The sequence below is a fragment of the Bos grunniens genome, chromosome 6 (genome assembly GCF_055505025.1).
Source record: "Bos grunniens cultivar Pamir isolate PY7600 chromosome 6, Bosgru_T2T1.0, whole genome shotgun sequence".
Lineage (NCBI taxonomy): Eukaryota > Metazoa > Chordata > Mammalia > Artiodactyla > Bovidae > Bos > Bos grunniens.
Window position 1 is genome coordinate 95,359,934 of NC_141170.1, and position 569,019 is coordinate 95,928,952.

General features: G+C 38.1%; 1 protein-coding gene, 1 long non-coding RNA gene, 1 other non-coding gene and 1 pseudogene across 4 annotated transcripts; all 4 read left to right on the forward strand.

The window, feature by feature from the left end:
- The first annotated feature begins 3,638 nt into the window (after nt 1-3,638).
- LOC147371035 (uncharacterized) lies at nt 3,639-49,214 on the forward strand. Its single transcript, XR_015165723.1, has 2 exons — nt 3,639-3,796; nt 46,728-49,214. It is a non-coding gene; the product is annotated as an uncharacterized LOC147371035 (long non-coding RNA).
- A 49,201-nt stretch (nt 49,215-98,415) lies between these two features.
- On the forward strand, nt 98,416-420,001 carry BANK1 (B cell scaffold protein with ankyrin repeats 1). Of its 2 annotated transcripts, none has more exons than XM_086406760.1 (17): nt 98,416-98,786; nt 139,500-139,898; nt 188,559-188,713; nt 199,476-199,614; nt 208,552-208,691; nt 224,281-224,386; nt 245,822-246,018; nt 367,434-367,512; nt 370,898-371,200; nt 375,746-376,048; nt 391,528-391,593; nt 406,422-406,600; nt 413,101-413,164; nt 416,649-416,678; nt 417,690-417,745; nt 418,959-419,023; nt 419,286-420,001. In XM_086406760.1, the coding sequence occupies exons 1-16, from the start codon at nt 98,717-98,719 to the stop codon at nt 419,016-419,018; spliced, it is 2,346 nt and encodes a 781-aa protein (XP_086262886.1). In that variant the 5' UTR covers nt 98,416-98,716; the 3' UTR covers nt 419,019-419,023; nt 419,286-420,001. The 2 variants fall into 2 exon arrangements, with proteins under 2 accessions (XP_086262886.1, XP_086262887.1); XM_086406761.1 differs by having other exon boundaries at nt 98,506-98,786; nt 375,749-376,048.
- On the forward strand, nt 412,368-412,473 carry LOC147371037 (U6 spliceosomal RNA). The gene has a single exon (XR_015166319.1). It is a non-coding gene; the product is annotated as a U6 spliceosomal RNA (small nuclear RNA).
- Nucleotides 420,002-466,164: 46,163 nt separating the features above from the next.
- Nucleotides 466,165-546,188, forward strand: LOC147371038 (ubiquitin-like-conjugating enzyme ATG10; annotated as a pseudogene).
- Nucleotides 546,189-569,019: the final 22,831 nt, after the last annotated feature.

A 569,019-nucleotide genomic window follows, 5' to 3' on the forward strand; every position in this document is an offset into this window, starting at 1 on the left:
TTTTCTAACGACTCTTCAATGAGAAACTACCAATAATACCATCAAAGGAACAGGTTAAACAACAATCCAGAAGGATGGTTGCCTCTTGGCTGAGTCAACAAATGCTATCTTCCTACATGCTAAATGTACAACAACAGTCTAATTCCAGTTTTTCAAGGCTACCTTCAAGTCAAAGATCAATAAGGAACATTCAGAAGTCTAGACCATTCTAAAAAACCAGGACCATGTACATTTTTGAATCCTGATTTCATACTGCTGCTGCTGCTAAGTCACTTCAGTCGTGTCTGACTCTGTGCAACCCCACAGATGGCAGCCCACCAGGCTCCTCTGTCCCTGGGATTCTCCAGGCAAGAACACTGGAGTGGGCTGCCACTTCCTTCTCCAATGCATGAAAGTGAAAAGTGAAAGTGAAGTCGCTCAGTCGTGTCCGACTCTTAGCGACCCCACGGACTCCAGCCTACCAGGCTCCTCCATCCATGGGAGTTTCCAGGCAAGAGTACTGGAGTGGGTTGCCAGTGCCTTCTATTAGTGTTTTAATGCTGAGCCAATATTATAAGTTTTGTGTCATTGCCTAAAAGTTACAACAAATGTAACCCACAACATAAAGCTAGAGTGATATTTACTTGGAGTCAATATTGACTCCAAGTCCATGACTTGGACTCCATGGACTTGGAGTCATATTGCCCGGACACAAATCACTTCTCCTCCAGTTACCCACCATGCTGTACTGTGCTGTGCTTAGTCACTCAGTTGTGTCTGACTCTGCAACCCCATGGACTGCAGCCCACCAGGTTCCTCTGTCACTGGGGATTCTCCAGGCAAGAACACTGGAGTGAGTTGCCATGCCCTCCTCCAGGGGATCTTCCCAACCAAGGGATCAAACCCAGGTCTCCCGCATTGCAGGTGGATTCTTTACTGTCTGAGCCACCAGGGAAGCCATATTATTGACTTACCATTATCTAAATTATTTTCTTGTTTACTTAACTTTCAGTTAAGGGGATTTTCAAGATGAGAGGGTCTTCTACCATCTGTGATCCCCTTCCATCTGCCTTCACAGAGCAACCCCCTCACTGGACCACCAGATGTCACTGTTTCTGACAGTTTCCAACTTCTTGACCATCTTAAGATGACATGCTGTTTCAAAGGAAAGGTGTGTGAAGTTTCAAGGAGAGGAAATGTTTTAATACTATGGGATTTTCAATAAAATTTCCCAAAAGCCATATACAATCATTTTAAAAAATATTTTTTCATGTATTACTCAAGGAGTTCATGTTACACTTACCACTTCTGAGATGAAGCTGATGATAATGATCTGAGAATGACTTCTAAATGGAACATTTTGGATTTTATTCAGTAGTTGCTGCTGCTGCTGAGTCACTTCAGTCGTGTCCGACTCTGCATGACCCCATAGACGGCAGCCAACCAGGCTTCCCCATCCCTGGGGTTCTCCAGGCAAGAACACTGGAGTGGGTTGCCATTTCCTTCTCCAGTGCATGAAAGTGAAAAGTGAAAGTGAAGTCGCTCAGTCATGTCTGACTCAGCGACCCCATGGACTGCAGCCCACCAGGCTCCTCCGTCCATGGGATTTTCCAGGCAAGAGTACTGGAGTGTGTTGCCCTTGCCTTCTCCGATTCATTAAACCATTCAACAAAAGCCACTTTCATCAGTGGCCATGTTTAAAATACTTAATAGAAAACTAAATTAAGTTGAAGGTGGATATCACCACTAGCTGGGCTTCCCTGGTGGCACAGATGGTAAAGAATCCACCTGCAATGGGGGAGACCTGGGTTCTATCCCTTGGTTGGGAAGATCCCCTGGAGGAGGACATGGGAACTCACTCCAGTATTCCTGCCTGGGAGAATCCTGATGGACAGAGGTGCCTAGAAGGCTACAGTCCATGGGTCACAAAGACTAATGACTGAGTAACGAACCACAGCACAGCACAGTATCACCACTAGATAGAGGCTAATGACAGACAAGAGTTACAAATGGCTCAAACCTATTTAAGAGTGGCAAATGTTATTTAAACAAGGAGAAATATTATGCTATGAAAGGGCAGCAAAGGAAAAGATATCTGTTGATAGGGGATTAGGAAGAATAATATGGAGGAGAAATATTTGCATGAAATCTTAAAGAACAATTAGTATTTGACATAAGAAAACAGGCTGGTGATGATTTTTATGTGCAAAGATATTTTTACTTAAAATAGTAAGAGGTTCATTTAGTCTCATGTAGGACATATAATAGAAAGTGATAAGAAAAAAAACAGTGAAACTGTATGTTGGGATTTGACTGAGTACCAGGGAATAAGCTTTAGAAGAGTAGCAAAAATAAAGTGAACACTAGAGATTTGTATAGAGTGTTTGAATCCTGGTTTAGGCTTTGAACTATTTAAACTTAGACCAAACACCTCCTACCCCTTTCTGAAAAAGAGAGAGACAGAGAAGTAGAGAAAGGCAGTGGTGGTGAGTTTCTTGAGCTGCAGTCAGTTTTTTGATTGAGAAACCTGGACAAATAGCACTGTTGGGAAGTTGAAAAGGTTGAGGATAATTCACTGTATGGCACTCAGAACCTGTAAGCTGTTCCTCTACTTTAATCTGTAGATGATAGTTCTTCTGTTATCAGAAATCATATTTTTTTTGAGTGGAAAGTGAGAGACAAATCAAAGGTGTGTAAGAACAGATTCTCTCTTTTTCCCTGAAAGCATGTGGAGACCTGCCTTGGGACAGACACCTTGTGTCTGTGGTTGAGCCAGGCATTTGTGTAAGTGGAGCAAGTGGCCTGTAGACTCCCGATACATTCTCAGAGGTGCTTAAGTATTTGCTGAGATGCTTAACCTGCAATGGTCAGCCTTAAGCCATAGGTATCCCTTTCATGTTTCCACAGAAGGTTCTCCAGTTCTCCCATTATAGTAATTAGGCTCTTTACCACTTTCACAAACTCAGAAAATGTTCTCTGTTTTGAGAATTTTCAGAAGCCTGCTCTTTTTGTTTTTAAGAATCAAAAGCAATTCATTATTGCTTTCTCTTTAAGGAGATCTTATGGTTACATATTTTGTCTTTTCAATTAAAAAGTAATTATAGATCATGTGAACCAAATAGTCCAAACAGAGGCTGGAAAAGAGAAAATCTTCACACTCCTTTTGGAATGGTATGGCTGCTCTCATATTGCCTTTAGTATCTTGCAATGATTCACTTTTCCTTTGTCCTGAAAGACAAAGTTTTGCCTTCTTTTCAGCGACTATTCTGGAATATTGTAACTGAACTACTAACTCATTTTTTCTCTCTCTGGGATATTTCTCGTCACAGACTAGATTTTCTTTTCTGAATTTCATATCTACCTCTATTTCCTTGAACCAAGCTAAACACTTCATTTCATCCCCATTTCAGCTTTTTATAACACATAACCTGTTATTCTACTCCCAATTTGCTCTGCTTTAACCAAACTGCCCACCTTTAGGAGTTTGAATCTTCCTTTATTTTCCTCATCATTTTACTCTTAATTTTGTTACTTGTGCCACTGTAATATCTATAGTGAAAAAGGCACAAAGAGTCTCCAAGTTTGAAAATTACTTTTATGGCTATTGTTGCTAAGGCAACCACTTCACTGTATCCTTGTTTTATTTAGCACATAGAGTCCTTTATGAGCTAGATTTTGAAGAATCACTGTTAGATTTCTTGTCTCCTTATCTTTTTCTTTTAGAAAGCTGGACATCCATCTCAAGAAGAAGTTAAGGAAAACAGTAACTTCCCTGAGCATCAACTCTGAATATGCAGAGCTTATGAAACACCCAGAGGTAAGTGGAGACACTTGCTAGAGAAATATTTGGAATAAGAGCTGGGGAACTCATATATTTCTCACTGAATTTTTACATGAGCCTAAAGGAGCTAACCTTTATGAATATTATTTAAGCTTTATTTTTCAACTTAAAAAATGGTGGTGGCCTGTCTCACCAAATTATTCTTTATAACCGTATCCATTCTTTGCCATGATAGCAGAATATTCTTCCCCATAAATATGTTTATGTTACTATACTTTAGGAAATGTTACACAATTATGAAAATGCTATACAATTATATATTTGTATATTTATATTAACATGCTACACACATTCATTTAAAATTTACCTTGCATGGTTTCCATTTACTTCAGTTAACTGCCCAGATGCTGGTTTGGTTCCTTTTCCTGTCAAATTCTTTCAGAGAAAACCACAGAAATCTAAGACCATGTATCTAACATTGAAAAAAAAAAATAGGTGTTTGTTTATTACAGTGACTTCTTATGAAACAAATCACTACTTTCAGCCTTTAGCTGCCCAGATTTTTATATATCTGCTTCAAAGAGCCAGAGGCAGACAAGATTAAAGACAAATGAAATAAGCCTTCTTCAGTTATCCCTAAGCGTGTGTGAGTGTTCCCCACGGACAGGTGGCTACTTGCGGTGTGGAAGTTCCTTCTGGCATCTTCATTGCACATCCCACCATCTTCATTGCACATCCCACCCTCTATTATTCCCCTTCATCGGTTTGTATGCTCAGCAGGCAGGGGTAGTGGGTATTTCTGCTCACTGCATCTATCTATTTTTGCACAGATGAATATTTAGATAAACTGGCAGGTCCTTGTTAAAACTGCATGCTCAGCCGCTCAGTAATGTCTGACTTTTTGTGACCCCATGGACTGTAGCCTGCCAGATTCCTCTGTCAACGGGATTTTCCCAGAACGAATACTAGAGTGGATTGCCATTTCCTTCTCCAGGGGATCTTCCTGACCCAGGGATCAAACCGAGTCTCCTGTGTCTCCTACATTGCAGGCAGATTCTTGGCTGCTGAGCCACCTGGAAAGCCCATTAAAACTGCGAAGGAGTTGATATTGGTCCATTCTAACCCTTCTTTAATTCATCTGTGACACACCTGCCCACCGTCTTTACACTGTCTACTGCCAACCTCTCTCCCACCACCCACAAAACAGGGACCCACACACTTTACTTGTCATACAGTCAACTATCCTGCAATACAATTACAATAGCGCATTTGCCTTCATTTAAATTTTTATTTTTCAATTCCAGAAAAATTTCATGTCACTTGCTACTTTGAACTTGGTCCTATATGAGCCTTTCATATACACTAACATATCAGTGAGATTGTGGAAAATGGTTTATCTACATTTTTAAAAAAATCACTGTTCTGAAATCTTTTTTAGAGGCTAGCATATGTACGCACCCACACAAACAGTTTTCCCCTTCTCTTCCCACCCCTACTCTAAAATTTGAGAATCTATTATGTTTGGGTGGTTTGTGGGAAAAGCCAGCTTCTAATTACTTTTGCTTTAGTTTTCTTTGAAGTTGCACAGGGGTGTGTAATGTTCTCTGAGTGCCTTCCCACTCCTGATCCCCAACCATTCCCAGGGAGTGATAAACCCCAGATATGGTTGTGCATTTCCCAGAGCTGATAGATACATAGGGATGTGTCTCAGCATCTAGTCTTTAAGGGCTTTACCTGACTCTGCCTTTCTGTTACCTCTTAACCTCCTTGTTCCTTAATGTACACCAGCTCCCCTTCTTTCCATCCTCTGTGGAGACATCTAGCAGCATTTACTACGGTTGTGCCTCAGGCACTGTTGAGCATTGGCATGATGACAGAAAAGAAAATTTGGTCCCAGGCTTAATGAAACTAACAGTATAATTGGAGAGAGGGACATAAATAGGTATTTGCAATGGGTTGTACAACAATAGGGCTAAGTTCAGAGGATTATAAAAGCTGCCTAATTCATGGAAAGTGAATTAGAACTAGCCAGAAAACCTGGGGACTTGGTCAGAAATGACCTGTGCAGAGGGAACAGTAGATGCAAAGGCCCAGGGGTGAGCTGATGGGAGCCAGTGGGCAATTGGTGGGAGCAAGAGGTATTTCTCTATGCCAGGCTTTTCTTTTCACCATGAGAAATGCTTATTAGTAGTTAGTTTCAGTATAATTTTAATACAGTTATAAATTCTACACAAAAAATTATTTTCAAGGTGGAGTATTCATGGGGCATAGGTACTTCTTCACCCTCAATAACTCGTTTTCTCCAACTGAAGTTGTTATAAAATAATCATCAAGTAGAGAGGCTCTTTTGTTTTGGGTTGTGCTTATTCCAGTGCTGTGGGTGTAAATTTGGATAGCTGAAATAAGGTAGTGAGATGTGGGCTATGGGTTATCAAATTGAATCTGTACAAGTAAAGTGTAGAGAGAGAATCCATAAAATGCAGTTCTGAAATTAATCAGTCCATTGTAGGGCTTTATAATGATAAGAGCCAGCATTTGCATTATTTAAGCATTATTATTGGCAGATGGACCACACTGTGCTTCAAACAGGACTCACCCTAATAGAGAATAAGATTAATCACTTATTGAAATAGTAAGGGTTGCACTAGAGCAGAGCAAATGAAAATCAATCTCAAGAGAAGCCAAATGGGTATTAAATGGGCCAATACCATAAGTGAATCCTCCCCCTTTTCAATCCCCAAATGCAAATGGCAAGTTGTTTTAAGGCACAGTCTAATCTCTTTTGCATCTGTTCTCTAAAGCCTTGTGTTAGACAGATATTTTGCTGCAGAACTGGCAGGAAAATGAAAATCTAGCAGTGAAATTGAATCAAAGAATTATGAAATTTGATAATCATTTTTCCCCATTTTTGTATTTTTTATGTCAATTTCCTGACTTTGAGGAAGAACAACAGCAGTAAAGCCACACAGTTGTCATTAATGGAAAATGTTACCTTCTTTCAAGGCCGTTTTCTCAATAAAAGTGTACTGGAAACCTGTGAAAAAGGAACACAGATCCTGAAAAACAGAGTACCTGAGTACCAGATCCCTATCCTTGACTAAGCACAGACCACTGTGTGCATTCCCAAAGGCAAAAGCTATGTACACAAGTAAGATGGGATTAACATTTAACACTCCATTGCTAGAGGGAACATTACTCCAAACCCCAATTTAGTTTCCCAGAAAGCTAGGCTGAACCATGTGGAAACATCTTGTTGCTTTGACATAGATGCCTTTTACTTAAAACCAAATTTCTTCAAAGGAACTTTGTGTCTCACTTAAGCTTCTTCTGAATCTTGACTCTTCACATTGTAACTGTGATGAAGCTGGCCTAGAAAGATGAAATCAGCAGCAAGAGGAAGCCTGAAGAAATGCAAAGGAGCTGGGACAGAGATGCTAGGACTTATCTTAAATATTACTTTCTTGTAACATACCGGCACTCTACCCTTCTGGAAGGAAGAGCATTCAAAGACCAGAAAGACACATTTATCCTCTTCCAGGTTTGCTTATATCCAGGTTTGCTTATACCTTTGTCAACAAAGTACCCTCAGTTCCTAACTGTGACCACCCTCAGGGCAAGAAGCAAAGCAAATCCTTGTCTCTGTCCCTTCAAGACTATTGGAGTATAAGATGAGGATTTAGGAATTAGTGGTTATCAAAATTTCTGTGACCTGGTTAGGTTTGCATAAGAACTAGCATTGACTCAGCATCTCATGTTGGGGCCTATGCACCAGACTTCCCCACCTCCATACTTCTGGTTCATAGCATGTCAGAACTGGAAGAGACGTGAAAAGGTAGAAAGGTAGTCTAGCTAACAAAATACTTAGATCCCTTTTACTGCATTCTTGCAAGGTGTTTACAGTTTCTCCTTAAATACTTCTTGAAGAGTGAATGAAGATGGGAAAGATGAAAGAGAAAGGACATTTCCGGGTATTATATAGCAGGCCTTGTGTGAATGATGTATGTATTCTAGCATTTAAAACTTGAATAAGTTCTGTGAGTCCCTGTTGCAGTCAGTAAAAATTAACATATAAGAAAAGTTCAGTCTGCTGAGAGGTACAAGTATAAACAGTCATGCTTGGATTAGATATCCAGTCTTTCCAGACCCCAAAGCTCATTCTTTTTACACAGCAACTTTTACATTTTAATCTAGGGAATACTCATACTTGACATATTTAAAGGTATTATTGAAAAGGGGTGATGAAGCAATTTAGGGAAACACTGGGTTGAATGGTTGTGAATACATTCTTTTTACTGCACATGAAGTTCACAGTCTTTGATGCGTTGATGTTCTCTGTTTCTTTCACATGTGATAACAACTTTCCAGATTTATTAACATTTTATGCAACCTTCACAATGGCCCTATGATCATGTACTGTTACCCCATTTTACATAGCAGGAGCAGGGTGGGTTGTTTTGCTTTTAGTCACCCAGTTGGTGATAGTAAAGCTGTGATTTTGAATCTGGAGCGTGAGACTCAGAAGTCTGAACTCTTACCCAGTACACAGCACTGGTCCTCTCTGTGGCATTTGATGCGTCCTTAGCTTACCTGTCACAAGCAACCTGAGGAACTACTGTTCCTTGAGCCAGCTCCAGTGGCCAGTGCAATTCCAGAGAAATCTTCAAGGACAGGAAATGTACCAGCGTATCCAATAAAATCCATGTAGGCTAACACCGACTGTGAGGTAGACACTCATTAATATTTCATGAAGTAACTGACCATTCTGGCCATAAATTACGTTAATAGCTATATTTTCAGAAGTTAAAACTACTATGGTAAACATTAAAGAGAGAAAATTTAATGTAATTATTATTTAAGGAAGCAAAATTTTAACTAGTAGCTTATTCTTTGTGATTAAGAACTTATTAATAAAAGTGGAGGCAAGTCCTGATTTGTTTGAAACTTTCAAAACTTTATTTTTGGTTAAAAAAGTGATAGTTCATTTGATAAAGTTAAAGCAAGCCATTCCTATTTCTACAATCTAAAGGCACCCATTTCAAATCTACTTTTATTTAAAATATAGTTAATTACATTATTAGAGCAGTAATTATATATAAGTATATATAATTACATGGCAATTATTATTGAGCTCATGCTAGGTACAAAGTACAATGGAAGCAATTTTCAGAAAATCTCTATGAAGTTGATATTTTATGTTTGTTTTGCAATTGAGGTGCCAGGCTGAAGATTTCTTTGTTTTGTTTTTAAAAACGAGAAAGAGGAAGAGCTGGAATCAAATCTACATATCTTTGAAAGAATGCTTAAATTTGTCTACCTAAAGAAAATTCATGACCTAAATGAAGTCATAATAGTGGATGAAGTGTGTATGTGTGTGTGTATATAATATGTATGTATATATACACACATATATATACATGTTTGTGTACACACATATATAAAAGAATAGACATATACATGTACATAAAATATGTGTATATACATATAAATATATAAACATGTATATGTACACATACATATATATATAAATGAATACATATATATATGTATACATAAAATAACGGCTTACAGGATCATTACAAGGACCTATTAAAAGATCTGCTGCTGGTGATGTAAAGAGAAAGGAGTTGAACTTAATTGAGGATAAGGGAGTAGGTTTACGAATGAAGAGTACTAAATTTAGTTCTAAATACAGTACATTTGTGTTTGTGGCTTCTATGAAATTTACTGATGGAGATATTTGGTGGCCAATTAAAATGTAAATCTGGATTTAGAGGTTTCTTGGGAAGTTCTCAGAATATAGACAGTGGGTAAGACCATAAATTTAATTGCATCATGAGAAATTAGGGAAGAGGAATGAATGTTGGAGTCTAGCAAGAAAGACATCATTAGATATTATACTTTCTTAAAGATTTGTTGACATATAGTTCTATAGACAGTGCACAAAGAGATGTTTGTTACAAGTATGCAGTTCATGCTACATAATTATGCTAATACTTCTTTATTCACAAAAATATGCTAAGGAAAGAAATCATATGTTGTTTTTCTCCTCATATCAAATAAAACTTCAATGAATGCATAAAAGACCAAACCTCAATATCTTTAATTTATTTACAACAAAATATATATAATCAAAGTAAAAACTTAGGTCTAGTTACAGCAACCATGAAAAGGAAATATGACTTTTAAAAAATTTTCCACCAACACTGGAGTGAGATGAACCAAAAGAAAGAGGAACCTAACATACAATATTTTTAGTGTGAAATGCAAATGATAAAACAGTTACACAACCTCTGCCTGAGTGTAGCCTAATCTCAACACGGTAGCCAGGAGTGATGCATTTAAAGCTTAAGTAAGATCTTCTCACTCATCTTAAATCCTTTAGTGGCTCTTCTGGCTTTATCCAGAGTAAAAGCCCAAGTCTTTGCATCCACCTGTAAAGCCTCACCTGAACAGACACCAATCAATCCGCTACCTTCCTTTCTATCTCTCCTTGCTAAGCGTGCTCTAGCTACAGGCTGGTGGGCTACTGTGGAAAATGCCAGGCACGTTTCTTCCTCTGGACCTCTCCCCAGCTGTTCCTTCTGGCTGCAATGCTCTTCTTTTTAGTATCTGCTTAGCTACCTCCCTCACACCTCCAAGGCATTGCTCAAATATCACTTTTTTTTTTTTTTAATAAGTTAGGACAAGGTTTACCCAGACCATCCTATTTAATATTGCCATCTGCTCCCTCCCACCTATGCCAACCTGAATCCCCCTTACCTGACTCAACTTTTTAATCCCTAAACTGTATCTTCTAATATACTAGGTAATTCATGTAATCAGCAAATCAAAGAACCAGCAACTTTAAAATATACCAGTATTTTAAGTAGGAAAAAAAGCTGCCAATCAAATCATGATATGCCATCAACTGTTATATGTACCCAGATATTACAGTCATTAAAAAATGTGAAAAAATTTCTATCTCAGACTTAACAAAATGCGTATTATTATTATGACTCACATTTTTTTCCATCTCCCTATGCTGGGATACAAGATTATAGGAGCAAAGATTTTTATATGTTCTCTTTACTGAAAGACTCCAGGTGCTTAGAACAGTGCTTGGCAAGTTATAGGTTCTCAATAAGTGTTTGTAAAATCAATTGTTAAATTTGTCATTTAGAGAGAGATCACCCTGGACTAAGTAAAGATTAATCAGAGGTATACTGGAAGTCATCCAGGGATTATAAACTGAGAACAAAGTGGCTCAAATACATGTATTACCTCTGGATGAAGAATCAGTTCATGACTTCGGATGGCCACCTTATAAGACTGGGGAGGAGCATATTTGCCGTTGTAGACAGGATAAGTAGAGCATGTTATACGCATTAGTTATTACTGTGTACCAAGTTGCTTCCAAACTTAACAACTTAAAATAACACACATTTATTGTTTCATAACTTCTGTGAGTTAGGAATGTGAGCACAGCTTAGCTGGGCCTTTGTTTTGGGATCTCTCACACGCTGCAGTCAAGGTATTGCCTGTCCAATTAAAATAAATAAATTTATACTAAAAAAAAAGATATTGTCTGACCATGTTGCTGTTGCTGCTAAGTCAGACAATGTCTCTTCAGTTGGGTCTGACTCTTTGTGACCCTATGGACTGCAGTCCCCCACCAGACTCCTTTATCCATGGGATTCTCCAGGCAAGAATACAGGAGTGTGTTGCCGTGCCCTCCTCCAGGGCATCTTCCCAATCCAGGGACTGAACCTGTGTCTCATGTCTCCTGCATTGGCAGGCAGGGTCTTTACTACTAGCACCACATAGGAAGCCCTTGCCTGACCATAGTCATCTCAAAGCTTGACTGGGGAGGAATGTGCTCTCAAGATTATATGACTGTTGGCAGGATTCACTTTCTCATGGGTCACTGGGCTGATAACCTTAATTAATACTTTGCTGGTTATTGGCCAGAGGTCCTCCCTCAAGTGGGCCTGTAAGGTATAGCACCTTGCTTTATTGAAGTGTGCAAATCAAGAAGACAATAGAAAGAATCTACTGACAATCCTGAAGTTTCAATCTTCAGTAATAGAATCATAGAAATGACATACAGTCACCTTTGCCATATTCTCTTGGTTAGAAGAGAGTCCTTACATTCAAGGGGGAGGATTATACAAGGACATGACTATTAAGAGGTGAAAATCACTGGGGACCATCTTAGAAGTCTGCCGACATTATGTGAAAGCATCTGGAATTGTATGTTGAAGAAGGGCATGTTTGTCTGTGGAGGACCTGAGGAGTACGCTTTAGTAGACACATCCCAGAGTGGATATTAAGTGATGTTCTTAAGTGGGAACTCCCATCTTTCACTTTCCTTCACAATGGTGGGTTTCTGATCATAATACCTCTCTGACCACAGCTGATGGGATAGAAGGTAGACGTCTGACTCAAGACAGTTAAATTCTACTCCATAATTTTTGACTTTGGACTAACAGACTCTAGTTCAGTATTGCTTGGAGAGATGCTATAATCTTGGGAACTGTGACTTGATCTCATCTGTCACACAAAATGCGAAGCCAGAAAAAAAAGATTTGCAGAGAAGAAAGGACAAAGATGTTTAGAGAACCACCGAAACAAAAATAGAATGTCTGATGGATACTCTGTTCACATTTCCAGGCATTCTATAATAAGCTTTCACAACCCCCTTCTATTTTGTTGTAAATTTCCACTTCCTTTTTAACTAAAACAAGCTCAAGTTGGTTTTGCAACTTGCAGCCAGAGTTCTTACTAATTATCTCTTTTTGAAGACCTTCAAAGTACCCTTGTTACTGTGACTATGAATATAACACATTATGGTGATGTTTTGTAATAAAGATGTAAGGAAACTTGAAGAGAAGCAAAGAAGGCCTTAAGCCTTCAGTCCAAATTACAGAATGATTTAAATTTTTGGCAAAGTGGCTTTTATTTCACTCCTTCAATCTTTATAAGATTTTTAAAGAAAGCATGTCATGTAGGGATACGTTTATAACACCCTCTGTGGAACCAAAGAGGCAGGAGTTTGAATGGTGAGAGTTGTCTTAAAGCACATCTAAAGCACAATGGCATCTGTCTAGTCATCTCTTATTCATGGCAATGCAATTGTTTACTCAAAAACCTGAAACAAAAGGAAAATAGCAAGCTATAACCCTAGACTCTTAAAATATGGGCTGAAACTAATAAAATAATATTATTATGGTTGAGTGCTATTTGTAACAATGCTTTTGTAGAGCTTTTTTCTGTTTTGCTGCAGTGCAAAAGAAAAAAATCACAGCATATTCTAGGAATCTGGAAATACCTAGACTATAAAAGAATGAGTAATAAATGAAGTGTTGTCTGCATTGCACTTCCTCCATATAAGTTGTTTAATCAGCCTCTAATCTTATTCCGGGATACCATTAAACACCCAGTCACCTCTTAATGCAGCACTGAGCCAAGGGCTCAGTTTGGACCCTTTTTAGTGAAATGTCAGTTCTCTTTCCCTTCTTTCTTGTCTTGGCTTGAACAGGACTTATATATGTGGCTCCTGTTTCATGCTCAGTTTCTGTAATGCACAGTGATACCTCACCCCACATGCAGTAATCCTAGTGACTTCATGCCAAGCTAAAGTTTTGGGTGGACTCCGGGAGTTGGTGATGGACAGGGAAGCCTGGCGTGCTGCAGTTCATGGGGTTGCAAAGAGTCAGACACGACTGAGAGATTGAACTGAACTGAACTGAACTGAAAGTAAAATATTAAAATAGAGGATAAACCCCATGTAGAATACCTGCAGAACTCAGGGAGTTAGTTATGTTAGAGAACTTTCCCCTTTGTTCACATTCTCAGCTAGGACAAAAGCATTGTCCTTGTTTGCTGGAGGAACTCTGCCAAGCCAAAAGTGATAATTTCAGGTAACAGATCTTTCACTAACTGTATGTTCCTGAGCAAGGACAAAGGTTTCATAAGAAAAATCTCTGGGCTTGATTCACTGATGATTGATGTAATCACACTTGTGGAAAAACTGGCCATCTGTGAGTGGCATCCGCTGGGGTGTGTAGGTGTGAGTGGGTTGTACACAGGCCTCCTGGGCAAATCCTGCCGAGCTGTCTTCAGCTCAGAGACTAAATAAAGATGAGAAACTTCCATGCGACATTGAGATAGAGCCATTGTAAGACCAGAAAATATTGTCAGCTTCATCACAAATCAGAATTGTTATGAAACATAGCAATACCTCTATAATACAGTAATGCCTTGAAGCATATGATGAAAGTCTGTAAATTCACAATTTTCTCCCAACTTCCAATGCTGCCACCTTAGTTTCAGATAATTTCATGTACCCACCACTGTAGACGTTCATGTGTCCACCACTGTAGGTGTTCATGTGTCCATTGCTGTAGACGTTCTCACAGTTGTGCCTAACTGCAGTTTCCAGTATTTCTCACTCAGATTGCAAGGTTCTGCCAGATTAGTCACCGTTTATGAGAACTGTTTCACAATTCAGGGCCACAGTTTACTTGTGAAGAATGTTGATGGCATCAGACACAAGGCTCTTCTTGTGTCAACCCCCACCATTCCTCCTCCTTTTACTTCACTGTCTTTTTCTTCACTTGTTCATTTCTCCCTTCTCCTCCCCAGTATAGATAAACACACTCTATTAACTTTATAAAATCTGGAAAAACATCTGAGTTCTAAAAGCCATCTGGCCTAGAGGGTTTTAGATGATAGATTTAGGACCTGTACACGTTTTACTATAAATTACTAGTATTTCTAAAGCTGTGACTGCTTTCTCTTCTCCATTAACATGTTACATTTTTGTCCAAAAGTCCTTTTCAAAAACTCTTTGTACTTTTTTTTCAGAAAAATTTATTTGAAAATTAATAGCCTTCCCTCCCCCCACAAACTTAAACTGTAATTCTACACTGTTCTCACAAAGTAAGAAATAAAAATGAAAACCGCTGGCCCCTCTATCCAGTGCTATTCACCAGAATAATGACTATAAAGATTTGGGGTTTGGCATTTGCTTTGTATTTGCACAAATAATATGTGCCCATGCATTACGTATGCTCTAAAATATCCATATATTTATGAAAGTGAAATCATAACTTTGAAAATACCTTTTTTTGATTTTGACATTCTATTATAATCATCTTGGGGCTTCCCAGGTGGCTCAGATGGTAAAGAATCCACATGCCAATGCAGGAGACGCAGGTTTCATCCCTGGGTCGGGAAGATCCCCTGGAGGAGGAAATGGCAAAGTATTCTTGCCTGGAAAATTCCATTGACAGAGGAGCCTGGCAGGCTACAGTCCACGGGGCCACAAAGAGTCAGCCATGACTGAACAATTAAACAGCAGCAGCAGCAGCAGCAGTGTGATCATCTTTTTAGCTTACTACCAACAGATCCACTCAGTTCTTTTTCAAGACAGCTCAGTATTCCAATACTGCATTTGTGGCATAATTTACTTCATTGTTTCCCCATGGATAAACAAAATAAACTGCCTAAACAACCTTAAACATATATTTTTTACTGATGAGGATAGATTTATAAATGTAAACCTGCTTAGTCAGAGATACTTAAATTTTAAATGTTAATTAAATGCTAATTTTAAAATGAATTTCAAAAGATTATATCTATTTATATGCTCACAAACAGTAAATTAAAGAGCCTGCCACTTTGCCAGAGCTTGATGTTATAAAACTTTTTATCTCTTGCCAATCTGATAAGTGGAATATGCCTCATCCTTATTTATATTTGCATTTTCATGATTAGTGCTCTGGTAGACCATATATAAATATAAATATATATATATTTTTTCTGCTCCTATCTTCTTCCTCTTCCTCATTTTTCTTGAATTTCTGGTTTCTTTTTCAGGGACTTCCTTTTTCACTTCTTTTTCTTATTAATTTTTAAGAACATATTGTAAAGTACAAATGTCAACTCTTATCTATCATTTATGAAATGAAATTCCTGTAGATTTTCTATGACCTCTTAACATTTTTATGTTCATCATGGATACTTTCTTGTGACTAACACAGTCAAACCTCTCTATTTTCCGCTGTTTATGGTATATAGGTATCCTGTTTTATTTAGAAATTCCATTTCTGTTCAAACATACATGTAGTTTTTCTCCAATATTTTTCAAGTACTTTTAATTTTTTTTAATTTATATTTTTAATTTCTCTTGACTTTGAATTTTTCAAATAGTATGATGATTTAGTTTTTAAAGCAGCAAATGTGCCTGCTCAGTCATTTCAGTTGTATCTGACTCTTTGTGACCCTATGGACTGTAGCCCACCTGGCTCCTCTGTCCGTGGGATTCTCCAGGGAGGAATATTGGAGTGGGTTGCCATGCCCTCCTCCAGGAGATCTTCCTAACTCAGAGACTGAACCTACATCTGCGTCTCCTGCATTGCAGGAAGATTCTTTACCACTGAGCCACTGTTAAACAATTGAACTTCCACAGGTGAACTAATCTAGACACAGACCTTACACCCTTCACAAAAATTAACTCAAAATGAGTCATAGACATAAATGTAAAACACAAAACTATAAAACTCCTAGAATATACCACTGGAGAAAATCTAGATGACTTTGAGTGTGGTAATGACTTCTTACTAACCTAGACAGCATATTAAAAAGCAGAGACATTACTTTGCCTACAAGGGTCCATATAGTCAAAGCTATGGTTTTCCAATAGTCATATATGGATGTGAGAGCTGGACCATAAAGAAAGCTGAGTGCCATAGAATTGATGCTTTTGAACTGTGGTGTTGGAGAAGACTTGAGAGTTCTGTGGACTGCAAGGAGATCCAACCAGTCCATCCTAAAGGAAATCAGTCCTGAATATTCATTGGAAGGACTGATGCTGAAGCTGAAACTCCAATACTTTGGCCACCTGAAGTGAAGAACTGACTCATTTCAAAAGACCCCAATGCTGGGAAAGATTGAAGGCGGGAGGAGAAGGAGACAACAGAGGATGAGCTGGTTGGATGGCATCACCAACTCAATAGACAGGAATTTGAGTAAACTCCGGGAGTTGGTTATGGACAGGGAGGCCTGGCGTGCTGCAGTCCATGGGATCGCAAAGAATTGGACATGACTGAGTGACTGAACTGACTGAACTGAATGACTTCTTAGATATGCCATCAGATAGAACCCATGAAATAAATATGGATAAGCTGAACTTTATTACAATTAAAAACTTTTGATCTGTGAAAGACAATGTCAAGAGCATGGGAAGATAAGTCACACACTAGGAGACCATATCTGCAAAAGGTATATCTAATAAAGAACTGCTATCAAAAATATACTAAGAGCTGTTAAAACTCAACATAAAACAGCCCAATCAAAATACAGGAAAAAATGATACGAACAGTCAGTCACTTTACCAAAGAAGATACAGGGATGGCCAATAAGCATATGAAAAAGATACTTTACATTCTATGTCATCAGGAAAGTGAAAATTAAAGCAACAATGAGATACCACTACACACATATTAGAATGGTCAAAATTGAAAACACTTAAAATACCAAATTCTGGCAAGGATGTGGAACAATAGAAACCCTCATTCCTGGTGGGAATGCAAAATGATACAGCCATTTTGGGAGACAGTTTAGCAGATTCTTTTTTTTATTTTATTTTATTTTATTTTTAAACTTTACAATATTGTATTAGTTTAGCCAAGTATCGAAATGAATCCGCCACAGGTATACCTGTGTTACCCATCCTGAACCCTCCTCCCTCCTCCCTCCCCATACCTTCCCTCTGGGTCGTCTCAGTGCACCAGCCCCAAGCATCCAGTATCGTGCATCGAACCTGGACTGGCAACTCATTTCATACATGATATTTTATGTTTATCTCATACATGATGTTTCAATGCCATTCTCCCAAATCTTCCCACCCTCTCCCTCTCCCACAGAGTCCATAAGACTGTTCTATACATCAGTGTCTCTTTTGCTGTCTTGTACACAGGGTTATTGTTACCATCTTTCTAAATTCCATATATATGCGTCACTATACTGTATTGGTGTTTTTCTTTCTGGCTTACTTCACTCTGTATAATAGGCTCCAGTTTCATCCACCTCATTAGAACTGATTCAAATGTACTTTTTAATGGCTGAGTAATACTCCATTGTGTATATGTACCACAGCTTTCTTATCCATTCATCTGCTGATGGGCATCTAGGTTGCTTCCATGTCCTGGCTATTATAAACAGTGCTGCGATGAACATTGGGGTACATGTGTCTCTTTCCCTTCTGGTTTCCTCAGTGTGTATGCCCAGTAGTGGGATTGCTGGATCATAAGGCAGTTCTATTTCCAGTTTTTTAAGTACAGTTTAGCAGATTCTTAGCTTCTGAGATCAGACGAGATCTGGCACCTTCAGGCTGATATGACCGGAGACCAGTTTAGCAGATTCTTAACAAAACTAAACATTAACCAAATGATCCAGCAATCTCATGCCTTGGTATGTGTCCGAAGGAGTCAAAAACTCTATGCCCACACAAAACCTACCATGAATGTTTATAGCAGCTTTAGTCATAATTACCAAAACTTGGAAGCAACAAAGATGTCCTTCAGTAGGTAAATGGACAAATTCCAGACAAGGGAATATTGTTCAGTGGTAACAAGAAATGAGCTATTAGGTAATGAAAAAACATGGATGAATCTTAAATGCATATTGCTAAGTGAAAGAAGCCAGTCTGAAAAGACCACATACTGTGTGATATCAACTATGTGACATTCTGGAAAATGCAAAACTATAGAGACAGGAAAAATGTCCGTGGCTGTCAGAGGTTAGAGGAGGAATAAACAGATGTATCACAAAGGATTTTTAAGGCAGTGAAAATACTCTGTATGATACCATAATGAAGACTCATGTTATTTTAGACTGTTCAAATTCATGGAATGTATTGCACCAAAAATGAACTTTCATGTAAACTGTGGCCTTTGGGTGATTATGATGTGTGAATGTAGGTTCATCAATAGTAACAAATGTATCAGCCTTGAGGGGAATGTTGATAATGCAAGAGGCTATGCTTATATGGAAACAGGAGGTATATGGGAAATTTCTGTACTTTCCTCTTAATTTTGCTGTGAATCTAATGCAACTTTTTGTGTTTTTTTTTAAAAAGTCTTAATAAAAACAAGTATGCTATGAAAGGAGAACCTGGGACATTCATTCATTTACTCAGCATGCAGGCATTAGATGAATGAGTACTATGTGTCAGACACAGAGAATAAAGTGCACAATAACAATCTTTGCTATAAAACATCTTACTGTCTAGCAAGGTTCAGAAAATTAGTGCACAAAAATAAAGTAGTATGACTCAACACATATACAGAACTGGTATAGTCCAATGACTGCTATTCCATCAAAGGTGAAGTCTGGGAAAATTACCAGTTTATTTGTGGGATGCTATTTCCTCAAACCATTTTGAGAAATTTTCTTCTGAAACTTCCTTTAGAGGTTTTGACACATTGTAAACATTTTTAGTGGGATAGATTTAGAGTTTTAGAATGAATAAATGAAATGACTTTTCAAAATAGTCAACTACTTCTCTATTATTAATTTTTTTGGACAAGATTAAATTATTATGCTATGACTATAGATTTGTTTATGTTTTCGGTTTATTTTCCCTTTATATATTCCCAGACTGTGTTATTGGTATCATGCAACTTCATATTTTCTACAAATTCTTGAAGAGTTAAGTCATTTTATGAAACTTACACAGTGTTATATGTCAATTATATCTCAATAAGGCTTTAAAAAATATGGATGGATTATCTCCTTTTTTGGTGTGAAATATCCCTCTCTCTCCCTTTAAAGGCTTAACTTGCTTTGTGCATATTAATTATCATTGTATGCCAACAACCATGGATTCAAACAAATGCCAACCAAAAATATTTGGAAAAAAATTCTCCAGAAAGTTCCAAAAAGCAAAACTTGAATTTACTGAGTGCCAGCAACTATTTATGTACCATTTATATTGTATTAGGTGTTATCAGTGGTCTAGATATAACTTAAAATATATGGAATGAACAAGGTAGAGATTGTTGTCTTAAAAATACTGCCTAGATAATAGGGGCAACTTGGGAAAGGAATATATGGGAGCTTTCTGTATTATCTTTACAAGTTTTTTGTCAATGTAAAACTATCCTAAAATTAGTGTTTGTTTAATAAAACAGAAAAAATAAAGTATATGGAAGGATGTATATAAGTTATATGCAAATACTATACCATTTTATATAAAGGACTTGACCATCCACAGATTTTGATATATGTGAGGGATCCTGCAACCAGTTCCCCAAGGATATTGAGGGATGACTCAATATAGTATAATTTATTGTTTTATATTTGTTTTAAAAATAGCCATAGCTGACCTTTACACTTTTTAGTTAGCTATAGAGTTGCCATCTTTTAATTGGAGGTTTTGGCCCATGGGGATTTTTTAATCTATATATCTATTAGATTGTTATCTGCAGTTTTATATTGTGCTTTATATTTGATGTATTTTTCTTTTGTATCTTTTCTTTATTCCCTTTGTTTCTCCTTTGTTCCCTTTGTTTCTTGCAAGCATGCTAAGTCACTTCAGTCATGTCTGACTCTTTGTGACACTATGGACTATATAGCCCTCCAGGCTTCACTGTCTATGGATTCTCCAGGCAAGAATACTGGAGTAGGTTGCCATGCCCTCCTCCAGGGGATCTTCCCAACCCAGGGATCGAACCTGCGTCTCTTATGTCTCCTGCATAGGCAGGCAGATTCTTTACTACAAGTACCACCTGGGAAACTCTTTCTCCTCTTACAGTTGGGTTAATTTTACAAAATATTTTCATTCTTTTACTGGTTACCTCTAACTTTTACAGTATAAATATTTAATTTGATATTTTCCTACCCAAATCCAAAGTTTATATCCTCTTTCTGAATGAGATACCTTAGCAATAAAGTTTGGGGACTTTAAATTGAGACATCTCTGAAGAAACATCTCAGCTTCCAGGGTTTTTTTGACATTGACTGAAATTGGGTGGCTGTTGCAACTGCACCTCAGTCCAGCTTCTCCCTCTGCCCAAATTCCACTTTCCTTGCTTCCTCGTAGCAGTCTGCAGAAAGTTTCCTGAACACAAATCATAGCAACTCAGAATGTGCTCCTGGAGAAGCTAACCCACAACACTCAGATTGTCCTCTGAGCAGTTTTATATAGTTTATAACGGTTTTAAAACAGTGGACAGAGGATGAGATGGTTAGATCATATCACTGACTCAATGGACATGAATCTGAGCAAACTCTAGGAGAGAGTGAGGGACGGGGAAGCCTGGTGTGCTGCAGTCCATGGGATCACAAAGAATTGGACACAACTTATCAACTGAACAACAAATAATGGTTTTCACCTATTTGAGCATAAGTGTAGTCTTTACATAATTGACCGTCCCTCGATTATGCCCAAAATAGTCAGCTACTTCTCTATTATTAATTTTCTTTTAGACAAGATTAAATTATTATGCTCTGACTATAGATTTGTTCATGTTTTCTGTTTATTTTCCCTTTATATATTCCCAGACTGTGTTATTGGTATCATGCAACTTCATATTTTCTACAGATTCTTGAAGAGTTAAATCATCTTATGAAACTTATGAAACTCCAAATTATGATTTGGGCTTCCCTGGTGGCTCAGATGGTAGAGTGTCTGCCTACAACATGGGAGACCCGGGTTCAGTCCCTGGGTCTGGAAGATCCCCTGGAGAAGGAAATGGCATTTTGTTTTGACATAAATTCTCCCTTCAGATTTGATGGTCTTACAGCATGAACAAAAAACAGTAAAAGTCCAATTTAAATGGCCAGATTTCTAAGAGATTGTTTAAAGATAAAGTTAATTTTTGTGTTTAACATTATTTACAGAGATTTCATGTTCTGCACAAAGTACACATAACAAGGGCAAATCAGCAATGATACAAAGTGAAATAATTTGATTTCCAACAATAACAGACGGTGGCCACCTGCTGTTTGTGTTAAATAAGGATCGTGTTCAGTAATGCCATCATTTACGAAACGAGAGATAGTTCCCCATTTTCCACAATATGCAGAATAAGCATAAATGAATAAAGACATGACAGGTTTGGTGATTAAAGGAATGGCAAAGTTCCAAATTCACTGCCTTAGGGAATTCATTATAAGTTGTCACTTTGCATCCTAGTGGTACAGGGACAGTCAGTATAGATTAAACACAGCTATTTATAGTTACTGTCCTTTTGACATAAGGACTACCTAGTGGGACAATACCTGCTTGACTTTACAGAAGAAAATGTAAAAGAATAGGCATAAAAACATACTGGAAATTAAAAAGTAGATTAAATATTATTTTACTATATTACATAGTCCAGCACCAGTTGTAACTAAGATGTCAGAATAATGAATGCTTAACAAAGGTCCATCTAGTCAAGGCTATGGTTTTTCCAGTGGTCATGTATGGATGTGAGAGTTGGATTGTGAAGAAAGCTGAGTGCCTAAGAATTGGTGCTTTTGAACTGTGGTGTTGGAGAAGACTCTTGAGAGTCCCTTGGACTGCAAGGAGATCCAACCAGTCCATTCTGAAGGAGATCAGCCCTGGGATTGCTTTGGAGGGAATGATGCTGAAGCTGAAACTCCAGTACTTTGGCCCCCTCATGCGAAGAGTTGACTCATTGGAAAAGACTCTGGTGCTGGGAGGGATTGGGGGCAGGAGGAGAAGGGGACGACAGAGGATGAGATGGCTGGATGGCATCACTGACTTGATGGACGTGAGTCTGAGTGAACTCCGGGAGTTGGTGATAGACAGGGAGGCCTGGTGTGCTGCGATTCATGGGGTCACAAAGAGTCGGACACAACTGAGCAACTGAACTGAACTCAATTCTCCATAACCTAAAAAATGTCTTCTAAATCTAAGTAAATTATTTCTGAAATAAACCTGAATTATTATGCAAATATAATGTGAATCTGAATTAATTCCAAAGGAAGCTATGAATTGAGTGACAAGAATACTGGACTTTGAGATTCTGTTTACCAAGGATACAGTACTGTTCCCCATAGGCAAGTTACTTAACATCCCTGACACTGAATTTCTTCCCTGTAAAATATGTGATACCTAAATTATGGTGTTATTTTAGTGGATCTAGTAAAATTTAGTAAAAGTCTTTCTTCCTAGAACAAACTGGGTGCCTAGCAAATACTTGGTTTAAATCGCAACATTATTTAAAATAAGGAAATATTTATTTATTACCAATTTTCTTCCAAAACAAGAGTGTACTTTACAGTGATGCATAAAATATGACAAAAGAGAATACAGTGGGTCAGAGATGATAGAAACTTTAAACAACGAGGTAGAAAAAAGAGGAGTCAAGATAAGACGACAGTGATAACTACAAGGGCCTACTGGAGACCTCAAATTTAGCTCTTTCTGGAACTCACATACAAAAGTAGATATCATTCGGTACACAGATCTTTGCTCAGTAACAGTAATGATCACCCGCTCTTGATATTAAGAGCTGGCAAAGATTACTCTTGAGGTTGTTCATAAAGAGGACAATGTTGGAAGTAATAAACAGCCTCCTCAATGGTATCCTTAAAATAGATGCAGTGACAACAACTTTATAGAACAATTTCTAGGTGGGTCCCTTTCATTACTCCAAGGAGTAACTCAGTAAACATACTTCTGTGGAGGACAAGCCGAGGGCAAGGCTATTAAGTCTTGCTTATTTTCTGAAGGGTGCTGAGAAATATAGGGGCAAACGAAGCAATTGCATTCTAGGTAACTGGCTTAACACGGGGATATGTTTTAGGATATCTGAAAGCAGGAAGGGCCTGTGCCCTTCACGTCAGTTATCTTGAACACTGTTTTTCTCACAAAGAAATTTTAAACAGGTGAAAAGAGAAGTCAGCTTAAATTGTAATCCTTGGAAAATGCAACAGAAGCTATTTTTTGTTACTCGTTCTTCTCATTTCACAAATGTTTGAGCACTGATTAAGAGCCATATTAAGGGGCTTCCCTGGTGGCTCAGAGGTTAAAGCGTCTGCCTCCAATGCGGGAGACCCAGGTTCGATCCCTGGGTCAGGAAGATCCCCTGAAGAAGGAAATGGTAACCCACTCCAGTACTCTTGCCTGGAGAATCCCATGGATGGAGAAGCCTGGTAGACTACAGTCCATGGAGTCACAAAGAGTCGGACACGACTGAGCGACTTCACTTAAGAGCCACATATTGTACTGGGGATACACGCTTTAGTATTGTAGTTCTGAAAACTATGTTAATGTGTATGTATATGTATATGTCTACATCTGACTCTACATCTGCATTTATGCCTGTGCCTATTTCTAGATCTACATATCTCCCCCAACACATAGATTTCTGGGTAGAAATATCAAGTGCTGGTATCTGTCATCATCAAATTTAATACAGATAAAGAGGCAATGGCAATTGAGTTCCATAAATGTATGAAATTATCAGTCTGTACTGTATTAACATTCTTATAAGAACCTGTAAATAGTATGACTGGCTTCCCAGGTGGCTCAGTGGTAAAGAACTGCTTGCCAGTGCAGGGGTCGCAGGAGACACAGGTTTGATCCCTGGGTAGGAAAGATCCCTTGTAGAAGGAAATGGCAACCCACTTGAGTATTCTTGCCTGGGAAATCCCATGGACAGAGGAGCCTGGAGGGCTACAGTCCATAGGATCGCAAAGAGTCGAACACAACTGAGTGATTGAGCACAAAACAGTTTAACAGAATATGTGCATCAGTGGAAAGTTGTTGTGTTTGGTACAAAGAAGAGAGATGGCTACTGTTTCTTTCTTTTGCAGTATTATCAAAATTCACCCCACCATTCTACACAGATAGTTTCTTTCAGGTCAATTAAACATGAAATATTTTAAGAAGTGGCTTTCTAGGAAGTGAAGCTTATCCCTTTAATTTATAATGAAAATGAATTCCCTTAGATGTAAACATTTATAAAATGGAATAGATGTGCTATGTGGACAACATTAAACATGTGAAAATGTCTAATGACTTGTTTCAGCAATATCTGCCAAGACCACTGAGGTGAGTTGATGTTTTCTCCTCATCTATGTTGTGCAAAAATGATGAAATTTTGTATACTTGGTCCACCTTAAGTCTGTTGTCTTATTTTTTACTCCTACTGTATGAGTCTAATTATAGCCCCTATTAGTTGGGAAGTCAGTCCAGCCTTTTAAAAACCATACAAAATGTGTTAAGAAGATCTGAGAGAGTATGGAAGAGGCTCCCTTATGAGGGCTGCATGTGTTTAGTGCATAGATTCAATTGCATCAATTTTAACTATTCAAAATAAAATTCTGTGTTTTTTCGTTAGATGGGCTTCACACAGATAGATAGTTGGATGTATTGGTTAAAGGATATTTGGATAAATTAAGCTCTATCGTAGTCATACTTCCAATTTTTTCTTATTGAACTTAGAGTCTTGCTACATATTTTGAGAAGGAATAAAACAAGTAAACTAATAGAACTTTTTAAGGAATAGAAGTTACTAAGGGAGATAAAGATTCTTAAGATAGTAATAATAATGTTAATAATAATAGTTACCATAATTACATTGAAGTCAATAATGGTAGCTTGGTGGCTAGCATGTACCAGACACAATATTGAGCACTTTATCATTAAAAGTTCATTTTCAGTTCAGTTCATTTGCTCAGTCATGTCTGACTCTTTTCAACCCCATGGAGTGCAGCACTCCAGGCTTCCCTGTCCATCATCAACTCCCAGAGCTTGCTCAAGCTCATGTCCATCGAGTCGGTGATGCCATCCAAATATCTTATCCTCTGTCATCCCCTTCTACTCCTGCTTTCAATCTTTCCCAGCATCAGGGTCTTTCAGTAAAGTTCAGTTGCTCAGTCATGTCCGACTCTTTGCGACCCCGTAAATCACAGCACGCCAGGCCTCCCTGTCCATCACCAACTCCCAGAGTTCACTGAGACTCACGTCCATTGAGTCAGTGATGCCATCTGCCATCTCATCCTCTGTCGTCCCCTTCTCCTCTTGCCCCCAATCCCTCCCAGCATCAGAATCTTTTCCAATGAGTCAATTCTTCACATGAAGTGGCCAAAGTACTGGAGTTTCAGCTTTAGCATCATTCCTTCCAAAGAAATCCCAGGGCTGATCTCCTTCAGAATGGACTGGTTGGATCTCCTTGCAGTCCAAGGGACTCTCAAGAGTCTTCTCCAACACCACAGTTCAAAAGCATCAATTCTTCAGCGCTCAGCTTTCTTCACAGTCCAACTCTCACATCCATACATGACCACTGGAAAAACCATAGCCTTGACTAGACTTTAATCCTCCACAAATACATAGGGTTGAAACCATTTGTCTAAAAATGTCTTTAGAGTTTTAAAGAATTTTAAAGAATGAGACCATTTTGTTCAGTACAAAATTCTAGGGGCAAGTTGTACAGCTTTACTGTCAGTAAATATGTAAATATCACTTTAAAGATGGTTGATGTGTCTTATTTTCCATTTAAAAGAATGTATACACCTGGCTTTTTTCATTTGGTACAATGTGAGATTCATATATCTTTCATATATCTATATATCTTGTAGCATAAGAATATGCTAAAAATTGTTTGCTTTATAATTCATTCTCTTGCTTGATAGGCATTCGAGTAGGTTTTAGCATCTAAAACTCTTGAGAAATTTGTATGCAGGTCAGGAAGCAACAGTTAGAACTGGACATGGAACAACAGACTGTCTCCAAATAGGAAAAGGAGTTTGTCAAGGCTGTATATTGTCACCCTGTTTATTTAACTTATATGCAGAGTACATCATGAGAAACGCTGGGCTGGGAGAAACGCTGGGCTGGAAGAAACACAAGCTGGAATCTAGATTGCCGGGAGAAATATCAATAACCTCAGATATGCAGATGACACTACCCTTATGGCAGAAAGTGAAGAGGAACTAAAAAGCCTCTTGATGAAAGTGAAAGAGGAGAGTGAAAAAGTTAGCTTAAAGCTCAACATTCAGAAAACGAAGATCATGGCATCTGGTCCCATCACTTCATGGGAAATAGATGGGGAAACAGTGGAAACAGTGTCAGACTTTATTTTTCTGGGCTCCAAAATCACTACAGATGGTGACTGCAGCCATGAAATTAAAAGACGCTTACTCTTTGGAAGGAAAGTTATGACCAACCTAGATAGCATATTGAAAAACAGAGACATTACTTTGCCAACAAAGGTCCGTCTAGTCAAGGCTATGGTTTTTCCAGTGGTCATGTGTGGATGTGAGAGTTGGACTGTGAAGAAGGCTGAGCGCCAAAGAATTGATGCTTTTGAACTGTGGTGTTGGAGAAGACTCTTGAGAGTCCCTTGGACTGCAAGGAGATCCAACCAGTCCATTCTGAAGGAGATCAGCCCTGGGATTTCTTTGGAAGGACTGATGCTGAAGCTGAAACTCCAGTACTTTGGCCACCTCATGCGAAGAGTTGACTCATTGGAAAAGACTCTGATGCTGGGAGGGATTGGGGGCAAGAGGAGAAGGGGACGACAGAGGATGAGATGGCTGGATGGCATCACTGACTCGATGGACGTGAGTCTCAGTGAACTCCGGGAGTTGGTGATGGACTGCGATTCATGGGGTCACAAAGAGTCGGACATGACTGAGCGACTGATCTGAATCTGAATATGAGTAAAATTTCTATGAACATTCTCATGCAATTCTGTTAATGGATATAGGTTTTCATTTCTCTATGCCAAACCTAGTAATACAGTTGATGAGTTCTAGAGGAGGTGTGGGCTTCCCTCCTGCCAATGCAGGAGACATGGGTTCAATCCTTGGATCAGAAGATCCCCTGAAGAAGGAAATGGCAACCCACTCCAATATTCTTGCCTGGGAAATCACATGGACAGAGGAGCCTGACGGGCTATAGTCCATGGGCTCACAGAAGAGTCAGACATGACTTAGTGAGTAAATAACAATAAGGGTGGGTTTATGTTTTACATTAAAAAACAAATTGTTGATACTTTTCCCAAAGAGATCATACCATTTTACACTCCTATCAATGTATAAGTTTCAACTGCCATATATCCTCACCAATATTTAGAACCATCAACTTTAATTTTAGCCACTCTACTGGATATGTATTGGTGTTTCTTTGTTTTTAATTTGCATTTATCTGATGACTTACAACGTAGATATACTTTCATGTGCTTCTGCTGTGCTGTGCTCAGTCACTTCAGTTGTATCTGACTCTTTGCAACCTGTGGACTGTAGCCTGCCAGGCTCCTCTGTCCATTGGATTCCGTGGTATTTTTAGATAAAAGTTGAGGGAATTTATTGCCAGCATATAGTCTTTATTCTTAGAATGTCAAGGAAGTTTACTGATTTTTTAATATCTCTTTTGGGATGTTTGTTTGAATGTCTTGCCCTCTTTTAGTTTTGTTGATTGTTTCTTTTTTATTATTGAATGGTGAGAATTTTTTTAATGGTTTCTATTGACTGGCTGAATTTTTAATTTGGATGAAATTATTTATCATTTTATTCCTTTAGGATTGGTGCTTTCTATGTTCCCTTTAAGAATTTGCCTATGCTCAGGTCATGAAGATATTCTCTGATTCCTGTCTTCTAGTAGGTTTACAGTTTGGCCTTTATGTTTAGTTATTTTTAGGTCTAGGTCCATAATCCATTTCGAATAATTTTTCGTATAATGTAAGGTAGACGTTGAAGTTCACTTTTTTTTCCAAACAGATACCCAGTTGTATCAGCAACATTTATTGAGACCTCTGTTTCCATTGCTTTGGTTTCTGTCAAACATCAACTGAACATATACGTGAGGGTCTATTTCTGGAGTCTCTTTTCTGTTTCATTGATCAAATTTTCTGTTCTCATGCCAATATCATTATGCAGTTTTGATTATTATAAATATATACTAAGCAGCATTTTACCTAGAGTCAGAAGCCATTTCACATAACATGTAAGGCTCTTTCAACAATAAAATTCCATTTACCTCTTTCTTTTGTCCTGTTATCATTTCTTCTAAGGGATTCTTGCCCACAGTAGTAGATATAATGCTTATCTGAGTTAGATTCACCCATTCCAGTCCATTTTAGTTCACTGATTCCTAAAATGTTGTTCACTCTTGCCATCTTCTATTTAACCACTTCCAATTTACCTTGATTCATGGACCTAAATTCCAGGTACCTATGCAATACTGTTATTTACAGCCTCAGACTTGACTTCCATCACCAGTCACATCTTGGGTGCAATTTCAAAAATGACAGAATGATCTCCATTTATTTCCAAGGCAATCCATTCAATACCACAGTAATCCAACCAGTAATGCTGAGGATACTGAAGTTGAATGGTTCTAAGAAGATCTACAAGAATTTCTAGAACTAACACTCCAAAAAAGGCATCCTTTTCATTATAGGGAACTGGAATGCAAAAGCAGGAAGTTAAGAGATACCTGGAGTAACAGGCAAATTTGGCCTTGGAGTACAAAATGAAGCAGGGCAAAGGCTAACAGAGTTTTGCCAAGAGAACACACTGGTCATAGCAAACACCCTCTTCCAACAACACAAGACAACACTACACACATGGACATCACCAGGCAGTCAATACCAAAACAAGATTGATTATTTTCTTTGCAGCCAAAGATGGAGAAGCCCTATACAGCCAGCAAAAACAAGACCGGGAGCAGACTGTAGCTCAGATCATGAACTCCTTATTGCCAAATTCAAGAAAGTAGGGAAACCACTAGACCATTCAGGTATATGACCTAAATCAAATCCCTTATGATTATACAGTGGAGGTGAGAGATAGATTCAAGGGATTAGATCTGATAGAGTGCCTGAAGAACTATGGAAAGAATCATGACATTGTACAGGAGGCATTGATCAAAACCACCCCCAAGAAAAAGAAACGCAAAAAAGGCAAAATGGTAGTTTGAGGAGGCCTTACAAATAGCTGAGAAAAGAAGAGAAGCTAAAGGCAAGGAGAAAAGAAAATATATACCCACTTGAATGCAGAGTTCCAAAGAAGAGCAAAGAGAGATAAGAAAGCCTTCCTCAGTGATCAAAGCAAACAAATAGAGGAAAACAATAGAATGGGAAAGACTAGAGAACTCCTCAAGAAAATTAGAGATACCAAGAGAAAATTTCATGCAAAGATGGGCACAATAAAGGACAGAAATGGTGTGGACCTAACAGAAGCAGAAGAGACTAAGAAGAGGTGGCAACAATATATAGAAGAACTATACAAAAAAAATCTTCATGACCCAGATAACCATGATGGTGTGATCACTCACCATCATGGTGTGATCACTCACTTAGAGCCAGACATCCTGGAGTCAGAAGTCAGGTGGGCCTTAGGAAGCATCACTACAAACAAAGCTAGTGGAGATGGAATTCCAGTTGAGCTATTTCAAATCCTAAAAGATGATGCTGTGAAAGTGCTGCACTCAACATGCCAGCAAATTTGGAAAACTCAGCAGTGGCCACAGGACAGGAAAAAGTCAGTTTTCATTCCAATCCCAAAGAAAGGCAATGTCAAAGAATGTTCAAACTACCACACAGTTGCACTCATCTCACATACTAATAAAGTAATGACAAATTCTTGTCACTTATTTGTAAAGACAAATTCTTGTCTTTATTTGTAATGACAAATTACAAATAAAGTAATGTCAAACTTCAACAGTATGTGAACCGTGAACTTCCACATGTTCAAGTTGGATTTAGAAAAGGCAGAGGAACCAGAGATCAAACTGCCAACATCTGTTGGATCATAGAAAAAGCAAGAGAGTTCCAGAAAAAAACATCTATTTCTGCTTTATTGACTACACCAAAGGCTTTGACTGTGTGGATCACAAAAAATTGTGGAAAATTCTTCAGGATATGAGAATACCAGACCACCTTACCTGCCTCCTGAGAAATCTGTACAGGTCAAGAAGCAACAGTTAGAACTGGACATGGACAACAGACTGGTTCCAAATAGGGAAAGGATTACATCAAGGCTGTATATTGTCACCTTGCTTATTTAATTATATGCAGAGTACATCATGCAAAATGCCAGGCTGTATTAAGCACAAGCTGGAATCCGGATTTCTGGGAGAAATATCAATAACCTCAGATATGCAGATGACACCACCCTTATGGCTGAAAGTGAAGAAGAACTAAAGAGCCTCTTGATGAAAGTGAAAGAGAGAGTGAAAAAGGTTGGCTTAAAGCTCAACATTCAGAAGACTAAGATCATGGTATTCGGTCCCATCACTTTGTGGCAAATAGATGGGGAAACAATGGAAATAGTGGCAGATTTTATTTTTAGGGGCTCCAAAATCACTGCAGATGGTGACTGCAGTGATGAAATTTAAAGACACTTGCCCCTTGGAAGAAAAGCACAGACATTAATTACTTTGCCAGCAAAAGTCTGTCTAGTCAAAGCTATGGTTTTTCCAGGAGTCGTGTGGATGTGAGAGTTGGACCAAAAGAAAGCTGAGCACCGAAGAATTGATGCTTTTGAACTGTGGTGTTGGAGAAGACTCTCAACAGTCCCTTGAACTGCAAGGAGATACAACCAGTCAATCCTAAAGGAATCAGTCCTGAGTATTACTTGGAAGGACTGATACAGAAGCTGAAACTCCAATAATTTTGGCCACCTGATGCAAAGAACTGACTCCTTGGAAAAGACCCCGATGCTGAGAAAGACTGAAGGCAGGAGAAGGGGATGACAGAGGATGAGATGGTTGTATGGCATCACCGACTCGATGGAAAAGAGTTTTAGCAAGCTCTGGGAGTTGGTGATGGACAGGGAAGCCTGGCATTTTGCTGTCCATGGGGTCACAAAGAGTCAGACACGACTGAATGACTGAACTGAACTGAACTGTTGTCATATATATTACATCATTATGTTTAAGCCCCACAATTCAGTGATAATTTTATTTTTAAAAAGCATGTATCCTGTAATGAATAAGGAAATTAAAAAATAGTTCAGTTCTCTATATTTCCTCAGGTACCATCTCATGTGCTCTTTATTCCTTCCTATAAATGTGACTTGTGGTCTTGCTTCATTTTCTTTCAGCCTGAAGAATTTTCCTTGTAATTTTAGAGAATATATGCTGGCAATAATTCCCTCAATTTTTATCTAAAATTACCTTTATTTTGCCAATATTTTTTTTATTTTATTTTTAAACTTTACATAATTGTATTAGTTTTGCCAAATATCAAAATGAATCCACCACAGGTATACATGTGTTCCCCATCCTGAACCCTCCTCCCTCCTCCCTCCGCATACCATCCCTCTAGGTCGTCCCAGTGCACTAGCCCCAAGCATCCAGTATCGTGCATTGAACCTGGACTATTTTTGAAATATATTTTGCTAGATATATAATCCTGGCATAACAGGTTTTTTTCTTTTAACATATAAAATTATTCCATTATTAGCCCTGTTCTCACTCATGTAATGTGTCATTATTTGCTGCTATTATCATAATTATCTTTTTGTCTGGTTTTTAGTAGTTCTGTTGTGTTCTACTCATGTATGATTAGTTTTTTTACTTATTCTTGGAGTTTACTTTGTTTCTTGGGTATTTAAGATTATATTTCTTGGACTAAATATGAATAATTTAGATCATTTTTTATTTGATATTATTTCTATCCTATTTTCTCTCTCTTCTTTTTCTCTGAGATTCTAATTATACATAAATTCGTGTGCTTGATATTACTAATATTAGGATCTGTTATTTTTGGTTTGAATATTTTTCTCTGAGTTCTTTAGGTTGAATATTTTCTTGATCAGTCCTCTGATGATTTACTATGTCATCTTTAATCTGCCAGTAAGTCATCCATTATATTTTTTTATTTCAATGTTGTACATTTTAGTTCTTTAATTTTCACTTAGTTCTTTGTAGTTTTCATTTTCTGCTAATATTTCTCACTCTTTTTTTTTAAAATTTTTTCTTGAACATATAATGCCTGCTAATTCCAACACCTGCATAATCTCTAGGTTGTTTTATAGTGACTGTTTTTAATTACATGCCTTGTTTTCCTCTTTTATTCACATTTCTCTGAAAAAAAATTTAATTTACATTCTAGAAATTGAGGATCTTCTATACAGACACTGGATTTTGTTATCTTCCTCTAAGAGGTGTTTATTTTTGTTCTATCAGGTATCTTTACTGGACTCGAATTCCAAACTGAATCTCTTCTGTAGAGGGCAACAGAAGAAATTTCTACTATTCTTTCAGCCTTCTAGATGACACTTTTCCCTGTGATCTCTGGATTCTCTCTGTCTCCCTCAAGTGCATTCCAGGTGTCAGCCAAGGATTTTGCAAAAGTGTATTTAAAGAGTTTGGGTCTTCCCCTTCTGTGGTTTATTCATTTTGAACCTTTTTATCTAACAACTCTGAATTCCATCCTCTGACTCTTTGAGACAGTAAAGCTGTGGTTCTCTGCTCTTGTATTCTAGCTACCCCATGCCACACTCTCATGAGAAAAGGATTTTTTTTAATGTATATATAGTATATAGTCCAGAGTGGATAATTGTTACTGTGAGAGGTTCCGTCTAATACAACATCTCTATCTTATTTGAAGCAGAAATTCTCACTTTGTTTGTGGCCTCTGAAAATATTTATTTATTTATTTATTCTTTGCCTATTCAGAAATACATTTTTAACTACTCATTTTTATATTGGCAGAAGTTTTATAATGACCAGAATATTCTGAAAATAAAAGTTTCTAAACTACTTTTAGCTTGATAATATGATATGGCAGTACTATAATGTACTTACCTCAGGAAAAAATAAAATTTCTATAAAGCATTCCTATAATTTGATTTGAACATTACTATGTTCTAGAGTGAGCACCAAGGTAAACTATTTGTGAAGCAGACATCCAACTAAATGTTGAAGGTGTTTCAGAGTAAGTTCTCCCTAACATTGCAGTTCCTACCTTATAGCCCCTTCATGATCTAGAGACAAAAACCTTTCCATAAATACTGACTAACAGTAATGATGGAAACCTTAAACTTGTAAAATGTAGACATTTGAGGAAATGTGTGCCTTCTACTTACTTTTAGATATAAAAACAAAATATACTGTGATTATTCACAACAAATGAGTTTAACACTGAATTTTTGAAACTTGAAACCCAGTTTTATTTTAAAGCAGATTGTAGGAACAAATCTAAGAGATATCAGTAGTCAAAAATTGAAAAGACCAAATCCTTTGAGTGCCACTTTAATCCCAGATCAAACGAGGATGGCTGGTCCAAGAACTATAATCGATTTCATTTAAACACATCAGAGCAGTGTCGTGATTATTTCCATACTTCGCTGAAGGATGAGGGAATGTGTAGAACATAAATGTTCTTCTTAGAGCTAATTGTACCATGCCCAGATTGAATCAGCATTTCCAACAATTTCTGTATTTCTTTTCCACGTTTTTAATACTCTTTATCCCCCAGGGCTAGAGTTACCCAGCATAACTCGTCTTACTTTACTGCAAGAATGCGTCTACTGTTGCACAGGAAAAGATTTCTCCTCACAACAGCACTGCTCATTTACATGCTCCCTTGTTCTGGAAAGAGTTGTGCGGTAGCTTGGTGTAAGGGGACATAGCAGCCATGTAACAGGAGCCTAGGTGTACTGACACAATCTGGGTTGCAGACCTCAGAGCACATGGGGTGGGAGGTTGTGAGCAATGGCAGATCAACACTGGAACAGGCAGGACACCTCCTCCCATTCCCCTTTTTCTGACACCCTTCGAGAGCCACAGTGGGGCTGCCAAAGTCAAGGCACTGTTCACCAGTCTGAAGAAGGAGCACCAGGGCCGTGTTGTCAGGAAAACCAAGCTGTCTCCTCTGGAGCTGACTCAGATACTGTAAGCTCCTTTACAAAATGAGAGCTCAACTCGCACCTGTCATTCAGTAAGAATGGTTTCTTCAAATTCTGTCAGTCAGGAGTGATGTCAGGAATGCAAACTCAGCCCTTTCTCTGCCTGTGTGGTTACGAGACAGACGTGCAGGGAGGTCTGTGAACAAGGCAGCTCTGTGCAGAGCTGTGAATTAGAAGCTCATCTTCAGAACAGTTTCCTCAAGCTCCTAACACTGTGTTCCAGTGTTCTCCCTGGCAAAGCCCAACTCAGGCTTATTTCCCACCCTGTCAAAACTGACCTTGATAATTTCCCAATTCCTGGAGCCCTTCTCCCTTCCCCGTTCTCTACATAAGGCTAATTAACCTGTTTGGAAAAAAATTTTTTTTCCCATGGCAGCACTATTTATAATAACAAAGACATAGAAATAATCCAAGTGCCCATCAACAGACGACTAGCTTAAGAAGAAGTGATATATATAATATACATATGTATATTATAGAATATCACTCAGCCATAGCAAAGAATGAAATATTGCCATTTGCAGCAACATGGATGAACCTAGAGAATATCATACTAAGTTTAAGTAAGTCAGACAGAGAAAGACAAATATTATATGATATCACTTACATGTAAAATCTAAAAAATAATACGAATGAATCTGTATACAAAACAGAAACAGACTTATAGAAACCTAACAGGGTTACTAAAGGGGACAAGCAATAGGGGAGGGATAAATTAGAAGTATGAGATTAACAAACTGCTACACATAAAACAAGTAAATAACATTTACTGTAGAGTTCAGTGAACTATACTCAATATCTTACAATAACCCATAATGAAAAATAATCTGAAAAAGTATATATATAACTGGATCACCCTGCTCTATATCCAAAAATGACACAGCATTGTAAATCAATCACATCTCATTTAAAAATTATGTTAGTTTAGCACCATCATTATCATTTTAATTCTCATGAGTTAAATATCACGTATATTTGCAAAAAAGTATTTTGAGCCTGTCATTTTTGGTATCTTAACCGTAAGACTTGTGTGTGTTTGGGGTCCAATGTGAATTGTTCATGGCCCTAAAGGGACTAAAACAAACATTCATGGTCCTCCCTCCCTTTCTCCTAACCCCTCTTTTTTTTTTTTATTGAATTATAGCTGATTTGCAATGTTGTGTTAACTTCTGCTATCAGCAAAGTGATTCAGTTATACATACATTTTGTTTTTCGTATTCTTTCCCACTATGGTTTTTCACAGACTCTTCAGTACAGTCGTTTAGAAAATTATTAATAAAGATTTATATTCATGGTTATGTAAGCATTGGAAGGGAACTTAGAGCCTCTTTATCTTCACAGTCTCATTTTACAGATTACAGACCTTGTCTGCATGTGATCATGTAATTACATGAGAGGGGAGGGCAATAGGTTATGTTTATTATGAAATCATATGTAATTAAACAATTAGTTGAAATTGAAAAATGGCAGGTAGTAAGAGTTATTACTAGGGAACATTGATAGAATAGCTATCCAGAGACCTCTCTCATACCTGATATATTTTTTAAATTATTATGGCAATACAGACTGTCCTTAGCTTGCAGAATCTCATTGCTGCAAGTATCAAACAGTTAACTAAACTCAGGGCTTACAGAAGACTCAAGGGGAAAGCTGAGTGTCAGTGTATTAATTAATAAAGAGAAACATAACTGTCAAGTAGACTGAGAAGAATCATCGATGTTGTAAAGAGTATGATATAGCTGAAATTAATAACATTAATAATAAAATTTAAAAATTAATAGAACATTATGTGCCAGGCACTGATTGATATACTTTAAAAAACATGTCATCTAAGCTTCTCAACAATGTTATAAAGTAGATACTATCATTGTTCCCATTCCAGAAATAAGGGAGTCAAGAAACTTGATCATGACCATATAGCTAGTAAATGGTATAGTTGGGTTGTGAACCCAGGTAATCTGGTTTTACCCACTCTTCAATAGTGCCTTAGTAATGGTTCAGTAAGCACAAAAGCAGAACATATAGTTAGATACCTGATTTACATTTTTTCGTGGTTGGGATAAGGAGCAAACCAACCCTAGTCTATCCCAGGAAGGGGGGCATTTGCCAACATCTGCAGGCATTTTCTTGAGAAACCTATATGCAGGTCAGGAAGCAATAGTTAGAGCTGGACGTGGAACAACAGACTGGTTCCAAATAGGAAAAGGAGTACGTCAAGGCTGTATATTGTCACCCTGCTTATTTAACTTATTTGCAGAGTACATCATAAGAAATGCTGGGCTGTAAGAAGCACAAGCTGGAATCAAGATTGCTGGGAGAAATATCAATAACCTCAGATATGCAGATGACACCACCCTTATGGCAGAAAGTGAAGAGGAACTAAAAAGCCTCTTGATGAAAGTGAAAGAGGAGAGTGAAAAAGTTAGCTTAAAGCTCAACATTCAGAAAACGAAGACCATGGCATCTGGTCCCATCACTTCATGGGAAATAGATGGGGAAACAGTGGAAACAGTGTCAGACTTTATTTTTCTGGGCTCCAAAATCATTGCTGATGGTGATTGCAGCCATGAAATTAAAAGACGCTTACTCCTTGGAAGGAAAGTTATGACCAACCTAGATAGCATATTGAAAAGCAGAGACATTACTTTGTCAACAAAGGTTCGTCTAGTCAAGGCTATGGTTTTTCCAGTGGTCATGTATGGATGTGAGAGTTGGACTGTGAAGAAAGCTGAGCGCTGAAGAATTGATGCTTTTGAACTGTGGTGTTGGAGAAGACTCTTGAGGGTCCCTTGGACTGCAAGGAGATCCAACCAGTCCATTCTGAAGGAGATCAGCCCTGGGATTTCTTTGGAAGGAATGATGCTAAAGCTGAAACTCCAGTGCTTTGGCCACCTCATGCAAAGAGTTGACTCATTGGAAAAGACTCTGATGCTGGGAGGGATTGGGGGCAGGAGGAGAAGGGGACAACAGAGGATGAGATGGCTGGATGGCATCACTGACTCAATGAACATGAGTCTGAGTGAACTCTGGGAGTTGGTGATGGACAGGGAGGCCTGGCGTGCTGCGATTCATGGGGTCGCAAAGAGTCGCACACGACTGAGCAACTGAACTGAACTGAACTGCAGGCATTTTGTGTTGTCATGACTGGAAGATGAGCTACTACTGGAATCTAGTAGGAAGAGTCCTGGAACGGTGTTAAACACCCTGCAAAGCACAGGATATCTGCCAACAAAAAAGAATTACCCAGTCTAAAATGTCAGTAGTTCTGGAGCGGAGAAACCCTAGTATAAAGCAGTGGGAGCTGTATCCAACTCCACAATGGAAATCGCGCCCCATTGGGTCATTCTTGAGGGGTTCCTGGGTCCACGTGCTCTGTTATTTATAGCACTGTGCTTGGATGTGCATTTCAAATTTGCCTTTCTGACTTGCATTTTTCCATATTCTAAAATGGTTAATTCCCAATATATTCAATAATTTGTCTCATTAGATATAATTTAAAAAATTGTGTGCCCTTTCCATTTGCTCCCAAAGTTATTTGCAACTCTAATACTGAAACTATCAAATTAGTTACAAATACTGAATCCATCTACATGTTTCATGTGATTTAAGCCAGAATTCTGTTTTTTCATAGGCAAAGGTCACATTTTTTTCACTGGGATTGAAAATTAAAAACAAAACTCAGAATGATCATGAGCACCTTACTAACATTTAACCTAGAATATTTCACTCATGTAATCTATTTCATGCTACTTTTTCTTATCCAGACTGCAGATAAACCTTTCTGATTAACTCAGAGCCAAATCCCAGAGTGTTTCTGAATATCATTTCTTGAAATTAGAAGAGTCTCTAGTGTGGAGCAGAGCTATCATGGTCTGGGGATTTCTGCCTCTGACCCAGAACTATGATATGAAAAAGAAATATACAGATTTGGGGTTTTTTTAAAAATCCTTTTAGGTACCAAATTATGAATTCTTCTGATGAAAGCTGCTAACTTTCACTTCTCTTGTGTGTTGAAAGAGGGTGTTTATAACCAGTGCATTTTCTTGGCAAAACTCTGCTAGCCTTTGCCCTGCTTCATTTTGTACTCAAAGGCCAAATTTGCCTGTTACTCCCGATATCTCTTGACATCCTACTTTTGCATTCCAGTCCCCTATAATGAAAAGGACATATTTTTTTGGAGTGTTAGTTCTAGAAGGTCTTGTAGGTCTTCATAGAAACATTCAACTTCAGCATCTTCAGTATTGCTGGTTGGGGCATAGACTTGGATTACTGTGATATTGAATGGATTGCCTTGGAAATGAACAGAGATTATTCTGTCATTTTTGAGATTACATCCAAGTACTGCATTTCTGACTCTTTTGTTGACTATGATGGCTACTCATTTCTTCTAAGGGATTCTTACCCACAGTAGTAGATATAATGTTCATCTGAGTTAAATTCACCCATTCCAATACATTTTCTCTTCTCTTCTCTTCAACACACAAGAGAAGACTCTACACATGGACATCACCAGATGTCAATACCAAATCAGATTGATTTTATTCTTTGCAGCCAAAGATGGAGATACTCTATACAGTCAGCAAAAACAAGACTGGGAGCTGACTTTGGGTCAGATCACGAACTCCTTATTTCCAAATTCAGATTTAATTTCAAGAAAGTAGTGGAAACCACTAGACCATTCAAGTATGACCTAAATCAAATCCTTATGATTATACAGTGGAAGTGACAAATAGATTCAAAGGATTAGGTCTGAGAGTGCCTGAAGAACTATGGATGGAGGTTCACGACATTGTACAAGAGGCAGTGATCAAGACCATTCCGAAGAAAAAGAAATGCAAAAAGGCAAAATGGTTGTCTGAGAAGGCCTTACAAATAGCTGAGAAAAGAAGAGAAGCCAAAGGCAAAGGAGAAAAGGAAAGATATGCCAATTTGAATGCAGAATACCAAAGAACAGCAAGGAGAGATAAGAAAGCCTTCCTCAGTGATCAATGCAAAGAAATAGAGGAAAATAATAGAATGGGAAAGACTAGAGAGCTCTTTGGGAAAATTGATACCAAGGGATCATTTCATGCAAGTTCAGTTCAGTCACTTAGTCATATCTGACTCTTCAATCCCATGGACTTCAGCACACCAGGCTTCCCTATCCATCACCAACTCCTGGAGCTTACTCAAACTCATGTCCATCTAGTCAGTGATGCATCCAACCATCTCTTCCTCTGTCGTGCCCTTCTCCTCCTGCCTTCAGTCTTTCCCAGCATCATGCAATGATGGGCACAATAAAGGACAGAAATGCTATGGACCTAAGAGAAGCAGAAGAGATTAAGAAGAGGTGGCAAGAATACACAGAAGAACTGTACAAAAAAGATCTTCATGACCCAAATAACCATCATGGTGTGATCACTCACCTAGAGCCAGACACCCTAGAGTCCAAAGACAAGTAGGCCTTAGGAAGCATCACTGTGAACAAAGCTAGTGGAGGTGGTGGGATTCCAGTTGAGCTAAATCCTAAAAGATGATGCTGTGAAAGTGCTGCACTCAACATGCCAGCAAATTTGGAAAACTCAGCAGTGGCCACAGGACTGGACTGGAAAAAGGTCAGTTTTCATTCCAATCCCAAAGAAAGGCAATGCCAAAGAATGCTCAAACTACTGCACAGTTGCACTCATCTTGCCTGCTAGTAAAGTAATGCTCAAAATTCTCCAAGCCAGGCTTCAACAGTATGTGAAGCATGAACTTCCAGATGTTCAAGTTGGATTTAGAAAAGGCAGAGGAGCCAGAGATCAAATTTCCAACATCCTTTGGATCATAAAGAAAGCAAGAGAGTTCCCAAAAAAACATCTATTTCTGCTTTATTGACTATGCCAAAGCCTTTGACTGTGTGGATCACAAGAAATGTGAAAAATTCTTAAAGAGATGGGAATACCAAACCACCTTACCTGCCTCCTGAGAAATCCGTATGCAGGTCAAGAAGCAACAATTAGAACTGGACATGGACAAAAAACTGGTTCCAAATAGGAAAAGGAGTACATCGAGGCTGTGTATTGTTGCCCTGCTTATTTAATTGTATGCAAAGTACATCATGTGAAATGTCAGGCTGGATGAAGCACAAGCTGGATTCAGGATTGCTGGGAGAAATATCAATAACCTCAGATATGCAGACGACACCACCCTTATAACAGAAAGTGAAGAAGAACTAAAGAGCCTCTTGATTAAAGTGAAAGAGGAGAGTAAAAAAGTTGGCTTACAACTCAACATTCAGACAACTAAGATCATGGCATTCAGTCCTATCACTTCATGGCAAATAGATGGGGAAACAATGCAAACAGTTACAGACTTTATATTTTGGGCGCTGTAAAATCACTGCAGATGGAGACTGCAGCCATGAAAGTAAAAGACACTTGCTCCTTGGAAGAAAAGCTATGACCAACCTAGACAGCATATTAAAAAGCAGGGACATTACCTTGCCAACAAAGGTCCATCTAGTCAAAGCTATGGTTTTTCCAGTAGTGTTGTATGGATATGAGAGTTGGACCATAAAGAAAGCTGAGTGCCAAAGATTTGATGCTTTTGAACTGTTGTGTCAGAGAAGACTCTTGAGAGTCCCCTGAACTACAAGGAGATCCAACCAGTCATCCTAAGGAAAATCAGTCCTGAATGTTCATTGGAAGGACTGATGCTGAAACTCCAATACTTTGGCCACCTGATGCAAAGAACTGACCGCTTGGAAAAGATCCTGATGCTGGGAAAGATTGAAGGCAGGAACAGAAGGGGATGGCAGAGGATGAGATGGTTGGATAGCATCACTGAATCAATGGACATGAGTTTTAGCAAGCCCTGGGAGTTGGTGATGGACAGGGAAGCCTGGCATGCTGCAGTGCACGGGGTCACAAAGAGTCAGACACAACTGAGAGACTGAACTGAACTTTCCTAGCAAACACAAGCTTGTTACCAAGTTTTCTATGGGTTTTATTTAGTGGAACTCGGGTATCAAGGCTGTTTGACTTATATACTGGTTTACAATATCATAGCCTTACATTTGTATAATGTGTTTATATTTCTTAAGTTCTATTTTATTTAATTTCTATCATAATCCTTGGAAATAGGTATGAATTACCATCTGTATTTTCATATGTTTTCCTTATAAGCATATTTAAAGAACTCAGAAATACAAGAGTAAAACATAACACCAGTCAGAGATATCACATTAGCTACTGGTTACATCTGCAATGTGTGTGACAGTGTGTTAGTTGCTTAGTCGTGTCTGACTCTTTGAGACACAGTGAATTGTAACTCACCAGGCTTCCCTGGGCTTTCCTGGTGGCTCAGACAGTAAAGAATCTGCCTGCAATGCGGAAGACCCAGGTTCAATCCCTGGCTCGGGATGGTCCCTTGGAGAAGGGAATGGCAACACGCTGCAGCATTCTTGCCTGGAGAATCCCATGGACAGGGGAGCCTGGTGGGCTACAGTCCATGTGGTCGCAAAGAGTCGGACATGACTGAGCAACTACCACACACATACACACAGGCTCCTTTGTCCATGGACTTCTCTAGACAGTAATACTGGAGTGTGTTTCCATTCCCCTCTCCAGAGGCTTCCTTCCATTCCCTTCTCCAGTGGCTTCCAGCAACTAAATTTTTCACTTTTTCACATATGCAATACTTTGTATTTTTAGCAAAAGTGAAGTCAAATGAATACAATTAATTGTAGCATATCTTTACTTAATAATATACAGTCTCTTTCCTATGTCAATATTAATTTTCTATTCAATTTATTGAATAGATGTTTAATATCCTATTGTAGGGACTTACTTATATTGATTTAGCCAATCCCTTAATGAAAAACAGTTGATTTTTAGTACAGCTTGTCTTTCATTTAAAGAAAGGTAATTATGAACCAATACTTTATGCATACATTTTTATATATTTGTCTTGTTTCTTCAGTTTCTTATGTTTAAAATTAAGACCATGTTACCAAATTGCACTGAGAAAAGCCTTAATCAAGAGTCTTAGCTGTTTTTGATTCATTTCTTTATTCCCTTTATAATACTAGAAATTATTAATCATGTAAATATTGGCCAATTGATATTTCCTATTACTTTTCTTTTCCTTAATAATGTTGAACAACACTTCTTTTTTTATAGGCAGTCTACACTTACACTTTTTGAAATTAACTTCCTAATCATTCCCAAATTTCTTCAGATTTTTCTTTCCCATTAATTTGATTTGTTTTCTTGACTGGTTTACAGGAGTTCTTTGTATCTTGCTGTGCTATTCTTAGTTGCTCAGTCATGTCCAACTCTTTGTGACCCCATGGACTGCAGCCCTCCAGGTTCTTCTGTCCATGGGGATTCTCCAAGCAAGAATACTAGGGTGGGTTTCCATTCCCTCCTCCAGAGGATCTTCGCAACCCAGGGATCGAACCCATGTCTCCTGCATTGCAGGCAGATTTTTATTGTCTGAGCCACCTGAGAAACCCAAGAATACTGGAGTGGATAGCCTATGCCTTCTCTAGGGGAATCTTCCTGACCCAGGAATTGAACTGAGGTCTCCGGCATTGCAGGTGGATTCTTTACCAGCTGAGCTACCAGGGAAGCCCCTTTATATCTTAGGGATAGTAAAATCTTTCTTATTATATGTTGTTAATAGCATCTTTGTCTTATAGAAAACAAGTAAGGTTCGAGAGGGTTAACTTAGGTATCCAAGGTACAAGTGTCAAAATCTTGACTAAATGCTAGATCTGATGCTGTTTTTTTTTTTTTTTAATTCACCTTTGTCATTGCCTTTCTTTTTTTTTTTAATTTTATTTTATTTTTAAACTTTACATAATTGTATTAGTTTTGCCAAATATCTAAATGAATCCGCCACAGGTATACATGTGTTCCCCATCCTGAACCCTCCTCCCTCCTCCCTCCCCATACCATCCCTCTGGGTCGTCCCAGTGCACTAGCCCCAAGCATCCAGTATCCTGTATCGAACCTGGACTGGCAACTCATTTCTTACATGATATTTTACATGTTTCAATGTCATTCTCCCAAATCTTCCCACCCTCTCCCTCTCCCACAGAGTCCATAAGACTGTTCTATACATCAGTGTCTCTTTTGCTGTCTCGTACACCGGGTTATTGTTACCATCTTTCTAAATTCCATATATATGCGTTAGTATACTGTATTTATGTTTTTCCTTCTGGCTTACTTCACTCTGTATAATAGGCTCCAGTTTCATTGCCTTTCTTAAATGAAGCAATTAGAAATACAATAGTTGCAAGAATAATTGCATTTTGAGGATGAATTCCTCCTGAGATATTTTTAGAGTGATTACTAGAATAATTATATGCTGCCCTATGGGAAACTAATATTTCTTGCATTCTCCTGAAGACCATGTGCCTGATATAATTCCTGACACATGGTAGACATCCTATAAATATTTGTGAATGGATGAATTAGTATGCTGTATCCTGTGGTTTGAGTGATAAAAGACACAGTCTCCGCATTCAAAGAACTCCCAGTCTTGCGGAGGTGACAGATGAAAGATAGACAAAATGATCCAATATGGGATGAATGTTATCATGGAAATGAGCACAGAGTCAATATGGTACCTAAGTGAAAGTTAGAAATAATTGACAATGACTCTCAAATCCCCTTCTGCAAATATATTAGCTAAGAGCACACTGTCTTACAATGTGACGTTTTTCTTTAGAGAAAAGTAATGAAGTAATAAAAAGCACAGAGTCTTTAGAGTCAGATACAGCTGAACTTAAGATCTAGCTGTACTACTTTCTATCTGAATAAGATCCCTTCTGTGAACCTGAACATTTTTACCTATTGACATCAATTTGTTGTTTAGTCGCTAAGTCGTGTCTGACTCTTTTCCCACCCATGGACTGTAGCACACTAGGCTCCTCTGTCCATGGGATTTCCCAGGCAAGAATACTGGAGAGGGTTGCCATTTCCTTCTCCAGAGAATCTTCCTGACCCAGGGATTGAATCAGTGTCTCCTGCATTGGCAGGCAGCTTCTTTACCACTGAACCACCAGGGAAGCCCTTGATATCAATAACAACGTCTATATCCTAGGTTATTAGGAGGACTAAACAACAATATATTCAAATGGCTTAGCTCTTAAAAAATGCTCTAGAGACACTGATTCTTTCACCTGTTCCTCAAATAAATTGTGTTAAAAATCACCCATTTGAAAGGTAACCTGCTGCTTTATGTCAAGGTTTATATCTTTTAAAAAACTATTAATAGTTCATTATCTTATATTGGTCTCTTCTTAGCAGAACTTTGAACAGTCTGCAACAGACTTTTACCATGAGACTTCTGTCTTGCACAGAACAATTTAGAGACATAAAGTATATACTAAGAGTTTAAATTCTTCAAAAATATAAATAGTCTGTGACTTTGATGTCCCCAAGAACGTTCAGTTCAGTTCAGTCACTCAGTTGTGTCTGACTTTTTGCGACCCCATGAATTGTAGCACGCCAGGCCTCCCTGTCCATCACCAACTCCCGGAGTTCACCCAGACTCACGTCCATCGAGTCAGTGATGCCATCCAGCCATCTCATCCTCTGTTGTCCCCTTCTCCTCCTGCCCCCAATCCCTCCCAGCATCAGAGTCTTTTCCAATGAGTCAACTCTTCGCATGAGGTGGCCAAAGTACTGGAGTTTCAGCTTTAGCATCATTCCTTCCAAAGAACACCCAGGACTGATCTCCTTCAGAATGGACTGGTTGGATCTCCTTGCAGTCCAAGGGACTCTCAAGACTCTTCTCCAACACCACAGTTCAAAAGCATCAATTCTTCGGTGCCCAGCTTTCTTCACAGTCCAACTCTCACATTCATACATGACCACTGGAAAAACCATAGCCTTGACTAGACGGACCTTTGTTGGCAAAGTAATGTCTCTGCTTTTCAATATGCTATCTAGGTTGGTCACAACTTTCCTTCCAAGGAGTAAGCGTCTTTTAATTTCATGGCTGTAGTCACCATTTGCAGTGATTTCGGAGCCCCAAAACATAAAGTCTGACACTGTTTCCACTGTTTCCCCATCTATTTCCCATGAAGTGATGGGACCAGATGCCATGATCTTCGTTTTCTGAATGTTGAGCTTTAAGCCAACTTTTTCACTCTCCACTTTCACTTTCATCAAGAGGCTTTTTAGTTCCTCTTCACTTTCTGCCATAAGGGTAGTGTCATCTGCATATCTGAGGTTATTGATATTTCTCCTGGCAATCTTGCCTTGGAATACAGAATGAAGCAGCCAAAGAGTAATAGAGTTTTCCCAAGAAAATGCACTGGTCATAGCAAACAGCCTCTTCCAACAACACAAGAAAAGACTCTACACATGGACATCACCAGATGGTCAACACTGAAATCAGATTGATTATATTCTTTGCAGCCAAAGATGGAGAAGCTCTATACAGTCAACAAAACCAAGACCAGGAGCTTACTGTGGCTCAGATCATGAACTCCTTATTGCCAAATTCAGACTGAAACTGAAGAAAGTAGGGAAAACCACTAGACCATTCAGGTATGACCTAAGTCAAATCCCTTATGATTATACAGTGGAAGTGAGAAATAGATTTAAGGGACTAGATAGAGTGCCTGATGAACTATTGTCGGAGGTTCATGATATTGTACAGGAGACAGGGATCAAGACCATCCCCATGGAAAAGAAATGCAAAAAAGCAAAATGGCTGTCTGAAGAGGACTTACAAATAGCTGTGAAAAGAAGAGAAGTGAAAAGCAAAGGAGAAAAGGAAAGATATAAGCATCTGAATGCAGAGTTCCAAAGAATAGCAAGAAGAGATAAAAAAGCCTTCCCAAGAACGTAGAAAGCATTAAATAATAACATAAAATACTGAAATGTTGTTTAATGAAAGCTATGCTAATGCTGAAGAGATGGATTTCAATAAAGATTACATGATATTGCATTGCCTGTTCTTAAAAATCATAACCTGACTTTCTAAGTGGGTGATTGAGATATATTCTTTTTTTTGAAAAATGCAACTTTAAAACTGGTACATTTATTTCTAAAACATCAGTGCATTTCTGTGGTCACCAAAACAAACATTATTAATGTATTAATTCATTTTTCTCCTTCATCTCTAGGAAAAGGAGAATTACAAAGCCTTCTGACTCTGACCCACTGCTTGCTGAACACAGCATGCAATTAAGGTACAAATGGATACAACAAATTATGCTATTTATTTGTTTATATTTCTCATTCCTGACAAGATTTTAGACAGCTTACTGTTCATTATGATAGAGAATGCCTAGGAACAATTCGATCTTAGTTTGTTCAACCTGTTTAGAATGTGAGCTCTGGGAGGAAGGCGCCATCCTCCTGAGGTGCCATGTATAAGCTAGTGGATGCTCAAGAGGAAGATTTTCATCAGCAAAGATTGGGAATGTTTGAGTGTTAGTCACTCAGTCATGTCCGACTCTTTGCAACCCCCTGGGCTGTCCATGAAATTCTCCAGACAAGAATACTGGAGTGGATTGCCATCCCAGAAATATTGAGTGAGAGAAGCAAAAAGTTAGACTAAAAACAAATATCTTTGATATTCAAGAGCTGTGTGAACTTTCAAATTTTATTCTTGTAAGAGCCATGGCACACTCCACCCTCTGCTAATTGACATTATATGTTCCTGTTTCCTTCTCTAGTAGGTATTAGGCATGTTGTATTGGGTTCAGATGTGGTTGTCCCTTTGACTCAGTGGCATAATGAGCTACCTTCTGGTGGAGGGTGAGGACCTCTGAAGAAAATTGAGGGTTTTATTATCAACCACTAAAGAAAGAGGCCAGTTTCAGAACTTGGATGACTAACCTGGACAGGAGGGAGCAGAGACACCAGACAGGTGACACCAGAACACCCTCTGTTCTGGATCACTCCCTCGGGGTCTAGACGACAGGAGAGTGGAGGGCCAGGCTGGACATAGATCGTGATGGGCTCTTAGAACCTCAGGTCCTAAACTTACAGACAGATCCTATTTACTCGTATACTAGTCTCTCAGTTTATTTCTTCCCTCTATTTTTTTCTAAGATGAATGTTCTTGATTTGCGTACACTATGCAGAATATTTAACCACTGGCAATTCACAGAAGCTTGTTTGCATTGAAATGTCATGTATATCCTGCCATGAGAGTGTGACAAGATGGCCCTTGGAGGCCTATGTTCACATTTCCCAATTATTCTAACTTCACAAGGAGCTGGTAGCCTTCCTCCTTTGGCACCTGATAGCAACTGATATCTAACTAATAAGATCTCTTCTTATTTTTATCACTTTTCCAGGAAAATTTGGACAACTCTTATCTATTTTATCAATTACGTATGCTTCATGCTGTCAATCAAAAGAGAAATTTCAATAATGCTACTTTTAGCAAGTTTACTGAGTTTCTAAAGTCACTGGTTGACTAATTTAATGGTAGAATAAAGATGATTTTAAGGGAAAAGCTATCCCTGGAAGAAAAGCTATGACCAACCTAGACAGCATATTAAAAAGCAGAGACATTACTTTGCTAGTAAAGGTCCATCTAGTCAAAGCTATGGTTTTTCCAGTAGTCATGTATGGATGTGAGAGTTGGACCATAAAGAAAGCTGAACACTGAAGAATTTATGCTTTTGAACTGTGGTGCTAGAGAAGACTCTTGAGAGTCCCTTGGACTGCAAGGAGATTAAACCAGTCAATCCTAAAGGAAATCAGTCCTGAATATTCATTGGAAGGACTGATGCAGAAGCTGAAACTCCAATACTTTGGCCACCTGATGTGAAGAGCTGACTCGTTAGAAAAGACCCTGGGATGCTAGGAAAGATTGAAGGCAGGAGGAGAAGGGGATGACAGAGGATGAGATGGTTGGATGGTATCACTGACTCGATGGACATGAATTTTAGCAAGCCCTGAGAGTTGTTGATGGACAGGGAAGCCTGGCATGCTGTAGTGCATGGGGTCACAAAGAGTCAGACATGATTGAGTGGCTGAACTAAACTGATAATCTTTCATTTAAACTGAACTAGTATAATCAAATATTCCATATTCAATGTTTTGTTAAGCTTCAGAAGCCTGATTCTTCAGATTATCTTCTTCTTTACTAGAGGAGAATTATTTTGGATTTCTTTCCCTAATACGGTGTGATTAAAGAGCGACAACAGGATCTAGAGCTAAAGATATATTTCTACAATTGTATTTTCAAATATAAAAATATGGCAGGCTATCTTTTCTTGCCTCTGAAATATTTTTCCTCAGGAAATTCCATTTTATGGTTCAGACTAATTTAATTGACAATCGCCTCAACGCCTCAAATTTGTGAAGACTGTGCTGATATTTATGAAACAAGATAATATTATGAAGCTTTCCTTCAAAAAGAAGTTAGAAATTTCTTATGATTCTTTTATTTGAAGACAACAAAATGCATTCCTCTCATGATATAAAATGAAAAAACTCAATTACTGAAGCAAATGACAAGGTTTTCTCTATAATTCTGATAAAGAGTTTCAGAAGTAGAAATAGAATATAACATGTCTTTTTCTTGAACTATTACCAACAAACAGTACAAAGAAATATAAAAAAGTAATAAATCATAATGCAATCATTCAAAACAGTGCAGAGACTGTTTATCTGTAGGTAAATTTTCCTTTCTCATTCAGAATCAAAAGCTGCAGTATTAAAATTATCTTTTCCTCATATTTTATTTGTCTTTCTTGCATCTCACCTTGAATCCCTTTTCATGAATTAAAAAGGTAGATAAGAATGGAAAGGGGTCTTCCTTTGTGTCTCAGCGGTAAAGAATCCTCCTGCAATGCAGGAGACCCAGGTTTCATCCCTGGGTGGGGAATATCCCCTGGAGAAAATATGGCAACCCACTCCAGTATTCTTGCCTGGGAAATCCCATGAACAGAGGAGCCTGGCAGGCTACAGTCCACCAGGTCACAAAAGAGTCAGACATGACTTAGAGACTAAACAAAATAAAGAATGGAAAAGAGCCAAATTTCAAAACATAGCATTTGTCTTATCCTGGGTACTAACAAGAGTTTGTTAGTAGTTAGTGTTAGTGTTAGTAGTAGTTAGTTAGTAGTGTTGCAAAAACTTCTGAAAACTTTGCAAGAGAAACTCTGGAAAGTCAAGTACAAAGAGAAATACAGCCAAAAATTAAGAGCTCAGTGACCTGGAAGACAGTATCAAGTTGTCTGCATATATGCAGTTTGAGTCCCAGGAGAAGAAGTGGGAGAAAGAAAGTCAGAAAAATGTATCTGTATAAATAATGAAAAGCTAGAACTAAATTTCTAAATTTTATGAAATCCATAAACCCACAGATCCAAGAAACTCACCAAACATCAAGAAGAGTATCTTTTAGTGATAAAAAGAAAAAATTTAAAACATCCAGAAAAAAATGGTATATTACATGTAGAAGCATAAAGGAAATAATGACCACAGACTTCACATCAGAAACCATGCAAGCCAGAAACATAATATCATTCAAGCCCTGAAGGAAACTGTCAAATCATAATTCTATTCCTACAGTTTCTTACAAAGTTTAATAGTTTTACCATATGATCCATCAATCATGATGCTAGATATAAATGTTTGACTCAACCCAATTGAGTCAAACATTTGTATCAACATAAAAACCTGCTCACCAGTACTTACAGCAGCTTTATTCATAAGCACCTAAGCCTGGAAGAAACCAAGATGCTCTTTAATAGATGAATGGATAACCAAACTGTGATACATCCAGTGGAATGCTATTTATAGCTATTTATTTAGACAAAAAGAAATAATTTATCAAGCCACGGAAGAAACTTAAATGCATATTGTTAAGTGAAAAAAGCCAATCTTAAAGGCTACGTACTGAATTATTGCAACTACATGATATTCTGAAAAAGGCAGAACTATAAAGACAGTGAAATGATCAGTGTTTGCTAGGTGTTTTATGAGTAGGGTGAGCTTCCCTTGTGGCTCAGATGGTAATGCGTCTATCTACAATGCGGGAGACCCAGGTTTGATCCCTGGGTCAGGAAGATCCTCTGGAGAAGGAAATAGCAACCCACTCCAGTATTCTTGCCTGGAAAAGCCCATGGATGGAGGAGCCTGGTAGGCTACAGTCTATGGGGGCACAAAGAGTCGGACATGACTGAGCGACTTCACTTCACTTATGAGTAGGGGAGGGTAGACTAAGGATGAATAGGTAACTAAGCATAGGATGGGGAAACTCTTCTGTGTGACACTATAATGGCAGATACAAAACATTATGCACTTGTTAAAACTCATAAAACTGTATAACACAGAAGTGGCCCTTTACTTTGGCTCTTTATGTAAATTATGGACTTTGGGAGTGATAGCATATTAATATTGCTTTATTAGTTGTAATTAATGTACCACTAATGCAAACTGTTAATATTAAGGAAAGCTGTATATTTGGGGGGGCATATATGAGAATTCTCCATACAATATGCTTTTACTTTAAATACATTTCAAAACTACATGGAAATGAAATTTATAGGTTCACTGCACTAGAATGGAAAAGATAAGGATAATGACTCCATTTAAATTTTAATAGTACTTTTCCATAAACTCACTAGAATTTGATTTCTATGTTCAATTTGATTATAGACCCAAACTCTTTGAAAATCATTTACCTGTTAGATTTTTCTATGATAAAAATTTTTGGTGATCTATACTTTTCAAAATATAATAAAAAAAAACACAAAATAAGAAACTTCTATTGACGCTTACTCCTTGGAAGGAAAGTTATGACCAACCTAGATAACATATTCAAAAGCAGAGACATTACTTTGCCAACAAAGGTGCATGTGGTCAAGGCTATGGTTTTTCCAGTGGTCATGTATGGATGTGAGAGTTGGACTGTGAAGAAAGCTGAGCACCGAAAAATTGATGCTTTTGAACTGTGGTGTTGGAGAAGACTCTGAAGAGTCCCTTGGACTGCAAGGAGATCCAATCAGTCCATTCTGAAGGAGATCAGCCCTGGGATTTCTTTGGAAGGAATGATGCAAAAGCTGAAACTCCAGTACTTTGGCCACCTCATGTGAAGAGTTGACTCATTGGAAAAGACTCTGATGCTGGGAGGGATTGGGGGCAGGAGGAGAAGGGGATGACAGAGGATGAGATGACTGGATGGCACCACTGACTCAATGGACATGAGTCTGAGTAAACTCCGGGAGTTGGTGATGGACAGGGAGGCCTGGTGTGCTGCGATTCATGGGATTGCAAAGAGTTGGACACGACTGAGCGACTGAACTGAACTGAACTGATTCTTTGAAAGATTCTATAAAGAAAATGAAAAGCAATCTGTAAAGATTTTTTAATCTGATAGGAATATAAGAAAAACTGAGGAGTAGTCTCAGACTTAAAAGTAATGGCTGGATGAAAAAACAAACCCCAGCACATGGAGCTTTAACCTTCAAGTCTGGAAAGCAAAGGCACTCTAGCTACTAGAAAGTGTGATGATTTATATAGATATAGTCAAACTTAGGAAAAAACTCTCCAGTACTCCATCACCCTTTTGATTAAACTGAGTTCTGGCTTTTTATAAATAATAGTAGCAAATGCAACAATATAAATCATAAACAGTAAATCATAAAGAGGAAAAGGAGTATGTCAAGGCTGTATATTGTCACCCTGCTTATTTAACTCATATGCAGAGTACATCATGAAAAACGCTGGGCTGGAAGAAGCACAAGCTGGAATCAAGATTGCCAGGAGAAATATCAATAACCTCAGATATGCAGATGACACCACCCTTATGGCGGAAAGTGAAAAGGAACTAAAAAGTCTCTTGATGAACATGAAAGAGGAGAGTGAAAAAGTTGGCTTAAAGCTCAACATTCAGAAAAGTAAGATCATGGCATCTGGTCCCATCACTTCATGGGAAATAGATGGGGAAACAGTGGAAACAGTGTCAGACTTTATTTTTGGGGGCTCCAAAATCACTGCAGATGGTGACTACAGCCATGAAATTAAAAGGCGCTTGCTCCTTGGAAGAAAAGTTATGACCAACCTAGATAGCATATTCAAAAGCAGAGACATTACTTTGCCAACAAAGGTCCGTCTAGTCAAGGCTATGGTTTTTCCTGTGGTCATGTATGGATGTGAGAGTTGGACTGTGAAGAAAGCTGAGTGCCAAAGAATTGATGCTTTTGAAGTTTGGTGTTGGGGAAGACTCTTAAGAGTCCCTTGGACTGCAAGGAGATCCAACCAGTCTATTCTGAAGGAGATCAGTCCTGGGTGTTCTTTGGAAGGAATGATGCTAAAGCTGAAACTCCAGTACTTTGGCCACCTCATGGCAAGAGTTGACTCATTGGAAAAGACTCTGATGCTGGGAGGGATTGGGGGCAGGAGGAGAAGGGGATGACAGAGGATGAGATGACTGGATGGCATCACCGACTCAATGGATATGAGTTTGAGTGAACTCCAGGAGTTGGTGAGGACAGGGAGGCCTGGCATGCTGCAATTCATGGGGTCACAGAGTCGGACACGACTGAGTGACTGAACTGAACTGAACTGAACCTGTATAATTACTTGAAACAGGTACTATTCTAATGATTTAAATGCATGCTTGCCTTAACCAATTTTATTCCTACAATTTTATAAAATACCCACTATATTATTGCACCTATTTTGTGGATGAGAAATGGAACTTTATTTTGAATTAGAATAGAAGGTTTGAATTAACATATACACACTAGTGTATATAAAATAGGTAACCAACAAGACCTACTGTACAGTATGGGGAACTATACTCAGTATTTTATAATAAACTATAATGGAAAAGAATCTGAATGACTGTGTTGTACACCTAAAACTACCTTGATACTGTAAATCATCTATGCTTCAATTTAAAAAAAGAAGTGGAGCTTTAAAGATGTTCTATAATGTGTCTAAGAAACACATTGATAAAAGTAGTAGAACTGTCTTTCAAGACTAGGATGGCTGAGCCTGAACCCACTGTCTCTAAATGACAGTGCATTGCTACCATTTCTTATCTTAAATGATCAGGCTTGCTCACTTGAGACACTAATTGGTTGAAATAGAGAGTTTATTTTTTAATTTCTATTTTATACTAGAATACAGTTGATGTACAATGTTGTGTTAATTTCAGGTGTACAACAAAACAATTCAGTTACACATTTCAGTTCAGTTCAGTTACTCAGTCCTGTCTGACTCTTTGCGACCCATGGACTGCAGCACGCCAGACCTCCCTGACCATCACCAACTCCTGGAGCTTGCTAAAACTCATGTCCACTGAGTCAGTGATGCCATCCAACCATCTCATCCTCTGTCGTCCCCTTCTCCTCCTGCATTCAATCTTTCCCAGCATCAGGGTCTTTTCCAAGGAGTCAGTTCTTCACATCAGGTGGCCAAAGTATTGGAGTTTCAGCTTCAGCATCAGTCCTTCCAATGAATATTCAGAACTGATTTCCATTAGGATTGACTGGTTTCATCTCCTTGCAGTCCAAGGGACTCTCAAGAGTCTTCTCCGACATCACAGTTCAAAAGCATCAGTGCTTCCGCGGTCAGCTTTCTTTACAGTCCAACTCTCACATCCATACATGACCACAGGAAAATCGTAGCTTTTACTATACGGTCCTTTGTTGGCAAAGTACTGTCTCTGCTTTTTAATATACTGTCTAGGTTGGTCATAGCTTTTCTTCCAAGGAGAAAGTGTCTTTTAATTTCATGGCTGCAGTCACCATCTGCAGTGATTTTGGAGCCCCCAAAAATAAAGTCTGACACTGTTTCCACTGTTTCCCCATCTATTTGCCATGAAGTGATGGGACCAGATGTCATGATATTCATTTTTTGAATGTTGAGTTTTACACCAGCTTTTTCACTCTCTTCTCTCATTTGCATCAAGAGGCTCTTCAGTTCCTCTTCACTTTCTGCCATATGAGTGGTGTCATCTGCATATCTGAGGTTATTGATATTTCTCCCAGCAATCTTGATTCCAGCTTGTGCTTCATCCAGCCCGGCGTTTGGCATGATGTACACTGCATAGAAGTTAAATAAGCATGGTAACAATATACAGCCTTGACGTACTCCTTTGACAATTTGGAACCAGTCTGTTGTTTCACGTGCAGTTCTAACTGTTGCTTCTTGACCTGCATACAGATTTCTCAGGAGGCAGGTCAGGTGGTCTGGTATTCTCATTTCCTGAAGAATTTTCCTCAGTTTGTTGGGATCCACACAGTCAAAGGCTTTGGTGTAGTCAGTAAAGCAGAAGTACGTTTTTCTGGATCTCTTGCTTTTTCTATGATCCAAAGGATGTTGGCAATTTGATCTGTGGTTCCTCTGCCTTTTCTAAATCCAGCTTGAACACCTGGCAGTTATACATTTGCATGAATTCAAGTGGGCCTTAGAAAGCATCACTACAAAAAAAGCTAGTGGAGGTGATAGAATTCCAGTTGAGCTATTCCAAATCCTGAAAGATGATGCTGTGAAAGTGCTGCACTCAACATGCCAGCAAATTTGGAAAACTCAGCAGTGGCCACAGGACTGGAAAAAGTCAGTTTTCATTCCAATCCCAAAGAAAGGCAATGCCAAAGAATGCTCAAACTACTGCACAATTGCACTCATCTCACAGGCTAGTAAAGTAATGCTCAAAATTCTCCAAGCCAGGCTTCAGCAATATGTGAACCGTGAACTTCCTGATGTTAAAGCTGGTTTTAGAAAAGGCAGAGGAACCAGAGATCAAATTGCCAACATCCACTGGATCATGGAAAAAGCATGAGAGTTCCAGAAAAACATCTGTTTCTGCTTTATTGACTATGCCAAAGCCTTTGACTGTGTGGATCACAATCAATTGTGGAAAATTCTGAAAGAGATGGGAATACCAGACCACCTGATCTGCCTCTTGAGAAATTTGTATGCAGGTCAGAAAGCAACGGTTAGAACTGGACATGGAACAATAGACTGGTTCCAAATAGGAAAAGGAGAATGTCAAGGCTGTATATTGTCACCCTGTTTATTTAACTTATATGCAGAGTACATCATGAGAAACGCTGGACTGGAAGAAACACAAGCTGGAATCAAGATTGCCGGGAGAAATATTAATAACCTCAGATATGCAGATGACACTACCCTTATGGCAGAAAGTGAAGAGGAACTCAAAAGCCTCTTGATGAAAGTGAAAGTGGAGAGTGAAAAAGTTGGCTTAAAGCTCAACATTCAGAAAATGAAGATCATGGCATCTGGTCCCATCATTTCATGGGAAATAGATGGGGAAACAGTGGAAACAGTGTCAGACTTTATTTTTCTGGGCTCCAAAATCACTGCAGATGCTGACTGCAGCCATGAAATTAAACAACGCTTACTCCTTGGAAGGAAAGTTATGACCAACCTAGATAGCATATTCAAAAGCAGAGACATTACTTTGCCAACAAAGATCCATCTAGTCAAGGCTATGGTTCTTCCTGTGGTCATGTATGGATGTGAGAGTTGGACTGTGAAGAAGGCTGAGCACCGAAGAATTGATGCTTTTGTATTATGGTGTTGTAGAAGACTCTTGAGAGTCCCTTGGACTGCAAGGAGATCCAACCAGTCCATTCTGAAGGAGATCAGCCCTGGGATTTCTTTGGAAGGAATGATGCTAAAAGCTGAAACTCCAGTACTTTGGCCACCTCATGCGAAGAGTTGACTCATTGGAAAAGACTCTGATGCTGGGAGGGATTGGGGGCAGGAGGAGAAGGGGATGACAGAGGATGAGATGGCTGGATGGCATCACTGACTGGATGGACGTGAGTCTGAGTGAACTCCCGGAGTTGGTGATGGACAGGGAGGCTTGGTGTGCTGTGATTCATGGGGTCACAAAGAGTCAGACATGACTGAGCGACTGATCTGATCTGATCTGATTCTTTCACTTTTCACTTTCATGTATTGGAGAAGGAAATGGCAACCTATTCCAGTGTTCTTGCCTGGAGAATCCCAGGGACGGAGGAGCCTGGTGGGCTGCTGTCTATGGGATGGCACAGAGTCGGACACGACTGAATCAACTTAGCAACAACAGCAATTCTTTTTCAAGTTCTTTTCCCGTTTAGGTTATTACAGAGTATTGAATAGAGTTCTCTGTGCTATACAGTAGTCCTTGTTGGTTATCTATTTTAAGTGTATCAGTCTGTACACGTCTAAATCCCAATGTATCCCTTCCCCTGCTCTTCCCCACTGGTAACAATAAATTTGTCCGCTAAGTTTGAGAGTCTGTTTCTGTTTGTAAATAAGTTTATCTGTATCATTTTTTAAGATTCTGCAGATAAGCAGTATCATGTGATATTTGTCGTCTCTGACCTTACTTCACTTATTAAGATAATCTCCAGGTCCATCCATGTTGCTGGAAATGGTATTACTTCATTCTTTTAATGGCTCAGTAATATTCTATTGTGTATATGTACTACATCTTCTTTACCAATTCATCTTTCATGTACATGTACATCTTTCATTCATGTACATTTAGTTTGCTTCCATGTCTTGGCTATTGTAAACAGCACTGCAATGAACATTTGGGAGCATGTATCTTTTAGAAAAGTGTTTTTCTCCAAATATATGCCCAGGAGTATTATTGTGGGATCATATGGTAGCTCTATTTTCAGTTTCTTAAGGAACCTGCATACTATTCATCATAGTGGCTATACCAGTTTACATTTCCACCAACAGTGTAGGAGGGTAACCTTTCCTGCACACCACCAGTATTTAGGTAGGTTTTTTGAGGATGGCCATTCTGACTGGTGTGAGGTTATAGCTCATTGTAATTTTGATTTGCATTTCTTTAATAATTTGTGATGTTGAGTATATTTCATGTGCCGCTTGGCCATCTGTATGTCTTCTTTGGAGAAATGCCTATTTAAATCTTCTGTCAATTTTTGATTAGGTTTTTTGTTTTTTTAAATATTGAGCCACATGAGCTGTGTGTATTTTTTGGAGACTATCCCTCATCAGTTGCTTCACTTGCAAATATTCCTACCATTGTGTGGTTTGCCTTCCCATTTTGTTTATGGTTTCCTTTGCTATGCAAAAATTTTCTAGTTTAATTAGGCCCAATTTATTTTTGTTTTTATTTACAATACACTCTAGGAGATGGATTGAAAAATATGTTACTTCAGTTTATGTCGAAGAGTATTTCTGCCTATATTTTCCTCTCAGAGTTTATAGGATCTGGTCTCGCATTTAGTGAGGTCTCTCTTTAATTCATTTTGAGTTTATTCTTGTGTTGTAAAAAAAAATGTTCTCAAGTCATTTTTTTACATGTTGCTGTCCAGTGTTTCCAGGATCATTTATTGAAGAGACTGTCTTTTCTCCATTGTATAGTCTGGCCTCTTTTGTAGTAGATTAATTGACCGTCGGTACACAGGTTTATTTCTGGGTTTTCTGTCATATTCCCTTGATCTATATTTCTGTTTTTGTGTCAGTACCATACTGTCTTGATGACAGCAGCTTCGTAGTGTGGTTGTGGCTTTTAAGTCTGGGAGCCTGATTCCTCCAGCTCTGTTTTTCTTTCTCAAGATTGCATTGACTATTCAGGGTCTTTTGTTTTGCCACGCAAATTTTAAACTTTGTTTGTTCTAATTCTGTGAAAAATGAGATTGGTAATTTAATAGGAACACAACAAACACACATTAATTGTTTTGGGAAATTGTGTTCAGGATTACTTTTGGTTTTCCTTTTTAATCCTAGTTTTTAAGCCAGGATTTCCTCTAAAGCGTCATTGGTTAAAAAGTGTTAACTGATTGATTGGGCAGCTTTCTCACATGCACACAGTGAACAATATGTAGTGAAGACCTGGGGACTTGTTACAGAATCCTGGAACTGTTTTTCTGTGCCACTCTCTCCGCTTCAGTATTCCACTCTACAAATGTGTCACACTGGCCACCATGGGCTGAAGGTCAATGTCTGAATATCAGTCTCTCCTATATTTTGTCTAGTTTTAGTTGTTCTGGGGGAAATATAAATTCATTTCCTGTCCAGAACCACTAATATTTTTATTTTGTTTTGTCTGAATGCCTTGGTATATTCCATTGACTACAAATTGGGAAGGGCATTGTTTTGTTATAAATGCTACAGTGAAGTAAGCAAAGAACATTGTGGAATCTGGATCAAAAAGAGTATGTGTGGGGCTAGGTGGAGAGAGGATAAGAGATAGACTAGATAGAAAGATAGATAGATAGGTGAAATACTTTCTCAATGGAGAATATTTCTTAAACGATTAAATTTTCTTTCCCATCTAGATTAGGTCTGATAGTGTTAGAAAACAAATAAACAAGAAAGCTTGGTAAACATAAAGCACACTAGGAGAGAAGTCAGGGAAATGAAATCGACGATGCAGAGGGCAGGTGGAGTGGTAGACATGTTATAATTTAAACAGAATGACCAAAGATATCAATGAAATAACATTTGAGTGATGTCCTCAAAAAGGTGCATGTGGTGCATTTTGCCATGCAGTAGCATTTTAATTTTTATGCAGTCAAAATTATCAATCCGGTTTCATCTTTAAAAAGGTCTTCTCTACTCTGAAATTTTTTTTAAAAGTCTTCCGTAACATTTTCTAAGAATTTGATGACATTTTCTATCCCAGTCTTTGAATGTGCAAACATTTAACTTCTCTGAAATTAATATTGAAGAAAGTTATGGAGACACAGATGCAACAGTTTTATTTCCCCAAATATTCAATTAGTTTATTCAGCACCAAAATTTCATGTATGAAACAACCCTAATTTCCTGATTGGGAAGTTATCTTTTTCATAAAATCCATGATGACTTAGATCTACTTCTGGTTTTCCTTTACTAGCTCATTTATCTGCCCATGATATAAGTGTGCATGTTTAGGCATCTCCTCAGCTTACTACCCTAATCACTTAACATTTTTCCACAGATATCTTGCTGATTTTTCCAAATATAACACAATAAATGGCATATAAATACCAAAAAAAAAGTGTTAACTGGTACTTCTAGATGACACTCTAGATCCAAAGGTATAAAACTAGTTAGCTGTATCAGATTACTAAAATAAAATTTAGTATTGACACATATACAATCAAACACATTGTGTTTAAGGTCTATTTCAATTATCTTTGATTGTTCTGGCTTTGTAAATTTCCATCACCTATAATTTTATGGTTGCTGCTGCTAAGTCGCTTCAGTCGTGTCCAACTCTGTGCGACCCCAGAGATGGAAGCCCACCAGGCTCCCCCATTCCTGGGATTCTCCAGGCAAGAACACTGGAGTGGGTTGCCATTTCCTTCTCCAATGAATGAAAGTGAAAAGTGAAAGGGAAGTCGCTCCATCGTGTCCGACTCCTAGCGACCCCATGGACTACAGCCTACCAGGCTCCTCCATCCATGGGATTTTTCCAGGCAAGAGTAATGGAGTGGGGTGCCATTGCCTTCTCCGAATTTTATGGTATATCATGATAATTTATAACACAAAGTGTCCCAAAGTTGGTAGTAACTGGTTTGCCACTAATCAAGATTGAATGTATTTACTTGGTTTTCTCCAGACTGATAATAAAAAGTAGAATAATAACTACTGTGAATAAAGTCCTAATAAATAAGAGACTTGGCAACTTTCTGTGCAAGTAGTTGAATTTTAAAATTATTTTTTTGCAGTGCTTAGCAAATAATTAGGTTTTATTAGATCCATCAAAATCTTGATTGCCAAGAAGGATTATTGGACAAACTTGCATATTATTTACTTTGTAAAGAATATTTTATCTGTTTTCTAATTAGAAAAAGTAATAATTTCAACAAAATTTTCAGTTCAGAGGTAATGAAATAACTCATTTTAAAAATCCTTTAATTTAAAAAAAATGCTATATATCTTCCAAAAAAATTACTTTTCCCTTAACTTTCATTGTTTCTAATTATGCTGAAAATGAAATTTTCCACTTCTCCTGCCTTCATTTGCTTGCTCAATCGGTCTGTTGTGTCCAGCTCTTTGAGAGCCCATGAACTGTAGCCTGCCAGGCTCCTCTGTCCATGGAATTTTCCAGCAAGGATACTGGAGCAGGTTGCCATTTCCTCCACCAGGGGATCTTCCCAACCCAGAGACTGCACCTGCATCTCTTGTGCCTCTTGCATTAGCAGGCAGATTCTTTACCACTCTGCCACCTGGAAAGCTTCACACCTTCACTAAGAGTCATCTTTTAAGGTTCAGTCAGATAACACCTTCAGGTAGCTTAGATATCAAATAATAAGCATGAAATACTGATATAATCAAGGTGTCAGAAAACCTAAGCAAATGTAACCTGTATAATTTTAAGTATTTGGAAACTGTTGTATTTCTGGATTCTTAAGAGCCCTGGCCTTAACTTCCTCTCCCTTATTTGCTGCCCTCTGTCCAGGAGCAGATATATGAGGTGAAACCCAAATCCATCCATTTTTTTCAGGATTCTCTTTTTCTTACCAGTTCATTGTCTTTTCCAGCCATGTTACCTGCTTTTATCTGTAAACCCTGGGTAGCTAATTTCTGAAAGAAAGTACATTATCTTCACTGAGTTTTCATCACCATGGATTTTTTGTCTGCCCTGATTTCATGCCTTCATTCTTATATCTGGTGGCCTCAGCCTGGATTTACTCTTCTTTTCGACTCCTGCATCCTGTACTTCTGTCTACAGCTTGACTTTCCCCCTTCTTCCCCTCTTCTGTTGGATGCTTATAGTAATTGACTGCATGCTTATGACTTTTTCTGTTCCTCTGCACATAGTCTCTGTGTTTGCCCAAATTCTGAACCTTTGCTTCTGTTTCAACCACTGAGCTTCTGACTCTTTCTTGCTGGTTTCCTTTCTTGGATGCTCCCTTTGCCATTACTCGCTGTCTCTTTACTCTTAGAAATTACATTTTTTGAGAGATCCTAGCAAAATATTTAATGGGATAAAAGGAAGGTTGAAAGTAAGAATTATCACAGATAAAAGAACTGTCTGATTTTGAAAAGTGAAACTTTGTGGCTTTGGAAGACAATGATGCCAGTTGAAATTATACTCATTTTCACCCCACCTGGAAGCCCCAGACTCCTGATCATGTCCCATGGTAGCAAAACACACAGCTGGGAAATACAAGAACTTCTGAGGAAAATCAACAGTAAGGGATCAGACATCATATATGAAAACTTTCAGAATATTAAAATATTTATATTCATTAAAAGATAACTTGCTAAACTAAATAATGTTGGTGACATTTTATGCATATAAGATGACAAAAACTGCAAAATTACTTTCCACTCATCTTCTCTTACCTTCTAGAAAATCCAAGAATTTATTCTCCTGAAGTCTACATAGGCTCCTCATAAAATTCTATTTTTATGTTGTTTTCATCTTACATTGAAAGATTCTATTATTTTTTCCTATATCTTTTATCTAGATATTCAGTGCTTGTGCCAGCCCTGATCATCATAAATTGCCATTATCAATAGTCCAATGATTCAGTCTTTAAGCCAGTTTTACTGTTTCTTACAATTAATTTATCTTCCAATTCAACAATACAATCCTTACCTTCATTTTGTGATCATACCCTCAAATAAAATTCTCAGTAGATGGATTAACTTCCTACCTTATTACCCTTCTGCATGATTCTGGACTGTAATAACCTACTTGTAGACTGTTATTTTCAAAATGTGATTTATCTTGCTTTCTCTAGACTCTCCCTGGGGCTTCTCTCTGCTGTCATGTGTCCCGTTTCCCACTGCCTCCATGACGGCTGAGACATTCACACATCTTCTCTACCAAGACTCCACGACCTTCCTTCCTCATTGTTATCTCTTACCCTGATGCAAGTTTTTTCCCAGCGAATGCTTAAGCACCGCCCAGTGTCTTCAGGTCACCCTAAATATAGCCTGTGTCTGTGAAGGAACACAGGCTCCACCCAGAGGGAAGACAGGATGAAAAATGAGTCACCCTCTCAGATTTCCAACATGTGCTGGATCCTCAGATAGGAGCTGAGGCTGGCTTTCATCATATTTCAGTGATGTGGTAATGGCGATGAGAGAAGAGGACAAATTCAACTTTTATTTAAGAGGGTCATCTGACAGAACTTAGTGACGGTTTCAGTGGGGCAGAGGGAGAAGTTGAGGATGACTCGGTTTCTGGTTTGGGGAAGTGGGTGGCTCACCATTTTTCATATGGACTGTTGCAATGACTTCCTAATTAGTTTTGGCCTCTTGTAGCTTTCTATTATCTTCCTGTATTGTTACATCTCCTCTCTGGTTTGAACCTTTCCATGACTTCATATTAACTGCAGGATAAGGTCTATCAATTTTTCAGTGACTGAGTTTCCCCACAGTCCTATCCTCAACTCAATGTCCTATCACACATGCAGTATCATGCTCTGACCAGCCCTGTGCTAACTATACACTCACATCTCTTCTGTCTTTGAAGGTGCCATTCTGTCTGTCTGGAATGTCCTTACCACTATCACTGCCTAGAAAAGTCCTGATCATCTTTCCAGATCTAGCTGATGTACCACCTTTCATACAGAAGTGGGGTCTTCACTGTGCCCTAAAATCACTATGTGTAAGCAACATGTATTTCCACCATTAAGAGGCAATGTAATTCATGCAATAAACTTCTAATCTTATTCTACAAAGGAAATTGTGGACAATTTTTAGGTCTGCTAGTGAGGTGCCATCTTTTACTAATGATTTCAAGTATATACTTTTATGACTGGTCCAAAATCCTCAAAAATTAAGCCATGTATAATTTAATGTATGAATAAAATTTAGAGACTTATTTATTGTCCTAAAATAATCGTGTTTTGGATGTTTTCTAAAGAGCACAGGAATAGAGACACTGATGTGGGGGAGGGGATATTCTCTGGATATTTTAAAGAGAAGCCTCCAGAGGAGACTGGTAGAACACTGACTTTGTTTTGTGTGGCTGGATTGAGAAGTAATTGGGTTAATTTACACTTGCACAATGTGAAGTAAAGCAAAAAATTCATGTCCAAGAAAGACATAAAGCAAAAATTTATGTCTAAGAAAAACAAGCAAAGGATTAAGAACAATGAAGGGCAGAGTTTGCAACTGAGCTGAAAATTGGAGCAAGTGGCTTTAAAAGTGAAAGTGAAAGTCGCTCAGTAGCCCCTGACTCTTTGCGACTTCCAGGCCAGAATACTGGAGTGGATAGCCTTTCCCTTCTCCAGGGGATCTTCCCAATCCAGGGATGGAACCCAGTTCTCCTGCATTGCAGGAGGATTCTTAAGCAGCTGAGCAACAAGGGAAGCCCAAGAATACTGGAGTGGCTAGCCTATTCCTTCTCCAGCGGATCTTCCCGACCCAGAAAGCAAACCAGGGGTCTCCTGCATTGCAGGTGGTTTCTTTACCAACTGAGCTATCAGGGAAGCCCTATAAAAATATAAAAGCCTGAGTTTGTGCTATGAGAGACTCCCTGGAACTTTTGGCAAAGGAGACCCATTTATGGCCAGTCTGTGGCCCTGTTCATGGGTGCAACCGATTAGGCTATTATGTGACCCTGTAGTTAGTATCAGGTCAAGGTGACACTTCTCTGGATCTTGTTGCAGGTACTAGGCTTCATTTCTAATGACAAAGTGTGCTCTGACCACTATGATTTTCAGTCAGTTTCACATATGTGTACATATAAGTACAGAGGGAGCGAGAGAGACAGACACAGGGAGAGATTGACTGATTGAAAGGAATCAGCTCACACAGTTAACAAAAGCTGGCAAGTCTGGAATCTGTAGGGCAGGCCCACAAGGTAGAAGCTCTCCAGCTTCAGTTCTGCTAGAGTCTTGAGACAGAATTTCTTCTTCTCTGGGAAACCTCAGTGTTTGCCTGTAAAGTTTGCCAACTAATTGGGTGAGATCCACCCACATCATTGAGGATAATTTCCTTTTCTTAAATTCAGTTAATGTAGATGTCAACAGCATATATGGAATACCTTCACCAGCACCTATATGAGTGTTCAATTAGATAATTGGTAGCCTACCTAAGTTAACACATTAAACCATCACAGTTCACCTTTCATCAAATTTGCACCCATACACATATCCTTAAACCAATACAATCTCCAATTAGCGTAACACAGTCATACACCTGCCTAACATGAAAAAGTTCAGTTCAGTCACTCAGTTGTGTCCAACTCTTTGTGACCCCATGGACTGCAGGATGCCACGCCTCCCTGTCCATCCCCAACTCCTGGAGTTTACTCAAACTCATGCCCATTGAGTCGGTGATGCCATTCAACCATCTCATCCTCTGTCGTCCCCTTCTCTTCCCGCCTTCAATCTTTCCCAGCATCAGGGTCTTTTCAAATGAGTCAGCTCTTCACATCAGGTGGCAAACATGAAAAAACTATCCTAAATATAGCCCAGAAAAAACCACTTTTTCTCTACAAAATGATATAAAGTCCTTGGGTGGGGTTTCTTCTTCTCAGTATCTTGTAACTTAATGCTATGATTAATACATCTTGCATTATATGATAAGGGACAAGAGAAGAAAGAAAACAACCTAATATATATGTATCAATACTGGGTAAGATCTCAGATTTATTACGTCTGATTTAGCAATCCAATGCTTTGTGTGAGCTCAAATATTAATCTTAATCTGTGGTCAGACATGGTATTTCTTTTCCTCATTAGTTAGGTAAGTAAATGGAGAAGGCAAAGGCACCCCACTCCAGTACTCTTGCCTGGAGAATCCCACGGACAGAGGAGCCTGATGGGCTGCAGTCCATGGGGTCTCTAAGAGTCAGAGACGACTGAGCGACTTCACTTTCACTTTTCACTTTCATGCACTGGAGAAGGAAATGGCAACCCACACCAGTGTTCTTGGCTGTAAAATCCCATGGACGGAGGAGTCTGGTAGGCTGCAGTCCATGGGGTCGCTAAGAATTGGACATGACTGAGCGACTTCACTTTCACTTTTCACTTTCATGCATTGGAGAAGGAAATGGCAACCCACTCCAGTGTTCTTACCTGGAGAATCCCAGGGACGGGGGAGCCTGGTGGGCTGCCGTCTATGGGGTCACACAGAGTCAGACACGACTGAAGTGACTTAGCAGTAGGTAAGTAAATAAGACATAAGACTCTATTGTCAGGTTTCTTTCAAGAATAGTTTTCGTATTACATATCAAACAGGAAACTGCAGTCAATTAAAATGTGTAGCAGTAAATAGTAAGTCTGTTTCCAGAAATTAAACAGAACTCAGCCTCATGAGATGTGAAAAAGAAACAGACAATAACAAGCAAGGATACAACAGTGGGCAAGACAGATTTGGTCTTGTGAAGTTTTGCCAATAGGATGGGAGTAGAGAGCTTTTTGGAGTTCATACAGATAAAGAAAAGGCTTGTGAGTCTTGGAGGCAAATTAAATTTTGTTAGTATCACAACCATTGTTTGTAAGTCTGACTCTTACTGACTGTATTTTCCCTTTGGTAATCCCTTGGAGTTTATAGAGCTACTCAGAATACTCCAGAATTTTTCAGAGGTGAGGAATATAAGAGTTTATTCACACTTAGACTGGAGATGTTTAGAGAACATCACTTACCTTGAGACTCAGGGTGACAGGGGGCAGTGACTGTCACAGTAAGAAACTACCCGTGTTCAGAAATAGAATTAAATTAGGTTATGCTCTTAGCATGCAGTGGACACATTCGAGTGAGACTTACTGGAGGAATGTTACCCGAAAGAATGAATTCTGAGGCCAGTTTTTAAAGAGGTATATGTATTCCTGAAAGGAAGGGAATATTCAAAGGCCCAAAGCCATCATGAATGTGATAAAAGGTCACTTCATTGCCTATAAAATGTAATCCCCACTGTTAAGACACATTATAGCCTAGATACCATGATGTATTTTTCAATGTAGATCTGATCTTTATTTTTTAATTAATAATACATGGTAGCAATGCTGGAGAGCTGATCTATTATTTATGTGTCTCTTTCAAAAAGTGATTCATGCATTATATATTCAGACAGAAAATTCCTTTTATTTTATCTGAAGTTAGTTTTCAATAGAAAATATACTAAGATCTTATTGTATAACCTGCAATGGAAAATAGGTATGCTAAAATTCGCAACTATCCCAGATATATGCATGCTCTGCATACTAATTTTTTAACCATGCATACTGATAGTTAATGGCAGTTAAGTGGCCTAGATTGAGTTTTTCTTAGTGTTAAAGATTGTATTTAAAGATAAGAGGCTGTTTCATGTGTTAATTTAGAGCTAGAAACAAAAATTAAGGAAGAAATAAAGATAGGTTTTTCAAAAAGCTTATTTCCATAAGTTACTTGTGTACTTTTCCAGCCAAAGCTAATATGATTACCCAAACTCTGTGCACTTGTAAAAAATGTTGTAACAAGATATTCTATAAAAGTTCAATTCAAATTATGTTTTCTAGCACTTAAAATGTGAACTACTTCACCCAATTTTGTCAATACACAAAGAAAGCATCTGCCAGGCTCTTCAATAACTTATAACCTTCTTTTAAACAATCATGTAGCATTATTATTAACTTCTCTTCTTATCAAGTCTCCTCAGTAACAATATAAATTAAATTAAATTGGGAACAAACGTAAAACTGAAAACTGGAGTAAAACAGTGGGGAAAGTATGCTGAGAGAGAGAGAGGAACTTAGCAAGTACTAATCTTCATGCTCCTGAAACTACATCATTCAGTCAACACTTATGTAGCCCTGCTGCTGCCGCTACTGCCAAGTCACTTCAGTCATGTCCGACTCTGTGCGACCCCATAGACAGCAGCCCACCAGGCTCCCCTGTCCCTGGGATTCTCCAGGCAAGGACACTGGAGTGGGTTGCCATTTCCTTCTCCAATGCATGAAAATGAAGAGTGAAAGTGAAGTCGTTCAGTCGTGACCGACTCTTAGCGACCCCATGGACTGCAGCCTACCAGGCTCCTCGTCCATGGGATTTTCCAGGCAAGAGTACTGGAGTGGGGTGCCATCGCCTTCTCCTATGTAGCCCTAACCATGGGCAAATTATTATTCTAGGCACTCAGAATACATCCTTTAACAAAACAACATCTACCTGTCTCAGAGCTTTCATTCTATTTCCATATAACTGAAACTTTTAATAACAATAAAAACCAAAAGAAAATTGGGAAATCTTTAGTTCTAATATAAGTAGTAGGACAATGTTGAGTGTCTTTTGTATTAATTGTAATCACTTTTCAAAAGGTTATTGAATGGAGGCTTTTCAGAAAGTGCTATATATTAAATATCTTGAATTTCCCCTACAAAATGAGGAAGGCTTATTTTGGTTGACATTTCCAGTAAGTAAGCTCTTCTTTTAACACTGTGTCTACAATACCAAATATCAAATCAAAAATTGAAGTATTCAATCAGTTGAGACATTTCTTAGACTCAAACTAGATACAAGAGAAATAGTTTCCTTCATTATTTTAAGCTAGAATGGAGCAGTTGGGCAATTACTATTTGGGTTGTTGAAGAAGCCCTGCTGCTGCTGCTGCTCTAAGTCTCTTCAGTCGTGTCTGACTCTGTGTGGCCCCATAGATGGCAGCCTACCAGGCTTCCCGTCCCTGGGATTCTCCAGGCAAGAACAATGGAGTGGGTTGCCATTTCCTTCTCCAATGCATGAAAGTGAAAAGTGAAAGTGAAGTTGCTCAGTCGTGTCCGACTCTAGCGACCCTATGGACTGCAGCCTACCAGGCTCCTCTGTCCATGGGATTTTCTAGGCAAAAGTACTGGAGTGGGGTGCCATTGCCTTCTCTGTGAAGAAGCCCTATATGACATTAAAAAAAATAAAGATTTTTTTCACAAATATATTTCTGCTTTCATTTATTTATTTTTCCGTATGATCAGAGAGTGAGTCAGCCTTCTGATGTTTCATAGGGAAAAAAAAAGTCTCTTTAAAAAAAAAACTTTATATTTAAGATTTGTGCTGTTTCATTCTTTGAGCAGGTCTTAATCTGTATCTAAATTATTCAATCAAAATAACATTTACCCTTAATTACTGAAGTAATATATGTTCAAATCAGAAAATTTAGAAAATGCTGAAAAGCAGAGAAAAGAAAACTCTGAAGGCTCAGAGTTTTGGTGTTTCTTTCCTATCGTTTTTTGTCATATAACATATATAATTTCTTATTATATCATATAGCACATATAGCTTCAAACTCTAATTTACTTTCTTCCTTTTTCCTTAGCAATAACAAATCTTCCTATGTCAATAAATATTCATCTGTTTGTGGCATTTAGATTTTTCCAGAAGTATAAAAATGCATTGAAATGTGTAAAAATGTTGTAGATACTTCTGTTTATTTTCTAAGGGTAAATGGCTAAAATTGAGAGGTTGCAGATGAGTGGTTTGCTCAGTGGTAAAGGTTTCGTGTGTGTGTGTGTCCATGTGTATGTTCCCATTTTATTCTCCAGAAAATCACCCATTGCTTCACCCGCCTCTCCATCCCCCCAGGACTACAACTCTCCAATATCTTTCTATTCCTTCAAAACTTAGGTCAAGTTTTTTTCTACTCACTTCATTTAACATTATTGTGCTTTCCCTCTCTCAGAGGAAAAAGAAGCCATTAGGAAAACTCCCTCAACTTCACTTCCTCATCTGCAAAGTTATTTATTTATTTGTCTATCAATTTTCCTGCTTGCTGAGAAGAGTTTTCACTGTGAGTGATTTTTCCATATGTTCTAAATCCCATCACCATGATATCATATCTGAGTCCATGTGTCAGCATTTATCAAGGAATTTGTTTCTTTATCTACCTGGTTGCATTTCTTGGCAAAATGTTTTTCTCATAATGTTTTTACTGTTATTAAATATTGATTCAATTTCTTATTTTCCATTTAAATTTCTGAAATTGGTAATTTATGTTCTCTAATTTTTTTATCACTTATGCTAATTATTTATCAAATAGATAAATAATCTATTATACTAGTTTTTTGAGTAAACTAATGTTTGGTTTGGAAAGCTTTCCTTTCATAATTTTGTATTTTGCTTTGATTGATTTCTGTTCTTATCATTGTTATTTTCTGTTTTAAATATTCTTTGAATTTAATTTACTGTTTTGTTTCTTGAAATAGATGTTTGAATTACTAAATTTCAGTTTTTGTTTATTTCCAATATTTAGTAATTAAAGTTTTAGCTGCATCCTATAAGTTTTGATATATCATATTATCATTTTCTTTCCATTTAAAATATTTTCTAATTACTTTTGTGGTTCTTTGCTGACCTATGTGTTACTTACATGTGTGTTGCTAAATTTCTCCCAAATTTGGGGAGTTTATTCTACTTACTGTCTCTCATTCATTTTATAGCTCAACTCCACTGTTGTCAGAGAAAAGCCTCTGAATTATGTAAATCCAGGGATAATTTTTAAAATTTGTTTTATGGCCAGCACATGCTCCATTTTGGAAAATGATCACGTGGGTTTGAAAAGACAGCGTGTTCTGAAGCTCCTTGATTTATATTGGATTTATGTAAATTAGGTCAAAATTGTGTTTCTGTTAATTGCATTTTTCAAAAATTTTATATTCTTAGTAATTTTTGATTTGCTTGTGCCATCAGTAACAAGAGATTGTGCTCAAATTTCTTGTGTTTGTGGATTTGACAATGTCTCCTGCCTATTTTGCTTTATATTTTTTTCTCTGAAGCTAGAAAACTCCACACAAACAAATTAAAGATTGTTATATCTTCCTGTTCAACTGATCCTATTATCATTATGAAATACCTTTCTTGATCTTGTATAGTGCTTCTTCCTTTAAAGGCAACTTTGCTAGATAGTGCATCCAGGCTCAGTCACTCAGTCGTGTCCAACGCTTTGTGACCCCATGATGATAGCCTGCCAGGCTCCCCTGTCTATGGGATTCTCTAGGCAAGAATACTGGACTGGGTTGCCATGCCCTCCTCCAGGGAATCTACCCAACCCAGAGATCGAACCAGCATCTCCTGCATCTCCTTCATTGCAGGAGGATTATTTACCAGTGAGCCACCAGGGAAGCCTAGTAGAAATTGGTACTATAGATTAAATACTTTCCTTTTGTTAGTGCTTGCATGGTATTTATATTTCCATCTTTTTATTGTCAATCTGCCTGTGTCCTCAAACATAAGGTGAATTTGTTGTAATTAGCAAAATGTTGTTATTTTGAGATCCTTCTGTGTTAGTCATTCAGTCGTGTCCAACTCTTTGCCACCCCATGGCTGTCGCCGGCCAGGCTCCTCTCTCCATGGGATTTCCCAGGCATGAATACTGGAATGGGTCGTCAGTCCCTTCTCCAGGGGATCTTGACAACCCAGGGATCAAACCAGGTCTTCCACAATGCAGGCAGATTCTTTAGCATCTGAGTCACCCAGGAAGCAGTCTAACAGTTCATTTATTTCATTGGGCTATTATACAATTTACATTTAGCTACAATTTAAAGCACATTCATTTGTGTTTAAATCTAAATTTTTATTACTTATTTTTTGCATCTGTTTTTAAAATTAATTTTAAAAATATTCTATTTCCTCCCCTTATTTGGTTTACAGCTAAGTATGCTACACAGTTTTTGCTATTTTATTAGTGCAATCTGGGGTAATCAAACTATGGCACGTGGCTGAAGTCTACGTGAAGTCCATATTCGTCATCAGTTCAGTTCAGTTCAGTTGCTCAGTTGTGTCCGATTATTTGCAACCCCATGAATCGCAGCACACCAGGCCTCCCTGTCCATCACCAACTCCCGGAGTTCACTGAGACGTCCATCGAGTCAGTGATGCCATCCAGCCATCTCATCCTCTGTCGTCCCCTTCTCCTCCTGCCCCCAATCCCTCCCAGCATCAGAGTCTTTTCCAATGAGTCAACTCTTCACATGAGGTGGCCAAAGTACTGGAGTTTCAGCTTTTGCATCATTCCTTCCAAAGAACACCCAAGACTGATCTCCTTTAGAATGGACTGGTTGGATCTCCTTGTAGTCCAAGGGACTCTCAAGAGTCTTCTCCAATACCACAGTTCAAAAGCATCGATTCTACGATGCTCAGCTTTCTTCACAATCCAACTCTCACATCCATACATGACCACTGGAAAAACCCTAGCCTTGGCTAGATGGACCTTTGTTGGCAAAGTAATGTCTCTGCTTTTGAATATGCTATCTAGGTTGGTCATAACTTTCCTTCCAAGGAGTAAGCGTCTTTTAATTTCATGGCTGCAGTCACCATCTGCAGTGATTTTGGAGCCCAAAAAAATAAAGTCTGACACTGTTTCCACTGTTTCCCCATCTATTTCCCATGATGTGATGGGACTGGATGCCATGATCTTCGTTTTCTGAATGTTGAGCTTTAAGCCAACTTTTTCACTCTCCACTTTCACTTTCATCAAGAAGCTTTTTAGCTGCTCTTCACTTTCTGCCATAAGGGTGGTGTCATCTGCATATCTGAGGTTATTGATATTTCTCCTGGCAATCTTGATTCCAGCTTGTGTTTCTTTCAGTCCAGTGTTTCTTCCAGTCCAGTGTTTCTCATGATGTACTCTGCCTATAGTCCATCATAAATTAGTATTATCACTCCATGGACAAGGCAAGGTTATCAGAACATTTTAATCCTACTTATCTTCTCTTGTTTCTTGTATTTATATGTTTTATTTCCATACATATTTGAAACTTCAAAAGATATTACAATTGCTATTTTACATATTCATTTAGATTTACATAAATTATTATACTCTCTGATCATCTTTATTTACCTTCTTTCATTGCTGTAGTTTTATCTAGGATAATTATATTTCTCCCTAAAGAACTCTCTTTGTACATATATTTATTGTGGATTTACTGGTGAGAAAACTAGGGTTTTTTTTTTCTTTTTTACCTGAAAATGTATTTATTTGCCTTTATTTTGAATGATATTTTTGTTGATTATATTGTTCTGGACTGACAAAAATGTTCTATTAGCATTAAAAAAATAATATTTCATTAGCATGAAGCTTCCATATTTTCTGTTATATAATCAGCTGTTGAAATACAGTTGTTGTTTTGAAAGTGTTGTGTCTTTTTTCCCCCTCAGGTGCTTTTGTATTTTGTTTCAAGCAGTTTTTCCCATGATGTGGCTCTGAGTAATTTTTTCTTTGTTTTTCATGATTGATTTATAGAAGTTCTTGAATTTGTGGTTTGATATTTTTCATTTGTTTTCGGAAATTCTCAACCATCATTATCTCCTCAAATATTGTTTCTTCTTTCCTCTCTTTTGTCATTTCCTGGGACTCCAATGACTTTTAGGAAGTATTATTGTCTCTATGTCACTTCTGTTCCTTTATTCTGCTTATATTTCAATTTCCTAATAACCTTTCTTCTTCCTTTTTGCTGAAACCTTAATCTTAATAGTTAAATCTATTTATTAATTTTAGATAATTTTGAATTTTAGGATTTAATATTTTTCAGCTTTAACTTTTTTTTAACATTTTTAGAGATTTATTTTATAGACATTTGGCTATTCTGAGGAAAAATTTTATTTATTAATTTTTAAAACATATTAATTACAGGTATTTAAGATCCAACTCTATAATTCAAAAACGAGATTAATCATGCATGCATGCATGCAATCATATTGCCTCATGTGTATTGTCTATGTATGTTTTCTCTTGGTTTTGGACATTCATTCCTATTTCTTGATGAGATTGTCAAACTTTATTAAATACATGGCATTGTTTATGAAAAATTGTAGAAATTCTGCTTGACACTATCTTCCAATGGATGGAATTTAGTATTTTTTTTAATGGTCAAACTGAGTAAAGTCAGCTTACCTTGAGATTCTTTTCTTCTTCAGAGCCTGAACTCTAATTTTTGACTCCTCAGCACTTGGAGACCATAAGAACTACTGCTTAAAGTTTTGCCACTTAGTAGCCAAACAGCCACGTTCAGACAACTAAGATCATGGCATCCAGTCCCATCACTTAATGGCAAATAGATGGGGAAACAGTGGAAACAGTGGCTGACTTATTTTGGGGGGCTCCAAAATCACTTCAAATGGTGACTGCAGCCATGAAATCAAAAGACACTCCCTGGAAGGAGAGTTATGACCAACCTAGACAGCATATTAAAAAACAGAGACATTACTTTGTCAACAAAGGTAAAGGCTATGGTTTTTCCAGTAGTCACGTATGGATGTGAGAGTTGGACTATACAGAGAGTTGAGTGCCAAAGAATTGATGCTTTTGAACTGTGGTGCTGGAGAAGACTCTTGAGAGTCCCTTGGACTGCAAGGAGATCCAACCAGCCCATCCGAAAGATCAGTCCTGGGTGTTCATTGGAAGGACTGACGTTTAAGCTGAAACTCCAATACTTTGGCCACCTGATGTGAAGCACTGACCCATTTGCAAAGACCCTGATACTGGGAAAGATTGAAGGCAGGAGAAGGGGACAACAGAGGATGAGATAGTTGGATGGCATCACCAACTCAATGGACATGAGTTTGGGTAGGCTCTGGAAGTTGGTGATGGACAGGGAGGCCTAGCATGCTGCAGTCCATGGGGTCGCAAAGAGTCAGACACGACTAAGTAACTGAACTGAGCCACTTTCTGCTTGATTTCCAAACATAAAGTTCTATGAATTCACAGTTTAGGAATTTGCAAATGTATCTAGGAAAAATTGTGATCTGTCTGTTGGATTTGTTTTTCTGTGACTTGATTTTTCTGAACTTTTAGCCAGCAATCTTAGTGACCTTGATAACCTTGAATTTTGAATTCTCTTTCCCCAAGCCCAGTGAGACTGAGCTGTAAGCCCTAACCTACTTCCTGCTGTTCTCCACCTATAGTGTAGGGTGAAAATAAGCCACTCCCCAAGAGAGTGTGCATCTTGGCACCTAATATAGAGCTTATTGCTCTCATGCTTTTCCACTCTCCTAAGGATTTGGTTTCCCCTGTCCATGTAGTGTTATTCTTTGATGTCTTGAGGAACGGGAAAAGAAAGAAAAAAAAAAAATCTCAGCTTTTAAAATACTTAATTAAATTTGCAGTTGTAATTAGTCGGGGGGTGGGGAGGGGGGAGTTAGTTTTATTTAGGTACTGTGACATGGCCAGAGGTGGTATTCCTATTTCAGTAACTTTTACTTTAAAACTTCATCACTTCTGCTTTTTGGAGGTCCGTTTTCTTGCTCTTTTTCTTACTCATTACCTTGAAAGTTCTCTTCATCAATTTGCATTCTTTCTTGTATATTTTTCAAGGCTGTGCATTTCTTCTGAGCTTCACTTTAGCTATATTCCACAGGTTGTGGTTTCCAGTTTGTATCACCCACTTCTACCTGCCCCTAAACCACCTTCCTGAGTGTTTTGGAATTTCCCTTTAGGTTTCTTATTTAAAGTAAGATTTTGTAGGAAAAGTTGTATTGTTTCAAAATTTCTAGATGCTAGAGAATTTTTATTTCTGGCTTTGTTAATAATTTTCAATCCCAGGTAATAAATATATTATTTACATTTTGGAATTTGTTGAGGTTCTTTTTTAGCCTAAGATATGAATTTTAATGAATTTTTTCATGACACTTGAAAAGAAAGTACATTCTGTTTTCAGATTACTCTTCCCCACCTCCTGGCCCATCTCTCTGTCTCTCTGTATTTCTCTGTCTGTCTCATTGACTGGTTTCTGGCCTGAGTTCAACACTGTTATGATCCTTAGTTTCATTTTGTTTGTCCTTGTACTTTGCCCAATATTTTATTTTTAATCTTTCCAAATCAGATTTTTTTCATTGCCTCTCATAAGTAGCTCACAATTTTGTTTTTCGTTGTATTATTTTACTTTAAATAAGTTAGGCCACTTACTATCATTGATATTTTAGAGAAATTTGAGTTTAATTTGGCATATTATTTTATGCTATGCCTTCTGCTTATATAACTTTGGTTTTTAAAACTCTTTCACTCTGCAGTGATTTGCATTGTTTCCTCTGAAAAGGACTTTGTATTTTATCTATAAGTTTGTATATTACTAATATACACTACATATTAAGACTGCATTACTGCTGTATTATTAACAATGGTAACATTTCCATGTCCTCTCTTCTTGATTCTCTCACAATCTAACAAATTGACTTTACTATATTATTTTTGGTTTTATCTACCTTTGTGCTACATATTTATGCTTTTAAAATCAACAGTAAATGATAGTATTGACTTCCAGGTACTGTAAATTAGGATATAGTTTCATGTACATACATGCTAAGAACAAACACATGTTACTCCTTGCCTCTGGACTTTTTCTGATTTCTTGGCAAACTCTGGCTGCCAGAAGTGAGTGCTTTTATTTTGAAAATTATTTGTTTATTGCATTTATATTCAAGGACAGTTTTTCTGTGTATAGCATTCTTGGGTCAAAATTAAATATATAACACCTTTGTATTCTTGTGTTTAATATTGCTAAGGAAAAATGTAAAGGCAGCGTAATATTTCCACCTCTTTTTTTACATGTATTAAACTTTAAAGGAGTACTTCTATCTTCAAAGTTTAGAAACTTTATTGCAATGTATCTAATGGTTTTTTTAATTGAAGTATAGTTGATTTACAGTGTTGTATACATTTCTACTGTACAGCAAAATGATTCTGTTTTATATATATATATGTATAAGGCAATGGCACCCCACTCCAGTACTCTTGCCTGGAAAATCCCATGGATGGAGGAGCCTGGTAGGCTGCAGTCCATGGGGTCGCGAAGAGTTGGACACGACTGAGTGACTTCACTTTCACTTTTCACTTTCATGCATTGGAGGAGGAAATGGCAACCCACTCCATTGTTCTTGCCTGGAGAATCCCAGGGACAGCAGGGCCTGGTGGGCTGCCGTCTATGGGGTCGCACAGAGTCGGACACGACTGAAGCGAGTTAGCAGCAGCAGCAGCACATACACATTATTTTTATACTTTTCCATCATGGTTTATCATAGGATACTGAATATAGTTATCTGCGCTATACAGTGGACCCTGGTGTTTATCCATCCCATATATAATAGCTTAGCCTCCCACTTCATCCCTCCTCCAACACTCCTCCCCCTGCTTGGCAACCACAAATCTCTTCTCTATGTCTGTGAGTCTGTTTCTGTTCTGTAGATAGGTTCATCTGTGTCATATTTTAGATTCCACATATAAGTGATATCATATGATATTTGTCCTTCTCTTTCTGACTTACTTCACACACTGTGATGATAAACAAATGGGGTGTAATGAAACTTACAAGCTTTTGCACAGCAAAAGAAAGCACAAAAAAAGAGAAAAGACAGCCTGCAGAATGGGAGAAAATACTTGCAAATGATGTGACCAACAAGGGCATAATTTACAAAATATGTGAATGGCTCACGAAACTTAACAACAAAACAAACAACCCAACTGAAAACTGGGCAGAAGAAATAGACATTTCTCCAAAGAAGAAATGTAAATGACCAACAGGGACATAAAAAGATGCTTGACATCACTAATTATTAGAGAAATGCAAATCAAAGCTATAATGAAATATCACCTCATACCAGTCAGAAAGGCTACCATTAAGAAGTTACAAACAATAAATGCTAGAGAGGGTGTGGTGAAAAGGGAACCCTCCTACACTGTTGATGGGGATGTAAATTGGTACAACCACTATGGAAACCAGCATGGAGGTTCCTTAAGAAACTAAAAGTAGAGCTACCATATGATCCAGGAGTCCTATTCCCAGGCATATATATGGAGAAAAAACATGAAAAGGATACATGTACCCCAATGCATGTATGTGTGTTGTTCATTGCAACATGATTCACATTAGTGAATCATTCACATTCACTAATGTGAATCATGTTGCAACAATATTCACATAGCAACATGATTCACATTCACTATTCATATATACCACATTTTCTTTAGCCATTCATCTGTTGATGGACATTTAGGTTGTTTCCATGTCTTGCCTCTGTGTGTGTGTGTGTGTGTGTGTGTGTGTGTGTGTGTGTGATGGAATATAACTTAACCATTAAATTAACAAATTAATGCCAGTTACAGCAACATGGATGAATACAACTACAATATATCTAGCTTTAATTATTCTTACATATGGTATGCCATTTCAACATTAGCTTCAATACTTCTTTGATATTGGAAATTTTTCTTCAGTGGAATCTATTTCTTTGTTTATTTGGAACTTTGGAACTCTGAATATTTTTCTTCTGGCTTTCCTAGCTAAATGTTTCCTTCTGTATTTTAACCTTTCATTTCCATTCTTTTCAGCTTCTTTTTTACTTATTTCTATTCTCTGTGTCTCTTACATATATTCAGCAGTTTTAATTTTTATAGTGCTTCTAATTTTACTTTTATTTCAATTATGATTTAGTTTTTTCCTTTTACTTCTTTCCTTAGCTTTGATAATCTATGTTTTATTTTTTACTTATTTGTTAGTATCTTTTCTGAGGTCTTGTGTCCATATTTTAGATTCCTAATTAATAAGAGAATCACTACATTGAGATTCTGGAATAGTAATTCCAAGATATTTTGTTTCAATTTTCATTGTTTCTTGGCAATATTTTTCTGATGCGTTTTCATTATCTGTCTTGTTTTCTGTTCCTTTCCTCCTGTTTCACTAATTATTTTTGTATGTATGCATCCTTATATGAGGTGATTTTTCTCATTCATATATCTGAGGAATTTCACCTGGGAAAGGACCTGAGGTTGATGCAGGTTAATGGTCACTTTACATAAGATATAAAATAATCTTTATTTCTCCCAATCCAATACATAGGAGATATTTTGGCAGAACTTTTTATAGTACAAAAGTCCTATTTGCTCCTTCTCATATTTACCATGTGGACAGACTGTTCCTTCTCAATGGGACTTTCTAGCTAATTCTCTGTTTGACCCTATGTTCTCTGCTTTTCAAATATATGACATATTCATGTCAGGGAAATTTTTGTTGCCAAATTTTGCTTCTATGTCCTACAGTTGCAAACAAGAGTAGTCTGCATTCACTGTACTCTTTTTACCTTAAAAATAATATCTTATGGTTTTCTGGCAACCAACTGCAGTAAATACCCCATTTCTACCTTTTTGTCCATAGCTTATTTGTGGTTTTGGGTTTTACTGACACTTAATTTATTTAAAACTGGGCTTTGCCTGTTTCTTACTTTCCTTGATGCATTGGTTTTTATGTAATTGGAGAAGGGGAAATTTAACTTTTCATCATCAATTTCAAATTGGATGGCTGAGCTGCATTTCAATCTTTGATATTAAGAACATAAAGGAAGTATAGAAAACTCCTATTTCAAGCAGAAGGTGAAATTCAGGCTACAGTAAAATGACTCCGAAGGCAATACCAAACCTATTATAAACAGTGAAATAAAAACCCATCCCATATCTCTTAATTGTCAATCTAATGCCATTTAAGCTGCACAAACTATTCAATTTCAAAACTTCTAGTGAAACATATCTCAAAGTAAGTAACTTCTTAGCAGGTTAGGAAAATATTTGCAAAAATTGGAACTATGGATGAATTTTCTCAGTAAGCAAGGAACAACTTTCTTCTAACATTTCCACTAGAATAGGAAAAAAAAAGATATTTTGATGTAGGTCCAGTATTTAAAATACTAAGGTAGTTTTAGGGATTAATGGTGTGATGCTGTAAGTTTTGTAGATGATGGTGGAGTTATATTACTATTGAATGCTGTGGTGGTCAGTGCACCTAGAATGCTTGATTCTGTACCGTCTGTGCTCTCATTCTTTTTCAGGAGTTACGTGAGGAAAGCAAAATCAAGGGCACTTAATTATTTTCTGACACTTAGCTTGATATACACATAGATTTATTCTGGACTTGTGGGCTACTGTGTGCTTTGAAATAAAACCTCATTTTTGTTTCTAAACCCAAATTTTAATTTAGTATTTCATCAGTCTACATTTGTGCTACATGCAGTTCTGTACATGGGTTAGAGAGTGACTGGGAAAAAACAAAAAAGACAAAGTCTCAGCCTTCATAGTGCTAATACTTTGATACGGGAGATAGACAATAATCATATTTATAGGTAAATAGATTGAGAGCCAGATAACTGATTTTTGCCATGAAAGATGAAGTGCTGAGTGAATGTGGCTTCTTCATGTCCCTTCTGTTACTTAGTTCTTGTTTAGTCGCTAAGTCCTTTCTGACTCTTTTGTGACCCCATGGACTGTAGCCTGCCAGCTTCTCTGTCCACAGGATTTTCCAAGCAAGAATACTGGAGTGGGTTGCCATTTCCTTCTCCAGGGGATCTTCCCGACCCAGGGATCAATGTCTCCTGCATTGGCAGGTGGATTCTTCACCACTAAGCCACCAGGGAAGCCTCATGTTACTTAGAGCTATGCCCATGTTTGAAGAACTCTAGGGGTTTTAAGGGAATAGGTCTAAGGATTATAGAACTGCAGGCTCACCTGTATACCATTGCAGGTTGGAAGTAGCTGGTATTTTAACACTTAAATGTCTACCTTATTAGCATAACATGAACTTCATCTTGTCCCATGGCTATATAATTTAAATTTTATTTCATAATGTATTTCTGTGCCATCAGATCTGATTAAGCTACCAGTTCAATTAGACTTCCATGAAGTACCACAGAGAGTGACAGGGGTGGGAACAACAGTATTATAGAAAAAAAGAACCTTCTGTAGTGACATTTGAGTTGAAATGTAATTGATGAGAAAATGAAGGCTTGCAAAGACTTCAGTGTAGAGCGTGGGAATAACAGGCTTGACATGTTTGAGGCATAGAAAGGAGGATAGCGTGCTGAAAGATTAAATTTTGGTGACGGGCAGGAATCAAATCATAGAGACCTTGAAGGCCTGGAAGGACTAGGGATTTTACTCTCACTGTTATAGGACGCAATTGGTGGTTTTTTGTTTGCTTGTTTAGTGAAAGAGTAACAGGTTGGTTTATGTTTAGCTGCTGCATCGAGGATTAATTATAAAGGACAGGATGGAAGCAGGAAGATCAGTTACGAGGCTTTTGTAGTAATCCAGGCTGGTCTTCATGGTATAGCAGTGGATGTGAACAGTGCAGATACAAACTGGAAATTTGTATTCACCAGTTTCAAAATATCTGAAATATTCACCAGTTTATTTCAAATAAAACTGAAATATTCACCAGTTTCAAAATATCTGAAAACATAGGGGAAGCATTGAATTATTTTTATTATACATTTTTCAGGTTAGTGGTTGTATTTATGACTTTAAAGTAAGTTTTTCACCTGAAAATTTCTCTAGAGGCTGAAGGAAATGGTTCTCCGATGAGGGAAATTTGGCTCTGGCTTGAACTCTTCCACAAACCCCCACCCTTAGCTCCTGCTGCAGGTGGTCCCCCATAGCCTTTTATTCTGGGGTCTACTGTTTCATGGGAATCTCTCCTGAGAATGATTGGAAAGATGGTTCAGTGTTACTCAGATTCATGTTGACTACCCAACTTCTGCGAAATTTTAGATATGCTTGTATGAAAAACAGTGTTCAGGAGGCTTCCTTGCCGCCCCTACTCCACTCTGTAATTCTGATCCCTTTTTTTCTCTACTTCAGAGCTGAGCAGTATGCATCGCTCTGTAGGTTGAATTGTTGTTGTTCAGTCGCTCAGTCGTGTCCAACTCTTTGCAATCCATGGACTGCAGCCTGCCAGAATTCCGTCCTTCACTATCTCCCGGAGTAGGTGGGATGGTGAGCCAAACTTCAGAGATGAGATAGACATTTACTTTGACCTACTAGAGGGTGAAAAGAATCAGGGTTTTCACTTAATTTCTGGTGGGAGATGCAGCCCATGGGAAAAAGTAAGGGGAGGAGACGCAGCGATGTTCCCTCTCAGCTCTCTTTTACTGACTGACGTGATAGTGAGGTGGTAGTGGGATCGCTTTTGGGTATGAGGCTAGTTCCTTGCCCAAGCACACCTTAAAAAGCTGAACAGGGCTTCTTTCTCAGTGTGCACTCATTAATTCAACAAATATTTACTGAGTATCTACTTTATTTCGGGTACTACAGCAGGCGCTAAAGTCAGAGAAATGAAAAGACAACCAGAGTCAACTGCCCTCAGTGTCTTAAAACATCAACTGCTTTATAGTATAAACCTTAATGTCTTATAATATTTCTACCTGAAATCAGATGTTTTAACTTTTTAATGATTGTATACGCTTATGTGGGTTAATTGGAATATGAAAATGAATTATTTCTTGTTCAGTGATTCCATTTTCTAGTTATCTATAATCATATTTACCCTATTTATTCAGCTTAACTTCTCCTCTTTTTTCCCGTTTCTTCGGCCAGTACAAACTTTATCATCTTTTGAATGGAATTTTAACTCGGAACATCGAATAAATGATGACTGTGATCTTCTTATACATGGAAACTTTCTCATTTTCTAGATCAGTCTCCTGGAAGCCTATGCCATATTTTAGATTAGACTGTGAATTAAGTACCAGGCTTAAATGACTCCACTTTGTCAATAACCAGTTATGTTGTTTTTTTGTGCCTGCACTATGTGAAGATCTTTCTGAAGGTGTTTGATTTATTTATTGCTATATAAACAAACCTACCCAGATCTTAGTGTCTTAAAATTTGTTATTTCTCACTATTCTGCAGTCTGAGCTGGACTTTGGTGGGTGGTTCTTCTGTTCCAAGAGGTGACTGCTCTTGCTTGACTATCCAGAATGATTTCTTTACTCATGTGTCTCACATCCACTGTGATGGATGGAATAATGAGGGATTGGCTGGATATTTCTCTTTATCCACATGTTCTGTCAATCAGGGTAGTTGGATCTCTTTAAGTAATAGTTCTGAGTTCCAAGGGAGAGCATTACAATACAAACCCCAATGCCCAATGAGCAAGTCCCTATTACGCCTCTGTTTGTATTTTGCTTGTCAGTGTTCTACTGGTCAAGGATAGTCAAGTGGTCTGTCTCTGAGTCATTGTGGAAGGAACTAGGTGAACACATGTATACCAAGCTGGCTGGTGCATTAGTGGGTCATAACGATATAATAGCTGTGGGCTTCTCTGGGGCTCAGTCAGTAAAGAATCTGCCTGCAATGCAGGAGACCCAGGTTTGATCCCTGGGTCAGAAAGATCCCCTGGAGAAGGAAATGGCAACCCACTCCAGTATTCTTGCCTGGGAAATCCCATGGACAGAGAAGCCTGGCAGGCTACAGTCCATGGGGTTGCAAGAGTCGGATGTGACTTAGTGACTAAACCACCAGTATAACAGCTACCACATGTTTCTCTCTGGCCTCTGATGATTCATTTCCCCTAACATCAAAAATATATTCAGCCCTTTCTAAGAATCACAATGTCATTCTATTATAACCTCAGACATAGGCTTGAAACTTAGGCTTAATATTCATAATTTCATCATCTAAACTGAGTCCAAGTGTGGCTGAGGCCCCTGGTGTGAAATTCCTCAGGTGCAACTTTTTAAGCAACTTGTCCTTTTTTTTAAATTTATTTTTTAATTAGAAGAAAATCGCTTTACAATGTTGTGTTGGTTTCTGCCATACAACAGTGCAAATCAGCCATACTGAATACAGAATATTATAAACTAAAAATTAAGTTATCTGCTCCTTCTACCCATCCCCAACTCCAACCCCAACATACAATGATGAGATAGGAGCAGGATAATTTAAATTAATAATTCTCTTCAAGAGCCGTGGTGGTATGTGTATAACATAGTAGTCACTGCTGCTGCTGCTGTTAAGTCGCTTCAGTCGTGTCCAACTCTGTGCGACCCCATAGACAGCAGCCCACCAGGCTCCCCTGTCCCTGGGATTCTCCAGGCAAGAACACTGGAGTGGGTTGCCATTTCCTTCTCCAATGCATGAAAGTGAAAAGTGAAAGTGAAGTCGCTCAGTCGTGTCTGACTCTTAGCGACCCCATGGACTGCAGCCCACCAGGCTCCTCCATCCATGGGATTTTCCAGGCAAGAGTACTGGAGTGGGGTGTCATTGCCTTCTCCGGTAGTAGTCACTGCTTCATAGCAATTCTGGAACCCACCTGGGTAAATATTTTCAGTTCCCTCTCCTCTGAGATTGGTATCTCAGACAGTAAAAAGTCCACCTGCAATGTAGGACAAGCAAGTTTGATCCCTTGGTTAGGAGAATCCCCTGGAAAAAGAAATGCTACCCACTCCAGTTTTCTTGCCTGGCGAATTCCATGACAGAGTAGCCTGGTGGGTTGCAGTCCATGGGGTTACAGAGTCAGACACAACTGAGCAACTAACAGAACACATTTCTTTCATATCCAAGGAACAAATACCAAGCTTCTGATGAAAACATGTAATGTTTAAATCAGTGTGTCAAGACTCTTGAGAGTCCCTTGTACTGCAAAGGGATCAAACCAGTCAATCCTAAAAGAAATCAGTCCTGAATATTCTTTGAAAGGACTGAGGCTGAAGCTGAAGCTCTAATACTTTGGCCACTTGATGCAAAGAACTGACCCATTAGAAAAGACCCCAATGCTGGGAAAGATTGAAGGCAAGAGTAGAAGGGGATGACAGAGGATGAGATGATTGGATGGCATCACTGACTCCATGGACATGAATCTGAGTAAGCTCCAGGAGTTGGTGATGGACAGGGAAGCCTGGTGTGCTGCAGTCCACAGGCTTGCAAAGAGTTGGACAAGACTGAGCAACTGAACTGAGCGGAATCATTGAGTGGGCTTCCCTGAGACTCAGACAATAAAGAATCTGCCCAAAATGCAGGAGACCTGTGTTCAATCCTTGGGTTGGGAAGATCCCCTGGAGGAGGGCATGGTAACCCACTCCTGTGTTCTTTCCTGGAGAATTCCCATGGACAAAAGAGCCTGGTGGACTACAGTCCACGGGGTCAAAAAGTGTCAGATATGACTGAATGACTAAGCACAGCCCAGGAGAATCATTACCATGAAAACTTGATATGATGCTGCAGAGATCTGGGGATCTCTTTCATTCAGTGGGTTTCAAATGTAGGAAATGGCTCAAGCCTGAAAGCTATTTTTCTTCAATATAGTTTAAACAATGTATAGATTGAACAATATCTTTGTTGTCTGCTTAGTTATTTTGTTCCATGTGCTTTGTGTTCTATTAGTCATCTCCATAGGTCCGTGAGGATCAGGCTCCCCTGTTTGTCATGACAATCTTGCTGCTAATTCCATTTATTGTGTCCATTATATTTCTGGTGATTATAATACTGAATTGACTATTTGGGGATTTTATCATCCCATTTCCTACCTGGGATCCTCCTTATGTAAAAGCCCTGGCCTTCAGAGGACAACTGCTACTGAGCTTGTCCATTTAGAATTTCAGAGTCCATTCCTTCACAATTACAGTCCTGATCTTGGCATAGCAGACTCACTGGGATTGAGAATTTAAACTTCTCTGGAGTTCTGCTACTCATAAAATTAAGTCTTGGCCCTGATCCTTAGCCTTCCCTGACCTTCAGGTACAGCAGATGAGACTCTGTTCTTTATATGCTGCCTAGGAGACTTTGTCTTTCACAGTTTGATTTATATTCGTCATTCATCACCCTCAGCCTTTGCTTTCTTCTTTCAATGCACCAAATGGCTCTTTCTATAGTTATTCAATTCCGTAGTCCTCATCATTACTAGTTTCCCCAAACCTTTCATGTGCCTGAGCACCCATCCTTCCCATTGGCCTACCTTTCCAGTTCACAACTGAAATAAACTTAGGAACTATATTGAAACCACACACTAGAAGCTCTCAGTGCCTGTGATGATGTTCTCAGACCTAGATTGAGATCAAGCTCCAAGTATCACTTTTCAGTTAGCTTCTTAGGGTCATTCGTGGTACCAACTGTCACAAGTTCTCTGGGGAATACATTCTGATATTTGCATGCAGAATCTTTGTTGAGAAATTGTTTCAGGAACAACACATGCACGAGATAAAGGAAGTAGGACTTGACAAAGGAAGATGCTGAGCAGCGAAGCAGTTGCAACAGAGACCTCAGGGCATATTATACTTCGGTGAGTTCTTATGCTGAATCTACGTAGTGTAGTGTGTTCGTTGCTCAGTTATGTCTGACTCTTTGCATCCCAGTGGAGTGTAGCCCACGAAGTTCTTCTGTCCATGGGATTCTCTAGACAAGCATACTGGAGTGGGCTGCCATTCCCTTCAGGGGATCTTCCCGACCCGGGGATCTTCCCGACCTAGGGGTCGAACCCAGGCCTCCTGCATTACAGGCAGACTCCTTACTGTCTGAGCCACCAGGGAAGCCCTTGTGCCGAACAACCCTTCAAAATGATTCAACTTGGGTAAGCAGTCCAGCCCTTGCCCTTCCACACTGAACTTCCACTGGAGCTGCTATACTCCTGGATACAGGTTGTCTTGTAGGGAAGGTGAGTAACCTTGATCAAGGCAGCTTCTTTTTGTGAAGGACAGACAAAACGAGAGAACACAGTTGTGAGCTGCCCTTAGCTAATGCCTCCAGGAATTGAGAGATGACTGTCATAGAACTAAGAAGTACATGCCACCGCACACAGTAACTAAGCCAACTGCTAGAGTCACTAGGCTCTTCAAGCTGACCTTTTATGCTTGTGTGCCTCAGTCATGTCTGACTCTTTGTGACCCCATGGACTGTAGTGGAGTGGGTTGCCATTTCCTTCCCCAGGGCTCATCCCAAACCCAGGCATGGAAACCGCACCTATGGCATCTTCTGCACTGGCAGGCGGATTCTTTACTATTGAACTACCTGGAACACCCACATCCCTTCTTAACTCTTTCTGAGAATAATATCTAACTTTTCCAGGGGAAGTGGTTTTCTCAAGTCCAACCATGTGCACCATCTTCTGAAATATCTAACTCCTCCTATAGCTGTTGTTTGTAGTCTCAAAGATGAACATCTGATGAGCGAGATGAATCAACATACTCCATGCATCCTTCCTTAACTGCAAACATTATCTCTTGAATTAATTTAGATCAAGTAAAGCACTTTATTAATTTTTAATAATAGTTTTATTGAGATGTAATTTATATACCATAAAATTCACCCTTTTGAAACACATAATTCAGTCATTGCTAGTATATTCAGCGGAGAAGGCAATGGCACCCCCCTCCAGTACTCTTGCCTGGAAAATCACATGGATGGAGGAGCCTGGAGGGCTGCAGTCCATGGGGTTGCAAAGAGTTGGACACGACTGAGCAATTTCACTTTCACTTTTCACTTTCATGCATTGGAGAAGGAAATGGCAACCCACTCCAGTGTTCTTGCCTGGAGAATCCCAGGGATGGGGGAGCCTGTTGGGCTGCCGCCTATGGGGTCGCACAGAGTTGGACATGACTGAAGTGACTTAGCATAGCATAGTATATTCAGAGTCCTACAATTACCTCCACTGTCTAGTTTTAGGTTCCCTTGTGGCTGAGCTGGTAAAGAGTCTGCCTGCAATGTGGGAGATCTGGGTTTGATCCCTAGGTTGGGAAGATCCCCTGGAAAAGGGAAAAGGTACCCACTCCAGTACTCTGGCCTGGAGAATTCCATGGACTGTATAGTCCATGTACTTGCAAAGAGTTGGACACAACTGAGTGACTTTCACTTTCATTTTCTAATTTTACGTTCTAATTTTTACTTTCTGATTTTGCTAATTTTACTCTCTAATTTTACTTTCTAATTTTAGAATATTTTAATTACCCTAAAAAAGAAATCCTGGACTGAGCATTCACTCTTCATCTGCTGCTAACCTCAACCTCTTCACAAGTCTACTTTTTGTCCCTGATTGCCTACTCTGGACGTTTCATATAAATAGAATGATACAGTATGTGGTCTTTGGTGAGTGGCTTCTTTAACTTGACCTATGTTTCCATGTTGTAGTATATAGCAGAACTCATTCTTTATATTGCATGATAATATCCCATTGTATGTTATACTGCATGTTTTTTAACCCATTCAACAGTTAATGGTCATCTGGGTTGTTTCCATGTTTTAACTCTTATAGATTACGCTGCTGTGAAGATTCATACCTCATGATTTTCTAAACTTGATACCGCAGAGAGTAACTCACTACCCTACTCATTTTGCCTCAGCTTGGCCTATTTTCAACATTTCCAGGCAGCTGTTCTAGAATAGGGGCTTCCCAGGTGGTGCCACAGGACTAGAAAAGGTCAGTTTTCATTCCAATACCAAAGAAAGGCAATGCCAAAGAATGTTCAAACTGCAGCAAAATTGCACTCATTTCACACACTAGCAAGCTAATGCTCAAAATTCTCCAAGTGAGGCTTCAACAGTACATGAGCCGAGAACTTCCAAATGTTCAAGTTGAATTTAGAAAAAGCAGAGGAACCAGAGGTCAAATTGCTAACATACATTGGATCATAGAAAAAAAACAAAAGAATTCCAGAAAAATATCTAATTCTGTTTCAATGACTAAACTAAAGCCTATGACTGAGTGGAATACAACTGTGGAAAATTCTTAAAGAAATGGGAATACTAGACCCCCTTACCTGCCTCTGAGAAACCTGTATGCAGGTCAAGAAGCAACAGTTAGAACTGGACATGGAACGATGGACTGGTTCAAAATTGGGAAAAGAGTATGTCAGGGCTGTATGTTTTCACCCTGCTTATTTAACTTATATACAGAGTACATCATGTGAAATGCTGGGCTAGATGAAGTACAAGCTGGAATCAAGATTGCCAGGAGAAATATCAATAATCTCAGACATGCAGATAACACCACCCTTATGGCAGAAAGCAAAGAAGAACTAAAGAGCCCCTGATGAAGGTGAAAGAGGACAGTGAAAAAGTTGACTTAAAACTCAACATTCAAAAAACAAAAATCATGGTATTTGGTCCCATCCCTTCATGGCAAATAGATGGGGAAACAATGGAAACAGTGAAAGACTTTATTTTCTTGGGCTCTAAAAATCACTGCAGATGGTGACTGCAGCCATGAAATTAAAAGAGACTTGCTCCATGGAACAAAAGCTATGACAAACCTAGATAGCGTACTGAAAAGCAGAAACATTACTTTGCCAACAAAGGTCCGTCTAGTCAAGGCTATGGTTTTTCCAGTAGTCATGTACAGATGTGAGAGCTGGACCATAAAGAAGGTTGAATGCCAAATAATTGATGCTTTTGAACTGTGGAGAAGACTCCTGAGAGTCCCTTGGACTGCAAAAGGATCAATCCAGTCAATCCTAAAGGAAATCAATCTTGAATATCCATTAGAAGGACTGATGCTGAAGCTGAAGCTCCAATACTTTGGGCCACCTGATGTGAAGAGCCAATTCATTAGAAAAGGCCCTGATGCTGGGAAAGATTGAAGGCAGGAAAAGGGGAAGACAGAGGATGAAATGGTTGGATGGCATCACTGACTCAATGGACATGAGTTTGAGCAAGCTCCAGGAGATGGGAAGGACAAGGGAGCACAGTGTGCTGCAGTCCATGGGGTCACAGATGGTTGTACACGACTGAGGGACTGAACAACAACAGGTGGTACTACTGGTAAAGAACCCACCTGCCAAAGCAGAGACGTAAGAGATATGGGCTGGATCCCCGGGTTGGGAAGATCCCCTGGAGGAGGGCACAGCAACCCACTTCAGTATTCTTGCCCGGAGAATTCCATGGACAGAGGAGATTGGCAGGCTACAGTCCATAGGGTCACAAAGAGTTGGACATGACTGAAGTGAGTTAGCATGCACAGCACTGCATTCTAGAATAACAGAAAGGAAGTGGAGCGGGAGAGAACAGTCCTTTATTTCAGTTTTCCACAAAGCCTAGATACACGACTCTTCTTCCCACACTTTGATCACAGGATCTGTTAAAATGTCCCACTTTACATAACTTGGTTTGGGCTGGGAATCTATCATGTACATACAAAAGAGTTCAGCCTAATGCACGACCTCTGATAACACTCTGAAGAATGCTACCAGCAGTGAAGCTGTTTAAATAATAAAAGTCCAAAGTTTAGGCATAACTCACAGCTGCTTCTTCATTGTACCTCCTTCATCTCTTTGTGGAAATAACCTCTGTGGAAATAATGCCCAATTTTAAAGATCCAAACTCCAAAACTTACTTTGCTCAGAAGGCTCCCCAGTATTTAATCACCTCTTCCATTTCCGGCTTAAACAGTTTGTTCTGCACCTTTATTTAGGGTTTGTGGCTTCTGTGCTCAGTCATGTCTGACTCTTTGCAATCCCATGGACTGAAGCCCACCAGGCTCCTCTGTCCATGGGGTTCTCTAGGCAAGAATTCTGGAGTGGGTTGCCATGCCCTCCTCCAGGGGATCTTCCCTAGCCAGGGATTGAACCTGTGTCTCTTGCATCTCCTGCACTGGAGACAGATTCTTTACCACTGAGACACCTGGGAAGCCTATCTGGGGTTATATTTATGTGAATTAAATTACAATTGGTTTACATATCTGCCTTCTTCATTAGGCATTAAGATTTTTGAGACCTGGGACTCTTTTTGTTCAACTTTGTGTTTCTAATAGTTCTCACAGTGATTAATTCAACAAACACTAATTTTTATGTATGAGTCACCTATTCTATTCTTAAAACTATGATAGTCCCGGGGATAGAAAAATGAATAAGATCCTTTGAGGGGCTTACATTTTATTACAGGAAGGCTATATTAAAATCAGTAAGAATAAACTGTATGAGTGTTGTTATGATAAAAATAAGAAAAAGCACAGGGCACAGGAAGTCACAAGAATGTGTAGTCAATTCTGCTCAGATCATAGAATCAGATTTATAGGTGAATCCCCTCTTAAGCCCAAGGAGGGAATTCCCTTTAGCTTCTGACAAACAGATGTAATGGGTAAATGAGGATTAATCTGCACTGCAGTTGAGTTCACTAATGAGCCTACGTCAGAGTCACGGTGTGGCCACAAGTGGTCAACTGATTTATATTGTGATTTCTAGTTCACTGGGACACATATCAGACAGCAGATCTTCTCCCTTTGTGTCTGAATAGGAATTAGGGAGCTAGACCTCTTCCAGGGAATAGGAAGCATCCTAAGAAAGTCCTACTAGACCATTCTTACTGGTTATGCTTGTCTGGGAAGGACCCACCGCACCCTTGTGTAACACGTACTTCTTCAAAGGGCCAAAAAAGAAAAGGCTTACTTCACATGTAGCTTCTCCCTTTCTTCTTTAAGGCAGTATTTTTGATGAAAAAGAAGTTGGTGGCAAGATAAATTGCATTCTACCCAGTTAGTCACTGAAATCAGATCCCTTTTAACCAAATATGAAAGGTATATAAGGGGAAACTATCAATACAGTTGGTAACTGTCCACTTCATTCAGAATTTCAAGAGAAAACTAAAAAATAATTACCACTTGTTAATGGTATTATAATAATGAATACGTTTCAGTAAAGATTTAGGAAAAAGTGACATATTTAGCTCTATGGTACAATAGCTTTACTGATCATTATCATTTTTTGCTTGTTTTAGTGTAGATTGGAATTCACTTGTGAAAATAGTTTCAGTGTATTAAGGAGCCCTTGCCTTTTCCTAAACTGAGATTTTACTTTAGAGATTGTATTTTAATTATTTAAAATTCGTCAGGCATATGGATAATTAATCCCTGGGAGAGTTTTCCTCACTATCACGCTAAGCTAGCCTTCCTATGCCCTGTCCTAATCTGTTTAATATCCCAAATAACCCAGGGCCTATTCTATAATAATATTATACCTTCTGTATTATAATGTTGGAATACTCTATACTTTATTACAATTTCTATTATTTGTCTTATGGAAAACACTCTAAGAATAGAAACTATGACACATAGTAGATATTTAATATACAGCTGCTGACTGACTAGATAATAATCCATTATGATTGCTTTGAATATTCACTTTATTTTCAAATTCCTCAGTGCTAGTTCATGGCAAGTATTCATTGTGCCTATAAAACAAGATTCTTTTATTTTTAAGTTGAATTTTTGTTAACTGTTCATTATTAGACTATTAAGATCATTTTATGAATTATATACTTTAACATAAAAAATGTCCATCTTTTATGTATCCTGATTAGAATATTATACACATAGAAAATGCTCAGTATGTATTTAGAGTAAAAATAGCTTTCACTTTTAATCTTAAATTTTTTAATTGATTTTCTTCTACTTCAGTTACTTTCAATATTACTTTCAGTAATTTTCAAAATAAAAGGCAGATTTTTTTTTCAGTAGGAAACAAACGTAAGAAAACTTATGCAAAATATTTGCAGTGTCACAGGACTAAATATATTTCTTAGATTCCCTCATCAAAATTTTTCAGAGTGCTCTCCCACTCACATCTCTAGCCATTAGACAAATTTCTCACACCCCTAACTTCCTCTGTTTCTGTGGCTATCTAAGAAGCCTCTAGGGAGGTAGCTATACCAGTGAGTTAAATTCATCTTTTTTACAATATAGTTTTCAACATCCCTCTCTTATGTATATTTGACCTAGATTCACAAAAGAAAATCACCCCTTCATAATAAATATTGTCTTCTCTTTCCTTCAAAAGCATACATGATGTTTTTTATTCCAGCAAAGCTTAATGAAGAAATATTTTTCATTCATCCCAATAAGAATGGCCTGAGATTTCCTCCATCTAATCTTGGAGGCTCAGGATCCATGAATTCTATATGAGGTCTAGCAAGAGAATGGAGAGCCTGTGACATTGAGGCCCCTCTGTCCTGAAATCTCAGATAACTCATGAGGGCAGAAGTCTAGGATGTTCTCTTCAAAAGATGAATTGTGACCACACAACTGGTCTCTCAGAAAGTGGAAATGCACTGGTCATAGGAAAGGAGCAAATGAACTCTCAGAAGCCCTATATGAGCTAATACTCTCTTGATATTAGTTTCACATCACCAACATTTCTGTTACTGTTAGTAGTTCATAACATATTTATTATTCTACAGTTCAGGAGGTCAGAAATTTAGTCATTCTCACTGGGCTAAAAAGTCAGGTATCAACAGGGCTGGTTTCTCCTAGAGGCTCTGGAGGGGAATGTGTTTCCTTGTCTTTGCCAGCTTCTAGAGGAGGCTTTGTTTTTGGAAAATGATAAGTCAATTTTTGGTGAGAATTCTCACCATAAGATGCCATTTTCTGTTCTGCTACCCATTTTTAGCTCTTTGTAGAGTCTGTTATACTAACTGCTTTTTCTTCTCTGAATGGGTTTTCTCAAAAAATGTCTGCATTCTCTTCTCTTCTGAACTGTTAACAGGCTATTCACTGCCCTTTGAAATTATATGGCAGATGTGGAAAATACCTTCTGTATGTTCTTCCAATTTTTGGATAGTTTCAGGGGCACAGTTCTTAGAAACTGCCCGAAGCACCCTAATAGCTAGTTACACCACTGTCTCAAACATTATCTTTGCTTCTCTTCCTGTTGAAATTTGCCTCCAACCACTTCCTGTTGTTGTCATCTTGTTCCAAACTCCCAATTTCAATGTTTCTTTACTATGGTTTATTTATCATGGAAGCTGCTCTAACAATCACATTACTTACAAGAAAGAATATCCTTGACGTATCCAATGGACCAGAGATATTTTCAATTATTACAGAACTGTTTAGTATTACTTTATCCTATATAGTTAAGTCGCTTGCTCAGTCGTGTCCGACTGACTCTTTGCGACCCCGTGGACTGTAGCCCACCAGGCTCCTCCGTCCACGGGATTCTCCAGGCAAGAATACTGGACTGGGTTGCCATTTCTTTCTCCAGGGGATCTTCCCGACCCAGGGATCGAACCCAGGTCTCCCACATTGCAGGCAGACGCTTTAACCTCTGAGCCACCAGGGCAGCCCTTAATACTCCACAAAAACTGAAGCAGAATGTCTTGAAGGCAGACTTTATGGCAGCAAGGGCTGCATCTTTTCATCACTACATGTCCAGTGCCTAGCACTGCATTTTGGGGTTAGCATTGGAGAAGGAAATGGCAACCCACTCCAGTGTTCTTACCTGGAGAATCCTAGGGACAGGGGAGCCTGGTGGGCTGCCGTCTATGGAGTCGCACAGAGTCAGACACGACTGAAGTGACTTAGCAGCAGCAGCAGCAGCAAGCACTTACTAAAATCTCTTTGAATGAACTAATAGATAAATGAATAATGAAAATGTGAAGAGCAATGTCTGCTTTTATCAATCCTGTAGATTGAAGCTAACAGGTTTAGCTATTGAGAGACCTCTGGTGAGTTAAGTGCTAAGGAAAACATTATAAGTAGGGTACAGGGTAGCACTGAAAACCTTATCTAATCAATAATTTTGGCTAAACACAGAACCAAATTATCAGAGTTTAAAAAAAAAAGTCAAAACAGCCAAAATGAGAAATAGAGAATTTTATATTTCTTGACACTTAAAATTTTTATAGTATTGTTTGTTAGAACTCAGATATAATAATCAAGCTCCATTCTAGCAAACTTACTTTCACTTGTTAACATAGGCAGGGGTGGCTGGGGAGGAGGGGATTGTCAGCTACTGTATAAGCAGAAAACTTGGTGAGTCCCATAAGTGATTCTCAACCGAATAGAAAAGTGCAGATTTAGCACATCTGCTCAGCCACTAGAGAATAGAGGCAAGTACATAATGCAAATAGCCCTGCAGGAAGGAATATCAAAGAGCTACCACAATGACCAATTAACAGTGAAATGTTACTCCATAGGGACTTAGCAAATTAATGTGAAAAGGAGTTGAGTATTCTTTAATATATGTTTATTTAGAAGAAGATAATTTTTTCCCTATTAATGAATTATTTCCAAACACTCAATTTATCACCTTAGGTTGATATTAGTTTTCTATTGCTACTCTAACAAACTACCATAAACTTAGTAGGTCAAAACACATTTATTATTCTACAGGTCAGAAATTCAAAATTAGTCCCACTGGGCTAAATGTCAGGTTTCAGTAGGGCTGGTTTCTTCTGGAGGCTTTGGAGGGGAATGTGTTTCCTTGTCTTTGCCTGTTTCTAGAGGAGGCCTACATTCTTTGGCTTGTGGGCACCACCCGCCCCCAACCTTATTCAAAGCACATTACTCCAATCTCTGCTTCCTCATCACATCTCTTCTCTGACTTTCCTGCCTCCATCTTATAAATACCCTGTTATTACACTGATTTACTTGGATAATCCACACGACTCTTCCCACCTCAGTATCTTTAACTTAATCCCACATTCCATGTAATGTTAGGTAATAAATATCTAACATCTTTAGATCTTTAGGACATCTTTAGGGGGCCCATCACACAGTTAGGTTAGTATGAAAGAATTCAGTTAAATGTGAGGAAGGAAAAGAAAATGAAGAAAGTCTCTCAGTAACAATAGCAGGGAAAGTACCATTTCTAGGAAATACCTTCAAACCTTTGTAGTATTTGGTCTAGTTTTGAGCTAGAAAATAAGACACTCTATGAAAATATTATGGGCTTCCTTTGTGGCTCAGCTGGTAAAGAATCCGCCTGAATGCAGGGGACTTGGGTTCGATCCCTGGGTTGGGAAGATCCCCTGAAGAAGGGAAAGGCTGCCCACTTCAGTATTCTGACCTGGAGAATTCCATGGACTTAGGACTGAGCAACTTTCACTTTCATTTTCTTTCATGAGAATAATATAATATAATATATGCCTAAAGATCTGGACATTTTCTTCAAGAGGAAAATTCTCTGATAATAAATAGCTATGAAGAAACAATGTAATCTTTAACTTTTATGATATCTTGCTGCTTTAGGAAAGAACGTTTGTTTTTTTTTTTAAGCGATCCAGAATCTAAAAGTAGAAATGAAACCAGCAGAATTAGCAAAAGCATCCAGTCTGCAAAGGCACAAGGAATCAGCCATGCAGCTTCAACAGGGCAACAGGGCCTCAGCCATCCAGTTATTGGAACATAGAGTCAGCATGAGGCTCATAATCTCTACTGAGTGGGGTAATCAGACTGAAGCTGTCAATATGCTGTTAAAAAGAATACAAGGGAAGAAGTCAATGGATCCAAGAGTTTGATATATTGAGAAACTAGAAACCAACTGCGGATAGCATTTTTTGTCATTCTGTAACAGGGGAAAAATCAGGAACCTGTGATTACACGCTGCTGGTCGCATTCTGCCTGAAAAAGCATCTCAGTGTGAGGATTACTAAGTGCCTCTTGTCTGAGAACAAATGTGAACCAAGAGATTAACCCAGCATTTTAGACAGTATCATTTCCTTAGGGGAGAAGGTTGAGGGAAAATAAAGTCAACTGTGACTAAAGATTATCTGGCACTGAGAAGACCAAAATGAGTGAAAACATTTCTAAAATATCTTTTGATATGCATAGGCAAAGGTAGAATACATGTAAGACTTTGTTCACGATCTCTCTGTGTGTGATCTCCACACATTTTCTTTTCTTTGGGAAAGCAATGTCTACATATTCTCAACCGAATAGTGCCAGTATATTATAATGAATTATGAGTTCAATTCAAACCTGTTTTAAAGGAGATAGATGTTCATTTCTATGAGATTTTTGCTCTGTGGAAAGAAGAGGAAGCTATATATATATATATATATATATATGTATGTATGTATCTGTATAACCTTGCCTATGACGTCCATGCAATCTTTAGCAATAACTATGCGACCTTAAAAGGGAGAGAAGGCTTATACTAAGAGGGAAGCCTATGGGGTCAGATTTGGGATTGAATTTCAGTTCTGTCTACTTAAAACTTTTAAAATCCAGATCCTTCAACTGTAAAATGTGGCTAAAGCCACATTGGTCTGAGAACCAAATCACATGAACATTGGGAATCACGTGGTGCTTGGCACACATAATACTTAAAACAGAGTAGCTGTTAATAGCAATATGAATTAAACAAGAGTGAACAAATAAGAGGCTAAACTGTTACATCAAAATCTTTGAACAAGAGTTGTGTTCTCATTCAGTACCTGAAACAAAAACAAAGCTAGAATAATTTTTGAACTTTATAGATTTTTAAGCTTTTCTAACACAAAGTCTTATTCAATAAAGTAACTTAATATAAACAGCTCTGAATTTTAGACACATTTTTGTTTTCATTTTTCCATTTACCAGGATCATACTGATAAAGTTGTGGAAGTATCTGAAAATACTTAATTATCCTATGTATTATAAATATGGTTATTAGAGGAGACAGTGTCATAAAACTGTAGAGCTGGCAGAGTCCTGAGTATAATTATTTCAATTTCCTCATTTAGCTGGGATTATGCAAGGCTCAGAAATAACAGAATTCCCCCAGCTGCCCAGATAGCGAGGAGGAAAGTCAAGCTGGCAGCCACAGCCTTCTGACTTCCAGTCCAGGTCTCTCCATACAAGAAGGCTACTCGATATGGGACAGATACAATTTGCTATCTGAAGATTATCCTTGTGAACAAGTCTTTGTGTGCAAGGAGGGAATGAGCATTGTGTATTTGCACAGAGAAAACTGGGATGCTTTTGAAGAGATGGACACTTAACTGGCGAGCAGGAGTTAGAAGGTGTTTATTACTTTCCCCTCAGAATCTTGGTCAAAGCATCTTTTGTGAAGATGCATCAGTGAGAACACTGTCTCCCCAATGGACTGGTTTAAGAACATTTATGCTTTCCTGAGAACTGAATTTCTGAAAATATTGACCAAGAGTTTATATACTCTTTAATCCAAACTCTCTGTTTTTACCTTATTGTACTGTGGTCTCTTGGTAAACAGACACTTGTAGAAGACAATAAATTTGTCAATATGATATTATTTCATAAATTAAATAAAATCTTCTGCTCCATTATTTCAAATACAGGAAATCAACTTAAAGTTAACAATGAGGCTAAGGGAACAATTGGAATATATATTGAATGTATATATATAAATATATCTATAATAGCTTTCAAATTTGCTGACATATTTCTCCCAGTTTACTTCATCATGATACAAAATGTAAAACAAGTTCAGCTATGTGAAAAACAAAGTTTTGATACTTGATTTGTATGCCATTCCTAAAACAGACTTTATGAGATCAATATCAAATAGTTGTTCTACAAATATAAATAGTTGGTATAAGCCTCCTTTCTAGGTTACTTATATAAAAAGAGAGAGGGGGACATTTAGGCATGAACAATTACCAACTCTTCAAATTGATCTTCAAAAATATTTTTAACTTCAGAATGTAAATTACTAATTTAGAAATCCTGAGAGAAGAAGGGATGTTTATTTTAAGGCTCTGGGGAAACTCTTGAGTATTCCAGTCTTTAGGGCAAACAAACAAAGAACCATTTAGATCCATGTCTATTTTGTTTTTTAACTAGGCCCAGTTTTGAGCAGGAGTAGGAAATATATAATACATAATTTATGGATCTAACCTAAAATGTTTGGGCAAAATGCAATATCAAAGCAAACAAACAAGCCCCCCAAACCCAAAACAAACCAAAAAATTCCAACTATGTATCTCTATCTACATTACTACCTATACCTTTAATGACTCATCCATATCTGTAGGTCTGCTGGATGGCATCAGCGATTCAAAGGAGATGAACTTAGGTAGACACCAGGAGATAAAGAGGGATAGGGAGTCCTGGCTTGCTGCACGCAGTCCATGGGATCGCAAAGAGTCAGATACGACTGAGCTACTGAACAACTATCTCTCTTTTCCAGTACGTGTCTGGTTCTGATAACCCTATTTCTTCCAGGAAGAAGGGGCATCGCAGAAGCCCTTGAATGGGACAAGAAAGTCGACAGGAACAGGTAATCTCGCTCTAAAAACGTCCTGAGTGAAAAGGTGAGGAGGGAACAGGCCCAAATAGTGTTGCTGCTCCTGCTAAGTCGCTTCAGTCGTGTCCGACTCTGTGCGACCCTATAGATGGCAGCCCACCAGGCTCCCCCGTCCCTGGGATTCTCCAGGCAAGAACACTGGAGTTCTCCAGTGTTCCTTCTCCATTGCATGAAAGTGAAGAGTGAAAGTGAAGTCGCTCAGTTGTGTCCGACTCCTAGCGACCCCATGGACTGCAGCCTACCAGGCTCCTCCTATGGGATTTGCCAGGCAAGAGTACTGGAGTGGGGTGCCATTGCCTTCTCCGCCGAGGAGTGTTAGAAGAAACCAAAGTGGCCTAAAAAGGAGACCAGCGCGAGCCCCTGAGCAGTTTCACTTCCGCAGGGAGCCCAGAGCGGTGAGCCCTCGCCCTGCGGCCCGCGCCCAGGGGCTGCGTTTCCGGGACCTCGGCAGCAGCAGCCGCGGTGGGAAGCGGGCTGAGGACAGCGAGGCCCGGAGACCAGGTCGAGGAGAACCTCAGATCAGGAGAGTCAGGGCTCGGCGGGCACGCGTCCAGGCGCCTGGGCTTCAGCGGCCGCGATGCTGCCAGCAGCGCCAGGCTGGGCGCGCGGGAGCTGCGAGCAGCCTGCCGGCGGCCCAGCGCCCCCAGGTGGGTGCGCGCGCGGTCGGGAGGCGGGAGGGAGACCGGCCGGCCCCGGGGTCCCGCGGAGACCGTGCTCCTCGCGGTGGGGGATCAGGCTGCCGCTCTGCCGGCGCCTCCCGCGGGCTTCTTGGCCGGGGAACCCGGACCCGAGCAGGTGGAAGCACTCTTGAAATCTGGGCAGCGCGCCACCGCCAGTGCTGCAACTTCTAAGTAGCTGGCACTTTCCAGAGCACCTGGGACACCCTCCTCTAGTATCCAAAATCACCTTGGAATGTGTTACAGTTACACATCAGCCTAAAAATTCTGTCAACATGTTACAGCAGAACTGCCCGTTTACCTGCCGGGGCTCCCGGATTCCAACCCGGTAAATGGCCTGTGACCTGCTAGTCAGAGAGATTACTTTCTGCAGAAAGTCCTCGAAACAGCTTTTCCTAACGCAAAAGGAAGAGCAGTCAATTCGTCTGAAAAATAAATGCATTTACGGGTCAAATGGAAGTGAAGGCACTTGTTTTCACTTCTTTTTGAAATATGTCAAATGCATTTGTGAATTGTATAATGAATATAAAAAGTGTTCAGTTTTGAAAATTAAAAAGAAAAAGGCTTCACTTGCATATTAAGAGTACTGAAGATGTACACACTGACATAAGCGATAAAAAATCTGAATGAAATTCTATTGATTTGCTGAATGGAGTTTCTCATAGCTTACTAGCATTTAAAAAAATTAAATTATGGTTTTAGCTATGGGAAATGTGTTTTTTCATATACGAGTTTCAAAATACTGCTTTTTAGTTAAAATGGGAAGTGTACTTGTGGCAGTGGAAATGACAAGAAAAGAACTGATATCTTAATATGTTAACTTTCTGTGTAGTGAACACTGACATTCTGAAAGCTGTGGTCTGATGGACTGCATCTTGGCTTGCTTCAGTAAATAAACCAGCCATATCTTTTGAACCTTGAGCAGGTTAGCTCTTTTGTAATTTTGGTTGAACAATTTTGTTAAATAGAATCAGCTACAGTTTGTTTCAAACTTCTAGATTGAGCAGTTTAGACAAAACATAACTATTATTTCACTTAATGCTCAAGTAATGCTTTGAAGTGTTTGGTAGTATGAATAATGCTGCAGTGATGTAAACCACCTTTTGTCTCATTCTGAGTATTCTTGTTCCTCCTGTGCATTTCCCCTCATCTCTTTTGGTCCTTCCAATACAATATTATTTCACTTGATTCATTTACCTCCTTATTTGGCTCAGCTAATGACACTTCTAACGAGCTCTCTTTTGTTATTAACCCATGCCATTCCTTGATGTGAATAGTCTTTTAAAAGAACTAGTTCTGATTAATCTCTCTCTCTCTCTTTTTTTTTTAACGAACACCTTTTTGTGTGACCTCTCTCTCTGCTTTGGGCAGGTGTCTCTGTAGCATCATAGACTTGAGCTAAATGTGACACATTAGGGGTTAGTTACTCCAACTGCCTCACTTTAGACATGAGAAAAGTAAGACTCAATGAGTGAGTTGCCCACAGTTCCATAACCAATAAATATCTGAAGATCTCATTCATCATTTCACCAACAATCTTCTACCTACCCATCCCCAAGAGTTGTGTAGTAATATGAGTGTAAAATGGGCAAACACAATCTAAAGTGGTAAATAACAGTTTCATGCCTATGAAGATATATTTCCAGCAGTTGGTGTATTTTGTATTTGTAATGACAATACTGTATAAACTTCCATCAGAGTGTTCAACTTGTCCTTTAGTGGAAGCAGGAAAAATATGGTACCCAGAACTAAGACAGTGTGAAAATGATGCACAGTGGATAAAAATTCCATTTAGACTCTTTTTTCTGGTTTATAAGTAACTAGATACTGTCTACTAATGTCCAAAAGAGAAGTTCCTTCTTTGTTTTATTCCAAAACTGATGATTGTTTAAATCTAATTTTGACTGCTACCTTCAATAAAGACTGTTTACTAAAGCATAGAATATTCCCTACTCCATAGTTTCTGTATTTCTTATTAATATTACTTGAGGCCTCTGATGAAGACAGAGATGAATTGTTAGGTTAAAAGCAGAGCATATCTGTCCTGTCTCACCATGTGCTAGATGCTTGTACATAGTTTGTGAGGAAGATAGTTTGTCTAAGTATTGTGTCTAAAGTTCTTGAGGATTTGAAACTTTCCCTCCAACTACAATCTTCCAGCATAGTCAGTGATCTAGATTTCTACTATGGGAGATTCCTTTATTTAACTCTGCTGACTGATAAAACTTTCTTCAGACAAGCTGGAAAGGTTCTCTCTGGGTTCTGTCTGATAGGCTTATTTATGCTGAGATTTTAAAGAGAGATGCTCTCTCAGGGCCTTCTTTTATGGAATAATTGTATAATATTTAATTGCTTAGGATTTCAGGCATACAGCAGCATATTGGGCATAGGAACCTTTTTTTGCCATGTCTTTCTGAACACGTGCTATAGGCGATCATGATCATGCCCTACTTATGATGGCCTCAGCTCAGACTGGAGAGGCAATGGCAACCCACTCCAGTACTCTTGCCTGGAAAATCCCATGGCCGGAGGGGCCTGGTAGGCTGCAGTCCATGGGGTCCCAAAGAGTTGGCATGACTAAGTGACTTCACTTTCCCTTTTCACTTTCATGCATTGGAAAAGAAAATGGCAACCCACTCCAGTGTTCTTGCCTGGAAAATCCCAGGGATGGGGGAGCTTGGTGGGCTGCCATCTATGGGGTCGCACAGAGTCCGACATGACTGAAGTGACTTAGCAGCAGCAGCAGCTCAGACTGCTTTAAATCCAGTCTAGCTTCATTGCTTATCTGCTTTGTGATCTTGAATAAATAAATAAATCTATCATTATATCAATTTGCCCAGTTACAAAGTAAATGTGGATTGAACAATAGCATTTATTTGAAAGAATGTTTTTGAGTATTAAAGGGGAAAATGCATGTGAAGTGCTTTTCAAGGTGCCATAGCAAATAGTAATTGCCTAATACATGTTGGCTATTGTTTTACTCCTTTGGTCATTGATTGATAGTGTCATATTTACATGTAACAAGTAGAATTCTTCTGGAGAAACTGCCTCGTGTTGACTTGGGGAAAAACTTAAAAGGATGAAGTCATCAAACTCCCACATCAAAAAAAATAAAACTGGGGAGTGTGGCTTCCTATAGAAAGATATTGTCATAATCTTGGGGAAATAGTGTAGTTAATAGTTCCAGGAGGAGGGAAAAAAGAATCCACAATGAGAAAAAAAAGAAAGATTGATTAGACTAGGGCAGTTACAAGAAAGAATAAAATGGGAATTTAATAGGACAAAATGAGAGCTATATCATTATGGAATTATTTCTCCATATCACAGAGAATCAATTATGACCCAATTAAGGAAAAAAAAATGTATGTTTAAAAAGTAAGCATCAAATGTAAAATTGTGGGACATTTCATCAAATTATAAGAAGATAGAAGATCTGTTTTACCAAAATATTTACTGCTGGGCTAAAAACAAACTAATGTAAAGAATATCGTTCCTGCCAAATATAAATCACATGTTTTAAGAAATTAAATGGCTGCTACCTGATCATCAGGGCTCTCCTGGTGGCTCAGATGGTAAAGAAGCTGCCTGCCAATACAAGAGGCCTGGCTGTGATCCTTGGGTTGGGAAGATCCCCTGGAGAAGGGAATGGCAATCCACTCCAGTATTCTTGCCTGGAGAATTCCATGGACAGAGGAGACTGGTGGGCTACAGTCCATGGGGTCACCAAGCAACTTTCACTCACTACCTGATCATCTAAGGTACAGTTGCTATTTTATTACTTTCTATGTATATATATTATAGAATATCTTACAATAATTTTGGAGATGTATATGAAATAAGAATAGGAAGGACAAATATTCTAGAAGTTATTATTTAAAAATGAGTTGTTATATGGTCTTGTAATTCTTTCCTATTTTAAATATAAAGAATGGTATCTATGTTTTACTGCAGATACTGAAATAGTTCAGGTGATGAAGATAACAGATATTGTATGGATTTATTTATTTTTCACTCTTGTATTTATTTTTCACTCAGAAATATAATGAACCTTTTAGACCTTTACCATTAGGCATAGATTTCTTTGCTGCTTCCAAATGCTTCTGATTGAGATAATCCAGAAAGATTACTTCTCTTTGTAATCATGAGAAGTAATTCATTATTGCCTTGTGGTTTTTTATAAGATTTTCTTTGTATCCAGTTCAAGTTTTGCTTTATCATATGAATTATGTGTCATATTTCCTTTTCTTTTAAGCTTCGTATTAGTAATTCTCATTGCTTCATTTTTATGTGTTCCATTTAATAAGGAAGACATACTGAAAAGCACGAGACATTCTTAACATGGAATTTCATTTGCCTAATTTTGTTTGGTCATGGTCTAGGTTGAGGTGTCAACCTCATCCTTCAGTCAAGATCAATGGTCTCATTCCCTTTTTGTTCATATTTATCTGTAGGATCATGTCTAACTTTCAGAAAAACAATATAGTTTCAGACTACTTGAAATTTTTGCCTTTTAGTAGCTACCATTTATTATGTTTCTACTTTGAATTTATGTGATTGAGATATCACATTACTTTGATAGGTGAGCATGTCAGAAGACTAGCACCTAATTTGGACAAGAAGTTATGTTGTTTCATATAATCATACGAAAACATTTAATAATTCATTGTGGCCTTTCATTTCCTAACAGTTTTCTAAACTGTTAAAGTCTTTTTTTAGGGGATGGGGTGCAGGGTGGAGAAACATCAACATGTAGAAACTTATCACATCAAAGTGGTAGGATTCTATAAAATCATGGCACTGGAATGACAAATTGTAGAGTATTTCTTGTGACTGTATGAAGAATCCTTAAGATGTACACATTTTCTACATTGGCCAATCACATTTTATTTAGATTTAGAAGACCAGTGTAATTAAGAAATCTCAGGAGACAACTACAGTTTTAATGTAATTCGTGAACTATTGGGTCCCTGTTGGAGCCAGTCCTTTGACTGCTTAATGGCCAGTGATGTGTGTTGTCTGGCATTTAAAGATTTGTTGGATTCAACAAAGCCCTTCTTTCCTTCCAAACAATAGATAATGAGACTGTTAGCAGTCAAAGGTCAATGTTCGGTGACATACAATAGAGAATGACAACTAGTTGACTCGTGTGGAAGATGGATAATTAGACAAAAGACTAGAAGAGAGAATTAAGGAGAAAGACAGAGGGAAGAGTCTTGGTTTCTGACTTTCCATTTGCAGGTCGTGTAGGACCCCGCTGCTCTTGTTGTTCTGATATTGTCTGTTCATGAAATGCCTGTGACATCCTGCAATGACTTTTTCTTTATATGAACTAGTTTGAATGAGTTTCTTTTTTTTTTGGAGGAAAAAAAGAGTTTGGGTTAGAATACCTTTATTTCTCAAACACTGCCATTCCTGTTCCTGTAAGCTTTTCCTCTTTTAGAAAATTGCTGTTATTGTTAAAGCAATCTTTAAGAATCTTCTATTGAAAGTTAAAAATCATCAGAATTAGATCTATTCCTTTTATGTGCTAAAAATAGAGTGCCTTGTGAGGTGAGTCTGGTGAGTCCTCTAGATAAAAATATTTGGAGTGTTCTAGCTTTATGGTGCATGTTTGAAAACTTGAAGTCTCTATAGTTGGTGAGGAAATAATTCATTCAAAGGTTAGTATTATGAGTTAAGCACTATGAAGTCTAGAGTTTTGAACTGTGTAGTTATAAAATTATATTAATTATAAAATTTAGCAATAGAATTTTTATGCTTTGTTAATACAATGCTTTTACTTATATGAAAAGTTTGTAGCATGCTGTTTCTGACAAACTTTTAAAATGTGTTTAAATTGAGGCACACAAAGAGGATCCTTATGACACTTATCTTAGTAAAAAAGAAAGAGGAATTATAAAATTCCTCCAGCATAATTTACAAGCTATTATCTCAATCCTCCTGGCAGATGATAAAAAATAGCATCACTGACAGGCCATTGTGAAGCCTTTATCCACACTATCAGTGGGCTAATATCAACCTGAAGCAGTGTAATCAGCATTTTACTTCAGAGATCGGTCCTTGATTGAGATCTTTTGTAGTAATCGAGTAGGAAGTTTAGTATCCTCATTAGGTGACAGATGATACGTTATTAATAGTGTTAATGATCGCCTTGGAAAACAAGGTTAGAATTCAGTGTGCTCTTACCAAATTGGAGAGATAGACACAAATTAATGAAGTTCAGGTGTGATCAATTAAGTGTAATGATGTAGGTGAAGGAAGGAGACTCTGAGTGACAGACAATTTTTCAGATTTTAACAAGGTTACAGTCAGTCTTCTAATGAGCAAGGGGAGAGATGCAGAAGAAGAAGCTGGAAAAGTAAACTGAAACTCAATTACATAAGCCTGTATGAAAAGTCCCCTAAGTATGAGTAGATACTGAAGCATTTTAAAACAGAAGCATAACATGACTAGATTTTTGTTTTTAGAAGATCATGTGAAAGGTTATTCTTCTTCTAAATCACCTTCTGAATCAATGAAGGTGAAAATAAAAAGAGCTTATGATCTGAAAAAAATAAAAGATCTTGTGAGGTGCTTTTGGTACAGTTAATTGGAAGAAGTCAACAATGGAAGTTTTTGAACAATTAGGAATTTATTCAAAAGTAAAATAAAGGGAGAAGTGGACGTGTTTATTGAGAACTATTACTTATATGCTTTTTGTGCTGTTGTAGTAGATACAGAGTCTGAGGGGGAAAGAGATGTGGAGAGTCAATGGTAGGTTTGTGGCATGGAAAACTGGGAAGGTCATAAGTTGTCATTTACTCTAATGGAAAAGACTGAAGGAGCAGGAAGAAATGGCAAGGGCATGAACACATTCAATTTCAATTTTGCATATGTTACATTTGGGCTAGATGAGAAATACTCAGGTAGCGATGTCAGATAAGCATTTGATGTTATGATATGGAGCTCAGAAAGGGAGTTCAGGCTAGAGATATAAAATTGGGAAAAGTACTTGGCTCAGCTAGTAAAGAGTCTCCCTGCCAATGCAGGAGATATATATTGATCCCTGGGTTGGGAAGATGCCCTGGAGAAGGAAATGGCAACCCACTCCAGTATTCTTGCCTGGGAAATCCCATGGACAGAGGAGCCTAGTGGGCTATACAGTCCATGGGGTCACAAAGAGTTGGACACGACTGAGAGCACAGGTATGCACAGTCTTTAAAATTTCATCAGTAAATAAGATAGCAGAAAAGAAGTGTCTAGAGTAGAAAGAAAAGATGACCCAGGATAAAGAACCACATAAAGTAAAATTTATATATTGATAGAGACAGAGGAGTTACCCTATATGATTGAGGAGAGGCTAAAAAGAAAAGGAGGAAAATAGTATAATGGCAAGAATTCAAGAATGAGATGTTTTGGGGAGGCAGGAGTGGTGAACGGATTGAAATTCTTTGAATAGTTCAGGTAAATTGAAGACTGAAATTTAGCTGATGGATTTGACATGAAACTTACTGATGACTGTAGGGAGAGAGGTTAAGTAGCTTTAGGAGAGGGGATGAGAGTTGAAGGGTGAAGGTAGATGAGGATGTGGATGCCATGTAGACAACTTTTGAAAGCTTGGCTCCAGTATGCAGAAAGAAAGTAGCCACTGCAGGAGATGTGGGTTAAAGAAAGGGTTTTGTGTATTTGTTTTTTGTTTTAAGATCTGTGCTAGTGTAATGGTTTATTTGTACTCAAAAGCTGATAGCACTACACCAAAGGAAATTTTTTCCTATGAAAAGGTTCAGAGACAAGTTCCATAAATTTCATTATGAACACATTTTAATGTAGATATTTTCTTATGTGTTTAAATATTCTGTTTCATCCTTTCCCTTCCTTCTTTCCTTCTCTTCTTCCATGATTCTGGAGTGCCTCTCTTCTTCCTCTCCTCCCCTTCTTTCTCCTCCTTCATTCCCTTTCCCCCTCCCCATCTCCTTCTCTCTCTAGGCATGAATGTTAATGGAAAATAATGAATATTTCTTTGTATTGAACCTTTATTTCCATGCTGGATTATTCCATAGTTTTGCTTTTATTGATCATCCCTTCCTTTTTATCCAAATCTGAATCAGTGCATCACTATTACAGTCATATCTTTGCATATGCTTCAACTTGTACCCCCTTTTTTTCCATCAGAGCTGCTTGATTAAACTCCAGCCCTGAATAAGTCTATCCAACTGTATTCTTCCTGTTTGAATCAAGTAACTGAATGTTGCCAAGTGAAAACACATTCGAGCAAGTTGGAATAGTTATACATTTGGGCAGTTCCTGTTACATACTACTTGTGTCATAGAAGATTTTGATAATAAATGACAGTGAGTTGAAAAAATTGTATTCTCTGAATGCAGATTTGTTCTATGATGTCAGATCAGTGAACTCTTACATACTTTCTGTCTGTTGATGGGCAAAAAACACTATACTGTGCTGCCTGACACTGTATCAACTAGACATGTGGCTCTTGGGCACTTGAAATACAGCTGGTTCAAATTGAGATGTGCTGTGAATGTAAAAACACTCACTAGTTTTCAAAGATTTAAAATAGAATGTAAAATCTTTCAGTAACTTTAATATTGATTTACATGTTTTACTGGATTGAATAAAATATACTGCTATAATTTCACTTGTTTCTTTTTATTTGTTGTTATATAGCTGTTAAAAAATTAAAATGACATATGGGATTTGCACTTGTGATTTATATTGTATTTTTTGTTGGATAGCACTGCTCTAAGTTTTCAAAAAATCCCAATGAAATCTGTTGAAGGTTTGGTTTCTTTCTTATGAAATATTGTTATAGAAATATTACCAATATCTGACATGAACAATGCTAACATAATTTACACTTCCTCCAATAGTTTAAAGAGACCCTCTCCCCATTCATGATTGCCCACAGAGGTATTTTAATAATGACATTATAGTATTATTTGAATGTTTAAATCATAGTGTAATACTAAAATAGTATAAATGCTAAAATTTACTTACCATTTTTCATATAATTTACTCATATTTCTATTATATCTTTTACCTTAATAATTTGTGAGGTCACATTACATATTGAAGATTTAAACTTTATCTTATCATCACAGATATTTTTCTTAGTCTATTGTAATCTTTCTAAATGATTTTGATTATGGTGTTTGTTGCCACTGAATATATTTTAATGCTCATTTTTTCAAATACACTTATATTTTCTTTCACAGTTCTGTTCCCTGTCTTGGCTAGGGGAGTCTTAAAAATCTCTCAGTGACCATTGTAATTTTCTGTATTTTTTTCTAAGATTTTAATTTTTATAGTTGCATGTAGTATGCTTGGGATTTATTTTTGTGTATAGCATGAGGCTAAAATCCAACTTAAGTTTTTCTTTTTTAATATGGGCAGCTAATTGAGAAAAGCATTTATTAAATGAACCCCACTCTTGTAAGTGAATCGAAATACCACCATTGGCATACAGCAAAGTTTCATGTATCTGGGAATTTGCATTCTGAATTCTCTGTTCCACTCATGTTTTTGTTTATTCCCAAGCCAATTTCTGCTAAGGAAAGTTCTCCCAAGAAATCGCCTTTTCCATAATTTTCTTTTGGCTATTAATAGATATTTATTATTGGAGAAGGAAATGGCAACCCACTCCAGTGTTCTTGCCTGGAGAATCCCAGGGACAGAGGAGCCTGGTAGGAGGCCGTCTGTGGGATCACACAGAGTCAGACATGACTGAAGCGACTTAGCAGCAGCAGCAGCAGATATTTATTATTCTCTTTTTCCACTTGCATTTAAAGATGATTTTGTCCACTTCTCCTTCCCATGAAATAATTGGGATGTTGTGTAACACATACTTTAGAAGCATTTAATAGAAAGCCATCTAGCAGTTTTAATCAGAAAGAACTTTAAGTTAGGGAATTAAGTGTAAGTATAGTTGCTCAGTCATGTCAGACTCTTGGTGACCCCATGGACTGTAACCTGCCAGGCTTCTCTGTACATGGGATTCTCCAGGCAAGAATACTGGAATGAGTTGCCATGCCCTCCTCTAGGGGATCTTCCTGACTCAGGGATTGAACTCGAGTCCCTTGTGTCTCCTGTATTGCAGACAGATTTTTTTACCATTAGCGCCAATCAACATTAAATGTTATTAACTATTCTGTTGGATTAATATGGATAGAAAATTCTGTGTCCAAAAGGTCCAAGGTTTCAGAATAAGTATATAGTAACTTGGGTTATTTAATTCAGTTGACAAAGTTGGAAACTTTCAACTCAGTCGTACTGCAGTTACATGAAGATTGAACTTTCCTGATGTGCTTCTGTGAAAAAATGTAACAAGATATTACTTTCTATATTTGAGATGTCTTTCCAGATAATATTTTATCACAAAAGTAGTTCATTAATTCAGTTGAATCATTAATTGGAAAAATGTGACTTTTGCACTGAAATTATGAGATGGAAAATATCTAATATTTTATTAGTATTAAACTGAATAAGATGTTAAAATGAAAAAAAAAGACACATAATTCCTTTTTAAAAAGAACTTGATAGATCTTTGGACATACGTATAGAGTTTCAGTTTAAAATTTATCAAAAACTTTGTTTGTATTATAGACCAAACTAATCTCCTAATCTCTTACCTGTTTCCCATACATTTTTCCAGTTTTACATTGTTAAAATTTATCATGTTATTTGACAAGATAACTTAGGCTGCAAGTTGTGTTCACCTTTGTGGGTTGATTATCTGTCAGTTCAGTCAGTTCAGTTCAGTCTCTCAGTTGTGTCCGACTCTTTGCGACCCCATGAATCGCAGCACGCCAGGCCTCCCTGTCCGTCACCAACTCCCGGAGTTCACTCAAACTCATGTCCATCGAGTTGGTGATGCCATCCAGCCATCTCATCCTCTGTTATCCCCTTCTCCTCCTGCCCCCAATCCCTCCCAGCATCAGAGTCTTTTCCAATGAGTCAACTCTTCGCATGAGGTGGCCAAAGTACTGGAGTTTCAGCTTTAGCATCATTCCTTCCAAAGAACACCCAGGACTGATCTCCTTTAGAATGGACTGGTTGGATCTCCTTGCAGTCCAAGGGACTCTCAAGAGTCTTCTCCAACACACAGTTCAAAAGCATCAATTCTTTGGCGCTCAATCTGTGTCAACTCAGATATAGGATCTGTCACTTGTGTGACTTTGAGCTGATTACGTATCTGGGATCCAATTCTTTTATATCTGGAGTGGGTAACACACCTATTTTATAGCCTCATGATGATAAATATAATTCTGTGTGTAGAGTACCTAGAGCATTCATAACAGGTGCTTAGCAAATGGCCGATATTATATTCAGCATAAGCTACATTCAACTTACACTTTTATTAGAAGGAATGTGTTTACATGGCTCATTCTCACACTTCTGGTGTCGCATACATATGAATCTCAGGATTGAGAGCCTCATATAAATGTTCTTTCAGTTCTCCTGTTTAATTTTTCTCAACACTACATTAAACAGTATAATATCTCAAACACATGTTTCTCTGGGTTTTCACTCCAAACTGAACTTGAAGAAACCTGTGATCTGTTATGAAAATAAATGCTATGGTTCTATATATGAATACTATGTAGTCTTCAGGGAAAATAGTTAATGGGTTAAGAACATTTTTCTCATTTTGAGAATTTAATTCTGTTTAAGCATCATATTTTTAAAAATAAAAATGTAGTAAACTTTCATTTCTTTATTCTTGAAGGAGACTTTGTTCATAGCTATACCATATATTATACTTCCTGCCCTCCCAGCCCTATGAAGACAGAGGAACATACAGAAAAACTGGACCATAGTGTAGTTGACTCAGCCTCTGAACTTTTGCAATGAAGGCATTTCTTATATCATCATGTAATTAAATAATAGTTGATATAGTTGTGCAGGTAATGTTTTAGCGATATATTTGAAATTGTTTAAATTATGTCTGAGCAGTGTATTCCTTATAGGGTATAAATCTATACAGTGTTTCACCTAGACATCTAAGGGTGAGCAGAATAACAGAAAGGATCCCCAAAGCAAATTTCTAGTTCTGAGTAACCCACAGTTCCTGTAATTATGGAAAGAAAGGGACAGCTTTTCTATTACTTTTATGAGGGCCAGCCTTCTGAGAAGCTAGCAGTTAAAACCCATTTCATTTCTGCTCTCCTTGTGAAAACATAGAGGAATCATTAGAAAGTATGTTCACATGTAGTATTTTATTGTATGACCTCTTAGAATAATTCTCTGGTCTGGTGCATATAAAAATCTAGACTCTGAACTCCTCAATATGAATTCAAAGCCCAGCAGAATCACCTAGTAGTTAGTCATAGGACCTTAAGTTACTCTGTTACAAGACCTCTCTGTACCTCACAATGAAATGAGGAAAGAGCGTGTAGTAGTACTTGAAGCAGGCAGGTACTCTGTGATTGATGACTGTCATGGTTGCTGCAAGGCAGGTAGGCCAGCAGCCACATGGGACATTATGAAGGGCGACTCATACCTCTCTTACCTGATGGTCAATGCCTCAAAAATCTAAAGAGTTCATACTTCCGAGCTTCGTTCCTTTAATGCTGTGTTTCCCCTGTTACTGTACCATATATATTCCTTGGGAAAAAAAGATGTTCTGTGGTGAAATAAGTTTTGATATATATATCATATATAATATATATGTATAGGTATAAATATGATATCATATTATACATATATTATATATACACACATATATATAATATATATGTATAGGTATAAATATGATATATATATTATATATATATATATATTAGGTCATTAAAATAGCCTGAGAAATTCTGCAACTAACAGTGTCTGTTCAATTTCCTTGAAGCCATTGTCTCATAAATGTTTTTAACCATGGTATGCTTTGTTATCACAACACTGGAAGAGAAGTAAGTTCTTTTGCACAAAAATTATCATCCCTGTTAAATGGCAAAGAGTTCTTGAGATTCCTGAGTTCTTTCAACCAGAGACTGATGGCACTCTTTTTAGTTTTTTTCTTCAGTTCTGTTCATCCCATTGGGTAAATAAAGTTCTCACTTTGCTGTTGACCACACTTGAAATGAGCGGAAGGGAAGGAGGCTTATCATAGAAATAAAAGTGGAGGGGGCTATAGATAGGGAAATGGTGTTGGCAGGCTAAGTAGGGCACAGACAACTTGCTGATTTTTTTAATTCTCTTATGATTATTTCTGACTTTCCTGGTGGGACTTTTATTATGGGATGTGCCAGAGAAAACAGGAGGAAATGTGGGGATGAAATGGAACTGGGAAAGAACCTAGGGAATTCTAAGATAAGAGTATTTTGGAGTGTTGTGTTTATGATGTTGATATTCAGATAGCATGTGTGTATCTTAACTGAGCAAATAACTTAAAAGATATTTTCACATGTTAAATGTATAAATCTGCCACTGTCTCAATAATCATATATGCTATGTAAATGGCCTCACATTGTTTAATTATTGGGATTTCATTCATTAGAAGATTCTAAAATTAAGAACAACTTGACATGGCCATAAACAAATGTCTTTCATGTTAGAAATGTTTGTCAATGAAGCACATTTGAGGCAAATATATGGGCTAATAAGAGTCACTCAAATAAATTATTGCTGAAATATTTTTCTACCTAAAACAACAGAAACTGATATAAATGCAAATAACTTAGAGAATGAGTTTTATGTCTTGGAGATGGACTAACTTAGTAGGTCACATAGAAAACAAAGTTAATATGAAAATGACTGCTATTACTCAAATAGATTGGATGCTATTTAAAGGAATGGGTAACCTCCGGCATCCGTTCAGCAGAGAGAAGCACATTAATAGGTGCTTCCTGATGAGCTAGTACAAAGTGTGACATTAGAGTTGCTGATTAAGTTTATGAAAGAGAATAAGTAAAAGTGAAGCCATTTCTGAATGCCCTGTTTATGAATATCCCTGGAGTTCTATATCTACCCTTAGATAACCAGCCTGGGGTTTCCAAGTTCTTTCTTAATTGTTTGGTTTGCACATGAACTGCCTTTGATTATGAAAAAAGTTTAAAACTCACAGAACCTTTTACACAAAGATAATTTTAAGGCAGTTCTCAGTATTATGTTAATGTTTAAATCTGATAACAAATACTTTAGTTATTTTTACTAAGATTTCTATAACCTTTTAATATAACTTATTTAGTTAATTAAAATATCTTTTGGGGGTAAATAGAAAAAGTATTATTATTGTCTAAGAGTTTATGAAATTTAATATCCTGCATTTATGTCTAGAAGATTAAATCATTTTCTTTATTATTCTTTTTTTCTAAAATAATACATACCCATAGTTGAAAATATGTAACAGGCTTAAAAAAGTAGAAAAAAGAGATATATGTACTTCTAATTTTTGTTTGTCTATGTTTACTTCTAATACTTTTACTTGTTTGGCATTCTTGCTTCAATATATTTACTATTTGGATATACAATTTAAAATTACATTTGTATGGCTATTTGGTGATGTAGCATTTGTAAATATTTCTGCTGTGCTCTTGCCTCATTTAAATATATTGCACAATGTTTTAAAACAAAAGGAAACAAAAAGAAGGAAATCCACAGTGATTTATTGGATAGAAGAACAGATCATCCTCCAAACAAGATTATTTTTATTAATTTAAATAATTATTTTAGTTAAGTAATTAAAATGAATTATTTTTATTAACTTAAAGAAAGACAAATTCAGTATGATTTAACTTATATAGAAGACAAAACAAATTATCCAATGTAACAAAGCCAAAACAAAGTCATAGATACAAAGAACAAACACTGGTTGCCATAGAGAAGGAGGGAGAGGGGATGAGTGAGTGGTGAGAGAGACTAAGAAGTGCAAGCTTTCAGACAAAATAAATGAGTCACGGTGCAGGGGTGGGGTGTGGGCAGGGTGAAATGTACAACAAGGGGAATATAGTCAATATTGTAATAAATTTGTATTTTAACAGATGGTAACTAGACTTATGAGGATGATTATTTGTAATTTACAAAAGTGTCACATCATTATGTTGTGCACCTGAAATTAACACAGTGTTGTAGGTCAATTATATTTCAATTAAAAATAATATATGTATACTGTCTTAGCCAGTTTTAAGTATACAATTCAGTGTTGTTCCTGTAGTCACCATGTTACCTTCAGTGACTACATGGTGACATGTGGTCACCATGCTGTACATTGCCTAAGTTTCAACTCTCATTTAAATTATAATTATAAATGAGAATTATAATTTAACTTTCATTTAAATAAAGCATGAGTCTCTTTCCCAAATATTTTTCTTAATATTTCATAAGTTATGTTGCCATTGTTTTCAACATTTTCCAATGCTTATGTCACTTCGATCCCTTGAATGTATCATGATACAGTGGGAAGAGCACAGTTTTAGTATTTGGAAAGGGTTCTATAGCCAAGCAAGTCCCCAGTGTTGTCTGCCATATTGTTTTTTAAAGATTGATGATGTAAATTAACATTTACAAGATGCTCATTGGCCCTGCAACAATAAAGAGTTAGCTTTATTAACTCTTCTAAGCCTTATTCTGGATGGTTTTCATTGTAGAAAATTTGGGAAATATAAGGAAGAAACATAAAGTTCCATTTCATTGTACTGCCCAAACTTCATCTTGTTTACATGTTGGTGTTGTGTACATTTTTTTTTTACCTATAAGTATGTATATAACATTTTTAAAGGCAAAATTGGACCTAACTGATGGGCCTAAAATAATAAAGAAAGAAAACAATAAGTTTTTAGGAACATAAGAAAACATTTTTGTACCAATTAATTTGAAGTCATCTGACAGAACAGGATCCAATCCTGGCTTTGTCATTAAGGGACCTTCATCTTTTACAAGCCATGCAACTTCTTCAATGCCCAGGAGGCATTATGTATATTGATGATAACATCAATTATTCAAGAGAATGATAAGCTCATACTAGTAATTCAATTAGTACCTCTTATCTTAAAAAAAAAAAAAAACTACAGAAATTAAAATTGCTTTCTCTAGGCACTTGGAATTGAGAATATTTGTCAAGAAAAGGGTGGACTAATGATACTCTCTACATTCCTGTGTAGGAGTAATTATCCTTCCTTCATTTATCCTGCATCTCCTGTGGTAGGCTCCAGGGATATACGTAAAGTTGGCTGTAGCTCTCAGGGACTGTATTTAAGTGAAATAGGATGGGACAAGCTGAGTAGCTCTATTTCCTTTTATTTTCACTCTAATTCAACATCAGGTGACTAAAAACCCCTCGGCCTGCCAAGATCTGAATAATTCAGTCATGAGAACTAGTTAGCAGGCCGAGCAGCAGCTAAAAATGTTTTCTCTGATGACTGGGGGTGACTACTGATGCGTAATTGCCATTCCAGAAAGTCACCACTCATTTTAGAATGCAGTCATGAGTAGTCTCTTGGGACAGAGTTTTGCAAATTTTATTCTCCTAAGACCTTCCAAAGCAAATAGAGGAAAACAATAGAATGGAAAAGACTAGAGATCTCTTCAAGAAAATTAGAGATACCAAAATTAGAAAGATTTCATGCAAAGATGGGCTCGATAAAGGACAGAAATGGTATGGACCTAATAGAAGCAGAGATATTAAGAAGAGGTGGCGAGAATACACAGAAGAACTGTACAAAAAAGATCTTCACAACCAAGATAATCATGATGGTGTGATCACTCACCTAGAGCCAGACATCCTGGAATGCGAAGTCAAGTGGGCCTTAGAAAGCATCACTACGAACAAAGCTAGTGGAGGTGATGGAATTCCAGTTGAGCTCTTTCAAATCCTGAAAGATGATGCTGTGAAAGTGCTGCACTCAATATGCCAGCCAATTTGGAAAACTCAGCAGTGGCCACAGGACTGGAAAAGGTCAGTTTTCATTTTCAATTTTCATTCATTTGAAATGAAATGAATTTCATTTCATTTTCAATCCCAAAGAAAGGTAATGCCAAAAATTGCTCAAACTACCGCACAATTGCACTCATCTCACACACTAGTAAAGTAATGCTCAAAATTCTCCAAGCCAGGCTTCAGCAGTACGTGAACTGTGAAATTCCAGATGTTCAAGCTGGTTTTAGAAAAGGTAGAGGAACCAGAGATCAAATTGCCAGCATTCGCTGGATCATTGAAAAAGCAAGAGAGTTCCAGAAAAACATCTATTTCTGCTTTCTTGACTATGCCAAAGCCTTTGACTGTGTGGATCACAATAAACTGTGGAAAATTCTTCAAGAGATGGGAATACCAGACCACCTGACATGCCTCTTGAGAAACCTATATGCAGGTCAGGAAGCAACAGTTAAAACTGGACATGGAACAACAGACTGGTTCCAAATAGGAAAAGGAGTTCGTCAAGGCTGTATATTGTCACCCTGCTTATTGAACTTATATGCAGAGTACATCATGAGAAATGCTGGGCTGGAAGAACTGCACAAGCTGTAATCAAGATTGCTGGGAGAAATGTCAATAACCTCAGATATGCAGAAGACATCACCCTTATGGCAGAAAGTGAAGAGGAACTAAAAAGCCTCTTGATGAAAGTGAAAGTGGAGAGTGAAAAAGTTGGCTTAAAGCTCAACATTCAGAAAACAAAGATCATGGCATCTGGTCCCATCACTTCATGGCAAATAGATGGGGAAACAGTGGAAACAGTGTCAGACTTTATTTTTTGGGGCTCTAAAATCACTGCAGATGGTGACTGAAGCCATGAAATTAAAAGACACTTACTCCTTGGAAGGAAAGTTATGACCAACCTAGATAGCATATTGAAAAGCAGAGACATGACTTTGCCAACACAGGTCCATCTAGTCAAGGCTATGGTTTTTCCAGTGGTCATGTATGGATGTGAGAGTTGGACTGTGAAGAAAGCTGAGCGCCAAAGAATTGATGCTTTTGAACTGTCGTGTTGGAGAAGACTCTTGAGAGTCCCTTGAACTGCAAGGAAATCCAACCAGTCCATTCTAAAGGAGACCAAACCTTGGGTGTTCTTTGGAAGGAGTGATGCTAAAGCTGAAACTCCAGTACTTTGGCCACCTCATGCGAAGAGTTGACTCATTGGAAAAGACTCTGATGCTGGGAGGGATTGGGGGCAGGAGGAGAAGGGGACAACAGAGGATGAGATGGCTAGATGGCATCACCAACTCAGTGGATGTGAGTTTGAGTGAACTCCAGGAGTTGGTGATGGACAGGGAGGCCTGGCGTGCTGTGGTTCATGGGCTCACAACGAGTCGGACTTGACTGAGTGACTAAACTAAACTGAACTGAAGACCTTCCCCAGTTTTTGACTATACTACCCATAATCTTGTTTAAGAAAATGTTTTCTTTTTGCTAAATTTTTTTAGCTTAAATATGATACATTTAAAAAGATTCTATCACTACCATAAATATAAAATCATTACCTCTTGCCATTAGTAGATGGTGACCATACAAATACACAGATTGAAAATCAAATAATTTTGAAAAAAGTAGCTAAGGACAAGCTCTGGGCACGTGGGTCACTCTGTCTTTGATAGTGGTGGAGTTCATGAAGTCGTAGGAGCTCCAAACTGGAATATAGGCCTTGAAGGAGTCAGGATTAGAGAAGTGTTCTAAAGGGAGTGACATTCTCTCTATGACTTCCAGTCACTGTGTCCCAGGAATTGGCCTCCTACCTCTGACAAATGCCCTCTTGAAAGGCAGATCACGTTCCAGAAGTTTGAAAAGAAGTTTTATTTAGAGCTGACAGGTGTCAGGCACTGTGATAAATGCTCAACATACTTTATCTTATTTAATTTTCACAACAACCAATTTCATAAGTTCTATTATCCGAATGTTACAAATAGGTAATCTAGTTTCAGAAATGTTAATTATTTGCCCAATTGGACTCCATGACAGCCTGACTCCAAAGCTTGGCCTCTTGGCCACTGTATGTGTCTCTGTAGTGAACTCACTTCTTTCTCACACAAACTCACATATACATCCAGGTCAAGCAGGTATCCCTCCCACGTGAACATTTCCTTTTTTATTCAATAAAATAGCCATATATACAGAAAGTCATTTTAATAGAATAATGTACAACATATAAGATACCATTACTTATAAGTAGATCCACTTAGAAATATTCTTAATAAGTAATAGAATAGAAAACCACAGTTTCCAACTGATAATCATAAAATTTTAGAGAGTTTTGCTACTTTCGAGGTCCTTAGAGATGAATGAAGTAATAGGAAGTGAAATATCTACAATGAAATGCTAGAAAAAATGTCTTTCATAAAGGCCATTAGGGCATTTAAAATTATCAAAGCTGTAATACAGATGTGATTAAAATATACTGTAAAATGCCTGCAATAGAGTAGTTTAAGAATGCAAGGCTAATAATTTGCATCTGCCTAATACTTTGCATTCTCAAAGGAATTTTCAAACCCCTACTACTTGACTCTTAGAAAATTCTTCTAACATATCATTTCCTTTGACTCAATGAGAAATGTAAACAATGATCATTTAAGCTATTTAATCAAGGTTATCCTGCAAATACTGAGTGAGGAGAAGCAGAAAGTGTTCTTGCTTGTGTATGTATCTGTTTTATGTCAGAAGGCTGTAGGAAAAGGAGAGAAGGAACCAGAGCTGAAAGCAGAGTTCATATGTTGTGGTGGACACAGTAATGGTTCCCTAAGATTGTTGTTTTTTAGTTGCTCAGTCATGTTCAACTCTTTTGAGACCCAGTGGACTGTAGCTCACCAGGAATCCCTCTGTCCATGGGATTTTCCAGGTGAGAGTAGCCATATCCTTCTCCGGACAGTCTTCCCAACACAGGGATTGAACCCACGTCTCCTGCATTGAAAGGCAGATTCTTTACCACTGAGCTCCCCAAAGATGTCTACATCCTAATCTCTGCACCTGAGAATATGTTCAGTTCAGTTCAGTAGGTTAGTCATGTCTGACTCTTTGCGACCCCATGAACTGCAGCATGCCAGGCTTACTGGTCCATCACCAACTCCCAGAACTTGTTAAAACTCATGTCCATCGAGTCAGTGATGCCATCTGTCTTCCCTTTCTCCTCCTCCTCCTTCTACATCAGTTTACCTTGAGATGGGGAGAGTATGATGGATTATCCAGGTAGATCCAATATATGTGAAAGAGGGAGGCAGCATTCTCATGCTGCTGGAGACATGGTTGCATGAGAAGAACTCAGCCCTATGTTGCTGGCTTGAAGATGGGGGAATGGGGCATGAGCCAAGAACTGTAGAGGGCTTCAAGAAGCTGGAAAAATGCAAGCAATGAATTCTTCCTTAAGGCTTCCAGAAGGAGCATGGTCCTGTTTATGTCTTGACTGTAGCCTAGTGGGACTCCTTTCACACTTATAACTTCCAGTACTGTAAGACAATAAATTTCTGTGGCTTTTAAGTCACTGTTTGCAGTAATTTTTTACAGCAACAATAGAAAAGCAGTACAGACTTCTAAACACGTGTGGACTCAACAGGAGCAAAGAATAGCATGAATGTGGCAAATAAGACCCCATCCTTCAAAAATTCATACACCATCAGCCTAGTTAAAACACTGGATGTAACCACAGGAAGAAAACAACCATTGTAAAGCATGATATCATGGTTATCCTTAAGTAGACATCATTGGTAATATATATACTTATTCATTATTGGAACATCTCTCTGGAATTCGTTGTTTTAATAGCAATACAAAAAAGAAAGTCCCATTATTGTTTGACCATATTTGTTGATTTTACCAGCTTAGTACTCCTTGTCATTAACGCTACCTGCTGCTGCTGCAATTATAATTTTTAATAGTACAGATGTGTGAACTTTTGCAAGCTGTTTACTTTCTTACTGCCTCATCACCACAACTGCAAAATAGGATAAGAACATTTGTTCACAGGGGTGCTATGAGGTTAAAAGGAATTAGTGCTTGTCAAACTCCAGAATAGTTGGCACGTATTAGGCACTCGCTACACCTTTGTAGCCTTAATTATAATTATTATCGTCATTGTCATCATCACTGCCATACACATCAATGAGTGCTGGAAGCCAGGCCTGAACCCAGCACACAGGCTTAGTATTTTATCCCTAGGAATTCGGGTTCAGTTTCTGCACACTTTCAGGTAAAGAAACAGAAATCACCAAGATACAACCTAACCAGGTTGAAGAACCTCAAAAAGATGGAGTGAGGACTGTTCCTGAAATATTTGTCTAAAGTTCTGCTAAGCCTGGTGCTAGGTGCCTTCTGCTTTCATTACATAAAGCTTGATTCTGTCCTAACCATTCAAGGGACAAAGATATTCTGAAAGACAACTGATTAAGATGTGCACTCCCTGGAAAAGGTCATTAATATTATTTTATGCTCCCACTTTGTTTTAATATCTGAGAACATGAACTATTTTTTAACCCTGGAAGGGAATTATTTTGAGGCCATTTTCTCCTACTGGTAAAAATTGGGTTGACATCAGGTTAGTTTGCCATGAAAAGAATGATATAGGATTGTTTTTAGGGGTGTTTTCTTATAAAATGTAGAACATTTAAAAAATATAGGATAGTGTAAGAAGAAAATCATAGTGTATCATAACCCTTCACTAAAAAGTATTGATAATATTTGTCTGGAATTGTGAGTTTGTGTGTACATTCGTAAAGCAGTTCACATTTTAATACATGGTTTTATATGTTCACTGCGGTTTGCCTATTAATTCATGATACATTTTTAGATTTTTTAATGTGAAACAGGGATTTTATAAAATTTATGTATTTTAGATGTGTAAGTTCAGTTCTGCATTTTGTTATATTTGTAGATTTATTGACATTTTATTCCCAAGATTGTATTTGTAATTAACCCTAGGATAAACTAGACTATTAAACCACAGGTCTTAATGAGATACTAAAATAAACTACCTTGTGTTAAGATAATTTGTAAAAATGCATTCCTTTTTTCTAGTATTTAAGTCCCTTTAAGGGTAATAATTGTGCTCCATGATCCTTATATTTTCTAAAGTCTGAATAATTGTTTTTTATGATAACCATTAAATGATTTTCAAGTAAACATATGAAAAATATAGATGATTAGGGAATTGATATTGAGGTATTTTTAATCGACATTATGATAATTATGGACAGTTATGATAAATTATCATGTTGAATTTCAAAACATCCAATCTGAAAATTGAAGTGATGAGTGAGAACTAGGAAATGTTAGAGTAGTGAGGATCAGGATGATACAAAGGTAAGGGCAATGGCCTCTTAAATATGACTGTCCAGAAGTATTGAGAATTTCTAGTAAATGAAGATATGGTCCATCTCTGTCTATATTTTCAAGTATCTGTTGATGATTTTCAACTTTGCTAACAATGTTAAGCTACATCAAGATGTAGGAATGCCTCAAGTTCAAGTAGTAAAAATTTTAAATACTAATAGTATGTTACTTGTACATGCTTAGAGAAAAAAATATAAGGGAAAATTCAGTATTTGGATAGCTATCCCTTTCCAACATACTTAAGTGTAAGTAATTGAGCAATTAGAATAAAAAATAAAATAGATTACTAAAATTGTTTAAGATTAAATATAAAACATTTATTTTCATACATTCTTGATAACAGCTCTGTCTTTAACACTTTTATATGATATAGAGCTTCAGTTTTTAATGGACAGTATCCTGCACACTTTAATAAGAAAGAAGAAATACAGAAACAATTGTAATAATTCTTTCTGGTTCTTCACATTCTGAAGTCATCTTCTTTGTCTAGATGTTCACATTTTTATAAGAATTTGTACATAGATTTTATAAATTTCCAGATGTCAGATATTAACGTAGCCCGGTCAGGATTCCCCATTGCTTTATTATTTTAGTTTAGAAGACAGTTTAGAATTTAGTCTTGTACAAAATATTCAGTCAGTTCAATTGCTTAGTCACGTCCGACTCTTTGTGACCCCATGGACTGCAGCATGCCAGGCTTCCCTGTCCATCACCAACTCCCAGAGCTTGCTAAAACTCATCAGTCGGTGATGCCATCCAACCATTTCATCCTCTGCTGTCCCCTTCTCCTGCCTTCAATCTTTCCCAGCATCAGGGTCTTTTCCAAGGAGTCAGTTCTTCTCATCAGATGGCCAAAGTATTGGAGCTTCAGCTTCAGCATCAGTCCTTCAAATGACTATTCAGGACTGATTTACTTTAGGATTAACTGGTTGGATCTCCTTGCAGTCCAAGGGACTCTCAAGAGTATTCTCCAACACCACAGTTCAAAAGCATCAATTCTTTGGCACTCAGCTTTATTTATGGTCCGACTCTCCCATCCATACATGACTACTGGAAAAACTATAACTTTGACTAGGTGGACCTTTGTCAGTAATGTAATGTCCCTGCTTTTTAATACACTGCTTATGTTTGTCATAGCATTTCTTCCAAGGAGCAAGCATCTTTTAATTTCATGGCTGCAGTCACCATCTACAGTGATTTTGCAGTCCAAGAAAATAAAGTCTGCCACTGTTTCCATTGTTTCCCCATCTATCCATGAAGTGATGGGACCGGATGCCATGATCTTTGTTTTTGGAATGTTGAATTTTAAGCCTGCTATTTCACTCTCCTCTTTCACCCTCATCAAGAGGCTCTTTAATTCCTCTTTGCTTTCTGCCATAAGAGTGGTGTCATCTGCATATCTGAGGTTATTGATATTTCTCCTGGCAATCTTGATCCCAGCTTGTGCCTCATCCAGCCCAGCATTTCTCATGATGTGCTCTGCATATAAGTTAAATCAGCAGGGTGACAACATACAGCCTTGACGTACTCCTTTCCCAATCTGAAACCAGTCCATTGTTCCATGTCCAATTCTAACTGTTGCTTCTTGTCCTGCATAGAGATTTCTCAGGAGGCAGGTAAGGTGGTCTGGTATTCCCATCTTTTTAAGAATTTTCTACAGTTTGTTGTGATCCACACAATCAAAGGCTTTGCCGTAGTCAATAAAACAGAATTAGATGTTTTTTTGGAACTCTCTTGCTTTTTCTATGATCCAATGGATGTTGGCAATTTGATCTCTGGTTCCTCTGCCTTTTCTAAATCCACCTTGAACATCTGGAAGTTCATGGTTCACGTACTGCTGAAGCTTGGCTTGGAGAATTTTGGGCATTACTTTGCTAGCGTGTGAGATGAGTGCAATTGTGCAGTAGTTGGAGCATTCTTTGGCATTTCCTTTCTTTGGGATTGGAATGAAAATTGACCTTTTCCAGTCCTGTGGCCACTGCTGAGTTTTCCAAATTTGCTGGCCTATTGAGTGCAGCACTTTTACAGCATCACCTTTTAGGACTTGAAATAACTCAACTGGAGTTTCATTACTTCCACTAGCTTTTCTTGTAGTGATGCTTCCTGAGACCCACTTGACTTCACATTCCAGGATGTCTGGCTCTAGGTAAGTGATCACACCATCATGGTTATCTGGGTCATGAAGATCTTTTTTGTATAGGTCTTCTTCTTTTCACCTCTTCTTAATATTTTCTCCTTCTGTTATGCCCATACCATTTCTGTCCTTTTTTGTGCCTATCTTTGCATGAAATATTCCCTTGGTGTCTCTGATTTTCTTGAAGAGATCTCATCTTTCCCATTCTATTGTTTTCCTCTATTTTTTTGCATTGATCATTAAGGATGGCTTTCTTATCTCTCCTTGCTTTTCTTTGGAACTCTGCATTCAGATGGGTATATATTTCCTTTTCTCCTTTACCTTTAGCTTCTCTTCTTTTTCAGCTATTTGTAAGGCCTCCTTAGACAACCATTTCACCTTTTTGCAATTCATTTCTTTTTCTCAAGTTTTCAAACTTGAGTGAAGTGAAGAAGTACCCCAGTGTTTAGTTACCTGATGGGTGATTCTTTCCTAGGCACTGATTCTAGGAAATCCTAATTTTTTCAAGCTCCCTAAGTGATTCTGAGGCCCGTAGGTCCTTGACTACATGATAAGAAAAGAGCAAAGTCACAGTGGGGCCATGAACCTGTCCTCAAGTGTTAATGGAATTGAGAAGTTTATAGAGGCACCTGGTGTTTTAATCATTTGCTGTTGTGTGATCTCTATACAGAACTCATGTGTACTGTGAGCACAGGCCCAAGAGGCCTCAGGTTGCTGCTACAAGTGGAAGGAGAAACACTTTGCTAGGTCTGCTATTTCCCTTCTGGTCAAGAATAGCTACAAAACATCAGGAAAGAGGGGAGGGCTACATACTTGCTGGTATTGCTTTCAACAAATGGGCAGAAATTCATTCTCTTCTTTGTTTTAGTATGTACATATATCTTCTAGTATACTGCCATTTATAAGATATTTTACAATGCCTACAGAAGAATGTGAATCTTCTAAAGGTGCCTTCTCAGTTATATTCATGTATTGTGACCTCATATGTAATTCTGCACATAACAAAACCATTGAAAGATGTTAGTGTCTAAGTGATAATCAAACTCTTGCTGATATAATTAAATTGTGTGATTCCACTAAAAACTGAGGACATGGAGTATATTTATTGTGTCTTTGGTTTACATACTTTAGTAATAGCATTCATTTTCATGAAAGGAATTTAGGAAGAAAAATATAAACTATTTGGTCATTGTTCTCAATCCATCCATGGTTAGCCATGCTCTCCTTTTTTTCTACCATTCCCACCATGTTGTTTTTTGAGAAAAGAGGGAGACAAAGAAATAAGGGAATGCCAACATGGTTTTCTCCTGCTCAGAGCTAGAACAGTTGAATTAGATTTGGCAATGAAACTGAAGTTAATTGTCTTTTTAATCTGGTCAACTGATCATGTGCTTTCTGTTCACTGGAAAGCCCAAGAAGGGGACTGCAATTTTATTCCATTTTCTCAGTAATAGAGAGCACCTGCAGGGTGCTTTGATACCCAAGCCAGAATTGGCAGTAGATGATGTGAACTTAACCCCATCTCAGGACTTAATATTGATGTGACCTTGGACTATTCTCTCAAACTTTCTAACTTGTGTCTCCTCAAGCTTAAAATTTTGTTTTTGACTAAAATTGAATTAAAATATTTTTCTTAAAACTGTAACCCTGTGGATAGGAAAAAAAAACCCTCATAATATTCATATGAATGCATTTCTTATATTATTATGATTGACTGGAATTCCAGTGTACGTTACTTTGAAATGTTCCACATTTACGATCAAGTGTTAGGTTGTTACCTAATTAGACACAAGGCTCCACTGTAACTGAATCGAAGATGCCCTGGCTTGGTCAATGAATTCTTTCCTGCTCAGATTCAAGCAAGATGAGCTTTTATTCAGTTGTTTAAATGGGAATGGAGAAGGAGGACTCATGCTGTAAAGGTACCTTCTCCCCTAAGGGAGGGGAAGAGGGGTATTTTAAGGGGTAGAAGGCAGACAGGTCATCAGGGCTTTAGGAAAAGGGTGGACATTTCCTGGGGTAGCTGGGGGCAGCTGGGCGTGCATAGGCTTCCAGGTTCCTTTGCACAGGCAGACATTGTGCTCAGGAGAGCACAAAACCTGCTTTGGGCAGAGATCATAGCATGGCAATGAAGCAAAGATAACTTTAGGGCATCTTGAGCTTTCACGTGCACAGGCATGTCCTGTGTTCATCAGAGTTGGTTTGGGGTGGTTGACTGCTGTCTATGTCTCAGAGCATAGATCTCTCAAAATGCAGCTGCAGAGCATCTCTGCCAGACACCAGGTAGTTTTGAAACAAACACAGAGGTAAATCAGGGGAAGTGTCCTTCAGCTCTCAGGAGTTGGTATGGAAACACAGAGATAAATCAAGGCTGGGAAAGCAGTGATTTGAGCCTAATTTGCCCACTATCTTGAATCTAGCCAGTTCAGTCTGGTTTTGTCACTGATCTTTGTGGCATCCATTGGTAAAACACCTCTAGCCTATATGGCTAAAGATGGTTTCTGCCTCTGGGGCCTGAGCTACATAGCATTAGTGACAAAGCCACTTTTCAGTAAAAACCTCAGGGACTTGTATTGAGGATGGAGGTGGGGATGGAACAGTAAATATCCTTCATCCATGCATAAGTTGTTAAGCAGTTGAGATATAGGAGAAAAGAATAAAGTGGAGGGAAAATCAGATATTGTCTTTAGTATTCATAAAGTTGGCATTGGCTAATGTAGTGTCTGTCTAACTTGCTTTTAGATAAGCCACAAAGAATACAAGGGCATTTGCATGGAAGAAAGTAACTTATAAGCACCTGTTCCCAAGATATATTTCCTTAATTAGTAACCTAGTCTAGGTTAGTGAAATGAGCATATTCTTTTCTTTCTCTTCTTTTACTTGAAATAGATCCATAGTTTAAGCCTTTTCTTCAAAGTAAAGTGGACAATTAGATACTGCCCAAAGTTCTACCAACTGGGAGAATTTCCTTTCCCTATTCCCTCTGGGAACAACAATGAGTGGGCTGAAATGCAGCGATCACTTACCTTGAACTAGTGCCAGTATATTTTCAGACACAAGTCATGTAGTAATTTGTTTTATCTTACTTACTATATGGGTAGTGGTGATGGGGATGGGGTTGAACAGTTCCAGAGACTTATATTTTTCACTTCCTACAATAATATCTTTTGGCCATTTGCTGCATATATGTATTGCCCACATACATCCCTGGCTTAAAATAAAAATCCCACAGGATAGCTCTGTAAGTCCACTGAAACTGTGATTAGATATATCCCCAAGCAAGATGTTATTTATTATTACATCTAACTTCCTTAAGTTCCCTTTTACCAGTGTGCTATTGTGGCATTTGGGCTCCATAAAAATATTGTAAAGTAATTAACCTCCAATTAAAATAAATAAATTTATATATATATAAAAAGAAAAAAAACTTCACAGGAAAAAAAAATGATGGTACATATGGCTGCAAGTCTCTGGGGGAATGCTTTGGAAAAGATGTCTTGTGTTGAAAGCATAGAAGAATCTTTCTCAAAGAAATCTGGGCTTCCCTAAGTCAAAAGGGTCTGAGACTGTAAACCAGATAGGAGGCTGTGAATCTCCACTATTGCAGCTTAGGTCAGTTTCTGCACCAAACCTAGAGTGGTTTTGTTTAAAAAGGTGAAACTGAAGCTTCATAGGCTGTGCATATATTTCATTCCTAAGGACCTTCAGATCAATTAGTTACCATAACAGATCCTGCAGTGGAAAACACTTTGATTACTTAAATTGCCAGTAATGATAAAGTGTTGCCGTTTATTCTCTACCAGTCCAGACTTCATCATTCCCCCACTGACATCAAAAATTTCAGGTCAGCAGTCCCGTTGTCATCATTGTCTCTGGGCTACAGAGGACAGACATCACAGAGCTTTTCGTGAGTGAATGTTTTAATGCTCACTGGAGGAGATGTCAGAATACTCTAGAGCAAGGGTCAGCACACTATAGCCAACAAGCGGAATCCAGCTGATGGGCTGTCTGTGTACAGCCTGTAAGCTAAGAATAGTTTTTACATTTTAAAGGGCTATAAGAAAGAAAAAAGTAAAGCAGGAGGAGTAAAAGAAGGAAGGGAGGGAGGGAGGAAGAAAGAAAGAGGAAGAAAAAGGTAAAAGAGGAAGAAAAGAAAAAAAAAGGAACAAAGAAAAATAATGAATATATTGTGTGTGGTCCACACAGCCTAGAGTATTATCTAGCCCTTTACAAAAAAAAAAAAAAACCTTGCATGCTGACCTCTTCTCTCCATCATAGTAGGCAAATTCTAGCACTGTAGTCACATTTATTGGAAGCCACCATGGAGTCCAAGCTTTGATTATACATCATAATTGGCTGCAAATGCCACTTAGGTACTTGAGATAACACATCACATTCTGCCTCCTATATGAGTGTAACTATTTTGATGAATTCGGTTGGATTTAATCCTCTATTTTTCCCTCCTTGGTCTAATAACTTTTTTTTTTTCTAATAACTTTTAAAATCCATTCCATAATACTTTCCAGGCTCATGCTGATATATATTGGTAAGGTCCTATAATAATTGCTATGTTTGAAATAGTTTCTCTAGAATATTCCTTTCACTTATGGGATCTAACTTTAGTTATTGGTATTAGAGGCAGTCAGTGAGGGATGTTGGCATGGATACTGAGAAAAGTTGACATCACTGATGGGGCAGTTGCCTCAAAAGCTCTTGAAAACTTTTAATTTGATTCAATTTAATTTTTATTTACTTGTTCTTACAAGGAGCACAGATTCCCTTGGTTAAAAAAGATACAGGGATATTTGGGAGCTAAAATTTTTAGCCTCATCTCTGCCCTCATCTCTGTCTTTCTAGGTCTCAAGTCTTAGGATTCCACAACTTTCTAAATAGTGCTTTTATATTAGTTTATGATTCTTGGAGGATTTTGCCTACTACTGGAATTGTAGCTCTGTCTTTGTGTGAATGCTTGCTCTCTAGAACAGAGAAGTCATAATACCAACCTGCTCCATCTCTGTAATCCCTGTTGCCACCATAGACACTTGATCTCCCAAAACTTTCTCCTCCACTGACAATCTATCCCATTATACTACTATGCCATTATGGTGCTCCCATGCGCCCTACATTGCCAGTGTACTGTTTTCCCTTGATGAGATGTTGCTTATGTTCTCCACAATTATTGAGATCAACCCAATTCTAAAATCCATTTTATAGAGTCTATTTCTTGGACCACCCCTGATATCTATATTTATTAGGATCCCAGCAAGAAACAGATGCCACTGTCAAATAATTCAACTGAAAAAATTTATTATGATGTGCAGGGAAGAACCCAAAGAGGGTTAGTGAACCATTTGAAGACTAAGAACAAATCTTTTACTCAGCCAGTGAGGGAAGTGGAGAAAAGATGGTTGCCAGAGATGCATGAAAATTGAAACCACAGAAGAATCATAGACGAAAAAACAGCTCTGCCAAAATTAGAATGGGGGAGTGAGTGACAGGACCAATAAATAACCCTACTGTTCCTTTCTTTCCCCTTCTGGTGTTCTGATGGTGCTTTCCATTGGAGTGGGCTTGGGAGCCTGGGTGATGAAATCTATAGGGAAGGACTCATTTTTAAGTGTGAGTTGGAGAAATGAGAAACACCGAAGATATTGTATGAGCTGATACTACTACCATATTTAATTGATTCTGATAATGTGTTTTGTTTTAGGTAGTCAAATTCTCTGGAATCAGAATTCATCTTAAAATTTGCAGTATATCATATTTTATTTGATCACAGTATCCTTTTCTTAAAGGAATATCAAATAATGGGCTGTCTCGTGGTCAATGTTGTCCAATTCAGTAATCTATAGAGTAATGGCAATAAAAGGAGGGAAGGGATATGGACATTGCAGAAATAGAATTCCATCAATTTTTACTAAGTAAGTTTGAAACATTTTAAAACCTTACAGATCAAAAAAAAAAAAAAAACCCTCACAGATCTAGTACCTTTTATGTTTATAATTTTAAATGAACTATTATAAATTTGCATTAGCAATAAAGAGTGATAGAGATGGGAGTTGAATGAGATTTGCAGTTTATATATGAGGGGATAGGAGGTCTTTGCAAAATAATCCTGTAACAATTAACACCATGCTTTCTTTACAGAAAAATTTCTCTTTCAAGGTTGTTCTGTGAAGCATAAAAGCATTTATTTGCATCTTAAAAGGAAAAAGAAAGGGGACGGTTCTGCATTTTTTGCTGGTAGCTGTTCCTCCCCATGCTGAAAAGTATTATCTTAAAGTGATATGTTGGTACCTTGCTGTATTTGAAAAGAAGAACTAAATTAACAACTATGTTTATAGAGATTTCTCCTGAAGAAGACGCTAAGAAATGGGCATGAGAGCAAGTAGTTTAAAGATTAGCCCATGAAGCACTAGTAAGAGAATTGGGAATGTGAGACAAGAAAGGGAGAAAAGCGAATACTGTGTATATTAATAAGCAGAATAATGTGATGGGCAAGCCTAATTCAGTACCACTGGGAACCTTCTCATTACTGTGTAGAACAAACCTAAGAACTGTTGCACTGAAGGATGGGGAAGCTGACCTATTTACAAACTGACTTACATCCCTCATTGACTGAGGGTTGCCCCCAGCCCTTCATGGTCTAACTCCCCAGCACTTCCAAGCTGCTGGGTAGGCACACAGAAGCTCTCTCAGATGCAGAGGAAGTCTTCAGAGGCACAGTAGAGGTTGGAAGTGGTCAGTGTGGTTAACAACTGAACATGAAGCTGAACCTCCTGGGCCAGGAAGGTGTGGGATGCTACACAGAAATACACAGAAGATGCCTGGTACTTTTGAAAGTAAAAGTGAAGTCGCTCAGTCGTGTCTGACTCTTTGCGACCCCATGGACAGTAACCTACCAGACTCTGCGGTCCATGGGATTTTCCAGGCAAGAATACTAGAGTGGGCTGCCATTTCCTTCTCCAGGGGATCTTCCCAACCCAGGGATCAAACCCAGGTCTCCTGCATTGCAGACAGACGCTTTACTGTCTGAGCCACTAGGGAAGCTTTGGGCCACTATTAATAAGTGAAATTAACCAACTTTTGTGGAGGAGAAATATGAGTGATGGTGTATTTTGCTACCTTATTGCCTTTGGAAAATCCTTAGTTTTGTTCCCCTGTTCTACTAGAGTACAAATTAGAGTATAAGACCAATTCAGTTACCTATATAATTTGAATAATGATATACATTTGTGTATGATTAGATCATTCAAAAGCAGAGACATTACTTTGCCAACAAAGGTTCATCTGGTCAAGGCTATGGTTTTTCCCGTGGTCATGTATGGATGTGAGAGTTGGACTGTGAAGAAGGCTGAGAGCCGAAGAATTGATGCTTTTGAACTGTGGTGTTGGAGAAGACTCTTGAGAGTCCCTTGGGCTGCAATGAGATCCAACCAGTCCATTCTGAAGGAGATCAGCCCTGGGATTTCTTTGGAAGGAATGATGCTAAAGCTGAAACTCCAGTACTTTGGCCACCTCATGCGAAGAGTTGACTCATTGGAAAAGACTCTGATGCTGGGAGGGATTGGGGGCAGGAGGAGAAGGGGATGACGGAGGATGAGATGGCTGGATGGCATCACTGACTCGATGGACGTGAGTCTGAGTGAACTCCGGGAGTTGGTGATGGACAGGAAGGCCTGGCGTGCTGAGATTCATGGGGTCGCAAAGAGTCAGATATGACTGAGCGACTGATCTGATCTGATGATTAGATCAAGATTAATGTTCATGTCATTTCTAATAAGTGTGTGATGGCTCTAAGTTATTTCTTTGTGTATTTTTGTTTTCTTCTGCACTTTGGTTACCAGTTAGAAAACTGTAATATTGAAAAGATGCATCATTCAGTCTTTCTCCATTATACACAAACATGGGTAAGAGATGAGATCTTACTCAAAAAGAGGAAAATCTTCCATTTGAAGCTGTGCATATATAATAGGAAATATTTAGATTCATGATCAGTCTCTTTCTTTTGGCAATATGTAGTCTAATTTAATCTCATAGCAAAAGCAATTATTAATATCAGTTATTAGTACAAATTTTCTTCAGACTTGAAGATATGTTCAATATTTTGTAAGAGAAATTAAAAAGGCATCATTATGGAATCTTAAGGGACACTTTATAATAAATTTAAGTCTATTTTGTTCCTACTGTTGTAGTATAAGCTGGCATTTACTTTATGTTGCTAGACCTGAGATTTACATTTTAAATAATTTATTTGCAGACCATAATTGCTTCTTAATTAGCAATTTCCCTTTATCTTGATGACACTTTACAGGAATGAACATTCTGTGTTTCTATATTTCAGGTTCATCCTTTATGATTTCATTTCACAGCCTATAAAATTTGGCCAACATTAATAACAATAACCCTCTTTAAATGGGCAGAATAATGATTTAGGTTTGATATAATTCAAGTGCATAAAACGAAGTTCATTTCAAGGCTAGTAGGCTCCTCTTAAGAAATCATAGAGAACTGTTGTTGAGTCTGCAATTCAGTTGTTACTCAAGGATAGGCTTTTTTCTAGAATAAGGAAAAAGAAAGTCATGGCTGTGAAAGGCCTTTTAATTAACTTTTGTATTTTGGGTCAACACAATTTTATACAAAAAGATTGGAAGGTAACTCAAAGACCATTTACTATCTTCCAGCCATGACAAGTTAATCAATGTGATCATCAGTAAAACAAAAATAACAAGGCCAACTCCATACAGTTTTATGGATAGTAAATGAAGTAATGCATGTTAAATGCTTAGAAACATAACTGGTTCATGAAACATCTCAATAAATAATATTTGATAAAATTAAAAAGCCTGAAATAATGAAATCCATAGGAAAGAGAGGGATTTAATGCTATTCTTAGTTTCTGAAAATTGGCAAACAGAGGTTACTAAGTACAAGTCAAATATAAATTTTAAAGGAAGGCACAATTTTAGTTTAAGAAAAAAATGGGCTCTAAGTGTTGAGAGAAACTTCCTGTCTAATTTCCTTGGGAAATTTTGAAAGATAGGTTATGATTGTCTCTAGAATTGATTTTCTATGGTTATCTCCCTATGGTACTGTGATATCCAACCATATAATGGGGCAGTATTCATTCTGTGCTTTAATACATCCTTATAACTTTATCTATAATTTCAGTGATTTAAGTTCTAGTCAAGAAGGAAGTAATGTACATTCTTCACAGACATCCATACTCCTATAGAGTTGGTTTATTTCCTCTTTTTTCCTTGATAGGAAACCAGGCTCCCAGTGAATTTCACATACTTTCCATATTTGATTTTAACTCATAATCTGCTTAATAGAGACTAATCTAGCTCATAGCACTACAGAGAATCTATTTTAACCTTTTAAATAATGTTATTGTGTCCTCTGCTATTGGAGGTTAAAAGTGCAGACTGTAGAGTCAGACCACCTGTGCTGGAATCTTAATTCCAAAATTGAATTTAGTTTTCTCATCTGTAAAATAAGATAAGAATAATATTAGAGTAAATAGGGTAAGTTAATAGGGTAAATTTAGAAGATTAAGTGAAATAACATATATAAAACAGCAAGAGTCCTAGTATATATTAAGTGCTTGATAATTTGTTATTAGTTTTATTTTTACTCTAATTATTCCAGAACTAAATGGCAACTTACTCTGGCTATGTGTAAGATGGGAAAATTCTTCCCCTACTGTTCCTCAAATATAGAAATGCTGAATTATAACACTGTTTGTGTTTGTTTAATAAATATTTATTTAGCATTGAGGCTGGGTGAAACACTACATGGAGAAAAGCAGAATTATGCTGATGATTCATATAGAACTTGTGTATGATTCCCATATGTTTTCTGCCAGATGTTTTTTCTCATTCTGTGATACAAATGTATTTTAAAATATATTTATATACATTTGTTGAATATCCATTCAAGAAATTATGCTATGCATCGTGTAGGAATCTGTGAATTGAAAGAGGCAGCATCTTCCTTGGAGATGCTATGTATATCATGAGGAAAGACATAGATAAATCAATAAAGATACAAAAATTCTCAAAGTCATTGTGTTAGTAATTGCAACTTCAATGGTGTAGAAAAATGCATATTATATCCAGAGGGAGAAAGATGTTTATGGAATACAGCAGTTTTGGTGTTTTGTTCTTTGTGCTTAATACCTTAACAAATTAATTTTTAAGAATCATTGCATTGTTTTATAAAGTAATACAATTTTACTACAAAAATATTAGTGATATGGAAGAGTAACATAAAAGAAGTCATACATCTCTTAAAATTTACCTCTCATGTACAACTGTTGGTTGCTCACAGCCAATAGAATTATGCTGTAGTTTGAGTTAGATGGGCAGGATTATTTAAAAGTGAGAACATAATCTATACGCTATTTTTAAATAAAATAATAGGTCATTTACTATTAAGAAAACTAAAGTTACAAAAAATAGTGAAAGAATTGAGTCACTTTATATTCAAATTCAGTATTAAATGACTGAATTCTATGAAAGATGATGTTAATACTTTATACTTTCTTCTCCTCAAATGCTCAGTTTTTCCATTCTATGGTCACTTCTATTTCATCAAGATTTTTAACATTTACATTTTGCAGTGCTATCCTAATCCTTATGATACTTAGTCTTTGACCTATATGTACATGTATTCAAGTTACCATGTGTTCTTTTTCTAAAGTTTTTACATTTCCATTTTGCCTACTTTTGTTCTTCTATTTGCTGGCTGGGTTTTCTTCTTTATTTAAATTTTGATTATAGTTATACTTGAATATTGAACAATGATAAAACATCTCTAATAAAAATCAGTAATTCTTTGTTCTTCCCCTTGCCAGAAACAATTTCATCCCTTCCTCATTCAGTACAGTTCAGTCACTCAGTCATGTCCGACTCTTTGCAACCCCATGGACTGCAGCATGCCAGGCTTCCCTGTCCATTACCAACTCCCAGAGCTTGCTCAAACTCATGTCCATCGAGTTGGTGATGCCATCCAACCATCTCTTCCTCTGTCATCCCCTTCTCCTCCTGCCTTCAATCTTCCCAGCATCAGGGTCTTTTCCAGTGAGTCAAGTCTTCACATCAGGCTGCCAAAGTATTGGAGTTTCAGCTCTAGCATCAGTTCTTCCCATGAATATTCAGGACTGATTTCCTTTAGGATTGACTGATTGGATCTTCTTGCAGTCCAGGGGACTTTCAAGAGTCTTCTCCAGCACCACAGTTCAAAAGCATCAATTCTTCAGTGCTCAGCTTTCTTTATGGTCCAACACTCACATCTATACATAACTACTGGAAAAACCATAGCTTTGATTAGATGAACCTTTGTCAGTAATGTCTCTGCTTTTTAATATGCTGCCTAGGTTGCTCATGGCTACAGTCAGCATCTGCAGTGATTTTGGAGCCCCCCAAAATAAAGTCTGTCAGTGTTTCCACTGTTTCCCCATCTTTTTGCCATGAAGCGATGGGGCCGGATGCCATAATCTTCATTTTTTGAATGTTGAGTTTTAGGCCAACTTCTTCTCTTTCCTCATTCACTTTCATCAAGAGGCTCTTTTGTTCCTCTTTGCTTTCTGCCATAAGGGTGGTGTCATCTGCATATCTGAAGTTATTGATTTTTCACCCGGCAATTTTGATTCCAGCTTGTGCTTCATCCAGCCCAGTATTTCCCATGATGTACTTTGCGTATAAGTTAAATAGGAAGGGTGACAACATATATCCTTGACATACTCCTTTGCCTATTTGGAACCAGTCTGTTGTTCCACGTCCAGTTTTTCCAGTTGCTTCTTGTCATGCATAGAGATTTCTCAGGAGGCAGGTAAGGTGGTCTGGTATTCCCATCTTTTTAAGAATTTTCCACAGTTCATTGTGAGCCACACAGTCAGAGGATTTGGCGTAGTCAATAAAGCAGAAGTCCCTGTTTTTCGGAAACTCTCTTGCTTTTTCTATGATCCAATGGATGTTGGCAATTTGATCTCTGGTTCCTCTGCCTTTTCTAAATCCAGCTTGAGTATCTGCAAGTTCATGGTTCTCGTACTGTTGAAGCCTGGTTTGGAAAATTTTGAGCATTACTTTGCTAGCATGTGAGATAAGTGCAATTGTGCAATAATTTGAACATTCTTGGCATTGCCTTTCTTTGGGATTGGAATGAAAACTGACCTTTTCCAGTCCTGTGGCCACTGCTGAATTTTTCGGATTTTCTGGCATATTGAGTACAGTACTTTCACAGCATCATCATTTAGGGTTTGAAATAGCTCAACTGGAATTCCATTACCTCCACTAGCTTTGTTTGTAGTGATGCTTCCTAAGGCCCACTTGACTTCACATTCCAGGATGTCTGGCTCTAGGTGAGTGATCACACCACCATCTTTATCTGGATTATGAAGATCTTTTTTGTACAGTTCTTCTGTGTATTCTTGCCACCTCTTCTTAATATCTGTGTTTCTGTCAGGTCCATACTATTTCTGTCCTTTATCGATCCCATCTTTGCATGAAATGTTCCCTTGGTATCTCTAATTTTCTTGAGGAGTTCTCTAGTCTTTCCCATTCTATTGTTTTCCTCTATTTCTTTGCATTGATCACTGAGGAAGGCTTTCTTGCCTCTCCTTGCTATTCTTTGGGACTCTGCATTCAAATGGGTATATCTTTCCTTTTCTCCTTTGCCTTTAGCTTCTCTTCTTTTCTCAGCTATTTGTAAGGCCTCCTCAGACTACCATTTTGCCTTTTTGCATTTTTTTTTCTTGGGGATGGTCTTGCTCACTGCTTCCTGTACAATGTCACAAACCTCCATACATAGTTCTTCAGGCACTCTGTATATCAGATATAATCCTTGGGATCTCATACCCTCCTAGGAACCTCAAGAACTGTTAGTTTTCCAAATTCTACTGTTACTCTATTTTGTGTTTCCTCTATTATTTCTTAGTTTACTAATTCTATTACCTATTTTTTCCTATTATATGCTAGATAAGGATTTCAATCTATTAGCCTTTGAGAGTCTTTCCTTATTCCCCAGTGTATTTAAATCACAACTTGAAGCTAAACCATTAGACATATTTTACATTATTATGATTGTTTAGTCCATTTGAGGCTGCTTTAATACAATACCATAGATATGGTGGCCTGAACAACGAACATTTATTTCTCATAGTTCTGGAAGCTAGAAGTCCAAAGTCAGGGCACCAGCAGGTCAAATCCTGGTGAGGTCCCTCTGCTGAGTTACAGATTGCTGATGTCTTTCTGTGATCTCACATGGCACAAGGGACAAGGCTCCCTGGAGCCTCCTTTATAAGTGCTCTAATTTCATTCATGAGGGCTGCATTCTCATGACCTCATCACCTCCTATTGGTCCACCTTCTAATTCCATCACACTGAGGGCTATCGTTTTAATATATGACTGTAGGGGAGGACATAAATATTCAGTTCATAACAATGATTATATGTACATTTATACTATTAATCCAAATAGTACATAATGACCCTGGTTTCTTTTTTGTTTTGTTTTGCTGTGTTTTTCTGCTATTTATTTTACTTCTTTTGTAGTTTGCATGTAAAAGATTGTAATATATCTATCTTTAATTTTTTTCAAAATGTCCAATCAGAATTTTCAAACCATCAGCATTTTTCCTCAAATTTTCAAATATATGATACAATCTTACAATTGTTTTATTTTCTTTGGATCTCCCTCCTGAAATGCTCCATTCTTCTATTATAAGTCCCTATGCCTCTCAAACAGCTGCCATCCTGAAACTATTTCTTTTTCTCTTGGTATTTTAATTTACATTTTTATTGTAATATAACTTACATTTCCAGTCTAAGATATATAGATGAATAGATTTTTATGTAAGTGTACTTTGTGTAACAACCACTCAGATCAAGATATAGAACATTTTCAGAACCCCAGCATGTTCCTTCTTATCCGCTTCCATTCATTAATCCTATCTCAAATGTTTTGATCTGTATCACGGTGGGTTTGTTTTTTTTTTCTGTTTTTTAACTTCAGATAAACACTGTCATTCAGTATATACTTGTTTTTTCTTTCACTCAACATTACGTCTTTGGATTCATCCATTTGCATTAGCAGTGATTCATTTTTATTGCTGTACAATATTCTATAGTATGAAGATACTATAAAATATTTTTGTAAGAGCTGTCTTATAATTTATCATAATGTGGCCTTGAAACTACTCTGTAAAAAATATATCAACCCAATATTTTTCTCCTCCTGGATGACTTGCTTTTCTTTCCTGGATATATGAAGAGGTTTTATAATAATAGTTAAACCAAGAGAAATTTAATCAAGATATGTTTTCTCTAACAATTTTTCCATGAAATTTCTTTTTCTTCTATATTTTAAAGATTTTTAAACTATATTTAAATTTTTTAATATGTCCTTTGTTCTCTTCTATTTCAGGTTTTTGGAGTATCTTTATGTTCATTCAATGTTTTCCTTTTTTGGCTCTTATCCATATATATCGGATTTTTCATCAATTCTTTAATTTTGTTCTCTATTTTTGTGTTTACTATGAAAATATAAAGCTTTACTTTGAGGCCAGAGATAAAATATTATCTATGTCTAATCTAGTCAGCGCTTTTTCTGATTTATTTTCTGAGCAATGGTACTGCTTTGGCTTTTGATCTTTTTATCTATTTATTATACCCTTTCAAATGATTCTTTTAAAAATATCAAATCAACTTGTTTTTGACCTTAGGTTTTATTTAATTAATTTTTAATACTCTGAAGAACTTTTCTTGTGTTTTTCTTCCCTGCTTATCATTTCTCCTAGTTTTTTCATGTGCTGCTTTCATTATTATGATGACCATATTATTATTGTTCATATGGTTGCCATCATCTCTTTCAATAACTACGAGTTTGTATTGCTAATCCTTTTATCTTGCTCATGATTCTCTTAGCTCAGTTTAGACTTTCTATTTGCTTAATACTGTCTGGGTAAATTATCCTTAAGCTCTCTTCCCTACTGGCTACTTTTTATTTTTCCATGCAAGCTATAGTTTGAGAGAGAATATCTATATTCCAGTCAGTTGTTACGGCGTGAGAGAAAAGAGGAGAAGGAAGATCTGTCCAATGTGAGAGTCACATTGGAGGTAGTGGATTATAGTCTCTAATGAGACCTTTTCTGCAAGACCCCTCCCAGTGCTCAGGGATGCTCTTGATTTCCTGTGCACTTTGACTGGCTTCACTGCCTCACCTTGAGTCCCGACTTCTTCAGGATTCAGCCTTTCTTGCTTCTGCGGATGTCCCTGACCAGTTTCCAATTAGGGGAGAGATTCATGACCACCCTGACAGTTTGGTGGTTTATAAGTTTTTCCATCAGTTCTGGTTTTAGGGTAGGAGATAGATAGGACTAGCATTGCCTCACTAGAACCTCCTATTTATTTCATCAACATTAATGTTTTAGTTTCTGACATAATATTCCCTTTGTTTTTTATTATTGAATTTTTTTCTTTAATTTTTTTATTTTATTAGTTTTCTGGGCATGCAAATTCTATACTCTGCCTTGATGTACCCATCTTTACCTGGAAGAAGTATTTTCAAGTCCTCCAACATATATTCTCTTATTTCTTTTCAGAATAATCTGATTCATGAGGTAGGGCTTATTAAAAAAAAAAAAAAAACAACCTTCATTTAGTTGATGAAGAAACAATGACTGAAAGGAATTAAGTAGGTAAATCTAGTTAAAATTACATGGTTACCGGTAGAGCCATGCTTGGTAGCCCAGCGTCCCTAATCCCCCAGAACAGTCTTTTCATTCTATCTCAAGGCCTCTCATTTACTTCAGTTGAGCTTCCTAGGTTCACGCTTGTGCAGTGAGGACAGTGTACACTTGCACAAAGCATGAACTCTGTGTTGCATCTGAAGAATTATTTTAATCCCATAGGGTTACTTTGGGGATACTACAAATCATATTATTGCTCTCTAGTATAAACAAATTAAGGGGTTCCCAGGTGGCACTAGTGGTAAAGAACCTGCCTGACAATGCAGGAAATTAAGAGATGCAGGTTGAAACCCAGGGTTGGGAAGAGCCCCTGGAGGAGGGCATGGCAACTCACTCTAGTGTTCTTGCCTGGAGAATCCCATGGACAGAGAAGCCTGGTGGGCTGTGGTCCATAGGGTCGCAAAGAGTTGGATGCGACTGAAGCGACTTTGCATGCACACACATGAGCAAATTAACATATTCCATAAGAAGTACGTTTAATTCTTCAAGAACTGATAATATCATCTGCTTTTAGCCTGTCGATATAAGAAAAGTAATACATTATTTTCTCTTTTCCAGAAAATGCAAAAGACATCATCATGATATATGAAGGAGATGCTGAGGAATGGGCTCTGTACTTGAGCGAAGTTTTCTCACATGTTGTGAAAACGGAAGCAACCCTTTTATATTGCTTGGAGAATTGCTCTCTTCGGGATTTGGAATTGCTGGATTTAAGCTCCTACAAGTGTAAACTTTTGATATTATCAAATAGCCTGCTTGAAAACCTATCTCCAAAGAAAGGTCAATTTCTGAAAAACATACTTCATTCACCAGAAAGTGTGGTCACTCTGCTGTGTGGGATGAAGAGTTCAGATCAACTCTACAAATTATTGAATATCTCTAGAAGCAGATGGGAGATCTCAACTGAGCAGGAGCCTGAAGAATACATCTCTGTAATTGAGAGTATCATATTCGGAGGTAGCATTGCCAAATCTTATTTGTTTGTTTTTGTTTGTTTATTTTTTTAATTAAAACTTTGAAAGTTTTTTTTGAACCAGTGAATATTTGACAGTGGAACTGAAGAAAAGAAAAAGGAAATCCAACTTTATTTAACAGTATATTATACTTTCCTCAAAATTCATGAAGATTCTTAATTTTAGCTTTATTTCAGACAATGTTTATCAGTGGTTCAAAAAATGGTTTATAAACATATTCCTTAGGGCAGCTTGCCGGAGATCATACTTTGTAGAACAATATGCTAGGTTATATGTTAGTTTTTGTTTTAGTTTTCCTTTTTCTTATTTTTGGGAGGGGGGCTTTTTTCCGCAAGACATAGATTCAATATTATTCTTATTTCAGGCATAATGTCTTGGCTTCTGTCTTTAAATGTTTGCTCTATCTTATTAATATGATTTTCTTTTTCAGAAATTCCTTTTATATGTGTTTGATTTATTTTATCTTAATATACAGTTTCTAATTCCTTTTGATTCTTTATTAATATCAGTTTATTAATACTTAGCTTGTATTCATCATTTCAGTCCTTGCTACATTCTTATATTTTCTGTACTCTCTCTTCCCCTATATTATTTCAAATTTTGTCTTCATTTTTATATTGCTTTACTTCTTTCATTTTAACCTTTGGTTGAACACAGGAAGTTTGCAATGAATTTCTTGTTCTTCTTCTGAACAGCTTGATTTCTCCATTGTATAATAGGGTGATCATAATTTATTACATTTTAAAAATTCATGGAAAAATGCTTGGTCACAATTTTATACTTTTATGGCAATGAGATTTTAGTATGTGATTCTTTATGTGCAGTTGGTTTGCTCTTTCTCTCCTGGTTACCTTCATGTGGATCCTGTGCTGGACCAGTTTTTCTTTTGTGTCACTGAATACAGTGAGTTTTTCCTTGGTCTAGCCAAGGGAGACAGAGAATGTGGGTTTTGTTGTTTGTTCTTCCCCACCCCCACAATGAAAGACTTTACTTTGTTTTCACAAGGCAGAGACTGCTTTCCACAGATTTGTCTTTTCTGTATGAGTTCTTCATTTAGCCTCACCTTTTCTGCTTTTTGGAACCAAAGCACTTCCACCTGAAACTGTTGCATCGTGCCTACAATATAGAAAGGCATGACCTCTAGACTTAGAGAAAGCTATGCTTGTTAGCTCTTTTTGAAATCTGATTTTGGAACCATTCTATTGACCTGGAGGTCTAAGAGGTCACTGTTTGCTCTTTTCAGAGAATAGGACATTTGCATAATTGTTTCTCATTCTCTATGTTTCGGGATGATTTGCAGTAATAAAAAAGGGAAAATGTTGACCCTATGCTATGATTTTCAAACTGGCAGTCCTCTAATATCTAATAATCTGTTACTTTTAATTTTTGTTTAGTATTCCCCAAGTACCTTTTGTATTTTTAGTTGAAAAGGAAAAATGTTGCAATTGGAAATGATAAAACATTTATTACAGTAAAATACACATAAGAACATAAGATGCAAGTAAGTTTATGCTCATTGTCTCCTCTGATACAGAGGAACACTAAAAATTTGTGGCAAAATTTTGAGTGGTTTTCCACATCCATTATTTTTACTTCCTTGAAGAATTCAAATTGTATTGGCCACTTAACTATGATATCACTATTGTGTAAAAATATCTGGGCATATCTTATTGTTGTTTTGATTGTTTTGTTTTATGATGAGTACCGTTGAGTGGCTATGTCAACTATATTTTCAAATTGTATTCCCATTGATATTTGATAGGAAAAAATTCTTATAGCTATGGACAACATAGGACTATTTTTGAAGACATTGTTAGCTCTCATCTTCCCATATTCAGTTTTTACACTGATTTCTTATAATAGCTTCAGTTGAGTTCAGTTGCTCAGTTGTGTCCGACTCTTTGCAACCCCATGAACTGCAGAATGCCAGGCCTCCCTGTCCATCACCAACTCCCGGAGTTCACTCAAACTCATGTCCATTGAGTTGGTGATGCCATCCAACCATCTCATCCTCTGTCGTCCCCTTCTCCTCCTGCCCTCAATCTTTCCCAGCATCAGGGTCTTTTCAAATGAGTCAGCTCTTTGCATCAGGTGGCCAAAGTATTGGAGTTTCAGCTTCAACATCAGTCCTTCCAATGAACACCTAGGACTGATCTCCAGGATGGACTGGTTGGCTCTCCTTGCAGTCCAAGGGACTCTCAAGAGTCTTCTCAACACCACAGTTCAAAAGCATCAATTCTTTGGTGCTCAGCTTTCTTTATGGTCCAACTCTCACATCCATACATGACTACTGGAAAAACCATAGCCTTGACTAGATGGACCTTTGTTAACAAAGTAATGTCTCTGCTTTTTAATATGCTGTCTAGGTTGGTCATAACTTTCCTTCCAAGGAGTAAGTGTCTTTTAATTTCATGGCTGCAATAACCATCTGCAGTGATTTTGGAGCCCAAAAGAAATAAAGTCAGCCACTGTTTCCACTGTTTCCCCATCTATTTCCCATGAAGTGATGGGGCCAGATGCCATGATCTTCATTGTCTGAATGTTGAGCTTTAAGCCAACTTTTTCACTCTCCTCTTTCACTTTCATCAAGAGCCTTTTTAGTTCCTCTTCACTTTCTGCCATAAGGGTGGTGTCATCTGCATATCTGAGGTTACTGATATTTCTCCCAGCAATCTTGATTCCAGCTTGTGCTTCTTCCAGCCCAGCATTTCTCATGATGTACTCTGCATAGAAGTTAAATAAGCAGGGTGACAATATACAGCCTTGACGTACTCCTTTTCCTATTTGAAACCAGTCTGTTGTTCCATGTCACATTCTATAATAGCTTAGATGTACCTAAAAAATAGTAAATATAATAATATTGTGTGAAAAAAAAATTCAAAGATAAATTTGTCTGAAACTGTAAGCATGCAATCAAAATACAGATCGATAAGCAATTGGCTAACCATGCCTAAAATAACTTTATGTGTTGGTTGAGTCACTTGAAAAAATTGGTATTCATTGCTATGGTCTATGCAATAATAATTTGTTTTAGTAAACCACTTGAATGTTGTGCTAAATTATTTTTGTTATCTGTTGCCATTTGTGTTGAATACATAAAGTCTGTTTTTTTTTAAAATGGGTAATTAGTATGAAAGATGTGGAATTCAATTTTAGTGTCCTTTTTCTATTTCCCTTCTATGCCACAGAGAATTATACAGGAAGAGAGGAAACTTATTATTCAGGGACATTATATGATAAAGAGAATAATAAAAAAGCCAGAAAAGTCTTGGAAATAATTACATGTTCTAATATATTCACAAAAGAAAGACAAATCAGAGGAAATTTTATAAAACTTAATGAATGAGAAAGATATTTTATAGTTAATCAAGACTCTGGAAAACTTTTCTTGTTAAAATTATGAAAAAATATACAGTAATTCATGTTCAATATGAGTGTTTTATTTCTATTTAACAAATGAAGAAATATCATTAATATTTCTTCATTTGTTAAATTGAAGAGACAATATAATTAAAGAGACAATTACCTGTCTCTTTAATTCACCAACTGGGAATAATACAAACCTGTGTATGTTTTCCACCTTTCTGTATGTGGTATAACCAATTTGACCATATGTTTTCCCTTTTCTGTCTTCTTAGTGAGTGAAGTCACTCAGTCGTGTCTGACTCTTTGCGACCCCATGGACTGTAGCCTACCAGGCTCCTCTGTCCATGGGATTTTCCAAGCAATAATCCTGGAGTGGATTGCCATTTCCTTCTCCAGGGGATCTTCCCAAACCAGGGATCGAACCCGGGTCTCCCACATTGTAGACAGACACTTTACCGTCTGAGTTTGTTTATTTTTGGATCTTTACCTTGTTTTCTCCTTCTAATCTTTTCACATGTATAGGTTTCATACAGCATAGTTTATATGTAATATGAATTATCTGATCTCAAATCTGTATAAAATCAACTAACATTTCTGAGTATTATTATTATGTATTTTGCTGCTTATGAATCCTTCCCTTAAAAGAGTGTGTACCAGTTCCTGTGATCCCAGCTCATCCACTGGGTCACCTTCCTCTCTTTCTCTTTCTTCTTATATCTTTTAAGCATTCTGGCCTGTTATCAACAGTTGAGTCAGCTCTCTCTAACCTTTATCATATTTTATATTTATATGAAAATATGATGTTCATATTTATTTCATATTTATCGTACTTTCTTCATTGTTGAATTGTAGATGTAATAGTACTGGGAGAGCTGCTAATACTTTCATGAACAACTTTAACATTTTGATTTGTCTTCATATTACCAAACCAAGGATTTCAAATATTTAACTTTGATGATGTAAAATAGGAATCATTAAATTATGAACAGCAGTGTAACAGTAGAGTTGTTGGAGAAACAAAATAGGAAAAATAACAATGCCACAGTGCATTGAAATAAATCATACAGAAGCATGTTTTCTTTCCTGTCATCTGAGCTGTGTATTGCTGTAAAAGCTCTAATTTGTTGGTCAGTGAGGTCTCATGGCCTTCAGATGAAGTCCATCCATTTTACATGGCCTTCCAGCTCCTCAAAAGCATGGCACCAACACAGATTTTCCAGAGAAGGCAATGGCACACCACTCCAGTACTCTTGTCTGGAAAATCCCATGGAGGAGCCTGGTGGGCTGCAGTTCATGGGGTCGCTAACAGTCGGACACGACTGAGCAACTTCACTTTCACTTTTCACTTTCATGCATTGGAGAAGGAAATGGCAACCCACTCCAGTGTTCTTGCCTGGAGAATCCCAGGGACGGAGGAGCCTGCTGGGCTGCCATCTTATGGGGTCACACAGAGTCGGACACGACTGAAGCGACTTAGCAGCAGCAGCAGCAGCAACATAGATGTTCAGGCCATTTCTGTCATTACCATTAGTATAAGTATGTGCTGTACACTAGGATAATTGCATCACCTTCCATTGAACACAGTCTCCCATTTCTGTCTTAAAACCATTGCTCCTATGCTGCCTTCTTTATGTGGAGTAACTTTCCCTGTATTTTTGATTGAAATCCTAGCCATCCTTCAAGATTCATTGAAAAGCTGCTTTATTAATGAATTCATCTCAGATCTTTTCTACTTGAAAATATACTCGTTTCTAATTCTATTAAATTTTTATTATTGCTTATTTATAACTCTCTCATTATATTCTTTGTAATTGTTTTGACAATTTCTTCTCATTATTTTCTGTTTCAAAAATGTAATGCTGCTTTCTTTCTAAAATATTTCAGCATTTTGAATATCGAAAAAAATAGTAGAAGAATACAAATTGTGTTTCTAAGTTTATAAATGTTTACTGGTACAGTCGAGTTTCACTTTGTTAATGATGAAAGGGTTTATTGTGGTATTTCTGTCAAGATTACAAAATTGAAATTTGAAAGAGTAAAGATGGCAGTGTAGGAGAATCCCACATTTACCTTTTCCCATGGATTAAGCACATCTATTAATACAACTATATTTGGAATAGTTCCCTAAGAAAGGGACCTGAAAACTGGATGAACAACAAACGGTAAAAGAACCGTACGGTTGGCTCAACAGGGAATATGTCCAAGAAAACTATAGAACTGTAGGAAATAGAAACCTGCTCATAAAGGGCTCCCACACAACACACTTGATATGAAAACCGGTGCAGAAATACCAGATTGAAAAGCATATGGTCCACAGGAGAGGGGACCCACTTACTAATCTTAAAGCATCTGAAGCATCTGCCAGGGAGGCAGGAACCAGTTGAGATGCTCCCCAGAGACTAAGACACTGGCGGGAGATGTTTTTGTGTGGGGGTGGTCTCAGGCTACTTTCCTAATGCTGTCACTGGTACTTGTCATGTTTTAATCCTCCCTCCAATCTGTCACCACAGCGGGCATACCCTACTGAGAGCCACACCTACTCCTGTGCCTCAGCTGAACCTTGAAGCCAGGCCAGAGCTATCTCTGCCCACCAGTGTGCTATGGCAGTTGGGCTGTGCCACAGCAAGACTTAGTAGATATATATATATATTGAACATTCCGTTCAAAAGCATCAGAATTGACATTTTTTTCAAGAGCACATAAACAGTCTCAAGAATAGATTACATGTTAGGTCATAAAGTTTCTATGTTAAAGTAGAATGGAATCATATTAAGCATCTTCTCCAATCATAATGGTAGGAAACTAGAAATCAATCATAAGAAAAAATTAAAAAAAAAACACAAAAACGTAGACCATAAACAACATGCTATTGAACAATTAATAGGTCATCAAAGATATCAGAGGAGATTATGGCATGTCTCCTAGAGATAAATAAAAACATAAATAGAATATATCAAAATCCATGGGGTGCAGCAAAAATGCTTCTAAGAAGGAAGTCCACAGCAATATAGGCCTACATCAGGAAGCAAGAAGTATCCCCAATAAACAATCTAACTTTACAAAAGGAATAAGAAAAAATAGCAAATAAAACCCAAAATTAGTAGAAGGAAGAAAATAATATCAGAGAAATGTATTAGAGACAAAAAACAATAGAAAATATCAATGAAACTAAGAATTAGTTCTTTGAAATAATAAGCAAAATCAACAAATATTAGATAGACTAACCAGGAAAGAGAGAAAGAACTCATATAAATAAAGTCAGAAATGAAAGAGAAGTTAGAAGATCCACAAAGGATCCACAAAGATCATGAGGCTACCACAGTTATATGCCAACAAATTGAACAACACAAAAGAAATGGATAAAGTACTAGAAACATGCAATCTTTCAAGACTAAATCAGAAGGAAATAGAAAATCTAAGTAGACTGATTATTAGTAAGGAAGTTGAAACTATATAAAAAAACCCAGGACCAATATGTTTCACCAAAGTCACCAATACTGATGAATTGTGTAAAACCTTCAAAGAAGATTTAGCACCTATCCATTTTGAACTCTTCTAAAAATTTTTAGGGACAGGAAACATTCAAAAGACAATTAACAAAGCCAGCATTACCCTGACACCAAAACCAGACAATGACACCACAAAAAAAGAGAAAATTACAGGCCAACATCCGTAATGAATATGGATGCAAAAATCATCAACAAAACATTAGCAAAATTAATCCAGCAATACACTAAAAGGATGATACATCATGATCGAGAGGGATTTATTCCAGAAATGCAAAGATGGTCCAATATCTGTCTGGTCCAACATCTAAATTATCCAACATGACACATAATATTAACAAAATGAAGGATAAAATTTATATGATCATTTCAATAGGTGCATAAAAACCATTTGACAAAGTTCAAAATATATTTATGATAAAAATTCTAAACCAAGTGGGTTGAGAGAAAGCATACCTCAATATAATAAAGGTCATACATGATAAACGTTCAGTAGCATCACACTCAACAGTGAAGAGCAAGCTAAATATGCCTCTCTTGCCACTTTTATTCAACACAGTTTTGGAAATTCTAGCCTCAGATTTAGGAGAAGGCAATGGCACCCCACTCCAGTACTCTTGCCTGGAAAATCCCATGGATGGAGGAGCCTGGTGGGCTGCAGTCCATGGGGTCACTAAGAGTCGGACACGACTGAGCGACTTCACTTTCACTTTTCACTTTCATGCATTGGAGAAGGAAATGGCAACCCACTCCAGTGTTCTTGCCTGGAGAATCCCAGGGACGGGGGAGCCTGGTGGGCTGCCGTCTATGGGGTTGCACAGAGTCGAACATGACTAAAGTGACTTAGCATAGCCTCAGATTTAGGCAAGAAAAAGAAAAGTTGTTCAAATAAGAAAGGGAGAAGTAAAACTGTCACCATTTGCTGATCACATAATGCTGTATGTAGAAAACCCTAATAAGTCCACCAAAAAACTGCTAGAACTAATTAATTAATTTGGTAAATTTTCAAGATATGAAATCAACATACATATATCTGTGGTGTTTCTATACACTAATAAAGAAATATCAGAAAGAAAAATTAATAAAACCATCCCATTTACAATTTCATCATAAGAATAAAATACTCAATATTTTAAATTTAACCAAGGAGGTGAAAGACCTGTACACTGAAAACTGTAAGACACTAATGAAGGAAATTAAGGAGACACAAATATATGAAACTATGTTCTTTACTTACGGATTGAAATAATTAATTTTGTAAAAATGTCTGTACTACCCAAAGCAATCTACAGATGCATTACCATCCCTATCAAAATACCAAATGATATATTTCACATAATTCTAAAATTTGAATGGCACTGCTAAACATTGCAGAGAGTTCAAACAATATTGAGAAAGAAAAACAAAGCTAGACATATTACACTGGCTGACATCAAACTATATTACAAAGCTCTAATAATAAAGTCAGTGTGGTTCTGGCTCAAAATAGGCACAGATCAATTAAACAGAACTGAGACCTCAGAAATAAACCTACATGTATATGGACAGTTAATTTTTGATAAGGAGCAAAGAGCATACAATGGAGAAAGGATAGGTGGTTCTGTGGTGAAGAATACACCTGCCAATGTAGGAGACACGGGTTTGATCCCTGAGTTGGGAAGATCCTCTGGAGTAGGAACTGGCAACCCACTCCAGTATTTTTGCCTGGTAAAATCCAATGGACAGAGAAGCCTAGATACAGTCCGTGGTGTCACATGGTGTCACAAAGAGTCAGACACAGCCTAGTGACGGAGCACACAGGTAGTAGATAGCAGCATTGCACAATGTTCAGTTCTCAGAACTTTAAATTGTGAGATGATAAGCAAGAGAACATCCCTGTTAGGAAATATTTAGGAGTAATGGGGTGTGATGTCAACTGGCATGCATATGCACAACACAGACATACACATAGAGAGATACATCTATTTACAAAGATCTGTGTGTGTGTGTGTGTGTATGATTATTGGCTAAATATCCTTAGTTATCTCCTATACATATCTGTGGTTCTAAGAGATGAACAAAAGCAAAGTAAGCACATTCTAAGAGATGAACAAAAGTAAGCACAGTCTAAGAGATGAATAGAAAGCAAAGTAAACTGATAGTTGTGCATCTTTGAGAGGTGGTGGCTTTTGAAGGACATAGTTCAGTGCATGCACTGTGAAGCTAGACCTAATTACCCTGTAGGCAGCATTCTTGGAGCTTCCACATGTCTATTTTGTATGTAACAATATAGCATTTTACTGCCACTCTTACTGTGGGATGGGGTTGGGGAAGTCATCGGGCATGAAGAGTTGTGTTTCCTCTGTATTGTTTACTGACTTTTTTCTTCTACATAATGTTTTAGCCCTTTATGTCAAATACCATGTCATATGTCTTATACTCTGGTTTGTTGTATGCTGTGTCTCTTAGAAAAATTGAGTACTTCAAAACCATAAAATGATGTTTAGGTATAATAAACTCATGTTGAGTTTCTCCCCCAGATTTTCTGTGTAAGGTAAATGTTTAAAGGGGAAACTTACTGTTGTCAATTAAGCTGATATTGCTGCTGCTGCTGCTGCTGCTGCTAAGTCACTTCAGTCATGTCTGACTCTGTGCGACCCCATAGACGGCAGCCCACTAGGCTCCCCCGTCTCTAGGATTCTCCAGGCAAGAACACTGGAGTGGGTTGCCATTTCCTTCTCCCATGCATGAAAGTGAAAAGTGAAAGTGAAAGTGAAGTTGCTCAGTCGTGTCCGACTCTTAGCGACCCCATGGACTACAGCCTACCAGGCTCCTCCGTCCATGGGATTTTCCAGGCAAGAGTACTGGAGCTGATATTAAATAAATGTATTTCCCACAGAAACCCTATTACCTGTCTCTGAGCCCAGGATAGTAGGCATAGGGAAGAGCTGACTTAATACTGTCCACCTGATATTATTGTGATGATTCAATTATTTAATACATTTACAGTGCTTACAAGAGCTCCTGGCAAAGAATCTATGCTCAGTAAACATAAGCTAGTTTTATTACTTTTCTGTGTATTGATTAAATGAGAGGAAGAAAGAAAGGAAGGGAGGGAAGGAGAAACAGAGAGAGGGAAAAAGACAAAAGTAGAGAGGGGAAATAAGGGAGGAGGAGAGGGGAGCCCACATCTGAGAGTTGGGGAGAGAGGCAGGGGCTCTGCTGCCTTCAAATAGAGGCCATGGTGTTATGATTGGGCTAGAAAGAGAGATCAGAGATGTGAATGAAAAGTTCAAGGCTGAAAGAGTGTCAAGGAAAGAAGGGAGTCAAATATCAGGTAAACAGTAAAACATCTATGAGAGGTCAGAGTTCAGGAAACAAGAAAACAGGTGGGAATTGAAGTAGGAAAAAACAGGAAAAGAAGAATTGATTTATGTCACTAAGGCTGATAACAAAAAATAGCTTCATTTATTTTGGAATTTACGCCTACTCCTTGGGTGGCCCCAAGCCAATCAGCAGGTGAGGGCCTGAAGGCTTTGGACTAACTCAGAAAAAAATACCTTCAGGGAATAGAAAGGAGGAGCTCCGAGAGTTTCTGTTTCTGTAGCTTGTCAAACAACAGCGTGATTTTCTCCCTGGATACATGTGGTTATTTGCACAAAGGATAAGTACTCTAAAAGCAAGCAGGAATTCTGTTTTCTCGTGGTTCTAGTTGTTCGTTTTCACAATTTATTGTGTTTCGGCTTTCTCTAATATGATGAATGAATTAGAAGCACAATCCTGATTTCTTAAGTGTTTGTAGTTTTCAAAGTTTATTTATTTATATTTGTTAAGAAGTTCAGTTCAGTTCAGTCGCTCAGTCGTGTCTGACTCTTTGCGACCCCATGAAGCACAGTACGCCAGGCCTCCCTGTCCATCACCAACTCCCGGAGTTCACTCAGACTCATGTCCATCGAGTCGGTGATGCCATCCAGCCATCTCATGCTCTGTCATCCCCTTCTCCTCCTGCCCCCAATCCCTCTCAGCATCAGAGTCTTTTCTAATCAGTCAACTCTTCCCATGAGGTGGCCAACGTACTGGAGTTTCAGCTTTAGCATCAGTCCTTCCAAAGAAATCCCAGGGCTCCTTGCAGTCCAAGGGACTCTCAAGAGTCTTCTCCAACACCACAGTTCAAAAGCATCAATTCTTCAGCTCTCAGCTTTCTTCACAGTCCAACTCTCACATCCATACTTGACCACTGGAAAAACCATAGCCTTGACTAGATGGACCTTTGTTGGTAAAGTAATGTCTCTGCTTTTAAATATGCTATCTAGGTTGGTCATAAATTTTCTTCCAAGGTGTAAGCATCTTTTTATTTCATGGCTGCAGTCACCATCTGCAGTGATTTTGGAGCCCAAAAAAATAAAGTCTGACACTGTTTCCACTGTTTCCCCATCTATTTCCCATGAAGTGATGGGACCAGATGCCGTGATCTTCGTTTTCTGAATGTTGAGCTTTAAGCCAACTTTTTCATTCTCCACTTTCACTTTCATCAAGAGGCTTTTTAGTTCCTCTTCACTTTCTGGCATAAGGGTGGTGTCATCTGCATATCTGAGGTTATTGATATTTGTCCCGGCAATCTTGATTCCAGCTTGTGCTTCTTCCAGCCCAACGTTTCTCATGATGTACTCTGTATAGAAGTTAAATAAGCAGGGTGACAATATACAGCCTTGACGTACTCCTTTTCCTATTTGGAACCAGTCTGTTGTTCCATGTCCAGTTCTAACTGTTGCTTCCTGACTTGCCTATAGGTTTCTCAAGAGGCAGGTCAGGTGGTCTGGTATTCCCATGTCTTTCAGAATTTTCCACAGTTTATTGTGATCCACACAGTCAAAGGCTTTGGACTAGTCAATAAAGCAGAAATAGATGTTTTTCTGGAACTCTCTTGCTTTTTCGAGGATCCAGTGGATGTTGGCAATTTGATCTCTGGTTCCTCTGCCTTTTCTAAAACCAGCTTGAACATCTGGAAGTTCACGGTTCACATATTGCTGAAGCCTGGCTTAGAGAATTTTGAGCATTACTTTACTAGCGTGTGAGATAAGTGCAATTGTGCGGTAGTTGGGGCATTCTTTGGCATTGCCTTTCTTTGGGATTGGAATGAAAACTAACCTTTTCCAGTCCTGTGGCCACTGCTGAGTTTTCCAAATTTGCTGGCCTATTGAGTGTAGCACTTTCACACAGCATCATCTTTCAGGATTTGAAATAGCTCAACTGGAATTCCATTACCTCCACTAGCTTAGTTCGTAGTGATGCTTCCTAAGGCCCACTTGACTTCACATTCCAGGATGTCTGGCTCTAGGTCAATGATCACACCGTCGTGATTATCTTGGTTGTGAAGATCTTTTTTGTAAGAAGTTACAAATGCTAAATTAAATATACTGATTTTATGAAGTTAAAGGGAATCTTTTCAAATTCTTTCATTAAGTGAAGGGAGCCTTCCTACATTGATCCAACTTTGTGTATTAGCAAGAGGAATAAATGCACATCATTATTCTCTGTGGTGCTCTCTCCATCTCTATCAGACTGTTCAGAGTAGTGCAGAGGGGGCAAGCCAGAATGAGAGATACCTGGCTCCTTCTAGTTCCAATGAGTAAAATCTCTGAAAGTAAGTCATGAAAGAACAAGTGGCAGTGGCCATGGAAATAAACATTAAATGAGTTCCCCTGTGGCTAGTCCACTCTTAAGCTTAAGAACCACTGATCGGAACTAATTGTCTACTGAATATAATCTTTATTAATGGATAATTAAGCATCACTCAAAGAATTAGAAATAGTGGCTTTGTGAAATTTAAATCAGTATCTCGCCTATGTTGTTTGAAATAGTTGGAATGCACCTCAATTTATCTATCAATTGTATTGTCCACATATTAATAAATAGTGACTGCAGAGGTTTGGGGTTTTGGTTTTGTTTAATTAATGCAGTTGCAAATGTTGTTCTATGAATATTATTTTGTACAAGTCTGCTGGTCCACAACTTTTAGTTTGGGGCCATATGTCCTGGAAGAAAGTTGTGCTCATAGGATTTATGCATATAAAAGGTAATGCAAATTGTCTCCCCAGGGCAGTTGTACCAACTTACCTGATAGAAATGTAAGTTCTCAGTGGTTCCCCATCCTCTTCAATACTTGGTATACTCAGAGTTTTTAATTTTCAATTTAATGAATGTGAAACTGTATTTCATCATAGATTTAACTTGGATATCCTGGTTACTAATTAGCATTTTCTCATATATTTGCACATGCATATATTCATAGATTTCAATCTCTAATTTTGTTCTATGAAATGCTTCTTCATGTCTTTTACTCATTTTGTCTTTTGGTTTATTGGATACTTTAGGAATATTTGGTTATATAGTTTACAAATATCTCCTTGGAGTTTGAGTTCGGGATTTTTAAGTTTTTAACTTTCTTTTTGATAGTTTTGATAAACAAATTTTTACTGTAGTTAAGTGTATTAGTATTTTTCTTTTAGCTTACTTTTTATTCAGTTCAGTTCATTCGCTCAGTCATGTCCGACTCTTTGCGACCCCATGAATTGCAGCACGCCAGGCCTCCCTGTCCATCACCAACTCCTGGAATTTACTCAAACTCATGTCCATCAAGTCGGTGATGCCATCCAGCCATCTCATCCTCTGTCATCCCCTTCTCCTGCCCTCAATCCCTCCCAGCATCAGAGTCTTTTCCAGTGAGTCAACTCTTCCCATGAGGTGGCCAAAGTATTGGAGTTTCAGCTTTAGCATCATTCCTTCCAAAGAAATCCCAGGACTGATCTCCTTTAGAATGGACTGGCTGGATCTCCTTGCAGTCCAAGGGACTCTCAAGAGTCTTCTCCAACACCACAGTTCAAAAGCATCAATTCTTCGGTGCTCAGCTTTCTTCACAGTCCAACTCTCACATCCATACTTGACCACTGGAAAAACCATAGCCTTGACTAGACGGAACTTTATTGGCAAAGTAATGTCTCTGCTTTTGAATATGTTATCTAGGTTGGTCATAACTTTCCTTCCAAGGAGTAAGCATCTTTTAATTTCATGGCTGCAATCAACATCTGCAGTGATTTTGGAGCCCCCAAAAAAATAAAGTCTGACACTGTTTCCACTGTTTCCCCATCTATTTCCCATGAAGTGATGGGACCAGATGACATGATCTTTGTTTTCTGAATGTTGAGCTTTAAGCCAACTTTTTTACTCTCCTCTTTCACTTTCATCAAGAGGCTTTTTAGTTCCTCTTCACTTTCTGCCATAAGAGTGGTGTCATCTGCATATCTGAGGTTATTGATATTTCTCCCGACAATCTTGATTCCAGCTTGTGCTTCTTCCAGCCCGGCGTTTCTCATGATGTACTCTGCATAGAAGTTAAATAAGCAGGGTGACAATATACAGCCTTGACGTACTCCTTTTCCTATTTGGAACCAGTCTGTTGTTCCATGTCCAGTTCTAACTGTTGCTTCCTGACCTGCATACAGGTTTCTCAAGAGGCAGGTTAGGTGGTCTGTTATTCCCGTCTCTTTCAGAATTTTCCACAGTTTATTGTGATCCACACAGTCAAAGGATTTGGCATGGTCAATAAAGCAGAAATAGATATTTTTCTGGAACTCTCTTGCTTTTTCGATGATCCAGCGGATGTTGGCAATTTGATCTCTGGTTCCTCTGCCTTTTCTAAAACGAGCTGGAACATCTGGAAGTTCATGGTTCACGCATTGCTAAAGCCTGGCTTGGAGAAAAAAAATTTTTTTTTTTTTTTGAGAATTTTGAGCATTACTTTACTAGCGTGTGAGATGAGTACAACTGTGCAGTAATTTGAGCATTCTTTGGCATTACCTTTCTTTATTATATCCTAAGAAATCTTTACCTCTTAGGTCATACAGATATCTTCTGAAAACTGGAAACTTTTGACTTTCTCATTAAATCTGACATCCATCTCCATCTGGAATTAATTCTGTGTGCAATGTGAGGTTGGACGCCAGATTATTTTTTCCATTATGAATTAATTATCTGTTCTCTGAATGTTTCAGTTGAATATATTTAAGGGTTCTGCAGTCATTCAGGTTTTCTATTTGAGTCATTTTTGTTGTTTTATTTTTCTGAGAATTTGCTGATTTCACTGTTTTCAAAGTTTACCATTACAAAATTGTTCATAAAAATCCTTTATTTTTTAGTGTCTGCTCTATATAAAATTGTGTGATCTCTTTATTGCTAAGATCATTTTTTCGATGTTTGTCTCCTTTTGTTTTATATGAATTAATCTTCCCAAAATTTGTCAATTTCATTTTCCTTTCAAAGGAAAGGAAAAATCTTTTAAGTTTAAAAATTATTTTCTATTCTGTATTTTTCTATTTTAATTTTTATATTATACATAATATTTCTTTTTTCTGTTTCATTCTGTTTTAAAAATACTTAGCTCATGAATATGTAATCTTTATATTTTTCCTTTCAACGAAGACATTTAAGGCTATAATTTCTCTTCAAGTACTTATTTATTTATACCCAACAGGTTCTCATAATGCTTTTCATTTTTATGAAAAGTCCCATATGTTTTCTAATCTTATTTTGATTTATTTAAAAGTATTATTAACAGAAGTGAAAGTGAAGTTGCTCAGTTGTGTGTGACTCTTTGTGACCCCATGGACTGTAGCCTACCAGGCTCCTCTGTCCATGGCATTTTCCAGGCAAGGGTACTGGAGTACATTACCATTTCCTTCTCCAGATTATCTTCCCAACCCAGAGACTGAACCGAGGTCTCCCACATTGCAGGTAGGCACTTTACCATCTGAGCCACCAGGGAAGCCAAAAACAGAAATATGAGCTTTAATTTATTAGTACTTTCTGTTAGAGGATAGTTGCATTACAACGTGTTGGTTTCTGCCGTTCAACGTCAACCAGTCATAAGCACACATATGTCCTGTCCTGCTGGAACCTCCCTCCCACTCCCCCTACTCCATCCCACCCCTCTAGGTTGTTCACAGAGCACAGAGTTGAGCTCCCTGTGTTATACAGCAACTTTCTACTAGCTCTTTATTTTACATATGGTAATGTATATATTTCGGTGCTATTCTCTCAATTCATGTCCCCCCTTATCCTTCCCCTTCTGCGTCCACAAGTTTAATTTATCTTCTGTCATTCACTTCTAAATTGAGTCATCAGAGAATGTGGTCTCTATTATTCAGGTAGTTTTAAATTTATTGAGTTCTATTTAGGGTCTTGTATTTGACTAATTTTTTAGAAAAATCCATGTGTGCTCGAAAGGAAAGCTTATCTCTACATTTGGTATGCCATGTAATTTATGGCCATTAGACCAAACTTGTTATCTGTATGGTATAACTTTTTACATTCTTTTATTTTGAGCTATCTTTATATATGTGCTCTATATATACTCAGTGTATATTTCATAAATGGTGCCTGCTGCTAAGTCACTTCAATCGTGTCCGATTCTGTGCGACCCCATAGACGGCAGCCCATCAGGCTCCCCCGTCCCTGGGATTCTCCAGGCAAGAACACTGGAGTGGGTTGCCATTTCCTTCTCCGATGCGTGAAAGTGAAAAGTGAAAGTGAAGTCACTCAGTTGTGTCTGACCCTCAGTGACCCCATGGACTGCAGCCTTCCAGGGTCCTCTGTCCATGGGATTTTCCAGGCAAGAGTACTGGAGTGGGGTGCCATTGTTAGCTGGATTTTAAAAGCTCAGTGTTAGAATCATAGTCTTTTAATATATAATAATAAATTTATATTGATTTTGATATCTGATGCATTTGGATTCAACTTTACCATCTTATTTATTGCTTTCATTTTGTTCCATTTTTTTCATGTTTCTCTTTTCTTTCATCTTTTTTTGCCTGTTTTTGGCTTGAGTCCCTCTCACTTTATTTGCATGCTACTTTATTCTTTCATAATATTCTAGAAATTTATAGATATATACTTAACAAGTAAATTATTAATAATTACTTTTAGCTACTAACAATTATATTTATTATCTTTGCACTGAAAAATAAAAGCACCATTTTCTAATGTTTTAACTGTAATCATCTCCTTTCCAACTTTTCAGGATGATTATTCTTTCTTAGTTTTTCCACATTTTTGATGTTTATAGAATCAATGTTTGTTTAACTTAAACCATTGATTTATAATTTTCTTTGTATGCCATTCTTTGTTGCATCTTAAACTCTCTCCCTATCATTTTTTCCTCCCATGAAGTATATATATCTTTAAAGATTCTCTTTAGTGAGCTCTGTTGGTAATAAACCATCTCAGTTTCAATTTGTGCAAAAATGTCAGATTTGCATCATTGTTGAAGATAGTCACTGGATAGAGAAGTTCAGTTATTTCTTGTCAGTCCTTGAAAATATTATTCTACTGTCATTTCACACCCATTTTGCTGTTGAGAAGTTGGCTACTTAACAGCCATTTGTCTGTTTTCAGTCTATTTTTCTCAATAACCAACTGTTAAGATCTTCTTGTATGAATTTCTTCAGTTTTATACTGATGTGTCTAGATGTTACCTTTTTTATTTCTCCTGTGTGTAATTATTCGAGCTTCTTAGATCTGCGATTTCCTGTCTTTTCATAATCTGATAAAGCATTGATACCTTGAGGGTCTTCTCTCTTCTCTGTTCCTCCAGTTGTCTCCTGCAGCCTGATTAAGCACATGCATGACCTTCTCATTCTCTGTGTGTCTCTTTCAAACCTGCCCTCACTTTGTTCCTCTTGCTTCTTTCTACTTAATTTCTTCAGATTTATCTTTTGGATAACAGATTCTTCAGCTTTTCTCAGCTGCCTTTGAATCTTCATTGAGTTTTTAATTTCAGTTATCAGATGCAATTATATTTTTCATTTCTTAGAGTTCCGTTTGGGTGTTTGACCACAGCCAGGCCCATCTTAATAGTCTTTGATTTCTTTACAATTTCATTTTCTTTTTAAAATGTCTTTAATTATATTGACACTTATTTATATTTTTTCTGAAAATAGTAATATGTGGATTTCTGGCCTTATTCCTTAAGACTTTTGTCCTTTCAATATTTTTTTCACTGTAACTGATGTAACATGGAACTCTATATAACTCCACTGAGGCTTGATTTTAATGTACTTTGCTTAAAAAAAAAGAAAAAAGATTTAAGTCTGCTTCTGCCAGGAAGTTGAATTTGCACCTGGGATTACTTTAAACTAAATTTTTGGCTTGAGGTTTTTTGGCCATTTTTAAGGTCGGCCCTGTGTAGGTCCAACAACCAAGAGAATACTCTTAGTTTAGGAAATCTCAAGAAATAATATTTCTACTTCTCTGTTTCACCCAGAACAAGGCTGAAAAAGAAGATTGAGCATCTCAACTTATGAGAAGATTCCCTTTCTTTGCTCATGCCTTGATTTTATCACCTTTGCAATGAGTATGGTGTTCCTTAGAACCTAGGACCACCAAGGATGGGCAGAAAAACTCAGAGGAAATATGGGTTCCAATGTATTCCCTTAACACTATAAATCTGTGCTTATATATTGCTCTGGCTTCTGAGAAATTTTCTATGTTACATTCAGCCATTCATGTATGAAATATTATTATTATTTGTAGTATTTTAGATTTACTATACAGAGATTGATAGAGATTGAATCTTTAATCTGTTATAGCTCTCTAAATAGATTACTTGAAACACTATTTAAAATTGAAAAAAAAATTAGTTACAAGTATAACAAGGAGTATGAACAATTACAAATTTCAACTAATTAAGATCTCTAGCATGCATCTTGAGACGTGTCCTCCAGGAACCTTTGAATCAAATACCTAAAATTACTTTTTCCTTTGGTTTATGCTTACATGTTTCATTTTCATTGTCCAAATCCACCCATTAAATAAAAAATCTGTAAAGTTTCAGTGAATTGATAGTGAGAAAATTTTAGACATTAAATTTAAGAGGAAAAAATGTTTTTAGTGATTCTAAAATGCTGCAAATAAAAATTCTTTCAAACAATTCCAGTAAAACAGGAAAGTTGTACTTAAATATGTGAGATAGGGATGACTTAGAAACAGTTGAGATTTAATCAGTTTTCAAAATAAACCATACAGGTTTCTTTAACTGAAAAGAAAAAAAAATGACTGTGTTCTACCTTTCCCATCATATGTCAGTTAACAAAGATAATAAGTAGGCACATGTTATTATAGAAAAGATGTCATTTAATTAATTTTCATGTTTTGCTGGCATGTATGATCTATATTAGGTAGTTGAATTCAGAGTCATATCAAAGAAAAAACTAATTTTTATCATGGACTTAAAGATGTAAGAAAACTTGCTGGTTTTTGTTAATAACAATAGCACATTAGAAATAAATTTGTTGTGGCAATTAATTAAATTGAAACATTTGAATTATGGTTCCTTTGCAAATTCCTACCCTGGGGAAACCTTTTGTGGGCACTTCTTTTGTTAGAAGCTATGGTGTTCTGTATTCCCAGTAATAACCCCCCTGGAAAGCATGTCCATATAAACTATGCTTCTATATGCTGGCCTTTGGTCAGATGTGGTTAAGGGAAATGTGGCTCAAAATCTACTTTTGGCTTTACTGGTTTTCTTTCTTCTAATGCCTTCTCCTTCAGTGTAGTGAGTCATAAAGTGGTTCAGACAGAAGAAGCCATATTATGGAATAAATGTACAGCTATAAAAGAATGTTGTAGACAAATCCATAAACTCTTATTTTACAAATAGGTTACATAATTAGTAACAGTGCAGTTCATTACCTCAGTCTACTACAACTTTTCAGTGGTTAATTGCAGTGGTTAGCAAATGTAAACATTTTATAGGGTTTTTGTAGGGTGATTGTTGTTCAGCCATTTAAACATTCCATCCAGATCATTTCTGAACAGCTGTATTATTGCATAGTTGCTTACTAGCTTAGAAAGAAAGACTTTGAGTAACTCTTGTCTAGCCACATATTTTTAACAATGTCTGTTATTCATAAATGTAGTGTCACAAAGATGACTTGAGAAAGGCTCAATTATTTGTTTTCATTTATTTACACTCTCCCATTTAGGGAGTATGGACTCTGAGGCTAGGGCATATCTGTTTCCCTGAGAACACACCATGTAGCTTTGAATGACAATAATTCACTCATCGTTGTTTTTGTGTAAGGAGGCTAGAAACACAGACTGAACTAGATGCACTCTGAATGGCTTTCTCTCGTGGAGTTCGAATCTTACTGCTTGGGACTATTTTCAAATTCCTTTCAATTGTGGTTAACATATAATCAGGCTAGGGTGTTAGAAGGGTTATTCTGGCAGTGTGGTGTACAAGTAACGGCTGCATGACTGGTCAAGAGGATACTGCAGTGGTACAGGAGAGAAATGATAAAGGGCTGAATTAAGGAATTAATGGAGAGATGGATCCAAGAGGACAAATTAGCAAGCTACTTAAAGGATGAAATAATACATCTTAAGGACAAATTGGATGTATGGACATTTCAGCGACAGTAGGAAGGTGAGGGTGTCGCTCAGATTTCTGTCTTTGGAACTTGTGACTCTTCCCAAATGTGGCTTAAAACATTTTCTCTTATGTATAATATGATTATTAAACATTTTGTTCTCAAGAAACTTTATATTCTTAAAAACATTTGATAATCCCAAAGAGCTTTTATGTTAGTTAAATTTATTGACTTTTATTATGTCAGAAATTAAAATGTAGAATTAAGAATCTGATTCATTTTAAAATAGTAAATTCATTCCTGGTAAACATAAATAACATTTCTATGTAAAAGAGATGTATTTTTAAAAACAAAAAATCAGTGAGAGAAGTGGTATTGCTTGACATTCTTGCAAAACTCTAATGTCTAATGTAATAGAAGTCAGTTGGATTATCATGTTGGCTTTGGCAACATACTGTATGTGAAAAAAGTTCTGTCTCTGATTTGTAGTTAGAAAAGAGAGGAGTTACTGTTAATACTACCCTCAAACTTGACAAGTGATAGTTTCTTAAAGCTTAGCTGCAATGTGGCATCTAAAAATATATCAGTAGACTTTTTGTACTCTGCTAAATATACTCAGTTCTTTGGCCTGTCTTGCACTTTTAATGTCTCTTCTATCCATGCATGATTTTATAACATCATACATTGGTCATGTAGAAAATATTGATTTACTTAGATACAGATCTTCTAAGTATTGATGTATTTCATTATAGAGCATCCCCCAATCACATTCATTAATATCACCATTGATCTAATTAGAAAAGTATTATGTATTGGGAAGGTCTCAAGCTCATGGTTTGGATATAAGTTTTTCAATGTTCTATTTTTTGCTCGAAGTACAATTTTTTTTTGCTCAATGTACAAATTTCTAATTGTCAACAAACACTGTCAACGAGTTTTCCTTGAAATGACAAGTTCATTCACTTTCAAGAAAATGTCTGCAGGTGACCAAGTCTGAATAACCATAGTTTATCTGTTAGTTTTTCTTTCAAGTACAACTGTTGTTTCATTGGGAAGTAGGGGGAGCCTATTGCCTATTTTCAGCAGCAAATCAAAGAATTACATGGACACTTGTCCCTGAGATGATTACTAAACTTGAGTATGTAGCAGAAGTGCAGTATACGCATTTTGCCATGTAGAATTTTAAAAAGACAGGTGTTGGGCTTTCTCTTTCTGGCCAAGTGGAGTAATTATGATCCAGTACAGCTAAACAAAATAGACAGTATATATGAAGCAACCATTTTCAGATACTGGACATGAGGCCATTCAGGAATATCAGCACTGAGAGGGGAGACAGTAAAGTTAGTCCTATAATTTTCCCAGTTTAATACCTGGAGAGAGTTTCCATGACACCAGAGGGGAAAGGGTGACCCAGGTGGAGTCATTGGTTACTCAGAGTTCAGGAGATGGAGATGGGAGTACCAGAGGCTGAGGCATCATGAGTTCGCCAGGCACAGTGCTGAAGCAGAGAGAGCTGCTCAGAGAGGAGCCATGGAGAACTGCAAAGTATTGTTCATCTTCAGCTGAATACCAAACAAAACATGCCAGCAAGGAAACTACTCAAAACCAAAGAACCATCCTGAGGGACCAGAGGAACCTCTCAGGAGTTCACTCAGACATGGGAATAGTTTGTGTATCCATCCACTTCCAAGAGTGGAAAAAACCTTATAGGTCAAGAAACGTCTGGGAGGATACTTAGCCAAGTATCGCCTGGCCAGTGAGGGCAAAATCAGCCCTAAATGAAAAACAGTTTTGGTCATGCATAACAAAATTTAAAAGCAGACCTTGAAATATTATATTGTTATCAAGTAATGTAATTGCATCCTAGAACAAAGTTCAAGTATATTTGTAGGGATATAGCACCCATGATAAAGACTGTAATGTCCAACAGCAAACAAAAATTCTCTAGCTTTCCAGAAAGCAGGGAACTTTACATGTAATCAGTAGAGAAATCAATCATAAAAGACTTGTATCTGGAATATATGGAGAACTCGCAAAACACAATAATAAGAAAACAATCCAATGAAAAAAACTGGGCAAAAGATTTAAGTAGATACTTGACCAAAAGAGATATCTGGATTGCAAGCAAACACATAAAAAGATGCTCAAAGTCATTAATCATTGTGGCACAAACCACACTACTATTTTCCAAAGTGGTTATACCATTTTACATTCTCACAAGCAGTGCTGAGGGTTCCAATTGCTCATCACCCTTACCAACACTTGGTCAGTCTTTCAATTTCAGCCATTCCGATGGTTGTGTAGTGGTATCTTATTGTGTGTTTTTTCCTTATATGAAATTAACGTTTATTTTAAGCACAAGTGCATGATGGTTAATCACACAGTTTGGTGCCACTGCCTTCATTATTCATGCTTAGACAGCATTTGTCTTACTATCCATTACTTTTGCCCCAACTTAGACAAACTACATTTTAGTATTATTATGAAAATTGTTTTGACCTCATGGACCCTTTGAATCACTGTTCTAGTCTGCACTTTCCCCCTAGACTTCACATTGTTTATATATGTTACACCTTCAGATCTTATTTAAAAGCATAACTACTACCCATAGCACCTCAGGGCTATCAAAAGCCCTCTCTTTCTCCCACATTCAGTGAACTTCTCTGCCTTAGAAGTCTCTCTGCTTTCTCACTGCCCATTCCCATCAGCCTGGATCATCATCTTCTCTTTTACATCTGCTGCTGGCAGCCTGTCTCCTCAATCTCTCTAGAATTCGCACTTGATTATGGGGCTCTACGTTACCTACAGAATAAAGTCAGAATGCCTTAGAGTAGCTGACAAGGCTGCTCAAAATCATATACTAGGTAACTTTTTAAAAATTAGTAGCATGGTTTGAAACACCTACAGTGCTTGTCCTCTAACTTAGACAATAATTAATTCTAACAGTAAATGTATCATGATAGCAGTACATTTAGGACAAAGGCCAATAGAACTGTTTTCGTAGTTCTAGAATGTATTAAAGTTTGAAAACTTATTAGCTGCCAACCTTTAGATTCAGAGATTGGATATCTGCTTTTATGCTTTCTCCAAGAAGCTAATAGTTCATTATAACTTCAGAATTCCAATTAAAATGATGGATTGTTTAAAAAGAACAGTACTCAAAAAGTCTGAATTATAAATGTGAGTTCAGGTATGTGATGCTCTACATACACAAGGGTTTTATTTTGTCCCAAAGAGCTTCTGTGACTTGCATGATTTAATAAAGTTGCTGAAACTATTTTTTGAGGCTGCAAAGACTAAGGTTTCAAGGTGTTTTCCTCAACTTATGGTCCATATTGGACTTCTCTTTGAAGAAATTAATCTCTTTTATTTTAATCAATTTATCTTTTGAATTCTATTTTTCATTTTTTATTATATTTTACGTTGTTTTCTAAATATCATTTTTTGTCATTCTTATATATATCAAAGAATGAAACTCGAACACCAAACTGTTCAGTTCAGTTCAGTTCAGTCGCTCAGTCAGGTCCGACTCTTTGGGAACCCATGAACCACAGCACGCCAGGCCTCCCTGTCCATCACCAACTCCCAGAGTCCACACAAACCCATGTGGTTGTTGATGATGCCATCCAACCATCTCATCCTCTGTCATCCCCTTCTCCTCCTGCCCTCAATATTTCCCAGCATAAGGGTCTTTTCCAATGAGTCAGCTCTTTGCATGACACGGCCAAAGTATTGGAGTTTCAGCCTCAACATCAGTCCTTCCAAAGAACACTCAGGACTGATCTCCTTCAGAATGAACTGGTTGGATCTCCTTGCAGTCCAAGGGACTCTCAAGAGTCTTCTCCAGTATCACAGTTCAAAACCATCAATTCTTCCGTGCTCAGCTTTCTTTATAGTCCAACTCTCACATCTATACATGACTACTGGAAAAACCATAGCCTTGACTAGACGAACCTTTGTTGGCAAAGTAATGTCTCTGCTTTTGAATATGCTATCTAGGTTGGTCATAACTTTCCTTCCAAGGAGTAAGCGTCTTTTTATTTCATTGCTGCAATCGCCATCTGCATTGATTTTGGAACCCCCAGAAATAAAGTCAGCCGCTGTTTCCACTGTTTCCCCACCTATTTCCCATGAAATGATGGACCAGATGTCATGGTCTTTGATTTCTGAATGTTGAGCTTTAAGCCAACTTTTTCACTCTCCTCTTTCACTTTCACAAGAGCCTTTTTAGTTCCTCTTCACTTTCTGCCATAAAGGTGGTGTCATCTGCATATCTGAGGTTATTAATATTTCTCCCGGCAATCTTGATTCCAGCTTGTGCTTCTTCCAGTCCAGCATATCTCATGATGTGCTCTGCATATAAGTTAAATAAGCAGGGTGACAATATACAGTCTTGACGTACTCCTTTTCCTATTTGGAACCAGTCTGTTGTTCCATGTCCAGTTCTAACTGTTGCTTTCTGACCTGCATACAGGTTTCTCAAGAGGCAGGTCAGGTGGTCTGGTATGCCTATCTCAGAATTTTCACACAGTTTATTGTGTGAATAAATTTTCAGAATTTTCCACAGTTTATTGTGATCCACACAGTCAAAGGCTTTGGCATAGTCAATAAAGCAGTAATAGATGTTTTTCTGGAACTCTCTTGCTTTTTCGATGATCCAGTGGGTGTTGGCAATTTGATCTCTGGTTCCTCTCCCTTTTCTAAAACCAGCTTGAATATGCGTTAGTATACTGTATTGGTGTTTTTCCTTCTGGCTTACTTCACTCTCTATAATAGGCTCCAGTTTCATCCACCTTATTAGGACTGATTCAAATGTATTCTTTTTAATGGCTGAGTAATACTCCATTGTGTATATGTAACATAGCTTTCTTATCCATTCATCTGCTGATGGACATCTAGGTTGCTTCCATGTCCTGGCTATTATAAACAGTGCTGCGATGAACATTGGGGTACACGTGTCTCTTTCCCTTCTGGTTTGCTCAGTGTGTATGCCCAGCAGTGGGATTGCTGGGTCATAAGGTAGTTCTATTTCCAGTTTTTTAAGGAATCTCCACACTGTTCTCCATAGTGGCTGTACCTGTGGTGGATTCATTTTGATATTTGGCAAAACTAATACAATTATGTAAAGTTTAAAAATAAAATAAAATTTAAAAAAATAAAATAAAATAAAACCAGCTTGAACATCTGGAAGTTCACGGTTCATGTATTGCTGAAGCCTGGCTTGGAGAATTTTGAGCATTACTTTACTAGTGTGTGAGATGAGTGCAAATGTGCGGTAGTTTGAGCATTCTTTGGGATTGCCTTTCTTTCGGATTGGAATGAAAACAGACTTTTTCCCGTCCTGTGGCCACTGCTGAGTTTTCCAAATTTGCTGGCCTATTGAGTGTAGCACTTTCATAGCATCATCTTTCAGGATTTGAAATAGCTCAACTGGAATTCCATAACCTCTACTAGCTTTGTTAAGATCCATAGAACTCCATTCTCAAGTGATGATGGAGACACCCTCATCAAATTTGAAAGGAAATATTACATATGAGTTGTGTTTGACTTAAACACCCCTTCCTCTAGCTGGTAACCAACCATTTACTTGTTGCAATAATTATTTTTCTAGACAGAGATTTTAAACTTTATTTTCTTAAAATCAGTGACATTTTCTCATTCACACTGAGGTTTATTCTGGAAGATAATAAAACATAAGATCATATCAAATCAACAAACAGCTTGATACAAAGGTGTGCCTTTAACACTGATTTACCATATGTTTATATTTCACATAGGAAATAGGATAAGAGGCCCTTATATTTTAATTTTTAATTCTTCACTGAGAAACACAGTAGACAGTTTATATTATATTGAGAAATAAGTAAAGATTTTAAAAGTCAGACATTTTATGTTACCACCGAATAGGAGTTCACTTACACTCATATATTTAAGGACTTATAATTTTCTTTTTAACTTTGCATGAGACATTTCAAATTACTTTTTACTAATGTCTTAATATTCCTGTATATTGGAACAGTTTATTTTTTTTCAATTCCCATTTACAAATTGCATAATAGCAGAGTTGGAATTACATTTGTTCCCAAGAACTATATTTATCTATTAAATTTTTATGGTTGTACTACTTACTAGGCAATTATGAGTTTCTTTTGAATTGTAATAGGAATATTGGGGACAAGTGGAAATCGACACAGTTCTTACTCTTAAGTTCATCCTGTATCTGCATTTTGTTTTTAATCTTAATAGTATTATAGTGCTAGAAAATGGATATAAATAATGCTCATTAATCTCTCTAATAGTTTCTCATATGAAGAAGCTTAGCTTTTATTCAACTTTTCCTTTTATTCAAGTACCTCAACAGGAATTCTCTTTGACTAACATTATGGTAATTTGGTAATTGAGAACATGAATTTTCAACTCTACTAAAATGCCTCCCAACACTCTAATAAATGCTGTATCATTCCTGTCTCTAGTCTGAAGCTTCTTAAGCATGGGGGATTTTCTCAATCATTATTCCATTAGTCACAATGATTAGAACCATACACAAATAATTTTCTTATTCAACTGGCCAAGTTCTTTACAACTCATTGAAATTTGTTTAAAATATGAGAAAATATGATTTATATCTAATCATTAATTGTCAGTCTTTCAAAGATGTTTAGAATTTAGAAAGAGCTTAGAATTGGTGTTTTTTTCCTACTTTCTTTATTAGGAAAGATACTATATAATTTCAGATATTTAATTTTATAGTTTATGTGTTCTTAAATATATGAAACCAGCTTTGAAGTATGGATATGAATTTTAAAATCCAAAGAAATATATTTTAAAAAATCTAAATTTTTCTCTAATTATGAAAATAAGATATGCTTATTGTTAAAATTCTGAACTGTACAGAAAATATTAAAGAAGCCAGAAATAAAGATCACTCAGAATGACAATACCTTGAGGTAATGACTGTGAACATTTTGACAGTTTCATTCCAAAGATAAATTCTTATAATGTAGAATACAAGCTGTTTAATTGTTGAGAGAGTACTTCCAAACATGTATGTAGAATCACTTTAAAACAAAATCATAGTTTTTGTTAGAGAAAAAGACCACAATGTCAAATTTTTGCCTTTAGGTCTGGAATGAAGGAAAAATGAAAATCTCACCAAAATCGATGTCTTACTGTGATGAAAGATTCTAGTATGGAACAAATACCTCAAAACAAACAAAATATTAATGTATGGAAGCATAGATTTAAACGGTAATGATAATCTCACTTACAGTTGCATAAATATTGATGTAGGGGGAAGCAAAAATAAGCCATAAACAGATGAGCTATTAGAAAATGAAAGAAGATATAAATATATGACAGAGATATAAATATATGATGGGGATATAAATATATGATGAGGATTGTATTTCCTATAAAGGATTATTTTTAAAACCCTCTTTTTCTAAAGAAATCATAGACTCGTTCTAGAGTTCTAGAGTTAAAAGTGGTCTCAAATAATATCTTGTCCAACATTGTCATTTGACAGATGAGACCTTGAGACATTAACTTGTTTATGCAGGACCCATAGTATCCATGTGGGCAGGAGTCCGGGAAAAATCCACATGGAGTCCAGATGCTGGCTCCTCCCCTTTGAATTCCAGTTCTCCCTTGGTGCTTGTGCGTGCATGAGGAAGCATATAGCTTCACTTCCATTATGTGTTCTTGACTGATCCATTCTTTCATGCCTTACATTTTAAAAATGCTTATTGTCTAATATTTAATGAATTTCTGTGAGTCACAAATTTCTATGTGTCAAACGCTGTTATAAGAACGTTACGCACATTTTTATTTAATTCACACAAAAAGTCTGGACACTAGTGACATTGTGGTTTTTAAGTAAAAATACAAGCATGGGAGGGTGGGCAACTAGGAAATGACAGGGCTGGAATGTGGATCAGATACATCTAGCACCCAATTTAAAGTAAACAACTACCAAACAGATTTTTGTTAGATGTGTAAAAATGATTTTTAGGGTTCTTTGGGAGTACCAGCTCATTTTCACCTTCTTAGATGTACAGATACTCTTAAGTCTAATCAGAGTGTTGTTAAAACCTGAGGTGGCAATAATTGGCGTGAGCTTTGCTGAGGAAATACTGTCTCAGGTAAAATCCTCTTCTCTATCACCTGTAGTTTCAATTGTGGGAAGATTTTCAGCTTTCATAAAACAATTCCACATTCTATATTTGACAGAAGGGTCACATTTGAACGTATTTTACATCTTAGGCCCTGTGACTTAATTTACATGAACAAACTTGCAATATATTTTATTTGAAGACAATATTATATAGTCTTATGAATTCAGTAACTTTCTTATGCTAAATGAACTTCAGAAAGTTTTCCCATCTGGAATAGTATAGCAGTACTTAAAAACTTTTAAAGTAGATAAGTTTCTGAATATTCCACTTGAAACATTTTCATTTTAGGCATCATATTTCAAAATTGCAACCAAGAAAATTATCTACTTTTCCTGTGTATCATCTTTCCAATGCGTATCATTTTTATTGGCCTCATTTCATTATTATGAGTTTTGTTTTCATGTTTCCTTGTCAATATTACTTCCCTATTTTGTAATTTTCATGATAAATACTCTATGATATTAATTTTGATTAACATAAAATGATACCCCAGAGTGTTCTTCTTCAACAGTATTTTAGTCATAAACAGATTATGCTGATCTTCATCAATGTAGACACATTTTTCATATTAGCCTTTTGATCTCAAGGATATATTTTCATGCTGTTAATTAAAACATTAGAATCAAGCGTTTTACCATTTTCCCCTTTATTGTTAACATTTAGATACTAATAATGTTTTTTTTCTCTACAATCCTGAAACATTTAGATATTAGGAGTGCTTTTTCCATAGCCCCCTAAATTAATATACTCTTTGTCTGTTTCCCCAGTTCCCAGGCAAGTCAGTGCCCTATCTGTGTAATTTATTTTTCCTCATTATTCAACTTTGGAGAATCTTCTTTGAATTATGTGTATTGGCTATAAGGCACAATTGCCTTATTTGGAATGCATTTTTTTTTTCCTTTGGCTTGGCTCAGTTTCCACTAAATAATGGTTTTAGCCAACTGACATTTATTGAACTTCTACTGTGTGGCAGGCTTTTAGTGGATACTTAGAGTTGACGTAGAAACAAAGACCACCCATCTTCTGCTATCAAGAGCTCACTAATGAAAGAGAAAGGAAAACAAATAATATGTAAATAATGTGATCCATGTGACACTTTTCTCTTTTCTTTTTTTCTGACCACACCACACAGCTTGTGGGTCCTTAGTTGCCTGACCAGGGATTGAACTTGAACTCTCAACAGTGAAAACATATGAGTCCTAATCACTGGACTCCCAGGGAATTCCTGTATTTGACACTTTCTAATCTAGTATATAGTACAGAGCCATGATCATGGATAATTTGGAAAAAGTCTTCTACCAGGAGCAACCAATGATAGGAGTGTTGAAAATTAATTAGGAGGATAAATGAGATTAGGCACAGCAGGCAAAGGAAAAGAGCATACATGAATGCATTAGAAAGATGATGGTTATGTTCAGGGACTGGGAGACTGGAATGGCTACAATGGGAGTACAGCATCCTCACAAATGAATCAAACGAAGTACTCATTAGGTTCTTCTTCACTCTTAACAGAAGCAGGCCTACCAATGAGGCCAAATGCTAGAGCATTTTGTGTGTGAAACTGGGGACCGGCATGATGTATGTGGACAAGCCAGACTATACCTCTGCGGCCATAGGCAAAAGGTTTGGAGTTGGATACTCCTGGATTGAAGTTCGGCTCTGTGAACTAGGGCAGTTCAACTTTTTTAAAACTCCATTTCTTTATCAGTGAAGTGAGAAAATAATACTATGTATTTTAGGACAATTGTGAGTATTAAATGCGATTATGTGTAAAAATCTCTACCTAGGGTTAAAAAAAAAGTGAAAAGTGTTAGTTGCTCAGTCGTGTCCAACTCTTTGTGATCCTATGGACTCTAGCCCACCAGGATGTCCATGGAGTTCTCCAGGCAAAAATACTGGAGTGGGTTGCCATTTCCTCCTTCAGGGGATCTTTGTGACCCAGGGATCAAATCAATGTCTCCCACAATGCAGAAATTTCTACCTAGGGTATTTGAGACGTAATCAGAACTCAATACACGTTACCTCTTGTTTTATCCCAATCTGAAAAGCTTCTTTTAGGATCTTGTCTTTCAATAAAGTGAGCTCCAGGAGAAACTTTCCTAGGCTTAAATGCAGTCATCTTTCTTATTAGTATATCTCACTGAATAAAAGGGAAAAAAGAAAACCAAAACTTATTGCTTCCCTAAAAGTGTACAGAGGTGTATAGACTCAGATTCTACTATTTTTATTCAAGTTAAAAAAGATGATGCTTATATACACTATTTCTGAGAGAATGAAAGTATCTTTTAAAGGTTGCTTTTATGTGAAAGCAAGCAATTTCAAAGTCATTTTGTCTAGTCACATGAAAATAGAAAACCAAAACCTATAACAAATGCTAAAATTATTTACACTTTATTTAATTTGGAAATTAAAATAAAATCCTCAGGTACAGAGTTCCTGGTATTTTGTGGAAATAGTCTTGGGTATCAGTTTCAAATGTTGATTACTATTTAAAATGCATAAAATACTGGTGGACATTAAAAAAAATACCAAGGACAGTCTGCTGTCCAAGTTCATGTTCTACTCTAGATGATTATAAAGAATTTGCAGATACTTGAAGGAAAAATGTCAGACTGTATCTGCTCCTTCAAATCTAATTTGGACTGAGAGAACCATCATTACCTACTGATAATGATTCCACATGTTTGGCACTATAAAAAGAGTCATTTTCTCTGGCAGTGAGAGTCAGTCCAACAACATACAAACCACCCCGGGGAATTCTTTCTAATATAAAACATTCTTGTGAGATAATTCAGTGAGCAGCAAGACTGGTAAACATATACCCTCACACGTAAATTGCCCTTTCTTTGTAAATTAAGGATTCTAACTAGAACATCAATTTAATGTCAAATGGAGTGTAATCTTATGCTGTCATAGGAATTAATGCCTTAGACATTTTCACTGGAGTTTTGGGCCATATGTTTTTAACAACTTTGAAAATTTTGTGTCTTTGATTCTGTAAGATTATTCTCATGATTAATGGACTATCATATGCAGGGATTTAACTTTGGGTGGGATACTGCATAGAGATTATGGATCCCTGAAGTCTGACTAGCTACTCCTCTTTGCTCTCTGTGTGTTCATCCATGTCCAGCTCATTTTGAGCCCTTGAACTGTAACCCACCAGACTCCTTCCTCTGTCCATGGGATTTCCCGGGCAAGAATATTGGAGTGGGTTGCCATTTCTTCCTCCAGGGGATCTTCTGGACCCAGGGATTGAACCTGCATTTCCTGTATCTCCTGCATTGGCAGGCAGAGTCTTTACCTCTGAGCCACCTGGGAAGCCCTGTCTTCAGCAGTAACTAGCTCTGTGGCCTTGGAAGTGTTCTCTCTGAAAGAGATAGCAAGCCAGACTCCACCGCTTACATTACTGTGATCCCTCAGTGCATAAAGGAGGAGGATGCCCCCTCAGATAATGATAGTGGTGTCTGTATGAGCCCTGATTCCTCTCTGGGCTCTCCCCAGCATAGCCCCTCCACCTCCAAGGGCTCTCCAAATAAGAGCCTGCTATCTCCAGGTACCCTCAGTGTCTCTTCCTGCCCCAAACCCTACGACACTCCTGGAGAGAAGATGGTAGCAGCAAAAGTAAAGGGTGAGAAGCTAGACAAGAAGCTGAAGAAAATGGAGCAGAACAAGCCAGCAGCCCGTAGGTACCTCCAGAAGAAGAGGGCAGAACAGGAGGCCCTCACTGGTGGATGTAAAGAGCTAGGAAAGAAGAATGAGGCTCTGAAAGAGAAGGCAGATTCCTTGGCCAAGGAGATCCAGTATCTTAAAGATCTGATAGAAGAGGTTCGCAAGGCAAGGGAGAAGAAAAGGGTCCCCTAGTTAGGGTAGTCAGGAATATGTGTGCTTGTATATAGGAAGCTGAAGCTGTGTTTTAATAAATTATTTTGTAGTGGGAAAAAAAAAAAAGGCTATTTCTTGCTCATAGCCTATTTTCCTCATTTGAAACATCACCTCCCTCCCTGTCTCCCAGAACTCCCCATCAGCCCTCCTGGCTTTAATTTTCTTCCTAGCATCTGCTACACTCCATATTTTGCACCTGTTTTTTTTTTTTTTTTTTGCCTCCACCTCTTTAGCTTGCAAGTCCTGGGAAGAAAGATTCACCTCAGCTCTTTGTAGATCACCTGATACATAACTGGTGCTTACTGAATAGTTATTCAAAGAATCAGTGGATTAATCTATAAAATGAGGTTAATATTAATACCTACTTCATCGAGTTGTAGACATTTCAATACATTGTATGTTAATGTATGCAAAACACTAACAGTACTTAGTACATAGTAAATGTTCAGTAGATTTTAGCTGTTATTAATACTCTTGAAGAAGTTTGTTAATAAAATCATAGGTAGTCATTCTAGAACAGATCTCTATTTGAAATTCTTTTCCTTTAGTCAATGAACTCGTAGCATTGTAGCATCCCTTTTCATTTGCTAAACTACAAGACATCATCACTAAAAACTTCCCAGCTTCCTGAGGGTAACTTGTGGTTGACTTTGCTACACTGGGAGGGGAAAGATGAGGACTCTATCCACTTGCTAGAATAATGTAGTCACTCACTGAAGATTGAACAGAAACTCAAGTCCAGGGCCAAGGGCATGGGATTTGAAGTGAAAGATAATATTAATAATCTTATATTAATTTCTAATGCTTTTATTATTTACTTAAATTATTCATTCATGAGAGCTCAAAAAAGCTATTCTATTGTTATTTAGATTTAGGTAATTCATATGTGCAGTCTCTTTTTCTTATTCTTTCCAAGGGCAGTGATCTTGCATTAGGCATTCCAGAAGGATCCTGTCCTTGGCCTACCAGTATCTTCCCTTCTTTCCTTTTAGCCATTGAGTCATTTACCAAGTCTAGTGACTCTGTTGGCTGCTGAGCCATTGAGAAGATCAGATTAGCCATATGTGCCTTGTTCTTGCTTCTCTATATCTATCACTCTGTATTCTCCTGAAACACTAGGATTTTTGCTATGTGTAAATAACCTGTAATAAGTGAAAAAAAGTGAAAGTGTTAGTTGCTCAGTCGTGTCTGACTCTTTGCAACCCTGTGGACTGTAGCCTGCCAGACTCCTTAGTCTGTGGGATTCTCCAGGCAAGAGTACTGGAGTGGGCAGCCATTCCCTTCTCCAAGGGTTCTTCTCAACCCAGGGATCGAACCTAAGTCTCCCACACTGCAGGTAGATTCTTTACTGTCTGAGCCACCAGGGAAGCCCACCTGTACAACACCAAAAATAGAAACATTAAGATTAACATTAATATGGATCGTTCCCTTAGTCTCAAAGGGAAGACCATAATAGATTCCTCACAAAGAGAGGTTGTCACTTTTCCACTCTTGGTCCACTTCCTCTAATCTCATTTCCTTCAAGAATTTCCAATTAAAATATATTAATTCATTCATTGTAAAAATAATTTTTGAGCACCTATCATGTGTTCAACAACAAACAAGATAATCAATTCTTCAATCTCATAGAGATTGAAGAAAGACTGATTGAGCATTGTTTCCAGTGACTAGAATATTCTCTCTTTCTCCTCTTCATCATTTTACATTTAAAGCCTTCTTCTGAGAAGGCCAACCTGAGTGCCTGGTCCTCAGTGGTCTTTATCTAACAACTAGCATGTGGTGTTGGCGTCAGTGTTCCTAGCTAGGTAAAGAAGCTATAGAAACAAAGTAATATCCCCCTGATTAAATTATTAAAGCTTCTTAGGAGGAAAACGAATTCTAATAATTTTCTAAACAATATTGAAATTTCAAGGACCAGAAGAGTCTTAACATTTATTTTGCAAAATTTAAGATTTTGCTATTAAATTTACTGCTGCTGCTGCTGCTGCTAAGTCCCTTCAGTCATATCCGACTCCGTGCAGCCCCATAGACGGCAGCCCACCAGGCTCCTCGTCCCTGGGATTCTCCAGGCAAGAACACTGGAGTGTGTTGCCATTTCCTTCTCCAGTGCAGGAAAGTGAAAAGTGAAAGTGAAGTCTCTCAGTCATGTCCGACTCTCAGCGACCCCATGGACTGCAGCCCACCAGGCTCTTCCATCCATGGGATTCTCCAGGCAAGAGTACTGGAGTGGGGTGCCATCGCCCTCTCCGATTAAATTTACTACTTAGGGCTTTATTACATTATTCCTGGGTTAACTGTATCTACATTTAATTTTTTTAACCCTGTTCGATAAGAAGTAATACGGCTCAGTGGTAAAGAACCTGCCTGCCAATGCAGGAGTCATTGGTTCTATCCCTGGGTCGAGAAGATACCCTGGAGAAGGAAATGGCAATATCCACTTCAATATTTTTGCTTGGGAAATCCCAAGGACAGAGGAGCCTGGCAGGCTATGGTCCGTACTGTGGTAATGTCAAACACAATTTAGCAACTAAACAATTTTCTTCACAGCTTTGAAACATTAGAAGAGGAATAAAATATTCTGTTTGGCTGAACAACTTACGGTAGAAAAATAGTTTCTGGCTCACAGAATTTTAAAAATATATACAAATAGTTTTAAATGGTTGACAGAAATTCAGTAATCCAGCATTGAAAAGGGATTATAATTTTAAGCGTGTATTCAAAATAAAATGCAGTGTATGTGAAAATTTTGATCGCAAAGAGCTGTTAGCATTTAAAGGGTTATTATTTCACCTAATAGTATACATACATATAAAACAGTCCCATTTTAGTTTTTCAAAAATATGCATTTATATTCTTAAAAAAACAAAAGACTGTAAGGTATATATCTCAAAAGTTAGGGAGGGTTATCTCTAGGAAATAATATTATAGGTGATTTTATTTTCTTCTTTGTGTGTTCTAAATTATTCATTGTTGTTGTTCAGTCACCCAGTGGTGTCTGACTCTGCAACCTGATGGACTGCAGCATGCCAAGCCTCCCTGTCCCTCACCATCTCCCAGAGTTTGCCCAAGTTCATGTTCTGTTGCATTGGTGATGCTTTCTAGCCATCTTGTCCTCTGATGCCTTCTTCTCCTTCTGCCCTCAGTCTTTCCCAGCATCAGGGACTTTTCCAATGAGTCAGCTGTTTGCATCAGGTGACCAAAACACTGGAGCTTCAGCTTTAGCATCAGTCTTTTCAGTGAATATTCAGGGTTGATCTCCCTTAAGATTGACTAGTTTAATCTCTTTGCTGTCCAAGGGACTTTCAGGACTCTTCTCCAGCACCACAGTTTGAAGGCATCAATTCTTTGGCATTCTGCCTTCTTTACAGTCCAGCTCTCACAACCGTACGTGACCACTAGGAAGACCATAGCCTTGACTATACGGACTTGTGTCTGCAGAGTAATGTCTCTGGTTTTCAGCACACTGTCTAGGTTTGTCATTGCTTTCCTGCCAATAAGCAGTCTGATTTCGTGGCTGCAGTCACTGTCCACAGTGATTTTGGAGCCCAAGAAGAGGAAATCTGTCACTATTTCTACCTCTTCCACTTCTATTTGCCATGCAGTACTGGTGCTGGATGCCATGATCTTAGACTTTTTGGATTGGGGGCAGGAGGAGAAGGGACAACAGAGGATGAGATGGCTGGATGGCATCACCGACTCAATGGACATGAGTTTGAGTGAACTCCAGGAGTTGGTGATGGACAGGGAGGCCTGGTGTGCTGTGATTCATGGGGTTGCAAAGTTGGACACGACTGAGCGACTGAACTGAAGTGAACTGAACTGGTGCTGGATGCCATGATCTTAGATTTTTTAATATTTTTTAATATTTATTTATGATTAAAGTCATAAGCTGGCTTTTTCACTCTCCTTCACCCTCATCAAGTTCCTCTTCATTTTCGGCCATTAGAGTGGTATCATCCACATATCTGAGGTTGTTGATGTTTCTCCCGCCTATCTTGATTCCAGCTTGTAACTCATGCAGCCTGACATTTCTCATGATGTGCCGAGTATATAGGTTAAACAAACAGGGTGACAGCAGACAGCCCTGTCCTACTCCTTTCTCTGTCTTGAACCAATCAGTTGTTCCATACAGGGTTCTAACTGTTGCTTCTTGACCTGCATATAAGTTTCTCAGGAGACAGGTAAGATGGTCTGGTGTTTCCACCTGTGTAAGAGCTTTCTACAGCTTGTCATGATCCACACAGTCAAAGGCTTTAGGACCACTCCCTTGTCATGGCGAAGGGGCTTGCAAAACTCAATGAAGCTATGAGCCATGCTATGCAGGGCCACCCAAGACTGCCAGGTCAAAGCAGAGAGTTCTGACAAAAGCCCGATCCACTGAAGGGGGGAATGGCAAACCACTCCAGTATACCTGCCATGAGAACCTCATGAACTGTATAAAAGGCCCAAAATTATACACAATGAATATTTATTACTTATGTAAAAATACATAAATGTGATTATGAAAAATAGAATTGCTGCTGTCCTCTCACCTAGTGAAAATGATGAATAATTTTTGTTGATATTCCTTTTTGTCTGATTTTTGGAAAAGTAATATTTGTGTTGTTCAGAATGTGTTCTCAGTCATGCAGTCGTGTCTGACCCTGCTGTCCCATGGACTGTAGCCCACCAAGCTTCTCTGTCCATGGAATTTTCCAGACAAGAATATTGGATTGGACTGCTATTTCCTACTCCAGGGAATCTTCCTGACCCGGGAATCAAACACGCATCTCTTATGTCTCCTGCATTGGCAGGCGGATTCTTTACCACTGAGCCACCTGGGAAGCCCATATTATAAAGGATGAAGAAGAAAATTTTGAAAATAACTTTTACTCCTATCTCTCAAAAATAATCGCTGTTAAAATAACAGTAATTTTTTTCTTGCTCTAATATATATATGTACATACACATATATGGCAGTATACTTATAGATCTGTATCATTTATGTATATGTAAAGGTGTATGTCAAGGCTGTATATTGTCACCCTGTTTATTTAACTTATATGCAGAGTACATCATGAGAAACCTGGGCTGGAGGAAGCACAAGCTGGAATCAAGATTGCTGGGAGAAATATCAATAACCTCAGATATGCAAATGACACCACCCTTATGGCAGAAAGTGAAGAAGAACTAAAGAGCCTCTTGATGAAAGTGAAAGAGGAGAGTGAAAAAGTTGGCTTAAAGCTCAACATTCAGAAAACTAAGATCATGGCACCTGGTCCCATCACTTCATGGCAAATAGATGGGGAAACAGTGGCTGACTTTTTTCTGGGCTCCAAAATCACTGCAGATGGTTATTGCAGCCATGAAATTAAAAGACGCTTACTCCTTGGAAGGAAAGTTATGACCAACCTAGACAGCATATTAAAAAGCAGAGACATTACTTTGCCAACAAAGGTCCGTCTAGTCAAGGCTATAGTTTTTCCAGTGGTCATGTACGGATGTGAGAGTTGGATTATAAAGACAGCTGAGCGCCAAAGAACTGCTGCCTTTGAACTGTGGTGTTGGAGAAGACTCTTGAGAGTCCCTTGGACTGCAAGGAAATCCAACCAGTCCATCCTAAAGGAGATCAGTCCTGGGTGTTCATTGGAAGGACTGATGTTGAAGCTGAAACTCCAATACTTTGGCCACCTCATGCGAAGAGCTGGCTCATTTGAAAAGACCCTGATGCTGGGAAAGATTGTGGACAGGAGGAGAAGGGGACGACAGAGGATGAGATGGTTGGATGGCATCATCGACTCAATGAACATGGGTTTGGGTGGACTCCAGGAGTTGGTGATGGACAGGAAGGCCTGGCGTGCTGCAGTTCATGGGGTCACAAAGAGTCAGACACGACTGAGCGACTGAACTGAACTGAACTGATTATATATAAATATGTGCATACATCTACACACATGTACATATATATGCTTTTATATTCAGTGAACATCGTAACAAAAATTACCTCATTCATTTGGAATGCTTCTCAAACCATACTTTTCATGAATTGCTATTCAGATTAATCTGGTTTTTTTTTTTTTACATAATTCTAAGAAAAGACTAACAGAAAGAAACTGGTAAATTGCTGCATTTATCTGAGTTAAGTGTGCATTATCATGTACTAGGTATTTCAGTGTAATATTTTCTAAGACCACAAAAAGTCATTTCCCTACTCATGAATTGTAAATCCTTTGTATTATTTAGCATCTAGACCTGCAATGATCAATTTATACACAAAGTTTTCTTGTAACCTAGACTTTAAAAATACAGCAACCAGAATAGAGTTAATATTTTACAGTGTCATTCATTAAAGGCAATAATCCAAAGTCTGATGGTCAGTTTTTGTTTGCAATCTTATTCAATAAATATGGATTTTATTTCATTCTGGATATTCTGCTGAAAGGGATTATCACTGATATGTGTTAAACTTCTTCAGAGAGAATGTAATTAGGGTTTATTTCATTAACTGGCATTCCAATTCTTTCATCCAAGTGTTTCATTTATCCAGTTGCAGGGCATAACAGTTGATAGCATTGTCGTTGTTGTTTAGTCACAAAGTTATGTCCAACTCTTTTGTGACCCGATGGACTGTGTAGCCCCCTAGGCTTCTCTGTCCTTTGGATGTCCCAGGCAAGACAACAGCAGTGGGTTGTCATTTCCTTCTCCCGGGGATCTTCCTGACCCGGGAATTGAACCTTGGTCTCCTATTTGGCAGGCAGATTCTTTACCACTGAGCCACCTGGGGAGCCCGTCGATAGAATAGGTAATGCTAATATTACCTTAGCAACTCTCAGAAAAATTATAAACAATGAAAATGTGTAGGAGAGCAGAGGCAAGCTTAGTGCTTTCTAAGCTTTGATGATTTTCTCTAACTTTGTTCAGTTCCCACCTTTAGGGTTATACTGATTGAAATACAGATGTATTTCCTTAAAACAGCCAGGCAAAGAGTGTGGTAGATAGAACAAAATACTGTCCTTCAGATACAAGCTACAACTTCACTCACCCTCCAGATAAAAAACCAGGCATGGATTTATTTAATCATAAGTCAAGCAACAAATATTTACATCTGCTATGTATATGAATACGCAACATCTTATCACTATGGTTACTCATATAAATATTGAGCATCTGCTGTGTTAAAGGGGGCTTCCAGTGTGGCTCAGCTGGTAAAGAATCCACCTGCAATGTGGGAGACCTGGACTTGATCCCTGGGTTGGGAAGATCCCCTGGAGAAGGGAAAGGCTACCCACTCCAGTATTCTGGCCTGGAGAATTCCATGGACTGTATAGTCCATGGGATCACAAAGAGCCGGATACGACTGAGGGGGCCCTATTATATGTACCAGAGATAGAAAGTGGTAAAAAGGACTAATTACTTGACCTCAAACAGTTGCATTCTAGATGGATGGACAAGAAACAAGGAAAAAAAAATACATGATATGATTTCAGTTCGTGGCTCATGCTTTGTTAATGTTATGGAACAGTATCACACCAAGGTACAAATTGTTAATCTACATCATTTCTCAAACTTCAGTGTGCATTCAAATCATTTGGGATCCTTTTAAAATGCAGTTTATGATTCAGTAGCTCTAGGGTGGTGGCTAGAAGTATGCATGTCTAATAAACTGCTGGTCTGAAGACAACAGTCTTGAGTTGCAAGATATAGTATCATTTTTGTGTAGTTAGTTTGACTAAGAGGTGGGTAATAAAATGTATCTTAAAGGAAGAGTGGGTAATGGGTGATGGACTATGAGAAGGGGAAAGGATAGGAAAAAGGAGAAAATATAATAAACAGAATAGAACAGAAATGCAGATAAAAATGGAACACACAGGATACCAAAAACAGCATCTCCTTACATATTCTCTGTCTTAGAACTATTCCTGCTTGTTATGGAATAAAATAAAAAAAACTAAAGTACTAAGAGTAAAATTAAATATATACTGATGTCTCCGTTTGCAAGAACTGGTAGAGTTTGTGCAGTTTCAGTGCCAAGATAAATGTGCATATTTAAATAATGTAGATTTATCTTTTTATTATTGGAAACCCACATTTACTTGGTTATATTGAGTATGTCTGTTTGTATATATATTTATTAGGTAAGAAATTTTACTATGATCATTATTATTTTTCTTTGGACATAGCCTTGAATGAAGTATTCCTTATTTTGTGTCTTTTATAATGCCCCACAGACAAAAAGATTAAGATACCTGAGGACTAGACTGAAAGGTTGGTAAAATTACATCTTTTTGTGCAGTTTATTTGTTTCCTTTACCTCTTGGAAAAATACCTGTTTACTTCCCTGAGTGATAGGGAATGTTATAGTCTTTGGTATGACATTAAAACTCCAGAAGAGCATGTAGAATCTGTAATGCCTTAAGCATACTTAATGTTATTAGCTACATTATGATTAAAGAATCTTTTACTAAGTTATAAATCTGTCCAAAAAATGACGTTGTGTTGAAATTCCAGGAATATGTTGCAGTGCTTTCTGAATCATAGTTAGCCGTACAAACTTAGAAAGATAGATTTATGATCTTTTGAAAATAAAAAATTGCTTTTATTCAATTTGATATCAGAAATTAGAAAAAGAATGAGACTAATATTGAGTGCTTATCCTAGGCCTGACACACATTTTATTAAATGTAATCCAAACAATCCAACAAGGAAGTCATTTACTCCATTAAACAATTGAGGAAATTGAAGCTTGTCTTCCAAGGTTGCATGAGAAGACAGGAAGTTTTTTTTTAGCAGCAGACATATGTCTTCTATATTATTGCTTGCCTCTCTCTCTCTCTGTTCCCAAATTATAAACTGAAACCTTGCTTTGTTTTTGACATATTGATAGATTTGAAGGGTCATTGGGTATTGAGGAATAACTTCTTTTTTCATCAGATCACTATAATGAAAGCAGTTCAAGTATGATAGCAATAAAGGATTCTATCTTTTTTCAGTCTCCACTGAGTTTTGCTAATTATCAGAAAACCTATCCTTATTCCAAATGAGGATTTAATCAATTGGCAAATAAAAACAAAAGATAAAAATACTACACTAAAAGTTAGTTTTTTGAAAAAATAGTATTAAAAAGTTTCTATTTTGAAAAGCATTTGGTATGTTTTAAAAATTAAATATATAATAATTTTTTCCAACTTAATTCATAAGGAAGTTTATTTTCTGATGCTTAACTATTTTATTGTTTTGCTAAGTTTACAGTGTAATATTGGGCGCTAAAAATTATACAGAATTATCTTGCCTTAGGATATCTGTAATTTTCCTCTAGGATTATATTTATTTTAAAAGAGTAAAGACAAGTTAATTTCAGTTAATAGTTTCGGCGATTGCTTAGATCACCTGAGCATGAGGTGATTTGTGGTAAGCTGGTTTATTTCATATATTATCTGAATAGCAGCGTTTCCTCCCCATTTTTCCATCATCATACATAAAGATAATAATCTTTTCTGTAATTTCATTTGCATGTTGTAGAAGAGGGGTAAAGACATTTGCTCAATCTGTAATCTTGATCATTTTATTTCTGTATTTGAGAAATGTATATAGTTCAATCTATAAAACAAATATATTTTCAGTATAGAAAATCAGAATAGTTATTAGTATATTAGATATTAAAAATAACTGATATTATTAGTTATGTATGAAATAAAATTGCTCATGACTCCGTCAATCAGAAATAACCTCTAGGTATCTTGGATTTATATAGCTAGTCTATTTGTATGCTTTCAAAAATTTGTCTTGAGTTTCTACCACATAGTTCTGAATATGTATACATATTAAAAGGCTTTATTTTTTAGAGCAGTTTTAGGTTTACAGCAACTGAGAGGGAGATACAGAGATTTCCCATATAGTCTCCACCCTGTCACCCCCAATGACATATATGCTATCCTATGCTAAGTAACTTCAGTTGTGTCCGACTCTGTGTGACCTCATAGATGGCAGCCTACCAGGCTCCCCCGTCCCTGGGATTCCCCAGGCAAGAACACTGGAGTAGGTAGCCACCCCAATTATCATCACTCACCACAATGGTACATCTTTTTTACCATTTAAGAATGAGCCTACATTAACATACCATAATCCCTCAAAGTCCATAGTTTACCTTAGGGTATACTCTTGGTATTGTACAATCTAAGGGTTTGGACAAATGTATAATGATATGCATCCATCATTAATGGTATCATAAAGAGCATTTTTACTGCACCCCAAATCTGAGCTCTGCCTATTCACTCCTCTCCCTTCTATTCCAGACCCCTGGCAATCCCAGATCTTTTTACTGTCTCTAGAGTTTTGCCTTTTCCAGAATGTCATATAGTGGGAATCATGCTATATATGGCCTTTTCAGAGTGGCTTCTTTCACTTAGCACTAAGCATTTAAGGTTTTTTCCCCGTGTTTTTTCATTGTATAATAGCTTACTTCACTTATTAGTGCTGAATAATATTTTCTTGTGTGGATGAACCAGAGCTTCTTCATTTACCTGCTAAAGAATATCTTGATTGCTCCCAAGTTTGGGCAATTATGAACAAAGCTGCTATAAATATCTATATGTAGATTCTTGTGTGGACATAGGTTTTCCAGTTCATTTGAATACATACCAGGGAATGCATTTGTTAGACTGAATGATAAGAATATGTTTAGTTTTGTCAGAAACCACCAAAATGTCTTCTAAAATAGTTGTATCATTTGCATTTCCACCAGCGATTGATGACAGTTCTTGTTCCAAATTCTTGGTAGCATTTGCTATTGTCAGTGTTCCAAATTTTGGCCATTCTAACAGGTGTATAGAGCTATTTCATTGTTATTTTAATTTGCATTTCCCTGATGACATACAAGTGGAGCATCTTTTCATATGCCTATTTTCTACCTATATATCTTCTTTGGTGAGGTATTTAAAAACTTTGATTTAAAAAAAATTGATTTGGTTGTTTTCTTAAGTGTTGAATTTGAGTTCTTTATAAATTTTGGAAAACAGTCCTTTTCTAAATGTGTCTTTTGCAAATATCTTCTCTGAATCTATGGCTTATCTTCTAATTCTCTAGACATTGTCTTTTGCGGACATGTTTTTCATTTTAATGAAGTCCAGCTTATGAATTATTTCTTTCATGGATCACAACTTCAGTGTTGTATCTAAAAATGCATCATCATACCCAAAGTCATCTAGGTTTTCTCTTCTGTTATTAATGACATCCAGTTTTATAATTTCATATATATTTATGTCTAGGATCCATCTTTAGTTAATTTTTGTGATTGTTGTAAGGTTTGTATCTTGATGGTTTTTTTTTTTTGGATGTGATTATTTAGTCATTCCATCTCCATTTGTTGAAGTGACTTTTTTTGCCTCATTGTATTATTTTTTCTCCTTGCTTAAAGATCAGTTAACTATGTGATTCTACTTCTTGGCTCTTTATTGTGTTCCATTGAACTGTTTGATTATTCTTTTACCAAGACCACACTGTCTTGATCACTGTAGCTTTATCGTAAGTATTGAAGTAGTGTAGTGTCAGTCTTCCAACATCGTTCTTCACCTTCAATAATAAGCTGCCTACTCTGGATCTCTTGCCTCTCCATATAAACTTTAGAATCAGTTTGTCCATATCTGTAATTTTCTGATATTGTGATTGAATTGAATCTATAGAGCAAATTGGGATGAACAGACATCTTGACACTATTGAGTTTTTCTATCCATGAACACAGAATATCTTTCCATTTCAGTTCAGTTCAGTTCAGTTCAGTTACTCAGTCACGTCCAACTCTTTGTGACCCCATGAATCGCAGCACGCCAGGCCTCCCTGTCCATCACCAACTCCCAGAGTTCACTCAGACTCACATCCATCAAGTCGGTGATGCCATCCAGCCATCTCATCCTCTATTTTCCCCTTCTTCTCCTTCCCCCAATCCCTCCCAGCATCAGAGTCTTTTCCAATGAGTCAACTCTTCGCATGAGGTGGCCAAAGTTCTGGAGTTTCAGCTTTAGCATCATTCCTTCCAAAGAAATCCCAGGGCTGATCTCCTTCAGAATGGACTGGTTGGATCTCCTTGCAGTCCAAGGGACTCTCAAGAGTCTTCTCCAACACCACAGTTCAAAATCTTTCCATTTACTTAGTTCTTATTTGATTTTGGTTATCAGAGTTTTGTGGTTTTCATCATATTGATATTGTACATATTTTTTTAGATTTATACCTAAGTATTTAACTTTGAGGAGGGACAAAGAAAAAGCTAGAAGGACTATTGTAAGTGGTGTTCCATTTTTAACTTCCAATTACACTTGCTTATTGTTAATAAGACATTTTCCTCAGGAAAAAATATTGAAAAATTTATTATCAATGGACCTGCCTGAAAGAAAAGTTAAAAGACGTTTTTTAGTGAGAAGAAAAGTAATATAGATCAGAAATTCAGATCTGTAGCATCAAAGAAGGAATAACTGAAGATAAAATTTAAAAATATGTATATATATTTCCTATTTGTGATTGATCTAGAAGATAATAGTTTATTCAAAATAATACCAACAATGTATTTAATAATGTATGCTTATATAATATATGATGTAAATTTTACATATATATGCTTGTGTATGTTTATATATAATGACATAAATGAAAGCAGTAATATAAAGTATAGGAGGGAGGAGGAATCATTTTATTATTATAAGGTACTAAAACTATCTATAAAGTGGTACAATGTTATTTGAAAGTGGACTTGGATTAGTTGTAAATGCATATTGCAAACTCTAGGATAACACCACTAAAAATGTTTTTGAGTATGATTGATATGCTAAATAAAAAAGAAGAAAAATGGAATCATATAAAATGTTCAATAAAACACAATGGCAGAAAAACAGAAGAGAAAACAGGAACAAAGAACAGGGTAACAAAAACAGAAAACAAATGCTTTTTCCCTGGCCTCTTCAAATTGCACTCCCTTCCTTTTGGTATGTATGCCTTGTAATTTTTCTTGATAAGTAGACATAATGTGGGGTTCCCGGTGGCACTAGTGGTAAAGAACCCATCTGCTGGTGCAGGAGACATAAGAGACACGGGTTCAACCCCTGAGTTGAGAAGATACCCTGTAGGAGGGCATGGCAGCCCACTCCAGTATTCTTGCCTGGAGAATCCCGTGGGCAGAGGGCAGGCTACAGCCATAGAGTTGGGAAGAGTCGGATACAACTGAAGGGACATAGCACACAGAGCACAACATAATATACTCTGTAAAAAGAACTGTTGCAGATAGACCTTTGGTAATGCAGTGGTGAAGTGTGGGGAGGAGGCTTTCTAGAGACCTGTGATTTAGGTCTCAGTCCTTTAGTAAGCCTACGCCTTTCAACTGTGAACCTCACAAGAGTTTATTCCCTTTAGGTGAGAGAGGATTGTTATAGTGGGCTACAGTTAGTTATTTCCCTTCCTGTGGTCAGTTCGTCTCTGAAAATACCTTAATAGATTAGGCTCTGATTAACTAATTTTTCCTGAGGGCAGGCCTTGTTAAGAAGACTAGAGTGCTCTGGAGTATCTAAGGTTGTTTCCATTTCCTTAGAAATACTGTTCCCCAATATTTGCTGTGGGAATCTGGTCAAGCTCCTAGAGGTAAATCTCAAAATAATGTGTCCCCTCCAACCTTTTAGCTGAACCCTCCTGGAGATTTTAACTCTCATACTTGTCCTCTGTTGAGTGTCCAGCAATTTGTCAATTGCACTTCAAAAGCCACGACCACGAGGAGCCCGTGCACCACAGCTAGAGAGTAGCCCCCACTTGCACAACTGGAGAAAAGCCGGCGCTGCAGTGAATACCCAGCACAGCCAAACAAACAAACAAAAAATTAATCAAAGAAGAGTTTTCAAATTTTTAGTCTGTTCAGCTTTTTGTTTGTTAGGATGGAGTGGTGATGTCCAAAGCTCCTTAAATATGGAACCCGAAACAGGAAGTCCTATACTTCTTATTTTACTAAAATGGGAACCTACAAAATTGACAATTTTGTAACTTGAATTTTTTCACTTACATCATAAACTTGTTCTTTACTGCTAAATGTTCTTTGATAGAATTTTAATTAGTGACAATACCTTTTATCACATTAGATATTTTTGTCTGGTCTGTTATTGCTTAGACTGCTCCTAATTTTCTGCATTATAAACAGATCTTCTGTGAGAATTCATAGAGATAAATATTTTGAACATCTATGATTATGTCCTCAAAGTAAAGAAAATAGCTCTTCCTAACCTAATTCCACAGATGAATTAGCAGAAAACATCCTAGATACTGCTACGGTGGAACAGCATATACCTCTTAAGATACATTAAATAAAATCAGTTCTCTTGTTCTTTTATCAATTCACAAAATGATCGAACCAGTTCTATACAACCTTTCACTGTTTTGGGGTCTGTATGAAAGAGCGTGACAGAGAAAGAGAGAATGAGACTGCTTGTGGAAGTGCCTTAAATTGTTAGAAAAATAAAGGCTGTTTTTCATGCCATTTCAAGCAAGACTGGTACTGGGAGAATCTGGAAATCCCAGGTGCTTTTGTACTTTTATTCTGTAAATTTCAAAAGACAGAAAAAAAAAAAAAACCAAACCAACACTCCTTCTTAAGTGTAGCATGGGGACAGCTCCTTTCCAGAGGACATCACTTTTTTTTACTCTGCTTCTCTGATAGGAATAGTGACTTCACTTTTGAGATGCAATGACACCAAAATCTTCATCTATATTGCCTTTGACTCTTCTTCCTTGTCATCCTGTCAATTTCCTTTTGCCAGAGGAACTTGGAACACACCTGTACTTGAACTATTATTTACTTTTTTTTTGTCTAGTAGCAATGAACTGAAGGCTACCATGGCGAACCATGGGGCATCTCAGTAACATTGTATTAAGAAAAAACTTACTGTCGGATTTAGGGTTGTATTGTGATTTGAGGAAGGGTTCATGGAAGCAGGGCTTTGCTATTGTTTGCTTGCTGTCAAAAAGCGGGTGTAATTTTATGGTTTGCGTAATTAATGACTCTTACTGAGAAGCTGGGTAACCAGCTCTCCCAGCAACTGAGGGGTTTCTGGGGCACAGCATTTCCAGCACTCAACCTCACCCAAATCCCAAGCAAACTGGGAGGAGTTGGTTACCCTACCTGGAAGGTAAAATGAAAGGAGGCTGAGGCTAGACTTGGTAAAGAAGCAAAGTCACTCACAGGAGCCAGGATCCAGGATATTTGGTTCCTTTTGTGGTTTGGATAATGTTCATGTTTTTGCCTGGATTCAGACATGAACGCAAAGTAGCCTGATCTCTGACTGGATCCATCATGGTGGCAGCGTGGTCTAGTGGTGGTGATTTTCTGTGAGATTGTTGGTGTTCAACAGGACAGGAGGCCACTGCCTAGCAACACCAAGGCCTTCAGAAGGTATCAGAACAATTTCTAGCTGTCAGGAGCTGTTTTCCTTTTCTCCAGTACCCTTCTTCAGGGATTTGAGGGGTGCTTTTGTGGTTGCCCAAAGACAGACGACAGTTGTGAGTGTCCGTTGTGAGAGCCTTGGTTTCAGTCATATTGGTTCTGTGCCCTAAGGAAATGCTTTGGACTTTGGACAATATAAATATTGTCCATCTCTCTTCGCACAACTCTTCTTCAATAAAGTTTTTTTAATGATTGGGACCAAATACTGAATTACTGTTACATTTTTAAACAATCGAATACTTTTCTCCTTCTTATATTCAAAATTCACATTAGCATATTTTAGTGTTCTTAATAATACTACCATAAAGAAACCCATATCATTTAATTGAAGACACTTTTTTCACAGGACACATTAGGATTTTGATGAACACTAATATTTCACTATTAAACTAACGTTTCATAGAAAAATTAGTTTGTTTAGTGATTGTCTCCTAGTTATGCCTATCATTTTTAAAAATTAGAAATATACATAAAGGGTAAATAATTGTTCTGAGTTAAATTGTTCTGATTTTAAATGAATAAATTTTCTTATTTACAGTCATTGAAAGGAGATAGTTTCATGTTTTTCAGATTTACTGTTTTAATATAAAGTGGTATTTGGATTTTTTGGGGGGAAAATATTTACCTAGTAGATGAAAATATGTATTTGATTTAGTTTAATAGCTAAGGTTATAATACTAGTTAAATTATGAGGCATCATTTTAATTATTAACATTGGTTCAATTATTTTGACTATCTTAAGCTCAGTTTGGTTGTCCCATATATTAATTAAATCAACTGTTCCGCAATTAGTTTTCATAACAATGGAGGAAGTTAATGTGGCCTTAGCTGTATTATAATCCATATTAATGAACTTTCCTTTAGGTTCTGCGGACTACCTGGAGATCATTATTCCACCAGACCTAAGAAAGGAACATTCTGGGCAAATCAGTGAGGGAAAGGAAGTTGAAGAATTATCAGAAGCTTCAGGAAGCGCCATATCACAGGCAGTGGTGCTTCCTGCTGAGATTCCATGTGAGGTCAGTAAAAACACCTCGTTATTGTTGTAATGGATACTGCATTTCACTAGAATGTGGCTAACACGAGAAGCTCCAGTATAGAGGTGTTTTTGTTTACTCTGTTCTTGGCTGTGTCCTCAGAATGGCAGAACAATGTCTGGCAGTTAGTAGGCATTTGATATGTATTTGTTGAGTAATAGAATATTGAAACATACATGAAAGCACCATGTGATTAGATGTTGCTTGATATGTTGCAAAGAGATTTACAATTGCTATATATATATGTATGTGTGTGTGTGCCTGTGTGTATCAAACTGTTCAAAGCAAAGTTGGATTCATATTAACCAGATCAAGGATTTTATTTTCATGAAAGGAAATATGTTCTTGAATAGAATTTGAAAATACTTTAGGACCACCTATCTTCAATTATAAAACATGTGTCAAAGGCCTACATTATGAAGTGGAAATATCATAAGAGGTAGAAGAACTGGTTTGAGAATAAAAATATAATGTTAGAGCAAGTAGATTTCTCAGGAGGTGTTATATGGATACATGTTGCTGACATTTCTTCTTCCTAAGTCGTCACTGGACTGAACCACTAAAATAAGCCATGCTAGAGCGTGACCAAAATTTGCGCTATGTAATCTCCAGAAACTAAAAAGATGCTGGCCCTCAACATCTGCAGTGTACTTGAGCAGAAAGAGCCAGAGATACAGGAGAAGCTTGCGAGTTGCATGAGAGGTCCTTCAGGTAGAAGCCAGTATTTAGGTGGCAGGAGCTGCACTTGTCTGCTTGCTGTACCGTGCTTAGTCACTCAGTCATGTCCAATTCTTTGTAACTCCATGGACTATAGCCCACCAGGCTCCTTTGCCCATGGGGATTCTCCAGGCAAGAATACTGGAGTGGGTTGCCATGCCCTTCTGCAGGGGATCTTCCCAACCCAGGGATCAAACCCAGGTCTTCTGCATTGCAGGAGGCAGATTCTTTACCATCTGAGCCACCAGAGAAGCCCAAGAATACTGGAGTGGGTAGCCTATCCCTTCTTCAAGGGACCTTCCCAACCCAGGAATCAAACCAGGGTCTCCTGCACTGCAGACAGATTCTTTTCCAGCTGAGCTACCAGGGAAGCTCACTTGTCTGCTTACTGGAAGGCATATTTGGGGAGAGAATCCTCTGATCCTGATGGTTCCAGCAGCCCTGGCAGAAGCAGAATGTTCTGTACAATTTTGAAAAGCTTATTTCCCTCATCTCCAGACCCCATGCACAAGCAGGAGAATTGCCAATTTAAATTACTATGTTATCAGTGCCAGAGGAACAAAAACTTCTTTGGCACTCCCTTAGAGACCCCAGGAACTGGAACTGTACAGGTTGGAGGGAACCAAGACAGAGGAATCAGGCAAAGAAATATTACAGCCTACTTGAGGAAGGAAGACCAGGCCAAACAATCAGAACCAGAGGCTCCTATTGAGTGAGAAATAATGGAAGAGACAGAAATTAGTAGAAGAGACTATAAAAGGGAAATGAGGACTATTCTCAAGTAGGTAAAGTCAAAGTAAAAAAAAAAAAAAAAAACTCTCTGGAACTAAAAATTGCTCACCAAGAATTATGCAATGAGTCTAACTAGCTGCTTTTAAAAATATCTGCAACAGTAAAATTTGAACAATATAAAGCCTTTCCATGATTAAATTGCAGAGACATCAAAATCCAAAAATTAAATCCCACTGTCCTCCAGGCAGAAATCACACACTCAGGTGGCTGGGGAAAACCAGAGTTCTTTCCATAGCAGAATTGTGGACTTTGATTTATTGACATGGATATAATTCTATCAGAATCTTTGAAGAGTCTGAATTAAATTATTTCAATTCCAAATCTTTCTTGGGAGCCCCACTTTTTAAACAATCCTAAAAGTTGAAAGCTCATATAAGACTATTTTAGCACCAGCCAGCTTCCCAAGTGGCAATTCAGGAAATATAAGAGACACGGGTTCAACCCCTGGGTCAGAAAGATCCCCTGGAGGAGTGTATGACAAGCCAGTCCAGTATTTTTGCCTGGAGAATCCTGTGGATAGAGAAGCCTGGAGTGCTACAGTCCATAGGGTTGCAAAAAGTTGGACATAACTGAAACGACTTAGCATGAACACACTAAAAATTTGAAACAGACTTATCCATGGACCAAAAATAGTCATCCAAGTCAAAATCTTGTATTCTTAGAACCTAGATCTTAGTATAGTCTAAATTCATGTCCCAGTTTTCATGCACCACAAGAAAGATAAGTGAAAATCACGTTTCAGATTTACCAGGAACCTGCATCTCTTATGTCTTCTGCACTGGGAGGTGGGTGCTTTTACCACCAGCAGCACCTGGGAAGCCCAGGATAGCATTCAGTCTATACCAGTTGTCTGAAAGCTCCACCTTTGTGCTTACTCGTTTCTGAGAAGTCTTCAAGTTACTGGGTAAATGGAATCCACTTAAATGTATAGCTTTCTCTCTCCAGAAATGATATTTGAGACTTCTCTGCCATTGTACAAAATCTAGAAATTTACGAGACTGTCATTGCCAGTCACCAGGTCATATTTGCGATGTGCCCCTTCTGCTCCCAGTATCTTCAAATTCTATGAATTTCCCCTTTACACTTTAAAGTTTCTGGCATGCCCTTGTTGAGTTGACTGATTCAGTCTATTGGTGTCATCTTCATTCTGTCTCATGAACAGGGAATTAGTTTAATTCTCTCCTGCTGTCTCCTGCTGCAGAATGGCTTGAGTCTGTAGATCCGCCGCTAGCCAAGTGCTCTCCCTGAGCCCTCCTCTGCTCTGGAGAAGTGGCGTTTATTGGCGTAACTGAGGCTGCAGGTGAGCCTGCTGCGGCTTTTACCCCAGGAGCCTGGCCCTTTTGATTCCTTCTGCCTAGTCATCTTTCCCAGCATTGTTCCTTCCCTGGACCTTGAAATTTGTGCCACTTTAAAAACAGCAGAAAAACATTTTTTTTCTTTTGACAGGTGTTTTTTTTTTTTTTTTTTTTTTGTGCAATAGTGAAGATGTGCCTCCAGTGTTCTATTTATGTAAGTTATTCTCTGTCTTTTTAAGAAACACCTAAATGGGTCTTAACAGTTTAAATCTGCTTAATGTGGCCTCTTCTTTTCCCTTTTCTAGGATTAGCAATCTTTGTTCTGTTTTAGTGTTTGTTAAGCTTTTTGTTGTTTTTTATGGGCCAAGATACTTTGCTTTTCTAGCATATTCCTCTTGATTTTGTCTTGTATGGGGTAATATATCATGAGAGATATGAAATCAGTGAGTTCTAAGTCTTCCAAACAAGTCCATTGTTCAAAGTAATCTTACCCAGTTTTGTTCCTGATGAATTATCCACTTGGGAGGCATTCTCCCATTGAAATAATATCTAAACCAGAACTGAACCTGGTCTGTTATTTGCTAGCTTCTTTTCCCTTTGCTGTGTATTTACCCCAAAGTCCTAATTTCATTAATTTCTCAGGAAAATTCCCTCAGAACAATGGTTCTCATCTGGGAGTGATTTGGCTGTCTCTCCCAAGGAGATATCTGGCAAAGTCTGCAGACAAGTTTGTCATAACTGGGGTTGCTCCTGGCAACTGCTGAGTAGAAGCCAGGGATGCTACTAAAAACCCCATAGTGCACAGGGTGTTCCCCACAGCAGTGACTTCTCTGGTCCCAAAATGTCAGTAGTGTCAAGGTTAAATCCTGCGCCAGAGGACAGAAAATACATTCATGCCTCTCAGTAATAGGTCACCTTCAAATCCCCCTAGGAATGGCATTCAAGGAGGCAGTGCTCTTCTTCAGAGCCTTGTCTGCAGTCTGGGCAGTTCTGTGATCACTTGTTAGAGCTGTGCTATGCTGTGCTAAGTTGCTTCAGTTGTGTCCGACTCTTTGCCACCCCATGGACTGTAGCCCGCCAGGCCCCTCTGTCCATGGAATTCTCCAGGCAAGAATATTGGAGTGGGTTGCCACAAGAACACTGGAGTGGGAAGGGGATCTTCCCAGCCCACGGATTAAACCCACTTCTCTTACATCTCCTGCATTGGCAGGAGGGTTCTTTACCACTCATGCTACCTGGGAAGCCCTACTTGTTAGAGAAACATCATCTCTAAGCAGTAATCCAGTCACTGGATAATTTTTTAATGGATTTGACCTGAAGCTTTAAGAGGGATCCTTTGAGTGTTTTCCTCAATGGCCCGTTCAGAAATACTGTGGTTTGCTCTAAATGCCTCCTGCCTCTCCTGGAGCCCCAATCATGGGTCAGTAATGGCCTCTCTATTGCTTCTTCCATCTTAAAGAGCAGCTAAGAGGAGCTTATTTTTATCTTATCTTATCTGTGTAGGCAGGACTTCAATATGGCATTCCCTTCCTTTTGGTAGAATCTGCTACAATCTCAGCTTTCCTCCACCCCTAACCTCTTACTTCCTTTCATATAGTTATATATATTTCTTTATGTTTATGTTATTCTTCCATAGCTATTGTTCAGATGAGACTGGTTACTTGTTGATTTTTGAGCAAATTTAGTTCTTAAACTTATAGTATCATGACAAAAAAACCTTTTAATGGGCTTTATCAGCAATTATAGCTATATTAATTTCATTGACTTGTTTTTCTGAGTCCTAGAACATGGCACATCCGCTGGTAAAGACCTTCATTTTATTTGACCTTCACTGATGTATATGTCTGTGTCTGTAACCATAATATGAGTCTCCAAACTCAAATCTGTTCAGATCACAGATTATATAACCAGTGAATCTAGAGAAACTCAGAGAATATATGAAGGAGTGTGACTCTTAGCAGGGCCCATGGGGAAGCTACAAAAACCTCTGAGATTAGCAGCTTCCTGTTCACTCCTTGGCACTGAACACAGTTTAAAACAATTCACAGAAACTTAACAGCACTGCACACTTATTTCTGACATCAAGTCACACATTAGATCTTGATAACCAACCTTAACTTAAAGTCAGGTCCTATGATTTAATTGAAACATAATAGTAAAAGCAGCAAAAGATTATTGTGTGTGTCACTGCCTAAAATGTCTATGTTGTGAACATTACCCCTTCAGTGCTAAGGTTTTACAATGACAAAAATGTGTTTTTTTCCCTTTAACCAAGTGTTTCTCAAATTAGGCAGCATATAGGGATGATTAGGGGAGGTTTTACAAAGTAAAAACGCCTGAATCCTACTGTTAGAGATTCAGATGTAAATAGTCTGAGTTTTGGCCTGGATATTGGGAGTTTTAAAAGCTTCCCAGGTGATTCTCCAAGGTGAGAATTAGCAGCCAAATTTGGAACCATTGCCATGACCTAATCCTTGCTCTGTCGTCACAGGTCAGGTCAGGGTCAGCTTTAGGGACTTGCACAGTGCTGGCTTAATAAGGCCCATGCCTGTGCAACTGTGCTTGCAGAGCTAGTTCCTATTATGAATATATGAAAAGAACCATTAATCTGGTTGCACAAGTCAAAGTAAGCTGATATGATCCATGAGGATCAAAATCCTTTGTTACCTGTGCTTAATGATTCATTAAAGTCTAGAAGGGCACCCACCCTGACAATCTAGAAACTCCACTACCAATATGTTGTACTGCAGACAAAGTTCCAGCCCTTTTGGTGAGGTCTCACGGTTTGTTTACAATGCAGCAAATCTAGAGAGTTTGGTAGTGATTATTATTATAACTCTTTCTCAATTTGAATGCTGAGCCAGATAAGAGGTAAACAAAGAAGTTAGATTGAGAGCAAAATAGCATCTTCTGATAAAACTGAATTTATGACCATTTGAGTGTCCTAATATTTCCTCCATTGAATTAAATATGTCCATGTAATTGTAGCTTTAATTAAGATGCCCATAATAATTAAGGCTTCCCCAATGACTCAGACAATTAAGAATCTGCCTGCAATGCAGAAGCCTCAGGTTCAGTCCCTGGGTCTGAAAGATCCCCTGGAGAAGGGAATGGCAACCTGCTCTAGTATTCTTGCCTGGAGAATTCCATGGACAGAGGAGCCTGGTGAGCTACAGTCCCTGGGGCTGCAAAAAGTTAGACACGACTGAGGCAACTAACACTTCCACTCTTTTCACTTTCATAATAATTAAGAACAGGGCTGGACGGGTGCAGGCCTTCCCTCCTCAGCAGCCCTCTTTGAGCATGGAGATGCAAGAAGCAGATGAAGCTGTGAGTCCTGAGGGGAATAAGGAATAATGCTTGCTCAATGTAAAAAAAAAAAAAAAAAAAGTCATATTTTTATAGGCTTATTCCATCTCAATGTAAAAATACATATAGATTGCCTCTTTTCAATTTTTTTTAAAGATTCTTTTTGATTTGGACCATTTTTAAAGTCTTTATTAAATTTGTTACAGTATTGCTTGTATTTTTATTTTTTGGCTGCGAGTCACGTGGGATCCTAAGTCCCCAACTCACACCCCCTGCATTGGAAGGTGAAGTCTTAACCTGGAACCACCAGGGAGTTCCTCAGAGCACCTCTTATGTACTTAATTCTTATAAGATGACAAAATGATATAAAAAATAAAAATACCTTCAGGGTGTTTAAAATCTGTCTGGGAAGCCTCAACACAGACATTAAAAACTTATTAAAAGGGCATGACTGAGAAAGGTTCAAATGAGGAGTACACGTGTGAAATGTTTTATGATCCCTTTGGAAGTTGTACGTGAAACCTGAGTTGGACCTTGGTGAAGAGGATAAGTATGAGATGGAGGGAGGGTAGGAACTCAAGAGCAGGCCAACATTATGTGCAAATAGGAGTGGCTTCCTAATTAGCAGGGCCCAGTGTAAAATGAAAAGGTAGAGACCCCAGTTCTAATTATTAAGCATTTCAAGGTGTGATAGCAGAATATTAAAACAAGTGCAGGTTCTGTGCACCTTCAGAGATTACATGCCCTTGGAGCTTGTCCCGGTTACAAATGAGATGTCAGTCCCTCCTTGGGGGTGGTCAGTGTGCTTATCTTTTGTTTAGGCCTCTTCTCTGGAGATGGTTGAAAGGTGGGAGAGAATCTGGTGCATAAGAAGCAGCCCATGGAAGCACCCGGCTTCCCAGGTGGCGCCAGTGGTAAAGAACCCGCCTGCCAACGCAGGAGACTTAAGACATATGGGTTCGATCCCTGGGTCGGAAGATCCCATGGAGGAGGAAATGGCAGCCCACTGCAGTATTCTTGCTGGAGAACCCCATGGACAGAGGAGCCTGGCAGGCTACAGTCCATAGGATCGCAAAGAGTCGGATATGACAACAGCAACTTAGCGCATCACGGCATGTGAGCACCAATGAATGAGGATGAGTTGCTGGCTGAATATACACCAGGAGAGGATGCTCGGGTTTACTAAATTTGGAAGGCGAGAGGTCAGAGTTTTACATGAAGGGATGAACAAATAGAAGAAAACACCAAAGAACTTTGAAGCTGGATTTGAGCTAGAGTGAAAATGGGAAGTCATTAAAGCTGCAAAATAAGGAGACAGACATGAGCAAGTGAGGGACTAAGGAACTGCCTTGGAAGTGTGGTCTCTGAAGAGGAAGTGGCAGGCGTGAGGACTGGAAGGAGCTCCAGTTACTGACCTCAGACTCAGATGAAGTAGTGCATGAGGAGGCATAGGCAGAGAAACAGAAGCATTTCCCTGAGGCCGGATGTGTGAAGCCAGAGCAGTAGGTGGACTCATGGGATCTTTTCTCAAAGTGCAATTTAACTGATATAGAGAAATTTAGTTCAGAATATCCTGTAGACAAATACTTGGGAGCACTAGACTCTGCTGGAAAAATGCCAGAGGTGGATGTGTGTCAGCTGAAATGATTTTTTTTAACATCAACATATTTGTAAAAAACCCCGTAGTACAGAGCCTTAAAAATGTAAATTTTATTGGTGGGTGATTTATGCTTAGGGAAATAATATTTAAATAAGAGAACTTTGAAATTAATGACTTTTGGGTAAACACAGTTTTATAAGAGCATATAAATTGGATTCCTGTTTATTTTGTGAAAGACTGAAATTCAGTTTGACTTTGAAGAAAGCCTTTGAAAGGTGATATCTGAGATAATCATAAAATATATTTAATTTTAGTTATTTTGAAGGTTAAAACAGCATCATGTAAACAGTAGTATAGAGTTTAATTTAAATAATTCTGATTGATTTTCAGAATGTAAATCTTTGTATTCATTACTCTAGTCTTAAAATAGAAATATAATAGCCTTCCATATTGGTTTTTGAGGTATGTGTGTGTGTGTGTTTTGGTTAGGATTAAAGGAAATGGCTTTATATAAAAAGTGATTAGCCCTCAGTCAGTCCTGTCTAACTCTTTGTGATTTCATGGACTGTAGCCCACTAGGCTCCTCTGTCCCTGGAATTTGCCAGGCAAGAATACTGGAGTGGGGTGTCGTTTTCTCCTCCAGGGAATCTTCCTGATCCAGGGATTGAACCCATATCTCTTACATCTCCTGAATTGGCAGGTGGATTCTTTACCACTGTTCCACCTGGAAAACCCAGTATAAAACAGATGCTCAAAAGATGTTTATCCCTTCCTTTTCTCTGTATTAAATCCAATCTTCTTATCCTTAGTTTTCTCTCAGGGTTTTTTTTTCAAATAGGGTTTTCAATAACCCCTTATATCTTTGTAGTTGTTGTTCAGTCGCTAAGTCACATCCAACTCTTTGCAACCCCCTGGACTGCATCACACCAGGCTTCTCTGTCCTTCACTGTCTCATGAAGTTTGTTCAAACTCATATCCATTGAGTCTGTGATGCCATCCAACAATCTCATCCTCTGTCATCCCCTTCTCTTCCTGTCCTAAATCTTTCCCTCATCAGGGTCTTTTCCAATGAGTCAGCTCTTCCCATCAGGTGGCCAAAGTATTGGCACTTCAACTTCAGCATCAATCCTTCCAATGAATATTCAGGGTTGGTTTCCTTTAGGATTGACTGGTTTGATCTCCTTGCTATCCAAGGGAGTCTCAAGAGTCTTATCCAGCACCACAGTTCATAAACATCAATTCTTCAGCACTCAGCTTTCTTTATGGTCCAACTCTCACATCCATTCATGACTATTGGAAAAATCATAGCTTTGACAATATATGGACCTTTGTCAGCAAAGTGATGGCTCTGCTTTTTAATACGCTGGCTAGGTTTGTCATAGCTTTTCTCCCAAGTAGCAAGCGTCTTTTAATTTCATGGCTGCGGTCACTCTCTGCAGTGATTTTGGAGCCCGAGAAAATAAAATCTGTCAGTTTCCATTTCTTCCCCATCTATCTGCCATGAAGTGATGGGACTGGATGCTATGATCTTAGTTTTCTGAATGTTGAATTTTAAGCCAGATATTTCACTCTCTTCTTTTATTTTCAGCTTTCTGCCATTAGGGTGGTAGCATCTGCATATCTGAGATTGTTGATATTTCTCATGGAAATCTTCATTCCAGCTTCTGTTTCATCCAGTCCAGCATTGCATATGATGTATTCTGCTAAGAAGTTATCTCAGCAGGGTAACGATATACAGCCTTGACATACTCCTTTCCCAATTTTGAACCAGTCATTCCATGTCTGGTTCTAACTGTTTCTTCTTGACCTGCATACAGGTTTCTCTGGAAGCGGGCAAGGTAGTCTGATATTCCCATCACTTTAAGAATTCCCCATAGTTTGTTGTGATCCACACAGTCAATGTTTTTAATACAGACAATGAAGCAGAAATATATATATTTTTTCTAGAATTCTATTGCTTTTTCTATTATCCAACAGATGTTGGCAATTTGAATCTTATATACATAGATTTGGGCTTCCCTAGCTTTTCCACCTTAATAAAATCTTGAAACTTTTAGATTTATAACCTCTAGTCAACCGAACAGCCTTCACTGGTATTCATCATAAAGAGTAACAAAAGAATCTCTTATTGGTAAGATTAACAATACACTTGACACTTGAACAATAGGGGTTTCGAATTGCATGGGTCCACTTATACATGAATTTTTCTCAGTAGTAAATACCCCAGTACAACATGATCTGCAGTTGGTTGAATCAGGATACTGCTGTTGCAGAGGGTGTACTATCAATCTTATATGGATTGTCCACAGTGCAGAGGGCCAGTAGATGCTCCTAAAAGTTATGTTGTTCAAGGGTCAACTGTATTAGACATCTAAACCAATTAATCATATTTAAAGTATAAGAGATCTTAAAGCTAAACATGTTCGATCCTCTTATTTATAGATAAATACACCAAGTCCTAGAAAGGTGAAGGAAAGGGATTTGGGGAAAAAAAAGAATTTTTTTAGCAATTGAATTACATTCCCTGCAGGTCTGTGAAGTGATGCTCATCACCTTCACAAAGAACCTCTCACACAGGGATGAGGTGAAAGGAAAAGGGAGCAGCTATGAACTCAGTCGATTCATTTGCAAAATATGGTGCTGGGGGAAAATAAATATTCAATAGACATAAGTTGATAAACTTAAAATCTTGTGAGACTCACCTTTACATATTTCATTTATGAATATGGCTGAAACTGTGGACACGATGGTGGTGGTGGCTTTAAGTTGTCTCCTACATTTGCAACCCCATGGACAGTAGCCCATCATGCTCCTCTGTCTATGGGATTTCCCAGGCAAGAATACTGAGGTGGATTGCCATTTCCTCCTTCAAGGGATCTGTCCCACCAAGAGATGGAACCCAGGTATCCTGCTTGGCAGACGAGTTCTTTACACTAATTACCATGTTGGACCTTTATCACTAATAAGTGTATTTGGTTGGTTAATGAAAACTTTTCAAATGTCTAATTGAGTTATATTTTTCATTGTATAGAATCCTGGTGAAATATTTATTATTTTGAGAGATGAAGTAACCAGTGATGCTGTGGAGGTTGAATTTACATCAAATAGTAAATGCATTAGAACACAGCCAGCCCTCTGGAATAAAAGTGTCTGGAGTATGAAAGCTTTAGGTAAGAAATTTTTTTATGCTTTAATAAATATAAAACATCATTCTGAGTTTCTTTCAATAAATTTCTGGTAAATGGTTTCACTTCTCTACAGAAACTAATACTGTTCTGCAGGTGTTTCCTGTGTTTAGCTTTCACACATCCAAGGCTGTTATTATTAATCTGAGTTTGCCAAAGCACGAATGTGTAAATTATGAGATATTAGCCTATGTACCATGTGGTGAAATGACAGGCAGTAATATCATGTTCTTTCAACTGTGTCAGCAAAGAGCACTTTAAATGTTAGCTATTAAATTAGGGAACTAAAATCATTCGCTTTATTGTAACAGAATGAGCAAACATTTGGATTTTCATTTGTAATTTTCTTCTTTTTTTGTTTTTTGTTTCTGCCATGCCCCTGAGTATGTTTTTGCTTGTTTGTAAAGCATAGTCCTTTTTCCCTATTTTATCATCTTGGTACCATATCTATATACAATCTTCCCTCTTTTCCTTTTAAAAATTATGAACCTAACCATTTATTATCCAAGTTTGCTTCAACATGATAAATCGTATCAGATTTAAAATTGCAGGTGAAATATACAGACTTGTCTTGATAATTGTACTAAAATCAAAATCTAATATATTAATTTCTGAATGTTTTGATATAAATGTAGGACTTGCTGGTTTTTTAATTTATGGTGTCCTTTTACAATCAGAGAATAAAACTTTATAAATGTTAATTTAAGTATTTTAAAGTACAAAGATATTCAATCTTATTATGAATTCAGAAATGTAGTAAAAAATTAAAGAGTACGTCAAACGCATCCAGAGCTTTTTTGTTTTCTTTTTAGAATATAATTCTAGTGAAATCCATTTACAGAGCATTTACAAATCTTTTCTGTTGTGTTGTGTAAGGTATGTGTCCCTTCTGTGGATATCCTCACACAGCTTAGATCAGAGTTGGATTATAGAAAGGAAAGACTCTATGCGAAGCATTTATAAACATCTTAGACACTGCTTCCTGTCATGGACAAGGACATGCAGAAGTGAAATGAGAAAGAATTCTGTTTCTTTTGCTTTTCTTCCAAAGCCTCTTACTTCCTTATGTCACATTTTTTAAATGATTTAATGAACAGTAATTTAGAATTAGTTTAGAAGTTAAACTAAATCTAGTTAGACTAAAATCACTACAGAAATATCAGTATTGCAAATTAAGAAGTACTGAGGTAATACTTCCCAAATACCAAATCAAAATGTCAAATAAAATTATTCACATTAAGATTTTATGTTCAGTTTACCTAGTAGCTAAGAGCAGTGAAAAGAATAAAATGTCAAATTTCAGATGTTTTTCAGAAAAATAGAAAACTGTTATTCCATAATTTCCAAGATATATGAGACTATAATATTATCTATGTGATTGAACAACTAATTTATAGTAAAAATAAATAAACTATTATTTACCAGGTATGCTAATTAAACCTCTCCAACTCTTTTTTTTCAACGAGTGTATTCTGTACATTAATGATAGATTTTCTTACAAAATGTTGCCTGTTATGTAACAATATATAGGATAGTTCCATGAATAAGTATGGGACTATGGATGGGACATGGTTCAGCAGAAATGGCCTCAGAGTCTTACTTTCTCTGCCTCGTGGTACTGTTTCTTAAAAAATTTGAACCCTAGCAAGAACTACATTTTACGTTATGATGCAATATGTATGCATGAATACATAATGAAAACAAAGGTTTTAAAAGCAATACTTAGACTAATGGTTTCAGCCATTACACCTAAAGACCTTGAAAGTTGCCACTCCCATTCTTACAACAAGAAAAAACTGAACAAACTGAAAATCAGTGACTTTTCTTGAACTCCGAGAACTGAAGTTGGAGGGCAAACAACCATTACATGTGGAGAGAAAGGTAAATCGAGAGTGACATCTAAGATCTGCTTCCCTGGAACGGAAGTCTCTGGAGCCATAAACTGGTAAGAACACCTAAACGGTAATTCTCGTGAATTGCTGAAGACTAAGTGTGAACTAGCTTGAAAGTAAGAAACCCCTGGAGGCTGCCATCTTATGTGTGCTGTGTGCTCAGTCGTGTCCGACTCTTTGTGACCCCGGGGACCGTAGCCCACCAGGCTTCTCTGTCCATGGGATTTTCAAGGCAAAAATACTGGAGTGGGCTTCCATTCCCATCTCCAGGGGATCTTCCCAACCCAGGGATCAAACCTGAGTCTCCTGCATTGACAGGTGAATGGATTCTTTACCACTGAGTTGTCTTATGAGGCACCTATAATTTTGTGGAATTTATCTCCAGGAATCCCATCAGATTCACACAGTGAAGATCTGAGAAAGTTCTGGAAGATTCTGCTGGGTCAGAGGAAGCATAATCAAGGGGAAATACTCTCCATGTGTTCTCCGTAACGAAGGTCTACTTTTCAGGGGGAAACACTTTACCAGAGTCTCATCCTACCTGAGGAAGGGAGCCCCCTCTAGCCTGTCTCCTCATTTAAGTGGGGGAGAAAGAAAGCTATGGCATGGCAAAAATGCTAGTGGAGGTCACAGCAAAAGACACAGGCCCACTAAAGACTGAGAATCATAAGATTAAAGTGCTCCCCTCCGCCCAACCTGACGATTACCATAGCGGTGTAATGACCGTGAGTTACATCTTGAAAGAATGCAAGATGCAGTGTCTTTCTGAGGAACAGTACTTAGGGAAGCACCAGATCAAGAGAGAAGACAAGGACAAGAGAGGAAGTCGAAAATTTTGGTACTGACAGCTACAGTGAACAGTAGATACAGTCTAACTCCTAGATAGATTACTCTCACTACACCCTTACCTATTTTACTTCTTATACCCCAAACAAATAACCCTGGTGGCTCAGTCAGTAAAAAATCTGCCTGCAGTATGGTAGACCCAGATTCAATCCCTGGGTTGGGAAGATCCCCTAGAGAAGGAAATGTCAACCCACTGCAGTATTCTTGCCTGAGGAATCCCATGGTCAGAGAAGCCTGGTAGGCTACAGTCCATAGGGTCACAAGGAGTTGGACACGACTGAGAGACTTCACTTTCACTTTTCACCCCAAACAACATACTGCTTTTAGACAAGAAATTACAAGACATGCCAGAAAGCAAGGACAAAATAGTCCAGAGTGATAAAATGCACATCAGACCAGACAAGTGTGACACAAATGTTGGAATTATCAGACAGGAAATTTTATACAACTATGATTAATATGTTATGGGTTGTAATGGAAAAGTAGACAACATGCAAGAACATATGGGTACTGTAAGTAGAGAGAAACATATTTTTTCTTTTCATTTTTTTCACTGTTATTCAGAACCTCCTAAATTCATGTCATGACGAACTGCTGCTGCTGCTGCTAAGTCACTTCAGTCGTGTCTGACTCTGTGCGACCCCATAGACAGCAGCCCACCAGGCTCCTCCGTCCCTGGGATTCTCCAGGCAAGAACACTGGAGTGGGTTGCCATTTCCTTCTCCAATGCATGAAAGTGAAAAAATAAAGTGAAGTCGCTCAGTCGTGTCCGACTCCTAGCGACCCAATGGACTGTAGCCCACCAGGCCACTCCATCCATGATGAACTAGTGGGTCACAAACCATAGTTGGAGAAACTGTTTTGCAGCTGCACCAGCCAATATGGTAGCCATCGGCCACATCTGGTTATTTAAACTTTATTATAATTAAATAAAGTTTAGAATTCAGTTGCACTAAGCATATTTCAGGTGCTTCATTGGAACATATCCATCATCTCAGGAAGTTTGATTGGACAGCACTGACTATACACTAGAGTTCCCTTTTCTCTACACCAGCTGCAGAGTAAGAGGGGGTACCCAGTGTGCTCTTGCAGGCTAGCTATCTGTGCAGAATCTGCAGTGAAGTTAAGGAAATACTTAACTGGTGGCCAAAAGAGCTGTTTTTATTCTGTATTGAGCCATTTACTGGGCAACTTTAGATAAGTCTCTTGATCTTTCTGCGCTTAGTTTTCTTACGGATAAAATAACTTCTGTACTTGTATTTTAAGTACTCATGTACAGAATGTTTGGAGATAAGGGAGATAATATATGAGACACCACTGAGACATCCAGCTGAGGAACAACGTATCAGTCTCTCCCTCTAGCAAATCTCATAAACTTGAGTGGCTTTAAAACTTCCTTCTCTTCCTTTTGGGAGAGAATTGAAGCATCTTTCTCTACAAATACTGTACTCCTCATATTGCCCACTCCCTCCTCCTGTGTTCACATCCCTTGATATAAAATTTGTCCCTGTTCACTCTTGGGCAACCATGCTCAGGAGCACTCCCGGTTCTGAATATCTCACGTATAATTCCTGTACCTACTGATGACTTCCAGGGCAGGAAACGATCTCATTGGTACCTCATACCATCTAATACTAGTCTAAACATATTTAAAGTTTAAAATTTTTTTTGTTCTGCTTCTTTGAATACCAAATTAAAATGGAGGCTCTAACCTTGAAGTGGAAACATACCAGGGATGCTTCTCTACTCTCAGGGTTCTTTTGAAGAATACTGATGTTTCAAATTCAGGAGATGGCCTCTCTCTGTTGGTCTCTTTCCACCTAGAAAAAGTGCTCATGTGACTTCACTTTCTAAAACGCACACCTTCCTAATGATGTCCACAGATTCATCTCTGACAGGTACTGTTTTGTGTTATAGGAATTCGAAGCTTCTATAGTCCTCTTTTGCCAAAACTTATAAAAATACATGTGAAGGCTTTAATGAAAAATAAAATAATTTTAACTCAGAAAGAAGAAAGTATTCCTCTGGTACCTGCATCTCAGGCAGAAAATTATTTTACACAGCAGGGGGACAATCAATTAAAAGTTGAAAGGAATGTAAAATGTATCCACAAAGAGACAGAATTTCTTGATTAATTAAGAAGCTGTGTTCTGGATAATGTAAATGATAATTTCATATTTCATTTAAAAAACAAGGAAATACTTTAGGATGTGCTAAGTATGCTGAACATACTTAGAAAAGTAACAACTGTTAAGAAATTATTCTAAATATCATAATTCAGGTTTTAAACATGTATTAAATTGGTAGTAATTTTTAGGTGTGACTAAGATTTTGAAGCCACCAATATTTATTTAATAATAATTTCCAGTCAACAGTGTTATGTTTATTTCTGTTCCTATAGAAGCTTTATGTGGGTTGATTCAAAGTTTACTATGTTGTAAAGTGCTAAATTTGGTTAATAAAGGAACACAACTTCTCAGACAAAGGAAAACAGAAAGCAAAAAGCAATTAAGTTAATGGATTTGTGAAATATATATATTTTATGGAAATAGTGAATATAGTTCTGATATTCAGAAATACCTTTGGATTATATTTCCCATAAATTAGTTCGTTCCTCCCCTGGAAAGATATGTGTGTGTGTGTGTGTGTGTGTGTGTGAGTTAGTAGTGTCTGACTTCTTGTGACTCCTTGGACAGTAGCCCACCAGGCTCCTCCATCCATGGAATTCTCCAGGCCAGAATACTGGAGTGGGTAGCCTTTCCCTTCTCCAGGGGATCTTCCTGACCCAGGGATCAAACTTGGGTCTCCCGCATTGCAGGCAGAATCTTTACCATCTGAGCCACTAGGGAAGCCCCATCTGGAAGGGTAGACCACTTAAATAGTGGAGACAGAGATGGTTGTCAGAGATTCTTGAATGGCCTAGAACTTGATATTTAAAATTTAAATACAGTTCGTTTTTAACCATTGCTCCTCTGTAAGTATATTTTATTATGTATCTATGTCTGATGGAGGTAGGGAGTTCCATCTTTTCCTTCCATGATACATCCTTTTTCATCTGCATAACTGACCCTCATATGCTTCCTTAGTTTGGTGATCTTGACCTGCATTTGTGTGTAATTCTGGTGTTAAATGTCACTTGCCTACTTTGTCTAGATAGTAAACAACAGAACTCACTTTCCCTCTCTTCTGTTGAGTCTTTAAATTAATTGGTTTTTATTTTTACTGAATAGTTATACAATGTAGACATCATAGTGACCACAGAGTACTGGTCAGGAAAAAGCCAATTCAATTAATATGTTACTAAGGAGGGTCTTTGTACCAGAGGAAGCCATAAAAGTTCTTTCTGATTTATCAGTGGAAACAGTAATTAGGTCTTGATTTAATAAATTCAATAAAATTTATTGAAAATTCAATATTGATTGACATTCAATAGATATGAAAGTCTATACAGCAAAAGCAGCACTTCAAATGGCATCACTTTGGAGGATTTCTCTAAAATCAACATCATGATCAATTGATCTAATGGTAAAATTTTGAGTCAACTAATGACTCAAGACATCAGGAATATATCAGTTTATTCTCATGTTAAATTCTAAAGAAATTAGAGTATTTTAAATATCCTATACTAAGCAATATTCTTACCATGTATCCTTCATGATTTATCATCTGACTTTTCAGAAGGTTAACATCCCATTGTAAAACTCCTGATTTGTTTACTGATAAACAAAACCAATATTTGCTTTCAAAATCGTCTTTGTGAAATCTACTGAAATTGATTTCATTTCACTCCAATAACTCTAGAACCACTTAACTATATACACACACAACTGTATCTGATAAGGTATACTTTACTGCTTCCAGTTTTTGAGATTTCTGTTAGATTCTCTTTTGGATGAATACTTATTTTTGTAAGGGAGAACTTTTCTACATTTTTTTTTAATAATGTAGTTTAAATGTCTGGTCAAGCAATATGAGAAGAGGAACTTCAGCTTCTTGATCTAGTTAAATCTAAGATTGCTATTTTGGCTTCAAATTTCCCTAAGCAATATTGTGAGAGGTCCTGTAGCCTCTTCAGGAGATAAAGTCAAACTCATGCTTAAATATCTGCTGGATCATTGAAAAAGCAAGACAATTCCAGAAAAACATCTATTTCTGCTTTATTGACTATGCCAGCCAAAGCCTTTGACTGTGTGGATCACAATAAATTGTGGAAAATACTAAAAGAGATGGGAATACCTGACCACCTGACCTGCCTCTTGAGAAATTTGTATGCAGGTCAGGAAGCAACAGTTAGAACTGGACATAGAACAACAGACTGGTTCCAAATAGGAAAAGGAGTACGTCAAGGCTGTATATTGTCACCCTGCTTATTTAACTTATATGCAGAGTACATCATGAGAAACGCTGGGCTGGAAGAAACACAAGCTGGAATCAAGATTGCCGGGAGAAATATCAATCACCTCAGGTATGCAGATGACACCACCCTTATGGCAGAAAGTGGGGAGGAACTAAAAAGGCTCTTGATGAAAGTGAAAGAGGAGAGTGAAAAAGTTGGCTTAAAGCTCAACATTCAGAAAACAAAGATCATGGCATCTGGTCCCATCACTTCACGGCAAATAGATAGGGAAACAGTGGAAACAGTGTCAGACTTTATCTTTTTTGGGCTCCAAAATCACTTCAGATGGTGATTACAGCCATGAAATTAAAAGACACTTACTCCTTGGAAGAAAAGTTAAGACCAACCTAGATAGCGTATTCAAAAGCAGAGACATTACTTTGCCAACAAAGGTCTGTCTAGTCAAGGCTATGGTTTTTCCAGTGGTCATGTATGGATGTGAGAGTTGGACTGTGAAGAAAGCTGAGTGCCAAAGAATTGATGCTTTTGAACGGTGGTGTTGGAGAAGACTCTTGAGAGTCCCTTGGACTGCAAGGAGATCCAACCAGTCCATTCTAAAGGAGATCAGTCCTGGGTGTTCATTGGAAGGACTGATGCTGAAGCTGAAACTCCAGTACTTTGACCACCTCATCCAAAGAGTTGATTAATTGGAAAAGACCCTGATGCTCAGAGGGATTGGGGGGCAGGAGGAGAAGAGGATGAGGTGGATGGATGGCATCACCGACTTGATGGACATGAGTTTGAGTGAACTCCGGGGGTTGGTGATGGACAGGGAGGCCTGGCGTGCTGCGATTCATGGGGTCGCAAAGAGTCAGACACGACTGAGCAACTGAACTGAACTGAACTGAATGCTTAAACCTTTAGAACTTTAAAATATAACGTTTCATCAGTGGTTTCATCAGATGGCTTGTACTTAATGGCTTATTCCAAACCACAGAAATTTGGGTGACAATTTTTCAGGAGAATCTAGGAAATATCTCTGTGACAAAGAGTGAGAGTTTTTGAAGCGTGCTCTGTGAATGAGTTTAAAGAGCTGAATTTTGTTTACTTTTGTTACAATAAAACACAACTTTCCATTGAAGTGATTATTTGGTGTTATCCTTTCATGGAGGGCACAGCAGTCTTAGGTAACTGTATATTTGTTGATGTGTTACAGCAGAATTTACAATGCAGTGTATCTGTCAGTCACTTTGAACAGCTTGTTCACAAAAAGGCTGAATGGTTGGTATAATGGTTGGTATACCATTGGTTGGTATAAATGGCACTCAAGTAACAGGGTACTAAAACTTCCTTTCCTGAGGGTTTTTCATTGTAATCAGTTGAATAAAAGTTTTTATAATTTCAATCAACTCTTCTCTTTCTTTTACCAGACAATTTTTTAAAACTTTCCAAAAATTATTGGGAACTTTCTTTCTCAGATTAGTAACAAATCCCTAACTTTAATGAATAACGCTACTGTTCTAAATTCTGAAATATTACATAGTAATGATTATAGATTACCAAAAAAAATGGAGGTTAGAGGGTAAGGAGAAAAGATTTATTGCTTTGCTTTTATTATAATTTTAATGTATGTCTTTATCTGTTAAGTTTTTTTAAACAATTACATGCAAAAGTATGCATTTTGTTTTGTGATTTCTAACTGCTGAAGATAAAAAAGAAAACAATTACATGTTAAAAGTTAGTAAAATTGTTATGAATTCTTAAAACCTCACTTCATATAGTCTAAGAGATGTAATAATATGGTACATGCATTTATATACTCAGCTCCTCTTATTTGTGTTTTATCAGATTTTCCTGCTGGCTCTGTCAATGTTGATGTCTACTGTGATGGAATCATTAAAGCCACAGCAGAGATTAAATACTATACAACCCCGAAGGCTATGAAATGCCTGTTGGGAGCTGCAGGTCCCCGAGATGATGTGTACCAGGTAAGTTGATCTTTCCATGAAGTCTGTAATAAGCCTAAGAGCTAACGTAGAATAAATGAATGCATACTTTAGTGTAAAGTCTGAATTCTGGTTGAATAAAATGAATTAGTGATCAATAGGAAAGGAAGAAATTGACCTCTGTGATGCAAAAATGTAGATAAATTAGTTAGTATACGTCAAGTCATTTCAGATGATGTCACAACAGGTTATCCATTACAAAGTATTAAGGCTACTCTGATGGGCTCATTTTAAAGCTGTTACAGACCAAATAAAGACAAAAGGATTAAAGAGAACTCTTAAACAATGAATTTTCTCTTTAGCCAAATGTAGGTAATACAAAATAAACTTTTAAAGTTGAGGATTCAGACAAGTCAAGAATACCACCAAAACAGAAGTGTGTGGTGTTAACCTGGAAATTATTATTTTCATGAGGACATTTCCAAGCTTGGTGTATTTTTTTCCTTAGTTTCATTTATCACTCTCTTCTGACAGTGAAAGTTATTTCTTTAAATTAATAACATTTGTTTGAAATTCCAGAAAAGCTAAACTTTTCTTGGAAACTCTACAAAGAGGAGTTTTCAGGGTTTTTTCACTGGTGTGACGTAGCGGTATTTGGCAGTGAGGACTTGCTGTGGAGTTTACAGTCCTGTCCAGGGCCCTCAGTCTGGACATTTTCCAGTGAATGGTAGATACTGTGAGTGCCCTGCCCTGATGGACTGAGAAGGTAAAATGCGCATTTTGTTTGTTTGTTTGTTTTTTTCATTGATGGTTTATTTTTTTCTTTGATTACATAAAATGGGCTTGAGATCATAGTACTGTATTGGGATCATAGCACATTTTCTTTTTTTTTTTTTTTTAATTTTATTTTATTTTTAAACTTTACATAATTGTATTAGTTTTGATTCATTGTAAGCCATTCGTTTAATTTCTGCATTTTTGTTGTTGTTGTTGTTACATGATCCACTTTTAGTAGAAAGCTTGTTTAATGTGGAACTTCTTTATATGCTTATTACATCAAATCTTCACTGAAAAAACTGTCATTTCATTTAACAGCTATTTGATAATTAGAATTACAACCTTGCTTAATTACCTTGGTTTTTCTGGGGGAAGGAGGAGGTAGACCAGAGGAAAGGTGAAGAAAGAGGTAGTTGAACTGCGCATGTCATCTTTAGATTTACCACAAAACACTGCCTTAGGTTTGTAACAAAACCATCAACGATAATGATGTTGACAGGTTGTCAGGAAGCCTTACTGTTTAAACTAGTTTGGAATTGGTGGCTTTGTTATTTGTTTTGTGTGACACGTTTTTTTTCTATTAGAATTCTCCTTTATGAATGATATATTTTAGAACAATGGAAAAGATAAAAATATCCTAGAGAATAGAGAGTAAAATACCATTTGTCAAACTGAGGAGCCTGAGGACATTTGATGAAATGTCTATATTGTAATTGCAAAGCAAAAATAAAAGTAACAGCTTGAAATACAGATTTTGTTCATTTTCCTGTGATGTCTACCTTATTCTACTTTAAAAACTTTATTCATTACAAAAGGACTAATGAAGCGTTATATTGCATTATAAGGTATTCAGTCAGCATAGAAGTAAAGTAGTCCCCCAAACACATTTTTCTGTTGATTTTGCCTTTGGGGAGCAAAAAAAAAAATATTTTATGTATAGTGAAAATGAAATGTAATTTATGACCCAAACAGTTTTTCAGAATGTTTCAAATATCCAAGTCATGATTTCGTCTGTAGCTTTGAATGAACACAAACTTTTTTTGAGTAGTTTTTTGATAACTAGAAAAATTATCTGTTTCATTGTTACCCTCAGTGTCAGAAATGAGAGGTGAGGAAGGGTTCTGTCCACTGAGCCCTGGTGCCTAGTGAAAGGGGGATTGCAGGCAGTCACAGCTTGATTCAGGTTTTCACTCCTGGGAGACACTTTAAACCTGAGGTCTGAGTCCTGAGAGGTAGAATTATTCTAAGTTGGTGACAGTAGACTGCAGCTTGGCAAGAAACATTAAGAGATTTGGATTAATATGTACAACTTAAGATATTTTAGAGTTTGCGCTGCTGTCATAAGAAGACCTATACATGTTGTGGATTTAAAGTAAACAAATTCTGAGACTCAGATTTCAGACCAGACCAAGCGACACCATCACAATCCTGATGGAAGGGAAAGCTGCGTGTCATTCAGTTTCCTTTACATCTTGGACCAATGGGTTTCATCTCATCCATTGGCATCCAGACCATGTGAGGTGTCCCTACCATGAATTTGCTGAGATGGTAAAAATCAGACTCCACTCTTGATTAAAAGGAAGGAACTGCAGGGTCACAAAGGAACCTTGGTGTGTTTTAGGGTTACTTGGCCTCAGAGGACGTGTCCCAACCCACACTGTGCTTCTCCTTATGGGCTTTTGTTGGCTCCTTTTGACATTTTGCTTTGCTCTTATGTAGGTTATATTCTGAAAGTTGCAAAAAGTTGTGCTTTTTCTCTCCAGCATACAACACTACTATTTCCTTCATGTGCTTCTCAACTACTTAAACTGGGAAATTTGTGTATGTCGCGGACAGTCCACTGACCATCTCTACTCAAAGAACAACATACATTGGAATTTTATTCACCATACTTATTGTATATCTGTGAGGACATATACCAGTAGATTTAAGGGTTGTTCGTGTTTTTTAATATTCTACTCACTTAGCTGATCAGATCAGATGAGTCGCTTAGTCGTGTCCGACTCTTTGCAACCCCATGAATCGCAGCACACCAGGCCTCCTGTCCATCACCAACTCCCAGAGTTCACTCAGACTCACGTCCATCGAGTCAGTGATGCCATCCAGCCATCTCATCCTCTGTCATCCCCTTCTCCTCTTGCCCCCAATCCCTCCCAGCATCAGAGTCTTTTCCAATGAGTCAACTCTTCACATGAGGTGGCCAAAGTACTGGAGTTTCAGCTTTAGCATCATTCCTTCCAAAGAAATCCCAGGCCTGATCTTTAGAATGGACTGGCTGGATCTCCTTGCAGTCCAAGGGACTCTCAAGAGTCTTCTCCAACACCACAGTTCAAAAGCATCAATTCTTCAGTGCTCAGCCTTCTTCACAGTCCAACGCTCACATCCATACATGACCACAGGAAAAACCATAGCCTTGACTAGACGAACCTTTGTTGACAAAGTAATGTCTCTGCTTTTGAATATGGTATCTAGGTTGGTCATAACTTTCCTTCCAAGGAGTAAGTGTCTTTTAATTTCATGGCTGCAATCACCATCTGCAGTGATTTTAGAGCCCCAGAAAATAAAGTCTGACACTGTTTCCACTGTTTCCCCATCTATTTCCCCTGAAGTGATGGGACCGGATGCCATGATCTTCGTTTTCTAAATGTTGAGCTCTAAGCCAACTTTTTCACTCTCCACTTTCACTTTCATCAAGAGGCTTTTTAGTTCCTCCTCACCTTCTGCCATAAGGGTGGTGTTATCTGCATATCTGAGGTTATTGATATTTCTCCCAGCAGTCTTGATTCCAGCTTGTGTTTCTTCCAGTCCAGCGTTTCTCATGATGTACTCTGCATATAAGTTAAATAAACAGGGTGACAGTATACAGCCTTGACATACTCCTTTTCCTATTTGGAACCAGTCTGTTGTTCCATGTCCAGTTCTAACTGTTGCTTCCTGACCTGCATACAAATTTCTCAAGAGGCAGGTCAGGTGGTCTGGTATTCCCATCTCTTGAAGAATTTTCCACAGTTTATTGTGATCCACACAGTCAAAGGCTTTGGCATAGTCAATAAAGCAGAAATAGATGTTTTTCTGGAACTCTCCTGCTTTTTCGATGATCCTGTGGATGTTGGCAATTTGATCTCTGGTTCCTCTGCCTTTTCTAAAACCAGCTTGAACATCTGGAAGTTCACAGTTCACATATTGCTGAAGCCTGGCTTGGAGAATTTTGAGCATTACTTTACTAGAGTGTGAGATGAGTGCAATTGTGCGGTAGTTGGAACATTCTTTGGCATTTCCTTTCTTTGGGATTGGAATGAAAACGGAGCTTTTCCAGTCCTGTGGCCCCTGCTGAGTTTTCCAAATTTGCTGGCATATTGAGTGCAGCACTTTCACAGCATCATCTTTCAGGATTTGAAATAGCTCAAGTGGAATTCCATCACCTCCACTAGCTTTGTTCGTAGTGATGCTTTCTAAGGCCCACTTGACTTCACATTCCAGGATGTCTGGCTCTAGGTCAATGATCACACCATCGTGATTATCTGGGTCATGAAGATCTTTTTTGTACAGTTCCTCTGTGTATTCCTGCCACCTCTTCTTAATATCTTCTGCTTCTGTTAGGTCCATACCATTTTTGTCCTTTATCGAGTCATCTTTGCATGAAATGTTCCTTTAGTATCTCTGATTTTCTTGAAGAGATCCCTAGTCTTTCCCATTCTGTTGTTTTCCTCTATTTCTTTGCACTGATCGCTGAGGAAGGCTTTCTTATCTCTTCTTGCTATTCTTTGGAACTCTGCATTCAGATGTTTATATCTTTCCTTAGCTGAAATGGTATACTGAAAGAGCTATCCTGAGTTTTCTTGTAAATGTTAATGGCAGATGTGATTTAAGTAATCCTTAAAATCAGTAATTAGATACTTCCTATAATCATTTCAAAGCTTAACAGTCTGGAAATTTGAGTAAAGGAACAGTAATGAGAAATCTATGGATTTTAGTTTTCAGTAATCCTCAAATTTGTGGTAAGAGACTTTCTATTATCATTTAAAAACTGTAGGGCACAAAGCAAAATGATCGTTCTGTGAATTTGAGGAAAGAAATGATAATGAGAAATTTTATTTTCTTAGTTTATTGTGAAGATGTCTATTAGGTTTCGGAAGACTTTAGCTAAACCAGCTTACCTAATTGCTTCCTAAATCATTTTGTATTGTTTTGCGTAAATACTAAACCCCAGCACATAGCCTCATAAAGGGAAATTTCCAGACCATCACCTAGAACAGTGAATTCAGATGAAAAAATCCAAAGCCCTATTTGGGAAGATAATTAGAATTCAAGTTTTAGTGTTAGAAAAACTAGTAACTCCTGTTTAACTGAGATAATTAAAACCTTTGAGGCTTCCATCTTATTTACAAAATTATCTAGGGGCAACAATAAATTTAACTTTATATAGGAACAACTAGATATAATATAAAAACCAAACTAGGTCAGAATGCTGAACTATAATAGCAATTATTGATCAAAGCGTTAGGCTCTTGTTTATCAAGAGAGGTTTTGGAATAGTACCAAATAATTTTTATTAGTTGTAGTTCTTATTGATTAAAAGGTATATTGCGATGAATATGTTTATCATCTTGCATGTTTTACTTTTACCTATTGAAATCTTATTTTCATCTTCGTGTTAGGTGTGCTTCATTGCCACTTTTTATTAAATTGTATGTATTATCCAATCTTTGGTTTACTGCCTACAAATATTTAATACACTGTGAAACCAGATAGGGTTGAAGTGGAGGATATGGACTAAGAGAACTCTCAGGTCATGAGGAATTTCCCAGTTTTTTTTTTTTTTTTTTTAGTTCCTTTATAGATTGGTTTCTTCATTAGGTTAAAGCTTAAGCATTAGTGGCTATCTCCCTTAAAGAGGTCTTCAGAAGATTCTTCCTACTGAAAGAAACTGGGAACTTCCAGGCCTCTTAACTTTTCTTTTTTTTTTTTTGAAAGTCCTTGCCTCTCTCAAAAGGTTGATAAACACACAGGGCTTCAGGGTCCTACATATTTTCCAACACTGACTCCTCCACAGCATGCCTCCTTGTCTCCTTAATTTCCTCCATTATTCCTGTGTTCCAGCCACCCAGGATGGTGCCTTCTTTAAACACACAGTAAGCCATCTACCCGGAGAAGGCTCTGGCACCCCACTCCAGTACTCTCGCCTGGAAAATCCCATGGACAGAGGAGCCTGGTAGGCTGCAGTCCGTGGGGTCGCTAGGAGTCGGACACGACTGAGCGACTTCCTTTTCACTTTTCACTTTCATGCATTGGAGAAGGAAATGGCAACCCACTCCAGTGTTCTTGCCTGGAGAATCCCAGGGACGGGGGAGCCTGATGGGCTGCCGTCTATGGGGTCGCACAGAGTCGGACACGACCAAAGTGACTTAGCAGCAGCAGCAGCAGCAAGCCATCTACCCTCCACTGCCTCATCATTAAGGGATGGCTTTGTGTTTTTCATCTTTGCATACTCACTTTCTTCACATAGTTATAGTTCCTGATGCATGTGACACAACTGATACTTAGGGTTTAAAAAAATGAGAAAAGAGTGATACCTTTTTTCCTAGTGCTATTTAAAAAAATAAGTAAAAACCTATAGTATAAGTATACAAATAAGAGAGAAATGAAATCTTCCCTTTTAAAAATTATACTGCTATTTATTTATAAAACTGAATAAATGAATCTGGTGTTTATGAAAGTAAGGAACTCTCAGAGGTTCACAATGCTAGGCACATTTGTACTACAAACCTTCCTTCACATCCTACCTCAGTCATGAACTCCATGTACATATACTTCATTGTTGTTCAGTCACTAAGCCGTGTCCGACACTTTGCAACCCCGTGAGCTGCAGTACATCAAGCTTCCCAAATATACTTCATTACTGACTTTTAATGGCTGTAAATTTTTTGATTCCAATCTTGCCTTTCTTATGAACGTTAAGGAGAGGTTCATTACTCAAAAATGCCTAAGGTCTTACCTCTCTCAAAAGGCTGCTTATTATCTTTCCTTTTTCCTACTGGACTGTGGCAGTGTGGTATAAGAGAAATAGTTCTAGATAGGGCAGGAGCAGGAGTTGGATTCTTTTATTAAGTAATCACTTCATGAGAGCTCATTTTCCCTAGTGCTAAAGGAATTCCCTCCTGTGAACAGTGAAGAAATTTAAGTATATGATCTCCAAGGTCATTTCCAGCTCAAATACTCCATAATTGTAAGTCAAGAAAAAAAATGCTTATTTAGATTGAGAGCTATGACCATTCTCTGTTAAAGAAGATTGACTTGCAAATATATGGGCTTTCCATATAGCCTTTATTTCCATTTTATTTGTACTGATTCTTAATTCTACCCCCAGAGAAGGAAGTGATTCAAGTTTCATGTACCTTTGATCGGTTTTATTACTTGTCTTGTATTTCTGAGCAGAGATTTGGACTGTAGCCCACCAGGCTCCACTGTCCATGGGATTCTCCAGGCAAAAATCCTGGAGTGGGTTGCCATCTCCTTCTTCAGGGGTTCTTCCCAACCCAGGGATAGAACCTGTGCCTCCTGTGTCTCCTGCTTTGCAGGCTTTTGAAAGATTCTTTACCCACTGAGCTATCAGGAAGAAAACCATTAGAGATTTTTAATCAGACAAAGAATAGCCAAAATGCAATTTGAAGATGTATTTCTGGATTCATTTTTCATATTGTTTGTTCCCCTAATTGGAATGAACCAATAAGAGTAAAACAATTCCTTTGAAGTTTAGATGCGACATTTCCTGTGTGCTATGTCTCTACTTGCGGAAATGGTCAAGCAACGGTTAATGATGCCTGATTAGGATAGTTCAGACTTGATGATTATACTCACCTCAGTTACAAATCATTGACTCAAACAAGAACACACAGCTAGTGCACTCATCCATTTCTTTAGAGAAAAACAAGTAAATCAGTTGGCTTTAATGGTAGATACAGCAGCTGTTATAAGAAAAAAAGCATTTCTGAGCACAGAAATAGCCAGTGACATAACTATACTGTTGTTTTTCTACAATTCTTGACCTTATATGTCATCTTAGTCCATTTTCATAGTTATTGGTCCCATATGTTTTAGTTTATGTTTAGCTACTATTTAGAATATATTTTGTTAATGACTTCTTAATTTATAGTCTCTGCTCACTTGATGAAAATAAATGCTTCCTCAGTGTTTTATGTCTCCCAAACTAAAGTGTCTCTCTTGCAGCTTACATCCCCTTTCTTCTTGTCAAGCTGGGGCTGGCTGTGACTGCCCTCTGCAGAGGATGTCTGTGTGCTGGTGTGAATGGTGTCTGTAACAACCCCATCCAAGTACAGCCTTCTGCTTTTACTGTCTAGTTCTTTAGAGCATTCAGATCTTCAATCATAACGAGCATTTGTAAACAACCCTAAAAAACAAAGCACAAGTCAAACACCGTTAACAAGGTTCCTTCGTAGCTTTATTCATATAAACAACAAAGTAGGAACAAACCCCAAATATTCCATACCTCTTCAGAAATTAGAAGACTAAAAAACCTTGTGGAAAAAATGTGTTTGTTTACATTTACTAAAAGTCGTTATACATTCTTATGGTTCTCTTTATTAAGTAGTATTGATAATAAGATAAAGAAATAAAGTAGAATATAATTTGGGAAATTTAAATTGTGTTTAGCATTCATGAAATATGCTTCTACATTAAACCATATCAAGACATAGGAAATTAAGTAACATAAATCTTTAATAAGGAAAATTAAACTTCTAAGAACTTATTTTTCAGAGATCAGCCATTTAGTTTCATCAACCTTATTAAGTATCAACACACAAACAAATATACATCAGTTATGCACAAGTCCCTCTCAATAAATCTGATGAACATTTTTAAATTTAATGTAACTTGAATTTTCAGCAGCAATTAACACCATGGAACAAACTTACTGTCTTGATTTAATTTTTTCCCTTAACTTCCAGGAAGACATGTGTTCCTGGTTTTCTTCCTACATCCTTTGCCTTTCATTCTCAATATCCTTTGCAATCTCTTCATTGTAGATCTATAAAATAAAATCTTAAACCTATCCAGTTTTGATTCTTAGACACCTATATTTTTGATGGATATTTCCTCTGCAGTTAATCGCATTGGCTTGTGAGTTATACACCAACTGTGGATTTCCTTTAAGCCTATCTCTCACTGTTCTCTAACTCATGAAATTACATCATGGTCAATCTAGTTTAAAAGCCAGAAACACTCAGCCTACAAATTCAATCCATTATTAAACCATAGCAGTTTTACTTACTAAATATTGCTCACTTCTCTACACATCTCTCTAGTTCTGACACTTTAGTGAACCTTTTCTTCTTGCCTACACTGCTAGACTAATCTCCTAACTGGTTCCCAACTGTAGGTTTTGCACACACCCTACTTATCAAGTCCCTGGTCTGTGAGGTTATTTTAAAAAGAATGATGTCAGCATATAATTCTCTTGCTCAAATAATTCAATAGATTCCAGTTGTTAAATGGATTAAAAAAAATCATTAGCATGAAAAATATGGCCTTGATGTCACTGTCCCCTCTCACCTTCCAAGTTAATCTTTTTAATAAAGTAATTTATTTTTAGTTGGAGGATAATTGATTTACAATATTGTGCTGGTTTCTGCCATATATCAACATTAATCAGCCATAGGCATATGTATGTCCCCTCCCCCTTGAACCCCCTACTCCTCTAAGTTGTCACAGAGCACCAGATTTGAGCTCCCTGCGTCATATAGTAAATTTCTACTAGCTGTCTAGTTTTACATATGGTAATATATATGCTGCAGTGTCTCAATTTCTCCCACCCTCTCCTTCCCTCTCTGTGTCCACAAGTCTGTTGTCTATGTCTGCGTCTCCACTGATGCCCTGCAGATAGGTTTATCAGGACCATCTTTCTAAATTCCCTGCTGCTGCTGCTAAGTTGCTTCAGTCGTGTCCGACTCTGTGCGACTCCATAGACGGCAGCCCACCAGGCTCCCCTGTCCCTGGGATTCTCCAGGCAAGAACACTGGAGTGGGTTGCCATTTCCTTCTCCAATGCATGAAAGTGAAAAGTGAAAGTGAAGTCGCTCAGTCATGTCCGACTCTTAGCGACCCCATGGACTGCAGCCCACCAGGCTCCTCCATCCATGGAATTTTCCAGGCAAGAGTACTGGAGTGGGTTGCCATTGCCTTCCCTATATATGTGTTAATATGAGATATTTGTCTTTCTCTTTCTGACTTACTTCACTCTGTATAATAGGCTCTAGGTTCATCCACCTCATTAGAACTGAATCAAATGTGTTTCTTTTTATGTCTGAATAATATTCCATTGTGTATATATGTACCACAACTTTTTTATCCATTCATCTGTCGATGAAATCTAGGTTGCTTCATGTCCTGGCTATTGTAAATAGTGCTGCAATGAACATCAGAGTATATGTGTCTTTTTCAATTATGGTTTACTCAGGGTATATGCCCAGTAGTGAGGTGGCTGGGGCATATATAGTTTTATCCTAGTTTTTAAAGTAATCTCCATATTGTCTTCCACATTGGCTGTATAAATACATTCCCCACCAACAGTGCAGGAGGATTTCACTTTCTCCACACCCTCTCCAGCATGTATTGTTGTAGAATTTTTGATGATGGCCATTCTGACTGGTGTGAGGTGATACCTCATTATAGTTTTGATTTACGTTTCTCTAATAGTGATGTTGACCATCTTTTCATGTTTGTTCAGTTCAGTTCAGTTCAGTTGCTCAGTGGTGTCTGACTTTGTGACCCCATGAATCGCAGCATGCCAGGCCTCCCTGTCCATCACCAACTCCCGGAGTTCACTCAGACTCACGTCCATAGAGTCAGTAATGCCATCCAGCCATCTCATCCTCTGTCGTCCCCTTCTCCTCCTGCCCCCAATCCCTCCCAGCATCAGAGTGTTTTCCAATGAGTCAACTCTTCGCATGAGGTGGCCAAAGTATTGGAGTTTCAGCTTTAGCATCATTCCTTGCAAAGAACACCCAGGACTGATCTCCTTTAGAATGGACTGGTTGGATCTCCTTGCAGTCCAAGGGACTCTCAAGAGTCTTCTCCAACACCACAGTTCAAAAGCATCAATTCTTTGGTGCTCAGCTTTCTTCACAGTCCAACTCTCACATCCATACATGACCACTGGAAAAACCATAGCCTTGACTAAATGGACCTTTGTTGGCAAAGTATGTCTCTGCTTTTGAACATGCTATCTAGGTTGGTCATAACTTTTCTCCCAAGGAGTAAGTATCTTTTAATTTCATGGCTGCAGTCACCGTCTGCAGTGATTTTAGAGCCCCAAAAAATAAAGTCTGACACTGTTTCCACTGTTTCCCCATCTATTTCCCATGAAGTGATGGGACCAGATGCCATGTTCTTAGTTTTCTGAATGTTGCGCTTTAAGCCAACTTTTTCACTCTCCACTTTCACTTTCATCAAGAGGCTTTTTAGTTCCTCTTCACTTTCTGCCATAAGGGTAGTGTCATCTGCATATCTGAGGTTATTGATATTTCTCCCGACAATCTTGATTCCAGCTTGTGCTTCTTCCAGCTCAGCGTTTCTCATGATGTACTCTACATATAAGTTAAATAAGCAGGGTGACAAAATAAGCATGGTCAACAAAAGAGTCCGAAATGCAGTCTTGGATGCAATCTCAAAAACAACAGAATGGTCTCTGTTCGTTTCCAAGGCAAACCATTCAATATCACAGTAATCCAAGTCTATGCCCCAACCAGTGATGCTGAAGAAGCTGAAGTTGAACGGTTCTATGAAGACCTACAAGACCTTTTAGAACTAACACCCAAAAAAGATGTCCTTTTCATTATAGGGGACTGGAATGCAAAAGTAGGAAGTCAAGAAACACCTGGAGTAACAGGCAAATTTGGCCTTGGAATATGGAATGAAGCAGGGCAAAGACTAATAGAGTTTTGCCAAGAAAATGCACTGGTCATAGCAAACACCCTCTTCCAACAACACAAGAGAAGACTCTACACATGGACATCACCAGATGGTCAACACCAAAATCAGATTGATTATATTCTTTGCAGCCAAAGATGGAGAAGCTCTATGCAGTCAACAAAAACAAGACCAGGAGCTGACTATGGCTCAGATCATGAACTCCTTATTGCCAAATTCAGACTTAAATTGAAAAAAGTGGGGAAAATCACTAGACCATTCAGGTATGACCTAAATCAAATCCCTTATGATTATACAGTGGAAGTGAGAAATAGATTTAAGGGCCTAGATCTCATAGATAGAGTGCCTGATGAACTATGGACGGAGGTTCATGATATTGTACAGGAGACAGGGATCAAGACCATCCCCATGGAAAAGAAATGCAAAAAAGCAAAATGGCTGTCTGAGGAAGCCTTACAAATAGCTGTGAAAATAAGAGAAGTGAAAAGCAAAGGAGAAAAGGAAAGATATAAGCATCTGAAGGCAGAGTTCCAAAGAATAGCAAGAAGAGATAAGAAAGCCTTCCTCAGTGATCAATGCAAAGAAATAGAGGAAAACAACAGAGTGAGAAAGACTAGAGAACTCTTCAAGAAAATTAGAGATACCAAGGGAACATTTCATGCAAAGACGACTCGATAAAGGACAGAAATGATATGGACCTAACAGAAGCAGAAGATATTAAGAAGAGGTGGCAGGAATACACAGAATTGTTCGAAAAAGATCTTCACGACCCAGATAATCACGATGGTGTGATCACTGACCTAGAGCCAGACATCCTGGAATGTGAAGTCAAGTGGGCCTTAGAAAGCATCACTATGAACAAAACTAGTGGAGGTGATGGAATTCCACTTGAGCTATTTCAAATCCTGAAAGATGATGCTGTGAAAGTGCTACACTCAGTATGCCAGCAAATTTGGAAAACTCAGCAGGGGCCACAGGACTGGAAAAGCTCCATTTTCATTCCAATCCCAAAGAAAGGCAATGCCAAAGAATGCTCCAACTACCACACAATTGCACTCATCTCACACGCTAGTAAAGTAATGCTCAAAATTCTCCAAGCCAGGCTTCAGCAATACATGAACCATGAACTTCCAGATGTTCAAGCTGGTTTTAGAAAAAGCAGAGGAACCAGAGATCAAATTGCCAACATCTGCTGGATCATGGAAAAAGCAAGAGAGTTCCAGAAAAACAATTTCTGCTTTATTAACTATGCCAAAGCCTTTGACTGTGTGGATCACAATAAACTGTGGAAAATTCTGAAAGCGATGGGAATACCAGACCATCTGACCTGCCTATTGAGAAACCAATATGCAGGTCAGGAAGCAACAGATAGAACTGGACATGGAACAACAGACTTGTTCCAAATAGGAAAAGGATCATGTCAATTTTAAAGATAAGTGTTACTCAATTTAAAAAGAGAAACTAAATTATTTGTTCAGACTTCTTTCCCCAAACTAGCCTTTGCACTTAATTTCTTCAGTCAGTGCAAATGCTAGTTTGGGGAGTGAACTCTCCTCATGAATAGATATGCACTTTTCTCAATCACAGTGATTGTATTTCATGTGTTATATCTGAGGGCTCACATCAAAGTATTTATTTAAACTCTTAAGTAATTCTGTTGGGTAAGTATTATTAAGGTCCACAACTAATGAGTCCTGAAGCAGGCATTTCAACAGAGGTTTCTCAGATCTCAAAATATATTTTCTTCCTGGTATCATTGTTTTCAAGTTATTTAAAGATATTCTACAGTACATGAATACCTAATCAATATAAATACAAAATATTTGAAGGAGGTGTTAAATTGCATTGTTTTATACTCTTAACATTTATTTTTGCATATGTGGTCATGACATGTTTGAAATGACTCAGAACTGACTCACTTAAAACTTAAAAAAATTAATTTGACAAAGGAAAATATCTCTTTCATCTTAGCCCAATTTACTTGTTTATTCTTTTACATTAAGTGCTTAAAATTGAATACTTATAAAGTGAAAAGCAAAAGGCTTTTTGTAACCAGAAAATGTTTGTTCTGTTCTCTGTCATTCTCTTTACAAGCTGTAGGAGGAAATTTTGTCTAAGATATGTAAACTATGTATCAAATTTTCCTTTAAATGTCTACTGTGGCTGGCTTTCATAGCACACATTATGAACAATGGAATAAACGAAGTGAATCTTATTTTCTTTTACTAGGGAAACTTAAGGAAACATAGAAATTTGTTATAAGAAAAACAAGATGTTTTTAGTTCAACCATTGCTTTTCTTTTTAGATGCCTGAAAGTAAAATGCTGCAAATGATATATTTTGTTTCCTATTTTGAACATTTCACAGCCTTCCTATGATTATTTCACTGAAATCATTTCTCTTGTTAAGATTCTTTACTACTACTACATTTCTCTACCAGATTTAAAAAAATAACTTAGTATTCTGTAGTCAACCTTAGAGGTTTATTCATTCAACATCATTATTTTAAAACCTTTTTCCTTGCCTCTTGTCAGCTATTAAAGGTGGGAAGACTAGATTTTTATATTTTTAACCATCTTTCTAGTTAGATATGGGCTTGCAAGTGGCTAAATGGTAAAAAAAAAAAAAAAAAAAAAAAACTGCCTACCAATGCAGGAGATGCAGGTTTGATCCCTGGGACAGGAAGATACCCTGGAGGAAGAAATGGCAATCCACTCCAGTATTCTTGCCTGGGAAATCTCACAGACAGAGGAGCCTGGCGGGCTACAATCCATGGGGTTGCAAAGAGTCGGACAATACTGAGCCACTAACACTTTCATTCTGCTTTGTGTTACATGGCTATAGCTTTCATCCTTTCTCTTCACTTCTAAACAGGACTTTTAGAAAATCCAGAAAGGCTTGAACCACTTTATTATTTGAGGTATGCAGATTATTGAAAAACGAAGAAATAGAGTAACATCATTTTTTTCAACCCAATCATTTAATTTCTGTGACTTCATATTGGCAGTCTATCTAATTTACTTGGAAATCATTTCAAAAGTCTTTAGTAGATATTTTTGTTCCATAATCCTCTCTCCACCCCATGGCTTTTGTTCATTGGCCTACTTTCTCAGCTTTAGTCATCTAGGTCACAAGTCAGTTTAATCCCAGCCATTGCTTCACAAAACACAATTTAAAAGAAATGGTAGCTTTTGCAGTCCGTTATGTCTTTGGTAGTACAAGACCAGTAGCTCCTCCCAAAATGTTCAGATTAGGGAAATAAAGTTGATATATAATTATTTTATATCTACAGGGGAAAAAATAGGTCAAGATGAATATTCACCCTCACTTTGACACAGAAGTAAAATAATCTCATTTCTGACCCTTAAATTGAAGAATCAGATTCATCATTTTATCTCATTTATTAAAATGAGGCATATATTTTAACAGAATTTATTATTGAAACAAATTACAGTGTTATCATTGACTTCATATAAAACTCTTCTAAAATTAGTCAATTTTCAAGTCAATTAGCTCATCCAAAGAGAGTAAGTGAAAATTGCTCAGCCCATGGAATTGTCCAGGCCAGAATACTGGAATGGGTAGCTTTTCCCTTCTTCAGGGGATCTTCCCATCCCAGGAGTCAAACCCAGGTCTCCCACATTGCAGGCAGATTCTTTACCAGCTGAGTCACAAGGGAAGCCCAACCAAAAGCAAAGACTTATTTCTTGCATTCATTTTTCTATTATTCTAATAACTGGCTTTTTTCCAAGTCCCTAATATTTTATATTATTATTTTTAAAAAGTTGTAAGGATTATTAAAGGTTACCCAGGATTTATCCCAGTCAATAATTTTTATTATATTACACTAAGATGTTTCTTTGTAAATAATTAAACTAACAAAACATTTCCTTTTCATTTGAAAACAGAGTGACATTGATGAACTTGATGATATTCTCACATCAACATTCAAACATGAGATACCATACTATGAATTCCAATCACTCCAAACTGAAATCTGCCCTCAAAAAGAATGTGAGTATTTTCCAACTGCATCAATTATTCTTTTTGTCACATTTCACTCTATATAACTGCTTAATAAATATTATAGCAAAGAATATAGAATTGCTGATGAAATGTTTTCAAAAACTCCCATCCCCTGGTGAAAGAGCTGGTTTTTATTCTAAGGAAATATTTGGATAATGAATGAGGAAAATTGTTCATCATAGCATTATTTATAATTACCAAAAATGGAAATAACTCAGTCCTTTAAAGATAGGTAATTGATCAAATAAATTTTGGTACGTATGTTAATGCAACCATCATAAATTTTATTATAAACTGATTTGCTGACTGGAGTGATGCTTTGATTTATACTTAATTGCATAAAAGTAGGATATATAGCAGGAGATAGAGTGTGAGCCTGTTTTAAGAGGTACAAATGTTTAATAGCATATGTTTGAGTGTATATATATAAATGCACACACACATATATATGTGTACATATACATATATAAATCAATAGTCTGAACAGATATGCATCTGCTAACAGTTATGCATGGGTTCTGCTCTTTCAGGGATTACATTTTTTCATTTTGCTAAATCTTTGTTTTCTACAGTGACTGCATATTATTTTTATCAAAGATATATACATATACATATATATAAAGGAAAATATGTATAGGAGCTACTATAATAAAAAACCATACTTCTAAATGGCATCACAAGCTCAGTAGCATGCATTGTTTATTGCTTATTCCTGTGTTTTTTGTTGACACACTGTTTCTAATACAGTTTTATGCTTAGTATGCAAACACAATGATGGAGATGTAATGGTGAGTAAGACAGGCATGGCTACAGGACATGAGAGGTCTCCTATAGGTATACTGTAGGGCTGATGAGCAGAGGTTTTCTTCTATAGAGTTTCTGTGCTATTTGAAATAGTTTTATCATCAGGCTGTCAGGCCTGAGGGAAGCAGGAAGAAAAGAATAGGAGCCTTAAGGCACAACTGATTATGATTCACCCAGATGTGCTAGAACGTGCATTATGTGTGGTAAGGCCACATTGTGGGGACAGGGCAATGGTAGGCTGCTTTTGAATAAGTAATCTTGTGAGAATAATCCACATTTATTTTATTTCCCACATATATTTTAACAATACACAGTTCACTTACAAAAGTTAGACATTAAGTTGGGATAGAAAAGGAACATGACATGATCCCTTACTTAAGATACTCATCGTTTAACTGGAGAAACAAGATATTATGTATGTAATCATACTGCTGCTGCTAAGTCGCTTCAGTCGTGTCCAACTCTGTGTGACCCCATAGACGGCCACCCACCAGGCTCCCCCGTCCCTGGGATTCTCCAGGCAAGAACACTGGAGTGGGTTGCCATTTCCTTCTCCAATGCATGAAAGTGAAAAGTGAAAGTGAAGTCGCTCAGTCATGTCCGACTTCTAGGGACCCCATGGACTGCAGCCCACCAGGCTCCTCCATCCATGGGATTTTCCAGGCAAGAGTACTGGAGTGGGGTGCCATCGCCTAAAAAATGTACCACACTCCATGAAACTGATTACACTGACAATAGAATTTTAGGGAAAAGCTATATTAGTTTTCAAGATGTGTTTCCTAAAGGAAATAGGATTTTACCTAGAATTTAAATGATGTGTCTCAATGAGAAAAGAGAAAGGAAACAGGAATTCTAAGGAATAGAAAGTGTATGTAAACGTATGAAGATGAAATGATGACACAATTTTTACAAATTCCCTCAGCATTATATTTAAGTTTGTGCAATGAGAATTGTGGAGTTGGAGAGGATAGGATGTCTTTGGTCTCTCATTTAGAGATAAAGAATTCTGGGTAAGTTTGAAAGTGCTTCTTATTGTCTCATTCATGTTGAAGGATCTGAATTTTAGAGTTGGAAAGGATGGAATAGACTTGGTCCTTTTTTTTTTTTTTTTTTTTAGGAAAAAGATTCTTTATAGTTTAAATTGAAGGCCTGATAATGTGGATCTGATTCAATGGGTACGGGGAATAGTTAAGCTTCTGCTTTTTAATCAAACTTCCAGGTAAAACTGATGTTGCTGGTTCTCAGACCTTGAGTATCAAGGGTTTAGAGCAGTGGTTCTGCAACTTGGTGCATATTGTAGTTAGCTACAAAGCCTTCAGAACATCCTATGCCCAAGCCACACCCCCAAATTAATAAAGAATCTTTGAGTGGACTCCAGCTATCAGCACTTTTTCAAGTTTTCCAGGTAATTCCAGTGGGCAGCCAAGTTCATCAGTCTCAATTGTTTCACTGTATCAGTATTGCAGACCTGCCAAATAATTCATCTTCATATTGATCTTTGACACCGAGAAAATATTACTCTTTATTAAACTTTCTACTTTATTAATTAGAAAGTTAATAACATATATGAAAACTTTGAGCCATTATTAGACTGTAATGATTATTTTGTATTTGGAAAAATATTTTTATGAAACAATTGCACTTTTGAAAAGAAGTTAAATATAGTCTAGGATAGTTCAATATAATCTAGGTAATTGATTCAAAAACCATATCATTGGTTATGGCTAGGTGGCAGAAGCAAACATAACATTAGGCCCTAATCCCTAGTGGAAGTACAAAATAACATAATACAAATTGCATAATAAAATATGCAACATAGACACGAATATGGCTGAATTAATGTTTTGCTTGCCTCATTGACCCTATAATCTTGACTCAGTATCAGCTTCAAAATATCTGATCATTAAGACCTTGAACCTACATTTTCATAATGTTCAGGATGAAAGGATGATAAGATTTGAGAAGGCTTTTATACATGGAATAGAATTAATGATATTTTGTTGAAGAACTTCTATAGAAACACTACTAGAGATATATGTAGCCTAGTTCTACATAGAAAGAAAAATGTTTTCACAAATTAGAAATTACTAATCTTAGTACATCATAAGAAATGCTGGGCTGGAAGAAGCACAAGCTGGAATCAAGATTGCTGGGAGAAATATCAATAACCTCAGATATGCAGATGACACCACCCTTATGGCAGAAAGTGAGGAGGAACTAAAAAGCCTCTTGATGAAAATGAAAGAGGAGAGTGAAAAAGTTGGCTTAAAGCTCAACATTCAGAAAACGAAGATCATGGCATCTGGTCCCATCACTTCATGGGAAATAGATGGGAAAACAGTGGAAACAGTGTCAGACTTTATTTTTCTGGGCTCCAAAATCACTACAGATGGTGACTGCAGCCATGAAATTAAAAGACACTTACTCCTTGGAAGGAAAGCTATGACCAACCTGAATAGCATATTGAAAAGCAGAGACATTACTTTGCCAACAAAGGTCCATCTAGTCAAGGCTATGGTTTTTCCAGTGGTCATGTATGGATGTGAGTTGGACTGTGAAGAAAGCTGAGTGCCGAGGAATTGATGCTTTTGAACTGTGGTGTTGGAGAAGACTCTTGAGTGTCCCCTGGACTGCAAGGAGATCCAATCAGTCCATTCTGAAGGAGATCAGCCCTGGGATTTCTTTGGAAGGAATGATGCTAAAGCTGAAACTCCAATACTTTGGCCACCTCATGCGAAGAGTTGACTCATTGGAAAAGACCCTGATTCTGGGAAGGATTGGGGGCAGGAGGAGAAGGGGACGACAGAGGATGAGATAGCTGGATGGCATCAGTGACTCAATGGACGTGAGTCTGAGTGAACTCCAGGAGTTGGTGATGGACAGGGAGGCCTGGCATGCTGCGATTCATGGGGTCGCAAAGAGTCGGACAAGACTGAGCGACTGAACTGAACTGAACTGAATCTTACTCCCTGAAAAGAAAATTAGGAACAGAAAGAAGCAATATCAAAGGTATTTTGCAAAAAATATTTTTAAATGTTTTCCCCAAATATGAATTTCACAATGCCTGAAGTTCTGTGTACCTCTTTCAGTTCAGTTCAGTCGCTCAGTCGTGTCCGACTCTTTGTGACCCCACTAACCGCAGCACGGCAGGCCTCCCTATTCATCACCAACTGCCAGAGTTCACCCAAACCCATGTCCATTGACTCGGTGATGCCATCCAACCATCTCATCCTCTGTCGTCCCCTTCTCCTCCTGCCCTCAATCTTTCCCAGCATCAGGATCTTCTCAAATGAGTCGTCTCTTCACATCAGGTGGCCAAAGTATTGGAGTTTCAGCTTCAACATCAGTCCTTCCAATGAACACCCAGGACTGATCTCCTTTAGAATGGACTGGTTGGATCTCCTTGCAGTCCAAGGGACTCTCAAGAGTCTTCTCCAACACCATCGTTCAAAAGCATCAATTCTTTGGCACTCAGCTTTCTTCACAGTCCAACTCTCACATCCACACATGACCACTGGAAAAACCATAGCCTTGACTGTACGGACCTTTGTTGACAAGGTACTGTCTCTGTTTTTTAATATGCTATCTAGGTTGGTCATAACTTCCCTTCCAAGGAGTAAGCATCTTTTAATTTCTACCTATTTAGTTTTCATTTTAAATCACCTGAATAGAATATAGGGGCAATGAAGAAATCAATGCAAAAGGAAAGAAATTGGGGAGGTTATTCCTCATTCTGACATGAGAAGTAAAGGTGATAAAAAAAATAATTGTAGTCATGTAAACTCTTCAAAGTAGTTACAAATGCATCACTGCTAAAATAAAAACAGGAAATTAGGAACAAATTTACACATAACACATTATCAAAACTTGTAGTGATTGAGTAAACTGGAGTTTTGGCATATAAATTGCCTGTAATGTTATAGATTCTTCCAGTTCATTTTTTTGATAACACAGCCTCCAAGTATAGGTTTTTTCTTATATCCTCCCAAGAATATCTTTTGCATATTCTCAAGTAAATTTCATGAGCTGATAGTTTTTTTGTTGTTGTTCACTCAGTCATGTCCAACCTCTTTGCAACGCCGTGGACTGCAGGACACGAGGTTTCCCTGTTGTTCACTATTTCCCAGAGTTTGCTCAGACTCATGTCTATTGAGTTGATGACACCATCCAACTATCTCATCCTCTGTTGCCCACTTCTCCTCCTTCCCTCAGTCTTTCCCAGCATCAGGGTGTTTTCCAGTGAGTGGACAGTTGGCATGAGGTGGTCCAAGTATTGGAACTTCAGCTTCAGCATCAGTCCTTCCAATGAGGGTTCAGGGTTGATTTATTTCCTTTAGGATTGACTGCTTTGATCTCCTTGCTGTCCAAGGGACTCTCAAGAGTCTTCTCCAGCACCACAGTTCAAAAGCATCAATTGTTAGGCACTCAGCCTTCTTTATAGTCCAGCTCTCACATCCATGCATGACTATTTTTTGTGTATCATTACTAAAAACAAAAATAAACCCTCATGAATTCTTAGCAGTTTAACATACTCTGCGTTATACTAGGTACTCTTCTAGATGCTGAGGGAGGTAGAGGAATGTGAGATAAATAAATAAAACCCATACACTCAGAGTGCACCCAAGAAGAGAAAATAAAATCACAAAAATTAGTATCACTAATATAGTGTGTTTTTCTCTACTAATAAGAGCTAATGCTTACATGTTATGTACTCTGCGTTAAGAATAATTCTAAGAACCTCTCTTATTTTATATCATTTAATTCCTCTCAAAAAACCCATGGTAGGTACTATTTTCAAACCTGATATACAGATGAGGCATTGAGAGTTTCTATCATTTGCTCAAATGGTGGCAAGGCTGGAGTGAATCCAGTCAGCCAGCAGAGGTTATTAACCACTCCTCGGCCACTGCCTCCCTATCCGCTGTGATGAGCTGTGGCTCTCTGAGGCTCAGGAGCCCCAGAGAAAGAGGGACAGTTGGAGTTAGCTTCTCGGGTAGGTGACCTTACTGAAGAGGAAAGGTTATGAATTATTTGTGCTGAATTATTTAAATTTATGGCTTTAATTAATAATTTATAAAGGCAAGTTTGAAATTATCTCAGACACTCTTTATGGTATTTTTTGCAATCCCCAAAACATAGTGATTTTTGTTTCATAGCACATTGTTTCTTCAAATCACCACTTTTGCCTCTAAGGGCAAATGCTGTCCTTTAGGAAGGAGCCCTGTCCATTTTGTTCATGAATTTATTCCTAATGCCTAAGAGAGTCTCTAGTACTCGGTAAATATTTACTGTATTAATTTGTTGATGGCAATGAAGCTAACCATAGATTAAAATCAATAAAAACCTGGTAAGCATTAGGTACTCTTGCCTGGAAAATCCCATGGACGGAGGAGCCTAGTAGGCTACAGTCCATAGGGTCGTAAAGAGTCGGACACCACTGAGCAACTTCACTTTCACTTTTCACTTTCATGCATTGGAGAAAGAAATGGCAACCCACTCCAGTGTTCTTGCCTGGAGAATCCCAGGGATGGGGAGCCTGGTGGGCTTCCGTCTATGAGGTCGCACAGAGTCAGACACGACTGAAGCGACTTAGCAGCAGCAGCAACCATTAGGTATCAGACTAGTATTATTCTTGTTTATAGGAATATAGGGCAGCTTATCTGGCTTCCCAGGTGGTGTTAGTGGTAAAGAAACCGCCTGCCAGTGTAGGGAGACATAAGAGATGTGGGTTCAGTCCCTGGGTTTGGGAGATCCCCTGGAGGAGGGCATAGCAACCCACTCCAGTATTCTTACCTGGAGAATCCCATGGACAGAGGAGCTTGGCAAGCTGCAGTCCATAGGGTCACACAGAGTTGGACACGACTAAAGCAACTTAGCCTGCAAACAAGGCAGCTATTTAGAATATCACTTTCTTTTCTTTTCCTTTGTTTTCTATCATCTTCTACCTCTTATCTATGGCATCTGCCATTACCAGAATGAAAAACTGGCAAATGAGCCTTCTGAATGTGCTGCACGGAACTATACGGTGGCTCATGCTCAGTCATGCCCGACTCTTTGCGACCCCGTGGACTGTAGCCCTCCAGGCTCCTCTGCCGAGGGGATTTACAAGGCAAGAATACTGGAGTGGATTGCCATTCTCATCTCCTGAACTATCTGTGCTCAAATGATTGAGACACATATGTTCATCTTCTCTGAGCTGACACACAAAAAATGTAGGTTTTTCAGGGTCAAACATAATACATTTAAATCTGTAAGTTTATCACAGGGTTAGGGAAAAGCATAGATACTCTCCATTAGGAACTGGTAACAAGAAATCGTCTCTGTAACATTCACTATTTTTATTAAGAAAAATGAACTCATGGGTTAGCCTTGATTACACACACACACACACACACACACACACACACACACACACACACACAGCAGAAAGGGGATTTTTTTTCTTTTTTTAATTATAGATTGAATAAGTTAATCCTTAAGGAACCCCCTGTTACTTTTGTAGCTGTTGTACAATTATAATTTTCAAACCTAGAGTTTCTATCCTCTGAAACGCTTGACAGGTCCAGAAATCCCCCAGACCGCTCAACTACTAACCTATCTGGAAACAATATTCATGAAGGGACTCCTTTGCTCTCTGGGTTTTGCCTTTACCAAATGATTACAGAATATCTTTTTAGTGTTACTGCAGGTTTGAATATTCACTGCATTTAGAACTTGTGTTTTTTATGTCTTGTTATAGTTTATTAGAACCACTGCAGCCATTTCCCTCATTGAGTTAGGATTCTCCAGAGAAATGGGATCAAGGGTATGTACCAAGAGAGACACAGTAAAAGGTTTACTTTAGGGAACTGACTCATGTGATTGTGAGACTAGCAATTCTGAAATCGGCAGGGCAGGCCAACAAGTTGAAACTTCCAGCAGAAGTTGATGTTACAGCCTTGAGTCTGAAGGCAGTCTATAAACTGAATTCCTTCCTCTTTGGTAAACCTCAGTCTTTTCTCCTAGGGCCTTCAACTGATTGGATGAGATTTCCCCACAATATAGAGGGTAATCTGCTTTAAAGTCCCTTATGTAAATATTAATCACACCTAAAAAATACTTTCACAGTAACCTCAAGACTGGTGTTTGACCAACCAACTGCCCACAATAACCAAGACAGTTGACTCATAAAATTAACCATCACACTCACCATCCTTCTACTGTTCAGAGGTCAGCAGCTCTAAAAGACTGTAGTTTACCCACACACATTTAGGGATCCCCCAATAATCTGTTTGAAAAATCTTGGTCAATAGATTTGCAAAGCAGCAGTATCCAGTTGATAGAAAAATTTCTCATAATATCTTATCCTAGTTTAGACAATAAGGATATGCTGGTAGTTTGGTAACAGCTATCATTTGGGTCATATACATAATATTAACTCTTGGTCAAGGAAAAATAGATGTTGCTAAGAGTGTTAAGACATGCTGAATTGTGGAGTTATTACCACTTTCTTGTTTCATGAGAGTGCCTTTTGGTTTAACAACATTTGTTTACTATAGTAAGTGAAATAATTGCCTCCTAATGGTATTCACTGGAGAAGGAAATAGCAACCCACTCTTTTATTCTTCCCTGGGAAATCCCATGGACAGAGGAGCCTGGTGGGCTACAGTTCATGGGGTCACCAAAGAGTTGGACATGACTTAGCAACTAAACAGCAACAGCAATAACAAAGATATTCACATCCTAGTCCCTAGATCTGTGAATGTGTTACCTTAAATGATAAAAGAAACTCTGGGACCCTATTTCAGAATACTTCCTCTTCCACACACACAAAAAAACTGTTCTGTGGTGATTATTAATGTTTAGTGATACAGGAGCTAAGTTTATAACCAATATGCTCCATTCAAAGACACATTTATCTTATATACTTTGCTGCTGCTGCTAAGTCGCTTCAGTCGTGTCCGACTCTGTGTGACCCCAGAGATGGCAGCCCACCAGGCCCCCCGGTCCCTGGGATTCTCCAGGCAAGAACACTGGAGTGGGTTGCCATTTCCTTCTCCAATGCATGAAAGTGAAAAGTGAAAGTGAAGTCGCTCAGTTGTGTCCGACTCCTAGCAACCCCATGGACTGCAGTCTACCAGGCTCCTCCATCCATGGGATTTTCTAGGCAAGAGTACTGGAGTGGGGTGCCATTGCCCTCTCTTCTTATATACTTTAATGCCATATAATTGTATTGCCAGCAGCTACCCCATCAACACTCCTGCTTGGACTTCTCCATGACAATGAAATGTTACCTTCTTTAATGAATACCCCTTCTCTTCTACCTCATGAGTTTGTAGCCATAAAGCTGAATATTATCTTAAATCCAACTCTTTCCTTAGGAGCCTGAACAGCCTTTTCTTTTGAGTGTCTAATATCTCAGTCCTTGTGTATTTTTACTGCCACCTCTCTAATTCATTCAGGCCATCAGTTATTCCTCCTTCCTTCTGAAAAAGCTTCCTAGCAGGTTTCTCTAAAATATTTTACCTTTCTTTCCAGCCATCCTACATGTAGATGCTTCCCTAATCATTCTCATATTTAATTTATATTCTGCCCATCCACTACATATGACGATACTCCCAAAGCTCTAACCAGCCCTTTTATTGCCGAAATTTCCAAGATTACTTTCCTGCCTTAATTCACTTTTATTATCAAAATTATTTAATATTTTTTCAACAATAAATCAAGTTCTCAATACTATAAGAAGTCCTCAAAAAATACCAAATGCTCCTAACAAAATCTCACACATTTGTCAGATATGTTGATTTACTACTTGGTAGCACACATTCTAGTAAAGTAATGCTCAAAATTCTCCAAGCCAGGCTTCAGCGGTACATGAACCGTGAACTTCCAGATGTTCAAGCTGGTTTTAGAAAAGGCAGAGGAACCAGAGATCAAATTGTCGACATCTGCTGGATCATGGAAAAAGCAAGAGAGTTCCAGAAAAATGTCTATTTCTGCTTTATCGACTATGCCAAAGCCTTTGACTGTGTGGATCACAATAAACTGTGGAAAATTCTGAAAGAGATGGGAATACCAGACCACCTGATCTGCTTCTTGAGAAATTTGTATGCAGGTCAGGAAGCAACAGTTAGAACTGGACATGGAACAACAGACTGGTTCCAAATAGGAAAAAGAGTACATCAAGGCTGTATATTGTCACCCTGCTTATTTAACTTATATGCAGAGTGTATCATGAGAAACGCTGGACTGGAAGAAACGTAAGCTGGAATCAGATTTCCAGGAAAAATATCAATAACCTCAGATATGCAGATGACAGCACCCTTATGGCAGAAAGTGAAGAGGAACTAAAAAGCCTCTTGATGAAAGTGGACGAGGAGAGTGAAAAAGTTGGCTTAAAGCTCAACATTCAGAAAACGAAGATCATGGCATCCGGTCCCATCACTTCATGGGAAATAGATGGGGAAACAGTGGAAACAGTGTCAGACTTTATTTTTTGGGGCTCCAAAATCACTGCAGATGGTGATTGCAGCCATGAAATTAAAAGACACTTACTCCTTGGAAGGAAAGTTATGACCAACCTAGATACCATATTCAAAAGCAGAGATATTACTTTGCCAACAAAGGTCCATCTAGTCAAGGCTATAGTTTCTCGAATAGTCACGTATGGATGTGAGAGTTGGACTGTCAAGAAAGCTGAGCGCCGAAGAATTGATGCTTTTGAACTGTGGTGTTGGAGAAGACTCTTGAGAGTCCCTTGGACTGCAAGGAGATCCAACCAGTCCATTCTAAAGGAGATCAGTCCTGGGTGTTCTTTGGAAGGAACGATGCTAAAGCTGAAACTCCAATACTTTGGCCACCTCATGCGAAGAGTTGACTCATTGGAAAAGACTCTGATGCTGGGAGGGATTGGGGGCAGGAGGAGAAGGGGACGACAGAGGATGAGATGGCTGGATGGCATCACTGACTTGATGGACATGAGTTTGAGTGAACTCTGGGAGTTGGTGATGGACAGGGAGGCCTGACGTGCTGCAATTCATGGGGTCGCAAAGAGTCGGACACGACTGAGCGACTGAACTGAACTGAACTGAGCACACATTCTTTGGCTTTCTGTGTGAAACCCATACAAAGGACAGTGGGTAACTTTCTACCTGGAAGCCATGTCCTGGAGGTAGAGTAACTAGACATTTGATCCCAACCCAGCCCATCTTGTTTCCATACTCTTAGTGTTCCAAGTTTCCTGGATCTTTCTAGACTCTCTTGGCTTATTTCTAGGTTCTTGGTCCCTTTGCTGTTCAGAATCAGAAGCAAACATACTTGTAATTTTCAAAAGGTATTTTTTAAATGAACATAGGAACAAAATACAATTGCACATGCATATACATAAAGTTTCTAGAGAAATAACAAACTGCACCAAAGAAGTTTAATATTCCATTATTACCCTTGTTCACTTAATTTACGGTATCAAGATTCTAGAAATACAGTAATCTCGGTGGTATTATTTTTTGTCTGCAATTCTAAATAGGTTATGTCTACTCTTTCAACAGGATAGGAAGAGTGATGCCTCATATGTTGCATATGTGCTCCTCCAAAGCGATCAGATTCTTAAACCCAGTCATGTGCTGTCTTATAGATCCACAGAAATAGTAACATTTCATCTGACTCCAAACCCTATGATGAAAGGAATAAGAATGGAAATCATTACCTTTATTCAACTTTGCAAATATCATCCTTACCACCTTAGTTGGTATCTGATTAGCATCCAGGGAAAATTACCCTAAAACTATCTGTGGCATGGCCTCCAGCCCAGAAGAGTATCCTAAGTCCTGCAATTCTGACCCCAAACTTATAATTTTATAAATGAGAAATAGAGGTCCAGGGAAGTGACAGAACTTTCATAAGTACCACAGATTTAGTGGCTGAGCTGAAATTAGAAGGCAGATCCCCTGACTTTTTATCTTCTCTGGTGTGTGCTTCATTGTTTTGTCCATCACACATTGAGGGAATAAAGATTTACTATTCCAGATAATGATTTAAGAGAACAGAGGATTGCATGCATGCACTTCCAGTTTGCATATGCATCTTACTTAAAAATTTTAAAGCAAACCCTGGGCATATTCCCATTTTATTATTCTGGGAAGCTAGGTTAATCTTTTGAAAGCTTTGGTTTGAGAACTTCAATCTAATTATTGGCCATCTTTTATAGGGATTATCTTGAACTGCTAGAAATGGCTCAGCCTAAATAAATATGTGACTTGATTTCTTTACTAGGTTCCAGGTCATCTCTTTATTTTTATTTCCAAAGCTAATGAAATTGAATTTTTGTTGGAAAATTCCTCTACCAGACATTTAATTCTGTTCCTCTAAAATTACCATTTGAAAGACATTGGTTGAAACAACTGAAAACTGAAAATTTGTCAGGAAAAAAGTTAAAAGCAATTTGGCCACACCCTAGTGTGAGTTATGGCTTTTTTAACTTATACCTTGAAGGAAAAAAAGTGGAAGCAGTAACAGATTTTATTTTCTTGGTCTCCAAAATCACTATTGACAGTGCCTGTGGCCATGAAATTAAAAGACTCTTGCTCCATGGAAGGAAGGCTATGGCAAACCTAGATTGCTTATTAGAAAGCAAAGTCATCACTTTGCCAAAAAAGGTCCATTTAGTCAAAGCTATGGTTTTTCTGGTAGTCATGTATGGATGTGAAGTGAAAGTTGCTCAGTCGTGTCCAATTCTTTGCGACCCCATGGACTATACAGTCCATGGAATTCTCCAGGCCAGAATACTGGAGTGGGTAGCCATTCCCTTCTCCAGGGGATCTTTCCAACCCAGGTATCAAACCCAGGTCTCTCCCATTGCAGGTGGATTCTTTACCAGCTGAGCCACCAGAGAAGCCCAAGAATACTAGAGTGGGTAGCCTATCATTCTCCAGCGGATCTTCCCAACCCAGGAATTGAACCAGGGTCTCTTGCATTGTACGTGGATTCTTTACCAACTGAGCTCCCAGGGAAGCCCATATGTATGTGAGATGGACTATAAAGAAGACTGAGCACTGAAGAATTGATGCTTTTGAGCTGTGATGCTGGAGAAGACTCTTGAGAGTCCCTTAGACTGCAAGGAGATTAAACCAGTCATGCCTAAAGGAAATCAACCCTGATTATTCATTGGAAGGACTGATGCTGAAGCTCAAGCTCCAATACTCTGGCCTCCTGATGTGAAGAGCCGACTTACTGGAAAAGACACTAATGCTGGGAAAGATTGAAGGCAAAAAGGAGAAAGGAGTGGCAGAGGATGAAATGGTTACACAGTATCACCTGAATGGACATGAATTTGAGTGAACTCTGGAAGATAGTGAAGGACAGAGAAGCCTGGCCTGCTGCTGTCTGTGGGGTCACAGAGTTGGACACGACTTAGCAAATGAACGACAACAAGAGAACAAACAAAGAATCTCGATTAAATGAAAATTGCCACGAAATGAAATAGATGTATATTACAGATTAAGTACACTCTAAAAGTTTTTTAAAAATATCTTATTAAGGAATCTGTTATTTTAATCTAATAGGTGAGATAAACAAACTATTTATAAAACAAATGCTGTGAATTTAAGAAATGATAAGCTTAAGGTCTTTAGGTCTCATAGGACTTTGGCTTCTGATTAAGATGTACAACAACATAAGAGTCTACTATTCTTACTGTGATAGGAAGAATAAGCAAGATGATCTTCAAAATCATAGTAGCCCTTTTAAATACAGCAGAAAATGAATGACAAAAGAAATCTGAACGAACTAAGTTCCAGGAAAGAACAAGTCCTTCACGATAGAGAAGCAACTCGTAACTTCCTTCATCCCTTACAGAGCAAAAAGATAATAACTCACTATAGATGACGAGTAAAGAAAAACCAGCTGAATATTTAGCAAATATATAATGGCTGTACTTAAGCTAGTGTGATGAATGAAAATCCCAAAGAGCCCCAGTTACAGAGTGGGTCTGCATCACCCACTAACTCTTTTGTAGGTTGTCTTACGTGCACAAAGCTAGTATATCAATTCTGGAGGCGGGCAGTAGGTCAAGAAAGACCCTTAAAATACCCAAGGACCACTTGTTCGGTCTCTCAGTTGTGTCTGACTCTTTGAGAGCCCATGGACTGCAGCACTCCAGGGTCCCCTGTCCTTCCCTATTTCCCACAGTTCACTCAAATTCATGTCCATTAAGTCAGAGAAGCTGTCTAACCATCTCATTCTCTGCCACACCCTTCTTTTTTTGCTTGCACTTTTTCCCAGCATCTTTTCTAATGGATCTTTCCAATTGGATCTTTTCCAATGAATTGGCTCTTTGCATCTGGTGGCCAGAGTATCAGAGCTTGAGCTTCAGCATCAGTCCTTCCAATGAGTATTCAGGGTTGATTTCCTTTAGGATTCATTGATTGGTTTGATCTCCTTGCAGACTCCTTGCAGGACTCTCAAGAGTATTCTCTAGCACTGCAGTTCAAAAGCATCAATTCTTTGGTGCTCAGCCTTCTTTATGGTCCAACTCTCACATCTCTACATGACTACTAGAAAAACCATAACTTTGACTAGATGGGCCTTTGTCAGTAAAGTGATGTCCCTGTTTTTTAATATGCTGTCTAGGTTTGTCATAACTTTCCTTCCAAGGTGCAAGTGCCTTTTAATTTCATGGCTGCAGTTGCCATCCGTGCTGATTTTGGAATCCAAGAATATAAAGTCTGTCACTGTTTCCACTTTTTCCCCTTCTATTTGCCATGAAGTGATGGGACTGGATGCTATGACCTTAGTTTTCTGAATGTTGCATGTTAAGCCAGCTTTTTCACTCCCTTCTTTCACCCTCATCAAGAGACTCTTCAGTTCTTCTTTACTTTCTGTCATTACAGTGTTATCATCTGGATATCTGAGGTTGTTGATATTTCTCCTGGCAATCTTGATTTTAACTTGTGATTCATCCAGTCTGGCATTTCACATGATATACTCTACGTATATGCTAAATAAACGGGGTGACAATATACAGCACTGACATACTTCTTTTCCAATTTGGAACCAGTCAGCTTTTCCATGTCTGACTCTAACTGTTGCTTTTTTACTTGCATACAGGTTTCTCGGGAGACAGGTAAGGTGGTGGTCTGGTATTCCCATCTCTAAGAATTTTCTACAGTTTGTTGTGATTCACACAATCAAAGGCTTTAGCGTAGTCAATGAAGCAGAAGTCAGTGTTTTTCTGGAATTCCCTTGTTTTCTCTGTGATCCAGCGAATGTTGGCAGTTTGATCTCTGGTTTCTCTGCCTTTTCTAAGTCCTTCTTGTACATCTGGAAGTTCTCAGTTCTTGGACCACTGCTGCTGCTGCTAAGTCTCTTCAGTCGTGTCCAACTCTGTGCGACCCGACCCCATAGACGGCAGCCCCCCAGGCTCTCCCGTCCCTGGGATTCTCGAGGCAAGAACACTGGAGTGGGTTGCCATTTCCTTCTCCAATGCATGAAAGTGAAAAGTGAAAGGGAAGTCGCTCAGTCGTATCCGACTCTCCGCGACCCCATGGACCTCAGCCCACCAGGCTCCTCCTTCCATGGGGTTTTCTAGGCAAGAGGACTGGAGTGGGGTGCCATTGGGCCACTAGTGGCTGCTAAAGAGCAGGAGTGGGACAGAGTTGCTGAAACAAATTCCATCAAAGCTTTTATTGTATGGAAAGCAGCAGCAAACAGATTCTAAATATGGAGAGTTGTAAAAGTGAAATAATATCCCCTATTTGGGATAGTAAGGAATCTACCTTAACTGGGTGTATACAGAGGCTGCACAAAATCTGAGTGAGATATTCTGATGTGAAAACTTCTGGAGGCAGAACTTGAGAGGAAAAAGAACCATCCAGTTACCCAAGGGCTGACAGCCAGTCTGTAAAGCAACAGAGATTTCTTGAGTCTCACTGAAGCTTAGATCCCAAGCTGTGCAAGAAAGTTAGGGTTCTGCCCTCAAAGTATTTGAAGCCAGTGATTAACTAAATCTAAGTGAAGTCACCAAAAAAAATGCCCAAGTTCAGCTCATCTACAGATTAGTTTGAGTCTGCTTTCAAGTCCAGTTGTCTGACTGAAGAAAGGGTGTGCCTTTTCTTGGGGTAGATATTATTTACTTTGATCCTTTAGGTATATTGTTCAGCACCAGATATTAAATTACAAGAAATACAAAGAAGGAATTAAAGATGACCTGTGGTCAAGAGAAGATAGTCATTAGAGGCAAACGTAGAAATGCTCCAGATGTTGAAATGATCAAATAGGAACGTTAACATAATTACGATATGTATGTTACAGAATCTATTGTAAAATGGTACAAATGCATGAAGAGATGGAAATTTAATCAAAGCAATGGAAATTATAATTTAAAAAAAGGAAATTCTAGAAACATATAATATCAGAAAATTTTTGGATATTAGATGGGCATAATTGTAGGAAAAAAGAAAAGAATCAGTTTACTTGAAGACAGTCATAATAAATTATTCAAACTGAAAAAGGTGAAAAATCCAGAGTCTAAGTAAAGCCTTAAAAGAAGAACAAACTCAGTTCATCTACTCAGTTTTGACTCGAGGTCTATGGGATAATACTACATATCAAGCATATGTGTAATTGAATTCTCAGAGTAAAGAGAGAGAATGAACAGGAAAATATTTGAAGAACTAAAGGCTGGGGAATGATCCAAAATTGATGAATGGCATTAAACCATAGATTCAATAATACCTGTAACCCCCTAGCAGAATATATACAAAAATTTTATACCTACTCACCCCAGAGTTAAACTGATAAAAATCAAAGATAAAGAGAAAATCTTAAAAGTAGCTGGGGTAGGAGTTGAGGTGGGGATGTGTGTATTGAGGAAAGCACATGCCATACTGGAAAACAATAAGAATTACACCTGACTTCTGGCTCAGAGGTTAAAGCATCTGCCTCCAATGCGGGAGACCCGGGTTCAATCCCTGGGTTCGATCCCTGGGTCCGGAAGATCCCCTGGAGAAGGAAATGGCAACCCACTCCAGTATTCTTGCCTGGAGAATCCCATGGTTGGAGGAGCCTGGTGGGCTACAGTCCATGGGGTCCCAAAGAGTCAGACACGACTGAGCGATTTCACTCTCATCAGAACTAGAGAAGAGAATGGAATGCAAGAGTATATACTGTATGATTCCAGTTGTGTAAAATATCAAATGAAATAAGACTCATCTGTTTTGATAAAAATTAGACAGTAGTTGCCTCAGAAGTGGAGAATTGACCTGAATGAAAAAGAAGGGAACTTGCGATGGTGATTAGTTTCTTCAGCTTGTTTTGGATGATGGTTATATAGATATGTATAACTGTCAAAACTCCTGAAACTCGTGATCAGTGAAATTACACTTCTATAATTTTTCAAAAGCAATCAAAACATAAATATCTGTAAGCAAAAACATTAGTAATCATGTGGTCTAGAATAAAGTTAAGCACTGAAGAAGAGCAAGGGATAGATTGCAATCATCTCCTGAGTCACTGATACATTCTTTGATCAGCACTCATTCTCTGACGGCATCTCAGGTGGCTCAGTAATAAAGAATCCACCTACCAATGCAGGTGACTTAAGAGACACAGGTTCGATCCCTGGGTTGGGAAAATCCCCTGGAGTAGGAAATGGCAACCCACTCCAGTAGTCTTGCCTGGAGAACCCCATGGACAGAGGAGCCTGGTGGGCTACAGTCTATGGGGCCACAAAGAGTCAGACATAACTTAGCGACTGACCATGCATGTGTGCATTCTCTACACTGAGTGAATGCCCAGGAGAGAAGATAGGCTCGCCCAACAAGATTTGTTTGCTTTTTTAAGATAAAGAACTTTCTTATCTTACACTGTTACAAATGTGCTTGTATGGTACACAGAGCAATTCATTCTTATCTCAAATTCTTCTAGTAATCAAATCAAGGTAAAATATAAAAAGTATGATTTTATAAAAAGCATGATACCAGAAAACCCAAACTATTTCTTAGCATAATCATGCCTTTATTGACATGAATACCTTTATTCATATATAAATATAATATGTATACTGATATAATAATATATACACATACATTAAGTATATTTAACTTAATGTCCTGAAAAATAATGCTAGAGGTCATGATCTAATTAGTATTAAAACAACTAATATTACTCCTACAAAACATTTTAATCCTTTGAAATGTTAACTCTACCATATATTAATTAAAAAAAAAACTTAAATTAGAAAATTTCTAATTATTGGTCATGTACCTTAGCAAGCTGAGCATTTCTTACGTAATGAAACTAAGCAGCAGAAATAACCTCATCCAGGACCATGAAAGGGATGGCTGTAATGATCACATTGGGGCAGGTTTCAAAAAGATCCACCATTTAAAAAGTGGAGTCAGTCTCTTAGGATGATAACTAGTTGGAATAGTGAAAAGAATTTGTGATCATAAGATTGGGACAAAGGTGAGTTAGGACAAGGCAGCTTTAAACCATTTGATGCAAAAGAGAGAAAGAAAAGGAAACTAAGACTGTTGTGGGCACTTTTTAGAATATGTTGTCATTTAATTATGTCAATAGCCCTACAAACTTGGATGCTAAAATACTGAGATGCTGAAATACAGCTAGGCTCGAATACTGACTGGCTTGCTGAAACTTCACACAGTGAACATATGGCAAAGCCAGCTGATTCTAAGCCCGCACTTTCATAAGGATCATATTCTGTATAGCCCAAGGGATATGAAGAGCAGGTAATTTAGAGGAAATACATTTCACCTCAACAGAAGTAAAAATGTCTAATGATCAGTGTTGTCTAATCAAGAAACAGGTGCCTTAGAAAGTAGAAAACACTCGATCATTAGGGCTATGCAGGCAGTACGTGGAAGATCATCTCTTATAGACTGCAGGAAGGCAATTCTCTTACTGGGTAGGAAACTGGAAAGATGACTTCCAAAGCTTTTTCATGTTTATAAGCTCGCAAAGCCTTCTAGTAGGTTAGTGGGTTTTCAGCTACAACTAAAAATGAAATAAAGAAATGGAAAATAAAGGAACCAGCCTACAAGCCTGTAGTCCCATTTAGTATACGCAGCATAATCTTAAATCAGCAGAACTTCTTCCTTTTATGTGCCAGAAAACATAGAATATCAAAACTGTCAAGAAATGAGCCCTGAAAAACCATGTACACTTGGTCACTGTCTTTTTTATTCTTCCTGGTATATAAAAAGAGAGATTCTTAATAAAGTTTATCATAGTTGTTTCTAATATTATATCACCTTAAACTTGAGAAATTTACAAACAGGTTAAAAGGTGAATGTATTTGTACACTGATTAAACACTTATTTAATGAAAATAATATTTTGTGCTGCAATAACTGTGATTTAAAAGTATACCAGAATAGCAATGTGCAGGAACAATGCATAAGGCATTGACTGGCAAGTAATGATGGTATAACAGAAAAACATGACCAAGGGCATGTAAAAATCTGACATAATGCAAATATTTTTCTTTACTAACTTTAGTTTGGTTTAATTATAGCAGAAAATTATTTTATAGTTTATTTAAATGAAAATAAATAGAAAATTGCATCTTAACTCCTTTTTAAGAAAATACATTATTTTTAGTTTGAAAATTGCTACCTACCTTGAAGAGTTTCAGCTATTATAAGCTCATCTTTATAAAATACTTGATAATTTTTTGCTCACTGCACACCATACAAGAAGGGACCAGTGCTTTTGTCATTGAAATTCAATCATAGATCTACCTATAGCCATTTAGTTCTAACACATTTTGAAGGATAAAATATTTCCTTACCAGAAGTCTTTAACATGTCCTAAAGGTTTTTGTTTTGTTGTGTTTCCTGGTTAAACATACAAACCAAAAAACGAAATGATTTATTTAGCCCTCAAACACCCACACACTCAAGTGAACTGAAAGCACCAAGTTTAAATCCCCTGTCTTTTCCTTTTTTTTTTTTTTTTTTGGTCTACAAAATGGCAAAGAGATAAATGAGGCCAGATTCACAATTTTCCAAAACATTATGAGGTGGCTGTTTTCACTGCTTCAGAATTTTGCTGAAAGATAATTGACTTCTGCTTTGATGGTTTTGTTTCTGTTACTATAAATCTTCACATTGCTTGCTTCTAATAATGCCACAGCTATTAAAGTAAGGTGATGTGTAATTTCTATAACACAGTTTTTCTAGCAAGGTGTGAAAGTATAGAATAACAATACACCACTCAGCAGTTTGTGTATGTGTGTGTGTCATCATTGGGATAGCAGTTTGCATTCATCATCTTATAGTTATGCATAATTAATACATGTCTTCTAACTAATATGTAATTAGGAAATTCAAACTCCAAAACATTGACATGAAACCTACAAAATCCTAATGGAAAATTCCATACTGAAGATTTTTATAAAAGTGCCTACCTGTATTTGCTATTGCAGTTACTTTTTTTTTTTTTTTTGTACACAAATGTTTATTTCTCAATTAAACATTCTCTTTAAACACAAGGAATGAATTCTAAATCTTCATAAACATGAATTAAAAATGAAAGCCCTCCAGTATAGTGTGTGTAATCACTGTGTTCTTGGTCACTACTGGCGTTTACTGCTTAACATCAAAAACAAAGGTTATTTAAAAATCATGCTACTGGATTTCTAGCTCTTTACCTATGACCAGTTCTACGCTGATCTGCAATGTTTAAAAGTTTACATCACCAAATCAAAGCAAGTTTAAGGTGTGAAACAGCTGTGCATTAAACACAAAATAAACAATAAAGTTACAAGATATAGTCAAGTTCATAATGAATATAGGTGTTCTTAACTATGTATGGCCCAATGTGTTCGAGACATCTCCCCATGTAATTCAGGCAGTTATGGGGGCCCTGGAGGGTCTGAGAGTTGCGATTGGACCATGTAGAATGCTACAGTATTGTTTACAGGGTTTGTTTCACCCAGCCCAGAAAGTCAGAGATGTGTATTGGAAAATTTACAACTCCGTCTACATCGGTTCACAGGATGCTCTCATAGCACATTACCCAAGAATCTGCAGTTGCTTTTTGAAAGAAAAAAACTCATACAGTAATCTAACATAACCCTTCCTGGAATTTCATGTTCATTTCAACTTCAAAAGGAAACAAAGTAGACATGGAAGTAGAAAACACAAAAAAGATCTTATAGAGGAATTCATTTGTTATTTAAGTATTTGGTTAATACTGAAATACATTGAAAAGGAGTTTTTACAATGTAATGTTTTTGTTTTGTTTTACATTTGAGACTGATATGGCTTTCTATATTAAACTTACCCTACAAGTAAGGGAGAGGCACTAATGCTAATGAGAATATTGATGTATGCTTGATTTGAGATCAGGAATAGAAAGGGGAGAGTCTACACTGCTAAACCATTGATGGTTTCTTATTTGCTGACTCTACAAGTCAGCAAAGCTTTGTGGGTATTATTTTTTTTTGGGGGGGGGGGTGTGATCTTTTTTTTTTTTTTTTTACTTTACAATATTGTATTGGTTTTGCCATACATCAACATGAATCTGCCACAGGTGTACACATGTTCCCAATAGATTGTGTTTGACTTTTTCTTATATGGTTCCAAATGTGATAAAAAAAATTATTCTGTTTTGCTTATTTCAGATTCTTATTTCAAAGAACTTCCAACTCTTCTCCACTGTGCGGCAAAATTTGGGTTAAAGAACTTGGCTGTTCATTTGCTTCAATGTTCAGGAGCAACCAGGGCATCTAAGATAAAAAATTTGGAAGGTTCAGATCCAGCACATATTGCTGAAAGGCATGGTCACAAAGAACTCAAGAAAATCTTTGAAGACTTTTCAGTAAGTTGTTTTTTTCCATTTTATCTTGAAAACTGTTAAAATTAGTGTGTTTGTACATGGGCATTGCTCTTTTGACAGTGATGCTACTATACGGCTAGTCTGTAGTGTCTGCTGGTTCTGAGTCATTGGTTGTCTTAAGCGTTTTGCAAGATTAGTCCACTTGTTTTAATATTGCCATGAACCAGCTCTGATTACATACTCCCACCCCTAAATAACCCTTTTTGAAACTTATCTGGCCTTTCTGGCTTCCAAATAACCTGTTAGCTGTTGTTAACCTGTTAACAATACCTGTTCAGTATTGGAAAGTAGTTGATACAAAGGAAATGAAGACCCGTTACCTTTAGTCTTTTGTTCAAAAGTCTTAAGTAAGACATTATTAGGCCCATGAAATGAGATAAATATTCATTATGTTAAAGTAATACATTTTGATAACCATTCAAAAAGTCTATCCAATAAAAACTAACTCATGTTGCTTAAGTTTCTTTCTGGGATGTGACTCCTTTTCTCTCTCTGTTAAGTCCCAGTTGCTTTTTGTATAACTTGAGCTTGAAGCCCCAAATTTTAGAACACCCTTTGAAGGATATTAGCTTTGTAAGAATGACACCAAGGGACAATTCTTTTTGCAGTTTTTATTTTTATTTTTTAATGGGAGGAAAATTGCTTTACAAGGTGTTGTGTTGCCTTATGCCATGCAGCAATGCGAATCACCACAGTTTTACATATATCACCTCCCTCTTGAGCCTCCCTCCCCAACCCCAGCCTACCCCTCTGGATCATCACAGAGCTCCAGGCTGGGCTCCCTGTGTTATACAGCAGCTTCCCACCAGCTATCTGTTTTATACTTGATGGTGTATACATGTCTATGCTACTTTTTCGTTTACAAGGGACAATTTTGAAGGAGAGGATAATACCTTAGTACATAAAACACACTTTGTGTTTCCATAGTCAAATTTAGAAAAGCAATTATTTTCTGTTTGTAACAAAGGTGTACACATTTTGCTTGAGAAAGTGAATTATAATACTTCTGATGGCTCTTAGGAAAATATAGTAGTCAATTACCGTGTTGGTGAATATGTCAAAATTTGTCTTTGGTTTCTCAAAAGATAAATAATGTTATTGCCAGTAAACAGTTAATAGAGAACATTGAAATGCTTCTGGTCATTTTAGCATATATTCTGATTATTAGATTAAGTCACTATAATGGTGGACTAATGAAAATCATTAGTATTTCTTATTTCCAGAGGACAAAATGATAACCAATCCAACTTTTTCCCCACTTTTAAGAATAGCAAATGGTCATTGGAGAGTATTGGTATCATCCACTATCTGGAATTATAATAGGATATCTTTTGCTTGTAAAAGAATACAGAAATTAATACAAAAATATATACAGAAACTAATAAACTACTTTTTAATCTTATATGTCCTTCAAATGAGGAATAAGCATAATTTTCCCTCCTGGAAAGGTTTTATATAGTGATTGTCATATATGTGGGGAGTATTGTCATTTTAGTCATTATCCATCATGTATAGTCATTGATGAATGCAACATGCCAGGTAAGTCAATGAGTCAATTCAATTCAACCTTGTACATTGACACACAGTACTATTGTTCATTACATCCTGGGGACTCAATTCTACACAACTTTATTCTCAAAATTTTAACCACTGTTGGACTTAAAATTCCTCTTGAAAGTTTTCAACATCCAGGGTTACTTTCTAAGATAAATTGACTTTCAAAGGGTTATGCATGCACTTCTGGTTCTCCAGTGAGGACTCAACTTTAACAGATGCAGCCCCATGCACACTACACATACTTCATAAATAATATGGTACTAAATAATAATAACAGTAGGTTTGCAAGCTAGTATGAGGGTAGGATTCAGTGGATGTGGAAAATAAATTTTTCTCTCTCACATCCTCTGGGTATTTATACCTTTGCTTCTGCAATAATAGCTTTGATATTTGATTGATATCATTGTCTTTAGGTGACTTAGTATTTCCTCTTTCACTGTGGCTACATTCTAATTTTGCAAGGTTATACTTGATAATTACTCTATTAAATTTGACAAACTCTTTTTTGTATTCTGTCTTTTTGTTAGTAGTTTGCATTTTGCCAGTATGTCTATAGTAGACATTGCCATTATAGCTAGGATGGAGCAATTATTTTGCAAATGTATGTTTTGCTGTCACTATAGCTGAAGGAAGTGCCTGTAGTTATTGTAAGGGACAGCATTTTTATAAGCACATTTTATGGCTATGAATAGTTTTAGGTACAGTAATTTTGCAAGCTACCAAAGGTTCTTTTGTAAATGTGTGTTAAGGAAATAGGAATGTATGAATTAGCTTGCGACATGCATGGTAAAGGGTGTTTCCTATTGATTTATTCTTCTAATATTCTTCTGATGACCAGTTTTATTTAAAATAAATCCAATAATCTTATCTGCTTGTTGAAAGTATGTCAGATAAACACATGATGAAATTTTATACTATGTTATAATAGTTATGTCTTTTTAAGAGTATATCTAAACTTAATAGAGAAAATGTGCAATCTATTTGCATTGCTAAAATGCTTTATTGTTTCTTTCATAATATTTATACAGCTTCAATATTATAATCACATTCTGATAGATCTCAGAGTTGTCACATATGCATTCAAATGTTCCATGAGCTATTTTCGGAATTGTTTAAAGAAATAGCTATTCTTTCAGTTTGAGGTTTATAATCCACCAATTGACCATACTTCTGCCCTGCAGAAATGTATATTTTTAAATTCAAACATACCCCCAACTGATTTACTGATTTCTTCAATTGTTCCTAGTCCTCCATCAGTGAAACACTGTTCATTTTAGAATCTCAGAGGGTATTACAACACAGTGATTTTGGTCATGACTGAATAAAATTGGTAGAAGAAAAAGCCAATCATGATTTTTTTAAATCAAGAAAAAAAAAAAGAGACTCGTTAGCAAACATTCATAAACAAAGAAGTGCCATCCGTATCTTAGTGTTAACTAGATGAAGAAGAAGGAAAGAGGAAGCAGAGAAGAAGGGGCCTCAAATCACTTTCCTGACATTTCTTCATGTCACTTTTTACTTTGAAAGGTTAATAATTTATACACAATCTATGAGCAGAGCCTTTCATTATTAATAGGTAGCTTAAAGAATCCTCCTGCCAATGCAGGAGATGCAGGTTTGATCCCTGGGTTGGGAAGATCCCCTGGAGACAGCAAGAGCAACCCTCTCCAGTATTTTTGCCTAGGAAACCCCATGGACAGAGGAGCCTGGCAGGCGACGGTGCATGGGGATCACAAAAAGAGTCAGACACGACTTAGCAACTAAAGAACAGCTATGTGAGACTTGGAACATGCTTTGCTGGTTATCTAATTAACACCTACACTTGTTTTATGCTTTCAGTACTATTATAGATAAAAATACCATATGTGTCTATAATCCATAAAGTCTTTTAAATAAACTACTCAATTTTCAGTTTCTAACAATGCCTTCTGAGAAAATTAATGTGAAAAGTGGATGGACAGAGGTAAAGGATTGGTATTTAAATCCACAATTGAGTGTGAACCACAGTTTGTTTCAAAGGACTCTTGAGAGAATCTAACTATTTCAGATATCAAGTAGCAATCTTGACAACTAATTTCATCCTCTAAAAACTTATCTTTTAAGTCAAAAATAACTGAAAATTTGAAACTAAACTGAAACTTGGCTACAGACTGTGAGATACGTTGTGATTTCAGAGAAAGCCCACAGCAAAAATTAGAATGTGTTTTAAGCAAAATAAGTGATATTTCTTTGTGTTATCCTCAGTATGTTACCCTATTTATCCCCATCAGTTTAAACATTTCACAAAATGATTACATCGTGTATAAATAGAGAAATACATCCTCCTCTGTGGGTTTGCTGTGGAATTGGAGAGCCAACAGATATTTGTTGTTCAGTTGCTAAGTCATGTCCAACTCTTTGTGACCCCGTGGACTGCAGCACCCCAGGCTTACCTGTCCTTCACTATCTCCCAGAGTTTGCTCAAACTCATGTCCATTGAGTCGATGATGCCATCCAACCATCTCATCTCTGTCACCCTCTTCTCCCCCTGCCCTCAATCTTTCCCAGCACCAAGTTCTTTTCTAATGGCTCTTCGCATCAGGTAGCCAAAGTTTTGGAACTTCAACTTCAGCATCAGTCCTTCCAATGAATATTCAGGGTTGATTTCTTTTAGGATTGGCTGGTTTGATCTCCTTGCTGTCCAAAGAACTCTCAAGAGTCTTCTCCAGCACCACAATCTGAAAGCATCAATTCTTCAGCGCTCAGCCTTCTTTATGGTTCAACTCTCACATCCGTACAGTGTTCAGATAGCATCTTTTTTTCTCCACCACAGTGTTCAATCACGTAGTTTGGTGCATATATAAATAAGATCTTAGTGATACCTCATGTTCATGAAAATTTCAGAAATAGAAAATCAGTTTTTCTTGTAGTTTCTCCAGTAGACTTTTCAAGAAGACTCCTAACTGAATGTTTATCTTGCTTACATCCATGATGGGATTCTTGTGACATCCTGCTCTCACTGACATAGCCTGACACTGCTATTTACACCTGTGGACAGTGGACTAGTGTGGGCTAGTGTGTCTGTGTGTGTGTGCACGTGCGCCAGAATGAGAGAGATGAAGATTGATTCTGTTGCCCTCTAGTGTCTGCCTGGTAGACAGTGACTCTGATCCTTTTCAAATGGTCAAGGGTTTGGAATGAAAGTACAGAAGAGGCAGATTTTGAAGTACCTGAAGTATCCATCCCTCGTACAGCACAATGATTGACTGACTGCTGTAGGAAGGTAGGCTTTATGCTTAGCCCAGGGAACATTCATTCCTTTTGGCCCATTATTTCTCTCAATATTGGCTTTGCTTATTTGATATCTTATATTCTGTTTTGTTCCCTAGTGGATTATTACATATAATTTAGAACACACTAGTATATACTAGGAGAAGGCAATGGCATCCCACTCCAGTACTCTTGCCTGGAGAATCCCATGGACGGAGGAGCCTGGTAGGCTGCAGTCCACGGGGTCGCTAAGAGTCGGACACGATTGAGCGACTTCACTTTCACTTTTCACTTTCATGCATTGGAGAAGGAAATGGCAACCCACTCCAGTGTTCTTGCCTGGAGAATCCCAGGGACGGGGGAGCCTGGTGGGCTGCCGTCTCTGGGGTCGCACAGAGTGGGACATGACTAAAGCGACTTAGCAGCAGCAGTGTATACTAATTCCCTCTAAATGGCAGCATACCCTGCTCTACTTATATAATTTTTCTTCCTTATAAGTCTAGAAGTTGATGAGGGGAATGGACTCCTCTCTCCTCCCAACATCAGCTGCAGGGGAAATGCTCAGCACATATTTATTCATTGATGGGAAAAAAAGGCAAGTATCAAATTTAAGGACTTGCTTGATCTCACTGAACCAGTAATATCCTTAACTGGATCCCATGCTTTTAAAAATATGTTGCTCATGTTGTTTCTACATTCAGAATTTTTTCAAGTTTAGGTTTAGAGTATTCATTGACAAATAACATAGCTGCTATCTTCAGCATTTATTTTTAATAGGCCAGCCTACAGTGAATTTTAGAATTCTGGCCTTTGTTCAATATTGATGTTTTGTTAGAACTGAAGAAAGTGGAACAAGTCACATAACTGCACTTGACTGCATGCATTACAAATTCATGTCTCAGTTATGCTTTTGGAGCTACTTAGCAATCTCCTTCTAAAATCGCATTAAATGCACCACAGTGGTGTATTACAGATTTTTATTTTTCCCTAAGTCCTCAAACTCAGTTTTGATGCCCTAACTGTGCAGTTCTAAACATCCTATTAAACTCCCTCAACTCTGTCTTCTTTGTCAAATTCTTATCTTTCTTCTAGTCATTTGGTCTTGGGATTCAGCCAAGTTCAATTTGAATCCTAACTTCATCAAATACCACATTTCCATCCTTGAACAACCTCTTTGTTTTCTCTCAGCTTCAGTTTCTTTATCTGCAAATAGGAAAAATAATTCCTTACAGGGTGTTTTAGGACTTGATGACATTAATGTGAACACATAAAAGGTGTAATAGATCCACAATAAATGATATTGCATTCACTTTATTTTCTTTTGATTTATTGTTATTCATATCAACTTGAGACCTCAGCATCAATCATAGCCTCTCTCTTCTTCATCGTTAATCTCTCCCATTATGTTGACTCTTTCTTAAACAAACATGTTTGAATACACACACATTCCCATCAGCCCTGCTTTCTCTTTGATCCCTTTTTTTAGGTCCAGAACTAACTGAAAGAATGACTTTTCATTTCACTTATTTCTTTCCTCCTAACAACCCAAGCTTTGCATTCAGCCCAGTACTAAAGCTGCTCTGTCAAAGGCCATGAGTAATTTAGATCAGATCCACTGGATTGCTCTCAAACCTTGGCACTGGATTCCCCGACCCTGTCTTTTTTCTAAATGTCCACTGATCCTTTCTAACTTCCTTCTCTTACCCCATCAGCTGTGGTTCTTTCTACACAGTCTTCTCTCATGATTGATAGTCATTGTCTTTAGCCTGGACCTTCCTCCTGAATTAAGGTTCCAATTTTAGTTAGCAAACTGAATGTGTACACATAGATATGTTACAGGCCTCTAGATCTCAACACACCCAAATGTTCCTTTTCTTTCATCCTTTCTAATGGCATAATTATCTGCAATATTGACTTGGTGAAAATTTGAAAGTCATTTTCAACTCCTAATTAGATAGTCACAAATGCGTATACTATTTTCCATTTTTCAGATGAGGAAATAGATTTGTAGAGATGAAGTACATTGTCCCAAAGTCACCCTGCTAAAAAATATGTCTGATGTAACCGTGAACCCATTCATAGCCTCCGTCTTCCTCACACTACCCTGATTCAACTATCAATTTGGTTATCTTAACAGTTGCACTTACATGTCATCTATCACATCTGTTCCCTCCTTTTCATTCTCTCTGTGGCTCTCTTGGTTTATACCTTATCTCCCTTTTGATCAACTGTGCTGAAAAGGCCCCCAGGGAGGTCTTCCTTCTCAGTTTTGGTGGCCTCCAATCATCCCATGTCAGGCTGCACACTGAGGACCCACCATGGCTTAGCCCAGCTAACTATTGTAGACGTATCTTTTGTGCATACACCTCAGCCACCAAAGTCCATTTGTCCTTCCTTCATGTAATTATTAAAAGTTATTCCCTTTACCTAAACATTCCTCCTCCTACATAAAATATCCTGATCTCCTAACCATGCCAAAATCTCAATTCAAACCACCTATTCCCGGAAACTTTCATAGAAAATGGCTGTAGGTATATACCTCCACTATTATACATTCAATTTCCATCATAAACTTTAGCCTAATTTAGGAACATTATGTGCTAGAGGCTGAGCACCTATACTCAAGAGCCACCTAAATACTGGCTCTGCTGCTTTCCAGCCATGTGCCCTGACTAAGGGTTTCCCAGGTGTTCAATGATAAAGAATCCACCTGCCAAGGGAGGAGACACGGGTTGGATCCCTGGGTCTGGAAGATCCCTTGGAGTAGGAAATGCAGCCCAATCCAGTATTGTTGCCTGGGAAATCTCCTGGACCGAGGAGCCTGGTGGGCGACAGTCCATGGGTTTGCAGCGGGTCAGACACAAGTCGCATGAGTCATACACACACGGCACATGCCCTAAGTAAATCACTTCATCTCTCCTTGCTTAGGTTTCCTCATTTCTAAAATGGAGATAAACACCTGTTTTGGTACCATTGTTATGATAAACATAAGTACATATGAAACATGCACTAGAATACCTGATACGTAATAAGCACTCAATAAAAGTTATCTGTAATTATGTATTTGTCCTTCCTTCATGTAATTATTAAAAGTTATTCCCTTTACCTAAACATTCATTCCTCCTAAATAAAATATTTGTCCACTATTCAGTTTCTGATAACCCACTCCTCCATGGGACTTTTTATAGTTTGAAGTAAGTGCTGGTGAATAGCTATTTATTTGTATTTTCTTGTTGGTTTTTTATGTCTGTCTCTCCAATACATTATGAATTCCATGAGTGCAAGATAGTTTTACCTCTTCACCACAGTTCTTTAATATCTAACTAACACAGTTTTTGGCAAACACTATGTGTTCACTGTATAAGCATTGAATGAATTAATCAGTTAGTGTTGATTACATTAACTTTTCAGTTCCTGGAGGCAAGTGTCATGCTCTGTTTATTCCATATTCCCCATAGCATCTAACCTAATGTCTTCCATGTTGTAGATAATAAATGTTTATTGATTAATAACAATAGTAATGACTCTCATCCTAAAGAAAAAAATTGTAAGTGTTATTTGGATGTTTGTCCAAGATGAGAAATAAATATTTTCTTATAGTTCTTTAAGAGAAGAGACTATGGGGAAGTAAAATTTGGATACAAAAAACATTAAACCAGAAAAAAATTCTTGTAGCCTCCAGAAACTTACCATTAGTAAAAGATACATTTAAAGCTGTTCATTATTTCAGTGGAGAAGGAAATGGCAACCCACTCCAGTAGTCTTGCCTGGAGAATCCCAGGGATGGGGGAGCCTGGTGGGCTGCCGTCTATGGGGTCGCACAGAGTCGGACACGATTGACGAAACTTAGCAGCAGCAGCAGCAGCAGCATTATTACAGTGCCAAGTGGTTTTAACCTTGGCAAATATTCCAGTGTTTTAGTGTCAGTACCCACACTTAATCTTCTTGAGTCTCTCTTCAAATCCTCCACAAACAATTTTTATCCTTTAAGAACTAGATTCAGGCCAACACAATACATTAAAACTTTATCCACCATATTTATCATTATTTATCTAAACATCTAGAGATATTTTGTGATTTTATTTTTATACTGTTCATACTAAAATGTATTTTCTTAGAAAGAGATATGCCAGTTTTCTAATTTGTAAAATATCTGTCCTAGAAATAGTAGGCATTTACATGGCAAGGACTATGATAAATTATGCAGTAAATTTATCATGATAAATTATATGCCTCTTATTTTTTTGCAAATGACAAGACAAGGAGAGAGATAATGTACTTCTCTTGTGAGTATCAGAGAACTAAACAGTTCCATTTTATGTTTATTATTATGTATTCAATAAGTATGTAGTTAATGAACAATTACTAAGCATGAGGATACCATTAACAATAGATAACAGAATAATATTATTTTCAGAAAAAATTGCAATTTTTGACCAGTAGCATAATTGTTAATGTGCAAGATCAGAATGGAGGTAATTTTTACTTTTCTTGATTGGGAATACTTGCCATGAAATTGTAAATTGGCTGTTCATATGAAGTGTACTGATTTAAGTAAGTTGCTTGAGATTAGTGGCCTTGTTCCTATAATGTATCCTGAAACGTGACTCAGCTCAAGCTCATTCTTTTTGTTCCATATAGATCTGACTCAAGAAAGGAAAGGAAAGAAAATAAAACAAGCTCTCCTTTATTGAATGCTTCTGTATCAAGCATTATGCTTGGTGATAACATATTAGATCAGTGTACTAATCTGTATGAGTTTGACATTTTTACTCTCATTTTACAGATCAGGAAATTAGATTGTCATTTGTTGGAGATAGTGCACTAATCTGATAGAGCTGTATTTCTCACCTAAGCCCAACGAAGCTCCATTTAATGATTTTAAGTACTGCATATCTCCTTCTTCCTTAAAATCGAATACTACCAATGCGTTATCTTTTAATTTTCATCCTTTGTATTTATATTCTGATAGTACAAAAGTATATTGATAACTCTGCTGAGCTTTGTATTTTAAAAAATGATAGTGAGCATTGGAGCCTAGGAACCAAAGAGGAGAGAAAGCTGTCCCTATCTGAACAGAGTTAAACTCAAGTGATTTTAAATGTTTTTGTTTAACTATTTTAACTTTTGAAAGTAGTCTTTGGTAACATATATGAAGCCTTTTTTCTCAAAGCAATTATGTAAGAAGTAAATACATCAGTCAGTCAGTTCAGTTCAGTCGCTCAGTCATGTCCGACTCTTTGCGACCCCATGAATCGCAGCACGCCAGGCCTCCCTGTCCATCACCAACACCCGGAGTTCACTGAGACTCACGTCCATCAAGTCAGTGATGCCATCCAGCCATCTCATCCTCTGTCGTCCCCTTTTCTTCCTTATATTTATCCTGAATTATAGCATATTGTATTTAAGTGAAACAATGGTCTCATGGAGCAGCATGTAGTCATTTCTGGTTGGAGTTAGAAGACTTGTCTAGAAGAAAACAGTTATGGGATTTGTAAGGAAATACACGAATTCAACTCCTGGTTAAAATTACATTTTTATATAACAGAGAAGGGGTATTTGCTTTGTAAAGGGAAAAGTTGTGCAAGGATCTCACTCCCTAAATCATGAATGCTTAACACTGAAGCCCTATGGCGGCAGTATACTCAATGAGCAAAGTACCTCCGGCAAAACAAAGTTTCACTGGTGCTGAAACTGCTCATGACAAATAAAGTGATAGCTAGTGTCCCAGAACATGATGAAATAGATGAACATAAAAATGTCCAAAACATCTTCATAAATATTGAAAGACCCTGAAATGGAAGGCAAGATCATAATTGGAAAAGTTGAAATCACAGGAAATTTTTCCAAAGAAGATAAATCATGAACAGAATTTTAAATACTAAATATTTAATGGAGAAACATGAAGGATGCACCTGGGTGAAAGGAATGGAATGTACATTTGTGGGGAGAAGGCAGAGCACATGTAACCTCTGAGTTCTTGGACCAGAAAACAGAGTCATTTTATGCGTTTTTTTCATGGAATACATATTATCCTTTGACTTGTGTGCAGAAATGACTGAGGTAAGACCATAGACTTTTTTTTTTTAATTTAATATTTAGTATGAAACTTTAATAAAATATATAGTAAGAAATGCTGTTTTTAGAGCTTATACACACATTCACAGTAGATATTTAAAAATCCAAGCAATAGGATATGTTTTACTAAAAATAAGAGTGAAAAATGTAATGAAATAAATCAAAATATTTTTCATTCTTTTATCTGCTCTTTTTGTGGAATGACTTTCTTTTCTGAATGTTTGTCATTATTTATCACTTCAAGGGAGAGAAAGAATAACAGAGTAGGAAGGAAAAATGATTGCAATTTAGTAGTATCTTTGATTTTATGCAGATTATCACAAAGCACCTTGTGAGACATATAGACACACACCCCTACTGAGAGAGAGAAACATCAGTTGCCATTTAAAAGAATTATTAAAGGAATTCCCTGGTGGTCCAGTGGGTAGGACTTGGAGCTTTCATTTCTCAGGGCCTAGGTTCAGTCCCTTGTCAGGGGAACCAAGAGCCTGCAAGCCATGTGATGCAGCCAGGAAAAAACAAACAAACAAACAAGGAATTATTATTATAGTCTAAATTTGTATTGGTAATAATAAAAGTAAAATTTTTGAAAATATATTTGTTGAATTTTATAACTAGTATCTAGTAGTAACCATGGTAACTGAAAATATGCTAAAGATCTATTTTGTTTCTCCTCCCATATGATATAGGTATGTTTCTAGGAATTTATTCAGTTCTTAGTCTTTATTCTTTATTTTTATGTTCAGCTTCAACATATTATACAAACAAGTTGTTATTCTAGGAAAAAATATGTAACTATGTGTCCATTTTAATTTCTGAGAAATAGCAGACTGTTTTTCTTTTGTAAAATGATTAGGATATGAATATCACTTAAAATCAACATCCACATTTTTAAGCTCTCACTAGATCAGGAATTTCTTTTTAGTGGATTGCTTATCTACGCCAAGCTGAGATTTTTCCCTTTATAAACTTCAGTTTCATTATACTTAGATCCTGTTCACCTTTTTATAAATCTGTGTCTAGGCATGCAATTTGAATAAAGAATACATAAGGCAAAATTCCATGCGAATTTAAAACTGAATACCTTTCTTTTACATAATATTCATAAACCAACAGTAATACAGAAGTAAATAAATTTTATGTTTCGTAGCTTCCAAGGAGAAAATGCATCTGTTTATTTTCATTTTCATTTAAAAATAATGCATAGTTATTTTAGAATATTTGGAAAACACAGAGAAATATAGAGGTTATTTATAACTCTGCTGCTTCTGCTGCTGCTAAGTCACTTTAGTCATGTCCAACTCTGTGCAACCTCATAGATGGCAGCCCACCAGGCTTCCCCGTCCCTGGGATTCTCCAGGCAAGAACACTGGAGTGGGTTGCCATTTCCTTCTCCAATGCATGAAAGTGAAAAGAGAAAGTGAAGTCGCTCAGTCATGTCCAATTCTTAGCGACCTCATGGACTACAGACTACCAGGCTCCTCCGTCCATGGGATTTTCCAGGCAAGAGTGCTGGAGTGGAGTGCTGTTGCCTTCTCCGATTTATAACTCTACTTTCTAGAAATAACCACTTTACACATGTGTTTCCTTAAGTAATTCAAAACCCATTATTTAGCTAAACAGCGCTCATATTCTAATTATTCCTAGAACTTTTAAAGTAAGAGATTTCTTACATCTTTCCTAATGGTGCATACATAACTCCATGCTCTGGCTTCTTTTTTAATGCTTCCAGGATGTAGCATCCTCCTCCAGCTTTCCTAGTTCCCAGATAGTGTTGACTTTTCCCCTAGATTCTCACGCAAACATCATTCACAGAGACCTCTGTGTCAATACCAATTCTCACGACAGGTTTAGGGGCAGAGAAGGAGTTTCACTATAGCAATGACCCTGGTGCTAATCTTCATCCATAATAATCAGCATTTTTTCCTCCAAATACTGCCCCACACAGACCTTACTTCTCTGCTCTTGCATACTCTCAGGAGTTTGGTCATCTTCTTTCATTCTTTTCTATTTATGTCTTTAAACAATCAATTTTTTTCTTAAACAATTTATCAGAAAGCCTTCTTTATCCTCAAGAAGAAATTTGGTGTCAGCTATTGAGCTCAATAAAGGACAGAAATGGTATGGACCTAACAGAAGCAGAAGATATTAAGAAGCGGTGGCAGGAATACACAGAGGAACTGTACAAAAAAGATCTTCATGACTCAGATAATCACGATGGTGTGATCACTGACCTAGAGCCAGACATCCTGGAATGTGAAGTCAAGTGGGCCTTAGAAAGCATCACTACAAACAAAGCTAGTGGAGGTGATGGAATTCCAGTTGAGCAATTCCAAATCCTGAAAGATGATGCTGCGAAAGTGCTGCACTCAATATGCCAGCAAATTTGGAAAACTCAGCAGTGGCCATAGGACTGGAAAAGGTCAGTTTTCATTCCAATCCCAAAGAAAGGCAATGCCAAAGAATGCTCCAACTACCACACAATTGCACTCATCTCACATGCTAGTAAAGTAATGCTCAAAATTCTCCAAGCCAGGCTTCAGCAATATGTGAACCGTGAACTTCCTAATGTTCAAGCAGAGGAACCAGAGATCAAATTGCCAACACCCACTGGATCATCGAAAAAGCAAGAGAGTTCCAGAAAAACATCTATTTCTGCTTTATTGACTATGCCAAAGCCTTTAACTGTGTGGATCATAATAAACTGTGGAAAATTCTGAAAGAGATGGGAATACCACACCACCTGATCTGCCTCTTGAGAAATTTGTATGCAGGTCAGGAAGCAACAGTTAGAACTGGACATGGAACAACAGACTGGTTCCAAATAGGAAAAGGAGTTTGTCAAGGCTGTATATTGTCACCCTGTTTATTTAACTTATATGCAGAGTACATCATGAGAAATGCTGGACTGGAAGAAACATAAGCTGGAATCAAGATTGCCAGGAGAAATATCAATAACCTCAGATATGCAGATGACACCACCCTTATGGCAGAAAGTGAAGAGGAACTCAAAAGCCTCTTGATGAAAGTGAAAGTGGAGAGTGAAAAAGTTGGCTTAAAGCTCAACATTCAGAAAACAAAGATCATGGCATCTGGTCCCATCACTTCATGGGAAATAGATGGGGAAACAGTGGAAACAGTGTCAGACTTTATTTTTCTGGGCTCCAAAATCACTACAGATGGTGACTGCAGCCATGAAATTAAAAGACGCTTACTCCTTGGAAGGAAAGTTATGACCAACCTAGATAGCATGTTCAAAAGCAGAGACATTACTTTTCCAACAAAGGTTCATCTAGTAAAGGCTATAGTTTTTCCTGTGGTCATGTATGGATGTGAGAGTTGGACTGTGAAGAAGGCTGAGCACTGAAGAATTGCTGCTTTTGAACTGTGGTGTTGGAGAAGACTCTTGAGAGTCCCTTGGACTGCAAGGAGATCCAACCAGTCCATTCTAAAGGAGATCAACCCTGGGATTTCTTTGCAAGGAATGATGCTAAAGCTGAAACTCCAGTACTTTGGCCACCTCATGCAAAGAGTTGACTCATTGGAAAAGACTCTGATGCTGGTAGGGATTGGGGGCAGGAGGAGAAGGGGTCGACAGAGGATGAAATGGCTGGACGGCTCACTGACTCGATGGACGTGAGTCTCAGTGAACTCCGGGAGTTGATGATGGACAGGGAGGCCTGGCATGCTGCGATTCATGGGGTCGCAAAGAGTCAGACATGACTGAGCGACTGATCTGATCTGATTCAGATATATATTTTTCTATATTTTATTCTTTCATATTTGTTGTATTGCAGAAACATTTTATGTTCTGCTGTTTTAATTTCAGATTTTATTCAATGCTTCTTATTATTGCATACTCCTTGAAAACCCGGTAGCCTGTTTTTTTAGTAGAAATATAATATGAGATGAATCCTTTGGAGATAAACTCAAGAAGTTGCTACTTGAATTGTTTGCCTTCACTTGCTTAAAATGTTTGTCAGAGAGGAATCAATGTAAACTGCAACAACTGTGCCAAAAAGTAGACATGGCCTTACCCGAAAACTGTAAGAGGTTTTGAACAAGTTAGAAACCCCAAATATTTGCTCATCAGGTGTAAGAGAACAGATTTTAGTATATCAGGCCTACAGCGCCAAGAGCAGCCCCAAGATTAGCTATAAGACCTGGAAGTGGCTTATGGAGCAGGAAGTGGCTGAATGCCCCTCCTTGAGAACAGAATAATCACCACATCTGAATCCAGCAGCTCTGCTTTGGACCTTCTAGACTTCTGACTTTAGGAGAGTAGGAGTTTTCCTTCATGAAAATTTCTGCCCTACTTTGGATTTAATATCCTTCTTAAAAGGCTGATGCTTTACTTCAAAGGAGTTCTCCCTGACTGATGGGCAAAAAGGAAAGAGTTGTGCAATTTAAGAGCACTTAGCAGTCCTATTTATTTAATCACGCAGTGTACTGCTTTGAGCCTAGACAAGCATCCCATGGACAGAGGAGCCTGGTGGGCTGCAGTCCATAGGATCACAAAGTCAGACATGACTGAAGTGACTTAGCATGCACCCACCACAAGGAGAGATTTCACCTTATATCAATACTTACTTGATGCCGATTCAATGTGAAAATTGATTCAAAAGTGAAAAATTGTCAATCAATGAGTTGCTTGATACACACAATACCAAATTTTACTAGTTTTTCATTAAAATTGTGTGTAAATGCCTTGGGTTTCAGAGATTGAAAATACACAAGAACAAAAATTTTCACTGTTTTGATTTTAGCAGTTACCACAAACATTCCCATTAAGCTCCAAAATCAGAAGAAAAAAGTAAAGAGGAAGAATAGAGAGGCAGGTGAGAGAAAGAAACAGACGTTTGTAGAATAGAAGAAATGGGTAAGGCAACTGTCTGTGTTTTTACCTACTCTGTTACTCTGAAAAAATACTTGATTTTTAATTAAGTGTTTCCTTACACGTTTTTCAGGAAAGACATTTCTCCTGGTTAGTAAGCCCAATGTATGTCACTGCTTAAAATAGTCTTTCCCTGAAATGGTGTTAGTTTGGCTTAACAGAGTCAAGCAAAAACCCCATTTGTAATTCTCAGTAAGAACTATTCACAGATGTCACAGCTGCTGTATTTTTTTTCACTGTGTTGCTACATAATGAATGATGAATGATTCATATTTTCATAAAGTTCCTAGAAGAGCTAACAGGATCTGTATACTTTTTCTTCATATACACATAGGCTATAACCCTAAAAAAAAAGATTCCCCGAGTTTTTATCCCTTATTCTGGTTCCATACAGAAGGAGACAGAGGTCACAAGGATCAGGGCTGTACCCAGATGTTCTCCATGGCCATATGCTTTGGGGAGGGGGGAGTGGGAGGGAGAAGGGAGAGGCAGAAATTGGAGCAAACACTCTGGGAAAAGCAAGGTGAGTAAAGTATGTGAATAGACTTTGAGTGTTGTTTTTTTTTCCAACTCAAAAAACAGGTAATTACATTATCAGTAGTATTACCCCAAATGAAATGAGCTCTTATTAAAACTCCAAGAAAGCAAAGATTTTATAATACAAATACAGTGCATGTTTTATGTTTCCAACTTTTTGAAAAGATACAACATAGTATTTCCATGAGTCAGGTTTTCCACATCAAATATGCTATATTTTCATAAGGAAGTGATACATAAGTTTCTCATAATATAAAAATATTCATCCTCCTTATTCCAAGGTCTGTTTTGTCTTCTCTGTTTCATAATTATGAAGTAATCTTTTACACTGGTTGTATAATCAGTATTTTTTAAATGCTTTGTTGTTTAAACATTACTTTAAGAATTAATGATTCTTTGGATAAACCTTGAAGGGCACTTTGTCCTAGCAATAGCTGAACCCTGAGAAGTCATGCCGTATCACCCCAGGCAGAGGAAAGTCTTACCCTTTTGAGATGCCATAATATCATTCCTGAATGATACTGATTTTGCAATATTTGTTTGAACATTTGCTACTGCTGCTGCTGCTAAGTCGCTTCAGTCGTGTCCGACTCTGTGCGACCCCATAGACGGCGGCCCACCAGGCTCCCTCGTCCCTGGGATTCTCCAGGCAAGAACACTGGAGTGGGTTGCCATTTCCTTCTCATGAAAGTGAAAAGTGAAAGTGAAGTCGCTCAGTCGTGTCCAACTATTAGCGACCCCATGGATTGCAGCCTACCAGGCTCCTCTGTCCATGGGATTTTCCAGGCAAGAGTACTGGAGTGGGGTGCCATTGCCTTCTCCCGTTTGAATATTTATGTAGCCTCAATTTTTGGAAAGTATTCTTTATATCCACTAGATTAGGAAAGTGGGAAAAGGGCTTATATTGTAGACTGAGGGGCTTCTAGTGGATATAAAGAATACTTTCCAAAAATTGAGGCTACATAAATATTCAAACGCCATTGCCTTCTCCTGTTTGAATATTTATGTAGCCTCAATTTTTGGAAAGTATTCTTTACATCCACTACAAGCCCCTCAGTCTACAGTATAAGCCCTTTTCCCACTTTCCTAATTTCATACTTTATGGAAAACAGCTGGGATGGCAAATTCAGCCACAACAAATGAATATTTTGAAATACTTCTTTAGAATAATATCTCTGCTCTCATCTTCATTGTTACAAATACCACAGCTGCTTAGAATGCAGTCATGGTCTGTGAGAGCAAACATATTATTTTGATTACCTGTTGGTTCCGTACAGAGTGATTTTAATGCTTATTAAGTTAAAATTAATTGAGTACCCACAGGTATTTTCAATTCAGTACCCAAGGCAATTCATGAACTAGAGGGGAATGGTATATATGTGTTACAGTTCTTCTTGAATAGAGACAATTAATGTCATTAAAATTTTTTCAAGGTTGAAACAATACCTCATTCTAAACAGATAATTCATCATATTTAACATACTTGCTTTAGACACTGGTAGTCTTCAAGATCCTGACAAAGTTCATACTGCTGCATGTGGTGGCTCAGTGGTCTTTACAGTCCCATAGAGCCCTAGCTTTTTATAATCCTCAGACTTCTGATTTCTCAGAAACCTTCTGAACTTAAGTTCTTTGTTTTCCTCTGGCTTCTTTCAAACCAATTAGCTTGTGTAGAACAGAATAGTCTAGAGCTGTCACTTGCATGCCTGCTGGTCAAAAGGAAATGCAATTTCAGTGAGTACAAAATTAATCACAAATGTTAATTAGAGCAATCAGTACTGACATCGTAGCTTTAGAGAGTGGACCTCATGAAATAAACACAATGGCATTATGCTTTCAGAATAAAAGCATTCAAAGGCAAATTGATTAAAATTTCATTGGAAAAATATACTCTTGGAAATTCTTTTCTATTAATTGGTTTGAATTTCAGTCATTCTTGATGCTTGAGGATAGAAAAGGGTGTTTAATATAACTCAGTGTAAACTGAGTATTTACAGGGTATAACCATGGTGGCATGGTTTCTACTTTAAATTTATATGAAGGTCTGTCCAAGGTCAGATTACATATCAGAAAAATGCAGAACTAAATATATAAATATTTTTAAGGAATATTCATCAAGTATCAAAGCTCTGAGCCAAGCAATATGATTTCTTCTTCTTCTCTCCTTATATAGCAACCTCTTCCTTGTGATATATATGGATGTGAGAAATTAAAGATTATGTCTGACTTATTTTGTTTCCAAAAATATAATACACGGTACCAGTTGAAAGCTAAATTTTTGGACTTGTTTTTTTAAGTAAGTTAATCACCTCTTACTTGAGCCAGAAAAGCAGTTATTGTTATTCGGCTCTAAGTCATGTCCGACTCTTTGTGACCCCATGGACTGCAACACAACAGGCTTCCCGGTCCTTCAACAACTCCCAGAGTTTTTTCAAACTCATGTCCATTGAGTTGGTATGCCCATTCAACCATCTCATCTGTCATCCCCTTCTCCTCCTGCCTTCAGCTTTCCCAGCATCAAGGTCCTTTCCAAAGAGTCACTCTTCACATCAGGTGACCAAAATATTGGAGTTTCAGCTTCAGCATCAGTCCTTCCAATGAATATTCAGGACTGATTTCCTTTAGGATTGACTGGCTGGATCTCCTTGCAGTCCAAGGGACTTTCAAGAGTTTTCTCTAACACCACATTTCAAAAACATTAGTTCTTTGGCACTCAGCTTTCTTTATGGTCCAAGCCTCACATGCATTCATGACTACTGGAAAAACCATAGCTTTGACTAGACTGACCTTTGTTGACAAAGTAATGTCTCTGCTTTTGAATATGCTGTCTAGATTTGTCATAGCTTGTCTTCCAAGAGGCAAGCATCTGTAATTTCATGGCTGCAGTCACCATCTGCAGTGATTTTGGAGCCCCCCAAAAATAAAGTCTGTCACTGTTTCCATTGTTTCCCATCTATTTGCCATGAAATGATGGGACTGAATGTCATGATCTTCCTTTTTTGAATGTTGAACTTTAAACCAGCTTTTTCATTGTCCTCTTTCATTTTCATCAATAGGCTCTTTAGTTCCTCTTTGCTTCCTGCCATAAGAGAGATGTCATCTGCATATCTGAGGTTATTGATAATTCTCCTGGAAATCTTGGTTCCAGCTTGTGCTTCATCCAGCCTGGCATTTCACATGATATACTCTGCATGTAAGTTAATAAGCAGAGCGACAATATACAGCCTTGACATACTTTGTTCCCAATTTGGAACCAGTCCATTGTTCCATGTCCAATTCTAACTGTTGCTTCTTGACATGCATACAGATTTCCCAGGAGGCAGGTCAGGTTGTCAGGTATTCCCATCTGTTTAAGAATTTTTCAGTTTGTTGTGATCCACAACAAAGGCTTTTGGCGTCGTCAATATAATAGATGTTTTTCTGGAACTCTCTTGCTTTTTCAGTGTTCCAACAGATGTTGGCAATTTGATATCTGGTTCCTCTGCCTTTTCTAAATCTAGCTTGAACAACTGGAAGTTCATGGTTCAGGTACTATTGAAGCCTGGCTGGGAGAATTTTGAGCATTACTTTGCTAGCGTGTGAGATAAGTGCAATTTTGTGGTAGTTTAAGCATTCTTTGGCATTGCCTTTCTTTGGGATTGGAATGAATACTGACCATTTCCAGTCCTGTGGCCACTGCTGAGTTTTCCAAATTTGCTGGCATATTGAATGCAGCACTTTCACAGCATCATCTTTTAGGATTTGAAATAGTGCAACTGGAATTCCATCCAGTAACTTTGTTCATAGTGATGCTTCCTAAGGCCCACTTGACTTCAATCTCCAAGATGTCTGGCTCTAGGTGAGTGATCACATCATCGTGGTTATCTGGGTCATGAAGATCTTTTTTGTATAATTCTTCTGTGTATTCTTGCCACTTCTTCTTAATATCTTCTGCTTCTGTTAGGTCCATACCATTTCTGTCCTTTATTGTGCCCATCTCTGCATGAAATGTTCCTTTGGTATCTCTAATTTTCTTGAAGAGATCTCTAGTCTTTCCCATTCTATTTTTGTCCTCTATTTCTTTGCATTGATCCCACTGAGGAAGGCTTTTTTATCTCTCCTTGCTATTCTTTGGAACTCTACATTCAGATAGGTATATCTTTCCTTTTCTCCTTGCCTTTAGCTTCTCTTCTTTTCTCAGCTATTTTTAAGGCCCCCTCAGAATATCATGTTGCCTTTTTGCATTTCTTTTTCTTGGTAATAGTCTTGATCGCCACCTCCTGTACAGTGTCACAAACCTCTGTCCATAGTTCTTCAAGCACTCTGTCTATCAGATCTAGTCCCTTGAATCTATTTGTCACTTCCACAGTATAATCATAAGGGATTTGATTTAGGTCATACCTGAAGGGTCCAGTGGTTTTCCCTACTTTCTTCAATTTAAGTCTGAATTTGCCAATAAGAAGTTCATGATCTGAGCCAGAGTCAGCTCCTAGTCTTGCTTTTGCTTACTGTATAGAGCTTCTCCATCTTCGGCTACAAAGAATATAATCAATCTGATTTTGGTATTGACGATCTGGTGATGTCCATGTATAGAGTCCTTTCTTGTGTTATTGGAAGAGGTTGTTTGCTATGACAAGTGCATTCTCTTGCAAAACTCTGTTAGCCCTTGCCCTACTTCATTTTGTACTCCAAGACCAGATTTGCCTGTTACTCCAGGTATCTCTTAATTTTTTACTTTTGCATTCCACTCCCCTATGATGAAAAGGACATCTTTTTTTGATGTTAGTTCTAGAAGGTCTTGTAGGTCTTCATAGAATCGTTCAACTTCAGCTTCTTCAGCATTACTGGTCAGGGCATAGACTTGGATTACTGTGATATTGAATGGTTTGTCTTGGAAATGAACAGAGATCATTCTGTCATTTTGGAGATTGCATCCAAGTACTGCATTTTGGACTCCCTTGTTGACTATGAGGGCTACTCCATTTCTTCTAAGAGATGAAATAAGTATGCCACTTATGCTTATATCTTACCATAGCATAGTATTTTATAGAAGAGGCAACAGATCTGCTGTTTCTTTGGTTGTAGGATGTAAAATAAATTGAGTAACTACTGATATCTCCAAGGATTGTGATAGAAATAAAGGAAGGAATGAATTGTTGTTGTATTGAGATGAAGAAGACTTTGTGATGAACTGGTTTGCTGGAGAAGATTAGGAGTTTGTTTTAGAGCACAATAAATTTAAAATGCCTATTAGTTATTCCAAAGTTTAAAAGTTAAGGTGATAGCTGATACAAGCAGAAAAGGCCAAGAATGAACAGCCTTTGAGGTACGAAAAGACATCAGAAATCTATTGTCCTGAAAGTCAAATGAAAGAATAATTTGACAGTGATTAGTTGTCAAAATCGTGTCTAGCACTCCAGCCCTCTCTTGCTTTGTGAAGGACTCAGTACCTGGTTACAGCCTAACAGCAAATGATAAAATGACATGATTAACCCAGCACTACTACAAGGGCTACTTACAAGTCAACTAAGATAAGGACAGAGAATCAGCCTTTGGATTTAGAGGTGTACCTGTCATTTGTGTGAAGTGCATTGAGGGAAAGGGCATCAGAGGTGTGGGAGAGGTGAGAAAGCCTTGGCATGAATCTTAGAGGAAAGGAGAAGTGCAGTTGGGGAGTGAGTATGCAGCAATCCTTAGGGCCATAAAGACCAAGAGAGAAAAGGTACTGTAGCTAGTATAGAACATGGGGTCAATAGAGGTCTTTGTTGTTCATTATTTTAAAGATGGTAAAAATTTACATGTTTATAAGTCCAGGTTCAATGCACGATGCTGGATGCTTGGGGCTGGTGTACTGGGACGACCCAGAGGGATGGTGTGGGGAGGGAGGAGGGAGGAGGGTTCAGGATGGGGAACACATGTATACTAATTAAATAATTTTCTATTAAAGTAAAAAAAAAAAAAAAACTGCATGTTTGTAAAAAAAAAAAAAAAAAGGAAAGAGAAAAATTAACGGTACTGAAAAAGAGAAAGCACAGGCCAAACACCCTTGTATGTGTTAAACAGGACAAGAGAGATGCAATATGAATAGGTGTGAATATATATTTGTATATGTATATTTATATAGTTCTTCTTCAAAATTAATCATAATAAAACATCCGTTAAATACTAAAAAGATTGAACAGTGATTTCTTGGGAGGAGAGAGAGAGATTAAGATAAAAAATTTCTAGTAAAGCAAATCCCTGTGATACTTTGGGAAAAACTCTGATGAATGTTTCACTCTCATTTAGTTTGTTCCAAATATGTCTTATTAACTGTTTGTGGAAACAAGAGTGAAGCCTGCTTCTATATCAGACACAGATTTCCTGACAAGTGGTTAGGAATCCTTGATGAAAATCTTTTGGGGGAGGGGAGACAATGTAGCTCTGAGGGGTATGAGTGTCTTGAACGGCAAGTAAATGGTCATGGGAAAAACTCAGAGCATTTTCATGTGTCAGACATTAATATTCACTCACATTGACAAATCCTATAATCAGATCCTTGATTTGAGCCCATGACTGAGACTTCAGCCTAAGCAAGTGCGTTTCTCCCTTTATTAGTGTTTAATTTGCTTTTCTCAGGACTGCCGAGTCCACTTATTCAAATCTGGCTCTCACTAAAACATCAGTAAGCCAATTAATCCATTCCCTTAATGAGAACTCTCTATTACAAGAATGAGTAACGGCATAAATTTATATTGAATCTATCAATCTTGCATTTGGTGGGGAGAATGCCAATTATCCAAGCAATCTGGTTCATTACTGCAGCATTGGACTGCTTTGCTGAACAAGCCTACTGCTCAATTACAACAGCAGTGGGGATGGAGGGCTTGGGGTTGATTATTTGTTGAGGACCTATTATATAATAGGATGGCCTGGAAGCTCTGTGCACATTCCCATTTTCCCTACCTGTCTCTGAGGACCTGCTACATTATTTTACATTTTGGGAAACTGAGACTCACAAGTTGGAAAGTTAGTGAACTGAGAGGCCAAAATTTTCATCCAGTGGCCTCCGAAAAAGATGTCTAGCCATAAAATCACTAAGAAACCTACTAAAGGATCCCACTAAATGAATTCTGTTATGATTAAAATGATTCTTTTCAATTTCTTCATAGATTTAAGTGTGGATCAGCACGAAGGGAGCCAGGATGACCCAAATTTAATAATACTCAGAGAGTAAGCCAGGTTCTCACCTCCCACCTTCTTAGACATTCTTTCCTTGACATTACAACCTCATGTCCAGATCATGCTCCTAAACAGAATGTCAACCTCATCACTACATTATTATTATATACTTTGTACTTTTGTTTCTATATGAAATCTACTTTATCAACTATCATAATGTTGTAAGGTTCAAAAAATATGTATGCAAGGTCTTTGGAACTTGTAAAGCTTTAGCAATGTTTTCTGTATTACTATGTTATTATCATTTTAAAATTTCTGCATGAACACATTTTAATAGTTTAATGACTTTGTGAGGAAATTATTTTAACAGTCTTTTCTAACTAAAAAAAATATGTATGTGGCACATGAATATTCTGTATGATGATTTTTTTCCTTCCCAGTTAAGATATAGCTTCTGAAGTACATACAGGAAATAATAGTCATCAAATTCATTCTTGCTTTACTTTCTACCACTATCCTTTGATCTTTTCTTGACCTATTTTATCACTATGGTATTATCAACTCTCACAAGTTGTGTGATGGTTAACTAGATCAGACATTGGGTTGCCTAGATATTTGATCAAACAGCAAATTGGTGTTTCTGAGAGGGTGTTTTTGGGTGAGATTAACATTTGAATCAATAGACTGAGTAGGTTGCTCTTCCTGCTGTGAGGGGCCTTGTCCAATCAGTTGAAGGCCTGAGTAGAGCAGAAAGACTGATTTGCCTTTTAACTGAGACACCAGCTTTTTCCTGCCTGTGGACTCAGATTGAAACATCAGTTCTATTTGGGCCACAAGCCTGCTGGCCTTCAAACTGGAACCACACCATTGGCTCTCCTGGTTTTCAGGTCTTTGGAATCCAACTGTGTTAATTTTAACTCTTTATATATATATATATATATATTTTTTTTTTTTATGAATCCCTCAGTGGTACAAATCAAGATGAAGAAATAATCTAAGTGCTAGGTTAATCATGTCATTTTATCATTTGCTGTTGGGCTATAACCAGGTACTGAGCCCTTCACAAAGCAAGAGAGGGCTACAGTACTAGACACGAAGTGATAGATGTACAGAACCCAGAAGGCAGAAAGAGAGAAGCAGACAGGTGGGCCACAGGCAAAGCAATAAAGATCCGTAACAATTCTAAAGTAGCTAACTAAAATTGTTCTAGGAAAATATCATGGAAAATGGTCAGAACTTTCTCTTAAAAGAAAATGCAGTTTGTTTAAGATCTTTGGAGGTTTTCAGGTACCTCCTAGGAGATGTTTGGGAAAGTAGGGGATCCTATTTTAATGCCCAGAGAGTTTTACTGACTGTGAGTTGATGGATGAAGAACGAGCCTGTCCACAGTACCAGTGGAAGTTTTAAGAAGTACTAGCAAAAGATTTTTGGCTAATCACACTCTAACCTCAGTAGACATCGAATTCAGCTGTTTTCCATATTCTCTCTGATTTCCTTAACCCTTTGATGTATTCACTCACTTATAAAAACATCATGTGATATGGCCATCATTTTAAATTGAATTGATAAGGAGCTATATTAAATTGAATTGAAATGATGGTCATATCACATGATGTTTTTACAAGTGAGTGTATATGTCTGTGTATGTCTCTTGGTAAAGGATACATGGGAGAATCTTAAAAAATTTTATGAGTTTATTTGGTCAAAAGTAGATTTCAGTCAGGTAACACCAAAGCGGGGGTGCTTAGGAACACTCCTCTGACAGGAGCTGGAGGAAACACTTTTACATAGAAAAGGCAAGGAAATTACTAACTGATTATAGCTTAACAACCAGTTGGCTGGTTGTGATTGGTTGTCCTTGGGCTTTGATTGGGTATCCTTGAGGCATCTACAGGCTTAGGGTTTGGTTTACCAGAAGTAGGCCACCATGGTATTGGAGCCACCTCTGTGTAATGGCCTCTTTGTCTAATTAAGTAAACTGTATATATATCTGTGTTCATAAAATTTCTCTCAGGTCGTCTGACAATGAAGTCAGAATTTGGACTTTTATATAGGAACTTTTTTTACAGTTTCAGATTAGTTGTACTTTTGTAATTCCATTTCCTTAAATATTTATATAGGAAATGTTTAATAAATTGCAGTATGTCAGAAAGTGGAGGGCTGTCATTTTGAAAGATACACCCACCACCACCATCATTGCTATAAAAGCACAGCTTCAGTAGCCTCTGAATGTAAAACTGAAAGTGAAATTACAGCTGATGTTGTAATACTGTCATCCACTAAATGGCCATTTCCTACTTTAATGAGCTGTCTCCCAGAAAGAAGAAATATGGTGAGACCACCCATTCTTCCAGGAAATATATGCATGTACTAGAGGAGATAGAATATAAAAGTGTTTCTTTTCAAGAGTTAAGCCCACTCCTTAAATGTAGATAATAGACTTAGTGGATGGGCAAAATTTACAGATTAAGACTCTGAAGCTGTGTGATAAGGATAATCATTGAAATAGATCTGATAAAGGTATTTCTATAGAGCTGTCTGATATTATTGTCTTTTTCCTGTGATTTTGAAATAACTTATAATATATAATGACTTAAATGATATAATCTGGAGAATATACATTGAAAAATATTCTTGCCTCTACAATTTATGCTGTGAATTAATTATACTGTAAACCCTGCTCCCTTCAAATGCAAGTGTGAGTTCTAGACACGCTGGTACCATGAATAATTGGCAAGTGGAGTGCTGTGAAATGTATCAAAAACAATGGCTCATAGTGGACTCAGGGCTATAGAAAGGGAGATCATTTGGAGAAACTAATGGAAACAAGATTTAAAGTTTTTTTTATGTTGAAGTAACAGATAGCATATTCAATGATCAGAGGAGAGTCAGATAAGAAAAAAAAAAAAGAGTTAAGCATGAGGGTACCCACCAGGAGTATTATTTTTTCAGAGAAAACAAGTCAGTGGAAGAAAAACATATTTAAAAAGTGCAAGGTGATATGTGGCTTTAGAATCATGTAGCATCTTTGGCCTAATACAAAATGTTGTTAAATCTATACTTTAATAAGAAAGGTACTTATTTCCCAAGGCAGCAGTTCTCACTGCTGTGTTGCAATCTCTTCACAAGTATATCATCAAATTTTGAGCCACGTGTATTTTTAAAAAATAGCTTAGCATATGTGATGTTATAGTGAAGTTGCTCAGTCGTGCTCTTTGCGATCCCATGGACTGTAACCTACCAGGCTCCTCTGTCCATGGGATTTTTCAGGCGAGAGTACTGGAGTGGGTTGCCATTTCCTTCTCCAGGAGATCTTCCCTACCCAGGAATCAAACTCAGGTGCCCCTCATTGTAGGCAGATTCTTTACCATCTGAGCCACCAGAGATATAAATGTTATAGTGATGACTGTCATAGAGAATACTGATCCACGTAGTGCAATGTAATATAGAGACAAAAATAGCTGACTGCGAAAGCAAGAGTAAAGAAGTAGCATCCAGCGTGTACCAATAGAAGTTCAGACATTTATTGACAGAGTGACAATTCTTTCCTATCAGCTCAGCGGGGAGTTGGTTAGGGAAGGAAACAGTTTTACTTATGACAGTGCTGAAAGGTCCCCAGATGAATAGTACCATGACTGTGAACACTTTTATAAACTCCATGAGATACCGTCATTCTGCAGTCAGGATTCTCCTATAATTATTGCTGGCTTGTTTAGAGTGATTTGGGCCTTTTTATCCATTCCAGTTTGCTGCCAAAAAAGCTGGTGTCTGAAAATGTGTTTCAGTGAAACCACATAAATATTGTGAATTATGCCTTAGGGCCTGGATGCTACAGCAAGCTGCCCAGTGTAAATATGAAACCAAAGGCAAAGGCAAAGTCATGGGCACAGAGACGGGATCTCTTTTTGCTAGAAAGAAGGCCAAGCATACGTTAATATTAACTATGGTGGAGCTTCCAGAATGAATTATAAAAACCTTCAAAAATCTGCTGAAATGGCTTTAGAGTCAACAAAGGAGACTATTGCCTGCAACTTACTTGTTTAAAATGGGTCTCTGAATATGTCTCTGCTGCTGCTGCTTCTGCTAAGTCACTTCAGTCATGTCCGACTCTGTGCAATCCCATAAACGGTAGCCCACCAGGCTCCCCCGTCCCTGGGATTCTCCAGGCAAGAACACTGGAGTGGGTTGCCATTTCCTTCTCCAGTGCATGAAAGTGAAAAGTGAAAGTGAAGTCACTCAGTCATGTCCGACTCTTAGCAACCCCATGGATTGTAGCCTACCAGGCTCCTCCGTAGTAACTAGATGAGTAAACTGAGCTGTGTATTTATTTGATATGCTTATAATAGGAAACCGACAGCTGGGCGGAGTAAAGGGGAGATAACGTGTTGGCTATACTCTTTGAAGGAGAAACTCTTGATCTCTTTGATGGAAATGAAAGACAGTTCTGAGCAGTGAGAGCCTCCATTTAGGCTAATCCTAATCCTAATCCTCCAATTAGGCTGCATTCTAAATGAAGCCTAGAAACCAGAGCTACCCCTTTGTTTTAGGTTTATGAAGAGATTTTTAAATGTCATTTCTGTCAAAACAAGACAATCAAAGATTAAGAAGGCTTCCTGATTGATGTGATCAGTGGCCTTACGGCCATAGTTTCAAGTGACCAAACAAAACAAAACCACTAACTCACCTACAAACTTTAGAATGATTCACTGATACGTTGAAGATTCTTTATGCAGCATTGTAAAAGGGACTACTGTCATTGCACTGATGTTATAAGATCATTTTAAAACAACTTTTCTGGGGGAACCTCTTCCAAATTTCATACATATTTATCAATACCACAATTCTTCATTGACCACTTATTTTATGGGCATGTTCACCTACCCTTTTCATAATCAGGACCATGGCTAACTCCCTCACCTTCTTTGGGAACTTGGAATTAATAAAATGTCATCTCAATGAAGGCTGCTCGGATTACTCTACTTAAAATTGCCAACCACACTCTTCCTTCACCTGGTACTCCAATTCCCCTTTATTCTGCTCAGTTTGCCCCTCTTCTATAGCACTTATCATTTTCTGAAGTTCTGCATAGCAGTATTTATTTCCTGCCTCCATTATTCTCCTTCCCCCACTAAGAATATAAGTACTATGAGGACAGGGATCTTTGTTTTCTTTTATTGCATTTTTAAAAAAGGGAAAAAAAAAACTTCCTAAAGTTGAAAAAAAGCATATTATCTAAATTAGCATATTAAAATTGGACACCCACGCTGAAATTCTAAAAGCAAAGCAATGAAAACCTTATAAGAAAAGTTTTTAAGGACTCAGTCAGGAAAATAGCTGTGTCAGAAAATTGCCTTGTGGATGTAAATTGAAATGTAAATCTTCTGTGAGCTCTTAATTTTCTGCAAAATACATTTGGCTCATTAGTGGGGCAGTGGGACTACCCATTAGCTGAGTGGAAAGAAATATACCATCAGTGCCCTAACCCAAGGCCCACAGTCTAATTTTTGAGAAGGTATCTATTTGAATTTTTAATCACTTCATGGCAAATAGATGAAGAAAAACTGGAAACAGTGACAGACTTAATTTTCTTGGGCTCCAAAATCACTGTGGACGGTGACTGCAGCCATGAAATTGAAAGACTCTTGCTCCTTGGAGGAAAAGCTATGACAAACCCTACTCAGCATATTTGAAAACAGAGACATCACTTTGCTGACAAAGATCTGTGTAGTCAAAGCTATGTTTTTTCTAGTACTCATGTACAGATGTGAGAGTTGGACCATAAAGAAAGCTGAGCACCAAAGAACTGATGCTTTCAAACTGTGGTGCTGGAGAAGACTCTTGAGTGTCCCTTGGGCACCAAGGAAATCAAACCGGTCAATCCTAAAGGAAATTAACCCCGAATTTTAGTTGGAAGGACTGAGGCTGAAGCTCCAATAGTTTGGCCACCTGATGTGAAGAGATGCCTCATTGGAAAAGACTTTGATGCTGGGAAAGATTGAGGGCAGGAGGAGAAGGGAAGACGGAGGATGAGATGGTTGGGTGACATCATTGACTCAGTGGACATGAGTTTAAGCAAACTCCGGGAGATGATGAGGGACAGGGAAGCATGTTGTGCTGCAGTCTATGGTGTCACAAAGAGTCAAACGTGACTTAGCAACTGAACAACAAAATCAAAATAAAAGAGGGAGAGTTGAGAGAAAAAGGTTCTTTCTTGAATTCGACACATTTATCATTCAACTTATCATCAAATATTGTTGAAAATTTCATATATATGTAACAATTGATAGAACCTGTCATAATTCCCTCAAGTAATTTGTTTATGCATGGCCTTAGGGCATAAATGAAATGTGCAACAAACCCTCTCACTTCAATCATACTAAGTTTAATTACCAGAAAAAAAAAAATGACAACACATTTATCAGTCATGATTAGTGAATGGTAGGTAACTCTTGGGGAACCTATGTCCATGAGACCCATTCCCTGTGTTGACTAATGACACTATATTCCAAAGCTAGTCTGTGAAATTTTTGCATACAGAGTCTGAATATGCTCTTTCTTCATACTGCCATGGTTTATGAAAATTACATACAGCATTTTATAGTCCCCAAAATACAACACCCATCTCTCCTACTTCCAGCAGTAACATGGCTAAGTTTCCTTTATCCTCTGTTCCTGAAAATGAGTTCAAACAGTAGGTGCCACTTACCTTCCCCTCCACCTGAGATATATTCTTCCCTGAAATACTATGGAATGAAACCTTAATCTTTTGCTGAAATCTCCCTTCTTTCAATATTTTGAATGGTTGTATTTTTTTGTGCCTTGACAGGAGCAACTTTCCTTCCCGAATGGGTTCTACAAAATTCTCTGTCCCTACTCAAAATCTCTATTCCTGCTATCTTTTCTGTTTTGAAATATTGCTTTTTGTCATAAGGCATTGTGATTTGAGATTGTGTCAAGTAAATCTTATATTAATCTCAAAACTAGCTTCTGACTACCTATAAACAAAATAGCCGAAAATGTAATAATGATTTCTTAAAATGCATGCAGTTTTCCTTACTAGCTGTACTAGGGTAATTAGTAACAACTATAGCAGCAGACAGACTCCAATGTCTTATGGCCTAATACAGCATGTGAAATATATCACTTGTTCAACATAGGCTGGCAGGATTTGAAGAGGAGGATCTGCTCTACACAATAACTCAGAACCTAGGCTAATGGAAGCTGTGCTTCTGTCGTATCTGACTCTGTGCAACCCATGGACTGTAGCCTGCCAGGCCCGCCTGTCTATGGGGATTCTCCAGGCAAGAATACTGGAGTGGGTTGCCATGCAGGTAATGGATGCTATACCATCTTATACCAACAGCCCTGGAAACATGGCTTCTGATGTTACAACGGCAGGGGAATAGAGAGATGGAGGGTTAGAGACCTGGACTCTTAACTCTCTGCCCAGAAGTGCCTGACATCACTTCATCTTAACAATCATTGACTAAAACCTGTCTCGTGGCCCCAGCCCAATTGCAAGGGATTCTGAGAAATGAAGTTGAACGCATGGAATATTTGGTGAGACCTGTCTCTGCCACAGATGTTTTGCCCATCAACTATTGGCACTTAGGATAAAGCAAGCTTCAAACTTAACATAATTTTAATAAAAATGCATTTTTAATCTGTGTAGGAATTGTGACAGCATAATCAAAGACAAAATAAATTGCATAAATATAAAAGAAACTTTCAAAAATAACACTAAAACTACTGAAACTGATCTCCTCAGACAAGTTTCTCTGGTGCTACTCAGATATTCTCTAAATGACACAATTAAGTGAGCAGGAACAAATTCAGCTCCTAGCTTCCCTATTGACCATCAGATGGGCCCATAAACCAAACTGTTAATACACAGAGCTCATTTATCTGTTGTCAACTCACTCTAATTTATTTTTTCGATTATTGCCCCTAAGAGATAAATTCTTTCAATTTTTCCTCCCCTGCACATTATTATGAGGCATTTACTTATTTCTCTAGATAAATGAATGTAATTACAATGATTAATGTTTTGTACATTAAACATTACAATGGAAGGGACTTTTCCCTTCACTTTTGCAAATAGAAAAAAACATTATTTGTAATGTCATTGTATTAATTAAAAAATAACCTTTATATTTTAGAGTACCTTCAGATTTTTAAAAAAAGTTATGAAGATGGCACAGAGTTTCCATATACTCCCCAGCCAGTCTTCCCTGTTATTAGCATTCTACATTGTATGGTACATTTGTCCCAATTAGTAAATCAATATGGATATGTTACCATCCACAAAAAGATATCCTTCATTGAGACTTTCAGATTCCCTTCGTTTCTACCTAATGTCCTTTTTCTGTTCCAAGATCTCATCCAGGGTATTACATCGTGCGTAGTTGTCATGTCTCCTTGGGCTCCTCTTGGCCGTGGCAGTTTCTGTTTGCTTGTTTTTGATGACTTCTCAGTGTTATGGATTCCTGGTCAGGTGTTCTGTAGACTCTCCCTCAGGAGGGACTTGTCCAATGTTTCTCTCAGGATTAGGCAGAGGATATGGGTTTAGGCAAGAAAGACTACAGAGATGCAGTGCCAGTCTCCTCACAGCAGATCACACTGAAAGGTTGTTGCTGAGCCATGAAAGACTCCAGGATTCTTGGCCTCCAGACAAGAGGAATTCAATCTGGGGCCAGTGATGAGGCTTGATCGCTCAGAGCTTTTGTGTAATAAAGTTTTATTAAAGTATAAAAGAGATAGAGAAGGCTTCTGACCTAGACATCAGAAGGGGACAGAAAGAGTGCCCCCCTGCTAGTCTTTAGCAGGAAGTTATATATCTACTAGCAGGCTGCTAATTAGAGAGAGGAAATGTCTCAAAACTCAGAGACTGGCACTAGGACCCTCACCCACAACATGCATTTTGAAATAACACTGGCACAAAGTGAGTCATACCGGACCATGAAAGGATTGACATGAATCTTGAAGAAAGGCAGGTTTCCAAGCAAATACATAGTCTCATGAACATAGATTAGGAGAACAATTGTAAAAGTAAAACATACTGGTTTGTTGAGTCGTTATCAGTTCTGAGTCTTAGGCGGAACCAGATTTGAAGGAGTCTAGGGTAAATACACAGTTCATTAACAAAGCTTAAGAAAAACATTTCCATAAGAAAAACGCATTGGTTAGCTCAAAGTTGGAGAAAAGTGAAGTTCAGGTGGAACCAGGTATTGCCCAGGCAACACAGAATTTTAAAAGAAACCTCCTTTTAATCTTGTATAGAGAAAGGAAAAAAATCTGACACTTGGAGTTTGTTTCCTCCTGCTTCTTAAGAGGGAAAAAATGTCTGACACGTGCAGCCTATTTCTTCCATTTGGGGGCGCCTAGCCTTCCTGCCTGTTACCCTCTCAACATCAGTGGTACAGACTGCCAACAGGACTTTGCCAGAGCTGTTACCCTTGATCACCTGGCTGGGGCAGTGTTTGCCAAGACTCTCTGCTGTCAAGGACCCCCACACACACACCCCAACTCCCACATCATACAGTCCTCTGTGGAAAGAAGTCACCATGCACAACCCCCACTTAAGGGGTAGAGACTGATGCTCCAGTCCTCACCGAGGCCTCCCACCCCAGTTAGGGTCCTGGTGCTGTGGTAGATCACCCAGGGGAATGCCAGTTGTCTACACTTTACCTCCTTGAGGGTTAAGTATTCACGTGAAGCATCAGAATCCTTCTGCACAGGAGGACTTCTGTTCTCCCCCATTTCATTACTTGATACAGTCATTTGTATCAGTATGGACTCATGGCTGTTTATTTTATACTTTGGGCTATAATCCAATGTTGTTTTTTTTTTTTTTTCCAAATTGTTCTAACTGGTTGTCGGGAGCTATTTCAGTTGGTTTCTTTGTCCTTTTGATACACACATCAGGTTTTGTTTTGTTTTTTTAACACTGCTTTCTGGCATTATGTTTTATATTATCTGTGTGTTTTCTGCTCTTGGCCTAATGTCAGTTGTTTCTCAACGCACTCTGGCTTCTTTTATTGGAGAATGGTCCTAGAAATTGGTATCTGGGCAACCCGTCCTACTGGATTAGCATTCCTTCTAGCCCTCTCAGCTGACAAAGCCAAGAAAGATATGTTCATCTAGTTTTGACTCAGGTCATTCTCAGGTTTACAGGCATTCACAACAGTTTGTGTCTAGAATAAAAGACTTTTCCTTCTTATCTGAATTACTTTGATATTTGTAGAAACAAGAGGATAAAGAAGAACTGCCAGTTCTGAAAAATAAATGTGAAAGTCTTGTCCTAGAAGACTGTATCTGCCATTCATCAAAAATATAAAGTGGGACTTTGGAACTATATATATAAAGCCAGCATTCAAAGGGTGAAAAGTATGATAACTATATATATATATATATATATATTTATACACACACACATATATATGTAGTAATATATATGCATAGATTACTATGTATGTATGCTATATATACATATCAGTATACACATTTGACCTGGGATGCTGTGATTCATGGGGTCATGAAGAGTCGGACACAACTAAGCGACTGATCTGATCTGATACACATTTGATAAAGGTGATAAAGATATATATCTCAAGAATATATTTGATTTACATATATTTGATAAAGATGATAGTAGAAAGTTTGCTTTCTAATAAAAATAAGCTTCAAATTTTATTTCAAATTTTTCATTTTGACAGTTGAGTTAATACTGCTATTAGTTCCCCAGTATTTCTTTAAATTGTTTTTCTTCCTTATTTTTTTGTTTTTATATGGACCCTCCTGATGATTCACTTGTTGGGTGGCTGAGACTCTGCGCCATGAAAATGGAACAATGGATATGGTTCTTACTGTACTATTTTGAGCCTCTCCAGTAATTGGACTTCATGTGAGAGTAAGAGCAGGACTTATTTTTATCATGAGGCATGCCCGAGAACCAAAGACAGAACAGAAAGAATGAACACTGATGTGCCAGTCAGCAGGGCTGAAACATCTGGGTGACTACCAGCTTCAGCATTTTCATTTTTCTGGTATTACTAAAATTGGCAACCAAGGGCTCTATTCAGTCTAATTGATTCTGCAGCTGCATCACCCAAAGTCATTCCATAAAATTTCTCTCCCTACATAGCCTCAGAGCCTGTATAAATGCACACAGGAAGTTCTCTGCCACCAGGCAAACCTATCATCATAGTGGGAAATACCTCTAATAAATCATGCAAGAGGATGCATTAGTAGCCTGTGGTGAGCATCTTGAGCCTGTCCTTCCTCAGAGAACTCAAGAGTCCCAGCATTCTCTGTAGGCTAGTATACGCTAAGGATTGAGTTGGAAAGCTGGAATTTAGAAAATAACATAAAGAAATGAAACAACCATGCACACATCTCAACATTGCTCTCTTATGGAAAATAAATGTGCCAGCTGAAAGGAATTCTGAAATTGTTTTACATTCCAAAGCTAAGTCACTGCATGCAAAAAAGTTGAGCTCTTTCTTTAAAAATATGGGTCCTAAACAATTTATAATTCTCATTCTTATAATTCCATAATTTAGGGTAAGTGTTCATATAAAGTCAGGCTTTATAGCTAATTATGTACACAGACCTGGGAGATAAAATGCAGAGAGGTAAAAAAGGGAAAAGGCAGACAAAATGGAAATGTGTCATTTTTAAGCACTTGAGATTGTATTAAAAAGAAATTGCTTCTTTCAACAAACATTTTACCCATTGTGGTACTAGATACAGTGGCATACCTTAAAGATGCAAATATAAATGAAATGTACTCTGTCTTGAGTGATGTGACCATCTCACATGTTTATAGTATGTGGGGTCAGGATTGGTAGTTGGGATGTCATCCAGACACTCTCAAGTATCATCCAGCCTATGAGTTGTTTTCCCATGAACCAGTAGGAGTTAGCCAAGAGAAGTAAAGAATGGACATTCTAGGCATAAAGAGCAGGATGAGCAGAGGCTACAAGTGAGAGATTTCTTTGAAAAACTGAAAGTATTTTTAAAAACAAAGTAAGTATGTGGCATGTGATAGAATTTGCAAGCAAAAAAGGCTAGAGAAGGAACTTCAAGTCAGTCTTCCTAATAGATTAATACCTAGTCCTTGTGACAGTGAAGGCTGTTAAAGCTACTTGGGCAGGAGAGTGATAGTCATCAGGATTTAGAAAGAAAATTCTGGCCACACTGTGAGAATGTGCTGTAAGGGAAATCAGATGCAAAGGGACCAATTAGATGAATGAGGAGGAGCCTGAATAGAGATAATAACAGAGGGAAAGATGGGAAGTGGTCCAATTAGCAAAACCTTAAGGTGGGAGGGTGAGGGGTCATGGTTCCTACATTGATATGGAGATGGAGGGGGCAAAAAGTTCCTGTCCTAAGTACCTAGATAAATAGTGGGGTGTGTTTAATAAAGGAAAAAGAGACGTTCTGAGAGGGAAGTATGGGTTCAGTTTGAGACATGGACAGAATGAGTTTAAGTGCCTGTTTTATATTCAAATTTAGATCCTCTTAGTGGGAAATTTGATGCTGAGATCTAGATCTAGATTCAGGTGAAAGGTCTGGACTGCAAGTCTTTGTATAGTGGAGGAAGTGAAGAATTTAGTGGGAATAGAAAGGTGACCTTTACAAAGTACATTTTAAAACAATTAATAGAAAAAACATAAAATATTTTCTAGCATAGTGATTAAATGCTCAAGCCCCGAAGCTTTACTACCTGGTTTTCTAGGTATTAAATACTATTTGGTAGATTTTATATTTGAGAAAGTTAATTAATTTCTTTGAGCTTTAGTGTCCTCTGTAAAATAAGGATAATAGTAAAGAGGATTAAGTAAATTAATATTTGCCTTAAATTGTGCCTGGTATTTGTTGATAACCAATAAATGTGTATGTGAGCATGTGTGTGCATAGACCCTAACTTGTCTGAAACTTCTCAATATGCTGGATTCCCTTATATGGTCAATGTGTCAATTAACACATTTTAGTGTGTGGAATATTGATTAAAAACCACATAAGAAGCATAAGAGATGATACTTGCCAGGAAATTCACTATTTACAAGGGTTGCAAAAGAATAAAAGAATAGTGGATAATGATACCTTTACCCCAGTCTTCCTTCTCACCCTCAGCTTTAGCCGCATCAGACTGTCCTCGCTTCACTAGTGCCGTGGTCTCCCTTTCCCTAGGTAGGGGCTTAGAACCTTGGCAACTGGTTCCTAAGATATTTGACAACCCCATATACTTGACCAACTTCCACCATCCATATCTCAGTTTAAACATCACTTTCTCTGACTCTAGACTTAAATTCCCTGTTGTGTTTCCCAGAGTCTTGTATTCGCCTCAGACCTCTTTAGTTATTCATGGAGATTCAAGAACTCTAGAGAAAGCAAAGAATTCAGTGTGAATGAGAGGGACCAGGAAGAAGCTAGTGTGGACAAAAAAATTTGAAATTTCAAATCAGTTCCCAGATATTTTCTTAAAAGATACTCAGTTTTCCAAATGATATGGCAAACTTGTAGATGGAAAGAATTTTATAAGAGTTCTAAGAAGGCTGATTTATTACACCTCTCCTCTAAGGGCTATGCTGTTGATACATGTACTAAGAGCCTTTCACATTTTGATTAAATCAAAAATAGTTTTGGAAAATTTAATAAATATAATACTATGATGGATCATGACTAAACTTGCTTCATCCATAATTTAAAATTATTTTTTTATGGCCACATAGGTTTAACTTGAATTGAATTTGGAAGTTCACATCTGTCACTGGTAATAATTTTTTTCTATCATTGTGGGAGGGACACATATTTATTGCATCCCTACTATGTCACAGGTGCTGTGTCATCCACAAAGTATTGATATGCCATTATATTCACCATTCAAAACAACCTGAAGAGGTATTATTATCTCAATTTTACAGACAAAACTCACATCGTTACTTAAATGATGATAGCATTTATACTAAAAAGATGAATTCTTTCAAGTCAAAATGATTTAGTGAACCATGAATCAAAAGAATTCGTGGATCTACAACAACAAAAAGACAGCTAGAAATAACTATATTTCTATAGTTAGAAATTATATTTCTATAATTAGAGTGAGTTATATGGGCTAGGAGAAGGCAATGGCACCCCACTCCAGTACTCTTGCCTGGAAAATCCCATGGATGGCAGAGCCTGGTAGGCTGCAGTCCATGGGGTCGCTAAGAGTTGGACACGAGTGAGCGACTTCCCTTTCACTTTTCACTTTCATTTATTGGAGAAGGAAATGGCAACCCACTCCAGTACTCTTGCCTGGAGAATCCAAGGGTCGGGGGAGCCTGGTGGGCTTCCATCTATGGGGTTGCATAGAGTCGGACACGACTGAAATGACTTAGCAGTATATGGGCTAAATATCCTTACTAAAAGAACACTTTGTGTCAACACTTTTGCAGTTTTTGAGGACCCCTTGTACTTTCTATGTCTGGCCTTGTTCTAGGTCTTGTGAGGAATATCAAGTAGCAGCAATAAGAGGACAGACGTAAAGCACCTCATACTTTTGTAAACTTATTTGATAGGTCATCATTCAGACATGAGCAGGACAGCATTTTATTATATGCATCTCATTCTTTATTCTAACTAGGAAACAGGCGCATTTGGGAGCTTGTGTGTTATTTCTGTCTCCCCCACCTAGCTGAAGTTTGTGACTTTGGAAAAGAAATAAGGCATGTATGAAAAGAGCACAGGAAAATATACTAAAGCCTTTAAAGAACAGACTTTAGTTTTCTTGGCCTGCTGCATGATAACATAATGCCCATCTGCTGAGGAGAGAGGAATTATCTCATGAAGACTAAGAAAAAAACATTTAAAGCAGGTACATCTAGCGTCAACTCAAAACTCCTGTAATCTGATATTTGTGGGGGAAGGAAAAAAAAGGAACATAAAACACAAAACTGAACATCTGATATGTTAAAGGCCAGTGCATTTTGGATATTTCAGTATAAGAATATTCTGAGCAAGAATACAGCAGTCTAGTCAAGTAAGTGACCACGTCCCCGTATTTTGTCTCCTTCATCTTTCCTGTACTCGTGGCATCCTCCCATTAGTTGATACCTTTGTATTTGGCTACCTCCCATTACCTGTCAAGCTCTGCCATTCAGGAGTGACACTGAGGACCTTAGTTTTTAGGTTTAGTTTAGTCGCTCAGTCGTGTCCAACTCTTTGCGACCCCATGGACTATAGTCTACCAGGCTCCTCTGTCCATGGGATTTTCCAGGCAAGAGTACTGGAGTGGGTTGCCGTTTCCATCTCCAGAAGATCTTCCCAACCCAGGGATTGAACCCAGGTCTCCCACATTGTAGGCAGATGCTTTATCGTCTGAGCCACTGGGGAAGTCCTGAGGACCTTAGATGTGGTGTTTATTTCTCATGGTAAACATCAGTGGTAGAAGAGATGTCCAGTGATTTTCAAGAGAGAGTCTGATGGACTCTTTATAGAGTTAATAGGATGTTAGCTCTATAGAGACTTAGAATGCATTAATAGAATGCATAAAACAGATGCTTTAATAATGTAAAGTCAAAGATATGTGTAAACTTCTACCACATCAGGTGAAAACAATGAAAAAGATTTTCATCTTACTAGATCGTATGCACAAATGGAGGGTTTCCTTGATGGCTCAGTGGTAAAGAATCTACCTGCCAATGAAGGGGACGTGGGTTCAATCCCTGGGTCAGGAATATGCCCTGGAGAAGGAAATGGCAACCCACTCCAGTATTAATGCCTGGGAAATTTCATGGACAGAGGAGCCTGGTGGGCTACAGTCCATAGGATTGCAAAGAGTTGGACACAGTTGAGCGAGTGAGCATGCATGCAGATGCTCTGAAAGATTTGTTGCTGCCTGCTGCCAAGTCACTTCAGTCGTGTCTGACTCTGTGCGACCCCATGGACTGCAGCCTACCAGGCTTCTCTGTCCATGGGATTCTCCAGGCAAGAACACTGGAGTGTGTTGCCATTTCCTTCTCCAGAAAGATTTGTTAAGTTGCATTAATTAAGCCTATGTTTGAGGAAAACATTCAAATCAAGCAGAGGAGTTTCTTTATCTGTGTTTCAACATAGACAAAGAAAGAAGGGTTAGGCACTCTGCTTGGAATTGTTGCTCTGATATTAATAGACAACAAAATACAGAGACTTTTGTTTCCATCTCCTCTGACATGAAGCTTATTCAAACTAGGAAATTCAAAGCAACATAAATGATTTGAAGACATAGAAGGGATTAAAAACTACCTCACTCTTTTAAATGAATCCAAGTCTGCAGGTTCAGGCATATGTATGACATGCTAGATCATTAAGACAAAGAGATCGCTCTTGGTAATGTTTGAGAAAACAGAAATTGGAGCAATCCCAAGTTTGGCAATTATCTTGATTTTCCAAAAGTAACCTCACATCTTTGGAATAACAAATACAGTATGAATCCCCAGTGATATTTTAGAGGGCCATGTGATTTATGAATATTTAAGAGAGAAAAGACATTTACTACTAAAGTCATTATTCTCTGTAATATCAGGGATGCAAAGTAATGAACATTCTTTTATTGATAAACTTAATAGTTTCACAAAATTCTTTACATTGGGCATTTCATTCCATGGCTACATCTTGTACAAGACAGAGAAGCAAGCTCTGAAAAGTGAAAATAGGTAGATTCTTCACTAGTCAAATAGCATTCTCAAGTGTGGGTGAATGGATTGATAATGGCTTGGAGATCTTCTGGTGGGTTGTTAGACATCTTGTTACTTAGCTCTGTCCTAGCCAACCTTCCTTTCTTCACTGACTTCAGTAGATACCCAAATTCCTGAATGCTGGTTTCTCAACTGGCATACACCTAAGGAAAAAAAAGATTAATATTTAATAGAAATGCTGTTTTGGAGGCAATTTGCCCAAAGAAGTTGACTTCTTAATGTATTATAGGTTTAATGTCACATATGTTCTATGTGGGGGAATTTATTTTCTTATGCTCAAAAATTTTTTTAAAAGAAGGGCAGGGGCTTTTAAACCTTCTCCACTCCAAATGGTTTTCCAGGGAAGAGAAGGAAAAGCTCTTTACAGATGTGAAAAATACCATCCTCCGGCCAAGGATCAAATTCATCCAATTTGTTGTCAATTTGACAGGCATTTGTTTTTGCTGAAATGTATCCTAACCTCAGGATCTCAGTAACCTCTGAATGTTAGTTATGGTTTTACTATTCATTCAAAGTAGAGGTATTCTGATGCAAAAAAAGCAAAAAGCAATAGGAGCAGTGAAAGGGAGGTTCATGGTTGAAGATGAGGTATATATGTACCACGTATTCTTCAAACGAATCAAGAGTGATAACCCTCCATCTCGTAAGAGATTAATTAGTGTGTGAACCCTTGGGTGCCCATGAGAGTCTGGAAGTAGGAAACTTAACTGAAGAGTACATTTAATTGAATTTTTTAAAGATGTCTGTCAGGTTCAAAAAGAAACACAGATGCTTGAAGTCTGATTCATGAAAGCTCCGGTGTTATTAGTTTGCACTGTCTGTCCATGTACATTTTATATAGATTTAGTGTTTGCAAATTTGTTCCTTATGATTCACTTATTCAACTCTAAAATCCTGAAAATGTAAATTATAAATTAAATCCATGCAGACACAAGAAAAGACATATGATTTTGCTTAACATCTATTCTTCTGAATAATTCCACTGAACTTTGGTCTCACAAAGCTTTCTCTTTTACCCTTGCCAAATAACATGATATTACTATCAGAATTTCAAGTTTTCTCATGTTTCCTTGTCATTTTCCTTCATGACAACAGAAGAATCAATGATATGAACTATTTTTTAGAATATTATTCCTTCCTTTCTGATAGCCATTGAAAATACCCTGGGACTGATAAAAATTCAGTCAGTAATATTGATCCTGTTTTTATTTAAAATTTTGATATTTTGTCTATCATAGATTTTTAAAATTATTTTTCATTCTTGAACTATGGAATTAAAATATTATTTATTTTTATTTCTGGGTTTTTTGGTGCCTCCTTATATTTTGCACTCAAGGCAAGTGCCTCACTCTCCTCCCCCTGGTCCTGGCCCTGATTGTGCTTATGATTGGTCAGCTGACAGGTCAGTGGGGAGCTGCCTTGTTCAGGATGTGGATGGCTTGGCCATCCTCATTTCATCTCATATGTTTCTTTTATCTCTCCAGTAGACTAGATGGATCATATTCTTAGGCTAACCTGGGCTTAATCTCTTGATGAACACAGAGAAGTGATGTATAACACGGAAACACACAAGCTCTTTTTTAAGTCTCTGTTTGCATCAAGTCGGCCGCTGACCCCTGGCCAAACCAAGTCACAAGGGCAGAAGTAGTGTGGGAGGGAACTACTGGGTTATAAGTTACAAGGCAAAAGACATGCATACAGAGAGGCCATTCATTAAAACCATAATGTAATCAATCTAACACACTCTCTAAACTTTGATTTCCTCAAATATATTCTTTACCAGTGGAGCGTACTACATAAAATTGTTGGGGGCACTGAATGAGACATTTCATGTAAAGCTCTTAGTATATTTCTTGGCACATAGTAAGCTTTAAAGAATAGCTATTATTTTATTATGCCTTTGACAATGTGTTACACTCTGAATTAACATTTTGAACAACAGAGAATAGAATTATCCCAGGGCTTCCCAGTTGGCGCTAGTGATAAAACACCCACATGCCAATGCAGGAGACAGAAGAGACTCGGGTTCTATCCCTGGGTGGGGAAGATCCCCCAGAGGAGGGCATGGCAACCCACTCCAATATTCTTGCCTGGAGAATCCCATGGACAAAGGAGCCCTGCAGGCACGCACACGAACCAATGGGGGCAAAGAACACATTTTCCGTTTTCTTGTCTAATTAACAGAAGCAATAAATACACAAGACCAGTATGTAGAATTTAAAATATAGCATATATGAATATGTTTAACATTGTGTTCCACACCCAAGCACTCATTGCTATTTGAAATTGAGCCTGAATTTCTTTATCAAGAAGTACACATGGCTTACTACAGTGATGTGGGTGAAAATAAGGAGCGGTAATATGCCACATGAGTTACGTGGAATTGAATTGTCTCTAGAGAATCTTGTTAATTTAACCATGGACTTCCCAGGTGGCACTAGTGATAAAGAACCTGCCTGACAATGCAGGAGACACTAGAGACATGGGTTCAGTCCCTGGATTAGGAAGATCCCCTAGAGGAGGAAATGGCAATCCATTCCAGTATTCTTGTCTGGAGAATTACATGGACAGGAGAGCCTGGCAGGCTGCAGTCGTTGGGGTCGCAGAGTCGGACACAACTGAAGTGACTAAGCACGCAGCACACATGGGCAGGAACACCTAATAAACTTAATTTAGTTTAAGGAAGCAAAGTGTGTGTGTGCCTGCATGGGTGTGACCCTAAGGAATATTTTCCCCAGTGTTACTGGGATTGCTGGGTGTCTTGCCTCTGGATAAGCTTACTGACAGAGGAAGGTGATGAAAGATGTCACTGGTTGGACCCACTGGTAAACATTTTTCATTATTCTGTTTCTAGTTTCTTTTACTAATAACTCTAAAATATGTAAACCACACAAAAGAGGCAATGAGTATTAAATTTAAGGAAGATGATGTTTATAATGTGCACTGTGGGTAAATAAAGTTTGAAGAGCAGAGTAAGAGGTAATGGATGCATATTAAAAACTATGTTTTTTAATTTAATTCTCGAGTCTCTGCAAATTTAAAGAGAAACTGAAACCTAAACAAACAGATAAAATCATTGAGACTGGAAATTGTCCAGTGAATCCTCTTATCATCTGGAAGGTCACCCCTAGCCGTGCTTCAGTTAAGGAGGACACCTCTGTCCTATTCATAAGCCTGTCTTTGAAAACCAGGTATTTCAAATGTATTTAGTTACAGCATCATATTGGGAAAAACTCAAGTCAAATTTAAAGTTAAAAAATACTATATCTACACCCCCAATGTGGGCTGCACAGATTTTAGTGACTTCCTTCTAAAAACTTCAACGTGAAGTAGGGGTTTAGAGTCGCTTTACAGTGGAGAAATCTGACCAACATCCAGCTAGGTGATTAAGGATAACATTAACTTTGGTGAGTCCTGCTGAAGGCCTGTACCATTGATGTGATGTGATGTGTTGAGATTGACCCCACACCTCTGTGCTCTTCTTCCCTCCAACCTATAACCTCTGTCTAATCATATAATAAGCATCAGACAAGTCCCTCTTGCCGTCATTGAGAAAACCACCTGACCAGTAATTCTTATCACTGAGGAGTCATCAAAAACTGGGAAAGTTTGAGAAATGGTTACAGCTGGAAAGAGCTTTAGGAGCCATGACAACTAAATGCAATGTAGTATCCTGGATAGGGTCTTGGAACAGAAAAAGGACGTTAGGCAATACCTAAGGAAATCTGGATACAATGTAGACTTTAGTTAATAGTAACATATCAGTATTGGTTCACTGAGTGAGTGAGTGAGTGAGAGTCGCTCATTCATGTCTGATTCTTTGGGACCCCATGGGCTGTAGCCTGCAGGCTTCTCTGTCCATGGAATTCTCCAGACAAGAATACTGGAGTGGGTTGCCATTTTCTTCTCCCTGGGATCTTCCCAACCTAGGGATCAAACACAAGTCTCCTCCATTGCAGGCAGAGTCCTTACCATCTGAGTCACCAAGTAAGCCTATTAATAAGAGACATTTCTAAGTATAAAGACAGGTCAACTTAAAAAGTATCAGCACATACATGCTTGACTTTATCTTATAATCCATAGAAAACACATTAGAATATGTAATGAATCCATACACCTTTTCCAAAGGAATATCCAAGACAGAAGTAGCCAAGACAAATGTACCATACTAAGTCAGATCTTAATCATGAGAAACTGTGTGTTGAGTACATACTAACTGTACCGTTTTCCCACTTTTTCTTTAAATCTAAAACTGCTTAAAAATAAAAAGATTATTTTAAAAGACTGATTCTAACTCACAGTTTGCTTAAGAACTCAGAGGGTTTTTTAACAAAATATAAAAGAATGACTTTTTAGAAAAATGCAAGTAATTTTTAGTATTTTTATTGTACTTACCAAGGACTGTTTTCCTAAACTTCAACCCAAACACCAATTTACAAGGAGAAGTTAGAGATAATTAGAAGCAGTTGCTTTAACAGTTAACACCTCAAGTTAGAGTATTTTATAACTTTTTTCTTAATATTTGCATTATTATTCTACAGTTCGTTGACCAAAATCTGAAGGACTTTTATTTTACTGTTTGAGATTTAAAAGACCTTAACTTTGAATATCCCTTTGTAAGAAACACAAATCCTTAGATTTACTCACTTATTTAAATGGGACATAGACTATGGGGAGAAATGAAACAAAAATGATGGCTTAACACTTCCCATATTGTTTTTGCTGTGATAATCTCAAGTACAAGAAGATACCTGGAGTTCTTCCACTCTTTCGATTTGGAGACTAAGGATAATTATTAAATTGCATACAAAGCAGTAGAAAAGAAAACTTAAAATATTTGCTGGGATTTTCCTTTGGCAATCTAGCCAAAATGAAATAACTATTAAAGCAAATGATTTTTTGTTTGTTTTTAGTTTTTATTCTGAGAACTTTAACACTTATAAGACAAAAGAATCATAAATGTATGCTCATCAACAGAAGAACATGAAACTTGTGTTAGCGCTTCTGAGCTCAGTCACAGCAAGTGGATGGCCCTGTGATCTTTTAGTATATTTCCCTCTAGAACAAAGTGAGTACCTGATGGATGCTTTTTAATAACTGTATAGTTTCTTAGCCATCGATTCATGACTTTAATCTATTACAGAAAAAATAAATGGTCCAAAGTTCTACTGTACACTTCATCTGGGTATGCATGCCGTTGTATGCGTGCTGGTAGGGTAACAGTAATGCTACTCACTGTGATTATCGGTATTTATCTTCAGAGTGCAGTTTCCTGAGAATAAGAGCCATCTCATGTATATAGTATATTTCAACTGCTCTTAGTGAAAAATAAGACTTGAGCAAAAAGGACACTTATATTTAGTAATTCTACAGTAATTATAATGAAAACAGTAATGATAATACAAATAACTATCATTTACTGAGTGCTTAGTATATGCCTATAATTTGGTAAAACATCCATAATGAGGTTTTCCCAGGTGGTTCAGTGATAAAGAATCCTCCTGCCAATACAGGAGACGCTGGTTCAGTTCCTGAGTCAGGAAGATACCATGAAGGAGGAAATGGCAACACACTCCAGTATTCTTGCCTGGCAAATTTCATGGACAGAGAAGCCTAGCAGGCTATAGTCCATAGGGTACAAAGAGGCAGACATGGGTTAAAGACTAAACCACCATCATCACCATAATATTATAGGTCTGAAGACAGAAATTTGTCTGTTTGGGTTACAGTTCTGTCTCCAGCATCTAAAACATTAGCACATAAATATTTGTCAGTAAATATTTGCCAGATAAATTAATCTCAGGCCTTGGTTACAACAAATTAATGAGGCAGGTATTTTGTGCTGGACGTGTTAGCATAAGCGGAATGCATGTGTGTATGCTCAGTTGCTAAGTCATGTCTGACTCTTTGTGACCCCATGGACTGTAGCCCACCAGGCTCCTCTGTCCATGGGATTTTCCAGGCAAGAATTACTGGAGTTGGTTGTCATTCCCTCCTCCGGGATCTTCCCCACCCAGGGATCAAACCCAAGTTTCCTATATCTCCTGCCTTGGCAGGCAGATTCTTTATTGCTGAGTCACTTGGGAAGTTTGTAAGTGGCATAAGATCTGTTTATAAACCTTATCACAGTTAAGGCAGATTTCCAAATCCATAGCTTGATGATGTCAGTCCTGTATCCCTCTCACATTCTTGCATTGCCATGTCTCATTCATGCCAGGTGATATTTTTAAATACTTTAAATAAATAAACCATTTTTCTAGCTTTTTATCTTATTTCTTAATGAACTGACAACAGAGGAAAAAACAAAAATCCTTACACTAATGGTTAATGATCAGTGAGTGGCTAGGGAAGACCTTTTGCCTATATGCACACCAACAGAGGACACATAACATTTATTTAATCAGGTGAGATGGAGAGGTTGGAAGTGAGTTAGGGTTGGTCAAGGTTAGTTACTACACCACAGCTTAGATGACAGAAATAAAATGAAACAAATTTTGTTACCTGAAGTTTTACTATGTGTAAGAACCCTGGGGGTAATACAATAGTGTTCTTTCATCCATAAAGTTGATGTTATTAAGATGAGAACAAAGGCAGCATAAAATAATAGGTGAATAGGGATTGAAATGTTCCCATCTGTTTTTTGCCATCTCTTGTCATATTTATAGAAAATGCCTTGTGCAGAACACTTAATCTTGAAAGAGTGAACAATGAGAAACCTGCCCACAATTACAGCATCTCTGTTCTTGCTCAGTGAATATCAAGATCACAATATGGCAGGATTGCATGGAGAGAATAGACTGATTAGAAGAGATTTATAGAACAAATGATCATAGCACTTTGAGGTTTTGCTGCAGACTTACTAGCCTGCATTATTCCTTGCTTTGTGAACCCTTTTACAAAAAAAAAAAGCCTAGTGTTCTGAGCTAGAGCAGATTAAGTATGCCAGCAGCTACCCTTCTCCTAACACACCTTCCTCCCTCCCATCTTGATGCAGACACTCAATATCTGATAGTTCACTTTCATATGAATCTGTAAGTTGTGACTTTTTAAAAAATAGAGAGATTGCCTTGTGTTATTTTGAATAACACGATTGTACGTTTGTTGAGCCTCATATCTCTCTGCTTTCTTGTACCTCTTGCCTCCTTATTTATGTCCTACAGCTGTTATAACAAATTATCATAAACTGCGTAGCTTAAAACAACATAAATTTATTCTCTCACAGTCCCAGAAGCTAGATGTATGAATCAGAGTGCCAGCAAGGTTGATTCCTTCTCCAGGCTATAAGGGATAATCTCTTCCATGCCTCTCTCTGAGCTTCTGGTGGGTATGGGCATTCTTGGTGTTCCTCAGGGTCCCATGAAGTTCTCCTTGTGTGTATCTCTATGCTCTTTGTCATCACATGGCCCTTTTAAAAGAATGTCAGTCATTGAATCTAGGGTGCATCCTTCCTAATCCAGCATGAACTCATCTTAACTCGATTACCTCTGCAAATACCCCATTTCCAAACATGGTCATGTTCACAGGTACCAGCAGTTAGGACTGAAACATCTTTTGGTGGGGAAACAATTCAACTGACAGACCCTCCCCATGAAACCTTACTTTAAGGAAATAATGAAGATGATTTTTACCTTCTGACAAAGTTAGGGCTCATTTATGTGGTCTTGCTCTTCTCCATACTTCTACCCACAGTGAGACTGTCAAGTTCAAATGAAGCCCTTGGTAAACATCACTATGCCTGGAAAAGGTGGTGGTAAACTCCAAGGTTGGGCTACCCAGGTGGCTCAGTGGTAAAGAATCTGCCTGCCAGTGCAGGAGACCCAAGAGACGAGGATTTGATCCCTGGGTTAGGAAGATCCCCTGGAGAAAATGGCAAGCCAGTCCAATATTCTTGCCTGGAAAATTCTGTGGACAGAGGAGCCTGATGAGCTACAGTCCATGGGGTCACAAAGAGTTGGACATGACTGAGCAACTGAGCATGAGCGTGCAAACTCCAAGGTTACAGAACTTGTTTATCAAGGGATCAAACTAAGAAGGATTGAGAGTGGGAAGAAACTGAGTAAGGGTTTGGAGGGCTGATGTGTTGACAAAAGAAATACCAAGATAGTAGAGGGGAGAAACAGATACTGGTGAGTGTAAATCCACTGAGTTTTGTGAATATTTCTGAGTTGATTGTCACCACAATCCACCAAACATGCCATCAGTTTTCTGAGAAGAATGTTTAAAAACCACAGGCAATTATTTGAAATGTACTAGAAGCATTTTATTTAAGGCCACGCACATTAAAATCACAAAGGGAGGCCACACACATTAAAATCACAATCTTGTGTTTCATCAAAAAGGAATCTCCCACTGCTAGATGCTACAGCAGTTTTGAGCACCCCTTTCCCCCAAATTCTAAATTTGTGTTTGTTTTCCACGTGGAGAGCCACGTGGGGTTTTGAGAGTCAAACATTCTAACTGTAAAGCTCTGTGATGGGTATGAGTTGAATTAATTAGTGAAAAAAAAAAATAAGCCTTTCTTAACAAGTGCTCACGTTAATACATTGGCTCCATGGGTACTCCATGAGTAAAAGCAGTGGGGTCGGTCCTCATTTGTAGCTCATAAGTGCTACAGTGACGATGCTCCAGGAAGATGACAGGCGAGCTCCTGCACATACGGGTGCCTTAGACAGAAAGGGCAGCTGGAAACGGCAACAACGTCAGCACTGACAGAGACTCCATGGTTAACACAGGAGGAACACATATCTTTCTGACACAACCATTGAATTTACTGATAGACCGTACTTTCAAACAGATTGTTGAAAGGATTGATTCTAGATGTAGATAAGAAAAAATTTCTATCAGGTCTAGGACTAGGTCTCTTCCTGTTCCTCGGTGTTACTGACATAAACTGGATTTTCATTTCCTAGTGCAGTACAGATGCCCTCCTCTCTATCAGTAATTCCAGCATGTAACTAGAGCCATGGTTTCTTTTCCTTTCATAGCATGTTTTAGTTGTTGTTGTTGTTTTGTTTTGCCACTTCAGTTGTTATTCTATTATACAAAACAAGAAAAATGGTGCCCAGTATGTTGTTCTACCATCAACCTCCTGAAGGGTGATGCAGCATGGTTATGTAACAGGAATTTGATACTGGGTTTTTTATTGAGAGAAAATTGTCTCTTTCCAGGTCCTTTCCTTAGTTAAAGTTATGTAAGATCATTGACATTTTTGAGTTCTAAAACTTCTCCTCTTAGAAATGACATATAAGAAGCTATATTTAAGGCAAAATGAGCTAGAAAATGATTGAATAATAGCTTTATGATTAATAGTCGGTGTTTATGTCCCAGTTCCATAAATTAACAGAAGAGGTTTCCTGAGACAAAGTGCAAAGTAACTTTATCTGTCAAATGGACATAATAGTGCCTATTTCATATCTCATTGTATGAATTAAATGAGATCATTGATGTAAATTGTTGATCACAGAGTCTGAAGAGTGAGTGTTCTATAACTGTTAATCTCAGAAGAAAACTAGAATATTTCCAAAATAATTTCTGTGGGGCTTTTAAAATACTCTCCATTTCATTGAAAATAACATTGAGTATTTTAAGATATAATTTTCTATGTGATAATTTGGGAATGCAAAGTCCAACAAATATAACCTGGGGACTCAAAATAAGTAACACTTTTCTAATATGCAAACTGATACAACTGGAAATTATTTTCTTTGCAAGGAACATGTTCCTTGTGTCTGGAATGTTTATGCAAAAGTGGAAGGGCCTGCTCAGGACGCCCTTGTAGATGGAAGGCAGAACTGAGTGACCTCTGCTTCCCCTCCTGCCGCTGCCTGGATTCCAAGGAAACCAGACCTATTATCTTGATTCTTAATCATCTTTGCCTTCAGAACATCCTAAGTATTCAGGCAAGTTTTATACCACCTTATTTTCACTTTGTTTTTGTCTTTCTTTTTAAGTACAATTTGAAAACCCAGAGCAGAGGATTGAACCAAATGGTCCTCACTCACAGCTAGGACATCCTAGACATCATCTCACTTGGGCAGTTTGGACAAACCCCTTAGTAACACTCCCACCACTAAAAGTGCATCAGACTCTGCTCAGTATCATATAACAACCTAAATGGGAAAAGAATTTGAAAAAGAATAGATACATTTATATGTATAACTGAACCACTTTGCTGTACATCTGAAACTATCACATTGTTAATAAACTATACCCCAATAGAAAATTAAAAATTAAGAAAAAAAAGCACATCATTTATCACTCCAAAATCACTGCTGATGGTGACTGCCACCATGAAATTAAAAGATACTTGCTCCTTGAAAGGAGAGCTATGACAAACCTAGACAGTGTATTAAAAAGCAGAGACATCACTTTGCCAACAAAAGTCTTTATAGTTAAAGCTGTGGTTTTTCCAATAGTCATATACGGATGTGAGAAAGAAAGAAAGTGAAATTACTCAGTCATGTCCAACTCTTTGCGACCCTCCTCCATCCATGGGATTTTCCGGGCAAGAGTACTGGAGTGGCTTGCCATTTCCTTCTCCAATGGATGTGAGAATTGGACCATAAAGAAGGCTGAGCACCGAAGAATTGATGCTTTCAAACTATGGTACCGGAGAAGACTCTTGAGAGTCCCTTGGACAGCAGGGAGATCAAACCAGTCAGTCCTAAAGGAAATTAACCCTGACTATTCTTTGGAAGGACTGAGGCTGAAGCTCCAGTACTTTGGCCACCTGATGCAAAGAGCTGACTCATTGGAAAAGACCATGATGCTGAGAAAGACTGAGGGCAGGAGGAGAAGGAGCCAGTAGAGGATAAGATGGTTGGATGGCATCACCAACTCAATGGAAATGAGTTTGCGCAAATTCCAGGAGATGGTGAAGAACAGGGAAGCCTGTTGTGATGCAGTCAATGGGATCACAAAAGGTTGGACATCACTAAGCTACTGAACCATAAGTTGGTCACAGCCTGGAATGTAGTGCTTTTTAAAGACCAAGGCCAGCCTTGGAGAAGTGCCAGGCCAACATAGAAGCTGAAGTACTCAGCTTATTCAGAGAGGAAACCAAAAACCATTCCAGCATTCATCACTCCTGCTCAATCTCTGCCTTGCTCTGTCTTACTCCAAATGTAGAGCAAAGAGAGTGATGAAATCTGCCCACTTGAAATTTATCGGGAAATTGGCCAATATTGTTTTCGTCTTGCGAGAAGAGTTTTGTGGAAAAGAGAAACCTCAGTCCTCACAGTACAATTGTAAATTTGACAGTTATAGGGGATGCCTGTGAGTTGCTGCATTTAACAGCAGATGCTTTGCAAAACCCAGTTCTCCTGATATCTCTATCTTTCCAGACCCTATTGCTGCTCAGTAAGAAAGAACATTTCCCATCATCTCCTTCAGATGTCCCATGGCCACTTTTTTCCCTATGATGACATGGCTAGTAAGTTTGTTCCCGCCCATCAGTTATGAGCTTAATTTCACCAAAAACCATATCTACTAATGAGAAGATAAATACAGACTCTTCTTTAACTCTTTATTGTTATATTCAGAGTAAGAAATGTCTTTGATGAACTGAACTATTTAAGCTGTATCTCTGCATTTTACCTTTTTTTATTAAGCAGCATAACTACCTTGGTCTATCATGTTCATCCTCTTCCTCCTTCAGTGTCATAACCACTCTTTCAGAGTTCTATTGATTGGAAGGATTACCACGTTGAAATTAGCTGTATTCCTACAGTCCCAGAGTCCTGCTACCTACCATTAAAGCAGATTTATTCTTCTAATACATAATAAGAAGTGATTATATTATAAGTGGTTATAATAATAATAAATAACATGTGTGATTATTCAGAGACTAATGGACACCAACTGGATGTCTCTTCTCCAAGGATGCAACCAATTGGGCAATGCACAGCCCTTTCTCCCTTAAGTTGTGGTTTGTGAGTTTCACATGACTCACTGACTGAGGGGCAGCTTACACATCAAAAAGAATGTTGCAGAACTCACCCTTGGAACTTAGAAGGGAGGTTCTTGGAATGTTGTCCTTTGATTTTCTCAACCTTTTGAGATTACGTGGAAATTCTGAAAGTATTCCAACTTTCCACTTAAAGTGAGAATCTTTTTTTTCTCTTCTCATTTTACTTAATGTATTAATCTTTGTGTTTGAAGATCTTGGTGCTATAAGCTTAATTGGAAACACAGATTTTGAAACCAAAACTTCTTTCTCCACTTTGTGCACATGGAAGCTATCCTTAGATTTTGCTATATAGGCATCAATGTTTGTTGATACTTACCATTTACCTTTTATCTGATAGGTGCTGCACACTAGGCTATTTGACTTACTGAATCCTCACAATAAAACCCACTACAAAAAACCCCACTACCATCCTCATTTTTTATAGATTTTTTAAAATTAAAACTCAGAGTTGCTAAGTAGTTTCCTAAAATGGGCTTGCAAGTTAAATAACTTAGATTTAAAAACAAGATTAAAACTAAGACCCTTTTTACTAAGTGATGCTTAAAACACTGTCTTCTTCTTTTTGCTTTACAGACTGTCCCCAATACATTTTTGCTTAAAATATTTCTCACTGTTTCTGATAGTTGTATGCCAGCTTGGCCCATCTGGTGCTGTTTTCCCAGAATTTCACAGCACTGCCTTTCTATTCAAAGACATACTTTAACATTCCCTTAAAACAGTTCTTATGCTCCCCTTGCAATGGTCCCTCTACCATGGTCATCTTGCTGCAAAGCACATTCTTATGAGCTGAGCATGTGGGCATGAGGATGTCAGCAGGAACCCAAGAAATTGTGTGGGTAATGGCCATCGATATCCATCCTCTACATCCGCTCAGCTCAGCAGAGTTCTGAGGCGGCAAGCACTGCCTCACCGCTAGCACAGTGGCTGCATTCCAGAACTCTGGTGGTAGACTGAGTGGCAATGCAGGTATTTTGAGAAATTCTTAAACCTTAGCTAGCTGAGGATATATACGATCAAAGAGTCTGTGAGAGGACTATGCACTGTGTTGATAATTTTGATGTATAAAAACTCATGGGTTGTCTTGTAAAATCATCATTCCCCTCTAGATTCATGATTAGGGCACAGAAAATTGAAGGCACATGCTGTACGGAAGATAAACCTTATGTCCAGCTACAGATATTTACTTTCAATACTAAGAGCTATTACTATGCTGCTTCCTAGAGAGAAGACTTCTGATGTTCTGATTTATACAGACAAGCAAAATAGAGATAGGGCATCTTTTGAGAATTTGAAAAATCAACTATAGCATGAAAATGGCCACAATGCCAAGGCAAGGCTAAAAGTTTAAGGAGTAATGGCAATACCCATCAAAAGGTCATCTCAAGGCATTTCTCCAGTATATTTGCCCATATTATCTGCAAGCACCCCCTTAAGGTTAAAAGGAATGGCTCTGCTCCTTACATACATAAAAAGTTCGACAAAGACTTGAAGTAAAGAGACAGAAGTTGAGTTCTGCCTCTTGTGTTAACAAGCCCTTTGACCCCAGGCAAGTCACCTCTCAGAGACTTAGTTTCATCACCTGCGAGATGGAGCGATTTAACTGGATGATCACTAAAGATGTTTTTACTCTCTTATCTCAGTCTTTCTGACTAGACAGGGAAGAGAAGAGGAGGTATGTTGATCAAATGCTGAAAGATGTGAAGGGTAAATCATGATGCTCCTTCCTATATCCTTTCCCTAGTTTTTGATCACCTGTTTAGGATCATATGGAAAAAGCTATTTGCCAGTAAATGTAAAAATGTAAATAGAAGTATTGAGTGGAGGATATCCATAATGGAGTTAATATCTTTCATTATTAACAGCAGTATCTTGAGCATTCTGTATTCAGGATACAATACTTAATGAACTTTGGTTAGGTGGATGTGCCTGTTTAATAAAATGGTGACAATGACATGGCTTTTGTGAGAACACAAAGTTAACATAGCCGCGTCCAGACTCTTACATTGTCAGGTCACCTTGTTATGATGAGGGTCTTCTTTCCTACTTGTTACTGCTCAGGGGAAGTCTCCCACACATCAGGCATGAAGTCCCAACTCTGAGAGGACAGACAGACTCATTTTCCTGGTGACTTAAATCATATGTGTCTTAGTCACTCCTTTTATTCATCTAAGAAAATTTCTCCTCCTCTCAGATCTCCTTAATCCCTTTCATAGTCACCGTTTCCCTGCTTTTTTTATGACCACATTAATTTCACTGTCTGAACTCTTTTTCTAAAATAGGTTATTTTGAAGAAAATCTAAAGCAAATAAATGACTTTTTAAGTCAGTTTGCTTTAGGAGAAAACAGAAACCAAAGGCTTCAGATGGATTAGAAAAATGCATCTCGTTTCATTTATAATCTTCACTAGAGAGAGAAAGTAAATACAGCCCCTGCGGTGCAATTTATAATATTGTCATCCCCTGCCTTCTCCTCCATCTCTCAGCTCCATCCAACTGGGTCCCTTAAGAATGTGAAGCCATTTACCCTGCTAAGTGGTAGGCTGAAGTGTCTGTTGAACAAATTGGAAAATTGTATAGGCAGGCCTACAGGTGCCTGTTTATGTAAGTTCAGTCACCAGGAATCATTTTACTGTCCTTGCTGTTTCATTTACTTTTAATTCAATTCACTGCTGATGCCTCACTGATGAAATAATTAGATGGTTATGGAACAAGTGGAGAAATAAGTCAAATATATAAGTGGGGGCTATCACCCACTCTCTTGTAGTCTTTCTCCTCTTATTACTCAGTCCCCTAGACTGTCCCCTCAAAGGTTATCAGTAATTCCAGTGTCTGTCACCTTTCAGGTCCGTGTCAAGCAGCTTCCTAGTATATGCGTTGTCCACCCTCCCTAGACTTGCTTGTCAACCAGTGGCAAGTTTTCCTCCTTTGTCTCTGGTTCTCTTACTCTGTGTTCTTTCCTGCCCCCTCTTCTTACCTAAGTACACACATATTGCCACTGTTTTGTCTTTGGACAATATTTCTTTTCTGCTTTCTCCACCACCACAGGAATACTGTCCACTATGATTCAATGCTCATCTTTAGGTAGCTGACCCCAAATACTTGTCTCTTTCAAACTCTCCAGTGACCTTCTCTTTCAATTGCCTGTGTAATGAATTCATCAATATGAGCTGTTTACATTTAAAAAATTAGTTCACCATCTTTACCAAACCAATTTCCCACTCTTATTTCCCTCTTTCTTTTAACAACTCCACCATTTTCTCAGTTTTCTGAAGTTAAGTGGATACCTTTGGACTGTCTTTGATTCTTTTCTTTACACCAGCTTTGACCAATTAAAACTGTGGTGTAAACAACATTCTGTGATGTTCCTTTTTCAGCTTGAATATCTGGTCAATATTTTCTTGTTTGATGAATATGTAGTATACCAGAGCACCAGTATATGTTAATTTCTTTAACCTCCTGTTGGTTATATCATTTTCCATCTTTTTTTATAAGTAATGCTACAATTAAGTGATAATGATATATTTATGTGGAACTGCTGCCATATCTAAAAGTATGAACATTTAAATTATGAAAAAATTGTAAAATTTACCCTCAAAACATACAAATGTGCCCTGTTCCAACAATGGCTTTGTTATCCAAACTGTCTCTAGTGATCTGAAATATAATTTTACTTTCCAGTGTACATGTTAGTCTTTTATACACCCATTGATCTTTATTGAGACTTTTGATAGTGCCAAACAATCCTACTAATTATAGCTTTATAGAATTTTCTTATCTGCTTAGGCATGTAATCCCATGTTGCTCTTTCTTTTCAAAATCCCCATAGCTGTTTTCTAAGAATTATAAGGCCTCCTGTACTTACAGCTATCAATTAATATTTTGACTTACCTACATTAAATTTACACATTTTTGGATATCCACATTTTTTAATCTTTCCACTCAGAAGTAGGACATTTATTTTTCCAGTTATTTGATTTTTCTTATCACCTTTCATTAAAATTTTATAATTTACTCCATTTAGGCCATGGATTCTTATTATTAGACTCACATCTAGCAATACTGTTGTTTACATAGTACAGGTTTTATTATATTTTCTAACTAAAGGGTGGTTTCTGATGCCATTAGTTTAATCAAGGTTTTGCCATAAAACCTACCTTGTTTATTCATTAATTCTCTTGGGCTTCTGTATTTTTCATCAAAAGATTCTGTGTATTTTAATTCATTTTACTATGAGATCTATTACTTCTCAAACCATAAACACAATGGTGACACTGATGATTTTCATCTTGGAAGAAGCAAATCTTCAATGAAACCAGTTATCTGGAGCCTGTTCTCATATCCTTTACTGAATTGACTCCCCCACATTCTTCCATCCACCTGTATTGTTCTTGTCCCCACTTCTCCATTTCAGTCTGCCAAAAGTGTGTCCATCTTTCAAGTTCCTTCTCTCCCATAATTCTTTCCTCATGTTCTTAACATCACACCAGTTTTTCCTCCTCGGAAACCTCATCCTACATTGACAGCCTCTGTAGCTGTGTAGGAGTTAGAGGTGGGGCTATCTTTTGTCATCTCCGCATCTTCTGCAGCATCTAGTGCTGCTTTCTCATATGTTGTTAGCTCAATAGACATGTTTTTATTCAGTCTTAATACAGCAAGTGTGTGGAACCTAGAATCTTAGCCTGGAGGGCTCCATTATCTATTCATCCCATTGCTGTACCATAAATCATGGATGGACCAAAGTTTGGTGGGCCATCCATCACTGATGGGGTAATTAGATGATGAGGTCAACAGAACACAGGCTTCTTATATGCTCATAAAAAATGCTATTTGATTTATTCCTGATGAATAGTCTTTCCACCTTACCTTAAAAATACACCATTACAGCCTCATAGAAACAAAACATTCTCAAAAAATCTTAACTGATCTATAGAACTAGGGTTGTAATTGCTTTCTTTTCTGGCTGTTAAAATGTTCTGCTTTGGGGAAAAATGTTCATTTTATTTTTACAATTTAATTTTATATTTTATAGGTACATAATGTTATTTTATATTGCAATTTTAACTAGTATGTACCTTGGAGTTCAATTATGAAACTTACAAAATCCATTTATATTAAAAGCTATAACAGGGTATCATTTTTCACAAAGACTCTGCATTAAATGACTTCCTTACTGAAACAGTTTTTGGGTTTTTTTTTTCCCTTCTTCCTTAGGGATGAAGAAGCTCAACTATTTTTCCTATTAGAGATGATATTAAGTTAAAATAAATATAAGAGAAGCATTCTAATGAAGAAATAGATAGACAAAATACTGACCTATTTCTGTTTATAGTGTTTGAACACCCATCTGCCTTTTAATCTGCTTTTTTTACTCAAGACACAACAAAGCATTTTCGATCTAAAACAGCAGGCTCTTTGAAATCCAGAAGGCACTAATAGCCTTTGCCGCTATGCATTGCAGTGTTTCTGCAATGCATAACCATCTAAACAAAAAGCAGAACCACAAAGTATACAACCAGCCACAAATTATACAAACAGCTAGGTCTGGATTCAGGCAAATGTGACAGGTAGTGCTATATCCCCAGATGATGACCAAGCTGTTTCCTCTCAGTGAAATGGCACAATACCACAAGAATAAGATTTTCTTAAGATTTTCAAGAGTTTCAGGCTAGTTTTATATGCCAGCCTATTCCTCATTCAAAACCTTCCCCTAGCTAAGACACTGGAACACCAGGTACATTTCCCTGTGAAGTCAAATATTACGCCCATAAAGCAACAATCTTTATGGTTATGAACCTTGATTCCTAGCAAGTGATTCCTATCACATCATGGTGTTGTGGATCTTCTCTGCAAAACCACAGCTCCTCATTTTGGTTGGACACTCATGGAGATAGACCTAGATAGTTGGGCACCCCCTAGGCTTTCTGATTATCTCCCAGTGTTGTCATATAAGTTCCAATGATTTCCAGCTATTATATGGAACTGATATACCCTTTCTTCAAGATTTTTCATTTTATCTTAAAGCAATAGTGTAAGACATGCTGGAATAATGCACTTGGAACTAATTCGTAGCCTAATGATATTCAGGAAGGTTTGGTGGACTTCTTGCTGCAAAGGTTAGTGTCTGTTCGTTTTGTGGTGTGCTGTTTAATCAAACCCAAATGAAATGGTAAACGCAAGAGTTTTTCTCTTCCTAACATGAGTTTATTTTTCTTTTTCCTTCTTCTATTAAAATGGCAATGATTAAAATTCATACTTCCTGAAAATTATGAGATGCCAATCAAGAAGCAATTTTATTTTTAGTCAAACCACTTCAAGGAGGCTGTTCAACATAGTACCTGTAACCATTCACTGAATAATTTACTCTACTTTCCTTTTTTCTAACAATCTTTTTGTGTTACTTTTCTTTTTAACGGAACAGTGGTCATGATATAGGGAAATTTTTTTAAAGATGTGCTTGAGTTTGATTTTAGGAAATGTTTATTAGTTTTCCTTTTAACTTGGGGAATCAAGGCAATAGCTTGTTACTTAGGAGAGTAATAATTGGACCACAAGTATGTAATTCAAATAATAACAATAGTAATGATAGATTATTCCAGACGGCTCTGATAAGACGTCATGGAAAGTGGCTAATATAGTGGTTAATGCAATTCTTCGGCTTTTTAAAGCTTCTATAAGGTGGATAGGAGGAAAAACAAGCAGTTTTTCACTTGAATATCAAGGGTTTAGTTATTTTTATTCAATGATATTTCATTAGGTCTTTGATTTGAAAATAGATTGGAACCTCAGGTGACCTCAGACATACTTAACATTGTCAACCACACCTCACCATGTGCCTTGGCTCCCAAAGCCAGAATATTACATGAAAACATCTTTAAAGATAAGAAGTACTCACTATTAGCCAAGATGCGGGACTTGAAAGATGGGGGCCAAAGGCCCAAGTTCACCTCCCGAAACAGTATAGCTTAGCTTGACGTTGAGAACACCTGGGCTTCAGTACACTTGTGTGCTAAGTGGCTTCAGTCGTGTCTGACTCTTTGTGACCCTATGGACTATAGCCCACCAGGCTCCTCTGTCCATAGAATTGTCCAGGCAAGAATACTGGGGTGGGTTGCCATGCCCTCCTTCAGGGGATATTCCAGACCCGAGGATTGAACCCACATCTCTTATGTCTACCGCATTGGCAGGGGTTTCTTTACCACTAGCACCATCTGGGAAGCCCATTATATTCCAATTAATGTGCTACCGAATACACACAACTTTTCTAGGACAAACTTCCTCCAAATCAGAATCACAGAACTTGTGACAAGGAAAACAAAACATTTGCCAAGTCCCAGACATGAACCAAAGAACAATCTAGATGCTGTTACTCAATTTAGTCCAATTCATTAAACATTAATTGAGCACATACAGTATTCTAGACAATATGCTTGCTGCTAGGAAGAACTAAGTGGGTGGGATTGAAATGTTGCCATCAAAGAGATTACAGTTGAAATGAGATTCGTAATTTTAATGAAGCAGTTACTGTAGGGCACATACTATGTTAAGTACTTTACATACATTAAAACATAATTTATTCTTACAAGTCATATGAAGTAGATGCTATTACATTTCTCATTTTATAAACAAGAAAACCAAGACACAGAGAGTCTAAGGAAGTTGCGAAGGGTATTCAGAAATTTAGAACCAGGATTCATGTCCAAGATTATGGCTTGAGAATTCACATTCACAATCACTTCACTGTCTCTAGAAAAGTAGTTACAGCTCAATGGTGTCTGTTAATATGGTCTAGAAAACTTAAGAGGCACAGATCTGCATGGGGCTTCCCTGATAGCTCAGTTGGTAAAGAATCCGCCTGCAATGCAGAAGACCCTGGTTCGATTCCTGGGTTGGAAAGATCCCCTGGAGAAGGGAATGGCTACTCACTCCAGTATTCTGGCCTGCAGAATTCCATGAACTGTATGGTCCATGGGGTCGCAAAGAGTTGGACACAACTGAGCGACTTTTACACTCACACTCACACAGAGCTGCATAGAAGGGGGAATGATAGATTTACTCAAACTGAGGCTGGAGTATAGAGTGAGAATTCAGAGAAAATAACATTAAAAACAGTAAATCCACAAGGTCTTTATAGTTACCCTTATTTTGTGTTTTTACTGAACAAGTTGTTATTACTCTGAAAACTTTACAGTCACATAGCTCACATATAAAAGAACTAAGCTTCAGATCTCAGGTTGTCTGAATTCCAGTCTCATGTCTTCTGGTTTAAACCTTAACTTAATTATTACTCATGAGGAAAGAACCAAGCTGAGGTAGTAAGCATGAAAAGTCACTGGGGAGATAAAGGGGAGAGCATGTTGGGAGAAGTGAACTTAAAATTAAGCAGTCATTTGTTTCTTTTCTTTTAGAAACAAAGAGCTTTTAGGATGATTCAGAATAAAATACAAAAGCATAAAACTTAGCTGTTTTCAAGCAACCGATTGCAGACACATAGCATTTGAGAAATCAGGAGATGGGAGGAAGTTGGTGGTGGCCTGGCCTGGAAGGAAGAAGGGCACTGGAAAGCCAGGAAAGCATGTTAGTCTCTGAAGGAGAAAAGAAACTCATACAACCTTTGAAACAACAACTTCATGTCAATGTAAGATATACAGATATTAAGGAGAAATCCCCACACAAGACTCTGTAGGGGAGCAGGTGGTGACATCAGTAATTCATTGGGAATTATGTGAAAAGATATGTTGCAGGAAGGGGGACCCCTTCCAGGGCCTGAAACTGGGCTCTTTGTTGAGGAAGAGGGACCCCTTCCAGGGCTCGAAACTGGGCTCTTGTCTAACATCGGAAATGAATTGTCCGAGGAGACACATCTGCTGACAAAGCAAGAGATTTTCTTGGGAAAGGGCACCCGGGTGGAAAGCAGTAGGGTAAGGGAACCCAGGAGAACAGCTCTGTCACGTGGCTTGCGGTCTCGGGTTTTATGGGGACGGGATTAGTCTCCGGGTTGTCTTTAGCCAGTCATTCTGACTCAGAGTCCTTCCTGATGGTGCACGCCTTGTTCGGCCAAGATGGATGCCAGAGAGAAGGATTCTGGAGGTGGTCGGACATGTAGTGTTTCCTTTTGACCTTTCCTGAACTCTTCTGGTTGGTGGAGGCTTATTAGTTCAGTGTTCCTTACCAGGACCTCCTGTTGTAAAGCAACTCATGCAGATGGTTACTATGGTGCCTGGCCAGGGTGGGCAGTTTCAATCAGTCTGCTTCCCCTAACAGATATTTACTGCAATTCAAATTACTGGCATGAAGCAATTTGCTTTAACCTTTGGGGATGAAATGGTACATGACAAATGTTAAAATAAGCATACTGGGAAGCTAAAAAATTTCTGGGAGTCATTTGCAGAGAAACATGTACCGGATGATTCAATTTAGGCATGAGACATAAAGAACATTGCTCTGTGTCTGCAGAAATGGCAATGTAATATTACAGACTCTCCCAAAGAAGGTTTGAATGGATTTGGATTTGTGTAGAAAAATTCAGGTGTGAGTGGAATTGTACAGAAAAGTTGCTTTTTTTTTTTTCCTAAGTGGACAAAATGTATCATCAAAAGTAGACTGCAGAGTGTACCAGCATGTAGAAAGTATTCAGTCCAGTGCTCTGCAACTTTGCAGAGACCAGTGTGACGGGATGCCCCAGTGAAAAGTAAACAGAAAAGTAGCAGGTTGAGGAGGAGGTGGGGGTGAGGGGTATTTATGCTTCTGAAGAACAAAATGTACAGGACATTGCTGAAGAAGAAAATTAGGCCAATTTGAATATGAATTGGAAAGTTTTTAAATTGCAGAAGATTACAGAGGAAAGAAAGAAAAATCCATAAGGATTCTTCCCTCACATAGCTTGAAAATGCTAGAAAATTTCGTATGTAGGAGATAGAAGGAGGAAGATCTAAACAGATAAAACTCTTACCTATGAGAAAGAAAGAGAAAAAACTGACTGCAAAATAACGAAAGAATCTTTTGAAAAGGATGTGATGCTAAAATGTGATTGAGAACGGAAACACCCAAAGGTGATGGCAGCAATAAACATGCCCCCTTGCCCAGATGCGTGTGACTGGTGATGGTTTCTGAAAACAAAAAACTTGTTCTGAGATAATGTCTGAGATTAGAGTTCATCAGGAGAGTCACTGCTCCCACAGACTGTTCTCAGTGTGCTTAGGATTGACTTCAGTTTTATCTTTATCTTGTATTTGATAAAGATTAGTTACCCACCTGCTCTGGAAATGGAGTCCAAATACAAAGAACAGGGTCAGACCAGGGTCCTAAACTATACCCTTCTCTCTACTTGACCTTGAGAAATGGAAAGCCAAAAATCTGGAAAAAAAATCAAACTAGAAAGTTAAGTCATCTGAAATATATATGGAGTTTGTATTTTATATTTGCTATTATAAATGAAATTGGAAGGAAATTGTATCGTTGGCTAATGAAAGTACTTAGACAACTAGTTATGAATTAATTTAAAAGTTGACAGAATGAAAAGCATATTGATGAAAATGAAGTTTCACATGTTACTTGATTAATATAAGTAGCTAAATGTATCACGATAAATGTTCTGTGAGCTAAGAAAATTCTAGTTAGGTTATTGAAAGTTAGCAATTTCGTAGCAACACACTGCTTTCCATGCCAGATACTGTAAAATACGTCCAAATTCCTGAAAGTTTTTCTCTTACTAACATTTCACTAAGGCAGATAGCCAGTTGAATAGGAAAAAAATTCCTCTCGCTAAATTTGGTGCTCAAATTTCTTTGAGCTAAGAGTGGATAGAGTCTAGAGAATTATATTTTGAATGAAATAGACTAACCACTGATACCATGGATGGACTGGAAAAAAATCTTCCTTAGTGGGTAGATTAAGCAGGGAGAGAGTGGTGATATATCCCCTTTCCACATCAGCAGACTCTAGGTAGAGACCATTTCAAATTTCCTCTATCATGCCAATCTTCAGATAAATATAATCAGAGGTCAGCAAAATGCATCATTTCTCTTGACTAAGCCATCATGAAAAGAGTGTATATTTAGGGCCAGTTATTTGTATAGAAGAGTTTTTAGATGCTAAAATAGTTTCAATAAGATGAGTTCTTTGCCTTAGTAGTACTCTAGGTCTGGAATAGAAATAGAGAAGGGTGGTTTTAAGAAAGATTGTACAGGAATATATTGAGCCCTGTCTTTGAAGTCAGAGAATCTTGAGTTTTAAAGGATTTACTAGTTATGTGACCTTGGGTAAATGAATCCATCCTTCTCAGTCTCCATTTCTCTACTTAGTTCCTGCCCTTCCCCTCACTGGCTGTCCTCGGGATTCATGCTGCAGTCAGGCACTTTTGTGAGGACTGGAGGAACTGGCATGTACTAGGAAGTCAATAGACAGCTGCTGTTACTCTTGACACTGTCCTAGTAGAGGAATAGAGAAGTTAAGTAAAGTAATAAATTAACAGAGTTTTAAGATTATGGATTTTTAGATTATGGAGTTTTAGAGTTATGGAGACAGTTTTAGAAGAGTTGAGGAAAGAAAATTTGGCAACCTTATAGTGAAATACGGCTAGACTATTTAGGAATTACCATAAGAATCAGAAGTGGGGAAATAAAAAGGGAGTGTGGAAAACTTTCAGAAACGAGCTGTCCCCAGCCTTATATTTTCTCATACCTTGGTCCCATTGCTACGACAAACTCTGAGGCAAGGGACAGCAGCGACAACCAGACAAACAAACCTGGAAATGAAAGCTTGTTCACCTCATATTAGATGAATATTGACTTTGCTAAAGTCATCTTGGCCTGTGCAGCTTGACATTTTAATTAATTAGACAATGGAAAAGGAAGGGAAGAGGTCAGCACATTCATTGTATTGAATTTCCACCTCACATGTTTGCACAGCCTTCAGCCAGTCTCCACAGCCCTCACTTGGGAAATCTCTCATGACCCCACCTTAATCCCCAGACAGATAAGGTTGGCTTAGAAGCAAACTGCTCCTAAGGGAAAATCAGTCAAATCTGGTTGTCCCTTCCTCCGGTTCAACCTAGAGTGATTGATAGGAAGGAAATAGGATTTTCTTAAGCCTTTGTTTTGTCTATGATTAGTTAAAAATTTTCTGCATCATATTATTCTGCACATCAGCCCCCAGTAACTGGCTCATAGCCGCCCCCCCAACGTGTGCCCCAGCTCACAAGTGTGCAGTGAAGCTGCCAGATGATGGGTGATCAGGTGGAAAGTTGAGGTGAACCGTTCAGGCCATGTGGTATAGACTGTGCTGTACAGTATAAGAAGGAAGTGGCAAGAAATATAACTTAACAGTGTCACTCAGAAACCTCGAACTTAGTATTCAGAGGGCTACTCTCTCTGTACAATAAATAACGGTGAAAGACAATAAAGTAAATTAAATGGAATGGGTCACTGAGAGATATATTGTATCTTTCACACACACACACACACACACACACACACAATGCAAGTGTTCCTCCAAATATTCTATTAAGCAAAATGTGTCAAAAACAGAAAAAAAAGTTAAAATAACTTATCTATTTTGTAAAAATTCTAATGTGGCATCAAAGACATGTAAAACTAAGAAGCCAAAACTCAGGTTTATAAACAGTAAGAGCAACTTGGCTGGTGTCTTCTTATCTAAAACTCTCTAAGATTTTTATTTATAGAAATACTTAGTCTTCAAAAATTTTACAGAGAAAATTTCATTATGATCTTCATTTCACAGAATTGGAAACCAGTTTATATTGACTTGCTCAAAGCTTTATGGTTAATAATTTACATAGTTGAAATTTAAACATGACTAAGTCCAGAGCTTGCTTAATCACTAAAATCTACTGCCTTAGCTGTTAAACTCTTCTGCCTGAGATATTTATCAAGGGAGTAGATGATCAGTACACAGACTATTTCATGCTTTGGAAATTCTAAGGAGTGCTAAATTCTCCTGTAATGATGGAATGTACTCATTATGCATTATTTTCATTAAAAGTTGGGTTCATTCACTTTTTTTTGTATTACGCAAAAATCCCCAGGGTTACATTATAATCTTGTTCACTTTCAGTTCAGTTCAGTTCAGTTCAGTCGCTCGGTCATGTCCGACTCTTTGCGACCCCATGAATCACAGCATGCCAGGCCTCCCTGTCCATCACCAACTCCCAGAGTTCACTCAAACTCATGTCCATCGAGTCAGTGATGCCATCCAGCCATCTCACCCTCTGTCGTCCCCTTCTCCTACTGCCCCCAACCCCTCCCAGCATCAGAGTCTTTTCCAATGAGTCAACTCTTCACATGAGGTGGCCAAAGTACTGGAGTTTCAGCTTTAGCATCAGTCCTTCCAATGAACACCCAGGACTGATCTCCTTTAGAATGGCTTTGCTAATTGAACTCAATTCCTGGTGGAGGGTAGGTTCTCTTTTGTCTTAATGAGAGTAAGAATGCATATGTTAAATGAATTTTTAATAAATATTCCTATTTATAAATGTTTAAATACTTTGCTTCCTTTCCATGTAATAACCATGGTTTATGCTGAAAGATCTGACTAGGGAGAATTTAATTGAAACAAACTAAACAAGCTATTTGTTTCCTCTTCTATTTCTCTAAGGGCTTTCCTGGTGGCTCAGTTGGTAAAGAACCTACCTGCAAAGCGGGGAGACCTGGGTTCGATCCCTGGGTTGGGAAGATCCCTTGGAGAAGGGAAGGGCTACTCATGCCAGTATTCTGGCCTGGAGAATTCCATGAACTATATAGTCCATGAGGTCACAAAGAGTTAGATATGACTGGGCAACTTTCACTTTCTATTGCTCTATCTTGGGGCAGAATTAGCTGTTAGCTCCTTTCATTCTTCTCTACTTTAAATATTCCCCTGTGAAAGTATAAATATATTTCTAAGCATCCTGCTCAGTCCAAAACAAATTTCTAACATACTGGGTAAGAAGCAGGGGGATGAGTTATAGTGTTCATAATACCTCCAGCTTTTTCATCAGCTTAGTCACTATAGACAATGAAGGTTTATCTCATTTCACCACTGAATTTTGAGCATGAAAAAGAGGTTTGTCAACAATGGACAGATAATAGCAAACTTCCACTGCAACAAATGATTGTGTGATCTCAAATAGTTTGTGTACAATAATGGGTTTTGCTAGGAATGTTATGTGACACTCCATTTATATACTTTAACTCCATTTATGCACTTTAACCTGTGTATCTAATGTTACATCTTATAAGATTCTAGACCACCCGTGGTAGTGCCGACTTTTTCATTTATGAGAGCTTTACCTTGAGAACATAGCTTTCTAAAAACTGAAACGTTCAGAAAGACAACTGGGGTGGAGTTGGGGGGTGGGGAAATCTGTTTTATTCTAAACCCACTTTCATGGATATTAATGAAAAATTCTTTGAAATACATATAAGGAAATGCTAACCTCACAGTTTCTTTTGTAATAATGGCAGTGTCCATCAAAGATTATTTAAATATAGTATACAGATGGGTTTTGAGATAACATTGAGATTGTCATTAAACAAGTTTAGCTATTTTCCCTTTCATTCAAATTGGGAAAAAGTGGTAACAAAATATTCATCTGACTAAGTCCATCAGATCCCAGATTAAAGATAAGTTCTTCTTGAAAGTCTAGACTAAGTCCTGTTTGCCTTAAGGGCCTACTGACCCTTACATTTGCTCTGGTATTGCAGTCACTAGTTGATTAGAGAGCATTAGAGCATGAGACATGCAGGCAGACTGCTGTTCTTCAGAACTTGACTTTGCCTCTTACTGCTTATTGTCCAGAGGCAGTTCTGTGTCTCATTTTGTCATCTATAAAATGGCAATGTTAATAATAGAGCCTCCCTCTTAAAATTATTGTGAGGACTAAGTAAGTTAAATGGGCTTCCCTAGTGGCTCAGATGGTGAAGAATCCGCCTACAATGCGAGAAACCTGGGTTCGATCTGTAGGTTGGGAAGATCCCCTGGAGGAGGGCATGGCAGCCCACTCCAGGATTCTCGCCTGGAGAATCCCCATGGACAGAGGAGCCTGGCAGGCTACAGTCTATGGAGTCACAAAGAGTCAGACATGACTGAGTGACTAAGCACAAACACACACAAGTAAGTTCATACATTAAAAGTACTTTTACTAGTGGCTGGCAATAACACTCAATGTTACATATAATTGTTATCATTTCTTTTATTTGCTGACTTTTCTGATAGGCTCTAAGCTCCATGAAGACCATTTTTCTTTTTGCCTCTATCTTCAAAATCAGCAGAGGTCTAGATGTGGCAAATGATTAATCACTATTTTTATTAAATTTATAAAGGAATGTGCAGGCCTTGCTATAATGAGAGTGGAACCGATGACTGATTATAACCACTAATGGTGTTTGATAACTTCTATTCTTTCTCTTTGCCAATTTCATTGTTAAGAGATGCTATTCTTTTTTGTAGGCCTTTCTCCAGAAAGTCTTTTCTTAAAGACATTTTTACATGAAATGTCTTCCCCAAACAAGGTAAAGAATCAGGGTAGACATTAATTTATTCAGTAAATAATTTTTCAGCACCTGGTATGTATATAAGCTAGCACTGGAGGGCGTTTAAAGAAACTCAGGTACTCAGAGTGTCCAAAGGTCTCAAGTATCTGTGGTCATAAATGGTGAATTAGAGATATTGCTCTTCACTGTCTCTTTTCAGTATTCTAAGTACAGCATGGCTGTCTCTGGATCTATACTTCAGTGCCATGGGGAAAATCAATAGTAATAACACAAGATGCTGAGAATGGGGGTTAGGTTTCTCCATTTTCTAAACTAATCTTCTAAGTCTGATTCCTTCCTGCAAACTGGGAAAATACTGAATTATCTAGGGTTTAGATTAAGGCTGGCAAAGAATATACAAAAATAATATATAAAAAGATGGTTGAAGGTATTTTATTTTAGTCATGTTAATGAAATATATAATTTAGTGAGTACATGTAGATTTGGCATCCTGATATTTTCTTTAATTTTCCAGCCAAAGTAAAGTGTTGATTTGGCAGTTTTCTCCTTTAAGTGTTAATATTTCTAAAATGGAAAATTCGGGTAAGAAATAATCCAGTTTTATTCCCTTCATGTGCCAATAAACATCACATATTAATTGTCAACTACAAATTTCATTTGATCCTCACTAGACTGCCAGACATTTTGTATGAATATAAAAATTTTGTCTCTGAGGTTTATTCAGTTTTATAACTAATGCTTTTGAGAAGCTTATTCTTCAACAGTAATGTTAATAAAATACACTGTCTATAAGCTTGGTAAAAACAGGCTTTTTTCATGGGTGCAGCTTTTTTAAAGATCTAGTAGTATCAGAATTTTTATATGCAACTTGAATCTTACATACTGGAATATTCAGGGTAGGATTATTTTATAGGATGCAATATTTAACTTGTTTCTATTGTAATAATAAAACTATTAGTCAGGAAATATTATGAATCAGAAAGTCAGATTATTTTAATGTTGTGAAAATCATTAGGACTTTGTGTACTTAATCAGGATTGGTCCATCTAGTCAAAGATGGAGAGAGTGTGAATTCTAAGTGCTCTAAAACCTTGTCTCTAATATGAGACAATGCCAAACTCTCTATAGCTTAAAACCAGACTAATTTACACTGTAAGTTGAGTGCAGTTTAGGCTGCCAGGGGCCTCTGCTCAGCAAAGTCACTAAGGAATGCAGGCTGGCAGACTCCATCACAACTCATATCTCCATATTTGCTGCCCCTGGAGGAAAGGAATGTGGTGAATCACTCACTGGCTCTTAACACTTCCTGACAAAGCAACCACATAGCCAAGCCTAATTGGAGGAGGAAAAAGAAGCATAGTCCTGCTTTATGATGTGCCCAAAAGAAGAAGCATCAACATATTTTGAACAGCCCTTATGATAAAAATTAGCCCTAGAATTGTTCTTGTCACTGGTTTCTTAAGTGCTATCATTTGCATCTTTTGATATATACTTTATTCTTACTTATAAAATGGATATATTTCTGTGCTATGGCTCATTCTTCTACATTCAGTTCAGTTCAGTTCAGTCACTCAGTCGTGTCCGACTCTTTGCGACCCCATGAATCACAGCACACCAGGCCTCCCTATCACCAACTCCTGGAGTTCATCCAAACTCATGTGCATAGAGTCCGTGATGCCATCCAGCCATCTCATCCTCTGTCGTCCTCTTCTCCTCCTGCCCCCAATCCCTCCCAGCATCAGGGTCCTTTCCAATGAGTCAACTCTTTGCATCAGGTAGCTAAAGTATTGGAGTTTCAGCCTCAGCATCAGTCCTTCCAATGAACGCCCAGGACTGGTCTCCTTTAGCATGGACTGGTTGGATCTCCTTGCAGTCCAAGGGACTCTCAAGAGTCTTCTCCAACACCACAGTTCAAAAGCATCCATTCTTCGGCGCTCAGCTTTCTTCACAGTCCAACTCTCACATCCATACATGACCACTGGAAAAACCATAGCATTGACTAGACAGACCTTTTTTGGCAAAGTAATACCTCTGCTTTTGAATATGCTATCTAGGTTGGTCATAACTTTTCTTCCAAGGAGTAAGCGTCTTTTAATTTCATGGCTGGAATCACCATCTGCAGTGATTTTGGAGCCCAAAAAATAAAGTCTGACACTGTTTCCACTGTAAATTAATTTGAAGAGTAGGATCACAATTCTTTTTTGTTTGTTTGTTTGTTTTTAATTTTATTTTATTTTTAAACTTTACAATATTGTATTAGTTTTGCCAAATATCGAAATGAATCTGCCACAGGTATACCTGTGTTCCCCATCCTGAACCCTCCTCCCTCCTCCCTCCCCATACCCTCCCTCTGGGTCCCAGTGCACCAGCCCCAAGCATCCAGTATCGTGCATCGAACCTGGACTGGCGACTCGTTTCTTAAGAACATAATGGAGTAGTTCCTCTCATTTCTTTTTTCCATGTATTTTCTGACCTCATATCAATAAGATCACATGAATTGCCATACTGAGTCAGATCCTTGGTCATTTCAGCCAAAAATCTTATCCTTGGTAAAAATTAGTCACTTCTATTATTTCTCTATTGTTCTTAAAGAAAAGTGATAGAACTATTATAAGATTTGCTCTTTTAAAAATTAATGACTCTGTTTAAAGTGCGTAAAGATGAATAGGCACTTCCCATAAAACCAAATATTTCTTTCTTGAATTCTAATGAATCCCAATGAAAAATACAAAGTATTAAAATTTAGTTTTACAGAAATATTTCTAGTACAGTTTTGAAAGTTAGAAAAAATTAAAATAGGTACTTTTGAATGAAAATAAAACAACAAAACTCTAGTGACTCCATTTATCCAGTTTTGTAATTCAATGTCAAAAAAAAAAAAAAAAATGGTAGACTTAGTTTTCTGGATCACGTTTTAAAACAGAGAATCTCTCTAAGGCCATAACTCAGCCCAGTCATTTTACAAATGAGAAAACTAAGACCCAAGAAATAGTCTGCTGAACAAGATAGACCAATCCTGCCTTCCTGACAACTAAGTTCTAAGGGATAAAGACATCAAACTAAGAACCCTACAACTGTTAATACATACAAAAACATATATGACGTGCCTGGAATGTAATAAGTACTCAATATTATTGTTAGTCCTTTTAGACAGTCCTCTTTTCTGACTTTTCTCCCATTATTTTTGTTCCCAAGTATACCTGACATATGGGATTCCCAGGTGGCTCACTGATAAAAAATCCACTTGCCAAAGTAAGAGACATAGGACTGATCCTTTGGTTGGGAAGATCCCCTGGAGAAGGAAATGACAACCCACTCAGGCATTCTTGCCTGGGAAGTCCCATGGACAGAGGAGCCTTGCCAGCTACAGTCCATGGTCCATGGGGTCTCAAAACAGTCTACTATGACTTAGCGACTAAACAACGAAAGCAACACACTTGACATATAAACATTTAGCCTGTGATAAGGTACTTCCAGATCTGTAGAACTTTCAGGGCAGTTAGAATATTCTTTTGGTTATATTTGTAAAATATACTGAAAGAACTTAGATATTAGTGAGCATTATTTGTCACAGTTTAAGCCATTATACTTTTTTAAAAAAATTGGAAATAGAATCAGATCAGATCAGATCAGTCACTCAGTCGTGTCTGACTCTTTGCGACCCCATGAATCGCAGCATGCCAGGCCTCCCTATCCATCACCAACTCCCGGAGTTCACCCAGACTCACGTCCATTGAGTCAGTGATGCCATCCAGCCATCTCATCCTCTGTCATCCCCTTCTCCTCCTGCCCCCAATCCCTCCCAGTATCAGAGTCTTTTCCAGTGAGTCAACTCTTTGCATGAGGTGGCCAAAGTACTGGAGTTTCAGCTTTAGCATCATTCCTTCCAAAGAAATCCTAGGGCTGATCTCCTTCAGAATGGACTGGTTGGATCTCCTTGCAGTCCAAGGGACCCTCAAGAGTCTTCTCCAACATCACAGTTCAAAAGCATCAGTTCTTCAGCGCTCAGCCTTCTTCACAGTCCAACTCTCACATCCATTATGTTTCATTAATTTTCTTGTTTAATGGCCCAGAACATTTCTCCTCAAAATATCTTTTCTATTGAAATAGAGACTTCAATGGAATATATTCCTTGGAAACACTAAAATTTATGTTACATCTAACTGACATCACCAGATCTCAAAAGTTGAGATACTATGGTATTTGTTTTTAATCAGTGTGATGAATCATTGTTCCTTTAAGGTTTAGCTTTCTTCCTTAATGCAAACTTGGTAGATATCCTTTGGGAAAAAGGCTGTTGGATAATTACGTTTGGAATAACACGTCTTTTGCATCTAGTTATCTTTCTGGTGAGTTGTCAAAGCGTATAGGACATAAAGAAATAATCAGTAATGAAATTGTTGAGCACAATCAGTTTTGTAAAATGGAAACTCAACATACCTGTGAAATATAAGACAGGAAGAAATCCATTGTTTGCAAAATAACAACCAGCGTAAAATCTTATTCTTTGAAAATAATGGCAGCGTTGTTATATTACTGCAGCAAAGCCTTTTTTAAGGGAAAAAAATGACTGCCTCTGGAAGCATTCAAAATTGTATAGCATTGGTTTTGGGCCATATATAATTAATTTGTATAAATGATTTCAAAAGAAACCAATAAAACTATGGATATAATCCAGAAAGAGAAAGAACAGTAAACAACCCTTTATTGTTCTGTGTAGGAAAACTACCTGGCCTTATATTGAAATGCTCCAAATGACTCACACTGCTATTAAATGTTCACTTTTCATAGAGTCAATTATCAGCATTTTTAAAGAATAAATTGCTTTCAGAAAGAGCTATAAACCGAGAGAATATCATAAAGTCTTAATAAATAATATGAAATTTATTTCAGTTAGGTCATTAAAACAAAATATCAACTGTCTATGATTTTGCCACCTTCTTAGGGGCTTCTAGTTTATATATTTACATGTAGATGTAAATATAAATTATATAAATATGTAAAGAAATAGATGAATTTTGATAGAGATTACCAGACTGCTCTCTATGCTTAGTGAAGTAGTTTACTCCATTATAGATCAGTATAGAAATGTAGCTAGGACTTATCAAACTTTTAGAATTTTGCCATTTTCATAGAAGTAGAGGAATATTTCACTTCTTTTGTTATAAATGCGATTAAACATTTTCATATGTTATAGAATAATTTGCATGACTTTTTCTGTAAACACTGTCAATACTATTTGCCCTTTTGGCTGTTGTGATTCCTGGCTTGTTAGTCTTTCTCTTCTCCATTTTGAGTAGTCATCTAGATTTGGGGAAATTAGTACTTTGTCTCTAATATAAATTGTAAAAGTTTTTCCCAGGTTCTCCTTTGTCATTTAATTCTTTTTTTGTGTTTATTGGGATCGTCAGTTTCTAGTCTTCATTTGTTGTTGTAGTATATCATCTTTATTGATTTGTGGGTATTGACCATCCTCATATCCCAGGAATAAATTCCACTTGAAAACCCATAAAGAAACATTGGATTTAGACTACATATTATATCAGTTGCACTTAACAGAACATTGTAAAAAACAAGAGCAAACTACATTTTCTTCTCAACTTCACATGAAACAACCTCCAAGATAAATTAGATCACAAAACAAGCCTTAGCAAATTTAGGAATATTGAAATCATACTGAGCATCTTCTCTGACCACAGTGGTGTGAAATAAGTAATCAATGACAAGAGAAGAAGTGGAAAACTTACAAATGTCTGGAGGTTATATGGAGAAGGCAATGGCACCCCACTCCAGTACTCTTGCCTGGAAAATCCCATGGACGGAGGAGGAGCCTGGTAGGCTGCAGTCCATGGGGTCGCTAAGAATCGGACATGACTGAGCGACTTCACTTTCACTTTTCACTTTCATGCATTGGAGAAGGAAATGGCAACCCACTCCAGTGTTCTTGCCTGGAGAATCCCAGGAACAGAGGAGCCTGGTGGGCTGCTGTCTATGGGGTCGCACAGAGTCCAACATGACTGAAGCGACTTAGCAGCAGCAGCAGGAGGTTATATACCACACTCCCAAACAACCAAGGGATCAAAGAAGAAATCAAAAGGGAAATCAAAAAATATATTCAGACAAGTGAAAATGGAAACAGAACATGCCAAAACTTATGGCATACACCTAAAGCAATTCTAAGAGGGAAATTTATAGTGATAAGTACCTACATTAATAAAAAAGAAAGATCTCAAGTAAACAATGTAACTTTACATCTCAAAGAACTAGAAAAAAACAACAAATTAAGCTTAAAGTTAATGGAAAGAAAGAATTAATATAGATCAGGTAGAAATAATTGAAATAGAAAGTAGAAAGATAATAGAAAAGATCAACAAAATTAAGCTTTTTTAAAGATAAATTGACAATTTTTTACTAGATTAATAAAAAAAGACTCAAGTAAATGAAATCAGAAATAAAAGAGGAGATATTACAACTGACATCATAGAAATACTAGAGACAGTAAGGAAACTACTTTGAATAATTATACACCAAAAATTTAGATAACCTAGAAGAAATGGATACATTTCTAAAAATATACAGCCTACCAATAGTGAATCATGAAGAAACAGAAAATCCAACAGAACAATTACTAGTAAGGAGGTTGAATCAGTAAACAAAAAACAAGTGAAAATTGTACCAAACATTTTTTAAAAATTAGTGTCAATTCTTCCAAAACACAGACAAGGAAAAATCACTTCCAAACTCATTTTATGAGACCCACATTACCGTGACACCAAAGGAAGACAAGGATACTATAAGAAAAGAAAATTATAGTTAATGTCCCTGATGAGCACTGATACAAATACTCTCAACAAAATATTAGAAAACTAAATTCAATAATACATTAAAAGGACTTTCCTAAATTATTTTTGTTTGTGTTATATTGTACTTGATTCTCATGAATTTTTCAGATGTAAAATATATCATTCTTAAATGGTAATAGTTTCCACCCTTCTTTCCAATTTCTGTATATTCAATTTTATTCTCATTAATTGTAATTATTAACTCAATGCAATGTTAACAGTCATGATCCTGGATATCCCTGCCTTATTTCCAACTTTAGTGAAAATACCTTTATTATTTTCCCCATTGAATTTTATACTGTCTTTGGGCTGAAATAATTATGTTTATCAGGTTATATCTTGTGGTGTTTTATCAAGAATGCATATTCAATTTTATCAAATACCTTTTTAGTATCAATGGACAGAAGCATGTTATTTTTCTCTTTAGTTAGTCTAATAAACGAATGGATTTAATATCATTGAACTTCTTTTGTGTTCCTGGATTAAATCTCTCTTGGTCGTGATATAGTCTTATAAAGTGCTACTGGAGTCTAGTTGAGAAATTGTATTATTTTAATATCAACTGCAGATGGTGACTGCAGCCATGAAATTAAAAGACGCTTACTCCTTGGAAGGAGAGTTATGACCAACCTAGATAGCATATTAAAAAGCAGAGACATTACTTTACCAACAAAGGTCCGTCTAGTCAAGGCTGTGGTTTTTCCAGTAGTCATATATGGATGTGAGAGTTGGACTATAAAGAAAATTGAACGCAGAAGAATTGATGCTTTTGAACTGTGGTGTTGGAGAAGACTCTTGAGAGTCCCTTGGACTGAAAGGAGATCCAACCAGTCCATCCTAAAGGAAATCAGTCCTGCGTGTTCATTGGAAGGACTGATGCTGAAGCTGAAACTCCAAGATTTTGGCCACCTGATGCTAAGAGCTGACTCATTTGAAAATACCCTGATGTTGGGAAAGATTGGAGGTGGTAGGAGAGGGGACAGCAGAGGATGAGATGATTGGATGGCATCACTGACTCAATGGACATGAGTTTGGGTGAACTCCAGGAGTTGGTGATGGACAGGGTGGCCTGGTGTGCTGTGGTTCATAGGATTGCAAAGAGTCGGACATGACTGAGTGACTGAACTGAACTGAATATTGAAATTCATGAGTATAAATGTTGCACAGTATATATTTGTGTAGTCATTTTTTAATTTGGGTATTCATCATTTAAATAGAATTTGGAAATATTTCCCTTTTTCATATGCTCTGGCATATTTTATCAACACTAGATTTGTATTTTTAAATATTTATTCTGATATATGGCAGAGAGTTTTTGGTGAAAGCATCTTCATATGTTAAAAGGCTCTGTTTTCCTTATGATCATTTCTTTTGATGTACTTTCTTAACTATCATATTACTTCTTTTGTTAAAACTTGACATGAGTCCAGTTTTCCAATAAAATCTTCATCTAATTGCAAAGAGATCACAGTTGTTCTACAGACTAAGCAAGTTTCAGCTGTCACCAACTAAGACTGAAAGCATGGCTAGTCTGTACATGTCTGAGTGTACTCCAGTCCACCCCCGTTCTGCTTTTTTAGACTAGGTATTGTCAGGGATGATGAGGAGTGTGGTTCTGCTACTTCTCAGTTCTTCAGTGTACCTCCTATTACAGAAAAGGCATTTGACCTTCAGGATGGGCCTCCCCCCTTGAGGAAGCATATTTGTATGGTTATTCCCTGAGATCTGCTGCAGCTGGAGTCTCTCCAAATGGTCCTCCAACTCCTTCACCTGCTTTTTGGTGGCATCTATATGAACTCAGTACCTTTAGCTACCTTTTATATTTATGGTGTCTTTCTTCTAGTTTAATTAACAATAGAGTTATTTAATCTTTTTTCTTGTTATTTTTGGACAATTTCCAGGAAAACAGGGAAACTGATGAGCTACACAGCCATGAAGCAGAAAACCAAAGTATATTTTTTAAAGATAAGATTTTATCAACTCATGTGACATTGATGGTCTATGACATTGGCAGTTTTCTTTTAGAAGTAAAAATTGTTAGACCACTTAGGCACTTGAAATTGCTACAATTTGTGAAGTCTAATAAGAATTGCTTTTCTATCGATTGTGCTATATATCACACCTAAGGAATACTTCAGCCAAATTGGTACACCTTTATTTGTCCTTAACAAATATGATATATTTAGATGCTCAATTCCCTTTAACAGAAGTTGTGAGTGATCAATAACTTTATAAAGCAATTCTTTACTCAACAAAGTACTTACTACATATTCATAAAATACGGAGTTTGTATCCCACATTTGGATTATGTTTTATTGTACCTGATTTATTTCTAATGTTTCAAGAATATATCATTACTATGTAAAGAGAGAAGCAGTTTTATTATATTGTATTATGTTGACAAATATATTCAGTGGATATAATCAAGAAGTATAATTTAAGAATACCTCCCAAGCAATGCAACAAATTAAATAGATTTTATACAGTCAGTAAATTTATTCTAGCATTATTTGTATTTGTAAGCATGGAACTTCATCAGAATTATGTAGAGGCTTTCCCCCCAAATTAATCTTCTTAAATAATGAAAACTTGTAACTGGATATTTCTCTGAGTGATTTCTAAAGATTTTATTTTACTTTGACTGTTTTCTCTTCCAAGACACACTGTAAATATTCTGCAACAAATTGTGATTTGGCTCCACACTTTAGGATGTATTTTTCTTCTTGTTCCTAACTAGTAACAGTAACGTCACTGAACTATCTTAAAAATTTCTGCACATCAAGTGCAAAACCAAGTTATAGGTAATCTGAAGTTAGAACTTTTTTTTTTTGTAAATACACATTTACCACCTATTTTCAAATATGGTATTTACATTTAACCATTTTATATGTTAGGATAAACTACATAAAATGTGTGAAAATCTTTTACAGGTCATTAGTAATTTAGTATAATGTTCAAAAAGCCTGGATTTAAATATTGTCTCTATCACTTAGTAACTGTTGTGATTTTGTAAATTATTAAATCTAATTTCCTTATACATAAAATGGTACTTTCCACAATTTATTAAAAACAAATTCAAAGAATTGTAAAATGAGTTAAAATACTTGCAACAGTGCCTGACACAGAGTAGTGGCTACTACAATTTCAGGACACTGCCTCTAGATAATTGGAGGCTTCCTGTTATAACAAGTCCAAATTATGAATACCTGATTTATCTGAAGCATAGCCTAATCTTCACAAATATTTAAAAGCTATCCATGAGATTAAAGGAAATAGATAGATCCAATTAAATACTTCCAACAAAAGGAATTTTTAGAAGAAGGAGAGAAAAAAGCTCTAAATATGTAACACAAAAGGAAATTATTTAGCTTGAAGCATTAGATTTGTCAGTGCTTCAGAGCTTCCCCACATTATCTTATTCACTTCCAATATTATTTTAATTCATTTGCCAACAAGTAATCCAAATATCATATTGGACATAATTATTGTTTTGGCATAGGCATAAGAGAGAAAAGAAGTACTCAAAGGATAGTATAAAAGCTCAAAGTACTTGAGAATTAAAATTACACAGCTAGTCATGTGTATGTTTCCAGTGTATTAAATCATGGTTACATTTACAAAAGGTAGGAAAGGGGAATGTATAGTGATAGCAAGCCATCCTGACATCAGATATGAAGCACATCCAGTCTCACTAAGCAGAGAATTTCATTTATGTTACAAAAACCCTAGATATTCATGTCATAATTTTACTGAAATGTTGTGTCTCACTTAGAGAGTCAAATCCCAAAAGAACAGAAAAGATCTGAGAATAGTTGAAAAAATAAGAATTTAAAAAATTGAAAAACTTTAGAAAAGAGGTCCTAAAGATGAAAGTTAAGGATTATGATAGCTAGCCTACAAAGTTGAAGTCAAGAGCCATGTCTTTTAAAAATATGGTGGAATTTTATGAAAATGACAATAAGCAATTAATTGTTCTCTCGTATATAAGATAGCTAATCCCAGCTTGAGGGCCACTAGCTTATCAGGAAAGATTCTGTGATGGAATTTCCTTATCCAAAAAGCAGGGAACATTTTTAGTTTATCACTGACCTCTCAGAATTATTGTACACAAGGATAAAAACCCGCCTGCAATGCTGGAGATGTGGGTTTGATCCCTGGGTTGGAAGATCCCTTGGAGGAGGGAATGGCTACCCACTTCAGTATTCTTGCCTGGAGAATCCCATGGGCAGAGAAGCTTGCAGGCTACAATCCATAGGGTTGCAAAGAGTTGGACATGACTGAAGCAACTGAGAACACATGCCTTGGATAACTATGGGATATTATTATTACTTTGATTGGTAGTTCTATAGAATAACAATAATTCTTAAGAAACCAATCTTTAAAGACAATTTCAAACAGATCTAAGAACAAACTTGCTAATTATCACTGTGCTAAATGTGAAAAGGAGACTCTAGAGTAAGGACTAACTGCCATTTCATTCTCAGAGACCTTTAAAAACACAAAGAAACTATCCTCCTGAGTTATTTTAAATTTCTCTCTACATAATAAATGGGAGAGTGGAAGTGTGAACAAGATACTTTGAACATCTTAATAGTTATGAAATCATATGATCATGAATGTGGCTTGAAAATGATAGCTACTAGGGCAGATGACAATCTATAACATCATTGATCTTTTGAGGAAGATTTGCCCACATGCACAAACCAACATTTTCTTTGTTTTTTGTTTTTTGAAATTTGTTAACAATTATTATTACTGAATTGGCACAGCAGAAATGCATGGTGTTGGAGAAAAGGAGTTAAATTTTAACTTGTGAGCTTGAAACTCATTTTAACAGTGAGTGTTGCTCACTGGTGTTACTGTTGTCATAACTGCTTTATTAGCTGACTTAGCCATGTACTGCAAAAGTGTTTTTAAACTGTTGCATGTCAGAATATTGGCATGTGAAATCATGTGTTCCCATTAATGTTTATTATCAGTACAAAATATCTTCCAATATAAAAATTAGATGAAGTAAATTGTTAAATAATTGTGTTCAACAAACAGTAGATTCCATGGTCTAACATTAATTATAATAACATTTACTTGCACAGTAAATATTGGTATATTTTATTCATTTCTTAAAGGCATATATCTTCTCAGATTATGAAACATTTAAGACAGCTTGCTAAAAGTCAAGAAAATGTTCAAGCATCAAAGAGTATATCTAAAAGAATGAATTCATTTACCTCTTCATTTACTCACTCATTCAATGAAAATTTGTTTAATATCTACCAATCACTATGATTGGAAGTTAGGGGTACAAAGGTGAATAAAGTATTCTCCTTCCCTTCAAGAAACTTGAAACTCTTTGTACTACAGACCCATAAACAATTTAAGATGCTCCAATAAATGAATGCATAAGAGGTGAGGTATATGAGAAGGTCTCAAATAAATGTATGTATAAAGGGCTACGGGACCCCTGAAGCAGATGTTTAAGACATTCAAGATGCACGTGTTCTCTGAATAGCTAAAACAATCCTGAGAAAGAAAAACAGAGTTGGAAGAATCAGGCTCCCTGACTTCATACTATACTACAAAGCTATAGTAATCAAAACAGTATGATACTGGCACAGAAACAAAAACAGAGATCAATGCAAAAGGATAGAAAGCCCGGAAATAAACCCACACACCAATAGTCAACTAATCTATGATAAAGGAGGTAAAAAATATACAATGGAGGAAAGATAGTCTCTTTAATAAATGATGCTGGGAAAATTGGACAACTACATGTAAAAAAAAATGAAATTAGAACACTCCCTAACAGTATACACAAAAATAAGATCAAAATGGATTAAAGACCTAAATATAAAACTGGACACTAAAAACTCTTAAGAGGAAAAGGTAGTCAGAACACTCTTTGACATAAATTACAGTAGTATCTTTTTTGGTCCGCCTCCTAAAGTAATGAAAATAAAAACTAAAATAATCAGACTACCTTGGTGGCTCAGTGGTAAAGAATCCGCCTGCAATGCAGGAGACATGAGAAACACAGGTTCAATCACTGGGTCAGGAAAATCCCCGGAGAAAGAGATGGCAACCCACTCCAGTATTCTTGCCTAGAGAATCCCATGGACAGAGGAGCCTGGCAGGCTACAGTCCATAGGATCACAAAGAGTCGGACATGTCTGAGTGATTAACACAAACAAATGGGACCTAATTAAACTTAAAAGCTTTTGCACAGCAAAGGTAATCATAAAGACAATTAAAAGACAACCCACAGAATGGAAGAAAATATTTGCAAATAAAGCGACCAATAAAGGATTAATCTCCAAAATGTACAAACAGCTAATGTAGCTCTATGTCAAAAAGCAAACAACCCAATCAAAAAATTGGCAGAGGATCTAAATAGATATTTCTCCAAAGAAGACATACAAATGGCCCCAAAACACATGAAAAGATGCTGAACATCACTAATTATCAGACAAATGCATCAAAACTACAATGAGGTTTCACTTCACACCAGTCAGAATGTCCATCATCAAAAAATCTACAATCAATACTGGAGAGGGTGTGGAGAAAAAGGAATCTTACTGTACTGTTGGTAGGAATGGAAATTGGTTCAACGATTATGGACAACAGTATGGAGGTTCCTTAAAAAATTAAAGATAGAACTACCATATGATCCAGCAATCTCATTCTTGGGCATGTATCTGGAGAAAACCATAATTCAAAAAGATGCATACACCCTAATATTCATTGCAGTACTATTTACAAAAGCCAAGACATGGAAGCAACCTGTGTCCATTGACAGAAGAGTGGATAAAGAAGATGCTGTTATTATATACAATGGAATACCACTCAGATTTAAAAAAGAATAAGATAGTTCCATTTGCACCAATATGAATGTACCTGGAGATAATAATACTAAATGAACTAAGTCAGGCAGAGAAAAACAAATATAATATGTTTTATATTATAATATAATATCACTTATGTGTGGAATCTAGTTTTTAAATGATATAAATGAACTTATTTATAAGACAAAAACAGACTCACAGATTTTGAAAACAAACTTTTAGTTACCAAAGGGGAAATGTGGGGGTGGGGGATAAAATTAGGATCTTGAGATTAATATAAACACACTAGTATATATAGAATTGATTATCAATAAGGACCTACTGTAATATAGGGAACGCTTATTGGTATTCTGTAATAACCTATATGGGAAGAGAAGCTGAGAAAGGATTAATATATGTATATGTATAACTGAATCACTATGCTATACACTTTAATACAACGCTGTAAGTCAACCATATTCCAATATCTTAAATGCACATATTCTTGCAATTAGATTTAAGAATTAGACAATAGAAACAAATGATTTTAATACATGGAATAGACCTTTCTAATTGAATTCCTTCTAATTCCCTAAATAAAGCAAATGGACCTACGCAATCCTAATTGTTCCCTATTTCCTAATCTTACCCCTTACTTTCTCTCTTATTCATGGAGTGACATAAATGAAAGAAATAAATGGAGATTCAAGTTACATGGATCTTGCTAAGCACTGGTTTCCTTATTTTTAAATGTGGATAATAAATTCACCTTTCTGAATATTTTTGAGGACAAGAAATAATGAAAGTAAGTGTACTTGTCATTTTTTCAGCATTCAATAAAATGGTAGATGCTGATATAATTGGATGGTGTCATGCTGCATTCTGCCCTGGAATACCTTGTCACCCTCCCCCTGATGGCATTCTTTCTGATTCTGAAGGTCTACATTTCATGTCAAATTTCCTTCTCATTTACTCATTCTTCTCATGTGATTACTCCGCTGCAGCATAGTAAGGCTTTCACATTTTATACACTGTAAGATCCCTAATAAATATGTTTTCAGTTGAACTGAGCTCTTCTAGCCTAGAGATAATGAAGTTAAGAGAGAGGAAAACGATACCAAGAAAATGTCCAGTGATCTAGTAAAGGTCGCACAACCTATTAGGGGCAGAAGTGGGGCTAGAGTCAGGCTTCCTGATGCTTGGTCTAAATAACACTGCCTCTTTGGAAGTATGGCTATGTATCTTCAGAGACCAAATTTATCTTCAGCTCTCACTTATCCAGCCCTTATAAGGAATTAGTTAAATGGGTAATCAGTTCAACAATTAACTGTAGCAAACACAGCATTTACTAATATTTACAAAGTGATGTACGTATTATATTTATATATATATATATATACACATACGTATACATAATCCTCATAAAACTATGAAGAGGGTACTAAAATTATGTCCCCACTTATAAATGAGGAAACTGAGTCAGAGAGAGGATAAATTACTCCCTTAAGGTCATGCTGCTAGTGAGCGGCAGAGCCAGGGTTCAAACCCAGGCTTCATGGTCTCTACACTGAGTCTACTGACTATTGGTTTTCCCATGAACTTACATACTGACTTAAAAGTGTACAAATGCTAAAATATTTCATATCAATAAAGCTTATGTCTTGTGAATTATTCTCTGTCAGTGACCTTGGGGTCTTTGTACAGTCAGTCCCTGTTATTTTTCCAAGTAATTCTTAGCACTTCCTAAGCCTTTCTGATCACTGCGCATATTAAAACTAGAACAGAAACCATATTCTACCCCTGTTGCTCTTACTTTAATTTGAATCTGATATAGGTTTATGGGAGTCGTTAGACCTCTTTTCCAAAATTTTATAGTCTTTCTTCTGGACAGATAGTAGTAGTATTTTTACCCAATTCTTTGAAGTCAGGTATAGATGCCTGAAGAAGACTCTTGAGAGTCCCTTGGACTGCAAGGAGATCCAACCAGTCCATTCTAAAGGAGATCAGTCCTGGGTGTTCATTGGAAGGACTGATGCTAAAGCTGAAACTCCAGTACTTTGGCCACCTCGTTCAAAGAGTTGACTCATTGGGAAAGACTCAGATGCTGGGAGGGATTGGGGGCAGGAGGAGAAGGGGACGACAGAGGATGAGATGGCTGGATGGCATCACTGACTAGATGGACGTGAGTCTGAGTGAACTCTGGGAGTTGGTGATGGACAGGGAGGCCTGGCGTGCTGCGATTCATGGGGTCACAAAGAGTCAGACACGACTGAGTGACTGAACTGAACTGAACTGAGCTGATAGATGCCAAGTTTGGTTGATCAATGAAGTGTGAGTAGCAGTGATGTGTGTTGTCTCTGGGAGAAAGCCTGAAGAGCCAGTGCAAGATTCGCCATAATCCCTCCCCACTGTGGAGTTGATCATGGAAGCAGACACTGAGATAAGCCTGAGTCCCAAAATGATTGTGTAGAGCAGAGATCACCTGGCAACTCATAGTGAACCCATAGGGTGACCAAAAAATAAACATTTCTTGAGTTAAGCTCCTGAGATCTTTGTGATTACTACAAGTTTATCCTGACTATTCCAAGGTTTAGTTACCATTAGAAATACTTTATATAGTTTATGTATTTATCTAAAACAGTTTTAGAATAGTTAGCAAATTACATGACATCGTTTGACTCAACTTTTATGCTTGGTAAGTTTTCCCAACATATGTTTTCTATAAATGTGAAGCGTGAAAACACTTCCTAGGAGTTAAGACAGCTTTCAAAGGCCTAATTAGGACTGAAATAGCCTATACTTTCACTTCCAGAGATGTTCCCTGAGATACAAAGTTATGCATAATTGCATATATGATAGTGCCATTAATGTTGGATTTCTGTTATTGTTCTTTTTGAGTTGCTCTGAATGTTTTGTTCACCCCTCTCACTTATTTTCAGATGGCTAAACATAGGGTGCTCCAGTGAAGCACTTTTCAGAGTGTTTTAATACAACTTGCTGATATTTTCAACTTACATTTGTTTCCCACTATTATACTAGCTTCCCTGGAGAAGGAAATGGCAACCCACTCCAGTACTCTTGCCTAGAAAATCCCATGGACAGAGGAGCCTGGTGTCCATGGGGTCGCAAAGAGTCAGACACAACTGAGCGACTTCAGTTTCACTTCACTTTATTATACTAGCTGTTGACTATAGATATGGTACAAAAAATATTTTCAGCACATCCTCCAAGAACCATATTTTGACAAGTCTTTGGAGGACTCTTTCAGGGACTGCATCAGTTGCTGACTCATCCCAGCTTGGATCCTTCTGGAACTTCATTTTTATAAATGGTCAAACCCTTTATTATTCAAACTCATGGAAGGAAACAGCACTATCCATAAATTCAAAATCAGAACTGATCCAAAAGGCATTAATATTTGGCTCTGGAGATCATTATATAACATTTTGTGAAAGCAGCCTCTTTATCTGCCCAGTTCTGTAGCTCCTGACCTTCCCTGGACATATATTAAATGAGCATTGAGTGGGATTTCTCCATCTGTGCTCTGTATGCATCTATCCAGAAGATGCAGCTTCTGGAAAGACCAGCCTTTCCGGATGTCATAAGCATCCTATCTGTTAGAAAGAAGCCATTCTAAATTCAGATTTTATTATGTTTCTGTCAAATATATCCTGTCAGGTAATTTCTTTTTTTTTTGTTTTGATTGCTTATTATTTGCATTTGTTTTCTTTTGAAATTTGTAAATGCAGTAAACCCACAGTAAACTTGATGTAGGCCAAATAAAAGTATTGAAAGGCCAAAGAACTAAATAGACATTTCTCCAAAGAAGACATACAGATGGCTAACAAACACATGAAAAGATGCTCAACATCACTCATTATCAGAGAAATGCAAATCAAAACCACTATGAGGTACCATTTCACACCAGTCAGAATGGCTGCGATCCAAAAGTCTACAAATAATAAATGCTGGAGAGGGTGTGGAGAAAAGGGAACCCTCTTACACTGTTGGTGGGAATGCAACCTAGTACAGCCACTATGGAGAACAGTGTGGAGATTCCTTAAAAAACTGGAAATAGAACTGCCCTATGATCCAGCAATCCCACTGCTGGGCATACACACTGAGGAAACCAGAAGGGAAAGAGACACATGTACCCCAATGTTCATCGCAGCACTGTTTATAATAGCCAGGACATGGAAGCAACCTAGATGTCCATCAGCAGATGAATGGATAAGAAAGCTGTGGTACATATACACAATGGAGTATTACTCAGCCATTAAAAAGAATACATTTGAATCAGTTCTAATGAGGTGGATGAAACTGGAGCCTATTATACAGAGTGAAGTAAGCCACAAGGAAAAACATAAATACAGTATACTAACGCATATATATGGAATTTAGAAAGATGGTAACAATAACTCTGTATACGAGACAGCAAAAGAGACACTGATGTATAGAACAGTCTTATGGACTCTGTGGGAGAGGGAGAGGGTGGGAAGATTTGGGAGAGTGGCATTGAAACATGTAAAATATCATGTAGGAAACGAGTTGCCAGTCCAGGTTTGATGCACGATGCTGGATGCTTGGGGCTGGTGCACTGGGACGACCCAGAGGGTTGGTATGAGGAGGGAGGAGGGAGGAGGGTTCGGGATGGGGAACACATGTATACCTGTGGCGGATTCATTTTGATATTTGGCAAAACTAATACAATTATGTAAAGATTAAAAATAAAATAAAATTAGAAAAAAAAACAAAAGTATTGAAAGGAGAACCTTCCAAATCTTAAATGATAACTCTCTTTCTCTCTTTTAAACTATGGTGCTTTCTACCGCATCACACAGTGTTTTTAAGCTAATGGGTAGTTGAAAGCATTAGCATTTAATGAACATAATAAAAAGTATTAGAGTAGAATATTACATGAACACCCTAAAGTGGTGTTTCTTTAGAATCACTGTAGGATTCTAAAGTGATTCTGCACAGCTTAATCATGTAAGATGCTTTAAAAATATAGATTCCTGGCCTCATTTACACAGGTTCTAGTTAAACTGGTCCAAAATGGTCCCTGGGAAATCAGTATTTTAAAAATTCCCTTAAATAATTCTCACGTGCAGCTAAGGTTGAGAGCTATTGCTCAGAGCCATCTCTAGGACAGAATTGCATTCCATTTCTCACATTCATAGTGTGTTTTGGATGTGTTTTTGCATCCTCACTGTTTCCAACAAGGGAGATTTTATTATTTCTTGTGTAATATAGGGACTCATTTCCTCTTGCCTTCATGCTTAATTGTTTTCTAAGGCATTGAACAGTTTGGGAAAAAATCACTGTTTAATGATCCTAAAGTTACAAAATAAAATTCTGATGATTTAAAGGACTTTCTAAAACAACATTTACCAATGCCGCTGGATGGCATCACTGACTCAATGGACGTGAGTCTCAGTGAACTCCGGGAGTTGGTGATGGACAGGGAGGCCTGGCGTGCTGCGATTCATGGGTCACAAAGAGTCGGACACGACTGAGCGACTGATCTGATCTGATCTGATCAGGTAAAGAATTCAAGAAACACATCTACAGACCACACAGTTAGGTTTATTACTTGCCGCCGCAAGAGAGAGACTGCCCCTCGTGGGTAACAGTGAAGAAGGCATCTTGAAAGAGATAATATAGGAAAATGATAATTCCAGGGTTCAGTCTTGGCAGAATTCTGACAATGTTGGTCAGAATTTGCAAACTGGGGAGTTGCTGGAAGCGTCAGTGGTCTTATCTTTGGAACTCATCTTTGGAGTGAGTTTCTTTAGATCAGTTTGTCGATAGTCTCATTTTGTGATATAAACATTTGGATGAACTGGTGTTAAGAGTTTGAAATTCTGTAGTTTATGATGGACATCACAGTTCTGATTTGGTCCAATTTATCTCTTTTGAAATTTGTGAACTTTAAGGCCCAGTTCAGCTGAATTATTTTTCACATGATAAGATTCATGGAAACAATAGTTTATCATCATAAATTGAGTAATTAATGCTTAGCTATCTATAACAACAAATCAATGATATCTTCTAAATAAAAATAAGAGTTTTTATAATCTATTTAATAGTTTTTAGTCTTATTGATTTTCATACCAAGCAAAATATTGTTTGCTCAATAACAAAATCCAGCAAGATAAGTTACCTTATCTTGTTATTTCTAACATGTGTATTGATACAGTTCTGGGTGACATCAAGGGTTGGGGTTTGCAATCTTTAAGACATTCACAGAAAAATATCCAAGGGATTGTGCCTCACTGGGAGTGTGTTTCCTACTAACTAACTCTATAATGCAGAGAAATGATATAGATTTAGAAGGAAAAAAATGTAATAAGTATTTTTTTGTTTGTTTTTGGAAATTTAGTATGGAAATTCAGGCCATATCCCTACACATAAAATGACAGGGCCAAATTTAGGGCTCATTTCAAATCAATGGTTTGTATCCATCTCCTACTGACTAATGATGTCCTTTCTATAAAATGATAAACATGAACTTCAAATGCAGCACTATAATATAAAAACTTAAGGGCGAAACACACTGCAGGCACTTTTCCTGTGTTCTCAGCAGCGTGACTTTGGACTTCAGGATGGAACTCTGAATGGGCCACAACTTACCACTGTATAATGTTAGGACAGTGACCTGTGGTTTCAAATTTACATTTTTTATTTTAAAAATTCCCATATACATTCTCCTAACTTTCCAACGTGTTAATGTCATTAAAATAACAACATAACGTTAAAATATTCAAAATCAGGAAAGTAATATTGATACAGTATTAGTAATTAACCTAAAGAATGTATTCCATTTTTGTCAATTGCTACTAATATATTCCTTTTTTTGAGCCAGGATCCAACCTGGAATCACAGAATACATTTAGTTGTTATGTGACTCTCCTTAATCTGGGACAATTTTCCTTTTCCTTTCATGACTGACACTTTTGAAGAGTACAGTTGTTTTGTATAAAATCTCTTTGTTTGGGGCGGTCTGATTTTCCTCCTTGTGATTAAATTTAGATTATTTATTTTTGGTAAGAATGCAGGGCAGTGACTTTATGCCTCCTTCAGTGCCTTGTACAAGAGACCGGATGTTGTTTATTCTCATTACTGTTGATGCTAACTTTGCTCAGTTGAACAAGGTGGGATCTGCTGCAGTTCTCCACTCTAAAAGTGTTACTTTTTCCAACAAAGTAAATTTTAAATGATGAAAAAGTCTTTCTCTCCCTCCTTTCGGTTTTCTCCTCTTCCCAAATCTGATGTGAAATGGTGATAGTGGAAAAATTTGAGAGCTGCTAATAAGCGGGGAATTCCCTTCATTATTTTTCCTGCCTATTCTTTATCTTTTAGAATAGTGAATTTTTCTGAATAAAAGACTCATCTTTATAGGAAAGTCTTTATGAGTATGGTCTTTTACAAATTGTCCTGGGTAGTTTAGCCTAAGCGCACATTCAGTTCAGTTCAGTTCAGTCATCAGCCATGTCTGACTCTTAGCGACCTGGTGGACTGCAACATGCCAGGCCTCCCTGTCCATCAGCAAGTCCCAGAGTTTACTCTAACTCATGCCCATTGAGTTAGTGATGACATCCAACCATCTCATCCTCTGCTGTCGTCTCCTTATCCTCCCACCTTCAATCTTTCCCAGCATCAAGGTCTTTTCAAATGAGTCAGCTCCTCGCATCAGGTGGCCAAGGTATTGAAGTTTCACCTTCATCATCAGTCCTTCCAATGAATATTCAGGACTGATCTCCTTTAGGATGGACTGGTTGGCTCTCCTTGCAGTCCAAGGGACTCTCAAGAGTCTTCTCCAACACCATAGTTCAAAAGCATCAAGTTTTTAGGACTCAGCTTTCTTTATAGTCCAACTCTCACATCCATACATGGCTACTGGAAAAACCATAGCCTTAACTAGATGGACCTTTGTTGGCAAAGTAATGTCTCTGCTTTTTAATATGCTCTCTAGATGGTCATGGGAGAAGGTAATGGCACCCCACTCCAGTACTGTTGCCCGGAAAATCCCATGGATGGAGGAGCCTGGTAGGCTGCAGTCCATGGGGTCGCTAAGAGTCAGACATGACTGAGTGACTTCACTTTCACTTTCCACTTTCATGCATTGGAGAAGGAAATGGCAACCCACTCCAGTGTTCTTGCCTGGAGAATCCCATGGACGGAGAAGCCTGGTAGGCTGCAGTCCATGGGGTCACACAGAGTCGGACACGACTGAAATGACTTGGCAGCAGGCAGCTAGATGGTCATAACTAGACATGTCTAGTTGGTCATAACTTTCCTTCCAAGAAGTGAGCGTCTTTTAATTTCATGGCTGCAATCACCATCTGCAGTGATTTTGGAGCCCAAAAAATAAAGTCTGCCACTTTTTCCACTGTTTCCCCATCTATTTCCCATGAAGTGATGGAACCAGATGCCATGATCTTCGTTTTCTGAATGTTGAGCTTTAAGCCAACTTTTCACTCCCTCTTTCACTTTCATCAAAAGGCTCTTTAGTTCTTCTTCACTTTCTGCCATAAGGGTGGTGTCATCTGCATATCTGAGGTTATTGATATTTCTCCCAGCAATCTTGATTCCAGCTTGTGCTTTATCCAGCCCAGCGTTTCTCATGATGTACTCTGAATATAGGTTAAATAAACACGGTGACAATATACAGCCTTGACATACTCCTTTTCCTATTTGAAACTAGTCTTTTGTTCCATGTCCAGTCTAACTGTTGCTTCCTGACCTTCTTACAGATTTCTCAAGAGGCTGGTCAGGTGGTCTGATATTCTCATCTCTTTCAGAATTTTCCAGAGTTTATTGTAATCCACACAATCAAAGGCTTTGGCATAGTCAATAAAGCAGAAATAGATCTTTTTCTGGAACTCTCTTGTTTTTTCAATGATCCAGCAGATGTTGGCAATTTGATCTCTGGTTCCTCTGCCTTTTCTAAAACCAGCTTGAACCTCTGGAAGTTCATAGTTCACGTATTGCTGAAGCCTGGCTTGGACAATTCTGAGCACATTTGAAGGCACATTAGCACCTTCTTAAAATTTTGGTCCTAAATGAAACCCATACCCAGCAGCAGCCAGTGTGAAAGAAAAAGAAAAAAAAAAAAATTAAAAGAAAATTTTGTTCTGCTCCATTCTGAAACTTAAAGCTTTCAGAATAAAATTGAAATTATATTTCTTTCTGGCTATTTTATTACAAAAAAAAAGTCTAAAAGAAAATTGCATATATGGCCTAGAAATTTATTATAAATTCCTTGTATTTACTTAAATAACCCTTTTCCGTGGTTTTCTTGAGCAGCAGACTGAGCAGCACATGCTTAGTCTCCACCCATTCTACATTTCTTGAATAATTTAAAGACAGTACCTGGAAAGCAGAATCACTTAGAATCTAATATACATTTGGCAGTACAGATGAAGGATTCAGGCTTTTTACTTGGACAACTTGAGTATGACTGAGCCTGATCCAAGGTTCACAGAGGCCAGAGCAGTGATTTCACACTGTCAGAAAATGAGCAGTTAATGGCGCTTAGGCTGGCTGCAACCAGAATACAGCCTGACAAGAGGAAAAGCCACATGCTTTGCAGCTATGAAGCATGTTGTGGAAGAATGCCTATGGGGAACAGAATGGGCTGGACCTCTGTCTTGTAGTCAGCATCACAGGCAAGGAGCAGGAGAGGAATAAGGGAGCCACAGATGTGTCAGCCAGTCAGCATATGAGATGCTGAGCCTGGAGCTCGCTCTGCTTAATTAACAAGGGGAAAAAATGGTCAACAGATTTTTAGACCAAAGACTAAAGGTTGCCTGCCATCTTCCTAAAAATCATTCCATTTATGTCTTAGTACCTTATTTGGGAGTAAAAATGTTGTAAAATTTAAGAGTTTTGATTTAAATATTTCAAAACAATAATGAATTATGTTCTCTCCATGCATATATTTTAGCAGTGCTTTCATGCTTAATGTTTTGCTTAATCCTCCCAGCACCTATGTGAGTTAAGTATACTTGCCCCCTCCTTCCTTTTAAAGATGAGGAGCGTCTTGGAGAAAATATAAATGGCTTCCATCAGATGACATAAAAATATTGGTACCAGGAAAAATAAAACTTACCATGATTTTGCTCACATATTTTAGCTATGAAGGTATTTTTATTTAACTAAAGGAGGTTAGAAATGCTGAGTTCTAGTAAATTTTGATGACATACATTTGGGGTTTATTTTAAAAGCTTAAATACTGATTCAAGATATCTCATCCCATAAAAAGAAAAGAAAATTAGCAATTTCATTCACATGAGAAACTATAAGCCTGTGGATACCAAAATTTGGCTAACTTCTTTGTCAAGAAATTGAATTGTCTGTACAATTCAAAAGTGAACTTTTTTTTAATCTTTAAGCATCTATAATTTTAATAATATTGTCATTGACAGAAAATATTTGAAATTCATAACAATTGATCATATATATATATATCGTATATACATATATATATACAAAATTTACTTCAACAATAGATAATGAAGTGAAAGTCATTCTTTCGTGTCTGATTCTTTGTGATCCCATTCATTATCTAGTCCATGGAATTCTCCAGGCCAGAATACTGAGGTGGGTAGCCTTTCCCCTCTCCAGTGGCTCTTTCCAACCCACGAATTGAACCAGGGTCTCCTGCATTGCAGGCAGATTCTTTACCAACTGAGCTATCAGGGAAGTCCCAATAGATAATGAGACGGTAACCAATTCCCCATATCCTCAAAGGGCAAAATACTACTGATATTATCTACCAGTTAAAGTTTATCTTTTCTATTTGTTGGAGAAGGCAATGGCACCCCACTCCAGTACTTTTGCCTGGAAAATCCCGTGGACAGAGGAGCCTGGTGGGCTGCAGCCCATGGGGTCTCTAGAGTCGGACACGACTGAGTGACTTCACTTTCACTTTTCACTTTCATGCACTAGAGAAGGAAATGGCAACCCACTCCAGTGTTCTTGCCTGGAGAATCCCAGGGATGGCGGAGCCTGGTGGGCTGCCGTCTCTGGGGTCGCACAGAGTCGGACATGACTGAAGTGACTTAGCAGCAGCAGCATGGGATTTAAATTACCTCTTGCCCAGTTCTGAATGCATTCCTGCCTAAGAACTTGATACAGTAAAACAACCCATAACATTTCTGTGTTCTTATCATGAGACTGGATATACCAAAGGTCAGCTTCCTCAGTATGACTATCATTTAGCCAACTCATATTTCAGGTCTGTCTGAAGTCATTTCACATATGTAGATACACAATTATGCCTTTTTTTCCCTTTAATGCCAACCAATCTGTGCAAGACAATCCCATTTTAATTTAATGGGGCAAGATGACTTTAAGCTGTAAACCAAGATAAGAGAGAAGTCAAAACTATAAGTAGATTAATAGTATCTTCTGTGAGTCCATGGGTAGGATGTAAAATTTAACCTAAAAATCTATTTTAAAAAGGTTGAGTATGTGTGATGTGGTTGTAAGACACTAGAATAAGCCAGAAAAAGTGAAAGTGAAAGTCGCTCAGTCGTGTCTGATTCTTTGTGACCCCATGGACTACACAGTCTGTGGAATTCTCCAGACCAGAATACTGGAGTAGGTAGCCTTTCCCCTCCCCAGGGGAAGCCAGAATGAGTGTCAAATCTAATATGTACAAACATTAGAAGCAGAGCAAGACAAACCAACAAGTTTGGTGTTGACAGGCCAACTTTGGAAAATGAGGCAGCCCATCCAGATGACATCACCAGAGCATAACTTGTTTGGAAAGAGCTCATCTCTAGACTCACACCTGAAGGTCCATCTCTGAGAATAATAAAGGCACAGCAGTCTAAAGCTGGCAAAGAAAAGCAGTGATCAGATGGGCATTAAATTGCTTAGTGGTTGAGTAGGCATGAGAAAAGACAAGGGTATCTGGATTTGAGGGTTCTGAGAAAGGCAAATAAATAGAAGTGGTTGACCATGGGGTCTGGATTGTTTGACAATTGCAATTGAAGTCATCATAGGACCAACAAAAAGGCTTCCCTGGTGGCTCAGTGGTAAAGAATCTGCTTGTCAACGCAGGAGATGTGGGTTCAATCCCTGGATCGGGAAGAGCCTCTGGAGGAGGAAATGTCAATCCACTCCAGTGTTCTTGCCTGGGAAATCCCATGGACAGCGGAGAGTGGCGGGCTATAGTTCATGGGGTTCCAAAGAGTCAGACACAAGTTAGCATACAAGCAAGACCAGCAAAATGGAGAAAAAAGAGAAATTGAAGAATTCAATTTTTAAGTGAGATTAAAGTACAGGCAAGACAGAAACAAAGTGTTCAAAATTATGGAGATAGTAAAAGAATAGGATGCCAGGAGTTAGGAAGGAGGGAGGGAGGAATAAGTGGATTTTCAGGGTGGCAAAATTACTCTGAAGGATACTATAATGATGGATACATGTCATCACACATTTGTTCAGATCTGTAGAAGGTACAATGTAAGAGTGAGCCTTAATGTAAACTACAGACTTGGGTTGATAATAATGTGTCAATATAGGTTCATCAGCTCTAATGAATGTGCCACTCTGGTGAAGGGTGTTGATAATGGGGCAAGATAAGTGTATGTGAAGGGAGGGGATATATGGGCAGTCTTGTGCCTTTTGCTCAGTATTTCTGGGAACCTAAAACTGCCCTAAAAAATGAAGTTTTTTTTTTTTAATTTTTTTCTTTTTTTTTTTAATTTTATTTTATTTTTAAACTTTACAATATTGTATTAGTTTTGCCAAATATCGAAATGAATCCACCACAGGTATACCCACGTTCCCCATTCTGAACCCTCCTCCCTCCTCCCTCCCCTACCCTCCCTCTGGGTCCTCCCAGTGTTTATTTTTAAAAAGAGAGAGAGAGAGAGAGTTAAAAGACAATGAGAGAACATGGCTTGAAAATGGGATTTCAGAGTTTGAGATGAAGGATAAGGATGAAGAAGATAGGCAGAGATGGCCAGAGGAGACATGGTTAACCAAATTATCATAATCTTAGTATAATGTGGTGATGGATTGAATGGCCCACCCCCATCCTGCCACTTCTAACCTTTTGCAGTGCACAGAGTGATTGCTTTAAAAGGCAAAAGCAGCAGAGCATCCAAAAGCATGGCACCTCTACATTTCACTTTATGTCGGTTCTAACGGTATGATTTTCCCATTACATATCCTTGGGAAAGCTTCCAGAATCAGATCCATACACTTTTCAGCCGCAGACTATAATAATTAATAACTGCATTAGTGAAAAAGCAAATGTTTGACTATGACTTTAGAGAATATCAGCATATAATCAGAAAGTGGCCTAGGCACTGCTGTGATTTACAGGAGAAATTCAATTGCTTTTCTTGTTCAACTCATAAAAAACAAAAGCAAAGGAACACACAAAAGTGGTATTCTTTGGTTCTGGCAGCAAATGAACATGAAAGACTATGTTTATAAATTTTCCTCACATTTGTTGTTTAGTCACTAAGTTATGTCCGACTCTTTGCAACCCCGTGGACTCCAGCATGCCCGGCTTCCCTATCCTTCACTATTTCCCTGAGTTTGCTGCAACTCATGTCCACTGAGTCATTGATGCCATCTAATGATTTCATCTTCTGCCACCCACTTCTCTTCTTACTCTCAATCTTTCAAAGCATCAGTGTTTTTTCCAATGAATGAATCGTCAGCTCTTCACATCAGGTGGCCAAAGTGTTGGAGCTTCAGTTTCAGCATCAGTCCTTCCAATGAATCTTCAGTGTTGATTTCCTTTAGGAATGACTGGTTTGATCTTCTTACCATCCAGAGGACTCTCTTCTCCAGCACCACAGTTCGAAAGCTTTTGTATACTGAACATTTGATACAAGGTGTCATGCCAGGAGTTTTCCTATATTAGGCTGTTAATCTTTATTGCAACCATTATGTAAATAATATCCTCATTTTGTATATGAGAACATAAAGGGTTAGGATGGTCTTGTAACTTGCCAAAGCCTTCCAGCCAGTGGGATGTGAATCTGCTTGCTAGGCTCCAAAACCCATCTTCTGAGTCCCTTTGTTCTCCCACCTTCCCTAAGCTTGTGCCTGTGAGAACCTCCTCATTTGAAAGAAAATAAATCTAGAGTGAGTGATTACAACACTTTTTGCAACTGTGATTGCTTACAGTTTAAACTGTGAATGACTTTAAAAATTGCCAGCAGGCATGCTCACGCACAGTGTCCCAAACAAGCTCTTTATTTTTCCTAGTCGGGTAAATTGTTTCTTGGTTTTGTTTTGCTTTGATTGTCTTTTACCTTGTACATTTTTAGATCTCATGTCTAAGGTTTAAAGAGAGACAGAGAGAAAAGATGAAAATGTCTTCTGCTATATCCCACAGGAGTATCATGTCCTTGACACTGTTATTAAAAATGAGCCATGGGAAATGGTTTTATTGGCCTATGGACAAGTGACCATGTGGAATTCTTAACTCATGCAGGCTTCTACCAGGCTCTTAGGCCTCTTGAGACTTTCCAAACATTCCACAAGTGCTTTATACAAACCAGTTCCATGTATAGCTAGAAAAGGGGAAAGAAAAAATACCTGCCGAGTAGGACTTTTCAGAGATCAGTGAAGATGCATTTGTTATGTACATGTGCATGTATGTGTCTGGTTGGGTCATCTTTCTATTCAATAAAACAAGTTTTGAAGGCTATACAGAGAATAGTTTGCCACAAAATCCTCACCAACACTTAAGAGTGTGCAAAATTTTGTCTAAAGTCTGAGAGCAACTGAACAAGACCCTTTTCCAGTGCCTCTTGGCTCATATAGATACAAGGCAACAGGAAAGGTTTGGGAATCATATATGGGTGACCAACTGCAATGGACTCTCAAACAAATTATAACTGAAGAAGGAGGGTTACAATATAATGAAGCTATTTGTCAATAAATAGCTCCCTTCCACCAAAATTTAAAATGACATGGGAAATGAAGACACATGTATTTCTTTTGTTCAACCAAGAATATCTTAGATTTCATGATTTTAAATTCAAATTTGTTACCATTATCTTATTAGTCTTTTTGTAGAACTTAAAAGACTTTAAAGTCATATGCATGATGGCCATAGCAATTCATAGAAACTGTATTAGGACAGAGCGTAGCAGCATTATTCAGGATTTGTTTTTCTTTTTGCATATCTCTTTTGAAGATGACTCATTCTGCACATTACTCTTCCCCACCTGGCTTCTAGTGAAACATTTAAATTGCAAATAAAGAGCAAGATGGTACACTTTAAAAAGTCCATAACATATGCAGAATGACCTGCTAGACATCAAAAGGTTATGGAAATAAATCTATAATTTAAGATTCAAGCATGTTTCTTATTGAATGAGAAAGTATGATCCTATGATTTTCCCCAAGTACTTGAATCCCCAATAAATGGTATTTAGGGAAATAACAACACTTCATACAGTTGAGAAGCAGGTGCCCCCCGTTTGCCTAGAAATGAGGTGTGCCCTGGGGTTCAGGACTTTCTGTGCTGAAAACTGGACAGGCTCAGGTTTCTCAGCCTATAGTCAGCCCAAACCTGTATGGTGGTGTAAATCCACCCTCAGAAAGCGCCATTCATTCCTCCAAGTGGCTAATATGAGCCACTTGCAAAGGCCTAGTTTTTATGGAGTCTTGTAGATTATTTTCTATCCTTCTAGATTGCAATGTTTATGGAATCTGTTATCTGAGAATCTAGTCATTGATTCTGCAAAGGACCTGCCCCTTTATGTAGTATGCCCTTCTGAATACTCTGGGCATGAAAAATATAGAAGTAACTGAAACAGAACGGACCCTAAAACAATTGGGGAAAGTTTTGCATGTCTTCTAATACTTTTTTATTTGTCTTTCACCAGCAGTAGCAATCATGTTTTCTTTCAAGCAATTTACTTTATTCTCTCTTAAATTACTAACCTACTGAATCCTATAAACCCTTCCAGTTTTCTGATTCTAGAATTCTCTATAACAGAAAGCAATAGGAAGAGAGAACTACAGCTGAGAGAGTAAATGTGGCAGACTGGGACATGGGGCTGTAGAGCTTTCAAGGCCTGAGGTTTTTAAATGCATTGCCAAAGCTGATCCAGCATATTTCGTTCCCAGCATTAATAATTACTTGGCACTACAGAAACACTTGCTGATAGAGCATTTTATGGTATGGTGTTTTATTATCTCTGTCTTGGAAAATGGTGGCCAGTGATAATCTAATAGAGAGGAGAAACTCACTTCATTAATTTATTATAGACCAGAATCCTAGGCAGGGTGTTTGATTACAAGCAATATTCTTTATTTCTGCCAAATTAAAAAGCTGGCACAACCCAGGAGATGATGTAAAGCTTTTGGTTAAATGCCTTCTGGATTCTAACAGATCCACCAAGAACTTGCAGCTTAAGCTTGAGTTTTTTCCAACCATTTTTATATGTACTTGGTTTTCTCTCAATTTATTGTACTTAAATAACAAACTCATACTGGTTTGTTAGATAGCTAGGTATTAGATAGTTTTGTCTTTACCAACATGGTACTATGGAGTCAGATGCTGCTAATCATTGTCCGTGACCTTGGTCACAGCACATAATCATCCCAGACACCCAATTTCTTTATCTGTGAGATGGAAAGGTTGGACTAAGGTTTCTTCCAGCTTTAATATTTTATGGCTCATGTTTCAATGAAAAGTTGTGGATAAATATGTATGAAAGAAAATGTCTTTCAAAAATATTAAAGAGATATTTTTTAATTTTGTTAAATTCCAATTAAAGATTGAGTTATTTTATTTGAGTTTGCTGTAAAGCCTAGGGAGTGTTGTGAGAGATGATGCAGAAATGCTTACTGCTGTTCATGTACTATTCCTGATGGACTCTCTGGGGGATTTCTGTAAAAGCTGGGATTCACTCACAACAGGACCTTTGACTTTTGGATCGGGTTGTCCATTATGCCACTTGCTGTGCTTTGTCCTTTGTGACAATTTTACCCTCTGCCTGCTTGCAGTTATTTGTTTTCTTAACGAATTGGTAGAATCTATGATGTTTTTAAAAATGGATTTTTAAAAAGTGGATTTTGTATCCATTTTTTTTTTAAAAAGCAAGAGGATGTGTGCTACATACTGTTGCACACTGTTCATGACAATAGAATCAAAGAAATGGCACATTACCGCTGAGAGAAGCCTTAGACAGCAGTTCGCCCCACTCCTTCATTTTGTAGATCAGGAAAATGCCCAGCTCGTCATTGGCAAAACACAGAGCCTGTACCTCCCTTTGTGTTTTCATATGTCACCCGTGAATTCTGTCTCATTCTCAGGTGTCTGTGTCTTCTGATATTTTTAATTCTTTTGATTTCATAATGATAGTTAAACTAGAAGAAACAAAGTTCTCAAAGTATTTTGTTATATGAAAGTTTTATGTGGACACAGTTAAAAAGCCAGAATAGTTCTTTTGTTGTGCATTCTGCTCTTTCCACTGGCAACTGTGATGCCCTAGAAGCACCATATTCATTTCTTTGAGCTAGTTTTTTTGTGTGTTTGCATTTTCGTTTCTAAATAAATATTTACACTATTAGCCCTTGATTATTACACATCCTCTCTGGACTTGTACTATAGAATATGAGAATTTAACTCAATTTCATGCAGGTCTCCATCCAAACTTACCTTTCTTCCCTCTCAACCCCTCCCAATATTCTCAGTATAGTTATAGTACTCATTGTGGTTAGGCTATAGTCTGCTCACTCCAGTGTACTTGCCTGGAGAATTCCATGGGCAGAGGAGCCTGGCAGGCTACAGTCCACGTGGTTGCAGAGTTGGATACTTATGACCAACCTAGATAGCATATTGAAAAGCAGAGACATTACTTTGCCAACAAAGGTCCATCTATTCAAGGCTATGGTTTTTCTAGTGGTCATGTATGGATGTGAGAGTTGGACTGTGAAGAAAGCTGAGCGCCGAAGAATTGATGCTTTTGAACTGTGGTGTTGGAGAAGACTCTTGAGAGTCCCTTGGACTGCAAGGAGATCCAACCAGTCCATTCTGAAGGAGATCATCCCTGGGATTTCTTTGGAAGGAGTAATGCTAAAGCTGAAACTCCAGTACTTTGGCCACCTCATGTGAAGAGTTGACTCATTGGAAAAGACTCTGATGCTAGGAGGGATTGGGGGCAAGAGGAGAAGGGGACGACAGAGGATGAGATGGCTGGATGGCATCACCGACTCGATGGACGTGAGTCTGAGTGAACTCCGGGAGTTGGTGATGGACAGGGAGGCCTGGCGTGCTGCGTTTCATGGGGTCGCAAAGAGTCAGACACAACTGAGTGACTGAACTGAACTAAACTGAACTGAACTGAAGCTTCTAACACGTTAGCTCTTACATTTTGTAATTATTTAAATAATATTTGCAGCTGAACCATCCAGAGAGCAATTACTACATTTCATATCTATTCAAAATTTCCTCCCTGGAGTTAGTATGACCTAGTTTTCATTGCTGTTGTTTGCTCACTTACTAGCCTGCATCCCTATCACTGATTCATGTCCAAACCCTCTGACACAAATGTAAGTCTCAACTCAGTATATTCAAAATCATCAGATAATCTATCAATTTGATCTGTTACTGAGCCGTTCTGTTTTAATATGCTCTGAGAACCCTCCAAATCCATTCACATTCTCCCAGCCTTGCTATCCTTGGGTTCTCATTAGCTCTCATGTTCGAATTCTCTTTTTCCTTGATCTCATATATTCTTGTTTCCATATTTTAAAAAGCACGTTCTTTGAGAAAAGGTGCATGGAATGTACAGTATTTTGACAATCACAGAGCTGGAAGTATCTATTGATATATTTCAAGCTCACCCTTAATAAGATAGCTAGATATAAAAAACTAGTTTGCAAATTATTTTCTCCTAGAAATTTTAAAAAGCTGCAACATTATCTTCTAGTTTCCACTGTTGTCCCAAATTTCGTTGTGAAATGCCACAGTTTATCCATCACTTTTACTGGACTCTCCATGGAACACTGTCAGTACCCAAACTCTTGACTTTCAGCTATTTTGCTGAATTCGTTTTTGTAAAGTTCTCTAACTGACTAACCAGAACTGTATCTCGTAACAATGGCAGACATGTACTTTTTCAAGCCTCTGCGTGTGTCAGTCTGCTTACTCACTAAATTTATTTCCTGTGTATGCTATAACGAATTAGTGCAAACTTGGTGGTTTCAAACAACACAGATTTATCTGCTTATTGTTCTGGAGGTCAGAAGTCTGAAATAAGTTTCACTGGGCTAAAGTCAAGATTTTGGCAGGGCTGTTTTTTGTTTTTTCCTTTGGGATCCAGCGGATAAGCTGTTTCCTTGTCTTTTGCACTTTCTAGAGGTCGCCTCCACCCTTGCTTTTCTTGGCTCATGCTCCCTTTCTCCATCTTAAAGCCAGCAGTGTAGCCTCTTTAAACCTTTCTATAATTCCACTTTCATATCACCTTCCCCCTTTATTTTATCATGCCTACCCAGATAATCCAGGAAAACCTCCCAAGTTCCAGATATTTAATTTAATCAAATCTGTAAAGTCCTTTTGCCATAAAAGGTGACAATAGTCATAGGTTCTAGGGATTAGGACATGGAGGGCACTGGAAAATCAATGATCAACCTACTATGCACAGCATTGGCCACAACTGATTCCATTTCTGAACTTAGTATCAACAGTGAAATAGACATTACCTCTGTATTGAGAGGAACTGCAGAATAAAATGGCAAAGGCATCGATATAAAGAGTTGGGCCCACTTGTGTAATTAATCAATGGCATATAATCATGTCTACATTTATTTAGATCTTTTATGACATATTTAATTAAAGACATAATTTTTACCATGAAGTCCTTGCACATGTTTTTTTAGATGTATTCCTAAATGCTCAATATTTTGATGGTATTTAAATGGTATCTAATGGTATCTAATCCCATTTAAATAGTACCTAATGGTATCTAGTCCCATTATATAAAGGGCTTTTCCTGCTTCTTGTCTGGCTCACTATTCCTCATTGTTTAGGTACTCTGAGAAAATGAAAAAAATTTTTCTTCTTCCCCAAGACTAAGATATTGAATCTCTTTTGCATTCCCATAGTTTCCCATATCCAGTTCTATAGTAGCACTGGTTCTATATTATAGTTGTTTATGTATTTGTTTCATTTTTTCTTTATCAGTGGCATATATAAATGCAATTGATCATTTTATCAATTTTGCATGCAATAATTTTATAAGCATTTTTATTAATCTCAATGTTTTAATTTTTCTTTGCTTTGTTTTGCTGAGATCAACAGTCAGTCTTGAATGAAGTAGTGATAGCAAGAAGACATGTTTTGTGCCATTGTATTTCAAACTTTTGTGATGTTTTCTATAGGGTTTTTATTAGTATTGATATATTTTGTCAGTTTATGACCATTATGTTTATTCCTAATTTGCTAAGCAAAAGTATTTCTTTTAAGATTAGATTCATTTGAGATATAGAATCCAGTTGTTTATATTTTGATGAGTAAATTCATCCAATAGCAAGAAGTTCTTACTACAGTCTATCTCAACTTTTGTTATCTTACTTACACATATATCTTGAGGTTTATATAATTTTGTTTTAAATCACAGTCTTCCAAGAATCTATGAATCACTCACTAAATGTTCTCTTTAGTTAAAGTGAGGCTCAAAATGGATTGTTAACTATGTCTACCACTGACAAATAGAAAATAACAACTTCTAATAATACCTTTACTCCATTTACCAACTTAAAAAAGTGTATTGTGAAAGAATCTTGGAGTGTTTTGGTTCCCATTTAAAATATTCACAGCCTTGGCCTGCCAAGGCTGAAGTTTCCTAACAAAGTTACACAAAAGACTGTGAATATAGTGTATTCCACGTTTAGAAAGGAACAGAAGCTTATCTAATTCAAAAGAGTTCCCCCTCCTTCAGAGAAGCTGGAAATCAATAAAGCATTGATGCTTTAGCAAACAGTTTTTAAATTGCCTGGATATATAGCTACTCTTCCAAGATAACTCTAGTAGAGTTTAGATTTGTTCTTTTATTTACTGTTCATTCATTTAGGAAATATCTTTCTAGAATCTACTTGCATCTTGGGTGGTGTACACTCTGGGATGCAACAGCAAGCATGACAATGCAGTTTCTGGATGTTAAGCTGTTTACGATTTAGTGGGTAAAACAAACAGATACATAAACAACTATAATGTAGAACCAGTGCTACTATAGAACTGGATATGGGAAGCTATGGGAATGCAAAAGAGATTCAATATCTTAGTCTTGGGGAAGAAGAAAAAATTTTTTCATTTTCTCAGGGTACCTAAACAATGAGGAATAGTGAGCCAGACAAGAAGCAGGAAAAGCCCTTTATATAGTGGGACTAGAATGTGCAAAGACTCAGAAATGAAAGAAATAGTATTTCTAGAAAAATTACTCAGATAATCGGAGGCTTAAACAAGTGGAAATAATCCTGAACAGGCAAATCAACAAAGGACTTTATAAACTGGGTAAATCATAGAATGTATTATCTAAACTACTATGCTTTCAAAAGTGAAAAAGATGATACTAATAATTATGCTATAAATAAATAAATTGAAAATTGCAACAAATTAGGACTATTCCAGTCAAGCCAAGACATGTGGCTTTCCTTGTAATTGATGTATAATCCTCTTATCCTGAGGCTATTGAAGAATCATTGAAGGGTCTTAAGTAAGAGGGTAGGGAGGTGACATAGATTTTCATTTGACAAAAATTATTCTTCTGTGTGTGTTAGTTACTTAGTCGTGTCCGTCTCTTTGCAACCCCATGGCAGCCCACCAGGCTCCTCTGTCCATGGAATGCTCTAGGCAAGAATACTGGAGTGGGTAACCATTCCCTTCTCCAGGGGATCCTCCCGACCCAGAGACTGACTCCAGGTCTCCCACATTGAAGGCAGATTCTTTACCACCTGAGCCACCAGAAAAGCCCTGTAGTATGGATCACCTGTGGGTGAAGAAAGTAGAAGTGTGCAAAAGGAAGAGAAATAGAGAAGAAACAGATACGTGTGGCTTTGCTTCAGGTAAGCGAGGAGATTTCCTCTGCATGCAATCATGAAGGTGGTAAACAGTTGGTAAATTTTTTAAATATTTAGGAAGTAAAATTAACAAAAGTTTTGGATTGAGCATTTGAAGGACTTAGTAGTGAAAAAGGAAGTTGCAAACACAAGCACCATGTTCATGTTTCTGCCTGTGCAAACTGATTGGACTATAGGTTCTAACACACAGGGAGCAGCCGTGGAAAATGTTTATAAGAACCTGCACTGTATTTTGTGTACAAATTATTGTGGATTGGGGTAGTTGGGGAGGAGGTGTTGTTCCAAAGTGTGTGTGTGTGTGTGTCTGTGTGTGTTCATTTGCTCAGACACGTCCGATTCTTTGCAACTCCGTGGACTATAGTCCACCAGGGTCTTCTGTCCATGGAATTCTCCAGGCAAGAATACTGGAGTGGGTTGCTATGCCCTCCTCCAGGGGATCTTCCTGACCCAGGGATCGAACTCTCATTTCTTGCATCTCCTGCACTGGCAGGTGGATTACTTATGACTAGCACCATCTACAAAGCCCTCCAAAGTTAGACCAAGCCCTAAATGATCTTCTGAGCCGTCCCAGTGAATGGCTACATTTGATGCTGGGACAGAAATACCGGAGTCAGTAGGTAGAAAGCCCAACTCCTGTAGAATACCCAACAAAGGCACACATGAGCCACGGAATGGCTGATTTCTAAAATATCGAAGGAGCAACCCTGAAGTCTGTGTGAATAAAGCAACATGTCCATTCCCGAGACTCAGACAATGGAGAGGTCACATAATCTGAGTGAGAGCTTGAACAATGTGTAGTGAAGTCCCTTTAAAAAACTCAAGGTTTTTCTTTTGTTGCCTCTTCCTTCCTTAAAGGCACCAGATAATACAGAGGTGAAAGATAAGAGAAGTGTTAAGAAACCATAACAACAAGAAAGAATTAAAAGTCAGAATGAGGATGGCAGTCAACCACAGATGATCACTGTCAGTCTCCAGGGAGGAGGGTACAGGCTATAAAGAGTATAAAAATCATAAACAGAAGATCTATGACCAGAGTGGTTTGAACCAAGACCTGGGAGGATAAAATAGGAACCAACAGGGATGAACACTGGGCTGCATTCTTCATGAAATCCAACTGGATGATAGGGTATCACTAGCTAAGTCTGTCACAAAGCCCTGGAAACAAAATGTGGAAGCTCAATGATTTTATCTAAGTAATGGCATCAGAACACCAAAACCAAGAGAGACGCCCCTTGCTTCATTCCTTTATGTTTGCTTTCCAATCCATCTCTCAGAAGCCCTACTCTTCAGAGCAAAAATATGGCATTTGGGCTGCCTATCTCACAAGTCTTCTGTTTGTTTTTTTCTTTCTTTCTTCTTTAGTTTCACACGTTAGGAAGGTATGAGCAGTGCTAGCAGCATCAAATCTTTCCAAAATTCTTCCTCAATTAATTTCCTGTAGTACTTCTGCTTTTTCTGTGTGTATAATCCTATCCTCATCTATTTTCACTTATTCATTTTCAGAACTTTACACCTTTCATGAATATATCACTTAATATGCCTCAAGCCTGGTGCGCTGCAGTCCATGGGGTCACAAAAAGTCGGACACGATTGAGCGACTGAACTCAACTGAACTGAACTGATATGCCTCATAGTAGTTAAAGACATCCCTGATTCTGCTAGCTGAAAGACTTATTGTTTTGCTGTTTTGTTTTTTTGGTTTTGTTTTTTAACAACAGCACGTAGACAAAATCAGTGTGCATGAATGACAAAGTTTTTAAATCCCACTCTAATAATATTTGATCTTGGGCTAGTAACTTAATCTCTCAGTAACTTGGTTTATTCCTCAATGAAAAAGGAGATAATACTAGTACCGTACATAATAAATTGAACAGTTTTAAGAACACACGATGACATATGAAAAGCACATAATACAGTGCCTACCACATAATATAGACCCCAAAATGTTAGCATTTGTTATTACTGCTGTTACCTTTGCAATCTTGTGTGAATGACAATATTAATACAAATACGTGTTTTATTATGTATATGTTTATATGCATACACATAAAGCGACTTTTAAAGGTTAAGTGACTGGTTCAAGGTTATACATCACTAACTTGTAGAGCTTCAGTACATGATTTTGACCTCAGGTTCAGTGCCTTTCTGGGCAAACCTGAATACAGCATTCAAAGACATTTCAGGGAAAATATTCAGACCTTCTCTCAGATTGAACCTGAGGGTGTAACACTGCTGACAAGGGCCGTGCTCTTGCTTTTACTCTCTATGGTGGACAGATCACTGGACCCTTTCTAGTTACTCCTCGTATTTGCTATCTAATCCTTAAAGTTGAAAAGAGCACACTCAGTTGACCACTTATGCACATGTGTATGTGTTGTCCTGGCTATACATTATTGTGTAACAATCTACCCCAAAACCTAGTGGATTAGGATCATAATAAAGATTGATTTTGCTCATAAATCTGAAATTTGGGCAAGGCTCAGTAGGAAAACTTTGCTCCAAAAAGTTCGCTCATCTTTGCTCCAATAATTTCCGTTGGAATAGCTCAAAAGAGGACTGGAGAATACATGTTGAAAAATGGCTCAGTCCCATGCCTGGCAATTGGTGTTCTGAACTGAGAGCTCCACTGGGCTGGGCACTGAGCTCTGTTCCTCTCCATATGGGTAAGGATGCCCATGTTTCACAGACTGCTTCACTGAGTTCAAGAGTGCACATCCTGAGAGAAAGTCAGGCAAGAGCTGTGTCATTCTCATGGCTGACTTCAGAAGTCATACAGAGGCTCTTCTGGCTACTCCTTACTCAAGGAGATCACAGAGGTCCACCCCCTTTTAAGAATAGAGAACACGTGTACTTATGGTGATGGAGTGACAGGTCCAGCAAGGGCATGCATGTGAAGTGGGAAATATATACGCACATTAATGTCTATGCTTCATACTCAAATAAGTATATATTTCATAGCTATATGTGTACAAATATGTGTGACCTATTTGAGCTATGTAAAATAAACAATCTCACTCTGACAGTATGTCCTTTTTTAAAAATAGTTGCTCAGTCGTGTCTGACTCTTTGTGACCCCATGGACTATAGCCTGCCAGGCTCCTCTGTCCATGGGATTTTCCAGGCAAGAATACTGGAGTGGCTTGCCATTTTCTTCTCCAGGGGATCTTCCTGACCCAGGGATTGAACCCAGATCTCCTGCATTGCAAGCAGATTCTTTACTGTTTGAGCTACAGGAAGACCTTTTTAAAAATAATTATATGTTTACTAATTTATAGAGCTTCCCAAATTGCTCTAGTAATAAAGAATCTGTCTGCCAGTGCATGAGATGCAAGACATGTGGATTCGATCCCTGGGTTGGAAAGATCCCCTGGAGTAAGAAATGGCAACCCACTCCCATATTCTTGCCTGGAAAATCCCATGGACAGAGGAGCCTGGTGGGCTGTAGTCCATGGGGCACAAAGAGTTAGACACAACTGAGAGACTGAACAAACACACACAAGCAAACTAACACCTCGGAACAAACCCTCCTCCCCAACTACCCCAGTCTACACTAATTTATACGTAAAACACGGTGCAGGTTCTTATAAACAACATTTGTCTGTCCTCCACTAGAATGAAGTTCCACAGAGGCAGGAACTTCATAATATTTTATCTACTGCTATATCCTTACTATTCTCAACACTGCCTGGCCTGGCACATAGCAGGCACTCAGTTTGTTGAATGGATGAACACATGAATGGATCCTGCCTCCAGTGTGCAGGGCCATAAGTTCGCCAGCACAGATAGTGATTCTCAGGCTGGCCACTGAGGCACATCTGTTTAAAGAAAGGTTGGTGTTGGTCTCTTCCAGAGATAACACACTTGGCAAAGGACAAAGAAAGAACATTACTGAAGCTCCTGACACCTGCATTTGCAACCCCATGGAAAATATAACTCTGTAATCACTTTTTCTCTGCATTTCGTTTCTCTTTCATAGACCAGCCATTGCCAGAAGCTTCAGCAGAGGGATTTTTTGGATGGCAGCTGTGAAGTATTAAGAAAAAGGCAGTGACAGATATAAGGGTTTTATTTGCCTTCCACAAGATGCAATGTGTGAAGTCTCATAAAGTCATGGTTAATAAGTTGCCTGTGTTTGCCTGGAGGTGTTTTCAGTAGCTCATAATAGTATTTATTTCCGAAAGTATATCTTTTGGCACATTAAGGGTCAAGTAAAAATAACGTGAAAAGACCTTCTTTGACTTTTGAAAAATTAAAGCCCTCAAAGCATAGAAAGCAATAAAAGATTATTAATGTGCCTTTTGTCAGGTATGAGATACGTTATGATGAATTCCTTGTGACAAGTATCTCCCAGCTTTGGTTGTAAACACTTACATCGGCTGCTAATTGTGATCTCCAGCTGGACCCTTGACACTCTGAGGTGCTTCCTCAATAGGCATTGTGGTTGTGATGAAACACTAATAGTTAGAGTTAGGGAACAGAGATTAAATTCATGAATTACATTATGTTTCTCTGGTACAGCATTTTTCTAAATCTTAAATTTTGATTTAAAGTGCCAAAAAACACAAAATGCTAAAAATAGGATAGTCAACACTATCAGAGAATGTCAAATGCCTCTTTACTCAAGATCTCTACAGATGTCATTAAGATTGTTTTTTTTTGTTTAGCACTGTAGCAGAGCAGTAATTTATGAATTCTCTTATTCTTTTCTGTTAGTATCAACATCAGTGTTATATAACCATATGATATACAACCTAGACATTAATAAAATAAATGCATATGGAAAGAAGATACTACTTGTTAACCAGTATTAGAACATGATCTTTCAGACCATTTTCAAGAAGTGGTTATGGATTTGAATTATCACTTCCAAAAAAATCTGTGAACTGGTAAAGAAATCAGAGAATATCCTTTCAAATTATCTTTGTAAACATTATTCTCCAATGTAGTTCTAGTGGACATGGTGTGGGAGAACCGCTAAGAATGATGGAAAGATCCAGTGGGCAGTGTTAGATTTGGAAAATTAACACCTTTGGTTGAAACATCAGTAAAGGATTTCACTACTAACATCAGCAACATTATCATCAGCATGATGTGCATGTTTGTTAGGTGCTCAGTCGTGTCCAGCTCTTTGCAGCCCTATGGACTGTAGCCAACCATGTCTCCTATATTACAGGCAGATTCTTTACAGTCTGAGCCACTGGGGAAGCCCCATCTATCTTGTGTATATTAATACATTTACTCACCAACAATAATCCTCTGAGGCAGATAATGTTAGTAACCCATTTTACAAATGAGCAGATTGAGGGAGAGAAAAATTAAGTGTTTGACCAGTGTCACAGGGCTACAAGAAGATGTAGTCAAGATTTCAACCTAGCTGTTGTTTCCTGTGTCCATGCTCTTAATCACGTTGCTCTGCTGCTTCAAGAAATCACAGCACTGCCTCTAAAGAAAATATAAAGTTCTAATTCAGCAGGTGATCTTATAATGAAAGTTTGGAATGCCATCAGGGATTGGGGTACAGGAACTGAACTGCAATTTGAGACTTGGCATGTGCATAGTAGAAATAGTATTTAATCTATGACAGGAAATAGCTCATCTAACCCTTGAAACAACCCAAAGTAGTAGGTACTTGATTTATAGATAAAAACTAGTTCTGAGAAAGATTCAATAACTTGTTCATAGTCAATAGTCAGGAGCCACTATGAATTTAGGCTATCTCATTCTAAATCTGTGCTTGTATTCACTGTCCTCATGGGTCTCCATGCTAGAAGCAGAGTAGAATCCTCAGCAGAGCCTTTCATGAATACTTCAGCCTAGGTCCCATTTCTGATTATTCTAATTAGTTGGTCTTGGATGGGGCCAAGAAATAGGGAGTTTATGAAAGCTCCCGCTGGGAATTTAATGTGCATCGAGAGCCAAGATCACTACTCTATTTGATACTGTTCCTCTTCTTAGTTATCTTTCGTCTCAGCCTCCTAAAATGCAATAATCTAGGTTATCCTTTCCAGGATGGGGTAAGGTATGAAAAGAACACTTCCGTGGTTGAAAATATCCAGTGCTTTCTTATATAGGTTTTACTGTATAAGACATGGACATTAGATGTGAAGTGGAGTTCTTTACCCAGCCACATATAACAAGGTATCTGAGTAGGATGTCATAATTTTAAATTCATTTTTTTCCTGATTTTCCTGACAAGTAATCTTCCCAGAACATATGAGCTATTTAAATTGCCTTCTGAACTGTATTTTTATCTTTAGTACACCTGGCCCACACATCCTCTGATTCACAAAAGGATAATATAGGGGTCACCTGAAATCATGCTGCTTTACATTTGGTTAAAGAAAGTGTCTCACCAAACTAGAGTTTAGATAACAGTAGAGATTTGTTAACTCATTATATGAAAAAGCCTGTCATTCTGTGGTTTCATTTATTTCTTTTTAAAAGTCAAAGGAAAAGAAAGAAAACATTGAGCTAATAGGCAAGTCTGAAAAGAATAAGAATGAAGAAATACAACCCCTAAAATATAAAGCCTGACATCTGTTTATCATGTGTTAACTATTTGATGAGGTGGAAATGCATATCTGGGCTGTTTATGTGACCGGATAAAAGTGATTAAAAGAAACAAGCACAAATCCAACATCTCTGTTTTAGCAAATGACCTGTCTGTATAGGCTTTGCACTGGAAGGGTTAATAATAACGCTTACAGAGGCAGTCAAACAGAAGTTGGTACTGTGTTGCAGAGATAAACCAGTGTCCAGTGGCTAAGTGCTTTGGCTTATCTGTGAAATGTGGCTAAAGACTCAGGAAGTAAGAAAGAAAGTATGGATATAAAATCTGCTGTGGTAATGGAGGCCAGGGAAGCAAGGTAATATGAAACCACAATTTTAAGTAAATTATAGTCTTCCTATCACAAAATGTACTATCATAAAACAAATATAACTATAATGTGTGGAATTTTACTTTCATTTATCTTTTTATTACATCTATCAAAAAGCAGGTTAAGTCTACCTGATAAAAATGTTTCTCCACTGGAAAGAGTTACACTTTCTTGAAAATTCAATTGCTGGTAAATAAACAGTAAAATACAGACTTTTCTATCTTTAGAAATAGAGTTATGTTTTAATAATTTTGAAGTCATAGAGGTCATCTTTCATCCTAAACTGTATAATAGAATTTAATTGATTACTAGGTTTTTTTGGATTAACTCCATAATTTTCTCCTATTCACATTCTCTAGAAAATAGTCTATTAGTCAAAGATAGAGCCTCTGAATTTTAGCTTCATTTTTACCACCAACATAAATTTTTAAACTCCACTATCATTTATAGAACTTTGATCTGCAGTCAGACATGATTTCTTCATTGAGTAAAGAGTTTCGTTTCCAAAAATATATTATTTTCACTCCATCTCTTTTAATGTCATATTTACCTGGTACAAATAGTTTTAATAAAAAGCAACATATTCATAATATAAAGAACACTTGACAAGGATCCACAGGATATAAACCCCCCAGTTCCTGGGTTATCCTGGATTTGAATCTCTGCTTTATACACTGTAAGCTGTGGACAAGCCACCATCTCTTCATCTGTCTTCACTTAAGTCTCCTTGTGCCTGACTTGCAGTGTTGATATGAAGATGGTGATATATGTGAAACTGCTTTGAAAATCATTAATTACTTTATAAATGTAGACACTGTAATCAAAACCTTCCTAAATCATGACATCTGCATCTCATTCTTTGGCAGCAAGATAGAGAGAAGCGCTTCTAGTCATGTATCTTGTGTATCTCAAGAGTTGTGGATAAAACCCTGATTAGAAGAAACTGGCTTCATTTAGTGCCCTTGAACAACCATTTAAAAACTTCTCTGCCTCTCTTATCCCATTTGTGATAATTGTATACATTCCCTGAGGTGGATTTAGAAGGAATAAGAGCCACACACACTTTTGTTCTGTGCTACCAAGGAGACATACACCATTAAGTTATCAAACGATATCACTGTGCAACCCATATGTTCTTACTTCTAACATTTTCATCTTACAACAGTTTTTTTTTTCTTCTGAAAGATTGGGCCTAAAACAAGATTCTCTGATTAGAACATATCTCCATTCATCTCATTTTTCATTTCTCAGAACACAAGAAATGTTTATTAGATATTTTCACTGCATTTGTATCCAAGCCAAATGTGAAAACATAGCTGTCTCCTGCTTCTCAACGGCAGGAGAGGAAATGAAAAGGGAAGCCTGGAGTATCTTTGCTGGGTTGCATGTGTTTTCTCCCCACCTCTATCCCTGACCTCACTGTCCCCATTAGCACTTTCCTAGCAGCATCTATGGGCTTCCCGGGCGGTGCAGTGGTAAAAGAATCCGCCTGCCAATGCAGGAGACGCAAGAGATGCAAATTGATTCTGGGGTTAGAAAGATCTTTTGGAGTAGGAAATGGCAACCTGTTCCAATATTCTTGCCTGGAAAATTCCATGGACAGAGGAGCCTGGCAGGCTACAGTCAGCGGGGTCTCATAGAGTTGGACACAACTCAGCATACACACACGTATTGGCATCTATACAGCCGTGATATGGTTTAATGATATTTGTGTGTGCTTTCAAAGGCCATTATTGCTGTTTTGACCATCTCTTCCGTGGGGACTGAGAGCGGGCCTTCTGTTTTCTTGTAATTCAGACAATAGCCAAGACAGTACTCAGCATATGCTTTACAGGCCAACTGGACAGACAGCCTGGCTCCCCACTACCTGGCCTGAGGGCCAGAAATACTGAGGAGACAGAACTGGGCAACTAGGGATTCTGTGCACCCGGTAAACAGACATCTGTTGCTCTTACCTGCTAGTCAAGCAGGATGATCCAGTGTTTCCCAAACACAACCTGTGCTTTCCCAAGCCCACGTTTAATTATGTTACTTTGCTCATGACGCCCAGCCCCCAGTTTTAAATATTTTAATCATCTTTCAAAGGTGTCTCCAGTGCCAGCCACAGCCCTGAAATTTGTGCATTTCTTCCAAAATTTTGTCAGCTATCTGTCCTATGATGGGGCTTCCCTATTGGCTCAATGGTAAAGAATCCATCTGCAATGCAGAGGACACAAGTCCAACCGCTGGATCAGGAAGAGCGCCCGGAGTAGGAAATGGCAACTCCAGTATTCTTGCCTGGAAAATCCCATGGACAGAGGAGCCTGATTTACAGTCCATGAGATCACAAAAGAGTTGGACACGACTTAACAACTGAGCATGCATGCATCTGTTCTGTGAATCTCTATGATTCTTGATTCATTGCCATCTTAGGTGACGACATATTCTTTCTTGTAGACACTTTTTATTTATTTTCCTATTGTTTGAGCCCTCTAACAAGAGACATTAGCTGTTACTTAACCCCACTGTAAGTTTTTTTTGAGTCATTAAGTGAGGATTACAACAGTAAACCTATCTCATAAAATTGTTTTGAGGCTAAAATAAATTAACATAATACAGAACTTAGACGAGTGTCTGTGTGTGTGTATGTATGTGCTCAGTCACTCAGTCATGTCTGACTCTTTGTGATCCTTTTGGACTGTAGCCCACCAGACCAGTGCTAATACATTGTAAATATTATATAAGTTATTATTTTTAATAATAATGCCATTGTACCTATCATATGTATTATGAATATGTATGTGGATATTTTCTGTGTTTTTTTTTAAACTTAACTTATCCTTCATTATGCTCCCAGACTAGCCTAGTTTCTAATATTTAGTAAGTTCTGAATAAATGTTTTTAAATAAGTAAATAAAAAAATACAGCCCCATTGCCATTGCTGCAATTCTGTAGGGATAGCATTTTGCCTAAACTAAATTGACATTACTTTAGTTTGATGAATTTCTAAGCTATTCAGTGGTTTAGTGAGGAATATATCTTTATAAAACTTCCAAATGTCCTCAAATACAGGGTATAATATGTAATTTTTTATTCATTCACTTAGCTCAGCTGTTAATTTTTTATTCATTCGCTTAGTTCAGCTGTTCATAAATGCAAATCTCAGTTAAAGTACCTCAATCCTTATCTTACTATTTTAATTACATGATCCATAACAATGTAAAGTGATTCAAATATCTAAACATAATATTTATAGTTAGAAAGCTAGTTGACCTAGGGATTCAACCATTATGTTAATATTTGTATGTGCTAACCCATTATTGGTTTCTATAGAGTTTTATCCTGAACAGTTTCAGGAGCTCTTGCAGACAAAATTAATAACATTAAATCCACTATCTATTTGCATATGAATTTCTTTTAAATTTTTAACAGACTTGATTTTGTAGACAAGTTTTAGATTTACAGCAAAACTGAGAGCAAGATACAGAAATTTCTCGTATATCCCTGCTCCTACACAGACATACTCACCCCCATTATCAACATCACTCACCAGATTTGTCTTTTTTTTTTTTCAACCAAGGATGAATCTAATTTCATAACATTGTAACCACCCAGAGTCCATAGTTCACCTTATTATTCACTCTTGGGGTCATACATTCTGTGCGTTTAGGCAAAAGTATAATAACCTATATCCAAGATTTTCATTGCCAAGTATTATTCACTGCCCTAAAAATCTGTGTTCTGAGCGTCCAGTTCAAAATGGTGAAGTAGAAGGATGTATACTTATCTCCTCCTGCAAGAGCACCAAAATCACAGCTAGTTGTTAAGCAACCATCAACTGGAGAACAGTGGAACCCACTTTAAAAAGATTCCCTATGTCCAAAGACAAAGAAGCCACAATGAGATGGTAGGAGGGACGCAAACATGATAAAATCAAATCCCATACCTGCCGGATGAGCAACCAGCAACCTGGAGAGCAATAATGTCAAAGTTTTCCCACTGCTGTGAAGGTTCTGGGCCCCATGTCAGGCTTATCAGTCTGGGGATCCAGCAAAGGGATTGGGAATCCTCAGGGAATCTAACTATCTCATTGTTGTTTTAATTTGCATTTCCATAATACCATATGGGAAAGATGGGGATCATTTTTTCATATGCCTGTTTGCCACATGTGTATCTTCTTTGCTCTGGTGTCTGATAAGATCTTTGGCCCATTTCTTAATCAGTTTATTTTCTTGTTGAATTTTAAAGGTTCTTCATATACTTTGTTAACAGACCTTTATCAGAAGTATCTTTTGCAGATATTCTGTCTTAGGCTGTGGCTTGTCTCCTGTTTGTCTTGAGTTTGTCTTTTACAAAGCAGTTTTTATTTTTGATAATGTTCAGGTTATCAACTATTTCTTTCATGGAACTTGCTTTGGTGTTGTATCTAAAAAGACATCACCATAACCAAAATCGTCTGTTTTTCCCATTACTATCTGTGAGTTTTGTAATTTTGCTTTTAGGTCTATGATCTATTTTGGGTTAACTTTGTGAAGGATATAAAGTCTGTGTCTAGACTGATGTTTCACATGTGGATGTCCACTTGTTTCAACACCATTGGTTGAAGAGACTCTCTTGGTTCCATTGTATTGCCTCTGTTGTTCTGTCAAAGATAAATTGACCATATGTATAGAGGAATTTCTTTTTAATTTAAGGAGCTATTTTAAACTTTATATGTTCTATTGTGAAACCCCTCTTCAGGCAAATGCCATGGCCTGCTATTTGGAAATGAATAACTGTCTAAATTAAGAACCAGAAAAATCTTTCTCAGAAGATATGTAAAGCTGAAGATAAATTTCATTAAACTAATTTATCTAAACTTCATGTAAGATTACACACTCATGAAGGTACTTCTAGATGAAAATGGATATCAGACACACCCTGATTTCCATTAGACTAGCCCTGGTTTCCTTTAGGCTATGAATACGAAGATTAGGAATTATTTTCACAAGCAACTGAAATCTGCCAAACAAATCACTTGAAGCGTGAAAATGCTAAGCTACTGCCTCACAAGATGTTTGCACTTCTCAGTGGCAGAATGAAGTGGGATGAAGCTCTTTTTACAGTAATTTTAGAATAGAAACAGTAGCAGCTTTAGTGTTTTGGTTGGGGCCCCCACAAAATAAAATTTATTTCACTATTACAAGTTAAAAGCTTTCAGATTTCTGGACTAAAGAATATGATGTTTTTTTCCCAAAGTGAACTTACTAGTTTTATTGATTCTCTTCTATTTTGATTTTACATGCCAGAGTAGGGGAAATATGTTTCTTTAACATATACCAATGTTGTTTTTCCTACCACAAAAGTTTTCCATTTTGTTTTTACCTTAAATGCACTGCATATTACTTTCAATAGGTTTGTTCTATTATTAAATTGTCAAATCTAGTAAAACTTTTGGTTGTTTTTGGTACATAAAAATATATATTCTTCTGTTTCTTAAATAGATCTATATTTAGGTAAGATCTAAGTATCTATCCTGTCAATGTACTTACTCATCAAAACTAAGTGGGAATGGTAAAGGTCTGGTAACTTATTTGAATGGAAGCTAGTAAATTGAGATGGGGTGAAAATGACTTTTAATAAGCAAAATTATTTATTGAGGATACATATGTGTCTCACAGGTTTCTGTGATTAAGAGATACTGCTCTGCTACTAAATGATATTGATGGGGTTGCTAGTTGCATTCCACAATTTAAACGTAAAACTTAAAATGGGAATACTTAAGAGTATTATGGTGTGTTGCCACATCAAAAAAATATAAATCTATATATTTATAATTAGTAAAAACAGCTTTGTCTCTAGTGACTTTTCCCCAAAAGAAGAGCCTCTTCTGAATTTTACCTGCCTTCAAACTGAAGGTTTGAGGCTAGAAATTTTATTTGCTCTTCTACCGTGTCTTCATTAATTTATGATTCATCTTTTCTGACTGTTGATCCTTCATATTTTAAATTCTCTGATCAATAGAATTGACTCTTCTAATTCTATATGTCAAAGCTAGAAATTATTCCAGCCTTATAAACACCTCCTGGGGACAGATTAGCAACAGTATAAGTTTTAAGAACCTTTCTATTTAATTTGTTCAAAGAACACTTATTTTCTGATAATATAAACTTAGAGGTCTTTTGTCTTGTTTGTCAAATAATGCTTATTATCTAACAACTGAAGAGTATAATCTTTGGGGGAAATTGCTGGGTCTCTAAGTGGTGTTTTATGTTTGCTTCTGGCTTCGATTTCAGAAACCACTTGGTTTTCTGTTTTTAGATAAATGACATGTGCAACACTGTGATGATGACAATGCTAACCTTTTATTACTCAGCTTGGATTTTTCCATTTGGTTCTCTTTGACCCTCACTCAAATTATCAAAAGCTCAGAAAAAAAAAGAAAAAAAAAAAAAAAGACGGCTGTTAGCAATAGTCAACATAAATGTAAACCTGGCTACCTCTTCACTGACTCCAATCTGTCAACTTGGAAACATGTAAATGTATCCATTATTTAGCTTCTATTTAGTTTTACTCCAAATTAAAGCATGTTTTTAAAACATTTGATATAATTGGAGTACTCAAAACACCATAATGATTTATATTTCTGACATACTGGTATTTTGTGTTTCCTTTACAGAAGTTTACATTTTTTAAACTTAGGATTTTGAAACTAAAACTGATTTCAAGGGTTTATAATTGTCAGTAGCAAAGCTTTACATTTATGTCTGGTATATGCTTTTGTTCTTATTATAGGAATAGAAAAAAGACCTGCAGTAATGCACTCTTTCAGTAACATCTTTAACTCATTGTTTTAAAAACAAGTCTTAAGGCGTGTTGTCCTGTAACCCTTACTCACATCATAGATCCTAAAGGGAAACTCTGTATATATAATGCCCTCCATTCTTCACTCCCATATTACTCCCCAAGATTCAATCCAGGATGAAATCACACAGTTCCATTGTAGTTCCTCTACTCAGGGTCACCAATGATCTTGATTTAAAATGTTTAGAAACTGTTTTCAGAACTTTCCTTTGTTACCCTTGGTGAAGCAAGGATTACTTGAAATTCTCTGTCTTTGGCCATTCAAGCTGCTCTAACAAAAATATCATAAGCTGGGTGGCTTATAAACAACAAACACATATTTCTCACAGTTCAAGAGGCTGGGAAGTCCAAAATCATGGTGCCATCAGATCTTGTATCTGGCGAGGGCCCTCCTCCTGGTTCATGGATAGCTATCTTCTCACTGTGTCCTCATATGATGGAAGGGATAAGGAATCTTTGTGAGGTCTCTTTTATCAGGGCACTAATCCCATTCATCAGAGCCCCACCCTCATGATCTTATTACTTTCCAAAAACCTCCACCCCCAATACAATCACTTTGAGGGTTAGGATTTTGACATATGAATTTTGAAGGGACATAAATATTTAACCTAAAGTATAGTCTCTCCTGATTTTTGTTCCTCCCTTCAGGTTTTTCCCTTTGCTTCTGTGAATAGTTATTCTAGTATCCTTTGCTGAATGCTAGAATATAGACCCCAGAAAAATTTGGAGCAAATTACATGTCTAGGAATCATCATGATAGAGATATAAATTAAAGACATTGCAGTGGATAAGATCTCCCAGACAGGATACATTCTGTAAGAATAAAAGAGGGACAAGTGTGGAAACCAGGAAAAGCCAGTTTATAAAGAGGGCTGGACAGTGCAGACCATAGATTATATTTAATATTTTTTATTGAAGTATAGCTGATTTACAATGCTGTGCCAATCTCTGCTGTAAAGTGACTCAGTTATGCATAAATATACATTTTTTAATATTCTTTCCCATTATGGTTTATCACAGGATATTGAATATGGTTCCCTGTGCTATACAGTAGGACCTTGTTTATCCATCTATATATAGTAGCTTGAATCTGCTAACCCCATACTCCCAGTCCTTTTCTCAGCCACCCTCCTCCCCCTTAGCAACCACAAGTCTGTTCTCTATGCATAGACCACATTTAAAAACAAACTTGTTGGATAAATATCCAAATTATTACAGTTTTATTATGACACATAGTTTCAGCATTATATCAGTGTATGAACAAGAGAATAAACTAGTTGTTCAGGTTCCTTTCAGACTTTGGATTCCATAATTGTAAATGACAATAACATTTTTACTTTTACAGCTACAACCTTAAGCAAGGAATGGATTTTAGTTATATCATTCACATTTTAGTGAAAGATGGCTGAATTCAAACCATGCGTGAAGCGAAAGTCAAAGTGTTAGTAGCTCAGTTGTGTCTGACTCTGTGACCCCATGGACTGTAGCTCCCCAGGCTCCTCTGTCCATAGAGTTCTCCAGGCAAGAATACTGGAGTGGGTAGCCATTCCCTTCTCTAGGAGATCTTTGCAACCCAGGGATCAAATCCAGGTTTCCTGCATGGAAGGTGGATTCCTTACCTTCTAGAAACCAAGGAAGCCCTGGTTCAGTAAGGGTGCTGGTACCTCACAAATGCAATCACAACTGTGATGGATTAGAAACAAGTATTATCATATAGGGCTGGAATGTAGTTAAAAGGGTCAGGTGCGCAAGCTTGAAATTTACAACTGTAGTTAGAACTGATGGATCTGAGACCAGAAGCTGCCAGCCCTGTGTGTCACCCCTTAGGGAGACTGGCTGGAGGTGGCCTTAAGGTTTGAGGAAAGACTTCAAAATCCACTCTGTCCTCTGCACCACATAACAGAGTATCAAAGTGCTTAGACATCAGAATGCCATCATACTTTTGAGCCATCCTTGATTTTACCAGTTATTAATATGTCATTAGATATAACACATTTTTCCATAGTAAATATGATTGTAAGTGTAAAGAATTCTAGAAAGACACAATTTTTTTCAGTGTAAATAAGTCTAGAGATCCTTTCATTCCTGAGAAAACAATTGCTTTCTATATAGCCTGATTATACAAAATACCAGTTTTACATAATAATTATGAAAGTGCTCAATCAATTTGGCTATTTTTTGTATTTGGAAGCCATTTCCTTCAAGACATTTTTAGGCTTTTGTGTTTGTTTATATAAATGCCATAAAGCTTAAGTTATAATGTAAAAATTATTCCATTAGGTTTCAACCTCAGTACACACACACACACACACACATAAACCCCTGCACAGTTGCCCACAGTCTCTTTATTAAGAGACTGATTTTGAGCTTGTGGTGTCTAGGTTTGTGAATAGGATAAAGGAAATTTTCACATAATTCCTGAAATCTTTGAAAAGCATTCCTGTTACTCAACTAGTAAAAACTCCGTTGGTGTGATTTTAATATTATAGATTTTTAAAAATATATTCTTGATCTACTTTGTGAAATATAGAGGTCAGGCTAACTGAAAACAAAAAATGGCCATATCAACAATGCTTTTAATACTGAGTATACAGACATCAACCAACTTGTCGATCTCTGTAGTAAAGTTACATGACTTTTCACATTAGCATTTAATTGAGTCCATAAAGGAGAAAATATGATTTAAATAGAAAAGAATGTGAAACACATGTTATATGTATATGAAAAACAGAGTCACTTTTTTATACACCAGGAACTAACTCAACATTGCAAATCAACTAATACTTCAATAAAAAAAAGAAAATGAGCTTCTGCATCAAGCTCACTATAAAAACATTAAAGAGATTTTTTAGTTTCAAGATTTCAATGGAAGTCAAAGACTGTGCTGCTTCTGGCTTCCCCAGTGGCTCAGTGGTAAAGAATCTGCCTGCAATACAGGAGACTTGCAGAGCTGCTGGTTCCATCCCTGAGTTGGGAAGATCCCTGGAGTAGGAAATGGCAGCCCACTCTAGTATTTTTGCCTGGGAAATCCCATGTACAGAGGAACCTGGCAGGCTACAGTCCATGGGGTTGGCAAGAGTTGGACGCGACTGACTAAACAACAACAACAACAGATAAAATAAATTCCATTGAGCTCTCATTGGCCAAAGTGGGTAACAAATCAAATTGATGAAGTCATGATGCAAGTCAAATACCCTTGCACACCAAGTCTGTTATAAATTTAATAATGCTTTAATGTGAACACTTCTAAATTTTAAAGGGACATACCAAGTGTAGAGCAATGGCCTAATCATTTCCATCAGTTTTATTAAGTAAAAAAGCATAAATTGTTTGAATAATCACTTGGAGTTCTTGGTAACAAAATGTGATCTATGCTAATGCAACCAAGCTCCATCTCTTTCTCAACATGCTTTTGTCCAAATAAAACTGTCACTGGAATTACTTAGTTTTCTCTACAACCACCAATGTGTTCCAGTAATTTAGATTTCGTGCCTCCTTCAGAGATTATAAGCAAAGGCTAGCAATTCCAGCTTCCCAGGTGGCTCAGTGGTAAAAGAATCTGCCTGCTAACGCAGGAGATGCAGGAGACATGGGTTCGATCTCTGGGGCAGGAGGATCCCCTGGAGAAAGATATGGCAACTCACTGCAGTATTCTTGCCTAGAAAATCCCACGGATAGAGGACCCTGGTGGGCTACAGTCCATAGGGCTACAAAGATTTGGACACAACTGAACAACTGAGCACAGCAATTCCAGAGAAAATAAAGCAGGTTCCTATGCTTTCTCAGCAATTCCCACTTCTAATTGTAGTGGAACTGATTTACGAAAGAGGAGCATAAATTCCTTTACTCAGTTTCCTTTTTCTTTTTAAAGAAACTTCTTTAAAATTTCACTGCCTTTCACTGTGTTTTAATCCTTGATGTAATTAATTGTTTTTTGAACTGGTAAAAGATACAGAAATGTTCAAAGGAAGCAATGTTTATGGTTTCTAAGTGAAATAGTTCGATTCAGTTTTATTCAGGAGTTATCTATTGTAAAAATTTCATAGTTATTGTTGTGGATCTTAAAAGTATTGCAAGAAGTTCCATTTAAAATATATTTATTGTTTATTATGAATGTTATATTGTTCTAGTTACACTTTTTTAATACTATGTTTCATTGAAAAAATTATAGATGGCCCAAATATAATAGCTAAGATATATAATCAAAGTATTTAAATTAGAATTTAAAAACTAATTCTTATTTTTGCATGTATCAGTTCTCCATTTGGTATATTAAAAAATACAGGTTTATTAATATTAATGCATGTTATTGAAAGTTACACTCCTTTATTTCAGATCCAAGAAGTTAGCAGAGATAATGAGCAAGAAAATCGCTATGAAGAGGGTATTACCTCATTTTCTACATGTTCTCCTAGTAAGTGCTCCTCTATGTTACATATATACATAACACTTAAATTAAGGTATTTGTAACTGGTAAAGTCAAACTGAAGAGAGTGTGGAAAAACACAAAGAGCGTTGGACGACATCTAATTAATGGTATGACTTTGAGCATATCATCTGGTAGAAATATTACTACATTATCTCGCTAATTTAAATAGTTCTAACAAGTTCAGTGTTTAATAATCAAACCAGCAGTTTTTCCTACCCAAAGAAAGTACACTAGTCAGTCTGATATAAATGTTCTGTGATAACTATATTTTTTTGATTTTTTTAAACAAAGTCACATTATTTTCAGACCTTAGTTTTCTCAGATAAGAAATGAGTTTGCACTAGTTCTCTCTAAGGTCCCCGCTAGCTGTAATAGAATGTAATTCTATATATAACGACTGAAGACAACCAGAATCTTCCTCCATGTACATAATTCTACCCATCATGCCTGACTCCATAGGTTCACAACAGCTTGCTCACTGGGCTAGTCTGATGGGCATCTCCCACTCAACATTTCTAAATCTGAAAGCCCCCAATCATGCCCAAATCCACTCTACCTGCTGATATTGCCATGTCAGAAAATGAAGATTTCTTCCTTGTTCAATTCAGTCCCAAAACTTGGAGTCACCCTTTTTTACTTTCTCTCCTATCCCACTTCCAATGTGTCAGATAGTACCGTGAACTCTTCCTTCACAATACAGCCAGTATTTCCTTACCCTATCACACCGTCCACTCTGGCATCAGCTCTCCCCTGGATTGTCGCAATAACACAGTGGCTCTTAATGGAGCACTATTTTCTGTTCTCAACAGAGAATGCATGTCAGTGAATGGAGATTTTTGTTGTGGTCATGAGTTGAGAAGGGAGTTTTGCTAAAAATTCTGCTAAATATCCTGCAATACACAGGACATGCCCCAGGAAACACAGGATTATCTTCTCAAAAATGCCAGTAGTACTCTGTTAAGAAACCTTGAAACAGCTGCCTTCCCATTTGCCCCTAATATTCTGTACTTCATGAAGGAACTATTCACACTTCTGCTCCAAATTCTCCTGTTCTTACCTCAAGTCATTTGCACTTTGAACAGGTCACAGCTGATGCTCCACAAAACTGCCTACCAGTTTTTCAACTGATGGGATGACTTGCAAATCAAATAATATTAAATGCAATTCCTTAACTAGCATACTTTGGCAAAATCAGTAAACTCTTCAAACACTAGGGCAGAACACAAAATCATGCTAAATGATAATGTAATCAATTGATGCACTAAATTTTAAAGTTATACATTTAATATCATTTTAATGATTTATTATCATTTTAGTGGTAATGAAAGTGATGTAAAGGCCATCATTGATAATGACCATATATTTATTATGACATTTATTCTCAGAAGTACTACCTATAATAAGAAGACATTATTTCAGCTATTGGTACAGAACAACCTCAATTCTACAGACTGTTGGGACCTGAAACTGTCACCGATATGAAATTCTGTGCGATTGGACTCAGGCCTCTGACTCTTTCCTTAGAGAAGAGGTGAAACATAGAACACCCTAAGTCAGCAAATTTCCATTGGTATCATTTCTGTGAAGTTTCCTAAAACCCACTGACCCACCATGTATGACTCTAGGGCTGTATTCCAGGTTTGGGCATATTTGACAAGGACTAAGGAGACACTGTTGCTTAGACAGTGTTACATAAAATAGACTACATAAACTGAGCGTGTTGACATAAAGGTAGCTGTAAGGAATTGCCTATAGCATGAATGTAATTCTAAGTTGATGATCAATTTGCCCAGACAGGAACAGTGAAGTCCTTTTGCTAGCCTGAGCAATGATTTCTTTCCAGCCACTCCATCATTTACTCCATCAGCATATCTAGAAACTCCTTTATTTCAGGCTGTGTTTGGGGTTAGAGGCAGAAAGATGAATGAGGTCTGTGCAGAGATCTGTGCAAGAACGAAACACCGTCTGCTCTGCCCCAGCTGATAGTTAAAGAATCTTGGTTGCAGTTCTAATACTGGCAGCTAGACCTTTCTTCTTTCCCACAAGAAAAATGAGAGAAATTAAAAATAAAATTCATGTAGAAATATGTAGTACCATCATGGACATGATTTTCCCACATGATTGATTTTTTTCTCCTGTTGCTAAAAAATCTCTACAGTGTAACTCTTCATATAAAAAAAATTCCTCTTTGTCTGTACTCTGCCATTTGTCTTCTTTAGCTGTGTTTTAGTTTAACAAAACTTTGAAACAACAGTTATTTGCTTTTCTATTGCACTCATGACAGCAATTCGCCTTTTCCCTCCAGTATAGATTCCAAAGTTCATTTCAAACTTTTGTGAATACTTTATTTAGAGCAGAATTTCTATAAAGAAAATATAAACCACAAGTTTTAAGATTTAAAGTTATTGCATTATATATTATTCTATTTTCTTCCTAAGTGGCTAGAGGGCATTTATCGTGTACAGTGTAAACACAAATAATGGAATCATGATTCTTAGAGTAGAGGAAATTTGCCTGAATCATTTGGTTAAATTTCAAGATAGAATAGATTTTTTTGGTGAGAGAACTGAGCCTGAGCAATATTTACCTACTCAGCTCAGTGCTCTGTGATGACCTAGAAGGATGGGATAAGCGGGTGGGAGGGAGGCTCAAGAGTGAGGGGATATGTGTATATTTATAGCTTATTCAGAAACCAGCAGAATGTACAGCAGAAACCAGCACAACATTGTAAAGCATTATCCTCTAATTAAAATTTTTGAAAAAAATTTTAAAAGTAGAAATTTTTTTAAAAGTAGAAAAAATATTTACCTATTGTTGGTAATTTAGATGCATTCCCAATGGAAAAATATCAACACTTTATCAAATAGTATTTTTAAGAATTAAGATGTCATCTGGTGATAAATGTTAAATAATTAAGAATCACAGACTCATTTGATCACAGTATTTATAAGCAAGATAAGATTTTTGTTCCTTGTCTTTACCTTTTCCATCACTTACTTATTACTTGTTAGGTTGGTTATATTGTTGTCTACTAAAAATATGGTAATGCAGTCATATACTGAATCTGCTCAAACAATAACTTTAGAGAATTGCAATATTATTATATATGTAATATCAGAATATTACATATTATTATTGTGTATGAGAGTGTCATAAACTGAAGTAGCAGGATGTAATGGAGCTCTCTCGGTAAATATTTTAAAAGCTCAACAATGGCTATTCACCAAAACTACGCGTTTGTTAGCTTTCTCCTGTATCAGTTGATAAAAGTTTAATTAACATTACCACCACTTCTGTACCAAGTTACAAAACATTAACTGCCTCCAGATGGAGTGTTTAAATGAAATCCTACAATCTTTATCATAAACAGCCGTACAGAGCCCAGATCTCCACCATAAAAGCTGGTCTTACAGGCAGAGGTCAGAAGAAGCCAAAGTGAATGAAACGGCAGAGGAAGAAGAAGAGCATGAATCAGGCATGGAGGCAGAGCACGGCCCTCCAGAGGTGGACAGTGAGAGTGAGAACCAGTACGATGACTTGTATGTGTTCATTCCCGGAGACAACCCTGAAAATAATTCCCAAGAGCCCCTTGTGTGCCCCAGACCACCTCTCCCCCCACCACGACCTGTAACCACTGCCTTCCAACTGGAAAAACCTCACTTCCCAGTACAAGGTAAGTTTAAGTTTAAAACAACTTTGAAACTTTGACACGCTTACACAGCATACAGTATAGCAGTGGTGAAGCTATACAAAGATCACCATTTAAAACCAAAAGAAACTTTCCTCCTGGTCTTTAATATCTAAAACCTGCTGCTGCTGCTAAGTCGCTTCAGTTGTGCCCGACTCTGTGCAACCCCATAGACGGCAGCCCACCAGGCTCCTCCAAGCCTGGGATTCTCCAGGCAAGAATACTGGAGTGGGTTGCCATTTCCTTCTCCAATGCATGAAAGTCAGAAGTGAAAGTGAAGTCTCTCAGTCGTGTCCGACTCCTAGCAACCCCATGGACTGCAGCCTACCAGGCTCCTCCGTCCATGGGATTTTCCAGGCAAGAGTACTGGAGTGGGGTGCCATTGCCTTCTCCGGATCTAAAACCTGAGAAATCAGCTAAGAGGTACCTGACACTAACTCCCTTCCTCCCTCCCTCCCTTCCTTCTTTCCTCCTTTAGTCCTTCTCTCTCTACCTTTCCTTACCCCTCACTCCTCTTCTCTCTCCCTCTCTCTTTTTCTTGCTTTTTCCTTCCAGGAAAGAAGTCTCATTACAAAGCTTTCTGTAAGTAAAGAAAGAAAATGTGGAAGGAGTCTGTCACTCTTCACATAAAACGAACCTCAAGCACCATGTGGAAAAGTAAATGACAACTTTGGGTTTTAAAAACACTCTTAGTTTTCTGGCAAAAGAGAAAGGCTAATATGTTACAGATTTGAAAATGAGCTTGGGCACAGTCCCTCAGTCAGGAGCTGCAGGGGAAGCAAGTGGTAAAGGGTTTATCACACTGTGCATCGAGACCAAAGTCTAAAAGCACTCTGTCTCGCTAAAGTGGAAGAAGTTAAATGACTGTGATAGCAGTGTTCCCAGATGCAGGAACGAAGCTGTGTAGCAGCAGAGGTGGGAGTGGGAGTGGGGCTGAGGGGCAGGAAGCATCCCCGGGAGCTTCCACGGTAGGCTTATCTTCCTGGAACGTTCCACAGCCTGGCAGACTTTTCCGCTCACTCCTACAGTCACTAATTACCACCCACTTTACTGATCATTCTTTCATGTTTATTTTCCAAATTCATAAAATATTCTTACAGAGAAAATTGAATAAGGATGAAAGAAGCATCTATTATTAAAGCCCCATTTGTCACTGTACTTGAGTTGTCAAGTCCTAGAAGGCTGTAAAGTCTTTAAAGACTATTTTTAAAAAGTGAATTTTGAAACCATGAAATTCAGCCTTTGTGTTCTTGAAGGCATTATCCCTATAAAGGTTCAAGTTAATCAACATAAACCCTTACTAAGATTATGCACTTTATAAGAGATGGAAAGTACTTCTTAATGAAAAGTGCGGGAAACCTAGTGGGTACTTTCTCGATTCATTCATTCATTCAACAAACACGTATTGATTACCTACTATGTGCTGAGCTCTTATAGACTGCTGAGATAGATCAAGGATGTAGGTATATCAATATTGGGAGTGGGGGAGAGATGTAAATTAGTATCTGCTTGCTTTCGTGCATGCTCAGTCACTCAGTCATGTCTGACTCTTTGCAAGCCCACTGAATATAGCCCTGACAACAAAGTTTTGGTGTATTTTTCCCACTTTTATAGATGTGAATAGTTTTATGTAGTTATTAAAATCAGTTATTAAGAAAACAAGGATGTCTTATATCAGGTTAAAGCTATTAAAGGAGTTAATTTTTAGCTACTTTTTAAAGGGAGCTAAATAGTTTAAATAAAATTTTAAATCCTGTTTTTTCTAATGTGAATTTCCATATATGGTATGTTGGTTAGGAGGTTAAAAATTATTCCACAGAGAGGAATTTTCACCAGATATCTAGGACCACAAGTATAATGTTGGCCTATATATCTTCTGAAGAGTACTAAATATAAAAAGCAACATCATACAAAACCTCACTCCTGTTATTTAAAAACCATATTATTACATTTTCAATGCAGTGTTACTTTTAATTACAGTAGGAAATGGGTACCCTTTCCAGTATTCATGCCTGGGAAATCCCATGGAAAGAGGAGCCTGGCAGGCTACATACAGTCCATGGGTTTGCAGAGTCGGACACAACAGAGTGACTGAGCACAATTTTAATATCATATTTTTTCATGGGGCTAATACTGGAAGTGAATTAAAAGTAAAATGCCAGTATTTTTTCTTAAAATTTTTTGATTGAGGTCTTTGAAAGTAAGACTAGAAGCTCCCACTTATTTTTCGCTGGAGACTTCAGCTAGTGATAGCTTCAGGAATTGTTCTGTACAAGTTTTTTCCTGCCTTCAAGTCACTGATAAAAGAGATGCCACCTCATGAATGCTCTAAGCATCAAATTTCTTATGATCGATTCATGAACATATTCATTGGAGAAAACAGTCTCATAGAACACTTTTCTGTTTATAACTGACATCCTGTCTCTTTGGATCTTCACAACAAACTTTCAAGGCAACCGTCATTATGATCCCCCTTTGATTTGGGCTTCCCTGGTAGCTCAGCTGGTAAAGAATCCACCTGCAATGCAGGAGACCCTGGTTTGATTCCTGGGTCGGGAAGATCTGCTAGAGGAGGGATAGTCTATCCACTCCAGTATTCTTGGGCTTCCCTGCTGGCTCAGCTGGTAAAGAATCTAACTGCAATGCAGGAGACCTGGTTTCAATCCCTGGGTTAGGAAGATCCCCCAAAGAAGGAAATATCTACCCGCTCCAGTATTCTATCCTGGAGATTTCCATGCACTGTATAGTCCATAGGGTTGCAAAGAGTTGGACACAACTGAGTGATCACTTTGATTTAGATCCAAGACCCTAGAGCTTGTAGTTAGAATGTGTCAAATTCTTCCATGGACAGGTTTCCTGGGCTTTTAGGATTCTTATCTTTGTTTTACATTCTTTCCCAATTATTTCAAAAATTGGATTATAGGAGTGATATATTTTAATCATTATTTACTAGTGTACAATCTGAGTTGAGAAAACTCAGATCCAACTCCAACATGAAAAGTATAATCTAATACGCTGGGAAATGCAAAGTGAAATGTTTTCTTTCCAGTGCAAGCCCAACTTTAGAAAGAGTTGAGAAAGGAGGTAGGAGGAGAAACGAAGAGAATTAACAGCTCCGGAAATCAGTTCATAAAAGTAAGATAGTTGACACATTCCACTAAAAATGAAACACTGTACAGGTGTTTCCCACACACTTAATCTGGTTTCACCTAGGATGCTGTCAGTGAAACAGAAACCATGAAGTCAGAATCTCAAACCATATTATTCACAAGGGAAAAGGAGAGTCTTGGACATTTTAAAGTTAATGCCAGGCATGTTGGCATCCATACTTCTTGGGTTAAACTAACTGAAATAAGCTAAGATTCGGCAGGGAGGTGGTCTTGGGCTCTCCTTTGGTCTCTCCTCATGAGTCTACCTGAAACAGTTGCTGAATCTTCTTATAATAATACCTTTTTATTCTGCTTTTAACTGTTTGTCTTTCTCCCTACCTCCTAAGTTTTCCCACTAAAATATCCATTAAGTAAACTAAAAATTTTTGATCAGATTCTTACTAAACAGAAAGGAGACTAATTCTTCCTTAGTTCATGAGCGTGAATCTCAGAACAACACAGAGAATTAACAATTTTTCAGTCAATAACTGAAATAATTTCCATTTTTATTGTGTTTGTTAATACTTTAACACTTGTCAAAAGGACACATTTAAAAGATTTTTCTCATCGTCTGGCAGAGAGAGCCATCGAGATTCTCTTCAACTTATTAATTGATCACAGTATATAGTATCTTTGTCTTCCAAATTAACTGCTGCTAGAATATTTTAATATGATCTTATAAAAATATGTAAATATTTTGCTGAATATGAAAACCATAAAAGATTACTGAATAAAGACTATTTATTAACCATAAAAGATTAATTCTTGGAAAATTAATCTTCAAGCCATTGATTTTCTATGCCATCTTTTATTTCATGAACCCTACTTTCAATATCCTTTATCAATGAATGAAGTTCATGTTGGGCTATAGAAATCAAGAGAGCCAGATTGAGACTTAGTATAAGAAGCTAAACAATGGTACTTTTGGCTATTCTCCTCTGTCATTTTCAGAGAAATCAATTTTAGACAAAATACTTGATTCAATCCCTATAAAAGGTAAAATGACTTCAAATGTAAAAAAAAAAAATTGAGAACACTAGGCTTGAAAAACACAAGCTTTCAAAGTATTTGATACTTGAGGCTTAGTTTTATGATTTGATTTCCTGATGTTAAATCATTCATATTCTATGTGGAAAGTAGTTATATGCCTATTTGTATGTTTTCAAAGAATGCCATGTCTTTAACGAACTTATTCTAAGAAGTTAACAATTACAGCCTGAAGGAGAGTATGTTAGTAAATTACATGATTCACTTTTCTCTTTTTGGAATTTATAGAGTAATATGCAAATTATTTGGGGGGGTGGAAATTCAAGCAACTGACAAATGGACACCAATAATATTGTATAAAATATAAATAATTACCATTCAAATATTTTATAAGCAGGGAAATTGTTGGAAGGCCAAATGGAGAGAAGTCAAAGTTGGTGTGATTTCAGTGCAAGATATGAAACAGGAAGTGATTCCGAAGAAGAAAAGAAAGAAGATGAAAAGGATCAGGAAGAGGAGGAAGACCCATACACTTTTGCTGAGATTGATGACAGTGAATATGACACAATACTGGCCAATAGGAGTATAAAGAAAAAAATTGGAAGTCGTTCATTCATTATGAACAGACCTCCTGCCCCCACACCACGACCCACAAATATCCCTCCAAAAGAGGAAACTACACCTTACATAGAGCAAGGTAATTTGTTTTGTTATTGATGTTACTGTTTGTGTGTGTGTGTGTGTTTTTGGAGGATGTCCTGTCTTTTGGTAGGATCTAAAGCCTCAAAGATTAAAAGTATGTTTTAGAGTCATAGTTAAGTTGTGTTGGCCCATTTTTTAATTTAAACACACAATGGATAAAGAAAATAAGGACAATGTGTGGGGTTCTGGTTTGTAATTGTTCACTAAGAAGGATAGTTTTGACTATGAAACCACAGTATGTGCAAAGAAATACTCTTTGGTGCTTCTTCCATAATTCTATAAGAGCAAGCTCAATTCCCATGAATAACATGCAACACAAGAAAAACATAGGTACCTTAATTTTTGCCCGTCTTCCATTCACAATAACTTAAACAATCTAAACAGTTTTGAATACTAGAATCTTAGATATGCAACGCCAGTTTCTTTGATAATTGTACTTCACCCCCAATGATTAAGATTCACTTCATCCATGATAGAATTTTTGCTTCATTTTAGATTTCAATTCTTTGTCATTCTCAGTTAAATATAAATATAAAAAACATAAAAAAATCCTTAAAGCTTTCTTATATCTATAACCCCAGTAGGATGTGTTGACTTTGCTATTATTTCTAACATTCTTGTGTACTCTGCTTTGGTGCATTCCATGAGTCACTGGTGTCTAAGACATGACTTTTATTCATCAGTGTATCACAGACACACGCACTTAACCCCACTTTTGGGGTTAGATACCACCCTGCTGCTGCTGCTGCTGCTGCTAAGTTGCTTCAATCATGTCCGACTCTGTGCGACCCCAGAGATGGCAACCCACCAGGGCCCGCCATCCCTGGGATTCTCCAGGCAAGAACACTGGAGTGGGTTGCCATTTCCTTCTCCAATGCATGAAAGTGAAAAGTGAAAGTGAAGTCACTCAGTCTTGTCTGACTCTTTGTGACCCCATGGACTATAGCCTACCAGACTCCTCCACCCATGGGATTTTCCAGGCAAGAGTACTGGAGTGGATTGCCATTGCCTTCTCCAATGCATGAAAGTGAAAAGTGAAAGTGAAGTCGCTCAGTCGTGTCCAACTCTTTGCGACCCCATGGACTGCAGCCTACCAGGCTCCTCCGTCCATGGGATTTTCCAGGCAAGAGTACTGGAGTGGGTTGCCATTGCCTTCTCCGAGATACCACCCTAGGGACTGAAAATGTGAAGTAAACCATTGTTTCCATCTTTGAGGTGTTCTAAGCAACAGCTATCCAAATAAATATATAGTACAATTTGACCTTTTAGTAGAGATTTTTGAATAAAATATTTGGGATTAATCAAAATGTTTGGGTGACAACTAAAGATGAGAGGCAATCTATTATACATTCAAATAATCTAAACGAAGTACACAAGCAGAACATTTAAATATATACCACAGATTCACTCAAAAAGAACACAGTTATTCATCTGTGATCAGTATGTGCAAAAAAAGCCATTCTATTGTGTAAACAGTATGTATTGAGAGATTTGTATAAGAAAATTGAGCAAGTTTGTCCACTATAGTTTTACACCTACTTAACAGTGATATGCTGATAATGTTCAAGACACTATTAAAAAAATAGAAACCAATAACAAATTAATAAAGATTTCACCTAAAATAAAATGTCAGCTGGAACAGTTATTAGATTATTAAGGCAAGGGATAAGTTGTAATTAGAATTTTTCACATTGTCTAACATAGTGGCTCTAGGATATTACATACAGGCCTTCATATCAGCAGATTCCACATCTAAGGATTCAACCAACTGCACCTCAAAAATATTCAGTAAGAGAAAATTCCAGAAAGTACCACAAAGCAAAACTTGAGTTTGCCTCCAGGGCAACTGCTTACATAGCATTTAGATTGTATGTTCAGTTAATTATATAGCATTTACATTGTATTAGGTATTATAAGTAATCTAGAGTTGATTTGCAGTAGACAAGAGAATGTACATAGGTTATAGACAAATATTGTACCACTTTATAAAAAAGACTTAAAAAGTGAAAGTGTTAGTCTCTCAATCATGTCCAACTCTTTGCAACCCCATGGACTGTTGCAACAGGCTCCTCTGTCCCTGGAATTCTCCAAGCAAGGATACTAGAGAGGGTAGCCATTCCCTTTTCCAGGGGACCTTCCCAAGCCAGGGATCAAACCCCAGTCTTCTGCATTGTAGGAAGACTCTTTACCATCTGAGCCACTAGGGAAGCCCAAAAGAGACTTGAGCATCTGCAGATTTTGGTATGGAGAAAGGAGGTCATGGAACTAATTCCCTGCAGAACCCGAGGGACAACTGTACTAGCTCTTTGACAAAGTTGTTAAATCCCAATAAATATTTTTTTAAAGAGAGAAGATAGACATATAATTTAATGAAAGAATTTGGTTATATTCTAGAAATTTTTCAACAGGTACATCATCTTCGGCATCTCAATCTTTAGGGAGTTCTCAGGACCACAAAGACCATAGGGTTTCTCTACTTTTTGCTCTTTATCTTCTCACCCTTCTGTCAACTGTCATATTCTTGTTTTCCATGAATTCATTCTTGTGTTCTATTTTTTCTGTATCATTCATTTCTCTTTGTTTACTGGTAGCGGGGGCAATGGAGTTTAATTTCTTTGTCATGGCTTTTGTCTCATTTTGCTTTGATTCTAATTTATAAATTTCTGTGATATTTATTTCTCTTTAGTTCTCATATCATCTGTATTATCTTTCCTCGTTGCCTGTCTGTTTGGTCTGGAACTCTTGATACCCCCATCAGATAGGTGGCTCTTCTTCACTATGCTTTCATGTTGAAGAATGAAGCACCAAAACCTAAATGGAAACTTGCCCTGCTCACTTGGGGACTGCACTGTAGGGCAGTGACGTAATCAGCCGTTTCATTGAATTATCCCAAAGTGTTAGTTTTGATAGATCTATTCTTCCATTTTTCAATATATCTAGAATAAATTCCAACTAATTGTAACCTAATTTATATACCCAGTTGCCAGCACTCTGAGATCAGAGTCTGGGAAGAAGACTGGGAAGTTTCACCACTCGGAATGCACTATTTACCTTGTTCTCGCCGTGTTCAGTCCAGTGCCTGAAACTCCTTTCGCCCACTGTGCCTTGTGTGCCATGGTCCTTCTATTCACTTTCTCCAAGAACAAACTGTACATCATAGATGATTGCCTTATTTCACTGAAGAATGAATTAGAAGCAATGCCTGCTTTAGACTGCCAACCAAGCTCCATGTTCTGTAAGAGCGTTGGGATGGTTCTCCTTCTCCTTCATAGGTTTATTAATTACATAAAGTTTTATTAAGAACCACATGATAAATTCTTTCTGTGTATTAATAATTCAAATCCCCTACATAACCATGGTACAATTTGTCTTTTATACAGACACACAGGAACTTTAAAGAATCTTAGAAATCTTGAGTTTCTAAGAAATTTAAAGGCTATTTATCTCACCTACTCATCCCAAGTCCAACTCCTGTCAATATTTACAGGAAATCTTTCATTCAATTACACAATGAAATTTGTTCTCACAGCATTTGTGTTATATGCAGACAGGGATCACTGTTAGGTGATTTATTTTGTTTTTGTTTTGTGCTTAAGTAATGGCACCCCACTCCAGTACTCTTGCCTGGGAAATCCCATGGATGGAGGAGCCTGGTAGGCTGCAGTCCATGGGGTCGCTAAGAGTCGGACACAACTGAGCAACTTCACTTTCACTTTTCACTTTCCTGCACTGGAGAAGGAAATGGCAACCCACTCCAGTATGCTTGCCTGGAGAATCCCAGGGACGGGAGCCTGGTGGGCCGCTGTCTATGGGGTCGCACAGAGTCGGACACGACTGACGTGACTTAGCAGCAGCATGATTATTTTCCCTATATTTCAAACCAATAGCAAAAACTGAACTATAAATGAGGTCATCAAAGTCTCTTTCCATTATTTCTTCCTTTTCTCTTTTACTGGGATATCCTTGCTGGCCTCTTCCTTTTATGCTATTGATTGTTGATCATATTGTTCTCACATTAGGAAAACATTACCTCATCAGCCAGTTCTTTTTTGATGTTCTTTGCATTTCATGGGATAAATGTCTTTCCTCATGGCTTCCTTTTTTCTTTCCTAGCTCAGGCAACTCTATTAAATAGAATATCCACCATTTCCCAGAAAGCCATCCATTCAATTTGAAGAATATTAGTTTGCTCTAGTTCTTGCCAGAGCACAGAAGCAATAGCAGAATGTTGGCACATCCGGGGTATGTTAACGTAGCCAAAAGAGAAGGGTGTGGAGTGGGGGATGGAAGAAGAATGCAGATGCCCAACTTACTGTTTCAAAAACCCAAGAAAGTAATAGCAAAGTGACTAGGCAAATAAACCAGAGAGATACAGGAAAATCATGTTGGCTTTTGTGGGATAATAGAATGTGTGTGTGTGTGTGTGTGTGTGTGTGTTTAGTTGCCTAGTCATGTCTGACTCTTTGCCAAGGAATTGAACTCACATCCCCTGCATCTCCTGCATTGCAGGCAGATTCTTTACCACCAAGCCACTGGGGAAGCCCCATCCAAGTGATTAGAAGCTTGAAATTTTTACTCTCTAGAGAAGGGAGAAGGACTGAAAGTGGATTAAAGATCAATCATGACTGTGTGGGGAAGCCTCCATAAAGTGCTTATATTATGGGTTTTCAGGAGCTTCCAGGTTGACAAACACATAGAAAGGGAGGCGTGCCCCCAGATGCTATGGGGACAGATTCTTTTGTGCCAGAGACTCCCAGACTTTGCCCTATATATCTCTTTATCTGGCTGTTCATCTTTATCCTTTATCATATTCTTCAATAAACTGGGAAATAAGTGTTTCCTTGAGTTCTGTGAGCTACTCCGGCATTTTAATAGAACCCAAGGGAGGTTGTAAGAACCTCCAATCTGTAATCAAATCAGACAGAAGTTGTAGGAAACCTTGGGACTGGCACCTGCAGTAGAATGGAAGCAGGTTTATGGGACTGAGCTCTTAATCCGTTGATCTGACACAATGTCCAGATAGATACTCTCAGAATTGAATTAGAATGATGGAAATTGTGGTATATTCATACAGTGCTGTAGGACTTGGTGGGGGGAAAAGCCCACACATTTGGTGACCCGAAGTGTCTGAAATGAAGGGTGAGAGTGGTGTGAGATGGAGGAGACACACAGAAAAGAAAAGCCCAGGAGGAAAGTTGGGTTTTCCCAATACTGCTTTGAAGGTAGGATTCAGATTCAGCTGATATTACCTAAGCAAAAAACTTCATATACTTGAGATTAAAATTCCTCATTGTAAGTTGGGAACAGAAACACTATGTACCTTAAGGATTGTTTGGACTTCCCAGCTGTCTCAAGTGGTAAAGAAGCCACCTGCCAATGCAGAGATGTAAGAGACATGGGCTCGATCTGTGGATCAGGAAGATCCCCTGGAGGAGGGCTTGGAAACCTACTCTAGTAATTTTGCCTGGAGAATCCCATGGACAGAGGAGCCTGACAGACCTGGGTCACAAAGAGTCAGAAATAACTTAAGTGACGGAGCACACAAGCAAGTACAAATAAATGACAAAAGGGACAAGAACCACATCAATGTGGGTAGAACAGGAGACTTCACTAGCACTACAGAGGATGATCAGAAGAATATGTCAATTTACTAATTTCTAAATTTCCCATTTTAAACTAAGTATTCTAAGTACTCCTAGTTTCAAGAGGGGAGCCCATACATAATTGGACAAACTTCTAGAATATTCACTTACAGCTAAGCATTCTAATTTCTTTCATGCAGCATGACATATCAGACAGAAAATCTATTTCTACCATCACCACTGTCCCCTGTCCACAGAAATGTAGCTTATTAATACAAAATTGAATCCATGGTTTGTTTTATCAAGAGATATGTTCCTGGGTTTTTAAAATTCTATTCTTATTATACTAAACCTAATTTTATGTTAACAACCAAAAAAGAATAACTCATTTTTCTTAATGAAAAGTTTTTGAAGTCTGCCTGCTTCTAAATACCATATTCTCTCCATCTTTTGCTCCCTATAACATTGAAAAGAATCAGATTCATCAAGCTTAAAGAATAGAGAGGAATTGACAAGGATTTACAATCCTGAGTGAAAGAATTCTTGATTTAAGGCTAATCAAGGAAACAAAGTGAGAACTTTTCATAGTATAGATAGATTGATAATAAAACTATATCCATAAATCATGCATAGAGATAGCTGCCTATTGTGGAAAATTTTTCAACGTCAATGAAAAATTTCCCATTTTCCCCTCACACAATTAATAAAACCAAGATCATTCTTCAGAGTCTATGTTGCTGATTTGGGGTAGAATATAATTTCCCTTTCAATTCTCAATTGCTACTGAGTTACCCTTGGCATTTTACAGTGCAACAAAGTTGTATATGACCTTTTTGAGAGCTACTCAGCTACTGGGACCCTAAAATGTCAAGTACAACTCAGTTGCTCAGAAATTTTCCACTTGCAATTCACTTGTACTTGAAATTGATCACGTCCAATGCAATTGAAATGCAAGCAGAGAAGAAGAAGAAGAAAAAAAAAGCCTTGTAGAATCACTTAGGAAAATTAATCTGTATCATTGTAAATGTGACAGAATGGAATGGCTTCTATCTCATTGTTGTTATTCAGTCACTAAGTTATGTCCTGCTGTTTGAACCCCATGGACTGCAGCACACCAGGCTTTCCTATCCTTCACCAACTCGGAGCTTGCTCAAACTCCTGTCCATTGAGTCCATGATGCCATCCAACCATCTCATCCCCTGCCACCCTCCTCTCCTCCTGCCCTCAATTTTTCCTGGCATAAGAGTCTTTTCCAGTGAGTTGGTTCTTTGAATCAGGTGGCCAAAGTATCAGGAGCTTTGATACTTTGATACAAATCAGGAGCTTCAGCTTTAGCATTATTATCTATCCTCATTAGTGAAGACATATGGGCACATCTATTAAAGTAAGCCTTAGATCAAGTGCCTTGCATTCTATTCTCTAGCCCAGTGACTTTGTCCAAAGCATTATCTTCAGGACTTAGTATATCACAGGTGTTCTCAAGATAGAAGGACATATGTATCATCTGTTTGTAAGATATGGATTAGGGTACTGGTGCAGCTCTGCAAAGGAACAGTTCAAGTTGTGCTTACACTGGGAATTCTGGTCTTTACCCCTTAAAGTACAATACTCTGTGTGCCTGATGAATCACTTTAGTCATGTCCGACTCTTTGCGCCCCTATGGACTATAGCCTGACAGGCTCCTCTGTCCATGGGATTCTCCAGGCAAGAATACTGGAGTGGGTTGCCATGCCCTCCCCCAGGGCATCTTCCCAACCCAGGGATCAAATCTGTGTCTCTTTACACTAGAATCTCTGCTAAATTTGTATTTTAATAAGAAGCCTGATTGACCTAGAGTAGTAGTTCTTAACTGGTGGTGATTTGACTTCCAGGAGACATTTGGAGACATTTGGCAATATTTAGAGACATTTTTGATTGTCATGGCTAAGACATAGATGTTACTATCATATATGCCAGGCCACAAAATGTGTCTCAACAAATTTAAGAGGATAGAAATTATATCAAGCATTTTTTCCAACCACAATGGTATGAAAATAGAAGTCAATTACAGGGGAGAAATGGGAAAAACACAAACATATGGAGACTGAGCAACATGCTACTAAAAAAACAACGGGTTAATGAAGAAATCAAAGAGGAAGTCAGAAAATAAAATGCAATGAAAATAAATACACAACTTTCCAAAATCTATGGGACGCAGCAAATGCAGTTCTAAGAGGGAAGTTTATAGCAATACAGATCCACCATAAGAAACAAGAAAATCTCAAATAACCCTGTCCTTTTGAAATTTTCAATCTACATTTTTGTGGTTTGAATCTTATTGGCAGAACTAGTATTTAATGTTTATTCAGAGTGAGAGTGACCCAGTCTTACTGGTTACTTATTAGTGTAGTGAAGTCGCTCAGGCGTGTCCGACTCTTTGAGACCCCATGGACTGTAGCCCACCAGGCTCCTTGGCCCATGGGATTTTCCAGGCATGAATACTGGAGTGGATTGCCATTTCCTTCTCCAGGGGATCTTCTCGACCCAGGGATCGAATCCAGGTCTCTCGCTTTGTAGGCAGACGCTTTACCATCTGAGCTACCAGGGAAGCCCCAGTTACTTATTAGGACAGCAATATTTCCTGATAGAAAGTAAAAAAAAAAAAAAAAACAAAAACAAAAAAGAAGCCAGAGAACTGAAAGGTAAACTCATCACAGCTTCTAGAGGATAGCAGTGACTTCCTAACAACCCAAACCACTTCTCTTTGCTTTTCATTTTTTTCTTTTGGCCTTGCAACTTGTGGGATCTTAGTTCCTCAACCAGGGATAGAATCAATGTCCCTAACCGCTGGACCATGAGAGAAGTCCCCAAACCACTTCCCTTTGAAACAAAGGAAAAATTACTAGGGACATCACTAATGTCTACACTAATATCCTTTTTTATTGACTACAGATGTTCAAAAAGTAAAGTCAAACAGTGAGTCCACATGAAATCCTATGGGAAGAAATTAGCCCCTAGTTCAGTGCTCTGTAAGCAGTAGGTATTCAATAAATGTTGTCTGCCTGGTTCAAAAGGAAGACAGACCTGCCTGCCCAGTAGTGGAGTGAGACTTCGCTAAACACTCATTATAATGGACTCAAGCTCTAATGACACAGAATTCCATAAACCAACTGCTGTCATTCTCTGAATGTCCCAACTTCCTTAATAAGAAACATTTCAAGAACAGAAATATTCTTATTTGCATCAAAAAGGATAAATATGCAAATCAAAGCAGTTTGTATTCTACTTAAATAAAAATTAAGTTCCTTAGAAGTAGAAAAGGTAATTTATAGTGAGATTTCCTGGTTTGGGAGAAGATTTTTGTGGGAACACATCTATCAGACTTAAAAGTTTCCATTACAAACTGGAAAGAAAATTAATGTTTTCTCCTTAAGAAACCAAAGCATTCATTGATATTTCCACTGAATTAGAATTTCTGTACTATTTTCCTTTATGCAGATATGTACTTTCCAACTTCCCATCACCACCAGTCTCCCAAGTATGCTGTAACCACCTCTGTGACTTCACATGTGCTGGCTGACCATTTGTAGATCCTCACCATCCTCCTCTCCCCCCAGAATCCCACAACTCCTGGCTCTATGTCTGCCAGTCAGTAAACTGCTTTCAGATGAAAGGCCTTCATATCACGTGGCTGATGTGACTATTTCTGTTTGTGACCATGCCACCCCTCACAACCTATTCAAATGTGGTGACCTGCGTTCGATAAATTTGTTGAAATTGGCAACCCACGACTATTGCTAACAGAATGAAATGGTGCTTTTAAGCTGACTGGAGTGCTCAGTCTATCTTGATCCATTTGCAAAGAGGCTGCATCTCTTCCCTGAGCTTCAATTTGATTAGTGAGCATGACTACTTACAGGGTTAGAACGTTCTGTTCCCTGCCTTTGCTGGCTAGACAGGAGCTGTTTACATTGCTTGACTTTACCTCACTCTGCCTTTTTGTCATTAGCATGCTGAGGGTACAGACTGGGGAACAAGGCAGGCAGAGTAGGGCTGTGGAGGTTGCACTATGGCCCCTGCCCTTCCTGCCTGTTTCTCATCTCTGTCCTCTCGTCAGTAGGCACTAATGACACATTTGACTCTTGCTTAAAATAAGACACCAAAAATGGAGGACAGAATGAAAGCTGACCATGTCTTGTTTACCTTTGCATCCTTAGGACCTAGCACAGCACTTAGCTACATGGTTACCAATCTAATGAAGTTGGCTGAGCGATTAATAAATGCTACTATACTATGGACCTGAAGCAAAATACCGATCTGTATATTTCATTTTATATCAAATCCCTGGTTTCAGGAACTATCAACAGTGATAGGTATACAGCTCCAAACAACATTTCATGTCACACTTCTAATGGGCATGAAACATCAAGGGATTTGTGGTTTATAATTCATTTCTTTATGAATGCACTTGGCTATTGCACAGACTTTCCATTACCTTAGCCACTTATAAAATAATTCCAAATAAGCTTTATCAGATTTTCAAAGAAGGGCAGCCCTGGAAGAATCTGTTTGCTTGAAATAGGCCACTAATGAGGTTGACATGAAGAATGTTCCTGCAGAAGCAACCTGCAAAGACAAACAGTGCAAGTGAATTCGTTATATTTCACTTTCTCCTCCTCCTCTGCTCTTCTGATAGTTCTGCTTTGCTTAACATTTTGAATATTTAATACTATGCAAATTTTTCCCATTCAGTATCATTTCTATTCTAGAGAAAATTTTATAGAAGTCATTCTACCAACATTTAAAATAAATGGGTTGGTATTTGGGGCATTTGCATTGTTTGAGATTATTTTGAGCCTCAAAAATTGTTTTTCTTCCTTTATGGACTTTTTTAATGTTTAAAGGTAGTGAAAGGTACTAATAATGCATTCATTATTCTTTCTTCTTAAATTCCAATTTTAGGTAGGAAGAGAAAAACAAGGTTTCACTCGGTCAGAGAATCATCAAAATTGACGTTATGTCATAATTGCCTTGACAGCATCATTTGAACGTTGATGCAATAAAATACTGTCAAGAATAATATTCTCCAAGATCTCAAACACATGGGAACAGGACCACCCCCATATATTACAAAAAACTAACATTAGTCTGTGACTTAACTTTCTATTGTTTCTGTTCGTCTAAACCTCCACTAAAAAAGAATTGCTTCCTCAAAACCATGCATTTTATTTAAATTCATGTGCACTTAAGAATTTATCCAGGAGCTGTTTGGCCTGGGCGGGCTTGGGAAAAAAGAATTGGTAGCATTTTAGCATGTCAGAACTAAGTAAGACCCTAGAGATCATCTCATCTTAGCCTTAACTTCATTGGCAAAGGAAATAAAGGCCTGAGGGAAAAAGTCATTTTCCCATGTCATGCATGTTGTTAATATTAAGATAAAACTACACTCTTTCCACTGTCCCAAGTTGATTACCATTCTGGTATTTAGATTTTTTTCAGTTACTATATGTTTAGAACAGACTCTCATCTTACCACAAATCCTATTGTACAAAAATAATACTTTCAAATCTAAACCTGAGTGATCCATACTCAATGTTTGGTTCTCCCTATAGCATGGGTTTTCTAGTTGTCTCCTATAAACGTTATGCATTTTATGATTAAATGCATAAAGCTTTCTAGGACCAAGATTTTGCTGGCAGACACAATTTAAATGTTTCAGCTAATGTTTACTGTAAAAAGAAACATTAACAAATTCGGAATTTATATCTTTTCTTAAGGCTAATAGATGGGCTTCCCTGGTGGCTCAGATGGTAAAGCGTCTGCCTGCAGTGCGGGAGACCTGGGTTCGATCCCTGGGTTGGGAAGATCTCCTGGAGAAGGAAACGGCAACCCACTCCAGTACTCTTGCCTGGAAAATTCCATGGACTGAGGAGCCTGGTAGGCTATAGTCCATGGGGTCGCAAAGAGTCGGACACGACTGAGCCACTTCACTTTCTTTCAAGGCTAATAGAGCATGTGTCCTTGGTATGCATGTTTGTACTGGGCATCCTTTGGGTGGGTTGGCTCTTTCTTCAGGAAACAAGTTAATATAAGTATCTTCCCAAGATAAACTCATATTCAAAAACACCTCCTAACTTTCATAGCAATGAGAAATGGTGTGTTTGGAAATATGTTAATTGCTAATTGAGCTTTGTAAGGAAATGAGGTTTGTCTCTAGGTGGAAGGAGGGAAACAGTTGTAGTGGATGGAGCCAGAAATGAGTTAGGAGGGAATTTTAAGGCAGATTAGACAGATAGAGGGGCTTCGCAGCGGCTCAGTGGTAAAGAATCCGCCTGCCAACATAGATGTGGATTCATTCGATCCCTGAATCGGGAAGATCTCCTGGAGAAGGGAACGGCTACACGTTCCAGTAGTCTTGCCTGGAAAATCCCATGGACAGAGGAGCCTAGCAGGCTACAGTCCATTGGGTCACAGACAGTCAAACACAACTTAGCAACTAATCAACAACAATACTATGGAGCATGATTTAGTGCCTATCCTTCTCTTAAAGAGTTCTGTGATCAGCACTTTCATCATCATCCTACTCAGAACATCCTATCCCCCACCCCAATCCTACATCCCATTTCACGATGTTATGGCTACAATAGCTGCTTAAATATCAACATTAAATACACTGCTGTAACTTCTCAATCTAGAAACTGAGACTGTTTACCTGTTTAACATTTCCTATATTTCACAAAGTCTGGATATTTATTGTCAGCAAAATGTATTTCAACAAAATATAAGGTGATTTTTAACAAATTAATGCCAAAAGCTGGAAAAAGTAATTCTATTTACCAGTACTCTATCATAGCTTCACAATTTATCAGAGTTCTTAAAGCTTATCAGTAAATGTGCATTTTATTGGACAAATTTGTTTTCTGACTTTATCTTTGGATTCAGATGTTTATTCATTTTAATGATTCCATATTACACCGTTTTTTTGTCTGAGACAGTCTCAGTTTCTGTCTTAACAATATTGGTGAAAAAACCCAGAGTGTCTGCATGTTATTAAAATTTCAAAAGTGTTTTATGTTTTCAAGACTTTTAGAACTGGCCAATGAAAAAAATCAAGTACCGCTCATAAAAATACTTTTATTATCCTAAAATATATTCATATACCATATATCCACCAGTATATTTTATTTGAGAAAAAAATGTAAGCCACAATCCCAGAACTTGCCAGTATGTTATATTTAGCATGTTTTCCAAATACTGACTTGAAGCAGAAAATTGATTTTCAACCAAAAATGTTATTTCATGTGTGTAATTTCTCTTAAACACATCATACACTTAAAGTATATTTGCTTCTCCTATTTGAAGGAAGACAGTACAGCAGGGTCGGAGAAGGCAATAGCACCCCACTCCAGTACTCTTGCCTGGAAAATACCATGGACGGAGGAGCCTGGTGGGCTGCAGTCCATGGGGTTGCTAGGAGTTGGACACAACTGAGTGACTTCATTTTCACTTTTCACTTTCATGCATTAGAGAAGGAAATGGCAACCCACTCCAGTGTTCTTGCCTGGAGAATCCCAGGGACAGGGGAGCCTGGTGGGCTGTCGTCTATGGGGTTGCACAGAGTTGGACAGGACTGAAGCGACTTAGCAGCAGCAGCAGTAGAGCAGGGTACCCTTTCTATTGACAACAGCTTGCAAAGTATAAATGCATAATAAATAACAGTTGATTTGATATGGTTTAGGGAATGTTCTTGGGGCTTCCCAGGTGGCACTAGTGGTAAAGAACCCACCTGCCAATGTATGAGACATAGGAAATGTGGGTTCAGTCCCCGGGTCAGGAAGATCCCCTGGAGGACTCAGGCATTCTTGCCTGGAGAATCCTCATGGACAGAGCAGTCTGGTGGGCTACGGTCCATAGGGTCGCAAAGAATCAGACACGACTGAAGTGACTTAGCATGCACACACAAAGGGAACTTCCTTAAATTTCATAAAGTGCTATCTGAATTCATCACAGATATGACCTTGATATTAGATCAGTTTAAAGAATAAAATCAAAGAAGCCAAAATACTGCTGGGATGCATCTCCCAGGCAGAGTGGTCAAGCACCATCCATCCAGTTGGAACACTCCCACTCCTGTGTGCCTCCGTCGGGTTACCCCAGGGACTCCCATGCAGCTGTTCAGGGGAGCAGAGACAAGCATGTGGGAAATGCCCTAAGGTTCTTTCTTTTTTTGGCCACACCACATGGCATGTGGGATCTTAGTTCCCAGACTAGGGACTGAAGTGGTTAAGTGAAGTCTTAACCACTGGACCGCAGGAAAGTCCAACCCTGCCGCTGCTGCTGCTAAGTCGCTTCAGTCGTGCCCGACTCTGTGTGACCCCATAGACGGCACCCCACCAGGCTCCCCCGTCCCTGGGATTCTCCAGGCAATAACGCTGGAGTGGGTTGCCATTTCCTTCTCCAATGCATGAAAGTGAAAAGTGAAAGTGAAGTTGCTCAGTCGTGTCCTACTCTTAGCGACCCCATGGGCTGCAGCCCACCAGGCTCCTCTGTCCGTGGGACTTTCCAGGCAAGAGTACTGGAGTGGGGTGCCATTGCCTTCTCCGAGTCCAACCCTAAGGTTCTTTTTAATCCTCTCTCTAGGGCTCCTTCTTTGCTGTTTTTCTTTTGACAGAACATACTTATTTTACAGTTTCTTTCAGAGTGTTTCATTACATTTAGTTCTTGATATGCTGTTTTGCTGACTTTGTCTCACTGTGGTTTGTTTCCTTGTGTGATTTCTAATTCTTTTTCTTTATTGGAGAATAATTGACCTGCAGTGTTCTGTAAGTTACAGATGTACGATATAGTGATTCACAGTTTTTAAAGATTAGACCCCATTGATAGGTAATAAAATATCAGTTATATTCCCTGAACAGTATGTCCTCAGTTATGGATTATGGAAGATGAGAGGCAGCAGTGCTGTGAAGAACCACGCAATAGACTGAAGTGCAAGCCTTGAGAGTCCAACTCACATCTCCACCAGCAACAGTTCTGGGATCATTTCGATATTATGTAGCCCTTTTAAATGTTAGTTATTTCCATCTTCCTCATCTGTAAACATATGACATTGGATCAGTCCTCCAAGGCCTCTTGCAGTTCCCAAACTCTGTAGTTTAGCCTACGCATTAAAAATAAATGGAACTCTGGGATGTTCAGTTTCTAGAATCAAGCTCTAAAGGCTATAGACTTTTCCATTAACAAATGCCAGAAGGTATACAGAACTTTGTGGGTACTCAATAAATATTAAACAATCAATCTTATCTTTCATCTGCAAAATGGGGTGAGTAATGCTGACTTGTCTCACAGAATTCTGTGTGAGAAATAATAAATGAGAACAAAGCACTTTTCAGATAATGAAGTAATTCGAATAAGCTGCTTTAATAGGTCTGAGGTCTAGCTAGATGATGCAAGAATAAAGTGTCTTTTTTATTATTACATCTGTGAAATACAGCAGTCTTTTCATCTGTTTAAGAAGAAACAGTCTATTATCCTTGCTTATCACCAAAAAGTCAGCATGAGTAATTTCTATACAAATGGAATTTTTCATGTGATTTTACCATTAATCACTTTTAACAAAATGCAGCTTTTATCTTTACCTGATATCAAAATGGAATCATATCTTGATTTAAACAGTTTAATGAGGCGTTCCATCAGTATTATACTACTCTGAGCAAAGAAGAGGCTTTTTGAAATGACTGATAAGCTGCACAAATGAGAAGATTGTAAATCTAATAATCCTCCTACTAAAAAAATAATACAATTCAGGAATTGTTACTAAGGAAAATGAAGTATTGCATTCTAGTTTCCTAGAGTCTTCTACAGGATGTTCTTTTTAATGTTTCTGTTCAATAAATATGTGTTCTGTTTTTTACAGTGTTTCAACAAAAAGCTGCCAGAAGACAATCTGATGGTGACAAGTTGCACGGTCCTAAGAAACAAGGTATTGATATGAACTTCAGCTTTTAAAATAATCTTTAAGAGTTAAAGAAGTTTTATGAATACTGACTAAAGTCTCCTGAGATAGAAGTAAATAGCTGTGTACTTGATTAATTTTACTCTTAAGTCACTGTCTTACCCAAAGTAACTTTTCCATAAAAAGATGATTGCAAGATAATTCTTTTAGTTAATAAAAGCAAATTATTTTAATTAACAAAAGGAAAGAAATTAACAAAGGCCTTATGAGGATATTTGTGGTGATGTTGATGATGTTGTTTGTTATCACAGCTCTAGGAGGGTCAAGTAAGACAAATTCTCACAGACCTTGAGAGAGAAGTCTCTAGAACTTAACTTGGTAGGAGGGGCAGATGACTGATTCCCCAGAGGAGACCAGCATGGGTTTTCTGTGCTCTGCGTTGAACTCCAGGCAAAGATTGTACCCTTTTCTCACAGTTCTCTTGCCTTAGGCACTGAATCCCACGTTTTTTGTTCTTTATGTTCTTCTTTTTTGTTGTTTTGTTTTGTTTTGTTTAATTTTATTTTATTTTTAAACTTTACATAATTGTATTAGTTTTGCCAAATATCAAAATGAATCCGCCACAGGTATACATGTGTTCCCCATCCTGAACCCTCCTCCCTCCTAAATACTTATTTCTAATGCAGAGAAGAAATAAACATTGTAGCTACTGAGGCATCTCACACAGGAGTAATGTTTTTCTCTGGTTCCATAGGAGATGGCTGCTTCCAGTCTTTTCTGATACACTTGGTTCCTATTGAAAAGAGAGACTCTAGCAGGTGATTTATAATAATATTTTTCTGATAATAAGGCATTGGTTAAGATTCAGAAATGCAGAATATAAAAGGTGGCAGAAATGGAGGTAGTGCTGGATGGCTTGATAATCAAAGAACACGTACTGATGCTTTTAACCTCAACCCACTTCTGAAATAACGTCCCTCCAAAGTCATTCAGTTCAGTCACTCAGTCATGTCTCTTTGTGACCCCATGGAACACAGCACACCAGGCTTCCCTGTCCATCACCAACTCCCAGAGCTTATTCAAACTTGTCCATTGAGTAGGTGACGCCATCCAACCATCTCATCCTCCCTCATCCCCTTCTCCTCTTGCCCTCAGTCTTTCCCAGCATCAGGTTCTTTTCCAGTGAGTCAGTTCTTGGCGTCAGGTGGCCTAAGTATTGGAGCTTCAGCTTCAGCAACAGTCCTTCCAATGAATTTCTGATTTCCTTTAGGATTCCTTTAGGATTGAATGGTTGGATTTCTTTGCAGTCCAAGGGACTCTCAAGAGTCTTCTCCAACACCACAGCTCAAAAGCATCAGCTTTCTTTATAGTCCAACTCTCACATCCATACATGACTACTGGAAAAACCATAGCTTTCACTAGATGGACCTTTGTTAGTAAAATAATGTCTCTCCTTTTTAATATGCTGTCTAGGTTGGTCATAGCTTTTCTTCCAAGGAGCAAACATCTTTTAATTTCATGGCTGCAGTCACTATCTGCAGTGATTCTGGAGCCCAAGAAAATAAAGTCTGTCACTGTTTCCATGGTTTCCCCATCTATTTGCCATGAAGTGATGGGACCAGATGCCATGATCTTACTTTTCTGAATGTTGAGCTTTAAGCCAACTTTTTCACTCTCCTCTTTCACTTTCATCAAGAGGCTCTTCAGTTCCTCTTTGCTTTCTGCCATAAGGGTGGTGTCATCTGCATATCTGAGGTTATTGATATTTCTCCTGGCAATCTTGATTCCGGCTTGTCCTTCTTCCACCCTCGCATTTCTCATGATGTACTCTGCATATATGTTAAATAAGCAGGGTGACAATATACAGACTTGATGCACTCCTTTCCCAATTTGGAACCAGTCTGTTGTTCCATGTCCAGTTCTTACTGTTGCTTCTTGACCTGAGTACAGATTTCTCAGGAGGCAGGTCAGGTGGTCTGGTATTCCCATCTCTTTCAGAATTTCCCACAGTCTGTTGGGATCCACACAGTCAAAGGCTTTGGCATAGTTAATAAAGCAGAAATAGGTGTTTTTCTGGAACTCTCTTGCTTTTTTGATGATCCAACGTATGTTGGCAATTTGATCTCTGGTTCCTCTGCCTTGTCTAAATCCAGCTTGAACATCTGGAAGTTCACAGTTCACATATTGCTGAAGCCTGGCTTGGTGGATTTTGAGCATTACTTTACTAGCGTGTGAGATGAGTGCAATTGTGTAATAGTTTGAACATTCTTTGGTATTGCCGTTCTTTGGGATTGGAATGCAAACTGACCTTTTCCATTCCTGTGGCCACTGCTGAGTTTTCCAAATTTGTTGGCATATTGAGTGCAGCACTTTCACAGCATCATCTTTCAGGATTTGAAATAGCTCAAATGGAATTCCATCACCTCCACTAGCTTTGTTTGTAGTGATGCTTCCTAAGGCCCACTTGACTTCACATTCCAGGATGTCTGGCTCTAGGTGAGTGATCACACAGTTGTGGTTATCTGGGTCATGAAGATCTTTTCTGTTCAGTTCTTCTATGTATCCTTGCCATCTCTTCTTAATATCTTCTGCTTCTGTTAGGTCCATACCATTTCTGTCCCTTACTGAGCCCATCTTTGCACGAAATGTTCCCTTGGTATCTCTGATTTTCTTGAAGAGATCTCTCGTCTTTCCCTTTCTATTGTTTTCCTCTATTTCTTTGCATTGATCACTGAGGAAGGCTTTCTTATCTCTCCTTGCTATTCTTTGGAACTCTGCATTCAAATGGGTATATCTTTCCTTTTCTCTTTTGCCTTTAGCTTCTCTTTTCTCAGCTATTTGTAAGGCCTCCAAGTAATGTTACCTTAAAATTGTTACCTGTAAATCACTGAAAGAGACCTTAAAGCTGGAAGTTATTTTACCAGCAGCCACTAACCACTTCCATAGTCTCTTTTTGTTCCATTATGTAAATGGCGAGGTACTGGTTGCACCAACTTGTCGACCTGTTGAATACATAACCTCAATGGACTTGGTCCTGGGATGCCCTGGATCATCCTCCAAAGAAAGGTGTGTCCTTAAATGAATAATCTTCACCCATCACGTCAAGTGGCTTTTCTCATGACAGCAACATTGTGCTTATATCGTTCTTGCAACAAATACATGGTATTTGAATGCAGCACATGATGAGCCTGAACTTCCAGTCTCCCACAAATCACTTGGATATACTGCTTATAAATTCATATGCAAAAAACTCCTTACTGGGCAGTTTTTTATATCTAATGATTTCTTATTTTGAAGGGAAAGAAATATCTTTTTAAGTCTACTGTTATCCTCCCACTGTGCCTTTAGCTCTCTTAAGAAATAGTTGCAGAACTCCATGTGAGACCATTGTACAGCTTGGATCAAACAGTTATTGAAGAATTAAAATAGAGAAGATTATTCCTATCTGGACTCCTCCACACATCTCATAGAACTCTGGAAAGAATAAAGAGAGGGGATGCTTTGAGCTCTTTGGGAGAAAGTTCCCATGAAGCATTTTTAGCAAATTATTCAATTATCATACTTTAATTAAATCATGTTAGAATTAAGGGGATGATGTGAAGAAGGCCACAGGAGATGGAAGAAGGTAACAAGTGGCAAGTGTAAGGAAGGGATCTCAGAATGCCTGATGTATTATCCTCTGGCTGTCCCACAGAGAGCAATATAAGGAAAGGCTGCTGATGTTTTGGAAGCCTGTATGAAATCTATTATTATTCTACCATAAGTATAGAAGAGTAATCCCTTGTTTACTCAGAAGAAAGGGGGCAGAGGGAATGATGAAAGTAAACAAGAACCTAAATTATAATATATTTTATTGGGTTAACATCTGTCCATGTCTTGTTACTTAATTTGCTTCCTCAAGATCAATGAAAACTTGATTTATTTTTTAATTCTTGGGGATTAGGATACTGAAAATTTTAATTGAATTTTTGTGTGAACTTTTCTGTCTAGATATTTCAATCCAATTATTGATGATATTTTTGATTAGTCAACTTAAAGGAGTTCATTTCTTGGTTCCTTTAACTGTGGACATCCGTAATTCAGCAGAATGGAAAAGAATATTGTTCTGTTTTCAAGGATAGAGGAACATTAAATCTTACAAAATGTAAAGAAAAAAGCAAAGCCTTCCTGATGACTGCAATCTGAAATCAGAATCTAGAGAAAAAAACAAGAATAATTGGGAAGGGGGATTTCCCTGGCCGTCCAGTGGTTGAGACTTCACCTTTCAATGTAGGGGGTGCAAGTTTGATCCCTGGTGGGGAAGCTAGGATTGCACATGCCTCTCCACCAAGAAACAAAAACATAAAACAGGCACACTATCGTAACACATTAAATAAAGATTTTTTTAAAAAAGAACAATTGGAAAGAAAATTTTTTAAAAATCAAATACCTAATGGGCTTACTCTGTCCAACCATTCTTCTCTAAACCTTTTCAGATATTTATGACCATCCAGACCATAGGTCATACTTAGCAATCAAAACAGCTTATGCCTAAATTAATGAATACTCTTCAAATATCCTGGGATTTCATGGTATAATAGGAAAAGTAATACATACTTCACCAATGATAAACTATTCGGTAGAGAACAACAAAAACAAAAAGACCCTTGTGTGAAGTGTTTGTCAGAGTCAAGATTTTTTAAAGGGACTAGACAGGTTCTCTAAAGGTTAAGGAAATTATTCAATTATTTCAGTATATATTATTTTTTTACTGAAAGGAAAGGAATTATGAGAGCCAACTATTTTTCCATTGTAAGTACAGACATTTCAGATGCCCCTGTGTTGAAGACTGCCAAGGGATTGCCAGGAAGTTTCATTGTTGCTAAGTCAAGGAATTTTCCTGAGGAAAAGGAAAAAAATTAATTGGCACCATTTCCATGGAAACTAAACAGATTTCTTCAACTCAGTTTTCACATTTTGAAAAAAAAAAAATAAGAAAAATGCTGAGGACTTTGGATCACAGGTTAGAAGTTTCCATCAAAATTCAGTTTTAAAGTCAGTTTTTCCAAATTACTTTTAAAATTAGAAAAATTTTAAATCAATACCAGAGCGTTGTCCCCAGAATATGCTGCTACCACCCACTTCCCAAAATTGAGCACCATAGAGTGGTCAAGAGTTTGTTCCTCAACGTGGCTAACCAGAGAACTGAATTTTGGCAGTGAGTTTGGAATCAATCACAGTTTTGATGTCTGAGTCTTATTAACTAAGCTCATGGAGGACTGACTTCTAACCCTCAACTCCAATCTATTAAATCTATAATATGGGATGACTCCTTCCAAGTGACAAGAATGCTTGCATTCATTAGACACTTGCCAAATAATGAAGTTTCTATAAAACGTAATTAGTGATTAGAAGACTAGCAGGTGAACTTGATCAAGTCAGAGGGTGCTGGAGGAACATAAGAGCTTCAGGGACATGGAAATATCTGGTTTATTTTTCCTGCCTCACAAAATAATATAATAGTCTGGGGTAAAGATTGTTCATGTCTCCCAGACCTATTACAACTTTTTTCCCCATTATATCTTTTTTCATGGGCTGTACCAAGGGGCCTTTTTCTATCTTCACCAGAATCATCCCATTTTATTAGCATAGTCGGACCTCAAAGATGATGCCTGGCAATTGAGGAGGTTTAGCGTTCTTAGCATCCTTAACTGCCCCTCTGGTCATGGCCACAGATATGTCCAGTCACACAGTGAAATAATAATAATCCCTCAAGCGTGTGTTGTTGCTGTCATGCTTGGAAGGCAAACCGTATTTTTGAGGGATTGGGGTAGTAGGGAGGAGGGAGGAGGATCACATCCACCCTAACCAGCTGCCTATCCAAGTAACTCTCAGTCCTAGGTGAGCATACGAATTATTTGTAGGGCTTCTAGAATTTGATTGCCTATGTCCTACTTTAGACATGGACAGCAAGTGGAACACATGAGAACAGCCATGTGCTATAATAATAATCACCTCACACCAACACACAAAAAAACCAAAATCTAACCAAAAGGAACTATTTCTCAGGCCATATTGTGGTCAAACCTGGCCTCTAAATGTATTATATTTAAAAAATAATGTGCACAATGTAATTTCAACATTTTTTAATGTTTAAACCTTTCAATTTTTGCCATGTTTAAACCATGTTTTAATCTGTCTCATGTAAAAATTCAAATCTCCAACCACTCCCTATTGTATTACTATATCGTTTGCCACAAATGACTTTTGATATTCTCATTTATCATCATGCTTTCCATATTGTTTTCTTATACTTGAGACACATTTCTCTAAACTCATAATTCTGACAGAACTGGGAAAATAAAGATATATCATGAGAATCATGCTATCAACAAAAACCTAAAAGAAAAAATATTGATAATGAAGACTATTCTGATGTGTTTAACAAGCAGGCACTAAATCTTCTCTGCTCAATAATTCTATCTGGCACCTGTAAGCTTTGGAGTTTGCAACTTGTAATATAATCTCTACCCACTAATTCTTCAACGCAGACTGAAAAATCGTTATTGGCTGGTCTTTTCAAGGAGTGTGCATGCTCTTGGGAAAGATATAGTCGGGGAATGCACCTTATATGAGCTCTCTAAGTTCCCAGTGCCATACCAGTTTGATGAATCTTAAATAATAGAATTTTCTGTAAGTAGGAGACCTAGGGAAATGCAGATGGTATTACCCGTATGTGGGAAAAAGAGAATACTGGTCCCTGAGGTATTTTCATCAGGTTGCTTTTGCCAATACTTGATATATTAAAAAGAAAAGGGGAAAAATTATCAAAATGTGGTCATGTGTACTCTACAGAAGAATAATGGCTTCAATTCTCTTTTTCAGTATAATGTACATTTCTATTTGTCGTGTTGTTTATGGAAGATTTGTTTTGGTTAAAGTCATACCTGGAAAAACTTGTGTAATAGCTGGGGTCTTATCTAAATGGTGATGTGTCAACAGCCCACAGTGGCCTTTCAGAAATGCTTCTGAAGGAAAGGCATCAAAATGATGGAATTCTTAATAACAATAGAAACAAAGACTTAAAAAAAGCTAATAGTGACAAAAAAAATGCTAATAGTAAAAAAAAAAAAAAGATACTAATTCCAGTTAATTTTAAGGTTGAACAAAGGAGATTGAAACAAATAAAATGAGTAGTTCACCTGCTGACCCCCAGTTATCACCCGATTTGTTGTTGTTGTTCATTCACTAAGTCGTGTCTCTCTGTGAGTCCATATGCAGCCCATGGACTGCAGCATGTCAGGCTCACCTGTCCTTCACAATCTGAAATTTGCTCAAATTCATGTCCACTGAGTCAGTGATACTATCTAACCATCTCATCCTCTGTCACCCCCTTTCCCTTTTGCCTTCAATCTTTCCCGGTATCACAAGTGCTAGTTTTTGAAAGTTCTCCCCTCTCCAGCTCTGGTCTTTCCATACACATACGGAAAAAGTAGTTCTCTTAAGTAGAAAGCAGGCTGAGATCCTGCAATAAAGAAAGCTGTGTGATGGAAGGATGGGATGGGCAAGAACCACTGTTTGTTCAGGAAGTCAGTTGCTTGTAGACCTATGAGAACATAGTGCCAAAGAATCACGCTCCCCGGTACGTAACAAAGTTACACTAGACAAAACCACTAAGCCCTGGGATTTTGAGTTGTGAATTGCACCTGCCAAAGTCCTGTGTAGTCCTGAAGCAGAAAACAAAATTTGATCTGAACACAAGGAATGGAAACAAAGGATAAACAACCACCAAGTCTCTTGTTGAACAAGATTTTATGAAGAAGAGGATATGTAAATAACAACTTCAAAACCCATGTCAAAGGAAAGAAAGAATTCATCATGAAGACTCAGTTTAATTATACTTTGATAAATGATTTATTTAATGAATGAGGTTGTATCTTCCCAAGAACCATCAAGCTATCAGAAGAAAAACAATGTGAAATATTCATGCATGCCCCCCACACACAAAATGAGATCACCTCAACTAATGACTGGTAACTGTCTAAGTCTGAAACATTTTACAAATATTTTAATTTTTTAGAAGATAACTGAAAAGAAGTATGAGTTATTTTGAATTTTCATTTATTAAATTAAGCTAAACTATTCAGCTTTCAGGATCAGTGCTAGATTGTTGTTGTTCAGTCACTAAGACGTGTCCGACTTGTTACAATCCCATGAACTGCAGCACACCAGGCTTTCCTGTCCTTCACTATGTCACAGAATTTGCTCAAACTCATGTCCATTGAATCAGTGATGCCATCCACCCATCTTATCATCTGCCGCTCTCTTCTCCTCCTGTCCAGAATCAGGGTCTTTTCCAATGAGTTGGCTCTTCCCATCAGGCGGCCAAAGAATTTTAGCTTCATCATCAGTCCTTCCAGTGAATACTCAGGGTTGATTTCCTTTAGAATTGACTGGTTTGATCTCCTTGAAGTCCAAGGGACTCTCTAGAGTCTTCTCCAATACCACAATTAAAAAGCATAAATTCTTCAGCGGTCAGGTACTCAGCCTTCTTTGTGGTCCAACTGTCGCTGGGAAAACCATAGCTCTGACTGTACAGATGAAGAAACAATCCCAAAATAATGGTGAAATATCTTAACTTAGATTTTCTGTTTTAAAAATAAAAGTCAGTTTTAAAACTTAGAGAATGGTGTAACAAGAATTTGACATAATGGACTACATGATTTATTGGGAAAAGATCACAACCTAAGAAGTTTATATTTAGTTTGCTAATTAGTTTGTTAGCTTGCTGATTAGATTTTTAGTTTGCTAATTAGATTGTTAGTTGTTTAGTTTGTTCATATAAGAAGAAAATAAATATATTTTTTGGATATCCAAGATTTTTAAAAAAGATAGCGTTTCTATGTCATCATCAAAGTATTCCCCAAAATATCTTCTAAGTAAAGGAATGACAGTAAAATTAAAAGCTTGAATAAAAGTTATAGTGTTAAAGAATTTGTGGTGAATAATGAATTCAGTAAAACATGGAATTAAGTGTAAATAATTATTAACCTTTGCAACAACCCTGTAAGTAACGGTATTAGACAAACTGAAGTTTACAGGGGTGGGGTAAGACAGAGCTGAGATTTGTACCTGTGCTTGCTTGGTTCTAAATGCCATGCTATGTATTTTCTTTTATAACAGATGTTGGTTCAAATTTGGATAAAAGACAAAATCAAACTACATCTTGTTTTTAAAATATATACTGCATAAATATACTAAAGAAAACAAAAGTTGAAAATTTATGGTCAGTAATGACTGCTTACAGAAACAGAAACAAAGGTATTATTTTCAGTCTTAACTTTAGAAAAAATATAATTCAAGGCAAAAGTATTAGACAAAGAAAATGACTTCATTTATTTAAATTCTGAAATCCAAATAAAAGCATGTCATCCAAATAAAAGCAATCTTTCATGAGGCAAATATTAAAACATTATAGTATTTAAATAAAATGTGGTAAAATAAAAGAACCTGACAAAACCCTCAATAGTAGTGACATGTTAGAAATACTTTGAATCTTTGATAAAATAGTAAAAATGCAAAAAAAAAAAAAAAAGAAAAAATTAAGATAATGTCAGTTGGTGCTTAATAAAATATATGCTTTTCAGGGTCCTTAATTGATAATATGCTGTATGAGTTTTTTAAAATTCATTAAAAATATGACCTATTCAACCCACTCTCTGATCTCAATATGTTAAGCAGAGGCAACGTCATACCCTAAATCTTTAGTGAGTAACAATTAAAGGAAAGCAAAGGAAGCAGACACTAAGAAAAAGAAAAACTGGAATAAAACCAATGAAATAAATCTAGTAAAAGTTGAAAATTAATAGAGCTTGAGGAATTCACAGATATGAAATGTTGACTAAATCTAAAAGTTTATTTTTAAAAGGAGTAAATTAGCAAATCCTCTGGCAAATCTAGCCAAGAGAAAACACCAATAAGAAAACCAGTCATGAGAAAATGTCAGTATATAGAATCAGAGGAAATGTTTATTTTATTTTCTTGTATCTAAAAATATATGACTTTTCAAAGAGAAATGCTAATTAACAGAATTATGTCAGATGATAATGATGTGTCAGTATAGGTTTATCAGTGGCAACAAATATCCCACTCTGGTGGGTGATGTTGATAATGGCAGAGGCTACACATACGTGAGACTGGAGGTAGGTGTCGATCTCTGATCCTTCTACTCAATTTGACTGTGAACCTAAAATTACTCTAAATAATAGAGTATATTACTAGAACAAAGTCAACTTAATAAAAAAAATTATGTAAAGTGATGAATGGAATTTTTTAAATACTACACAACTAATAGCTAAGGAATGTTTGTATGAATTTTAACTCAAAAGATTACCCAGGACAAGTTTTGTCACTGCATTATTTCAAACTCAAGTAAAACAGAATTTTCATATTTTAAGAATCATCCCATCATCACTGACTTGGTGGACATGAGTTTGCGCAAACTCTATGAGATAGTGAAGGACAGGGAGCCTGGCCTGCTGCAGTCCATGGGGTCACGAAGAGTTAGACACAACTTAGCAACTGAACGATAGCAACAATATTACTTTGCAGACATCATAAAAGAAAAAAAAATATTCACTATAAAACAAAAAGTTCCCGCTAAATAGGGCCAGGATACCATTTTCTCACATGTGTAGATTAAATAGACTAAATTGTTCCTAAAATAATTTATAAATTTAAGGAAATCCCAGTCATTTTGAAAGGACTTTTTTTCCTTTGCGGAGAGACACAACAGTTTGGAATAATGCATTTTTTTTTAAACTTTACAAAATTGTATTAGTTTTGCCAAATATCAAAATGAATCCACCACAGGTATACATGTGTTCCCCATCCTGAACCCTCCTCCCTCCTCCCTCCCCCTACCATCCCTCTGGGCCATCCCAGTGCACTAGCCCCAAGCATCCAGTATCATGCATTGAACAATGCATTTAAATTTATAAAGCTGATAAATAAATAAGAGCTGAAATGAGGTAACCATTTAGAAAAAAAAGAGATTTGGGCATCACCATTTCCCATGTGTGTTGTCTACTACTTATGCAATGCAAAGCTATAGTATCTAGTGTTACATTGGCGTGAATCCCCTAACTGTGAAAGAATGGTTTAGATTAATTGCTAGAAGTTTTTGTTCTTTTTTTTTACTGACATATGTACAACATTGATATACATTTACCATATATACAATTTTGCATCCTGCTTTTGTACTTGTCCTTATATAATAAGCACACTCTTTGTTGCACGTGATCTTTTAAAGTATTGATATTATTTTAATGACTACGTAATACTTATTAAGTAAATACTTCACATTTTAAATTCTTTGGCATTGACCAGTCAAGTTGTTTGCTTTCAATTTTTCAGGAAAAAATGTTCTTCTAGCCAGTCCCTTGGTAATAGAAAGAATTTTTATGAAAAGTTTAATTTGTTTTCTTACCTAATCTCTAGGTTTATATGTCCATCAGATGAATTCCTTGATGTTTATTTGACCAAAACTTGATCAGATGGAAAATCTTGTAAAGAAAAATTGATCTGAAAGGAACAAAACTTTAGAAACTGTAGTTTGTCTTGAAGCTTTAACAATAAGAGAATAGGAGTCTGTCTATATGTACAAATAGTCTGACAAATGCTTTTCAATGAAAATTATGTTACACTCATACTATTATGTTATTATCTCATACTAACTCTTATGAAAATAAACTAATAATAAATATAAACTTGAGGAGGAAGGAAAAACCTTTACATCCCCATAAAACAATAAACTAAATGCAGTAAAGCAGTCTATCAAAAATTATAGGTTGCATGTTTTGGTTTGATTAGTTTGCCCTTAGGAAGAAAGGTGGTAAAATGCCTAATCATTTTTCTTTGCAACTTCGTCATACCTAATAGTAATTTATCATGACAGTTGTTTTTAATATTTTTAGTGTGGAAAAAAAAGAGGAAGAAGCAGATGTATGTAAAATTAGTCTAGTTGTACAGCTCACTTTCAGGACTCGATCTGTCTAGAATTTTGTCACTCCAAAATTGTGTTCTTTTGTTCTGTCTGCACAACCATGCAAAACTGAACCCTGCCTCCTCAAAAAAAAGTCATCTTGCTTATATTTTAGCAGCTAACATTTGAAATATGAAAGGATAATTGAAATGAATGTTAATAAAAGAATTCAATATTTTGGATTCAGTTAAACCCGCACGTGTAGCGAAACTGAAGCTGGGACCATTTTCTGGGAAGACTTGGCTTGAGATAACTTCTATAAAAGCAGAAAATCCAGCTGCACGGGTTTTTGAGATAAAAATGGATTCACACTTAGGCAAAGGGATGACAGAAGTGAGGTGCTAGTTAAATGGTATAACTGTTAAATGACGAAGCTAAACCTCCGCACTCTGGCAGGAACGGCACATAGAATTCTGCTGCAGAGGGCATCTCACGAATTGAATTGGAGCGTGGAGGCCTATAAAAAGCAAGTGGTATAAGAAGCAAGAGCTCAATTCTTATGTGTGCTTTTGGCTGCTAGCTGACTTTTGCTTCTCCAGTTCCCCTGAGATTGCAGGCTCCACCATCCCTGAAGGAAAAACTTTACAGTATGGAATCTGTTGGTACCTCGTTAGTCCTGGGGAAATAGGACTTCTGAAGACAGAAGATAAGCCAAGAAAGCTCCCATGGGAATCAGAATGATTGGCCATGGAGCAGTTTTATGTGCTTGTGAATCTTTACAGAAAGGAACCCTCTCTGTGGCCCCCTTTCCGAGAGTCACTGATGCGATCTCAAAACTGACAGAGACAAGAGAGGCCATTCCAAGACTGCCTCGCGGCTCAAGTTCCCATCAAATACTTAAAACTGCTATCAAGTACTTGAACTTCTCATTTCTAGACTAACCCACCCTATCAATGAATCTTTAATACTATAGAATTTGAAATAATGCCCTCCCTGTTTCCCAAATATTCATCAATCTGGTCTGGATACAATCTAAATGAACTACTTATTTTTTTTTTTTTTAATTTGCCACTCTCTTTTATGTAAGACCAAGGTACATTAGCAGGGGAGAGCTGTGTACACAGAGAGAGCACCAAGTTACAGGTTCCAGTCCTTAATCAGCAGCAGGAAGTTATTCTCACCAGCCCTAATCAGTTTCAGCAGAATTACTGTTACTTCCTTAGAGTGATAATCTCAAAGAATATCTATTTTACTGTAAATAGTTCATAATTTTTTTAATTTATTTTATTTATAGTATAGTGATCTACTTCTTTCTTGAAAACGAGTTCCCAGTAATGAGCAGTTTCTCCAGGGACATACCCACCGTACTCACCACCAACCTGCCTGTAGCTTGGTGGGACTACCTCTTCTCTCCTTCTAGACTCTGGGCATATTTGGATTTGATAGCACATAAGATGTGTGCTGCCGTGTCTTATGCAGTAAGTATGGACACAATAGAAATATGTAAATGAGAAAGTACAAAACTCAAATGAGTTCTGCAGCCAGGCAGGGAATACAAGGGTGATGTCATCCAAAGACTTAGAGGGAGTAACAGAGATGAGGAGAGTAGAGAGTCCCTATAAGCATGCACTTCACTTATGGCTTGAAGCACTGTGTGGAATAAATAGAATGCTGACTTCACGTGTGGTCTGCAGCTTGCTCTCAGTGTGCCTCAGGCCAGTGTCCTCTGTGGTATTTGTAGCCACATGTGAAACATCAGGCCACCTACTGTTCTCATTGTGCCAGACAACTAATACATTTGTTATTGTCATTGGGTTCAGTCGCTTAGCCTTGTCTAACTATTTACAACTTGTTGGACAGCTCCCCTGTCCTCCACTATTTCCTGGAGTTTGCTCATGTCCATCGAGTCAGTGATGCCATCCAACCATCTCATCCTTTGTCGTCCCCTTCTGCCCTCAATCTTTCCCAGCATCAGGAGCTTTTCCAATGAGTTGGCTCTTCGAAGTATTAGAACTTCAGCCTCAGCACCAGTCCTTACAATGAATATTCAGGTTTGATTTCCTTTAACTGGTAGATGGCATGCTTCAAAATAAACACTTTTGAAAAGGAAGCAGTTCACTACTACAAAACAACCAGAAATTAATTATTTAAAATCTTTCAGGAATAAATTTTCAAATGATCCTAAACCTCTTGTGACATTTGGATGTTGGTTGAGATCTCTTTTCTCAAAGCTGGAGAGATTATGTTTATTCCATAAATATTTATTAGTAATAATAATATTACCTTTTATTTAGCTTTCTATGTGGCAAGGCCAATGCTAAGTATTTTGTGCACATGTGTGCTGTGTGCTGTGCTGTGCTGTGCTTAGTCACCCAGTCGTGTCCAGCTCTTTGCGACTCCATGGACTGTAGCCCACCAGGACCCTCTGCTCATGGAATTCTCTAGGCAAGAATACTGGAGTAGGTTGCCATTCCCTTCTCCAGGGGATCTTCCTGGTCCAGGAATCAAACCAGGGTCTCCTGCACTGACGGCAGACTCTGTACCAGCTGAGCTACCATGGAAGCATAATTAAAAGTAATTCCCCCAAAGGAACATGAAATTGGCACTGCCCACAACCAGTGCAGTGCAAAACTTTTGTTGTTGCTCTTTCTCTCTTCATCCTTTTATGTTTTCAGTGATGAGACATGTTCTTTTCACCTGTAACTCTAGGTCTGAGGCATGACAATTTTTAGAAATGCATTAAAAAATTTGTTCTGATTTGTTCTGTAACTGCCTGTAGACTAGCTGGAACGCGAAACTCAAACTGCTTATTTTTTTAAAGTGTTTTTTTTTTTTCTTTTTCTAGTTGTCATTAAAACACTTCTCATGAAAACACCCTTCTCTCATATTGTAGACAGAGGTCGGATGGAGAGTCAGACCTTCTCCTCCATAAGGGACTCCCTCGCTGCAGGGCAGGAGGAACTCATCCTGCTGCAGGAGAAAGTCAAGAATGGGAAACTCTCTATGGACGAAGCCCTGGAGAAGTTTAAACACTGGCAGATGGGAAAGACTGGCCTGGAGATAATTCAGCAGGTAATACAGACCCCATTCTACTGTGGATCGTTCCCTCCTGTGCAGAGTCCTAGCCTCTTTGTAAATATTTAGTCTTAACAAAAAATACAGGCAATTGTTCTTTCTTTCATTTTTAACTAACCACAAAAAGAGGCTTTAAATTACCGATTAAAAGTTTAGCAATATCCAGGTTTCATGTTTACAAACAACTAATGAGATTAGTGCTAAGACTGAGTGTATCATAGCTAATATCTAATCAACGTATAAGGCTGTCCTTAGTAGAGTGAATGTTTTATGAATCTCATTGCTGAAATTAAGGTGAAGCGTCTTTACACTAACGTGCTTAGAATTCTGAAGAATGTATTATTTAGACCAGACTTAAAGGGAACACGAAAATGATTACAATCATATCAGACAATAATCCTGAATAAATTTAATGTTTTATATTCCCCTTTACCTTTGGAAAAATAAATAGATATGTATCAGAATTTGCATATGTATAAATATATACATATATAAATATATATCATGATTTGCATATAGATCAGTCAAGATTTACAGGGAAATTATGCCAAGAGTATTAAATTCAGATAAGCCTGTCTTCTATAAAAATAATTTACATCCTGAAAGGGGATTGGAGTAGGTGGTTCCAAGAGGAGAATGAAAAAAATATATACTATACATGTAATATAATATACAGCCTGTGACAGTCCTCAGTGAGGGGATTCAAGACTGTATTCTATCTATCCAACAGGCTGTACCACTCACAAAGTATTTCACCACTTTTTTTCTTCTCCTCATATAAAGCCCCAGTACCTCAGCAGCCAGTTCTCAGGCAGCCATTTCATTAGCTACGTTAGGCCCAAATATCAATAATTATTAATAGCCTAATATGCTACCTGGAGAAGGCAATGGCACCCCACTCCAGTACTCTTGCCTGGAAAATCCCATGGATGAAGGAGCCTAGTAGGCTGCAGTCCATGGGGTCGCTAAGAGTCGGCCACAACTGAGCGACTTCACTTTCACTTTCACTTTTCACTTTCATGCACTGGAGAAGGAAATGGCAACCCACTCCAGTGTTCTTGCCTGGAGAATCCCAGGCTTGGAGGAGCCTGGTGGGCTGCCGTCTATGGGGTCGCACAGAGTCGGACACGACTGAAGTGACTTAGCAGCAATATGCTACCTTTCCCAAGGGATCATTTTTCCTTTAAAACAGTGCTTAAGAAGACATTTTTTAAACAACAGAGAAATGAATCAGAATAGTGATTCAAGTGATATGGCATATAGATAGGAGATTGTTTAGGTAAGGGGACTTCCCCAATACATGTGTGGTCACACACCTTGTTAGAAGTCACCCATCTTGCAGGATGAGCTCTTGTTGCAGTTTGGTGGCTGGACCTGGTCAAGCTTTTGCAGTGTGAAGCAAGGGCAGTTGTTTTGCCAAACAAATGTTAAGAATGCTAATTGTGGAGTTCTGTAATGATGGTCGTTCATGGTCAGAACTACAGCATTGCTTCCCAGTCCACACTGTTGCCATCACCATCAAGCATCCCTCATCCTGAAGTGGGTAAAGTGTGCCCAAGCACCGAACTGCAGATCACTCTCCTGGCAATGCTAGAAAATAAGTTTATATAAGTTTGGTTGAGATAAGTCAATTGTACTTTATCCTCCTTAGACCTTTCTGTAATAAAGTTTACAATTTAAAATGATCCAATCTAAATACCTTCTTGTTAGTGATTTCACTAGTTGCCTAATGAAACCCTCAGTTGTTTCTATTTTATTTGTGTATTTATATTCAGTTATTGTTGCTCTGTCACTCAGTCATGTCCAACTCTTTGCGACCTCATGGACTGCAGCATGCCCGGCTTCCTTGTCCTTCACCATCTCCAAGAGCTTGCTCAAACTCATGTCCATTGAGTTGGTGATGCCATCCAACCATCTCATCCTCTGTCGTCCCCTTCTCCTCCTTCTTTCCCAGCATCAGGGTCTTTTCCAATGAGTGGACTCTTTACATCAGGTGGCCAAAGATTTAGAGCTTAAGCTTCAGCATCTGTCCTTCCAATTAATATTTAGGGTTGATTTCCTTTAGGATTGACTGGTTTGACTTCCTTGCAGTCCAAGGGACTCTCAAGAGTCTTCTCCAATACCACAGTCCAAAAGCATCAATTCTTTGGTGCTCAGCCTTTTTTAAGGCCCAGCTCTCACATCCATACAAGACTACTGGAAAAATCATGGCTTTGACTATTTGGGCCTTTGTCTGCAAAGTAATGTTCTACTTATTAACACACTATCTAGGTTTGTCACAGCTTTTCGTCCAAGGATCAAGTGTTTTTTAATTTCATGGCAGCCATCACCATCCTCAGTGATTTTGGAGCCAAAGAAAATAAAGCTTTCACTGTTTCCATCGTTTCCCTATCTATATGCCATGAAGTGATGGGACCAGATGCCATGATCTTAGTTTTTTGAGTGTTCAGTCTTAAACCAGCTTTTTCACTCCCCTCTTTCACCTTCATCAAGAGGCTTTTTAGTTCCTCTTCGCTTTCTGCCATAAGGGTGGTGTCATCTGCATATCTGAGGTTACTGATATTTCTCCCGGCAGTCTTGATTCCAGCTTGGGCTTCATCCAGCCTGGTATTTCACATGATGTACTCTGCATATAAGTTAAATAAACAGGGTGACAGTATACAGCCTTGATGTACTCCTTTCCCAATTTTGAACCAATCTGTTGTTTCATGTTTGGTTTTAACTGTCACTTCTTGACCTGCATACAGATTTCTCAGGAGGTAGGTAAGGTGGTCTGATATTCCCATCTCTTTAAGAATTTTCCACAGTTTTTTGTGATTCACACAGTTAAAGGCTTTAGCCTAGTCTGTAAAACAGAAGTAGATGTTTTCCTGGAACTCTCTTAATTTTTCTATGATCCAGTGGATGTTGGCAATTTGATCTCTGGTTCCTCTGCCCTTTCTAAATCCAGCCTGTACATCTGGAAGTTCCTGGTTCATGTACTGTTGAAGCATAGCTTGGAGGATTTTGAGCATGACCTTACTAGCATGTGAAATGAGTGTAATTGTGCAGTAGGCTGAACATTCTTTGGCATTGCCCTTCTTTGGGATTGGAATGAACACTGACCTTTTCCAGTCCTGTGGCCACTGCTGAGTTTTCCAGATTTGCTGGCATATTGAGTGTAGCACTTTAACAGTGTCATCTTTTAGGATTTGAAATAGCTCAGCTGGAATACTATCACCTCCACTAGCTTTGTTCATAGTGATGTTTTCTAAGGCCCATTTGACTTCACATTCCAGGATGTCTGGCTCTAGGTAAGTGATCACACCATCATGGTTATCTGAATCATTAAGATATTTTTTGTATATTTATTTTCAGTATAGTTTTAGAAAGAATTAACGGTGGTCTAAGGGGCTTTCCATGTGACTCAGTGGTAAAGAATCCTCCTGCCAATGCAAGAGAACTGAGTTCAATCCCTGGGTCAGAAGGATCCCCTGGAGAAGGAAATGGCAACCCACTCCTTGCCTGGGAAAGTATTCTTGCCTGGGAAATCGCATGGATAGAAGAGCGTAATGTGCTACAGTCCAGGGAGTTGCAAAGAGTTAGACATGACTTAGGGACTAAACACAACAATACTCAATTACTTCAAGACTGATGTGGCTTATCTAATACATAGGAACAATGGAATCATGAATACAGTAAGCACTTATGCAAAACAAAACCAAAAAGTAACCTGTAGATGAAAGGACAAACCCTAAAACTACTTTCCATAAAAGCCCAAAGTTTGTGACTCTGACTGAGTATGAGGATTTATTCTTTTCCCTTTCCTTCCCAACCTTCCTGATATAATTGACTTAGAACATTGTCTAAATGTAAAGTTTACAGTGGATTGATTTTACATACCGTAAAATGATGACCACCATAGCATTAGCTAACACCTCCATCATGTCACAAAATTAACATTTTTGTGTGACAAGGACATACAATATTAACTCTTTTAGCAACTTTCACATTGCTATATATAATATATATGTAATACAGTACTGTTAAATAGTCATCTTGCTGTACATTGGATTCCCAGAACTTTTTCATCTTGCCCTTTGACCAACATCAGCATCTCTGAATTTCTTCCACTCCTCAGTCCCCGATAACCACCATTCAATTCTGTTTCTATAAATTGGCTTTTTTAAGAGTTCACATATAAGTATGATCACACAGTATTTGTCTTTGCCTATCTGACTTATTTCACTTGGCATAATGCCCTCAGAGTCTATCCATTTTGCCAAAAATGGTAGGATTTCCTTCTTTCTCATGGGTGAATAGTATTACATCATGTGTATATATGTATACAGACATATATATAATATGATCTTTATCCACTCCTAGACACTTAGGTGGTTTCCATATCTCAGCTAATGCAACGAACGTGGAAGTGCAGCTGTTTCGTTGAGATCATGATTTTATTTCCTTTGGATAAATACCCAGAAGTAGGAATGCTGAATCATGTGCTGGTACTATTTTTAATGTTTTGAGGAAGCTCCATACTGATTTCCATAATGGCTGCACCGATTCACATTTCCACCAACTCTGCTCAAGGCTTCTTTTTTCTCCATAACCTCATCTCTTACCTGTTGTCCTTTGATGATAATCATTCTAACAGTTCTGAGGTAAGATCCTATTGTGGGTTTGATTTGCATTTCCCTGAAGATTAGTGATGTTGAGAACTTTTTCATTTATCTGTTGGCCATTTTTATGTCTTCTTTGAGAAATGTCTGTTCAGTTCTTCTGACCATTTTTTAATCAGATTATTTGGGACATTTTTGCCATTAAGTTCTGTGAATTCTTTATCTATTTCAAATATCAACTCCTTATCATATATATGATTTGCAAATATTTTCCCTCAGTCCACAGGGTGACTTTTCATTTTGTTGGTTGTCCCTTTTGTTATGCAAAAGCTTTTTAGTCTGATGCAGTCCCAATTGTTTATTTTTGCTTTTGTTGCTTGTGCTTTTTCAGTCATATCCAAGTATCATTGCCAAGATGAATGTGAGAGAGATTTCTCCCTGTGTTTTTTCAATCAGTCCTTAACTTAAGGACCTGAACAAAAGTCGTGTCTGCTTAGTCACTCAGTCATGTCTGACTCTTTGCAACCCTATGGACTGTAGTCCACCAGGCTCCTCTGTCTGTGGAATTCTCCAGGCAAGAATACTGGAGTGGGTTGCCATTTCTTCCTCCAGGGGATCTTCCAGATCCAGGATCGAACCTCCATCTCCTGAATTGCAGGCAGAGTCTTTGCCCACTGAGCCATTGGGGACAAAAGTCAAAACATCAAAAAATGAATGTTCTCCCTATTTTCCCAATACACACTGCCCGTACACTTTTCAATCTTACTCTTGTAGTTTACAAAAAATATTAATTTTAATCCCGAAGATGAATCTGTGAGGCGGCTGTGAAATTATATTCTTATTGACAGAGAGGTATTATCCCAGGAAAATAAGAAGGAAAATGGCACAAACATAGAGTTGGTAGTAGAAGAGTTTCTAGAATAATGAAGACCCCAATAGAATCCCTGGAGTTGAAGGTGAGATGATTGAAAAAAACCTTGCCTTTAGCTCCCCGCTCACAATCACTGAGTCCCTAAAGAAGAATGTTTGCTCCACTCATAGGAGAGGATATTTAAGGCAATGAACACAACTCTATTTTAGGAAAAGTTGTTTCTAGGTTTGCAGGGCAGCCCTTAAGAAAAGTGCTACTCTTAAATTCTCTTCTAAAAGTACATTTATTGGTGCTCCCTTTGGCAGGACATACACTAAAATTAGAACAATACAGAGAAGATTAGCACGGCCCCTGTGCAAGATGACATGCAAATTCATGAAGCATTCCATATTTTTAAAAAATAAATAAAAGCAGATGTATTGAGCGTTAGCTTGTTTTACCTTCCAGTTAAAAAGGTAATAGATGTTCAGTATAGAACATTTGGAAAGCAAAGAAAGATCACAAATGAGTTAAAAATGGAAATCCAGTTATGTATCATTTGTTCCTGAGTCCCTGGTTCTTAGAAGGAACTGTTAGGAAAGCATGTACCCTGCAGAGGCTGGAGATGGGCTCAGGCAGCAGCTAACCATTGTTATGCTGGCCTCCTGCTTTGAGGCACCGATAGCCAGTGTAGATGCCCCAGGTGTTTGTTTGGGAAAGAAGCTCCCAGAAGAATTGGGCTCTGGGTTCCCACCCTGACTCTACAACCTCTGTGTGATTTAGGAAAGTTACTTAATCTTCTGTAACTCAGTTTCCATATCGGTAAAAGGAGATGATGATGTTTTTTATCCACCTCGTGAAGTTGTGAGGATTAAGTAAAACAGTACGTGCAAAGTAGCAAGAATGGTGGCTGGAATACTGCACGCGCCACGTTAGCACTAAGTTGTAGTGGTCTTACTGGCCGTAGAAGTTAAAGTTTCCATCTCAATTCATGACAAATTCGTGAACCTTGACTTCTCCTTCCTGGTTGTCTCCTCATTAAGGAAAAACTACGCCAACTACGAGATTGCATTGTTGGGAAAAGGCCAGAAGAAGAAAATGTCTACAGTAAGTAAAATTTGCCTGCTCTTCAAAAATAATAATGAAGTGGAAACAACAAGAATGGTGAAATAAAACAGGCCTGAGTTCAAATTTATATCCAGTCACTTCCCAGCTGCTTAAATTGGAGAATGTCTTACTCCTTGGTACTCAGGGTCCTTGTCTGCAAAACAAGAATAATCAGACATATACCTGGGAGTGGTTGTACAAGTTAACACATAAAATACTTTTCACCTTATCTGGCCCATAATGTAAATGGTAGTTACTTCCTTTCCTTTGATTTCCATATAAGTTGCAAATAAGATAATTCTGCTTTAGTTTTGTGTGTGTGTGTATAAGTCTCAATACAGGGTATTAAATTGTTAAAGAGTCACACTTTTTTTTAATAAGGTAGAATATTCTCAATATAGTCAATTCTCACAGTTGTCCACATGTGGATCATTTTAAATTGTAAATCTCATGTTGCCTTCCCCTGAAGCTAGCATGCTTCTTCTCAACACAGATTCCCCTTGCTAATAATTAGCAGTTGCTCCCAGGGGGAAAAAGCACTCATTTTAATGTTAACACAAACCAAACATTATTAAGATGGTAAATCTTCTCCAAAGATAAACAACACATTCCAAAATTAAAAATAAATTATGTTGTCATTCTCTGACCACCCTATCCCCGAGTCCCTTCCCCTGCACAGATAATTAAAAACTGACAACTACCAGTAAGGTTTGAAAGCCTCTCTTCTATTCTCAATAATACTGCATAACTTTTAGATAGAACTTCATGCTGAAATGCACTATGCTAAAATTCATTTTCTTTTTATATTATTGGATTGTTATCCATCTCTTCATAGAGAATTCTTTAAGCTCTCTTAGAAATGTTTTCTAAAACATAAATATGCTTTCTAAAATATTTAAGGTCCCAAACACAAAACTAATTTACAAATAACTGAGTTCTACAAACCTACATTCTAATGTGGAATAAGAGTAAAATTTTTTAAATGTATACAATTATAAAATATATAAATAATTTCACTAAGGAACATTAAATAGTAGTAGTAGCTAATATTTATTGTCTTATCTACTATACACAAAATCATCCCATTAATAACCCTTTGAGATAGGCATTAGTCCCAATTTATAATAAGGAAACTGAGAATCTGAGAAACTAAGAAGCCTCTAAACACATATTGGAATCCAAAGTTAACACTCTTAATCGTTGGTGTCTTAATTAGGAATCAATTAGTTCTTCTTTCAGCTAAAATGGAATAAGCAGTACCAGACAAACCCTCCCACTGTAAGGATACAAATAATAGGCAAAAAAATATGAAGCAACTGATTTCAGGGAGTAAATGATAGGCAGACTAAGACTGTAATCCCAGAGAAAAACAAAATATATGAGATGTCTCTCACCATTACCCATAAGATGGTTTTCTGACTACAGTCTGCGCAAAGCAGTCAAACTGAGGTGGCAAAGATAAGAGTTCAGGGCAGCCAGAGCTGCTGGAATGTGTGTGGTGAGTCACTGAAGAGGAGGTAGCCACCAAGAGAGGTAGCCTCAGAGGGAGGGAGGGATTCCACAAGTCTGGCTGAAAGATGAGCTGGACATGTGCAGACAAGACCAGTCAAAGCATGTAAGATAGCAGCTTTTAGTGCTGTGAAGGCAGAACAGAGACACTGAAGGTTGGGCAAAGCCAGGGAAAAGCCAAACTGGGGATGTTTCTTTGAGTTCTGCCCTGCCAGAGGAGAAAGGTCTCCTAACACTTTGTTAAAATGCCTGGCATCCTGCTGTGACACCCAAGAGATGTAAAGAGTAAGGACCATGACTCAGAGTAAGACCTACTCTAGACTTGCCCCAGCAAAGCCTAGAACCAAACCCCTACAAGAGCCTGGTGGAAAATGGAATTCATAGGCTTAGTCCTGCTGTTGTTGGCAAGAATACTGGAGTGAGTTGCCATTTCCTTCCCTAGGCGATCTTCCCAACCTAGGAATTGAATCCACATCTCCTGCATTGCAGGCAGATTTTTTTACTGCTGAGTCATCAGGGAAGTTCTACTAAGAGTCTTAGCAAACATCTTGAGCTTTGTATAGGTTGACACTGAAAAAAAGCAGGAAACCAAGCCTACCACAGGTTCATGACAGTAATCAAACTGCCTGGTAAAACAAGAACCTATATTCATCAAAGGAATATAGAATATGAATATGAATATAGAATCCAGAATATGCTACAGATTATCTTTAAAATCCAGTATTCAGGGATTTTTTTTTTTTAAATGAGGTACAAATAAAAAGAAAGTGCAATTCTCAGAAAAGAAAAAAGAAAGCATCAATAAAAACTGAACCTGAGATAATCCTATTGTTGACCTTAACAAAATTAATGAAAAATATGGTTTTAAAGAGTGAATAAATATGAAATTTCAACAGGATAATTGAAACTATATAGAAGAACCAGATGGAAATTTATAAAAATTAAAATTACAATAAAAGAAATGAAAAATTTATCAGAAGAACTTATCAGCAGATTGAATATAGCAAAAGTTAGAGTTAATCAACTTAAAGACAGATCAATAGAAATTATCCAATATGATGAAAAAGGAGATAAAAAAACTTAGAAATGAATGGAGCCTCAGAGACACGTAGGACATAACACAGTCCAGCATGCACATAGTCAGAGTCCCAGAGGAAAAACTAGTGAGTTTAGGCAAAACATTTTAAAGTAAATAATGGTCAGATATTTTCCAAATTCAATATAAACTACCTCCATACTGTTTCAAGAACTTAAAAAAAAAAACCAGTTAGCCTGTTAAGCCGAACTATATTTGAGCACTAGTAGTCAAGCTACTTCAAGTCAAGGTAAATTCTTGATAGCAGCCAGAGAAAAAGACATACATCAAGAGAAAAGCATAAATGTATTCCATATTCACTAATTTCTTGTCAGAAACATGGAGGACTAAAGACGGTGCAATAATATCTTTGAAAGTGCTAAAGTAAAAACAAATGACCACTTAGAATTGTATATCCAGGAAAAATAACCTTCAAAAATTTGTTGAAATTGAGACATTTTCAGATAATTGAAATCAGAGAATTCATAGACAGGAAAATTGCAATGTAAGAAATGCTAAAGAATGCCATACAAGGTGTATGAACTGTACTGTATGTAATTATTTCTGAATAAGGTTATTTTTTAAAAATACTTGAATAGCTCAGGCTAAAAGAATATCAAGTCTGAGCAGGAAGCTATTATTAAGCATCAAATATATCTAAAATCGTGATAATGTGGGACAAACATCAGAAGGAAAAAAAGAAATAGTTTCACACTTAGTGATAAAAGTAATAAAAGACATAGTTACACACTTAGTGGCCAGGGGTATTTTTTTAAATCTGACTGTGAAACTTCATAGTCATCTCAAGACAAGAAGTAGTCAAATGATAAGAAGATATGACCCTAAGATAAATATGGAGCAAAACTCAGTAGAATGTGCTTTTTTTTTTTTGTCTTGTAGATAAGCTCACCATTGTGCACCATCCAAATGGTAAGTGGTGTTTATTGAAGAATTTAAAACTAAACAAAGCCCAGAACAAACCAGCTTTTATATTAATGTAAACCTAATGTGATTAGGCTGATCAGTGTAAAAATTCACAGAGATTTTATATTTATATGTAAAACAATTTGATATCCAAAATAAATGTGAGTTGATTCTAGAATAGCAGTGCCAGAGGCATTGTGATATGGTAAAAGAAGCATGCACTTTGAACTCTGACTTGGCTCTTCAAACTTAACTAGCTGTGACCTTTGACAAGTCACTTAAACTCTTTACACCTCAGTTCCCTCATACATAAAATATAGATAAGAATTCTATCATGGGGAATTGCTATAATGACTGATGATGACTGATGTAAATGGCGCTAACTTGGTAAGTGGGAAACGTTGATAAAGCAAATGAACTTCGAATAAAACTTAACAGTTGGAAGGGTTCACGTTAGTGGAATGAGAGAGAAATGTGTGCAGAAAGTGGGGAGGGCAGAGAGGAGCTGCAGGCCAGCTGGGGGGTTGTCTAAAGGCTGTGAGCTCTGCCTCCAGCCTGAAGCACGGCACTGACTGTGGGAATTGCAGAAACAGGAGAACAGAAGTGTGTGGCTGGACGGAAAGTCAGAAACTCGTGATAGAAGCAGGAAGTGGCATGGGCCACGGTGCAGTGTTAGGAGCAAACTTATAAAAAAGTGTGCTTTGCAGTTACCTGATCCTGGTAAATGGGCAAGAGAAGAAGGCAAAATCAAGTGGAGGTTGTTATTCATGGTGTTAGATAGTTTCTGAGCTCATCAACTCCTCAGTATGTAGGTATGATAAATTAATGCATACATATTAATACAAATTAATACATAATTGCCAAGGATGCCTTTTCAACATGCACATTTTATCTCTTTAGTGTTTTTTATCTTTACCTATCTCCTACTCTTTGCATATATATTTTTTAAATGCTGAATAAAGGAATTATTAAATTTGTGAATGAGTAAAGAGTTAGTAACAGAGTTTGTATTTCTAGGTAACGAAAGTGCTCACAGTGAAAGTATGTTACATAACGTACCCTTTGGCAGTAAGGTGGGTTGTGTTTATCTTAATTTTTATAAAATAGAAACAAAGAACTTATTTGTTGAGAAAGAACATGAAAGCCTTCTATTCTGACTATGCTTTGAAACATTCCAACAGATATGAACTAAAAAGGTTACATAAGCATTTGTGTGCAAAATACACAAGCAGTAATTTTAAAAACATAACTATTTGGAAAAAAGCAAAGAAAGAACTTAAAGAGAAAGGCACTGAAGCTAACATGTGCACAAACATGTACAGACCAAATAAATTGTAGAGGAGTTATAAACACATCTTCTTTAGCAAAAGGAATATGATGAGTCTATTTGAACCACAGTTTATACAATCCTTGAAATCTAGTTTTAGGAAAAAATATAATGTGAAAATATTGTTCATATAAATATGTATTGCTTCACATTGTAGTGTTAACTGAAAGTAAATTGCTGATGAGAAGCTAAAAATAACTGTAAAGAAAGAGGGTGCAAATGGAAAAGCCAAGACCAATTCAAGACAATATCCTTGATGTCCTGACCACACGCTTTTCTTCATAAAAAATTGTACTATTCCAACTGTCTACATATGTGATGTAGGAAATTTGCACTATTACCCAAGAACGTGTGGCAGCTGGATTTCTTGCTAAAATCCTGAATTAGGGCCCATAACAAACTAGTTTTTGTTTACCAAATTTTGATAACCCTTAAGTTCTCCCATCCTTCAGTACATCATAACATAAAAGTTATGTTATGTTAAATACATAAACATAAAAGTCATTCACTCTTAAGAACTGTTTGAAGTATTTGCATTTCTGGATCATTCTGTGGTGAGCTGTAGACCTAATGGGTCTGTAGCGCATAGACTCATGAGACCCATTTGACTGTCACAGAATTGTGAGGTACCATCTAGCTTTAGGAAAATGTCTTTGTCAAGCAAGGTTCCTTCTACACAATCTGAAGGACTATTTTAAGAGCAAGCTTTTGGGTAAGAGGAAAATAATATACATTCCCAACACTTATTCTCCCTCAAAAAGGAAATAAAATTTGAACTCGAGGACATTGACGTGGTTGAACTTGACCGTGATTCTTTCCTTTTAAGATGGGGGACTGTCTTGCCAGTTGCCTCTACAAAGCTGTTCTCCTGTGACTGCGAAAGGCGGCTATGACTTTGTCGTGTTTCTTTGTTCAGCCTTAAAATGGAGAAATGCTAACTCTGTGTATTTTTTCCTTAGCTTCCTGCTCGACCCCAGGTGGAAAAAGATTTTGGTTTCTGTTGCAGGAAAGATCACTAAAGATGGTAAAATATCAGCTATATATCAACCATATTTTTTAGAAAACCTAAAGCAGGCTTAATAGGAACTTGAAAGATCATTTGTCTAACAAATGGAATACCTTAAATATTTCATTGTCTTCTCCTGAAAGGATAAACATGTATTTTTCAAGCTAAAGGTGATTGTTCCTTAGAAAGATTTATGTGTAGGGGTGATTTTATGCTAGCTAATCAATTTCAGTTGATGATCCATTATTCACTAATACATTTCCTGCGATCTTATTTTCAGGTTATTATAATGAAACTCAAGAATCTGCAGACACTTTCTGGGTGAAGCAAGCTTGCATTTGGATTGCCTGCTGTCTTAGGACAAATCTATGCTATGAAAACAGAAGCAAGTTTTGAATTTCAGAATGTTATTGCCACAGTTTATTGGCATTGTGCCTGCTTCAAATGAGTATATCAAGATTAAGTTTGAATGCTATAGAGCAGTTGCATTCTTTGAAAATTCTTGCATTTTACCAGGAACTTTGCCTGTGAAGCAGGTATTTCCCATTTTTTAAATTAAAAACAAGAGCACAGAAGTTAAATGCTCTGTAGCAAAGTTATTGGGCCTATTTAAGGGGCTAACCTTATAGTTTACTCCTCCTACACTGGGAATAAACATAAAAAAATACAAATTTGTTTTATACATATTGGCTTTTCCAGTGGATAATCTATTTTCTGAATTTCTCATGTTTAAAACTCTAATTGTTATTATCAGATCATGCTTACAGCAACCTTCCATTTTTCAGAGCCTGTTTGCATATAACCTTGAGAATATTATTTTTTTAACTTTCTATATCTCAGATTAATATACATTTTCACAACCTATATTCTCTATTAAAAGGCCTACAATTTCATCAACCAAATTCTTAGAAGCAATTTATAAGCTTAAAATAGAATGCAGTTTTACCATTCTATGATTTCTGCCCACGGTTGCTACAAATAAAATGAATGTTTAAAGCTGTTGTCTGACTTTTCAAAACAAATGTATGAAATTAACCTCTGAAGTCTTTTGCTTACTAGTTTACAGAGAGAAGTCCACCAAGTTTTTTTTAATAATTTCACTGTGTAGGGTTCATAAAAAACACACAAATTATTTTTCCTAGCTTCTAAACAGTGAGTGATAGGAATATCCAATATTGTAAAGTAATTAGCCTCCAATTGAAATAAATAAATTTTAAAAATACACACATACTATATATACTTAATACATACAATAATGGAAATTTTAAATACATGTAACCACCATTCCTAATGTGATTTATAAGGGGAAAAAATGCAATTCAATAAACAATTTAGGATTTAAAAAAAATAGTAATAAAGCGATTCTGCAAAACACTACCCGTAAGTTTCTCGTGACCATTAACACTCAAACTCAAGTTTTAAAAAATAATATAGTTGTTTGATCAGTCCCTAATAGAAAGTGATTTCTGATTATGACATTTGGAAATTCGGTCCATGGTTTCACATTTAAGTTTTCAAGAAATGGAATGCTCCCATTTGGTGCCTCAGGTGGTAAAGAATCTGCCTGCAATGCAGGAGACCTGGGTTCTATCCGTAGGTTGGGAAGATCCCCTGGAGAAGGGAACGGCTATCCACTCCAGTATTCTGGCCTGGAGAATTCCATGGACAGAGGAGCCTGGCAGGCTGCAGTCCATGGGTTCACAGTGAGTTGGACACAACTGAGCGACTTTCATTTTCATTTCTGTGGACTGTCCCACCCAAAGACTCAGGAAAAGCAATAGGAAAATTGACTACTTTTCTGTAATTTTCTAAATCTGTAAAATTTAAGTGTGTCTATTATCTCTATTGGGCTTCTCCAATAGCTCAGCAGGTGAAAAATCCTCCTGCAATGCTGGAGACACGGGCTCAATCCCTGGATTGGAGAGATCCCCTGGAGGAGGAAATGGCAACCCACTCCAATATTCTTGCCTGGGAAATTCCATGGACAGAGGAGCCTGGTGGGGTACAGTCCATGGGGTCACAACAAGTTGGACACAACTGAGTTCTAACATGCTATGTAACTCTAAAGTGAGAATTTCCATACAGGCCTGTGACTACTGTGTACAGTTCTACTGTCGACTTTATTCTTATTGAAGATGTGAAATCCAGTAACAGGTAAAATGGCAGCTCTTCTAATTACAGACGGATTAGATCATTTCTTACCTGAGACTCTGTTAAGGGTGGAAGTGGGAGTTAAAGCATGAATGTTATTCAGTCCTTTAACATAGAAAGAAATCTAAAGTCAGGACCTGTAAGTCTACCTTCTGAACTGGGCTAATTTAGAATAAAACAATAGGAAAAATACCTTTAATCATCTCTTCCCTAGAGTTCTGGCCCTTGACGTTTTTTGACTTTGTCATCACAAAGAAAGGGAGAAAAAGAAACCTAAAAATAACTGAGGTCCCCACTATGCCTCCTAAGCCATGGCTCCTCCCCTGCTTGACCTACTGGGGCTTCCCGAGTGGCATTCGTGGTAAAGAATCCACCTACCAATGCAGAAGACACAAGAGACTCGGCTTTGATCCCTAGGTTGGGAAGATCCCCTGGAGGAGGAAGTGGCAACAACTCCAGTATTCCTGCCTGGAAAATTCTATGGACAGAGGAGCCTGGTGGGCTGCAGTCCATGGGATCGCAAAAGTTGCACACAGCTGAGCAACTGAGCACAGAGGGCAGAAGAGAGTTTAGAATCAGGGGATCAGAAAGGAGTTCACAACATGCCTGTTGTATGGAAGGAAGAGATGAAAAGTGGAAAAATGCCAAAGCAGAGGAAGGGTAATCCAAATTTAGGAATGATCCCAACTGAATGTGTCCAGAAGGAGGCTCTTTTTTTCTCTTTGGCTGCACAGGCTCTTCATTGGCACACGGTTTTCCTAGTTGTGACCTGCGGCCTTAGTAGCCCTGAAGCATATGTGATCTTAGTTCCTTACCCAGGAATCCAGCCCACATCCCCTGCTTTGGAAGGTGGATTCTTAACCACTGAATCACCAGGGAAGTTCCAGGGGCTATATTTTTAATTTCTGGGCTTTATCCCTAACATACAGAATACTCTCCATCAAATCTGAGCCACATTACAGAAGCTTTTTTTAGTGGTAGAAGAGATCTGGACTAGTAGACTAGGAAGGTATGAACTTTCCTTGGCGATTTCAGGCATTTGTTTAAGAGCCCCAGTCACTACCAGGAAGGGAAGACCTGCATGGGAAATCATGATTTTGTGCCGTTTCTGGGACCCTGAGCAACCAGTAGGTAATATACCCTAGCTTTCCCATCATCCCTTCCTCAGTGTGGATTCGTTCCTAAGCCGTTGCTCTTAACATACACAAGAACTAGCCCCTTCCTCAAGTTTTTAAATTTATTCGACTCCAACTTCTAGAGAAATTTGGATTGGAATTGAATGTTATCATAAGAATTTTACATTTAATATTCACTTTTTTCTACTTAGTTTTCTAGTTTAAAAAAGCATCATCTAGACAAGGTCTTCTCACCTGGGGCATTTGGCAATATCTGGAGACATTTTCATTGCTGTGACTGTGGAGAAGGTGCTCTTGGCATCTAGGGTGTTGAGACAATGAACCCTAATAAATATGCTATAATCCACAAGACAAAGAATTATCTCATCCAGAATATCAACAGTGCGAGATTGGGAAACTCTGATCTACACTATAAAGTAAAATGGGATCAACACTTAAAAAGAATGTTGTTAAAAGTAAAAACAGTTGATTTTATATGGAACTTTCTGGAAGTGTAACCCCCATGATAGTATAAATCAATGTTTCTATTTTTAAGTACATATGGCATAATTTAAATGGACCATTAAAAACAAAAAAATGGATGACCCTAATACATTTTCATAAATCTGATTATTCTACCAGTGGAGACTCCAGTTTTTAGAAAATAAGACTGTTCTCAGTACTGTTCTAATGAAAATGACCTTGTAACTGGAGTCACGATTATATCCTATTCATGCTCTTAAGTATTTGCTTACCTGAGTTCCTTCTTATAATGCGCAGGAGGTCTGATTTTAATAACTTGGACTTCCCTGAATTTTTATGCATAGAAAAACATATTGCTTTTCTAAATTGGTAAATATTTAGGAAAGTGGTCTGTTCCTGAACGTGACCTAGTACTTCTCAGCCAGTTAACACAGGGCTGGTATGAGACCCCGCTTGCCGTCTTTCTGTAACCGCACCTGCCAACCATACTTGGCCTGCCTTGTTTTGTGGGGCTGACGTTTAAGGCAAGGACCGCCACACAAAAGACAGCACAAGCAAGATTCTAAATACAATAGACTTGGAACTTCAGTGGTCCAATTGTTAGGACTCCCCACTTCGACTGCTCAGAGCACGGGTTCAATCCCTGGTCAGGGAGATCCTGGAGATCTCACAAGCTGAGCAGTAGGGCCAATAAATAAACAGGCCTCGAATTTATAAATTACAGCATATGATTTCCTCAATATTCTCATCTTCAAAATGTAGATTCTTACATAATTTCACAGGTATTAAATGACTTCCTGTACTACATGCATTCAAAAGTGTGAGCTTTAGGACTGATCTAGTTTGAATATAGCCTCAGCTATATCCCAGCTATCTAAACGATGCCAGTTTTTCAGTTTCCCAGGGCCCTATTTAATCATTAGTAAAGTGGGGTTATCGATACCAACCTCAGCACAGGTGGTTTGAGAATTAAAAGTAAAAAAATAAAAATTTATCATCCAAAGAAGATACTTTTAATGGTAAAATGAAGTATTGCTAATGATTATGATTTTTAAAAAAGCAGACATAAATTTGGACTACCTTCAGCATAAGCTGAGATATATCATCACTCTTCTTAAATGAGATGTAGATGCTTAGTACATTTTTGGTTCCAAATGAATGCTCAGTGAAGACAGTTGGCAAAAGATAATCCTCTTTGAAATGTGAATACAGTGTGATACACTAGGCTAACTTGTCTGACTGGCTCTTGGACACAGGGATATAGCATATGATTCAAATCCATATCATTATTTAGAAAACCAATGATTAAAGAAATGTTGACTGACCATCTGGATCACCCATAACCATCAGCAGCCTCAGGTAGAAAATCTACCAGTGGTACAGTACCATATTTTCCAAACTGTGTTATAAGGAACTCATGAATATTCAATTAAAAAGGGTTTCTGGGATCCAGTGAGGTGGGAAAGGGCTCTGTATTTTAGTCTCTTTTAGAAGAGCATATTAGACATCCAAGTATTGAAGACTAATCCTGCAATAAAGAAATGATACAGTTTGAAAAACACTGGCTTACATTTTATGTATACATAAGCCAGTCTCATTTTCCACTTAATGGAAGAAGGAAAACTGGCTGAAAGACGCTTGCTGTAATATGTTGAGATGGAGTCTGAAACCAGGGTTCAATGGGAAACTGAAGATCAGTGATTATCAAGATCAATCAGCGATGTTTGTCATGGAGAATGGTGGGGGATGGTAAGGGTTGTGATATATGCATGAGACTTATTTGGCACACACTATTTGCACTTGGTTAGCAAAAAGCTACTTCCTTGGTGGCTCAGGTGGTAAAGAATCTGCCTGCAATGCAGGAGACCTGGGTTAGGAAGATCCCCTGGAGAAGGAGTGGCTGCCCACTCCTGGAGTATTCTTGCTTGGAGAATTCCATGGAAAGGAGCCTGGCGGGCTACAGTCCATGGGGTTGCAAAGAGTCAGACGCAACTGAGTGCCTAAAGCTTTCACAGCACTAGCATACAGCGAAAGATTAAGTCCTGAATTTTGCAAAAGATAAAAGTTGGTTTCAGTCAGAATAAAGATCACTTGTCTTCAAACAAATGAATTAGTGAACAGATTTTTGAATACAGCACAGTAGTTCCTGTTGTATGATTCTTGGTATATCTTCAAATCAACATTAAATTTTGTTCTAGTCAGAACTAAGGTAAGACCACTCAGAGATGTTATGCAGTGAAGTGTATCAAACAGTAAAGCAATTTCTGAGTCCATGGAAAGGAGTGGGATAATTTTGCTCAATTTGCTTTCTGTTGCAATAGGTAATCCTTGGAGAGAGAAATTATCCTTAGCAAATTAACCAACAATGTCCAATGGATTATTTCTGTATTTCTCAAGGTAGGAATGGAGTTATGTCAACTATGATTAAAAATGCTTCAGTTTTGCCTCTAGTACTTTCTCTTTTCTTCACTTGAGAAAAAGTAAAACAAGGGATGTGGGAAAGTGTAAGCTGAGGCTGTGTTCATGCCTGGTACTTAGTGAAAACATCTGCAGTCATGAAGGAGCCTTAAGCATCCTTGCAGGACACTGACATTTGTTGTAATGTTGCAAAATGAGATGTTTTGTAACTCAGACATGGCAAGTCCTGCCAAGTACCTCCCAGATATTCTGCATTAGCAGACATGCAGAATCCCAGCAGAAGACTTGTTACTAAGATTGACACTGAAGGGCATAAGAACCTTACTTATGATCACCATATGTTTTCTTCACCTTGACTTCCATATGTTATAGTACTGTGACTATATTTTATTTTGTAAGAACACTTATATAAGATCTACCCTTTTAACAAATTCTTAAGTGTATAATATATCATTATTAACTAGGTACAATGTTGTACAGAAGATCTCTAGAGCTCATTTTTAGTGAAATGTTTATACCCCTTTGCAGCTGGATTTTGGTCTCAGGTTATCTTTCAGGGTTTAACAAAACAACTCATCTATATCCATAAGAACTATTTGCTTCATCACCCTCTTGAAAAGCATAATAGAGAAGCAAGCATTATGCTTTCCTGTAGAATAAGCTAGTTCTTCAGCAAGAAAATGTTCATTAAGGTTGTGCTTATGTTTCAGCCTCTGAAATGGAAATGAAACAGCAGAATTCTTTGGAATGTGGCAGAAAAATATTTCCTGAAAACATCTTTTAAAACCGCAATAGAGAAGCAATAGTTTAAGACCAGAGAGAAGAGAAAGTCTAAAAGCCCTGTGGCATGAGGGAACAAAGAGCATCTGAGAAGCTAAAACCCTCAGGATGCCCAGAGCACAGACAGCAAAGGGAACACAGACTATGGTAAGAATAGACCGTGCAGGGCAATAGGAAGGATTCTGTTTTTTCCAGAAAACAATGGAAATCATTAGTGAGTGTTCAGCAAAGAAGATGAGACATTTGCATTTTGAAATGAACACTTCAGCCACACTAGGGACAACAAACTGGAGAGAATATAACAAACCAGATAGAAGTGAATTGTTCAAGAACAAAGCCTCCTATTTGTTGCTAGTGTTGAAGCTACACGTGTTCTATGCTATACAATGAATTGCCAAAAACTTAGTAGCTTAAAAGAAAACATTTGTGATGTTACAGTTTTGATGGGTCGTGAACCTGGCCATAGCTTAGTGGGGCCCTCTGTTTAGGACCTCACAGGGATACAAAGGTAAATCAGGCTGAATTTTCATCTGGAGGCTCAGATGGGAAATAATCTGCTGTCAGGTTGTTAACAGAGCACATTTCCTTGTGGCTGATTGACCGATGGCACCTGATTATTCTGGCTGGAGGCCACCCTCATGTCCTAGAGACCTCATGCAAGTGCTTGCCACATGCTGTTGTTTTTCAGTCGCTCAGTCCTGTCCAGCTCTTTGTGACCCTGGACTGCAGCACGCCAGGCTTCCCTGTCCTTCACTATCTCCTGGAGTTTGCTCAAACTTATGTCCATTCAGTCAGCGATGCCATCCGACTAACACATCCTCTGTCACCGGCTTCTTCTCCTGTGTCCAATCTTTCCCAGAATCAGGAAGTTTTCCAGTGAGTCAGTAGTTTGCATCAGGAGGCCAAAGTACTGGAGCTTCAGCTTCAGCATCAGTCCTTCCAATGAATATTCAGGGTTGATTTCCTTTAGGATTGACTGGTTTGATTTTCTTGCAGTCCAAGGGACTCTCAAGAGTCTTCTTGCTGCATGGATGTCATCAATGTGACTGCTTACTCCATCAAGCCCACAAGAGCCTCTCATTTCAGGAGGGCACAGCCCCTCATTTACAGCTTTTACCTGAGAGAGACAGACTCACCCCAGATATGTATTTTTATTATCTGAAGTTGAACTGAGTTGGGACCTTTAATTACATCTGAAGAACCTTTCACATTCCCGTATTCTGCCATGTCAAAATTCCTACCTACACACATTGGGGAAAATAGTTAACACCAAGTGTGGCCACCAGGGGGCAGGAATCACAGTGCTGCCTTAGAATTAACGTTCACCACCAAATGCTTATATTTAATATAACAAACTATTGAAAGCTAGTTCCAGGTACCAGTGGGACCTTCCCACACAGACCTGATCTTTGCATGTTAATAGGAACAATACTGAGAGAAGACTCCTTTCCTTGAGATATCCATAATGCTTCTCCATAAATGTGTGTTAGTTGCTCATTTGTGTCCAACTCTTTGTAACCCTGTGGACTGCAGCCTGCCAGGCTCCCTGGCCATGGAATTCTCCAGGGAAGAATACTTGAGTGGATATTCATTCCCTTCTACAGCGGATCTGCCCAACCCGGGGATCAAACCCAGGTCTCCTGCATTGCAGGCAGATTACCATCTGAGCCACCAGGGAAGCCCGATGCTTCTCCATACTACAGATTTATTCCATTTTTTATATCATCCACCAAGAAATGACTGCCCTGTGTTCCTTTGATATGTTTCAGGAAATTGTAATATCTCCCTTAGTATTTTCTGGTTCTTTTGCCAACTGCATCTGCTTTTACATTTGTGTTAGCTAAGTGTTTTTCCCCAACATCACAGTCCCTTAGTATAGCTATACGTTCGGCATCGAAAACCAAGACAGCGGACCCAAAAGAGTGGTGTGAATAATATTCTATCAGTATGACTTTCTTGAACTCTGTAAGTTTCCAATATATTTGCCTATGTGGGATTCCTCTGAATTATACAGACCCAACATGGTATCCAACACTGTTCACAATGATACTCAAAACAACCAAAAATTTCAGAAAACTAAAATTTCATCTTCTAATTTTTAAATCACTCATTACTTTCCTGATAATCAAAGTAGCACTTTAAACCCTATTTAAAGTGCTCAGTACAATTTTTTAGAGTAGCAGTGGAAAGCCATTGGAATATTTTAAGCAGAAAAGTTCATTGTGACTGCAGAACAAAGAACGGATTATAGAGAGGCAAGAGCAGAGAGTCATGGGGCTAGTATGGTATTCACAAAGTAATGGTGGCTTGGATTAGGGTGATAATTCAGGAGATAAAAAGGTTTATTTTTATACATATTTTGGTAGTAGTTTCAACAGTGTTTGCTATTGGGTTTGATATGGAAGTAAGAAAAAGAGAATATGAGTAAGCGTAGAAATTTTTTACTTGAAGTTTGGGGATGTTGGAGAAGGCAGATGAGGGGAAGGTTTGGTGGATTATATGACATTGGTTAAGTCAATTCATCTAATTCTGGAGACTTCCTTGGCAGTCCAGTAGTTAAGACTGCATGCTTCCCATGCAGAGGGCAAGGGTTTGCTCCCTAGTCGGGGACATTTGATCCCACAGGCCACAAGGCATGGTCAAAAAAGAAAAATCCAATTCTCAGTTTCCTTGTGAAATGGAACCAACAGAAGTAGCATCTCATTGGGTAGTTTTGAAGATTAAATAAGTAATACTTGTGAAACACTGAAACTTGGTAAATGCTCAACAAGCCTTGAATTATCATCATCTTTAGTCAGTACTTATCTTGAAATACAGTAAATAAGTAAAGCTGAATTCAGTATCATTAGGGACATTACAGTTGAGGTGATAATAGTTCTCTTTGTGACAAATATGGAAGTTAAAATTTTATTTTAAAATAATTTTTGGATTATGTGTCTAAAGTCCTTTAATCCATAGGGATCTGTATCACATTTTGACAGTTAAGCTTTTGACACTTATTAAGTTACCTGTGAATTTAGAATAGTTTGAGGAAAGGTTCCTGATCTTTTCGTTCATCTCGTTAAAAAAAAAAAAAAAAGAAAAAAAACCTACTGAATGCTATTCCGAGTCTTCAAAATAGACTAAGGGTGTAGAATAGGGATTCAGCGTCCATTTTCATCCCTTTCTAAGAAGACGCTGTATTTAAGGTCCCGGGAGGCTGTCGCATACATTTGTAAGGCTCTCCAACAGGAAGAAGCTCCATGTGATGTATGTTCCACCAGTGAGACAATCTCAAGGGAGATATGGAAGATGCAGAAGAGACAGCCTCTCCCTCTCCAGCTGTGGAGGCTGGCCAAGAAGTCGGACCCCTGGTGTCGGTGTTGGTGGCCAATGGGATCTGTTTTCGAGGGTCTGGTCACCAGCTCCGAGACTGAGGCTAGTATGGCGTCAGTGATGGTAACAAGCACAGCTGCTTCCTGACTTCCGGATCCTAGTGACAGTAGTGTGAACCTAAGCCAACTTTAGCTCTTTGAAAGACGTTATAATATATTCATTCCTTGTCTTAAATTCCTTTTTGATTTAAATATCTAGAATGGTTTCTGTTCCCTAAATGGAACTCTGACTGGAACATTGAGTCACATTGAGTCAAATTTAACTCTGTTTTTCACTAGTTTTTATCTGATAACATTTTTCATGACTACAGTTTCCAATTTATTGACCCTGTTGCCTAATTTTCATTTCAGTCACTCAATCCACATTTTAGGCTCTTATTTGGTGTTCATTAAATAAATGTTATGAGGTCATCATCTGGGTTATCTGATTCATAAAATAATAACTTATTCCTCCTCCAACTGTCAAATCAATCTAATATAATATTATCAAATTACTCAGAAATTTATAATCAATATAAAATCCTTTGAACTTTATATAATCTAAGCATATCTATAATACCTTACAGCATAATTTTAGTAAATTTAATTGCCAGTATTACTACCGGTGCAACCAAATCTTTATTCATTGACTACCTAGTCATGGAATTTATATTTCTCTTTATTTCTTAAGAATATTTAGTTAAATCAAATGACCTTTATTAAACTCATTTTTCATCAAAATCTAAAAATACCAAGTTACAAATTCAGGAAGAATTTCACTTACATCTATAATCAAGGCATCAGCATTAAATGATTCACTGGTTAGTTCTTGTTTTGTTAGTTCTCTTTACATAAAAATTTTAGATTGTGTTGAATATGATTATTTCCTCTTTAAATATGTTCAACCCCTCATTATTCATAACCTTATAATCTGACTTTAACCATACTTTGAAGGTCCAGATTGCAGAAAAACAAACTTTAGAAAGCCTGGCACCAAATGAAACATTTATTAGATCTGTGGCTGGATCTGATTTAAAAAATAGTGGATATACAAAGGTAAAAATAAAAGTTTTTTAAAAGTCAATGATTTAAATACTAATGGGTGACCCAGATTAGTGCGAGTCTCAATATCATCTGCTCAGATCTATTTCCTTCCCAGGCTGTGAGACTGAGCAGAGTAAAGTGATCCTGACACCAGCACTTAAAGGAGAGCCCTGTCCATCAAATGCAGTGGTCCACAGAGGAAACTCAGGATAGCCTTTTGATCCATTTTATTTACCTTGGAACTAAATACCAGGATTTTCTTGAGATCAAGGGCCATTATAGATTTGATAAAGAAACAATAGAAAGCTGGGAATAAGCTCTTCTTGAAACGCTGACAGTCGCCCAACAGTCCCTGAGCACCATGGTTTGATGACCTTGGAGGAAAGGGCATGACCTTATCAGTGTTACCAGAAAAATACAACTCTGATCTTTTGGCACAACATTTTACATCTCTGTTCTCCACAGAGAGGGGATAGTGCCAGACTGGGCACTGTGTTCATCGTCTCTTACTGAAAATGCACTTAACTTTTGTCTTTAAGCTGTCTGTATTCTTCTTTAACCAGTAAATCCCCTCTCTCACACAGATTTACTACATGCAGAATCCTTTGATCTTCACTAAATCTGTCCATTATGGAAGGGTTTTTTTGTATTGTTCCAACTGTACCCATACAAATTTACCCACCCCGTGCATGCTAGGCATGCTGGTACAATGGAATATTAATATTTGACCAATATTAGCATTAGATTTTTAACATATTTTTGAAAACAGTTTCCTTCCACTAGTATCAGCCACCAACACAAGGCACAGATAACACACTCATAGTTGGTACTTTTTAAATGGCACTTTATCAATTGCCTATTCTCCATTAAAAAAAAGACTGCATAGAAAACAATCATCAAGCCCCCTTATCATGCACTGTGAACCTTACTTAACTCAAAAGTATGTAGGTGGCTCTGCTGATCTCTACAGGGTTTGCTCACGTATCTGGGGGTCAGCTGCCTGCTCTAATCTGGGATGGCCTGGGCTAGCACTTCACAACGTGGCTCCTCCCTGAGTGCTGTCTACCTGCAGCATAGCCCCAGCACAGTCTTAGAGCAACTGCCGGCGGCAGGAGAGAGATGACAATTGCATGAGTACTTTTCCTGTTGTTTCAAGCTTCTGTTGTTGCCACTTTTACAGCATGCGACTACCCAGAGTAAGTCACATGGCGGACCCAAAGTCAATACAGGAGAGAATAAAAAATTGTATGGTAAAGGACAAAGAAAGAAGATGAAAACACTAATTTAAAAGGATACACGCACCCCAATGTTCAATGCAGCATTATTTACAATAGCCAAGATGCAGAAGCAAACCAAATGTCCATTGACAGAGAAATGGATGAAGAAGATGTGGTACATATATACAATGGAATATTAGCCATCAAAAATGAAATTTTGCCATTTGCAATAATGTGGATGGACCTAGATGATGATATGCTTAGTGAAGTGAGTCACACAGAGATAGACAAATACTATAGTCTATCACTTACACATGGAATCTAAAAAATAAAACAAATGAATAAAATAAAACAGAAACATAGTCATAGATAAGGAGAACAAACTAATGGTTCCCGGTGAGCAGAGGGAATGGGAGAGGGACAAGATAGGTGTAGGACATTAAGAGGTACAAACTATTATGTTTAAAAACAAATTAACTACCAGAATACATTGTATAGCTCAGCAAATATAGCTAATATTTTATAATAACCTTAAATGGAGAATAATCTATAAAACTATCAAGTCACTATGTTACATACTTGAAACTAATATTGTAAATCAAATATAATTTTTGAAAAGAGGTGGATATATGGAGGGGTGAAAAAAATCAGGCTTCTTAATACATTAAGTCTACCAGAGATACTTCTTAACATCAGTTTATCTCATGAAAATCTACACAAAACCAAAAAGAAAAGTTATATTATTAAAGCAGCAAAACCCAAACTAAAATGATAAGGACACATTGGGAGAAACACTGATACTTGTATCTCTAATGTTAAACACATTCAAATCTATAGGAAAGCACCAAAATTCCAATGGTAAGTTCCCAAAGGACAGCAAACACAGAGGTTGTATAAGTAATGCAAGTAGGGAAGAAATACACAGAACTAATGTTTATCTTCATTTGTGATCAAAGACATCAATTAAAGCAAACCTAAGGTAGAATTTACAATTAGTATATTGCCCCCCCCCCCATAAAAAGCCTAATCTTTCTTATTTATGAACTTCAGGATCTTTCGAATCCCTAAGAAATGGAGCATTTTAATTTAGTGCCATAGATCTTTCCTCCTGTGAGCAAACATTTGTTCTGTTGGGCTCTCCAATATCTGAATTTCCCACCCCTCTTCCTATTAGGACTGCCATCATTCTTTTTAGAAAATTTCCCAATTGACTATATTTTTCACAAGAAAATTCCAGTTTTCTCACTCCCACTGCAGCCTCCCACTTCATAAGCTAACTGTGGTAGACTCTTCCTCAATTTTCCCTTGGCACAGTTCCTACATTCTCTCCATCACTCATTCCTGGGCTGCAGATTCAACAGCTGAGGTCAAAGTAATCCTCATACACGATAGAGGTCAAACTGTTCTTATGGCATGACCTTGGCTGCAATTCTGCCTGCTCATCCCTCAGAGGACCCCTACTTCCTGTCCTTTCTCCTAGTTCAGTCCTCTAGGGTCCCATTTATTATGTCATTTCCCAACCTCTGAGACGGAGATAAATACCCACAATAAATATCCATTTGCTCAGATGGCCGGGGTTGTTTTTGTGCTCATAACCAACACTCTAGTCTGGAGAAATTGAAATACAGAGATTTCAGTTGGATATATCCCCCTAAAAGATACAGTGTTCTATCTCCAGGGCCTGTGAGTGGGACCTGATGTGGAAAGAGTCTTTGCAGAAGCTATAAAGATAAGATGAGGTCCTACTGACATAGGGTAGGCCCTTAATCCAATAAGATTGATGTCCTTTTAGAAAGAGGAGAGACACTCCTCTGCCACAGGGAGAGAACACTCTGTGAAGACACATGCAATCAAGGGAAGAGCATATCATGCTGCAGCTCCAAGCCCAGAGCTTCTGAGGATCACTGCCAAACCACAAAGACAGGAGGAGCCAAGGAAGCATCTCTGAGAGGTTTCCAAGGGAACATGGCCCCAGCAACATCTTCGTCTCAAGCTTCTGACCTTCAGAATTCTGAGACAATGCTTTTGTTAAGTCCCCAGTCTGTAGTACTGTGTTACAGCATCGCTGGGAAATATGTGATTTAACTTATTACCAATGATAATTATGAACCACTTATCATGGAAACATACATTACCATATGGAAAACAGACAGCCAATGGGAATTTTCTGTATGACTCAGGAAACGCAAACCAGGGTTGGGGAACAACCTAGAGGGGTGGGGTGGGGAGAGAGGTGGGAGAGAAGTTCAAGTGGGAGAGGACATGGGTCAACCTATGACAGATTCATGATGATGTTTGGTAGAAACCAATGCAATACTGTAAAGCAATTATCCTTCAATTAAAAATGAACAAATTAAAAAAAATTGTGAACCACTTATCATGTAAGAAGCTCATTATATATCTGTAACATAAATCTTTTCCTAGATAACTGCTTGTATGATGTTTTTCATCCACCAAACCCAAACTTTTGCATATACTAAACATATAAATGAGAACCCAATTAGTAGATAGGACCACACAAATGAACAGGAACCACGAGACAGAGTGAGATGACCCTAAGAAACTAAGGATTTTCTACATTATCCTCTTCTCCCCAATATTTTACTTACCTTGTTATCACTAATGAGTAAAATGTCCCTCCGATCATCAGTCAGGTGACTTTCTGAATATGTTCACTCACTAAGTTGTGTCTAGCTCTTTGCAACCCCATGGACTGCAGCACTCCAGGCTTCCCTGTCCTTCACTGTCTTCTGAAGTTTGCTCAAATTCATGTCCATTGAGTTGGTGATGCTATCAAACTTGTTGAATACCATATAAATATTTACCAAAATAAATTGAGTGTTTGACAGACCAAGAATCAGGTACCATGTAGTAGCACAAGAGTTCTAGGAGATCTGGGTTTTCACCAAACCAAAGCATCATATCATTTCATCATAACCAAAGCATCACCAACCCTGAAATATATATGAATAGGAAAACTAGGTATGACATGTCTTCAGTTATATTCATGGTCAATATCCTATAAAATGATTAAGATAAGTAAGATGGAAGGACATTAAAACAGAATGGACATGGAGATATTCACTGAGTATGTCCAGAAGGTCTTAAACACTGACTGTGTTACCAGTTGGATAGACAACAGTCAGGGTAATTAAAGTGAGCAATGGTAAGATTTTTAAATTTTCTTAAAGTTTTATTATATTTGACAAAGTTCAATTTGCCTGCAGTTTACTGGGCAAACACAAATATGTGTTATAGGTATTACACTGGCTTTTTTATTTTCTGCTGAGATTTTCATTATACATTAGCTTCTCAGTCATTTCAAAATTCCTCGAATTTCTTTCTGATTCTGTCATTTCATTTAGCAACTGCATAGAAGCAGCTGAAAGTATTTCTTGGTCTTAAATTAGAGTTGGCCATGACAAATGTTCCTGCAAAAATATAGGATGAATCCCACACATTTATCACGGCATCTGGGCCATGTTTGTTTCTGTAGGACAGAGGAGAGGGTAGAAAGGATTCTTATGTTGGTAAACTGAAAGTCTAAGAATTACACTTGCCATATGGGATTGCTTTGACAAAGATACTGGCCTGTTCTTCCCACTTAATTACCAGAATGAAGTATCATCCTGCAAAGACAATGATCTTCATGATCAAGACTTAAGGAAAGCCAAAAAGAAAATAATACTTTGATTTAAAGGTGGTTGGATTTTTTACTGTGACATTCAACAAGCTTCTCAAGTTTTGAGCAAAAATTTCATGCACACATTTAGCCTATACAAACAAGAAGAAGTTACATAAACCCCACATAATTAAAGCAATTTATATAGGGCATAAACTTCATGATGTTTTACAGTCAACTTGTAAGTAAAGAAGTCAACTAACAGAAATAACTTCTCTCAGCAAAAACACTTATGTGGTTTGCAGAGTTCCAAAATACCAGTCTTTAAATATGTACTATTCCACCAAGTGCCGAAAGAACAGCAAACTAAATAGAGTAAAAGATGGCCTCAATTTAGAGATTTTGGTAAGGAAGGAAAATGAAGACCTATTTTTATATGTGCTATCATAAAGAATCAACTTAATTTCTCTAGCACTGTAATTTCATTAACTCCATTAGGGAATACAATTTCAAATGAAAAGCTTAGGTTCACCTAAAACTACTAAACAATTAACACAATGCTAATACTTCTGGTAATAAATCTATTGCATTCCAGATATACTCAAACTTTTCCACTGCAGGATCTTCCTTGTTTTATAATAGAAATTGTATACTTTTCAGGCCAGATGGGCAACTAAGAAGCATGCTAAGTGGCTGCCTGAGGTCATAATTGGAACAACGACTCGGAAATGCTGTCCCTTATGGAAATAACACTAATTTGGGTTCCTTCCTATTAGCTGCGTATCTGAGTAAACCTTAGCAGTAGACCCGCATTAGAGCCCTTTATTGAGCTGATGTCCACCAGCAATATTTCAGGGAACATGCTGTCAATCCCCAAGATTGCTTTGACAGAATTATTACAACAGTGAACATTCGCCCTGAGCACCAACTTGACACAATCCTTTGACAAGCAGTTTCACTCATGCAGTGAAGAGAACAGATATATATGCTTCTCGCCTAATTGACTTAGTGGTAGCTTAATTTAGAAATGATATGGATAAAAGCTAGTAGTAGTATCAATAAATTTTCTGATTCTGTATCTCATAACAGAACAACCAATTGCTTTTCAAAATCAAGTCTCAAAAACATTTTAAAAAATTAACTGTACTTTTTTGATACCAATTGTGAGGACACTGAGCATCTTATGGCTCACAATACTTTATTTTAAACCAAGAATTTTCATCTTTAGAAAGTATCTTTAACTCTTCATAGGAGAGTGGCCAAGTTATTTGGAAGAAATCCTGGGTCTACACAATTGAGGCTTCCCCATGGCTCTGCGGGTAAAAAATCCATCTGCAATGCAGGAGCCACAGAAGACGCACGTTCGATCCCTGCGTCAGGACGATCCTCTGGAGGAGGAAATGGCAACCCACTCCAGTATTCTTGCCTGGAGAATTCCATGGAAAGAAGGGCCTGGCAGGCTATAGTCCATAAGATTGAAGAGAGTTGGACACAACTCAGCATGTCAACAACAACGACAATGTGACTGTGTGCTAGCAAAAAAATATATCAGAAACAGCATATATTTTACACCACTTCAGTTAAGGCATGCAGAGTAGTTACGACTCTCTGGCAAATTTTCTTTAAGTCATACACTTCATGGAAGCAAAACAGCCCAAATGAGCAGAGCCATTTGGGTACATAAGCCAATTGCAGAATAATAAATGGAGGAGGCTTACTGAAACATTTGCTAAAACTCTCAGGCCTCAACATAGGAATGGAAAGTCTGAAACTAGCAAAAATGCATGAGAAAAGATATAAAATTGCTAGGTTTTAATAAGGAGTCAAGCCTATAATTACAATGTGTTAGCCATGGGTTGGGGGGAGGGGCTAATGCTGAGGTCCTCCTTCAAGAGAGAACCTGCTGCAAAGAGTATGGGGTGCTGAGAGCTCAGACTCCCAGCTAGGGCATTCACACCGAGGCCATGCTGCCTGGACCGCTCCCACCCTCTGCCCCCACCACCATTCCAGGCTGCTCTGAGCTGACAGGTGGGGAACTGCAAGCCACCATGTGTAACCAGCGCAGGAATACTTTAACAAACAACTTTGGCTTTGGACGGCCCAGCATCCTCACCGAGACTTTCTGGGAGTGGCACAGCAGCCTTCCTCTCTCTCAGCCTAATGATCCTCCTTGTTTTTTCACAGGCTTTGGACATGCAGTGCAGTCTCCATCCTCTCCTCACCTCACTTCTCCCCTTTATTTTTCACAGGCAATCCCTTCCCCTCCCCACCCACCGCCCCCACCCCCCACACCCCACTGTAAATCGCTTGCATTTCTGATTCCATCACTGTGTCCACTTACTGGAGGATCTGAACTGATGCCAATAAATACATAAATTAATGTTTGTTCTGGCTTATCTTGCTGAGAGACAGAACAATAGCTGAAAATTTTTATTGAATTGTAACCATGGAGAACAAATACCAACAGCTCTCCCCTTTACTCAAGCATATACCATTTCCAAAGTCTTGTTTCTTTTTTAAGCGGTTGCTTCCCCTTAACCATTTCAAATAGAACCTTCCCTTTTCTTTTCCTTCCTACTGTACCCATTACTGCATCTCTCTGTCTAGTTCAGAGTAAAATACATTCTGTTGATATTGATGTAGAAGTTATATGGATGAGGAGCAAATAGACTTTTTCTAATAGACTTAAGCAATTAATACTTAAGAATAACTTCACACTAGATACACATTAGATTCTAAACTGCCATGCTTTCGTGTTTTGTGCTTTTCAGTACCAGGAGAAAGAGGTAAGTATATATGTAGAAGTGAATTTAACCTCAATATAGGAGCATAAAGTCTGAAATTAGCAAATAACCTTGGCTTCAGTGGTGGTTAATGCCCCAAAGCTAAGTCATCTGATCACAACCATCGAATAAAGTCTGCATTAAGATTCATTCAGGACTGTAAATTTGCTTTTGGAAAGGACATTTGGAGGCAGTTCAATATTTCTTTAGCAATTATTTTTCAAGCTTCCATTCATTCCAGGTTTGTCTACACCATCAACCTCCCTTTCCCACATGGTTCATGACTCTAGATTATCCATTTGCATCACTTCCGTATAAACTCTTGTTTTCTTTGTAAACAGAATGGAACCCATGGGCTAATCAGACCCCCCATGATGCTGTAAACATGGAGGATGAATATTTATTAGACATTTGAGTGGGAGAATAGCGAACAAGCGCCTGCTCCATCCCCTGAGTGCCATCTGCATTCAGGGGCACAAAAAGTGCCCACCCAGGGAGCTCTCCTGCCCACAAAGAAGCCCACACACTGCACCACTGACAGCTATGTGAGGAAGAGACGCTAAAGCTGAGCAAAACATGGGAACTGCACATATTGGTCATCAGAAGATGCTGAGTAAGCCCCCAAGGAGCCAAAATATGAGGCTCATTTTAAGTTTTAAAATCAGCTAACTCCTCTGGCAAAAATGAGTTTTTCTTTTTTAAAGCCTACAGAATCTCTAATTCCCAATCTGTTCAGAGACTTACCTCCCTTTACAAACTAACAAAAATAGATATGCAACCAACCTCTGAAACTCAGAAGAAATAGAAATTGCTGCTTTAGAGTTTCTTTGCAGCTCAACATCTTGAATTATATATGAGGAAGCAAGTCACCTTTTCTATCCTTTGAGAAACGCAGAGAAACAAGGTGGTCTCTGGAGTTGATCTGAGTGAGAAATCCCACCTTTCCTGACTCTAAAACAGGAAGGATGTCCGTGACAGACAAGTGAAAAGCCTGAAGGAAATTGATTGGAGAACTGTGTGAGCATCAGGAATGGGGCCGGGGTGGAGGTGGGTGGAGGTGGGTGGTGGTGGATGGACAAAAACGAAAGAAAAAAAAAAAATAGGAATGGGAAATGAGTGAATGTAAGTTAAATCCATGCTTGCTTTCTCCTACTCCTAAAGTGACATAAAAACACAATTTTTTGTTTGTTGTTGAGTCCCTCAGTCGTGTCCAATTCTTTTCGACCCCATGGACTATAGCAATCAGGCTCTTCTGTCCATTGGATTTCCTAGGCAAGAATGATGAAGTGGGTTGCCATTTCCTACTCCAGAGTATCTTCCTTACCCAGGGATCAAAACTGCATCTCCTGCAAGTCCTCTGCATTGCAGGATTCTTTACCACTGAACCACCAAGGAAGCGTAAAAACATGTTTCAGTTCAGTCGCTTCGTCATGATCAACTCTTTGTGACCTCATAGAGTGCAGCGCACCAGGCTTGTCCATCATCAACTCCCCAAGCCTACTCAAACTCATGTACATCGAATTGGTGATGCCTTCCAACCATCTCATCCTCTGTCATCCTCTTCTCCTCCTGCTTTCAATCTTTCCCAGCATCAGGAAAAAATACATTTAGACCATGCTTAAAAAAAAAACAAAACACTTTTACTTATAACCATCTTACTTATAAAATGATTCCAACATTCTAATGAATGTTAGTAGATTTATCTGTGACTTCAAAGTTTAGGCTATTCTTGTTTTAATCATTATATTGTCTAGTGTTTATTTCTTCAGAAGATTGCTAAAATACATACCAGAAAAATATTATCTTACGTTTTTTGGGGGTGGAGGGGAATGGTCCAGAAATAAAGTCTGTGTTCAACTCCTTATTCAGTATCAACAGCAGATCTGCAATTAGAGCTCAGAACCTCTTTTTGGATTCAGATATAGTCATACGATAACTGAATAGAAAACCAAACATTAGTGACAATCATGAGCTACTTGGTTAATAGAGCAATTTCGCCCTGTGTGTGGCCTCAGTCTCTCATGCAAATTGACTGCTGGTGGCTGCTCCTCCTATTTACTGCCTCTGTCTGGCCATCAGCAGTGAAGACAGTTGGTCCCCAGCTAAGATCTCTGGAACCTAAGGCAGTACAGAGATGAATACTGATGCAAAGCTGAAAGCTTTATAGAAATTATCATTGCCAGTATTCAGTTGTTCTTTTCTTTTCTAAATTGTTAACATATCAGAACTGAAAACTACCCTCTTCACTAAATTTGAATCTATGCTAGATGATAGTGAATTGCTTTCTGAAAAATCATACTTGGTAAGATGGTGAACAATCATTTTCTATTTGGGGGAATCAGAGCGATAGTTCAGTCTCTCATACGGTTTCTTCCTACCTGCTTCATAAGTCCAAACTCTTCTTATCACCTACAGCCTGGCCAATTCTCCATATAAGTTTATGATTACATCCTTAATAAGATCTGCATTGCTAGTACCACAAGGGTCACTATAAAGCATTCCATAAATAATTTTGAGTAAAAATAGATAATCAGAAGCCTGGGAGAACCCTGTCCCTCACCAACTCCCGGAGTTCACTGAGACTCACGTCCATCGAGTCAGTGATGCCATCCAGCCATCTCATCCTCTGTCATCCCCTTCTCCTCCTGCCCCCAATCCTTCCCAGCATTAGAGTCTTTTCCAATGAGTCAACTCTTCGCATGAGGTGGCCAAAGTACTGGAGTTTCAGCTTTAGCATCATTCCTTCCAAAGAAATGCCAGGGCTGATCTCCTTCAGAATGGACTGGTTGGATCTCCTTGCAGTCCAAGGGACTCTCAAGAGTCTTCTCCAATACCACAGTTAAAAAGCATCAATTCTTCAGTGCTCAGCCTTCTTCACAGTCCAACTCTCACATCCATACATGACCACAGGAAAAACCATAGCCTTGACTAGACGGACCTTTGTTGGCAAAGTAATGTCTCTGCTTTTGAATATGCTATCTAGGTTGGTCATAACTTTCCTTCCAAGGAGTAAGCATCTTTTAATTTCATGGCTGCAGTCACCATCTGTAGTGATTTTGGAGCCCCAAAAAATAAAGTCTGTCACTGTTTCCACTGTTTCCCCGTCTATTTCCCATGAAGTGGTGGGACCGGATGCCATGATCTTCGTTTTCTGAATGTTGAGCTTTAAGCCAACTTTTTCACTCTCCACTTTCACTTTCATCAAGAGGCTTTTGAGTTCCTCTTCACTTTCTGCCATAAGGGTGGTGTCATCTGCATATCTGAGGTTATTGATATTTCTCCCAGCAATCTTGATTCCAGCTTGTGTTTCTTCCAGTCCAGCATTTCTCATTATGTACTCTGCATATAAGTTAAATAAACAGGGTGACAATATACAGCCTTGACGAACTCCTTTTCCTATTTGGAACCAGTCTGTTGTTCCATGTCCAGTTCTAATTGTTGCTTCCTGACCTGCATACAAATTTCTCAAGAGGCAGATCAGGTGGTGTGGTATTCCCATCTCTTTCAGAATTTTCCACAGTTAACATCAACATAGGGAGGATTTTAAAGACAAGTCACATCCATTTCACATGTCCACCTAAGTCTCGTTATTGCTAATCTTCTGTGCTCATCGCCAGTTTTAAGGTCAAGTGCTTCAAGTATATTTTCCTGAGATGGGCTGATATAGAACCACTTTGCATTCTTTGTCTTTTGTTTTAAAGAGACTCTAGGTTGAAAAGTAAAAAGTCTTTATCCTTGACTTTAAATGGATTGAATTGCATGTGAGAACAGAGTGTACTGTTTCCTCCTCCTATGTTTTCATAATTGGTGACCCAAAATCAAAATAGAAATGGTAACACGTTCATAGGACAAGTTGATATATTATGTTCAGATCTTGCTATAACACAAAGTGACAGATGACCAAAAAAAATAATATTGACAAATTCGTTAAATAGAAACCTAACATTAGAAAGTCATTAAATTATTCTACTCAACTCATCAAGTAATGCAACTGAAATTCACTCCTAGTCTAATATTCTACATCTGTGAATAAAATGTGTTACTCAGGTGATATCTTATACTACCTAGTACAAATTTAATGCATCTCCTGATGTAATTGTAAAATCTGTTTATAATTTTATTTGGCCTGTTTATTTACTCAACATGCATTTATTGAGAACTTACTTTGTTCCAGGACTGGGTATACAGTAAAGGACCAAACCAACAAATTCTTCACCCTTAGAGATGCTTACATTCTCTTCCTGGGAGACAGACAATTTTAAAAAATAATATATAATAACTTTAAGCTAAGTGGAGATAAGAACTATGAAGAAGCACAAATCAGAGGAAGGAAACTGAAATGACAAATTGCCATTTTCTATATTGTGGTCAAGGGAGGAAAGATGATTAAAGACAGAATAGCATGAAGGGCCAAGCCCTCTACTGATACAGATAAAGAACCTTCCAGACCCAGGAAATTGCATGTCCAAAGCTGTAAATTTGGGAATATGCTTAAATGTTTAATGAAAATCAGGTGTGCTTAAAGTAGAATGTGTGAGGGGGAGATTATAGAAATGTCAAAGAAATATTTGAAGGGCAAATCACCGAGAGCCTGAAAAGTCATGACAGGGACTTCCCCTGGCAGTCCAATGATGAAAAATTTGCACTTGTACTGCAGGGTGCGTGGGTTTGATCCCTGGTCAGGGGACTAAGATTCCATATGCTGTGGAGTATGGCGAAAGAAAAGGAAAAAAAAAGTCATGATATACGGAATGCTGCTGCTGCTGCTGCTAAGTCGCTTCAGTCGTGTCCGACTCTGTGCGACCCCAGAGATGACAGCCTACCAAGCTCCCCCGTGCCTGGGATTCTCCAGGCAAGAACACTGGAGTGGGTTGCCATTTGCTTCTCTGATATAAGGAATACAATAGTAATTAAGGTGTATATGTTTTAGAAGACATATAGAGCAAATTTCGATGAGGACTTTTAGCTGCTGCAGTGATCAATGGTCTTTGCACTTTAAAAGTTGACATTTGGCTCTTAACATTGCAATGAGCTATAGCAGAAAGAGAGGGGAGTAGAATGGAAAAGTTAGGAAGGGGGAAAATGTTTGGATTCGTGGTAGAATATAGGCTTCCCTGGTGGCTCAGATGGTAAAGAATCCGCCTGCAATGTGGGAGACCTGGGTTTGATCCCTGGATTGGGAAGATCCCATGGAGAAGGGAACGGCTACCTACTCCAGTATTCTTGCCTAGAGAATCCACGGACAGAGGAGCCTGGCGGGCTAGAGTCCATGGATTCGCAAAGAGTCAGACGGGACTGGGCAACTAGCACACACATGGTAGAATACACTTTCCTTACCGTTGTGCAGAGTAACCCACCTCATTATTAGGAAAGGTGTCCGTATGACAGATTTTCTCCACATGCTAGAATCTGGTCTTACTGAGTTCAGGTTCTAGGGACTTTTTCTACTAAGAAATAGAGTTTTACAATCTAGTCAGTATAGATTAAGAACATCAGTTGTGTCCGGTTGTACACATAACATCTATACATTATAGGCAATCTTGTCTTAATGATGCCAGGATTATAACATTGGTTAAAGCAGAAAGTGAATTGAAACCTCATTCTTAGATGATGAATTAAGATGATGAACAAAAAAGAAGAAAATGTGTTTTCCTATTCTACAATATTTTTCAGGTTCTGGTCACTTCTGTAAGTGACCCCTGCTTCTTAATCCAATTTGGATGGTCCAATAATTTTTCCTCATGAATCTATTGTGGAGAGCTTCAGTAACAATATTAAATGTACATGCACCAAACTCTTTACCAGTACTGAGAAATCTTGCTTACAGACTACTTAAGATATAGGCTTTTGCTTATGGAAAATAAGAATCTGTCTCATATATGATCCAATTTATACATTGATCACTTCATGGGAATAGATGGGGAAACAGTGGAAACAGTGTCAGACTTTATTTTTTTGGGCTCCAAAATCACTGCAGATGGTGACTGCAGCCATGAAATTAAAAGACGCTTACTCCTTGGAAGGAAAGTTATGACCAATCTAGATAGCATATTCAAGAGCAGAGACATTACTTTGCCAACAAAGGTCCGTCTAGTCAAGGCTATGGTTTTTCCAGTGGTCATGTATAGATGTGAGAGTTGGACTGTGAAGAAAGCTGAGCGCTGAAGAATTGATGCTTTTTAACTGTGGTGTTGGAGAAGACTCTTGAGAGTCCCTTGGACTGCAAGGAGATCCAACCAGTCCATTCTAAAGGAGATCGGTCCTGGGTGTTCTTTGGAAGGAACGATGCTAAAACTGAAACTCCAATACTTTGGCCACTCATGCGAAGAGTTGACTCATTGGAAAAGACTCTGATGCTGGGAGGGATTGGGGGCAGGAGGAGAAGGGGACGACAGAGGATGAGATGGCTGGATGGCATCACCAACTTGATGGACGTGAGTTTGAGTGAACTCCGGGAGTTGGTGATGGACAGGGAGACCTGGTGTGCTGCAATTCACGGGGTCGCAAAGAGTGAATTGGGTCACACGACTGAGTGACTAAACTGAATTGAACTGATACATTTAAATTGAGAGAGAAGCCTGAAACCAATAGTTTGAGCATCTGATTTGGAAAGAGAGCACATCAGTTGAAACCAAACTTCATCTGCCAGTAATAAGGTGTTTGCCAGTTATCAAGTATAACTATCTAATCAACGTAACAATGTGCTTTCTTTGGACAATGCTCTCTCTCAACCAAATTCCAAATGGACAGTCAGTTGCGAGATCTAATGAAGCTACAGTCCTGAGGACAAGCTAAGTTTGGAGATATTAATTTCAGACTGAATGAGCCCGAGGCACCCTCTCCGAGCAACAAAGTCAGCTTTCCACACATCTCAGGGGGTGCCACGCATTTCCACTCTGGCCATACCTTTCCACATTTCCTCTAAATGTTGTTCTCCCACAGATGGAGTTTGCACTGCATAACCCTGCCCCATCCCTGGCTACAATTTATTGGACCAAATTACCACCTTGTCATAATAAGAGAGACAACTTATTGACTCAACAGAAGGCCATTAGGATGTCTTCAGACTTTTGAACAGAGACACAAAGTTGGAATGTGATTCCAGCACTAGAATGAAAGTCCAAGAGCCTCCTAGAACTACCCTGAATTCTTCCTGTGGCCTTATGCTTCAATATTTCCTTGAATTTCACAAGCTACTATAGGATTCTGGCTTTAATTTGTTTAATTCTGAGATGAATTGCCGTGGTTTGAAGCCACAAAGATTTGATGGACAATGTCACCCTGTGAAAACTATGGACATGTTTGGTAATATCACTCATTGATTCAATGGTGTAAACCTAGCACCTCCTGTGTGCCAGGCACTGTTCCATGTGTTCATGATACAGAGGAAAACCAGACAGAACAATCAACCACTTTCACAGAGCTTATGTTCTGGAATTCTTGCACAGTGGTTCTCTTCTTGACATTTTGTCCAGATGACTACATAAAAGCCTGATTCTTATTTCCATGGTGTTTATGCCTAAATATCAACAATTCAAGGATGACAGAATATCATTAAGCAGATGTGTTTGTCTTCCTTAATATTCTCCATAATACCTAGCAGGGGACTCACTAATTTGGGAGTCTGCTTATAAGCATGTGTTTTGATGTCAAACTAGACTCAACTTCATGTCGTAGCTCAATATTTACAAACAATGTGACCTGTGTTTGAAACCAACTTTCAAACATATACGCAAATGGAGCTCATGACAACATCAATTCATTCTGTAAGAGTGAAATAAATTAACCTCTGCAAAGCACTTACCACACGTTTGACACAAATTAAAGAAGCAGTGATTTGTAGCTAATACAAGTAGAAAGAACAGCATAAATGAGTCTTGAAGTGAAAGGAGGCATACTGGATGGCCCCTCACTATTGCCCATCAGTCCTGCTGAGAGAGTATGGTTCTTTTTGAGCACATCCCCCAGAGTTGAAACGTTCCAGACAAGGAGGCAAGGCTCAGGGAGAAAGTCTTCCCGGGGAGCTGGTTTTCTGAGTGCTCACTTCTGCCAGCTGAATCTCTGCAGCCCCCTGGTGCCTTTACACTCTTGTTTTCACGTAAATGTGTCATCTGGGAAGGGGAACTGACCACATGGTCTGCCATCATCTCACAGTGGAACACAGGTTTCTCCTCTTCAGTACTATTGACATTTTAAGCCAGGTGACGTGATGAGGGCTGTCCTGTGCATGTCAGGATATTCAGCAGGATCTGACTGGCCTCTACTGGCTAGATGCCCATAGCACCCCAATTCTAATAACCAAAAATTGCTTCTCAACATTACCCAATGTCCCCTTGGAGGATAAAATCACCCCCAGATGAGAATAACTGGGTAGCCAGATCATCAGGGTGAAGGGTCATCTCAGCAGCCAATCACTTGGAGTCTGAACATAATGTAGATGCTTCAGAGTTGAGAAATGCAGCTTCTTTCAAGGCTGGATTAGGGAAAGTGGTTCACTTATATGGCTGGTTCTAGAACCAATTGGAAATGAGACCCAAAGGTACCACAAATTTTAACATTCTTCTGCATATATAGACAATTGTCAAGACCAAAGAGACGGGTTCAGAGTGCATGGATGCCCAGACACACATACCGCTCATAACTGCACTGAGGGAGGAAACCTTTCAGCTGTTGACACAGCTCTGCAAGTATTCCTTCAAAGGGATGCACCACTTTTGGTTTTGTCTATTTGCTTTTTTTTTTTTCAAAACAGTTTTACCACCCTATGGAGAACACCAAATTAAGCAAGATGCCTGGATAACATTTTAGTGATTGAAGAAGTGATTTGCTTTCACCCCCAGAGGCTTACAGCAGCTCTCAAGGTTGACTATAGGATAAATCTTAGAGGTTTAGAGGCCTGTGCTCTCTGCCACAGCTGATTTGATACCTCAAGGCTGCTGTCATTGACCTGTCATACTCAGGCTTCTTTTCACATACACCTTGAACACTCCTGCTGTCAGAACATATAGGTTTAGATATTAGAGGAAACTCATCACAAAACTAAATTAAAAGTGGTCCATCAGTGGCCCTCTGGTTTAAAATGGGGTTATTAGTGCTTTTTGGAGAGTGCCAAGTATCCCTTCACACCTGTCAGGACAAGCGAATTACCTGCTCTAAAAAGGCACTTATCTGAGTGTGACTATAAAGTCTTATACAATCCCTCTCCCCAGGTCTCCGTGGCTGTGATGGAGTCTGATGTATTCCAACCATGTCACAAACACATTACTGTCCCTTCTGAATCAGAACTTCCTGGCTAAGTTTTCTGGAGCTGCCTGCCAGAGTCCATCTCAGCTAACACCCTCAGGACACACTTGGATCTCTTAATGATGTAGTCTCCATAAGGACAGAGTGTATCATATGCTGCCAGGAAGTGAAGGAGAGAAACTGTTCTCTTGCCCATCTCTGACATACCTAGTCAGGAAAGCAGCCAGCGCTTGCTTAAAGTGAGTCCAATAACCTAGTGTTATTCTTCAGATTTTTTTATAGCTCAGAAGCTTGATGTATTTTCCCCAACTCCTAGCTTAATATCTGTTTTCTATTAAAACAAAGGGAAACATATCTTTTGATTTTACAAGTTCCCAACAGTGCTAACTTTGAATATTTCCTACTATGTGTGGGATGGCAGGACAAGCTGTGTTCCAGTTCTTTATTATTCCTGACTTCCAAGAAGCTGAAATTGGTTTGCAGTCTCTTTTTTTAATATGACTGGCAAGTGAGGTAAGGTTGCAAGGAGAAACCTTATTTGTTATAGAAAAGAAACAGAAAACGTATGTAAAGGAATAAGTGCAAAATTGTACAATAAGCACTTTATCATTATTCTAATGTATCTAATCATGTGGGTAGTCAAGTATACATGAAGTGCCTACATATGAATGAGTTCTGTCCCATGAGCAGGTTCATAAATCCAATTTGTTCCTAACTCCAATAAAGTTAGCTCAGGTACTCAATGGGCTTCCCTCATAGCTCTGTCGGTAAAGAATCTGCCTGCAATGCAGGAGATCTGGGTTGGATCCCTGGGTCAGGAAGAGCCCCTGGAGAAGGAATGGCACCCCATTCCAGTATTCTTTCCTGGAGAACCCCATGGACAGAGGAGCCTGGCGGGCTGCAGTCTATGGGGCTGCAAGAGTTGGACACGACTGAGTGGCTCAACCACCACCAGGGCCTCGACTAACACAGCGGGCTATGTACTACTGTAATAGGCTTATAATACTTTTCACACAAATTATAAATAAAAAACAAACACAGAAAATGAAGAAAAAAATTTCAGTCTTACAGTAAGAGCCTTGAAAAGTGCAGTACAACATTTGGCACACAGGGGCTGGCATTGAGTGAACAGGCAAGAAGAGTTACTTACTGAAAGAGGGAGAGAAATTGAGAGATGGCAGAGCTGAAGTTGTGTCCGACTCTTTGCAACCCCATGGACTGTAGCCCACCAGGCTCCTCTGTCCATGGGATTCTCTAGACAAGAATACTGGGGTGGGTGCCATTTCCTACTCCAGGGGGATCTTCCTGACCCAGGGATCGAACCCATGTCTCTTTTTTCCTCCTGCACTGGCAGGCAGATTCTTCACCACTAGTGCCAACTGGCAAGCCCAGGGCTGAAGGATCTTCAGCAACAGAAGTTGGAGGACAAGCTGCAATTTCACTCATGCCTGATGTTGATAGAACACACCTTTGCATCTTTCAGAGTTGAAGGTTCTTATGTAGGAGACTCACTGTACTTCCTTCCAATCAGTTTGACAGTAAACAGTGCCAATGGTATGAAAAGATTTACTTTTCCCTGAAATTTCTCAAAACTATAGAGTATTTGACTTCCCTGGTGGCTCAGACGGTAAAGCATCTGCCTACAATGCGGGAGACCCAGGTTCAACTCCTGGGTAGGGAAGATCTCCTGGAGAAGGGAATGGTAACCCACTCCAGTATTCTTGCCCTCCCCCAAAAAGGGCTCAAAGAAATATTTGGACTTCCCTGGTGGCTCAGACAGTAAAGCGTCTTGCTTACAATGTGGGAGACCTGGATTCTATCCCTGGGTTGGGAAGATCCTCTAGAGAAGGAAATGGCAACCCACTCCAGTACTCTTGCCTGGAAAATCCCAAAGGAGCGTGGTGGGCTACAGTCCACGGGGTCACAAAGAGTCGGACACGACTGAGTGATTTCACTTTATAGAGTATTTAGAGGAAAAGATGAGGTACTTAGATATTTAGATTTAAAAAAAAAAAAAAAAAACTATAACCAGAAACTATTTCTAAAAGAAGAATTGGCAGATTAATTTCCTTGAGTTTTCCATCTCTCTTTCTTCTTTAGCACTACTTTTGAGGGAACAGAATTTCAGGCAACCTGGAGCCAATGCAGTCTCAGTCTCTACATCTAACTTCAGGACCATAGCAAAATAATATTGCTTTGTTCTCATCTCAGGATACCCACCTTGACCACACTCACAGGAAAAGTTATAAAATCAAAGCCTAAAGAACATGACTTTGATTACCTATTCTTCTCAGTTGTTGACAGCATCCAGTTAAGGAAATCAAAATAAGGAGTCAAATCTAACCCATATTGAGATCAGATGTCCCCATTCTGTACTATAGCTGTACTATAGCTATAGGTCACTAAATCAAAAATACTTGTCCAGGTAAAATGAGGATCAGGTGAAAAGATGTGAGTGGTTGCATTAAATCCTCCATTGTCAGCGGAAAAACAACCCCAGGGCATGTCCACAGACAGAGATCAGCAGGTCCAGCCCCTGGCAAAGAGAAAAGTATGCTGAGACACCTTGAAATGACTTAGCCACTGAGAATAATACAATCCATAGAACACAAGTATCACTTACAGTGTGAAGTGATTGTTTTTCTAAGTGATTATATGAAACATTGCCTGCCATAGGACACTTGGTGAATCAGAGGCAAGAGAAATGTCAGCTGAATCCCAGGTTCAACTCTCTTCTATGGCACCAAATGGAATCTTCTGACTCCATACCCCAGACCTCACTAGTTGAACCAACAACAACAAGAAACTCATTTGTTCTGCTATTGCAACCACAATTATAACTCATTCTCTTTATTTACATGTAACACACTTACTAAATATGCAATATATGAAAATAAAGACACAACAGCACCATACTTTGCTGTAGTCTAAAACACTGCTCTATTTTTTAAAGGCTTAAAGATTCCTTATCATGGCTTTCACATAACCTAAATGACAAAAGCTTCTGTAAATGACATTCCAATCGCTTCTCCAAACTTATTCCTGACTTAGTTCTAGAAGAGGAAATAAATTAAAATACTTTGAATAAAACAAGTTGTTTTCCTTTTTGAGTCTCCTTCAACTGGAGGAAGCAAAATGTTCTTCCATCACTTTACAGCCACCATCCATATCAGTCAACTGGGCTTGATGATATATTAAACTCTGGCCTTTTTCTTTTCTGATGACATGTGGCATTAGGCTTTGAAATCTGGACAATTGTTATCTCTTCTACATTGAAACACTCCTTGATCAACTATTCCATTTTGAAGGCTGACATATTTCAGGTAGAAAAAATAACTATTTTATTTATACTCCCCAAATAGTCACTCTATTCTATGATCTCCAAGAATTCTCCTGTATTCAAGTTATTTTCATGAGATCTCATTCACAGAGCATTGAACATATATTTACTGAACCCCTGGGAGTCAGTTGCTCTTACCTAACAGGGATACCATACACACAAGACCAAATTCCTTCTTCCCAACAGCTATCTAGGAAGACAAATAAAGCAGAGGGAATTGCAATGCATCATGACCCATTATATTCTATAACTCAGTGATGCTGATCAGCACGCTCTGTGAAGTAATTATACTTGGCTTCATTTCTGTCTTCTTTTAAATTTAGCACTGTCCAATAGAGATGTCTGCAATGATGGAATTGTTCTATAGCTTCATTGTCCAGTACAGTAGCCACTAGCCACATGGGACTATAAAGCACTTGAAATGTAATTAGTGTGACAGAGAAATTGGTTTTTAATTTTATTTCATTTTAACTGATTTAAAACAGCCTGCTATGGCAAGTGACTACCATGTTCGACAGTGTATGAATAGACAGAGATCCATGGTGCTAAATACAAACCATATTATCTGATTTAGCTATAAATTAGTCTTTGAGCTATAGAGATCCCAGGGAACTATTCATTACAAGCACTGTGTAGTAATGGGGGAAATGCATCAAATGGTTCAGTCAGATCGAAGGTAGCTTCCTCGCGGGATCAAATCTATAGATGTGGTGGTTGTATAGGGTCAAAGACATAATTATTTTATTCGATTAGAAATGTTAAAGAAAGAGAATCTAGAAAATACAAAAAGTAAATGAATAGTCTTGCGTTATGTTTGCACATGATTCCTGCCCTTCCACCTCCAGCCCAATGGTCAACTGATGCAAGTCTGAATTCACTCAAAAATATTGAGCAAGGAAATGTTTGATTTAGAGAACTGTTAAATGTGCTCTGCAAATAAAAACACAGATTTTGGCACTGGATTTCAGTGTTTAAACTCCTCATAGCCAAGGTGCTGACCGACAGGGTACCAAGGAATAAAGACTATAAAGGCAATGAATCAGCACAGGAAAGACAGGTGATGTTGCATTAGACTGTGGGGGAGGTAAGGAGAGGCGTTTAAGGTAGGTCTCAATATGAATCCTAGCTCTGATGTTTATAGCTGGGTGCCCTTGGGATATTTCCTTCAGTGTGCTCATCTGTAAAGTGAGGGTAATAATATCTGCCTCACAGATTGTTGAAAGAACCATAAATAATGTGCTCCAAATTCCTGATGCATCTCAAGAACCGGCAGTTATTATTATGACAGGTACATAACTGTAAGAGTTACAGTCACAACAGCAAGTACCAATTGAATGCCATCAAGCCAGTATTAAGTTTAGGACACAAGAGCCTCTTTTTTTATAAGTGAACAACTATAAATAAAATGGAGTTCTGTCCCAAACCAACGGGAGATTCACACATGTACAGTTAAAAGGATACCAAAGAAACAGATCTCTCATCCATAAGTTTTACCTGTTATGGTCAAAATTCCTTTTCCCTGCAGTAATACTCTCTCAGGTTCAATGCAGAATGTGTAAGATATTCAAGAGAGAAATGGCAAAAAGTGAATGGCTAATCAAAGAACTGAAACAGTACTTTTTTACTTGAAACTCAAATCATATGTATTATTAATATTTGGAGAGTATAATTTAACCTCAGAAAAAATTATCTAGGAAGCGAGTTGTTCTAGAATCAGCATTTGAACTCTTCCCACTTCTGCCCCAGCATCTTACCCATTTGATTCTGCTACTATAGGCTGCCTTTCTAGCCTGTTATCAGACATTGAGGAGCGATATTACAAAAGCAGCTAACAGGACAAATGGATGATAAGTGCAAACTTCTATTGACAAAGACAGAGAGGCTTAGAACCCTGCCCACAGCTCTGTTAGCAATCTTTCTTCTTTCAAATGTGGCTCTTACACTTATTGTACTAATAGTGAGATTATTTCAGTAGTAACTACGAGATGGCAATTTGCAGGGGGGAAATAATGAGCAAATATTGCCTCTAAACCATGTCCTTTGTACAGCCATTCTGACTCTAACACACAGCAATTAACATCACTGTTGTGCCAAATTATTAAATTAATCTCAAAGCAATTTGTATTTAAGCTCTTCCTCTCTCTCCCCTTGCCTTCTCTCTACTTACACACATATAAATACAAGTAATTAGGCAAGTTTTTGAAAGTCGCAGGTAAATAAAATTCTTTATTAAAAAAAAAAAAATTTGAAACTAAAGGCTATATTTGTAAGGCCTCCTCAGACAGCCATTTTGCTTTTTTGCATTTCTTTTCCATGGGGATGGTCTTGATCCCTGACTCCTGTACAATGTCATGAACCTCCGTCCATAGTTCATCAGGCATTCTGTCTATCAGATCTAGTCCCTTTATCTATTTCTCACTTCCACTGTATAATCATAAGGGATTTGATTTAGGTTATACCTTAATGGTCTAGTGGTTTTCCCTACTTTCTTCAATTTAAGTCTGAATTTGGCAAAAGGAGTTCATGATCTGAGCCACAGTCAGCTCCCGGTCTTGTTTTTGCTGACTGTATAGAGCTTCTCCATCTTTGGCTGCAAAGAATATAATCAATCTGATTTCGGTGTTGACCATCTGGTGATGTCCATGTGTAGAGTCTTCTCTTGTGTTGTTGGAAGAAGGTGTTTACAATGACCAGTATGTTCTCTTGGTAAAACTCTATTAGTCTTTGCCCTGCTTCATTCCATATTCCAAGGCCAAATTTGCCTGTTACTCCAGCTGTTTCTTGACTTCCTACTTTTACATTCCAGTCCCCTATAATGAAAAGGACGTCTTTTTTGGGTGTTAGTTCTAAAATGTCTTGTAGGTCTTCATATAACCGTTCAACTTCAGCTTCTTCAGCGTTACTGGTTGGGGCATAGGCTTGGATTACCATGATACTGAATGGTTTGCCTTGGAAACAAACAGAGATCATTCTGTCATTTTTGAGATTCCATCCAAGTACTGCATTTTGGACTCTTTTGTTGACCATGATGGCTACTCCGTTTCTTCTAAGGGATTCCTATCCACAATAATAGAAATAAAGGTCATCTGAGTTAAATTCACCCATTCCAGTCCATTTTAGTTCGCTGATTCCTAGAATGTCGACGTTCACTCTTGCCATCTCCTGTTTGACCACGTCCAATTTGCCTTGATTCATGGCCCTGACATTCCAGGTTCCTATGGAACTCTTCACATGAGGGGGCCAAAGTATTGGAGTTTCAGCTTCAGCATCAGTCCTTCCAATGAACACCTAGGACTGATCTCCTTTAGGATGGAGTGGTTGGATCTCCTTGCAGTCCAAGGGACTCTCAAGAGTTTTCTCGAACACCACAGTTCAAAAGCATCAATTCTTCGGCGCTCAGCTTTCTTCACAGTCCAACTCTCACATCCATACCTGACCACTGGAAAAACCATAGCCTTGACTAGACGGACCTTTGTTGGCAAAGTAATATCTCTGGTTTTCAATATGCTATCTAGGTTGGTCATAACTTTCCTTCCAAGGAGTAAGTGTCTTTTAATTTCATGGCTGCAGTCACCATCTGCAGTGATTTTGGAGCCCCCCAAAAATAAAGTCTGACACTGTTTCCACTGTTTCCCCATCTATTTCCCATGAAGTGATGGGACCAGATGCCATGATCTTCGTTTTCTGAATGTTGAGCTTTAAGCCAACTTTCTCACTCTTCTCTTTCACTTTCATCAAGAGACTCTTTAGTTCCTCTTCACTTTCTGGCATAAGGGTGGTGTCATCTGCATATCTGAGGTTATTGATATTTCTCCTGGCAATCTTGATTGCAGCTTGTGCTTCTTCCAGCCCAGCATTTCTCATGATGTACTGTGCATAGAAGTTAAATAAGCAGGGTGACAATATACAGCCTTGACATACTCCTTTTCCTATTTGAAATCGGTCTGTTGTTCCATGTCCAGCTCTAACTGTTGCTTCCTGACCTGCATATAGGTTTCTCAAGAGGCAGGTCAGGTGGTCTGGTATTTCCATGTCTTTCAGAATTTTCCACAGTTTATTGTGATCCACACAGTCAAAGGCTTTGGCATAGTCAATAAAGCAGAAATAGATGTTTTTCTGGAACTCTCTTGCTTTTTCCATGATCCAGCGGATGTTGGCAATTTGATCTCTGGTTCCTCTCCCTTTTCTAAAACCAGCTTGAACATCTGGAAGTTCACGGTTCATGTATTGCTGAAGCCTGGCTTGGAGAATGTTGAGTATTACTTTACTAGCATGTGAGATGAGTGCAATTGTGCGGTAGTTTGAGCATTCTTTGGCATTGCCTTTGTTTGGGATTGGAATGAAAACTGACCTTTTCCAGTCCTGTGGCCACTGCTGAGTTTTCCAGATTTGCTGGCATATTGAGTGAAGCACTTTCACAGCATTATCTTTCAGGATTTGAAATAGCTCAACTGGAATTCCATCACCTCCACTAGCTTTGTTCATAGTGATGCTTTCTAAGGCCCACTTGACTGTCTAGTCAAGAGTATGGTTTTTCCAGTGGTCAGGTATGGATGTGAGAGTTGGACTGTGAAGAAAACTGAGTGCCAAAGAATTGATGCTTTTGAAACTGGTGTTGGAGAAGATTATTGAGAGTCCCTCAGACTGCAAGGAGATCCTACCAGTCCATCCTAAAGGAGATCAGTCCTGGGTGTTCATTGGAAGGACTGATGCTAAAGCTGAAACTCCAGTACTTTGGCCATCTCATGCGAAGAGTTGACTCATTGGAAAAGACCCTGATGCTGGGAGGGATTGGGGGCAGGAGGAGAAGGGGACGACAGAGGATGAGATGGCTGGATGGCACCACTGACTCGATGGACATGAGTTTGAGTGAACTCCAGGAGTTGGTGAAGGACAGGGAGGCCTGGCATGCTGTGATTCATGGGGTCACAAGGAGTCAGACACGACTGAACGACTGAACTGAACTGAATTGAACTGAAAGGAAGGCTATATATTGAGAGTACTAATCAGTTAAGTAGGAAATTTTCTCATAATGTCTGTATAGATAAAAGTACAGAGTAACACAGTGTTTTAAGAAAGCTCTTGAGTTAAACAACCTGGAACTAAATCCTGCCTTAGATTCACTATTTCTTAGCTAAGTTATCTTGGACAAGTTATACAAGTGTTCTAAACTTCAAATTCCTCATTTTATAAAGAAGGAAATTACATTAGCAGCTATTTCATGAAGTTGTTGTCATGGTTATAAAACCATGTATGTAACTATTATGTATAGAATATGTTAACAAGATCCTCCCATATAGTACAGGGAACTTTATTCAATACCCTGTGATAAACCATGATAGAACAGAATATGAAAAAGAATATGCAACTGAATACTTTGCTGTACTGCAGAAATTGACACCACATTGTAAATGAACTATACTTCAAAATAAAAAATTAAGAAAAAAAAAACCATAAAACTCTTTGTACAGAGTCTAACATAATAAGGATCAACAAATGGATAGGTATCATTGTTCAATATATATAATCATTGTTTCTCAGGTGGTTTTAAGCAAATAATGAAAAATCATTCATGCAGGTTAATATGTTTGGCATTATGTTTATGCAGCCAGTCACATCTTCTATTATTGTTCAACATATAAAATAGTGTCAAAACAGAATCAATGATTTTTAAAAATCCACATCTAAATACATTATCATAATTTATAAGAACATCAGAAACAAAGGGAAAATTATATAAACTATACCCTAGAGAGAAAGAACAGATAACCATAAAGAGAACAATAAAAATTGCTGTCACATGTCCAGGACATTGGAAGAAAGGAGACAATGAAGTAACATTTTTACACTGTAAAAAACTTAATATTTGAACTTAGGATATATTCTGCTAAAATATTAATTTCAAAATGAGAGTGAAGTAAAGATATGTTCAGACATAGAATTCAGAAGATTTACTACACACAAAAAAAACACACTTTTAAAATGTTCTCGAAGAAAGTACTCATGTAAAAAAGAGAAAGCAATGTAAAAATACTTTCATAAGAAATGAGAAACAAGTGTGAATAAGGAAATTAAGACCTTTTTGAGGTATAATATAAATAAGCAATTACCAAACAAGAGGCAGAAGACCAATTACACATAAGTTGAAAGAAATACCAAACCACAGCCAAAAAGAAGAAATATTTATAAGAACCAGAAAATCAATGTCTAAATGGAGAACTCCGTGGTGGTACAATGGTTAAGCCTTGGTGCCTTCACTGCTAGGGGCCTGAGTTAGATCCCTGGTCAGGGAGATAAGATCCCACAAGCAGCGCAGCATAGCCAAAAAAAAAACGTCTAAATGATACCAACATAAAAAAAAAACTAAGAAAAAGCTGAGCATGGAAACAGAACAAGGGAAAAAATGAATAGTGCATTGACCTTTAATCTTAGGAAAACCCACTCAAAGAATAAACAGAATATGTAACTTTCAACTTCAACCAAGAAAAATTCACCTGTTCAATGAAGTGTAGGGATAAAAAATGATAAATACACAAGTTAAACTTGCAAATTAAATTAGAAACACAGATTATAAAATAAGAAACAGTAACATGTTATCTGTAATACAAAATGTTAAAGGAAAAGAATATTAAAAGGTTTAAAGTAAAGAAGTGATATTTCAGACAAATCTGAACCATGGAAGCAATACAGAAGACAGACAGCACCAGAAGGACCATTATACACCTGAGGAAGGAAGAGTAAATCCAAATATAATCCTATGTTCTATATATTAGATACTTATATATATTAATAATACCTTGTAAACTATATAGTATAATATATAACATATATTGTGGCTTCCCAGGTGGCACTAGTGATAAAGAAGTCACTTGCCGATACAGGAGACAGAGATGCAGGTTTGATCCCTGGGTCGGGTCAGGAAAATCCCCTGGAGGAGGTCGTGGCACCCCACTCCAGTATTCTTTCCTGAAAAATCCCTTGGACAGAGGAGTCTGGTGGGCTACAGTCCATGGAGTTGCAGAGTTGGACATGACTGAAGTGACTGACCATGCACACATAATTTATAATATTACTGTATATTACATATAAGTATATTTATCCATATCTATGCCTGGAAAATCCCATGGATGGAGGAGCCTGGTAGGCTGCAGTCCATGGGGTCGCTGAGAGTCGGACACGACTGAGCGACTTCTCTTTCACTTTTCACTTCTATGCATTGGAGAAGGAAATGGCAACCCGCTCCAGTGTTCTTGCCTGGAGAATCCCAGGGATGGGGGAGCCTGGTGGGCTGCCGTCTATGGGGTCGCACAGAGTCGGACATGACTGAAGCAACTTAGCAGCAGCAGCAGCATACACTCAGTGGAGTCATTACATCTCCAAAAGGAGAAAAATCACATATAACTTAATTGGTCAGAATTTTTCTATGATCTAAAAAGAAAACAAAAACATAAAGCTAAGATTTCATCCTTGATTATTCCTGTCCCCAAACATTATGCAAATATCTCCTTGAGATTTATTTCCTCTCAGAGGAGGAAAAAAGAATGCTCACTGTCCCCTCCACTGTTCAACACTGGTCTGGAGAATAAGTAAAAAGAAGTATTAGAATTGGAAAAGAAGAGATAAAGCTGGAATTAGTTGCCAATGATATGATCATTTGTAAAGACAAGCAAACAAAAGTCCAGAAACTACTAGACATAGTTAAGGCTGACAAAAAAGGTTTTGGTACAAGATCAGCTTAGAAAATAATTCTCTTTACACCAGAAATAACAAAACATTTAAATAGAGACAGAGATTATAAAATAAGAAGAAATTAACCTAATAAAGGTAGACAGCTTTGATGAAGAAAAAGCAAATATCTTTATGAAGCAATATAAAAGAGCATCTGAGTAAATGGAGAAACATTCCATTGGTCTTGGTTGAAACAAGTTGTTATTAAGATATCTTATTTCCCTCAATTAATCTTTAAAGATGTTGCATTCAAAATAAAATTCCAGCAGGCTATTTGTAAAATTTGACAAATTGAGTCTAAAAGTTACTGGGAAGAACAAAGGCCCATGAACAGGTAAACAATTTTGTAAAGGAAGCACAGAGAAGAAGGACTCATTAGTGACAGACCATAGAATTTTGAGACCTGGTGTCTCTTTTTGGTTATGTCTCCAAGCAAATTGCTCAGCTTCCTAAGCCTTGGTTTTCTCATATATATGATGAGTGTAATCATACAGCCTTTCTCAGTGGACTAATGTAAGGATTAAATGAAATAATGTAGATAAAGTTCCTGAAATGTAGTAAGCATTCAATAAATTTAAGCCACTGTTAATATTATATTGATACATAGTTATTTTTGTTTCTTACCTTCCTTGCAACACCAGAATTGTTTAGCTATGAGCATTGGGAGCTATGTATTTTTTTCTTCTGGAGTAAATAGCCCTTACATATGGAGCCTCTTTTTTTAATTTACAAAAGGAGAAAAAGAAGACTGCTTCTTCTTTACTTAAGGTAAGAAAATGAAAGTCAGGGACATTCTCTTCTTTTCTAGCCTTTAGAATATAATCTCAAAAAGACAAAAACCTAAGAAAACAAAGCATGCAAGTAGAGACTTTACTGGGACTGCGTGATGTATGGCAGAAATATTGAACCCAAACTCTAACTAGACTGCCCCTCTTAGAATCTGGTATACTGATTTAGAAAGAGACAGCACAACTCAGTCAATAGGAAAACTCAATAAGCTTAATAACAAATTGGAAATTTTAAGGCCTAATAACTTACTAAAATATTCATAACAAGTCGTTTCCCTTTTGTCTCTCACTTTCTTTATCTGTAAAATGGGAATAACAAAAAGTTCTTGCTTCCCAGCACAAACTCCTAAAGAGATTAATGAAGATGACCGTGCTGTACAAATGCTTACTTTAAAACAGAGATAAGTGGTGGTGGAACAAAAGTCTGGCAGAATTCCCAGGGCGCTCTGGGGTCAAATGGATTGCATATTGAAAAATTATCATCAGTGTTTCAAAGAAGGAGCACCACCAGCAATTAACATCAAAATAGCACAGATTTTTATTCTCCCCTCATTGGTCAACTGACTCATTCCTACCCATTGGCAAAAACTGCTTATGTCTTGAATGATAATTTTTTCCTACGTACAGATCGATCCAGGAGAAAACAGTATGCCCTTGAAAAATAGAAATCATATTGAAACAAGTGGATCCCATCTGCTAAAAAATAAATATCACGGAAAAAAGAAAAAAGAAACTGTACTCATTTGAATAACCACCAGGCATCCTGAAAATTAAGCAACATAATCCAGCTTGATCTTTTCAGTGATTTCTTTGACAGCCTGCATTTCATGCTGTTTTCAGAGTTTATAAAATGTATATTTGGAGTGATGACCTAGGGTGTAGGATCAGGCACTGAACATGTGCAGGGCAGTGCCAAGATTTCACAACCTGAACACTGGCAGTGGCACTGAAGAACCGCTACTGATGGCATTCAGGGTTCTCAGGGCCAGGTGTTCCCATTTGTACTCCTGTGATTAAGGTGATAACCAAGGGAAGCACAGGTCCAGAGTGGAGCAAGCAAAGGCGGTAGAGCATTTAACTGTAGAGTAGAGCAAGCGAGAAGCAGAATTAAAGGCTTTTGGTGGAGGATGGTGCATTAGCCTGGACAATTCTAATCTTGAGGAGGGTGAGGAAATCCAGGGATGTAAATGAGTTTATGAATTGCAGCCACAAGGACTGTCTAATAGCAAGAGAAGCCTTCTTAGAGATCAAGGTGGTCTTGGCTCCTTCAGTTCAGTTCAGTTCAGTTCGTTCACTCAGTCATGTGCAAATCTTCGCAACCCCATGGACTGTAGCACACCAGGCTTCCCTGTCCATTACCAACTCCTGGAGCTTGCTCAAACTCATGTCCATGGAGTCAGTGATGCCATCCAACCATCTCATCCTCTGTCGTCCCCTCCTCCTCCTGCCTTCAATCTTTCCCAACATCAGGGTCTTTTCCAAGAGGTCAGTTCTTTCCACTAGGTGGCCAAAGTATTGGAACTTCAGCTTCAGCATGCGTCCTTCCAATGAATATTCAGAACTGATTTCCTTTAGAATTGACTGATTGTATCTCCTTGCAGTCCAAAGGACTCTTAAAAGTCTTCTCCAACACCACAGTTCAAAAGCAGCAATTCTTCAGCGCTCAGCTTCCTTTATGGTCCAACTCTCACATCCATACATGACCACTGGAAAAACCATAGCTCTGACTAGACGAATCTTTGTTGGCAAAGTCATGTCTCTGCTTTTTAATATGCTGTCTAGGTTGGTCATAACTTTTCTTCCAAGGAGCAAGCATCTTTTGATTTCATGGCTGCAGTCACCATCTGCAGTGATTTTGGAGCCCCAAAAATAAAGTCTGACACTGTTTCCATCGTTTCCCATCTACTTGCCGTGAAGTGATGGGACCAGATACCATGATCTTAGCTTTTTGAAAGCTGAGTTTTACACCAGCTTTTTCACTCTCTTCTTTCACTTTAATCAAGAGGCTTTTCAGTTCCTCTTCACTTTCTGCCATAAGGGTGGTGTCATCTGCATATCTGAGGTTACTGATGTTTCTCCCAGCAATCTTGATTCCAGCTTGTGCTTCTTCCAGCCCAGCATTTCTCATGATGTACTCTCCATACAAGTTAAATAAGCAGAGTGACAATATAGAGCCTTGACGTACTCCTTTTCCTATTTGGAACCAGTCTGTTTTTCCATCTGGTTCTAACTATTGCTTTTTGACCTGCATATGGATTTCTCAGGAGGCAGGTAAGGTGGTCTGGTATTCCCATATCTATAAGAATTCTCCACAGTTTATTGTGATCCACATAGTCAAAGGCTTTGGCATAGTCAGTAGAGCAGAAGTAGATGGTTTTCTGGAACTCTCTTGCTTTTTCCATGATCCAATGGATGTTGGCAATTTGATCTCTGGTTCCTCTGCCTTTTCTTTTTTTTTTTTTTTTGTTGTTGTTTTGTTTTTTTGTTTTGTGTGTGTGTGTGTGACTTTATCTTTATTTTTTTTTAATTTTATTTTATTTTAAACTTTACAAATTGTATTAGTTTTGCCAAATATCAAAATGAATCCGCCACAGGTATACATGTGTTCCCCATCCTGAACCCTCCTCCCTCCTCCCTCCCCATACCATCCCTCTGGGTCGTCCCAGTGGACTAGTCCCAAGCATCCAGTATCGTGCATCGAACCTGGACTCGCAACTCGTTTCATACATGATATTATACATGTTTCAATGCCATTCTCCCAAATCTTCCCACCCTCTCCCTCTGCAACAGAGTCCAAAAGACTGTTCTATACATCAGTGTCTCTTTTGCTGTCTCGTATACAGGGTTATTGTTAGCATCTTTCTAAATTCCATATATATGTGTTAGTATACTGTATTGGTGCTTTTCTTTCTGGCTTACTTCACTCTGTATAATAGGCTCCAGTTTCATCCACCTCATTAGAACTGATTCAAATGTATTCTTTTTAATGGCTGAGTAATACTCCATTGTGTATATGTACCACTGCTTTCTTATCCATTCATCTGCTGATGGACATCTAGGTTGCTTCCATGTCCTGGCTATTATAAACAGTGCTGCGATGAACATTGGGGTACATGTGTCTCTTTCCCTTCTGGTTTCCTCAGTGTGTATGCCCAGCAGTGGGATTGCTGGATCATAAGGCAGTTCTATTTTCAGTTTTTTGAGGAATCTCCACACTGTTCTCCATAGTGGCTGTACTAGTTTGCATTCCCACCAACAGTGTAAGAGGGTTCCCTTTTCTCCACACCCTCTCCAGCATTTATTGCTTGTAGACTTTTGGATCGCAGCCCTTCTGACTGGTGTGAAATGGTACCTCATAGTGGTCTTGATTTGCATTTCTCTGATAATGAGTGATGTTGAGCATCTTTTCATGTGTTTGTTAGCCCTCTGTATGTCTTCTTTGGAGAAATGTCTATTTAGTTCTTTGGCCCATTTTTTGATTGGGTCATTTATTTTTCTGGAGTTGAGCTGTAGGAGTTGCTTGTATATTTTTGAGATTAGTTGTTTGTCAGTTGCTTCATTTGCTATTATTTTCTCCCATTCTGAAGGCTGCCTTTTCACCTTTCTAATAGTTTCCTTTGATGTGCAGAAGCTTTTAAGTTTAATTAGGTCCCATTTGTTTATTTTTGCTTTTATTTCCAATATTCTGGGAGGTGGTCATAGAGGATCCTGCTGTGATGTATGTCAGAGAGTGTTTTGCCTATATTCTTCTCTAGGAGTTTTATAGTTTCTGGTCTTACATTTAGATCTTTAATCCATTTTGAGTTTCCTCTGCCTTTTCTAAATCCAGCTTGAACATCTGGAAGTTCTGGGTTCACATACTGTTGAAGCCTTGCTTGGAGAATTTTGAGCGTTACTTTGCTAGCGTGTGAAATGAGTACAATTGTGCAGTAGTTTGAACATCCTTTGCCATTGCCTTTCTTTGAGGTTGGAATGAAAACTGACTTTTCCATTCCTGTGGCCACTGCTGAGTTTTCCAAATTTGCTGGCATATTAGGTGCAGCACTTTCACAGCGTCATCTTTTAGAACTTAAAAGAGCTCTGCTGGAATTCTATCACCTCCACTAGCTTTGTTTGTAGTGATGCTTCCTAAGGCCCACCTGACTTCAGACTCCAGGATGTCTAGCTCTCGGTAAGTGATCACACCATCATGGTTATCTGGGTCATGAAGATCTTTATCGTATAGTTCTTCTGTGTATTCTTGCCACTTCTTCTTAGTATCTTCTGTTTCTATTAGGTTCATACCATTTCTGTCCTTTATTGAGCCCATCTTTGCCTGAAATATTCCCTTGGTATCTCTAATTTTCTTGAAGAGATCTCTAGTCTTTCCCATTTTATTGTTTTCCTCTATTTCTTTGCATTGATCACTGAAACTGAGATCTTTGGAACTCTGCATTCAGATCTGTATATCTTTCTTTTTCTTCTTGCCTTTAGCTTCTCTTCTTTTCTCAGCTATTTGTAAGGCCTCCCCAGACAACCATTTTGCCTTTTTGCATTTCTTTTTCTTAGAAATGGTCTTGATTACTGCCTCCCGTACAATGTCATGAGCCTCTGTCCATAGTTCTTGGCTCCTTAGCAGAACTTGTACAATTTCTCTGATCTTCTCCAGCTCCAGCCTGAACACTAGGCCTGGCCCTAAGGTGGTGGTTGTTGTTTTTTAGTCACTAAATCCAGTGAGACTCTCTGTGACCAATGTACTGTAGCCTACCACGTTCCTCTGTCCATGGAATTCTTCAGGCAAGAATACTGGAGTGGGTTGCTATTTCCTTCTCAGGGGGATCTTCCCAACTTTGTATAGTTTTTCTAAACCTTTCCAGCTCCAGCGCAAACCACAGCCTAAATGACAGCCCAGGCCCTAAGGAGCAACCTCTTTTTCTATGAACAGGCTCTTTCTAGGGTCTGGGTCTCTGTGCCTGCTCTTACTTAGAATTGCCCCAACCCTTCCATCTCTGGCCAGCCTCTACTTGCTTTCTCTCTACTAAACACTAGCTTCCAGGCTGCTGCCATGCCCGCTGCTCATCCCTCATGAACAGAGCCTTTCTATCTACTTCCATAACGCCACGTGTTACTTACACACCACGTATTCCTCACTCTTTATTACCTGTGCATGTGGTTTCCCCCAGATGATCTGCATGATCTAAGAGCTTAAATGGTCAAGCTGCTCTTCCCAAAGTATTAATTGTATCTCACACATATAAATGCTCAATAAATAACTGCTGAGCTTGTTTGGGGGTACCAGCAGAAGCTCAAGAAAAAAAAAAAGAGGGAGATAGAGAGTAGGGCTGCATGCCTGAGAGAGACAGAGAGAAGATAATTTGAATCAGAAGAAAATCTAGAAAGAAGTTAGCTATTCAGGATATGTATACATTTTGTTGTTGTTATTTCAAAAAGGTAAATGTTTCCCACTTAAAATTAAGTAAACAAATAAACTGATGAATATTCAATGTCAGTAAGACAAGAGGGCATGTTCAAATTCTGGAACTGGATCAATGGTCTTTGAATGCTCCCTAGGACATGCAAAAGCTGTGTGTCCCCAATCAAGATAGTCTTCTTTCCTGTAAAAAGAAACGCAGAGTTGTTGCACAGTTTATGGTGAGCATTAGTAGAAGGTAATCCATGGAAAAAATTTAGTTGACACATAGTTTGCTGATACATGGCATAGTGCATGCGTGAGAGCTCAGTTGTGTCTGACTCTTTGTGACCCCATGGTCTGTAGCCCACCAGGAACCTCTGCCCATGAAATTTTCCAGGCATGAATACTGGAACAGGTTGCCATTTCTACTCTAGGGTATGTTCCTGACCCAAGGATTGACCCTGAATCTCCTGCATTGGCAGGTGTATTCTTTACCTTTGAGCCACCTGGGAAACTCTGCATGGCATAGTACATGGGAGCTTTTTTGATAGTAATATTATTAGAGATGGCTAAAGTTGAATTTAAGCATATTTCTCTACAGGCAGTGTTCATTGAAGTCATAAAATATAATGGTTACCAAAAATGCATGGACCTGCTTTAAGTTTTCCTTAAGGGTGTTTATTCAGCAGGTTTAGGCTTTTTAATTTCATAACAATAATCTCTTCTCTGGTTTCAATCAACAACAAGCTACAATGAGTCTTGTTTAAAGCAAAAACATACAAAATAGGGCCAAAGGGTAAGGGTAGACAGAGGAACTGGATCCTCCATGGGGAGAGAAACCCAAAGAAATCTAGACTTTGAAGTGCATGTCCATGTTCACAGTACTCAGTGTCTTCAAACTCCTTTTTTAAGATTTAAAGACAAATTTTTTATCATGTGATAAAAGTGGCAGTTTCTTAGCACAGAATTTAAGCTTAAATTTAGAAATGGGAAGAGGTGTGTAACAAAGACAGCAATTTAAAATGACAGCCTCAAGGAAGGTCAAAGTGGAATTCTCATGGCATATTCTACCCAAGTTAGAACAACTACCACCTAACTTAAGAGCTCTTTTTTCTACCAGTATTCAAGGAGGGGAAATACACTTTCCAAGGACAAGTTTCCTGGCCAGTTTGTTTCAAAGTTTTATGTTGGGATTTGCAGTTGAAGACAATTGAGGAGATTTTTGCTTAAATTCACCCGGGCTTTTGTTATTGCCATTTTTATAATAACTATTGGTGCTTTGTTTTAGGAAAAGCTGCCCCTAACCTGTCTTGACAACTTATGTTCTATCAGAAAGTCTGGGAGACTTCCTGTTGGTCCAGTAGCTAAGACTCCCTGTTTCCACTGTAAGGGCCCTGGGTTCAACCCCTGGTCAGGGAACTAGATCCCATATTCCACAGCTGAAGGACCCAGCACGCTGTCACTAAGGCCTGGCATGCCAAGTAAATAAACAAATATTCTTTAAAAGAACCAAGAAAGTCTGCAATTATATCGAGAATACTATGTGGACCTCAGTGGCTGTTATATGAACAAATTATTACTTAACAGGTATGATTTTTCCATTACAACAATTATAAATGATAGGCCAAAGAACAGAAATATAGTCTATAAGCATTTATAAGATTTGCCATCAACTGAGCTGGGTGGCAGGTTCTCATTTAGTATGGAAGAAGATGAGTTCTTTGGAGAAAAAACATTTCAGCATTATGGTGCAGAATTCATTAAACCTTCACAAAAGATAGGTGATGATTGGGAATGGAGAGCTTCAAAGGACTGTTCTAATGGCTACATATGCAAAACACATTTTCAAGTTAAAAATGGAACTGCAATGTCACATCAAGGAACATCTGTCCATGTACAGACATTTCTTCCTGTGGAGGAGGCTTTAGATTCCCACCCCGCCACCCCCCCACCACCCCGCTCTGCCCCCGGATGATTTTGATGTAACCGAGACCACCACAGCAGCCAAAGTGATTAAATATGAATATCATGTCATATATTCCTGCAGCTGCCAAGTGCCTGTGCTTTGCTTTAGGGCAAGCTTTTTAGATGGAAGACCTTTAGCTCTGAAGGACATCTGGGAAGGAGTTCATGAGTGCTATAAGATGCGGCTGCTGCAGGGACCATGGGACACTATTACCCAATAGGAGTATCTGATACTTGGACCAGATGCAATCTACAGATTCAGTATGATCCCTATCAAATTACCAATGACATTTTTCACAGAACTAGAACAAAAAATTTCACAATTCATCAGTTCAGTTCAGCCTTTCAGTTGTGTCCGACTCTTTGTGACCCCATGAATCGCAGCACGCCAGGCCTCCCTGTTCATCACCAACTCCCGGAGTTCACTCAAACTCATGTCCATCGAGTCAGTGATGCCATCCAGCCATCTCATCCTCTGTCATCCCCTTCTCCTCCTGCCCCCAACCCCTCCCAGCATCAGAGTTTTTTCCAATGAATCAACTCTTCACAAGAGGTGGCCAAAGTATTGGAGTTTCAGCTTTAGCATCAGTCCTTCCAGTGAACACCGAGGACTGATTTCCTTTAGAATGGGCTGGTTGGATCGTATGGAAACCCAAAAGACCCCGCAGCCAAAGCAGTCTTGAGAAAGAAGAATGGAGCTGGAGGAATCAACCTTCCTGACTTCAGATTATACTGCAAAGCTACAGTCATCAAGACAGTATGGTACTGGCACAAAAACAGACATATAAACCAATGGAAAAAGATAGAAAGCTCAGAAATAAACTCATGCACCTATGGGCACCTTATTTTTGACAAAGGAGGCAAGAATATACAATGGGGCAAAGACAGCCTCTTCAACAAATGGTGCTGGGAAAACTGGACAGCTACATGTAAAAGAATGAAATTAGAACACTTCCTAACACCATACACAAAGGTAAACTCAAAATGGATTAAAGACCTAAATGTAAGACCAGAAACTATAAAACAGAGGAAAACATAGGCAGAACACTCAATGACATAAATCAAAGCAAAATCCTCTATGACCCACCTCCTAGAGTAATGGAAATAAAAACAAAAGTAAACAAGTGGGACCTGATTAAACTTAAAATCTTTGCACAGCAAAGGAAACTATAGGCAAAAGGGAAAGACAACCCTCAAAATGGAGAAAACAATAGCAAATGAAACAACTGACAAAGTATTAAATTCCAGAATATACAAGCTGCTGCTCATACAACTCAATACCAGAAAAACAAACAACCCAATCAAAAAGTGGGGAAACGACCTAAACAGACATTTCTCCAAAGAAGACATATGGATAGCTAACAAACATATTAAAAGATGCCCAACATCGCTCATTATTAGAGAAATGCAAATCAAAACTACAACGAGATATCACCTCACGCAGGTCAGAATGGCCATCATCAAAAAGTCTACAAACAATAAATGCTGGAGAGGGTATGGAGAAAAGGAAACACTCTTGCACTGTTGCTGGGAATGTAAATTGATACAGCCACTATGAAAGACAGTATGGTGATTCCTTAAAAAACTAGGAAAAAAACCACCATATGACCCAGCAATCCTACTCCTAGGATACATCTTAAGGAAACCAAAATTGAAAAAGCACACGTATCCCATTGTTCATTGCAGCACTATTTACAATAGCTAGAACATGGAAGCAACCTAGATGTCCATCAACAGATAAATGGCTAAAGAAGTTGTGGTACATATACACAATGGAATATACCTATTACTCAGCCATAAAAGGGAATGCCTCTGAGTCAGTTCTAATGAGGTGGATGAACCTAGAACCTATTATACAGAGTGAAGTAAGTCAGAAAGAGAAAAATAAACATCATATTCTAATGCATATATACAGAATATAAAAAAATGATCCTGAAGAATTTACTTACAGGGCAGCAGTGGAGAAATAGACTTAGAGAATAGACTTATGGACACGGGGAGTGGGTGAGAAGTATAGGAAGAGTAACATGGAAACTTACATTACCATATGTAAAAAAGACAGCAAATGGGAATTTGCTGCATGGTTAAGAAATTCAAACGGGGGCTCTGTATCAACCTGGAGGGGTGGGATGGGAAGGCAGATGGGAGGGAAGTTCAAAAGGGAGGGTATATATGTATACCTATGGCTGACTAAGACTGAGGTTTGACAGAAAACAAAAAATTCTGTAAAGCAATTATCCTTCAATTAAAAAAAAAAAAAAGATTTGTCATCATGATTAGAGGCACTCAGCACTCAGGGGAACCAAACCATCCTGGCTCATTAGATCTGCAAGACCAAGTGTGTCTTCTGCCCTGTGGAATCCCCACTCACTACTCTGTGCCTAGCACAGTGTTTATGCTCAATGAACATTAATGGAATTGATCAAATGGGTTCTGTTGAGTTGGCTCTAAATCTTGCTAAAAGTTCTTGTCCAAGTTATTCAACTCCTCTGACCTTCGGTTTCTTTATGGGCAAAGTTAAAATAAGACCATCTATTCTATATCATCTTAGTGAAAATTAAGGTGGCACATAAAGCCGTTAGTGCAATGTCTGGTATCACAGGGATTCAATAATTGATGCTATTTTCATTTTCACTCTTCCAGTTATCGAGAATTGATCAGGGAACATTTTGGAGCTTATTTTCAAGTCATCACAATAGGCAAATGAAATGTATTGACAGTTAGAGACATGCAATTATAACCACCTCAATAAGCTGAAATGGATAATCCTGGAATAAAATAAGAAGTGCAATAGTCAACCTCTGTTGTATTTGATGGCTGGAGGAGCTTTCTGAGGCTTGAATAGAAATGGACTCTAACCACAGTCCTAAGTCCTCCTTAACACATTTTCAGCAGTCATCTCACAGTTTTGATAAAGCTGCCTAATACCATTGATAAAGTCTGCTTTTTGTGGTAATACCTGTTAGGAAAAAGAAAAACTACAATAAAAAACACCTCATGCATAATATTAATAGAATGAGATTATGAATCTTTATGAACACAGACCACTGCTCCACTCCTAGCTCCATTATGGGGTACTATTAGACAAGTGAGGGCTTCCCAAGTGCTGCGAGCAGCAAAGAACCCACCCACCAACACAGGAGATGTAAGACACACGGGTTCTATCACTGGGTTGGGAAGATCCCCTGGAGGAGGGCATGGCAACCCACTCCAGTATTCTTGCCTGGAGAATCCCATTGACAGAGAACCCTGGAAGGTTACAGTCCATAGGGTAGCAAAAAGTCAGACACGACCAAAGTGATTTAGCACGCACACACACATTAGGCAAGTTAATCTTTCTAAACCGCAAGTTTCCCACCTTTAAATTGAGAGTGATTGTTACCCCAGATTGTTGTGAGCAGTGGATGAAATAATATATGTAATACATGTACATAATAAGTGTCTCTGTGCCTGTCAGATAGTAAGTGCAAAATGTTCTCCATCATCATCATCAAGATTGGGGAAATGTGAGTAGCTTTTGGTTGGCAAGACACTTTGATGTTACTTGTTTTTAGCTGAATCTAGACTGTTTAAAAATACTCACATTCATTGATCTTGTAGAAAAAGGAGGCAAGAAGAAAGTGTGAGTGTCTAGAACTAGGTTTATGCTACTTAGTTTTGTTTGGAAACTTAACCTTTATAAGCCAAAAGTGGAAGAGAGTTTACCAGTTTGCCTGTCCTAGAAGCCTTCTCCAGGATTGTCCAGAAATGTCCACGCAGCAAGAACAAAGCTCACTCTTAGACATACTAGTTGACATGTACACGAGAGCTAATCCCAGCACATTACGCATTTTTTCATACACAAAGTGTTTTTCCATTATAAAATACTCACAAAATCAAAACATTACCACCTCAAAACTGAAATGGTAAAGCAAATGGAAAAGGAAACCACCAGCAACAATAAACTAACCCCTTCGTACCCCACCATCTATTTCCACAGAATGAATCTCTTGACCCCACAGCTCTTCTCTGCCAATTCTCCAGGACCCACCCCACCACCCCCAAATCCTGCTTCTCCCAAGTCTGTTCAATCAACCTTTCCTCCTGCCTCCATCCCTACCCACTCCTTTTCACTGTCAGCCTGCCTACCCATATGAGTGAGGAATTACATGGTAACTATCTTTTGAGATTTATCTTGATATTCAAGAAAGAAAAAAGGGAAAAAAAAAAAAAAAAACCAGAAGCACAGAGAAAAGATAATGGTGGAAATGGCAGCCAAGTTGCTGACAATATCACTGAGATTCAGGACCTGATTGGACAAGAATGAAGGAAACTCAAGGTCCTTAGAGGAGCGAACTTTCAATTCTAGAAAGAATTTTGGTTTAATCAACTCTGGAGAAGGAAGGCCATATAGTATATACGGGGCGAAAGTTCGTAGTCATATGTTATCATCTGAAAAGGGATATCACAGGGGAAATTCTTGGCAGTTCACTTTATGTTTGGCTGGAAAAGTTCAAAGCCATTTGTTGCTTTCATAGCTGTATTTTTCCAAAGTCATTTCCTATTGATTCAACACACCAGGAAACCATGGCTGGGTTCGCCTTGCCAAATATGAGTTTCTACTTTGCTGACTGGACAGCATCCAAGAGCCACATTATATTGGAGACAATAAGCACCTTACCTTTGAAAGGAACCATTTGTGTAGGCCAGTGGGGAATGTCTCACAAATTTCTTATCAATTCTGGGATTGAATTATCACCTTCCATCCTACTCTGCAATTTAGGCTGTTGGTTGCCCTGGCATGGAAACAAGTTCTCTGTTCTGGGATGAGATGACCCAGTCCTGGTTACTTTGGGGGTCTTCCCAACAGATTCCCCTAAGGGATCCAGTATATTGGAAAACAAGTGTGTCAAAAACTATATACTTTAGAAACAGACTTTGGATGAGAGAATAACACAGAAGCCACTGATGCAATATTCAGACATACCTTTTGTAGTTTAGGATGCTTGATAGCATGGTATGGCAGGAGATTAATATAATAGAGGAACTGAATATGACCTTTAAAAGATTTCTGAGTTTTGGGATATTTATTTGTTACATGAGGATAATAATGCTTGTCCTTTTTAGTGTTGTTGTGAAGAAAAAAGAAAAATGTGTACAAAATCACTATGCAAAATAGACAAATGGAGATTATTTTGTTAGCCTGGAAAAAAATTGCACAGTTTGATTTAGCCAACAGGAAATTTGTCCTTTAGAGACTGAGTATTAGAGAATAAATGGCTTGTTCAAATGCATTTCCCAAGCTTACTGCTTTTACAGGTAGGAAAGGAATGGCATGACTGTTTTTATTTTGCTTTTATAAAACCAGGTAGATGGAGCTGAATGGACACTTAAATCTCCCATTGGGAAGTACAGCAGAGCCCAATCAATCATTTGGAGGCTGTTAAATGACAAGGCCAGACTAATGACTCAACTTATTTGACAACTGGCAAATGACAGACTGGCCAAAACCAAGACTTGGAAACATCGGAGAGGATCCAAAATAAATCTTTGAGATAGCTCCAAATCCAATCCCATCCATTACCAACCACACCTGCCTGCAGCTAGGGTATCTGCCTTATGCCAATGGTGTTGCCAGGAGTTCTATGCTAGGAAAATAAGAATAGATTATAGAGAAAACATGACTGGAATGATGCAGAATGGCTGATGTTTTCCAAGGCAAGTTGATGAGCAATTACAGAATCCAGCTCTAAAATAACCCTCACAATGCCACTTCACTCGTGTCTCTAGACAAGCACTTGCATTTTCACGCAGAGTTGAGAATGAAGTACATAATTTCCATCCATGAACTTTACTAAGAACTATGTACAGAACATCACTTAGTGCCAGGGTTACAAGGATGACTTTGCATCCTAGTGATGGACATAGACTCTTCTTCTTTGACCACAAGATTGCAGCATTATGGGCAGGGTGCTATAGGAACCAAAACTGTAGAATTTTATTTCTCCCAGGATGTGAAAGGAAGGACAGGAGAGGCTTTGTAAAGAAAGTGCCATGAGCTGAGTCTTGAAAGATGAGCAGAAGTTAGCTAACAAACTAAGGGAAAAGAATTGTAGAGATATGGACCATGCAAAGGCAGGAGAGAGCAGCTACACCCGAGAACAGAAGGTGGTGAGTGTCGTGTGCAAAGGCTAGTGTAGCCCTATATTTTCTGTCATGCCTCCCATGTTTCTCACGAAGAAAAAATATTTCCTGAAATTCTGGGAGTGGTTGTGGTGGGAGTTGGGGTGAGGCAGTGAATGATTGATAGGAGTAGGTCAGACCTGAAGAATAATCAAACTAGGTTTTTCTGAAAGTCAAGTTTCTAAATACTAGTGTGTCTGTGGTGGCTGTTAGCAAGTGCAGGGCTATCAGAAATGCCCCTGAGTTCTGGAGGACAAGACAGGTCTTGTGCTGGGAATAAGATGCTTAATCCTTTGAAACTTGCATAAAATATGTCTCTCCTGTGACATTCCTTGTATCTCGGCTTCTACCTGTGTCTGCTCCTGCATTTGGATTGGGCCTCCCGTTATATTTGTGTTCATCCTCTGGTTAACACCACCTAAATCGTTGTCGAAAATGAAAGCAAGTGATCCATCCAAGCATCAAGGCCATCCAAGTCGAGGGACTTCCAGGAGTATGAATGATCTCTGTTTGTTTGATGGTAGGAACAATCTGTCCTTTTTATTCAAGTTGTCTATGGGCCATTGACACAGCAGTGATATTAGACTTAGAACTATATCCTAGAAAAGTGGTAAGAATAAAATTTTTAAAATTTAAATACAGTTTAGTTGTTGTATATGACCTTTGTTTCACCAAGATTGGGTAAAAATAGTGAAATGCATTATAAAGCAGAAATGAATTACTTCACAGAGGCCTCTAGAGCTATTTGATCTAGATTTCAAAAACATAAAATTATTAACATGATAGCAAAATAACTTATTTCTAAATGATTTGTACCAGATTCTATGGGCTCCACCATATGTGATATTTGTTAAGACCACACTGAATAAAAAGATACAGATCAACCTAATATAACTAGTTAAAAACTAGCATCAGCATAAATGAGGGATTTTTTATTTTATTTCTCAGAAAAATAGGATAGTTTTAGTTTTTTACATCAGAGAACATAAAGGTATAATGAGTTAAATTGCCTAACTCATTCTTTGTACATGTACAAAACCTTTAAAATTTTCCCAAGGAAAATAAATTTGAAGTTCAAAAAGACAATCTTTGGAATTTGAAAGAAAATAAGGCTGCTTCCATGTTCAGAAAGAACTGAGCTAATTATTGCTCCTAAAGGTGACATCATCCAATCTTGACAAGAAAATCTGACCACACGGTTTTATATCCAACTAAACCTGCCTGACAACTTGGAATGCCAAAATGATCATTGTAGATTAGTGGAGAATTATATTGAAAAGAATTATAAAGCTGTATGTGGGCCCAGCAATGATTGTCATGGGCTGGGCGAAGGGCCACAGGCATATATTTGTCATCCCTAAGCTGGCCCTAAGCTAGGCCATCCTGAGCTGACATTTCCCTGTGCCCACCTGTCTGTCAGTTAACTCATTCTTCGGTTTTCTTTCTGAATTTGTCTGCTCATCAAATGCTAAGTCAGCACTGTTCAATTTCGGGTAAGTCCCCAAATGAAGCAAAATCTCTGGAGGATACAGAAGCTGAAGACATTTCAGAGCTTGATACAGTGCAGGCCGTTTTGTTGTTGTTTATTCACTACGTTGTGTCCAAGTCTTTTGCAATCGCATAGACTGTAACCTGCTAGGCTCCTCTGTCATGGGATTTCCCACGCAAGAATACTGAAGTAGGTTGCCATTTGCTTCTCCAGGGGATTTTCTTGACCCAGGGAGTGGCCATTAAAAGAAAATTTTGCCTTCTACCAAAGGTCAACCTTCCAACTCCAGAGTATCATGGTAAGTGTATTACTCGCTGTAACCTATTGCAAGTACGGTACAGACTGCAATGTACATGACAATAGCTTATGATATGGAAATGATGTTAACAAGAACCTGCACTAAAAAGACAATTAAATAATTTGGAAGTAATTTGGTAAAGATAAAAGAAATTGATAGTTGCTAAATACCCTCAGCATTTTCAAGTGCTCTGTCTTATTTAGCCCTTGCATCAGACCTCTGAGTAATAATAACAATCATTGCTGAAAACTTACTATATACCATGTAGCTGTTTCAAGCCCTTTATTGTTATTAAGTCATTTAACTGTCACTTGGTTTTCACAACTCTACACTATAGTTCTATTACTATCCCATTTTATAGCTGACAAAACTGAGTCACAAAAAATCTAAATGATTTGCCCAAGATTGTTCAACTAAGTGGTGAAGCTGGGATATGAATGCAGGCAATCCTTTGAACTGTGGTGCTGGAGAAGACTCCTGAGAGTCCCTTGGACAGCAAGGAGATCGAATCGGTCAGTCTTGAGGGAAATCAACCCCAAATACTCATTGGAAGGACCGATGCTGAAGCTGAAACTCCAGTATTTTGGTCATCCGATGCAAATAGCTGACTCATTGGAAAAAGCCCTGATGCTGGGAGAGATTGAGGGCAGAAGGAGAAGAGTGTGTCAGAGGATGAGATGGCTGAATGGCATCACCGATGCAATGGAAATGAACTTGGGCAAACTTTGGGAGATGGTGACTGACAGGGAGGCCTAGCGTGATGCAGTCCATAGGGTCACAAAGAGCCAGACATGACGGGGCAACTCAACAGCAACAATAATCCGAGGCCAGAGCCCACACTCTTAAGCAGCTACAGAATTTGTTTTTCCAGTGAAGATACTGAGGCTTAGAACAGTGAAGGAACTTGGAGAGCTAGTGAGAAGGCTAAGAATTAAAACTCAGATCTGCCTAACTCCAGCCTCCACATTCAATGGACCACTCCACGCTGCTAAGCACAGAAATACAATTTGTTTGAGTATTTAAATTACAAGATGCTTAAAGAAGGTGCAAACATCAATCTCTTCTGTTAATTTTTTTTCTTATTAAGCTTAATTCTGCAACTAATCAGATATAAAACAAGTGAGGAAATTCCCTTCTAGTTCACTAGACAATAGGCTTTTACCGGCTAGAAGCCAAGCCCTGAGTGGATTTCTCTATTACCTGAGTCAATTAAGTGTGCTTCAGACAATAAAATGTCTAAGAAGGAAAAAAAAAAAACAGTTTCAAGAAAAATAAATACAATTGTTTTCCTAAACAGAAGGGGATGCCCAGTAGAGGATGAAGGAACAGTGAAAGAGGCGCAGTGAAGCCCTTGGTGGCTCTACTCATTCACCTTCCATAGAGGGGATGGAAATGACTGAGAACATTTCCCACTCAGTCTTTCAAACACAAAGAAATACCAACTAGAATCTGAAAATACACGGAGGCAACAAAACAAACTAGAAATAAGCAAGCAAAATGGGCAGAATTGGACAAAGGATTATTTAGGTAAACTGAATATGTTCCGATTCACATAATAGCATCCTGATGTATAATTTTCTTATTCAGAAGTGTTTTTACAGTAGCCAAAATATAAACGAAAGCATATTATTCTCTTACTGAGTGAGGCCAAGTTTCTATCAAGTTAAATCCTTTCTCATTGTGTCTAGATTCTCAAGAATCCCAACGCAATGACATCTTCACATTCCTAAGCTATCATTTCTTTACTGTGTAATCAATCTGTAATTCTTCCAAATTTTTATCTTCATAAACAATCAATAAACAAACAACAACATAACTACCAGTAGTCGACTCTGAATTGCTGGCTATTGCAATGCTAGATTTTGTTAATCATATGTTGCGAGTGTAGAAATCAAGATTGAGTATTTCAGTAGTCCAGCTTTCTAAGTGGAGCCTGTCATGTTTCAAGACTCAAGAACTATTCACGAAAGCAGAAACGCCAGCACTGTCCAGGAAAGAAATGTGTGTAATGTCTCCCAGCGTTTTCACTGTCTATCAGGATTCAGAAGTGACCGTGACCAAACAATTATTTTAAAAATAAGAATACCTCTCAATCAAAATCACTGAATGTAACTAATCATTCTCCCCATGCATTTTAAAATGAACATGTCATGAGGTCTGAGACATTGACTCTCATCTAAATAAGCTGTTGGGGAAAAATTCTCAGCTTTCCCTTCTGCCCTGGTCTCCTGTTGGCAGTCAGCTTTCTCAGCTCACTTACCTGTTGACTCCTGGATCATTTCAACATGCGGGCTTTATCATGGGCACACTGTGCTTTCAACTAAAGCAAACCCCCATGATCTTGGAGCCTCTGTCCATATCTCTTAGCTCAGATTCCTGAGTGATAGAAAATAATGGATTCAATACCTCCATCTCCAACCCTATAGGGGCTGGGTCTATGTCCTGCCTCTGGAGAAGCCAAAGATATAGCCTCTTTTTTCTAGGATAGTTTCATCCTTTCTTTCTTTACCACTGACATCATTAAGAACTGAAAAACAAGACTTTCTATTCCTGCCTTAGCTTCCATGAAACTCAGGGAGAAGTTAAAGACCTAGATTATGATCATAGGGAAACCATAGAAAATTCCTACATTAGAAGGTTTTTTCTCATACCAAGATATCCCATATTAAAGGTAATCCAGTGCAGACTGTGATAATATGGTTAAAATGTTATTGCATGCTTCTTGGACTTAATAGTAAGTATATGTTTTCTAGATATTCAGACATGTGAGTTATTAAAAATGTGTTACTCATTTATTCATTCAGTGTTTTCATTCATTGATATTTATTAATACTTTCTAAGGTGTACGGTTACACAATGGACAAAGCATATTCCTTGGCCTCATGAAACACGTTCTAATGGGAACAGAGGGTAGCAAGATAAATAAGCAAATGATATAGTATGATAGACTAATTTCCAAGAAAAAAAATATAAGAGGGAAAGGGATATGAGTACTGGGGGAGGGGGAGTGATTTTAAATAGGAGTGTGCTTTCTTCTAAGCATTCCTTAATTATAGAAATTTATAGCATAATATTTACAAAAATAAATCCTCTAACAAACTGGCCATTTATTCTTTCTTTCTTCATGGCATATGCTGTGGGAAATTTTGAAATACCACAGAGATCAAAGGTGGAAAATAGTTCAAGTTGATAAAGTTTATAAGCAGAAAGTTGCATGTTCCATATTGCTAAAGAATTATGAAACCAAAAACTTTTTTTTTTACCCAGTTAATCCCTGGATTCTACTAGAAGACAGTCTGTTGAAGCAACATAAAATGTCAGTTTGCAAGGGATGAACAACTAAGCCTAACCTTTTAAAGAGCTTTCAAGCTTTTGGCTAAGTTTATCTGCTCAAAGAATTTCACCGTTAAGTTCTAAACTCTCCTCTCCTTTGATAGCTAAAATTGCGATCTGAATCTCTCTCTATACGGACTGCAAAAAACTGAAGAAATTCCCTCTAAATGTAGCCAGATTCCTTAAATACAAGACTTGTAGTAAATTGATGGCTAGAACTTTCCCTTTTGTCCTTGAATTGCAGCTAAGTCCTAGAACTGAAAATAAGGTGCTGCGTACCACATTTTCTAAAGAGAACTGCCAAAAACAGGGGCCATGGAGCCCCCCTCAGGATTTTCCAAGCCATCACAGAAGTGCTGAGTATAGTCACCCAAGGCTTCAACCATCTTCTCCCAAGTCTGTAAAATCAAAGAGCTGGGAAAGGAAATGAAATCAGGTATGATCTAACTCTCCACTCATTACTTGATAATTCTAAATTCTGAGATGGGCTTCCCAGGTGGCTCACTATCTGATAAAGAATCTGCCTGCTAATGAAGAAGATGCAAGTTCCATCCTTGGGTGGGGAAGATCCCCTGGAGAGGAAAAGGCAACCCACTCCAGTATTTTTGCCTGGGAGATCCCATGGATAGAGAAACCTGGCGGGCTACAGCCCATGGAGTCAGTCATAACTCAGAGACCAAACAACAAATTCTGAGATGCGAAGATTGGATTGATTTGCCCAAGATTGCACAGCTGGACAGTGATAAAATTGGGACTAGATTGCAACTAGTCACTTCCTCATCTCACTGCTGCTGCTGCTGCTAAGTCGCTTCAGTCGTGTCTGACTCTGTGTGACCCCACAGACGGCAGCCCACCAGGCTCCCCCGTCCCTGGGATTCTCCAGGCAAGAACACTGGAGTGGGTTGCCATTTCCTTCTCCAATGCATGAAAGTGAAAAGTGAAAGTGAAGTCGCTTAGTCCTATTTTCGCGACCCCATGGGCTGCAGCCTACCAGGCTCCTCTATCCATGGGATTTTCCAGGCAAGAGTACTGGAGCAGGTTGCCATTGCCTTCTTCCCATCTCTCTACTGCCTCCAAATCAGACCAGTCCTTTATGCTACACTTAAGCAAATTAGGGCTTCCCATGTGGTTCTTTGGTAAAGAATCTGCCTGCTAATGCAGGAGACCCGGGTTCAAACCCTGGTTCAGGAAGATCCCCTGGAGAAGGGAATGGCTACCTACTCCAGTATTCTTGCCTGGATAATCCCATGGACAGAGGAGCCTGATAGACTACAGTCCATGGAGTCACACAGAGTCAAACTGAGCGACTAACACTTTCAACCAAAGTAGGCTAAGTCAAACAGCTTATGCTAAAGTTAATAGATAAATTCCCATCCTTGAAACTCATTTACATTAGAAATCTTTACAGCTGTCCTCAAGAGATATTAATCACAGATGTTCATATAGATTAAATGGCATAAAAAAATTGCCATTTTTTCCAGTTTTTTCCAAAATAAATTATAAGTGCCTTGTAGACAACTATTTTGAAAACACAACTCATTTGAAAAGACCCTGATGCTGGGAAAGATTGAAGGTGGGAGGAGAAGGGAACGACAGAGGATGAGATGGTTGGATCGCAACACCAACTCAATGGGCATGAGTCTGAGTAAACTCCAGGAGTTGGTGATGGACAGGCAGGCCTGGCATGCTGCAGTCCATGCTGTCGCAAAGAGTCTGACACAACTGAGCAACTGAACTGAACTGAACTGAGACAACTATACTCATGCCTCTCTTTGGTTTTCACTCACTCCATAATCTAATATTCCAGGACGGAAAGTGCTCCCTAAAAGATTTAAATTGTTACCATTACTTTTCTTGACTGCAACAAAAACAAGTAATTGAGGCAACTGTGCCCTTTCTTAAGTGTGCAAAGAGGGGTCAGGAAGTGAAGAGTTTTGAAAGCTACTTGTCATGCTCCCATTACTACACTGATTACTGGAACAAAAAAGGCCAGCATGGAGCCACCCTCTGGATTCTCATACACAAAATCATCAGGTTCCTTTCACCTTGTTTTTTTAAGGCTTTGAAACCAGATTTGGCAAGCTGTATGTAGTCTCAAATCCTTTACAGCGGGTACCAAAATAAATATATAAACTCCTGTAGATCCCCACAGCTAAAGAAGAGAAAGGTTTGAATTAGGGCTTTGCCTTAAATCAAAGGCTGCCTTGCTGTAATTACTGCCACAATCGAGAGAAGAAAGTGCATCCACAGTTCTGTTAACATAAGCTTTGTGCTTCCTCCGATTGCCAGCACCCCTGCCTAATTTCTCCCGAATTAAGGCTGTTTCAGATTTCTCTGCAACAGATTTGGAGTTACTATAGTTGCCATATACATAATAGTGCAGACTTCGTTGACAGAAAGCCCAAATCAAATAGGAACAGTCAAGGAAATTTTAGGCAGGAATATACAATTATAATTAATAAGTCAGAAATACACATAAGAATCCTTCAGAAGCAGCTTTGGCCAGAGACAATGGCTTTGTAAAAGAAAGAACAGCTTAAGAAGCTCTAGTTGCTATAACATCAACTTAACAAGACTTATTTTTCTAATAAAGGGCCTCATAGTTTAATAAGCTCGAAAATTACTGTTACACCCTAAAGGTAAAAGTTAAGATCAGAAGAGTTTAAAAGTTAATAATAGTGAAGGCCTTAATAACAATTTACTCAGAAATGTTTTTGAGACTAAATTCAATACTGAAAATAACAGCCAGTTAAGTGAGAAAAAAATGTTATCAAACAAGAATATGGGTTCACTTAGGAAAGCATAAACAAGCAGTCTGGAAGAAGTATTTCAATGCTCTGTAATCCATCCCAAGAAGGGCTTGTACAAACTGTAGAGGAAAGAGCAGATCATAGAAAATATAAGGTTGAAGCAAAATTCTAGAGCTGCAATGCTGCTGCTAAGTCGCTTCAGTCGTGTCTGACTCTGGGCGACCCCACAGACGGCAGCCCACCAGGCTCCCCCCTCCCTGGGATTCTCCAGGCAAGAACACTGGAGTGGGTTGCCATTTCCTTCTCCAATGCATGAAAGTGAAAAGTGAAAGGGAAGTCGCTCAGTCATGTCTGACTCTTAGCGACCCCATGGACTGCAGCCCACCAGGCTCCTCCGTCCATGCAATACCTGCACTCTAATGTAAAGGTAAGGGTATAAAGACCATTATCATAGGATTCATGAATCAATTTAGAATTCAGTAAGCAGACAGCATTCCTGGAGGAGGGCACAGCAACCCACTCCAGTATTCTTGCCTGGAGAATCCCATGGACAGGAGCCTGGTTGCAAAGAGTCAGACACAGCTTATGCAACTCGGCACACACGCAAGCAGAAAACATTAACAGCCTGTGATACAACACCATGGGATTCATTATGGAAAGACTATAGAATAATTTTTTAAAAGTTACTTGCCTAAGAGAAATTTCAGTTTATGAGGTGGGAAATAAGGGAAGAATAAATATAAAAATGAATGTAGGAATATAAGTACTGGAAACATGGAAACATATGTTCAATTACTCTCTAGGTTGATGACTACTAGAGAAATCACACAGGAGAAATTCTTTCCTTCTTACTCTTTCTGTCTTTCTTATTCTTTGTTCTATATGGCAAGATTTGCATAATTGAAGAGAAAGTGAGTGTCAGAGTGATGTGCTTGTATAACTTATTCTCCTTATGTATGACAAACTAAACTTATTAGCTTATCTTCAAAAACTGGAGCTCTCAAAGGACATATGGTTAAAGGGCACTCTCTTATTCCTACATCTCTTTAAAAATATCAACAAAAACCTAAGAACCTATGGAAACATGTTCCAAGACTCTCAGCTTTTTGACCCAGCAATAGGAGCTGAAAATGATGTCATTTTTTACTACATTTGGCCCACTGATAAGATTCTGATTTGGTAGAATTTGTTTCCAATTTTTGGAAAGACTTTTTTTTTTTTTTTTTTTAGTTTTTTTAAAATGTTAAAGCCCTTAGGTGGAAAATGCTCTCTCCAGCTTGCTATAGACACTACCGCTCCCAATTATTTACAACTGGTCTAATTATCTCATTTATTTTTCACCTGCCAGTCCCATGTCCATATATGAAATTATGATTCCTATCTTAGGGTTACCTCCTATGCTCCAATTTTTTAACTCTATATACATATAAAAAGAACCTATTACACAGATCGTACAAAAATTTAATCAGCTATCTTTCCTAGATCTTTTGTATGTACATACACACACATATGCACATACATACGAAAGATTTAGGAAAGGTAGCTGATTAAATTTTTGTATGATCTGTTCAATAGGTTCTTTTTTAAAAAAGCCAATACAATCTCAAGTTGCACTGAGAAATGTCCAATAGCCACATTTCTAAACTTGAATGGACAATGAATTTAGATTTTGAATTCTGGATATTAAAAAAAGAGAACTTGGACAAATTAGAATATGACATGGATGTAAAAGATCTGTAAATCACATTTTAAGAGAACATTTGACCAAATTATGGATAGGTAACCTTCAGAAAAAAATGTAGGAAAAACTGCCAAAAATTGCCATGAGGAAGAATATATGGATTTGTTATGGATTTGTTTTGCCTTACTATATAGAAAGCAGAACTAGAACCAAATTTGGTTATAAGCATAGCAGGTTAAAGAATATTAAAATTGTATTTAATGTAACTATGATTTTTTGAGTATTATAGCCATTCAATAATAAAGTTGGTAATCCTAGAGATGATGCATTTTTCCCTATACAGATATTTTGATGAGTGGAGACACTGGGTGAGTGGTTACACTAATTCAGTACTTTACAGTTCTGTCCATCAGAATCACCTGAGAATCCTTTTTTTTTTTTTAATTTGATACTACTGGCCCCATTCCAAACATACTAAGTTAGAATAACTGGGACTAAAACCTGGAGGTCTCTATTTAAAATATCTCACCAAGACATATCTGACTGTGCAGCAAATTAGTGTTTGGGTCTCCAACTGCAGGATAATATATCTGTACGACATGATTTCTGTCATCTTGTTCAAATATAAAAATCTAGAATCATATGAAAGTTATTTGTTTCAGGATCTATAGTTCAAGAAAAAAACAGCTTCTTCTGTACATTTATTTGGATGACCTAGAAAGTCATGCCATCCCTTTGAAACCTCAACTGTAGAATTAAACTGTTGCTATAAATATTTATAAAACACTATCTTTCAGCAAGTCTTTCCCCTACCAAGAGAGTAAATTCAATATCCTTAGGAGCATACTTTGAAAGAATGAATTGAACATGATCATACTTCTCTCTGCACATATAAATGCTGAAAAATTATTTGTATCTCTGTTATACAGTTCTAATCTTTTGATTATATTCCTTACATTTTATAAAGAGTAAGAACCTGCCTGAATCAAGAAGGTAGGCATTCATATTTAAGGTAGCAGTCATGGGCTGTTGGGATAGAGTTTCTTTCTCTGCATTTTTAAGAGGCTTAAATATTTTTTTTGATGGAGATTAATGTTCCCTCTATAATTAAGTACAAACCAAGAATTCAATCACCTCCCCAATTATCGGTCTGTACTTAACTCGTCACCAACTTTAGATGAACATGTTGATAAAGTGTCTACTGAATGAAGATTTCACTTTCAAAGAGCTCTTTTTCTGCTTGCTGTTTACTACGTATGAATTATAATTGACAACTTGAAGGTTTTTTTCATGTAATTCACTTGTGCCAAACTGGCCGGTTATCACAGAGATGGAAGAGTCTTTGGTTGTGACAGACAGTAAAAGAAGGAAAACAATTAAAAGTTCAATAAATCTTTGAACCAGGTGATAGCTAACATGCTTTTCAGCTCTAAAAGTCTAAGGCTCTCTGATGTCTAAACAAACATATTGATTCTAACAATACAGCCTTTGGTAACTGACATAAAGAGCAAATAGGAAAAATAGCTTATGTTTGAGAGACAATAACTGTGGCCACAAAACCAAATGTCTGGTCAGCTGAAAGAGAAAAGAGAAAATATGCAAATAAAAGGAGATAGGCTTTGGGAGTCCTTTTGTGAAAGACCCTGACTATTCAATCCTCATCTCTTCATTAAATGATTTATCTGACTGTTGCTCCAAACCATGGAAACTAGAAGTATTTGGAGTCTACATACATATTAATTCAGCCAAGTGGGTCCCACAAACATAAATAAATTGCCACAGACTGGCAAATAAATTACCTGAAAAACAGATATACGATAAAGAACAGATAGATACAGATAGATAGATAGATAGTCAGTTGATCTCTGAAATGGCCCCCAAAAATGGTGGTCAAGTGTAACAGAGGTGTGGGTGGTATGAGTTTACAGCTTTCTACTCACAACACAATATTCCCATTTGTCTTACAAAAAGTGAAGAATGAGTAGAATACCCTCTATTTCACTAGCCCTTGTGTGTGTTTCCATGGCCTTCCAAATGAGCTAGATTTCTTGTTTGGATCCCTTCCAGAAACCTCAGAAGACCTTCTATCTAATAATAGCATGGTTCTTCTAGGTTCCTCTTGCTTCCACCTCACCTGATCACATGGTTATATTCTTCATTTTTTTTTCTTTCCCCACCTATTTATTTGATCATCTCAGTTCTGTTCAGTTGCTTAGCCATGTCCAGCTCTTTGCAACCCCTTGGACTGCAGCACACCAGGCTTCCCAAATGAGAGCTCTTTGCAGGGATTTTTATAGATTTTGAGATGCCATGAAAATCAGCTTCTGTAAGATGACACTGGAAAAGTTTTACAGGCTAAATTGAGGAGGGAAAGGTTGTAGGAAGCAAAATCAATTAGGAAGACTTCACAGTGGCCCAAGTGAGAGCAACTGAGGGCCTGGACAAAGTGAGGCAGTGGGCGCAGACAGGCAGAGTGCAGTGAGAGGAGGGAGAGCATGGAGAAGGGTGTAAAGAGATGCTCCTCCCTCCACCTACCGGCCTCTGGACCAGTCCAAGAAGTGCAACAGGGAGGAAAAACCACGCAGTCTGACAAATAAAGGTGTGGGTGGCCCGGGAACAACCTATTGAGAGACTGAAATTGTGGTTCTTTCCCTATAATTTACATTTTTTTCCATCCTACTCACAGTATTTAGATATTTGTTTTTGTTTTCTACAGCCATGTACATTTCTGTCACAGTAAGGTAGCATTGAAATTAAATGCCTTGCAAATTTTTCTTTGTCAAAGAAGGTTTTACTATAGCTGGCTACTATCAGGAAGGTTATTATTACCCTGCTGTCCTCTTTCTGTAATTCCAACTTCTCCCTTTAATTTTTCTGATTATTTTATGTGTGCTCTTTCCATTGCCTACACAGTTGACAATGTATTTTTTTTTCTCTTTCTTTTTTTTATTAGCTGAATTTTGTAGCAGGTTTATGAAACTTAACCCCCTGTATAACTGAGATATGAAGAGAAAATGAAAGTTCTTTAGGGTTCTCTGAATCTGGTCCTCTGTTTTTGGTTCCCTCCCCACTCCATAACCAGAAACAAATTAACTAAATTCGGTTAAAACTTAATCTCATCTAATAGTGTTGGCTTCCCCTTTAAAATATGCAGTGTTTCAAAAAATATCATTTAGTCTCTAAGCTAGCCCAGCTCCCTGGACTTCCTTCTGTGATGACATGTGGAGTGTGATGGTGGGTGTTGGGGGTGGGAATAAAGCTTTTGAGTCCTCCTGGAAAAATAATCAGAGTCTTCAGTACAATGTTCTCTGCTTCCCCAGGTCTCCATGGCAACACCCCTGGCTCCTGGGTGCTGTTTGCCCTGCTGCTATGCTGCATAGCTTCACTCTGTGTCAGCAGGACTCTGATTCAGTCTCCCCCAGCTTTGACAATGCCCAGCACTCTATCCTGGTTAATTAACCCTGTATCAACATCATTCCCATTGGCCACAGTTTTCTGCAAGACGCCTTAAAGCCTCCTTTCAGTCCATGGTCCAGGTGGTCCCAGCCTCACACCACCTGAAGAATCACTTGGTGGGCCTCTGGCTGGCTCTTGGGTTAGTTTCTCACTGCAGGTCCCTGGAGGCAGTTCAGGACTGTCATACTGAAAGATCTCCCTCTTCTGACAATCAGGCTATGTAGCTTCAGCCAGGCCCAAGTTTGGTGCAATACAAAGCTCAGAGGTAATTTCCTATCCCTGGATAGGGAGCAGGGAGAAAAACTGCTGCCAGCCCTCTTTGCCTTCAGCATTACCCTCAATAACCCGACTCCTTAGGAGCTGATGGGGTAGACAAGCCAATGCCACTGTGACGTTCATTAGATGCATGATCTAATGAACATGGTAAGTTACCGACTGGCTCTGTGTACCAGTTTCCTCTACAATAAAATGGGAATAAAATAGTAACTGACTTCACTACGTCACAGAGTCATTGTGAGGATTAAACAAAATGATATATTCATATACACAGAAGTCGTGTGTGCTCAGTCACTCAGTCATGTCTGACTCTTCGAAACCTCATGGACTGTAGCCCACCAGGCTCCTCTGTCCGTGGAATTCTCCAAGAAAGAATACTGAAGTGGGTTTCCATTTTCTCCTCCAAGGGATCTTCCCGACCCAGGGATGGAACCCCCAACTCTTGTGTCTCCTGCATTGGCGGCAGATTCTTTATCCCTAGAACCACCTGGGAAGCTCATACATAGAGGGACATAGACCCAAAACATAAATGCTATTTAGTAAGTTAACACTTTCCTTCTTACAAATCTTTGGGGATAAAAAAAAGAGGAAGGTTTTTATTTCCTTCTTCATTAATATCCTCTTCCAGACTCCAGTCAATCCTAATGGCAAATGTTACATTTTCTCTGCGCCACAGGAGAGCTCGAGAGACTGAATCCTCCAAGCTTGGTTGTGGCAATGCTGAAGAGGAGATCGAGGAAACTGGGAGAGTTCTCTCTCAAGGCAGAAGGCTAGAACTACAATCCTGCTGGATGATCTTACGATGGCATAATGGAGGCTCAACATTCTCTTGGTCTCTCCTCAGTGTTCCTTCCTAACAAGTTATAATCTCTGCCCACCTACCCACTCCCATCTTCCAGGTAATTCGATGCTAAAGCAAGTTAGGTCAGAGGTCTCAAGAAGGAAAAGGAGAACAGTGCATTCAAAATTTTTAATGTTAGTCTCTTTCATTTATAGTCCAGCCTTACTGTCTGTATCTTAAAAGCTGAACAAGTAATGAGAATTATGTTCAAAGTTCTCTGATCTACCAAGTTTAGCATTGGTACAGCATGCCCTTCAGTTTTAAATTCAATAAATGCAACCTCATCTGTTGCCAATAGTACGTGCCAAAATATACATATGTTATAAACTATCTCTTACTTTTTTCCCCTCAGGGTATTCTCTGTATGATTAAATAAGTTTCATTAAAGGTAACCTATTATGGACAAATTATCAAAGAACAGCAAAAGAGCTCAACAGATACCACATAATATGACTATTTAACTCTTGCTAAAAGTAATATAGCTAACTATGATATTAAGTAGAAAGGAAACATAAAAAAAAAACTTCATATCCTTAATAAAACTCATGAGTAAATTATAATGTGCAGTGAATAAAACCATGCACCGACCACCACTATTAATTTACAGTGGTATGGCTTGACCATAGGCAGCAACAACCCTCTAAACTGAATTATGTTTGTCTAGAATACTGATGATTGAACAGCAGTATGTGAGGGCTAAGTGTTAAATTATTACAGAACGTACATTACTGAAATACAGTACGTTCAGCATCTCTTTTAGGAAAGACAGCCCATGAAGTGTAGCTGGCCTACTGAGGTGTAGCTTATCCATCCATGAACCCCCAGGGTGCATTAAACTGCATCATAATAGGCTATGCCAACCCCTGCCAACAGTCCTAGGTTCCATTTACTCAGAGTCAATAGGTTCAACCAGAATAGCTTGACATAACGGTGACAGTAATTGTCACCAAGAAGTAAATTTGGATTTATTCATTCAGCACTATAGTGTTGAAACAAGGAGCGACATATAGAATTTGGGGGGGGTGGGGTGTGGGGAATGATTCAACAAAACCTTGAATTTGATGAAAATTTTGGAAAATAAGGATTTAAAAAGAGGTGTTGTGAAGTCTAGAGAAAAGGACCCTGAGAGGATATATATCAGCTATAAATTTCAGAGTAAATTCAAGCATTAGCTTTGGAACCACAAAAACCCAAACTTAAATTCTGGCATTTCTGCTTACCAGCTTTATAGGTTTGGGAAAATTACATAAAGTTGATGACCCTCAACTTCCTCATCTGTAAAATAGAAATACCTGTGTTATTGGAAGATAAATAAAATAATGTCTGTGTAACGTCCCTGCTCCTATTACCCCAGGTTAGGGAGCATCTCTCATATGCTAGATATATGAGGTCCTATTTGATCATCCTGGGGGTGCCCTGTGCCATGGGACAGCTGGGTGGTGAAGCAACAAAGAGTGGTAGCACTGGCTGAGTGCTGATCCCTCTTCCAAGGAATTAGCTGGACAGGGCTCTTAGTCACTAGAGAAATGGAAATTAAAACCACAATAAGACACCATCTTACACCTACTTGATGGGTAAATTTTTTTCCAAAACTGACAATACCAAGAGAATGCAAAGCAACCGAAATGCTGATAAACTGGTGCTGGAAATAAAATGCTATGTTTTTGAATTTTGTTAATAATTTGGAATTTTGGAATTTTCATAATAAATTAAACTTACTCTTATTGTATGATACACAAATTCCTCTTATACAGATTCATCTGTTTACTTAAACTATATAGATCAACAAAAATGACCTGTCTGCTAATGTATATAACAGTTTTATTCATAATGGCCTAGAACTGAAAAGTACTCAAATGCCCATGAATTGGAAAAAGGATAAAAACATTGCGATGTGTCCATACGGTGCAATACTATCCCTCAAGAAAGAACTAACTAGTGATATATGCAACAACATCGACGAATCTTGAAAGCAAGGTAAGCAAAGGAAGCCAGAGACAAAAAGTCACGTGCTATATGATTCCAGGTATATGACATTCAAAAAAATGCAAAACACAAAGTCTTAGGGACAGAAATCAGATAATTAGTTATCACATTCTGGGAGACTGAAGAAGGGATGTATAGCAGTGGGGCAATAGGCATCTTCTAGGTATGATGGAAATGTGCTATATCTTAATTGTGGTAAGATTAATATACTGAATTATATGGTGGTATAATTAATATTCACTTGTCAAAATGCACCAAACTCAAATTTTAAATTGTACAGTTTGGCCATATATATGTCTCTATAAGCCTGATTTTTTTTAAATCTCATACCAAAATAAAACAAGTATAAATATGAGAGCTAGAAATAAATTAGATTTAGTTGTAGATTTAAACCTAAATTTTTGCAAAAATCTCAGTTATGTGATGCTTTTTGGAGACTTAAGGAAACTTGAAAAGGAAAAGGGTAAAAATATAGATAGATGACTTTTAAACACTGGAAAGAGCACAAATTAAACAATAAAATAAAAAGAGAAAATAAAGATAAGCATAGCCAATAAATGATTCTTGGAAAAGAACATAAAAATTCATAAATGTCTTGGGAAAGCAGATTTCAGGGAGACGCAGCTGAGTGCTGTCAATCTCTAACACCCCCAGCAGCCAAGGAACAAGTGCTCTAGTCCCAGAGGGAAAAGCTGAGTGGTATGCCATGGTACCAACTGCAGATGATACGTGTATGAATATCATAAACCTAATAAAACACATGGAAACTCTCAACCCAGAAAATTATAAAATATTACTGAAAGAAGGGTCTCAACTAATGAGAAAATATACCATGGATATGAATCAAAGACTCAAATGTCAGAAAGATATTAAATCACTCCAATTTGATATATAGATTTAATATAATCCTGTAAAATTTTTAATACTGTGTATGTGGAATGTTACAAACCAGTAGTAAAACTTACACAGAAATGTAAAAAGGTGAAGGGCTAAGCTCTTTGCAACCCCAAGGACTGTAGCCCACCAGGCTCCTCTGTCCATGGAATTTTCCAGGCAGAGTACTGGCATGGGTAGCCATTCCCTTCTCCAAGAGATCTTCCTGAGCCAAGGATCAAACCCAAGTCTCCTGAATTGCAGGCAGATTCTTTACTACCTGAGCCACCAGGGAAGCCCAAATTTAGCCAAGACATTTTTTTTTTTTTTTGGCATCATCACATTTATTTTTTTTCCAACTACAATTTTATTTTATTTTTAAACTTTACAAAATTGTATTAGTTTTGCCAAATATCAAAATGAATCCACCACAGGTATACGTGTGTTCCCCATCCTGAACCCTCCTCCCTCCTCCCTCCCCATACCATCCCTCTGGGTCGTCCCAGTGCACTAGCCCCAAGCATCCAGTATCGTGCATCGAACCTGGACTGGCATCTCGCTTCATACATGATATTTTACATGTTTCAATGCCATTCTCCCAAATCTTCCCACCCTCTCCCTCTCCCACAGAGTCCATAAGACTGTTCTAAAGAAGAAGAAATGGATGGGAGGATTTGCTCCATTGAATATTAGATACAGTAATTAAAACAGTAAGGTATTGGCATAAGAATAAAAGCAATAGCTCAAAAGAATAGAAACCCTAGAAAGTAATTCTTCACAAATGGCCTCGTGATTTCTGCAAATCTAGCACTTCACAAGTCTTCCCTGGTGGCTCAGTGGTAAAGAATTCATTTGCCAAGGCAGAAGACACAAGTTCAATCCCTGGGTTGGGAAGATCCTCTAGAGAAGGAAATGGCAAGCCACTCCAGTATGCTTGCCTGGGAAATTTCATGGATAGAGGATCCTGGCATGCTACAGTCAGTGGGATCACAAAGAGTCAGACATGACTTAGCAACTAAACAACAAAGCACTTCACAATAGTGGAGAAAGAACACGTTTTCCCAGAAAATGGTTCTGAAACAATTAGAAAGCCATGTAAGTGGCTATGGAACTAAAATGTAACTAGACTTTTACCTCACGCCAGACACAAAAATCAATTACAGTTGGATTATGTAGTTAAGTGTGAAAGACAAAGACTAATTTCTAAAAATTAATAAGAATATCTTTACACTCTTAACTTTGGGAAAGACTTCTTAAAGAGGACACACAAATCCCGAACCACAGAAAGTACTGATCAATCTGACTGTATCAAAGTTCTTTGTCAAATGTCACCACTAACGGAGCAAAATGCAAACCATAGACCCCTGTATTTGCAACACAGAGTCAAAAGAGGACTCATATCTTGAATTGATATCTTTTAAAAATCTTCTGAAAACCAAAAGAGAAACTCAAACTATTCACTAGGAAAAAACACTCTTGAGATTGAACAAGCAATTTGTCAGAGCTTGTTCAAATAGCTAGTATACAACCCACTGATAAGAATATCAATACAAATTAAAACCACAAAGTGATATCCTTATGCTCCCATTATTAGATACTAGGGGAAAAAAATCTAATGACAATACCAAGTGTTGGAAAGCCTATGAAGCTACAGAGACTCTACTACTTGGAGTAAAACAGTTTATCATCAACTTTTAAACTACAGAAATCCTATTACTCAGCAATTCTACTAGTAGAAACGTATGCAACAGAAATGCATGCACGAGATACCAAGAACTATGTACAAGAATGTTCATAACAGTAACATTTGTTTCAATCCACAATTAGATATAAACCATATGTCCGTTAATAGTAAATGGACAAATGAGTTTTATGTATATATAGAGACTTCCCAGGTGGGTCAGACAGTAAAGCGTCTGCCTACAATGCGGGAGACCTGGGTTCGATCCCTGGGTGGGGAAGATCCTTTGGAGAAGGAAATGGCAACCCACTCCAGTACTCTTGCCTGGAAAATCCCATGGATGGAAGAGCCTGGTAGGCTACAGTCATAGAATACTATATAAAAACAGCTATCTTTAGGTTATAAGATAAATAAGATCTTGACTCTAAGCAGGACCCTGCAAGCCTTCCCAGGGATAGACCTACCCCTACCTCTTCCCATATCCCCCACCTCTTATTTGTAGAAAAACTTTAGCCTCCTAGGCCTTCTGCAGGTTTCAAAGAGCAAATTTAACCAGAGAAGTGAAAAAATATAGAAGCAAAGGAAAGCAGTCAAGCAAGAAAAAATAGTAATAGTTTAATCATAAAACAAAGTCAAAGAATTCTAGTTCCTCCTGAAGGGCTATAGATAATATCCTGAGCTCTATTCTTGAGTTGTTTTGCAGATATACTAAAACCCTCACCATGTTGCAGGAGTTAACTGCATGCTGACCACAAGCACAGAGACCTCAGACCAGTTGAAGCCAGAGTTGATGATGTTGATTCCCCAAATGCCATCCAGTAACCTCTCCACCAACCAAACAGAAGAATGTCCACAAGCTGATCAGACACCCTGTGCCCCTCTCCCTCATTTTGCCTTTAAAAACCGCTCCCTGAAAACCATGAGGGAATTCAGGTCTTTACAACATGAGCTTCCCATTCTCCTCGCTTTGCCCTGTGCCAACACTGTACTTTCCTTCACACAACCCAGTGCAGTGGATTGGCTTTGCTGCTCATCAGGTGAGCGGACTCAAGTCTGGTTCAATAACAGTCTGAGAATCTAGCATATAGTTACTGTAGTTGATAATACTGTATTATACAATTGAAATTTGCTAAGAGAATAGAACTTAAATGTTCTCACCAAAAAAAAAAAAAAAGGCAAATTTAAAAAAATTTCCGTATCCTGCAATACGGATGAATTTTACATTGAAGAAAAGAAGTCAGCACAAGAGAATTCATATTGGATTATTCTATTTGTATGAAGTTTACAAACAGGCAGGACAAGACTACAATGCATGAAAATGCATGTGTAGGTAGTACAGTGTAAAGAAAAGCACAGATGTGATGGCCATAAAGTCATGATAGTTTCTAACTTTGGAACAGAGAGGAGGAGCAGTAAGGAATAGGGAGCACAGAGGGGATTACGGAGATTGGCAATCTTGTATGTTCTGATCCAAGTAGTTGTGTCATGAATGTTGATTTGAGAGTAAATCCACCTCTACTTCAAGGTTTTGTTCACCTTTATTTATCTACGTTATGTTTTATAAGAAACCGTTAGTTGAAGTATAGTCGGCTTACAATATCGTATTAGTTTCAGATGTATGACATAGTGATTCAGTATTTTCCTAGATTACGCATCATACAAAATAATTATTGTATTGACTATATACCCTGTACGGTATACTACACTCTTGTGATTTATTTATTTTCTAGTACAAGTAGTTTGCACAAGAAAACATTTAAAGAAAATTATATGTCTTGGAAAAGAAAATTTCTCCTTACCTAAAGAAGTGAAAGTTTCTCCTTCCATAACAGTCTTGCCAGTTTCAACTCCTGGGAACATCTTTTGGGTAGTTCTTTCCTAAAGCATATGCCATATGCATATCTCTGGGTATAATCACACCTTTTTAACTTTTAAAATTTTCTAAATTTTGCTTTTTTGCATTTTGCTTTTCATATTAATATGTGAACATTGTCTCTTCACTTCATATGTTGTTTACATATTCCCTTGTCAGTATATGTTTATTCACCTCAGTTTTAAAGGCTGCATATCATTCCGTTGTATGGATATGCCCATAGTTTATTCAATCTTTCACTTATCCTGGTGGCTCAGATGGTAAAGCATCTGCCTGCAATGTGGGATACCCGGGTTCAATCCCTGGGTTGGGAAGATCCCCTGGAAAAGGGAAACAGCACCCCACTCCAGTACTCTTGCTTGGAAAATTCCGTGGACAGAGGAGCCTGGTAGGCTACAGTTCATGGAATCTCAAAGAGTTGGACACAACTGAACGACTTCACTTTCACTTTATTGAAGGGTATTTAGATTCCTGGGTCAGGAAGATCTGCTGGAGAAGGTATAGACTACCCACTCCAGTATTCTTGGGCTTCCCTGGTGGCTCAGCTGGTAAAAAAATCTGCCTGCAATGCAGGAGACTTGGGTTCGATCCCTGGGGTGGGAAGATTCCCTGGAGAAGGGAAAGGCTACCCACTCCAGTATTCTGGCCTAGAGAATTCCATGGACTGTATAGTCCATGGGGTCACAAAGAGCTGGACACAACTGAATGACTTTCACTTCACTTCACTTAAATTCATTCAAATTTTTTTCACTCCTCCAGACAAAATTTCACAGAATGTTCTTGGATATATATTCATATCATTTTTTTAGTGAATCATTCTATTACTCTTACTGAGTCCATGAGATTTTTAGCTTTCACTTACTGTTCTCTCCAGCACAACTTGGCATAATTTTTGGAGATTCCAGTATCAGTGCATACGCCCCTACCAACACCGTACCTTGCCCCTTGGTTCTTCCAACCCCCTCTCCTCCAAAGACTACATCTTCCTAGTCCAGCCATTCTTTCCCACTTGGAGTCTAGACCTTGCCTGAGTCAGGATAATCATCACACTCTCGGACCATCACACCAACCTCCGACACTTCCTGGCTTCACCAAGTTCTCAGTTATGAATCAAGATCCTCTCCATGTGTCTCACTTCCATGCTTGCCTTTCTTAAATTCTATAATTCATCATCAGAGCCCTCCTTTGCTTATGTCTACTTCTCTCTCACTCCTTTCTCACTGTATTATACTCATCTGGCAAAACCCAAACATGAAAACAGCCGTATTTCCACCCAGACGATGCCTGTCCCCATGAACTTCAAGTAAATTGATGAATTATATAAAACAAGGCTGACTTGCTTTGTTTTAAATTGTCTAACAGAAAACAGGTCTTCCATAAGACAGGTTAGGCAACAGCAAGCCCTTAGTGTGGACCAGTTATCCTCCTTTATTTCTACACCTAATTCATGCTTCCAGCCTCCTAAGAAAACTACATCCCACATTCTCTTCTCTCTCAAAACTCCACTCCCCAGGGCCTCCTCCATCCTCACTCTCAGCTGAAGAATGTGCTTCCTATTTCACTGAAAAAATTAATCAGAAAAGAATTTCCAGAGGTGCCCACTCCACAATTATTCCTCTACCATCATTTGTACCCACGTAGTCTGCCTTCCCACCCACTGCCTCAGATAGATTGCCCTGCTCCAGTCTAAAGGCAATCCCTCTTGTGCACTAGACCCATTGCCTTTCGCCTACACAGTCTCATCAGTTTGGCAATTTCTCCTCTCTTTCTTCCATCATCAATTTTCTACTTGCCACCGTGACACTCCCACCAGTGTACAAACAAAAACTGCTATAACTTCTACCATCTAAAAGTCATGGAAAAATATCTCTCCTTGACCTCACATCCCCTTCCAGTTATCTCTCATTTAACTGCTCCTATAGCAGCCCCATGGACTGTCGCCCACCAAGCTCCTTTGCCCATGGAATTTTCCAGGCAAGAATATTGGAGCAGGTTGCCATTTCCTACTCCAGGGCATCTTCCCAACTCAGGGATCAAACCCGCATCTCTTGGGTCACCTGCATTGGCAGACAGATTCTTTACCACTAGTGCCACCTGGGAAGCCCATCTTATTACAAAGCTTCTTTAAAGTTTTCCTGTATCTGCAATCTCCAATTTATTCCCATTTTTGTCTTGAACCTACTGTAATATAACAAGCCTTTAACCTTCTATCACTTTTCCACTCAAAACTGCTCTCATCAAAGATACAATGAACTCCTCTTTGACAAAATCACTGGCCAGATCCTTAACCAGTCAACCATGCTCCCTTGGAAAACATCCATCCTTTGCTTTCTAGAATAACCTACTTATGATTTTCCTTCAGCTTCACTACCTTTTTTGTTTCATGCATACTCCCCAAATCTATACTTTGGAGTCCTTTAGGACTTAATCTTTATCCATGTTCAGTTCCTAGATTGTATATCTATCTATATCTATTTATTTATCCATATTCATTGATATTTCTATTTCCCAAACCTATATAAATAGCCCAGATCTCTCTCTGGATTCCATATTCATATATCAACTTCTTACTAGATAGATCCATGGAAATGTCTAACATCTAATAAAAGTCTGAGGCCCAATTTCCTTTTAACCTGCCCCTCCCACTGACTGCTGCATTTCAGTAAAGAGCACTTTTCATCCTTCCAGTTCCTCAGACAAAAAACCTTGGAGTCATCCTTCGTCGGCAAAGTGATGCCTCCACTTTTTAATATGCTGTCTGGGTTTGTCATAGCTTTCCTTCCAAGGAGCAAGAGTCTTTTAACTTCGCAGCTGCAGTCACTGTCCTCAGTGATTATGGAGACCAAGAAGATAAAAAGTGTCACTTCTTCCACTTTTTCCCCTTCTATTTGCCATGAAGTGAAGGTATCTGGTCCCAGCAAGATTATGCAACTACTCAAAACCTTCCCATGGCCTTCTTTCCCCTCAGAGTAAAAACTTCATTCCTTACAATGTCCTATGTGATCTACTTCATCTACCTCCCTGCTTCCTCTCTGTCATCTATAATCTTTCTCTCCTCTAATCATACTATCTTCTTTAGTGTCTACTAAGCAAAACATGCACTTGCTTCTCCCCCTGCCTAGAAACTTCTACCATTTACTGCTATGTTTAGCCTTCACTTCCTTCAGGTATTTACTCAGTTACCTAACTGAAGAGGAATTTTGGAACTACCCTATTTAAAATAACTTTCTTTATCCTTCCCTCCACTTCCTTAATTATATGTACTCCCCAGAACATGTCACTATAAGCTCATGTGTGTATGTGTACTTGTGAATATATAATACATACACATAAAATTTATTATATATATTCCCCATCTTTGTACTCTGGAATGTAAACCATGTGAATACCGAAGTTTTTGTATATCTTGTTCATATTTCTATAATCTACAACAGTGCTTAGCAATAGTTGAGGCCCCAAAGGCATTAGTTGAATGAAATAAAGTGCACATTCATATTTTTAACAGATACACAGCCCTCATTTAAAAGACCAACTCTGTTTTACTTTGGCATTTCAATAAAGTCTCCTGCATTTTGATTCTTTTCATTTAAATTTAAGAAGAAAAAAAATGTTTTATTATTTTCTAGAGTTGGCAGTTTAATGAATGTCCTCTGTGTAACTGATTCATTTTAAAGCCATATTATTTCCTTTGTCTAATCATTGACAGGGACAGGAAGTGAAATTAATGGCTAATCTTTCAGGATTCCCCTGAAGCATTATTGCATAAGGTAGTAGAGGGTTTTTCTTACTAGGACACATTTTCATGTTCTAGTGTATATTTAGATGCTGAATCCCTTTTAAACTAATGGGAGGTCTGTGGGCCAAACATTTATAGGGAACGAAAGGAAATGGCACGCTAAAAGCAAGCTGTGAAGAAAGGTCTTCCAGCTTGCTGTTACCTAATCTGTCACATGAAAGACTTATTTTAACGTTTCTATTAGATTAAATGAACAGAAAAATACCACACTGGGTATTCTTTCCATATTTTTGCTCTTCTTTCTATGAATGCTGCCTCTTCATTTGAGTCACGTATTGGGTAAGAAAAAAAAAAGTGTGGGGTATAATTTTTTCACCTAAATCAGAAATATCATCCTACACTTAATGACTAATTGCAAATGAATCAAAATTTTTTTAAATTGCTAACACAATTTCAGTAAAGCTTGGAGCTGTAAATTGTCAGTAAATAACTGTTTTATTTTCAATGAAAAATGGTATTTGGTCACAATAGTTGTAATTTGGTTTGGTTTCTTGCTTCCCTTTGTTTTTCGGGAGACCTAGAGATTTATTCTAATGGGCATTTTCTTAACTTTTTTTTTTTTTTGACTGAGCAGAATATGGTGTTTTAGTTCCCCAACCAGGGATCAAACCCACACCCCTTGCAGTGGAAGCGCAAATTGGACTGCCAGGAAAGTCCTTCTCTTAACTTTAAAACATACTTAGTAGTGGATGTACTAATACATGTCCATGACATAGCCACACTTTTATTCTCCTCTGTTCTTTTTTTTTTTTTTAACTTCCAATAAAACTTTTATTTTTGGACACTGAAATTTGAATTTCATATAGTTCTCACATGTCATGAGTATCACTCTTTTTTAACAAATATTTCTCAGCAATTAAAAAATATAAAAAATATTCTTGGGCAATACAAAAACATGCAACGAGCCATATTTGGCTGCTTGCTCTAAAGTTTGCCACATTCTTACTTGTAGAGTAGACTATCGAAAGGAGTAAATTTCTTTTTTCTTTTCTCCAGCCATTGCTAACCAGTACTCTCTGCTGCAAGCTCCCTTCACTGCTCCAAGATAATAACTGAGGCATATCCCATACCTATCTGACCTCTTTCAGCTTCAAAAGCATTTTCACTTGAGTAATAGTGATTCACTTTCAAGGAATAAAAAATTCCATCCAGTCTAAATTAGAACTTCAAGCTGACTTTCATTCCAAAACTTCATCCTTTCCCATAGTAAAAATCTGATCGTTGGATAAGATAACTGCAATCACAAAGTCATCTTTATCTGTTTCTCCCCTTCCTTCCTCCCTCCATCTATACTGTCTCTCACTGAAGGTTCTCTCTAGCAGAGATTATGAAGCTTTTAGTATGTCTTATGTAACAGGTGTAAATAATTTGCCACAATAAATGCCCTCATGAGGCACATTTGTGACCAAAGGACCCCCAGCACATAAATTTTCACCATATGAGTGACACATGTCCAGTTAACTTGTTGCAACTGCCCTCAGTTCACGCCCTCTCAGCTGGACCTCTTGGCTTCTTAGCCTGGGATTCTGTCTCCCTGGAACACTTCTTTCTTGGCTAAGGGTTCAGTGAGACAGCAGGAGTCCTTCCACGTCAGGTGCATGGACCATGGGAAATCTGCATTTTTAACCCATCAAATCATAGGATACCATTTGTTTGGCCTTCCTTTTCTTTTCTCTGTTTGTTCTGTTATTACAAGTTGTTCCAGGCTGGAAACTGGCAGAAAGAAAACACCATTTTCTTTGTTTACGTATGTCTCTGCTCTAGAAGACTTGTTAAGGTCTCTAAAGAATCTTCCTGCCAGATTTCAGGCTGGTGGAAACGTTAAGAAAGCTTAAAGGTTTGTACAGTTACGCAAGCATTCACCTAGGAAGTAAGATTCTAGTCTCTCCTACTTCTGGGATCTCTAGTCTCTAAGACTTACTCATCTGGCTTGAGATAAGTGCCAGAATCCCCACTTCCCACTTCCTTGGGAGGGGAGAGAAAATGCCATCATTCTCTTAACCCAGTGACACATCTGTTTTAACTATTTTCTCTCCAATCACTCTTCAAAGTTCCCATTCTTAGTCCCTGGAGAGGTTCTGCTATCTCTCAGTAATTTAGTTACAGATGTGGTAAAGCATCTCTCCTTAACATGTGAATGTACCTACCTTTCTCCGGTTTATGACCTCAGTTGAAATTCTAAGACACCAAAAAAATCCTAGTCAACATCCTATGTCACCTGTCTAGCTATTGCAGAATCTGTCGTTCTGTCTTAAAGTCAAAAGCATTGTGCCATAGTCTGACTAATGGCTCCCATAGTGTCCAAATTCTAACCCTAGAACCTTAAAAGGCAAAGGAAACTTTGCAGATGTGATTAAATTGAGAATCTTGAATGGTATTTCCTGCATTATCCAAGTAAGCCTTAGACATCATCACAAATGTGTTTATAACAGGGAGGAAGGAGATTTGACTTCAGAAGTAGGAGATGTGATGGTAGATGCCAGAGGTTGGAGTCATTCAAAAAACTGTCAGGAATCAGGAAATGCAAAGCGAGCATGTATGAGTACATGTATGGATGTATAAAATCAGGCCCATATTTTTATTTTGCAGTATCATGTTGATATTTTACAATAAAATACATCCTTTGAACAGATGAATAAAGGCACACCGGAGTCTTGAATAAACATAATAACTGGTGGTTCCATTACAATCACGTAAACACTAGGATGCATTTCTGCCAGTATGAATCAATTAAATTAGAATGGAGGTCAAAAGAGCCCACATTAAACTCCTTTACTTTTCTCTCTCTTTCTCACTATAGTTTAATTATATAAAGTAGAATTCCAAGAAGATGATTGCCAGTAAAATTTTATTATCAACCTTACTTGATGTCCCCTTGTTGAATAGCTTCTAACGTGAAATATGTATTCATTATCTAGATTCTAGTTTACTAAAGATTGATCTCGAAAAAGGTTTCCTGTGCTTATAACTCTCCATCTTTGGTAATTTCACATGCATTTGATATTTTATTAAAAAGTAGCCAATTTAATTTCTTGATGATTCACTGAGCCCTCAGATCAAACATTCCTTTGTAGGGATTTGTTTATTATATTAACTTATGGCCCCATACATATCACCATACACACCCAAACACATGCAAACAATTAATGAATAAAAATAGTCTCCTTGGCCATCCACTCTCAGTACACTCCCTCTGGGCCTATGGGCAAGTCTGGCAAAAGGCAAAACTCTAACGTAGAGCTCACACCACTCCTGTTCTGTGCTCCTTGATTTTCCCCCATCTTCACCCACCTCTCCCACCCATTCTGACTTCCTACCAGAAAGATGCTCTGTCTTCTTTCTGTACCTCTCTGTGCTTAGCTAAATGAAATACCTAGCCCTCCAAAATCATATGATGTAGATTCCTACTGCTATTGACATTTGAAGTGCGAACTCTTTAAAGAGTAATAAAATCCAACACTCAATATTATTAGGCCTCCAAATGTAGCACTCCGGCAATGTGACAAAAACATTGCAGAGCTCTTAAAATACTGGCATAGAGCTCTGCCTTTCTCATCTACTCATAAAGCTGACTCTTCCAATTGTACCTAGAGGAATAGTAGAACAAAACACCATGTCCAATGCCCAATTTCCACAAAGAGAGATGGGAAAAGAGGACAATTACCTTCTCATCTAGTCTCTCAAATGTAATAATCTCTGCCAGCTACAATTTTACCTTTACAAATCAAAAAGTCTAGTCCCATGACCTTTTTTAAGGATGCAGAATTTAGATCAACATCCTTAAAAATGTACACACCATCAAAACAGTGGAGATAGATTTATACTCTACCTTTTCAACATAGACTGGAAGACCAAGCCTGGGAAAAGTACCCATGATGAAAATTTGTGAAAAAGCCTGGCAGCTACATTAGCTTTTGCTGAGAATTACAAAACTGAATCAAGAGAGATGGCAAGGGCAAAAGAAAATTTAGATTTCAAGTCAGGAAGGACTGATCTGACATCTTTTAACACAAAACTTGTGGGAGAATTTTCCTCAGCCGACTATAGCAACCAGCAAAGCTTCCTGAATAATTAAAGTGGGGTGTTAAGGTGAACATTGCCTACTAGACTTGCATTTTAACATGAATGAATCTAGTTTGTTTTGGAAGCAGGAACCTTCCAGAACTTTTATATCCTGCATTAGAAGTATGTACTTAATTCATTTTTCACTGCTCTTTCTTTCATTATGTATTTTATAGAAAATTTTTATGTTAAAAGCCAGTTTTACTCTATTTACCACTGATGCAGAATTAAATACCACTACAGTTGATACAACTTAATTAAATACAACTACAGTTGATACAATTAAATACAACTCTTCCCTGGTGGCTCAGAGGTTAAAGTGTCTGCCTGCAATGCGGGAAACCTGGGTTCAATCCCTGGGTCGGGAAGATTCCCCTGGAGAAGGAAATGGCAACCCACTCTTCTTGCCTGGAAAATCCCATGGACGGAGAAGCCTGGTGGGCTACAGTCCACGGGGTTGCAAAGAGTCGGACACGACTGAACTACTTCACTTTCACTTTCACAGTTGAGAGACCCTTTGGACTGCAAGGAGATCAAATCAGTTAATCCTAAAGGAAATCAATCCTGAATATTCATTGGAAGGACTGATGATGAAGCTGAAGTTCCAATACTTTGGCAACCTGATGCAAAGAGCCAACTCATTACAAAAGTTGTATGTAAAATCTTTACATACAAAGAATGTATGTACAAAAAAGATTTTTTACATACAAAAAAATCTTTCCCTCGATGCTGGGAAAGATTGAAGGCAGGAGGAGAAGGGGACGACAGTGGACAAGATGGTTGGATGACATCACCAACTCAAGGGACATGAGTTTGAGCAAGCTCCAGCAGAAGGTAAAGGACAGGGAAGCCCGGCATGCTGCAGTCCATGGAGTTGCAAAGAGTCGGACACAGCTGAGCGACAGAACAACAACACAGCTGCTAAAGAAGTACCAAAGTACCAGAAAGATCCTCTAAAACAGAACCAAGAGAATGGGGTTATTTCTTCATCTCAAAAACTGGGCTTTTCTCAAGGGGTATGGGAATCCAAACTCCTTAAGGATTTTGTTGACTGAATATAGTTTTTTTACATCTATGTACTACCACTATTTCATAAATGTTTGTAGTTTTATCAACGGACATCCTGGTTAAAAAAAAAAAAAAAAACTCCCATACCCCAGTTTTGAAAGTTTTTACCTCTTGGCTCATTTTCTCTTTGTTATTATTTTCTACACATATCTCTCAGTGGTTCTCAACTTGACTGTGAACTAGATTTCATGAGGAACATTTTAAAAACACTAGTACTTAAGTCCCACTTTCAGAAATTCTGGATTAATTTGTCTGAGATATAGCCTAGATGCTCATATTTTCTGAAGCTCTCCAGGTGATTTTAATATGCACTCAGAGTTGAGAATTGCTAAGGTAGACAGTCCCCTCTATCCTGGACTTTCCATTCCTAATTTTCCCTCCCCCTGATATGACCTCCTCCACCTCACTTTAGCCACTGGACTCTAATGGCTACACAGATCTTATCAGTATCTTCAGTCCTCCATAATGTCAATTTTAAGCATACTACTGTTTCTACTATTTTCTTTTTCAAATGTTCTCCGAGCCCATTTTCGCCTTCACTCCACTAAACCTCACTTCCTCATATCCTCACTCCCCTTCTTTCCCATCTTGAGTTTCATGGTTCATTATTATAATCATTCTTCTGCATAAGCCATGACTCTTTAGTCCTTTGTTTGTTCATACCCTGAAAAAGCCCTAGTACTGGATAAATCCAGTCTCCCATATTACCCTGTATCTGGTGTGCTAGACAAAACAAAACTCTGATGACTGGTCTCACTTCAAATCCTTGACTATCAACCACAAATGAGTCCTTAGACCTTCCTAGTAATCTAATTATATTTCCCTTTCCAACTCACTTTTCTGTATTCCAGATCACTTTTATGATGACTTTCCAGATGACTTCTACTCTCTTCAAATTTCTAATACCATTTCCATTTTCTTCACTCTTAAGTAATGACTTTGCCTCTCCTTTTATTAATAAATTAGAAGTCATCAGAAAAAGAACTTCCACAAACTTTTATCACAAAGTCCTCTTACACCCTGTTTTGCCTACATATATTACATTGATAATACAGCATCAAAACCATAATAATCCTCAAGATAAGTCTAGACAGAATGTTGAGGGAGTTTAAGAAGAAAACAGGGCAGTCAAGTACAGGAAAACTCAGCCTCTATAGTAGAAATAAACAAGGATGTATATACCACATTCATTGACTTAAATATTTATTGATTAGCTCTCATGTTCCAGTCAGTATTCTTAACAAGTCCTTAGGTATCTAATCCTCCTGTTCATGTGTCTGTTAACACTAACCATAAGCAGATTTCCTGTGTATAATTTAGATTGTGAGGGGCTCTATCGGAGACAAGCTTGCGCAACCTAAGTTTAGGGTGGACCCATTCAAAAGAGTTTGCATTTGCTTCTGCCAACCACTCTTGGACTAGCTGAGCATCTTATTTATGTTATACTTTTCAGCTTGGTGACTCTTATACTATGCAGTTAGTGTAAATTCAAGCTTCACACACATGTGGCCGAAACTTGATTACAAATTATAAAGAGATTTTTTTCCACAAAAGAACTAAATAGAAATATATAAGCTTTCTTATTATCTCCCATCATCACAGGTAGATTTTTTTTTTTCTTATACGTACTTCTACCAGGGATGCAGCTTTGGAAGAGCTCTCAGTTCCTACTTTGTGTTGTTAAAATCCAAGTTCTAATTTCCCACCTCATATGGCCATTAAATTCAAGTCTTCTAGTCACTTTGGCACCACAATATTAGTTTTATGATAGTTCAATCTTTGTTTTGGCCATGTGGTTGTCACTAAATTTCCTATATAGTCAGCTATGCGTTCAAAAAAATGTTTGCTATAATCTGAATCACAATTTGTAATTGTTTGTTGGAGGCAGGTTTTCAAGTCACACATGAAAATAAAATTGAAAATAAAATAAATGATCATATGTGTATGATTGCATGTTATTAGAATCTTCCTTGTAATCTCCTCCAATATCCTTTCATTTCCAGTTTTTCAATATTGTATTGCTTGTACTATTCGATAATGTGTTTTATTGTAAGTTCATGTGAGTTAAATGTGTGATTATTTTTAGTTTTTGCTAATTCAAAAAAGATAATAAAATCACTTTTGAAAGCACTTTCCTAAGTATATTTACAAGTTATTAGAACCTTCAGTTCTCAGAACTCTGTGAGATGAGTGCTGTTACTACCTTCTATTTTAAATACAAGGAAACTGGCACACAAAATGATGAGATTATTTGCTCAAGGCTTCACAGTACGTGTTTTAGCTGAGAATTTTACCTAATTCTGACTTCAGTCACTGACCTAAGAACAACTATTTCTATCTTGTAAATTAAATAACTATAAAAATTAGAGGTCTTAATGAGTGTAAGTGAGAAAAAAATTTCTTCGGGATTTCAGAGGAGGAAACAGTCAGTTTAAGTTTGAGGAAAGAATCAGGGACAGAAAATTAGTCTCCATATGGTAGCACTTAAAAAGCAACTTGAGACATACAGAGAAATGAACATATTGATTTCAAGGGAGGGGAATGAATTGGGAGATGGGGACTGATGTATGTATACTATTGATACAATGTAAAAAATAGATAACCAATAAGAACCTACAGTATAGAACAGGGGACTCAGTACTCTGTGGTGACCTAAATGTGAAGGAAATCCAAAAAAGAGGGGATATATGTAATCAATGGCTGATTCACTTTGCTGTATAGCAGAAACTAACACAACTTTGTAAAGTAATTGTACTCCAATAAATAGTAATTTTAAAATAATTAAAATTTAAAAGTTTTTTTAAATATAAAATAAATAAATTAAAACTTAATAGAATATCTCAGATTCATTCTAAGTTTCTTGAGTATAGCCAGCTCTAAATGAGTATTTGTTAATGAATGTATTTGCCTCTATATTTCTGTTTCTCAGTATTTATACTTGGTCTTTGGCACTAACTTTTCACATGGTAGATGTTTAATAATCTTTTGGATAAACTGAACTACAGTTTCTTTTCCTTGCGAATGTACCTCTTGGGCAGTGAGGTGAGAGCAATCTAGAAACAGTTTCTAGGGACACTCATGGGAATCCAACCAAAGGCTTAGAGTTTTTAACTGTCATGAACTATCAAAAAAATAGGTAATTGTGTGTTTGTTGATTTTGTGGCCGTCAATATTATATATTGGAACAAACACACAAGCCTATCCCATTCACCTGTTACTAACAGGAACGCAAGTTCAAGACATTATCTTATTTTTTTTGTTACTGGCAATTAAAATTTTCAAGCTCTTAAACATCATTACACAATAGATTTATGCAAAACTAACTTTGATGTTAGTTTGGAGCTTCAGAACTTACTCTTCCAGGTAAAAATACTGTGATTTCCCTACAAAAGTCTCAGCATCTATTTCTGATCATCAGTATCCCTTCTGACTATTTGATTTATTTCAATATTGGTAAAATTATTCAAGCTAATATTCTCTAGAATTTTGGAAGTTAAAATAGGCTACTTCCCTCAAAATGCCTCATTCTTATTTTAAAGACAATAATCTGACTTTAACCTTTATTTAAAATTTTCATTGCTAAAATATGAACTACTTATCCCAATGATATTATCCAACATTTATTTGAGAATGTTAAATTCATCCTCTCAACAATCGTATAAAGTAGATACTATTACTATAATTCTCCCCATATTATATGTAAGGAAATTTAAAAAGAGAAGTTATCTCAATGTGTCCAAGTTTAAACAACCAGTAAATAGTGAACCTGCAGATGAACCCAGATAGCTCCAAAGATACATTTAATGTATCTTTGTATCTATAATGTGTATCTATAATCTGCAGTGTATCTATGTCCAGTCCAGAATCAACTGTAAGAATACAACTGTGTCATCCCTTGTCCATTTTTTACTTTTTGCAGTTTCAGTTATCTGCTATCAACCCCAGTCCAAAAATGTTAAATGGAAAATTCCAGAAATAAACCATTCATAAGCTTTAAATTGCATGCCAGGCTAAGTAGTGTGATAAAATCTTGCATCATCTGGCTCTGTCTTGGTCAGATCATGGAACACCCCTCTGACCAATATCCCGCAGGTTAGTCACGTAGCAGCCATCTTGGTTATCAGATTATCTGTTGTGGTATCACAGTGCTTTTGGTCAAACCACCTTTGTTTTACCTAATAATGGCCCCAAAGACCCAAGGTAGTGATATGGGCAATTTGGATTTGCTGAAGAAACCACAAGTGTTGCTGTTTTTTTACCTAAAAAGGCTTAAGTTTTCAACTTAATAAGGAAAGGGGGGGAAATGTATGCTGAGATTGCTAAGCTCTACAGTAAGAATAAATCTTTAGTCCATGCAATTGTGACAAAGCAAAAAGAAATTCATGCTAGTCTTGCTGTCACACCTCAAACTGCAAACGTTAAAGCCGCAGTGTGATGAGTGCTTAGTTAAGATGGAAAAGACACTACATTTGTGCCGTGAGATATGTGAGAGAAAGATCCCATTCACATAACTTTTATTACAGCATATTGTTATCATTGTTCTATTTTATTATTGACTATAGTTGTCAATTTCTTAAATTGTTAGTATGAATGTTTAGGAAAAAACATAATTTACATGGGGTTCAGTACTACCCGTGATGTCAGGCATCCACTGCAGGTCTTGGAATATATCCTCTATGAATAAGGGGGCACCACTGTAACATGTGAAGTGATAATGAGGTGTTAGTTGCTCAGTCGTGTCCGACTCTTTGCAAACCCATGGACTGTAGCCCACCAGGCTTCTCTGTCCATGGAATTTTCCAGGCAAGAATACTGGAGAGGGTTGCCATTCCCTTTTCCAGGGGATCTTTCCGACCCAGGGATCAATCCCAGGTCCCCCACATTGCAAGCAGATTCTTTACCGTCTGAGCCACTGTGGATGTGTACCAGAGGCCAGTTGGTACCTGCACCTTTGATATTTAAAAATATAGGATGACAGTAGCTGTGGAAAGCCTCTTTTAGAAATGCTACCTGCTATTTTACTCGAGTATCTATAAAATATAGTCATCTCTATTATGGAGATGCTAAATCTGGCTGAGCAGTTGCTTTCTCCGATTCAAGTATGACTCCAAAGATGACTTTGGTTGGAGAGTCAGAACCAAATGAAAAGGAAAGATATTGCAGCCTGTGCTGAATAAACAGGAAAGCCACAGGAATGCATAAACACAAGAGCCAAGATCATAATGCCCGCCTTTGCTGTGGGTTCATCACACATATCTTGCTTAAAAATGCAGAGAAAATCCGAAACTGAAGGAAGAGCAATGAGATGAGATCAGAGCAGTCGTTCAGTCGTGTCCGACTCTTTGCGACCCCATGAATGCCAGCACGCCTGGCCTCCCTGTCCATCACCAACTCCTGGAGTTCACTGAGACTCACGTCCATCGAGTCAGTGATGCAATGCAGCGATCTCATCCTCTGTCGTCCCCTTCTCCTCCTGCCCCCAATCCCTCCCAGCATCAGAGTCTTTTCCAATGAGTCAACTCTTCGCATGAGGTGGCCAAAGTACCGGAGTTTCAGCTTCAGCATCATTCCTTCCAAAGAAATCCCAGGGCTGACCTCCTTCAGAATGGACTGGTTGGATCTCCTTGCAGGCCAAGGGACTCTCAAGAGTCTTCTCCAACACCACAGTTCAAAAGCATCAATTCTTCGGCGCTCAGCCTTCTTCACAGTCCAACTCTCACATCCATACATGACCACTGGAAAAACCATAGCCTTGACTAGACAGACCTTTGCTGGCAAAATAATGTCTCTGCTCTTGAATATGCTATCTAGGTTGGTCATAACTTTCCTTCCAAGGAGTAAGTGTCTTTTAATTTCATGGCTGCAATCACCATCTGCAGTGATTTTGGAGCCCAGAAAAATAAAGTCTGACACTGTTTCCACTGTTTCCCCATCTATTTCCCATGAAGTGATGGGACCAGATGCCATGATCTTCGTTTTCCAAATGTTGTGCTTTAAGCCAACTTTTTCACTCTCCACTTTCACTTTCATCAAGAGGCTTTTTAGTTCCTCTTCACTTTCTGCCATAAGGGTGGTGTCATCTGCATATCTGAGGTTATTGATATTTCTCCCAGCAATCTTGATTCCAGCTTGTGTTTCTTCCCGTCCAGCATTTCTCATGATGTCCTCTGCATATAGGTTAAATAAACAGGGTGACAGTATACAGCCTTGACGAACTCCTTTTCCTATTTGGAACCAGTCTGTTGTTCCACGTCCAGTTCTAACTGTTGCTTCCTGACCTGCATACAGGTTTCTCAAGAGGCAGGTCAGGTGGTCTGGTATTCCCATCTCTTTCAGAATTTTCCACAGTTTATTATGATCCACACAGTCAAAGGCTTTGGCATGGTCAATAAAGCAGAAATAGATGTTTTTCTGGAACTCTCTTGCTTTTTTGATGATCCAGCAGATGTTGGCAATTTCATCTCTGGTTCCTCTGCCTCTTCTAAAACCAGCTTGAACATCTGGAAGTTCACGGTTCACATATTGCTGAAGCCTGGCTTGGAGAATTTTGAGCATTACTTTACTAGCGTGTGAGATGAGTGCAATTGTGTGGTGGTTTGAGCATTCTCGGCATTGCCTTTCTTTGGGATTGGAATGAAAACTGATTTTTTCCAGTCCTGTGGCCACTGCTGAGTTTTCCAAATTTGCTGGCAGATTGAGTGTAGTACTTTCACAGCATCATCTTTCAGAATTTGGAATAGCTCAACTGGAATTCTATCACCTCCACTAGCTTTGTTCGTAGTGATGCTTTCTAAGGCCCACTTGACTTCACATTCCATGATGTCTGGCTCTAGGTCAGTGATCACACCATCGTGATTATCTTGATCATGAAGATCTTTTTTGTATAGTTCTTCTGTGTATTCTTGCCATCTCTTCTTAATATCTTCTGCTTCTGTTAGGTCCATACGATTTCTGTCCTTTATCGAGCCCATCTTTGCATGAAATGTTCCTTTGGTATCTCTGATTTTCTTGAAGAGATCTTTAGTCTTTCCCGTTCTGTTGTTTTCCTCTATTTCTTTGCATTGATCGCTGAAGAAGGCTTTCTTATCTCTTCTTGCTATTCTCTTCTTGCTATAGATGTGCCTTAAAAGAATAATTTTTCTCTCTCCCTTCTAACTGCTCTTTCAAACGTATCATTCTGAATAGTAAGACCTTCTGTACTTCAGTTTTATTTACTTTTTATTTGTTGCTGTTTCTATTCATAAAAGAAATTTTTAGTGGTGTTTTGTTTCAGAAAGCTCAAGGGATTTTCCTCGTCTCTTTTGATGGATCTTTCTGGAAAAGAGCCATAAAACAGTTAGCACCATCACTGAGGACAAGCTGTGCCTTCTCATCAATATTCTGAGAACATTAGGGTTGGTGTGGGAAGTCCAGTGTGCAAGCCATAGTGATTAATTTTAAATACTTCTGTTAAAAAAAAAAAAAAAAACACCCTGAAGAAAGCTTTGTGAAAGATGGCTAAAGAATAGTAAAGAAATTTTTTCCTAGACTATCTTAAATAGAAATCCCCAGGAGGATGCCATAGGAAGGAAAAACTTAATCAGAACCAGCAACTAGAAATACAAAAGTTTGTAGCAGAAAAGAAACCCTGGAGATACAGTTCATCATATCAATGGAAGCAGGAACTTTGCCACAATCTCTACCTGGGCTGCACATTTCACTTTCTCCATATTCATGGGAAATCAAGTTGATAACGGAATCAAAAGCAGTCTTCTCTGTGATTAAAAATTATTTCAGAGTATCAAATTTAACCTAATGATATTACTGTGGTCTGGAATTATCTAGATATTTGGGAGGTATATAAAGGACTGAATAAGTATTGTAGATTGGCATTTAACTGCTTATAGAATCAGAATCTAGCACTTAAGCTTCTTATTCAAACCACTAGAGATAAGTATTGATATAGTCTGATAAAGGCTGAAGTAAATGCAACCTAAATCGACACAGATCAGCATCCACCTTGACCAGAAACACATCTAAGACTTTTTTCTGGATTTAGCCAGCCATGGAAAGCAATAAAATTCTGCTATAAATTTCAAAGTCAGGTGACTTTCTTTTCTTCTTAAGAAATGAAACACCTTAGAAAATGTAACTGAAGAAAGCTTTTTACATTCAAGTGCATTTATCCAGGAATCTGTAAGGTGTATAAAGGCTATGATAAATGTATTGAGATTTGCCTACATGAAGATCAGCAAGCTTTTCAGACTTGTGGTTGCCAAGAAGGAGGAGGAGGGGTGCAGAAGGGATGGAGTAGGAGTTTGGGGTTAGCAGATGCAAATGATTATATATAGGATGGGTAAACAACAAGATCCTACTGTATAGCACAGGAACAATATTCAATATCCTGTAATAAATCATAATGGATTACTGAATCAGTTTATAGCAGAAATTAACACAACACCATAAATCAACTATACTTCAATAAAAATTAAAAACAAAGAATAGCAAGTTCCTCAATTTTTGTACATCATGCTTCTGAGTATGATGTTACTTGTTGCAAAACAACTTTAACCATTACCATCTACATCATGAGGTCCTGAAAACAGTTTCTAAAACAAGGTGATAGCCGTTAAGGTATTGAGACATGATGAATACTGGATATATTTTAAAGCAGAGTCACAGGAGTTCCTGTGACAGAGGGACTGTGAGATGTAAAGATGAAAAAAGAATTCAAGGGCAACTCCAAGACTTTTTGTCATAACAACCTGAAATTGTGGAGTTGACATCAGCCAAGATAAGAAACATGGAACAACAGACTGGTTCCAAATAGGAAAGGGAGTACATCAAGACTGTATATTGTCACCCTGCTTATTGAACTTATATGCAGAGTACATCATGAGAAATGCTGGACTGGAAGAAGCACAAGCTGGAATCAAGATTGCCGGGAGAAATATCAATAACCTCAGATATGCAGATGACACCATCCTTATGGCAGAAAGTGAAGAGGAACTAAAAAGCCTCTTGATGAAAGTGAAGGAGGAGAGTGAAAAACTTGGCTTAAAGCTCAACGTTCAGAAAACGAAGATCATGGCATCTGGTCCCATCACTTCATGGGAAATAGATGGGGAAACAGTGGAAACAGTGTCAGACTTTATTTTGGGGGGCTCCAGAATCACTGCAGATGGTGAGTGCAGCCATGAAATTAAAAGACGCTTACTCCTTGGAAGGAAATCTATGACCAATCTAGATAGCATATTCAAAAGCAGAGACATTACTTTGCCAACAAAGGTCCGTCTAGTCAAGGCTATGGTTTTTCCAGTGGTCATGTATGGATGTGAGAGTTGAACTGTGAAGAAAGCTGAGTGCTGAAGAATTGATGTTTTTGAACTGTGGTATTGGAGAAGACTCTTGAGAGTCCCTTGGACTGCAAGGAGATCCAACCAGTCCATTCTAAAGGAGATCAGTCCTGGGTGTTCTTTGGAAGCACTGATGCTGAAGCTGAAACTCCAGTACTTTGGCCACCTCATGCGAAGAGTTGACTCATTGGAAAAGACCCTAATTCTGGGAAGGATTGGGGGCAGGAGGAGAAGGGGACGACAGAGGATGAGATGGCTGGATGGCATCACGGACTCAATGAACATGGGTTTGGGTAGACTCCAGCAGTTGATGATGGACAGGGAGGCCTGGCGTGCTGCGATTCATGGAGTCACAAAGAGTTGGACACGAGTGAGCGACTGAACTGAACTTAATGAAGATAAGAAAAACCACAAATAGAACAGGTTTCAGTGGGAAGAGCAGGAGTTTCGTTTTTAATATGTTGATGTTGAAATGCTTGTTAAACTTTCACGTAAAGATGTAGTGGAGGCAGCTGAATATACAAGTCTGAAATATGAGGGGTCTAGGCCTGGAGATGAGAAACGCTGGCCTAGAAGAAGCACAAGCTGGAATCAAGATTGCCGGGAGAAATGTCAATAACCTCAGATATGCAGATGACACCACCCTTATGGCAGAAAGTGAAGAGGAACTAAAAAGCCTCTTGATGAAAGTGAAAGAGGAGAGTGAAAAAGTTGGCTTAAAGCTCAACATTCAGAAAACTAAGATCATGGCATCTAGTCCCATCACTTCATGGCAAATAGATGGGGAAACAGTGTAAACAGTGGCTGACTTTGTTTTGGGGGGCTCCAAAATCACTGTAGACAGTGACTGCAGCCATGAAATTAAAAGACACTTACTCCTTGGAAGGAAAGTTATGACCAACCTAGATAGTATATATAGGGAATGGCAAACCACTTCAGTATTCTTGCCTTGAGAACCCCATGAACACTATGAAAAGACAAAATGATAGGATACTGAAAGAGGAACTCCCCAGGTCAGTAGGGGCCCAATATGCTACTGGAGATCAGTGGAGAAATAACTCCAGAAAGAATGAAGTGATGGGGCCAAAGCAAAAACAATACCCAGTTGGGGATGTGACTGATGATAGAAGCAAGGCCCGATGCTGTAAAGAGCAATATTGAATAGGAACCTGGAATGTCAGGTCCATGAATCAAGACAAATTGGAAGTGGTCAAACAGGAGATGGCAAGAGTGAACGTCAACATTCTAGGAATCAGCGAAGTAAAATGGACTGGAATGGATGAATTTAACTCAGATGACCATGATATCTACTACTGTGGGCAGGAATCCCTTAGAAGAAATGGAATAGCCATAGTGGTCAACAAAAGAGTTGGAAATGCAGTACTTGGATGCAATCTCAAAAACGACAGAATGATCTCTGTTTGTTTCCAAGGCAAACCACTCAATATCACAGTAATCCAAGCTATGCCCCAACCAGTAATGCTGAAGAAGCTGAAGTTGAACGTTTCTATGAAGACCTACAAGACCTTTAGAACTAATACCCAAAAAAGATGTCCTTTTCATTATAGGGGACTGGAATGTAAAAGTAGGAAGTCAAGAAACACCTGGAGTAACAGGCAAATTTGGCCTTGGAATACAGAATGAATCAGGGCAAAGACTAATAGAGTTTTGCCAAGAAAATGCACTGGTCATAGCAAACACCCTCCTCCAACCATACAGGAGAAGACTCTACACATGGACACCGAAATCAGGTTGATTATATTCTTTGCAGCCAAAAATGGAAAAGCTCTATGCAGTCAGCAAAAACAAGACCGGGAACTGACTGTGCCTCAGATCATGAACTCCTTATTGCCAAATTCAGACTTAAATTGAAGAAAGTAGGGAAAACCATTAAACCATTCAGGTATGATCTAAAGCAAATCCCTTATGATTATACAGTGGAAGTGAGAAATAGATTTTTTAAAATTTTATTTTATTTTTAAACTTTACAATATTGTATTGGTTTTGCCAAATATCAAAATGAATTCGCCACAGGTATACATGTGTTCCCCATCCTGAACCCTCCTTCCTCCTCCCTCCCCATACCATCCCTCTGGGTCGTCCCAGTGCACCAGCCCCAAGCATCCAGTATCGTGCATCGAACCTGGATGGCGACTCGTTCCATATATTATACGTATTTCAATGCCATTCTCCCAAATCATCCCACCCTCTCCCTCCCCACAGACTCCAAAAGACTGTTCTATACATCAGTGTCTCTTTTGCTGTCTCGTATACAGGGTTATTGTTACCATCTTTCTAAATTCCATATATATGTGTTAGTATACTGTATTGGTGTTTTTCTTTCTGGCTTACTTCACTCTGTAAAATAGGCTCCAGTTTCATTCACCTCATTAGAACTGATTCAAATGTATTCTTTTTAATGGCTGGGTAATACTCCATTGTGTATATGTACCACTGCTTTCTTATCCATTCATCTGTTGATGGACATCTAGGTTGCTTCCATGTCCTGGCTATTATAAACAGTGCTGCAATGAACATTGGGGTACACGTGTCTCTTTCAATTCTGGTTTCCTCAGTATGTATGCCCAGCAGTGGGGTTGCTGGATCATAAGGCAGTTCTATTTCCAGTTTTTTAAGGAATCGCCACACTGTTCTCCATACTGGCTGTACTAGTTTGCATTCCCACTAACAGTTTAATAAGAGGGTTCCCTTTTCTCCACACCGTCTCCAGCATTTATTGCTTGTAGATTTTGGATCACAGCCATTCTGACTGGTGTGAAATGGTACCTCATAGTGGTTTTGATTTGCATTTCTCTGATAATGAGTGATGTTGAGCATCTTTTCATGTGTTTGTTAGCCATCTGTATGTCTTCTTTGGAGAAATGTCTATTTAGTTCTTTGGCCCATTTTTTGATTGGGTCATTTATTTTTCTGGAATTGAGCTGTAGGAGTTGCTTGTATATTTTTGAGATTAGTTGTTTGTCAGTTGCTTCATTTGCTATTATTTTTTCCCATTCTGAAGGCTGTCTTTTCACCTTGCTTATAGTTTCCTTTGTTGTGCAGAAGCTTTTAAGTTTAATTAGGGCCCATTTGTTTATTTTTGCTTTTATTTCCAATATTCTGGGAGGTGGATCATAGAGGAACCTGCTGTGATGTATGTCGGAGACTGTTTTGCTTATGTTCTCCTCTAGGAGTTTTATAGTTTCTAGTCTTACGTTTATATCTTTAATCCATTTTGAGTTTATTTTTGTGTATGGCGTTAGAAAGTGCTCTAGTTTCATTCTTTTACAAGTGGTTGACCAGTTTTCCCAGAACCACTTGTTAAAGAGATTGTCTTTAATCCATTGTATATTCTTGCCTCCTTTGTCAAAGATAAGGTGTCCATATGTGCGTGGATTTATCTTTGGGCTTTCTATTTTGTTCCATTGATCTATATATCTGTCTTTGTGCCAGTACCATACTGTCTTGATGACTGTGGCTTTGTAGTAGAGCCTGAAGTCAGGCAGGTTGATTCCTCCAGTTCCATTCTTCTTTCTCAAGATCGCTTTGGCTATTCGAGGTTTTTTGTATTTCCATACAAATTGTGAAATTATTTGTTCTAGCTCTGTGAAGAATACCGTTGGTAGCTTGATAGGGATTGCATTGAATCTATAAATTGCTTTGGGTAGTATACTCATTTTCACTATATTGATTCTTCCAATCCATGAACATGGTATATTTCTCCATCTATTATTGTCCTCTTTGATTTCTTTCACCAGTGTTTTATAGTTTTCTATATATAGGTCTTTAGTTTCTTTTGGTAGATATATTCCTAAGTATTTTATTCTTTCCATTGCAATGGTGAATGGAATTGTTTCCTTAATTTCTCTTTCTGTTTTCTCATTATTAGTGTATAGGAATGCAAGGAATTTCTGTGTGTTGATTTTATATCCTGCAACTTTACTATAATCATTGATTAGTTCTAGTAATTTTCTGGTGGAGTCTTTAGGGTTTTCTATGTAGAGGATCATGTCATCTGCAAACAGTGAGAGTTTTAATTCTTCTTTTCCAATTTGGATTCCTTTTATTTCTTTTTCTGCTCTGATTGCTGTGGCCAAAACTTCCAAAACTATGTTGAATAGTAATGGTGAAAGTGGGCACCCTTGTCTTGTTCCTGACTTTAGAGGAAATGCTTTCAGTTTTTCACCATTGAGGATAATGTTTGCTGTGGGTTTGTCATATATAGCTTTTATTATGTTGAGGTATGTTCCTTCTATTCCTGCTTTCTGGAGAGTTCTTATCATAAATGGATGTTGAATTTTGTCAAAGGCTTTCTCTGCATCTATTGAGATAATCATATGGTTTTTGTTTTTCAATTTGTTAATGTGGTGTATTACATTGATTGATTTGCGGATATTGAAGAATCCTTGCATCCCTGGGATAAAGCCCACTTGGTCATGGTGTATGATCTTTTTAATGTGTTGTTGGATTCTGATTGCTAAAACTTTGTTAAGGATTTTTGCATCTATGTTCTTCAGTGATATTGGCCTGTAGTTTTCTTTTTTTGTGGGATCTTTGTCAGGTTTTGGTATTAGGGTGATGGTGGCCTCATAGAATAAGTTTGGAAGTTTCCCTTCCTCTGCAATTTTCTGGAAGAGTTTGAGTAGGATAGGTGTTAGCTCTTCTCTAAATTTTTGGTAGAATTCAGCTGTGAAGCCGTCTGGACCTGGGCTTTTGTTTGCTGGAAGATTTCTGATTACAGTTTCAATTTCCGTGCTTGTGATGGGTCTGTTAAGATTTTCTATTTCTTCCTGGTCCAGTTTTGGAAAGTTGTACTTTTCTAAGAATTTGTCCATTTCTTCCACGTTGTCCATTTTATTGGCATATAATTGTTGATAGTAGTCTCTAATGATCCTTTGTATTTCTGTGTTGTCTGTTGTGATCTCTCCATTTTCATTTCTAATTTTATTGATTTGATTTTTCTCCCTTTGTTTCTTGATGAGTCTGGCTAATGGTTTGTCAATTTTATTTATCCTTTCAAAGAACCAGCTTTTGGCTTTGTTAATTTTTGCTATGGTCTCTTTTGTTTCTTTTGCATTTATTCCTGCCCTTATTTTTAAGATTTCTCTCCTTCTACTAACCCTGGGGTTCTTCATTTCTTCCTTTTCTAGTTGCTTTAGGTGTAGAGTTAGGTTATTTATTTGCCTTTTTTCTTGTTTCTTGATGTATGCCTGTATTGCTATGAACTTTCCCCTTAGGACTGCTTTTACTGTGTCCCACAGGTTTTGGGTTGTTGTGTTTTCATTTTCATTCATTTCTATGCAAATTTTGATTTCTTTTTTGATTTCTCCTGTGATTTGTTGGTTATTTAGTAGTGTGTTGTTCAGCCTCCATATGTTGGAATTTTTAATAGTTTTTCTCCTGTAATTGAGATCTAATCTTACTGCATTGTGGTCAGAAAAGATGCTTGGAATGATTTCAATTTTTTTGAATTTACCAAGGCTAGATTTATGGCCCAGGATGTGATCTATCCTGGAGAAGGTTCCATGTGCGCTTGAGAAAAAGGTGAAATTCATTGTTTTGGGATCAAATGTCCTATAGATATCGATTAGGTCTAACTGGTCTATTGTATCGTTTAAAGTTTGTGTTTCCTTGTTAACTTTCTGTTTAGTTGATCTATCCATAGGTGTGAGTGGGGGTATTAAAGTCTCCCACTATTATTGTGTTATTGTTAATTTCTCCTTTCATACTTGTTAGCATTTGTCTTACATATTGCGGTGCTCCCGTGTTGGGTGCATATATATTTATAATTGTTATATCTTCTTCTTGGATTGATCCTTTGATCATTATGTAGTGACCGTCTTTGTCTCTTTCCACAGCCTTTGTTTTAAATTCTATTTTATCTGATATGAGTATTGCTACTCCTGCTTTCTTTTGGTCCCTATTTGCATGGAAAATCTTTTTCCAGCCCTTCACTTTCAGTCTGTATGTGTCCCCTGTTTTGAGGTGGGTCTCCTGTAGACAGCATATGTAGGGGTCTTGTTTTTGTATCCATTCAGCCAGTCTTTGTCTTTTAGTTGGGGCATTCAACCCATTTACGTTTAAGGTAATTATTGATAAGTATGATCCCTTTGCCATTTACTTTATTGTTTTGGGTTCGAATTTATACACCGTTTTTGTGTTTCCTGTCTAGAGAATATCCTTTAGCATTTGTTGGAGAGCTGAATTCTCTCAGCTTTTGCTTGTCTGTAAAGCTTTTGATTTCTCCTTCATATTTGAATGAGATCCTTGCTGGGTACAATAATCTGGGGTGTAGGTTATTTTCTTTCATCACTTTAAGTATGTCTTGCCATTCCCTCCTGGCTTGAAGAGTTATTATTGAAAGATCAGCTGTTATCCTTATGGGAATTCCCTTGTGTGTTATTTGTTGTTTTTCCCTTGCTGCTTTTAATATTTGTTCTTTGTGTTTGATCTTTGTTAATTTGATTAATATGTGTCTTGGGGTGTTTCGCCTTGGGTTTATCCTGTTTGGGACTCTCTGGGTTTCTTGGACTTGAGTGATTATTTCCTTCCCCATTTTAGGGAAGTTTTCAACTATTATCTCCTCAAGTATTGTCTCATGGTCTTTCTTTTTGTCTTCTTCTTCTGGGACCCCTATGATTCGAATGTTGGAGTGTTTAATATTGTCCTGGAGGTCTCTGAGATTGTCCTCATTTCTTTTAATTCGTTTTTCTTTTTTCCTCTCTGATTCATTTATTTCTACCATTCTATCTTCTAATTCACTAATCCTATCTTCTGCCTCTGTTATTCTACTATTTGTTGCCTCCAGAGTGTTTTTTATTTCATTTATTGCATTATTCATTATATATTGACTCCTTTTTATTTCTTCTAGGTCCTTGTTAAACCTTTCTTGCATCTTCTCAATCCTTGTCTCCAGGCTATTTATCTGTGATTCCATTTTGATTTCAAGATTTTGGATCAATTTCACTATCGTTATTCAGAATTCTTTATCAGGTAGATTCCCTATTTCTTCCTTTTTTGTTTGGTTTGGTGGGCATTTATCCTGTTCCTTTATCTTCTGGGTATTCCTCTGTCTCTTCATCTTGTTTAAATTGCTGAGTTTGGGGTGTCCTTTCTGTATTCTGGAAGTTTGTGGAGTTCTCTTTATTGTGGCATTTCCTCACTGTGTGTGGGTTTGTACAGGTGGCTTGTCAAGGTTTCTTGGTTAGGGAAGCTTGTGTTGGTGTTCTGGTGGGTGGAAGTGGATTTCTTCTCTCTGGAGTGCAATGAAGTGTCCAGTAATGAGTTATGAGATGTCTGTGGTTTTGGGGTGACTTGGGGCAGCCTGTATCTTGGAGCTCAGGGCTGTGTTCCTGTGTTGCCGGAGAATTTGCTTGGTATGTCTTGCCCTGGAACTTGTTGGCCCTTGTGTGGTGCTTGGTTTCAGTGTATGTATGGAGGCATTTGATGAGCTCCTGTCAATTAATGATCCCTGGATTCAGGAGTTCCCTGGAGTCAGGGTTTGGACTTAAGCCTCCTGCTTCCAGTTATCAGTCATATTTTTACAGTAGTTTCAAAACTTCTCCTTCTATACAGCACCATTGATAAAACATCTACGTTAAAGATGAAAAGTTTCTCCACTGTGAGGGTCACCCAGAGAGGTTCACAGCGTTACATGGAGAAGAGAAGAGGGAGGAGGGAGTTAGAGGTGACCCGAATGAGATGGGGTGGAATCAATAGAGGAGAGAGCAGGCTAGCCAGTAATCACTTCCTTATGTGTACTCCACAACTGGAATGCTCAGAGATGTTCATGGAGTTATACAGAGAAGAGAAGAAGGAGGAAGGAGACAGAGGTGGCCAGGAGGATAAAAGGGGGAAATGAAAAGGAGGGAGACAGATCCAGCCAGTAATCAGTTCCCTAAGTGTTCTCCACCATCTGGAACACACAGAAATTCACAGAGTTGGGTAGAGTAGAGAGGGGTTAGGGAGGAGACACAGGCGACCTGGTGGAGAAAAAGGAGAGTCCAAAGAGAGAGAGAGCAGTCAAGCCAGTAATCTCACTCCCTAGTGAAAAATGGGTACTGAAGATTGGGTTCTTAAAGGTACAAGATTGGTAACAAATACATAAAAGCAAAAATTAAAAATCTAGAGTAGAGTTTGGAATTTCAAAAATACAATGTTAAAGAAAAGAAGAAGGAAAATAAACAGAGAAAAAAAAAACAAACAAAGTCACAAAAATTATAAAGAAAATATAGGTACAAAATTGATAACAAATACCGAAAAGCAAAAGTTAAACATCTAGAGTAGAGTTTGGAATTTCAAAAATACAATGTTAAAAAAAAGCAGAAGAAAAAGAAAGAGAGAGAGAGAAAAAAAAAAAAACAAAGTTGCAAAAATTATAAAGAAAATATAGGTACAAAATTGATAACAAATACCAAAAAGCATAAATGAAAAATCTAGAGTAGAGTTTGGAATTCCAGGTATACAGTGTTATATAAAAGAAGAAGAGAAAAAAAGAGAGTGGACAAAAAAAAAAGTCACAAAAATTATAAAAAAGAAATACAGGTACAAAATTGATAGCAAATACCAAAAAGCTAAAATTAAAAATCTAGAGTAGAGATTGGAATTTCAAAAATACAATGTTAAAAGAATAAAAAAAAAAACAAGGTCACAAAAATTATAAAATATATATATATGAAGTTTGCTTTAAAAAAAATAAAAAAATAGGGTCTTTTTTTTTGCAAAGTAATAGGTTATAAAAGTGAAAATTAAAGGAATAATAGAGGACTTAAATTTTTTTTTAATTAAAAAAAAAAAGAAAGAAAGAATGATTGTAAAGATAGTAAAAATATATCTAGGACTTTCTCTGGTTTTGTTGTGAGTATTGTGGGGTCAGTTCATTTTCAGCTAGTTCCCCTTGGTCCGACTTATATTTCTCAAGATCTATAGGCCCCTTCCTATGTAGTCGGTACTAACCACAGGGTTTAATCTATTGCCTATAGCTTCCAAGGTGGTTCCCTCTGTTATAGCTTCTTCTGTTTGCTGGTCTCTTCAGTGTCTGGTTTCCGCCCTGACACAAAGGGGACGGTGGTGGACACTTTTTTTTGTTTTTTTTTAGGCGCACTTGTTCAGTCACACTGTGGGGAGGGAGGGACGCTGCAAACAAATAACACTGGCGTGTGCTCGCAGTGCCTCAGCCACACTGGGCCTGCCCCCGCTCACGGCGCATGTAGCCTCCCTGCCCACACTGCTCAGGCTCTAGGTTGCTCCGCTGGGAATCATCCGTGGCCGACCCTGGGCTGCTTGCACCTCCCGGGTCCAAGCCGCTCAGGTTCAGGCACTCAGGTAGTCCTCAGAGGCGCGGACTAGGTTGGACCTGCGTTTTGTGCCCTTCCGAGGTCTGAGCAGCTCAGGTGATGAAGTGTTTGGCAAGCGCGATTGCTGCGTCTTATCACCTCCCCGCCGCTCGGTTATCTGGGTGTACAACCGGCGCACCTTCTCAGGCGGATGTTGACTGTCCAGACCCCCAAGAAGTTTTAGTTAGCAAAAAAGCCTGCTTACAGTTTTATAGATAATGTCTCTCTGGGGCTGCAATTGCCCCCTTCCGGCTCTGGCTGCCTGTCACCACAGGGGGATGGTCTGCAGCCGGCTATCTCTGTTCAGTCCTTTGTTCCGTGCATGGGCCTGGCGGTGTCTTAGGTTAGGGCTGGCTTTTAGCGTGGTAGATATCCCACAGTCTGGTTTGCTAGCCCAAATTATTTCACTCAGATAGCGCTGGGGGTATTCAGGCCAGATCCTTACTCTAAGCGATGCAGCCCACGCCGCTCCTCCCTGCCCAGCCCCCACTTGCTAGTGGCCTGTGCAGGCGTCTGCGCTGCTTCTCCGCTGGCGGAGTTACCGGAGAGTTACCGTAGGGCTTGCAATCTGCAGGTTTTAATTGTTTATTTATTTTTCCTCCCTGTTATGTTGCCCTCTGTGCTTCCAAGGCTCGGCACAGATTCGGCAGTGAGAAGGTTTCCTGGTATTTGGAAACCTCTCTTTTTAAGACTCCCTTCCCGGGACGGAACTCCATCCCTCCCTCTTTTGTCTCTTTTTTTGTCTTTTATATATTTTCCTACCTCCTTTCAAAGATTTGGGTTTCTTTTCTGGGTGCCTGATGTCCTCTGCCAGCATTCAGAAGTTGTTTTGTGGAATTTACTCGGGGTTTAAATGTTCTTTTGATGAATTTGTGGGGGAGAAAGTGTTCTCCCCGTCCTACTCCTCTGCCATCTTAGCTCCTCCCGAGAAATAGATTTAAGAGACTAGATCTGATAGATAGAGTGCCTGATGAACTATGGACAGAGGTTTGTGACATTGTACAGGAGACAGGGATCAAGACCATCCCCATGGAAAAGAAATGCAAAAAAGCAAAATGGCTGTCTGAGGAGGCCTTACAAATAGCTGTGAAAAGAATAGAAGTGAAAAGCAAAGGAGAAAAGGAAAGATAAGCATCTGAATGCAGAGTTCAAAAGAATAGCAAAAGAGATAAGAAAGCCTTCCTCAGTGATCAATGCCAAGAAATAGAGGAAAACAACAGAATGGGAAAGACTAGAGATCTCTTCAAGAATATTAGAGATAACAAGGGGACATTTCATGCAAAGATGGGCTCGATAAAGGACAGAAATTGTATGGACGTAACAGAAGCAGAAGATATTAAGAAGAGGTGGCAGGTATACACAGAAGAACTGTACAAAAAAGATCTTCACGACCCAGATAATCACGATGGTGTGATCACTGACCTAGAGCCAGACATTCTGGAATGTGAAGTCAAGTGGGCCTTAGAAAGCATCACTACGAACAAAGCTAGTGGAGGTGATAGAATTCCAATTAGCTATTTCAAATCCTGAAAGATGATGCTGTGAAAGTACTGCACTCAATATGCCAGCAAATTTGGAAAACTCAGCAGTGGCCACAGGACTGGAAAAGATCAGTTTTCATTCCAGTCCCAAAGAAAGGCAATGCCAAAGAATGCTCAAACTACACAATTGCACTCATCTCACATGCTAGTAAAATAATGCTCAAAATTCTCCAAGCCAGGCTTTAGCAATACGTGAACCATGAACTTCCAGATGTTCAAGCTGATTTTAGAAATGGCAGAGGAACCAGAGATCAAATTGCCAACATCTGCTGGATCATCAAAAAGCAAGAAAGTTCCAGAAAAACATCTATTTCTGCTTTATTGACTATGCCAAAGCCTATGACTGTGTGGATCACAATAAACTGTGGAAAATTCTGAAAGAGAGGGGAATACCACACCACCTGACCTGCCTCTTGAGAAACCTGTATGCAGGTCAGGAAGAAATAGTTAGAACTGGACATGGAACAACAGACTGGTTCTGGTTCCAAATTGGGAAAGGAGTGTGTCAAGGCTGTATATTGTCACCCTGCTTATTTAACTTCTATGCAGAGTACATCATGAGAAACGCTGGACTGGAAGAAGCACAAGCTGGAATCAAGATTGCCGGGAGAAATATCAATAACCTCAGATATGCAGATGACACCACCCTTATGGCAGAAAGTGAAGAGGAACTAAAAAGCCTCTTGGTTAAAGTGAAAGAGGAGAGTGAAAAAGTTGGCATAAAGCTCAACATTCAGAAAACGAAGATCATGGCATCTGGTCCCATCACTTCATGGGAAATAGATGGGGAAACACTGGAAACAGTGTCAGACTTTATTTTTGGGGGCTCCAGAATCACTGCAGTTGGTGAGTGCAGCCATGAAATTAAAAGATGCTTACTCCTTGGAAGGAAAGTTATGACCAACCTAGATAGCATATTGAAAAGCAGAGATATTACTTTGCCAACAAAGGTCCATCTAGTCAAGGCTATGGTTTTTCCAGTAGTCATGTATGGATGTGAGAGTTGGACTGTAAAGAAAGCTGAGCACCGAAGAATTGATGCTTTTGAACTGTGGTGTTGGAGATAACTCTTGAGAGTCCCTTGGCCTGCAAGGAGATCCAACCAGTCCATTCTGAAGGAGATCAGCCCTGGGATTTCTTTGGAAGGAATGATGCTAAAACTGAAACTCCAGTACTTTGGTTACCTCATGTGAAGAGTTGACTCATTGGAAAAGACTCTGATGCTGGGAGGGATTGAGGGCAGGAGGAGAAGGGGACAACAGAGGATGAGATGGCTGGATGGCATCACCGACTCAATGGACGTGAGTCTCAGTGAACTCCGGGAGTTGGTGATGGACAGGGAGGCCTGGCGTGGTGTGATTCATGGGTTTGCAAAGAGTCGGACACAACTGAGCGACTGAACTGATCTGAACTGAGGCCTGGAGATAAAAGTATGAAAATTGTCAGCGCATGAGTGATACTTAAAACCTTAAGAGTCAATGACGTTGTCAAGAAGTGAGTATAGATGCCAAAGAGAAAAGGTCAAAGAACTTTCAGGGACATTCTAATATTGCTTGTTCAGGATAAATGGGAATATTGAGAAGAAGGGAAATCGAGAAGAAGTAGCCCATGAAACAGAGGGTAATCATGAGAATGTAAAGTCCTAGAAGCCAGGTGAAAACTTGGTCATAAAGGAGAAGTAAACCATCCATGAATCAAAGTTGCTCTTAGGTCAAGTTAAGAACTGGGAATTGAGAAGAAGTAGCCCATGAAACAGAGGGAAATCATGAGAATGTAAAGTCCTAGAAGCCAGGTGAAAACTTGGTCATAAAGGAGAAGTAAACCGTCCATGAATCAAAGTTGCTCTTAGGTCAAGTTAAGAACTGGGAATTCTCCATCGTACTTTGCAATGTGGAAATTACCAATGACCTTGATGAAATCAATTTGAAAAACAGAAGAAAAACCTTAACAATTAAACTCTGTTGGATTTCATAAAAGCAATAGGCAGAATAGTGATCCCCCCGCCCCCAAAGATGTCCTGTCCTAATGAGAGAGTCAATTCCTAGGTAGGTTGATAAGAAGTCCAGGGTCCCTAAGGAGGAGAAAGGGGTCTGGGGCCCTTGAGGTGGAGACAGGGGTCCAGAATTCTCAAGGAGAAGGAAAGGACAATTGTCTTTTTTTTTTTTCCTCTACATTCCTTAGTCTCAGTCACATAAAATGTCTTTTTTCTTTATGCCAGGAACTGATGATTACACAACAAAACAATTCAGTTTAAACTCTGTACTAATGATTATAATGGAGAAGGCAATGGCACCCCACTCCAGCACTCTTGCTTGGAAACTCCCATGGACGGAGGAGCCTGGTAGGCTGCAGTCCATGGGGTCGCTAAGAGTCAGACACAACTGAGCGACTTAACTTTCACTTTTCATTTTCATGCGTTGGAGAAGGAAATGGCAACCCACTCCAGTGTTCTTGCCTGGAGAATCCCAGGGATGGGGGAGCCTGGTAGGCTGCCGTCTATGGGGTCGCACAGAGTTGGACACGACTGAAGCGACTTAGCAGCAGCAGCAGCAGCAATGATTATAAAACAACAATGTATCCTGCTTAAGCACAGTTTCTCCTTCCTGAAAACCTTCTGACTAATCTTGTTATCTTAAAATGTAACTTATGGGGGTGGGTTTGGTAAGATCTTTCTATTGTAAAGTTATCTTAAAATGTAAATTGTGGGAGTGGGTCTGGTAAGACCTTTACAATCTTGAGACACTCTTTTAATTTATTGTAGTAACTAATTTAAAAAGTATATAGCTCCCTTGCTAAGACCAGCAAGTGGGTCCCTCTCCGACCCCTTCTGATGTCTATATCAGAAGCTTTCTCTGCCCCTTTTCACTGTAACAAAACTTCTGCCACATAAGAACCCTGAATGGTCAAGCCTGTCTCTGATGCCAAAGCTAAATCTTCTTCTGAGATCAGGAATCCAACATGTAAGGCAATCACTAATCCCTGGAATCTATCAATATGTTTAATTCCCATGGCAAATGGGAATTAAAGTTGCAAACAGAATTAAATGTACAAATTAGCTTACTTAAAGAATAAGGTGGCTATCATGGACTATTCAATGGGCCCAATGGAAACACAAGGGTTCTCAAAAGTGGGGCAGGGAGGCAGAAGAGGAGGTCAGAGTGATGCAATGGACTCTACCCACCATTGATAGCTTTGAGGAAGAGGGCCATGAGTCAAGAAATGTCAATGACTTCCAGAAGCTGGAAAAGGCAAAAACAAATGGATTCTCTCTTAGAGCCCTTAAAAAAAGATGACAGCCCTGCCAACAGCTTGATTTTAGCCCAATCAAGGCTCTTGTCAGACTTCTGAGCTGCAGAACTGTAAAATAATAAACTTGGGCTGTGTTAAGCCACTGAGACTCAGGCTTTAAAGTCTCATGGCTGTCACAGCGATATATCTCACTGGAGTAAAAGCAAAACACGTTGCAATGCAAGAAAGGGAAAATGTGCAAATAATGGCAGAAGCCTTGAAATAGCCAAACTGTACAAGGTGAAGGAGCAACAGAGAATCCTTGAAACAGAAGGCAATGCAGGCATAAGGCAAGCATCAAATTCTATGTAAGTCTTCTCAGGAGAGTTCAGTCTCCTTTTTCTGTATCAGAGAATATAGAAAATACAGAGAATACAGTTTCCCCTGTATCAGAGAATCAGATTATCACCCGCCAGTCACCCAAATCATCAACTCTGGCATCAGCTTCACCTTCTCCTCTTAGAGTATCTGATCAAACATCACCTCCTGTCACCCTAAGTCCCTCATCTCTCCCCAATGTCTCAGGTATTCATCCGGATTAGACCATCTCCATCTCTTACCTGGTTTACTACAAAGCTTCCTGGCTTCTGTCCTGGCCCCTAGTCTTCTCCTTTCCAGGTCACTCTTCAAACTTCTTCCAAAATGACCTTCTTAAAACACAGATAGAACCACATATTCCCTGGTTAAATCCTCCAGGGGCTTCCAGGCCTTTATCATGCAATTCAAACTCCATTAGTTCAGCTCAGTTCAGTTCAGTTCACTTCAATTACTCAGTCATGTCTGAATCTTTGAGACCCCATGAACCGCAGCACGCCAGGCCTCCCTGTCCATCACCAACTCCCGGAGTTTATTCAAACTCATGTCCATTGAATCAGTGATGCCATCCAACCATCTCATCCTATGGTGTCCCCTTCTCCTCCTGCCCTCAATTTTTCCCAGCATCGGGGCTTTTCAGATGAGTCAGCTCTTTGCATCAAGTGTCCAAAATATTGGAGTTTCAGCTTCAACATCAGTCCTTCCAATGAACTGATCTCCTTTAGGGTGGACTGGTTGGATCTCCTTGCAGTCCAAGGGACTCTCAAGAGTCTTCTCCAACACCACAGTTCAAAAGCATCAATTCTTCAGCATTCAGCTTTCTTCACAGTCCAACTCTCACATCCATACATGACCACAGGAAAAACCATACCCTTGACAAGACAGATCTTTGTTGGCAAAGTAATGTCTCTGCTTTTCAATACGCTATCTAGGTTGGTCATAACTTTCCTTCCAAGGAGTAAGCGTCTTTTAGTTTCATGGCTGCAATCACCATCTGTAGTGATTCTGGAGCCCCAAAAAATAAAGTCAGCCACTGTTTCCAGTGTTTCCCCATCTATTTCCCATGAAGTGATGGGACCGGATACCATAATTTTAGTTTTCTGAATGTTGAGCTCTAACCCAACCTTTTCACTCTCCTCTTTCATTTTCATCAAGAGGCTTTTTAGTTCTTCTTTGCTTTCTGCCATAAGGATGATGTCATCTGCATATCTGAGGTTATTGATAGTTCTCCTGGGAATCTTGAAGAAGCTTGTGCTTCTTCCAGCCCAGCGTTTCTCATGATGTACTGTGCATAGAAGTTAAATAAGCAGGGTGACAATATACAGCCTTGATGTACTCCTTTTTCTATTTAGAACCAGTCTGTTGTTCCATGTCCAGTTCTATCCGTTGCTTCCTGACCTGCATACAGGTTTCTCAAGAGACAGGTCAGGTGGTCTGGTATTCCCATCTGTTTTAGAATTTTTCGCAGTTTTTTTTTTTGATCCACACAATTAAAGGCGTTGGCATAGTCAATAAAGCAGAAATAGATGTTTTTCTGGAACTCTCTTGCTTTTTGATGATCCAGCGGATGTTGGCAATTTGAGCTCTGGTTCCTCTCCCTTTTCTAAAACCAGCTTGAACATTTGGAAGTTCACGGTTCATATATTGCTGAAGCCTGGCTTGGAGAATTTTGAGCATTACTTTACTAGCGTGTGAGATGAGTGCAATTGTGTGGTAGTTTGAGCATTCTTTGGCATTGCCTTTCTTTGGGATTGGAATGAAAACTGACCTTTTCCAGTCCTGTGGTCACTGCTGAGTTTTGCAAATTTGCTGGCATATTGAGTACAGCACTTTCACAGCATCATCTTCCAGGATTTGAAATAGCTCAACTCGAATTCCATCACCTCCACTAGCTTTGTTTGTAGTGATGCTTCCTAAGGCCCCCTCGACTTCACATTCCAGGATGTCTGGCTCTAGGTGAGTGATCATACCATCGTGGGTATCTGGGTCATGAAGATCTTTTTTATATATTTGTTCTGTGTATTCTTGCCACATCTTCTTAATATCTTCTGCTTCTATAGGTCCATACTATTTCTGTCCTTTATTGTGCCCATCTTTGCATGAAATTTTCCCTTGGTATCTCTTATTTTCTTGAAGAGAACTCTAGTCTTGCCATTCTATTGTTTTCCTCTATTTCTTTGCCCTCATCACTGAGGAAGGCTTTCTTATCTCTCCTTGCTATTCTTTGGAACTCTGCATTCAAATGTGTATATCTTTCCTTTTCTCCTTTGCTTTTTGCTTCTCTTACTTTCACACCTATTTGTAAGGCCTCCTCAGACAGCCATTTTGCTTTTTTGCATTTTTTTCTTGGGGATGGTTTTGATCCCTGTTTCCTGTATCATGTCATGAATCTCCATCCATAGTTCATCAGGCACTCTGTCTATCAGATCTAATCCCTTGGATCTATTTCTCACTTCTACTGTATAATCATAAGGGATTTGATTTAGGTCATACCTGAATGGTCCAGTGGTTTTCCCTACTTTATTCAATTTAAGTCTGATTTGGCAATAAGGAGTTCATGATCTGAGCCACAGTCAGCTCCTGGTCTTGTTTTTGCTGACTGTATAGAGCTTCTCCATCTCTGGCTGCAAAGAATACAATCAATCTGATTTCAGTATTGGCCATCTGGTGATGTCCATGTGTAGAGTCTTCTCTTGTGTTGTTGGAAGAGGCTGTTTGCTATGACCAGTGCATTCTCTTGGCAAAACTCTGTTATCCTTTGACCTACTTCATTCCGTACTCCAAGGCCAAATTTGCCTTTTACTCCACGTGTTTCTTGAATCCTACTTTTGCAGTCCCCTGTAATGAAAAGGACATCTTTGGGGGGTGTTGATTCTAAAAGGTCTTGTAGGTCTTCATAGAACCATTCAACTTCAGCTTCTTCAGCATTACTGGTTGGGGCATAGACTTGGATTACTGTGATATTGAATGATTTGCCTTGCAAATGAACAGAGATCATTCTGTCGTTTTTGAGATTGCATCCAAGTACTGCATTTTGGACTCTTTTGTTGATTATGATGGCTACTCGATTTCTTCCAAGGGATTTGTGCCCACAGTAGTAGATATGATGGTCATCTGAGTTAAATTCACCCGTTTCAGTCCATTTTAGTTCTCTGATTCCTAAAATGTCTATGTTCACTCTTGCCATCTCCTGTTTGACCACTTTCAGTTTGCCTTGATTCATGGACCTAACATTCCAGGTTCCTATGCAATATTGCTCTTTATAGCATCAGACCTTTGCTTCCATCACCAGTCACATCCACAGCTGGGTATTGTTTTTGCTTTGGCTCTGTCTCTTCATTCTTTCTGGAGTTATTTCTCCACTGATCTCACGTAGCATATTGGGCACCTAACAACCTGGGGAGTTCATCTTTCAGTGTCCTATCTTTTGCTTTTTCATACTGTTCATGGGGTTCTCAAGGCAAGAATACTGAAGTGGTTTGCTATTCCCTTCTCCAGTGGACCACATTCTGTCAGACCTCTCCACCATGACCCATCCGTCTTGTGTGGCCGTATACAGCATGGCTTAGTTTCATTGAGTTAGACAAGGCTGTGGTCCGTATGATTATATTGGTTAGTTTTCTGTGATTGTGGCTTCAGTCTGTCCTCCTCTGATGCCCTCTCTCAGCGCCTACCATCTTAGTGGGGTTTCTCTTACCTTGGACATGTGGTATCTCTTCATGGCTGCTGCAGCAAAGCACAGCCACTGCTCCTTACCTTGGACGTGGGGTATCTCTTCTCGGCCACTCGCCAGTCCATCACCATGCAGCCATCACTCGCCGCTCCAGTAGCTTTACCCTCTCCAACATACAAAATCTGAGCCCGTCAGCTGTAGAAGTTTGTCAGTTCCTTGTCTCAACTGCCAAGCGCTGGGGGCAGTTGGGGCTGGGGAATCTTGAAGGAAAGAACCTCAGGACAACAAATGTTCCTGGCAGCTGCTAGGGTCTTGCCCCAATATTCCCTGACAGGGGCCGGCTAGCCACGAGTAGCAAGGCTCCTGGCCGGCTCAGCCAAACTGTTACCAAGTCCAAGCTCTCTCTGCTCACTGCATGATAAGCCAATGAATCCAAGAGACGAGGTGTCGAGGCAAGGAAGAGAGTTTAATTGGGGAGCTGTCAGGCCAAAAGATGGAAGGTTAGCACCTCAAAACAACCGTCAAACTCTTACCGTAGATTATCAAGTAGTTCTATTAACGTCCTCTTTTTTCTCTTCTTCCTCCAACCTACTGCCCTTTTCCTGAATTATAATGAATTCCATATGGTTGCTGGGATCCACCATAATTTTTCTAGCCACTAATCCTTGCATAGTTTTCTCTGCTTGGAATACACTTCTTTACATTCTAACTTCCCTCAATGGCCTTCACCCGGCTAATCACATCCATGCTTCAGATCTCAGTGAACAATAGCGTTTTTTCCAGGCAGCCTTCCCAGATCTTAGATATCAAGTTGAATGACCCTCCTATGGACTCACCAAACATCCAAAACTATATATCATATTGTAATTGCTTTTTCATTTTCCTATCTCCACACTAAAATGTCAATTCCTTGAATAGACGGACTTCATTCTAATTAAAGTTAATTATTGCACCAAGAAAAATTCCTGACATATAGTTCATTTTTGATAAATATTTTTCAAATGAGAAGTAAAAAATATATAACATACATTTGGAAAGAAAAAAAGTACAGAATTCACTCTGTTTCCATCTCTGATTAAATGTTGATATTGTTTGCTAGAATGAAGCAACCAAAATTTAGCCTAACAAGCCAACACTGTTAGAAATTTTGTAGTTAATTATCTCCAGAAGAATGTCAAGTGCACAGAACTTACATTTTTCAAATGGGCCTCAGCAATATTAAACAATAATCATGAGATTTCTTGCTGTCTCCCCAGTAAATAGGGCTAAAATGCTAGTCATATCACTAAGAGAACTTCAGAATTTCTCCCATCTTCCCAATTCTGCTGAGGGTTTAACTCACGAGATGCTCTGTCCTCACCAGCCAGTCTTTCAATAGTTCCTCTTTCAGCTTCCACCATGTTTCTAGGCTTAATCTAACTCATGTTTGGACACAAGATGCTGAGTGTACCTCTGAGTCTAACAGATTTGGCTTCCAAACTCTTCTGTTGTCACAGATAAAATGTCTTGTCTTTTACCATCTTCATTGTGTTAACCAATAGGAATAGCTTGATCTGGCTTCTCATTAAGTATCCTTTGTAAAGTAAAAAGCTAGGTGGTTTTTCGTTTTGTTTTGTTTTTTCCATTTCTCTAGCCATAAATGTTCATGGCATTGAGATACTTGGAAGTTTAATCATTTTATTGTAGACAACATTTTCAGATGAACAGGATACTGAAATAATGACTAGTCCCTGAAGGTCATCTTTCTCTCCCATGACCAGTACAGATGCAGCAAAGCAGAGGAAATTTTGCAATTATGCAGTGTAAACATTCTTAGATATTAGACAACATTGTGAAGGACCAAAGTGGTGATCAATCTCAGTAAGTACTGTTTAGAATAGCTTTGGTTCCGCCAGCTCCAAAAAACAGAATGTGCCATCTATGACTTCACATTTTAGCACTAAGATATACTTTTGAAATAAGTGCTCATTGCTGCTGGAAATTCATAATTATTCTCCAAACATATATTGCCCATTGTGTGTTCTCATTCCTTTTTATGTGGTTTTTAATCATAAAACAGGGGAAGTTTTCTGTCCCTGCTGTCTGGAACAAAGGTACATTATATTCAGTAGTTTGCAACCTAAAAACAAAAAGCTAAGCAGAACAAAATCGAATTTATAGGAAAAATCTACCACTATTTTGAACAAGCAGTCATGTAATAAAGGACTCATTGAATTATAGTTTCTCTGTCCTTCGTAAGGAATGAGTCAACTTTTCAGCAAAACAGGTGAGACAATTTCTCTGTGATTCACACACAGTTTCATCATCCTGTGTCACAGCTGACAGCTCTTTTCTGACAGATCTGGTTCTGAGCAAGTTAATAAAAATTCCACTTCCAGAATTATGATATTTTGTATTGTTTCATTAAGTTTTGCAGAAATTTTTCCATGTGAAACATTCTCTTGAAAATTATCTTGTGAGTTTTCTTTTCTATCAGCAAGTCATATTAAGACTGCTAAGCAGAGTCACTGCTGAAACAAATCATTAATTGGAAGGTAAAACCTTGAGATGTCTACCTCTGGTTCCAGGATATTTGAAATTGCTTTGATTCTGAATAATTAATTCAATACCAAAAAAAAAGCACAGTTATAACTATCACTTGACAACTACCATGTTGAGTCTATGTTTCCATGGAGATACAGTTATTTGATTCTCTTGCCTAGCAATCATCATTTTAAAATCTAATCTGAGCATCTATGTCTTTGGATCAATCGATTTTATGCATTTACATTTATTTTAATTACTGTTACATTTGGATTTATTACTGACAGACTATTTTACACCCTTAGTTACCATGTTTCCTTCCTTCCCACCCTCTCCTTGCCTATTTGCTGTTGGATGAACAAACTATTCTTTTGCTGATTTATTTCTGTACTTCTGGTAGTTGCCACTAATTTATTGATGACACATATCTGTTTACTTTTTCCTATAGTTTTTAAGCCTATCCATAGCTAGATTGTTCCCTCTTATAATGTCAGGAAGTAGCTCACAGTGCAAATTTGTGTGAATTAGAGAAAGGCAACCCGCCCTGAGAAAAAGAAATTAAATTAGCCTGGGGGTGTTTCCAGAGCCCTGGCAGGCAGCAGCCCTACCTCCCTGGATACACACTAGTGCTCCTCTCCTCCTCTGGGCAGCTCAGGGGGCCCACTCAGCTTAGATCTCACTTCCATCCCAGCCATTAGCTAGTCAAACAGTTATGTGAGGACCAGAATTCAGGCTCTAATTATCTCTCTGAGATGTTTCTGTAATGTAAACGATGCCTCTCCTGTGTGATGCCATTAAGCTGCACAGACTCCTGACTCTCCTTGCCATGGTATTGCCAGAACAAGACAGGTGGCGCTAGTGGTAAAGAACCAACCTGCCAATGCAGGAGACACAAGAGACACAGGTTCTATCCCTGGGTCAGAAAGGTCCCCTGAAGGAGGGCATGGCAACCCACTCGAGTATTCTTGCCTAGAGAATCCTATGGACAGAGGAACCTGGCTGGCTACAGTCCATAGAGTTGCAAAGAGCTGGACATGTCTGAAGCGACTCTGCACTCACATAGCACGAAAAATGTGAAAGCTTTGGCATACACTTACCACCTCTGGCCCCTCCACAGCAATGCAGTCATCATATAAGATGCTCTAGATCTGGATTGTTTGGGATATATTTCAGCTTGTTTTCATCTTTCATTGTTTAAACAGTGAAGTTTACCAAGATAGTTATTCTGTTAGCTTCCCTTACCTCAAACTATTCTAGATTTATTCTCTTCTTGCTTGAATTCTCTGTCCTACAGCAAGAGTTAGCAAACTTCTCTATAAAGGATCAGATAGCAAATGTCTTAGGCTTGTTTGTAGTCCATGCCATCTATTGTAATTGCTCAGCTCTGCCATCACAGCAGGAAAAAAGCCATAGATGATGCATAGTGAATGTATGGCATTGAATCCAGTGAAATGTTATTTACAAAAACATGTGGTATACAGTTTACAATCAGTTTTGACCCAAGGCCCAGAGTTTTCTGATTCTTTTCCTAGAGTATTTTCAAAAAGGCTCATTGTGTGTTAAATCTGCTGAAGCATTATACATGTCATGATTTTTTTTTCTGTGCATTTAAATAATCTGGCTGGAAAAATTCTATATTCAAATATCTTTTTATTCAATACTCTAAAAATAGTTTTCTATTTTTCAACATTGACATTGCACAACTCGATAACAACAAAATCCTTGTGAGATGGAGAGGATCTTCTTTTAATCTCTGCTGTTGCTGCTGCTGCTGCTGCTAAGTCGCTTCAGTCCTGTCCGACTCTGTGCGACCCCATAGACGGCAGCCCAACAGGCTCCCCGGTCCCTGGGATTCTCCAGGCAAGAACGCTGGAGTGGGTTGCCATTTCCTTCTCCAATGCTTGAAAGTGAAAAGTGAAAGTGAAGTCACTCAGTCGTGTCCGACTCTTAGCAACCCCATGGACTGCAGCCTACCAGGCTCCTCCATCCATGGGATTTTCCAGGCAAGAGTAATGGAGTGGGCTGCTATTGCCTTCTCCACTTTTAATCTCTAGAAGCTACTAGAATATTTTCCTAGATTTAGTTTTTCTTACATTTTGCCATCATATGCATGGGTATAAATTTCATTTTTCTATTCTGTTTCAAACTGCATGAAATCTGTCAATTCAAGGCATGAATATCTTTCCTTAGTTTAAGGAAATCGTAATCATTATTTTTGAATCATTTCCTTCTCTCTACTGATTGCCTTGCCATCTGAACACCTCTTATTCAAATTTTGATGTCACTTCTATTTTCCTTAATTCTTAATTTTTTGTTATAAGGTCCTTCTCTTTATTTCTATCTGATGCCTTTTTAAAAATGTTATTTATTTTTTAGTGGAAAGATAATTGCTTTACAGAATTTTACTGGTTTCTGCCAAATATCAACATGAATCAGCCATAGGTATACATACATCTTTCCTTTTCTCTTTTGCCATTAGCTTCTCTTCTTTTCTCAGCTGTTTGTAAGCCCTCGTCAGACAACCATTTTGCCTTTTTGCATTTCTTTTCCTTGGAGATGATCTTGATCACTGCCTCCTATACAATGTCACGAACCTCTATCCATAGTTTTTCAGGCACTCTGTCTATCAGATCTAATCCCTTGGATCTATTTCTCACTTCCACTGTATAATCATAAGGGATTTGATTTAGGTCATACATGAATGGTCTAGTGGTTTTCCCTATTTTCTTCAACTTAAGCCTGAATTTGGCAATAAGGAGTTCACGATCTGAGCCACAGTCAGTTCCCGGTCTTGTTTTTGTTGACTGTATAGAGCTTCTCCATCTTTGGCTGCAAAGAATATAATCAATCTGATTTCGGTGTTGACCATCTGGTGATGTCCATGTGTAGAGTCTTCTCTTGTGTTATTGGATGAGGGTGTTTGCTATGACCAGTGCATTCACTTGGCAAAACTCTGTTAGCCTTTGACCTGCTTCATTTTATACTCCAAGGCCAAATTTGCCTGTTACTGTATGTAGTTCTTGATTACCTACTTTTGCATTCCAGTCCCCTATAATGAAAAGGACATCTTTTTGGGTGATTTTTCTAGAAGGTCTTGTAGGTCTTCATAGAACCATTCAACTTCAGCTTCTTCAGCATTACTGGTCGGGGCATAGACTTGGATTACTGTGATATTGAATGATTTGCCTTGGAAATGAACAGAGATCATTCTGTCATTTTGGAGATTGCATCCAAGTACTGCATTTCAGACTCTTTTGTTGACTATTATGGCTAGTCCATTTCTTCTAAGGGATCTGTGCCCACAGTAGTAGATATAATGGTCATCTGAGTTAAATTTACCCATTCCAGTCACTATTTCCTAAAATGTCGATATTCACTCTTGCCATCTCTTGTTTGACTACTTCCAATTTGCCTTGATTCATGGACCTAACATTCCAGGTTCCTAGGCAATATTGCTCTTTACAGCATTGGACTTTACTTCCATCACCTGCCACATCTACAACTGGGTGTTGTTTTTGCTTTGGGTCCATCTCTTCATTCTTTCTGGAGTTATTTCTCCATTCTTACCCAGTAGCATATTGGGCACCTATCAACCTAGGGCATTCATCTTTCAGTGTCATATCTTTTTGTCTTTTCATGGGGTTCTCAAGGCAAGAATAATGAAGTGGTTTGCCATTCCCTTCTCCAGTGGACCACATTTTGTCAGAACTCTCCACCAAAGGAGAAAAGGAAAGATATAGCCATTTGAATGCAGAGTTCCAAAGAATAGCAAAAGATATAAGAAAGCCTTCCTCAGCGATCAATGCAAAGAAATAGAGACAAAAGTAAAATGAGAAAGAGTAGAGATCTCTTCAAGAAAATTAGACATACCAAGGAAACATTTCATGCAAAGATGAACACAATAAAGGACATAAATGGCATGGACCTAACAGAAGCAGAAGATTTTAAGAAGAGGAGGCAAGAATGCACAGGACAAATAGACAAAAAAGATCTTCATGACCCAGATATCCATGATGGTATGATCACTAACCTAGAGCCACACATCCTGGAATGTGAAGTCGAGGGGGCCTTAGGAATCATCACTACAAAGCTAGTGGTGGTGATAAAATTCCAGTTGAGCTCTTTCAAATCCTGAAAGATGATGTTGTAAAAGTGCTGTACTCAATATTTCAGCAAATTTGGAAAACTCAGCAGTGGCCACAGGACTGGAAAAGGTCAGTTTTCATTTTAATCCTAAAGAAAGGCAGCTCAAAGAATGCTCAAACTACCACACAATTGCACTCATCTCACAGGCTAGTAAAGTAATGCTCAAAATTCTCCAAGCCAGGCTTCAGCAATACGTGAACTGTGAACTTCCAGATGTTCAAGCTGGTTTTAGAAAAGGCAGAGGAACCAGAGATCAAAATGCCAACATCTGTTGGATCATGGAAAAAGCAAGAGAGTTCCAGAAAAACATCTAATTCTGCTTTATAGATTACACCAAAGCCTTTGACTGTGTAGATCACAACAAACTGTGGAAAATAGCAGACCACCTGACCTGCCTCTTGTGGGAATACCAGACCACTTGACTTGCAACTTGAGAAATCTGTATGCAGGTTAGGAAGCAACAGTTAGAACTGGACATGGTATAACACACTGGTTCCAAATAGGGAAAGGAGTATGTCAAGGATGTATATTGTCACCCTGCTTATTTAACTTCTATACAGAGTACATCATGAAAAACATTGAGCTGGATGAAGCACAAGCTGGAATCAAGATTGCCAGGAGAAATATCGATAACCTCAGATATGCAGATGACGCCACCTTTATCTGATAGACAGTGTGCCGGATGAACTGTGGACAGAGGTTCATGACATTGTACAGGAAACAAAGATCAAGACCATCCCCAAGAAAAAGAAATACAAAAGGGCAAAATGGCTGTCTGAGGAGACCTTACAAATAGCTGTGAAAACAAGAGAAGTGAAAAGCAAAGGAGAAAAGGAAATGCAGAGTTTGAATGCAGAGTTCCAAAGAATAGTAAAAGAGATAAGAAAGCCTTCCTCGGTGATCAATGCAAAGAAATAGAGGAAAACAACAGAATGGGAAACACTAGAGATCTCTTCAAGAAAATTAGAGATACCAAGGGAATATTTCAGGCAAAGATGGGCTCAATAAAGGACAGAAATGGTATGGACCTAACAGAAGCAGAAGATATTAAGAAGAGATGGCAAGAATACACAGAAGAACTGTACAAAAAAGATCTTCATGACCCAGATAATCACCATGATGTGATCACTTACCTAGAGCCAGACATTCTGGAATGTGAAGTCAAGTGGGCCTTAGGAAGCATCACTACGAACAAAGCTAGTGGAGGTGATGGAATTCCAGTTGAGCTATTTCAAATCCTGGAAGATGATGCTGTGAAAGTACTGCACTCAATATGCCAGCAAATTTGGAAAACTCAGCAGTGGCCACAGGAATAAAAAGGGTCAGTTTTCACTCCAATCCCAAAGAAAGGCAATGCCAAAGAATGCTCAAACTACTGCATAATTGCACTCATCTCACACGCTAGTAAAGTAATGCTCAAAATTCTCCAAGCCAGGCTTCAACAATACGTGAACTGTGAACTTCCTGATGTTCAAGCTGGTTTTAGAAAAGGCAGAGGAACCAGAGATCAAATTGCCAACATCCGCTGGATCATGAAAAAGCAAGAGAGTTCCAGAAAAACATCTATTTCTGCTTTATTGGCTATGCCAAAGCCCTTGACTGTGTGGATCACAATAAACTGTGGAAAATTCTGAAAGAGATGGGCATACCAGACCACCTGATCTGCCTCTTGAGAAATTTGTATGCAAGTCAGGAAGCAACAGGTAGAACTGGACATGGAACAAAGGACTGGTTCCCAATTGGTAAAGGAATGTGTCAAGGCTGTATATTGTCACCCTGCTTATTTAACTTATATGCAGAGTTTATCATGAGAAATGCTGGGCTGGATGAAGCACAAGCTGGAATCAAGATTGCATGGAGAAATATCAATATCCTCAGATATGCAGATGACACCACCCTTGTAGCAGAAAGTGGAGAACTAAAGAGCCTCTTGATGAAAGTGAAAGAGAAGAGTGAAAAGGTTGGCTTAAAACTCAACATTCAGAAAACTAAGATCATGGCATCCCGTCCTATCACTTCATGGGAAATAGATGGGGCAACCGTGGAAACAATGACAGACTTTATTTTGGGGGGCTCCAAAATCACTGCAGATGGTGACTGCAGCCATGAAATTAAAAGATGCTTGCTCCTTGGAAGAAAAGTTATGACCAACCTAGATAGCATATTAAAAAGCAGAGATATTACTTTACCAACAAAGATCCATCTCATCAAAGCTATGGTTTTTCCAGTGGTCACGTATGGATGTGAGAGTTGGACTATAAAGAAAGCCGAGTGCCAGAGAATTGATGCTTTTTAACTGTGGTGTTGGAGAAGACTCTTGAGAGTCCCTCAGACTGCAAGGAGATCCAACCAGTCCATCCTAAAGGAAATCAGTCCTGAAGATTCATTGGAAGGACTGATGCGGAAACTGAAACTCCAATACTTTGGCCACCTGATGCAAAGAACCAACTCATTGGAAAGACTCTAATGCTGGCAAAGATTGAAGGCGGGAGGAGAAAGGGATGACAGAGGATGAGATAGTTGGATGGCATCACCGATGCAATGGACATAAGTTTGAATAGGCTCCAAGAGCTGGTAACGGACAGGGAAGCCTGGCATGCTGCAGTCCATGGGATCTCAAATGTCAGACATGACTGAGCAACTAAACTGACTGACTGATCCATACGTCCCCTCCCTCTTGAACCTCCCTCCCATCTCCCACCCCTCTATATTGTTACAGACTCCTTCTTTGAGTTCCCTGAGTCACACAGCAAATTCCCATTTTTCCTGATGCCTTTTGAGTAAGATCCTGGACCTCCTCTTCCAGCTCTCTCATTTATTTTCCTTTGTATCCATTTAGCTACTCAATCCTTCTGTTGAATGCTTTATTTAAACTGTCGTACTCTTCATACTAGGTATTTCCAGTTGAATTGTATACATGAATGTTTTCTGCTTCATATGTCCAATTTCCTAGTGAGCTCTTATTTAGTGAAAAATATGGAGAGGCAGTGAAGAGATTTATGCCCCAGGCATAGAATAACAAAAGAACAACAAAAAAAGAATGTGATTTGTATGTAAGGTGATCATGTATCCTGGTTTACTAGGAATGGTTTAAAATTGTAGTCTTGACTTAATCATTAATAGCTCCTCTTATCACTCTTATATATGTCCCAGTTTGGACAATAAATTCTATGGGCCATTTATGCAGTCATTCTGCTTACATGTGACAATTCAAGCTGTCATCTAGGAAGGGAGCTTTTTGGCCCTCTGGCTTCTCTCACTGACTCATCAGAATCAGTGTGGCTGATAAGTACATCAGTCCCCATCCTCAACATAACATCGGGTCTAATCCAGTTTCCTTGGAAGGAACTCCAAGATGCTCAGGAAGCCCAGCATCAGACTGAACAGGGAACAATCTCGAAGCTCACTGCTGGACTTGCTCTCTCTTCCCAGCCTTCCCATCACTCTGAGCAAAGGGAAGGGAAGGGAGGGGAGCGACAGGAAGTCGATCAGTGAATTCTCTACAAATGCAATTATTCATGTTTTCAAACTTCTAGATGGTAAATGTGGACACATTTTGTTTTAAAAAGAATGCTGTTCTCAGGTTTCAACATTTGCATGGATTAAATGATAATTAACTGATTTCTTCTTTCTGTCTATTTAGTGGTCTCAGGAACCCCCCAAATTTTTTCTTTCTCCCTTTGACCTACTGTTAGAAACCAGTCTACAAATTCTCTCATAAGAACTTAGGTATAGTATTTAATTTTCAATGAACCACTGAAGTCGTGCATACTTACCTACAAATTGTTTTACTCTCTCATCTCCATTGGCCCCGCTAGAGGTTTCTCTCAAATTTACTTAGCTCTACTTTATCTTCCTCCTTCCTTGGAGCTTACTAGAAAACACCACACAATGCATGGTTTTTCACAGAGCAGAATGCCTGTGGCTCTACAGCACACCCAGTGATAAGGATCGTCAATTGATGGGTCAACAAAATCGAGCCTTGTATTTGAGATTCAAGAAGCACCTGGAGGATTTCCCTGGTGACTCAGTGGTAAAAAGTCTGCCTGCCAATACAGGAGACAGGAGTTGGATCCCTGATTCGGGAAGATCCCACGTGCTGTGGAGCAACTAAGCCCCAGCACCACAGCTATTGAGCCTGTGCTCTAGAGCCTATGCTCAGCTTCCGGAGAAGCTGCCACAGTGAGAAGCCTGTGCACTGCTGCTAGAGAGTAGTATCTGCTTGCTGCAACTAGAGAAAATCCCACACAACAACAAAGACCTAGCACTGCCATAAGTAAATAAATAAAATTGAAAAAAAAAAAAAAAAGGAGCACCAAGAGAGGTGGAAACATAGAGGACTCAGGTATCCTAAAAGATGTGCACAAGCCTTTAAGAAAACATACCACAATACTATCAATTTTAACTACAAAATAAAACAGTATTATATTATTATAATAATTGTCCAAATTTACAGTCATTCAACTTATGAAATTATTGCAGTTACTCACCAGAGTAACTGCACACCAGTGAGTATTTCTCTGAGCAGAAGGAATGCCATTTTAACTCCCTCTTCAAAGGAAAGACTTCAGGGAAATGACCAACCAAAAGATCTGAGGCCAACTGGCTTTTAAAGCATTGAGTTGATCATATTGGTTAGACTGATTCTAACCAATATGAAAGAGAAGCAACCGAAGAAATTCAAAGCTCCCTTGAAGAGAAAGGGCAGGGAATAAATAAAGAAAAAAATTTAATGAATAAGTAAACAAAGAAATATTCATTCTAATTTTAGTGAAAGGGAAAGAAATTTTTTATTAATTCTTAGCACACTAGTATTATGTAAATTGGTATTTTTGTCATTATTTACAATATGTAAAATCTGTCATTCTCAAGCACTTTGGGTTAGATTATCTTCTCTCCAAAATGGTTTTAAAGATGCAAATAAATGAACCCAGTAAGTTAACACAAGCTATTTTGGGCCTGATATTCTATCCATTTTTCATAAAATACAATTCAACTTTCACAAGGTGATAACAAACAGCCTTTAGTAACACTGGGTGTGGTGCCAGCCCAGCAGGGTGCATCTCCTACAGGAGTAAAACCTAGGCACCAGAAGTTAAAACTTTAATAAGTATCTGGCCCAAATTACTATTAAAGCCACAAAAGAGATGATTACACAAACTCTGGAAAAGTGTGGGAGGCTTAAATCATCTAATCAATCTAGGTTTGTTTTTTTTCCCCTACATCTCTCTTTTAGAGTGTTTCTTTTCTGCAATTCCTTAGAGAAAGGCCAAAGCAAAACTTAAATTCAGAATAGAATTTTCTCCGTTTAAGGCAAAGCTAAAAAAGGGTTTTAAACTAAGAGAAAGTATTTGCTCTCATTTCAATAATTGTCTGTTGTACACTTATCATGCCTAAGACTCCAGGCAAGGCATCATAAAGGGTAAAAATATGTACTGAATATGACACTGTCTTCTATAAACCCTTGTCTGAGGGGAATAGAGTCATGTATAAAAATTCCACTTCATACATAAAAAGTTGACAAAATATTATGAGTATACAAAGGGAGAAATAAAAGTTTCTTAAAAGTGGTAGTAGTCAAAGTGAAACTTAAAAGATAAGCCATATTTCATCAACCAAATGTGAAGCTGACATTCAATTAAAACACAAATCTAGCATACGTGGGTCACAGAAAATATTAAGATTAGAACATGTTGGTGTTTTCCAGCAGAAGATTCTAGAGGAGGTAATTTTTTCCTAACAGGTAGGCCAATACAATAGACAGATAAGAACTGAAAAAATTACTTAGATAATGATCATTTTGTTCATTTTGATCAAAGAACCCCACTTCATACTTTATACTTTAAAGCAGTAGATAAGAGCAAACGGAAAGTATTTTATATTATAACTCCTAAGGATGAAGTAATTTGGTGCATTGTTTAAGCCAATAGGATTTGGAATTAAAACTGAGTTCAAATCCTTTCTATAACACCAGCTATTTGATTTTGGAAAGATGACTAAAGACATTTTATGTCCCAATTTTCCAGTCTATTAAAAAAAGTAGGATAATACCTGCTTCATAGTCTTGTTGTAAATATAAAAGCAACAATACATGCAATCTTCTCATGCCTACTTTATAATTAAAATTTGTTCCACTCCCCAAACACATGTTTTATTACAATGTTTACTGAGTTATCTGTTTGTGTTCATATACTGATTGTATCTGCTATTTACTTTCCAGTTTATTGCTTCCTAATGCCATGGCCAAATATATATCATAAATACATGTTGGTCACCTCAATGACCAACTACATTATTTCTTAGAAATCACATCATGGTACCTTATTCATTAACTCTGAGAATCAGTAATGTGGGCATTGAAGAGAGATATATATTAATATGGGCTTCCTAGGTGGAGCTAGTGATAAAGAACCCACCTGCCAATGCAGATTTAAGAGGCACAGGTTCAATCGCTGGGTCAGGAAGATCTCCTGGAGGAGAGCACAGCAAACCACTCCAGTATTCTTGCCTGGAGAATCTCATGGAGAGGAGCCTGGCGGGCTACCGTCCAGAGTCACAAAGAGTTGGACATGACTAAAGCGATATAGTACACACACACATATGTTAATATGTGAGTATAAATTAACTTCAGAATGGTTTAATGGAGAAAAATCTGTGCTGCAAAAAAAGAATTTGGTTTTGATAAAGGCATAAATGGAAGTAAGGATGGAGAAGAGTGGGACCCACAAATAGCACTTCAACCTGACCTCCTAAAGGACCAGCAGGACTTCTTCCAAGTTCCAGAGCAACTGACAGTGAGGTCGGTGAGGTCTTTTATCCTCTTCGAGTCTATCTCTGGGCCAGGCCTCAGCAGATAGGAAAAAGTTACATAGAAGACTCACGAATCTAGTTTCATTTTAAGTATTTGTCATTTGTATGACCTTGAACAAATCCTCCTGTGCCTCAGTGTTCTCCTTTGTGATACGGATGTAGTAAAGCCAAGGCTGCCTGTCATACAGGATCAAATGGGTCAGTGAACATAAAACTCCTTAGAAATCTGGGAAGAGTAATACGCATGTCAGTCATGATTGCCATCCCCACTGTCTCTCTTGCTTTTTGCAAAAGCAGAGGAGGGAGCTGCTTTTGATAGATAATACATACCTGCTACTAGCTTTGAAGCTGTAAAGATTGTGGGTGTGATACAAGCTTTCTTTGACCAAGGTAGATTTGAGGTTGCAGAGTGGACACAGAGCGCCACCTTACCAGCTACGCTTATGCAGTTCACTTACACAGTCCCAGGGACAATTTGAAGACTTCCTGGATGAACACAACTCTCTTCACTGATTGGCTGGACCACCTGTTTCCGTGACAACTCTAGAGCCATTCCACACTCATCCACCTCCTGTTCCCATTCACTGTAACATCTCATTAACAGCAAGAGACAGAAAGTTTAATGAAGTAGAAGCATTTTAATTAATGAAGGCATAATTTAAATAGAAGTTTTTGGCTTTTTTGTGTGTGTCTCCAGAGTTTTTTATATGTTACAGTAAACTCACAGTTCTTTCCTCTAAAGGTGAATGGAGGAAAGCAGACACTTTTGGTAAAATTCCTTTTAAGAATTCTGAGAAAACATTGCCCCCATACATCCTTTGCCATATTTTATGAACAGACATCTCTAGTCCACATTTAGTTCACCTTGTTCTCTCAGAAGAGAAATGGATGTTCTAAGTTCTCATTTGCCACACACGCATCTTCACGACCATGTCACACTCTTCCCTCTACACAATTTAGCATCAACCAACACCTGGTCTCAAGGGGTGGGGAACCTAAAGGTGGGGGAAGAATCAGAGCCACACCGAGACTGGTAGGTCGGGGTTCTGGGCAAGCTCACAGCAGTCCAATGAGGTAGCACTGTTTTTCCCATTTTTGCATTTGACATTACTGAGGCTCAGAATATTCAGTTAACTGACAGTGTTGTAAGGTATGTAAGTGACAGAGCCTGGATCCAAACACACACAAGTGTGTCTTGACCACACAGATTCGATCACATCCTTGGTGCCTCTGCTCTCAGTATTGCATCATCACAATTTTGAAGGCTAATAAACATTTCTTAGTTTGAGTTCCCCCAGAAATCAGAACCTGAAAACAAAGACTTGGGAGAAGGTAGTTTATTTAGGAGCTGAGCCCAGGAAACAGGAGCAGAAGTGGAAAGAGTTAGACATGGATTCCTCCAAGAAGGATTCTTGATTCTACCAGGGCCTCTTAGAAGAATACAGAATGCCTTCTAGAATCATCCAACTGACAATGCGAGGCTGGAGCATTTATGCTCTACTCTCCCTCCCCCACTCTCATTGGCTGAGAGTTGCCTCTGGCCATTTAACTCTCCTACGATTTCTGAGTGCTTTTGCACACAACGTAAGAAGCTCCTAGAGTGTCAGAGAAGACCCTGGAGGTAAACGACAGAAAGATCCAAAACTGGCCTCCAGGTGGAGGTTGGCTGCATTGAGTCGAGACTGAACTTCCAGAGACCTGCCCACCACAGCTGCCGCTGAAATCAGAGCACCTAGAGACAGCGGTGCCGCACCAGAGGTGTCAGCTGCTCCCTTAATCTAGGAGATTTTACAACTTGCTGAAATAACTATTGGGTTACCTTGTGACTTACACCCTCACGTCTAACATGAACAGACCTTAATTATAGTTACAGAGCAGCACTGTCACAACACACACACAGTTGATTCAGCAGTAGCTTCTCTGGAGCAGCGATCATGGTCCAAGTATGGGCTCTGTGAGCCAGGATCCAGTCCTAGTTTCGTCACTAGAAAGTCTGCATGCATAAGTCACTTAAGCTCAGTGTGCTTCAATTTTCTCACCTGTAAAATGGACATAACAAAATCCATCTCATTGTTTAATATAATGTTACATAAAATAATATATGTAAAGCACTTGGAAGAGTGCCTGGATAAAGCAGGTACTCAAAAGGGTGGATAGAATTTTATAAACAATTTGCAATTGCCAACATTTCCATCTCCTCTCATAGGAGGAGGTGAGTACATTAAAAGCATTCCATGTCTTCCCATTCATAATTATAATATGCTAACCAAAAGCTCAACACAAAATAACTACAAATCCAAAAACCAAACATCATGGTGAAAGGAATTTTCACCACTCCAAACCCAACGTTTTCTTAGCACTTTGTCTCAAACTAATGAAAAACATTTGGTGGCATTCCTCTCACACACAAACTAAAGCTAAAGGGAAAGATTTCAAAGGTTCATATTTCCACTTGGTAAAAATTCTTTGGTGCAATAACAGCTGGTTAGAGAGGGGGGAAAAGCAGCCTGAACAGGAGCTAAGTAGCTTCTGGTCTCCATGGTAACAGCATTTCATACTCTGACCCTTGTAATCACCTGATTCCCTTGGGATAAAGAAAAGAGCAAGGAGACAAAAGTGCTAAGACAAAAAAAAAAGAAAAAAAAGTCACCATCTGTGGAGTGGATGATAAGTCAGCAAACATGGCCAGGAAGTGATTCTAACCACCTGTAGTTATGTGACATTTCCTTAGAATTATTTTTTTAATGACGTGATAGGTTAATATTGATCAAGCACAGGTTAATTTAAATTACTCATTCCCCCCACCTAGGACGCCACAGCCCTTATGGCACCCTGGGGATAAGGGACAGTTGACAGACAAGCCACAGTTCATAGCAGGATAATTAATTGGTCTCCTTAGGAGTGAAATTCATGATACTTTTTTTTTTACCATAAGGCTTTGCTTGATTTCTAGGAAAGATACTGAACATCTTTTGAGTGACCAGAGCAGCATCTCAAAGCCAAGCACTTGGAACCCTGCCTCGGAATCCCTGGGGGCAATGTCACAGCACAGATTCCCTCTAGCAGAGCCAGACTGGACTGGAGCCAAGGAAGCTGTCTTGAATGAGCAGCCTCAGGGCACCCTTCTGCACCCTACACTTGGAAACCACTCAGATCTTCGGATTTACTAAAAAATCTAACGAGCTAACTTTCCTTCACTCAGCTGTTTATGTTGGCATTCAAAAGATCATTTATAAATGTGACAGATTCTACTTTTCTACAGATGACCTACAGAGATAATCCAGTTTTGAAACCAAAAAAAAAAAAGAAAAAGAAACATAGGGAATTGAAAGGGAACAGTTATCTATTTTGGAAAAAAATGGCTATAAATTCACAAAAAGTGTAACCTTTGGTTTCACTAATTTTATTTCATTCCCTATATCACCTCACCGCTTATAGTAATGCCCATCTAATTAGCATAAAGAATATTGTTCACGTTTTATAAGATAGAATTCTTATGTTAAAAGACAGAAACCTAATGCCTTAAATCACTGATTTATTTCAGACTTTCTGAAAAGCTATACAAATTACATTTGGATGTCCATCCAGTTGTATCATACATTCAGAAATTCAAATGTTTACCAAGCACCTTTTAAGTACAAGGTGGTGCTCAATGTGCTGGAGTCAAGGAAGTCAAAAATCCCTGCCATCGTAGAGTTTACATTCTAGAAAGAAAGACAGACAATAAAAGTTAAGTCAAATAGCTGCCATGTCAGATAGTGACAAGAGTGTTACCAAAAAATATAAAGCCAGGAATGACGTGGTTGCAGGTTTTAATAACTGATTTATAAGAAGACCTTTAAAAAGATGTTGACAATTGAGTAAAAATCTGAACACGATGAGGGAGCAAATCTTACACATATTGATGGGAAATAGTCAAGGCAGAAGAAATTTCAAGAGCAAGTGCCCTGAGGCAGAAGCATACTTGACCTGTCAGAAGAATGTCCCCAAGACCCTTGTGTCTGGAACGGAGTGGAAGATGGAGAGAGTAGCAGAAGATGAGATGAGACATAATCATTCGAGCAGAGGGGGGACATATCATGATCTTTGACTTTTATTCCAAATAAGATGGGAAGATCCTACCAGAATATTTTGCACAGAAAAGTTACATGAGCTGATTTAGATTTAAAAGGATCATTCTGGCATCTGACTGAGAACAGACTGTACAAAAGACAATCAGAAAAAGAGGAAACCAGGTAGAAGGCATTCCATATTTAAGGAGTGAAATGATACTGAATACGACTAGAATGACAGTTGTGATGGCAAAAGAAAGAGTAAGATTCTGGAAAAATTTTCAAGGCAGAACCAAAAAGATTTGTGGAAGAATCAGATGTGGACTCAAGAAAGAGAAGAATCATGGTTCTTTATCTGGGAAATTGAAAAGATAGAGCTGTCTCTTACTAGATGTGGAAGACTGAGAGTAGCAGGAGTTGAGACATCCAGGTGGCAATGCCAAGTAGACAGTTGTATCAAACAATCTGAAATGCAAAAGAGATACCTGAGCTGGAGGTATAAATGTGTGAATCACCAAGCTAGATGATATTCCCCAAGGAATGAATGTAAATAGAAAAAGGAAATTCGGTGTCTAAATATGGGCGCGCTTTAACATTTAAATATCAGAACTGAATAGGAGCCATCAAAGGGATTGAGAAGGAGTGACTGATGAGGTAGTAGGACTATCCTTGAAGCCAAGTGATGAAGACATTTCAAAGAGGTGGGAATAATCAGCAATGTCAAATGCTCAGAGATCAGTACCATGAGGATTGGGAGTTGATATGAATGATGATATGCCCTAGAGCAGTTAGATGTACTTGTGATATTAAAACCCTGATTTTATTGAATTCAGGAGAGAACAGGAAAAGAGGAATTGGAGAGGATCAATATAAAAGATTCAAGTCTTTACCTAATGGAAGATCTTGAAAAGTGACTTTTTCCTACTCATTCTTCCTTTCTTTTTTAAAATATGAAACTTTAAAGACATATTTGCAGTCTAAGAAAAGATTTGCGTAGAAAGGGTCAATTTGATGGCAAAGGACAGGAGGGAAGAGTTGCTGAGCAGTGTCCTTGAATAGAGGACATGGGGTGAGATCTTGTAGGAAAGTAATGGAGGTATTAGAAGTTTTTTTTTCTTTCGTAGCAAATTATTCATATATAACATTAGGAGAGAAAGCAGATGCACATAGCTGTGTGGAAGTGGTGGTGACAGCTTATGGAAGTCCTTGCTGTCTGCTTTTTTTCTCAATGAAACAGGAAATAAGCTCTTCTATAAGAAGTGGGGGAGGTGAACAGGTTTGGAAGTTTGAGGAGGAGAAGGATGAGAACTTGCTGAGGTCCTGGAACCTAGAAAGAAATGGACTTGGGAAATATGATGACTGCCAGTGGCATAAGGGTCACCTTGATGAAAGCAAGGGGGCTAGTCAGCCACTGTGGCCTAAATACTGAGAGAAAGTATAAGAGTCCAGTAAAAAAAAAATCTGAACTAGCCATCATAAAAAGATTTCCAATTCACTTTAGAAATTTCTCTTACAATCTTGACAAAAGTCAGTTTGAGTATTTCTCATTTTTTCTTGGCAAAGCTGAGTCATGACTATTACCCCTGCCTGCTAGATGTGAATTTTGAAGGGTTTGTTGCTGAATCTATCGGTCTTTCACTTTATAAGACAGTGAGGTATATTTTTAAAATACCTCACTCATTCCAGCCTCCATATTTTATTCTATGATATAAAAATATTTATGGTGTGATTTAGGCTATCATCTTGGTGGCACAGATGGTAAAGCATCTGCCTGCAATGTGAGAGACCCGGGTTCGATCGCTGGGTTGGGAAGATCCTTTGGAGAAGGAAATGGCAACCCACTCCAGTACCCTTGCCTGGAAAATCCCATGGACGGAGGAGCCTGGTATGCCACAGTCCATGAGGTTGCAAAGAGTCAGACACAACTGGGCAACTTCACTTTCCTTTCCTTTCCTTTCTTTCTAAGTTTATTCCTACCAAAACTATGCTAAATGCAAATCAAAATAAATCATTCTCTATCTCAAGCTTTTGAAGTCTTTGATATTTATACCAAAGGATGATAACAAAATTTCTCAAAGCTGAATTAATTTTAGTTCAAAACCATATGGCATATTTCATATAATTTACTAATGGCAAAAGAAAGCAAACCCAAATTAACCAAGAAAGAATTTAACAGCTCAGTCAGGATATTTTATATGAATCATATAATTATATAAATTATAGGAATGCCTATAGTCAGTCCTGCTTCTTCATAAATCATGCGTTTTCATTCATGGCTTCTGTTAACACTCTGCTTCATATCTTGCTGTATTTCCCATTCATCCATTGGTTTCTGGGCAGTGACTCAAGGAAGCTGAGAGAGGTATAGGCCGGCATTTAGAAAAAATCAAGACTCGTAGCCACACTGATTTCGTATACACCACCTGCCATCACAGACGCAACCAATTCTTCATCTTATCCATAATGATACATCAGGTATCTCTTACATCTTTTTTGAAATATAAAATTGGTAAGAAAAGTTAATATCAATGCCCATTTTATAAGACTTAAGAATATTGTTTTTACATTTTAAGATATCTTACAAGTTTATATTCAAGAGAATAGGCTTGTTTATGACCTATTTTAGTCACATGTGTAAGTCATTTGATAATAGGTATTTATAGTTCCCCTAATTATAGCATGTCTCCATGGAAACACTTTGCCACTCCATTAATATGATGCCATTTCAGGGACTGTCTGTGTCTCTTTTGTTGATTCTTTGATCAACTGACTAATTGATTAAAAGACTTGGTATATGAGCTATCAGATCAGATCAGATCAGATCAGTCGCTCAGTCATGTCTGACTCTTTGTGACCCCGTGAATCGCAGCATGCCAGGCCTCCCTGTCCATCACCAACTCCCAGAGTTCACTCAGACTCACGTCCATCGAGTCAGTGATGCCATCCAGCCATCTCATCCTCTGTCATCCCCTTCTCCTCCTGCCCCCAATCTCTCCCAGCATCAGTCTTTTCCAATGAGTCAACTCTTCGCATGAGGTGGCCAAAGTACTGGAGTTTCAGCTTTAGCATCATTCCTTCCAAAGAAATCCCAGGGCTGATCTCCTTCAGAATTGACTGGTTGGATGTCCTTGCAGTCCAAGGGACTCTCAAGGATCTTCTCCAACACCACAGTTCAAAAGCATCAATTCTTCAGTGCTCAGCCTTCTTCACAGTCCAACTCTCACATCCATACATGACCACTGGAAAAACCATAGCCTTGACTAGATGGGCCTTTGTTGGCAAAGTAATGTCTCTGCTTTTCAATATGCTATCTAGGTTGGTCATAACTTTCCTTCCAAGGAGTAAGTGTCTTTTAATTTCATGGCTGCACTCACCGTCTGTAGTGATTTTGGAGCCCAGAAAAATAAAGTCTGACACTGTTTCCACTGTTTCCCCATCTATTTGCCATGAAGTGGTGGGACCGGATGCCATGATCTTCGTTTTCTGAATGTTGAGCTTTAAGCCAACTTTTTCACTCTCCACTTTCACTTTCATCAAGAGGCTTTTGAGTTCCTCTTCACTTTCTGCCACAAGGGTGGTGTCATCTGCATATCTGAGGTTATTGATATTTCTCCCGGCAATCTTGATTCCAGCTTGTGCTTCTTCCAGCCCAGCATTTCTCATGATGTACTCTGCATAGAAGTTAAATAAGCAGGGTGACAATATACAGCCTTGACGTACTCCTTTTCCTATTTGGAACCAGTCTGTTGTTCCATGTCCAGTTCTAACTGTTGCTTCCTGACCTGCATACAAATTTCTCAAGAGGCAGGTCAGGTGGTGTGGTATTCCCCTGTCTTTCAGAATTTTCCACAGTTTATTGTGATCCACACAGTCATAGGCTTTTTGGCATAGTCAATAAAGCAGAAATAGATGTTTTTCTGGAACTCTCTTGCTTTTTCCATGATCCAGTGGACGTTGGCAATTTGATCTCTGGTTCCTCTGCCTTTTCTAAAACCAGTTTGAACATCAGGAAGTTCATGGTTCACATATTGCTGAAGCCTGGCTTGGAGAATTTTGAGCATTACTTTACTAGCGTGTGAGATGAGTGCAATTGTGCGGTAGTTTGAGCATTCTTCGGCATTGCCTTTCTTTGGGTTTGGAATGAAAACTGACCTTTTCCAGTCCTGTGGCCACTGCTGAGTTTTCCAAATTTGCTGGCATATTGAGTGCAGCACTTTCACAGCATCATCTTCCAGGATTTGAAATAGCTCAACTGGAATTCCATCACCTCCACTAGCTTTGTTCGTAGTGACGCTTTCTAAGGCCCACTTGACTTCACATTCCAGGATGTCTGGCTCTATGTCAGTGATCACACCATCATGATTATCTGGGTCGTGAAGATCTCTTTTGTACAGTTCTTCTGTGTATTCTTGCCATCTCTTCTTAATATCTTCTGCTTCTGTTAGGTCCATACCATTTCTGTCCTTTATCAAGCCCGTCTTTGCATGAAATGTTCCTTTGGTATCTCTGATTTTCTTGAAGAGATCCCTAGTCTTTCCCATTCTGTTGTTTTCCTCTATTTCTTTGCATTGATCTATATGATCTATATGAGCTATAATGGTAACTAAATATTTCCAAGCATATACTAGTTTCATAATTAATATTATTCCATATTTGCCTTTTAAAAATCTCTTCAGGATCCATCCACCAATTAACCAAAGAATCAGAATACCATGAAGTGAGAAGAATTTTCAACAGATGTAAGAGGAAAAAAATTTTTTACCAGAATTGATAACTTCAACTTGCCAAAACCAACTTTGGCATGTACCATAGCTTGCCTGCTCAACAGTCATTCACTCTCCTGTGCTCCGATAAAAACTAAACTGGATCTATCCTTCTTCAAGAAGCCATGGCCACAGAGGAATCTGAACTCTCCAGACCCAGAATAAGTTCCTTATTTTTTGTCCTCTGAGACTGTGCATAAAACAAGAGGACAAAGCTTCTGAAATCAGAGGTTAATTGTTCTTCATGCAGAAATTAATTGAATAGAACAATAAAAGACAACCTGGATCACTTTGACACTCAGCTGCAAGAGGGTCAAGATCAAATCACTTGGGAAAATGTTATAATTCCAGGCCAGGATTCTTGACGAATTGATAAAGGAAATGTTCATGTTAGTGAGAAAGGTAAGAAATTTTTCTTCATTCCTTTTAAAAGCATTATCTTTGAAAATTATCCTTCTATTGAATGTTATTTTTATAATAAGATAAACATACTGAACTGAAAAAATTACATGCTTAACTCAAACAATAAGTCACTATGCTGTCTTGCAAAACCAGCAGAGACAGGATGACCTTACTGTTGACAACCATGCCTTGCCATCATTTTGAGCCATTTCGCTTGAGAATTAGAACTCCAGTTTAAAAATATTGTGAAAATATAGACTAGAAATTCCCCTTTAGTCTTAATCAGTCACATTGGAGTCTTTTTTAAAATAGGATAATCTAAATTTTATACAGCTGGAAAAGTCAACTCTTTCTACTGTCCTCTATCTTTTATTTTCAAATTCACCATGATTATGTCTATGTAAGTGAGGGGTGGGACAGTTATACATCCTCATGACATGTGGAAGATCCCAAGTCACATGCACTACAAGATGCTTTGCATCCATTTGGGAAATCCTAGGCTCCATGGGAATAGGATTGGGCCTGTCCTGCTTAGCTCTGTGTCCTCATTGCCTGGAGCGCTCAATAAATATTCTGCTGAATTAATGGATGAATGAATGTGAACTAAAAAGATATCAGAGCTACCATTAAATATGAGTTCCCTCTATGCCTCACATCATACCCAATTACTGTACTTAACTATTTATTAACATTCACTGTACTTGATTTTTTGCCCGCTCCAAAATGATTCTGTCAATAATGACCATTAAATTCTCAATTCAGTACCTAGATTTATAACCACTTTAAATTTACCAGTGTTTCAAGAACTTTCTTGGGTCTCGTGTAACAACTTTATATGACCCTACCTGTCTATATGTGATCTGGCATCATTTCACCATAGGCCATTTTAACTACATTCAATAAATAAAATGATGGTTCTTTACAACTCCTAAGAAAGATGAATTTACCCATCATTCTGTTTTCAAGGAGCTGGGAACAAAAGATGTGACAAAACAGGTCAGAAAAAGAATTGATCATATTGACTGTGCTCTGTAACCCAGTAATCACACAAACCAAAGTGGTAAGATGATCACAGACCTTTGGTGACAAGACTGATTATCTTAAAGAGCAATTTAGCAAGAAAGAACAGTTCATCTTGTTCAGTGAATGGAAAATGTTGGAGTTTAATAGCCATCATTTTTATAGCATCTGTAGCCTAGCATACAGAGAAAAAAAATATGAAGCTTAAATCCAGGTGATAATTTATTTCTGGTGGACACATTATTAAATAAGCTCTTAATTTCAATTTGAATAAATTAACACTTCCCTCCTGGACCAATACTATCCCTGTTCACTTTTAAAGGAATGTGGTACGGAGTTGTGGCAGGGAATAGTGGGGAAGGGAGGGGAAGGCTCTCGGTCACCAACTGATAACTACTCCCACTTTTTGAACTGATTATAAAAAGGCTTTAGAGCCCGATTGTCTCTTGGAGTAAAGGAATTTACCATTAAAGTATGGAAGATTATTCTTCATCTTTTCATACTGTTCTTGTCTTGTCCAGGAAAGAATACTGGAGTGGGTTGTCATTTCCGCCTTGAGCAAACTCCAGGTGACGGTGGAGGACAGAGGAGCCCTGCGTGCTGCAGTTCATGGGGTTGCAGAGTTAGGCATGACTTAGCAACTGAACAACAACAACTCTTCATCTTAGGGAGAAATATATATTTCTTGGCTTGGTTATAGACTTAGAGGCAACTGGAATGTCCATTCTTTGAAATAGTGTAATGACTGCTGCCCTTCTAAATCTTCATGGATATATGTGTAATCTAGAAAATAGTACAGATGAACTTATTTGTAAAGCAGAAAGAGAGACACAGACATAGAGAAAAAAAAAACTATATGGACACCAAGGGTGGAGAGTAAGGGTATGGTAAATTGGGAGATTTGGATTAACATATCTATACTACCAAGTAAAAATAGATAACTAATGAGAACCTACTGTATAGCATGGGGGGGTGGGGAGGAAGAAGGCACAATCTCTTTGTAGGTCATATATTAACCTTAAGATTGCATTCCAATATATAATAGATGCAGGCAAATACTGTTTGGTTCCATTTATATAAAGTGTCTAGAATAGTCAAATTCATAGAATCGGAGAGTACATTGGTAGATGTCAAGGGCTGGGCGGCGGTGGGGGGAGGGGGCTGGTGAGGGGGAAGAGGAGTTGGTGTTTAATGGGGACAGGGATTTAGTTTAGGAAGGTGAAAAATTCAGGAGATGAATGATGGTGAGAGCTGCACAATGTGAATGTTCTTAGTGCTACTGAACTGTGCAGTTAAATATGATTAAAATAATATGTTATACATTAAATGACTTTCAATACAATAAAAACACATGTAAAAATAAATAAACAAAATTTAAAAAAATAAAAAATATAAATCTTCCTGGAAGCCCATTGGACCAGAAGAAAAGCCAGGCAAAGGGGGTGTCCCCAGAATCAGCAGTAATGGAACAAGAAATGGTTAAGTCTTCTACATGGCAATTCAGTGTTTTTAATGTAATTTACCTAATAATCTCATTTTCAACTTTCTTAAAGATACCTGCTAATACTTTAGAGCAAGGTTAGCAATATAAATTAGCAGGAAGAAAATAAGAGAACTGGTATTGCAAGTGAGACAGCAGGGCAAATTCAGGAATGAAACCCATCTGAGCATAAAACCCAGGTTCCCCATTTTTGTTGTGTCTACAGGAATCAGTACTGGGTGTTCTTTGGAAGGAATGATGCTAAAGCTGAAACTCCAATACTTTGGCCACCTCATGCAAAGAGTTGACTCATTGGAAAAGACTCTGATGCTGGGAGGGATTGGGGGCAGGAGGAGGGGACGACAGATGATGAGATGGCTGGATGGCATCACCGACTCAATGGATGTGAGTCTGAGTGAACTCCGGGAGTTGGTGATGGACAGGGAGGCCTGGCGTGCTGCGATTCATGGGGTCACAAAGAGTCGGACACGACTGAGCAACTGAACTGAACTGAACAGGGAAGCTACTTAGCTTCTCCAACTCTCAGTGCTCCCTAAGATAAGCATCAGAGGAGATAAGCATTCCCATTTCACAGTATTAATTTAAAGATTACATGAGATTATATATATTAAACATTCTTAGTGCCCGAAGTTGCTAAGTACTCAAGAACTAGTACTTATTATTAAGCTGCTACTAATAATCATCTATATTCCCATCTCACAAATAAGTACTATCAATGCTTTAGCATGTGATCTTTAGCTTAATTTTCTATGTGTGTACTTCCCATATTTTTATTCAATAATGAGATCATATTATGCATAATGCCTGCAGCTTACTTTCTTAAGACAATCTTTCCACGTCAACAAAGTTTCGCAACACAATTTCCAGTACTTCCCAATATTCTCTTCTGTATCTCTACAATCATTTATTTCTCTGATCCCTTTATTGCTAAGCATTTAGGATGGGCACAAATTTTTACCATGATAAACAATGCCGTTATTGTTACACATAAATACTTCAATATAATCCTCCTTGGGTTAAATTCCTAGAAGCGAAATCACTGGGTGAAAATGTAAATGCCCTTTTTTAGATATTTTGACACATTTTGACAAATTCTGTCTCAGAAAATCCTCTCACCAAGGATACATAAGATTCACTCTTTATGAAACTATCTACAACACTAGATATTGTCATTTTATTTTCACAGAAAAAAGGCATTGCCAATATGAATGAGAAAGTGGTTCATTGCTGTGACGATAAAATAAAAACACTTTGAAGGTTAATTAAAATCTCTTAATTACTATTTTAATTAAGCTTATTCTAGATAAGGAATCAACAAATATGACCCACACAATAAATCTAACCCACCATCTATTTCTGTACATCCCACAAGCTATGACTGGTTTTCACAGATGAATATTTGCAATTAATTTGATGATAAGAAATACTACCTTGAACTCCAATTAAGCAAAATGTTATTGAAAAAAATCAATTTTTCTCATTAGCCAACTTGTATTACAAAAAGTTATATGTACTCAATAACCTTTAGTATTGTATTTTGAATTTTGTAAAAATAAAAAAAATTCTTGAATATTTGTTTTCTCTCATGTTATCTAAGCATGTAATATTCTCAGTGTTGCACCTCGAGCCACAAAGTGCAAAATACTATCTGGCTGTTTACAGAAAAATTTGTCAACTTCTCATCTGTTCAGGGTCTTCTGAGGTGGCTCAGTGGTAAAGAACCTGCCTGCCGACGCAGTAAACGTGCATTTGATCCCTTTTTGGGTCAGGAAGATTTACTGGAGAAGGAAATGGCAGCCCACTCCAGTTACTTCAGATATCCCAAGAAGAGCCTGGCGGGCTAACAGTTCATGAAATCACAAAGAGTCAGATGCAACTGACTATGCACACATACACATCCAAACCGTTCACTAAAAGTACAAGTAAATGCACACTAAGTCGCATCAGACTCTGTAGCCCGCTAGGCTCCTCTGTCCATGGAATTCTCCAGGCAAGAGTACTGGAGTGGTTTGCCATGCCCTCCAGGGGATCTTCCCGACCCATGGATCGAACTCGCATCTGCAGCCCATGTCTCCTGAGGCTCCTGCATTTCAGGCGGCTTATTAACCACTGAACCACCGGGAAAGCCCATTTACTCCCTGTCAGTGCTTTGCAAACTTACAGTTCTCAGGTTTCCCAGAGGTGATTTTGGGAGGAAAGGGAAGGCAAGAGAGGCCAAGCCCCCACACTTCAATGATTTCTATTGCCTTTGTTTCCACATCTGGGTCCCAAATAATATTTCATGTAAAAATTAACCTTAGTGTTTTACAAAAATGTCTGAAAATTGCTTCTGAGTATGGAGCAGGGCTTCACTTAAGCCACAGGCAGCTTCTCCGTACTTTCTTCTGGGGCCTGTTGACAGGAGACAGTTCCCCATAGGCCCCAGGCCACCTGCTTTCAAATCAAACTGCTCCGTTTTTTAAAAGGGTGTATTTCTGGCTCATGAAAATAACTAATGATCAATGGAAATCAATCTAAATTAGTATTGGTAACGTTTTCTCCTTTCAGGAGGAAACTAATCTTGAATCGTGGAAACTATTTTGTACTTAAAACTGTTAAGCAACCAGGGATTAAGGACCCACATACTGAATTATGAATAGTTCAAGCCTTGTTAAACTTGTAGTGAAATGGGAAAAAAAACCACATTGGAAGTGTTCAAGTGGGAATTCCCGGTTGAGATAAGAGTGTTAAGCTGCCACACAGACTTTCCCATTCCAGTATCTAATCAAGTATTCCTTTATATATTGAAGTGACAGGCAGGCCTTCTCACGTATGAAAGAAGTTATGCAATACATCACTGGTATATTGTAATTGTAAACTGTATATTGAAATAGAATTGATAAAATAACAACAAATTATGTACTGCATCCTTGTAGAGAACTTAGGAATGGCAGAAAACTTGATCCAGTAGTGATTAGCAGTGATTCCACTTAAACCTAGAATTTCTATAAGAAAATGTGTGAAACTAGTTGCAGAAGAGATAGAAATACTTATTTTAAGTCTTGTTTACAAAAATAAGGAAGTGAGAGCTAGGAGAGCTTCAGTTTTTAATCTGTGGATCTGGTAATACCTAAAATTAAAACACATAGTTAAATAATACTAGGGAACAAACTGTTAAGCAACTACTCCCACAGCAAGGGAAGCAAGAAAGAATATACAAGGAGCAAATACACATAAAACAGAAAGTATAATCCTGACTTTCTTTCCATTTTCTGAGCCATTATTGGGTTGCGAGAATAAGCTTACATTGAAGCTGTTTCTTCTGTCTGTGGCAAAATGTGATGAAATGGTTAAGAGTGAAAAACTAAACACAGGAATAAAAACCAGGTTGTTTTTGCATTAACTGTGACTTCCTTGATGATTGGGCATTTCCAGAAGGTTTAACATAATTGCCTCTTCACCCTTCCTGAAGCTCAGTTAGATACGTCCTGACACATTCCCACACGCATAGCTCTCCTACCCTTGGGTTCAGTTGGACAGAGAAATGCTTTCAAATAAGCAAGAAAGAAAATAGTATGTTCTTTACCAGGTTCATGCTATTGAAAATCAACAACAAAATAACGTTATCAATTCCATAACAGGAACTCTGGCCACTAGAATTTAAAGGTATATAATCAGTTTATATCAAAGTTATCTTCATTCTGGAATCAGGTAAGTCTAGAAAAAGAGAATATAATCAGTAAAATTACCAAAAGAGTAACCATGATAATGGCAATAATAACTAGTGTTTGGTACTTACTATGTAGCAGGCCATGAACAGGTCACAAGAAACAGATGCCTTGTTGTAACTCCATTGTATTAACTACTTCAAGGTAATGGCACCAATGAGGTAAGGCCATTATTTTCACCATTTTATAGGTGCAGTTTAGTAGATTGACATGCCCTTGGAACTAGTCACAGTGGACCTGGATTTGAGCCTGGGCTTCTTAATCCCAGAGCCATCCATGATGGTGCTCGTCCATGACATTCTTCTATCTCCCAAACCTGCCTGATGGTGGAAGGTGAGATTATAGTTAGACAAGCTCTAGTCCTAACTGTCACTAAAATATTGAATGATGTTGTTGTTCAGTCGCTAAGTCATGTCCAACTCTTTGCCACCCTAAGGACTCCAGCACACCAGCTTCCTCTGTCCTCCACTATCTCCTGAAGTTTGCTTAAATTCATGTCCATTGAGTCGATTATTCTGTTTAACCATCTTATCCTCTACCACCCCCTTCTCCTCCTGCCTTCAATCTTTCCTAGCATCAGGGTCTTTTCCAATGAATCGGCTTTTCACATTAGGTGGCCAAAGTATTAGAGCTTCAGCTTCAGCATCAGTCCTTCCGATGAATATTCAGAGTTGATTTCCTTTAAGATTGACTGGCTGATCTCCTTGCAGTCCAAAAGACTCTAAAGAGTTTTCTCCAGCACCACAGTTTGAAAGCATCGATTCTTCAGCTCTCAGTCTTCTTTATGGTTCAACTCTCACATCTGTACAGAATTACTGGAAAAACCTTAGCTTTGACTATATGGACATACTGAACAAAACAGCTTTTAAAAAATAGAAATTGCTGAACACACACACACACACACAAAAAAAATAGGTGGTTACTACTACAAAGGGTGCATTTGAACTCTGTCTGTTATCTTCAAACACCTTTAGAAAAAAGCCCAGAAAACTGAGCTCCATATCAATCTCCGGCCAGTAGAGACCAGTAGAGAAAGAGGGCAGCAATCCTCAGATCTGGCCTAGGTGGAAGTGATGACCATGAGAAAGGACAATAGAGAGGGACATAAGAGTTCCTCCCAAATGCTAACACAGCCACAGCATTGTCAGTAGGGACTGGGATAAGGGACGGATGTAAGAATCACAAAAAAATGAATGAAAGTAGTCACCATTTCCAAAAGTGTTTCTAAGTGATCCAAATAAGAATTATCAAATATGAAAAAATACTATGTGGTTTGATAATATGAGGAGAAACGGGGGCAAAAAGAGTTACGCTGGCTTCTCTACTGCAGGACTGCTAGAGTCTTTGATATACACAAGTGAATCTCCATGGGATGACTACTGTACGCAGCATTTCTTAAACCTTTTGAACACAGCATTCTTTCTTCTTAGAAAAAGATGTTAACATTTTGTAGATTACCTTTTTTTCCCGTAGAACACAGTTTGAATGAATTAATCAGCCTTTATTCTTTCTCTGCGGTGAAATTATCAGAGTGCATTGCTGGGGGGAGGACTTGTGCACTGTGTCCCAGGTATTCAAACCCACACACACTTACATGTGAAACAGTGTGATAAGTCAGCAAAACCAGGCTGCCTTATCAGATGTGCTACAATGTGTTCCATACGCAGGATTATTAAAACTGCAGTTTCTTTAACTAGCTGAGGTGGGAAGGGGAGGGTAACTGTAGACAATGTGTGTGTATTATTTCTGCTATCTATGGAGAGAGGCACCCTCACATTTATCAGAGATTCAAAGAATTCCAGGATCTAAAAACAGTTAAGAACCAACTGTACTTTGCACAATAAGAAGAATCTTTCCAAATACAAAGGTGATATCAACACTGAATCCCAGGAGGGTGGAGATCAAGATAGCACAATAGGAAGACACGGGCTCACCTTCTCTCACGAACACAGGGAAAACTACAATTTGCATAGATCACAACTGTCACTGAAAACAACCGGGGACCAGCAGAATAGCTCTTCTGGAACCAAGTCTGTAAAGAAAGATCCAAAGGAATGGAGGAGAAGCAATCTGGTCAAGACCCACATCCCACCAAGGAATCCAGGAGAGAAGGGGGAGACCACAGGCTCAGGCACTCTCCCAAAGCAAGGGATTCAAGCCACTTATTAGTCACCCCAGTCCTGGGGTCTGACACTGGGAAGATGAGTCCACTTAGCTGGCTTGAAAGCCAGTGGAGCTCACAGGAGAGTTGTAAGAAATCAAGACTCTGCTCTTAGAAGCGTGCACACGCAGACTTGCTAACTACTCCCAGTCACAACACAGAGGCAGAAGAGTGAGAACTACCTGGAGCTCTGGACAGCTTGCCAGGCCTGCCACAGGGTGCCTCCCCCAGCCCACACAGGACTCCGCCAGCTCCACGGAGGCAGAGACTGCCACTGCCAACGAGACTGCGTGCTTGGAGAGAGCAGAACTAGCCGGGACGCCCAGCTCTGCCTCTGATCACCGAAAAGGAATCCATTGCTGGCGTGCCCCTCCCTGTGCACAGTCGAGAGGAATAAAATCAGCTCCAGGGAGGAGACTATCATCGCAAGTGAGTGCCTCCCAAATGGGAGGGAGTGAAGCCAACCCTCCTGACTCCAACCCAGCCTCTAACTGAGGGGAAAACTGAAATCGGCACAGAAGTGCAGCCCCCAAACCTCAGGCCCTGGGGATACCCCAAACCAAGACAGAGATTGCCATCACACCCAGGGGAAACCCCACTCCCTCGGAGCTCCTGCTTCCCTCCCTTAGGCCCCACTTCGGGCTGAGACAATCGCTGAGCAGAGGAGAAGCTCTGGCTTCCACCTGGCTCTGGCCTCAGCCCCTCCAATTCTAGCCATGCCTTCCACCAAAGCAGTAGCTGCCACACGCTCCCCTCACACCCAGCCCTCCCATCACAGCCACTGGCACACACAGACTGCACAGGGATGTTCCCACACAAGGACACACCTTTAAGACGGGGATAGGTAACTGTTTCACATAATCTCATGGAGACGGCGAAAGTTAAATAAAGTGAGAAGACACTTTGTTTCAAACTTTGATGAGCAAAAGTGCTGTATTATTATTATTCTAACACTGAGTCATATTTCCTCTATCAGAGACAGTATAGGAAAGGAAACAATCTGTAGCATTTTGAGTAATGCGTGTCTGAAAACCAGCACAAATTACAAAGAAATGGGAAATAATCAAAGAAGAATTAAAATCAAAGCAAAGTTCTCTGTCAGGCAAGGTCAAGATGACAATTAAGTCATTTCATGAATCCATCTGAATCCAGGCAGGAATTCCACTGATCTTAAGTACCTATTACAAAACACCAACATTTTAATTGAAAATATTACTTAAATATTTATCTTCTAAAATAATATTAGTAGTATTCCTGCTATACATGTATTTTCAAAATAAGCAAATCTAGTGTAACAGAGAAACCTAAGAAATACCCTCAATTAATTTAAAAAAATTTTTATTTATAATAATTATTATTTATTAAAATAATAGCTCTATGGTCTTGTTACCATGAAATAGAAACTATTCCTTATCCCTAGGAGAGATTCAGAGAATGAAAGAGGTAATAAAGGAATACAAGTTGAATGTCTACTACTTACCTGACATATTTCATGCAGGCTACTTTTAACCCTGTGAGCTAGAAATTATTATACCTGTTTTATAGATAAGGAAACTGAGGTTCAGAGAGGTATAACCAAGCTCTCATAGCAAATAGATATTAGAGTAAGGATTAAAAGTCTGGTCTCTCTGATTCCAAAATCCTTTCCCCTTCAACACATCTATTTCTACAATTTAAAAAAACTAAATAATTAAAAATTGATAAACTAAAAAAAAAACTATAGAGAAATGTTTTTAGTGATATAAGATCAAATCTAAAAGTTTAAGTAGGAAAGAAGCTCATAGCAATTTTCATCACAAAATATTTCTGTAGTTATCCCAGAATGTTTTTTTTAATTATTATACCCATACCCACAGGAAAATTTCCTTCAAAAGGAAAAATCATTTTAACAGAGGTATCACTTTGTAAGTGGCGGTGTAAGTAAAATAAATAATATAACCTATAATTTAAAATAGCAGAAGCACTTAATGGCTAATATTTATTGATTGACTGACAATGGAACAGCACTGAAAAAATACCTGTTATATTTAATAAAACACCCTTTGCTCAACATTACCTATTTTTATACTGATCTTGAAATAGCAATGGCAAGTTCTATATTTTAAAACCAGGTTGAAGAATGATCTAGTTTTTTTGCCCCCCTCTGAGTCCTTTTTAAGAAAGTTTTTTACCTTCACTAGTTCTGTGAGGATAACTCACAGATCATTTCAGTTCGATAAATAACTCATTCAAGGAAGACACTTCGCATTCTCTATTCATCAGCAGAGAAATACCTCCTTCAAAAATACCTTTCCCTGAACATCCACCCACCATCATTTCTTGGATGAATGAGTAAATGAGATTCCATGCCAGCACCCTGAAGTAGAAACTCCCAAGTGCTGTCAGGAGCTCATACAAGCCCATGACCCACAGTGCAAATGGAAGCAGGGCAGCCAATTTGGATTTCCACCTGGAAATCAAGGACTGGATAGCTTCTGTGAGTGTAAAGAATTATCCTCCTTCCCCAAGTCCATGTCCCATTCCCCAGTAGAGGTGTCAGTTGAGCAGCTTAAAGATACAGGGAAGCCCCATGAAGATGCAGCACGGGTGGGGATCGGGGGTTGCGAAGTTGGAGGGGCAGTTCCAGGAATCTTAACCCAATCTGCAGAAGACAGGGGGACCCAGGGCCAATGCAGAAACAGCTGGCTTGGGAAACAGGGCTGGCCAAGGACAAGCAGTTCCGGAGGGCCAGCTTTCCCACCCACCACCCACCACGGCCCACCTCCAAGTCCAGGAAACCACGCCCTCTTCCATTTCCAGGCCCACTGGCATTAAGCATCTTCCTTTCCTCTCTTCCTCTTGGAAACTACTCCTGCCTTCTCAACCTCATGGTAGCTTCTCCCCACCAAAGCAGAGGCTGCAAACGGCAACATTTCCTCGGTTTTAGAGATTCCAGTCCCCAAAAGTCAAGTCCAGAGCATCAATCGGAAACACCTTCTTCTCCTTCTGCCCTGCAACAATCAGGCACCCTCTGAAGCACCATACCTCTAAATCGTAAAACAATGAAAAACTAATCAACCGATCTGTATGGCTTTTCTCATAAAATTTAGCTTTTTAAATGCCATGATGAGAGTCATGTCTGGGCTGGGTTCTCACTGGGGACAAGAGTTGGATGACGCCCTTCCTTCTGGTTTTCACAGAAGCAGGAAATCTTGGGAGAAAAAAATGATTTAACCTTCTTTTTCTCTTGAACCTTTGTGTGTGTTATGCGTGGTGAGAACCATGAATATCATGAGCTCCATCCTCTCAACAAACTTTAAAGTGTACGACACAATATTGTTAACAGTAGATACAAAGTTGCATGGCAGATTTCTAAAGCTTATTCCTCTTGCTTAACTGAAACTTTATGCCCTCTGATGAGCTACATATCTTCTCTCCCCCTGGGCCCTGACAACCACCACTCCACTCTGATTCTACAATTTTGACTCTGTTTTACATGCTTCTAGATTAAATGCGTGTGTGTGTGTGTGGGCACTCAGTTGCTCAGTCATGTCTGACCCTGCAATACTATGGACTGTAGCCCACCAGGCTCCTCTGTCCATGGGATTTTCCAGGCAGGAATACTGGAGTGTTTCCGTTTGCAACATTTCCTTCTCCGGGGGATCTTCCTGACCCAGGGACTGAAACTGCATTTCTTGCATCTCCTGCACTGGCAGGTGGTTTCTTTACCATTGTGCCACCTGGAAAGCTTTTAGATAAATTAAATCATGCAGAAATAGAAAACAGTAAGCACTTGGAGAAATTTGGGCTTTGGTACACTGTTGTTGGGAATGCAATGGTGCAGGTAAGGAAGGAAAGGTAAGGAAAACAATATGAAATTTCTTCAAAAGAATTAAAAATAGAACTACTATGATCTAGCAATCCCATGTCTAGATATTTATCTAAAAGAACTGAAATTAGGATCTTGTTCATAGTAACATTGTTTATAATAGCCAAGATATGAAAGCAACCTAAACATCCATCAATGAGTGAATGGATAAAGAAAATGCACCGTATTTTTACAATGAAATATTATTCAGCATTAAAAAATTAAGGAAACTCTGCAATCTGTGATAGCTTAGATGAACCTCTGAAGGACACTGCTAAGTGAAATAATCCTGTCAGAGACAACAAATGCTACATGATTTCTCTTGAGTTTAGGCATACAGAGTGACGTCCAGGAGACTGTGAAGGAGGGTGGCCCTCAGGCAGAGTTGGACACTGGTATTTGGATTACAGAAGGGAACACAGGGAGAGTTGTATCGAAAGCAACTCGAAGAGTTTGCATGACTAGAAAAAGTGATTACTACGCATATCAGGAAGTCCAAGGAAGTGGGACTCTAAGGAGGAGGTTTGCTAGTTCAGCTGCTGAGAATGTTATCCTATATAATGGTTCCACATTCTACCTTGTATCCTCAACACATCACCTTTGTCTTCATGTTATTTCCTCTCAAGGTAACTGTTTTCACTTGGCTGGGGCTGTCATAACAAAGTACCACCCACTAGGGGGCCGAAACAATAAAAATGTGTGGTCTCCCAGTTCCCAAGGCTACAAGTGCAATATCTAGGTGTGCATAGCCCTTTCTAAGGGCAGTTGGGAAAATCTTTTTCATGTCTCTTTCCTAGCTTCTGGTGGTTTGATGACAATCTTTAGCATTCCTTGTCTTGTGGAAGCTTTACCACCATCTCTGCATTCATCTTTTTATGGCATTCTTCCTGGGTGTACATCTGTGCCCATATTCCCCCTTTTCATAAGAATACTAGTCATACTAAATCAGGAACCCACTCTTCTCCAGTATGACCTCATTTTAACTAATTTCATTTGCACTGACCCTGTTTTAAAATAAGATCACATTCTGAGGTACTGGGGATTAGGACTCCAATGTGTCTTTTTTGCTGGAGGAGAGGGTGGACACAATTTGACTTGTAACTAGCCGAAATGGCTGCTGCAGACATCACATCTACCTGTAATGTCTCAGGGAAGTAAAGGGTATCTCTTCTTTCTATGACTTCCCAGCACATGCTGTCCTAACTCAGGTATCAGAAACCGTGTCATACGCCTGACCAATCACTGGTGAAGGGCGTGGAATTATGGGGGTTTGGAAGCAAAATGCTTCAGAGAATACAACCACTACCTTGACTGATAGACAAGGGAAGAAACATCACAAGATCTCAAGCATCTCAGTTACTGTGCTCTCCTAAAATTTTCTGTCCTCTAAATTGTGAGCTTTTCTCCTTTTTTTCTACTCGCATTTATTAGGTTTTTTTAAAATAAATATTCACTGAAGAAAACTGAGAAAGTATTAAAAAAAATAAGTCTTGAATAATTCATATCCCACCAGCTGAGATTTCTTCTTCTAAAACACTAGTATATATATGCATGTTTATCAAAGAAAATTGAGAAAATGTTAATATTTTACCAAGAACCAATTTAAAACAGCTCATAATCCCACAGAGTTACCCGCTACTAATGCATTGAAAAATATATTTCCCATCTGTATATACTATGTGTTCAGTCACTCAGTTGTGTCTGACTCTTTGCAGACTGTAGCCCGCCAGGCTCCTCTGTCCATGGAATTTTCCAGGCAAGAATACTGGAGTGGATTGCTTTTTCCCTACTCCAGGGGATCTTCTTTACCCACGGATCAAAGTTTCATCTCTTGCATCTCCTGCCTTGGCAAGCAAGCTCTTTATCACCAGTGCCAGCTGGGAAGCCTGTATATATATATATACAACATGTGTGTATATATTATATGTGTGTGTATGCTATACACACATTCATAAAGAAAAATTGGGAGTACAGAGGGAATACTGCTGAGTAGCCTGATTTTTTCAGTTAGTATTAATTTACTTGTTTGCAGGTCTTTCTCTATATTAGTAACTATCGTGTTATCTAAAAACTTTCCACCCCCAATATACTCACACTATACAGGGGTGTACTGCATGCCTTCTCAGTTGCTAAGTCATGTCTGACACTTTGCAACCCCATGGACCCTGCCAGGGTCCCCTCTCCAAGGGATTTCCCAGGCAAGAACACTGGAGTGGGTGGCCATTTCCTTCTCCAGGGGATTGTCTCACCCAGGGATCGAACCTGCATCTCCCATGTCTCCTGCATTGACAGGTAGATTCTTTACCACTGAGCCACCTGTGAAGCCCACTGTGGTATAAATGATACCAAAACATATTTACTTGGGTCAAGGGAAATCCATTAAGTAGATACAGTGTAAATGATAGCAGTGCATTGATACCAAAAGTATCATCCTGGTGATCCCCAAAGCATCACTTAGTAACATTAATTGCAAAACTGATTCATCTCAACTCACAGAGGGAAGATCTTGATTCAAGTGATGGGAAGGGAGAAAAGGTTAAGTCAGAAAGGGATTAGACTTATTCACTAAAAGCAGAAAGGAATTAGACTTATTCACTAAAACCAAAGTCAAATAGTCAAACACAATCTCCTCTGTGAAGATTTGTCTGACCGATTCCCACTCCAACCTAAAGAGAATTCTCCCACTTGTGCCCAATTACTATTTGTCTGCATATTTGTCTGTCTGTGTCCTCTTCCATAAACCTACAAGTGTGGTATCATTGGTCTTTACATGACTATTCCCTTATGATCCTTCTGAGAGCAGACATGAGTTGATTCATCTTTGTAACCTCTGGGCTTCACATGTATGTTATACTAAGCAAATAAATGAATTCATTCATTCACACAAGAAGAAGCTCAGAATTTTTCTCATTCCCTGCAGTGGTCTGCCTTATTTTTTTAAAGAGTTATAGTTTGAATGCTTAATTTTTAAAGTTTTATTTGGAAAAAAAGTGAAATGTAATTATTCCAGCACTAACCTGGATATTATGCTTAAGTATTAGTGATGCATGTGCCTAAAAAAGCCAGGTGTCTATAAAAATCAAGTAATAACTTGACAACCAGGTAATGGTTGCTAAGAAACTGTATTGTTCTGTGAACACATGGTGTATGAAGTATGGCCTAGATTCATATCCTACATAAAACATCTTCCTTGGAGTTATCTAAAAAGTCTGATTTTGCATAGCTTGTCAAGGCATATAAGTTACTCTTTCTGCTCTCCTGCTCCTGCTATTAAAAATCATGGTTCTATACATAGAATATTATTTCAGTACCATGATCTGTTCCAGACCCCAGGTTGTTAGGTTACAGACTGAGGCCCTCTTCAGCTCCAAAGCATTTCAGTAGCATCAGATGTGACCCTCAAGTCACCACTGAGGACCAACCATCGCTTCTGGTGTACTATCAGTGCTAAACACAAAAATTAAATATCTACAATGTTTTTGTATTCCAAAGTGAAACAATGAATTGGAGTTTATCTGCAAGTTTTACAGGACTTTGGTTCACTACTAGTGGAACATAGGGAGATTTTGCTATACTCTACCCCAAACAGGAGGGCTTCCCGGGTGATGCAGTGGAAAAGAATCCACCTGCCAATGCAGGAGATGTAAGAGTCGCAGGTTTGACCCGCGACTTACTGGCCCCTTACTGGGTCAGTAAGATCCCCTGGAACAGGAAATGACACCCCATTCCATTATTCTTGCCTGGAAAATTCCATAGATAGAGGAGCCTGGTGGGCTACAGTCCATGGGGTCTCAGAATTGGACACGACTGAGCACATCCCAAATAGGAAGTTGTCTCCAAATCTTGACAAGGGAGGTGGCAGAGGTGGGAGGGCTGTCCAAAAAGTACTTGTCAACTATGCTAAATTTAAGAGGTAGAAATCATACTTAAAATGAATATATCAATGCTTAACTGCTGTATTAGAATGTTTGTATAGCACAAGGACCTACATTCAATATCCTATAATAAACCATAATGGAAAAGAATATGAAAAAAGAATATATAAGATTGGTCAGGTGGCCTAGTATAATTAAAATGGTTAAAGTGTCAAGGAATTAACCTGAAAGAAGTCATGAGAATTTTTAAAAGAAGCAGTTCCCTGAACTGGCTGTGTCAGAACCGTCTTGAGTAAGTTCCCCCAGTGAGCCAGATGCAAGCCTGTCTTTACCTGACACAACCACTGGTCTACCCAGTATTCATTCTTTGCTTCTTCTGAGAAACAGAACCCTGTGTTGGTATACCCAGCTAAAAGCACACTTTCCCAGCTGCCCTGGCAAGTTGGTGCAGCCTGCAACTAAATCTGGTACATGAATGTAAGTGGGGATGACTGTATATTACTTCTGAGCAAGCCCCTTTAAGGAAGATAAAGAGCTGGGTGTGAATATTTTGCCTTCTACCCTTCCCTCCTTTCTGCTATGTGGAATTTAGACTTTAAAGTGGGATCTCTCTTGCCAACACTTTAAAACATGAAGTAATCTTAAAGTCAGAAGCCAAAGATTACAAATCGAA

Coding starts and splice junctions, on each gene's coding strand:
- BANK1 (XM_086406760.1), top strand. CDS start 98,717: ATGCTGCCAGCAGCGCCAGGCTGGGCGCGCGGGAGCTGCGAGCAGCCT. Junction 371,201..375,745: donor ACCTCACTTCCCAGTACAAG/GTAAGTTTAAGT, acceptor ATATTTTATAAG/CAGGGAAATTGTTGGAAGGC. Junction 391,594..406,421: donor GCACGGTCCTAAGAAACAAG/GTATTGATATGA, acceptor CTCATATTGTAG/ACAGAGGTCGGATGGAGAGT.